The sequence below is a fragment of the Camponotus vicinus genome, unplaced genomic scaffold (assembly GCF_025532165.1).
Source record: "Camponotus vicinus isolate PSW18456_S1 unplaced genomic scaffold, iyCamVici1.0 SCAF_2, whole genome shotgun sequence".
In the NCBI taxonomy this organism is placed as follows: domain Eukaryota; kingdom Metazoa; phylum Arthropoda; class Insecta; order Hymenoptera; family Formicidae; genus Camponotus; species Camponotus vicinus.
The window spans coordinates 21537-443476 of NW_028141956.1; the positions used below are offsets into that span (position 1 = coordinate 21537).

The 421940-nt window shown below is 32.4% G+C and overlaps 44 protein-coding genes and 8 long non-coding RNA genes across 135 annotated transcripts; 28 read left to right on the forward strand and 24 right to left on the reverse strand.

Annotated features, from left to right (window-relative positions):
- Positions 1-23221: 23221 nt before the first annotated feature.
- On the forward strand, positions 23222-26158 carry LOC145966849 (uncharacterized). Of its 5 annotated transcripts, none has more exons than XR_014437193.1 (9): positions 23222-23513; positions 23637-23989; positions 24086-24209; positions 24340-24501; positions 24605-24776; positions 24847-24914; positions 25028-25359; positions 25463-25634; positions 25705-26158. It is a non-coding gene; the product is annotated as an uncharacterized LOC145966849 (long non-coding RNA). The 5 variants fall into 5 exon arrangements; XR_014437191.1 differs by having other exon boundaries at positions 23637-23732; positions 23882-23989; positions 24847-25359; XR_014437190.1 differs by having other exon boundaries at positions 24086-24236; positions 24847-25359.
- A 5740-nt stretch (positions 26159-31898) lies between these two features.
- Positions 31899-32381, forward strand: LOC145966837 (uncharacterized). The gene is made up of 2 exons (XR_014437184.1): positions 31899-31977; positions 32048-32381. It is a non-coding gene; the product is annotated as an uncharacterized LOC145966837 (long non-coding RNA).
- A 13354-nt stretch (positions 32382-45735) lies between these two features.
- Positions 45736-48303, forward strand: LOC145966224 (testis-expressed protein 10 homolog). Its single transcript, XM_083090163.1, has 5 exons — positions 45736-46108; positions 46257-47430; positions 47494-47725; positions 47855-48009; positions 48094-48303. The coding sequence occupies exons 1-5, from the start codon at positions 45905-45907 to the stop codon at positions 48195-48197; spliced, it is 1869 nt and encodes a 622-aa protein (XP_082946289.1). The 5' UTR covers positions 45736-45904; the 3' UTR covers positions 48198-48303.
- LOC145966222 (polyamine-transporting ATPase 13A3) lies at positions 48202-62886 on the reverse strand. Of its 3 annotated transcripts, none has more exons than XM_083090161.1 (18): positions 62773-62886; positions 58902-59021; positions 56572-56639; positions 56313-56480; positions 55904-55974; positions 53364-53624; positions 53023-53227; positions 52704-52908; positions 52507-52618; positions 52236-52425; positions 51889-52089; positions 51498-51683; positions 51042-51416; positions 50779-50920; positions 50531-50682; positions 50192-50420; positions 49997-50078; positions 48202-49922 (listed from the first exon to the last, which is right to left on the reverse strand). In XM_083090161.1, the coding sequence occupies exons 2-18, from the start codon at positions 58915-58917 to the stop codon at positions 48878-48880; spliced, it is 3708 nt and encodes a 1235-aa protein (XP_082946287.1). In that variant the 5' UTR covers positions 58918-59021; positions 62773-62886; the 3' UTR covers positions 48202-48877. The 3 variants fall into 3 exon arrangements, with proteins under 3 accessions (XP_082946287.1, XP_082946286.1, XP_082946288.1); XM_083090160.1 differs by lacking the exon at positions 62773-62886 and adding an exon at positions 62233-62625; XM_083090162.1 differs by lacking the exons at positions 56572-56639; positions 58902-59021; positions 62773-62886 and having other exon boundaries at positions 53364-53674; positions 56313-56371.
- A 3844-nt stretch (positions 62887-66730) lies between these two features.
- LOC145966672 (uncharacterized) lies at positions 66731-69533 on the reverse strand. 8 transcript variants are annotated; one of them, XM_083090951.1, is made up of 4 exons: positions 69238-69521; positions 68338-69006; positions 68211-68267; positions 68088-68117 (listed from the first exon to the last, which is right to left on the reverse strand). In XM_083090951.1, exons 1-3 carry the CDS (start codon positions 69265-69267, stop codon positions 68250-68252), a joined length of 717 nt encoding a protein of 238 aa, XP_082947077.1. In that variant the 5' UTR covers positions 69268-69521; the 3' UTR covers positions 68088-68117; positions 68211-68249. The 8 variants fall into 8 exon arrangements, with proteins under 8 accessions (XP_082947072.1, XP_082947073.1, XP_082947074.1 ...); XM_083090946.1 differs by having other exon boundaries at positions 66731-68784; positions 68869-69006; positions 69238-69533; XM_083090947.1 differs by having other exon boundaries at positions 66731-68117; positions 68211-69006; positions 69238-69530.
- Positions 69534-72770: 3237 nt separating this feature from the next.
- Gdh (glutamate dehydrogenase, mitochondrial) lies at positions 72771-80930 on the forward strand. The gene is given in 10 exon segments (XM_083089688.1): positions 72771-72911; positions 72913-72974; positions 72976-73424; positions 76679-76879; positions 77839-78072; positions 78428-78585; positions 78695-78850; positions 79206-79416; positions 79583-79737; positions 79817-80930. Coding segments are annotated over 10 exon segments (1869 nt in total). The 5' UTR covers positions 72771-72785; the 3' UTR covers positions 79934-80930.
- A 374-nt stretch (positions 80931-81304) lies between these two features.
- LOC145966021 (band 7 protein AGAP004871) lies at positions 81305-94686 on the forward strand. 2 transcript variants are annotated; one of them, XM_083089690.1, is made up of 10 exons: positions 81305-81711; positions 82622-82751; positions 88091-88203; positions 88717-88789; positions 89052-89134; positions 89293-89496; positions 89869-89924; positions 90111-90189; positions 90265-90366; positions 90513-94686. In XM_083089690.1, the coding sequence occupies exons 1-10, from the start codon at positions 81436-81438 to the stop codon at positions 90609-90611; spliced, it is 1215 nt and encodes a 404-aa protein (XP_082945816.1). In that variant the 5' UTR covers positions 81305-81435; the 3' UTR covers positions 90612-94686. The 2 variants fall into 2 exon arrangements, with proteins under 2 accessions (XP_082945816.1, XP_082945817.1); XM_083089691.1 differs by lacking the exons at positions 81305-81711; positions 82622-82751 and adding an exon at positions 85246-85760.
- On the reverse strand, positions 93413-96523 carry LOC145966022 (uncharacterized). The gene is made up of 7 exons (XM_083089692.1): positions 96292-96523; positions 96055-96207; positions 95778-95913; positions 95476-95603; positions 95070-95359; positions 94356-94611; positions 93413-93761 (listed from the first exon to the last, which is right to left on the reverse strand). The coding sequence occupies exons 1-7, from the start codon at positions 96521-96523 to the stop codon at positions 93640-93642; spliced, it is 1317 nt and encodes a 438-aa protein (XP_082945818.1). The 3' UTR covers positions 93413-93639.
- A 2775-nt stretch (positions 96524-99298) lies between these two features.
- Deaf1 (deformed epidermal autoregulatory factor 1) lies at positions 99299-103813 on the forward strand. 2 transcript variants are annotated; one of them, XM_083090538.1, is made up of 4 exons: positions 99299-99779; positions 100386-100877; positions 100985-101449; positions 102243-103813. In XM_083090538.1, the coding sequence occupies exons 1-4, from the start codon at positions 99513-99515 to the stop codon at positions 102441-102443; spliced, it is 1425 nt and encodes a 474-aa protein (XP_082946664.1). In that variant the 5' UTR covers positions 99299-99512; the 3' UTR covers positions 102444-103813. The 2 variants fall into 2 exon arrangements, with proteins under 2 accessions (XP_082946664.1, XP_082946663.1); XM_083090537.1 differs by lacking the exon at positions 99299-99779 and adding an exon at positions 99815-100135.
- A 628-nt stretch (positions 103814-104441) lies between these two features.
- Wcd (U3 small nucleolar RNA-associated protein 18 homolog wicked) lies at positions 104442-107138 on the reverse strand. Its single transcript, XM_083090536.1, has 7 exons — positions 106964-107138; positions 106679-106897; positions 106288-106456; positions 106023-106208; positions 105305-105496; positions 105050-105218; positions 104442-104942 (listed from the first exon to the last, which is right to left on the reverse strand). The coding sequence occupies exons 1-7, from the start codon at positions 107059-107061 to the stop codon at positions 104479-104481; spliced, it is 1497 nt and encodes a 498-aa protein (XP_082946662.1). The 5' UTR covers positions 107062-107138; the 3' UTR covers positions 104442-104478.
- An 824-nt stretch (positions 107139-107962) lies between these two features.
- LOC145966993 (sperm-associated antigen 6) lies at positions 107963-119254 on the reverse strand. 3 transcript variants are annotated; one of them, XM_083091527.1, is made up of 10 exons: positions 119115-119254; positions 118602-118864; positions 118081-118291; positions 117812-117990; positions 117568-117741; positions 117341-117493; positions 117110-117259; positions 116860-117018; positions 109803-109948; positions 107963-108232 (listed from the first exon to the last, which is right to left on the reverse strand). In XM_083091527.1, exons 1-10 carry the CDS (start codon positions 119137-119139, stop codon positions 108088-108090), a joined length of 1605 nt encoding a protein of 534 aa, XP_082947653.1. In that variant the 5' UTR covers positions 119140-119254; the 3' UTR covers positions 107963-108087. The 3 variants fall into 3 exon arrangements, with proteins under 3 accessions (XP_082947653.1, XP_082947655.1, XP_082947654.1); XM_083091529.1 differs by lacking the exon at positions 119115-119254 and having other exon boundaries at positions 107965-108232; positions 118585-118732; XM_083091528.1 differs by lacking the exons at positions 107963-108232; positions 109803-109948 and adding an exon at positions 116569-116791.
- LOC145966996 (uncharacterized) lies at positions 108851-116770 on the forward strand. 4 transcript variants are annotated; one of them, XM_083091536.1, is made up of 4 exons: positions 108851-109235; positions 112980-113463; positions 113816-114089; positions 115090-116770. In XM_083091536.1, the coding sequence occupies exons 3-4, from the start codon at positions 113877-113879 to the stop codon at positions 115168-115170; spliced, it is 294 nt and encodes a 97-aa protein (XP_082947662.1). In that variant the 5' UTR covers positions 108851-109235; positions 112980-113463; positions 113816-113876; the 3' UTR covers positions 115171-116770. The 4 variants fall into 4 exon arrangements, with proteins under 4 accessions (XP_082947662.1, XP_082947660.1, XP_082947663.1 ...); XM_083091534.1 differs by having other exon boundaries at positions 108852-109235; positions 112980-114089; XM_083091537.1 differs by having other exon boundaries at positions 108853-109235; positions 112980-114059.
- On the reverse strand, positions 119174-122252 carry Pldn (biogenesis of lysosomal organelles complex 1 subunit pallidin). Of its 2 annotated transcripts, XM_083091533.1 has the most exons (6): positions 122060-122252; positions 121305-121412; positions 121148-121235; positions 120896-120982; positions 120665-120761; positions 119174-119312 (listed from the first exon to the last, which is right to left on the reverse strand). In XM_083091533.1, exons 1-6 carry the CDS (start codon positions 122119-122121, stop codon positions 119299-119301), a joined length of 456 nt encoding a protein of 151 aa, XP_082947659.1. In that variant the 5' UTR covers positions 122122-122252; the 3' UTR covers positions 119174-119298. The 2 variants fall into 2 exon arrangements, with proteins under 2 accessions (XP_082947659.1, XP_082947658.1); XM_083091532.1 differs by lacking the exon at positions 119174-119312 and having other exon boundaries at positions 120443-120761.
- A 1191-nt stretch (positions 122253-123443) lies between these two features.
- LOC145966992 (insulin-degrading enzyme-like) lies at positions 123444-135886 on the reverse strand. Of its 2 annotated transcripts, XM_083091525.1 has the most exons (14): positions 135663-135886; positions 133781-133999; positions 132079-132591; positions 130865-131085; positions 129871-130119; positions 128773-129189; positions 127877-127986; positions 127638-127782; positions 126995-127105; positions 126799-126916; positions 126267-126455; positions 124971-125275; positions 124174-124387; positions 123444-123896 (listed from the first exon to the last, which is right to left on the reverse strand). In XM_083091525.1, the coding sequence occupies exons 2-14, from the start codon at positions 133959-133961 to the stop codon at positions 123853-123855; spliced, it is 2817 nt and encodes a 938-aa protein (XP_082947651.1). In that variant the 5' UTR covers positions 133962-133999; positions 135663-135886; the 3' UTR covers positions 123444-123852. The 2 variants fall into 2 exon arrangements, with proteins under 2 accessions (XP_082947651.1, XP_082947652.1); XM_083091526.1 differs by lacking the exons at positions 123444-123896; positions 124971-125275 and having other exon boundaries at positions 124242-124387; positions 135663-135878.
- Positions 135887-136753: 867 nt separating this feature from the next.
- On the reverse strand, positions 136754-178276 carry Liprin-alpha (PTPRF interacting protein alpha). 19 transcript variants are annotated; one of them, XM_083091509.1, is made up of 23 exons: positions 177946-178275; positions 175656-176001; positions 159180-159281; positions 158777-158941; positions 157017-157091; positions 156734-156829; positions 155746-155940; positions 153975-154262; positions 153728-153871; positions 152477-152636; positions 151753-152108; positions 151420-151662; positions 150731-150925; positions 150517-150609; positions 150235-150395; positions 149787-149834; positions 147060-147315; positions 146215-146360; positions 145162-145392; positions 144716-144979; positions 144363-144519; positions 144165-144281; positions 136754-144066 (listed from the first exon to the last, which is right to left on the reverse strand). In XM_083091509.1, exons 2-23 carry the CDS (start codon positions 175902-175904, stop codon positions 143977-143979), a joined length of 3831 nt encoding a protein of 1276 aa, XP_082947635.1. In that variant the 5' UTR covers positions 175905-176001; positions 177946-178275; the 3' UTR covers positions 136754-143976. The 19 variants fall into 19 exon arrangements, with proteins under 19 accessions (XP_082947635.1, XP_082947641.1, XP_082947640.1 ...); XM_083091515.1 differs by having other exon boundaries at positions 152477-152633; positions 153746-153871; positions 177937-178275; XM_083091514.1 differs by having other exon boundaries at positions 153746-153871; positions 177937-178275.
- LOC145966997 (uncharacterized) lies at positions 142100-146068 on the forward strand. Its single transcript, XR_014437262.1, has 3 exons — positions 142100-142367; positions 144655-144994; positions 145089-146068. It is a non-coding gene; the product is annotated as an uncharacterized LOC145966997 (long non-coding RNA).
- Positions 178277-178999: 723 nt separating the features above from the next.
- Positions 179000-183876, reverse strand: Arp1 (Actin-related protein 1). Its single transcript, XM_083091530.1, has 8 exons — positions 183735-183876; positions 183392-183625; positions 182956-183020; positions 182200-182526; positions 181645-181954; positions 181374-181547; positions 181182-181244; positions 179000-181073 (listed from the first exon to the last, which is right to left on the reverse strand). Exons 2-8 carry the CDS (start codon positions 183437-183439, stop codon positions 180930-180932), a joined length of 1131 nt encoding a protein of 376 aa, XP_082947656.1. The 5' UTR covers positions 183440-183625; positions 183735-183876; the 3' UTR covers positions 179000-180929.
- A 627-nt stretch (positions 183877-184503) lies between these two features.
- Gcs1 (mannosyl-oligosaccharide glucosidase) lies at positions 184504-189451 on the reverse strand. 2 transcript variants are annotated; one of them, XM_083091060.1, is made up of 5 exons: positions 189191-189451; positions 188783-188877; positions 188198-188405; positions 187355-187545; positions 184504-187280 (listed from the first exon to the last, which is right to left on the reverse strand). In XM_083091060.1, exons 3-5 carry the CDS (start codon positions 188393-188395, stop codon positions 185225-185227), a joined length of 2445 nt encoding a protein of 814 aa, XP_082947186.1. In that variant the 5' UTR covers positions 188396-188405; positions 188783-188877; positions 189191-189451; the 3' UTR covers positions 184504-185224. The 2 variants fall into 2 exon arrangements, with proteins under 2 accessions (XP_082947186.1, XP_082947187.1); XM_083091061.1 differs by having other exon boundaries at positions 189174-189451.
- A 1788-nt stretch (positions 189452-191239) lies between these two features.
- Secs (Sec synthetase) lies at positions 191240-198580 on the reverse strand. Of its 2 annotated transcripts, none has more exons than XM_083089870.1 (6): positions 197728-198580; positions 196222-196520; positions 195853-196126; positions 195293-195668; positions 194559-195055; positions 191240-194252 (listed from the first exon to the last, which is right to left on the reverse strand). In XM_083089870.1, the coding sequence occupies exons 2-6, from the start codon at positions 196333-196335 to the stop codon at positions 193987-193989; spliced, it is 1527 nt and encodes a 508-aa protein (XP_082945996.1). In that variant the 5' UTR covers positions 196336-196520; positions 197728-198580; the 3' UTR covers positions 191240-193986. The 2 variants fall into 2 exon arrangements, with proteins under 2 accessions (XP_082945996.1, XP_082945995.1); XM_083089869.1 differs by having other exon boundaries at positions 196961-198580.
- Positions 197376-215191, forward strand: Nt5b (5' nucleotidase B). 10 transcript variants are annotated; one of them, XM_083089866.1, is made up of 10 exons: positions 197376-197624; positions 200633-200754; positions 211931-212004; positions 212097-212310; positions 212406-212829; positions 213267-213423; positions 213531-213771; positions 213898-214135; positions 214233-214352; positions 214481-215191. In XM_083089866.1, exons 2-10 carry the CDS (start codon positions 200639-200641, stop codon positions 214646-214648), a joined length of 1752 nt encoding a protein of 583 aa, XP_082945992.1. In that variant the 5' UTR covers positions 197376-197624; positions 200633-200638; the 3' UTR covers positions 214649-215191. The 10 variants fall into 10 exon arrangements, with proteins under 10 accessions (XP_082945992.1, XP_082945989.1, XP_082945985.1 ...); XM_083089863.1 differs by lacking the exon at positions 197376-197624 and adding an exon at positions 197692-197838; XM_083089859.1 differs by lacking the exon at positions 197376-197624 and adding an exon at positions 198210-198582 and having other exon boundaries at positions 214484-215191.
- A 1348-nt stretch (positions 215192-216539) lies between these two features.
- Positions 216540-219266, reverse strand: LOC145967499 (protein FRA10AC1 homolog). Its single transcript, XM_083092462.1, has 4 exons — positions 219028-219266; positions 217279-217447; positions 216994-217153; positions 216540-216907 (listed from the first exon to the last, which is right to left on the reverse strand). Exons 1-4 carry the CDS (start codon positions 219126-219128, stop codon positions 216609-216611), a joined length of 729 nt encoding a protein of 242 aa, XP_082948588.1. The 5' UTR covers positions 219129-219266; the 3' UTR covers positions 216540-216608.
- Positions 219101-221539, forward strand: LOC145967498 (bridging integrator 3). The gene is made up of 4 exons (XM_083092461.1): positions 219101-219477; positions 219608-219715; positions 219933-220107; positions 220185-221539. Exons 1-4 carry the CDS (start codon positions 219470-219472, stop codon positions 220692-220694), a joined length of 801 nt encoding a protein of 266 aa, XP_082948587.1. The 5' UTR covers positions 219101-219469; the 3' UTR covers positions 220695-221539.
- LOC145967495 (activating signal cointegrator 1 complex subunit 2) lies at positions 220848-225897 on the reverse strand. Its single transcript, XM_083092456.1, has 14 exons — positions 225577-225897; positions 225256-225333; positions 224931-225091; positions 224438-224822; positions 223939-224156; positions 223543-223728; positions 223206-223361; positions 223030-223123; positions 222789-222962; positions 222512-222634; positions 222315-222436; positions 221793-221991; positions 221534-221702; positions 220848-221125 (listed from the first exon to the last, which is right to left on the reverse strand). The coding sequence occupies exons 1-14, from the start codon at positions 225589-225591 to the stop codon at positions 220986-220988; spliced, it is 2220 nt and encodes a 739-aa protein (XP_082948582.1). The 5' UTR covers positions 225592-225897; the 3' UTR covers positions 220848-220985.
- A 482-nt stretch (positions 225898-226379) lies between these two features.
- Positions 226380-229172, forward strand: O-fut2 (O-fucosyltransferase 2). Of its 2 annotated transcripts, XM_083092459.1 has the most exons (8): positions 226380-226580; positions 226763-226899; positions 226982-227107; positions 227653-227920; positions 228098-228290; positions 228365-228542; positions 228632-228761; positions 228909-229172. In XM_083092459.1, exons 1-8 carry the CDS (start codon positions 226435-226437, stop codon positions 229057-229059), a joined length of 1329 nt encoding a protein of 442 aa, XP_082948585.1. In that variant the 5' UTR covers positions 226380-226434; the 3' UTR covers positions 229060-229172. The 2 variants fall into 2 exon arrangements, with proteins under 2 accessions (XP_082948585.1, XP_082948586.1); XM_083092460.1 differs by lacking the exon at positions 228909-229172 and having other exon boundaries at positions 228622-228758.
- Positions 229173-229546: 374 nt separating this feature from the next.
- On the forward strand, positions 229547-254512 carry LOC145967493 (uncharacterized). 7 transcript variants are annotated; one of them, XM_083092455.1, is made up of 11 exons: positions 229547-230105; positions 230619-232734; positions 234072-234806; positions 247624-247773; positions 247840-249287; positions 249561-250072; positions 252085-252200; positions 252528-252665; positions 253133-253334; positions 253499-253723; positions 253897-254512. In XM_083092455.1, exons 3-11 carry the CDS (start codon positions 234693-234695, stop codon positions 253983-253985), a joined length of 2994 nt encoding a protein of 997 aa, XP_082948581.1. In that variant the 5' UTR covers positions 229547-230105; positions 230619-232734; positions 234072-234692; the 3' UTR covers positions 253986-254512. The 7 variants fall into 7 exon arrangements, with proteins under 7 accessions (XP_082948581.1, XP_082948576.1, XP_082948577.1 ...); XM_083092450.1 differs by having other exon boundaries at positions 229548-230105; positions 230619-230816; positions 232446-232734; positions 247624-249287; XM_083092451.1 differs by having other exon boundaries at positions 229548-230105; positions 230619-230816; positions 232453-232734; positions 247624-249287.
- On the forward strand, positions 238654-240881 carry LOC145966671 (uncharacterized). Its single transcript, XR_014437125.1, has 4 exons — positions 238654-239315; positions 239651-239835; positions 240142-240424; positions 240677-240881. It is a non-coding gene; the product is annotated as an uncharacterized LOC145966671 (long non-coding RNA).
- Positions 244347-246767, forward strand: LOC145967500 (uncharacterized). The gene is made up of 4 exons (XR_014437436.1): positions 244347-244701; positions 245409-245543; positions 245845-245968; positions 246041-246767. It is a non-coding gene; the product is annotated as an uncharacterized LOC145967500 (long non-coding RNA).
- On the reverse strand, positions 254290-257699 carry Vps52 (vacuolar protein sorting 52). The gene is made up of 9 exons (XM_083092457.1): positions 257324-257699; positions 256918-257093; positions 256452-256836; positions 256195-256374; positions 255982-256107; positions 255709-255893; positions 255537-255621; positions 255228-255431; positions 254290-255145 (listed from the first exon to the last, which is right to left on the reverse strand). Exons 1-9 carry the CDS (start codon positions 257543-257545, stop codon positions 254720-254722), a joined length of 1989 nt encoding a protein of 662 aa, XP_082948583.1. The 5' UTR covers positions 257546-257699; the 3' UTR covers positions 254290-254719.
- Positions 257700-258224: 525 nt separating this feature from the next.
- LOC145966220 (DIS3-like exonuclease 2) lies at positions 258225-262575 on the forward strand. The gene is made up of 9 exons (XM_083090157.1): positions 258225-258384; positions 258507-259070; positions 259261-259949; positions 260058-260319; positions 260433-260968; positions 261094-261382; positions 261522-261715; positions 261798-262077; positions 262147-262575. Exons 2-9 carry the CDS (start codon positions 258558-258560, stop codon positions 262237-262239), a joined length of 2856 nt encoding a protein of 951 aa, XP_082946283.1. The 5' UTR covers positions 258225-258384; positions 258507-258557; the 3' UTR covers positions 262240-262575.
- Positions 262576-264005: 1430 nt separating this feature from the next.
- On the reverse strand, positions 264006-268612 carry March6 (membrane-associated ring finger (C3HC4) 6). Of its 2 annotated transcripts, none has more exons than XM_083090158.1 (7): positions 268477-268612; positions 267314-267760; positions 266903-267227; positions 266406-266779; positions 265648-266304; positions 265064-265517; positions 264006-264922 (listed from the first exon to the last, which is right to left on the reverse strand). In XM_083090158.1, exons 2-7 carry the CDS (start codon positions 267698-267700, stop codon positions 264183-264185), a joined length of 2937 nt encoding a protein of 978 aa, XP_082946284.1. In that variant the 5' UTR covers positions 267701-267760; positions 268477-268612; the 3' UTR covers positions 264006-264182. The 2 variants fall into 2 exon arrangements, with proteins under 2 accessions (XP_082946284.1, XP_082946285.1); XM_083090159.1 differs by having other exon boundaries at positions 268380-268582.
- Positions 268613-269038: 426 nt separating this feature from the next.
- Positions 269039-274604, forward strand: Top3alpha (topoisomerase 3-alpha). The gene is made up of 11 exons (XM_083091214.1): positions 269039-269523; positions 269672-270018; positions 270078-270196; positions 270283-270629; positions 270716-271004; positions 271081-271579; positions 271694-272036; positions 272133-272709; positions 272790-273033; positions 273194-273447; positions 273589-274604. The coding sequence occupies exons 1-11, from the start codon at positions 269299-269301 to the stop codon at positions 273621-273623; spliced, it is 3279 nt and encodes a 1092-aa protein (XP_082947340.1). The 5' UTR covers positions 269039-269298; the 3' UTR covers positions 273624-274604.
- Positions 273516-274854, reverse strand: Cby (beta catenin antagonist chibby). Its single transcript, XM_083091215.1, has 3 exons — positions 274392-274854; positions 274161-274276; positions 273516-273999 (listed from the first exon to the last, which is right to left on the reverse strand). The coding sequence occupies exons 1-3, from the start codon at positions 274573-274575 to the stop codon at positions 273907-273909; spliced, it is 393 nt and encodes a 130-aa protein (XP_082947341.1). The 5' UTR covers positions 274576-274854; the 3' UTR covers positions 273516-273906.
- Positions 274855-275820: 966 nt separating this feature from the next.
- Positions 275821-302951, forward strand: T48 (FU domain-containing protein T48). 2 transcript variants are annotated; one of them, XM_083091228.1, is made up of 5 exons: positions 275821-276074; positions 299519-299846; positions 299924-300076; positions 300500-300644; positions 300979-302951. In XM_083091228.1, exons 1-5 carry the CDS (start codon positions 275981-275983, stop codon positions 301609-301611), a joined length of 1353 nt encoding a protein of 450 aa, XP_082947354.1. In that variant the 5' UTR covers positions 275821-275980; the 3' UTR covers positions 301612-302951. The 2 variants fall into 2 exon arrangements, with proteins under 2 accessions (XP_082947354.1, XP_082947353.1); XM_083091227.1 differs by having other exon boundaries at positions 275822-276074; positions 300949-302951.
- On the reverse strand, positions 279572-284945 carry LOC145966326 (uncharacterized). Its single transcript, XR_014437024.1, has 3 exons — positions 284272-284945; positions 282063-282645; positions 279572-281444 (listed from the first exon to the last, which is right to left on the reverse strand). It is a non-coding gene; the product is annotated as an uncharacterized LOC145966326 (long non-coding RNA).
- Positions 302952-304107: 1156 nt separating the features above from the next.
- On the forward strand, positions 304108-305345 carry LOC145966843 (uncharacterized). The gene is made up of 4 exons (XM_083091230.1): positions 304108-304238; positions 304451-304611; positions 304686-304779; positions 304904-305345. Exons 2-4 carry the CDS (start codon positions 304456-304458, stop codon positions 305299-305301), a joined length of 648 nt encoding a protein of 215 aa, XP_082947356.1. The 5' UTR covers positions 304108-304238; positions 304451-304455; the 3' UTR covers positions 305302-305345.
- A 552-nt stretch (positions 305346-305897) lies between these two features.
- LOC145966840 (uncharacterized) lies at positions 305898-322928 on the forward strand. 9 transcript variants are annotated; one of them, XM_083091222.1, is made up of 11 exons: positions 305898-306499; positions 307702-307807; positions 308644-309054; positions 309631-310154; positions 310224-310365; positions 310458-310790; positions 310879-311123; positions 311335-311600; positions 316122-316343; positions 318292-318509; positions 319022-322928. In XM_083091222.1, the coding sequence occupies exons 2-11, from the start codon at positions 307757-307759 to the stop codon at positions 319496-319498; spliced, it is 2889 nt and encodes a 962-aa protein (XP_082947348.1). In that variant the 5' UTR covers positions 305898-306499; positions 307702-307756; the 3' UTR covers positions 319499-322928. The 9 variants fall into 9 exon arrangements, with proteins under 9 accessions (XP_082947348.1, XP_082947347.1, XP_082947343.1 ...); XM_083091221.1 differs by having other exon boundaries at positions 316122-316259; positions 318124-318509; XM_083091217.1 differs by having other exon boundaries at positions 305900-306499; positions 318124-318509.
- On the reverse strand, positions 322240-327482 carry LOC145966842 (gamma-glutamyl hydrolase A-like). The gene is made up of 8 exons (XM_083091229.1): positions 327341-327482; positions 325966-326089; positions 325052-325102; positions 324899-324973; positions 324646-324800; positions 324028-324134; positions 323596-323824; positions 322240-323325 (listed from the first exon to the last, which is right to left on the reverse strand). The coding sequence occupies exons 1-8, from the start codon at positions 327426-327428 to the stop codon at positions 323171-323173; spliced, it is 984 nt and encodes a 327-aa protein (XP_082947355.1). The 5' UTR covers positions 327429-327482; the 3' UTR covers positions 322240-323170.
- Positions 327483-329275: 1793 nt separating this feature from the next.
- LOC145966846 (gamma-glutamyl hydrolase A-like) lies at positions 329276-335385 on the reverse strand. 3 transcript variants are annotated; one of them, XM_083091236.1, is made up of 9 exons: positions 335233-335371; positions 334110-334150; positions 333871-333994; positions 332954-333004; positions 332795-332875; positions 332542-332696; positions 331472-331578; positions 331040-331268; positions 329276-329886 (listed from the first exon to the last, which is right to left on the reverse strand). In XM_083091236.1, exons 2-9 carry the CDS (start codon positions 334141-334143, stop codon positions 329723-329725), a joined length of 945 nt encoding a protein of 314 aa, XP_082947362.1. In that variant the 5' UTR covers positions 334144-334150; positions 335233-335371; the 3' UTR covers positions 329276-329722. The 3 variants fall into 3 exon arrangements, with proteins under 3 accessions (XP_082947362.1, XP_082947363.1, XP_082947360.1); XM_083091237.1 differs by lacking the exon at positions 335233-335371 and adding an exon at positions 334634-335103; XM_083091234.1 differs by lacking the exon at positions 334110-334150 and having other exon boundaries at positions 335233-335385.
- A 1993-nt stretch (positions 335386-337378) lies between these two features.
- LOC145966844 (chitobiosyldiphosphodolichol beta-mannosyltransferase) lies at positions 337379-362272 on the reverse strand. Of its 2 annotated transcripts, none has more exons than XM_083091232.1 (14): positions 361417-362272; positions 360924-361266; positions 360538-360740; positions 360265-360438; positions 359976-360090; positions 359707-359885; positions 348609-348650; positions 347264-347387; positions 346341-346391; positions 346186-346260; positions 345933-346087; positions 345285-345391; positions 344853-345081; positions 337379-337687 (listed from the first exon to the last, which is right to left on the reverse strand). In XM_083091232.1, exons 1-14 carry the CDS (start codon positions 361700-361702, stop codon positions 337524-337526), a joined length of 2247 nt encoding a protein of 748 aa, XP_082947358.1. In that variant the 5' UTR covers positions 361703-362272; the 3' UTR covers positions 337379-337523. The 2 variants fall into 2 exon arrangements, with proteins under 2 accessions (XP_082947358.1, XP_082947357.1); XM_083091231.1 differs by lacking the exon at positions 337379-337687 and adding an exon at positions 344339-344585 and having other exon boundaries at positions 361417-362271.
- Positions 348130-349819, forward strand: LOC145966848 (uncharacterized). 4 transcript variants are annotated; one of them, XR_014437186.1, is made up of 2 exons: positions 348130-348324; positions 348542-349819. It is a non-coding gene; the product is annotated as an uncharacterized LOC145966848 (long non-coding RNA). The 4 variants fall into 4 exon arrangements; XR_014437185.1 differs by lacking the exon at positions 348130-348324 and adding an exon at positions 348326-348348; XR_014437187.1 differs by lacking the exon at positions 348130-348324 and adding an exon at positions 348332-348364.
- Positions 353368-359456, forward strand: LOC145966845 (uncharacterized). Its single transcript, XM_083091233.1, has 5 exons — positions 353368-353556; positions 353868-354440; positions 354850-355018; positions 355150-355255; positions 358892-359456. Exons 1-5 carry the CDS (start codon positions 353508-353510, stop codon positions 359312-359314), a joined length of 1320 nt encoding a protein of 439 aa, XP_082947359.1. The 5' UTR covers positions 353368-353507; the 3' UTR covers positions 359315-359456.
- On the forward strand, positions 357582-358503 carry Hoip (NHP2-like protein 1 hoip). Its single transcript, XM_083091238.1, has 2 exons — positions 357582-357843; positions 357937-358503. Exon 2 carries the CDS (start codon positions 357996-357998, stop codon positions 358374-358376), a length of 381 nt encoding a protein of 126 aa, XP_082947364.1. The 5' UTR covers positions 357582-357843; positions 357937-357995; the 3' UTR covers positions 358377-358503.
- Positions 362273-362814: 542 nt separating the features above from the next.
- Positions 362815-368686, forward strand: Elg1 (enhanced level of genomic instability 1). Its single transcript, XM_083090202.1, has 6 exons — positions 362815-363531; positions 363614-364146; positions 364355-364653; positions 364875-366060; positions 366345-366759; positions 367421-368686. The coding sequence occupies exons 1-6, from the start codon at positions 363220-363222 to the stop codon at positions 368150-368152; spliced, it is 3477 nt and encodes a 1158-aa protein (XP_082946328.1). The 5' UTR covers positions 362815-363219; the 3' UTR covers positions 368153-368686.
- Positions 368687-368756: 70 nt separating this feature from the next.
- Eif3l (eukaryotic translation initiation factor 3 subunit L) lies at positions 368757-371140 on the reverse strand. Its single transcript, XM_083090203.1, has 3 exons — positions 370989-371140; positions 369389-370852; positions 368757-368978 (listed from the first exon to the last, which is right to left on the reverse strand). Exons 1-3 carry the CDS (start codon positions 371007-371009, stop codon positions 368844-368846), a joined length of 1620 nt encoding a protein of 539 aa, XP_082946329.1. The 5' UTR covers positions 371010-371140; the 3' UTR covers positions 368757-368843.
- A 1202-nt stretch (positions 371141-372342) lies between these two features.
- LOC145966760 (developmentally-regulated GTP-binding protein 2) lies at positions 372343-375897 on the forward strand. The gene is made up of 5 exons (XM_083091094.1): positions 372343-372651; positions 372808-373115; positions 373196-373626; positions 373747-373948; positions 374079-375897. Exons 1-5 carry the CDS (start codon positions 372588-372590, stop codon positions 374163-374165), a joined length of 1092 nt encoding a protein of 363 aa, XP_082947220.1. The 5' UTR covers positions 372343-372587; the 3' UTR covers positions 374166-375897.
- A 4710-nt stretch (positions 375898-380607) lies between these two features.
- On the forward strand, positions 380608-395532 carry LOC145966742 (uncharacterized). 3 transcript variants are annotated; one of them, XM_083091064.1, is made up of 7 exons: positions 380608-380759; positions 383872-384188; positions 385800-386303; positions 392307-392587; positions 393014-393247; positions 393427-393717; positions 394444-395532. In XM_083091064.1, exons 2-7 carry the CDS (start codon positions 383876-383878, stop codon positions 394579-394581), a joined length of 1761 nt encoding a protein of 586 aa, XP_082947190.1. In that variant the 5' UTR covers positions 380608-380759; positions 383872-383875; the 3' UTR covers positions 394582-395532. The 3 variants fall into 3 exon arrangements, with proteins under 3 accessions (XP_082947190.1, XP_082947188.1, XP_082947189.1); XM_083091062.1 differs by having other exon boundaries at positions 393424-393717; positions 394444-395530; XM_083091063.1 differs by lacking the exon at positions 380608-380759 and adding an exon at positions 381018-381227 and having other exon boundaries at positions 393424-393717; positions 394444-395530.
- Positions 395533-398202: 2670 nt separating this feature from the next.
- Positions 398203-400654, forward strand: LOC145966163 (methylglutaconyl-CoA hydratase, mitochondrial). Its single transcript, XM_083090037.1, has 3 exons — positions 398203-398591; positions 398821-399603; positions 400120-400654. Exons 2-3 carry the CDS (start codon positions 398855-398857, stop codon positions 400277-400279), a joined length of 909 nt encoding a protein of 302 aa, XP_082946163.1. The 5' UTR covers positions 398203-398591; positions 398821-398854; the 3' UTR covers positions 400280-400654.
- A 436-nt stretch (positions 400655-401090) lies between these two features.
- Pmm2 (phosphomannomutase) lies at positions 401091-407883 on the reverse strand. 7 transcript variants are annotated; one of them, XM_083090040.1, is made up of 8 exons: positions 407741-407883; positions 406959-407117; positions 406035-406153; positions 405819-405950; positions 402380-402469; positions 402026-402220; positions 401660-401927; positions 401091-401432 (listed from the first exon to the last, which is right to left on the reverse strand). In XM_083090040.1, exons 5-8 carry the CDS (start codon positions 402437-402439, stop codon positions 401167-401169), a joined length of 789 nt encoding a protein of 262 aa, XP_082946166.1. In that variant the 5' UTR covers positions 402440-402469; positions 405819-405950; positions 406035-406153; positions 406959-407117; positions 407741-407883; the 3' UTR covers positions 401091-401166. The 7 variants fall into 7 exon arrangements, with proteins under 7 accessions (XP_082946166.1, XP_082946165.1, XP_082946164.1 ...); XM_083090039.1 differs by having other exon boundaries at positions 407722-407839; XM_083090038.1 differs by having other exon boundaries at positions 407439-407834.
- On the forward strand, positions 402933-406751 carry Sgsh (N-sulfoglucosamine sulfohydrolase). 2 transcript variants are annotated; one of them, XM_083090035.1, is made up of 11 exons: positions 402936-403180; positions 403339-403571; positions 404168-404297; positions 404381-404517; positions 404588-404741; positions 404935-405173; positions 405304-405423; positions 405694-405891; positions 405991-406160; positions 406261-406407; positions 406483-406751. In XM_083090035.1, exons 2-11 carry the CDS (start codon positions 403448-403450, stop codon positions 406630-406632), a joined length of 1569 nt encoding a protein of 522 aa, XP_082946161.1. In that variant the 5' UTR covers positions 402936-403180; positions 403339-403447; the 3' UTR covers positions 406633-406751. The 2 variants fall into 2 exon arrangements, with proteins under 2 accessions (XP_082946162.1, XP_082946161.1); XM_083090036.1 differs by lacking the exon at positions 403339-403571 and having other exon boundaries at positions 402933-403180.
- Positions 407884-408467: 584 nt separating the features above from the next.
- On the forward strand, positions 408468-417054 carry Wdr81 (WD repeat domain 81). Its single transcript, XM_083090092.1, has 22 exons — positions 408468-408872; positions 408953-409109; positions 409214-409469; positions 409565-409727; positions 409832-410230; positions 410301-410501; positions 410584-410729; positions 410812-410999; positions 411069-411664; positions 411755-412179; positions 412265-412561; positions 412648-412805; positions 412904-413614; positions 413683-413858; positions 414499-414782; positions 414897-415032; positions 415116-415290; positions 415372-415793; positions 415879-416172; positions 416249-416398; positions 416481-416587; positions 416673-417054. The coding sequence occupies exons 1-22, from the start codon at positions 408657-408659 to the stop codon at positions 416902-416904; spliced, it is 5889 nt and encodes a 1962-aa protein (XP_082946218.1). The 5' UTR covers positions 408468-408656; the 3' UTR covers positions 416905-417054.
- On the reverse strand, positions 410507-414043 carry LOC145966185 (uncharacterized). The gene is made up of 3 exons (XR_014436983.1): positions 412979-414043; positions 412059-412556; positions 410507-411971 (listed from the first exon to the last, which is right to left on the reverse strand). It is a non-coding gene; the product is annotated as an uncharacterized LOC145966185 (long non-coding RNA).
- On the reverse strand, positions 416584-420289 carry Rint1 (RAD50 interactor 1). The gene is made up of 13 exons (XM_083090094.1): positions 420061-420289; positions 419757-419995; positions 419514-419687; positions 419292-419426; positions 418930-419191; positions 418617-418842; positions 418372-418537; positions 418137-418302; positions 417841-418061; positions 417589-417754; positions 417369-417502; positions 417024-417251; positions 416584-416946 (listed from the first exon to the last, which is right to left on the reverse strand). Exons 1-12 carry the CDS (start codon positions 420184-420186, stop codon positions 417071-417073), a joined length of 2196 nt encoding a protein of 731 aa, XP_082946220.1. The 5' UTR covers positions 420187-420289; the 3' UTR covers positions 416584-416946; positions 417024-417070.
- Positions 420290-421940: the final 1651 nt, after the last annotated feature.

Here is a 421940-nt window from a genome sequence, read left to right on the forward strand (position 1 = left end):
GGGGCGGGGGTTTCGGGGGGTTTCGCCCTACGCGGGCCCCCCTTACTCCCCCCACCAGGGACGGCTGAGGTCGCATCCGCACCTCCGGATCGCGCACCCCCCTTGTCCCTCGCCTTCGCATTGGCCGCTTCAGCGGCCAATTTCCGCCGTTGGGCGACTCGCCCGCTGGGAACGCAGGCGGCCGCCCCCAGCGAGTGTCCGGCAGGGATGCCAAAGTCCGCGCAAAGCGGACACTTCGGCATCCCCGCCGAACACTGCTGCGATCGATGGGAGCAGTCGCCGCACCTATGGCAGCGACCGCTCCGATCGGGGCCATTACACCCCGCTCTCCCGTGCCCCACCTCCAGGCACCGGTAGCACCGCATCCGGCGGGCCGGCAGCGGTTTCACCGTCGCCATGGCCCACCCGATGCGGAGCCTACCGCCCTCCAACAACTTGTTGGACACCGCCACGGGGCAACGCAGCCACACGGAGCCCAACCGATATGGGAGAAATCTAATTTCTCCCACGGTCAGGTCCTCCGCGCGGCAGTCCGTCGCCCCCGTGACGGCGCCAACCACCTCTTCGCGGGTGACGGAGTCATCCAGCCCCTGGAGGCGCAACTCTGCGCGCTTCAGGGGCCGGCGGACCCCAACACCCGGCACTTTCGACGCCGCTTCCCGCATTACTGCGGCAAGCTCGTCGGCCAGGCGGTGGCCATCCCCCCCAGGTATCTGGATGAGGGTGCCCCCCGCCTGGGCCCTCTTTATGGAGATCCCGAATCCCCCTTTGGCCACGATGTACTCCATCGCGGCCGGCCTCACCGCCTTCATGGCCCCCGCCATGGTGATCCCCTTAGCCGGGTCGGCGGTCACAAGGACCGCTCCCGACCTCGGCTCGCGGACCACCCCGATGGGGGCCTTGGCCTTCTTCTTCTGGGGGGGAGCCTTATTACTAGGCTCCCCTCCAGCACCCCGCTGTTTGGGGCCCTTCTTCTTCTTCTTTTTCCTCCTCTTCCTGCTCCCAGGTGTGGGAGCAGCAGGAGGAGGAACCTCCTTCTCCGAGGCCTTCGCCTCCTTCTTCTTCCGGGCCCGACGCCCCACCACCTTGCTCCACTTCTCCCCCCCAGACTCGGGGGGGGGTCGTGAAGGGGCGGGGGGCTGGTCCGGAGTCTCCCTTCGGGGACTCAATCTCGCGAGGACCCGACCCACGATCCTCTCGACTAAGTCGAGAGACGGATCGGGTTCCGTCGCGAGACCCCCGACGATGGAGGCAGAGGCCCGCCTCTCCGGAGGGTCAACCCTCACGGGCGAGTCCTCCACCTCCATCGGCACACCCTCGACCTCCGCACCGTAGTACGAGGAGGATCGACGGGGGGGAGGCGAGGCCCTTCCCGCCCCAGAGGCCCGAAGGGTCTCCTTGGCCTTCAGGACCTCCACCTCCCCCTCCAGACGCCGCACCTTCTCCTGCGACTCCTCGAGCAAACTCTTCGCGGCCTGTAGCTCGCGTCGAGCCCGCTCGAGGTCGCAGGCCCCCCCCTCCTCTCTCACGCGAGTGATCGCGCGAGTAAAGAGGAGCTGAGAGGCCGCGACCGCGCGCCGCGAAGCAGCCCGGAGCCTTCCCTTGAAGGTGCCCTTCAAGGACCCCGAGCGCTCCGCGACACGCTCCACGGCCTCCATCTCCTCGAGCACGATGTTGAGGAGGGAGTCGACCGTCTCATCGGCGAGTCCCTCCCTCACATCGCTGGCGGAGGGGATCTTCCCCGCGGTCTGTCCGAAGTCTACCTCGAACCGACCCGCGAGGACATCCCGCTCCGCCAACACCCGCTCGTGCTCCTTCTTGAGGAGCGCGAGCTCTTGGCGCACCGCCTCCACCCCGACCCACTCGCCGGTGGTGGCAGGGCGGCCACGCCCCCTCTTCTTCGCGCCGAGCGCGCGATTCGTATCCGACGACATGTCGGAGAACGCCGTCAAATCGCCGTCGCTCCCCGACACATCGTCGGACGAATCGTCCTCCCCGGTGAGGTCCATGGCCTCCACGGGCCTCACCTTCTTCTTCTTCGAGGACAGCGGACCGGGACGCTTAAAAACAGCATCCCCGGCCGCTGCCCTCGACGTCGATGGACCTGGGGTGGCAGGCGCTGGACGTGCCTGCGCCCCAGAATCCGACTCCGGGCTCTTACGCTCGGAGCCTGACGAATTCCGCTTTTCAGCGGAAAGGGCCCTAGCCAGACCCTTCGCCATCAGGGAGATAGCCGATTCTCCCCCAGGGCTCTCCCGAGACCCTGGGGGTAGCCCGACGCTGGATGACGACGGGGGAGGAGCCGGGACAAGACTCCCCGCACCCGCCGGGCCCTGGGGGTCCGAAACCCCTGGGCCGGTACGTTTCTTCTCTTTACTTGCCATATTCATGAAGATAAAGAGGTGGTTTTCTGTCGGGGTTTTCCTTCCCTTAGGACACGCCGTCCAGAGGCTAACGGGCTGTCCAGACCGGGTTTTTTATCGAGGTTTTCCTTCCTCTAGTCTCGCTCTTAGACCCCTCCCGATTGGGAGGGGAGCTCCCCCACCACGACAAGGTGGCGAGACGACGGGGGAGGAGGGGAACCTAACCTAACCTAACCTAACCTAACCTAACCTAACCTAACCTAACCTAACCTAACCTAACCTAACCTAACCTAACCTAACCTAACCTTTTTTTTTTTTTTTTTTTTTTTTTTTACCATCCGGGGAGGGAGGTGGGAATGCATTTACGCACACCCAGGGGACGGCCCCCCGGGTAGTGCTGGACTCCGGGACAGATGGTCCCGACTACCAGCTAAACCCACCCCCCGTGAGGCCCGATGGTATTGGGCCTCCTTCTTAGCTCTAGGCTCGAGGGAACCGTTTTAACATTACTTCCTCGGGCCTGGCCTAACTTGCGTACCTAACGCTCCTCCTGATTCCGCTTCTCTTCTACCAAATCATTCATACTACCGACTACCGCCGGTCGAGTCCTATTTACGCATCGTGCGCTACTGACTCTACTATACTGTGAATAGTTCCAAACTATTCTCCGTAGCTTGTAATTACTATTGTCATCTCTCATTTCTTCTTCTTTCTCTCTCTTCTTGTCTTTCCTTTTCCCTCTCATTTTCTTCTTTTACTTTCATTACATTTTCAGCGAATTTGCATATAGCCAGCCAATTTTCTTTGCTTTTACAGATTCTATCTATAATCTCTTCCAAGGTGTTAACCTCACCAATCACTCTTTTCATTTCATCCCTTTCTTGTTCCCAGCCGCTGCAATTGAACATAGTATGCTCTGCCGTGTCTATATTTATCGTGTCATCAATACAATGCATACACTGCATTGTATCCGTTTTCCGAATTCTGTACAAAAATTTTCCAAAACAACCATGATTCGTGAGCAGCTGAGTCAGGTGGAATTGAATTCCTCCAAATGATCGATTGATCCATGGACCGAATGCTGCAGCTATTGCTCTTCGTAATTTCTCACCGGGTAACTTCGGTTTTTCTAATGTCTCTTTCCACTTTTGTAACATATTATTTCTCTCTTCATTCTTTATTCTTTTCTCTTGATCTAGAGACCAATCATCATTGTCTTTTAATTCCTTAACTCGGTAATAAATGTTCGTGTACATTTCAGCCATATATAACCATGGTGGTGTTCGTGCCAATATTACCGCAACATCAAAGGATACTGTACGATATCCTGCAATTATTCGTATGGCAATCTTCCGCTGCAGCTGATTTAGCAACCTTTGAGAGACCACGGATTTTCTCAATTTCTTGCTCCATATTGGGGCCCCATACATAGCGATCGACAGCACTATGTTTGCATATAACCTTCGTTTGGCCTCGTGTGGTCCCCGTAAATTCGGAAGTAATTTACTCAATGCTCTTATTACTTTATTTATTTTGACTCCAATATACTGAAAATGATCTTTGAAACTAAGAGAATTATCTAGGATGATACCTAAATACTTAATGTTCGTTTTAATTGGAACACTTATGCCATCGATCACTATTGATGGATTCCTTAGAGACCTCTTATTTCTTCCCAGAAACGCAATTGCTTCTGTTTTCTCCACCGACACCTCTAGATTTAGTTCTTTAATCCTGTACATAACTCTTTCTACTTGTATACCCATTTTAGTTAGTGTATTCTCGTAAGATTCCGCAGATGCAAGAATCAATGTATCATCTGCGTAGCATATGATATCACAGCCAGTCTCCTTTTCAACGCGTAACACAGTATCGTACGCTAAATTCCATAATAATGGTCCAAGGACCGAACCTTGAGGAACACCTGCTGTGACATCACATGCTTTGATTTCTCCTTTTTTATTTATATATTCAATTTTCCTATCTGATAGATAATTATATAATATTCTACGTATATGCCTCGGAAATCTTTTTCGTAGTAACGCTTTCCTAATATGCCTCCACGGGATGCTATTAAAGGCATTTCTTATATCAAGACTAACTGCTATTACGCAGTTCCCGCTGTTGTTTTCTTCTTCTATGAATCGAATGACTTTGAGTACAGCGTCTAATGTCGAGCTGTTTTGCTTGAAGCCGAACTGATTTTTAGAAAGAGTCCAGAACCGTTCTTCTTGTCTTTTCGCCATCCATTCATGCATGCGGTTCGCAATAATACGTTCGAATGACTTCCCTACTTCATCAAGTAGGCAGATTGGCCTAGCTTTTGGCAGTCCGTCTTGAGTTTCTCCTCCTTTAGGAATTAATACTAACTTTGCTGTTTTCCATATTGTCGGATATTTACCTTCCCTAAGGCATAACGTGTACAGATTAGCTAATTCTTTTAACATTTTCTCAGGGACCATCCTCCATATTTTATTCGTGATACCATCCGGCCCTGGTGCAACTGTAGAGATGGGCCTTCTTTTGATTACATGGTACACTTCCGCAATTGACACGTCCCACTCTTCTTGCCAATCGTCGATTCTTATGTCAATTCCGTTTTCTTTCTTTTTATTTTTAGGAAATAATTCAATTATTAACTTATTTAAGTCTGATTCATCTAAGATTTCTGTGATTCCGGGGGCAGATGAGCGTAACTTACCCATAACCATTTTATATGGGGTGCCCCAAGGATCATCGTCTATTTCTTTTATTAGAGTATTCCAAGCGTCTCTTTTAGCTGTATAAATTAATTTAGATAGCTCTTTTTTCTTTAGCTTATACATATTTTGACTTCTTACTATCTCTTCCGCATTCTCTTTTCTTTTCTTTTCTTTCCTTTTAGCTCTAGTCCAGAGTCTTCTACTCCGGATGCATGCTTTTCTCGCTTCACTTATTTCTTTATTCCACCAATAGACCTGCTTCTTTTTGGGAGGATTTCTAATTCTTTTCATTACAGCATCTGACGCTTCTGTCATTGTTTGTCTAATCCATGTCGCTATCTCATTAACCTCACTGTTCTCATCGAATTGTTTAGTATCACAATGCCATTCTATAACTTCTCTCATGATGTCTTCATCTACGTCTGTACATTTCCATCTAGGAAACCTTTGACTGGACCTAGCATTGGAGTTAAAATTACTATCTCCTCCTTGCTGTCCAATATCTGTAGATTTTTTACCTATATAGAACTCAATATAGTAATGATCTGAGAAGGACATCATGTCCTCTCTAACCTTCCAATCGTGTATATAGTGTATATAATTCGTCGAAACCCATGTGATGTCTATATGAGATTCACCTTGTTCTCTCACGCACGTAGGCACATTCCCTACATTTGCTATTGTAAGCTCGTTAGCGAATGCCCAGTCTTCCAGATATGTGCCCCTCAAATCTGTGTAACGAGATCCCCATGTTCTCGCTTTAGAGTTAAAATCTCCGCAGATTAAGAAATTAGCCGGTTTTAATCTTTTAACCTCATAATCTATATTATCTACATACTCCTCAAATTCTTGTATATTCCGATTGGGAGAGATATAACACGAAAATATTATAGTGTCATCAAATTTTAGCGCCACATATCCTTCACCACTCGTGACTATTCTTCCTCTTGTTCTTAATATCTTAGGCTTCCAACAAATCGCAGCCTTTTCATCCGTGCTACAAATCCAATTCTCAGAAATATGTACCGGTTCCGCAATAATTGCAATAGCAACATCCTGCTCCACCATATATTGTTGTAAAAGATGATGAGCATCCCAACAATGATTAATATTGCATTGCAGTATTTTATAATTCCACGGCTTCATCAGTGTCCATGTTTTCAGCCGTAGTCCTCCGATCCGGCACATCTTTTATACCTATCTCTTCCTTTCCTTGTTTTTCTTTCCTTATTCCTATTTCTTCTTTGCGGATTCTAGGTAGTGGTCTACCTCGAGGGGGGTTTCTATCTACACTACAGAGTCTAGATCCAAGTCTATGATCATCTTTGCGTCCATTTTCTGCGCATAGTATACATTTCGGTACTCTTTCTTGACATTGTGAGATCTTGTGCATATCACTCCCACATCGATAACAATGACCAGTCCTGTCAACTTTGGAAGTGCATGAAAATCGCACATGGCCAAAGTTCCAGCACCGATAGCATTGGAGTGGTTTCGGAGCAAGGATTACAGCCTTCGCAACTGTCCATCCAATCTTTAGCTTACCATTTTCTTTTTCTATAATTCGATTGGCAGCGCCCACTGGACATTGTAGCCACACCGTACCAAGCCCATTGGGCATCCATCTGATTTCACTAATCTTTACATCATCTAACATGCAGTCACCTTTTTCTGCCACGATAATTTGCACTTCATCTTTTGTCGTGGAATCATCAAGTCCAGCTATTCTCATGTCTGCTTTCACAGTGGGTCTCGTTACCTTAACTTCGGGCATAATTTCCTTTAATTTATGTGCTAAAGTCTTAGCCTTTTCTACATTTCCTTCGCCGGGAATCTCAATGATCAAGCCACCGTTAACTCCTTTCCGGATTCTCGAGGAACTTATACCTATTTCCGGTAGAGATATTTCCGTCTTTGCTTTACGTAATATATCCGCATAGGATATTCCTTCTCGTACCGTGATTGCAACTGCAGCCGTGCGAGGTGACTTCCTTATACGCTGCGACTGAGTTTGTGCCTTAGCGTTCTCAGCTCTTTCTCGCGATTGAGCATTCTTCCTTCCTTTTTGTCTATTCTCTTTTTTCTTCTTATTTCTATTTACTATTTCCCATTCCTGTTCTTCTCCTTTTGTCTGTCTATATTCTGTCTTTGTATCTTTTAACCGAGCATCCTCCTTGGGTCCAGGATATCCAGGTGGACGTATCTGGATATTACTGATCACACGAGGCTTCCCTCTCTTTTTGTTTGTATCCTCTATCTCAATTTCAATTTCTGTCTCTCCCTCCGTTACTGTTTCTTCTGTCCTCTCTTTTTCCAGCCGATTTCTCCTCAAATTTAGCTTTCTCATTTCTCTGTTAATCTTCTCCAATTCTTCTTCTTTCTTATCTTTTGTCCTTTTTTCCTTGTTTTGACTCTTTCCTGTAATAGGGATTATTTCTCCTGTATCCAAATCTTTGTAGCCTCCTTGTAGTGCTGGTCTCAATGCGGGGTATTCTTTATTATAGACTTCTATGTCCCGCTTCGCATTTGTTGACAGATCTCTACACTCTGATGCTACCTGTGTCGATGTTATTAGATCTTTAGGGATGCCTGCATTTATTGATTTATTCCTATCTAAATTCCATTTTTGCATTTCCAGACATTCATTGCTTGCTTTCACAGCTTGGAGTTCTTCCAAAAGTCTTTTCTTTTCTTCTTTCCATTTTTCTTCTTCCCTCGCATAACACTTGATCCTAGCTAGCAACTTATCATTTTGTGCTTTCTCATATGCCACATCACCTTTAGATTCTGACCTGTCTGCTATACATGTTACAATTTCTCGAACACTGAATACACGATCTTTAATGATGCTACTGATGACTCCATGTAAATTACTACACTTGCTTCTCACGAGTTCAATATGACTAAGCCACTCTAAAGCCATCTTTTTTAGATCTTCTATTGTGTAGCTTTTTAATTCTTCTTCTCCTTTTCCTGTCTCTTTCGGTAATTCATTTATCTTTATCTCTTTTTTAACTTTCCTCTTTGGCTCTTTAAATCCATTTTCTTCTTCCTGTTGTTTCCTTTTCTTTGTTTCCTCTTTCTCTTCTGTATTCTCTATCTTTCTTTTCGATCTCGCTTTCACTTTCGGTCTATTGGAACGTGATAACGTAGAGGACTTATACGACTTCATAGATGAAGCGTTACTAGCCGTATCATCATAACTGATCGTGTCGTCGCCAGATTCATCCGTATATGTCTGTCCTTTCTCTTTATATTGAGTGGAATCATCCATCATCGCAACGTCTTCATAACTGTTGGTACGACTCATGGTTGTTGCACCTATCTCTTCCTTTCCTAGTGATGTAGATGCGGTAGCCACATTCTCCACCAGCCCCGCATTTAAGCCAGTGGTTGGCCCTTCGTCAGATGAGGACCGAAGGGGAGCAGGGTCCACACCCCCCAACTGCCCACCACTGTGGGATCCGATGCCCACTATGGTAGTAAACGTTTCTTCTTTTCTTTCGTCTGCCATGGTGTTTTTAGTTTTGGCTGTTGGACAGAGGGGAGCCACCCCAGAGCTAAAGAGGGGGAATCATGGGACAATGGGACGGGAAGATAGGATGGAGATTAGGATAGGGAGGGAAGCGCAAGGCGCGCCACACACACATTCACACAACATTCATCCATAGCACAGGAGTTAGAAAGGAACAAAGGTAAAGGTTGAAGGGATCAAAAAGAAAAAGAATAGAAAGAGAGGAGAGAAAAGAAATGAGTCGGGGCGTTTTCCCGCCCCTAACGGCACTCGGTGGGCCGGGCATTTGAAGTCAGGGTTTGCCATCCCCTATCCGCATCGGGCCAAGGCGCCCGGAGGGAGCGGAACCCCCCTTCCTCCCCTTTCGAGGAGGGAAGTGCAATGCGAGCTCTTGGTCAGCCGCCACGGGCCCCCGGGCCCCCCCGACACGAAAGTGTCGAAGTGGGGGCCCGAAGGACCCACCGGACTCCCCCCGACACCTAGGTGTCGAAGCGGGGAGCCCGATGGGCCCGGAGACCCGGGGCGGCCTAAGCCTCTCCACCACGTCAAGGTGGCTCGCGTCGGAGAAGAAAAATAGGGTCCCTAAATTCGTCAAGGGACCCGCTAGCCCAACTTAGTCTAGGGCCCTTCCCGTTTTAGCCCTCTCGCCAGGGCTCTCACACCATTGTTGGCACAGAGGACTCTCTCATCACTGGAAGGCCTCCGAAGGGAGTCATGTGCCGCTAGCCTCTCTCCGTTGTGCCTTAAAGAAGGGAGGAGGAGGACTCCCTACTCGACGGACACTCCTGTTGGGGGGGGCCCCCACCCGCCACTGTCCCCTCCCAGCTGTGAATACACCCGCCAGGAGGGACCCTTCCCCGGCGAGAGGGAAGCAGCGCCGCCCGTGAACGGGTACTCCCAGGACACAGGTCGGACGATCAGCAGGGGTGCGTCTATCACCCTTACCCCTTGGAGCACCGCCAAACCTACCCGGACCCCTATCGGAGGGGAGAAGTTGCGCTTGGTGATTTCATGCCAATACACCAAGGGCCCCGAACGCCTCCGCGTTTTTATACGAGGGGGAAGGCGCACCCCTGTTGGTCGGATATCAGAGTCGGGACTAAGTCCGTCGTCCTAATCCGCCCCTACCCGTGTCCCTGCATCCGCCTTTTTATACGAGGAGGAATGCAGACTCCTGTTGCTGGCCATATCAGCCTCTAGGTCGATCAACCCGTCACCTGATATGACCGCGCCACTCGACGGCAACCGTGACTCGAAACAAATGTGCATCCGAATTTCCGGAGGGTGATGCACCACCCCTCGACATCTTGCGCTTTCGCCGCCAAGATGTATCCTACCCGGGACCCCGTGGTCGGGGTATAACGCGGGCCCTCATCGAGAGGGCGATATGCCTAGGTGATTCCATGTGAATCCACCAAAGACACCGGACGCCTCCGCGTTTTTATACGAGGGGGAAGGCGCACCCCTGTTGGTCGGATATCAGAGTCGGGACTAAGTCCGTCGTCCTAATCCGCCCCTACCCGTGTCCCTGCATCCGCCTTTTTATACGAGGAGGAATGCAGACTCCTGTTGCTGGCCATATCAGCCTCTAGGTCTATGGACCCGTCACCTGATATGACCGCGCCACTCGACGGCAACCGTGACTCGAAACAAGTGTGCATCCGAATTTCCGGAGGGTGATGCACCACCCCTCGACATCTTGCGCTTTCGCCGCCAAGATGTATCCTACCCGGGACCCCACGGTCGGGGGATAACGCGGGCCCTCATCGAGAGGGCAATATGCCTAGGTGATTCCATGCGAATCCACCAAAGACACCGGACGCCTCCGCGTTTTTATACGAGGGGGAAGGCGCACCCCTGTTGGTCGGATATCAGAGTCGGGACTAAGTCCGTCGTCCTAATCCGCCCCTACCCGTGTCCCTGCATCCGCCTTTTTATACGAGGAGGAATGCAGACTCCTGTTGCTGGTGATGTCAGCCTCGGGGTCAGTGACCCGTCACTTGACATCACCGCGCCACTCGACGGCAACCGTGACTCGAATTAAGTGTGCATCCGGATTTCCGGAGGGAGATGCACCACCCCTCGTCTCACCTTCCGCTTTCGCCGCAAAGGTGGGTCTCCTACCCGGACCCCTGACGAAGGGGAGATATAAGCTGTGGTGATCTTCATGCAGATACACCATCAGCACCGTACGCTTCCGAATTTTTTAACAAGAGGGGAGGCGCACCCTCTATTGACGCATCCCGGGTTCGGGACTCTACAAGTGGAATAAATCCCACATGTAGAGGTGCAATTCCGTTCCCCTAATGTCGCCACCTACCCGTGTCCCTGCATCCGCCTTTTTATACGAGGAGGAATGCAGACTCCTGTTGCTGGCGATGTCAGCCTCGGGGTCAGTGACCCGTCACTTGACATCACCGCGCCACTCGACGGCAACCGTGACTCGAAACAAGTGTGCATCCGAATTTCCGGAGGGTGATGCACCACCCCTCGACATCTTGCGCTTTCGCCGCCAAGATGTATCCTACCCGGGACCCCACGGTCGGGGGATAACGCGGGCCCTCATCGAGAGGGCATTATGCCTAGGTGATTCCATGCGAATCCACCAAAGACACCGGACGCCTCCGCGTTTTTATACGAGGGGGAAGGCGCACCCCTGTTGGTCGGATATTAGAGTCGGGACTAAGTCCGTCGTCCTAATCCGCCCCTACCCGTGTCCCTGCATCCGCCTTTTTATACGAGGAGGAATGCAGACTCCTGTTGCTGGCGATGTCAGCCTCGGGGTCAATGACCCGTCACTTGACATCACCGCGCCACTCGACGGCAACCGTGACTCGAGATAAGTGTGTCTCCGGTTTTCCGGAGGGTGAGACACTACCCCTCGGTTCACCTCCCGCTTTCGCCGCAAAGGTGAGTTCCCTACCCGGACCCCTAACGAGGGGAGAACAAGCTGTGGTGATCTTCATGTAGATACACCATCAGCACCGTACGCTTCCGAATTTTTTAACAAGAGGGGAGGCGCACCCTCTATTGACGCATCCCGGGTTCGGGACTCTACAAGTGGAATAAATCCCACAGGTAGAGGTGCAATTCCGTTCCCCTAATGTCGCCACCTACCCGTGTCCCTGCATCCGCCTTTTTATACGAGGAGGAATGCAGACTCCTGTTGCTGGCGATGTCAGCCTCGGGGTCAGTGACCCGTCACTTGACATCACCGCGCCACTCGACGGCAACCGTGACTCGAGATAAGTGTGTCTCCGGTTTTCCGGAGGGTGAGACACTACCCCTCGGTTCACCTCCCGCTTTCGCCGCAAAGGTGAGTTCCCTACCCGGACCCCTAACGAGGGGAGAACAAGCTGTGGTGATCTTCATGTAGATACACCATCAGCACCGTACGCTTCCGAATTTTTTAACAAGAGGGGAGGCGCACCCTCTATTGACGCATCCCGGGTTCGGGACTCTACAAGTGGAATAAATCCCACAGGTAGAGGTGCAATTCCGTTCCCCTAATGTCGCCACCTACCCGTGTCCCTGCATCCGCCTTTTTATACGAGGAGGAATGCAGACTCCTGTTGCTGGCGATGTCAGCCTCGGGGTCAGTGACCCGTCACTTGACATCACCGCGCCACTCGACGGCAACCGTGACTCGAAGCAAGTGTGCCTCCGAATTTCCGGAGGGTGAGGCACAACCCTCTTTCCCACCATGACGCATCCACGTCATAATGGTCCTTGACCTACCCGAAGCCCCCATCATAGGGCCACGCTTCGCTTCCACGTGGAAGCGATTTGCGTAAGGCATCTCCATCGTGAGATGCTCTACGCCCGATCTGCCTGCGATTATTTATCCAGGGGTGGGCAGGCCCCCTGTCGCCGACGTGCAACGCCGACTCCTAACCCGTGTCCCCGCCTCCGCTTTTTTTATTAAGCGAGGGGAAGGCGGACCCTTCGCCGTGACGATGTCGACCTCGGGGGGCCAGGTTTCCCTGTACTCCTATCCCCGTCACCCGCATCGCCCCTGCCCGATATGCTGAATGCCTTCGGAATTATAAGGGGAAGGCATCACCCCTTACCAAAACTTTGCCATCTGGCTGAGTAAACTACCTACCCGGATTCCCCGTGGGTGTAAGCCATCCAGGGGGACCCGCCCTCGGATGGGGGAGGGCAGCGAAGCCCCCGGTCCGCGATGATCCAGGGATACGGTTTCCCCGGACCATCACTCCTGACCGCCCGAGATGCTGGATGAGTTCCCCGACATTCGATCGAAGCACCACAGCTTGAGGGCCGTATTCGATAGCCCCCGCCCCAACTCAACGGGCGTTCACCCGCCTTTAAAGACGTGACCATGGTGCCCCGATCGACGCCAGCTCCCTCATCCAGCATCAGCATCTACTGCGCCTCACAGGCGCCTGCCACGTGGCAGTCAATCAACTCCTTCCCGCGCGCATACTCTCACACACACCCACACACACCCGCACAAACACCCACACATCCACACGCACACACACACACACACACACACACACTCACATACCCCATGGGTGTCATTGGTCAAGGTGGTCTCGCCTCTGGCCCGGCTGGGTGACTAAGTCACCCGAACCAGTCCCTCGGGCGAGGTCTCGACCCGCACCCATTCTTCCCCACTGAGGGACGCCTCACAGCGGAGCACCGACTGTTCAGCACCCTCATCCCAGCGGGAGCACCCGCTAAACGCTTAACATTCATCCATAGCTCAGGAGTTAGAAGGGAAGAAGGTAATAAGGTTGAAGGGATCAGCAGAAGACAGAATAGTAAGAGAGTAGAAAGAAATGAGTCAGGGCGTTCTCCCGCCCTTAACGGCACTCGGTGGGCCGGGCATTTGAAGTCAGGGTTTGCCATCCCCTATCCGTGATGGGCCATACGCCCAAGGCCACAGAAAACCTCTTCCCGCTCCCGCCAATAGGCGGGAAGCGAGGAAGTGCAATGGTGTGCTCTTAGACCCATTCTCCGAAGAGAATGGGAGCCCCTCCACCACGACAAGGTGGCACACCGCGGAGAGGTGGCACACCGCGGAGAGGACCTAACCTAACCTAACCTAACCTTTTTTTTTTTTTTTTTTTTTTTTTTTTTTTTTTTTTTGCGGAGGAGGGGAAAATGCATTATGCATACTCAACCACCCGTGTGGCTGAGTTATGCGGGACTCGCACCCGCTAAAAACCCCTCCTCTATCGCGAACACCGCGGACCTAACCCGCCACCCCCTGGGGAACTGCTGGCGCATGACGTCCCAGAGGATGACAATCCTAATTAACATCCTCCGTAATCCCGCTGTAGTTATTATTGCTCTCCCTCGCCCCCCCTGGGGACGGAAATGGAAATAATTAAAAATAATTAAAAGTTAAGCACATATGAATAATAAAAGATATATATGTATACTAGCCTAGTTAGTTAGAGTTATGTAATGATGTAATTACTTATATATATATACCCCCCTTTTATAATAATAATCAATCAATAATCAATCAATCAACCAATTACCCTTCCCCTTTACCCCTTCCCCTTCCCCCTTGCCCCCCTCCCTCCCCTTCCCCCCCCTTCCCCCCTCCCCCTCCCCCTCCCCCCTCCCCCCCCCCCTTTTTTTTTTTTTTTTTTTTTTTTTTTTTTTTTTTTTTTTTTTTTTTTTTTTTTTTTTTTTTTTTCCTCCTGCAGCATGCATTTGCAGAACAAATCCAGCCCAGACGAAACATAAAAAGAAAGAAAAATAGGACAAAATAATTAGAATAATTAATTAATTAATAAGTACTGATAACGGTGGGACAAGCTCCAATGAATCTCGTTACATTTAATAACGCCATGGAGCCCGCTCAACTACCAAAGGGGGGGCGAGAGAGAGCATTTGGTACCGAATCGACCAACGTAATAAAACGCCGCGCGTGTAAGCGGACACATAAATTATAACGAGTTATAATATTTACTAAGTGACCATACAAACACAAGCACAGCACATCCCGGAACGTGAGCCCATGGCAGCAGCCAATTGGACCCTAAACCAAAACACATCGCGGGCAGATCCCCGGCACTCTTTCCCGTACGCATATTAGATTATAGGAATGGGACAAGGATAGCATGATAACAGGATATTAAGGTAATAAAATGTGTGATTTGTTTATGATTAGTGTAATGCATGAAATGAATGAATGAACGAAAAAAGTGCATGCATGAGTGAAGGTGAAAGTAGGTGAAAGTAAGTGAATGAATGAGTGAATAAATGAATGTAAATAAATAATGCGTGAGTGTGTAAATCCAAATAATGAATAGATACATATGTGTCGTACGTGGCACATGTCAGCGTTACAACTCTCTGACACGTCATCCCGGACTGGAGGAAAGAGGGGAAGGGTGAGGAGAATTCCTCACCATTTCTCGACGCCTTTCCTCCTCCTCTTTTTTGCGCATGACATCTTCCGCAAACGCTGAGAAGGCTGTCCACGCTTCTTTCCCGACGATTATAGCGTCGACTATCTCACCAAGACTGAAGTCTGCGTTAAGTCCAAGCTTCTCCCTCAATCGCTCTCTTTGTATGTTCCACATGCTGCAAAACTTGAGTGTGTGCGTTGCATCATCCTCTCCGTCGTCACAAAAATCGCAAGCCGCCGAATCTCTTTTTCCAATACGCCAAAGAAATCTGCTAAAGCATCCATGCCCAGTCATTATCTGGGTTATGTGGAAAGACATACTCCCACTATCGTGCGCTAACCAGGCATCCATCTGAGGTACGATCGCCAGCTTTGTGTACTCCCCAGGCGTGTTTGGCCTTTCCAGCTGGGCACGCCACAGGTCACACAATCTGAAGAATTCCTCTTCTTTGATCATATTTTTAGCTCTGACCGTATATTCTCCTCGATCCTTATATTCCTTACAGCGTTCATATATGCGTTTTCGCGTAGGAGCTAACAAACGCAATGGAGGCATTCTGGCAAGTAATAATGCCGCGTTGCTAGATACGGTCCTATATGCCGATATAACTCGTTGTGCAACAGAACGTTCAAGCCTTCTCAACGCAAACCGTGCACGACTCGTCAGAAGTACATCTCCCCAGAACGGGGCACCGTACAAAATTACCGAGTATACTACGTTCGCGAAAAGTCTCCTACGCCTTTCGTCGGGACCTCTTAAATTAGGCATTAGCCTATTTAGTGCTCTGACAACTCCATCTGCTTTATTCTCAGCGTATCTGAGATGCTCTTTAAAAGCCCAATTCGAGTCTATCATTATGCCTAAGTACTTTATACTCGCTGCAAACTTAATTGAGACATTATTTACCACAATGGAATCGGAAATCATATTTAATTTATTCGCGCGGAAAACAATGGCCTCTGTTTTTTCCATGGCTACAGATAATCCTAACCTATTAATATGGTTAACTACGCGAGTTAAAAATACACTAGCTCTCAACAGTGTTTGCTCTACATCTTTTCCATCGATTATAACAAGAGTATCGTCCGCATAACAAATAATTTCGCAGAACTCCTCGTCATCCGCAATTCTCAACACACTGTCAAACGCGATATTCCAGAGCACAGGGCCCAACACAGAGCCCTGAGGAACACCAGCCTCCATAGGCCTAACATGTTGACGACCATCATTACCGACGTAGCAGATATTTCTATCCGCCAAGTAAGAATCTAGAATCCTCTGCAAATACACGGGATAGCCTCTGTGCCTCAGGGCCCTGCGTATCCTAGACCATGGGATGCTATTGAAGGCATTGCGTATGTCCAGGCTTACAACAATCGCAAGGCCACCCCCACTCATTACTTGTGCGGTAATGTCCTTAAGTGTCTTCAATGCGTCGCACGTGGATCTAAACTTGCGAAATCCAAACTGATTTGGTGCTAAGCTCGACTCCGGATTATTTTCCTGCCACTCGTAGATGCGCTCAGCCAAAATTCGCTCAAAGGCCTTTCCGATTTCATCCAGAAGACAGATCGGCCTAACCTTTGGGACTCTAGGTTCACTGGTACCTGATTTATTGGCTTTAGGGATTAACACAAGTCCGGCCATTTTCCATCTCTTCGGAAACACACCATCTATCAGACACCTATCATAAATGTGTCTCATTCTCTCGAGAATTTCATGTGTGACCAGCTTCCAGGTGACGGCCTTAAATCCATCTGGTCCAGGGGCCTTTGATGACGGTACTGTTCTCTTCTTAACGACCCTTGCAACCTCAGCAGGTGAGACAGACCAATCTTCGCACCACTCAAAATCTCTCCTATCTGCGAGCATTTCCCTTCCGACACACTTAGGGAACAGGGAATCCAGCAGTTCCGAGAGAATTTCAGGCTCCAAAATTTCAGTTAAAGTCGACGTCGCCGACTTCAGTTTCCTAAGGACTAACTTATACGGAAGTCCCCAAGGATCCTCTTCTATAGTATTAATCAGCTCTTGCCATGCTGATGACTTGGCATTATTAATCTCGTTGCGCAATTTCTTCCTCGTGGACTTGTATATCTCTCCCAATTCTTGCACCTGATTCTCCGGGCGCCTTCTTCTCTTTGCTCTCTGCCACGTTCTTCGAGCTCGAATGCAATCATGGCGTAGAGAGGCCGCATTTGCATTCCACCAGTATGCCTGGCGCTTCGGCTTCTTAGGGCCTACTCTCGGGGCAGCAGCATCACAGGCTTCCTCCATAATTTTATCCAGCCATGACATCATTCCTTCTAAATTGAACTGTTGCTCCTCAATGGTATCTCTTTCGTGCCAATAAAGTGTGGCCAAGAAATGATCCGTGCTAAATCTCCTGAGATTCCATCTTCTCGTCTTATTTCTAGAAAGAGGAGGAACCTGTCGAGCTGTTTCCACAGAAAAGGATATATAACAATGATCCGAGAGTGTTTCCGTGTCATCCATCACATGCCACTTTCTTATGAACGGTATTAAGTCCGGAGACGACCAGGTCAAATCAACAATAGAGGATCCCTGAGGCCTAACGCAAGTAGGGATATTGCCTTCATTTACTATTCGGACATCCCTTTCTGCTGCCCAACTGGACAGCAGAAAACCCCTAGCATCGGTCATGCCGGATCCCCAAAGACGAGACTTAGCATTAAAGTCGCCACATAAAATAACTTTATCGAGTCGACTTGCTAACGTAGCAGAGAGCTCATCTAAAAGAGCATTATACTCTCGAAGTCCTACGTTCGGAGAAATATAAAGCGACACCACTAAGTATGGTCCACAGTTAACTGCGACATATTTGTCGCCTTTGTGAGCCAGTGTGCATCTTAACTTAATGAGATTTGAATCTACAAAAACTGCAGCACCACGATCTAAGCTCGAAAACCAATTCGGAGCATCTGGAACATTATTAGGCTCCGAAATTGCAAGCAAACCAACTCTCAGCTCTTTTGCCTGCTGTAGTAATAGATCTAACGCTGGCCTACTTCTATTTATATTGGCTTGTATAACATTAATTTTGATCATTTACTACTTCCATACTTCCGGTCCCCCGATCCGGATCCATCTGCTGGGCAGGAGTCATCTTACGAGGAGTCCTATAAAATATCCTAGTACCATGCTTTGACCTATCGACCGTGCATTGTATCGATCCCAATCGGTGATTTGCATCTTTTCCGTCGTCAGCACAGACCATACACTTAGCAGACAAGCTGCATGTTCCAACCTTATGATCCGATCCACCGCAATTAAAACAGGATCCACTATGGTCGAAGTTAGAAGTACATGAATTTTTTAAATGACCATAACGCCAACACTTAAAACACTGGGTTGGTCTGGATTCTAACAGATTCACTCTGACGAGCGTCCAACCCAGTCTAATTTTCTTATAATTGGCCGTTTTTATGGCCGCATTGAGAGGGCACCGGATCCATACAGTAAACAAACCGTTGTTCATGGGCCTTATAGATCCAACCCGAACTTCCGTTTCAGTGCACTCTCCGTGTTTAACGATAGCACGCAGCACTTCTTCCGCCGTAACCGACTCGTCCAGACCGACGAGTCTGATTTCTCCTTTGGTAACAGGTCTAGTTACTCTCGCTGTATCCTGCAGTACAACTTGAAGCTGTTCCGCTAATGCATTAGCCTTACCTGAACCATCCGGGCCTAAAACCTCAACTATCAAGCCGCCATTAGCCGCCTTCCTAACCCTGCTACTTTCTATTCTTAAATCGTCTAATGAAATTTTAGCTCGAGCCTGCTTCAGCGCGTCGGCGTATGAAAAATCTTTGCTTTTACCAACAATCATAACTGCTGCAGTTCTAGAAGGTTTTCGAGTCGGAGCAGCTCTTTTAATATTCCGCTTTTCAATGGCTGGGTCTTCATTTCCAGGATACACCTCTTTTCGCGGCGTCTGATAGCCACGATATTCTCGCCTCGTCTGTCCAGGTCTTTCATATCCTTTTCTCTTCCTTGTGTCCATCCTTTTCCAGCTCCTGTTATCCTCTGATCCGGTAAATCCTATACTTCCATCTCTGTTCAACTCCTCTGTCATATCCCTATTCAGTTCCCCGAATTTTCTTTCAGGATGAGCTGCAGATCTGGGAGGAGCGAGCTGCACATTGGTCAGGACTCTTGGCTTCGCCCTGGGCGTTCGCTGTGGAAGAGGTTTTTCCTCTCTGGCTTTAGAGTTATTACTATTATCGCTATAATCCTTCTTCCTCTTAATTTCAACTTTCTTCTTAACTAAATCTTTGATCTGTCTTTGTATATCTTTTAATTCTTCACTCCTTCTATCCTGTCCTTTTTCTTTGTCATTTCTGTCTTTTCTCAATGCATCCTCTGACCTAAAGTCAGAGAGCACTTCTGAGTCACCAGCATAAACATCATCCTTATTTATATCCATCTTTATGTCATTTTCATTAGTATTTCTTCCGCCGATATTCTCTTTCCTAGTAAGATCACCTTCTTCTTCTATGTTACCAGGAACACTTTCTTCGAACTCTTTACCTTCAGCCGCAGCGATCGCTCTCCTCATTTTCCATTCTGCGATCCTCTGGCTGTTTCTAGCCTTGTTTCTGTCCACTTCCATCTCATCAAATTTATCTTTGAATTCTTCCAATTCCTTCTTTAGCTCATTCATCATGACTCTCATCTCATCCATCTCCTTTTTTCTGAGAATTTCCTCGAGTTTTAACTTCTCGATCTCGTCCTTGAGTGCTTTATTGTCTATTTTAAGTTTGGCAGGATCTCCTGTTGATGCTACTTTGAAAATCAATGTGTTAATAACATCTGTAGCTTTCTGCAAATTGCTGCGCATTTTGCCGCTGATGCCTCCTTGAATATTTCGGCTTTTAGCACGCATACGGTCTACATCTTTTAAATAGTCGATGCCAAGGGCTCCAACCGATGTAACGTCCATCCTGCGTAACTCATCTGGGGCAAACTCTCCGAGATTATCCTCCTCTTCAGAAGAGACAGTTAAATGCTCTTTCTTACCTTTGGGAGTCCCTCTCTTATCTGCGCTTTTCCTCTTGTCCTTTTCTCTCTTCTCCTTCTTTTCCTTATCTTTAACGCCAACATTCCTGTCTGAATCAGACATCGAGTCAATCGATATTACCTCATCTGTAAGTTCGAGAGATGTGTCTGTTCCTATTCTGGCTTTCTTCTTCCTATCCTTTCTTTTTCTAAGCATAACTTTGTTTGTTTCTTCTTTCGTAACGTCTAACTCCTGTTCACCTTCACTGAATGCAGGGACTCCTGGAGAAAGACGTGCTTTTCTTTTTGCTCTTGGTGTCTGAAGAGTCTCCATTTGAGTCTCCTCTTCCGCTCTCACATTCATCTCAGATGGACATTCTATGAATGTGATTGGTAATGATAGCGGATCCTCACTATCCTTATTCCTATCATACGTCTCGTCGACGGTAACCATATCATCCTCCCCGCCCATCGACAAACGGAGAGTGGGCCCTTTGCAGGATGAAGACGTGCCTGCCCCAGGGACCGTAGGGCTTGCACGCCTGTCGCTGAGGCTCCGTAACCTCTGCGGCACTAACAACGATTCTGTATCTTTGTCCATCATATTTGTATGTATTTGGTTTGTTATTCGGGGTATCCTTCCCCTAGGACGGCTGGCTTCACTACGCCTGTGAGCCCGTCCTGCCCAGTAATCGTTGTCCTGTAGCTCGCCAAGGTCGTCTATTATGTGTCCAGTCTCGTCAGATTTTCTCCTATGTGTTTTATCCAGATCCACCACTGTCGCTGTCCTCATAATGATCTCCTTCATTAAAAATGCTACTGCATCCTCTCTCTGGGAAATCTCCGCGGCTAGGATTTCATCTGTATGAACCTCTTCCATCCGTAAACTAGAGGCTACCGTTGAGATTGAACCTTCCAGGATGGACAGCGCGGAGATCCCTTCGTCACTCTCCGCACGATCACCACGAATCACACTAGGTGAACGAACAATAGAGAAGGAGAGCCTAGATGTTGATGCCTCTCTTTCTAGGAAGTCCAAAGGGTCCTGGGTATTCTTGAAGATTCCCCAGGCATCATCATTCATTCTCAGAACCGGAGACTCACGACCGGATGGAAGGAGAAGTCTAAGGGCTTTGATTTCCGCGTCAAGATCTCGCATGCGACTGCCCTGGCATTCGATGCGGTCCAAAAGGTAATCGCGGGCTAACTCCATCCTAACAGCCATCAAATATAATTCTCTTGTACGCTCTGATATTGTCTCGATCACGTACTGTGTCCTTCTGGATGCCTGCAAGGATAACTCCTCCAACGAAGACAACGCAGTCCTGGCATCCTCAAAAATCCTAGTGGATGATAGATTACACAGGAATAACTTGTTTGCGATCTTATTGTCCAAACTCTTCCTAACAAAACTTATTTTCTTAGGCCCATCGCATGATGACGACGCGGCGGGGTCAGGGACCACAACCCCCCTCGCGCCGAACCCTGGGGTATCCGAGGTCCCCTGCGCTCGTAAGTTCCTTACTTGTATCTTATCCATTCATACTAAATTAAGTTGACCGGGAATATTGGGCTCGGTCTGCCCAATGAAAATGGGCCGCAGTTAATAAGGCCACTAATCTACTTTTGTATTCGCTCTCACTTACTTTATCGCGTAACTTTAATTATTTATTCTAGTCATTTTAAAGAACTTAAAGTACAATGATAGCACTTCTCGCAGCAACTTATATAACATTATCGACGAAATTTATAATTAAGCCGCCTCAACAATCAACTTCATTCTCATTCTCAAACAATTATACTTTCATCTTAAAGAATGAATTTACACCCTCAATATGACTTTATTCATATTAATAATTACCAGTTTCTCCCCGTATGGAAACTACTATAATTTTCGAATGTTCAAAATATCCTGATAATTTCTGGACATACTTTCGTCTTAGGTGTTAAATTCACATTAGCGGCATACAATTATTCATAATAAAGATGCCAGTCTCTTCCAAGACTGAAGTTACTATAATTTCCGAATACTTATGATATCCGGACAACTTCCGAACATATTGTCATTTTAGAACAAAATTCACCTTTCTGTATGCAATTAGTAATATTAAGAAGTACCAATCTCTTCCAGAAAAAGAATTACTATAATTTCCAATTACATAGAATATCCGAGTAATACGCAAGAGTAACGGATCTATTGCGTTGAAATGACAGAGGAGGATCTCTAAATACATCTACATATAATGCGCATTCATTATTGACCTCAATTATTTACTGCGCAACACTAAACAATTTTAACCCTCTGGTAGGGTGGGGGGGATCAACGAGATGTAATCCCACCCAACGCGCATCCCCTACAACGCACGCAAGTCTACTGCGCATCAATTAAAAATTGCACCACTGCTCATCAGATTCAGAATGCGCTCTGGTTGGTGAACACCACCGTGCACTCCTTACCTCGCTAACTGAGTTAATTTACCTTTCAGGATAGAAGTTACTATAAACTACAGATACTCAAGATATCCAGACAATTTCCGAACATACTATCGATTTAGGATCAATTCACATTTCCCATATGCAATTATTCATATTAGGAGATATCGATCTCTTCCAAAAGGAATTACTATACTTTTTCCCCGAATATTCAAAATATCCGGGTAATTTCCGAACATACCTCCATCTTGAAAGCCAAATTCACATTCTCAGTGTATAAATGTTTATTTCAAGAAGTACCAATCTCATTTAGAATAAGAGTTACTAAAATTTTTCAAGTACTTAAAATATCCGGATAATTTCCGAACATACCTTCATCCTGAAAGTCAAATTCACACCCTCAGTGTATGAATGTTCGTTTCAAGAAGTACCAGTCTCATTTAGAACAAAGTTACTATAGTCTTCGGATACTCAGCGTATCCGGATAATTTCCGAACATACTTTCATCTTAAGAGATGATTCACGCTATCAATATGCATTTATTCATATTACGAGATACTAGTCTCTTTCCAGATAGAAATTACTATAATTTTAGCATGCTCAGAATATCTAATGAATTTCCGAACATACTTTCATCTTAAGAGTCGAATACACTCTTTCGGTATATAATTATTCATATTAAGAAGCACAAACCTCTTTCAGGATAGGGATACTTCAATTTCAAAGTTTCCCGTCTATATTACTTACTGCCCATGACTATAGTCGCCAGTGAAAGGGCGCCTTACTGCTGCACCAGTTCATTAAAGTGCAACTCCTTGTCGTTCGCGTTGACAGGAGACAGTTCAGCGCCTGTCAAGCTTATTTATTAATAATTTCACTCGCAGTGACAGCCATAGGCTCAGTAATTAATGAATTTTTGTTATTTCAGATGCCCGTGCTATCTACAAGAGAGAAATATCATGTGCAGAGCCGGGCCTTCCACCTATTGCAGTAATAATTTTGTGTTGTTCAAGGAGTTAAGAACAACAACAACCGTCAATCCATGCTTAGTCAACATAAAAATTATACTCAACACACATAATTATACCAGGTTAGTCCACAAACGTGTTAGCATATATATAAATATACTCAATATATATGATAACCTTACTTCATTTTATTATATTTGTATTAAAGAAAATCAAGTCCGTATTATGTTATATTTTATTTCCAGATATATTTCCAAGGACAAAATAACCTATCTGTCAGATTGTGGTAAATGTCACATAGTATTTATGATATCTATGAGATAAATTATCATATATAGAGGGTAAGTACTACCACTTTCATCCTATTATATTTATAAACTAAACTAAGCCTTTATTCTACTATATCTGTTTCCAAGTAACTTCTGCTGTAACAAACAGCCAATCTGTCTAATTGTGGTGAAAAGTCACCCAACATCTATAATATTTATAGATTAAATAATCGTGTGTGGAAAGCGAGCAACGCTTGTTACAATAGTGTATAATTTAAGCTTATACTCGCTAGATGTATAACTACATCATAAATCACAGGCATATATAGGTATATATTTAAAAATATGTTTAATACCTATAATTACCTTACTTTCATTCTAATATATTTATAGACTAAGTTTATATTATGCCGTTTTATTTTCAGGCAATGTTTCCTGTAACAATAGTCTATCTATCAGATTGTGGTGAAATCACGCATCATCGTATATAAGAGCTATATTAACGCTTGTTTATATAGTATATATCATAAAGTTATGCCAGTTACATGTGTAATTAAATCAAAAAATCATATTCATGTATAAACATATATTTAAAATAAGCTTAATACAAATATTAGCCTTGCTTTCATTCTAATATATTTATAGACTAACTAAGTTTACACTGTTATTCTATTTTCAGGTAACATTTCCTATAACAGGTAGCCCATCTATCCAATTGTAGTGAAAGACAACATCAATAATTTCCGCGAGTTGAACTCCTATAACAAGCGGCACTAACGTTAATTTCTGCAATACATAACAGTTATACTAGCTCAATGTGTAATCAAATCACAAATCACAGGCATGTATAAACATATTTTCAAAATATGCTCAATACATATAGTAATCTTACTTTCATTCTATTATATATATAAACTAAGTTTATATTGTTACTCTGTTTTCAGGTAACATTTCCTACAACAAATAACGTATCTATCCGATTGTGATAAAGAAGTCACACATCATCAATATTTGGAATTAAACTATCCTATGTGAAAAGCGGTGCTAACGCCTGTTTCAACGATACATAACTTAAGGTTATACTAACTGAAAATGTAATTAAATCAAGAATCACAGGCATGTATAAACATATATTTAGGATGTATTTAATACATGTAGACACCTTACTTTCATTCTATTATTTCAGAAGCAAGTTACATCTATCAGTGTGGTGTAAGGTCACACAGCAACTTCATAATCCTGGATTAAACACGCGTAAAAGACAAGATATCACTCTATTTATGAATTTAAACTAAATCCATATTCTATTGCTTTATTCTATTGTATTTATAAATTGAAATAAGTACATTATACTATTCTATTTTCAGGTAATATTTCCAGGAGAGTTAATCCTATTAGAGTTTAGTGTAGAGTTACACGGCAGCTTTATGTTCCCAAATTAAATTTATATCAAGATATTGGCATTAGCCATTGCAAAATTATACACAATAGATGCATAATCACACTAAAGTGTATTATTAATATACGAATATACATATGCAGAAACACATTCAGTATTTATTCTATTATATTTGCTTAGTGAAAGACAACATCAATAATTTCCGCGATTTGAACTCCTATAACAAGCGGTACTAACGTTAATTTCTGCAATACATAATAGTTATACCAGCTAAATGTGTAATCAGATCACAAATCACAGGCATGTATAGACATATATTTAAAATATGCTCAATACATATAGTAATCTTACTTTCATTCTATTATATATATAAACTAAGTTTATATTGTTACTCTGTTTTCAGGTAACATTTCCTACAACAAATAACGTATCTATCCGATTGTGATAAAGAAGTCACACATCATCAATATTTTGAATTATACTATCCTATGTGAAAAGCGGTGCTAACGCTTGTTTCAACGATACATAACTTAAGGTTATACTAACTGAAAATGTAATTAAATCAAGAATCACAGGCATGTATAAACATATATTTAGAATGTATCTAATACATATAGTCACCTTACTTTCATTCTATTATTTCAGAGACAAATTACATCTATCAGTGTGGTGTAGGGTCACACAACAACTTCATAATCCTGGATTAAACACGTGTAAAAGATAAGATATCACTCTATTTATGAATTTAAACTAAATCCATATTCTATTGCTTTATTCTATTATATTTATAAATTGAAATAAGTACATTATACTATTCTATTTTCAGGTAATATTTCCAGGAGAGTTAATCTACCTATTAGAGTTTAATGTAGAGTTACACGACAGCTTATGTTTCCAAATTAAACTATCATGTATAGAAAGCAAACACTATCATTTATTCAACAATGTATTTATATTAAGCCTCTTATTGGCATCAGCCATTGCAAAATTATACACAATAAATGCATAATCACACTAAAGTGTATTATTAATATACGAATATACATGTGCAGAAACACATTCAGTATTTATTATATTCATTCCATTATATTTGCTTAATTAATGATACTCTAAACAGATTTAAATTAAATCTACGCCACATTAACTATCATAGTTATCTTCCTATAAGTTATATTATCAGTTACAATCAATATCACAGTAATAACAGTAATAATTGTTACTTCATTCAAACATTATTATTCATGTTCGCGTACAATTTCCAATATATATACGCAGAACTCCCCCACATATAAAATCATTTACAAGCAATATTAGTCTGAATAATGCATATCATCATCGGGCTTACATAAATGTTATTTCTAGTCCAGCCTTATCGCATGTTTGCCAATGCGTTTAACGCAACCAATCAATTTTTAATAACACGTTCATCAGGTCATGTCAAGTACATCCTATCCAGCACGCAGTTGTATCCTATGATATTACGCGCTATCAAATCTACGGAGTTGCTATTTCTATCTCAATTATCATCATGTACTTATTTGCTAAATGTGTTTCGCCTAATTACGCATAACTCAGCACATTCATCAATCGCATATGTAAGTAAACATTTTACCGTGAATAATCACTCTTCGCACTCACAAATTTGTATTATTGTTGATTCTAAAGCATCATCACATCAATACAGATGCGATCTTATGTTGTCGCGTGTCATACTTCATCCTACCTATTTGTATAGATTACCACAGAATCCTCCAGTAATCTAATACTTCATTTAACATGAAGTAACAGAGGCCATCCTTCCTTTAATTATACTCGCGAGCTTGCAGTATATAATATATATCTCAATTACAGCGTTAATATGCCCTCAATGCATATACTGCATTTTACATACAGTAGATAGAGCTCAGCTCTCAATAGGGCAGTATAGATAGTATATGTTCCTACAATACACAACAATGTCGTTTAGCATGTAAGTAGCACAACCAGATTGAATAATTTAATGCATTTATAATGCAGTAAGATCACTCCATCATTAATTATACATAACAATAATTCAAGCGCCTCAGCACTGTTTAGTCAGTTACTTGTCACAGGTATTATAACAATACAACAATCTTTTGTAACATAAATAATCCTACCTTATGTAGTAGAATCATACTGATTGAATGTTTATACTCCTTACAAGTAAAAATTATCATCCAGGAATTGTTCATAATTATTGAGTGTGCTTGAACTACACTGAAATGTCTAGGTGCAGATGTCCCGCACACGTCACAAATGCAGGTTGTCCACTACAGTCCTGAACGCGCGCGCACCGCGCAGAAGCTCAAATCCAATAATTGCGCAGACACGTGACTACAGGTACAGGCGTGCCACCCTATACTTGAGCACGCGCGCACTGCGCGTCAAGACCAAATACATGCACCGCGCAGATGCCCGGAGAACTGCACTTTACCTGTCACAGAGACCTTATATTGTTAATTATAGACTTAATGTAAGTCTATCCATACCCGAATTGATTATTCATCAAATAATATGATTGATTTACACCATTTAATAGTTAAGGGGGTACTTATAAACACTTCTAAGTACGCCGTGTCACAATAGACATTTCCCTCCTGAGAGAGAGAGAGATAGCATTATAAAATGTTTTACGCAGAATTTAACACAATTCTGAGCACTTAACAACAAAGAATTATTTATCCAATCACTATTTGAATAACAACAATTAGTCATAAGATGATATTAATCACCATATCACCATTATGAGCGTGATTTCACGTTTTCAAGTGCCACGTGGCAGTATCCCTAGGAAAGTGGAGCCGGCCTCACATATTTCGCTTTATTATAAATAATTAAAACTTCCCCGAGGGAAAACCACATAATATGTCGCACAAAAAGATTCACTTTCTTATAAATGGGTCTCAGATGACTCCTCGCGTCTTGACACGCACAGAAAACCAAGTTTCAAAATTTCTCCCACTAAATCGATGTTTAGTGGGAGATAGTCTCCGACCGACTCCAACCTAACCTAACCTAACCTAACCTAACCTAACCTAACCTAACCTAACCTAACCTAACCTAACCTAACCTAACCTAACCTGAGGCCGGGTGCATCCATCCGGACCTGACTACCCGCTAAACCACACCGGTGGCATCCTGACCGCGACTGGGTAGCTCCCCCGGGGAACCGCTCTCGCATTACTTCCGGGAGAGTCACCACACGCGCGTCTGCGCAAAGCGCACATCCTGCTAGCTTCTACTGTAAATACGACCGAGCATGGCAAACTCTGGTCACGAACTAACTACTGAGGGCATTCTGGCGCCACGGTGCAATACCAGAATGCCCTGCCCGCCAGGAGTGACGGAAAGAACGAGTAATCCCGCTCCCTCCCCACCCTAACGGGGTTTCACACTAAGAAAGAAATGGAAGGAGGGGGGGAAGGAAGGAAGATAGGAAAAGGGGGGGGTAGGGGGGGAAGAAAGGGAAGGGAAGGAACAAACAAAGAAGGAACTTAGGATAATACAAAGGAAGTACATGGTAAGGATAAAAAGGAGGGGGGTTAGGGAATTAACTAAGTGACAGGACTACTAACTCCTGTCTCACTAACTACCTCCTGATTCTTCGATTCAGGAGAACTCTTTGAATTCTTTGAATTAGAACCGCTACTTAATTTCTTTAAGGCTCGTGCAGATGAGCTGCTTCCTTCTGTCGTACTTGTTCTGACTACTCCTGAATTATTAATGAAAGACGGTGAAACGCATTCTGGATCACCCAGACGATGATTCGCTAACTCATTCAAATCCGTACACAACGGACAATTAACTTTATTTTGACAATCACGGGATTTATGATTTATACCTCCACATCTAAAGCAGCGTAAGCTGCGATCCGCCTTTTCATGACAAAAAGCACGGGTATGTCCCGTCCACAAGCACCGGAAACATCGAGTCTGTGGGAGAGGATTCCATCTCGCTAAGATCCAGTCCCAACCTACCCGTATACGACCTATTTTACAAATCGCAACACCTACAGTCAGCGGACACGCGATTCGCGCCGACCAGCGACCGTATAACTTACGATTAAAGTTACCTATATGTATATCATCTACTTTACATCCTACATTTTGTGCAATAGCCACGACTATTTCGTCGGCCGACACAAATTCATTCGAGCCACTTATTATAATATTTACACTTTTCCGAGGACGAGTAACGCTCACATTATTCTCGTGCTTAGCCACTAAGTCTGTTATATATTTTGCCAGCAGATCCGCTTTATCATTCGCGTTCTGCCCCGTAACTGCTAAAATAATTCCACCAGTGGCAGATCTTCGCATGTGTATAGATTGTATTCCTATGTCAGTCTCGAGATTAATTTGTCTCTTGAGATCCGAAAGTACCGAACTATAAGTGATCTTCCTTACATCTTTGATACGAAGCAGTATCACTTCTTCTCTGTAGCGTTTAGCATTTAATTTCGCCTTACCGTCGCTGTCACGCGTATATACAGGGAGAGGAGGAGAACGAACATTATCCTCTTTGCGAGGGGTGGATGTATCGGACCCCAACATCATCGCTCTGCCCTTTCCTTTCGATAGAGGAGGGAACGCACGCACATTGTTTATATCTACATTTAAGGATATCGCTGAAGATTTCCGTTTTAACTCTTTTCCGCTACGATTATTAGTAATATTATTACAAGTTACTCTATTTGCATATGAACGTGAATTATTAACATTAACATTCAAATCCGAGTCATTTGAAACATTATCTGTTGCAAAGCCTACATTTGAGGCCTTTGCGCACTTATTACTTTTGTCATTGTGGACAATATGATCTACCGTAGACGGCTCTTTAGAGCATGACCGATCAATGCTAGACACATGAACACACGCACACGCTCGAAGAACCTCGGCTCTAACCAAAGGCTGAACTTTCTCGATGAAAGTCGCTAAATACGTATCCATTTTCTCTACAATATAGTCAATTAAGTTCACGTCTGCTTTAATCTTCTCAGGAGGTGAGGATATTGCAGAATCTTTCGACATTCCACACTCCTCCATAGGAGAAGATTCCAAACACTGTGTAGTCTTCCCAACGGGGTGCAAGCTATCCTCGATCTTCAAATTAACAGACTTCAGCGAAGTTCCAACATCCTCATGTGCCGACATGTTGCTTTTCAGCTTTGCAATGTCATCTTCCACTGATGTCAAACGATTGCATAACTTAGAGTTATCTAATTTTAGATTAGAGATCTGTTTTTCTAATTTATCTACACTAAACACAAGTCGAGATTTCAGAATCCTAATTTTCCGCACAGATTCGTAGATAAATATATCATGTGCCCTACCACTTGGATTCGATTTGTAAAAGTGTTCGTTGGAATAATCCGTAAGAGCATCCAAGATTTCCTGAATACCACTGTTCAGCTCATGCGCTGACCAGTGCTTCGACTCACGCGCCAATTGTTGGCTAGATTCACTACCATTCGAATCCGAGGTAACAGACTCCTGATCTTCTTCTACCTCGACTTCCGGGGACTTCAATTGGATATCCGGAACTAACTCTTTCTCTATGTTCTCGTTACTGGAACACCTACTGTTAACATCTTGCTTATTACCTGCAAAAGTTTCCGCAAGATCCTCTTCTTTACATGTCTCCACTTCTAGCTTATCTACATTCAGCCCTTCGACGGATATCGACGCGGATTGAGCAGGGACTATACCCTCTCCTCGCCGCCCTCTGGGGATCCGACCACCCTGAGGAGGTAAGTTTTCACTTATTATATTCTCCATAATCCATGAAAAGCGGTTTTATATCGGAGTTTCCTTCTCCTATTTCCTAATTATTTAACGTTACCTAATCGGGGGAGGAACAAAACCCCGAATCACGCTACAATTAGTCGCAGAAAGTTGTTACAATAATTATATATTATCTGCGTATAACTACCTGTAGAGCATAGCATTATAACTATAACTAACTAACTATTTTAGAAGACTACCTATGTATAAAGCCGTATTAAAGCCACTAAGCATCCAAATTAAGATCTAACCCTAGTATATCATTAAAGGGGATGTCTCAGTGTTATTGCCATCTACGCGCATCCAAAAATAACTTCCATTTTCTAGTGCGCAGCGCAAACAAAAAAAAAAAAAAAAAAAAAAAAAATTTAATATAATAGGAGGGTAGGGGGTGTCAATTGATCAACAATGCACCCAATGCGCATCCATTTTACAATACGCATCACTACTGCGCAGCCTCAAAACTTTGCACCAATGGTACCTAAAATTCAAGTCGTCTCTCATTGGCGATCACTACACGAGGTTCCTTTTATTCCTACAGGACTCCGTTCTCTCTATATACTAATAAATTTAAACTTACATGTAAACAACAATATATGTACATAACTATCCATATATAGGTCTTATTTGACTACCTCCTATTTATTTACAATAATATTAGCTAACTTCTCTTTCAAGCTACCTACATTATCATTTACTAATATTAGATTATATAACTATTATTAATAATTTTCTATTTTCAATTATTAGTTAACTTATATTAACTTATATTAATCTATTTACTACTACTCAAGTCACTGTAATACATACATAAGTAATTTATTACAGTCGCTCGTCTTTCCAGTTAACATTACGAACACTATTCATGCGCACACGGCCTAAATCTTAGTCAAGAAACTTTCCTCTCTATGCTAAATATAACTCAAGATCATATATGCGCACGTCATAAGGCACTGGATTCTAAATAACAGTTTATGTTGTAGTTATACTCTACTTCAATGAGGAGTCGCCTTTTCGAACAGCTTCCAGTGCATACCGGCCTTTAACGGCGGCCATCTTATGGTCGTATCGATCTGTCACAGTGGACACGCATACACCCATACAGCTGCAATCCGTAAATATTATGCAATTTTACAACAATTTAACATTAGATAACAATGTAAATCGCTATTTACTATTTGCAGCTTCCGCATAAACCATCGACGGGCTCACAATACCGCATCTATAACCGCCTAAGCAGTCAGCAAAATAAATCGATTGTTGACAAGGATGCTATTTTCTGCAACGAGTTACGAGTGATTTACACGATTACAGCCTTTGGACTATACTAGACAACGCATAAATATTCTTCCAGTGTTAAAGACTATATTATTATCAGTGCAAAGTGCGTCCAACCTCAATTCAATGCTAAACAGCTGTCATAATAAGAGTGTGCAAAATAACAGTGCAAATAAACATCGCGTGTAATGTTCTACGCATATATACTACAGTCTTAAATAAAGCTCAATTGATTATTCACCGTTTAAAGTGCGTTCAATAAACATCCTATCAAGTACACTTAGTCCAAGATTAGACTAAAATCAAGAAAGATAAATGACAGAATGCCATTCCATTCAATATTCATAATACTAAATTGTACCGACAATATTTAGATAAATATTCATTAACTCAAACTCAACTATTGTATGTTAACCACGCAACGTTAAGTACACTACAATATTTTGACATAAATAACGCCAATGACAATTAATATCTTTAAATCATTATCATAGCTGGAATTCCAACTCGCAACAATTTACAATAAGTCGATTATCATCTAACCGCTATAATACTTAATTCTACTTATATTCTAATATCCTATTTATATGTCATATGTCATATTTCAATACTTTAACTGTCACAACTGACAGTACGTAATTCACAGTGATTTATGCAACTAAATTACATAATATCTATTGTACGTAATATAATCAGTTCGAAATGTTGTTTGTATCAACAATACCACATTTAGATGACAAAATATCATTTATCACACAACTCAAGCTGCAGTGTGTCGCAACAAACCATTTAGAGCCTAAATAATTATCTTAATTATTTAATTTAACTGTATCGTCTAACAGTTATGATATATAACACTATTAAGATAGTAATATCCTATTTTTATATGTAATATGTCATATTTCAGTACTATAACTGTCACAACTGATATTACATAACTCACAGTGATTTATACGCGACTAAATTATACAATATCCTCTGTGCATAACATAATCAATTCAACATATGTTATTTGTATCAACAAAACCACATTTAGGTAACAGAATCTCTTTATCACACAGCTCAAGTTGCAGTATGTCGCAACAAACCATTTAGAGTCCAAAAAATTTATATTAATTATCTCAATTCAGCTGTATCATCTAACTGTTATGGTATATAACATTATTTATATACTAATATCCTATTTTATATGTAATATGTCATATTTCAGTACTATAGCTGTCACAACTGATATTACATAACTCACAGTGATTTATACGACTAAATCATACAATGTTCTCTGTGTATAACAAAATCAGTTCGACATATGTTATTTGTATCAACAAAAACCACATTTAGATAGCAGAAAAATCTCATTTATCACACAACTCAAGTTACGGCTTGTCGCACCAAGCCAATTAAGTCTAAATAATTATCTTATTTGTATAATTAGCTATACACTATGATTAGCTTAAAGTAAAGACTATGCAATTAACTGCAATAAGCCCAGAAATGCTCATGACCATGTATTACACAGATCATTTATATTCAAGCATTCTTCTCAGTAAGCTAATTTTTACCACACTAATAGATATCAATAAACACACATTATATGATAACTTTGCACATATTAGTCATCAGATTATTATGAACATCCAATTATATTCCTATCATTCTTGCGCTAATAAGCCAGTCAAACATATTCTTCAAATAATAGTAAGTAATATATGAATATGATGACTATATGTAATAGGCTTCACAACACATGAGATTGCACAAACGTGCATATAAATCCATGAACATTATAGCGAAATTAGCCACATACAATATCTATTGATAAATGTCATCACAATGCAATAGACTTTTAAGTATGCATTGTACAGAACTATTCACCTGCTAGTTAATGATATGTCTATTCATAGCGACATGAGATGATATTATAAATCAGTGGTATGGCATATATATAAACTATATGCCATCCACTGGATCTCTCACACGCGACCACTAATGAAATTTTCTTATAAATTAACGTACTACATTAGAAACTAGTCGTTCACGTAGTCTATAAACGGCGCAGGATAGTGACATCACACATGTAACATTTGACAACAAATGCACGGGATATCCATCCTGAATTAAAATTTAATAACTCGCCATAGACTCCTTATAACAAAACGCTCATATTCAACGAGCCTGCATGTATTATGCATTTCAGTCCAATGATACTTGAACTAGTTAAGTCCTTTGCACAGGAAGAACTCAAGATTGTAAAAATCTTCAAAGCTCTCAGATGAATGTCATCCACTAGCCGCACTTCCTGGAAGTCTCCAAACGACGTCGATTATCTGTTCCTTAGAGGCGAGCAGACTCATACGTACTTCCACTATATAAGTATCTATAACTTTATGTGGTTATCAGAATCTGAAATATAACACAGTAAGATTCCATTCTTATAGTTGTTTATAAAGAATTACCACAGTACGCCATACAGTTAAAGCAAAATATATGTATCACTTCCACTTATTTCTTAGAGAGCAATGCTCAAACAATAATTAGTATTACTGAGAGTTTCAATTAATGAAAAGTTACTCAGTATCGACACAATAATTCGAGTAAAGCAATATAATATTGAAAGTATAAATTTCACAATCCTTAATTACTCTAAAGTCTGTAAATAAGTGCAACCGAGTATATCTGAGTGTATGACAAGTGTGCCAACACACTTTTGCACACGCGCGCGTTGCGCACAACTCAGAAAAATCCTATCGCGCAATTACGTCATCAGGGCCACAGTTGTGCCAATCCATAATTGAGCACGCGCGCGTTGCGCATAACAGCAAAATTCGCCAACCGCGCACTCCGTATCAGAACTACACTTTACTGTACTCAATAACTTTAACTCTTATAATTAATAAGTATTAGTTAAGTATTAGTTAAACCACACTGTATAGAGTCCGTATCCGACCAACTAAAGCGTATTACTTGCAAACCACAATGCCAAGACCACATAAATCAGTCTAAAGAAGCCGATTAAGCGACCTGTCACTCCCAGTACAAGAGTGAGAGAGACAGTATTATAAAATATTCACTGTACAATAATTATATGTTTAAAGCAACAATCCACAAAAATATCCGTCAGGCACTGTTTATTAGATCACCGTACACGGATATATAGCACATCTAAAGAATATTTTTCTCTACTGGCGAATATTTTCAACGTCAAAGATTGCCACGTCGATTTCACGTCGATTTCACCAGGGAAGGTGGAGCCGATCGACAGTTAATTGTTAATATTTATTAACAACGACTTCCCCGGGTAATATCCACATAGTATATTGTACACTATTTAACACTTTTTATGAGTGAGTCTCAAACAATTCTCCATGGCGTGAAACGCCTAAAAAACCCGTTTTCAAAAACTCTCCCACTAAATCGAACTTTAGTGGGAGATAGTCTCTGGCCGACTCAACCTAACCTAACCTAACCTAACCTAACCTAACCTAACCTAACCTAACCTAACCTAACCTAACCTAACCTAACCTAACCTGGGGAGTTGGAAATTTTGAGAATATCGCGGTCAGGACTGGTAAACTCGCGGGTACTTGTTGTATTCTACTCGAATCTCCCGGTCAGGACTGGAACTTTATATTTTCATTCATCTACCGAGGTCAGGAGTGGGAAATTTTGAGAATTTCGCGGTCAGGACTGATAAACTAGCGGGTACTTCTTGTATACTAATAGAATCTCCCAGTCAGGACCGGGAGATTCTAATTTTCATTCTTCTACCGCGGTCAGGAGTGGGAAATTTTGTGAATTTCGCGGTCAGGACTGGCAAACTAGCGGATACTTGTTGTAGTCTACTCGATTCTCCCGGTCAGGACTGGAAATTTTTGTTTTCATTCTTCTACCGAGGTCAGGAGTGGGAAATTTTTTGAGAATTTCGCGGTCAGGACTGGTAAACTAGCTGGTACTTGTTGTATTCTACTCGAATATCCCGGTCAAGACTGGAACTTTTTATTTTCATTCTTCTACCGAGGTCAGGAGTGGAAAATTTTGAGAATTTCGCGGTCAGGACTGATAAACTAGCGGGTACTTGTTGTATACTACTAGAATCTCCCGGTCAGGACTGGATATTTTTATTTTCATTCTTCTACCGCGGTCAGGAGTGGGAAATTTGTAAATTTCGCGGTAAGGACTGGTAAACTAGCGGGTACTTGTTGTAGTCTACTCGATTCTCCCGGTCAGGACTGGAAATTTTTTTATTTTCATTCTTCTACCGAGGTCAGGAGTGGGAAAAATTGTGAATTTCGCGGTCAGGACTGGTAAACTAGCGGGTACTTGTTGTATACTACTCGAATCTCCCGGTCAGGACTGGAAATTTTTGTTTTCATTCTTCTACCGAGGTCAGGAGTGGGAAATTTTTTGAGAATTTCGCGGTCAGGACTGGTAAACTAGCTGGTACTTGTTGTATTCTACTCGAATCTCCCGGTCAGGACTGGAACTTTTTATTTTCATTCTTCTACCGAGGTCAGGAGTGGAAAATTTTGAGAATTTCGCGGTCAGGACTGATAAACTAGCGGGTACTTGTTGTATACTACTAGAATCTCCCGGTCAGGACTGGATATTTTTATTTTCATTCTTCTACCGCGGTCAGGAGTGGGAAATTTGTGAATTTCGCGGTAAGGACTGGTAAACTAGCGGGTACTTGTTGTAGTCTACTCGAGTCTCCCGGTCAGGACTGGAAATTTTTATTTTCATTCTTCTACCGAGGTCAGGAGTGGGAAATTTTATGAATTTCGCGGTCAGGACTTTGGCGTCTGCGCAGAAGTTCGCATTGGCACGAAATGACTCCCGCGCGTGCGCAGTAGCTCGCGTATGTTCGAAAAGACTCCCGCGCGTGCGCCGAAGTTCGCGCATGCGCGGCAAGTCTCCCGCGCGTGCGCAGTAGCTCGCGTATGTTCGAAAAGACTCCCGCGCGTGCGCCGAAGGTCGCGCATGTTCGAAAAGACTTTCGCGCGTGCGCAGAAGTCGCGTTGGCACGAAATGACTCCCGCGCGTGCGCAGCAGCTCGCGTATGTTCGAAAAGACTCCCGCGCGTGCGCCGAAGGTCGCGCATGCGCCAAAAGATTCCTGCGCGTGCGTCGAAGGTCGCGCATGCGCGGCAAGTCTCCCGCGAGTGCGCAGTAGCTCGCGCATGTTCGAAAAGACTTTCGCTCGTGCGCAGAAGTCGCGTTGGCACGAAATGAATCGCGCGCTTGCGCAGAAGGTTGCGCATGCGCCAAAAGACTCCTGCGCGTGCGTCGATGGTCGCGCATGCGCGGCAAATCTATCACGCGTGCGCAGTAGCCCGCGCATGTTCGAAAAGACTTTCGCGCGTGCGCAGAAGTTCGCGTTGGCACGAAATGACTCCCGCGCGTGCGCAGTAGCTCGCGTATGTTCGAAAAGACTCCCGCGCGTGCGTCGAAGGTCGCGCATGCGCCAAAAGATTCATGCGCGTGCGTCGAAGGTCGCGCATGCGCGGCAAGTATCCCGCGCGTGCGCAGTAGCTCGCGTATGTTCGAAAAGACTCCCGCGCGAGCGCCGAAGGTCATGCATGCGCCAAAAGGTTCATGCGCGTGCGTCGAAGGTCGCGGATGCGCGGCAAGACTCCTGCGCGTGCATCGATGGTCGCGCATGCGCGGCAAGTCTCCTGCGCGTGCGCAGTAGCTCGCGTATGTTCGAAAAGACTCCCGCGCGTACGCCGAAGTTCGAGCATGCGCGGCAAGTCTCCCGCGCGTGCGCAGTAGATCGCGCATGTTCGAAAAGACTTTCGCGCGTGCGCAGAAGTTCGCGTTGGCGCGTAATGACTCGCGCGCTTCCGCAGAAGGTCGCGCATGCGCCGAAAGACTCCTGCGCATGCGTCGAAGGTCGCGCATGCGCGGCAAGTCTCCCGCGCGTGCGCAGTAGCTCGCGCATAAGCGAAGTCTCCCGCGCGAGCATAGAATTCCGCAGAGGCGCAAAGAGGTTCCCGAGCGTCCGCAGAAGGTCATGCATGCGTGAAAAGACTTTTGCGCGTGCGCAGAAGTTCGCGTTGGCGCGAAATGACTCACGCGCTTGCGCTGAAAGTCGTGCATGCTCGAAAAAACTTTCGCGCGTGCGCAGAAGGTCGCGCATGATCCAAAAGGCTCCCGCGCGTGCGCAGAAGATCGCGTAGGCGCGAGAAGACTCCCGCTGATACGAATAAGTCCGCGCATGCGCGAAAGGTCTCCCGCGCATGCATGAGATCCCCGCGCGCGCACAGATTTTCGCGCATGCGCGAAAGGACTCCCACGCGTGCGCAGAAGGTCGCACATGCGCGAATATACTTCCGTACGTGCGCAGAAGTTCGCGCATGGGCTAAGACTCCCGCACGTTTGTAGAAGTTCGCAGAGACGCGAAAAGACTCCGGATCATGGGCAGAAGTTCGCGGAGACGCGAAGAGACTCCTGCGCGTTCGTAGAAGTTCGCGGAGACGCGAAAAGACTTCCGCGCGTACGCAGAAGCTCGCGCATCCGCAAATCGTCCCGCAGGTGCGCAAAAGTTCTTGCATGCGCGAAAAGACCGACGCGTGCGCAGAAGGTCGCGCATGCGCGAAAGCGCTCCCGCGAGTGCGCAGAAGGTTGCGCATGCGCGAAAATTCTCCCGCGCGTGCGCAGAAGCTCTCATTGTTGCGAAATCTCCCGCGCGTACCACAGATATCTATACTATAACTAGATCGCTAACTCCCATTGATTTTGTACATAAAATGTGTCCCCGAAAACCATGTAATATGGCGGTCGCGCATGCGTAATATTGGTGGAAAACTAATATGGTGGACACTTGTAGCCAGCTAATATTTAAGTTTTCACCTTAAAACTTGTACTTTTTACATTATAAACTTTTAATTTTGTTACAAAATAAATATGAATATATATATAAATGTTATATACATATATTTTTAATCTTTATATATTTTTAAACTTCTATATATATTTTTAATCTTGATTTTAATTATATCATACATCTTTTAAATATATTTTGATATATTTTATCTTTAAAGGCTGTAATAAATTTTAATTAAAAATGAAGAACATTATATATTATTTAAAAATAACATATTCAACTGTAAGTATATACACAAATTACATACTTATGTACATTGTACATAACATCAACCTATCACAAACGTGACTGCTGTCCACCAACGTTACGCATGCGTGAGAATTTAGTACATAAATTTCGTGGACATGTTTTTGACGCAAGTTAGCGGTCTAGTATATAGTATAGATGTCTGTGGCGCGTACGCATCAGTTCACGCATGCGCAGACTCACGTTAATGCGCAGTGACTTACGCGCTTGCGCAGCATTTCGAGCATGCGTAGACGCATCCGCAAATTCACGCGCGTGCGCTTTACGCGTGCGTCTTTTACGCATGCGCGGACTATTTCGCAACTCACGCGCATGCGTACTCACACGCATGCGCGGTTGTTCACGCATGCGTAATCTTGTGCGCAAAACTCAGAGCTACTGCTCACAGTATGTGGCAATCATTTACTTCTATCTTCCTTGCTTTTGTGTTTCTTTCATCATGTTCTTTATTCTGCAGTTGACGATGATGGCAAATAGATTCCAATAAGAAGAACGTCGCCACCATAAGTGATATTTACCAAGATACGTCAAAACATTGAAAAAATTATTGAGTTACATATAATAATAATTTATATATACAGGGTGAGCCATTTTAAGTTACCCACCTCAATAACTTTTATTTTTAAATGTACAACAAAATGTTTCAAATAATAGTTGCTTGACTTCGAGGGGGACAAAAGATAGTGGCAAAAATTTGACCTTGGATAGTCATTTGATGGTCACATAAAGGTCATCTTCAATTTCTTAAATGGAACCCACTATTTTTCATTGCATATTCTTGTAGCTTATCTCGAGAGCTTTCCAAAACACTATAATTAAGTACCTTTTCGTTAAGTACTTCTTGAGTTATGAGACTTGAAATAATTTCTTAATTTTACATAAACCGTAAAATATCTTGTTAAATATTCATTTTTCGATTATCTTACCATAATACTTTTATGTACAAAACAATGAGAGGAATCAATTGGTGTAAAGAAAAAACAGTTATTTTTTTTTAGTATAAGTGTGTGTGTGTCAGCTCCATGCTTGCGTAAGAAATTAACCAATCATATTCGATTACTATTTCACATTCAACTGTGATTGATCAATTCCTTAAGGCTTATTCCTATTGTAGATTCGGCCTTAATGTAAAAGTTTATTTTTCGTTTCTTAAGCAAATAATGAACCAACAAACGTTATAATTAAGCCAACAATCATCTCCAAACGATTCCGCATCGATTGAACCGCTTTTTAAACGAAAATGAGATTTCGCCGGCTAACTTCACGCTGATTTTTGTTTCTTTATTTTACAAAAAAATATAAACCAACAAACGCTGTAATTAGGCCAACAATCACCGACAAACGACCCACAAACGATTAAAAAAAAAATTAAAAAGGTCGAAGTTGCCCGGCTAAGTTCCCGGAGGTATCACATACTGTATTACATTCAACAAAAGTTAAGTTGGCTGCACTGAAATTTAATCTTCCTCACTTCTATTCTACTTTCGATGGAAACAGTATGTTAAATCCGATGCGCATCGAAGCAGAATCGGATTGAAGACTTCGGTGGAAACTAGACCAGTCATTCTTCTGAAGAATATATGGTTACACTCTTCAAAAGAATGACTGTGATTGGTCAATAACATCTTGTAAACTACCTTGGAGCGATTGAACCCGACAATTCGAAAACGCTATAATATTACATTTGTCGTACGACAAATTTTTTAAGCATATTGTTTGGCTGCGGGATAATAATTTTTTGAATCCTTAGAAATTATTTATCCCGCAGCCAATCAATGTGCTAAAAAAAATTTATCCTACGACAAATGTAATATCGGCCTTAGCGATCTAGTTATAGTATAGATACCTTTGAGCAAATTTATCCTACGACAAATGTAATATCGGCCTTAGCGATCTAGTTATAGTATAGATACCTTTGAGCACGGTCTTACATACAGGTCTGGAAACTCAGGCCTTTTTTAGTGGTGGGGGAGGTCTCACTTAGTGTGTCCGTTTTTCGACTAGAAGTCGCAATACGAGCGAGAGAGACAGAGATAGACGGCAGTAGTCGTTCTCTCTCTAACATACGTCTAAATGCGACTTCTAGATCGCAGCGAACCTAGCAGGCAAACTGTGAACTCCCGAAAAACGGACACACTAAGTGAGACCTCCCCCACCACCGGAGTTTCCAGACCTGTATGTAAGACCGTGCCTTTGAGAGAGTACCCGATTGACCACGTCGCCAATTGGCCAATTCAAAATAGGACTCTCTGATTGGTTAATCGTTGCTGGTTACCCTAAGCAAAGGTCGATATAATTGTGTGACGTCCCGCCATCTTAAAATTACTAGATTTAGTTACAATTCGCTTACCCACCTTATTTCTTTGCTATATCCATGGAATAAGAATGAATATTCAATTCTATTATTCGTAATTCAATTTTACTCACTATTATCAATTATATTACTATTAATTTTAATTCTAATATATGCGCATACGAATTCTAACGCTTAAAATATCAATTATAATATTTGCTTACCGTTTTATTCTACACGGTTATTTAGCCCGCTAATTAAATAAGTACTCCCTCAATCAATGTATAAAGGTGCCTTTTCACGAGTCGCTGAAACCGATTGTTTGAGCGACAAAAATGATCACGTGACAACTTTTGTCGCTGAACTATTACAACGGTAATTTTTGTACATGAAAAGGGTAGCAGCGACAAAATTGAAAGTTGAGACAGATTTTGCGTTATTTGTGTAACCAGTTAAGACAGATTTTGCATTTTTTTTATTTTCTTCATGTTCATCTTCCTCGAATAGATTCATCTTTGCATCTTCATGGATTCTTTAAGAATTCTCGGTTCTGTCTGCAAGGTTATGTCACATGTTATGTCTTTCTTGGTACACTAGTACACACAATCACATAGCGCGGCAGTAGTGTTTCACATAGCAATTGAGTGATAACACTTTTTCTCTCTTTGTAGTTGAATCAGTTCAAACTACAAAATTATAGCCGCTGAAATACGTGCGACAAATTTGTCGCTTTAATTGCTTATTTTAGCAGCACGTGAAATTGCACCTTAATGAGGACTTTATATACGCGCTAAAATTCGAATTTAGATTTTAACAAACGCGACCGAAAATATATAATTTAAGCAATAACAAGTAAGGTATTTCAAAGGAACTGTTGAATTGATCTTAAATATGAATAAATACAAATATATTTAAACACTGAAATGCTTTATTTAAAATTCATTATGGAATCATAACCAGTGGAAATAACTTTCTCTATACGCTACAACTTAAAATTAATCTATTCTAACTTGAGCCGTAAATTTCTGAACCTTTTCTAAAATATAAAGGAAGTTATACATATAAAATGATTCCGTAATCCTAACACCGCTAATGATAGATATTAAATATAGAGCGCATAATTTTGACGCGTGAGGTGGTCTAAGAGGAAGTCATAAACATATCGAACATTGATTTCTCGGAGATGTCAACCGACACTTCCGATGAAAGTCGCGTACTACTATTTGATCATCGCCGCGCTTCTATGAAAAGGATATCTATGTCAAAACAATTGATAAGTAATTCAGTAGTGCTTCCGAGAACGACGTAGAGATCACCTTACTCGAGGATTCCTACGGCTAAAAATCATGCAAGGAACAACGAAATCGCCAGTATGTAAACCTCAGATTCTAGGCGCGAGCGATCCATTCTATCATTAATAATTAGCCAGTATAGCAGACTCGCTGTTAGTCGTTATTTTCGTAATCACTTTGCCGTTATTCTTTACTATCCGTTAACTATGCATTATAACTAAAAATTAATACTTGTATCAATTTGCTATATCGTTCAGTAAAATTCAAATAAAGAAGTTATACTTGTGCAAATTCACTGTGTCAATCCTTGGAGACTCCCAGACTTTGCTTAGACCAAGGCGATCGAGACCAACAGAAATCGACATCTGAGTGGTAAGTACCAGATTCTTTTATGTCCCACTTCATTCTTGTACATTCGATACTCGTGTGATAATATTCACCTTCCTTGCATTCACAACATTTCCTGAAACAAGACATCGAGGATTAAATAAACAAGCATACTGTCAAGCACTAGCACGTCGCTGGCAGTATTCCTTCCTCCTACTCCAGCACAAATTGTTTTAGCTTGTTATTCTATTCTGATAAAAGTCAAAGCAAAAATTAATTAGAACTCCAAGAATCGCCCTCATCAATTGAGCGTCGCAGCTTCCCTTCTCCGAAGATTCCTTCATCTCCAGACATCCTCTGCTATGCCGGAGAACTCCTCACTCTCCAATTTTTATTCTTAAAAATTCATTACCACATTTTAACCCAAACCCAGATTTCCATCGTCTCCGGGCATCCACTGTCATGCCGGAGGCATCCTAAACCAATTCGCTTAATCGACGCTTCATTGAATATACCAACGATATTTGGATTTGCATAAATTTCTAACGTTGATATTAGGATAAAACGTCTTTCCACACACAGGTATAGCATCTTCGCGGTGCTGTACACAGATTTTATTATTCATTCACCCATTCTTCCGTCGCTGCCGGACATCCACTGTCATGCCGGAAGCATCCACATATCCTTATGAATTATTCCTTCATCGACGTTTTAGCTAAACAAAATTACAAGAATAAATGTACTACGAGCTAATGTGCATTGACGCTGATTCAGTCAATAACAATAATAAGAATAAATAAAACACCAATTTCCTTAACCAATATTACATTCTACCTGTTAAAAAATATATAATATTACCTCTTTAAATGGTAAACCCGCCGTCAGAATTTAAAAGAAAAAGGCATAGGGCAGGAAAAATAACCCGTGAATATCGTGACGCTTCTCGATTCCGTCGGATCAAGAGATTAGAATTAAACTCAAAGCATATCCTTGTCAAATCAGGAAAAAGGGTCTTCCTTCCAGAAAGTTTTATCTCCGCTTTAAAGGCTAAGGCTAAATTCCTCTTTTACTTACCGGAAAATTTTACTTCACAGAAATTTCTTCGAATAGTTACCTCAAACGTAGAATTTGACTCTTTCTATAATTACTATTTGGAAATTATAAAAAATAAAGATACGATTGAAAACCCTTCATTAAATTCGATAGATCTGATAACTCAATTAAAATCCCAACTTCCGGAGAATCAGTGTGAAATAGAGAGTTACTTACAGACTCTCCAATGAGGCCTTCTTGCAACGATAAAGATTTTTTCGCCTTAACAGATGAGGAGCAAACTCGAATTCTCGATATACTCTTGGAATTTATAGATCAATATATCGCAGGTGATATCGATATCGACCAGCTAATGGATTTGATAGAAAATATCCCATTTTAATAGATACCATTTGCATATACAAATATATATATATTTCAATTGTCACTACTCATTTAACATTATCCAATTATAGAATTTCGCGGCTTCCTTATATTTTTCCGTAATCGATAAGTCAGATCCTCGCTCTCGGCATCCCCAAGGTATAGCCGGTGTAAGCAGGTTGCCTTGAAAACAAAGAGAGCGCACTTTTCTCTGGAACTGAGGCATCTAGGGGAAAAGTTGGTTACTGAGACGTGACAATTGACTGTGGTCAATCGCAACGTGGTCAAACGTGATAGGGCTACTGCCCACAGGACGCGGCAACGCGTTCCGCGCGGCGGAAGCTGACACGATTGCCAATACAAAAGTTAGATTGAGGGCTCCTGCACACAGGACGCGGCAACATTTGCCGCGCGGCGGAAGCCGACGCGATAGCCAATACAAAAGTTGGATTGAGTTCAACTTTGACGCGCGGTGGATGTTATGTATCTGCTGATTGGCTATCGTGTCGACTTTCGCCGCGCGGCAAGCGTTGCCGCGTCCTGTGTGCAGGAGCCCTGAGTTCAACTTTGACGCGCGGTGGATGTTATGTATCTGCTGATTACCTATCGCGTCAGCTTCCGCCGCGCGGAACGCGTTGCCGCGTCCTGTGTGCAGTAGCCCATGGTGTAAGTAGATAGGTGAACCATTCCGATAGATGCGCAGTAGATTAAAATAAGTGGGGGACAGTCAGCCAATTACGCTTTGAGCTTTTATGCGAAATTCAATATGGCTGCTTATATACTTTCACTGTCACATTGAATGAGTTGAACATGAGTTGAACTGATCGTTATTAATTATCGGTTGAATGTTGTTCTCATCGTGATTAAAATGTGCTGAAAATGCCAGTGTGCTGCGTTAAAAATTGCAAAATACAAAACTGTACTAAAAAAGAAAAAAAAAACTCAAACATATGTGCAATAAACAATCTGTATAGTCATACTTCGCATCTGTAATATTTATATTAAATACAACATATTTTTATCCAAATTGCGTTAGATACAATCTCATTTCATTTTTGAAACTTTCAAACAGCGCGCTGCCTAAAAGCTCAAGTTCTGATTGGTTAAGATCTCAGACCTCCGCCATTATGCGCAATGGTTCACCTTTCTACTTACACCATGCAGTAGCCCATGCTCCCATACCTGTGGCAAAGGGCTTGAGGTACCTATAGATTTTATAACCTCAAACGTGTGATTAAATTTTGTATTTTATATACATATATATTGTGATTAATATAATATAAAGTACAAATATCTGTCACGTATTTAATATGACTAAAAATCATAAGCATTCGAAACGTTTAAAATCAGAAAAGGCAAAAATAAAATTAAAGAGTAAAAAATCCATCAATCAACTACCAAAGGGCTTAAACATTACTGATGCATCATTTAAAATAAAGAAAATTTTAATACGTGAACAATTACAACATCGAGATGAAACAGAAATTCTCAGCACTCACAAACTCAATATTAAAGTATGTAATGAAATGTCTATAACTACTATGTGTTAGATATTATTATTTAATCTATTTAACGCGCCAAAAATATACAATTCCAACACTTGTATATTTTTGGATCAATAAAAACTGTATTATTTAATTTATATTTGATTTATATTTTCAGGATCTCTTGACGCGACTTCGGCATCACAATTCGACAATAAGAGAAGAAACTTTAAGACAACTAAAAGACATCTTGTTACGATATCCTCCGAAAATTCTGCACTCACAATTGAATTCTTTATTACGCGGAGTGGCAGCTTTATCTCTTGATAGAGAGAAAGATGTACGAAGAGATTCGTTACATGCATTGAATTTAATTCTTGGCCCTATCTCAAAGGAGCAAATAACACCCTATTGTAATATTTTAATTTCTTATTTAAGCTGTGCCATGACACATATTGATTCGCGTATAAAAGAGGATTCTTTACTTTTCTTGGATGTACTCATGGAAAATTGTGGTAGTGTATTAGCAAAGGACAGTCATAAAATTTTACCTAATTTTTTGGGCATGATATGTAGATTACATAGTGAAATTAAACCTGGCAGACAATTAACAACGACTTTAAATTCTAAAAGTACAAATATTAAATGGACAATTAAGGTCATGAAACGTATGGCAAATGTATTTACCTCTATAGTAAACTATGAAAAGCATTGTACAAATGTACACTTGAATGCTCCTTTAACAATGCTTATAGAGTCAAAGAGATATACTAAATATGTTCCGATTTATAACAGTAGTCCAGCTCAAATTTGCAAAATTGATCTTGACAAAGATCTAAGCTCAGAAAAGAATTATGCAGAAGAAACTTTCTCTATAGAAGAATTCATAAAATATGTAGATTTATTGATGCCATTAATATTTGACATTTGGTTCGAAGTACATCCAAATGAAAGAATTGAAAATTACACAGAATCCATAATTTCCAGTGAAGCAGCTGCGTTATTGAAAAGTATCATTGAAATTCTAGACTCTATTATCGAGTACATAGATATATTGGCTCGCGATGATTATGGCGCTGAGCATATAAAATATTGGTTCAAAGATACATTTCATGATGGATATATGAAGAATTTTTTATCGAGATTCCCATACAGTGAAATGAAACCGCTCATTAATGAATCCAGAAAACGTCAAGAAGATTTTTCTCAAACAGCATTTACCAAAGGATGTTTAGAACAAAACTTGGCGCTTTCTCGGATTCATGTATGGTTTACATCTCTGAATAATTACAATAAACAGCTTCCTAAGTCTATTAAAGACTATTGTATTTCTATTATGAAATATTTAAATGGTAAATTAATTTTTTATATGACTCATCTTTCCTGCACAAAATTTTAATATTTCTCTTTTACAGATACAATTGAAAATTGGTGCGATTCATCCGCATTATTACAATTAACTAAACTTCTAAAAACTTTATATTTGAAAGCAAGTTCTGTTTGGTATGCAAACTGTATTGATTTAAGTCATACATTGCAATTGATTATAGAAGCATCTTCTCGGTCATCTAATAGGGAACTACAATCACAATTATCTCTGATTATTGGTGATGTTATGTTAGAATGTAATTTAAATGAGCTACATAGGTAATTATTTTAAGTAGAAAATATAGTAAGAATTTAGTCTATCATGTTTCTGCAAAAATCTCTTATGTTTAATGTGGCATTCTGATGTATAATTAACAAGTTCTACATTATTTTTTTCTTGTTTGGTAGAGAAGAAATATTCAAAAATTTTGTTACAACTTTACCGAGCTTACTTCTAAGACCAAGCATAGATGATGTCACAATTCGAATGATTAGTCAGATAACTTTACGTTTTAAGGAATGGATCCAGAAAGAATTAATAACAAAACACAAGGCTATTATTGGTGAGTAGTTACATGAAAATGATTAAGAATAAATTACATATATTGTCACATTATAATTAACATATTCATAATTTATTTTTTCAGAAAATGCAAAAAAAATTGATATTATAGGTTCACACAATGATAAAGAATCTAGACTTATAATCTATAATTTATATTACTTTATGGATTCACAAGTTTACTATTAAATAGTACTATTAAACCAACTCGATTAATTTATTCAAATACAAGATGAAATATGTATTTTTTAAATAAATCTTAATAAATCTAATGACATATTATATGAGAATAATATATCATGTTCATATATTTTCTATCTCCCATATCCTACTTTGTACTTTGCATAAGATAATCATATATATAATGTAACTTACAAACATATTAAATATATTGTAGTGTTAAAATGAAACAAATATAAGTAAAAAGGAGAAAAATTTTTTTTCAATAGTAGTTTAAATGTGATCGCGTCTATGAACGTCTTTTTTAAAACAAGAGTACTTATAATACCATGTCAATACACACACATACATGTGTGTGTGTGTATCGCACCATATGATATTCGAAGAAGATATCTAGAGTTTTTGGAAAAAAACTTCATATGTATCTTTGTTTTAAAAAACATTCATAGACGCGATAACATCTAAACTACCGTTGAAGAAATTTTTCTCCTATTTTTTATTTATATTTGTTTCATTTTAACAAATATATATATATATATATAAAATATATATTCCGCAATGCGTTCATTTATGCGAATATATAATGCTCCAATATCATATATCTGCATGTATATGTACATTATTATATTACGTTAATACTGTGAGTTTGATGGTAGATTAAAAAGTACCTATACTCGAAAATAAACGTCTTATATATATGATACTTGATCATGTTCAAAACCAAGATTTTCAACACCGTTTTTCTCGCTGATCTCCTTACGTGGTAACTGGATCGAGTTGCTAAATTCATTCGCCATTCGATTATTCGTAATATTAATTGGACAATGATTGTTGCGTGTAATATTCGTGATATTTTGTTCATTTTCCTTTCGTAAAATAGATGATATTGGAAGCTGTTCTCCGAATTTAGGCCAATTTTCACAATTCTTCAATTCATATTCTATTTTTAAATATCGTTTTTTCGACTTGTTCGGCTTGTGCATTCTTCTCTTTAAAGTATTCTCGATTATGCGCTCTATTATAATGCTTTCGACGAAGAAACAAATGAGAAAATTGGCTACAGCGAGCGCTAAGATGATGAATCTCCAGTCGTAAACGGGTGGTAAAATTAATTGTAATGCATCCACTATCCATTGTGCCGGATACACCGTAATATACACGCATATGAGCGTTAATAAACATATAGAAAATATAAATGCACTGTTCGTGTAGATCGGGCGTCTGTATGGTTTTCCGCGTGAAAATATAATTGCTATCATGATGTATTGAAACATAGAAACGCAGTAGACTGAATAGTTTTCGTAACACGTGTATGCAGTAGTATTGCCATTGGGTACAAACGGTGTAAACCACGGAAACTGTCGAACAGCATAATATGCTATCACTTGAAAAACCATAATGATGGATATGTGTAGCGTTAGAGATAAAAGGGGTGTAAAGCCTATCAGGCTCGTCATCGGCGTTATTTTGGATAACTTCTTTTTATATGCATGAGTTCTGCCGAAAAAGAAGGCAAAATTAACGATTAAACAAATATCAATAAATAGAAATTGGAAATCTGTCAAATTTGAGTCTATGGAGTATAGTATTATAACGGATAGAAATTCGGTAAGGGAATATGCTATCATAAATTTAAAAATTCCAAACGACGTGACCAAGGCGGCGCGCCCTTCTCGTATGACTTTTGGGACACAGCTTATATCGGATACTTTTGAAGTGAAAGGACTAGCCACGCTGCAAATGAATAACAAAAGTGAAAGAAGATAATTAATAGAAAATATCATAGCGAGCACGCATATATTTCTCACCTGGATTCTGCTTCGGAGAGCGATATACCAACATGCGCGGTCCTTAATGCTCCACAATCATTAGCACCATCTCCGCACATGACTATAAAAGCATTGCGTGCAATAGTACAATTTAATAGTACAATAATACAATTACGAATATCATTTTTACATTTCTTTTCCACCTATATTCTTTTTCTAATTTGATTTACGTACCTACGTAATAACCGAGTCGCATAAGCTCCATAATCAATTGCTGCTTCTGATCGCTACTCATTCTAGCAAATATTGTACCGCGCACGCAAATACGATCTATAAGATCGGGATAATGTTTTCGCAGCGCTTGCCATGTTTGGCCCGTTAAGGCAAATCTATAATTACAATTAACCGTACCGTGTTCTACATCTTGGATCGTTGGCGTTGCGAACACTTGATCTCGCGAGTTCTGTGAAAAAGAATTGAAATATCATTAATCGTCGAAAAAGAATGGAAATATCACTAATCTTCGCATTTCGTATCAAGACCGCTGTCTAATTCAAGATTCAATAACTTTACCAATCTTGAAGATTGAGAATGAAGATTGAGATTGAAGAATATCTTTGGGCGATCCTTCTCTCCTCCCATCGAAGTTACATCGACAACCACTTCCTCCATCGAAAGTATTCCACACTCTTTCGCGACACTTATTGCAGTTTGGATATTATCTCCTATCAAAATATCAAAAATAAAACCTATTAAATTTGATTGTGAATATATAATATCGCGTGAAGAAGAAAAATTTGTAAAATATTATTTTATCAAACCCGTAATCATCACTACGCGTATGTTGGCTTTTCTTAATTCCGTAATCACTGATGCTGTCGGTTGCTTTAATCGGTTTTCTAGAACAACTAGTCCCAAAAACTCCAACTCTCGCTCGACCGCTTCTCGAGATAATTTCGATAACTGAAACATACATACATATATATGTGTGTATATATATATATATATATATATATATTACTCGAGAGATATCCCATCTTTGAGAATTATGCACATTTATGTGTGTTGATACATGAGACATTACCTCTGCGCCATTTTCAGAGATCGTTCGACAACCCACAGCTATTACACGGTATCCCTGTCTTGTGTATCGCTCCAAAACAAGAGAAATATCGTTGGGTACGGTTTCCGTTTTGCTTAAATTGATTATCATTTCGGGAGAGCCTTTCGTGTAAGCTTTAAAATCATCCGATCCCAATACACGTACAATCACGGACATTCGTTGTAAAGAACTCAAGAATTGATATTGTTGTATTATACCAATTTCCGAGATCTCTTCATTTATATTTTCTGTAAAATTACTCTCCGGCAACTTTACAATCACCGGTGCTATAGCGTTGTATTTATTTACGTCTATGCAATCCGATTCTTTTAATATCCATTTAGTGCTTTCGAACATCTACGAAACGTAATAATATCATTACATTGAGATATTGAGTGGTAGTCATAGAACAACAAATAGAAATAGAACGAATTTTACCTTTACATCCAAAGGATCTCCGCAAAGTTCTTCATTGATAAGTGTTAAGCTATGACAAACTAGCATCCCTTTGAAAAGAGGATGATCTTTAAGCTTGGATATATTCGTTTCGGCCTCACCGAGGACACCGTTTGTACATGGTACAACGCCCCACATATCCAATCCATCCTCGGTTAATGTTCCCGTCTATGGGATCAAAGTGAAAAAAATGAGAGAACTTGTGCTATTGTTAACATTGTATGCAATATCTATCGATTGCATATCGATCTGCCTTGCACGACCATGACAATTACGACATAATCCACTTCTCTTTTTCCCATCTCCCCCGCCCCCTCTCACTATCGCCATCTCTCTGTCTATCTATACATTTATCTACATATCTTTTTCTCACCTTATCAAAACATGCGCAATTTACACTGCCAGAAACATTTATGACTTTATTATTAATGCAATAGATTCGCGCATGTTTCAATCTAGCTTGAGCATACAGCTTTCCTACAGTCATCGCGGCTGGTAATGCCGGTGGTACGACTATCGTGATAATATCTAGCGCTTTTATCGTTACATCGCTAGCTATAATTCCTCTCGAAACCTATATAAATTATTATATTTATCATTATATTAATAATTATTGATACCTTTTAATTTTAAGCAAATTAAATAGATAAATATATGCATACATGTAAAAGGATACAAAATATTTATACACATTCATTCATTTCAAAATAAAAGAATTACCTTGGTTATTACGGTGTATATAACAGCCAATATTGCAATGAATGCCAAAATGCCAATAAATTTATACGAATCTTTATCAAATTTGAAATCTGCCGGAGGTGGATATAATATAGCGGCGATTAAACCACCTCTGTTAGTTAGAAAACCAGTTCTGATCACTCTTGCCAGAGCTGGTCGATCTCCGTGATATCTACGTGTAAATCATTTATTAGTTATCGTATATTCAATGTATTATAGTCGTTTTATTGAGAATAAAAAAGAAATAGTATACTTAGTTTGTATTATAGTGGTACCACTGTATAATGTATGATGCGTAAACTCTTTAGCATCGTATAATACGTGACGAGATGGTAATGATGTTTTTCTTACTGGTACAGACTCGCCTAAAGTTGTTAAAATGATAAATTTCTATTTGTATATAAAAGAAAAGGAGAACTTAGGAGAGGAAGATGTATTTGTTAATTTTACCTGTTAGCATAGATTCGTTTAGTATGCATTGTCCCGTTAATAAGACCGCGTCGCATACAAGAGTCGCTTGATGCTTTGGTAATTCTATGACATCACCGGGCACTAATTCCTTGCTAGAAATATTCTCAAAAATGCCAGTATTTCGAAGTACGCGTACATGCACATTCTCTGAAGATGCAATAGTACCCCGTAAATTCAATTGATTCTAAAAGTCAACGATAATTGTATAATTTTGTTATACGAGATGTAATGTTATATATAATTTTTTCCGTTCTTATACGTTACACACACAAACATATATATATATATATATACATACCTTTCGCGTTTGAATTATAGTGCTTGTTATGCCAAATAGTGACATTAATATTATCGCAATAGTGTAATATAGATAACCTTCTGCAAGCCATAGAGCCACGGTAAATACTTGAAAAATATAAAATGGATTTAAAACTTCCAACAACAATAATACACCGATACTCTGAAGTTCTACAACGATGTCATTATTTCCGTATACAATGCGCCTGTAATTAAAATGGAACATTCTTGAAAATAGCTCCATTTTCAATTATCAAATGAACGTACATTAACAAATATTAAATAAGTGTAAATTAAACTAATTAATTAAGTTAAGCATTTAACGTTATCTAAAAAAATCACCTAAGCAATTGCTCTTCCTTGGACAGACCATTACTGCATGAGAGATGAAAATCGGAACACAATGTACCATTATCAAGTCCTACGAGTCTCGAAAATGCATGTTTTGTAGCGTCCCAGATATAACATTTCTTTTTGCACCAGAAAGCTTTATATTCATAAATTTCACAACATGTGCCGTTTTCCAAATTGATTTTCAATTTCTTGTCCTTGATTTTCTCTACAAGATCTTGATCAATAATAGTGGCCGCAAAACTTTGCGCACTAAAAGTGCATAGCAATAGAATTAACAAGTCTTTAATTGGCATTTCATTCTATATTAAGAAAGAGAAATAGATAACTTAAAAGGAAAAAAATATTTGATCAACGAGGGCACAAAAATGCATTTTGCATGAAATTGAATTTCTATTACGCACGCACACCTCTATATATAAAGAAATTTGTCAAATTTTAATCAATTGTATTCTCTCTCTAGATAATATATTATATGTATATTATAACATATATATGTATATAATATCATCGCATTAATATTTTAATGATCATACACACAAAATGATTCATAAATGCACAGAGGGTGAATAAGACACACTAAAATAATTACAAAATATTATTTGAACGTTGATTGCATGTACATACTATAGTTTTTGAATTACAGAAGATTAAAGAAATGATCAAGTATTTGACTTTTATTTCAATACACGCAGGGTTGGGAAGTAACGCGTTACTTGTAACGCCGTTACCGTTATAGTTACTTTTTTTTGGTAACGGACTGGTAACGGCGTTACTTTTTTTTTCTGTAACTGTAAAGATAACGTAGTTACATTTTTTTAGTAACGATAACGAATTTAACAGTTACTTTTACCGTTACTTTTCATATTTTGAAAATACTTATGACATCGTATTTCTGTCATATTCAATTTTTAGTCATCGACCGACATTCATATAAAATTCGATAATATTTCGGATGAAATTTATTGCTCTGAGATGTGTCTGTGAAGCTGATACGACAATCTACGAATTTCAAAAAAATACTAAGAGTTCTGATAGCACTTTTCATAGTTCTACAGTTCCTGATAAAAATTAAAGAGTTCCGCATTCCTTATATTGAAAAGTCGAAATCGAAAAAATGTCGTGCTAACTTTGCGAATCTAGCACGACACTCTTCCCTCTAAAGAACCAAAACGCGTTGAATATTATTATTTTTAGCAAGAGTTCCCAATCATTCTGCTATAGTTCAGCCTATATATGCAATTTCAGACCGATATTTCAATAATTAATAATTTTTTATGAATTTTTAATGTCCTTTACTTAGTAACACCTTACACTTAGTAAAAATGTGTCGTGCTGATTTTCCGTAGTTTTAACGGCAGTTCTGGACAGTTCTATAAAAGTTCTATTCTTTAGAAACATTTTTCAAGCAGAGATTTTTTAAATAATTATAAAATAGTAAACGGTCGGAATGGTTTAAATGTCATGCTGATCTAAATGTCATACTGGTCAAGAACATTAAAATTCGTATATTGTCGTGCCAGCTTCACAGCCACCTCTGGAGCGATTAATGACATCATTGGTCAATCACAGTTATTTCAGTCGTCTGAGGAATGGATGTGATTGACCAGCTTTTAAGTTTGACGTAATATCGGACGAGAGCACAAAAAGAATGCAAATTTAGCTGTATTTATAAATTTAATGAAAATTAAAATTTTTTTATTTGCATGTGAAGTTACATGTTAAGTGCTTTAAAATCTATATCTCTTTAAATTTTTTACGGTTTTGTAAATTTAAAATAAAGAATTTTGCTTTTATATTAATATTTTAATAAAAAATATTACCAAAGTAAATTTTTTATTTAATTCTATCTTGTTTTAACATTAAAAGTAACGGAAAAAGTAACGAATCGTTATTTTTGAAGTAACGGTAACGCTAACTAGTTACTTTTAAAAATAAGTAACTAATAACGGTAACGAGTTACTTTTTTTACTTGGTAACGAGTAACGGTAACGAGTTACTTTTAAAAAGTAACTTTCCCATCCCTGAATATACGCTATAGTACTCCTTAATAATGAATTCTTTACTCTGTCGAAAATACCAGGTGTTATTCGAATAGTATCGAATCCATTTCGTATCTCTTTTTTGCAGATCGTTATTAATTTGTGTAATACGACGAAATTTTAAATAACCTTAAAAATCCCTTCTGATTAGTAGATTTAAATAAAAAAATCGCGGTGGCCATGCTATGAGTACACTTACATTAGCTTACATGCTATCCATCATCTAAGGAAAAATTGTTTAAAATGTTTGAATTGCAAAGATCGATCATTAAGTCAACTATTTTATTTATTCTTTTATGAAACTCAAAAACTGTAATATATAAGATTTATATTCAAATAATATTTTTACTTATTTTACATATACATACATGCATTCATTTTTTAAGTTTACCGTACATATATTTATGAATCACTTATACTACATTATATTATTCTTTTAATCACGTATACTACATTATATTATACTTTTTAATATCATATTGATCTTACCTTAGATCTTTAGTAGAAATTTTTTTAACATCTCGTACAAAGTATGATTTGTATTCTCCTTGATAGTCATCCTATATTTATTTGTTATTATCATTATTATTATTAACATTATCATTATTATCATTATTATTCTCTCTCTCTCTCTCCCCCCTCCCTCCCTCCTCCCCTACCCTCCTCTCTCTCATTCCCTCCCCTCCCCCTCATCTCTCTCACTCTCTCTCTCTCTCTCTCTCTCTCTTTCTCTCCCTCTTCCTTCTCATCCTCCTATTACTATTATTGTTATTATTATTTCTACTGTTACATTATTTATAAAAATTTTATTATAAAAATTCGCTTGATAATAGTGATAATGACAATGATCATTTATAGTTACTAATATATTATAATAATAATAAATGAGAAAACTTACTATTACAAGTATTTTTGTTGCACGATTTAAAGTACATTTTCGATGAGTTGCATACAAATGCAGGCGAGGGTACCAATGAAATAATAATCTGATCCATCCAATAGATAATATGTACAATACGTATGTAATAATGGTTTTCAATAAACTCTTCTCAAACCCATAAATATACTAAAATATCGTATTGCATATGTAATAAAAACAATTCAATAATTAACACAACAACAAATTTAATGCTTATAAAGGAGATAGCAGTGTATACCAGATATTCATTTTGATCAGCGTGAATTTTCTGCCATAAAACATCCGACTTTGCGTTGTTCTTCACTTCTAGAAATGAAATAAACTAATAATATTATACTTGAAATATATTTCGACGTTTTGAAATAAAAAATCTATATCCCACAATGATATGCGAGATATTTTGCTTTATCTACTTTGATAGAATAATAAATAAATTTAAATATTACATCAGCGATCCACTACAAAATATATGAAATATGTACCACAATGTAGAGATGTTATATAACAATAATAAGACAGAATAAAGTAATCAAAAAGATGAAAACAATTATAGAATTAAACTATTATAGAATACAATAAAATAAAATATATAAATTAAAAGAATAAAATCTAAGAATAAAGAATGTACTCTCTTCATTAAAAATTTCGCCGATAAAAATGTTTTCCAGAAATACATGTCATAAATAAAGATACAGGTGTAACTGTCATACATAAGCGATAATATGTAAAAATTATTTGTCTGTCAATTTGTTTGTTATTAATATTTATTATTCATAAATTACGAATATTTATTTTGTTATTTTATTTATGAATATTTGTTTTATATATATATATATATATATATATATATATATATATATATAATGGGACACCGTGTGTGTGTATATATATATATATATATATACACACGGTGTCCCATTTTAATCGATCATCCCGAATAACTTTTTTAATTTTGTGATTGTAGAAAAAAACGTTTTAGACAAAAGTTATATGGTTTCAAGGGGGACATAAGATGGTGACAATTATTTGACCTTGGATGGTCTTTTGAAGGTCACGCGAAAGTTACCTTTAATTTCTCAAACGGAACCCCTTATTTTTCATTACACATTCTTGTAGCTTATCTCGAGAGCTTTCCAAAACACTCTAACAAAATATTTTTCCCTCAAGTACTTTTTAAGTTATAAGGCTTGAAATCATTTCTTAATTTTACATAAACCGCAAAATATCTTGTAAAATATTCATTTTTCGATTATCTTACCTTAATACTTTTATGTACAAAATAATGAGAGTAATCAATTGGTGTAAAGAAAACATACAGTTGTTTGTAAGAAAAAATATGGAATTGTTAATTGCAAATTACATATTTTTTCTTAAACAACTATGTTTTTTCTTTACACCAATTGATTCCTCTCATTATTTTGTACACAAAAGTATTGAGGTAAGATAATCGAAAAATGAATATTTTACAAGATATTTTACGGTTTATGTAAAATTAAGAAATGATTTCAAGCCTTATAACTCAAAAAGTACTTGAGGGAAAAATATTTTGTTAGAGTGTTTTGGAAAACTCTCGAGATAAGCTACAAGAATGTGTAATGAAAAATAAGGGGTTCCGTTTGAGAAATTAAAGGTAACTTTCGCGTGACCTTCAAAAGACCATCCAAGGTCAAATAATTGTCACCATCTTATGTCCCCCTTGAAACCATATAACTTTTGTCTAAAACGTTTTTTTCTACAATCACAAAATTAAAAAAGTTATTCGGGGTGATCGATTAAAATGGGACACCGTGTATATATATATATATATATATATATATATATATATATATATATATATATATATATATATATATACAGGGTGTCCCTGAATGGTCTGTACAAACTTTGTGAATAAGTTCCAGGGACCTAAACAAGCAGAAAATGTCCCATAAACATGGGGTCGGAAACGCTTGCTTCTGGAGTTACGACGGTTCGAAGTTTTCCTGCAATAGCTGGAGAAATTATCACGTCAAATCGCATAGGTGTTACAAAACTGTGTTTATTTATTTCCTTGGTTTTGCCACGGACATAACAGGACAGTACCCTTGCTATAGCAAATGCTCGAAATGGCCTCCGTTAGATTCCAAGGAAGCCTGCGCACGTCGCCGCATTGTCTGGCGAACCGTCCATTTCCACCGGCACGGCCATACATCAGATGGATATCCGCCAGTTCATCAAATGAATAATTTGATTCATTCATGTTTTTAAACACAGTTTTGTAATACCTATGCGATTTGACGTGATAATTTCTTCAGCTATTGCAGGAAAACTTCGAACCGTCGTAACTCCAGAAGCAAGCGTTTCCGACCCCATGTTTATGGGACATTTTCTGCTTGTTTAGGTCCCTGGAATTTATTCACAAAGTTTGTACAGACCATTCAGGGACACCCTGTATATATATGTTTCAATATGTCCTAAAGATTTATTATAAAAATGTACCGTGTAATACAAAATATAAAATGATCCAGTGCGAAATTACTTACGCAATAATTTATTGATTACCATTTCGCATTCTATTTTTATGCTTACCATTAGCATCGATCATAACTTCAATTTTGTTTGATTGTAAAATTGTGCTGTAGTTTTGACAGTTCCTTTTCTTGCGATCCACTGATTTATCACTCAGATTTTTGTAGCGAACAAACGTACCTGAAATATCGCTTATTATATTATTTTAGCATTTACCAGTTTTCATATGTAAAATTTTGCACAAGTTTTTCATTAAATATGTTACATAACAAATTCCGTGATTATATATATACATATACATATATATTCAAATATGTCTTATATTAAGGCCGCTATCGTCAATTTATAGATGAAAATTATTTTTATAAATATTATTATTATTTAAAAATGCTATATAAATTATAAATATATGTATACATGTGTTTGTATATGAGCACTTTATACACAAACGCTGATTTTGCAATAATTTACTAATTTATCATTTCTAATCTATCCTTTCGTAAAGTCAATCACGCGTTTACTTATAATAATTTTCGCAACAACTCGTACCAGCTATGCATAGCACAGTTATATTACAGACTAGTATTACTGGTATTTTGCGTCTAGTAAAAAAAATTGATACATGTATAATTCATACAAAATATCACGGCCTTTCCTTTCACTCATGGATTTTTTAAAATAAATTTATCCTTATCTAAAGTGAAGAAATCTACAATGCAATTCTCGATTTGTAATCGATAATTTTATCGAATTTTGTAATAATAGAAAGTTAAAAGCTATAATAGGAAGTTAGAAGATTAAAAAGAATTTAAAAGTAAATTTTAAAATCATTTAAGGAAACGCAGTTTATCGAAACGATATGTTAGATTAATGTTTATGTTTATTTAATCACTGTATTTTACTAAAGAGGGACCGAATTGGACCGAAACATCTAATTTTTATTTGGATTTTTAATGGATTTTTAATGGATTTTTAATGGATATAAAGGTTTTTTAAAAAAATTGCGCTTTAATTAACTGCGTTTCTTTAAAGATTCTGAATAGCCATTCTCTAACTTTTTGATACATGTATAATTATACATATATTTGGTATATTTTGTAATTTATTTTATGGACCTAACTATGGTTTGAATATATAATATATTATAATTTTTTGATTTGTATAATCACTTAAAATTATACATCTTATTAAAGATCTAAGTTTATTATTTTAAGTAATTATGTGCGGAATATTTTATTCTTTTCACATAATTATTGATTATTTCAAAAATGTTTCATATTTTACTGTTGTAAAAAATCAACACAATTTTGTGGTCAGCATAATTTTGTTTTAAATGGCAACATTTTTATGATTTTAAATTCTTTTTGCCTTTTTATAAATTAGAATATATATTACTTTCTTATATAAATTGATTTTTTCATCAATAATTTGCAAAATATTTCATAAAATATTTTAACATGTAACATAAGAAATATAATATCTTATAAAATATATAACTTACTTTACTTTTATACAAAAAAGAAAATTGATCAATTAATATAAATAAATAAATAATTGCATTTAAAAAAAGATCTGCAATTGCATCTTATAAGTACAATGCACTTGTATAAAACTCTCAATCTTATTCCTATTTATTACTCTGTAAATATTTAGTAGTAATATTTAATAATATCACAACATGTTAAAATATATAAATTATGAAATATCTCCATATTATTAATTTTATATTCACTACTTTTATATGTAGAATGATAAGAATAAAAATTTTAACTTTCAAAATATTTTAATTTTAATGTAAAGACGAATACATAATCCTATTTTTTAAGAAATAGAAATCATATTGACACTCTCGAAATTGTCTCCATATCTGAAACAAATTCGCACTAAGTACAAGATGTCTTTCTCGCGAAATAGGACAAATTTCATTTCAAATATTGTTTTTAATAAATAGTTTCTCAGATAATCGTGTGCAAACACTAAAATGAAACAATCAATGTATGTGTGTTATATATAATGTGTGTTTATCATGTATAATTAATATATCTATAATATGTGTACATATGTGTATATATGTGTATATTCTGAATCCTCTTTTATCGATAAAAAGACTTTAAAAGTGATTTAGAAGCATTCCAATTGGCCACGAGCCACTTTTAGAGACACATTTATCGATAATAGAGGATTCAGAACATGGGCCATAAAATATATATATATGATTGTATCTGTATGTACGTTAATAGACAATATTAATTGTGTTAATATTATATATGTACATACTATTAAAATATCGCAATATTAAAATATAAATATCGCGAAAGAAATTACTGCTAAATATATTACAACCGGTTTTTGTGATATGCATTGTATAATAAACATTAAGAAATATATCAAATGCAGATAATAAATATATTTTTATAAATAATAATGTATACAGTCAAGAGAATATCTGAAGAACAAGAAAAATATAGCAAATGTTAACAATTTATTTAAACAAAATTATTATATTCGTATGCGTCGATGTTTGTATTTTAATAGCCGATTATATATGTACAAATACATAGTCAAATAGAGATTTTATCGATTTATCCGTCATGAAGAAAAATGTTCAGAACTAAAGTGGAATGCCAGTTGTATAATTAGCTTGCTTGAAAAAAATGCACAGCTGTTACAACAACGGTACGGTTATTGGCAATAATATCGAGTCGTAGTCGTATTATAGTCGTAATATTAGTCATAGCACAGAGTCTCGTTAAATGTTTCCTTGAATATATAAATGTGTGTTGCCGATAAAGTATGACATGAGTAAACAGGTAAAGATATAATTAATATTTAATAAATGTATTAATAATAATATTGATGACGCACAAATTTAACTTTTTTGTTCACCATCTGTTTCGAATACCAAGATGCAAAAGCGACATTCGGAATTTGCATAATGCCTTTCGTAATACGAAATAATTTTTTATTTGTCCTTTCATCTAGTTATTTCACACACAACCGTATGAATAATGTTTAATAATTATACTAATAATATTGACGCATAAATCTCATTTTTTGTTTATTATCTATCTGCATTTGTTTCGAATATCAAGATGCAAAAATGACACGCTCGGAATTTGCATAACGCCTTTCGTGAAATAATTTTTTGTTTGTTCTTTCATCTAACTGCTTCACATATAATGATGATATGAATAATAATAATAATTATTATTATTATTGTTATTATTTTATTATAATTATATGTATATTATATGTATATTATCGAAGCAAATACAATAATAATAATAATAATAATAATAATAGTAATAATAATAACAACAATAATAATAATAATATTGATAATGATAATACTAATAATAATAATAATAATAACAATATTGGAAATACGTACAAATGCGATGCTTTTCGAGTATTTTTGAATCTCTTTGACGCTTTTTCCTTTCCTTGGTAGCAGCAAGAACAGGTGATTTCGCGCACAGACAAATGTCGCCAATTTCGGGAAATGTGCACGCGCACTTTCATTTGCAAAATGCGTTGGTCGATTCAAACCAGTTCGCCAAATTTTCACGGTTCAAAATTTATAAAATTCCGTGTGACATCCGTTCACGCGTCGTTGAAAAGTTGAAAACACAGGTAAACCGTGCATAAGTATTCGCGCGTACTTTGCGTCAAATGCGGGCGAGGCCAACTCGGCACAGATTTACAGAATGATTTGTCTGTCGTTGAAATTGCTTGAAATTTGAGCAATCAACGATGGAATTGCAAGGCGGAAGCAACGAGAGTGCTTCGTTATCGTTTGCGGCACAAGGTCAACGAGTGAACTTTGGATGCGCCCGTTTGGCCGGCGTTTATAAAGTTTACAGCGAGATGTATCGATGTATTACAAGTAAGTAACTTACTTAATTGGTCCGTTAATAATTTTTTAACATACTCTTTTTCTTCGTTGATCCGCCGCTTGTCCTGTGTATGAAGCGCACCAAACTGCACTGCAACTGCAACGTCACATTTTACGTCGACCGACGAAGTGGAGCTGTGCGCGCGACACATGTTTCGTTGACGTTGTTAACTCGAATCTCCCCCGCTCTATACCACATGGATGAAGTACAGCCACTCACCCCTTCTTTCTTCGTCTTTCAACTTTTGTCAAACTTTCGCAACAAATATTTAATAACAGAATACTCACAATTCCGATAATGGAATTATAATATTAAAATCGAAACCCAATGAAAGAAACGGAAATATCAAATAAGCCACTAAACGCGATAGCTAGTCTAACGAGAAATCCTGATTAATTTTAAACCTTTTTAAGTGAAAAAAAATATCGAGAGATATAATAAGTGATATCAATATTATCGGATTAATCCGAGATAATTTTAAAAGTTATTTAATATAGTTGAATGAGAATGAAATATTTTCCGCGTTATTGATATTTCGATAGACGATCGTTATTGATATTTCTTGGAATCAATGGCTTTAAAATAAACAACAAAATATAACGATAGAAATAATTCGAAAATTATGTAACACATATATACTACAAAAGTTTCTAATGTGTCAACCAAACTTTTATGTAATTGCAGTTGATCAACAATTGAGTCATATTAACAATAAAATATAAAACAGATAGCCATATTAATATATATATAATAAAATATATACATTTATTATACATTCATATTTTTTGCATTACATGATAAAACTAATACATTTATATAATCGAGTACTAAAATCAACATTTACGCTCAATGTTACACAATAATTGTAAAATAAATTAAGATGGGATCTCGCACTAAGTTATGTGCGATAACAGAGACAAATCGTACATATTTATACTATAATTTTTTTATAAAAGTATTATATATATTTTTATATAAGTATAACATATCAGAATCTATACGCATATACACACACACACACACACACACACACACACACACAACACGCATATATACTATTATAAGATATATCATAGACTAATATATTAACAAATTGCGTCAAAATAAAAATAAAATTATACAAAAATCTATATAGAATTTAATTTTCATTATATATATATATATATATATATATATATATATATATACATATATATATATATATATATATATATATACTATAGTTAAAATTGTTTTATTTTAATAAAGTACATGTGATATGATTGCATATTTTGCTTAAGTATATTTATATGTATATGTATATTTTAATGTAATTATAGAAGCCACAACACAGATACAAACATATATTGATATATTCTCTAATAAAGAATTTCTCAAAGTATAACCATTGTATAATAAAAGAACCAAATTTTCTATAATATAAATAATTTTATTTTTAAATGGCACAATTTTCGGATATCATTATTTTTATATGAAGAAAAATTAAGTTTGATCGATAAAATACACATTAAAAAAAAAGTATACGTTATAAAAACGTACATATTTTAAATTAATATTTTTTTTGTGTAAAACTATTTTTTAGATGGATGTGTGGATTTGGTATCTTCTTTGAAAGGAAAATTACGAGTTACGTCGTTAATGCTTTACGTAAACTAAGCGAATAAGCGCTTAAATTGGAAGCGTATACCGAAAAGAAACTAAGCGTTAAGTAACTTTATTTTCAAATGAAAAATTGACATCGCTCTCACAAGGACGTAACACGATTAAATGTACGTGATAATATGCAGAGAGATACCGTTGATACTTAGAATCGCTAAAAAAGATACTGTTTGCATATTATTTCTTTCTCATTAAAGTTATCACATACGTGTGTGCGCGCGCGCGCGGATGCGTACGTGTATGTATGCGTCTGCATGTCATACGCGCGTGAATAATAATGTAAGAAATACTTTTTTTTATCTGAGCAATTTGACATACACACGCAAATAACATACACAAGATATATTTAAAAGTCTTAAAAGTCAAAATGTTAAAATTGAATGTCTTGCACTATATATGCTAAAAAAGCATCTTCGATACTCGATGAACGATGATCTCTACGCCATTCATTGAATATCCAAAAATGATAATCTATAAAACTTTAACGTATTAATGTATATACATGTTGCGGAAAGAAAATGGAAATAAATAATATACGAGATCACAGAGGATAATCCCCTTCCAATGCGCGCGAGCGAAAGCAAGTTATTGTGCTTCTGGTCTTAATTTCGTAAAGTGATCTCTTATCCTACATTTTACCATTGGCAGTCTTAATCCATATGTATTGGTACACATTTTCTCAGTACAATAAAAACTCGTATCTCTCACATTTAATATCTCTATCTTTCTATTGAAATAAATGCCGTTTATTTAATGGCACGGCATGCAGTGTCATTGTCACTGAAAACGCAGTAACGATAACGGGACAATCCTCATTGATTTGCGCGTTTTATTTTTCTTTTTTAATAAGAATTTATCGAGATTAAAAACTTATCTTTTTCCGTGTCACGAAAGTCACTTCTTATGCACATCTAATAATTTTCTTATGTCTTCTTAGTATTATATAAAAAGAAAAATAATAGCGCTGCGCAAAGATGAGATCGATAGTTAGCATGTGCATCAATGTGTATCCATTGGATCGACCTTGTGACGTGCCGTCGGAAAAAAAGCTGTAAGAACGTTACTAATGTGTCCGAGTTATAAAACAATAATGGAAGTTGAAACAAATCGAGACAACGCGCGGCAAGTCGATTAGTTTTCCAAGTGAAAAGGAGCTATAAATTTCGTCTCATCTTTTATTCCTCGCGCTTTGCTTAATCACAGACAAAGTAATTTATCGATTACGACCCACCGTTAGTATTCAATGGGCGCAACAGCATATATGCATATTACACATCCTCTCTTTTGACGTATTCACCCATTACGCGATTACGCAACTGTGCGCGCTTTATACTTTTAGTAAAAACTTATACATTACTTACTATAAGGTAAATATACACATAATACATAGATAACTGCGTGTACTTAATTTAAAGTTATCGCAAATAAAGTTCATTGCATGAAAGATAAGATCATAAAATCATATTTTTATACGCGATCTTATCTTTTATATGTCGGTTCATAAAATATTATTCCATTAATCGTGTCACAAATCCAGCGATAACGCTCCACAATTTAATTGATATCAACACGTGATAAAAGAATGAATATGAGAATCGTGTACATAATATAATTTTACAACAATTGCGTGACAATACATTACAAGACATATGTATACACTGGGCATATCATGCATGTAAATATGCATACACATCTCCTGTACCTACTTTGATATGTATTTAAATTCACACATATACGCATGTTAATTTATATATTATTACCCCATTTGTGCATAATAAATATACATATACACACACACACATATACACATATATATATATTTTTTCTCTCTTTCTTACTATGTACATTTTATCAATCGAATCGACTTTTATAGCAAACGCGGTTATCACCAATTTTTGCCACACAATTAATAAAGTAGTATTTCATAAATTCAGTGATAAATCAAGTGAGAGATAAGATGATAAGTATGTACGACTTTACAAATAACTTTACCTGCAATAATACTAACATTTAGGTACAAAAAGGTACAAAAATGTCTATCATATATATTTATATTATAATATGTATCATGTATTTCTTCTACATATAATATATGTTGTAAAATTATATTATTACGCATAATTAACATTCTCTTTCATTTATATTCAATTAATCAAATCATCAATGTATTTCGTCGTCGCTAATTTTGTGATACCCAATTAATATAATACTTTATGACAATCATAAGATCCTGTAAATATGATTATGGAAATATTCGTTTTATCTTATATAATAACTTCAATACTTAAAAAAAAAAAATATATATATATATATATATTTTTTTTTTTCATATGTATGTATATGTATGTATAAACGTTTATCGTATATACTTCTATTACAGTGTTATATACAATGTGTCTCTTGTACGCATACAACGTAAAATTATATTATCATGGTATTGACGTCCTTTCACTATCGTGTGCAATCGATTAAATCGTACAGAGAGTATTCTTCATTATCGTTAATTTTATTTTTATTATACAACACGATAAATGAAATAATATTTTATTAAGCGAGAGATAAGATTATATATACGATTTTATAAAACAACAGCTTGACCTACAATAACTCTATAATTTAAGGATAGAAAAATATCTACCATATATTCACATTATAATACATATTCGACAATAAAGTCGAATTATTTTACGACTTCATGTAACAAACATAACATATAACAGTAACGCATCGCATAAATTTATTTTTTTATACAACAGTTACATTAATGTTACATTCATCTAAATCTAATCGCAACTATCTATATTTATCTCGATTAATCGTAATTGTAATATTGCTGTAACATACAATGTAATATCAATGAATTTACATAGAAACACGCTTTAGCATTTTTTTTTAGAATCACTAAAGACATTATCTACGTCCAACTGTGACAAGATCTCGTCGTCTGAATCGTACTCGTTAGCATCAGTAAAGTAGTTTACCAAAGTTTTCGAATTATCCGAGTTATGCTTTATTTCCGGCAATGTAGAATTTATATTCAAATTCGAATTTTTATGTACTTCATGCGCTATACCATCGTAAGATGAAAGACAACTTTCACGCGAATAATGTGAATTAAAAATTTCTATGTCCTCGACGCATTTCTGTAAACTTTGCGATAAGTGATTCTCTCTTATCTGATTTTGAGAATTTATTACCGATTCTTTTCTCGTATTTTCTAAGTAGTTCGTATTTCGCGCTTGTAATTCGCATTGAATTTTGTTATTAAACAAAATATTTTCAAAATTAAGACAATTCTGCTCTTCCAAAGTTGTAAATTCGCAGTCATTAGTCAAAAAAATATTATTTGTATCTAAATTATTCGAAGTATTTATCGAATAGTTAGGGTTTTCAAATATTTCATCTTTACGATTTTCAATGTCCTGTTTAAGAGTTTGTTTGCAATTTTTGTATTTTCTGCTTGACTGATGTGATATCGGATCGTTTATCAATGCAGATTTGCAATCTTCCTTGATTGATTTAATATTAACAGAAAAATTATCTTGCGACGGTATGTTATCACAATTTTCGTACATCCCTTGCAATCCAGAAACATACCGTTTTGAAACTGACATAGAACAATCTGTATTTAATTCAAAATTTGATAAAATATTTTCCATATGAGACGTACTTGCAATACGACCTTTATCGGAATATATAGCTAGTAAATTTACTTGAGATACTAAAATATGATATTTATTTGTTATTACACATGTTGTAGTTTTTAACAATCCTACGTCATGTAAAAGAATGACCACATTTGGTTCTAATATACCTGGATATTTTAATACAATATCACGATGAATGGTGCCCTCTATATTATCTGTCGAGTCTTTTAATACAATAAATGGATCATCATGACTATGGTCGATATAATCTAATACACCTGCTAAAAATTTTACCTTTGTATTATCGCATTGATTAGCGTTTGCCTTTTTCTTGATAACAGAAATTCTACACTCCTCTAAAAACTTGTCCGATACATCATCGAGTAAAAACTTCCAAGCTTTTTCTCCAAACAAGTTTTTCTCATCCTGTGACTTAATCTCGATATGTTTAACAGCTATTTTATCTTCCAATTCCTTTACTCTGTTTAGATACGATACAATAGGAATATTGTCAGTTTTAACATCTGGTACTAAGCCAGCTGGCCCAGGGAATATTCTAACCAACTTTACTTCTTTACCAAGTTTAACTTTATTTACAGATTTAATGCGATTCTTTTCTTTAGATTTCTCGTACGAAATATTTGTTTTACATAATGGAAAACATTGTATCTCTTCTTGTACATCATTTAATGGATCACTTATTTCTTTTGCAAGATTGAATATTTCTTGAGAAGTGTTTTCCTGGAAAATTCCTACTAACAGGTCTCGTGATATATTGCTTTTATTGTTATGAGACGAATTGTTTACTTTTGTTGCAACATTTACATTTGAATCAAGAGTATTATCCGATGAAAAAAAAACCTTGCAGTTGTCCAGTTTACGCCGTTTCACAGATGACGCATCTTCTTCGTTTTGACATTGAGAATGAGACTGTATTGTTTTCTCGTCAATGTCAAACGCATCCTAGAATTGTATACCAAATGTGTATATGTATGTGTATATATATATATATATATATATATATATATATATATATATATATATATATTTATATATTATACAAATAACGAGTATTCTATCGAATATGTATTCCACATGTTGATAAAATTATAATATACATAAGTTGAAAAATTTAATTGAATAAATTAATAATCGAATAATTTGAATATGTAATCATGTAAATAAAAAACTCACTTCAAAAGTCCAATCATCGCTTTCAAACATAATTCAAAAACAGAAATTCCGCTAGTTCGCATTTAGCACAATAAATATTCTGCATATGAAATAAAAATAAACAGTTGCTATCAGCGACATAAAACCATAGACGTATAATATATAGACTAGGGATAAGCGATGTTTGCCGATTAATCGAAATGATCAAGTTTTTTTGTCTTTTTTAAAAATAATCGATTTATCGATACTTTTTGTAAATAATCGATAAATCAACATTGATGTATTCAAACATCGATTAATTTAGCATTGATTTTTTTTCCATACATCGCCCATCCCTAATGTAAGCCTGGTTTACACCGTACGTCTTTTGATACGCGAATCAAAAGTAATGCGCACCAAACGTTTAATTCGACTGCGTTTACATCAAATGTATAAATACATGCGCGCGCTTTAAGGAATCCAGCTAAAGTACGCAATAAAGTACGAAGAGTCGACAAGTAATACACAGTAGTGTTATATAAACGAAAAATGGCCAACCAGTCAGAAATAATCCTTCGTTCTTTGATGCACAAGTGTTTACAGTGCCACACATATGCTTGATACGCGTATTATTTTGATACGATACGTACTTCTCGATGCGTATCGTACCAACTCAAACGGCATTGTTTACACCATACATTTAAATCCATATTCTGAATCCTTTTTTATTGATAAAAGTGCCTTTAAAAATGGCTTATTAAGCCTTCTGATTGGCTGTAAGCCACTTTTAGAAGCACTTTTATCGATAAAAGAGGATTCAGAATATGGACCTTAGTACGAACATAACATTTGATACGCGTATCAAACGGTCGGTGTAAACCAGGCCATAGACCGCGCGTTCCCACTCTCGCCTTTAGCCGTGTTGTTCCGAATTTACTGCCAGTACTGAAAATTTTTTACGTCACGTATACTATAGATTTTCAGTACTGGCAGTAAATTCGAAACACAGCCTTTGTTTCGGCAACACCAAATTTTAGAAAGAGAGTTTATTTTCATGGGGAGTATCCCGTTTAACCACGTTGCGATTGACCACAGCCAATTATATTGACCTGTGCCTAGGGTAACCAGCAACGATTAACCAATCAGAGAGTCCGATTTTGAATTGGCCAATTGGCGACGTGGTCAATCGGGTACCCTCCATTTTCATGGTAGTTTCTTCTTTATCTAATGACGCGTGGTGGGGGAAAATGGAGGATTCACACTGCGTCCGATGTACGATGTACGATATTCAATAATAGAGCTTGTTTTCTAGGAATCCTAGCTAGAGATATATTATCATAGCTCTGTTATTGGATATCGGACATCGTACACTGCGCGTCAATGATCCTGTCCTACGCGAGGCAAGGGGAGCGTAGAATTGGCCAATCAGCCGCTGCTATGCTGCCAGTTGATTGGCCAGTTCTACGCTCCCCTTGTCCCGCGTAGGACAGGATCATTGTCGCGCAGTGTACATCGTAACATTCGACGCAGTGTGAATCTCCCAAAAGAAATCGATCAAGACATATGTCAAATGCATAAAGCCCCTTGCACAATGCTAGGCAACAGGCAATAGAAATAAGGAATAGAAACTATTCACCAATAAATACGCGGAACAGAAAATATTCGCCAATAGGAACAGAGAATAGATACTATTTATGTTCTTATTGCCTGTTGCCTAGCATTGTGCAAAGGGCTTAAGACCCTTGCACAAGAATAGGGAATAGAAACTATTTACCAATAAATACGCGGAATAGAAAATATTCGCCAATAGGAGCAGAGAATAGATACTATTTCGGTTCTTATTGCCTGTTGCCTAGCATTGTGCAAGGGCCTTTAGCCATATTAAATTTTTGCCCCACTCTTGTTATTAATAGACAGAGAAACTAACACCACGAAAGCAAAACGGGATGTTATCTCCTTCTAAAATGATGGCTGCATTCAGCGGATTCAACAGTTGGGCGACATTACTAGGTTTTTTGCATGTAATTCCACGCTGATTGGAAATCGGATCTGAAAGTAGAAACTATGAAGACTAGAACCAGAAGACCAAACTATGCCTGATTAGAGCCACCAAACTGTGCCGAAAAAGGCTGCGTTCGGAAACATCACCCGGGTACACTCGGGTGATGTTTCCGAACGCAGCCAAAGTTACACGTTATCATTTCCAAATTTGCCCACTTGTAGCGCTGGCTACTTTAAGGTACCGGAAACAATACGTGAGTCTTGAAGTAGTTGGTTTATAATAACTTCAAAATATGACTTCAAAGAAGACTAAAATGTGCTTTGTAAGTAGCAGCATTTTAGAAAAATAATAGTTATCTCATTATAACTGAGGTAATACGTACAATGTCCTTACACGTCTAAAAGATGTTGTATAGACATGCGAGTCTTGGACCTTGGTTTACGACTGCATCAAGAGTTAGATTATATTTCCGGTACTTAATTGTCGCCAGCGCCGCGTTTGGTACTAATAGATGTACGGATTTCGGCTTCACTCTATCAAGCCCAGTTCGGTCTCCTGGTTTCTAGTCTTCATAATAGAAACCAATCATGTTCGATTGCTACTTAACGGTGGAGTCCGCTGAATGCGGTCAATGAGTCGCAAGTCGTAAACAAATTGAACAACCACAGTTGATTATTCTGATAAATAATAGACTGTGATTGGTCAATTTGCTTACGACATTGTAGACGAGGGCTGCGGTCAAAGAGACGCTGAGTATGCTTTGAAGCGTTTGATTGACCAATCAGGTTAAAGAAATCTTTACTCCTTTTACCCTGATTGGTCAATCGAACACTTCAAAGTATCTTCAGCGTCCTCTTGACCGCAGCCGAGGTCAATGAAATCGAAGAGTAAAGATTGAAATTTGAACAAAGTAGATTTATATATAGGTCCATATTCTGAATCCTCTTTTATTGATAAAAGTGCCTTTAAAAGTGGCTTATAAGCCTTCTGATTGGCTGTAAGCCACTTTTAGAGGCACTTTTATCGATAAAAGAGGATTCAGAATATGGACCATAAAATATGTGTAAACCTTTTCTGAAATGACAGGAGAATTTGTTGTAAAAGGAAGTAAATCAATTAAATCATACTCTAAATCAATCTCAGTATGCATGAGGTAATCTCGCTCATGACACGTAAATAGTAGTAAATAATGTGTGCGTGTGCGTGTGTGTGTGTGCGTGCGTGCGTGTGTGCGTGTGTGTGTGCGTGTGTGTGTGTGTGTGTGTGTGTACACACACACACCACACTCTTTACTATATTTTATGATAAATATAGACAAACTGTAGCATCAAAGGAATGCTCTATCGTAAATATAGTCGGGTCAGCCATATATATATATATGGCTGAACTGATATATTTGCGATTGAGCATTCCTTTGATGCTACAATTTTTTATATTTATGATAAAATATCTTTTAAATGCCTCTGTTTTCGATACCACGAAAATTTCGTTTAATTGACCAATCAGGATGAAAGTTTCTTTGCTCTGATTGATGAATCAAGTGCTTTCGTAACATTAAAACATAGAGCACACCCAACACCCAATATCTATGGTTAAAACGGTTGGAAAGAGTCACGCGCAGTCGGTCGACGCAGGTCGACGGGTCGTGATCGGTGAGAAGAGGAGGATCGCAATCGCATCGGGTTTCGCATCGTGTCGCATCACGTCACGTCGGGTCAGATCAGATCAGATCAGTTAGAATCGCTGTCGTTGTCATTGCCGTCATCGTGATAAGTAATCGCAGAGATGTTTCACGTACGGAGTCTTACGCGATCATCAATCGCCCTGAAGCAAGCACCGGGCAATGACGTCGTGCACAGCATGCTGGCGCGCGCCGCGCTGGCTGCCGTTCAAACGGCGACTCGTCGGGGATTTGCCGATCACCAAATTCCAGACCGTCTCAAGGATGTGCCTGAAGCATCAAATCCCAGATTCTTCGATATGGTGGAATATTTTTTTCATCGCGCCTGCCAAATCATCGAAGACAAGCTGGTCGAGGACATCAACAAACGATCACGCGTACCCATCGAGGAGCGTAAAAAGAAGGTCAAGGGTATCTTGATGCTCATGGAACCCTGTGACCATATCCTGGAAACTACGTTTCCGCTCAGACGCGATTCCGGTGACTATGAGATGATCACCGGCTATCGTGCCCAACATTCGACCCATCGAATACCGTGCAAAGGAGGTATGGGTGATATGCGAGTCTCTTATCAATTTTCGAATATCGAATATATATATATATATATATATATATATATATATATATATATATATATATATATCACGGCTCTCTCTCTCTCTTTCTTCTCTCTCTTTCATTCGCTTTCTTTCTCTCTCCCTCTCTCGCTCTTTTTGCTTTGTGTTCAGTAAAATAGTGAAACTTTAAAATAGAATATATACAAAAACTTCTTTATTATATATATAATTATAAAAAGAAATTTTGTCTATATACATACACATAACGCATGGAAGAGAAAAAACAGATCGATTATCAATTCACGTGAGTGCGATATTTTCTATCATTTTCAATATTTAAAACTTTAAAATATATATATATATATATATTTTTTTTTAGTATTATTCACATTTTTTTTACATTTCTGTTTGTTTTCTCTTTTAATTATGATTTATTCTTGCGAAATATGATTAATTTGTAATAGGATGCATTTTTTCACTTTTTCAAGATATATACTTAAATAATATAGTGAAATAATGATCATAGATTGAAAACGATAAAAAATATCGCACTCACGTGAACTAATAATCGATCTGTTTTTTCTCTTGCATGTGTTTCGTATTATCTTAAGCCGAATCTCAGAATAAGTGAATAAATGATCATAAACCAAATATTAAATGTCAATAAAATAATAATAGTAAATGTCAATAAAAAAGCTTTATTTAAATAATAATTTTATAAAAAATTATATATTACATTGAAAATGTTATAAAAAAAAATATTAGGAAAAAAATTAATGTTTATTTAATATTCACACTCGCGTTTGTTAATATTCATTTGTGATAGTTCTTGCTCATTTTTTTGCTAGTCTGAACTTATAGCTTCACATAAATTACGAAATGCCTTCAGCTGATATGTGATAAGTTTGCATTTTTTCTACACGAGACGATACATATTTCGTGAAATATGTTTAATATTTATGCAATTCATCAAAAAGCTGTCACACAAGTACAAAGTATCTAATAGATTCAAGAGAAAGATTTGGAAATATTTATTCATAAAAAGCGAAATTTATTCTTTAAGCTAGAATGAAAAAAGAGAATTAAAATATTCAGAATAATATGTAAATTTAAGCACATATTGGTGCAATATATATCGCCGATATAACATATGTGTAAGTCGATTGTATAAAAACTTTACATGAGAAAACAATCGCAAATATTTTTAGATTTTTATGTAAATCACTTACTTCGATCAATTTTTTTCTCGTGTTGTTTACTTTTATTACTTATTTCAATGTTTTTCGAATAACAATATGAAAATAATCATTGACATTTATATACGTGTAGTTATTGTTTGAAGTGATTTATTTATTGGTGCTGATATATATGTATGTACACGATAACGCTTACGACAATTTTATGGCTTCGCTGCACTAATTACTTCAGCCTTGAGATTCAATAAAGCTCAAATGTGATATATATGATAAAAATTTTTGCAAATTTACGTGCATCAGTTTACAAAACAACTTTATTTAAGTTATTATGAACGAAGCTCGTTTCTACGACTATATGTATAAAAATGATCTCCGTTCGTAATAACTTAAATAAAGTGTGTGTATATATATATTGCCGATATAACACATATACACACAGAGAAAAATATTCTACTGCCAAGAAAAGCAATTACTCAGTTTATTTTTCTTTTTTTAAGTAATAGATTTCTTCAACAAAGAATATATTCTTGATAATAGTCTTAAAATATACTCATCACAAGTGTTGGAAAATCTCATTATCATTTACTCAAAAGAAGAATTTATTGTATTAAAGAAAAATCAAATTTACTTTACGCCAACTCTATGCAGTAAGCAAACCAAATTTTTGTTTTAATTTAATATTCTTGATTAAAATACTGCACTTACTAAAATTCAGAATATATTCAATTAAATTTAATGCTTGTGATGAACTTATGATATATCTGCGGATATATTATACAAACTTATGATATACTTAACATAAATAATATTTACTTGAATACAATACATTTTTCTTTGTGCATGGTTCAATTGTACAAAAATTTAAGGAGAAAATAATCGCGCAAATATTTTTACCTTTTCATTTTATTTCTGACAAGTCGCGAGCGATTATCCTAAGATAAATTTGTAATTTGTTACAGATAGGTTTAATGAAAATTATATGAAATTTTGAATTAATAATTCTATAAGACTAATATATGTATATATTTTTTGCTGATCTGCCGATGATCTTTTAAAAATATGCCAAATTATAAACGATTTAACTTTAAGACATACATATTAATGTAATAGTATATAATTTATTTTATTTGCTATTAATTAAATAAAATAGAAAAAATTATGAACACATTATTTTCAAATATAATTGCTCATATAATTGTGTTGTATTATAATACTTTTACTTGAGAGAGAATTGGGATATTTTAAGGTTAAATTATTATAATAGTACACGCACACAACAATATAAGGCCTATCGAGTGTCTTATTTATATTTCACTTAAGAAAATTCATTAGCAAGAATATATTAATATCATGTATTTCGTGGGATTTTGAAAGTGAGTATTAATTGTATTACAAATTACTTAAATTAATTAAAGAAAAATAAACAGTCAAATATACAGTCGTTTATGCGTTGTAAGTTTTTACGCAAGGTATCGATGATATCATTTTTATTTTTTTCTTACAACTTTTCGATTATATAAACATATATATACGCACACAGACATAGAAAATACTCGGTCGTGTTAATGGATGAAGAAGTATGCGCGTACGTTCTCTTATACATTCTTACATGTATTCTTCTAGGTTTGCAGCCCAAGGCTGTCTAGTATCGACAGCCCACTACCGACTGAATAAGTTTATAAATATGGAAATATATTTTTATGATATGTAGAGATGCAATTATATGCAAAAAAAAGCGAAAACGATTGTCGAGTACAATAAAAAATAAAATTCTATAGTGACATTGAATTAAAAAAAAAGATTGTTTTCTGATGACGTATGTTTCATAAACGTTATAAATGTATGCGATTTCTAATTGATTCCACACACACACACACATTACGAATAATAAACTTTGTACATATATATTCAGCAACATTTTGCAAAGTTTCAAATATTGATAATTAATTTCTCCCTTTACATTTTACTATATTTATACATATATATATTTTTATTTGTTTCTAATATCCATTTTTGAGGGATTAATAATTAAAATGCATTTATATAGGTATCCGTTTCTCGATGGATGTTTCAAGGGATGAAGTTAAGGCCTTGTCGGCTCTAATGACATTCAAATGTGCGTGTGTCGACGTACCTTTTGGCGGCGCTAAAGCAGGCATTAAGATAAATCCTAAAAACTATTCGGAACATGAATTGGAGAAAATTACCAGGAGATTTACTTTGGAATTAGCAAAAAAGGGATTTATCGGTAAGCTCGCATCATAAAGAAAACAATTAGAGAGAGCTCTTTTTTCAGTGTAGCCGACAAAGGCGAATCTGCGACGTTACATCATCGTAAACGTGTGACGATGAAGCGATGTGAGCGGAGGCGTGACGCTTATGCGATAATTTTAGATTTCGTCGTGAATAGATGTAGAAAACCTATTAGGATTTATTATTACCATGTCTCTCGTAATGTTTATTGCCGCATAAAATTCACTGCTGTTACGTCATAACTTAAACACATTGCAAAAATAGATCTACCGTGCAATTGACGCGCGTTTTACTTACAGTTTTTACTTGGACAAAATAAATATAGGAATATCTATAAAATAAAAATATCTTGTGTGTGGGATAAAATATCTAAATTGATAAAATATAGATGATAAAAAGTACGTACACAAATAAATAATTATAAGCGATAAGAAATGCTAAAAATGTGAAACATAAACAGGCTAGCTTCGCGTGTCATACAAGATTGCCAGAAAAAAGTGTGATTAATATTATATAAATTTTTGCCTTACACGCTTTAAAATGAAAGAAACTCACATGTTTGTTATGTTTGCTGTTTTATATGGCGATATATTGAAGTACATTTCTACATTTATTAATGAAACATGTAAGACTTTTTAATCGTTGACATAAATTAACAATGATGAAATTAACGCTAAATTAATATAACACATTACAATGTTAGACATAAAAGAAAAACTAATTATTTTTAAAAATCATATTTTTCTATTATTATTATTATTATTATTATTAAAGAAATAAAACTTATTTCTTCATGATATTTCACTCAAGTTAATTTTTACTATTTGAAGATATTTCAACATTAAATTTCAATATTAAAAACAAAATAGCAATGTACATATATTAAAGCGATATATTATATAATTTTATCGATAGGTATTTTTACTTTTGTCAAACATTATTATCTCCTTTAAGGACCTGGTGCTGACGTACCTGCCCCTGACATGGGAACCGGCGAGCGAGAAATGTCCTGGATAGCCGATACTTATGCAAAAACCATCGGCCATCTCGATATCAATGCTCACGCTTGCGTTACTGGCAAACCCATTAACCAGGGTGGTATTCATGGCCGCATTTCTGCGACAGGCCGTGGAGTGTTTCATGGATTAGAAAATTTTATCAACGAAGCTAATTACATGAGCATGATTGGTACGTTCGCACGCAAATTGCTCATTAATTATTTTTAATCTACAACATATCATCACACATGCAATACGATATTATTGCTCGGATACGATTTTTATCAATTGAGACGATTAATAGGTATAGCGATAAATAGATTGATAGAAATTACATGAATTATATAATATTGTTAGATATTGTTAGATTGTATATATTTTAAGAAAAAGTAATAATTTCTCATGTCGAAAACTTGTAAATCTAGTACAATAAGAAATTATCTCTTTGCTGCAATTTATGGAATATCATCTTATGGCATTTGTGATTATTCGATAGCTTCATTAAACAATGCTGCAATATATAAATGAAATATAATAATCCATAGGTACTACACCTGGTTGGGGAGGCAAAGCATTTATTCTCCAAGGTTTTGGTAATGTAGGTTTGCATTCGATGCGTTATTTGCATCGTGCAGGTGCGGCTTGTATAGGCGTGATTGAACACGATGGATCCATTTATAATCCAGAAGGTATCGATCCAAAAGTAAGTGGCAAGGACTTATCTGATTACCGTGAATCTTTATCACAAAATAAAAGACGGAACCAAGCTGAATATTTTTTCGTTGATGGTTATGCTTGTTCACGCGTTTCAGGAATTAGAAGAGTATCGTATAGAGAACGGTACCATCGTTGGCTTTCCTGGAGCCAAACCATACGAAGGCGAAAATCTCATGTATGAACCGTGCGACATATTTATACCCGCTGCCATAGAGAAAGTAATTACCAAAGAAAACGCCGGACGTATCCAGGTAACAATTTAACGTTGCACAAAATATGTTTCGATATCAATTCGAGATGAATTAAACTATTGATTATGCCATTGATATTCAAAAGAAATTTATATTGAATATATATATATATATATAACGATACATTAAAATTAACTGACCTGTTTTATTGTTTAAATTATTTTCTTTAGAATATATCTCTTTTACAATATGTATGTCTTTTTTCCGTAAACTTTTATAAACTTGCTAGTGAGTAACAGTTGTGTGCGTACGTGTATCATACTTTCTATTAGATCTAATGAATTAAGACAAAAGTATATAAAACGGCAAAGTTTGAACATCTGAGGCAATATTAATCTAACTCATACATTTGTAGGCGAAGATAATTGCGGAAGCTGCCAATGGACCGACCACTCCTGCCGCAGATAAGATTCTAATCGATAGGAATATTCTTGTAATCCCGGACCTGTATATTAATGCCGGTGGTGTCACAGTCTCATTCTTTGAATGGTTAAAAAACTTGAACCATGTATCGTATGGCCGTTTGACTTTCAAATATGAAAGAGAATCCAATTATCATCTCTTGGGTACAATTAAATAATTAATATTATTAAATAACATTATACTATTTATAATAATAATAATATAATTAATAATACTATTAAAATGTTTGACAAAGATGCGAATGAAAAATATTCAAAATATAATTAGTATGTTTGAAAGTGTAATTTACAGATTTATTTTTGTCTGTAGAATCGGTACAAGAGTCTCTAGAACGTAGGTTTGGTCGTGTCGGCGGCCGTATTCCTGTCACACCATCCGAAGCTTTCCAAAAGCGTATATCTGGTGCTTCCGAAAAAGACATTGTGCACTCTGGTCTGGATTATACAATGGAAAGATCGGCTAGGGTAATTAATTAGATATAAATTACGCATGTTTCGTATAAAGAGCAAATGTCACCGATATAAACGTTCTTTTTTTGTATAGGCCATTATGAAGACTGCCATGAGATTCAATCTTGGGCTTGACTTGAGGACAGCTGCATATGCCAATTCTATTGAAAAGATATTTACTACTTACTCAGAGGCCGGTCTCGCTTTTTAAATATTTTAGTCGAAAAATTGCGTAAAGCGAATATTACAATACGATAAGAGTAAAGTCAGTTTTTACCAATTGGTCGCAACAAATATCTCGATTTATCGTTCAATAAATACTCGTAGATAACGGTTGACGGTCAAGTTGCGACTAACAAGATATCAAAACTCTAGCAATGAAAGCGTATCTCGTATAGCATTATTATTTATCACATTTTGCACTGTAATAATTTGCATCTATTATACATACATATATGCATATATATATGTATATGCATATATGCGCTCTCTCTCTCTCTCTCTCTATATATATATATATATATATATATATTTATATATATACACTATATATATATATATATATATATATATATATATATATACACATAGAGAGAGAGAGAAATACGTAAACCGAATATATTAACTGAAAAAGAATCGTTAAATAGCACTACAAAGTAGTATCAAAGACAAAATCGATACTGATTATTCTTTCTGCAAGACAGATCGCAAATAGGCAAAACCAGTGCATTTTTATATTTCCCTTTTTACGCATATAACTTAAAATATGAGAAAGTATCATGTGTTCAAATTATCAGATAAATATCTATAATTCGCTGTTTTTCTCGAATATGCGAATACTTCAACGATATTACTGTATCAGCGATTTCCCAAGACTTGAGACGAGAAAGAAATATATTTATTGATTTTATCATTTACGACAATGGATTGACTTTCATAAGCTTTGAAGCTTGAAAAGCGATATGAGATATATGTATATCTAATCAGATATAATATGCGATAGAATTATTATACGTGCAAGATTTTGCTAATAAAAACATTCAATTTTAAAATTTCGAAACTTTGATGCAGATACGGTAAAATGCAGTTGTGATGTTATCTGATATATCGAGTGCATTTTAATAAGTGCCATTGCAACAATACGCAACAATTGTCGAGCGATAATACTGAAAAAAAATTGCAAAAATAAATTTATAGATTACAATTAATACAGTCTTATTGATTTAAATTCCATTGGTTATTGACCTTTTTTGCATGTATCCTTGACTCGCGTTTAATACTTGGATATGGAAGAAAGGCGAGCTTTCCTGCACCGCCACCTTCACTCCCCCCCCCCCTCTTTGCACGTGTTTCTCTTCTCACGTATATTATTCACGATAATGAACGATGAATCGCGTACGAAATATGAACGTATTTTATCTTTTAGTACAATTTATTTTTCAACATTAAATATTGTAATGTATATAAAATAAATTTCAATTTCGAAAAATTGAAATCTTTCCTGTTAACATATATGTATAGATGTATAGATGGAGAGAACGAAACGAAGCGCTTATGTCTTAGGTTTGAAAAATTTGTATTTTCAAACAATGCAAAGATTGAGTAATTCTAAAAAGCGAAAAGGCGGATTACGCGCAATCGGACTAATAATCTTTGTTCGAATCTATGTTGGGAAAATTTCGCATCGATATGCGAAAGGGGTAGAGGGGCGGAATGCTCGGAAGGAGGAACGCGGCTGTAAATAACTCGCGAGCGGCGGACGCGCGCGCCGTACGCGCCGTACCAACAATAGTCGCGCGGGGCGGCGGGGTGGTCCAAGCCTCCGAGCCCAAGCGCCCAAGTCGCGTACATACATACACACTACCACTCGCCAGGGCGGCGCCCGGTCCGTTCTCTATAAAGCGTCGCGACGCCGTCACCGCAATTTCATTCCCGTCCTGTCTACTCTGCTCCTGTCAGCACGTTGCGCGTCGTCGCCAGCGAAGCAAGGTGACGAAAATAAAACCCGCACCCTATTTCACTCTAAAATCAATCGCCCATCTACGCGAATCGAATTCTTTGTCAACTTGTTGCTCGATCGTCACGATTTTAAAATCTAATTGTTTTGGCTGCCAGTGCAAAGTTGTTCAAATTTCGGAATTATTCGATGGATTCTGTTTTGCAAATTTGCATTTGTGCGATGTCGGCAAGTCGGAGCGACTCAAAATGAAAGAGCATCAAGTCCGATGTTCATGAATGTGATTGATTCGAGAAGCGTGATGAAATCGTGTACTACGTTTGCGGTGCAAATGAGTGCAACCGCGTGCAATCATTAATGTGCCTTCGCTCTGTTCAAATGTTGTTTTGTTTGTGCAGCGGTGCGCGCATCGAGCGTATCGCAATCGAACGGTTGACATAAACAAAAGTGAAAGTTTCATAGCCCATATAGGACAGAACCTTTCAACTCTTGATATCACAAATCTTACAATGTTGCAGATATTAATATATTATAAATATTAAATTTCAATGGCAATATATTATGATAACGTTCTTCGTCTACGATAAAGTTTTATAAAAATATTAAAATGCAATAATTATGAAATTTCAACATAAAACAATATAGAAAGCTCGCAGAGATATCTCATTACAAAATTTCTGTGCTGTATGGGAGTAAAGGTGTGAAAAAAGAAGAGAGAGAGAGAGAGAGAAAAAATTTCTTTAAAATTTCTCAAAATACATTATACATATATGTATGCGACAAGTTTTAATTGTTGTGTATTAGATATACCATATAATGTGTCAAAAAGAAAGGATAAAGAAAGATGTAGGAAACAAAAATGTCCAAATTCTTGACTCGGCGCACGTTTCACGCCTGTGCAAATATATTGTCTTTTACAACAAGTTTCGACTGTTTATTTAGGTGGCGAGATTCGAATCGCGCGTTACTCCCACCGATATGTCCATACCTATGGCGACCATGAGCAACGGCAATGGATCAACGATGCAGATTAACACTCGACCTGATGACATTCGAAAGCGAATCATTGGATGTGAGTTCTTCATGATGACGATTAAGCAAAATGTAACAAGGGAACTTGTTGGTAGAAATTTTTCTCATGTTTTTATTTTCGATTAAATTTTCCATTTTCAATTTTCATTCCATATTCCAATTATCGACTAAAAAAAACGAACAAAATAAATGATGCGCGTTTAATTTTGTTTTCGTTTCGTCTTATTTTTATTTTATTTACGACAGCACAAATCACGCAATTTATCTTATTGCCATCTCTTTTGTATTATTTTCCTTATTTCTTATTTTATTTCATCATCTTGATATCTTACTTTGTGAAACACGAACGATTAATAAACGTCCTCGTAATCGTCGCCCTTTCCTTACAAATACAAGTGTTAATGATAACGATTATTCCGAATATATACATATATATATATATATATATATATACATGTGTGACGAAAGTCACAAATGAAGCTCTATACGTATATCGTTATTCTCAACCTTAAGTTGGAGAAATAAATTATTTCACAAGTGTAAAGAAGGTCAAATGCTTGATACGTATACGTATACATAGCCGAACTTCAACATTATGAATTGTGAAATAAAATTTATCAGTAATTGTGTATCGTTTGGCTTATTATAAAGATACTTGTGTGAAAAGACTCGAAGTTAATTATCTTAAATTACCTTAAAAGTGTAGATTATTTATATCATGTAGATCTCTCTCTTCGGTTTTTTAAAATATTACCAACTTTGACAAAATACCGATATTTGACGGATTAAACCTTTTTTTTGCTACTGCATTGATGCTTAACAAATGCATTAAACGGGCCTAATCTACCAACAAAAAATAGTAATTACATATTTTCGCGCGAAATTTGTACTATCAAAAATACATTGTTGATGTATCGTTTTATAAAATAAGAGGCATACTAATTTATTTATCGTTTATGTTTTCCTGTTTTTTTCACGTTTCAGTATGAGAATTTTTACATTATAATTTCTCACACATCAATCTAATTTATAATAAGTCTCAGATAAGATGTTTTATATCTTATTGTATCTTATCGTATCATAAGATAAAATATTATCTCGTATCGTTTCATATCTTATCTCATCTTATCGTATCGTAATTATCAATAGTAAAACTTATATGCAGCTTTGGTCAAACATAATGAATGAAACAATCAGGTATGTGGGTGACTTCAAGCAGAAAGGATCGTGCATAGACAGTCGATTTTGACAGGTGGCTTGGTCGTTCTTTGCGATCCGATCGTTATCCAGCTATATGCATATACATATATTTAATATGTGCAGGGTGTTGAAAAACTCCTGTTTTAATATATTTTTCGCTAGAAATATTTTCTTAATTTTATTTTAAAATCTCTCTTTTCTATAAAAATGCCGAAAATATTTACAATTTGCAGTCAATTATCAGATTACTAATGAATCAAATCGTTTCGCAATTGATCGGACAATGAGAAGTACCGCGAAAGCGACGTAAATATCTATTCTGACAACAAAGTAGCGCGCATGGTATAGTTTTATATCGTAACATGTAGAAAAATTATATGAAAAAATTATTGCATTTGCTACAGATTATGAATTTTCAAGAGATTTAAAAAGATTGAAGATTGTAAAATAATAATATTATATTTCTCAATCAAGATTAAACTTTATTTGAATATGTATTTATGTACGATTTAAAAATTATAGAGATTGATTTGATATACATATATGTAAATCGGTGAAAATTTGCACATTTGTGATGAGTTTTTCCAATGTCTTCGCTTAGGAGAGATAAAACTCAAATGAAGTAAAGAAAATGATTCGCCAAGTCTGGGACATCCTGTACACGTATAGATACACGTGAACTTGGAACGCATTAGCATTCACCTTGGACGCTTTCTATAGACATAAACGCTATAAACGCATATCGTCGAATGAAATATCCAACAGAGATAAAAATTGTCTAGAGACTAGTTCGATTGGTCTCAATTCTAACAATAACGAACAACGTCGCACATTTACCTCGTTTTTTTTTCTGAAATAATGTACAGCGCCACCACTGTCGAATAGTACTTGATGGCTGTCTGATAATGCCTTGTTTCTACTTTCGCAATTGAGCGGACAGTGATAAGCATCGCGAAAGCGACGTAAATATCCATTCTGACAACAAAGTAGCACGCATGATATCACGCAGTTTTATATCGTAATATATAAAAAAAATACATGGAAATTATTGCATTTGTACAGATTATAAATTTTCAAGAAATTTAAAAGTATTAAAAATTGTGTAGCGTTAAATTAAAAGTGTAACGTTAAATTTGTTACTCGAACTATTATTTTAAGGTAAAATGCTATTTTTAATAGAATAGGAAGAATGCTACATTTTGCAAAAATTTTGTATATATAAAAAAAATAATTGAATTTATTCTCTTGTTACGATGGAAGAAACACGAATTGAATTTACTATCGGAGCGATGCTCAAATATATCGTTTTATCATTGCGAATAAACAAGATGAGCGGGGGATAAATACAAAATTATAGGAATAGGAAAAGATGATTAATCAACGAAGAAAGGTTTACATGTAATTAAGAAGATGGTGAAAGAACGATGAAAAGAATGGTAAAAGAAGGGCGAGAAGCCAAGAGGAAGATGGCGCAAACGCGCATCTCGCGCATGCTGCTTCGATGAGAACAAAACAGGGATGAACGAAAGGGTGGTTTCTGGGCTGAGAGGGAGAGGGAGAGAGAGAAAGAGAGAGAGAGAGAGAGAGAGAGAGAGAGAGAGACAACTCGAGCAACATCTAGTCGCAATGAATCGTGTGAAAGGCGAATAACGTGCTTCGAACCGAGTCCATTCACACATTTTACCCTATTTATTTATATTTACCTTTTTAATACTTGAACACAAAATAGCTATCATCTTCGTGACAAAGAGAAAGAAAGAAAGAGAGAGCCACCTCGGTGGTCCCGCCCAATAAAGTGATAGAACGAGAATCAGGATTAAAATCTGGGATTATTTCGAGATGACAGACGGTAAGCGATGACATTGAGAGCGAGGACCGATAGGATGAAAATAGCTGTCGATTTAACGGAGACGCTTATACGGAAGTTCTTATTTTATTTTGTATCTACCGATTATACGTAAACTTCTTCTCTGATTTACGTACTTTCAGGGTGAGAATGATTCTTAACTTTTTATAATTTTTATTAGAAACACATACAACTTCAGAAATATGGACTTATCGAGTGTTATTTTTTGGCTCATTTATTTTATCATAATTCTACTCATCTATCTGTAATAGTGTTTGTATACATTATTTTTCTTTTCATAAAACAAAATCGTTATTCTAAATTGTATTACATGTATAATTTCTTTAAAGAATTTGACTTTGCATTAAACGTACATTTTATTTTGATGTGTCTACGATATCGAAATGCAAACTCATGGTTATCGATTTTATCTTTCGATATAAGTATTTCTTATTTAGGTTGGAAACTAAAGATTAATGTGATCGAATTTCTTTACAAATTTCGTTAGGTATTTATCTAAGGCATAATATTTTGTGATTAGATCACAGTCGAAAACTTTGACTAAAGCTTCGTCTCTGCAGAATTATCATTTTTCCGAATGTAGGTTGTATGCATGTATGACGTACGTATATTGATCGGCGCGTAAAGCAGTCGAAGGCATTGGTGAAATCAATGGCGATTATAAACGCGCTTACCACACACGCATGCATATACGCACAAATATATTTAATTTAAAATATAACAATTATCTACAATATCTTATTAATATTAAAAATCTCTATGCGTGTCTCTAAACTTTTACAGACACTTACAAATAGCTTGCATTGTGTGATCCCAAAAAATCAATCTCTATTTTTTACGTGCAACATGTATAATGTACAAACGCGTTCTATACAATTTGATAATTAAACACATATATACTAGATTTATTTGTAGCAAGGAGAAAAAATTAGTTAAGTAAAAGAAAAAGTGCTTTTTACCAACGTATATCTCGATCCTTTTAATACGTGCTACAATAAGGAAATGCATGCATGCATATTTTGTATGCGCTTTTATAAATTTATATATTTCAATACATAATGCATTCAAATTTCTGTCCAAAAATTAATGATAAGCGGTATATTGCCGTTTATACTTATTCCATGATAATATCGTATATGATTTTATTATATATTCCATCATTATTAATAGCAAATAAATGCTGTGGGCGCGCGCGCGGGTGCGTACATATATGTATATACATATACTAAGGCTAATCTATCGAATAGCTAAATAAATATGAATATTATATGATGTACTTCTTTTGTCCCTATAGCGACAGAAACAATGACAATAGCATTATACATACTTATATTCATTTGCACAAAGTAATTTCACATTCTGCATAATGATAGATGATGATTAATATTATCCAAGAGTTTTATGTGAAAATTAATCATAATTTTTTTTCTTGACTGTAATTTTTCTCGAGAATTGCATTATTCACATTTCTAAGAACATATTACAAAATATTACATTGTTGATAAATATTATAAATCTTTTTTATCGCTTTTACTTTTTTTCTCGGAATGAAATTGTGAAATTGTGCGTATTTAAAAGCTTTAAATAAATAAATATTTTATATAATTAAAAATTTGAAAATTTTTTTTACAATTTCCAAAAATGTCTGATTATAAAATTTAATTACTTTAAATATAAATTAAATTATTTTGATTGCTTCTCATTTTGCAATAATATCATTCTCTATTATATTCTTATTAGATTAGATCTTTAACCGTAAAGAGCGCGAAATAATAGAATATCAAAGTATCAAGCAACAAGCACTCAAATTAGAAAGGTATCAATTGTGTTATAGTCACAGAAATGTATTGACTGTAAAACTATCATATATAGTTACACATATACTTCAAAAACTAGATATTAGTGCCATCGGTCACATGAACAATTATGATAGTCAATAGCAACGTACATAATTGTGTCGACGTTGCTACCTGATGACAACTTTTTGGAACATACAATATATCGTTTGATATTGGATTTGTCGTTCGATACTATTACTTCAACTCTAGTTATCGATAAACTGCTATAATTGAAAACTAGGACATTAATGTCATTGCTCTTAATACGAAATTTTAACTTGCCAAATCTTTTTCCTCCCTAAATCTCTACACACATCTTTATAATTTTCTCTTTTATTATAAATGCTTTTAAAAATATTGATTTAACGGATGATCTGTAAAAAAATAAGCTTAAATCTTCGAATCATTCATTTTATTCGCGTATTTATTGTCCTCTTTAACATTAACGAGTCACGTTATGATTATATGTTGCAGCGGATGATAGTAATACACAGTCAGACGCAACAACATGCGGGAATATTCTCGTTATATTATCATGGATTGTCGTAATTTTGACGATGCCGTTTTCTCTCTTTGTTTGTTTTAAGGTAAGATTTTTTATATATACACAATATACACACATAATGATCCTCGTTGCGATCTTATTATTAGATCGTAAACCGAATGATGTGTATCAGGGTGCAGTTATCGCATGTATACTTTTATTAACAGAGAGAATTATACTAATGATCAATCTTATATCTATGAGCTTTACTACTAATTTTGCAGTCAAAATTAATCATTAATTTACATCGTAGCGTCCGAATCGAATTTTTTGTCTTGCTTTCAATGTCAACTTTCAATTCAACAACTACTCTGATATTTAAGCGGTATCATGTTTTACTCTTTTTTAGAAACTGTCTAATCTATTTCATAACCAAAAGCTCTTCTTTTAAACCACTAATTGTAAGCGGAAAATTATTCGTCTATTTAAAATACAAAATAAGTTTAATTTCTACATAAATGAAACCTATCGAAATCTTCTAAAATCCATAAACGAAGAGAACAAAAGGTTGAATGTAGGAGCAAAGCTTCTATTCGGATGACTATTTTTTTTGCAGGTCGTGCAAGAATACGAGAGAGCTGTTATATTTCGATTGGGGCGTCTTTTATCAGGTGGTGCCAAAGGCCCCGGTAAGATAAAATCATCATGTTAATCCATTTACAAAACGGATATGATTTATTTAATTAATTGATATATAATACTTGTGATTGCACAATTATGTATATATAAGGAACTTATAATTGTATAATTTTTTATCATGATTCCTGATTATAAAATTCATATAAGGTTGAACGGTTTAGTTAGCAATACAGTGCAATCTTTTTTTTTTGTTACATTGTGCAACATTTGAAACCTGTCCATTGTTAATAGAAGGTCTAATTACGCTTTTAGGAATCTTCTTTATTCTGCCATGTGTGGACAATTACGCGCGCGTTGATCTACGAACACGAACGTATGATGTACCTCCGCAAGAGGTAAAAAAAATTCTAATTCTAATTCATAAACATATATATATATATATATATATATATATATATATATATATATATAATCAAAATCAATTGATTATTAACTCTGTATCTCTATAAAAAGTTTATCTTTCTATATTCACATCTATCTATCTATCTATTAGGTCTTGACAAAAGACAGCGTTACGGTATCTGTTGACGCGGTAGTTTACTATCGCGTTAGTAACGCGACCATTTCAATTGCGAACGTGGAGAACGCGCATCACAGCACAAGACTATTGGCCCAAACGACTCTAAGGAATACTATGGGAACGCGACCGCTTCATGAAATATTGAGCGAACGTGAAACAATCTCCGGAAATATGCAGGTATGTGAGAAAAAACTTGATCATTTCATTCAAGCCATCCATTTTTTAGACTATTCGTGCACAGTCATGTTAGCGATATAATGTTAGAGAATAATGTCAAAGGCTTGATAATGTGACACAATTTTGGATACTCGAAGTTCTGCTACGAAATTATATTAATTTGATACCTCATACACTCATAACGCCACTCTTAGTCAGAGTTATCCAGTTCTATAAAATAAAATAAAAAATCTATGTACGCGCGTGATTGGCTTGAAACTCATATTAAAAAGAGTCAAGTTTCTTATACCGACAGAGTTCATCAAATACTTGAAGAAAGAAATGAATTAATATATACATATATTAATGACATATTTTAACGAAATGTATTAGGTTTCCCTAGACGAAGCTACCGATACATGGGGAATAAAAGTAGAACGAGTCGAAATGTAAGTAGTGTAGCACAAGTTACTCTTGCTGTACAATGACAATAATGATTAATTGCCGTAAATTTTATTTAATAATTATCATAAATTTTATAAAAAATTCTGCATAATAATAACAACACAAAAATGTTTGTGTGTGTGTGTGTGTGTGTGTGGGTGTATAAATTGAAATTTTTGCACTGTTTACAGCAAAGACGTTCGTCTACCTGTTCAATTACAGCGAGCCATGGCAGCGGAAGCCGAAGCTGCACGTGAAGCACGCGCTAAAGTAAGCCATGCCAACAAAAATTTGTATTATTTTGTTTGTAATGTTGAATTCATAACCCTGCGAGAATTTCTTTAGGTGATTGCTGCGGAGGGTGAACAAAAGGCCAGCAGAGCTTTGAGAGAGGCATCAGAAGTCATCGGCGATTCTCCGGCCGCCTTGCAGCTCCGTTATTTGCAAGTAAGATAAATATTATTAACATTAATTTGATATCTATGATTAATTTATTATATTGATTAGACGTTTATTGTGAATAATCTATTATTGCCGTCAGTATCCTCGTATGTACCCTTTTCAAGTTGTTTGCATTTTTCTTTTATTTTTAGACACTGAACACGATATCGGCGGAGAAGAATTCTACCATTGTGTTCCCGCTACCAATTGATATGCTGACTTATTTTATGAAAGCTTCACCGAAAGGATAATCGTGCAAAAAAATGTCGCGTTTGCGAGATATAATAATAGAAAAAGAAGAATGATATTTTTCTTCTCAAACTCTTTGGGAAGTAAGGAGTTTCATTTGACAATGTATATGTATTTGACAAGCTTGCGTATTATATCTCAATGATGGAGAGTTGCCAATATTTGACCAATTTGACAATTTCAAATTAAACAGGCTAAAATCGAGAAGAGTTACATGGAGAATTAACTTGTATAGTATATGTATAATTTCGTCGCGCAGGATTGATTCGAAGAATCGAATGCAGTACAGACTGAAAAACATATTTTTGGAAAATCTTACATAGTTACTTTACACATTTACGTGTTGTTAAAGGTATATAAATGTTTGTTTAGAGCACGGATATAGAACGTAATCGTATAACATCGATATTTGCTTATTTTCCAGTTTTGCGTTGTATATATCTCAATTTTTTGACACGACGACAATTCCACTTGCGTCAAATATATATTTATAATTAACACTTAAACGATGGAGAGATACAATGATTAAACACAGATTGACAATCCGTTCACAGATCTCGCACTGCCACTAACATCAAATTATACTTGTACAAACTGCAATTAATTTTTTAACGACATAACTAACTGATCGGTCGATTAGTGTAAATTTACTTCACAGAATAATTAGTCGATAAATAAGAAGCGATTATTTCTATCTTGGTAATTTTATAAAAGATAGATATGCATATAATAACATTGAACGATATTAAGATTAATTAATAATTCTTTAAATTTTGCCTATTTATCGCGTTTACGGCACTAAACTACATTTTGTCAAGTAACAAATTCAATTCAACATATTGTATCCCACGATAAATTTAAGGATAATAAATTTCACTAATAGGAATACGTGTACTTTAGAGATCTGTGTGATAATTATTTGGTCCAATATCGGCAACTCTTGTTTGCGATATTTATACATACATTGTTTACTCGATTATACATATTCACTTATACATATTTGTCCTTTGATATACGACCTGTCTCATGAAAAAAGACCAAAGAATCGGATCGATTATAAATGATCGGATTATATGATCTCGGAGAAAACTACTACTATACAATACTGATTGAGAGGAATAAAATATTTGAAAATGAACAAACGACATTATATTTGTTAAAAGCACGCATAATAATATCGCATCATAGAATCAAGGATATGTGTGCATCTATGTAACATCTAACATTTTTATATATTTGGCCGACTATATTTGTTTTATAAAATTGAAAATATCTTATTATTTATTCTATATTGTAAATATTTCCTATACTTGTAGTCGATGTAAGAGAATTCAAGTTTTCACATTTTAGAATAGTGGATTGTTTAAAGAAGAATATATTGAATTATATTGAATGAAAAAAAAATGATCGTGATGTGTTTCAAAAGACTTATAACGAATATTCATTGTAACTGTGATGGTTAAACTGTGTATAATAAGGTCAATTTACAATTATCTTGAATGACATTTTTAAATAAAGTGAATTGGAGGTCGCGCATTTCACTTCCGCATTTCAATTTAAATGCGGGATACCACATCTATCTGTTTAGAGTAGACCAGAACATTTCGACCAATATAATATATAAAATAATGGGTGAATATAAAATAGTGAATAACGCTTGAATAATGAATATCAATTCACAGTTGAACGATACATAATCTACGAATTTAATATTGTTTTTGCGAACTTACAAATATATACATAGTAATTCACGAAATTGAGAGCACAAATATTTTAAAATTTTTGAAAAATTATTCAAAGGATAAATTGGGAAAAAACCTATATCTTTAGAATGTATAATATTTATATCTTTTTCCTTACACACACACACACACACGACAATATACAAGTTATGGGAACTTATTTTACATACCATGCTCTCTCTAATCTTTCTCTCTCCCTCTCTCTCTCTCTCTCTCTCTCTTATTTTTTTATCAAAAATAATTCTATGAAATTTTAAGATACTTGATTATATTTTCGCAAATAAATGTGTGTGTGAGTACATATATACACAATGAAATCATCCAATGCATTTGCTGCATACTTATGTACAACTATCTTATTAATCCTTCTTTTATACATATCCCGCTTCCAACACACACGCGCGCGCATATACATATACACTAGTCATGTATAATTACGCGCACTCGCGCGATTACATACGTGTGTATTTTCATTTCGTAATCATTTTTAAGTATTATTAGATTTTTATATTTTGTAAAGAAAAAAAGATAGACAAAGCTACCTCTGCTTTTGTTAAGTGCGTAAATGCTTGTATACATCTATAACTTGTTGTTGGTAGACTCATTAAAGAAATTTATGTAAGCATTGGCTTAGATAAATTTCTTTAATGAGTCTACCAACTTGCATCCGTTAATGATTCAAAGTTTGTGAATATTACAAATGTTGTAATTATAATATTTTATCATTATTATTCTGTATTAGAAATCGATGTGAGTTACATGATAACGGAACATTAACATAATAATTTTTAGGACGGTAATCATTATCGTATCATTTTTATTCTTCTTAATGAATCATTGTATACTTCTTTATAAATCATTGTATACTTTATTGTATGAATTCTGTATAAGAACATAATATTTGTTTAAAATTTAAAGTTTTTCTCCTATGAGATTATTGTTTAATCTACGAGTATATGTGCGATATAATAAATTTTGCATAATATTTGCGCGTTGGAAAAGATATGTACGTGTGAAAAAATACACATATAAAATACATATATATATATATATATATATATATATATATATATATATGTGTGTGTATGTATATATATGTATATGTATGTATGTATGTATATTTTTGTTGATTTATAACAAGAGCACTCCTTTACATAAAGCTAAGCTATCAAATACTTTTTTTCCAAGCGTAGTTACAAAAAATAAAATGTGTGTTAAAAATATTAATATATAAATTGATAATTCCGCAAATTTATGTTTTTTAATCCTTTAATGTACTTAGTGGTCTTTATTTTAACTTTGTTGTGCATGGTTGTTGCACATAATTAAGACAAAAACCTTTATTTCCGACATCGCTGGGTGCTTCGGTACTGTCTGTGTGAAATATTAATCGGAACGGCTTCACGGTACCTAAAAAGGTAATCGAAGAAGCTATATAAAAACTGATGAAGAGATAAAGATTTCGAGATGTATATGAATGGCTCAGATGCTAAATGATACAAATCCATCCAAACTCGATTTCGAATTATTAATAGATTTGATGTGACAATACGATATTATCAACCAATATAATTACACTGAAATTATCTGTCTTCAAAACTAATCAAATCTGCATAGTTAGGTCATTCGTATGTGCACATACCTATGATAAAAGCAAATATCTTTATTTCTCAAACTTTTATTTTTTGAACTTGTACCGCTCGACATCTGAGCTATTCATATTGTGTACATATATATATAATGTTCTAAAAGTTTTAAAAACCTTTCATCAAAAATAAATTTATATTGATTTAAGTATTATATTTAATTGATAATATTAAAAGCAAAATATTAAAAGGATGATAAATAAATCTTATTTTCAGTCTGCTTGAGAATACATGTAGTATACTATACGAAACACGAGAGCCACACGATATATGTTTTAAGTTTTAAGAAATATGTATAATATTCCATACGTACACACATACTAGAACAATAACACAAAAAATTTGCTCCGAAACTTACTGATAACAGATGATGCGTTCAAATTCTGAGTTTCCGCATTAAAGGTACCGCCACATAATCGATCAACGCATATTAGCTGCATCGAGGGCATTCGGCCTAAATTGATGGCGCATGGTATCGATAACCAATCGGTCGAACAAGAGGGTCCTGTCATTGACACTATTTGCGTGTTCTGCGTATTTCCTGTCAGCGTAAATGCATTGTTACGCATTATTTGTCCCGCGGCTCCTGCCGTGGTAGGCATCATTCCTTGAGTTGTAAATAAATCACACGATAGATATTATCAATGTTGAAGAAATATAAATTAAATAAAATAATTAAAAATTTTAAATTTTAGTTTAAATTAATATTATATATTAGATAGAGTCTCTCTCTCTCTCTCTCTCTCTCTCTCTCTCTCTCTCTCTCTCTCTCTCTCTCTCTCTCTCTCTCTCTCCTCCCCCTCTCTCTTTCCGTTTCTCTCTTTTTCTATTTCTCTTTACTCCTTTGTCGCGAGACCTACACTACATCTTCATTATTTATAATTACAGAAGAAAATATACCTGAAGAAAAAATTGTCCGTTTCAAAGTTTCGCATATTGTGTTAACTCGAGAAAAAAATTTGTAGTCACAGTTTTTGAGATGGTTTTTAATATACGCACACACGTACGTATTTATATACGTTCATATTTTATTATTATATACGTGTATTATTAGATACAAATATTACTGACCATCATCGGTACACGCTATATATTGAATTCCGCAAAAGTTTCTCTCCATTCTGATGCATATACTGTAATCTTGATTGGACAATTGTAATCCGGTCGTCGGATCGTAATTAAAAGACTTTACTTGGCCGGAAACCCCAGTGAAATACTGAAGACAGCCCTCTTCGGCTCGGTATATCGTACTGCATTGTATCTGCGAAATGCGAACCTTCCACGATCGTGGAAATGAGCCGCCACTCGTGACAAAAGTCAAAATTACCGGATTAGTTTGTCCGACGCCTGTATCTACGTACACTATAAAGAGTATTTAGCTCGTATCGAAAATTAACTCGATAATTATATTGACGAAAAGCAATATTAATGAAAAAAAAAGGATAGAGTGAACGATATACTATCTTTTCGATACTTACTGTGATTTCCGTTATTGTTACCACATATCGTCGGTACCGGATTGCCACCAGAAACGATAAACTGATCGTACGTACAGACATTATTCGTTGTTTCCGGGCCCCTAATATTAAATTGTTCAAAATCTAATCTACAATGAAAAATGAGATGAAATAAGAAGCCAAAATCTCCTTATAAGACTTTTACACCGAATCCGTGTGTCTTTTTGTATTTCTTTTTTCTTACATTTTAAGTAATTAATAAATTTGGATAATTATCATGCTATAGCACTATATACATATACGTATATTCTTAAAGATCATACCGATACTGGCATACATCTGGATGCGACTTTACTAGTGTCAGTTGGCAAGATTCCATACCGTCGAAACTGGACGGATAATTCGGATTGACAAAGTATGTATTATTGTCGGCAGTCAAACCGCCGCAAGATATCGTGACTGCCAAAGGTAACGAATAAAAATATAAGTCGAAGCGTTTCTTTTTACGCTAAAATAAAAATGCGTATCTCCAAGCGTTCTCGATGCCAAAACTGACCAACGTAAGGGAGAAAAGCCGGATTTATTTATTTATAGATTTACCTATGCAACACACCCCGTAGCCATTTGCGCAGACACCGCTGGATATACCACCGCGTTGCACGCATTCCGCCGCCGCGACGCACGTGCCGTTCTCCCCATTTAATCCACCGCAGATGCTATTGTCGAACTTGACCAATGTGAACAGCGAGAAGACTACGCGTGAGCAATAATCGCATGATACATTTTTCCTTTACGCATATATTGCCGAGTATCTACCCTCTACGGTATGTCACTTACGTCTTTTCTCCCTGGCGATATGAGTCCGATTATTGTTCTCGAGTTTCGGCGATCCCCATTTACTTTTCGCCGTTTCTTGATTCGAAATGGCAGCATTATTATTCTTATTGTTCTGCGACAACCATCTTCTATTCGCAACCCTATGTCTGCCATGATTATTCCAAGCGTTGACGCAAGTATTAAACATAATGCAGCATATCAAAAGCGCAATCAACGACCGATTTCTCATCATTTTAGTAGCGTGTTTCATATGTTGAGAGAAAGGCGATGTTGAAGAATTTTAATACAACACTATATATCGTTCTACAGATATATCTCTTTATCACTTTTTTATTAAATCTTTATTATATATATAGACTTTTTTTGCAAATCAAAATATTACAACAATTTTCAAAGGCAAACTGTTTAGTTTCTTGGTCGGAACGTGTCAACTATCTCCTGTAGATCCAAGGTGTCGAGTCTAATATACCCAAAAACACTGTTTACACGGTCTGCATACCATGCAGCAAATTGTAGCGACTAACAATGAGTTAAGCTTAGATGTCTACGTACGTATAAGAATTTCAAAGGGAAAGTCGAGAAATTTAATTGATGCTGCGAATAATGAGCATTATATTTGTCTTCTGAATCGAGATAAGTGCTATACTTTCTCGTCACCTCGCGCGATTACAATTAAGATACCACTGAATGAGAGACACGTTAAAGTACGAACTTTATGAGAAAGTTCGCACATTATTTCGTTACCGTATACATATAATGTAATTAATTATGAGATAAGATAGTTGTTTATATAAAATATATTTTTATATAAATTTTTCCTAGCAATAATTCAAATTTAATAACTTTTTTCATTGACAATTACATTTGCTTATCTTTTCAATTTTATCTGTTTTTTAATTATTATGGAATAAAAACAGGAAGGAGAGAGAGAGAGAGAGAGAGAGAGAGAGAGAAGAAATAGAAGAATAAAAAAGACAGAGAGGGAGAGAAAGAGAATTTTTAAATAGTCTAACTGTGTGTGTGTAATGATAAATTTAATAGAAATATATTAAATTTTATTAAATTTTTTCATTCAACATTTATACACACAAAAATTTCCAACATTTTTTCATATTATATAAATTTTGTAAAATTTTTTTTCAACCAGTTCTTATATTCAAATTTTTGTAATCTCTATTTGGAACCTATTATATATATATAAATTTATCATGTTAAATCTAATTGAAGCGTAAATTAATCGCTAGTTATAAATACATTTTTTTTAGAGAAAATTTTATGAAAAATAAGGTATCAAATATACGAGTATATTCTCTCTCTCTCTTTCTTTTATTATATATATATATATATATATATATATATGTATTTATTAATAAGAAAAAGAGTACACACACACACATACATACACATACTACAGTGTATGCGGTGTGGGCGCGCAGGCATCTTACATAATTTTTTAATTTCTTACTAATTATTTCTGAGTGACAATACAATTACACGTACGCATGTGTAATTAGTTTCAGAGAACCGTTTAATTGACGCGTAAATTAGTCATGAAATAAACTTTAGAAGAAAATTTGATGAAACATTTAATTAAATTTTAAATAAATATCATTTTGCAAGAAATTTTTTAAAACTAAATGTTAAAATAAATTTTGAGATTGCTTTTACGAGACCAAAAAATAAATAACACCATCAAGGATTTTTCAAGATTAATTTCTCGAGTTTAGATCATTCACGATTTACACTATTTACAGGGAAGGTAAATCTATACGATATTGAATGGACAAATGTTGAAATTGTTGTAATTTTAAATAAAAATTGTTTCGATGATTGATATTATTGATAAACAATTTAAATCGAGAAATAATTTCTTGACAATATTTTATAAACCAAAAAGGATATATATCATTGTTTGCGCATGTGCGCGCATGTAAACAAAACAAATACAAAAATACAAAATATAAGATATTATGCTCTGACATTCTATTATTTAGACTATTATTTGCGAAATATTTATTATATTTTTAACAATAATTTTGCTAAACTGCACAACTATAATCGAGATTTTCACTTTGAAAATTATTCATACTTGGAAAAAAGATTGCGTATGTATAAAAGAACAAACGATGAATATTTATCTTATGTTACCTTAAAATGTATATAATACATTTTAAGGTAACAAAAAAATCGGACGCACATGCGCGCGCGTCCGATTTTTCGTTCCGATTATTCCAAATGCACTATATATATAAGACATATATAATATAAAATTATACGTGATTTATTGTAATTAAATTACTGTGTGCTCTGTGCGCGCAATATAAAATTGGTACAATTTTTACAAAAGGATGAAATATATATATATAGATATATGTATATCCTGCATGTGATACGTAAATTTATTATTAATAATATATAATATATAATATATAATATATAATATAAAATTATACGTGATTTATTGTAATTAAATTACTGTGTGCTCTGTGCGCGCAATATAAAATTGGTACAATTTTTACAAAAGGATGAAATATATATATATAGATATATGTATATCCTGCATGTGATACGTAAATTTATTATTAATGGTAGTTAATATATACGTTAATTAATTATGTTAATTGTGATAGTTAATTTTTAATTAATATTAATTTTATAAATTTTTATTTTTCTATTCTCTAATTTTTCACCCTTAAATATATTTTACCACCTATTACACATTTCGCTTTCTTATTACATAATGCGTGTATACATACAATTTAAAGTACACGATAGAAATATAATGGAAATTACGAAGCGATGCAGCTTACAGATTACATACAATATGCGTGCTTCGAAGTAATAGGGAAAATTCGCTAATAATAGATTACGCGCTAGCTGAAAAGCCTTCTCGTCGTCCCTTTTCGTCTAGATTGAATAACTTGAATTAGACACCGTGGGGCGTGGGGCGCTGTGCGACGAGCGTGCGCCGACGCTATCGCGCCAACGATTGCGAGCGGCGGACAAATATCGTCCGCGGTGAATCAACTGGCACTGGCAGCTGGCGGCGACGCTACCTAACGCTACCTAACGCTACCTACCTACCCGCTACGGTGGGCTTCGGCTTCGGCGCTTCGCTTCGGTTTCAGTAGCCTCCGTCGGAACGACCATAGAGAACGACGGTGGCGAGGAGGCGAGGAGACGAAGGCGCGGTGAGGCGAGGCAAGGCGAGAACAGCCGAAATGGAGGAGAGCCAAACATCGGAAAGTGTCGCCGTGCTACCGGACATGTCCGAACCGTTGACGAGCGAGACCGAGGAGGCGACCGCATTGACGAGCGAGCACGAGACGCATCCCGTCGCGGTCACGGCGAGCGTTACTTCGGTGCCGGGCGTACCGGGCGTTCCCGGAGTCGGTGTGCCGGTTTCTCTACCCGTGGGCTCCATCATCGGCGTGTCCAACTCGACCCATGGCACGACCTTCAACGTCATCACCTCGGATCAGCTACAGGTACGCCCGTAACGTCCGGATAAACGCGCCGCGGGCGATGGACGCACGGTGGGCGATTTCACGAATATGCGTACATATATGTGTACATGAACGGAACGCACAAATGTGCGATCAATGACACGTTGTATGTTTTTCCCATGTGTTACTTTACCCACGATGACGGTGATATTACGGAGTGGAGGGTTACGGAGTATACACGTTGGAATACGTCTGTCCAGTGCGACGATAATCCACGCTATTTCGTCAGTCGACGACGGCTTTTATTCGATTTACCGCGAAACTTATCCTGTTTTTTGTGTTTTTTTTTTTCCATTAAAGGTTGGCTAAAACGGGACCCGATAGATTGGAGATATTATGTAATTCCCAATCCATGTAACCATATGAAACGCGAGTAACAGTGTTCAAATGCGAACAATATCTAGTTCCTTATATATATTTATAAATGCAATGTGCTTCCAGTACGGTATACGCATACATTTACTAATTTTACTCTATTATAAACATCAATCGAGTTGTTCCAAAAAGTAAAAGAGAATAAATATACATGTGATTTGTATTTATTAATATAATTTATTTATAGGTATAAATTATATTTATTATTTGCAGCTGCCAGGTTCGGGACAATTCAAACAAATGCTATGCGTCGATAATGGATTCATCTGTGACTCGCGTCACGATAAAGATTCGGATCCTCTTCGTTGGAATGGTGAGCTGAAGGCAACCCATATAGTTATTCAAAATAGCGCGGATGAAACGGAATCGGAACAAATACATGTTTCTACTCCCAATTCTCAGCCAATATATAGTTGGTCTGAAGCCGCGAATTTAGCGGTTTTACCTGTCAGATGTAAGAACACGAATGCAGAATTGCACAAGAGTAGATTCGGATCTGGTGGTAGGGGTCGTTGTATCAAGGTTGGCTCGGAGTGGTACTCGCCTAGCGAATTCGAGGCTTTCTGCGGAAGGGCGTCTAGCAAAGACTGGAAACGAAGTATTCGATTTGGCGGGAGAAGTTTGCAGACTCTCATCGACGAGCAGATCTTAAAACCGCACGCCACTTCCTGTACTTGCGCAGCGTGTTGCGACGACGACAGTGCGGTAAATAAATGAAGTATTTGTATTCTAAAATAGTATTTGTATTCTAAATATTTCTTAGTTTGAAACAACATCAAGCTTCGATTACACGCCATTGTCAATTTGTTCAGACAGGACCGGTGCGACTATTTACTCCGTACAAGCGCCGAAGGAGAACCAGGGATGCATCCGACGGAGACACTCCCTCGCGTAAACATAAAATTGACAATTCGCGAGATGGTAGCAATAATGACGAGAGCGGCGACGAGGTCGTCGTGCCTGACAAAGAAGTTTGGCCACAGTTTGTCTCCACGGATGGGGGATTGGTCGTACAACAATCTCAGGAACAGGACTCTGTTGTCCAAAATACACATCAAACGGAGAACGGTCAAGGCGACGACATTTTTAAGAAATTGGATGAAATGTCAAACAAAATGACGAAATTAGCTTATGAATTTAGACGTACCTTGGAAGAAGTGAAGGAACTAAACAGACAGCAGAGAAGAGAACAGGCGCTGGTAGCGCAACTTGGAGGACGGACGGACGTTATCGAAACAGTTGGACTGCAACCAGCTTCCGATGCGCATAATAAAAAGGTAAAAGGAATACCAATGGAGGAAAAAATATTTTATTCTCTACTTTCATGAGGGAAAGAAAGAAATTTAACTATAAATACCTCTCTCTTTCTGTGCAACCAACTATCAAAAAACTTTTCAACTCTCGACTTTTGAGTATAATATTTGCAAATCTCTCTTTCATATTCTCAAAACTGAAATCTTATTTAATAAAATATATTATCTCTTTTATTATATGCTATTTAAAATCTTTATATAATGGATTATATATATTTGCTGAATTATCTCTATACTTTGTACCATTTTTATAATTGATATCATTGAAATGTTGTTTAAATAAACAGAAAAAATTAACAATTTATATGTATATTTATGTATAATTATTGTTTTAGAGATGTTACTAATGATGCACCTAACTTAAAGAAGAATACACATACTACTTGTCTCTCATTAATATTACAATTTTAAAGAAATTTATTTAGCTGTTTTTAAATAATACTATATGTTTCAAACAAATTATAAGAACATCATTATTGTCACTAAAGGTCTTTTTAGACTATCTAATTCGTCACATGTTTTATATATATATATATGCTATATATTTTGATTTGTAAGTATTTCATGTGTTTAAATATTTTCTGTATTATATTATGCATAGAATTTGTAAGTAAAATTCTACCTTGAATTTTGTCGCGAATTACAAATTGTCTAAAAGGTCTTTAGAAAGAGAAATTATTTGACAGTATGATAAAGAAATATATATCAGTACATCAATAATAATAATAATAATAATAATATTAATAATGAATTGTAGTGTGCCAACTGCAATCGAGAAGCATTCGCAGAATGTTCCCTATGCAGACGCACGCCATACTGTTCTACATTTTGTCAACGTAAGGATTGGGCAAGTCATCAGATGGAATGTGTGAGAGGTGCAGCCGAAACAGTGATGCTCATAGTGGAAAGTAGCAGCGGGGATACGAGCGCTCTTCCAACGGCCACTACGGATCAATAGCTAGTGTTTCTTACACCGATTCATCAAAAAAATATAGAAAACGAAGAATCCGATGTGGAAACGTTCCAGCTTAAGGAAGAGAAAACTTGAAGCATGCAAGTTATAAAAACAAAAAATGTATATATAAATGTATATATGATAGGAAATATTGTATGTGTACACGCGTGTATGTGTGTGTGTGTGTTTTATATATATGTAAAATGTATAAATATAAAAAGATATAAGATGTCCAATCATTATCATTTTAATGCTTAATAACATAATCTTCAGTTGAAATTGATTTCTCATCGATAAGAATAAAAACAGTCATTATTCTTGCAATTTGTATATCTTTAATCTTATTTTCAATATTATATATACTTATAACCAAAGCTTAAATTCAGTCTCTGTAAAAATAAACTGAAAATTAATTAAAGATTGATTTTCTTATTTAATTATCTGAAATCTTATTCTTACATAAAGAATTCTTTATTTTCAATAATTGATTACTTGAAAATTATTGGAATGCATTAACATTTTTATATAAAAAATTTTTTATTTGAAATTGGTCAAAGAATGTGCTATTAAATGCTGACAGTAGTGAAAAAAATATATGCGTGTAAATTATTTTTAGATTACTGAGTAAGATCGCGACAATTCAATGTTTTAAAAAAGCTTTATAGAAACAAGATGTAATGTAGTGTAGTGTAGTGTAATAATTAAATAGCATCGTAGCGATGCTGAATCACATAACGATATAAAAATACATCATGTATATATGTTACTTTATATAAATAATATTCGCTTTTAGAGATTAATTATCTTTGTGAAATGTAATACAGTCTTGGTGAAAACTTGTACAAAGGCGTATATAGGCGATAAACGACCAAAGGCAACAACCTCTATAAAGAAAATATACATATAACATAGAAATTACATTTCAAATATGTCATTGCATATTATATACATTATAACACTTACTTTTTTAAATATATATATGTGTGTGTGTGTGTGTGTGTGTATGTGTGTAACGTTATATGAAAATTACTGTATTTGTATTTATATATATTTGAACCTATTTTATTTATATATTTCTACATACACACACACATATATGTATATCACAGAAATTTGTGGTGTACATTAAATATTAATGTAATATTATACATATGTGTGTGTGTATATATATGTAATATTTATGTATACACAATTACACACGCACCATATATATATATATGTATATATATTTAGATATACGGCATATTATAATTTATACATACGATATATCATGTACAAGCAACGATTCATTATTCATTCTTTGTTTGATTGCACACATGCCCATACAAACACATTGTATGAGACTTATTTTTATTAAATGAAAAAAAATTTCATTTGTTGTTTTTACTATATCTTATATGTATGAAGAAAATTTTAAAATATTATTTACATGTTTCTTGAATAATTCTTTTAAAGACAAATAATATTTAAGAATTGTAAAATCTTATTTTTTTAATGTAATTGTAATTTATTTTTATGGGATAGGTTACATAATTTCTAAAATTGAAAATTTTATATAACGAAGGAAATATGTAATCACATTTTACTTTTAATGAATATAAAGTGAAAACATTTCAAGATTAATGTGATAACTGTATGTAAGATACAAACACGAATAATTTTTTTTTTACATGTAGAAATTTTATAATTTTATGTGAATATGATCACATATAATGTATATAATGCACATATAATGTAATATTCTCCTAATATTATATTATCTATCTTTATCTCTCCCTCACTTCTTCCCCTCCGTTTTCTCTCTCTCTCTCCCTATATATATATATAATATATATAATACATATAATGTAATAATAAAGAAATCAATGAAAGTAAGTCAAGCAATTAAAATATACTTTTGGAAAATAATTATTCTTATATTAAATATTAAAATACGCTATATATATATAAATTTGCAAAACGTTAGAAAAATCTTATCATATAAAGGTAATAATATCATACTTATTATATGTATATAAATATTTTATTATAGATATAGTTAATAATTTCCATAATGTCTTAATCTATATAACAAAGCAGAACCTGTTCTATTGGCAATACTGAGGTAACCACTGCCAGGAGAAAAATTAATCGTTTGCGGTAGACCTATCTTAGTTTGAAATGTTGGAAAGTTCGAAAATACAGTGAACGAAGGTATGTGCAACATTTTAAATGCATTATGCTTATCAACTGATGCCGCACTCAATATCTCGGATGTCGGATTAAACTTTAAGCTTGTTACACTAGTTACAAGATTCATCACTATTTTTAAAGGTGTCGGACTTTGGTTCTCTAAAACAGCTTTTGTGTCATAAAGATTAACCACTCCTTGAGCGCTACCTGTAGCTATAAACTGGCCACTTGGAGATACGGCGAGTGACGCGCAAGATATGCATCCATCGTCTATGGCACGATTAATACATGTTCGAGTATTGAGATCCCACACATACATTTCACTGCCATCTGTATTAAAATAGATTAAGTTAACGAAAACACAATTTAATGCAGAAATTTCTAGGAATTCTGTTAAAAGATAAAAATTAAAATAAAAATTGTAAAATCCTACTCACTACCATGCGTGATAAGTGTCCTATTATCTGGACTAAATATTAATGTCCTACATTTCGAGTTCATCTTAAGCGTACTGATAAGTTCTTTAGTAGAATTATGTAATAAATATATTTCACCCAATCTTCCACACAATGCTATTAAATTGCCATCAGAAGACACTTCGTAATGCTGGAAATATCAAGGTATGTTATAATCTCATTCAAGTGTTACAGAAACTTATTTCTAATATGTATAAAAATATTAATTCAACAAACTTTCATATTTGTAATTCCATGTGGTAAAGGTAATTTATAACTTTTGCCACTCATTAAATCATAAGTATGACAATATGGATAATATTGAGAACCAAGCAAGATTTGTGTTCCATTTTTCATAAATGTTGCTTTGCTAATAGGATATTTTTTAAATTGCATACTATGCAATTTACTATTTGTATGACCATCTACCTGTAGAACAAATAATACTTGTGCATTAGTAAAACTCAATAACGATAAAAATGTTATAATAATCTGATTTAATTAAATAAAATAATTTATATTTATTTAATTGTTCGACGAAAAGTTCTAAAGAAAACTTCTAACGAAAACTTTCTAAAGAAAAGTTTTAATTCAAAATGATTTTATTATATTAAAAATTTGTTTTTATACGATAAACTTCAAAACAATCAATAACACAGAGTCTGATGTTACATTTTTTGCATTACAGAAAAAGTAAAATTAGGAGACATTTTTGTATCACACTCTTTTCAACAATGAAGTAAATTAATTATTTATTTTTTCTACACTTTTCACTACACTTTTATTTTATTCTCAATAAAACTTTTATTTTTTCTCCACAATGACAATGAACAAAAGAAACATTTTCAAATTTTATTACATAACTATAAAATAAACTATAAATATCAATCGATTCTCGAAGTATTCGAGTTATTAAATATAGCATGCCCATCTTGAATTGGTTAAATACACATACCTGAAATAATGACAAGATGCCTGATGTACCAGCAACCAGAGCTACAGTGGATGATGGGTGAAAATCTACACTCGTGATAATAGGACCTTCCGTATGAGTGCTCTTATTCAAAGCTTTGAGTGCTTTGATGTCAATAATATTTTTTGGCAGATTCTTCACACTTGGTGTCTCTAGATGGCAACTATGCTAAGAACAAAAAGAATAAAATAAAATTCAATCCATTAAATTAAAAAAAAAGAAGGAAAATTCTAAAATGCTAAGATACCTTCAAGATATCATTATCAAAGTCATTGGCTTCATCCTTTTTCTCAAATTCAGCCCATTTTGGAGTACCCACAAACAATTTGTATCTATTCTCTAAGTATGTTGTATATAATTTTTCTGTTCTTTTGAATGGTAATTTGCATTTCTGTTCTCTTTGAGCTATATCCATGCTATTATATAACATATATATAATATATAAAATAACAATATATATAATTTATATTTAGTATATATAGTATGCTTGTGTATAATTTTTATATATATATATATATATATATATATATATATATATATATATATATATAGCAAAAAAATGTTTTTAAATATGTCTTACATTTATCTTTGTATCCTTATATTTTCATTAAATAAAAATATATCTTTTTTATACATACGTATAATTGTAATCGTCATCGTCTATCCATACTGCTTTCTTTTCCTCCAGCTTGGCATCTTCTTCATTATTTAAAACTAAAGGTTCTTGATCTTCATCACTTTCTCTTTCTTTTTCATTTTTAATATCAATGGGTTCGTTTATTACTTTTGTCATAGATTGATCATCCAGTAAATTATTTATGACATCACTTGGATCACCAAAAACGATTTTTTCCAATCTGCAAATTAAATATTCGTGTAATATTTTAAAGATAAAATGATTAGCTACTTTATATTCGTTATACCTAGCTTCTTCATCCGCATCGTATTCATTTTTCCGTTTTTTCCTCAAAGGAACCGAAAATCTTTTATTATACACAGAATGAAACCCGAGAGCGGCCATCCTGCCTCAGCGCACGTACGTCCTGATTATGTGCTCCCTGAGAAAGTGGACATAAACTACATCGTTACGCTCGGTAAAGGCCTTTGCACGTACATGCATACAAAAAATTTAGGAGTGCCTCGTTTGACCACGTTGCAATTGACTACAGCCAATTATATCGATCTGTGCCTAGGGTAACCAGCAACGATTGACCAATCAGGGAGTCCTATTTTGAATTGGCCACGTGGCGACGTGGTCAATCGGGTGTCACCATAGACTTCTATATAATACAACTAGACTGCGAACTCCTGTCTGTAAGATGTATTCAATTTTTATGTACAAAATTAGCGCATGCGCCAAATAAGCTGACATAAAATGTGGCTTTCTGCTAGCATAACAACGGTTGAAATTGACCAATCAGAACAAAGCAATTTGTCGGCCGACTACTCTAATTGGCCAATTCCAACCGCAACCAAGCCCGCAAACCGGAATGTGATTACGGCTTAAGATCATAAGAAAACTGACCAATCACAGTTGATTATTCTTTTATCTCAGGGAGAATATTCGACTATGATTTGTCACAGTTTTCTTACAATCTTAAGCGACATCTACAATGAGATTTTAAGGCGTAAGACTTAAGAAATTGACCAATCACAGTCGAGTATTATCTTCATACTTGACTGTGATTGGTCAATTTCTTAGGCCTCCGCTACAATGAGTCGCAAGTCGTAAGTCGTGAACGAATTGACCGAATTGATGAATTGTTTTGAATATTTTAACGTCCGATCAATTTCATCTGTTTTGAATGTCTTGAGAAAAAAGGAGATATTTTTATCTTCCTCGATCAAAGTATATATTTTTAATACGAGCAAAATGCATTTTTAATATTTACAGACTTCTTAATATATAACAAAATGAATATTGCGTATTCAAAACTTTTATTACAATTATATATGAGAAAAGTGACAAATTTTAGTTTTGGTGCATATTAACAAATACATTTCGTTATGCAAACGGAATATTGATAGAGGCACCGATAATTTAGAATCATCCCTCATCGTTATAAAATGACGCAGGCAGACTAGAATCCGTATGCTCGGACGATGATTTATGATCAAATACAAAAAGACATTTCGGCCGGTACTGCTCTACAGCTTCCAAAAGGCTATCTGGATAACCGGGCGAATAGTATCTGAAACAATTTTCCATGAATTTAATAATTAAATGACAGTAATTAAAGGATAAAAGAAATATGTACTATTTAAGTTGCTATTCAATTTACAACTTAAAATTTAAATTTGAAAATTTTGCTATTTTTCTGTTACTTTTATAATTTAAAAAATACAGGATACAAAATAAACATACATTGTTTTGATAAAAACTCATGAGTTAATAAATGTAGATTATGTTTTTCTATCTTATCAATCACAAAACACACACACACACACACACACATACACACACATACTTAAGAGTGGCCAACAGTTTTTTTAAAATAATTAACTCTCGAAAAATTATATTTACACATTTAAGATTATATCATAAATAATTATTATCATGTCTTTAAAACACTTCAATTCTCGTAGAAATTATATAAATTTAATTGTCACGAATCGCAGTATAATTTGCTAATCTTATTTTTTTTATTTTTTTAATCGCCTTTAGAAATAAACACTTGTCGTTTGAAATTATATATATATTTTTTTTTTTCAAATGACAAGTGTTTAATTGTAAAGGATCTAGAGAAAATTATCCAGCGTTTTTCAACTTCAATTACCAATTTCATATATCCGCGCGCGCAATGTGTGTGCGTGTGTGTTATTATGTGTATGTGAGTGTGTTTGTAAGCGCGCGCGCGCACGATAAATATCCGCGCGTAAAAAAACTATTAATTAACTACATCACTTTATAAAAATAATACATCTCAACAATACAAACTCAACAATATCGATCCACTGAAGCGTTTCGCATTTACGTATTGTTATGTTTCGAATACAATCAGCTGTGTGACAACATGGCGGGCATGCCGTCTATCGTTCGGGCGATTTAAAAATTAAATATAAGATCTAGAAACGGAGCCACGCAGTTATATGTATTCACTGGCAGCGTAAACAAGGTTATGGCGTCAATCGGCTGAATTTGTGATAATAGAAATGTGATAGAGAATCTGTCCTCAACCATACATTTCTTCACGTGTAAGTACTTTACCTTATTTTCGTGAAAGGGTTAGACGAACGAGCAACTAGTGTTTTGAGGAATTAATCTGTCTCCTAACACTCATTTACACAATTTAATTTATATATCTCTCTTTTCAAAGAAATTGTTTTTCAATGATCAGTACCGAACACAAAAATAACTTTACAGTAGACTTCTGCAAATTATTGTATATTGTATAATAAAAAAAGGTTATTATAGATTGACAATTTGGCTATAGAAGCCAAGGAAAAAGAAAAAATATTGCAATTATTAAATGGCAATTATTGTGGAAAAAGTATATGTTATGATATATATATATATATATATATATATATATATATATATATATATATATATATATATATATATATATATATACATACATACATATATATTTTAATATATTTGATATATAGATAGTGATATATAGATTTAATGAATAAGAATCAATGATAGTTGTAATATTGAAATGATTTTGATATATTATAGAATATTATAGATAGAGAAATATGTTCCATAGATTTGTTCAACACACACACATAACATCTAAATAAATAATAAGTAACCTGACAATTTCTTCTGGAAAACAGTAATTGATAATTGTTATATATTCTGAAAGTGTCGTGCCAGGTTCAGCTTGAATCTCTTGTACTTTTTTCAAACCACCAGATGTTACAAATAATCTTCTTGCTTTCGCATCGTGTGGCAAAATCTGCATATATAGAAAAATAACACATTATAAACAGGCACCAATACATTTACAAGTGTGAATTATTTAGTTGAAATATAAAAGTATCAGTTAATTTGTACAATAAGAAATTGATTTTAATGATTCAATCAGTTAATATTTTCGAAAATGTGTAAAATAACTCTGAAGAATACAAAGGAATATGCTGGAAATGTCCAAAATATTATTAACAATCACATTGTATCGTATATTGCATGTAGGCTAAGATATTCTGAACCAGATTAGACTTGCATAACTGTCTGTGAGTACACGTATTAATACTCATAAAACTTATTTTCTCATGTCATCGCAATCTATGATACCGATTTTTCAAATAAATTAATGAAAGTAGAGAAATATAACATATAAAGAATGATATGTAAATAAATTTATACAGTTAATATATAGTTAATGTATACATTTGGAAAACTTACACTTACTTCTTATATTTTTATTTAACAATTTTAATTTGCTTAGTTAATTTTTTATTCCATTGTTTATTTTTCATACGCAACTACATATATTCTATTTTTTATTTATCATGTGCAATTATATATATTCATTCTTGCAACTTTTTGCACAGATATATATTAATTTGTATGTGCATACGTGCTTGTGATGTTAATATTTTGACTTCAATTGAGGATATTAATTAAGGAAATGCTTGTTTTTATTACTTTGCATTACTTTATACACAATTTTAAATATTTGCATATTAGATTTGTTGTCTTTGATGCCATTAATAATCAAAATAATAATAATGCAAAAAGAAAAATAATAAACTTTCACTCCTTTCACACACACACACACACACACAGCGATATTATAAAACTTGCCATAAAACGATCCATTAAAAAGATAAAACTCAATAATACAGATTGTAACAAAATTTATGTTCAGTTTTTTTTAGAGTTTTGAATCAAAATTTTGAAATCACGAAACTGCTTATTGAGAGATATAATTATTTTAAATTAAATTAATTGAATTATGTATAAAAATAGAAATTTGTTCCGTTTATTAATTTAAAGTAAGTTCAGTAAAGATTAAAAAGTATAGTGAATAAAATATTAATGAACGAGGAGAAAATTAATAACATTTTTTTCGTGGAGAGAAAGTAAAACTTTGATATGTATGTAAATATGCATTTCTATCATTGATTATAATCCCTTCAAATTCTTCACATGCATATTGTGTGTGTGTGACTATATAAATATAAAATTCACATGCATATCACTATGATGTACCATATTTCGTACATTATATACCATATTTCGCGTCATTCTGCATTTGAACTTTTATTTTATTTGAAATGCTGGAAACCTATATGTAGACAATATAAAGTATGTTAAATTTGCTTGTTATTGCTCTAAACTTTAGAATTATGCTCTATAACACAATATATACATATAATATATAATTCACAAAATCATATTGTAAAACACGTAAATAATTAAACTAAAAATACTCTACACTATTGATTGTAAATTAATATTATAAAATGAAAAATAGATAAATCTTTTCTTGTTACAGCATTGATATAGTATCGTTTAAAATCTGGCTCACATGTATACTTCAATTATGTGAAAATTTTAACCATACAAAGTATCAAAAATATATTAGATTTATTTATGTAAAAAATTGTGTAAAAGCACTAATTAATATGTCGAATCTTGAGTTTTTATCGAGTGTTACTGTGTTTTTAAATGTGTAATCTTCCCTTCCATATTTATAAAATCTGACGAGTCTAATTTGCATTTTTGAGAAATAAAAGGAAAAGAGAAGATAAGATGCGATAAAAATGTAAAAAATAAAGAATAAAAAAAAGGACAATAGTTTTGACATTAGACAAGAGAGCTTCTTTAATTTTGAATTGCTATATACAACTTTATTAACTAGTTCTCCATCGCTGGCATGGAATATCATAAACAAAAAAAAATATATATATACAGAGTGTATCAAAATTCACGGATGAGGAATGCACAGCGTGATTGTTCGTGCCAAAGGAAACAACTTTTCTTTTGGCAAAATTGCGTCTGAACATTACTTTTTTAATAAGAACAATTTTAAGCTAATGAATAAGCGCTTTTGAGATTACGCATGAATCAGGAGCGGCGCGCGCACGACGTGCATGACGTTTAAACGTATTACGCTATTTTGCTAAAGGTTTCATCAGAACTATGCATGATAACTAAATATTTATTAAATATCTATTAAATAGCTATTTTTAAAACAATTTACTTGACTAATGAAAACACATTTTTCATTTGATATCACCCAAGCAACTGACTGAAAGTAAAATAACGAGATTAGATAACATGCGATAATTTTGACATATTAGATTTAGAAGAACAGTTCCATTGTGCAATAGCAATCGTCACATCAGGAATGGTCCAATTAGGCAAGAAAATCCTATCCGTAGAGCGAACATGTGTACATACAAATAGAAAGTCTGCATTTCGAACATATGCTTTAAAACATTTATCGATCCATTTTAGAGCCAAAAAAATTCTTAGAACATTGAAACAATAATTTTGGATCAAAATTATTCACATGTTATCTAATCTACTAATTTTATTTTCAATCATTGCTTCCGCGATGTCAAATAGAAAATGTTCTTTCATTAAGTAAATTGTTTTGAAAATAGCTATTTAATAGCTATTTAATAGATGTTTAAATATTTAGTTTTCGTGCATAGTTCTGGTAAAATATAATAAAATAGCGTATATGCGCGCCGCCTCTGATTCGTGCGTAATCTAAAGCGCTTCGTCGTTAGCTTAAAACTGCCCTCATTAAAAAAATAATGTTTAGACGCAAAAAGGAAAAAGTTGTTTCTTTTGGCACAAACTATCACGCTATGCATTCCGCGTCCGCGAATTCTGATACACCCTGTATATATAGTGTTTCGATATTTTAAAGCTGAGAGACCCTATAATATAAGTTCACGTAATTTGCGTAAATTAATTTAAATTTACATTATCGTTCTTATTTTAATTTTCTCATTTTCATCTGTTTGCAGCGCTTATTGCGGTTTTACATTGTGAATCATCGGTAAAACTACATCCATTGATATATAGCGGGAGATACTGCAACGCGTGTTTTCAACTACCATTGCATCATTCGATGACGAAAGTATCAAAATCATTTACAATCAATTTTATTCTCATCAACTGCAACTTAAGGATGACCAACTCTGAAGTTCTGTGAAAAAAGCTAACGAGCAATCAATTTGTGCTTTATTACGTATGCCACGTATTGAACGAAAATGCATTTGGACTGAAGCATAAAAACGTTTCGAGCGGATATGCGTTTTAAAAATTATGTTTTTGCGTTGTGAATGTAAGAACATCGTGAAACCGACTACGGAAAATTAATACGACTTAAATTTAATCGGCAATGATTCAACGGCTGAAGAATAAAGAAAAGTTTATGCTTTTCGGAAAGGATACAATGTGCTAATTTATCATAATAACCAACATATACCGTATAGTCGCGAGCGCTCGGTATGTAGTCTAGATAACGAGACAAGATAACTGTCTTAAATTTTCGAGATATCGTGACAGCTTGAATGGCAAAACAAGAACATTTTATTATTATTCCTTTACAAGTTGTATATCGCGCATATATATGTATATTCGTGCACACACATTGGCATATCTATAAAATCTCTTCTGTGAAATCTCCTAGTCAGTTTTTTCGAGATCACGCGACAAAAACTGGCTGCTTTAAAGATGAGTTTATTAAAATCTGCACGATTATATAAGAGAATCTTTGAATAAATATCTGAAAAATTTAATTTACGTTTCAAACAAATTGTAAGGTTTGTTAATTGTATATTTGTGTGAATATTCAAAGCGGCAACAAGCGGAACAAGTGTGGATAGTAAAAGAGAAAAAATAGGCATAGCCACATCAAAATGATAAATAATCAGCATTGTGTGATTCTCAATACTGGTGAGACCAATAATTATCATCAACCGGTCTCGGCTAAACCCTCTGTTGTTTCTGTATCAAGTATCGATTCTGATGTCAGCGACAGAAGGGATGTACGTGAAGAATTATATGCCGGAATTTTTAGGAGGCACAGAAAAACTATACTGGTATTAGGCAGTTTTCTCAAGATGTTAAGAGTAAATAGAAACATGAACAATTATGCTAGTATTAAACCCAATGATGAAACAGATGAGTAAGCTAATGCATTAAGTAACGGAAAATTTGTTTTATGAATTTAAGTATAAGAGCATTAATTTAATTATTAAAGGATAATTTATTTCGAAACATTTCTCTTTTAGTTAGATATTTGTTTTACACTAATAGAAAACTCCCGCAACACAACAAAATTTTTGTAATTTTAATAGATTCTTTCAGGCAAATTTCTTAAAATAAATCTAAACGATATCAAGATGCGGTTTTTTAAATTGTTAAAAATACAAATTTTATATACATACACACATATAATTGGTGCAGATATTTATTATATCATTCTCAGTTATTTTATAAATGACTATGTAATAAATAGAACAAAATAAAATTTAATTTCTATATTTTTTTTTAGTACTTACATTTTTCTATCAAACAATTTACTTTACTATTTTTTTTAAATTCACGATATTCAATTCCGATATGTTTTATTTTTGAATTTGTTATATATACGTACATATATACAGTTTATTATATGTAAATTTTTCTTACGAATTTTTAAGTTAAAAAAAATTTTCTTCTCTCTCGATATAACTGATTACAAATAATAAAAGAAATAAATTATAATTAACAAGATCAATTGAAGAAAACTGCCAGTGAAAAGATTTATATATAAATAGAGGAGAAATTCTTTTATATATTTATGAACATTCTGACTGCATTTTACAAAAATACAGAAGAAACTAAGAAAAGATATTTATACTCTGCAGACAAATTTGCCCATCGAAAAATTACTATCATCAACATATATTTGTCAAGTTATCATCATTGGTTTTAATAATGATTCTACATAACAACTTTTAGTAATAATTCGACATAACAACAATATACGTAATTTTTCTCTATAAATAGTCAGCAGTTTATGTCAACTGCATGTAGCATTCATCAATATGTTGAGACAATGTTAAACAATTTTTTTTTGTTTTGCAGAAATATTTGGACAGATTGCACGCTTTGAGCCGAGTATACGCCTTAATTGCTTTAAGATTTGAAATGCAAAAATATTGGTAAAATCAATATTTTTTTCTATATTTTACCATATATATTATGTATTTGTATTTCGAAATTTGTTTCATTATATATCGCCTCATGTCTCATGTTAAAATGCGAGGTTTAAAAAACTGCTAAATTTTTCACGCTTTCACAATATCAAATCTTTTTATACAATTATAAAAAAATTTTTATCAAGAATGATGTATCATATTTTAATGTTGCTGATATAACCCATATAGTTAGCTCGTGAAATCGGTCAATACCTTAATGTATATTACAATTATTATCTATATTATTACGACGAGCTTATAATATTTATGAGATACGCGTGCGTACATACGGACACAGACACATACACACGCACGCACACGCACATGTACACACACACACTCTCTCTCTCTCTCTCTGAGGGCATATATAACAATATAAGATTTGTATAATAATTATAGATTAATGCGAATATCAAATCAATGCCTTCGTGCTTTATATTTTGACATCTTTTCTAGTTTTATCATTTATAATCGAATACTTATTAAAATTTATTACCAATTCAATCGCTCTTTGTCGTGAATACTTTTTTGTATAATCTGCATCTTTATACTATAGTGTCATACATACAAATACTGCCATTAGAAAATAAAACAACAATATAGTATACGCGAATTAGTGAGCAACTCGAAAAACAATCATGAGTTTAACAATTTCCTAAAGCATATTTAACGATAAGTTTTAAACAAATATCTATTAAATGAGATAAATATGTGTCTCTATACTTAGCCGAATCACTCGTTGTCGTAAGACTGAAAAATGTGCTCTTTTGGAACATTAAATGTGCCATGTGCTATTTTAGAAGAAGAGAAAGAGGGAAAGAAAGACGAAAAAAAGAGAGAGGGAAAAAAACAAATTTTTTTTGCATTTGTCAATTTCTGAATTGCAGTTATAACATTGAACGTATGCAATGATACAAAGCATATTTTTTAACAGTAATAATTACAATTATAGTTTACATCTAGACAACGTATGACCGATCGAAAAGATTTATCTTTAAAATAATCGGATGAGCGATATAAAGTAGTCATGATTGATTTACAGATCAGGCAAAGGATCTATGGAACGTACAGTTATTTGCGTGATATTGCTATTAAATATTATATGTATTATTACGTATGTATTGCGATAAAGTTTAGAGATTTATTTAAAACTTTAGATATATAATTTGGAAACTGTATTTTATGCTAATAGTTTTTATAAACTTAAAAAAGAAACATACATATTGGCGCGCCTTTTAAGCAATAGTAGGGCGAAAATTTATATACTAACAGCTTTATCAGATTGCTTGCGTATACATTTAAACATCGCGTAAACATAGACATATGTAATATAATTACGAAAAAGGATTTTTATCGAAAAATGATGTAGAAGAAGAAGCAACAGACATTTTGTTTATTCGATTGTCAAGATTCTACATGATTTTTTAAACAAATAATTATGTTTCAAATGCATTTAAATGTATCGGGTGAGAAAAATTTGTATTATCACTTTGTATAATTAAAACGTGTCACACGAGAAATCACGTGTATGTGAAACACAATAAAGTATTTATATTATGTTTAATAAATCCTTGTTTTTGCCATCGTTCCTTTAATCATCGTATTATTAACATTATCAAATATTCACGATTAGCTTTCAATTAAATTATAGTCTTACCTTGCTGAATTGTCCCAGCACATATTTCAAGATATTAAGAGGTACGTCATGTAATAAAGGTTCAAGAGCTTCGATGTACATGCATTTTTGCAGCACTTGCTTTAATGTTGTGTTACATTTTGCTCTAAGATCTTCGGAACTTTTCGTATCGCTATACAGCTATTCGGATTTGATTAAAAGAGATTTAATAAATTAGCCTATTTTAACAGAGTTAATTCTGGTAAGGAATAACTTAACATTTTTAAATTACCTTCAATAACTTGGGCAGTATGTTCGCAGCTGCAATTGCTTTTGCATGTTCGGGTGTATGCTTGCCGATTTGTCCGATCGCCCATACAGTTACCGCAAGAATATGATCTTCTGTTTCTTCTTGTAAGACAATCGTCAATTGTACAATACCCTACGATACAAAGTAATTAATTATTTTACAATGTTACATCAGATGGAAAGGAAACCAATGTTATTTTTCATCGATCGATACTTTGGATCCTATTACAGCTACAGCCAACTGATCAGAATGACCAGCGATGTAACCAAGTGCCATGATCGCTGGTAATCTAGTTGCCGATTTGGATACGTTGATTAATTCGATAAGTGCAGCAATACCTCCAATGTTTGTTGCAAGTTGCGCCAACTGATAGAAAATGCACATTAAGAGTAAAATGAAAAATAAATTTTTATTGAAAAGCTACTTGTCCGTTTGCTTACTTCCAACGTGTGTTTGCAAATTTCTCTGGTTAAAATTGCAGCAACTCTACCGACATTCTCATCCGGATGTGCCATGTGCACTAAAACATCAGGAAAGATTTCTGCCTCGATCACAGCCTCCGCTAATTCCGCAGAATGTTTAGCTATACTGCTCAATGCCAACAATGCTTGACGCTGCAGAGATTAAAAATATTCAAATGCAACAATGAAATGTTTTCAGAGATTGTTTAATGTGTCAAATTACCTTTGCTTTGGCATCGGGATTAGCTAAGGTTTTCGCGAGGAAGGCGATTGCACCTGTGTCCACTACCGCTTGTGCAAGTTCGATACTGTGTTTACTTATGTCGCTAATGGCCGAAGCGCCGATTTGTTTAATATACAATTCGGGTTCTTGTAAACACAGTACAAGAAGTGACACCGCGCCTTGACAGGAAGTATAATATAGTAGAATAAAATATTAAAGATTAAACAATTTTCTTTATATTTATAGAAAACAAACCAAAATAATTTTACCAGCATCTACTGCTGTTTGAGCCAAACTCTTGTTGTGTCTTGCGATATATCCAAGTGCCCAAGCAGCTGCTTCTTTCACTTCTGGATCGAAATCTTCCAAACACTCAATTATAGTCTCCAAACCGTCATGGTCTACTACTATTAATGCCAACTCTGGTGAATGTTTTGCTATCGCTCGCAACACAAAGAGTGCCGCTTTCTTGTAAAATTTCTGTATGACATACAATATATACTTTCCTTAATTTTATGTTTGTTATATTTTCGTAATATATACATAAAAAATTTTTAAATCTCTAAAAGCTGTAAATATATATATATATATATATATATATATATAAAATTTTTTAGAATAAAATATATAAAATTCGAAAGTTTATGTCTTAAAGATTTTAAATTTTCTATTTGCGCCACACTACTGCGCTCGGCTCATATTTGTCCTTTTTAATTTAATATCGTGTTTTAAAAGTTTATTTTCATATGCTCTATCACAATTAAAATGCTTACATTTAAGAAGTTCATACATTTTGTTTGTCTATGTTCTTCAACAAATGTGACAATATATCTCTTCTAACAATAGCGTGTGCTAGTCTGGAATTATGATTCGCTAACTTGCCGAAAGCGAATGCCGCCATATGTTGAATAGATGGTACAGTATCCATTAGTAAAGGCCGTAATAGATCTATTACACCCGCCGCTTCTAAGCAATCGATATTATTAGGTTTTGACGATAAATCCGCTATAGATTGCACAAAGAGCAATCGCGCCTTTTGATATTGATCAAAAACTAGAAAGAATAAGAAATTGTACATATTTTGTTCACAATATATCTAAATAATTATATATATATATCATATGTATTTATAGCATTATACGCAAATACACATACAAATATTATGTATGTAACATACATCAATGAACATTTCTTATATTTTTGTTATAGAAGAAACACCTTTTCTTTCTGAATGATGTATTTGTGCTTGAATATAATTCATTATAATAATGATATATAATAATAAAGATGAAAATGTGCTTACCTTGTAAAATCGAGCGTGCTGTCATATTAATTATCAGAAAATATCAGACATTGTATTTAACATTATCGCTAGTTAATCTATGACACTCTGTGTCTCGCGATATAGGAGCAATTTTTGACAGCTCTTAATGAAGTCGTCGTCTGTTTGAAAATGAAAATCTGACGCTCTTGAAGCTCATATCATACTATGCATTAGAGACTGAAATTAAAGATAAAAGATTAAATTTTGACTAATTAGAGAGAAAGAAAGAGAGATGGGGAGGAAGGAGAGAGAGGGAGAGAATAAAGAAATCTATGCTCCTTTTGTCCTGATTGGTCAAGTTTTAATCTTTAATTTCAATCTTTATTACATAATCTAATACTAATTTTAGAGCTGTATCAAAAAATAGACACAACTTCTATACTGCGATGAGAGGAAGATTTGCAATAAAAGAAAAGTCAAGAACTTTGGTGTTAATTCAATCATTTTCGTTGCATTTACCTTGAATTATACCTTTAATTGGGTTTAATCTGCAGTTGTATTTCTTTTAAAGAATGAAATGATTGACTATGATGAATAACTGTGGTCAGCTTAACAACTGTGATTAAGAATAACATGCAGAGATTGATATAGAGCTTATAATAGTGGAAGAGCCTTGCCTATGCGTCGACAAAGGAGAGATTGTTTAAAGAAAATCAACATAGAAAGATGGATATATTCTATCTCAATTATAATCTCCATACCATATGTTATTTTAAAAACAACAGATCTGTTCTACACATATGTTTATCACATATGTTCTACAATTTAATAATGTATTAATTATTTCTGATTTTCCATTTCTATATGTTTCATTCTTCATTTCTTACAAAGAAATAAAACAATATCAGATCGCAAATTTATGGATCTATTATCACAATTCAAACAGAAATATTATCTTTCTTAATCGATCTTTCCTCAATGCAACAGAGCCATTCTGTTAATACAAGCTCCATCAAACATTATTGATTATATCTATAGAATGATCAACATGAAAATTTCCAACAATGTAATTTCTGCATACAATAAAAATTTTATTATTGATTATTATTGATATTCTGCATGTTAATTAATGAATAAGTTATAGAGTTATAAAATATTAACTTTATTATAATCATACAACATATATGTAAAGAATAATAAATATTGATTAAAATATATGAGAAAATGTAACATATACAAGTTTTTTAACAATTATACGAATAAATTTAAGGAGAATAAACTTCAAAGAGAGAGAGAGACGAAAAATATAATTTTTTTCCAAAACAGATTGCAGAGACAAGTAATTGGCTAAGTAATGGATCCAGAAGTCAAGCATCATTTATATATTTGTAAGCAAAGACTCTAACAGTTTTTACATATGTTTTATTACAAACAATAGTTGTCTGCTTATCGATTACGAGTATATAGCATTTTTATCTTCCGCTGTATATCTCTTATACATACGATTTTTATCTAAGCTATTTATTATCTTTTAATATATACACCGTTAATTATTTGATTAATTTGTTAATTATTTGAATTAGATTTACCAATCAATTCCTGTTCTCTGCGCAATTCTTGCTCGCGTTGTTGTTCCTTATTTAATGCTTCCTTTTGCTTTATCTGTTGTAAACGTAATGCACGTTTCTATAATGAAATTTTTTTTAGTAAGCATTATAAATGTATTTACGTACACACGTGCATACACGTACACAGATATACGCGTTCTCACATGCACGCAGATATTTGATATGTATTCTTACAAAAGAGCTTTAATTCACCTTTAATTTGTAAGTTCTTTCATGAATATTAATCATTTCCTTTCTTATCAATGTTAATTTTCCTTGGTAAACTTTAATAGCTGCAAACTGTAACATATGTGTATGGTGCATATGTGTGTGTATATATATATATATATATATATATATATATATATATATATATATATATATATATATATGTATATATAGTTTACTTTTCTATTGTAAAATGAAAATATTAATATTTCAAATACATATTACTATAAATCATACCATATCATTTAAATCTATATCTTCAAATGTTTCATGTATCTTTTTGTTTTCAAGTTGCATTTGAGCGAGCAAAGCTTCTTGTTTACTTCTACAAAAAAGACATAATCAAGGTAAAATATCTTACTATTTGTTTCTTATTAATGATTTACATGCTTACGTGAGTTCAAAAAGTTCATTTTTAACTTGTTCCAAGGGAGGCTGACAAATACTCAAAAGACCTTCAGCCAACTTTTCTACTGCTTTTGAGAAATATAATGTATCTTCGCTATATATCAAAGAATGAATAATACTATTAAATCATAATATAATTAAATTATCATTAAACTTATTCCTATAATATTGTATTGTATTTTTTTGTATACATATATTGTACTGTATAATCTATTATACACGTATATAAAATGCACCAATAATAATATTAAGTTTTAAATACTCATAAAATAGAAAATTGCACAAATATTGATGTTATATTTTTCTAATCTATTTATATGTATTTATAGATTAATTTATATATCTTTCTTGTCATAAACTGGAATAAACTTTAAGAAAATCATATTTGCATTGTAAAATATGTAAACTTGTTTTCTGTTTAAAAAACGTTTGTTCATCATGGAATAGTTCTACCAGCGATTCTTTATTACTCCGTTACAAATAAGAATTGTATTTAAGTTGCTCAAATTTTCAACATGAAAATTTGAAAATAAGTTATTTACTAATAAAGAAACATTAGGCGCGCACTATATACTACACACACACACTTCTAACATGTATGTAAACATGTATGTATGTATACGTATATACCGTACCTCACATATAAAGAAATCCCATGTATATATTAAATGATTGACATTTTTAAATAACTCGATGTGTGTGTGTGTGTGTGTGTGTGCAAACAAGTTATAAAAAGGTTACCTGACTTCCTTCTCAGTTTTCAATTGAATATCCATCACTCCAGCTTCTTCTATGTCATTCATATTCTTCGTCGTCGCTTATTTTCACCTCATTCGTAATCATATAGTCGAATAAGTTCTCCTTGCGATAAAAGAATAATTATGAATAGTTGTGACTGAAATCTTTGTACGTGTAAAGAGCTTCGAGTGATCCTCTGAGCCTCGAACGCGAGACGCGAGACGCGAGACGCCCTCTGTGGACATGCTATGTGTACGAAATGTCGGTAACGAGTTTTATATAAAAAAAACGAGTTCTACATATACATATACATATAACGCAAAAAGACTCTTATGTATTAAATAAATTTCTAACATAAAGATGTTTTATGATGTTATTGTTTATATAACGCAAAATTGACCTATATATTAAATAAATTTCTAATATACATATAACGACATTATATGATTTACTTTAAAACTGAAATCACGAATAAAATTTATTTTAACAACTTGTAAATTAAAAATTATTGCTGATAATTTTGCTGAAACGAATCGATTTTATTACTCTCTCACTCTCTCTTTCACACACAACAAATACACACGTACGCACATGCACACACGATATCATAAAGATTGTATCAACGCTTCATCCGCTCACAAATGTTGGTATGTACAATTTTTGCGTGTACATATGCGTGTGTGTGTGTGTGTATGTGTGTGTACATGATTGTGATTAAAATAAAAAATAATAAATCACAAAGTAAATATAGCGTGCTAACGAGAGAAATACACACACACACATAAATATATAAAAAGGAAAATAAAAGAAGAAATGTCACTGCGCATACATATATATATATATATTTTTTTTTTTGTTACATTTGGATAATATTATAATTTGCAAAATATAAATAATTTTTAAAATGATGCATCAAATATATGCATATATATTTAATTTTTATTCAGGTTGTAAGTTATCTGTATTTCATAAATTCACGTGCGATTAATCACTTTTAATGATAGATTAAAAAGATAATAGACTTTATATCTATTAAAAAATATTAAATTTTATAAACTTGCATTAACGCGAACACTGCAAAGGTTGTACTATTGCATTTTATTATTATTATAATAGCGAGAATCTTCATAAAATGTAAGTCATTTTCAAGTCCTTTAAAAAACTATTAAAACATTAAATTTTTTCATTTTTGCATTATAATATTGTAATCATGCAAAATAAACACAAAATCATGCGTTATAAAAAACAGAACATAATTTATCTTTAAAACATATATTTTATTTTAAATTTTATTTTAAAGATGTACGATTGTTTTGATTAACGTCTCAAAACATTTCACACTTATATAGAATCTGATAGGAAATAAGAAAGAGAAGAAACGCTCATATTAATAAAGTGCTAATTTAATTTGCTAAATTTCAAACTCATAATATACATATAATTTAAATCAAAATCGCATAATTTTCTTTACCATTAATTTATATATTCAATATGCTGTTTGAAATAAATAAAAATTAAGAAACGTATTGATTATAGTAAAACGAATTAAATGCTGAAAAATTAAAGTAAAAAAAACGAAATATTAATATATTTTAGTTATTCTTTCTTTTTTAAATAATTAAAATTAATAATTGTGACATGAAGCCTTGTAGAGCACCTTTTCGTTAATAGTTTTGGTATATAATTGTTTCATTGAAACGACGTGATATCATTGATTTTATCAACGGAATTTTTTCATATAAATTCTCTTGCCTTTAAGTTAATTCATATATATATATATTGATGTAGAATTTCTATTATTTATGATTTTCTAAAATATTTAGACTCTGATTATGAAACACTGTAAATATAACATTTTGTAATGAAACAATAATCAAAAGTTATTAACACAGTAAATGTTCCAGTATTTAAGATAAAAATTTTATTATGTTAAAAATTTGTTAGAAAAGAATAATTTTCGCGCATGACTAAATATGCAATATGTGAATTTAATTTTTTTGTATCTATTTTCTAGACATTAAAGTTCTTAATAATTGATCACATACTTTTTAAAAATTATACCAATAGGTAAAAAGAAATATTATTTATGTAAAGAAAAGTTATAAAATATTAGTTACCTTGACAAAAATTAGATAAATTTTCCATCGTAATTTTATTTACGTAATCTATATTGAGATTAGTTCGATCGAAGTTATATTGTTGATTAAAAATCTCAGCCCATAAAACACTAGATAGATTACTCAATGTTTTCGGTTTTTTATTATGATATGATCTAATTAATAAAGCTTTTTCCTCTTGCAAACTCTCTTCAGACATATTAACTATGTAATCCTGAAATACAATTTTATAATGATTTGTAAATGATACTTTCATAAAAACATATAATTTATTTATTATTCTTATTAATATTCTACATACACTATTGTAATATAACATTAACTTTGTGTATTTTCTCAATTTAAATAATTTTGAATAATACTACTGTGCCATATATTTGATAAATATGTGATTCAATTAATTTCTAATCGAATATCTAATCGAAACAAATTTAATATTTATTGAAATATAAACATTTTTCTTGAGGAAAACAATGATTATTTTACAAATAGTTTTATTCAATAATTTCTATTATATTACATGTATATATATATTCGGTAGTTTATGTTGTAACGTTAAATATTGTTCAAACTTAAAAATAATATAAAATGGTATGAATTTCGAAATATTCATGTCAAAATTTTATCAAGAACAATCTTTTTCATGTAAAAAAAATCCAATGATACACATTTTCAACTTAATTTCTCAGAATTGCCATTTTGTATCTTTGTATAATATCAGATCATCACATATAATGTTAATGTTAAATAATTAATATTAATGTTAATGTTAAATTAATATTAATGTTAATATTTACCATCACAGAATGCATGAATAGATTAATTTGGCATTTAATATCTTCAACTGTTTGCGATTTTAGACCTTGAGCCAGGATTCTCAATCTTTGTATTTTATTTGTTCTGCATATATCAGTATATGCTGATAAACAGCCCAACTGTTTCTTACTTTTTAAAATATCCAAACGTTTACGAGTTATTTGTTGCACAAGATCTAACAACACATCCAACTCTATGGATCGGTAATTAACTGAATAAAATAAAAAACCGACGATACACGAGTCCTTTTCGTACAACAAACGAAACTGATTTTCGAAATTGTAATCTAAAATGAATATCATGACACATAAATTAGACTGCACCAAATAGATAATATTGATTCATTAGTATTCCACATTTCTGTGAGTAAAATCTTATTATATACAAATAAAATTTTAATAACATGTGTATGAAGAGAAAAGGAAAGGAAAGAAGAGAGTGAGAAAATAATATTTAAATATAAAAATAGTAAAATAAACATTAAGATATGTTTTAAAGTAGAAAGTTGTGGAAAGTTCAGAGAGACAAATTATACTAAATATAAAATTTTATGTGTGCACTGTAATATAGAGTTTACCAACATTTTATTTATATATTATAATCATTAATTCTCGAATTGTCATTAAAATTTGAAACATTTTCGACTTATCTATTCTATTTAATTTTTCTTCGTTTAATTATCATAGTTGTAAAAATTCTATGAAATTACAATACTTCCCGGCAAAAAAGTCCATGCGTAATCCACATACATATAAATATAAAAATATATATAATTATACACACACACACACACACACACACACACACACACACACACACACACACACACACACACACACACACACATATATGTATGTATGTATATATAATTATATATAAATATATATAAATTATATATAAGATATATAATTATAGAGATTGATATATATAAATTTATATATATATAATTATATATTTTTTCTAAAAAAAAAATACGATGCAAAAATTATTCTCCTCATTATTTTATCAATTATTCGTCTTATAGTTTTTCCTGTATATATGGACACAGATTATACAAATATATGTGTAGACAAATTTTATATATAATTATATGTATATTTTTATATTTTTAATTATATATGAATTTTATTTTTCCGGATTTCTTTAATGTTTACAACATTAATGAAATACTGATAATGAAATAGAAAAAAATTAAAAATTTACGTTAATTGACGATACGAAAATTGACGTTAATTCAATTACAGTTATAAGTTAAGTGTATATTTACTATTACTTACCATCGTCGATATCATGATACAATTCTAGGCTTATTGGCATCAATGGAATGATATTTGACAATTTGTTCCCAATTAGAAAGGCTATATTATAGGCATCTGATGCAGTCATATTACCATGTATTAAGAATTCTACATATATCGAATTGAAAAAGCTTGATATGAACTGTAGGACTTTTCCAAAAGTAATATCTGTATAACATTATCGTAAGATCTTTAGTCGTGTATGTATACTTGTGTGTGTATGTATGTATGTATATGTGTGTGGGGGGGGGAGGGTGTAAAATATAATATATGTGCATTTTAAACTTTCAAAGGTATTTAATTATTTTTCAATAGTTTTTCATTCAAATTTAATATTCTATAAATATGTAATTATTTATATATAAACGAAATAATCATTACATGTGTAAAAAGAAATTTGTTAAAAGAAAAGATTTTTTTACTCGCACTCGCGAAAGAGAGACACATTTTTCATGAATAATTATTATAAGTAATATTATTAACATGTATATATCATCTATTGTATACTTACATGAATTTGCTTCTAATATTTCATTTATTGGCAACAAATAATTGTTTAGCTGGATTGAATGATTGATTAGCTGATCTTTTCCCAACTGTTCAAGTTGCATTTTACAAAGTTGTTCGTGCTGCAAATCATTTTAAATAAACAACATTGCAATTCAATTTAATTCAACAAATTTTTGCATCTCATTGTATCTACGTACATTTTGCTTCTCAATTTCGAAATTTTTTGGATTTAATTTAAAGTTCATCATTCGATCGATGATTTTGTTTAACAATACATGTAGCTTGTCATCAAACCCATTTATTTTAAGCTAAGAAAACAATTAATTTGTTACACATCTCTTAAACATATACATACACAATTAATCCTAAGCAATATTAATTTTAAGTAAATATTTCTCAATTTATATAATAATGTTGAACAAATTATATTATATATATTATATTTCAGGTAAATATTATCTAAAGACAGAATTGATCAAACTTAAAAATAACATATGTGAACAAACATGGAAATGTTTTATTCAGAAATATAAATAAACTTTTTTTATTGGTATATAAAAAATTCAATATATCAGTTAGATATAAATTGCATTAAAATAACAAAGATTTCGAAAGTGAATGGAGGAAATGTGTGTATAAGTGTGTGTATGTGTGTTTGTGTGTGTGTGTACACATACGTGTGTGTGTTCAACTGCTTTACGTATACACATGCGCGCGTTTGAATATGTATATTATCAATAATCAATTGTATCTAAAAATTTGTTTGATCAATCTTGTTCGATATATTTTAAAATACTATTGTATATTGTTATTATTGTTGTCTATTATTATTTTACTCACTAGTATTCCATAGCTAGTAGCGGAAAGCTGCCAGTGCAAATCAGCTAAAGTAGCAGGATATAAGTGCTCTCTGAGAGAATTGTTAACAAGTCGCACAAAGAAAAGAGTGAGATTGGCATTGACAGAGTCCCCATGGACAAGTGGACTAAAAATGTAATTTTAATGATTTAATGAAACATTTACCATTATTACAAGAATAGAATCTATTCAAATTTGTATTGTGTTTGTTGTCTACATACCAGATGAAATGGAAGATCATGGTAGTTTTCGGTTCCTTAAATACGTCATCTTTCTTGTACCAAATCCTTAGTAATTGTGTGTCCCATAAAACCGTAGGATATTTTTCTGACTGTAAAAATGTCATGCGCAAATTAGATAAGTGAGGTATGACCAAAGTCGTGATACTGTCATAAACAAAATAGTTAATTCTGTGCAAAAATAAGTTGAATAGAATAAATAAATCTCCTTTGTATGTGATTAGTTTTATTTCTAAAAAATAGATTTTAGAAAATTGATAATATAGATAGTGTTTACCTCACAAACTTTTATTGATGAAAATTATATGTGACATATTATAATACAATTTAAATAATGGCTATAAAAAAGTAAAATTAAAAGATATATGATATATTCTTTCGATAGAAATTAAAAGTAATCTAAGTTATTAAAAAATATACACACATTCATTCAGCAAATTTTTAAATTTAATCTTACTTAGAAGTAATAAACAGAAGAGCAAATAAATATTACTTTTCGAGTTTATTATTTTTCCAATTCTCCAAATAATTTTTTCTCGAAAACATATATGAAAAGCAAATTTTATATTTTATATTTTATTTTTGCGCAAAGAATTACTTTTTCGAAATTTCTTTTAAATTCCATGCAATATCCTGTATAAATTAATTCGTAAGCACTGGTGCAAGCTATATTATATCCAATTACTATTGATTATTAAAAATAATGTATGCAGAAACATATGTACTTTAATTTATTTAATATTTTTTAATACTTTGTACATATTTCGATACACTCGAAACAATATTGCGATAATCAGATATTTTGTATAAATTTTATGAAAATTACATCTTATACCAGTGCTTAATAATTATTAAGAAAATTTGACATCTCTAATTACATTCTTTATGCCTGACTTCACGGAAATAATTGCCGGTAAAAATTCGTTGCAAACAGGTAAATTCAATTCCGCAAATCCCCAATTCGCAGACGCATTGTTAACCCATTTGGCATATATTTTCACCGGTACCTTCTCTTTTCGGTATCTAAAGGTTCCGATATTTTCAATCTCGTCTGTAAAATTTTTGAACTTTTCCGCGATTATACAAATTCTCATATGTTGTAGCGATAAAAAATCGCTCAATATTTGTTCAATCAAAAATCGCTCGTACGTTATAGGAGTGTGACCTAGACGCAGAATATAAGTCATATTCTCATATCCAGTATGTAGCAATGATCGGGAAATGATTGTCACGTATTCAAGAGGAGATTCCTTCTTTTTAAAACGAAATTTTAATTCTGTGATTTCTTTATATTCCTGTAAATGAAATATTCTACATGTGTGCTTATATACATGATACATGCATTATATAAAATAAAATAAAAATCGTTCGGATTAGTACAAGCAACAATGTAATTTTAAAAATATAGAGTGAATAAAAAATAGATCAGTTACTAATAGTCTTTCGGTAAAATAATTTCAAATTATTCGCATCTGTTTAATTGCATATTAATATTTGTTTGCATTTATTGATACATACTACTTTTAAATACTCATCAATAATTTTAAAATTTCTTTACATGATCTATGTTGTGACATACCACTTTTTTAATGCACAACGCAGGATATAAAACGAGTACTGTGCTTGTAATAATGTTTATCACATTAGAAATTGCTTAAATTGCGATTGATTATTATAAAGAATCGTATATCCTGATCATATTCTTATATTCGTATAGCTTAAGCGTGAAACGAATACACACACTTATATACTTTAATTTTTTAAAATACTATATATATATATATATATATATATATATATATTATATATCAACTTTTTTCATACACAAAAATATGCAAACAATCAAGAAATGTGCATCTACATATTCTATATTTTATACTTACTCGTTTATTCATAAAAAATCATCCCACTGACTATGTTAGTACATCATCATTTTATAATAAATTTTCAATATAAAATTACATTTCATTACTTACATTATATATTCTCCTGTATTCAGTACCGTTGCTTTCCTTCAACAGTTTGACATATTGAAAAAACAATGTCATGATATCATCGATATGCTCAAGACCTTCATCAGTTAAATAGATGGCAACGTTAAAAAAAGTGAACTCTTTGGCAGCGCAGAGGTTTCCAGCCTCGATGGAATTACCCCAACCCTTAGCCCTTAAAACTGATATTAATGATCCTTTGCCGCCATATTCGAACAAATAGGTGAGAAAGGGCTACATTAGGAGAAGTCAGTAATAAGATAAAATGTATAAATCTCGAATTATCGTTGTATGAAATTAGATGTGACATTAGCATTAATTAAATTAAGTATTATATGTAATTACTACGTATTGTGTACAATTACACAGGTTGAGTAAAAAGTGTTTTAAAAATTTATAATCGTGTTCCTAGACAAAAAAAAAAGAATAAATATGAACATATGATCGCAAATAATTCGAAATAATGGACATAATTCAGTAGTATTAAATAATGACTTATTTGAACTTTAGTTTTGTTGTTGTTCTTTACAAGAGATGCTCTACGTGTTCCCTATCATTTTCAATACATGCTTGAGCACGACGTCTACATGATTGGCGCATTCGTTAAAAAACCTGAGGTCGTTTTCCACGGACTATCTCGCAAACATTCTGGATACGTGTTCATAGGTCCTCTTCATCGTTAAGTGTGTTTAGACGACGTTTTCCAAATAACCCCATAGATAAAAATCTCTTGCAAAGAACATCAATAAAATTAAAGTTCAAATAAATCATTATTTAATCCTGCTGATTAATGTCCATTATTTCGATAACGAAGCATTTGCGATTATACGTATTCACATAAACATTTGTTCCTCTTTTTTATCCAGAAACACGCTCACAAATTTTTAAAACATACTTTTGACATTGTATATGTGTGTGTGTGTGTGTGTGTGTGTATGTAATGTTTGCATAAAAAGTGTCAAAGCTAAATTTCTATTACCACATATTGTTTATGAATCAAATATTCTGAAGGAAGTATAATATATAATTTCTTATAGTCTGTGTGAGAACATGTCTGAATCCCATATATTTTATAGACAGATTGACATTTAGGAAAATATCGGAACAAAGGCATTCCCATTCTCATTTTTGCAAATATTTTGTTCAATTTTACTTGAGAAAAAAGACTTGCTACCCATACTTGAAGTTGCTCCAAGCTTTCTAAAAAATTTATTCGTTAATATTAACAAAATAAACATATTGAACACAACATTATACAGAATACACTCAATACATACAAAAAACGTACATAAAAGAGGTATTATTTAAAATAAATAAAAAATACTATTTTTTTGTTCGAAGAAATTCTACCATTCTTATGCTTCTAATTTATTATTAAGCGATTAAAGGCAAAAGACTGACAGAAACTGAGTTGTAAAATGATGTAAATAAATAAAAACAATAACGTATCTAATGTACAATATTTTAACAAATTTATAACTTGAGCATTATTTAGAAAGCTATTTGTTTAAAGAAATTGGAAATTTGTAACAAATAGTAATTTTCGATATTTATGCTAACAAAATTTACTGAAGTGCTCTTATATTTGTGTATATGTAATAAACAAATAATCTCATATATTTCAATTCTTTTATGTACATTTATAGAAAGTATCTGTATTATTAAATTATATATATATTATCATTGTATAATTTTCTAACAATTATTATCATTATTAATAATGATATTATTATTATGATCGAAAGTGATTGATTTTGTCGAAATTAGTAAAGAGAAAGATTAATAATAGATACGAAGAATAACTAACAATATTCACATGTAGCAATAATAAACAATATTCATATGTAACAACTTTTAAACATAAATTGAAAGAAAATAAAGCAAAAAAGTGTCTGTACAAGTAATTTGAAATTTCTTTCAATGAATTATTATTAAATGACATTCTCTTCCGGAAACAAACAATATATGATAAAATGATATGCAGTTGTAATAAAATCCCATTACTAAATACGATTAATAACAAAATAAATATTATTGCAAATAGTTTTGAAACACTTCCGAAAATAACTCCATTCAAAATGTTTTACAATTGATTTAAAAATCCATAGATAAAAAATTACATAATACACGTAAAAATTGACATGCAATCTATATTATTTATTAATTATAATTAAATTTATTAATATTACATACCATTACTAAGGATGCATAATGACATCATATGAGAGGAATAATAATTATCATAAAATTTCTGCATATATTTTACGATATTATCCGATATTGGTTCGGGTATATTTGGTATACTCGACACTTTTACAAAACTAGTGCCCTTTTCATTAAAAATCTGATAATTGCAGTCTATAGTCGATTTAAACAATTGAAACACTTCCCATTTATCTTTTCCCGTATTCGCACAATTACAAACATTTATATCCTGTAATTCTGATTTTATCATGTCTTGAGTGAAGACGACCGAATTTATGAACAATTGAGCAAAGGATGTTAAAGCATTTTTGAACTTGGTTACGGCTATATCAAAACGATAGCTGCTGTTATCTTCTGTCGTTTCAATGGTGACCACGCCGTTATTTTGCGATACAAACTCTTTAAACTTCTGTTGCGGACTATTTTCCGTCTTCAACAAATACAATACATGTTGCAACAAGTGTGTCAATCCTGGTGAATTCTTCGGCTCGGTTAAGGAGCCTGCAGTAACATATATTATTATTATTATTTAAACAATTATACGATTAATAATTTAATAAATATTGATTATGAAACAACGTATTAATCCAGTATGACATTAACAATATGTGTGTGTATGCGCATCTTACATTTTCGGGATAGATATTTTATTAAAAATAAAATAAGACGATGTGCATGTGGTGACAATAACAATCATTTCTAATACTTAAAAAATAAAACACTCTTTTTGGATATGAGATTGTTAAATATTGCTATCGTTAAGAATTATTTTTTTCGCTATTGTTGCTTATAATAAATTAAAAAATATATATTTATCAAAACCTTGTTGTTTCTATTGACGTTATCTTACTTTTATAGGCAAAATATGTAGGATAAGCAAAATTGACTTATATAAGAAACATTATTCATATGTATATAATCTCATTTTCTTAAAATAAGTGCGATTGTACTTGTATGTGTATTGGCAAATATATATAACAGGCATAAATACATTAATGCATTTGCAAAAAATATCGAATCAGAGAGAAATAAATCGAAACGGATATAATATTCTTGTAGTACATTTTCTAATTTTGATTTTAAAGTTCCTTAAAAAGTCAGTTTCTCACTATAATAATATTGAATTGCACAGAATTATATGTATAGTCAAAAAGCAACAAAGCATGCGAGTTCTTTTCTTGTTTCTGCGCGCGTGTGTATTTGTGTGTGTGTGTGTGTGTGTGTGTGTAAGAGATAGAGAGAAATACATCAAAATAAATTAATTTTTTTTATATATTATTCAATCGTGTTCAATTATAGATTCAAGTATAGATTAATAAAATTTAATGAAGTCTCTTTGTTTCGATTTGTAAATTAAAACATAACTTACAATTGGCTATCAATTATCAACAAAATTTATTGTTCCTAGAAATGTTAAGTGTGCGTGTAAATTGGATTATATATGTATTTATTAATATAGGTAAACAAAAAAAAATTTTCAATATATTTTCAATCCATATTATCGAATATGATGTATCATATGAAATAATGACTAATTCCTTTTTTTAAAAATTTATGATTTCTCGCTCTCTCTTAATTTCATGATTCAATATGGCTGCAATAAGGAAACACTAAAGAGAGTTACTATCTTATAGCCAAGTTTTCAAAATTGCTCTGTACGCACAATGCAGAAGAATATAATACAAATTACCGATATTAACATCCAACGCAGCGGCAGCTTTGTCAGTCGTTGGATCGCTTATTAAAAGCACCTTCATATGATTATTCAGTATTAATACCTTGTATGATCTATCGTTATCATTTTCCGATTTCATTATATAAGAGAATTCTTTTTGCACCAAATGATTAACGGTCGGATTATCGGTCTCCATGGTCGTTATACTTATGTTACTCAAATTTGGAGATTTTACTAAGAAAGTTGTAAATAGAACACAAAGCTTTAAAATCAAGGTCTCATCAACCTATCATATTTATTTACAAATTTATATACGATTGTGAGTGATAAACGTGGTCGTTATAGACACCAAATAACTACCTCGCAAGTTTAAAGCTTATTCTAATCCGATTATTTATTTCTAAAATTGTTTTGTAGATACGTATATGGACGAAAAGAATGTAATACAATTAAAATTTTACTATATTATAAATTAAATTGTATATATACATATATACATATAATTTAATTTATAACACAGTAAAAAAATAAATATAAAAGAATAATTGTTAAAAGTTGCTTTTTTTATGTGCATTTAACACATACATATTTTATATATACAAGATTTAACAATTATTCTTTTACATTTATTTTTTACCATTGCATGATACAATTAATAATTTAACAAATAAAAAATAATAAAGAAAAAGCTGTGAGATATTATATGTACACATAGAGATTGGAACTTTATAATGTTTTAAAAATTTACTTATTTATCGCTGTTGTATTTATTATATATATATAATTTTAATAATATATATAAATATCTAATTATATTTTTATTAAAAATATTGATTTCTTTTTCGTGAATCGTTTTCTGCTCGCTATTAAATTTTGAAAAACAGATTGATTATTCTCTCGTTTTATTCTCTTCACAAAGATAGTTTCACAAAATCGCGAAATATATAACCGAGACTCCGTACTATACTTCGTATAATCCATGTTTTAGCCTTAACTTCCCCTCTTATTCCATCCCTCGTTGTTCTCCTATTCGCATTTGCCACGCGTGACCGCTTATACGTGACATAAAAATGTCGTTGTAATGATTATTTTAAATATACGATGATGATACGTGTATACAAAAAAATTATCTCCATTCTAGGCGTGATTACGTGACAAATTAGTCTGTGGAAATGAATGGAAAAGCAAAGTGAAAAGCAGCGAGAAGCTAAAGAAAAAGCGATTAGCAGCGAGGGCAGAATAGCGGATAATATGGAGAGATTCTACATTTGGCCATTCCATATTTGTGCGTTAAAATTGAAAATGTCCACTGTTATATTTGATAGTTCGCAGTGTTGCTTATTACAGATACATTAAATATAAAAATATCGCTATATAATATTACGCTGTAATTTTTCTAAGAAAGAAAAACCGATATTTCAATGTGTTACAATTCTATAACAATACTATAATAAATATGAAAATCTTGCAGTGAAATATATTTCTGCATTGTCCTTCTACTTTAGTACTTTAGTACATTTAGGAAGACATCTAAGATTCGCGTTCTGCTGCTACATCTTAAGATATCCGATAATAATAAATCGATTAAATACTTCGATAACGTATAATCTCTCTGTGTACGTTTCTCTCGCAACTGTTCGTTCGTTTCGTGAAGAAGTGTATGCGAGATATTTATTCAAATAAAAACAATAGTGTACACGAATGTATAACAGGCAATATTGTTTTCAATATATCCCCTTCTCGTTAAACGTATTAATAATTTAAAGAAGATTTCGTATATTTGTATAAATAATAAAAATTATTCGCCCCCTTTAACAGATTTGTATATCTCATCTCTTTGAAAATGTGCAAATATATATATATGTATATAAAGTAAAAATTCAATCATAATACTTACCTATTATACTAACGTATATTGAAAAACGCTTTTATTAAAACAAAACGGTTGCCAGCAAATTGTATTTTTTAACGGAAAGTAGATTTCTCCACAAAATAACATAAAATAACTGACTCACTTTGACCCACTTTGACCTTAAGAAACGAACGAGAACAATGAGAAGACTTGCATGTGCTTGCTCCATAAATACAGAGATATATAGGCTGCGTTCCGAAATTCACTATCGATATATACGTAACGTATATTATAGATTTTCGGTACTGACAGTGAATTTTGGAACACAGTCAATATTTTGCTATAGTATATGTTTGGATTAGGCATCGCGTTAAGAGGGAGAGAGAAAGGCGGCATTTCGGGTGCTTTTTTTCCTCTATCCACTTCCTCCTTTATATGACAATACTTATAATCTTATACTATTAAGAAAAATAAATGATTCGATATTCTCTCTCTTTGGGATGTTTGGGACAAGGATATAATTGATATGTCGAGCTATTTTATGTACATATAATTTGCTCCTATTTACTGAGAATTATGTCTAGTTTATTTTTATGCTATCAAGGTAACGAATATATGTAGCCTCGACCGAAATTTTCCACTCTTTCCACATATTTTTCTCCCTAGGCGGGGATTTTTTTAATCATTGTCCAATATCGATGCTCAAAAACAACGTTTTTATCCATTCGTCTAAAATATAAGCTACAACGATAATAACGGAACATGTGTTAAAAAATGCGAAAATATTAAGATATAAATAAATTGAAAGATGTAGATAAAAAAAAATAAAAATGAAAGAGATTGTGGAAACACACATGATTGGTTCGTACTTTTAGGATAAAATACTTTTCGCTATATGAAAAATCTATATATAACATTGATTTGTGCGGTACAATGTTGACGAAATATATTTATAGATCGCTGTGTTACGGCGATAAATAAATAAATAAATAAATAAATAAATAAGTAAATAAATAAATAAATATACATACATAATTAATGACAATTTGTATTATATGTAAATCAATTCATATATCTCACTCGTTTAAAACGTTTGATGGATAAATTATCATTCACTGAATCAATCAAAATAATAATTATCATCATAATTGTCATTATTATTATATTATTATTATTATTATATTATTAATATTATTATTAATCCTCTTATACAATATTTATAATTCATAGCTCAATTAACATAATTTTTGCTCTTCCCCTTTGAAGGAGCGTTATATTACACTTTCTCTGTAGCTCTCTCTCTCTCTTTCTCTCACTCTCTCATCATTTTCTCCGTTACTCTATTAAAGTATACACTTGGCATATAAAAATTACAAGGACAATTTATAGTGATAATGGTAGTAGAGTTTCTTGTGTAATAATAAGATAACAGTAGTTTTTTTCTAATGATAGTAGTTTCATAGTAATAATCGTAAAAGTTAGTAGTAGCAACTATAATGGTAGTGATAATAATGTTACCGATACTCATTAATCAGATAACTAGGAATTGTTTCGTTAACTACCATTCCACACGTATACTTGCATAAAGCCAGGTGTCAAATTCTCCTTCGTTCCTTCTTCCTTTTTCTCCCTTTCCTCCGCTTCCCTCCTCCCATCTTCTCTCAATCTCTCTACAATCGCGCAATTTGTTTTTTTATGTAGTTTTTTTATGCGTATATTATTATTTTTGTCTTTTTTTTATGAATATATTTAATATGTGCCACTTTTTCTCGTAGTGATGACATTAACCGCTAATAGAATCCTCAATCGTTGTCGCGCATATAAGTGCGCATTTAGTAATACTGCTTTATTCTCGTAATAAATATGACAATAAATCTGACTGACTTCTCCATTTTCGCTCATCTGGCGCGCGCACACAAATTCTCTATTATTAACATCACAACTAGGAAGTGCCCCGTTTCCCATACATTACGTTATCTTACATTTATCATAGGAAACATGAAGTAGTATATGAAATTATTTTCGACTAAAATGATAAAATTGAAAATCATTCATACAATGTTGCACAGTGCACTCTTGTACATTCTTTTTAGAAATATTCTATTACAAGTCTTTCATTTGTACATATACACATATATACATATACATACATACACATACATATATATATATATATATATATATATATATATATATGTATGTATATATAAAATCTTTATGTATTAAACAGCTATACATTTAGGATCATTAACACATATAATGTTTTACATTATTTATTATTAATTTTAATTATTCATTAAAATAAATTTCATCTAGTTTATGTAAATTATTTTTTTTTTAAATAAATCAGTAGTAAATTATAAAAAAACGAGATACTAAATTATTGTTATAAAATTTAGAATAGCTGCATATCTCTCATAGTATTAAATATCTTTCATATCTATTTGTAAAATTTGTATAAAATCCTTATTGTTGATCAAGTAACCCTCAACCTATAGTATTGTATAACCTCTGGTTATCGATACACTTATCGATACACTTAGAGGGAGATATAACAAATCTATTAAAAACTATGCACAATGCGTTACTCTGTTCATTTAATACTTGATAAGATGTAGTGCACCTTTTTCTTCCCCTTGTATCATATATATATATATAATACAACTAATTATATACTACTTCATATTTAAGAGATGTTACTTTTTGCGTTTCCAGCGTCTAATTGTTTTTTTTTAAATTTCGTCTGCTGGCACTATTACCTGTGAGATGCGCACAAGTAACATTATATATATAACATAACAAACGAATACCATTTATTACTGACGGTTTAGGCATTTATATCGAGGGACATTGAATATGAAATGTAAACTTGTACATCCAACACATTCGTATCGCTGTTTCCTATTCTGGATAATAAAAAAATGTATTAAAAGTATAATGGAGAAAAAAGTAGAATTATCTATTGTATCTTTTCACAATCAATGTTCCTCATATTTAAATTTTCCTCATTCTATTTGCATTAAAATGAGCTCTATCTATACAATTTTTATTTCTTAATTAGAATTTCAATTATAAATCCACTTGAGACTAACAAATTCTTTCTTTCATACCTTCTTTCATACCTTCTTTAGTTGATTTGGGGCAAAACGCTTGTGTCGAAATTAGTACGATCGCTGTGCGACTTGTATTTAATGCCCGATGATTCAATGAAAAATTATATTACACATTTCATTTACACATTAGAAGAGTGTCAATCGCACTGTATAGATTGTGCAAAAAAGTCGATAAATCTATTCAATGTGTATATATATATATACATATACATACACGCACACACACATACATATATGAATTTTACACACGCCACACACACATGTATGTATGTGTATATGCATGCATGTATGTATGTACCTATATCATATCCATATACATATATGCACGTGCGTAGACGCGCGCATACTTATATACAATTATTAATAGCATGTAGCAGCAACGTTCATATATATATGTATATCATACAAAAAACACCGAAATAATGTTGGAATCCTTTTTTCAGCTCGATTTTTCTATCAAATAATCGATATCACGATTGATTAATGTTATTTATATGTTTTGCATTATTGTAAATGTTCTTCCACCGAATATATGCATGCGTGTGTGTGTGTGTGTGTGCGCGCGTGTATGTGTAAAATCATAATTAGGATTTTTTTACAATATTATGTTTTTAAAAGAGGGCAAAGATGAATCGATTACAGTTCGATGTCGAGTTCGAACTTAATCGTGAACACATCTATTATTGCTGAAGACAATATATGAATCGATATAAAATTGCAACGAAGAAAACCGACACGTATAAATGAATAATTGAACGTAGTACAAAATGGAATCACACAAATCAAATTGAAACAGTTCGACGTGGTATAAAAATTTATGTACATGACAAAACATACATGACAATGTCACTGTCCGCATTCCTACTGCTTCCTATGTATACGATTAATATTAACCGACAATCACCGTCATCGGCCGTTATCGGAATTCAATCTAATTTTGAATGAAAAATTTGTCAACGTTAAATAAAAGCGTTATGTTAAAAGCGAAATAAAACTGAAGTAAATTGGCAAAACTGCAGCGATTTTGAACAAGAACAGAAGAAACGAGAAAGATTGCTGGAAATGTCATAAAGATAATAAATACCGCAAGATTTCAAAGACTCTCGTTATGCATTTAAACACGGTGACACGAATTATATACTAGTAATTAAACAATATAAGCGATTAAATTATTCGTTATAAATTATGCCAAAGAAATTGGGCTTTATCGATGGCGGTGATGGGTGGCGCGAGACGGTCCATTTCGATGTGTATCATTTCATTTAAGTCCATGTAAAAATATTTGATGTCGATCGTAACGTTACATACGTATAATGTACATCGACTTTTGATGAGAACAAGACGCAAAATTAAATCGACATTTTCAGGAAAAATATACACCCACAAGCGGAATCGTCTACAAATATTCCTGTTGTCTGCGCTTATTCCATTTTTCTATCCGATACCGATCAATTGTAAAAGCCAAACTTTGCGGTACTTTTTATATCATTATGTATACATTTATATTTATATCTAGATACATAGAAGGCGTCGCGCGAAGCTAATACATACTAATCCATGACGTGCATATATGCGATTATTTTTTTTTTCTTTTGGAAGGTCCTTCTGGAATGTCTATAGACACTATTAACTATCACACATTAAAAGTAATGTTCAGTCACTTTACACTTATGCTGCAGACTCTTCCGAAGGGGAGAGACGGCCATGTTCCGTAAAACGCATTTAACATTTTCATACACATCCATATTTATGCGTAGAAAATAATATATACGCACAACAATTTTCCTATTAATTTCTATCGTTAAGAAAGTAGTAAAGAAAAATATAGAAATTGGAACGAAAGCTACAAACATACAAGTTCCGCGACAATTCGTACGATATTATCGACACTTTGCGAAAAATGAAGATTTATTGCGTGCAAAAGTAACGTCACTCGCGCACACACACATACATACGCGCACGCACACGCACATGCACACATTCCCATTGCGTTGAAAATAATTATACTAATGCATATACGTACTATACAGTAAAGTAAACGAATAAATATGTGCATGTGCTTTTTATTCTTATTTTATCAAATTCCTGTTATACTCGTGCGTGAATTATCGAGTCAGTCGCACAATGTATATGTACATAAATTGCAATTTGAAAAGTACGGGACATGCGAAACGATAAATCGACGCTTTATGCGTCTGCGAAAGCAAATATCGCCATACTTCGGTATTGAGGTAGCATAAGTTACTTTGGATCAATGCAACGGTATGTCCGATTATTTATTTTAAAATGTACCTCGATCGATCGATCGAGCGATGGTGTATGATGATGAATATACGGGTATGAGAAGAGAAAAACCACATATATCGATAGAACGCAATATCTCAACATATTACTCTCCGATCAGAAGCGCCGATAAATCGCGTATAATCGACAACAAATCAATGTATATTTACTTTTGTAAAGTCTTTGGTAGAAATTATTTGGTACGTTTACGCCCGTTCGGAAGATCGTGCAGAGCCATGGAGCCTACGATGAATAGAACAGCTTGCGAGAAGAGTATATATGTTCATGGAAAACAAACAATCAACAACAATGATTGCTCAAGTATCAACAACATTAACAACATCAGCATTTATAACTTATCGTCCTTATTGTGATCGTCTTTCTTTCTTTCTTTCTTTTTCCTCCATCTTTCCCGATCAGTTCATTTTTACAATAACCATCAATGTCTCAGTCTTTCGCCGCATCTTCAGCTTTATATGATATTTGTATAATTGGCAATAATAATGATTACCATCACGCGTGATCATTGTCTTCAGCAACATCTCATTTCTACATAGTATACTTAATTGTCGCTATGGTCAATTCCCCCCCTCCATGCGATCGTACAGTTTTCTTGCTGCACAATTATATAATACATTTTGCATTATTCTGCTACCGACCGTGTCTTTATTAACAATGAGCTATATACTTATATGTATCTAAAGGAGATAATATATAAAAGTACCTGCGCGCGCGCTCGCGTAAGTGAAGCGATTTTTCTTCCGCAATGTTACATTACGCAAAATGTAATGTAATGCGGTAGTAATAATATCCATGATAATGGACACCGCTCGCTGAAAATATTATATAATATCCGATTATTGTAATCATTATGCATAAAATTGGTCGGTAGCCCCCCATTTACGAAATGTAATTGAGTCGTCTAATCTTATATAACACATTTACTAACACACATTGTACAGCCATTTCCAAATATCTTATAGTATAAAATGTCCATTCTCATAATTCTTTTGGTAAATAGCACATCAATCGCACCTCTCTCTTCATTCGTATATAATTTCATAATATATATATATATATATATATATATATATATATATATATGTATATGTATGCGCTAACATACATTGCCTGGAGGTATTTCAAATTCATCGAAATAATGGAGAAAAATGAATATTCTGGAGCTCTGATTACGTAAAAAGTAATAATTTGTAAATTCTATGCATACAGAGTTCATGCTTACAGAGCTCAATCTTATAGATACAGAAACATAGAACGCAGTCTCCTTGATATATGGTATTTACAAGATGTCCCATAGTTAATACAAGCGGGAAGGAAATGATTCAACGAAAAAGTAAGCAACAAATTTTCTTATCTTAATATCATTGTAATTTTAAGTAATCCTTTATATATTTTTTTTATTACACAATATAATAGGCAGACTTAATTGGCAATTTTATTTTCGCACAAATGCAATATGTAATTGTATTTTTGAAAAATTCATTTATGTATTTTCTTCGCATTAATCGATTAATCGTTAATTATTCTGAGAAAGTATTAAAGTTATTGGAAAAAAATGGTTTTTCTATATGATATCTCATATGTATATATATGTGTCAGGATATACTGAAATATAAAAAATATAATGTATCCTGTAAACTATTTGTTTACCAATATGTAATCTTACATCTTAATATTTTTATGTGATCTTACACCTCCCCCCCCTCCTTAATATTTTTATATGCAAGTTGACTAGGAGAATCGATTTACATAAAATAAATCAAGAATGTGTAAAAAATATCTCTTGTTTTCAACGATATATATATATATATATATATATATGAAAAATTTGTAATGTTAAAAAAATTTTTTCAACTATCAAATGGATGTTTTTGAAACAGATATCCTTTTCTTCAAATTATTTTTCTACGATTAAAAAAAGTATTTAAACATTTTATTGTTGTCAAACAATAAATAAATAATAAGGACACATTCTTGCTTAATTTAAACTAATTTAAGTTACTGAAAGAATCAAGTTTTAATGAAAAAGAATTATATTAAAACATATTAAGCTTGACTTTATTTTGTTATAAATAAAATCTTATATTTATTGCTTTTATTCAGATGTCTAGCTCTAATCTTAGCAAAATTCATTCATTTAATCTAAATTCGATAAAGAAAAAATAAAACAAAATAAAATTATGTATAAAAAGATTTACTCCAGTTCTTTTTTATGTAATTCACTTTCCTGATTGTATTACACGATATCTTGCAACTTTACATTTCTTCAAAAGCAACGATATATCCTAAAGACTCTCTATATCTTTGTACGCGATATAAAGTTAATTTACGCTGCTTCAAGTATTTATTGAGTGTTATAAGTACACATTGTCATACGAACGCGGTGTAATATTCGCGACATAACGAATGTATTCTATTACGCGACGTTAATACTGAAAGACTACGGATTATCAATTTTACAAAAAAACCAAGCCAACTCAAGGAGAATTATTGTCATAATTATTTGCAACTGATATTTCGAGTTTTCGAAAGGAGTACTATTATAAAATATCTTTTTAATAATATATAATAACAATTCAACGACTGCCTGCTACATTTCGATATCTATATGAAAAATTGTCCGGAATAACTATCTCTTCCTCTTTTCGTCAAGAGGTATGCGACATATATAAATTGATGCACGTGCGACATAAAATGCATTCCTAGTATCGAATGTATTGTGTAAGCTTATCTCTTAACAGTTTTATGTTAAAACACACCTCGGTGTTACCAAAAAAATGTCACATTTGTCACATTTGTCGTATGTGAAGATTATTCCTAATATGATATTTAAAGCTCTTACAACTTTTACAACACATTTGCGCATAGATAGTAGCGATAGCTGGGGTTTTGGACTAGACGTGATGTGGTTGAATATGAGACAGTCGACTTGACGAACTGGATCAGGATTTCAGGCTACTATTCTCATCCAGTCGTCTCTCTGTCGCTACCGTTAATAGATTTGAAAATTCCATTTCTAGTAATTGTCTTGCCTATAAGGACAGAATGGCGCATTTGTTTGAGTTTGTACAAAGTAAATGCAATAGTATAGTGTAAGATAAAACTCTGTAAATACATGTCGCATATTTACCTGCGTATTTTGTGTGGGAATTTGTAAAGTTAACGCAAAACTATTTGCATCGAAACTTTCATCTAGAGCTATAAGTGCACCATGCACACCCGATTCCAAGAGATTATTTCCATATTCCTAAGAAAAAATTGATATAAATTTTCCTTCGCAAGTATGTATGATCAATTGCAACAAAATATCGGAGAATATTCAACCAACCTTCAAACCAATCGACTGTACCCATCTTATAACGCGATCGTTACTCCATACGAGTACATCTATATTGGCACTTTCTGCCATTCGTCTTCTTTCTTCTAATTGTTGTCTATCATAATTTAGTCGTTTTAAACAGGAAATACCATACTGCAAACTTGTTCTGTAATGTATTAATAATAATTGTAATTGACAATAATAATAATTATAAAAGTAATAAGAAATAGTAATGTAGAAATAATAAACAACGATAATAGTTAATATTAATATATTAATCGTGTAAACTTGTTTCTCTTAGATGATTTGCCTCTTAAATCTATAAGATTGCCTCATTCAACATTAATCTTTCTGCACTTTACCTGTGGAAGCTGTCAACCATTCTCAGTTGACCACGAAGATCTTTCTTTGTAAGATGATCGAGCATTCTAGCATCAACAAGGCACTCCATGAAAGTGGATCGGTATTGAGGCAATCCGAGACTCGGTAACCAAACATTACCTATCCACTCGTGATTCATATCACCAAATGCTAATGTTGTGCGAGAGGTTTTTGGCGCTGACGGACTCGTAAGCGACACCATCTCTTGAATGGCTAATCTCAGCTTTAATCGATGCAAGGGATTGCTGTTGTGTGAAAAAGTACAGATGTGTAAAGAATAATTATAATATTATACAACTTTTATATAATGTTTACCATAAGAATTAAGTTTTATCGTAAGAATTCAAATTTCAGCATAAGAATTCAAAGTAATCTCGAGTTATTGGACGATGCGATCGTTTTTATGCGAACGTGAATTTCTTTGTACCTTATGCCAATCTCTCGTTGAATTTCGGTATCGCTAAGAGCACTCATGATAGCACCGCTTTTGACGTTTGCTCGGCAAGCAGCGACATACCACGTTGGCATGCCCACCCACAGCTCCAACCATGCGACTACCGTTGGTCCATTCCATAGGGCAAAAGGTGTTCCTGCTTTCATTGCTTCTGCTAAGAGCTCATGCCGCGAAGAGTCCAACATACTACCAAACATACTCGGACTAAAATAAATATGCCAAGGATTGTAATAATTATAATTATTATATGGATTATCATCGTAAGTCCAATATTATTATACACATATAGTGTAATAAGATAAGATTTTAAAAATTTTTACGCATAATATACTGCGGTATGTGGATGATAACTGCCGTCTATATAATGCAAATCTAAGAAAAAGCATTTTAACAAAAAAAAAGTTTAATTTATAATACAATACATATGTAACTCTTTGGAGAAAATATTAATTTCTCCTTTATATTTGCAATAATTTGAAACTCAGTGACAATTTAGGCAACCGAGGGCAGACACGAAAATATTAATACGTTTAACAAGTACTAATTGTTGCTGTAGTTAAAGGTAAAACAAAAGATATATATACACGTGGAACCTCGCAAGAATAGAAATCGGGATTCTAACTGAAACTATCCTCACTTTCGTTACGTTCAAGACCGTAGAAAATATCGTTTCACACGATGGTTATTCACGAGATTCGCGTGTTTTTTCTGTGCCGCCAGAAGAGAGTTTGCGTCCGCGGCTTGCTGTGCGATTGAATCGTTATCTCTTCTCATATTACTCAGGAATGACTTATCGTTTGGCTTAACGCATCGAAGGGATACAATATATTCTTTCATGGTTTACTCTTGAGATTTCCGTGTATAAAAAAAAATTATTAATTAAATTATAAATTACATTATCATTTTTTTCTAAATTTCTAATTTTCTAATTTAACAAATTGAAATGATCATTTTCTAATTTAACAAATTATACTTGTTTAAAAAATTAAAATATATAGCAGATTTTTATAAATTTTATGTAAATACCTCTTCTTTTTCCTACGATCAAAATCACTTTTGCTTCCAAGTGTACCAGCCACAGATACGCTGTCCCCATAATCAGGATCAGCTGGCGTACTTGCACCTCCCATACCTGGTACATCTCCAGGCATTGGTGTGTCTTTCCCTTTAATCTAATAATAAAAGATATGACAATTATCTCGTAGATAATATTTTATAATCATGTTGGAGAGTAATCAAACTATTTCATTCTTTTTTTCTGTATATCATACACAATCGATGTATTGAAGTTTATAAAATTTCACAATGAATCTTCCCATCAAGATACCTGAGATGCATTAACCATTTGTAAAAAAATTTTTTTATTATTTTATATTTATTTTATTCACATTTATACTACGCTCACATACATTTCATGTGACACGTGTGTTTCTACACTCTGTGTCTCTCTTTCTCTCTCTCTCTCTCCTTCTATCTCTTTCTCTTTTTTTTTCTCAACATATTTATACTTACTTAAAATTTTATACGATGATTGAAAAATTTAGTTATATTAAAATTAACTATAAATGTAAAATTAGCTATATAATACTAATGTATTTATGATTATTCGAAAATTAAATATGTAATTCTCTTATACATATAAAATCACAGTCTCTTAAAAGATTAATAATAAAATAGAAAGTGATGAAAATAATCGTAATAAAATATGTTCTTATCTATCTGTAAAAACATTTTCAAAAAGCGTCTCAGAAATCTTCATAAAGAAACTTCATTTTTTTGTAAATTTTTATATCCTATGTGTGTATATGTATATGTAGGTCATAGAATATAGTTTGCATATTACTAGGAATTTAAATAGGAAAATTTCTCACCTTTTCCTTCTTACTGAAAAATCTACCAAGACTGCTCTTAATGCCTTTCTTTTTTTGAGCAGCTGCGACCGCAGCTGCCGTAGCGGGACTCATGGTCGATTGCATGTGCAAATGTGACGTCGACAATTGTCCAATAGGCAGTCCGACGCTGGAGAAGTTGTTCTTGTGCAAACTGTCCTGGCTGCTGTGGCGTGAGGACAATGGGGAAGGGGGAGTTCCAGAATTCAGTGCGCCGTTGTTATGCTGCCCATGCCTGCTGCATGGAGCGCTAATCTAATTTCTATTTCTACTCTAATCGCTGCTACTACATTCGCGCGAAAATATTCCTTTTTCTACTCTTTTTTTACTTTCTTCTCTTCTTTTTCTACTCTTTTTTTTACCTCAATATATTTATTGCTATGAATTATTATTTTAACATTATGCCTTACGCATAACATATTACTTAGCTCGGTAAAAAGTCATCTTTATCAAATTTATTCTTTACTGCTTTTGCATTATAATAAATGAGAAAATGAAAAGAAGACTGTGTTGTATCGCTTCTTTTTTAGTTTTATACTATACTTTCTGCACTGCTCAAAGACAGAAACTTACAGATTCGAGTGAATTGTGATGCAATCATATGCAATAGCCATAACGTTATATATACAATATATATATATATATATATATATATATATATATATGCATATGTATATGTATATATGTGAACATACACATACACACACACACACACACACATATGAGCATATACAATATATTAAAAATAAAAAAAGTATATCAGTGCATCATCAAATTAATACAATCAATATAAGCATATCTAATAAATCATTATATATATATATATATATATATATATATATATATATATATATATATACAGGGTGACCCATTTTAACTTAGGCAGCCAAATAACTCGAAAAATAAGCAAGATAGAGAAAAATGTTTTAGACAAAAGTTGTATGGTTTCGAGGGGGCCATAAGATGGTATCATTGGTTTGACCTTGAAGAGTCATTTGAAGGTCACGTGAAGGTCACTTCAATTTTTTTAAATGGAATACCCTATATATTTTTGTACATTCTTGTAGCTTATTTCGAGAGCTTTCCAAAACACTATAATTAAGTACCTTTCCGTTAAGTACTTTTTGAGTTATGATGCTTGAAATAATTTCTTAATTTTACATAAACCGTAAAATATCTTGTAAAATATTCATTTTTCGATTATCTTACCTTAATACTTTTATGTACAAAATAATGAGAGGAATCAATTGGTGTAAAGAAAACACATAGTTGTTTTTAAGAAAAAATATGGAATTGTTAATTGCAAATTACATATTTTTTCTTCGAAACAACTATGTGTTTTCTTTACACCAATTGATTCCTCTCATTATTTTGTACATAAAACTATTAAGGTAAGGTAATCGAAAAATGAATATTTTACAAGATATTTTACGGTTTATGTAAAATTAAGAAATTATTTCAAGCCTCATAACTCAAAAAGTACTTAACGAAAATGTACTTAATTATAGTGTTTTGGAAAGCTCTCGAGATGAGCTACAAGAATGTACAAAAATATATAGGATGTTCCATTTAAAAAAATTGAAGTGACCTTCACGTGACCTTCAAATGACTCTTCAAGGTCAAACCAATGATACCATCTTATGGCCCCCTCGAAACCATACAACTTTTGTCTAAAACATTTTTCTCTATCTTGCTTATTTTTCGAGTTATTTGGCTGCCTAAGTTAAAATGGGTCACCCTGTATATATATATATATATATATATATATATATATATATATATATATATATATATACACATACATATAAACAGAAAGAAGAGAAAGAGAAAATATTCTCTACCTATACTTCTCTCTAATGATATCTTACTTTTACATAATATTCAATAATACTTGTGTACTCGTATATCTACAGTAGTAAGAACAAATATAGTACCTACTCAGTATTACATATTAGACATACAAATCTGGAAATATTGCCGATTAGCTACTATAATAACATGAAATTATCATGTAAATCGGTAAAGACAAGTGATTACAAAGATATAATTGTTGCATATTAGAATTTAAAAATTTTGTACTTTAGACAAGAAGAACGACAATTTCAATATTAATTAAATTATATTACATTTTGCATCGTCACATATTTTATCCAATATTTAATACATTATACCTTCGTAATCTTTGTTTTTGCTTTTATACACGGAATAATCTTATGCATGAAACGGACCGACACATTGCATGCATCAAATCCAATTCTCTCGATTCCGCAAGTAACTTAGTCTGTCGAAGATCGCGATGTTTATCACGATCATGAATTGGGCAGGCTTGAATGTACGATGAACGGGAAAAGGAGCTATCGATCCCTTCCGGGATTTCATATTTATCAGATCTATCGGGCGCTTTATTCGTGCCACTGTGCTCGTGAATCGTTACTGTAGGCATGTAAACGATACATACTATATATATACATATATATATATATATATATATATATATATATATAGATATATATATATCTGCATAAATTCTATGATTTCAAGTGAGTAATGTAGCGATTCTAAAAATGATGAACAAATATGTTACCATCAATGTGACTTGGTTTGATTTCAAAGTCGTTCATCTCATGCCCGCAAGAGCTATTCAAATGTGTCGTGCACAGCGGCATATAATAATGCCATTTACATGCAATATTAATATCTTTAATTAACCTGTGCGTGGGGAAACCACTGCTTGGAAATCCACTCTGTCCGGTACGTCTGATAGCATAAACAATGAAAAGTACGAATAATTTAAGAGATGATGTTATAGAGATAAATTCTGGCTAGGCCCATCTTTCCGTAGAAACAATATAATTAAGATAACAGATTAACAATTAAGATTAATAATTAGGGTTTCCCCACATTAGATCAAGATCATGACGCAATATTTTCTGTACAGTATTGTTATGTACAATATTTTCGCCCATCTCTATAATTGTAAAAATAAAATTAAATGCTGTGACTTTTAAAGATGTGATTGCCAAAAGGAAAAGAGTGCCAGAAATTATATAATTTACATTATAAATATATATGAAAGCATTATGTGAAAGCATATACGATCAACGTAGCGTCAAATTGATTAGAGACTCGAAAATTTTGCAAAATCACAAATATATACCTTCTAAGTTCTTCTTGACTGTGAGCCAACGCTTGAACCACTCGTTCCAATCTCAGTGACCTAGCTGTTAGAGGAGAAGCTGCATCGCTACCACCACTTCCCGCACCGCCGCTGCCATCTCTTTCGCTAACCGAGTGTAATTCTTCCCCTGACAATTGTAACTGTCACAGAAAATAGATATTATTCTGTAGATATTAAATAAATAATAAACATGATATAAGCAATGATGAATCGTTTACTCTTCTCTAGATTAATAATAATAAAACTGAATTGTTGACAAACCTGGCTAGCAGGAAGAGATTCTGACAATTGGCCCGGACTAGCTAAAGAAGCGGCATATTGATGTAAATGCGCTGGAGACATTGACGCGGGTGCCTACATAAAGGAGAAAGTACATATAGCGACATATTATGAACAATGTAATCAGAATTTGCTTAAATTATAATTAAATTATATAATTATTGTGTAATAAGTATTGTAAAATTAGCAATATTACGTGATTACTAACGGTGTGGTACTTGTGCAAATAATCTCTATTAGGACTATGATGCGATTTTGGAGTGGATCGACCACTCAATGGCGGTGATGCTCGTTCGAGACTCCGTCCTCTCGCTAATAAATTCATATGCTCAAGGCTGCCGACGCGAGATTCCAGTTCTTCTGCACGCGCTTCCGTACTCTGCTTTTCTTCCTATAAAATTAAACTAATTTCGAAATGCGTACAAAATCATCGGATAAATAAAAAATATAGAACGAAATAAATAAAGTAGATAATTTATGATTTCATGATATGTTACAATTTCTTGGCTCGAGTAAGAGAATTTTTTCCTAATAAAAATAAACGCAATTATTTTTTGTAAAATTACATCTATTCATAAAGTATAATTAATTTTTAAATTATTGAATTGTTAACATTAAAGTTTTTGCTTAAAATTAAGTGTAAAAAAGTATATAAAAATTTAGTAATCAAAAAGTCCTCCAATTTTTAATTGCTTAGAAAAACTTGAAAACTACATTATAGTCTGTTGATTTTTTGTTCAGTACTGCACATGCGGAGATAAAAAAGATTGTACAAACAAAAAGTAATTTGTCAAATATGTGATATATTCTATTTTAATCGTTTTATATTAACGTTCAGAATTTAGTTTGCGCAAAATATATTCGTATACCGAAATATTTATTCACCTGAATTAATCTAATTTCCTTATTAATAGCATCCAATTGTTCTTGCAGCATCAATGCCAATGTTTGAGCATCTGTATGTCCAGTAGGGCTAATTACATCCGCTGCACAACTGAAAATACTTTCGTTATCTCCGTCACCCTCTGCGTCGCTCGAAACATCAAACGCTTGTTGAACGTTGGCAAGTACATGTGCTTGTTGCAGTTTTTCCCATTCCTGCTCCGCCAAAGTCCGTGCAACATAATTCTAAAGAGCATCAAAATTCATGTTATAATTTCAAATATGTGCAATTGATAAATAATTTTTATATTTTGATATATAAAAGATGTGCAGTACCTTTGATGAATCTTCTTCCATAGATCGTTTACCTCTTCTAGGCAATGAGTGCGTATCAAAACTGCTATGACTTGCACTCCTTGAAAAGGAACCTGGATCTACAGCATTCGGAGATAAACTTCTCGTCAACGCGTCCGTTTGTTGAATATTAAATGCAATCTCCTGCTGGAGCATTTGTCTTTTAACATTGTCGATTTCTAAGCGCGCTTTTCCTAATTCCTTAACAATGTCAGTCTTTTCATTTTGCAGATCTTCCGCTATCTTTCTCGTCTTCTCGAGTTCCTGAGTAAGAGCATTCTTCTCTTCCAATGCGTGCATCCTTTCTTTCAAATGCACTTGTAATCTTTCATTAGATTCTAAACAAAAATTTAAACTCTTAAAACACTTTATGTGTAAAATTCTTCATACGTGATATAACACACACACACACACACACACACACACACACACACATATTTTTTTTTTTTAAAGCATGTTAAATAACTATTGTATGTATAAAAGTAAATAGGATGAGCCATGTTTAAATATCTGTCCTACTTATCAAACATTTATAAAGGAGTGTTACATATCCACAAAAAGTTGTATAATTCAAAGAGATAACTATAGTAAGTAATAGAGAAAAAGATTCGAAAGAGCTAAAAATGCTTATATAAGTATATACATAAGTATAAATAATTGTAGGAAAGTATAATGTAAAGAAAACATTGTCAGAAAAAAAAATTACCAGATAAAAGTTTATCAACGGTTGTGCTAAGACGCGTATTATGCTCCTCATTCATCTTAAGCCGTTGATTAACGCGCATTACTTCCGCATTTTTTTCTTCCAATTGTGCCTCCAGTCTTTGGATTCTATCCTCTGCGCTACCATGCCTCTCCTGAGCCTGCTTAAATTTTTACATAATTAAAATTATCTGTTATAAATCAATGGTGATTTATAACATTATGTCGACTTTCTTTCTTTTATAATGACATATATTTTATAAAGCTTTTTATAAAACTGTGATATTTACAAAATGATTTCTTTAAAATCTCTTTAATAAACTTTGACATATTATATCAATATTTCTCATAATTATAATTAGAATATGCATTACATCGAAATGTAATTCAAGGCAATTAATAAACACATATAATGTATTAATTTATAATTTACTCTATATAATTATCCTAATAATTCTTTCTATATGATCTAAATGAGATTGACATTCTAGAATGGAAACACAGCAAGAGAATAAGAGCGCGTTATATTCAGATGAGCAAGAAGAAAAAAGAGAGAATGAACGCACAAAAATAAATGTATACACGTACGCACACGCACACGCACACGCGCACGCGCACGCGCACGCGCACACACACACACACATGTACGCACACACGCATACACGCATACATACATATGATATTAATAAACATTCAAGAATGAGACACACTATTCATAAACTATGAATGATGGTATTTGAAACATATTCATCACTTGCAGAAGTAGTAGATTTTGTAGACCAAGTTGATTTCCACTATTCACACATGCTGCATTGTATCAATTTGCAAATCATATAAAATAGAATGTGTAATTAATTTTCAAAAATAAAGAAATTATATAACTAAATTTTCTCTCTTAATGCAAATAAATTGAATCTGTAAATTTAGCTTTAGTATCAGACAATTTGTTGCAAAAACACACTGCAATACATAAAAATAATCAATCTGCATTATATATATACATGAATCGAATGCTATTATCATGTATCATGTATGTATACATAAAGTATAGTGATATAAGACACATGGAGCAGCAAATTATTTTTTTCCGTTTATCTGAAATCAACTCAAACATAATCAGAACATTTTGCAATAACGATGCATATCAAGAAAGCTCTCTAGACGCAAACTGTATCTCAGAAACGTTAAAGTGCAGAGGAATAAAAAAAAGAGGGAAAGTTAACGAGATGTGACGTGACATGATTCCCCTGCGTACCTGGTTGGGCCTCCTCACCTGCGTCAGAGCCTCCATCCTCTGTTTTAATTGCTCTTCCATTTCTGGTAATTTAGCATATTGAGCTAATTTCTGTTCCGCGAGTTCTAATTTCTCCTGTATAGCAGCGATTTTCTCCTCTTGGAGCTTGAATAACATTATATATTCAATTAATCATAATATCATTGTGTATATTATATATACACAATTATAATAAAGATATATAACAAATAAAGATTAATCAAACTACCTTCAATTGAGCTTTTTTATGCTGCAATTCCTGCTCCAATTTTTCATTAAGGTCATGAAGACTAGTGGACTCCCGTTGAGCACTGAGATATCGTTTTTCTAGAGTTATTATTCGCTCCTCTTGATCCTCTTTTTGCGCTGCATTCTCCCGCAAATCTCTTTGCAGTTTGAGGCCTGCTTCCTGTGCCTTTAAGAGATCCTTTTGTGTTTTTGACAGTGTTTCCTCTAATTCGGCAACACGTCCGCTTAGTTCCGCTACTCGTCGTTGCCACGTACTTAATTCCGAACTCTATAATGATATTTGCAATATTTTATATCGATTGTACCAATTATTAAACAAAAAACTGTTCAAGCAGATCGTGTAGAGATCGAGAGGTATATGTAATTCAAGTATGCAAAACCCTTCGTTAAATCTTACGACAATTATCCTATATGACGCTAAAAGACTAATTTAGAAAAGGTCTCATATGCGTATATTCATACGTGTATATTCATACATGTATCAATCGTTTCTAATATTTGTTCTGCATTTCTTACATTAAGAAAACGGCAAAGCTTTTTAAACAAGAAATATTGACCAAAGTAAAATCTTAATTACTAGTCATGCAATATATAACTACTCAATTACAAAACAATATTTAACATGAATATTTATTGTTCATTCCACATGCCATTAAAAATATTATATTAATAATAGATATCATCGAGAAAGATATTTTTTTACGTGTTATAATATTAACGATTATATAGGTATTTGATGTTAAATTAAATTACATGTTAAATGAGGTTCAATGTAAGATATCTGAAAAAAGTTGCTAGACATCTGTTTAACTAATTTGAAATCAATTTTTGTATCAACAAAAATGTTGAGCAAGACTGTTATTTATGGTGATTTTTATAAATCTTTGCAACTCTAACGAGAATAAATTTAAAATTATAATTTTATATTAAAAGAAATTTTTTACTCTCTAATAATAAGTAACAATAAGTGTATAATTTTGTTATTCGTTTTAAAAAATCCTTCTTTCTCAATCGTTTATAACTTGAAAATGTATCGATGCTTTGACATTTTCATTAAAAAGAAAAAGACCGACTTGAAAAAATCTGTCGTCTAAAGTATATTCACACAATCTTTTTAAGACATTCTATAAGTAGGTACGAATGCGTATATACACAATCGTGTGTTTAATTAATAAATTAATAAAAAATAATTCTATGAGCTACTAAATAACTTCATTTCTTACAAATCGAAAGATTTAAAATCTATAGCATGTTATTTACTAAGAAATTTTCTCATGCACTCTATAACAAAGTAAACATGTAATGAGATGTGTACATTAGTGCTTTTATAAATTATTTTTGACATAAACTTTCTTAGGGAATTGTAATAATCCAAGCTAATAGAATATCTATACGATATAAAAATATACTTATCATAATTATATCGAGATAGCTCGCAATATTATCTAATACTTTCTTTGTTTGAATCACACGTTTATGCTTAACATTGTGCGTAAAGTGAATAATTCATGCAAAATCGAAAATAATCGAAATAATATTCACTTCATCAATTTGCGCGTGCGCGCATGTGCGATTAAAAGAAAATTAAAAGTGTGTGTGTTGCGATGATAAGATTATGTATAAAAATTTATGATAGTTTTTTACATATATTTGCATACAGAGATGAAAGACTACCTGACGTTTTGTGACAGTTGAATTTTTCTATATATAGCCACTTTCCACTTCCACAATATACTAATACTAATTCGTACCTGCTTGTCGAGAGTGGCTTGCAAGTCTATTACTCGTACTGCTGAATCCTGCTCGGCGAGATCGAGACTTCCATTGCTCAGTCTACTGCCGACTTCAGTGGACTTCTCTGTACCTGGTTTTTGTACCGGTTGTTGTTGTTGTTGCTGCGATTGGTGTTGCTGATGCTGCTGGCTCGTTGTCTGCTGAGTCTCATTCTGCCCGATCACAACACTACATTCAGAATGCCTCGCTCGCATTGCCTGTCCTGCATCGCCGCACACTTTCCAAAAAACTACGTATAGACAACTACGCGATTGTACGACTATCATGCACGACACTACGGTAGATACATTCGTATGAATGCAGCGAGTCGATGAGTTAAAAACAGAAAAAAATGACTCACTATCATTTATCATCAGATAAAAGTGCACTTTTAATTATTTTGAGGAACAGATACATAAACATAGTAGTGACGATATGATAATATGCTGACATGATCATGACATCATCTTATGTGCCATTTTATGCAATCTTTAATATTTTTCTATGATGTGAAATATGAAAAATGTTTCGATGAAATGATAACACGAGAGACGTGAGACATAATTCTAAAATTACGGCGAAAAATTCATCGATACGAAATATTATAAAAGAAGGTAAATATATATTACCGGAAAAAAAACCTTTGTTTTCGACTCACATCTATTACTCACACTAGAAGCTTTCGATACAGACTTTGACGATAAATAAAAAAATAAAAAAATAAAATTCTAAACGTTAACAAATAGGTAGGAGAATAAGAGCGGGAGGTATATGCTAAACGTGAGAAACATGCAAAGTGAGAAAAAGTTCCACAAAGTGCATTTCTCAAACAAATTTTAAACATTTCCATTTATCCATGATAGGTACGAGATATGAAAGCGACGTGTTTATATATGAATATCTGTGAATGTTGTGAGTGCACACATATTTTGATTAAAATCAAAATTGACAATTTGTTTTTGATACCTTATTCTGTTGCTGACCTTCGTCCGCCTGTCCGTTCTCTTTTGGTCTATCTTCTATAGCTTTTGGTGGATGCCCGCTTACTTTATACTGCTGGAGCTGCAACCACACGGGGTTCGCATCAGGTAGCGATAATAATCGATGTCGTTATACATTTTACTTCTTCTCTCATTCTCTCGAGAGAAAGAAACTTTGATATACATCCATGTGATTTTTAAGTCTCAATTAAATTTTTACTGAGAAAGTGTGTCTTGAATCTTTTAACTTAATAAAACGCAAAACTTACTTCCTCTTTGGTATGGGCTAGCTCTTCCTCGAGACTCGTATTTCTTTCAAGGGCCACGCGTAAACGTTCACGTACCTAAAAGTTCAGCAACATTAACTCTTTATCAATTCGTACATGTCGTCGATGCACGCGCATATATTTTCGCTAACACGAGGAAAATTTTAAATAAATAATGATGAAGCATTCTCACTGTTGATTTAAAACTGTTGTTTTGTTTTATACTGAAAAGGACTCGATGCATAACAAGCCGCAAATGTTTGACATATATTTAAACAGTACAATGATATGATGCAGCGTCATTGCATGTATGTGCATTGCTTCATTATCATCTCGTGATACTGCTTAAACGTATAGCAAATTGATACGAGCGTACACGCAAGTTTTTTGCCGCATATGTATGATTTTATATGTACGATTTTATTTATAAATTTTTCTTTTTATTAAGTATGAGAGAAACTAAATATTTTGAAAAGATAATTAAATGATTTTTTTAATGATTGATTTTTTGATACACATGTATCGATCGCGAGATGAAAATCATAAATCGAGTAATACTCGCGTCATAATTATGATATATTTCTATTTTGTTTGCCCGTAATTTCATCAAACTTTTTGATGCATAATCAAGAGATTAATCGTTAGAAAAAAAACACAGGCCCACAAAAAAAAAGTACCCTGTGCTGGCGATCTGACTAGGCTAGTCTTATGTATTTTGGCCCGCTGAATTCGAATCTGACGTCAGAATTGCTCCATCACGTCACAGTTTTTTTTAAATCTCAAAAGAGAAAGACGAAAATTTCGTAAAAATCGACATTCTGGGTAGTAAGACTGCGCTTCTTGAGGGAAAAGTTACCGAAATCATATTTCCATGTATTTTCTGGCATTATAAATCCAAATCCGATTTGTCACACCAATCATACCATCGATTCCATTAACATTTGTCATGAAAAAGTAGCAATCTTCCGTATTCCATATTTGATTTTAGTTCATTCATAAATATTATATTGGAAAGAATTAATCTTATATTCTCCAAGTCCAAATTTTGAGAAAAATTTTTTCGAAACTTACAGCTTCTAGCTGTTGAGTTCGTATAAGATGCAGAAATTTCTTTATATAGGTCACAAACCTCTTTTCATGTCTTTAAAGCGCTAGAGGTACATGAAAAAAAAGATTGTGCTATCTGGAGGTAAAAACCTATCTTAATATCTTCGCATCTTGATAAATAGAATCTGTTTGCAGTAAATTTTAGGTGTTACAATCTGAAAAAATAAAAAAAATAAAAAATGAGCACAAAAAAAATTGAGCACAACGTTTATATTCTAGGTCGGATTTGGATTTATAATGTCTGAAAATACATTAAAATATGATTTTGGTAATTTTTTCTTTAAGAAGCGCAGTCTTATTATCCTAGAATGCCGATTTTTACGAAATTTTCGTCTATTTTTGAGATTTAAAAAAAACTGTGACGTGATGGAGCAATTTTGACGTCAGATTCGAATTCAGCGGGCCAAAATACATAAGACTAGCCTAGTCAGATCGCCAGCACAAGGTACTTTTTTTTTTGTGGGCCTGTAAAATCAATCATTAAAAAAGTCATTCAATTATCTTTTCAAAATATTCATTTTCTCTCATACTTTTTAAAAAAAGAAACATTTATAAATCAATTATCCTTGATCCGTGATAAACTGCAATATCAGAATATAACATAAATAACAGATGAAAGACAAATAGCAATACCAGGTAGAACATGACACGCATACCTTTTCATCCAAAGCCTTGTGATGCTCGAAAAGACTTTTCAAAGCTTTGAGTACCTCTACCTCTGACGACACGCCGGATTGTGCGGCGGCTTGACGTTTTACAACTGTCATCCTGAGCGATCGTTCGTGTCGTGATACTAAACACTCCAGATGTTCGAGCAAGAGCTGCAAGAAACGATAAATTACGCTACACTAATCGAGTCACGTCAATTAATTATGATTTCAATTTTTCTTTACAATTTCAATTTCTATTTTTATCGTTATATTTGCTCATTATATTTATTGTGTATTTTAAAGATTTGAATATTTATTTATTAGGAAAAAATAAAGAAATTAAAGAATCTAGAAAAGGGCCTCATAAGGTTATAAGAATTTAAAAAGTGAGAAAACTTTGGTTACGCACGCGTGTGTTGTTTCGTTCTGCCTTTAATTCGGAAATTTCCTCTTCCCTTTCCAAGATACTCTCTCGTGCCGCTGCCAATTCTTTTGTCAGTTGCGAGAATTCCTATACAGAAAACATCATATTATGTTAATATTATATAAACATTATATTAATATTATATAAATGATAATAAAACTATTATCGGATATTTTAATTGCGCGAAAATATTTACTTGTATCATTTTATTTGTAAATACAAATAAAATGATTTCTTATTTTTTATCTTTGCAAAAAGATGACAAAGCATTAGTTTTCATGTTATAAATGATTATATCTTTTTAAAAATTAAATGCTTTAATTTTTTTGTTTTTTTAATTTAGACTGTAAATGTGAAGAAATAGATAATAGATATAATGTAAATGTAAAGAAATAGATAATAGATATATGTATAATAAATTAATATAAATATTTTAATAAATTTAATGTGGATTTTAGTTTAACGTACAACTCTAATAATTGGAAAGAATTAGCAAAATATGTACAATATATGTAACATTGAAAGAATTGAAGAGTCGCTAAAAGAGAAACGCTAAACAATAATTTCCTTTAATTTTCGTTAAGAAAAAAATTGACTTAAAATTAATCAAAAATAACTACAGTTTAAAGAAAAAAGGTTTACGACATTCTGTGCGAAAAGAAAAACAATGTTTTGAAAAATCACTTGCATTTTTTTCAGATTGTTGAACGATACGGACTAAACGGAATTAAATAAAGCTTACTCCACAAAATATATCAGTATCACGAAAGAATCCTGAGCAATAGTCTTGAGCAATGATAATAGAACAAATATTTATGTAAATTAAAATACTTTTCCATATACTTAGCTTTCATCTGAAATTAGGATTCGAAACGGAAATTAGGAAACGATTTATATTAACCGATTAACCAATTGCAACTCAAATACTTGGTACTTTGATCCGACTTGTCTGAAATGTTAATTTGATTCTCAAATCAAATGTAATTTTTAAATACCTTAATTTCTTGGTATTATTTAAATAGGCAATTTGTATTTTATAAACTAAGAAACTATATACTGAAATTATATATTGATTTTATATTTTGATTTCCGATTTAAATGATATCACGCGTTTGTTGCGATTTTTTATTTCTGATTCGCGAATGATGATTTCTGATTTTTGGTTTTGATGTAATTCTTGATATTGATATTGATGCCCCTCTCGATTTTTGATTTTGATTTTGATTTTGAGTTTTGAGGTTGATTTTGTCTTTATTTTTGTTTTTGTTTTGATTTTGAGAATCTTGGTATTAGATATGTTAGATACAGGAACATCAGGAATATTAGAGTATTAGAATACTAGAATGTTTAGAGAAATGAGGGAGAAAAGATAGCACTAGACCTTGATTTAGATAGAGGAGAGAGAAACTGGAAAGGAAGAGAGAAAAAAGTAAGCAAGATAGAGAAAACAAGGACAGCTCAGGGGACACGATGAAGGAATAAAAACTGTAATTGAAATAAGAAGAAAGAAGAAGAGGAAAAGAACCAGAAACAAAGAAAGTTAGAAGGAGAAAGAAATTGAAGTCGGAGTAAAATACAGGCAGAGAAGAGAATTATACAAAACATAGTGGAGACATAAAAAAGAAGAAGAGAGAGTAAAGAGAACAGGAAAAATCGAAAAGAGCTAGTGATGGAGAACAAGTCAGGAGGAGTTAAAAAGAAATAGAAAAGAAGAAAAAAGATAAAACATAAAGGGGACATAAATAAATAGGATAAAATATTGGTAGAGAACAGCAAAAGAAGAGGAAGGCAAATTGGAAGATAAATTAAAAAGTGGAGATTTAGAGAAAGCTGGAATACGGGAAAAGGGAAGAAAACGACCAAGAAAAGAAGAACCGCATAAGGGAAGCGAAGAGAAGAGTAAGAAACACAAACGGAATAACGAAGTCAATAGAATAGGAAGAAAGAAAGAAGAAGAAATTAAAACAAAAGACGATGAAGAATAAATTAACAGGAGCTAAGAGAAAAAAAGAGGAAAAAGAAGAACAAGTACACAGGAAATAAGGTAAAAGAGAGAATAACAAATAAGAGAAAGTTAAATGGAATAGAGGGAAAAATGATCAAGAAACAAAAAAATGGAATGGTGAAAAAAAGAAAAGGGAAACGTCATAAAGGAAGCAAAGAGAAGAGAAAGAAACATGAATAGAACGACAAGACCAATAGAATAAGAAGGAAGGAAAAAAGAAAAAGAAATCAAGGCAAACGCCGATGGAAAGTAAACTAAAAGGAGCTAAAGAAAAAAGAAAAGAGAAAAAGAAGAACAAATATACAGGATGAAGGGGAGAACCACAGAAAGAAAAGAAAAGAAAAGAATAAGGAGAAAAGAAGGAGAAATAAAAAGAAGCGAAGAAGAAAATCTGGAAAAGAAAACATGGAGATATAGAATAAGAACCGGAGGATGTAAAGCATGAATGGAGAAATAGAGGGAGAAGAAGAAAGTGAAGAGAAAATTAGAATTAAAACAAAGCGGAAAGATAACAAAGATAACAAATGAAATACAGAGGAAGGGGAGAAAATGATCGGGAAATAAATGGACCAGTGAGAAGAGAAAAAGGAGGCTCGCATGAAGGGACTAAAGAAGAAAAAGAAGAGAAATGAGGAATTTGTAAACAAGAAAAGAAGACAGGATAATTAAGCTAGATATTACTAACAATAAGTTGAAAGCGATTAGGGGGATTAAAGGGGTAGAGAGATAGGGTTAGGAAGAGGGTGGATTATGAATGAATGAGAATAAGAAATGTATTGTAAACCAAGTCCCATCCAAAGCCGAAAAGTATGGATTAAAATAAATAATAAACAATAAAATATCTTAATTTCCTGCTTTTCATGTAAATGTTTTTTTTTGCATGATCACCGATTTTACTATCTAATAATATTGCAATATTCACAAATATATTGCGCGTTTACAATCGTGTTCTTAATCTTTTTAAACATTCTTATCTGTCATCAGTTAAAAAATGTTAACGTTACGTGCACATATATATAGATATGTGTGTGTGTGTCTTGATATGCGATAAAGTTACGCAAATAGTGATAGAGGGAAAGCGGCATTTTACTTGAATGTGGTCTACTTTGTTCTTAATTCGACGATAAAGATCAAATTCTCAATTTCTGTCATGCACACATAATACATATAATTTCATCATATCGATATGCAAAGAGTTGCACGTTCTCATGTTTCTTGCAAAACACTACATTTGCACACTACTGGATTTATGCATAGTCTATTACACTGTTATAAACTATGTGAGAATTTAAATATCGCACATAAATCTTTTTTATAATCTGTAGATCAGAATTCACTTGCAAACAAATTTTCTTATCAAATAAATAAATACGCGAAATAAATTCACTTTAATTATAGGAAACTAGCAATAAAAAGATATATTTTCGAGAATCAAACGGTCATAAATTTTATTGGAACCGCATGATAAATAAATATATACAAACAGATTGTATACTGATTGTATAAAGTAAACAATCCATGAACAGTAACATCTTTCACAAATTGTCTTTAGATAGTTACAAGTATATATTAAATGTTTATTTTTATTCGCACTAAATATCTACACATGGAAATAAAGTTTTGTTATTTTGCGTAAAATATTGGAAATTGACAAAACCTTTGAAAATTAAAAAAAAATATTTGCGAGAATTCAATATATATCTATGCGTATGATTAATCGTTTAACACAGCGGTTCGTAATCTGGGGTCCGCGAAAAAAAAAAGATTTTAAAAAATGGCGAAGAAAACACAAAGTTTACGAACTTGTGTATAATCATCATATGGGCAGTAATGCGAAAACAATAACATGGAGTACGGGGACTGTTTACGTCACGCGTTTGTGTGCGTTTGGTCGAGCGGCACTTGGCTGCGCGCACTCAAACGCATGCCATAAGATAAGCAGTCCTTGATTGTAGTCCGTTAGTCGCGTGTCACTTTTTTCTTGCATTACTGCGTATGAGTAGATTATAAAAGTGAAAGAAATACATGTAATAAAAATATTATAAAAATGTATGCATTTACTAATTTATTTTCAAGAAACCTAATTTTAATTTTACATTACTAAATACTTGGGGGGCCGCACGAAAATAATGTAATGAGGAGGGGTCCGCATCGTGAAGAAGATTAAGAATCGCTGGTTTAACACATCTCAATAGCGTCTATCAAAATGAAAGAGGAGTGAATATCGTATGACACTAACAAATAATTAAAGTTGCGAAAGAAAAAATTAAAAAAGTTTTATCAAATATCAACGTATTATAATAACAAATATAATTAATTTTTCAAACTTGTCTTTTTCAAAAACAAAATTTTCGTACTTTGAAAAGAGCTTATTATAAATATTTTCCACTTATTGTTGCGTGTAAAATTTTCTTTTTTATAATCCAGGAAAATAAGTTTGTGCAAACTTTTCTTAAAATTTTCCTTAAACGCAACATATGTGCTAGTAGGAAAAGAAAGAAACATCAATTATAGAGATAATTACAAGTTTTGATTATAACAAAATTAGACCATGTATATGCCAAAGATTCTAAATAGAATGCAGGGAATCACGTCGCATGACGATAAACCGATAGTAGGTGTTCTATTTCGGTGTTAATCATGTCCAAACACATGCTTGCCATAATTGGCAAACCTAACCACATAGGAATTATAGTTGGACACTGAACGTGTGTTTCCCATACAACCGCACGCGTGTACTGCGGATTAGAAACTATGCAGCGGTCGTTACGCATATTCCGCATCTCTATTATTCGAACATACAAAAATATCCATTTTGTTTTATTTACTACAAAATGCAATGCAAAATGTGATGCGACATTATGACGTAATATATTGATATAAAAAAATAATGATATTAAAAAGTTGAAAGATATACATAAGGCCAGATGAGTCCACGTGTCGGAATCAATATATATCAATGTTGGCACGTATTAGTCAAATGTTATGTATAAATTTCACATGATCAATTTACGATAATACATCGCCAATGTTGGCATTGAACAACATTTATTACGAACAACATTTGTGAGTTTTTGGAAAAATATCAGAAAAGATGGCCAAGGTTGACCTACTGCTAGTTTATTTTGCCATATTTTATCTAAATACTATCTAAACAACTGGGCGTATATAGCGTTATAATGTATCATTCGTCATTTCACTAGGAATTTTCCTGCACACGTCTATGAATATTTATTTATTTATTTATTTATTTATTTATATAAAGAATTTAAAAAAATTGCAAATCAAGTTTTATTTAAAAAATTTGGTAAAGAAACATGCGTTTTAAATTAAAGCAATAAATTAATCTTTTTAGTCAATTTTTAATCTGTGCTTCTCTTTAAAAATACCATCTAATATTTCCTTTTTAATCGTTGTTTTTTCTGTTTATTATTTAGTAGATACTGATACAAGATACTGCGATACAAAAAGTAATTACAACAGTATCTGCGATTATTATCTTATTCTCGCTGTCTATTTTAATCAATATTGGAATGTATTTGCTAAAGTTTATTTTACTATTAGTCGATATTCATATCACTAATATTGAACATATGTGAATATCATTCATATCAATATGCTAATGCATTTGGCACGATGCATTGATGTTGTATAGAATCAGTTTAAGCATATTCGTAAGAAAAAAAATACACGATATTATCGTATTAAAAAATTATTATAAAATTTAGAAACCTATCTTTTTCTAAATTGATCGAAGAAATCAAAGATACAAAAGTACGTGTGTTCACAATACTACAATAAAGTCGGATCTAGATCGAGCAAACGAGCACACATAAATTTCAGTGAATGAGTTTGAAAAAGAGAAATCATTATATAATCTTTAGAATAATTATTATATAATCTATTTTATATATATATTTAGAATAGTTTAAAAATTTTTAAATAATTTAAATTTTTTATATAAAATTTTGTGTCAGACAATTTTTCATAAAATTTTCTCCATTGATATTTATTCGCAATCATTTATATTTGTTCATTTGATTTGAAGAGAACCCAATTTGAGACAATAATATCAGAATGAATTATATAGATCGCAGAAATTAATCTAATTAATGAATTATTGGCAATAACGTAACGTACGTGAAGGCAGATAAGACAAAGTAATTAAAGAATGATGTAAAGAATCATAGTGGAGAAAAGGAAAAGAATAACAATGTAATAACTAAAATGTACATTTCGTATCTCATGTCGATTGAATCACTATTTTATGCCAGCTTTGTTCACATGCGTGGATTCAAATTAACTGCACATTGAAACAATGCAAAATCAAAGTTAAATGATATAATAATTTCTATCAGTAGAATAAAAAGAAATATAAAAAAATTCAGATACTTGGCACATTTCATATTTGAATTTACTTCAGAGAAGAATTTTTTCAATTCCTTATGAGATGCTGAGTGTGATGTGAAGAGTTAAATAAAGAATTAAAAGAATTAAATGTGGTCAAAATTTGCTTTCAAAAAAAAAATAAAATAAAATGAATAAATTGTACAGGATAAAATTGTTTACGATGCTATACGATCGAAACGATGCTATATAAACTGTCAAGAGAAATGTTCTAAAATGTCAAAATTATTCAACTTTCATGTATAAAAATAAAAAATAAATATAAAATAAATTTTAAAACATAGTATAATAAAATTGAAAAAGTAAAAGGATAATTATTGCATTTTATACGACATACATAATCGTATATTCGCCATAGATGGTGCCCCGAATTAAAATGGTGGGAAAGATATTCGCGTAATCCAATTCCTCGATACGCTCAAGACGCAGGTGTATTAAGTTTAACGATCTCGGATAAAACTGGTACGCACGTGCGATGTTCTGGATATCTCTTTCGTTTCCTTCCTCACCTCTACACCAGAGGTATATAAATATAAAAATATACAGGGTGTATCTGAAATAATGCGTCTTATTTTGACCTCTAGAATACGTTCCTAAACTTTAGGAACGTATTCTAGAGGTCAAAATAAGACTTTTTTTGTCCTATGAACATGGCTCCGCAAATGAATCCCCCTCCAAGCTAGAGACCCCTAAAGTTTGGGGAAAATATTAAAAATTGGCTGTATTTCAGAAAAAGAAAAAAAAAAGGTTTTGACGTTACCTATCACCCTCTCTTGAGAGATAAATAAATTTACGCTGCGAGTGTTTGGTCAATTTCACATATTTTCGAATTTTAGCTCGGAGGGAGGTTCATTTGCGGACCCATGTTCATAAGAAAAAAAAAGTCTTATTTTGACTTCTAGAATACGTTCCTAAAGTTTAGTGTATCATTTCAGATACACCCTGTATATATATATCTGATTACTTATATTAGTTGGGTAGATGCGCGAGATGCAGCAGCGACGAAAGAGGTAGAGGATGCATAGGTATGCATACCTGTTACGTATTGCCGTATTGCTTTCGACGACATCATTATAGTTGATTGCCACTGCATCGACACTACGGTTCTTTAATCAAATGGCATTCAGTTAAGAGAAAGTGTCTACCCACACATTGCTTCGATGACCATTACGATGACAGATTACACATTTCGTGTCGCGCTTAATCGCGCGCTGTGCGATTAAAAAAAGCATATCTCATATTTTGCAGTTCGTCAAATAATAACGAGATATGTTTGATACATTTTATATTAATTTTTTTCGATATATATTTTTATATGTTTCTGCAAAATGTATATTTAATTACTTTTTTATAATTTTATGCTATTGCAATCGCCTATGTTTAACGTTTGGTACATGTACATTAAAGTGACAAACGTAAATAACGTCTATAAATTAAACTTTCATGACTGACAAAGAGTGTACAAAGAGTTCGCGTAATAATTTTTCACAAATTAATTCTATTGTACGTGTATATATCCGATATGTATGTAACATATAGATACATCATAATAATGGAATTCTTTATGAAAAGAGATTCCTTCTGCGAGTAGTTTCATCATAAGACTTGGCGCGAATGATCGCTGCAGCCGGAGCGAGGCGTTATTGACTCACATCAACTTGTGAGATGCAAAGCCGTTTCTGGAAGTCGTAATATACACCAGATGGAAAGCCAACAGGGCTTGGCATTGTGGCTACGTGTAAACACACTCGACGATATTTCCCTTTCGTCAACGACGATTCCATGCAAATTTAAACCTAGTCGTATAAATGTATATTTATACAGATACGTTCTTTCGAATGATATTCAATTCCACTCATTCTTGTCATAGTTGATTAAACAATCATTGTCTATCGTTATTGACCAATCGTTGTGGCCAATTTTACATTCAATATTTAATGAATCTTAAACATTTTATGAATATCAATCTCACGTACAACGTCCGCGTTCGCTGTCTGCAAACTGTTTACAGTGTGCACAATATTTTTTTCGTTTACATTTCATGCATCTTCAATAAATCTCGATATTGTTTGATTCGAGAAAATACATGTCTTTATCGCTGACCTTTTACTATTAAAATAACTCGTCATTTGATAAATGAAAAAATAATTTTATGTGAAAAAACTTACTTTTGCGAATATACCTTATAATATCATCAATTAGTATGCTAAGATAGTCAACTAATTAAAACGGTTCATCATCGCGTAAAGTCAGTCCATCGATGTTACCTTACAAAATGTGTACGGGGGTAAGTAAAAAATTACGTACCATGTACTATTTCCAACATCCCAAACGCGAGTAGTGTGTAAAAGGCGAAGTTCATTCATGCGCTGGTGAACGGATGGTGGGGTGGGTATTGATCGACTGTAAGCGCGTACACCCGGTACATTGCACTCGCTCGATCGTGTGCTCGTTGTTTCACAAATTTGTGTCCTTTTATCAATGTAAATTTTTCATTTCATCCGTCTCTCTCTTTCTTTCTCTCTCTCTCTCTCTCCCTCCCCCTTTCATTATTCGATACGTTTTACTTATAATGTGACGTATGTGCGTATAATGTGACAATATTATGTGATCTTGTTATCAATTATTAATAATTAAAGCATACGCTTTAATAATATTTTGTACATGTAAATTCTTCAAAAATTTTTCAAATTTTTCTCATACATACAATTCTCTTTGAAGAAGCCTAAAATGATATCATCTTCCTATCTTATTTGAAACAAAACTCGATAAAAATAAAAACTTTTACTGTTTAACCAAATATGATAAAGAATAAAACTTGAACATTTATCAATTTTCACGCTTGATATTTCTGTGCATATGTGTGACATGATGTTAAAAATTTTACATTTTCTTTTCATAAAAAATATCGTTCAAAAGTATGATAATAATCATCTAAATCAGACATAAAGCACAGAAGCATGCATTTCTCAAAATTATAAAATCTAACATTATAAATGTATCAATTTTCTCAAAATTAGATTTATTCGAAACATTTCAACCAACAAATTTGTTTCCTCGCGAAAGCAAAAATATTCTAAATAAGAAGAAAATACAAGTTAGTGTAATCTTGGAAAAAATTTGGCGTTTACTTGCAATTCAAACAAAATATACTCGTCTTTCATCGCCTTACAGTAATTTTAGTAATTTATTTTGTGTTTTAAAATCCAAGTTTTCATCTTGTCCAGAATGATATTGAATATCGCAACTTCCAAATTGCATTAATTTTAATATTTTTGCGCTAATATTGTTGAGCGTGGAAAGCCAAAAAGTTGGCGATACCGATCATTCCTCACTACACGTGCAAACAAGTTCTATGTTTTTTAGAGAAATGTCGCGTAAAATATGTAAACAACTTTAATTGTAAGACGTTTAAGAAAATAACTTTCTTTCAAACAAATGAAAAATGTTACTTTACGCTTATTTGAAACTAATAGAATCGGAGAAGTTCAAAATCAATGTCATATGTATACATGCAAATGGGCGTATATACTTTAATGTATGTCTAAAAATGGTTAATTTTTTAGGAATGCAACTATGGAGACATTTTTCGCGACTTTTAGCGATAGCAAGAAAGAATATCCAGGGATTGCACGTGATTATTGATCGTGTCCGAGAATGCTGCTCGCGTGCGAAAACTTCCGTTCTTTCGTCGCCAAAAGTATAAAAAGATAAAAATTATGTTGTGGACATACACGGAAAGAGAGCATAAAACATGTTGGAAATTATGTGGCAATCTCCATGCATTATATAATATTGTATTCAATAAAATACAATATATGAATGCGTATTTTATTCTTGAATAGATTATATCTTTTTCTTCTTCTTCTATATATTAATGAGATTTCCAATAAAATTTTAATTTAAGAATATATTAATATATTAATAAGAATTTTTTAATATTTTAATAACTGTGAATGTGTAAAAACTTAAAAAAATGCACATTATCAAATAAAGATTGTTAAAAGCATTATATGTATATATTGTTGCGTCCACGCATATTATTTGAGTTATTGTCAGAGGGAAGATTGAGGATTTTCAAATTAAATAATGAATTAGCTCTAATCTATAGCGAAATTTTGAAATTAATCACAGATATTTACGATGATAGTTTCTTTTTCTGTGTAATTTTTCACGATTAAAACAATAATACATGAATAATTCAAATTATATTTAGCCTAAACAAATCTTTAGAATTGTAGATTCTATTAAACGAAGATATCGCTATTCGTTAAGTGAAAAAAATCAAAGAAAAAGCTCTTACATAACTATCATACAGGATACATGAAACGTTCCGCTCTCGATTCGACATTGAAACATATCGGCTAACATTTTCATGCTTTACGAATGTATGTTAGTACAAGCGCAAACTTTACACATATAATATGTATAAATAATAATTCGGCACGTAATGTCGAGTGGAAAATACTTTTCGCTTTTCCAGAAGAAATCCAGTATTCAATATTTTCCAATAAAATATTCAAATTCATTGAGATTCAACAGGTATGTATATTTTTCAGGTATGTATATGTCTGCTAATAAAAATAAAAATAATTAAATATCAAATTATGTCGTCTCAGAAAAATATAAACACAAATTTTACTTATTCCTTTACGATGAAAGTCTATATAATTTAACAAAATTATTTTAAAAAATATTTTAAATCATCTAAAATAATTTTTTTTCAAATCAAAGATTTTTGATCAATTTGGAAATTTTTCTTTAGTGAAATAATGAAGGAAAATCATTAATATTTTTGATTTTATAAATGATGTATAATAAGCTTTAAATTAAAATTTTATTAAAACAATGTCGATTTATATAAAATTGAATTCAAGAATATAATTTCATTATCGAGTTTCTTCTTTAAAGTTTGCTAAAAACTTTTTATTTTTAAGCATTAATTGCCTGAAAACTATATAGACATCTCAAGGAATTTTGTCGAAAAAAATCAATTTTACAAAAAAACTGTAACGAAAAAAAATTTCATTAAAAGTCTTGAATTCTTCTGTAATGAATATATCGGAGACAGTTTATTGTGTTTATATTATGTATGCTATCTAATACTTGTAACATATTAATACAATAGATGAGAACAATAAGAGATTCATAAAAAATTCTTCTTTCAGTCTCATCCTTTTTTCAGTTTGTTTAGCTTCCCTTATTCTTTACTTAATTATCAGGTTCTAAACTCTTCAGTTCGAATGTTAACGATAAGTAGAGACATGCTAATTGTTCAAATCCTTTAAACTCGTTGCTGTTTGAACGGCGGAGAACATGCAACAGGTCTACGAAAGGATCAATACGATTTCTATTATGTATATTGTATGTATGTTGTGTAGCATATTTTGTTATTCTTGTATATATCTCGTATTATTTATGACATTCATAAAAAAATCACGTAATCGACGTTAATTATTTTTGTTCAAGTATGATGCAAGTATATATACATATTTATTGATATCAATTGATATAATATATTGATATATTATTCATATAAATATGTGTATGTGTATGTAGAAAATTAAAAAAAGAGAGAATTAACTTCTTTTCTCTTAAACAAACTTATTAGACATTTTCGCTACCTTTAAATAATTTTAAAAAAATTTAATTTTATTAAATTAAAATTTCATTAAAGTCTGTTTAAAAAATAACGGAGGAATATAATTTTATTAGTTGTAACAAAATTTAATTCAGTAACTTTTCTCTTAAATAGCTTATAATTCAAAAACTATATTAATGCTTAGGAATTTTTGTCAAGTAAAATGATTCAAAGAATATATTAAATTAAAATCATAATAGTATGTGTTATGATTTTGTATACGCTTAAAGATATGATATATTCATTAATCAGGCTTAAATTATTTGTATTCGTCTCACATTTGACACTTTAATGTAATTTAACAAGAATTATTCTTCTCCCTTTATGAATGTTATATACTTTTAACAAGTATCTATACATAAAAGTGCTTATAAGGGTTAAATATAAATACGAATATAAATAAATGTATGTTTATACACATACAAATACATAAATGTATGTATGCTTGTAAAATTTATATAGATAAAGCAAGATATATATAATCGATTAATTGAACAATCTATAAACGCGTATCCTAATTATGATGAAAGTTCGAGATATTTCAATAATTAAGCACATGATCAACATTCTTGACATTGTATTGGAATATTCCTCCTATATATATATATATATATAGATATATTAATCGAACAAAATTTTATTAGTTAATAATTAATAAAGATTTATTAATTAATAAAAATTGATCAGTTCATTAATTATTAAAATTATAATTATTTAATTGTTAAAATTATAATAATTATTAAAATTATTAATATTATTAAAAATTGATGTGTACAATCGTTTATGCAATATTTTATAAATTAATAAAAGAAATTATCCCGAAAATAAAAAAAATATAGTTATTAATAATTTCCTCTTTTGTTCTTTCTTTCGCTTATTAATTTAATTAATGAAGCAATCAGTTTTCCGTGAAGAAAATTCTTTTCACACATTACAAGACAAATTATATTTCAACACAAGTTACAAAATTATTTAGAAATATTTAATGACATAAGAAATTTGTCAAATTTATATGAGAGACGTAAAAAATTTTAAAATAATTAAATTCTTTCTGGCTTAAGAGAGAGACCTGCGAAAAATAAAAAAATTTACCGAAAAACAAACAGTTATTATTTTAAAAGCTCAACATTAAATTCTGTAACAAAAGTTATCTTATTTGCAGAAAAACGGGAAAAGATTAGCTTAACTAATCACACACATCCTCGTATAATCGAAAAGCTCATTTTTCCAAACTGTTTTAAATCTATATTTAGAAAACATTCTGTACGAAATATATATACAGAAACTACATACATACACAACTGTATACATACACAATATACGTACATATTCTCTCTCTCTCTCTCTCACATTTCTTAAATATTTTAAACATACAATTTTTTTCCTTTTAAGATATAAATGTAAATGTGATTAAGTGATTAAAAATAAAATTTTCAATTTAAAACAGTTTTATAAGGTTTATTTTAGCAATCTCTCTCTCTCTCTATCTTTCTCTTGTGCGCGCACATTTCACATTGTGAGAGCAATTCACTTTTCATGATATAATTAATATTTATTACAAGTATAATTACATAAAATGCGTGTCATTTAACAAAATAAAAAATGCATGTTTTGTGTTAAGAAACTAAAACACATAAAAAATAATTAGCAAAATATTGCGCTAACGATCAAGTCTAATTATTGTCCTACAATCTCAAGTATCTTTGAAAAAAATATTACATTACGTATATATAATACTAATGGAGGAAAGAGTTTAAAAAAATTTAATTTTTAATTTAATAGAATATAATTTAAATTAAAAACTAAAAATGAAATTTTTTTTCAACAAAATTTTGAATTATTTGAATTTAATAGAAAGATAACAGAGAGAACTTTTGTATACAATTCCATCGTGAATTATAGCCCAAGGCTAATTTTTTAATGTCACCACGCTAAGAAATTTATTATCTCCAAAAACATGCATTCTCCCTCGAATATATATGTATAATGTTAAATTGAAAGAGGCTGCGACAAAATCGTGCTATCTTCATCTATTCAATCATTTTCACATTTACACGAATAACATGTATATACATATAAAAAATAAAATTCCGTGAAAATGGGAGAATTTTTATTTTATTATATCCTCAAAAGTAGCCGTTTCGAAGTAACGCTACGATGCGTCTATAAGATTTTGCAACCGTCGTTTCCTCCAGGCTACGAGGCATGTAAAAAAGCATACCGTCATATCGTATCGTGTCATCGAGCAACTTCCTAGATGACAAGAGACTTGAATTGCAAATGAAACAAGGCGCGACAAATATATACACATTGTACACGTCTGCGTTTTCTTTGCAAGAAACATGTCGCAATTTATTCTTAAAAAATATATCTCGATTTTTCATCAATTATAAATATTTATATATAGTATACTTTCCGCTATACTATAGTTATACACTGGTATATTTAAAAGAATCTTTCAACTCGAAGAATTATCAGATTAAAGCTAATATATTAAGCCTAATTGTAAGAAGTAGAATTGTAAGATATAGAATGCTTGGAAAAAATAATTCAATAAAAAGTCTAGAGGGAAAAGTTTTTGCGGGTAATTAAACGCAAAGAGTGATCGGCATAAAATTACGTCCATATATTCGAAATTGCAGTTCATTTCTCTTTTGACGCTAATTTTGTTAGCGCACCGCATGCATTATCTATTACTATCAATGTCCATTATGATGATACGTATCTATATCCAATGTGCGCGCGTCAAAGATGATCGATCCTTTTCATTTGCGAGCAACTGAAGCAACTGAATCATGCAACGCAAACAAAAAGGTATATTTCTCAAGTATTACAGAAAAAAGAATATTAATATTATTGAATACACCGACATTGTATCAGATATTGTTAAAGGACACATTTTAAAATATATATACAGGTATGTGTACGCGTATGTGTGTTTTGTTAAACTAAGGAAATTAATTTTTAAAAAAACGTTAAGGATGCTTTGTATGTACAATCCCAGCAAAAAGTAGCTGAAAATCAATATTGACAAATATATCCACTTTTGGTGTATTTTGAGTATGAGAAATTGCGTGGAATATTACAATTTGATCTTAGCTACAGTGCAGAGATGTATTTTTTAATATTTATATTGCGTTTTTACTGAAATATTCCGAATTTTGTTAATCGAAATGATTAACTTTTAGCAGAGAATTTCGCCTTGTGTCAGATATATGGCTAATTTCATTGAATTATATTTAATATTTTTTTAACCAGTTAGTACTTGTATAATATTATTTGACCAAATATTTCCTCTGTATCTAAACTACACTTTTGCAAATTTTAAACAAATTCTGAATATTATTTCCATGTGTTTTTGTCATTTGAATCGACGTGGTTATACGTTTCCCATAAGAACACATGTTAATTCGGTGCAAATTAAAATCCTTATAACTTGTGAACGCTTTAGTGAATCGATTTAAAAATTGTACTGAAGATTCTAAACATATGTAAGGACATTCTGTACAATTTTCATTAAATTCTCAATATTTTGAAAATAGGTACAAAACATCCTTAAATTAACGAAGAATAAAGGGAGCTTTGTCAGACATTTATTTGGATAGCTGAAACTTTATTGGGGAGAAAATTGATAAATTTTCAATCGTCGATCAGTCAAAAGGAGCGATATTTTATATCGCGATATTAGGCCTATCGGCGAAAAGATTCGATACATCTCGGATGTTTCTTTAACGCGCGAGAGAGAATAAAATTTCTTGTCTCGAAAAAAAATTAATTGAAATGAGAAATATGTATGCTTGTTTTATGACGAGAGACAGGAGCACGAATGAGCGTTTAAATGGTAAAATAAAACGCATTAAACAAGAAGTTAATTACGGTGTTAGGAACGTGCATATCTCACGAAAAGTGGGACAAATACAAAGGCGATACGCGCGCGCGTGAGTAGAGTTTGCGTTAAATCACTTTTACAACGTTACAACGTTACGTAAGCGTTTACGAAGCGTTCGCCAGTCGACGATGGCTCGCGTACGCAATTAAAAGCAGTCTTTGGGAGACTCTCGCAAATTGCGAGAGAGAACATTGCATCGTTATAGTGTCCGACCCGTCTAAAGTTTCATTTGCGATTCATCGAATTCGATCGTTCAACGAACAATTCCACATCGTTTGAAAATTGTTGACGCTTATTTAACATTTTATAAAATTCCGCGACCGATAATTAGCATCAAGCATGCTCGAATAACACGTTATATTAATATATTAATTTCTAGTTGGCCCTTTCACAGTTTGCAGGCTCTATTCCACGATTTTAAAAGAATCGTTTCTCTTGTTTACGTTAGATGTTTATAATTGTTTATACGAATGTTTGACTCGATGGAGGTAAAAAAAAAAAAAGAGAGGATTAACTTACCTGAGGAATATTCGCGTTAAGCTGTCGATTGAGAGCGTCTCGTTCCTTCTCGACCTCCGCCAGCCGCGTCTCCGTGTCTTGCAGTCGTTCCTGATGCTCGCGCATCGTCTCCATCATCTTATCACGCTCGTCCAGCATTTGCACCATCAACTGCTCGAAGTTTCCCTCTTCGTTGGAGAATTGCGAGCTCCGCTGGCTCATGCTGTCCTCCGCGATCGTCGGCATCACGTCGCACATCATATTCCACATTTTGCGAGTTGTACGTCGTCACAGCGTGCTCGTTATTCTCGTCAAGATTATTCTATTTTTTTTTTTCTCTCTCGTTATTCCCGCACCCGCATCGGATCTACGAAATCATCATCGGTGACGCACACATCGCGCGCACACGCACACGCACGCACACACACATACAGCGCGCGCACGTGCTGTACAACGCTACGCGAGATGCCGCGTGACATGTACGCGAAAGAATGACACGCCGCACACGCGCGCAAATCAAACGCACGCACACACATACACACACACCCACACACAGATAGACAAGGTGAGGAAGCGGAAATCGGTAGGAATTCCTCTCGTGCGCGCGCTCCTCTGGACCCGAACCGATATCTCGTTATTCCCGATCGCGCTTATCTCGTTCTCTCGCGCTTTCCCCTCCTCTTTCTCTCGCCCTCGTGTTTGCCTCTCGTTGCATTCTAGCTCTCCGCCCGATCAATTACTCGATCGCTCTACTCGCTTTCTCTCCTCGCGTGCGTTTATTCCTTACGACTCCAATGACATCCGCGCGATCGCGGTGCATTTGCTTCACCGATGACGGAGGCTCGCGCACCTTCTCTTCTTTGACCGCGTGTGTATCTCGACTCGATTACACATGTTACATTAAATCTTGCGACTCTCAGTCACGCAGGAAAAAAAAGAGAGAGGGACAAGCGCGCGCAATCAGTCAAATTCAAAGATTGTCGTTTATCTTATCGGTCCCTTTCTTTTTTCCTTCCTTTCTTTCTTAGTGGATATCCAGCTATTTGAAGAAATGTACAAGTTTCGCTCTTTGGATATATTCTTCTCTTTCGTTTCTCTCTGATTTTAGAGATACAGTGACACTCTATTTTTTCAGATTGTGACACACAATGACACCTTGCGATGTGCAAATTTGTATCACGTGTCTATGTCAAATTTAGCAAAATCGATACATCTCTTTATTTGAATTTGCGAGTTCTCGATTCGCATTTAGCGGCACGATAAATAGGTCAAAGTCTTCGCTCATCTTTCAAAAAGGAATCAATCGTCTGGACCGTCAAACAATTTTCTTAATGTCTGCATTATTGCTCTTATTCTTGTAAATAATCTCGAGGCGCAAATTTACTCTCGCGATCGAGAGTATGTGTGTGAATCTCACAATCGGTTTAATCTTGTTTTCGCAAATTTCTAAGAGCATTCTTCAGCTTCCTTCTTCTCTGCCTTTGGTCCTTTTCCTTTAAAATTGTTCTTCCTGTGACACGATACCTCTGTCACTCTCCCTTTTCCGCTCGATTCGTATTTCGATGCTCCGAAATGCCATTTTGCCAAATCAATCCGTTCTTTATTACGTGAGGATAATAATCACCAATAATAGTAGTAGGTTGGTCGTGATACGATGATGATTTAATAGCAGCGGTAGCACAATACAGTGGACTGGAAAGAGCAATATTGAAAGTAATATCGAGGTGTATGTCCCGGGCAATTCCACGAAACACGACGAGAGAGAGAGAAAGAGAGAAGGGTAAAGAAAGGGAGACGTCTTCTCTGTCTCGATGTAACTCGCTCGCAAGTAATATCGCAATTTTCGATCGGGCTCTCGAGTAGTTTGGCAGCCGGGGCCGGGACTCGTGGAGCTCGGGACTCGGGACGGAGCGTGATTATCGCTCGCGAGAAAGCCGGCGCCACCTCGTTCTCGCTCTCTCAGATCTCTCTTGGCAAACGTCAATCTGTGCTCCGATTTTCACTCTCGGCTCTCGTTTCCATTTTTCATCGCCCGACTTTGCGAGAGAACCGTCCTTCTCCCGAAAAAAATACACGGTGAAGGAGATTCGCGGAAGAGAGTCGAGAGTCTCTTGGCTGTACAAAGAGGAAAAATCTTGCGTGACACGTTTGATTACCTATATTCCCAGTAGCGGCGAGAGAGAGAGAGAGAGAGAGAGAGAGCAGAGACAGAGAGAGAGAACGAAAGAGAGAGAATAAAAAAGAAGGAATGTGAAAGAGAGAGGGAGACGGGAGGCGAAACGCGGCACCTATTCGCACGTACGATTCGTACGAGGAGCACTGCACCGACGAGCTGGCGAGCTAGCTCGCTGGCGAACCGACGAACCGACGAACGGGCGAGCGGGCGAGCGGGCGAGCGAGCGAACGGGCGAGCGGCGCCGAAACTCCGAACTCAGCCCGCGGCGGCGGCGACGACGACGACGACGACAACGACGCGGCTGGGCATCATCCCGACGGCGTGTTATCTAGCACGCGACGCCGAAACACCGACACACCTATTCCCCGGGAATTCGTTTCTACCGCCCAGCCTCGTCTACGCTACACCATTCCCGATACCGGCGGCCATCTTGCGCCATGACGTCAGTCGCCGTCACCGAAGGCGCGCCCGACTCCGCCCGAAAGGTCGCGTTCTCGCCACCGATAGGGGGCGCGTCGCGAAATCGAGCTGTCAAAAGTAATCGCGCGTTGTAAACCAACCGTCATAAAAAAAAAAAAAGGAAATAAATATTCATTCATACGTAGAAGCCGAGTTTTCCCATGCTTACAATATTATATACAAAAGAAAACTATTGTGATTTTTGTGAGAAAGAGAAAGACGAATGTATTACCATTGACTTTTCTTTCCTTTTACATGTTCTTCTCAGGCTAATACAAGTTTATTCTCTTTATACTTTTTTTTTCCTTTTTTCTTTCCGATTTTTAAATATAGGTCTCTATTTATATATAAACATGCACATGAAAATGTATACATTAAAACAGTCTTAAATGTATGAACCGACTATGAAAACCGGTCATAATGTATAGATAACTAGACACAACTGGAACGTTTATTATCTTTTGTAACGAAATTTTTCACTTTTCATATTTTCTATAAAGAAATAAAAAATAATGAAATGATCACTGTACAATTCTCGAGCTTCACGCTTATCTATTTCCGACTGATGACGCATTTGTATAATTTCGATATTTCGCGCGCACATACTCATTGGCTATCGGATAGAGAATTTCTAGAGTTACAAAAATGTTTTGACCAATCGATACATCGATCAATACACCCTACAATTTGAACGAAATTTTGAAATTTTAATGCATATTCCAGAATCCAGTTATTTTAAACGCATTTCATATTGCATTCCAACATCATTGCTTTAATAATATATTGTGTAATTGGTAAAATACATTAAATATTTTTAAATATTTTCGTAGTCTTAAAACTACAAAGAAATTATAAAATCAAGATTATATTGTGATTACACGAGATTTAGTGACGTATTTTACGTATATTTTCTAAACCGTACACAATTGCTTATTTAAATAAAAATACATTTGTTAAATAATTAAAAATGGTACAAACACTCTTGTTACATTAGTTTTAATATAGATATCCTTGCGAATTGTTCTTTAAATAAAATATTGAAACACATTTTCTAAACATTGCATTTCTGCATTGCAGCATTTCATATTTTATTTTTCGTTATATACGATATATTAAAATATATAATAATTGCCAACAAGCAAATATCCTTGCTCGCGAGATTCCTTTTCACAGACTAGTGCGGACAATATACATTACATATAATAAATAAATACAACAAATAATTATATAATTGAATCTGATCTATAATTGTATTACTATGTATCAATTTTCAATATAATCTTGTTTCCTTGTGCAATGATGAAAAAATTAATAAATTTTCTAATCAACGTTTATAAATTACTCTTTCCTTTATCGCAATTGAATTATTTAAATAATAAATAAACTAATATTTTGTGTTCTTTCAGCATTTAATACATTTCAAAAATTAATGATGTACGTGATACAAAATGTGTTGGAAACAATTACTTAATACAAAGCTACAAATCTCGATGTTACAATACAATTGTAAAAATCTATATTTTAATCACATGCATTTATAAAGACTATGTAGATTTATTTTAGGAAAAGCGTACATATTTACAAATGCTTTGCATAAATGTTGCTGCACATGGAAATTACAGAATATTTTCTTTCATTACATTAAATCGACGAAACATAGCACTTTTTTTAATAAAAATTGTACTCTGCTGTAGTATATATGACAGTATTGTGTGTGAGTATGTATGTGTATGTGAGCACAATCAAATATATAAATAAATTTTAAAATTAAAAATTTAAGATTTTACAGATTTGACCTCTTAATTCATTTGATTCCAAAAGATATTATTTACATTTCTATAAAGGACATTAATGCTTGTTTTTATTTCTTTTTGTATTGCATCTTGCAGCAGTTTGCAAATATCCAATGTACATATAATTATATATTGAAACCATATATAGGTCTAAATAAAGTGATATTGACATTACAAACTGCTTTTATATATGTAACTGACCTTTAGGGATCTTATTTTCCTCGCTGCAATCATATTAAATTATGATGCCAAAAACGATACATTTTACAAATTTCTATACTTGCAAAAAGTGTAAATTTTTTTCTCTTCTTTATAGCATTATTTGCATTAGTAATATGAATTGCTATAAAATATATTAAACTTATTTGCAAGTGTGTTATATCACCAAAAAAAATATACCTTATAGCAATTAATCAAATTTTACAGCTATTTATTAATGTACAAAAAAAGAATATATTTTACTAATCTATATTATCAAATGTAAATAGTGATTGTACAAAAAAACAAATTGTTAAAAAAATTTTTATATATATTTCTATAAATTTTGCAAGAGGAAAATTCATATAGTTTCATAATTCTGCCACAATAATTTAATATGATATGAATTCATATAACATAACACAACATTTTTTAACAACAATAAAGATTCAATTAGAGGTCTCAAAAATATGATTAGAAATATAAAAATAATCCCTTGAAATATAATATAGAAATTATACAGACGCGCGCGCGTGCGATTATATAAATAAATAATTAAGAATATATTTGCCGCAATATATTTTGTTATTGTGCCGAGTGTGCCATTATTTCATATTGATATAATAAAATTATTCGCGATATATAACATTCTCGAAAGGTTCTCTAAATTCAAAATGTCTTACGATGAATAGCCCGTATACCATCTTCATCGAATTCTCTTTTACTCACCCACATCTTTTTAAAAGTGTCTAAAGAAGCCAAAATAGAACCACCAATCCAAGTACTATACAATCGTTCTTGGGGTGCAGATATCTGTTGTAACAGAAATATACATAATCTATACAACACTATAAATGCACTGAATTGTTCACTTTTTTATATTTATTTGAAATTTCTTTTTTTTTTTTCTTATTTTCTTACCCTTATTTTAATGTCTTTTGGCGACATCCTGCGAATTTCTGATAATAATCTATCACCAAAACCCTAAAATGTTAGAAAATTTTATTATATTATTACAAGAATATCTTTTTAAATATATATATATATATATATATATATATATATATATATATATATATATATATAATAAAGATATAAAATTTTTCTGCTTACGCGAAATAATGTTGATCCTCCCGAGAGTACAATATTTTGGAATAAAACTTTCCTCAAGTCCAAATCGGACTTCTGAATGGAGTATGTTAATACTTCATGAAGGCCTTCACATTCCTCACCTATCAAGTCTGGTCTAAATAACACTTCAGGAGCTCTAAATCGTGCCGGACCAATCTACATTAAAGATGATTTACAGGTGAGAATTAGTCACATTTAAAATAATATATTTCATTTTGTATAATTAAATATCTTTTTTGATTGACATTATTACCTCCAAATGACTACCATCAGGTAATACATATTGAAATTTCTCTGTTTCTATCGTTTCTTCCTTTTGTGGATTGCTAGCAAGATAGCACGCTCGTTCTTTAATTATTCTGACAATTTCAAATTCCGCCGTAGTCTTGAAATTAATACCTTCCTTGCGTAAAAGTAATCTAAGATGCCTTGTAACATCACGTCCTGCTATATCAACTCGCATTATACTGTGAGGCATAGCAAAACCTTCATAAATAGGTACAGCATGTGTAACACCATCGCCAGCATCTAAAACCACTCCTGTGGTTCTACCTGTTGCATATCTGTATTAATTAATAATAAAAAATATAACATAAATTCCCTCTTGTTATATTTATTAAAAATTTTTAAATTAACACAAAAAATATCAATACTACTAGATAACAAAAACCATAATTATTGTTAATAGTAAAAAAAAACTTTTGATTGTCAGAAACCTACTGTACATAATTACAAGATTACATAAAGTTCTATAATAAAAAAATTACTTGTAAATTATTTTTCCTGCTTATTATAAAAGATTACTTACAAACTAAGTACAGCCTGCATAGAAACAAATAAAGCTGGAACATTAAACGTTTCAAAAAATATTTCAGCTGCCTTTTCACGATTCTTTCTCGGATTTAAAGGTGCTTCTGTAAGTAAGACAGGATGCTCCTCACTAAATGTCGCCAACTGATCTTTACTATAGACATAAGACCAAATGCGTTCCATATCATTCCAATCTGTGACTATGCCGTGTTCCATTGGATATCGAAGGGATAAAAGGCCACGATGTTCCTCCGCTATTGGACCCACAAATAGATCTCCCTCTAAAGCACCAGCCATAACACGTACATGTTTTGGCCTTCCAATACTATACAAAAAAATTATGCATTAAATTTTAAATTTTAATTCTAACTGATATCATATTAATGTATAATAAAAAAAATAAAAATAAAAAAAAAAGTACAAATTAATTACAGATTATTTCTTATTTATAAAAAATTCCTTTACAGATAGCAAGTTATTTTAATAATGTTGAATGTATTTCTACTGAATTTAATTATTATTCTATAAAGCATATAATTCTCTACACAAATTGGAAATGTATTACTGTTGTAGCTTTTACTTGTAATCAATTAAAATACTCAAGTATATCGTTTTCTGCTATAAAAACATTTTGTTCTTACGATAAAACCATATATTTTATGTTATTACAACAACTTACTATCTGTCAATCAATCGAAAAGGAACACTATCATAAATATTAATTAATGTTCTCATGTTTGCCTTTGATACTTACTAATTTGGAAATCTACATTTTGGTATCTGGTCGCCCGCAAACCCCGCCTTAATCACACCAGATCCCTGAACGGAACAAAAACAGGAGCGTATATGACACTCTGGATTCTAAACTGGAGAAAGAGAGAGAATTTACGTGTATCCCGTTAATATCATCATCGATTGAACCGCTGATGATATCGATGATAATTCTCAATAGCATTTGCAACCAGAATTTAATATAATTTATATAAATACAAACAGAATTTATATAAATACAAACAATAACATAAGTAGAGGAAAATTGTATTTTCTTTTGAGCGAAAATACTTATATATTCTTATCGATGTTGGCGAGCGACATTGCTCAATGAAGTTTGACACATCGTTTCTCTTTCTCTCTCTCTCTCTCTCTCTCGATAGCATGGATGCAAGAGAAATTGAACGGCAGGCACTTACGTTATCGATAACCACCGGCTGATTGACGATTACGTCGTACGGCTCCATAATACAAAACAGAAACGTCCACGCGATTTTATTTCACTCGAAAAGTCACAATCGTAATTTTACGAGCATATACTTGTCCACTGAATGAGGTAAGGGCAAGGCGTCTGCAGACGTCTGAAGAGAGTCATCAGTGGTCCCGCGAAGTGAGAATCGTTTCGAGGAGAGCGTCGCGAGCAGGAGTACCAACTACAAAATAAAATTTAATTAGATTACATATTTAGGTTAGGTTACAGTTAATTTTTATTCGATATTAGGTTAGATATTGTTAAATTCGCCAAATTTGTATGTGTCGTACATATACAATGAGTTGTATGCGTGAAATATTTGCTTGCTGCTAAAAATTGTTTGCATTTGAAACGAGACGATTTTGTGTAAATGCTTTGAACGTTGGAAGAAAAAAGCGTAGAAAGTGCAAGCAAAATGAGCCAAAGAGCAAAGATTTACTTGAAAATTGGATCGAGTTTTAGGGCGTTTTCGAATAATTAATCAGAATTGGAGTTGACTAATCAGAATAGCCGGCCGGCAACTTGCTTTGCTCTGATTGGTCAACCGCAACCTATAGCGTAATACGAACTTGAGATAGATTACTAAACGTCACTGACCAATCACAGCTATTCTTTTGAAAAATGTGACATTACATTCTTTTCATGTGTATATCATCTCTATCAATTTCGGTATTTCGATTAATTCCGTCGGCGCGAAAATATTCGAAACATACATTTTTATTTCAAAAGCAGATTTAAGAAATGGAGGAATTAACGAAAGAATTATGAAAATAACGTGCGCAATCATGAAAATAAATATTTATTGTTTAATTATATGTACTTATTAATTCAAAAGATGCATATATTACAACGATATAAAATATAAAATGTTTTATCAGAGATAAATTAAAATAATTTAAATAGTCTAGATTTTTTAAATATTCCTTTCTCTTCACAATTAGCATTAGACAATATTATCTCTTAATTGATGTTACATCTACATAATATGATTTTTTTATATTTTACAAAGTTTTCATATAGTATTATTGAGACAGAAACTAAATTTATTCAACACAGATATCAAAATAAAAAGATTTTATCAAAAATTTATTTTTTCATGTGACATACAGAATATTCTACTTAGCTACAATGTACCATCGAAAAAATTTATATCAATTATTATATTTAAATACTATCTTATTCCTATGTACAGAGAAATATTCGCATTTTGAATATTTACATAAAAATATTTCCTCTGACTTTTTTGAGTAGTATCAAAAAAAGGAGAGAAGGAGAAAGTGAGTAGAAAGAGGAAGGGAGAGGGAAAAGGAGAGAATAATACATTAGATATACATTATTGTACATTACCTTTACAAATTATGTAATATAAATGCTCTATGCGTATCTCTGTAATTTTTTTTTTTTTTTTCAAATAAAATAGTAATATTCTCAAAATAACACAATATAAAAGATAATATACATAACAATAAAATATACATATATATTAATTATATATACTTAATTATATATAATTAAAAATAGAGAGATTTAATTATATATAATTAAAAATAGAGAGAGTGTATATATTATATATAATTGTGTATGTGTGTGCGTGCGTGCACGTACACGCGTATGTACATGCGTGTATGTGTGTTACATCAATAAATTCTATTTAATAATTTTAAGCAAACATTTCACAGCATCTTTTAAAATTCTACTTTTTGTAAAAAAGTTTCTAATAATAAGATTTAAATGAAATATATATGTGTATGTATGTACGTACACTCGCGTTAGAAAACATTTAATATATTTCTGCCATAAGTAATACAACCAAGGAAGTCCAACCAGTAAAGGGATGACTTCCTTTGCCTTTCCCATCGACATCATCATAATGTTCCCACAAATATCCGGTTTTTTTATATTGCTTAATAATATTTTGTATCAAATTCTTTCTCAACTCTTCATATATCTTTCTCGCGTTTTCTTGATATAAACCCTTCACGTTAGAATAATGATACGCGGCCCGTACCGTCAAATAATTGAGATTTATCCAAATAGAACCGCGCCAGTAAGGCGCGTCATGTTCCGTATTGAATTTCATATATAGCGGTGATGTTTTCGCGAGTGAGCGCAATCCATATTTGGTCCACAACAAATCGGGATCCCGTAGATCTTGCAGTACTTTCCCCAACTGTGGTGAGTCAGGGTCAATGATCTGTAGAATGAAAGGGAACAGCGACACATATCCAAAGGTTGTATCGACGTATTTTAAAGACGGATCCTCCAATACGACGCGTAACATTTCCAAAGATTGCGTATGAGATCGCTGTTTGTGAGGTGGTAATGCGGATTTCCGTAAAATTACTTTATCGGTATGTAAACCGTAATCGGAATACATTTGTGTATTCGATGACCAATGAAGTTTGTTCAACAAGTTGTTATCGGATAGATACTGAAAAGTTTCTTCATATTTTTTAGTAGAGTAATTTAGCGTTTCGGCGAGTCTAGCCATAACTCGAGCGGCAAACGCGATCCAGCAACGTAAGTCGACATGACGCTCGATCACATTCGGATGCGAAGCCCTAGGGTAATCATCCAGACCGGATGTAAGCGTTTTGGGATTTAATTCTCTATTAGTCGTCTCATCTCTGCCTCGCCATCTATATGTGCCAGGTAAATCGCCGATCTGCGTGACATTGAACCATGAGAACCACGCCTGCAAGCGTGGATATAATTTGTCGAGCATCTGAAAATTATGTTTCAATAATTCGTGTTCTTTATACTGGAGTATAAAGTCCAGCGTTAGGAAGAACGTGGGCGGATTAGCGTTTGTATTGATCTGAGTAACAAATTCTTCGGGCACTTTAGCCAGAGCCTCTTGGCCCAAAATCATTTCTCTTGGAATCCATCCTTCGATATTCATCAGATCAAACCAATGACTTATAATGTCCAACTCCATCTCCGTGTCCCAGATTGAGATGAGTAAACCGTGAAAACCTTCGTCCCACAGAAAACCACGAGGGAAAAAACTTCTGCTGGGTACAGCGGTATACAAAGGTGCTTTCCAATAAGGCACGGGTTCCTGGGTATACGTACTTTGCACTTGTGAAGTTCCATAGAAATAACCTATTGAACCTACGAGATTTGAGAATGCCATCTTTGCGAATGTTATTTCATCGTCTGTATATCCCTTGGATTTTAATTTGAAAACACTTTCAAATTTTGTCGAAAATAATTGCCTTTGCTTCTCAAGAGCCTCGTCGTAATTTTTTCCCGTTAGTTTGTCTATTCTATTACTGAAGCTGCCAGATTCGTAACTAACTTCAATCTCGAAAGGAGCTCTTCCCGTTACTTGAGTAACTACGAAATTTGGATCCTCTTTCTTGCCGTCGGATAATAAGAGCAACTGTTCACCAGCTAAAACTACGTGTTTCTCCATAGATCCCTTTTCGGTCGCAATGCGAAGATTTTGCAAAACAGTTTCTTTTAATACATTTAGACCAGACGCGACTGTTGCGAGAAAGGAATGTTCTTCTATGGTACCATTTATTAAATTCAGGTTTATAATGAAGGATCCTAATCCTTTCGTGTTTCCCTCTATTCCCGTTAAACGATTATAATCTCCTAGATTAGCCTTTATCCAACCTTTTGTGCTTTCTTCAATAGCGGTATAAAATAACAGCGATACTTCTTCCCCTTTATCGTATTCTTTCTCTGGCAATACTGCAATTCTTGCAGTCCAGTCACCACCATGATATCCGCCAGGTCTCTTGACAAATGTTGTTTTTATAACTACAGAATTATCTACTATTTCTTGAACACCAAACGTTCGTCCGTCATGCTCCAGCCATGCATATCTGCCATTTAAACTTTGATTAGCCATATAGGCAAAATTTTTATCCGACTAAAATTAAAGAGATTCTTACAGTACCTGTTTAATTTATCATCTTGGTCACACCAATGTCTGAATCCGTTTCCGTCGTATCGTAGAGAACGTGGAAAATACCACATTAAACCAGTCACCAAAGAATGCGGATCTCTTGTTTTTAAACCAAAATATACACCAGATCTATAAGTGCCCCAATATCTATCCGGAACGTCCAAGCCAGATACAGTAACTAGCTAATTTTCAAACAATATTCAAGTTGATGATGTAAGTTTACAATTATATTTGACTCTATCTATCCATCTATCCATCTATCCATCTATCTATCTATCTATCTATCTATCTATCTATATATATATATATATATATATATATATATATATATATATATATGTACAAAGAATGTATATTTCAACATGTCATAAACCAATATTTCTAAAACTAGAATAAGAAATAAACATTTGATCATTACATTTTATTTTTGCTACAAAAAACATATTTTTTGTTATTTCTTATATTAAGTAATTTGTTAAACTTTAATTAATACAATTGGCAACTTTTTGCAAATTTTGAAAAATTACTCAAGCCCAAGTTATTCAATTTATATGATATTTTAAATTATATGTGTATTCCATGTGTATTGTACTCATTTTCATTTAAATTTCAAAAAAATTCCACATGCTTTTCCTTGTACTAATTAAGTTTTTGATAAATTTCCATATTTACGAAAAAAATAATTAATAAAGTAAAATAATAATATATCAATAAAAAAATAAAATATAATATAACAATCAAAAGTATCTCTTATATTTTTAGAGATATTAGCCTGTAACATAATCAATTTTACACGTTATATAATCATGATTGTATTTGCAATAATTTACATACCTTTTCTACATTATATGGAGTATTTACTCTTGTTTCAAGATATCCTTTAGCTACAAACCAAACTGCAATGGCAATACATATAACACCAATTGCAGAATTCATTGATGACGGTAAATTTTTAGTTGTCTTAGCAGAACTTGCATTCACAAGTTTAGCTTTTATCTTTGTGTGTTTTTCTTGTGTTTTGCTTCTTGCCATTTTAATTATACTGGAATAAAAAGAATATTGATATATTACACTTTGCATACACATGCATACCTTTATTACAAGTCACATGTAGAGCAATATATGTACAGCAATCTAAAAAAGGATTAAAGAATATTTAGAAGCATATAACTAAAGTAATAAAAGTATAAATTAAAGTGTAATCAATACATATATACTTAAATAAACTGTAGCACAATAAAACGATTCTAAAAGTTGAGAGGAATTTTTCTATTTATTTTTAAGAATCATGTATATATACTTGTTTACAATTCCTTTTCATCTTTCAAATTTAATATCCTTGTTTGATCGACTTGTACAGCTATATTAAAAAATAGTAAAAAGTTATTATGTTAAAAATTATATGTATCTTTTACTTACGTTTTTACATACGCAAAGAATTTTCATTGATTATGTATACAACTTATTAGACACGCTGCAAATCTCTATTAATCTCGTCTCTAATTCACGTTGTCCTAATATAATCACATAATAATATTAATTTTCATATATATACATATTAATGCTTAACGCCACATGATAAGAAAATGTTACTTTATAATAGTAGATAAAAAAATTAAATAAACACACATCCCCAAAATTTACATCAAACCTAACCTAACGCATTAAATCGCAAAGCTATCTAAATAAAAGATGACATAAAAAATTTGTTCATCAAGAGTCGTAAAGAAACTTTATGTAATAAAATGAAAAAGACTAGACATAATTTTCTCTACAATGCTTAAAGTCGTTGAAATCGTACGAATCGTACTTATTTAAATACTGTACTCTTTTTCGAATATGGCACATATGTCAACTTAGGTTATCCCTCGTCGATCGCTTTTCACGTTGCTTTTAAAAATTCTACGATAATTTATAAACGGTAAATATACTTAATACACTTAATGGTATATATCACAGCCGCACAAATGTTACTAAAGTACAGATAAACTGAATATATAGGATTTTTACAATTCTTTCATGTTTCTACGACATCATGCCACCGGTACATGTATACGTATACATTGGCATTTGGTATACCTCGCGTCTCAAATCAACGACATACACTGTGTAAGCATTAATATGCATATACAAGGATATTATAGATAGATAAAAAAAATATATATATATAAGAGATAAGACATATATATATATATATATATATATATATATATATATATATATATATATATATGTGTGTGTGTGTGTGTGTGTGTGTGTGTGTGTGTGTATTTATATATTATTATTTATATATTTTATCTCATCTATCTATATATTGTGTGCGATATCCTTTACCCTTGCATATGCATATAAAAAGATAGAGTTAATAATCTGATAAGAATCAAAGACTCTCAGAATATTAAAGTTTACGCTAATAAATAAAATTTTCAAAGTTTATGCTAATGGTAAGCGGTATAAATAGTACATCTAAACATTACAAGAGCTTTTTAAATCAACAAAATATATTACTTAACAGTTTTTATATTTATTTATCCAATAGAATTGTATATATTATACAAATAAAGCGTTAACTATTACACGGTATATATATATAATCACATTAGGGAAGAGTTCGTACGTTATGCTGTTTACATGTTCATGTTCTTGTTCTATCGTTTGATTAATATTCAGCTCGTACTCTCTCTTATACTTAAATTGTCAAATGAAAAAAAGGCCGGACATAATGTAATGTAATTTCTAAAAGCATAAAAATTCGAGAGGAAAGTTCATTCCTTTCATATTCATTTGGCCAATTTCATTCATTTTGTTCATTTTTTCACAGCTAGTTCTGTACATCTTTTTTTCTTTTTTCGCTTACTTTCTACATAAATATTTGAATGCCAAACATTGTCTTATAAATAATAAATTATCTGTGATCGAAAAGATATTGTTATCGTATATGATAGCATATGCAATATATATAGGCAGATAGGCAATATATATCAATGCCTATATTGTTGTGCTTAGCTTAATTATGTGGCTGTGAAACTTTTACATATCTTAAATGAGTCATGAAAAATTTTGTTGTTAAAACAACCACGTATATACAATGTCAGCAAAAAGTGTACTTTTTAGATATATATTAAAAACCCCCAAATGTGTTTCTTTTTCAAAACACAGTTGTATGTGAATAATTATCTTGTTTGCATGTGTATGTGTGTGTGTATTTATATTTATTTAATAAGCCGTAATTACGTTGCACACACACACACAATATATACCAATGTGCTAAATTAATAATATATATCATAAGAATCGATGTTGGCATATCTCTTTGTATATTATTCCTTACATAAATACATTATTCTTATGAAAACAGGTAGGTGCACTTTGAATCAACACATTCGCTGTCTATCTGTTAGAATATTATTTATCATTACAAAAGACAATAATGATGAAAAATGTTCAAATATCGGACGTGAAAATTAAAAAGGAAAATTAGATGCACATATATATGTCGTTGTTGGGTGAAAAGCTTAACAATGTATATAAAAATAAGCTGTTCATTGTACAAAACCAAACTGGAAATGTGGACAAAAATCAAATGTGATAATTTCTTTATTTACATAGGAATATTACCAGTACGAGTTATAAGATTGTATGTTTGTTCTAAAGAATATCTATTATCATTACATATATGCATATGTATATATACATATATACATGCATATAGGATGATTTGTTTATTGTTCTTCAAGAAGATTTAATATCTGATATATAAAATAATTTAATATGATATATAAATTAAAGAATAAGTGTTTAATATATATATATATATATATATATATATATATATATATATATATATACATATTTATGTATATAATGAGTGTTTTTTTTAATGCGCAATATAAATTCATTAACATAAATTATATAAATTAATTAATCATTTCTGTAATAGAGCATTTGAATACATCAAGATACATATGATGCTTGATATAAAAATTGCTCTATATTCAATTAATATATTAATATATGTATGTATATTATACATATATATATATATATATATATATATATATATATATATATATATATACATATATTAATCTTTATTAAACAACGTCAATGTACATATTTCCTATTGTAGCGTTATATATATGATCATCTTATAACAGTAATCTTGCAATTTCTTTTACTACATCCTAGATTTCTTCTGTATATGTAATATTCGTCCTTGTGAAATAAAAATAAACAATATGTGTGTGAAAAGGAAATTTTTCATACAATTTAAAGCTGGAATATGCAATATATAATGTAACTCTCTTTCTCTCTCTTTGTGTACATTTATATATAAATCCAAACGTAATCCATTGATAAAGGATGGCTAAAGAGAAATATAGAACACTCTCTAAATTGTAATAGATTTTAAAAAAGAAAAGTATACTTGCATACATATACATATATATGTTAAAGAAGTATTTTTGTTATAAAGGATATAGTGAGTATAATTAATTTAGAAATATAATATAAATCTATAATTATTAGTAGGATAATGTATCGAATAATGATAAATATTACTAGGAGCTTCTCACAAAATCTTGATTAACATTTGTCATCCTAATAAGCTATTATAACTAAGCATTTAATTAAATGCTAATCTGTGTATCACTGTTTTTTTCCTTATAATTTTATAATATATTCCGAAAATTTTGACAATTTAGGATCGTGCACTATTATCAATATATCAATGAGATATTAATAATTAATAATTAATTTTATACTCTTATACACATAAAAAAAGTAATTTACAAATATTTTAATCATAAATAAGCAATACAATACATGTCTAATCTAAAAAGAGTGTGTCAGGCACATAAATTATATATGTTTAATAAAATTTTAACAACATTAACACAATATTGATAAGGGAATTGTGTATTTGTAAAATCCCACTATCAATTTCATTTTTCTTCATCTCTTCATTAAATATTCATAAATACATCTTTGATATATAATTTTCTAAATTGCATAAAATTTTAAATAAACTATCCTTCATATATATGCAATAAATTGTGCAAATATGAATTATCTTTTTTGTATGTATAAATATGTGTGTGAATGTGAATTAGTTTGGGTGTAGTGGTAAATCGATGTTATCAATTTGTTTGCAAAATATGCTAAATATTTGAAACAATATTTATATTCACGTAATATACTTCTAGCTCCGATATACTCTATTATAGAATACACAATTTAAAATAACACTATTGGCATTGAAAACAAAACAGTAATACAATATTATATCCCAAATTCTTATCATTTTTACAATAAATCACCATACAATGTCTATATATACGAAGATATTACAGTTTTTTTTTTTTTTGTAAATCCAATGCAACATTTTCGTATATCATGTTGCGTCATTGTGTACTATGCACCCCTAAATTTTGTCATATACTTTCCTATAATAGTGTATAATTCCCACATAAACATTTTACTACAGCTTTCTTTTTTTCACAGATAATATGTTTTTTTTACTAATGTCATAAATACAAATATATTCTGTTTAAGTAAGAATGAAAAAAAAATTGATTTCATGCACAAAGTCTTTGCATTTAAAGATGATAAATTATATATGATACAAAAATTTATAATACTAATTGATTGATAAAAAATCAATTTAATTAAGCATATACCAGTGAAATAATTGCTTTAAAAAAATCAAAGGTCTCAATATAATATCATAACAAATATAAACAATTAGTGAATAATGAATACTGCTACATTGATAAAATTGTAAGTTTTATACTTGCTCCTTAAAAGAGGAAAAAGTTTATAAAGCACGCAAGCATACAAAAAATTTATTTTGATTAATACATGTTTTCTATTTTTCTTTCTGTCTTACATTTTTATATCAAACTATATTAAGAAGCTCAATAAAGTGAAAAGAAATATAAGAATTCAGCATTTCCTATATTCTTATTTATATATGTCTCTTAGTAAATATTAAATATAATATATTCAATAAAATAAATAAATAGCATGTACATTTTAACAAAGAACACATTAACTTTATTAAATCGGCGGCCAGCGCTATCACTTAAATCTCTTGTGAAATAGAGCCATAAGAATTCTAGTATGCTTTGTGTGTTTGTGTCTTTTTTATTTTTCGTTTTTCTCAAATATTTTGATGATCTCTTTAATGTTTGTGAAACATAAGTCATCCTTTTTTGGTATATGGTTTAAATTGACAATATCTCAACGCAAATGGTCAGACAAATCAGCATATTTGTATCTAGCATGTGTCTATGAAAATTGATATAGATCACTGTTTCATTATCATGTTTTAGAGAGGAATTTTTTCATATATTTTTCTTTACATTCCATAGGAAATATTTTACATAATTTGTTGAAGTGCTTTTAAATTCCAAAAAGCTTCAAATTTTTAATGTTGTTTCAGATTTCATATAACTTTTGTCAATATATAAACACGTGGTCGATATACAAATAAATACAATTTTGTGTGTCTGCCAAATTACATTCCCTAGAAACATGCTATAGATACCAATTTGTAAGCGATAAATTACTTACAAATTGATATTAATATGCTGGTTAGACTGGCCAGTTGCGTTGATTACGGTTCATTTTCTCAAACTATCTTTGCTACTTGCACGACTAGTTGAGGCTGTGCTAGATTCTCCTGGTCCACCAGTACCACCTGCATCTCCATTGATGCTAGAACCGGCGAGCGAAGCGGTAGGTGTTACTGGCGCTGAACGCCTCCTTACTTTTGTTAAAGCTTTATCCAATCTTTGTATAAATGCATCCACATCAGATCTCTTCATACCTAATGCTGCTGCAGCAGTTAGATACGGAACTCTGTAGTTGCTGTTGTGTGCGCCCCAGCCTATTTTAGTAAGTGGAACAAAAATATAAAATTACAAAATGGAAATTACCTTTGACAAAGATAATAATGTACGACAAAGTAAATTTAAAATAGCTGCTCAATTATATGATATTTACAAGGAATATTTCTCTATACATATATATATGATATATAAAATATAGTATAATTGTATGTGGACGTCTGTATATGAAAAAAATTATACCATCTATATAATTGAACTATTTAAAAAAAATTACAATATCTTAAAAACTTAATGTGTATATTTTTAGAAAATATTATGTATAAATTATGCTTTAAAGTATGTACCTTCAAATTTATGTGAAACAATGTGCTTAGAATCTGTTGTCGTTATTACTCTAGTACCGCTAACATTACGCAGAAATAGCACTGATCCTAGCATAGTAACTTGCTTGTTGTCATGTTGATGACTTAGACACTGAAGAGTCATAGCCATGGATATCGGATTGCCCTTAGTATCCAAGAGCCTTTCTCCATGTCTCGTTGCTAATTTTCCCAATTCCTCTTTCAGATAAGAATACATTTCCTTACGTTGAGCAATCAATTGTTTGTACCCTGCCATTCCAAGACTCAATAGCGTTATCATTACATCCATAACGGAACTCGCACTCGCACGTCCCGGATACATTTTCGATATGCGATCCAAGAGAGTCTTGTCAAAGGAACCTATGACAGCACCACCCACTGGAACTAGAAAGTTCTTGTCCGTACTTTGAACAAAGGCATCTACACGACCCTTTCTCGATGCTTCTTGTATGAGATGCATGCATCTTGTACTCTGCAAGCTTTTAGGAGTATAGTGCAATATATTTAGTAAAATATAACTTTTAATAGGAGTATTCTGTTTAATATCTCGAAACTAAAATAGCCAATAACATTCTATCGTTTTCGAATAAAAAATATTTAATAAAATTTCGAGTAAAAAACGTTTCAAATTAAAAAAATGGCCCTAGTTGTTTTAGTACCGAGACATCAAACTAGAAGAATAGAGATTGAAAAGAACGATACATCTTTCGACTTACCCATATGCATTGTTTACCAAATGCGGTATATTATATTGACTGCAGAGGGCTGCGATAGCATCTACAGAATCGCACGCTCTGGGTGCGAAGCAACTGGTTGTTGTAAGTACACAAGCGACACTTTCGCCTAAAGCCGCCATTTGAGCTTCGAGTCTTTGCATGTCGGTTTTCAATTCGTCTCCTATTATTTGCATTTCGATAACTATGGGTTCTAAGCCGGCTGTGATTATAGATTTGAAGCTAGATTTTTGATCGATTCTAGGCCATAAAACGTATTTCGCTCGTGGTCTGTCTTGCTTAAGTGTTAGCATACATAAAACTAGGCTCATTCCTGTAGCCATTGGGGATAGAAAGCAACCCGCTATACTCTTCACCCCTGCAATCAAAGGGTACATTTTTGTTACAGATGCGTGTAAAATTTACTATAATTAATATTAATAAGGAAATTTGTCCCTTTTCTTTGTATGCATATAGTTCTCGGTGATGAGACTAATAAAACAGAAAAGAGAGAGACAAAAGTTACGAATAAATAAAGTTTATAATAAATGTATTTCGCGTACCCATATATCGTATAACTTCGAGCACTAAGGAATTTGTTAATTTATACATTAAACTGCTACCAGCAGCTTTGGGTTGTACTTCTTCTAGATCACCGGATCTGCCTATGCCGTGTCCCATGCGAAAGTGTCGCCTCGCGACGATATTTGATACAATTCTCGCTTCGCGTTCGCCAACGCTACAATTTGAGGGGAAATTATTGCTATCCATTTGCGATAGATCCGACAGAAACGCTTCTATCGTTGCATCGTCCCAACCTTCTTCCGGCCATTTCCGCTGTTGGAGGTAAACATTATGCCATGAGAAAAGTATATCAATTTTGTCTTATATATATCTATGTATAATGAGCTTTGTTATTATTTACGACTTACATGTTCGATAAAATGCCGTATGAGATTCTCGCGAGATTTTTTCGCGTTTAAACCTTGTTGCACATAAGTCGAAGGTATGAGCCTCTCCGCCAAACTGAACGCTTGATTATTCATTTTCTCGAAGAATTGTCTCAATTATCTAGTTCTCCGCAAATTCAAGTTTAATCTCTCAGTACACCATCGCTCTTTGATTAGCAGTAGTAACGATGGATAACGATCACAGTAATATTCTCCGATTCGCTCTGGTCTTTACTTTACACTCTATTGTTTACCACTTGTCTCGCGCTGCTTCCGCATTGCTTCACATTCACAAGATTTATAAGCGAGTGAGAAAATTAATAAGAGCGAAAAAGCATATATAAGTATGGCATATAGGCGTAATTACACGATCGCGTAATTTTGTGAAGAAACAAAAGGGGTGAGCGGTGCAAGTGGAAAAGTGGTAAGCGATAGAAACTCGGAGATTGATCGCAGACAAACGTCTTGCGACGAATTATATTATTTTACTCGATTACGCACAAAATGTTTATATAAATAATAATAAAAAAAATGGACTTTATTTACACTAGTCGCTTTGTGTACGCTCAATATGAAGATCCGATTAGAAATGTATATTTCGCGACAATTTTAAAACGAGATTGCAATCGGTTGGTTTGGTGAAAATTATGTATTTATACCTAACGCAACAACAAAGCGGACACAAGTGTGCGATTCCTCTTTAACGCATATAGGTACTTACGAATAATATACAAGACTGTGCGAGATTGATATGAAGGAAAAATGGAAGGTGACACGAGTACGAGAGTGTGTGAGTCGACGAAATAAAAACACAAATTTGTTGCGTGAAGAACAAAATTTATTAATACGTCTCAATCGTAAACTTAAAGGTACAAAACTGATTGTATTCTCGATATAACGTCGCGCGAAAACAAAAGTATACAGAACAGAATCAAACTGAACATTGTCAAATACAATACGACAAACACGTAGTGCATGTATGTATGTATATATGTTGTATGTATGTATGTAAAATACTAGGAGAATAAAGTAGCAACGAATGAATGAAGATTCGCGATAAAATGAAACGCGCGCAAGCAGGTAGCGAATCGAAGCCGTGACAGCCGTGTGTCTTGACGGGCGGTTGCGATTTCTTTCGGTCCGCCGAGAGTAAAAGAGAGCCCGATCGGGCGACGATAAGTATCTCGACGCGATCGCGCGAGAACGACAATCTCTGCCGATTAACGAGGACTCGAGGAGCGCGCGAGAGAAACGAGGAAACGACGATATCACGGTCGTTGCGGTTTAAAGGTTATGTCGACGTGCCAAGTTCATCGGATTGTCGTCGCGCAAAATTCCATACCCGTTCGAGATGCAGCGGACGAGACGAGGCGAGGCGAAGCGAGGTGAGGCGAGGCGGGGCGGGGCGAAGTGAGGCGAGGTGAGGCGGGGCGGGGCGAGGCGCCGCGCGCGCGCGCGCGCGGGGGGGTGCGTCGGTGCGTGCGATACCCGGAACCGTTCACTGTCGACGAATACACTGCTGGAGGAGAGCCCCGAGCATCACCGCGGACACATGTCGGAGACTCGACGGTGACTCGGAGCGACTCGCACGAATCAAAAGTAGGTTGGGCCACGCGACGCGACGGCGACGGGAGCGTTGCCGCGTCGCATTCTTCTCGGCCTCGCGCGCGACACCCGCGATACACCCGCGACGACGCGTATCGCTGCTTCCCTCGTCGAGATACCGCACCAAGGGTAACGAGAGGGATTAGTTTCCCGGAAACTATCTCGCGCGACGCGGCGATGCTCGACTCGAAACGGGCAGAACGGACTCTCGCTCTCGCTCTCGCCCTCTCGAGGTCGTCGGAGTCGGAGCCAGAGGCGGGGGGGAAGGGAAAAGTGGCAAGGGGAGGGGGAAATTCGCGATACTTTACGATTCGTAGGTTATGTCACGTCCGCGAGGTCGCCGACTAAATAGGATTAATTTTACGCAATAGCGATGAGCGAGCGAGACGTAATCGTTGAAATGCGGCGGCGACACGTCCGTCGTGCGCCCCTCGATCGCCACGGCTCAATCGTCGTCGATCGACGAGTACGACGAGGATGAGGAGCGCGTACGCGTGGTGGAGGCTCGCGAGAACCGCGAGGCACGGCTTTTTACCTCCTCCTCCTATTCCGGCTATTCCGTGGATCGCTTCGTCGACGACGTTCGCTCGACGACGGGCCGACGGGTCTACGGCGACCTCGCTACGGACGACCTCGTCCGCTGTCGCAGCCGCTGACGACGCCGACGTCGACGTCGCCGACGTCGCTCTTACAGGTCAGGGTGCTTCGCGTGTTATTCGCGCCTCGACTATCCGACAGGTGCATATTAAATGCATATGTATATATACATGTACATGTATACATACATACATAAAACATACATACATATATATGTATATGTATATATATATATATATATATATACACATATATATTATGTATTACGATCTTATATCAACTTTACATCTTCTCATACCCTATTTATGCCGCACGTTCTTTGCACGCCGCAAGCTTCAAGTAAAAGCGACTTAATGCCCTTCTCTAATTCTTTTCTTTCCTTGAGCTTTCATGTCGCGTAACGCTTTCTAATAATTTTCTAAATTACTTTTAGAAATAATTTTACATGTGCATTTTTAAACTTTAATTTTTTTTTAAAGAATATACACGGGGTAGGAAATAATTTATTTGACTTTTTTAAATATTGTAATTTATCGCGCTATAATTGTCCAAGAATGTAAATACTGTAACAAATTTTTAATTTTCTAGAGTCAATTTTATCTCTGTGCGAATCTCCACCATTTTCCTCCTTTATATTAATTATAACAATGTATATATGTATGTACGCGTGATATGTATCGCGACGATATAAGAAATATATATATATATATCGATTGGCAACACTGATCGATATGCTCAACTCGTGGTGTATTTTATTTGACGCTAAAAATTTCGATTCGTTCGAGTAACCAATCGGGACTAGGGAGATAAGATTTCTTTGCTCCAATCGGTCAATCAAATGCTCCGAAACTTATGTCGGAGTACGCTCTTAGGCCGGATTTACAATAGGTGTAGTAAACTTCAAGTCGTAAGATAATTAACCAATCGCAATTGAATGCAAAAAGAATAATTGAATATAATTGATTAATTTCACAGCTTGAAGTTTACTACATCTATTGTAGATCCGGATTTAGAGGTGCAGGATTTACGAACAGACTGATCGCAAACATATATGCCTCACACAAATTATCAATATTCTGTTTCTGTCATATTATCATAATTAGTATTTTCCAATTGTGCAGATGTCATTTAATTCTTCCTTCCGCCCGAATTGAGCCGCGCGTGTTAGACGCGCTTTAGGGACTTTTCCCTATGTCCGATTGGCATACCTGCGACCGAATTTATCATAGTTCAGTGAATTGACCTCAGTACGCAGTGAATCTGCATCGCGCGAGGCGGTGGTGAGGGTAAGGTTGCGACACTCTGTCAAATATTCGGATGACAGATCGGTGTTAGTGTCGAGAATCATCAGTTTTTATGACGATCATCATAAAAGCATGCGATAAAGATACTTGCCACCAAGGTAGGAGAATGAAAGTTCATTTTTGCTTTGGATCTACATAATATTGACGATTATTCTTACATGAAATGAGCACGAGAACGAGTTGTTTAACTTCCTCTCATACGCTTCTCACATAAAAAAAATACATTGAAGAACGGATTAATCCGTTTTGATAATTGCCATGATAACGCCGCGAAACTGATAACGCCACGAGCGCTGTAATATCTTTATTAATTATGAATCACAAAAAAACGGATGTAATTTTGTATTTTTAATTACATTTTATATTGCTGTAGAAAGAGAGAGAGAGGGAGAAAGAGAGAAAGAGACATGGGAAAATGATCTTTTTATAATATTTATTTATTCGTGACGATCTGGAGAGACATTGACATTGTCGAATCTTTTCCTTTTCTTCATTTTTATGAGTAACACTTGTACAAAAGTATATATTGTTTATATCATCTCGTAAAAATTTAATTTCTACGTATGACGATGCGGTATTCAAAGCAGTCGTGCCAAATTTATCGATAAACAATATATAACTATCATTATGCTGATACCGTGGCTTTTGTCAGATTTTTCAGTAATTTTAATATGTAATTTGCATATAAATCAATGATAATGAACAAATTTTTATATCAGCGTTACTTGGAAAGAATTTTAATTAATATTAAATTAATTAATATTAAATATTTGTGATAAATCTTTTACTAATTTACCATTTTTTCAAAAAGAGCATCAAGTATATTTAGAGAAAAATTTTATTAAACGATTATATACAAGTCGAATGTTGTATAAATTTTTTTACAGCTAATCATGGAGCTCGAAAATTGTAACGCGCATGGAGATCAGGAGAGCTCGGAGCTTACTACATCGCAACAGGAGAATGATCCGAGTGGTAACAAAAAATGGTACCGACAAGCCAGCCAAAGGTTAGTGTGTATCTGTTTTTTCATATCTGTTTACGTATATATGTAACATACATCTTTACCTTTATGTCGAAAAATCGATACTGTTGAGACAAACGTATATTTATTTTAAATATTCATAATCTATGTACACGTATTGAAAATAAATATCTAGATACATATATTATGATTCGCGCAGAACAAAGGTGCCTATCAATTTTTAATAGCGTCGAATGCGTATAAAACATTTTACACAAGATTAAAAAGTAGATAAAACAGTACAACAGTAAACATTAATACCTATAATCGGTAAAGAGAATAGTTTAAAATTTTCTTACGCGCGCAAATATTTAATTTATGATGCTTATTCTAAAAATGATTTTTTTTATATGTAAAAGCCTACATACATATGTGTGTATGTAGGTGTATAAAATATATGTCGAATGTATCTTTCTAATAAACTTTTGATACATTGGACAAAATGTACATGCTCGCAAGTAACGCTTAATGATTATCAATATATTTGAAGTAAGAACTTTGTTTTCGATAATGAAATATTTTTGAAAAATGTCAGAATGTATTTATAGATTACAAATATAATAATTTATGTTTATTCACATAATATATAATCGTAAATGTACGTGGAATTTTTTGTATACATTTATAAATGCTATTGTATATTTTTGAAAAAAAAAACTAATACATATTTCAAATATCGAGATTGCTGATTCAAAAGCTTTATATTTATTCAATCAAAATTTATTATCAACTAACACTTTTTAAGTAATGTCATCAATGAGATTTTAAATTATTTTGAAATTTTGATTAATAGTCGAAAAAATGCCAAAAAGAGCAGGTTATATTACTATGCTTTTAATATTTGCAAATTAATATCGATTCGTTCTAATATTTGCGACAGCATCAAAAATACAAATTCCACGCATTTTCGAAAGTGAATTCATATGTATCTTACGAAAATAACTCGTTTAAATGATACACTTTGCCCTCGATATATTTCGGGATTGTAAAAATATATATTTGGCGCATTTCCTCTTCTTCTTTCGCATCTATGCTAATATCGGCGGAAAATATGGATTTGATACACAAATAATTATAAGAAGCACTTAAAAATGATCGTGCAATGGCATCGACGAGCAACAATTTTCTGAATACGAAAAATTAATTGTTATAAGATGTATAAATGATCAGCAAATATTGTGATATCGCATATGTTTTGCACTTAATTAATCTATATGACAGAGATAGAAATAGAATTTATATCTGAACTATTAATGATAAAAAAGTTTAAAAAATTAAAAAAAAAGTCTCCGTGGCGCCAGTCTATGTTAATCAGATTTGTTATATATTTGTTATAAGAGAGAGAGAGAGAGAGAGAGAGAGAGAGAGAGTTTAACTGCGTAATATACAGAAAAATCGTTTTTCACAAAAATCATTCTAGCTCTATCATTGAAACTCATATTTATCTAATTGATTAATATTTGGCAATGAGACTGAAATTTGTTAGAAAGTCTTAATTTACTAAATAATGAATTCGTTTTTCTTTTATATTATGAACAGTGTTCTAGCAAATACAAACAATAGCGATAAGTTTTTTATTGTGATACCTAGGAATTTATCTATCAGCAAAATATTTTTTTCAGTGAAGGTAAAAATTTCGGCTGAAAATACTACACTTTCGAATAAATATCTATTTGAGTAAGGAGCATAGAGAAAAATACACATTTTTTTAAACAATTAAAAAGCAGATACAATTTTTAAGATGAATATTTATAGAATATTTATAGTCTCCTTTATGTCAAACCTTGACAAAAATTGCTGTACTAAATTCAAATTCTCTGTTTAAAAATAATAATTGCTTGATAAAAAAAAGTTAAAGAAATTTACAAGAAATTAATAATTTCGAAATAACATGTATAATTAAAAATAATGCACAGACGCATGCATTATCTTTTGCTAAGGCCACGGGATTTTACATCTCACATTCTAAAATACACATCTAAACACTTATGTGTATAGCCTTTCTTAATTTTTCAAGGTCAAAGATAGCAAAACGCATCTGTAACGTTTGTTACAGGAAGCCTATTTTTGATTCACTCTCGCTACATCTCCTGATCTGAAAAAATCTATCCCGACTTGACGCTTCTGTATATTAATGTGGAAGTGAATCACGATTCCTTTCTTCTTCATCGTTATCGTCATCGACACGCAAATGACCCTTGCGGTTGATCTGATGCGTCCTTATCATTTTGCTGTGCCAGGAAGAGAGAGAGAGAATAAGAAAAAGAATCGTGTTTGACGACTCGACCAAAAGTCGTTGTTCCATTCCGTCATTACGACATTGTCATTCGCATGGACGCAGAGTTAAGGAAAGTACTATCAGCGATCAGTTTTCACGATACATCTCATTTGTTTGAGCTTTCGGAAATCGGCGATTTGCATCGTCATTAATTCGCTATGAATCGTCAAAACGTCGACGTGGTCATCACGTCAGCGGACGTCACTATAGGTAATTATTTTTTTTTCGAATACTGTTACATATTATATGAAAATTGAATTTTTCTCGTAGTTTAGACATCTTTTAAGTATTAGGTTAAACAATAATTAAAAATGACCAAATTAATAATTTTAAAACCGCTAATTACACTTGCTTAATGTATTTTCATAAATTTTTAATTAATATCAGAAAATGGTGATAAAGTATCATGACAGAAAAAAAAAGTCGTGTAATAAATTTTTACTTTTTTTCTCGTACGATATAAAGAAAATAAAACGGAATAATCAAAAATATTTTTTACTTTTTTTTGGATTTACTAAACAACAATTGTTTGATAATTGGATAAAAAATTCTGTTTGAATAAAATCATATCTAGATGACTACTAATCAAAAAGTATATAAATAAGTTTATATTTTAATAACTAAAGTTGTGTTAATAAAAGCATTTTCTAGTTGGAAAATATCCAGAAACTAATCAGGTCAAATGGATATCAGTAAATGATAACTAGTTTATGCTCAGTCAAACCTCGAAATATTCTGCTTGTTATTTTCTAGCCAATAACTAGTCTCATACATGTTTCGATTATATTCTAACTTAATTATATTTGAAATCTACTTGGTTATTTTTTGATTATTTTTCTCGAGTCGTAACTTTATCTGTATCTATAATATTAATTTAGCATAAAAATTTCACGCAAAAGAAGATTATAATTTAAAGAAATATTATGCAATTACTAAAAAAATTTGCATTGTCAACAATTGTTATTGACATTAATAGAAACTTTCATCTAGAGGCAAAAGTTTGTCAACTTTAAAAGGAGATTCTGTATCTTTAATATCATTAAAATTATTGTATGATAAACCAATCTAGTTATGTAGATAGATATAGATCTAATACACAGGGTGTCCCATTTTAATCGATCACCCCGAATAACTTTTTTAATTTTGATTGTGGAAAAAAACGTTTCAGACAAAAGTTATATGGTTTCAAGGGGGACATAAGATGGTGACAATTATTTGACCTTGGATGGTCTTTTGAAGATCACGCGAAAGTTACCTTTAATTTCTCAAACGGAACCCCTTATTTTTCATTACACATTCTTGTAGCTTATCTCGAGAGCTTTCCAAAACACTATAATAAAATATTTTTCCCTCAAGTACTTTTTGAGTTATAAGGCTTGAAATCATTTCTTAATTTTACATAAACCGTAAAATATCTTGTAAAATATTCATTTTTCGATTATCTTACCTCAATACTTTTATGTACAAAATAATGAGAGGAATTAATTGGTGTAAAGAAAAACATAGTTATTTTTAAGAAAAAATATGTAATTGTTAATTGCAAATTACATATTTTTTCTTCGAAACAATTATGTGTTTTCTTTACACCAATTGATTCCTCTCATTATTTTGTACATAAAAGTATTAAGGTAAGATAATCGAAAAATGAATATTTTACAAGATATTTTACGGTTTATGTAAAATTAAAAAATGATTTCAAGCCTTATAACTCAAAAAGTACTTGAGGGAAAAATATTTTATTATAGTGTTTTGGAAAGCTCTCGGGATAAGCTACAAGAATATGCAATAAAAAATAGAGAGTTCCATTTAAGAAATTGACGGTGACCTTCACGTGACCTTCAAATGACTATCCAAGGTCAAATCATTGCCACCATCTGATGGCCCCCTTCAAGCCATATAACTTTTGTCTGAAACATTTTTTTCTACAATCAAAATTAAAAAAGTTATTCGGGGTGATCGATTAAAATGGGACACTCTGTATAGCTACAGATACAAAGGAAGAATTAATTTAAAATTAATTTAAAATTAAATTAATTTAATGCATATTATCGCGCTAATCTGTCTCTCAATAAGTCGTTGTAATCGGTCTTTGAATTTGCTCTGAAAAACACAGCTACTCTGCGATAGAAGAAACATTTAAAGAGATAAGCCGCACGAGATATCTTGCTAATTAGCGATACGCAAAATTATTATTTTTATTTAAATCGCGTTTTTTCAGAAGCGAATTGAAGAGTTGATTGTAATGGAACAAGTCCAGGATCTGTCAAATTTATTTTAGATCTCAAGTATGAAATACATAATTCATTTCTCTACGCGAATTTTTTGCTATATTTGAATTGTAGAATATAATTCCAAGTAACGTAGATTCGAACTTTTTATCTTACATTCTTCTTTTCATCAAAGACGTAGTATTTTTATCATACGAAATTTTATCATAAGAGGTTGCTAATATGAAGAGATATGCATTTTGTGATTTACTTAATTATTGCGAATCCTTTAATCATAACGAAAAAAAAACGACTCGAATTTCACGGTGTAGGACCGAGAGTGCGATTTCCGGATGATTCGAACGTATTTTCCGAGGAATCGATTCACCGTACGATGCTCGGCCTTAACGTAGGACTGACGAGGAACGATCGTAGCGAACAAGATCTGGATAGCTACAACGAGGGCATTCACGGCGCTCGCCCTGATAAACGCGAGTCGGGCCACAGGTAAATCTAGGATTTTCCATTAAGTGAGATTAAAGCGGACCAATTTCCGTGGTGTTATCAATATGTGACGACACGATCTCGAGGATCGGTATTTGACATATAAGACCGGTGTTTATCTCGCGCAAACCTTTCGCTTTATTCCAATTATAGAATTTGGCCCCGGGTCAGTAATGTAGAGTTTTAAACCTAATTTTAACCCATTTTATTTCTCATTCCGTCCAAGATATCGTTTCTTATTGTTAGAATATTATGTAATATTGCAATGCGATTACCGTTTATGCTATTGAAGTCATTTAGCTTATCCATAACTCACGAACAAACAATGATAAATTTTGTTTGTACATCGAAAAAATAAGGGATTTTACATATTCTGAGAAAATATATCTCTCGATAATACGCGCTTAGTTCAATGAATTCGTATGGAACTATATAACGTGGGTTCAAAAGAGCTCTGAGATGTGCATTTCGAGACATTATTTGCGATCGATTATTGCTTCGAATTCGACATTTAGACTAGTATATAGAGCTTTTTACAGATTTTATTATTATAAAAAATGTTCACCTATAGCAATAAAAAGTTATTACAATACTCAAAAAATAAAGATTTTTTTTCTTTAAATGGATCTAATTAAATCTGATTTTATGTTTTTGTTAAACAAAGTTTGTTGGTTTTTATTCATATATATACATATGTCTTGTTTTCATTGTGTTTTTATACAAGGGACTCTTTATAAAAAAAAAGATCCAAATCTCACACATAAAGATCAATTCCTTGAAAACCAAATAAGTGAAAGATATAAAATAAATCTTTTTAATTGGCTGTAGTAGTGTACTCTCTAAAAGTGAATCAGTGTATTACCACTGTAATCAGTGCTGTACTTATAACTGCTTGTAATCAGTGAGTATTTACTGGTTTTCAGTGATAATACACTGATTCACGCTAGTGAAAGTAGTATCTTTAGTAGTTTTTAGAGAATAGCACAAATGACAGGAAATGAATTAAAATTTAAAGAGAATAGATAGTTTAGAGAGAATAGAGATTAATTGCAATAAATTCGTGCACTCAATAGTATTCATAGTATTATTAGATAATGAAGGGGTTTGTCCTTACACGACAATAATGTGCTTAACAATCTTTCGTAGGACTTTATTATACTACCGGCAGTTATTTCATTGCGTGCAATCATTTTCGACGTTGCTCATAATTCTCATGGATATTCTCATTGTCATTTATTAAATGTTGAAAAAAATATTTTTTATAAACGAGAAAACAAAGTATTGTATAAGTTTTTCTCTCTCTCTCTCTCTTTCTTTCGTTTCTCTGATGAAATACATATTAATATAAAATTAGTATTAAATTAATAAAATCCATTTATTACTTGAAATTAACAAAAGAAATTAATTCACATATATGTATACTAATTTATACATACTTTAAATTAATCAAATTAACACTTTTTATTGAATTTATACATTTAATTAATTTATGATGTAACGAGACAATTATAATTGCGAATTGACTTTTAAAAAAATTATCTATGGCACTTTTCATGTTTTATTGTATGTACATTATAATCCGCCAAAAACTATCAAGATGCATTTGTAAGATAATTGTGATAAAATGACTGAAAACTTCCAGTGTATTGTGCAAACAAATTTCTTTCGGTAAGCAGATAGCGATAACTAACGTTCTAATGTGACCAAACAACATATTGCCTCATATGTGTCGCTATAATAAAGTAGTGTTTCTCTTGTTAGATTTTCCAGAATAATTAATGTGTATAAAACACAACACACACACTCACATATATAAATATATATATCAACAATCTCTGATTGAGAGATTAAGAATACTATGATTGCGCAATTTTAACCAATCTTTTTATCAGATATGATCTAAAAAGAGAAAGAAATAATAGATACGCAGGTTACTTCATCAATTTGACTAGTTTATATTAATTCTCAGTAGATAAATCTTGGGATCTAATAAAATGAAGTTTTATACATACATTTATGAGATGATGTAACTAAAATCATTTTTTTATCAATTTCTACATTTTTTTATTTTATATAACATCTTCCCTCTTTCTCTCTCCAATAAATTCTTTCTCTCTCTCTCTCTCTCTCTCATATATATATTTTTTTTTTTGAAAATTTAGATTATTACTGTTAAAGAGATATTTTTTTTAGGATATTCATGTACATGTGACTATTCCGTCATGACCGTCTTTATCTACCATTGAATTGTGAACTTACCAACGACGAGACTTATGCAATGAACACAACTTGTTTCATGTTAGTGGCCGACATTTGTTGAGCAACATTTCTCATATTGAAATCACGCATTATAAACGCACGCATAATGCATTCACGTCGTGCAACAAATTATTAACGTTACTCTAATAAATGATAAATGCTTTATCACATTTTAACTACTATTGTTCGAATAACGATCGATTTATGTTAAACAGAATTGGTAATTAATAATAAAAGTAAATACAGACACACGTGTACATACACATTTCGGATTTTTTCTATATTTTTTTCATCTATTGACTGTTGAAGCGAAGTCCAAATAACTCAACTTAAATCTCATTTAAAAAAAACTTGATTAAATAATATCCATTGAATATTTCAAGTTAAAAATTATATATTTACGATTAGTGTTAAATAAATTAGCTCGGAAATTATTGTTAAAATATGATTTTATGCAAATGTCACGTAAACACCGCACTATAGATACCGTGAATAAATAATCAGTGAAAGTACGATACGTATACGTGTGACTTTCATTCCAATATGAACGCATCCTCTTGTGCAGAGTCTGACCGATTTAACTAAAAATCTATATTATCGGAACGTGAGATAAAAGAAAATCGTGCCAAGAAGAATTAAATGAGTACTCGAGTAAGATTACGTACGTGAAAAATTGATCAACGGGACCCCCGTCAACATCTCTACATAAATAGATATATAGATAGATGTGATACACAATTAAATTTATCTCGATTTCAGCTGCAATATACAAGAAATTAAAATACAGTTTTGTTAAAAGTTAACTTTAATGACCTTGCAAAAAAATAATTTTGAGAAAAAATTCTTCGTATTCATCCTCGGAAATTCTGTACATGAATTGTATATTTATATATCTTTTTCTACACCTTGAAATCTGACAGGAATATTTATTAAGTTGCACAATGACATACGCTGACATTTTATACTTTTTACATATATTATTTATAATATATTATTATTATATATATTATTTATAATATATACTTATATATATACTTATATTTACTTTTTTTCGTCTCTGATTACGCATGTGATATGTATAATACTAAAGAATGAATAAATTTAGCATTAAACACAATCATTTATTCAAGATTTTCCAAGGCTCGCGCGCGCGCACGCGCCCACACCTACACATCTGATTTTAATAATTACGTTTGACGATAGTTAATAATAGGATAAATAGGCATAAATTTTTTGACGTGATATATATTTAGGTCACGCTGCCATACAAATAGGTACATATAATTTTCGGTCATGTTCGATTGTTAAACGAGTTAAACGTCCGACTTTAAGTTTGTTCGAAAACATATAGATTGCATGTAAAATCGAAATCGACGATTTCGAGCAATCCTAATATTAGACTGGCCTACTCCTCATACATGTACCAAGCACAAGGTGATATGATTCACTTGGATAGATTTGCGTGTTTGCTGTTTTCGCGTGTTATCGCTCCCTGCAAGATTCGCCAAATACCGCCTATTGATAAAAGTACGATCAACTTGTTTTATATCTCTCATTATATACTTGAGTGTATTGGAAGAAAAAAAAAAGGAAACAACACAGAGACGATTAACGCGTCGCTTAATATTGATGCGCACCAAAATAATTATCACTACTGTAGTAGGTAAAGTGCATCCTACATACGTATACGTCAATTGCACGCGCGCGCACACACACACACACACACACACACACACACATATATTTCGTTTTAATCGCTTGGTAAAGCTTGTACACATTCATGCACACGTTGTACAATCGTTGATTTGGGGAGGTTTGTGTCCGGAAGACGATGAATTAGCTCCTATCGTTGCGTATTAATCGACTCCGACGACTCGCCACAGACCAGTTGACGTATGGTCATTGAGCGAGCAACATCATTGTCGTTTTTCCAACAAAGTAACGCCTTTCACACACGCCCGTTGTCATTCCTTCCGATGTGCTACTTTTACTGTATTGTCATTAATATCGCGGTAATACGAATTGAAAGCTTTAATCGACTGAGTGAGTGTGTTATTAGAGAATAATCGGTGGTCATATTCGGATCCAGAGAATGATCTACGTAATACGTTGAGAAAGTTTGTCATGGAAAAAATTCTCTTATGTGCACATATACATGCATCTTTCTTTTCAACATACATTTCTTTTACGTGCACGCGTGTATAACTATAATTTAAATCATTTTATCAGCTGATATCGGCGATATTTTCTTTTTCTTTGGCGATTTCATCTCTTTCCGTATCGTTATATTATGTTATATTGATTGTATATGTTGTTAAAAAATTGAAAATGGAAAATTTCTTCTAGACATGTTTTGTTTCACATTGTACGATTTATTTCTTTAATTGTGATTTTACTGTATAAGCTCTGTATTATGGTTGGATAACAAAACTGCAAATCGATCGTAGGATATCGATGATTAGTTGATATTTCGCGAAAAATGTGGTTGAAGAATACAAACGACGATGCCTCGCCAACTGCGAATTTTGTGAATCCGCGATATTGCGTGCAGAATGAGTAAGTTGTCCGTTTCTTCACTTTAGTTTAGTTTATTTCGTTAATTATTTTTTCTATAAATTCCAGGAAAAATAATTAACGAAAAAAGAAATTCGATTGTAATATCAAGAAAAAAATATTAGCTAATACAAATTGTAACGACGATTTCTCTCTCTTTCTCTTTCTGTTTCAATGTCTCTTTAAATCATATTTTTGTGTTAATAATTATTTTTATTAAGCGTGTCTGACTCGTTAATCTTATAATTTCCTATTAAAAATTTCAAGTTTTTTTTATTTCATTGTAAAGATAAAAGAATTTCAGGGAATTATGATATAGAGAAATGAACTGTTCGTGTTGAACTTTAACCGTCAATTCGTGATCGCAATTAATGTTATACAAAAATGTCGTAAAGTTTATTTTTGGTACTTGAAGAATATTTGAAAGTCGAATTGCATGAGAACATGCATCAATTTTAAAATGCATAATTCCCAAATGCTTCGAACAAAGATAAGCAGCTCATATTTGTCATCTTATACACGTTTCAAGATAAAATTAATTCAACAACATTGCATATTGAAAACAATCATTATAGTTTGCGTGAATTTTCTCAGCAGAATCCTTTGCACAAAATTCCTGATGCTTGACTTTTTCAAGGAATGTTCAATTTAATATATGCTAAATAAAATTTATCTAGATTTAAATTTTTCTCCTAATTAGATAATAAAATATTAAATATAAAATTTTAAGGTCAAAATATTAAATTAAAATTAATAATAAGTTTAAAATAAATCTTTTGCGAGTGTAATTGAAAGACTCATTATTTCATTATTAACTATGAGGAAATTGAATTAAATTGTATCGAGTGCGTGTGTCTGGGTATATGTGTGTGTATGTGTATGGTGTGTGTATGAAAGGAAAGGAAAGAGAGAGAGATTTAATTTTAGAATATATGATCCTTTTTGATAATAATTGATGCAAATTTATTATAAAGATAAAAAAAGAAGAAGAAAATAGCAATTATTTGTTATTCAATGGCCCACACAATATTTCATTAGTATACTTACTTGTTAAATTTAATATAATCTTCCGCTTTAAATGTTAGTAAAAAACGAAAGTAAATGTTTCATACATGCACAGAGAGACAATATAAGACATAGTCACAAAAATTGATTCTGATACTACCAAGGTTATCGTTTTTATATCAGCAGGAAAATTTTGAGAGAATCGTATTTCGCTCTCTCGCAACAAATCGTCACCACAGACACAATAGAACTCGCCAAATTCTTTTCATTACATTAAATTAATCACATATTTTTCAGCGTAAATCAATATAATTAATTTATCATGGTTCTCAATCGACAAATTTTCTTCTTACAGAATCTTCGTCAATCGAAGTCTTCACTTGGAAAATATCAAGTTTTATGGCTTTGACATGGATTACACATTGGCAGGTGATTATTTCGCGATAAATATATCTTTTCTTTTAAAGAAGAAAAAATAAATGAAAAATATTACATATATTACATTGTACTGAACGTTTTAGAGTACAAATCACCGCAGTACGAGCAATTGGGTTTTAATCTGCTCAAGGATCGTCTAGTATCTTTGGGATATCCTCAGGAAATCAAGGCCTTCGAATACGATCCCAGTTTTCCCGTTCGTGGATTATGGTTCGATACCTTGTATGGAAATCTTTTAAAAGTAGATGCTTATGGAAACATCTTAGTTTGTGTCCATGGTTTCGAGTTCTTAAAACAGTAAGAGATAAAAATATTATATTTCACTCTTTTTTTGTACAATTTGTGTAACAATTTCTTATTCCTCACTTTCTGCTTGATTTGTTTTATTTCAGTTCTCAGGTCTATGAACTTTATCCAAACAAATTCCTACAATTAGATGAGTCTAGAGTTTATGTGCTCAATACTTTATTCAATCTACCGGAAACCTATTTGCTAGCCTGTCTGATAGACTTTTTCACAAATTCGCCGCAATTTAGCCGAGAAAAAACTGGAGTGAAAGAAGGTGAGCTCACTATGAGCTTTAAAAGTATATTTCAGGATGTCAGAAATGCGGTAGATTGGATACACCTCCACGGTAATCTAAAGACAAAGACAATCGAGAATTTGGACGAGTACGTAAAGAAGGACGAGCGATTGCCCATGTTTCTTGCGAGAATCCGAGAGAGCGGAGCGAAAGTATTTTTATTAACTAACAGTGATTATGTTTTCACGAATAAAATTATGACTTATTTATTCGATTTTCCACATGGTGCAAGGGTATGTTTTTTCTCTCTTGTTTATATTCTATTACATGTTTTAAAAATTAGTTGTTTCACACGAATTGATGAAGTATGAATAAAGTACATATATATAAGAGGCAGAGGAATTAAAAATAAATAATTTAAAAAATTATATGACAACTCTAAAGCGACGTTAGTTTATTTTGTGAAAATCGCGACAAAGATAGCCAAACCAATCTTTTAAAACTTTTATGAAAATTTATTAAAATTTTTATACAAATGAACTTAATATACCATTTTTTTAAATATGTATATCTTATTATCCCATTAGTAATAATATCATTCTAGGGGGTTAAACATGTAAATTTACAACATAATACTTTGTACACACATTCATGTGAAATCTCTTTTTACAAAACATCCCATGTATTATTTGTAAAATAAAAGTAAAAATGCAATGTTCTTTCATTTTAGCCTGATGAACCGTACAGAGATTGGAAAACATATTTTGATGCAATTGTGGTAGATGCCAGAAAGCCATTGTTCTTTGGAGAAGGGACAATTCTGCGACAAGTGGATACGAGGACAGGTGCTTTAAAACTTGGTACACATAAAGGACCGCTTCACACAGGTGATACATCAAACATATTTGATAAACATAATTTAAGAAATTTTTTTTTTATTTGTAACTATAAGTAAAATTTTATTGTGTAATCAAATTAATTTTATTTAAAACAGGGGAAGTATATTCAGGAGGTTCGTGCGACGTGTTTACAGAATTTATTGGTGCAAAAGGAAAGGATGTGTTATATGTTGGTGATCATATATTTGGTGATATCTTAAAAAGTAAAAAAATAAGAGGTTGGAGGACATTTTTAATAGTCCCTGAATTGGTCCAAGAGTTGCACGTTTGGACCGATAAATGTCAATTGTTCGACGAATTACAAAGTTTAGACGTTATGCTCGGAGAAATGTACAAGTGAGCAACATAATCATACATATACACGATCATACTAATATATTATCATTTGTCAGAATAAGAATGAATCTGAACTGTACTTGTATGTTTTTATTAATGTCGTCGTATCACTTACTCCTTATTCAGAAATTTAGACAGTAGTACAAAGGAAAAACCCGATATCTCTAAGCTACGCGCATCTATAAGAGATGTCACGCACAAAATGGACTTGGCTTATGGCATGATGGGTTCCTTGTTTCGCAGTGGAAGTAGACAAACGTTTTTCAGCAGTCAAGTCGTCAGGTACGCCGATATATATGCGGCGACTTTCTTGAATCTGATTTATTATCCTTTTTCATACATGTTCAGGGCACCTGCTATGCTGGTAAGTTGTAAACTTGGGGATAAACTTGGATGTACAACTTTTATCTCATGTTATATCTTATACATTATAAATTGTATGTATTATATTATATTTTTAGATGCCACATGAAAGTACAGTAGCACACGAACAGAGATTTGTCATGGAAACGCCAATGATAAGCCGTTCGAGAACATTTAAATTGGCAGATGAGGAAGAAGAACATAATCGACCTTTTTCCGTAAGTATTTAAAACAATATTTTATTGTCATATGATAAATAGCTGATATATTAATTGATCAGTGCAGATTAATTGTGCTTTAATAATAAATATTCTCGAAATGTAATCTTTTGTATGTTTTTACTTAGAAGAATTTGTATGTGGATCATTTTAATAGTCAAATTCCACATGCAAGACCAGAAACGCCGCGTAACGTCACGCATACGCACGATGAGGATTGCAGTGATGAAGATAGTGATTCACAGAAACAAGCTAATCAAGGGAAAACGTGTATAAAAAACGCAAATTGTAATTGAAATAATATTTTATTTCAAATACGAGATACTACTTTTATCATCTCATGTAACTGAAATAGATTGAAAATTGAATAAAATATAACATGTAGCTTATTAAATAAGGTATATCTTATGTTTTAAACATGTCGGTTGTAAGTTGAATTGCGAATAAAACATAATATATAGCTTATTAAATAAGATATATCACGTTTCAAAGAATTATATAGTATAATATATGATGACCTTGTGTGCATTAATAACGTTATTTAGTTCCAAAGTATGTATATAGAAAAATTTATATTTTTCAAATATCATGTTAGTGCAAAAATGAGATTTGATTTTCTAGTAGAATTGTGCAAGACAGTCATGTGACAATTAGCGCACAACGCTCACATTATGAAACATTCAGATATTGAATTACACAATATGTATTAGACTTTGTTTTAGCATTGTATATGCTGAGTAACTTTACATTTTATTATTAAGACTTAAGGAGTATTATATTAAAAAAAGTGTTGATATAATAAGAAATATTGACGATATTAAACTTATTCTAAAATTGAATACTAGCCCACTCTTTTTATATGTAATACAAGCTTATACAGGGTGTTCTAGACCACCCGTACACCTCTTTTCTTTCAAAAACTAAGCATTTTAGGGAAAAACGTTTTCGACAAAAATTGTATGGTTTTGAGGGGAACATAAGATGGTGTCATTGGTTTGACCTTAGATGGCATCGTTAAGGTGAGGTCAAGGACACCTTTAATTTTTTAAATGGAACCACCTATTTTTTATTGCATATTCTTATAGCTTATGTCGAGAGCTTTCCAAAACACTATAATAAAGTATTTTTTCATCAAGTACTTTTCGAGTTATAAGGCTTGAAATAATTTCTTAATTTTACATAAAATATCTAGTAAAATATTGATTTTTCGATTATCTGACCTTAATACTTTTATGCACAGAACAATGTGAGGAATCAATTGGTGTAAAGAAAACACATAATTGTTTCGAAAAAAAAAATGTAATTTGTAATTAACAATTACATTTTTTTTTTCGAAACAATTTTGTGTTTTCTTTACACCAATTGATTCCTCTCATTATTTTGTACATAAAAGTATTAAGGTAAGATAATCGAAAAATGAATATTTTACTAGATATTTTATGGTTTATGTAAAATTAAGAAATTATTTCAAGCCTTATAACTCGAAAAGTACTTGATGAAAAAATACTTTATTATAGTGTTTTGGAAAGCTCTCGACATAAGCTATAAGAATATGCAATAAAAAATAGGTGGTTCCATTTAAGAAATTAAAGGTGTCCTTGACCTCACCTTAACGATGACATCCAAGGTCAAACCAATGACACCATCTTATGTTCCCCTCAAAACCATACAATTTTTGTTGAAAACGTTTTTCTCTAAAATGCTTAGTTTTTGAAAGAAAAGGGGTGTACGGGTGGTCTAGGACACCCTGTATATTGAAGCGTGAAAAAGATGAAATAAATACTAGATGTAGCAAACCCCAAATAAATTGTGGTTTAAGTTAGTATGTACAGAACAAAAATATACGATTGTATTCTTTAAATTAATTAATTTTTAAACGATTGATCATATACTTTCCTACTTAACAAGTATTAACTGTAATTAATTCCTCATAACAAATACTAACTAATTATTGAACTTGTATTAGAAAACATATGCCTTATGCTGGAAAAGGCTAAGACAATATTTTACTTCTCTTTGTATATAATGTAACAGAACATATAATAATGAAGAAAATCAAATGTATGTTTGTATGGTGCGTATTCGTATATTCTTCGTATAAAATATTTTAACAATTATAACAATTTTATAATTAATGATAATATGTTTGTGTTATTACAGCTATACATGCAAGAAAGGAGTCGTAAATCTAACAAGATTATTTTATTTGATATTCATTTACAATAAAACGCATAATAATTAAAGTCTCAATTATATTCACATGAGCAAATCTGCCAAATACTCTTCAAATTCTTTTTCTCTCGTTTTTTCCATATCTTGTGCTGGTTTTTCTTTCCAAATATTTGATTCGTCTGTATCAGTGCTTTCCATATTAGTTTGTATCTCAGCTGTGTTAGGGTCTGTCTCTACTTTATCGGATCCTTGATTATCGGATGTAACAGACATATTATTATTACTTTTCGAATTTGTACCCAAACGTTTCAAACATTTTTTCCTTTTCACCTCACGTTTTTGCGATCGATAATTAAGTTTTATCGAACATTCTGGACAAAGCCCTTAACATAAAAACAAGTTATTATTTTAGTCCCTTACAATGTAAAATTATTTTCAAATTAATAATATTTTCAAATTAATAACATACTTAATTTTACTAAAGCATTTTTTTTTTCACCATGTTCTATATAACCAAAATTCAGCTCCCAAGAACGCAAATTTTCCTTTTTATTGCACATTTTACTACCACATTCAAATTGTCCTTTCCCAGCTATTACTTCCTTTTCGGTTCTCCATCTCAGAGCAACCTAAATATTATACAAATTGTACTCTCATATAATAATGAAAATAACTTTGTAATGTAATTAAAATGCAAATTTGTATGCATAAAATAAAGTAAGATATAAAATTGAAATATATCATATATACACACCTTATTATATTTATAATATGTGAGATTGCATATGCAATATTCCTTAAATAATTTGTCATAGTATTTTTTAGCTAATTTTGCACCCCATGTATCTGGAATATCCTTTTCTTGATCCCAGAGAAACTTGTGATTCTCTCTGATGACATCATAGTCAGTTTTGTCCCGGAACCTCAAAACAGGTCGAAACTTCAATATCTGGTTGTTATAAAGTTTATGCAGTTACAACTTTTACTTAATAATAAATTTGCCACAAGGAAATGTAGAATTTATCAAAGTTGTGTTATTAAGAAATAACAAGTTTATTTTCTGTTTAGATGCATTATGCTATATTTTATACATCAAAAAAGTAGAATAATAATATTCTCTTGTAAGGTACAACAGATGATATTTAACAACAATGTGTATTTAATGTATTTACAACAAAAGGCAAGGATACTGCTAGCATGCTAATGTAATGCTCAACTTGAATAGCTAACAAAAATAATTTGTACATATATATATATATATATATATATATATATATATATATATATATATATATATATATATATATATAGGTCAATAAAAAAAGCCCAATTATTTAACTATTATTGATGTCTAATTTAAATAAAATGAGTAGAGAAAGTAAAAACAGAAAGTAAAATTATGAGAAATGTAAAGAATTGCAACAGTTTGAAGTAAAGAAAGATATAAAGAATGATATAAAGATATAGAAAGAGATAAGAAATTGGAATTTTTATAGTAGAAAAAGAATTGTAATGTGTGACGAAATAGAAAGATGACAATGAAATTGAAAACAAGTGGAGGAAACAGAATTAAATTGAAAATCAACAATGACATGAAGCAAATTTCAAAAGAATAATCATTATCAGAATGATCATTGTAAACAATATGAAAGGTAAAATAAAATGACATTAGTGAATTTTAAAAGATTCAACATGATGTAAATAAAGAAGTAGCAATCAAATAGTAATCAAATTTTCTGATTTTAAAGCAAAAAATGAATTTTTTAAGTATATTATATCTTATTAAGTAAATTAAAACAAAGGACAAATAACGTCTATGTCTAATTGAAGGGCAGGATAACAGATCGATTTGGATCCCAATAAGTAGTTTTTAAGAGATGAATAAGATGTGACATTCAGAAAAAAATAAGATATAACATTTCAAAACAAATATAAGCAATTTGAAATTTAACGAATATATGGTTCTGATTCGAACCAGGAAAAATCAATAATTATTTGGATGTATTTAGGTGCAAGCTATTGGAAGTAGATTAAATAAGCATGACAAGGAGTTTTTAGATGTTTAATCAAATTGTATTAGTGTGACCAGTATATTCTATTAATTATACTAACAGAAAGATATGTCATACACAAAGAAAAATAATATTCAATATTTAAAACTTTATCAAGCATATATAACGTAATTATTATCTAATTAATTGCATAATATCTGTGAAATGTAATAGATATTAAATAAACGTATTTGTTTATTTGTCATATTTATGCACACACATATTAATATGATTAGAATAAAATAGCCAAAGATTGGCTAAACATTTTTAGGAATACTTGGCAGGTTCAAGCTCTAAAGGTAAAAAAAAAGCAAAATTGTATAAAGAGCATTTAAAAAATGGAATTAAGCAAAATGAAGATTTAATATATGTATAAGCGGCAAAAAATATATTTTCCTAGTAAAATCAAATTTCCAAATGATAAAATAAAATATTTAAAATATTTAACTTACGTATCCCGCTTCGATACAGATTTTCCATAAAATGTCAAATAATCGTTTATAAGTTTCTTGTGCCTGTCGTAAGCTGACAAATGTGCGTAAGCCGGAAACATCGTTTGCACTTCTTATGCGATCTCGCAAGCTTTCAGTAAATTGTTAGGTCTGATGTGAAATCTGAAATTCCAACTCCAATCATGTCACTGACGCCACTGTGAACTGTGACGACTGTGATCGCCTCTAATCAGCTGATGTTCTGCAAGCGCAAGCGCAGATAGAAGAGGAAAAGACCACAACATATAAATGTATTAAATGTCGTTTACGAATCGCTTATGATAATTAAAATATACAAATGAAAATTAGAAATAACAACAATAGTGTTTTTTTAAGTTTGTTTTGCAATTATTATGTGTGACATGAACAATTATTATAATAACTTTTGTTAATTAGCGTCGAAATGACGTGGTAGGTAAACCAATAAATTTGGTTAATTGATAAAGTAATGTTGAAGCGTTTTATATGTATATGTATATGTATATATATATATATATTTAGATTATAAGTTTATACAAAATATATACTGTATGCAAAACAGGAATCCTTTGAAGAAAAACTATCTAACCCAGAGACCAACTTTTGCGCCACCACTTTTATCCCATGTGGAAGATCAAGAATTAGATCTCGTTGTTCAAAGACTCATCTAGTATGTATATTTAATAGAAATTGTTATAATTGATGTGTATCTAACAATTATATTTTTGCACAGCATAAGCTTCTCTTTCTATAATAATTTATATATATGTACATTTCTACACAATATAATTATATTTTTCTTTTTACAAAGAACTCTATTTATATTTATCATTTTTTCTGAAAATTTTTAAGAGCAATACAATATTATATTTACGCTTTGTTTCAAGTATTGAAAGCACAATAAGAAAATTAACTAAAGAGATGAAGAAATATATAGGAGCTCTAATAAATTTGGATAGAGCGGATCAACGATTAAGCATGAATCTTATCAGTTGTGGATTAGCACAGAATAACGATGATTATAGAAGAATAGTGGAAGAATATTTTTCTGTCGCTGCACAAGTAAGTTGATGCATGTGACATTTTTACATATTCTTGCTCAAGAGAATATAGTTCATATTATATCTTTACATCATCAGGTAGGAAAAACCGTTCAAGAAATAACTAGTCTGTGCCATAAAACCTTTATAGAACCTCTGAAAAAATTTAGAAATGAATTTGCTACTATTGCTGCAGCATTAACAAAGCGCGAAGATTTAGTGACTACATGGAGATATTTGTATAATCGTGTGAAGAAACTACAAGAGAAGAAAGATAGAACTGCAAATCATATCGCGAAATTAGAGCGAGAACGCAGAGCGGAGGAAGCGGCTTCTAAAGAATTGAAGACTGTACACGCTCAGTTACTCGCAGAATTACCGACATTTCTCGAAAAAAGATTAGAATATATTAATCCGAGCATTCACGCTGTGATTATGATACAATTAAATTATTATGGGCATACAACGCAATTGTACACCCAATTGATGCCTATTCGATATTCTTCCGAATTTACATTGAGCTCAACAGTAACCGATGAGGAATATCAGCAAGTTGTAAGCACTGAATTAAATAGGTTGAGGGCGCTAACTATAGTAAAGGATCAATAAGTTTAACATTTTTCCAGGAATATTTCAAAAATCTTATAACTTTAAACATATATATTTAAGACAAGATTATTTTCAAATAAAAATATATATTCCTTTGTTAAAGTTCTTTGTTAAGAATAACAATACCAAATAGATAAATGATGGTGATAAGGATTGTTAAAAGAGTATTTTTTATTTTGTTTTGGAATGATGTTAAATAATTATATAAATATATTCATTGTGCTTCTCTCTCTCTTGGCAGTATGTACATTGCAGATTTCTCACGTTTGCCATTTAAAAATGTGCCGTTATCTAAGATGGAATCATTCCTTGTCTTTTTTTTACTCGAGATCCTATGCGACGATTGTGATTGCCTTGTGTACTTTTGTGCACATTTTTCTTATGTCTATTCATCAGGATATCTTTATCTTGCCCTTGACCTTTAGATTTGCCTTTAACAAAAAATTTAAAATATAAGATAGATGTGCACTTAAAAATGCAAATTTTTATCCAACTTTTGTATCTAACATGTCGTTTGTTTAATTTATAAAGTGACCAACGAATAGATTGAATAAAAAAGAAATACAAGTAAAGTGATTGCTCATGTGTGAGTGCTTAGAATTATTGCTCTGTATTAAATTAATACTGTATTTTTTATTGTGGAATACAATTTCAAAATGCTAAATCTAATATGTACAAAAAGGACAAATTTCTATATTTGAAGCAGCACAATTTTTCTATACTTATGGAATAAGAATAAAATTTTTTTTATTTTATATTTATTATAGTATGTTTTAATAGCTTTATGAGATTATATATAAATGGTTTAAAAAAAATTAATAAATAAATTCATAACATACCAACTACATCACGCGCATTTTTGCCTTCTCTCGATTGTCTCTGTTGTTCGATTTTTGCCCGTAATTCCGCTGGATTTTGTACAAAATGACCATTTTGTACTGGCTTTTCATCTTCAACTTCGCTTTCATCCTCGGAACTAACGTCATTTTTATCGTATGCACGAAGTATCTAAATAAAAAGAAAAACTTGCATAAAAAGCAAAATTTACAGATAGATAAAATTGTAGATTGAAGATAAAAATAAAATATTTAAACTAACCCTTGGAATAGTAAATGATCTGGCATCTATTTCTGTAGAATCATCCAGTACATTACCACCAATGTTATGGCTGTCGTATGTATCGTCATACTCATCATCATAACTATCGACAATGCTATATTTCTCATAAATTTCCCGACATTTCTTAATTTCAGATTTATCATCCAACATTTCATTTGCATTTTTGTACTTATCTTTCCTGGTAAAAAGAGACACAATAAAACTTGTCTATCCTCAAAAACTATCAAGAAAGAGATCGAGTTACTTGTCTATTCTGGAATCTTTTTTCAATATTCATTTTATTCTGTCAATTACCTATTTTATTCTAATGATACATATGTAAAATGAAAACATTTTTGTCTTTTACTTGCTTTGTTTTATTCACTCTCATATTATAATTATTCCAATTTATAGAACAGAATAATTGTTCCAGAATAGAAGATTCTATTGTATTTAATTAGAATTGTATAATAATAAAAGTCTTCGATATTAATTTTTTTAAATAAATATTTAATAGCTTACTTTTTTCCTACATGAATCCTTGATGTGTCTATGACATCTCGTGTCATAACGTCAAATTCGTCATTATCAAAAACATTTAATCTTTGAATGCCAATTGCCGAATCTACAATAGCTGATGCTTCCTAAGGATACACAATGTAAATTAATTTTTGTTACTTTACAACTTGTTACAGCATAAAAATTATTTTATTAGTTACCATTGGATCTAGAAGTAACGGTAATGTCCTATCTAATTCCTTCAAATTACATGGTAAATTATCATTTTCCAGAACTGCATCTACTACAGATGCAACATCATATTTATAATGTTTTAAACATTGCTGTAAGTTTTATAATATCATATAAATTTATACAAATATACATGATATTTTTAGTTAGTTGGTAAGTGTACATATTAGTAGTTGGTTTTTAAAAATTAATTATTTTTATTTATAATTAAATTAATTTAGTATACATTTTATATAAAATTTTTACCTCTATAAAACCTTCACCACAATCACACAAAATTTCTTTCACTTTTGAGATAAGAGACATCAATCTGTCAGGATCTTTTGAAGTAGATTCCATCTCATTGTTTACATAATTCACATTATTGCAATATCCTTCCCATTGATTACTTTGAACACTGCTAGATTCAGCAACAGCCATCTACATACATAATAATGACAAATTTTTTACATGATAAATGTTATCTGTATGGATTTATAAGACTTACATTTGTATTATTGTGGGATGCATTAACTAATGTTTTAGTATCTCCAATCGATGCATATAATGATTGTAAGATATAATCACATTTTATTGCATCACTGTCATGAAAGAATATTATGTGAGATATAAGAATATATAAATATATTATATACATATAAAAATTTCTTAAAAAAAGGATACATTTCAGGACAGAGTGTTGAAACATTTGCAAGATCGACATTAATTGGATAAAACTCATGATAATCGATAATAAATTCCTTTTCGGTCATAGCATTCATCAGTAAATTCAAATATTCATCTATATAATTTCGTACTTCACTTTCCGTTATTGTGTTCCTAAAAAAGATAAAAGTAATATTAGCAACTAAATTACATCTCTTTAATTAGAATATTTACATATTAAGAAAACTACATTTTTTCATGCTTACAGTTTTTCCTGAATATTTAATATAGGTTCATAGACAATAATTCGATAAAGATTTAACATATTAAGAAAACTACATTTTTTCATGCTTACAGTTTTTCCTGAATATTTAATATAGGTTCATAGACAATAATTCGATAAAGATTTAACACTTCCATTCTAGTTACATCAAGACGATGTTTCAATTCGATGTATTTTGGCATATTTTCGTCATTATATGCTAACTTGTCTAATTTTTTATACATCTCAGGTATTGTATTCCCATAAAATACAACCAATCTAGAAAACAAAAATACAATACGATAAATCATTTAAACAAAATGTACATATATGTATAAATATAATAGAGAGCATAAACTTAATAATTTTTAATTATTAAAAAGATTGACTTAATAAAATAAAATAAAGATACAAATGTGTTTCTAAAAAAATTATGAAATCTACTAATTCTATTAATTAAATGTAAGTAATAAAATAAAATTTATTTACTTGTTGATGAATTCATCTTTATGAAATGTAATAATTACTGAAGAATAGCTTTTTAATAATACAGTAAGAGTCGATGATACATCTAGAATGTACAATATCAAGTCCTCTAAATTATACAATGTCATCTCGGTGGAATCATTTTCTCTCTCTGAAAGCACCACTGCTCCACATGCGTGGCCTAGACAATCTTCGAATCTTCGTTCGACATTTTCAAAAGCCTACATAAATAAAAGTATTGATCAAATATTGTAAAAATAAATCTATAATTTTATAGTTGACAAGATTTTATTTAATTTTTTCAAACAATAATTACTGATGTATTTCACAAAAGAATTTTTTCTATAGAATTATATCTACTTATATTTGTGATAATTTTTATATAATTATCACAAATATAAGTAAAAGATAAATATTTTTCATAATTATCATCAATAATCAAAATATAACACAAAAAGTTAATAGATTCTTTTCAATTGTACTACCAAGCACCATACATCACCTTTATGAGACATGTAACAGACTTTTCAAGATCATCATTGTACATTGGTTGCAGAGTAAATACGCTATATATGATTTTCTCTATGACTTTAGCATTTTCTCTACCATACAATTGACATAAATCAAATATAATTGGTATTGTAAATATATAATTGTCATATAACAAATTTCCAAGGAACGGACGGCTCATGAATTCTGTCGAATTTTCTTTGTTTGTAGCAAGACGTGCAAAAACCATAAGTACATTGTAATGAAGCTTTTCTAACGCTTCAAGCATTCCTGGTTTGCTAGGAAAATTTTCTAATGCGTAAAAAGGTGGAGCCTCTTGTAGAAAAGATACTAATGTATCTATAATTGAAATATTGTATACAATATTGGACCAAAATCTAAATAAGAAAAAGATAATTATATAGCAGTTGTGTATATAGTTGTATATAGTGTATATATATATATCATTGACAAAATAAAAATTATACAAGTGATGTATATCGTACCTATAAAATGGAAGATTAAGTAACCAATTTAAATCTTCAATGATATAATTTGTAACTTCTATCCAATGTTCCCTAGCACCCACAATTTCCGATCCATCTTCATTATATATTTCTGGTGCTTTGTAACGCAAAAAATAACGTTTCTCTATCCATTTTATATTCTACAAAATTTAATGTTTAATGATATGTTTAATCATATGTAGGAATATTTAAATATATTAAATATTTGCTGCACATACATATATACAATCACTATAAAACATTTGTATCACCATAAATTTTTAAACAGCTTTCATATTGTCATAGTGTAAAAATTAACACATACCAATGCACTTATTACAATAATCACTCCATCATCTTTAATATTTAATTGCAATTCTTCCAAAGGCACGCCATCGGGATTCTGTTTAATAAGAGGGCATTATATTAATTATATACATGTATACATTATATACACACACACACACACACACACACACACATATATATATATATATATAATGTATATATGTATGTATGTATATATATTTTTGTATGTTTTTATATAGATTACGTATCTATTTCGATATAATTACGTATCTATTTCGATATAATTACATAAATCACTTTGTGGTTGCCAAAACATCAAATTACGAAAATTAATTACCTCGTAGAGCTTCATGATTTTACGTGACGCATTATTTGTTACAAACTTTGCTGGTTGCCGATTGTCAATTCGACAAATTAAATCTGTTTAACAAATGAATCTCTCGACGAATATTTAATAAAATCGGCGTGATAACAACAGATGAGAGATAATGCAAAGTATATTATCTTAGATCATCAATTAACCTGTGTAAAATCAAACTCGCCACGATACAAAAAGCCGGGCAATCCCATCCTATATATATTTTATGAACATGTATGTCAGTACGTATAGCTCCACGCATGTGGACATGTCACAAAGATTAGAAATAAGAATATGAAGAGAGATGGGAATTCACATCACTACATAGCAAAGAGTAGATAAAAAAATCCCTATTAGCTCACTATTTACAAGTGCTAAGATGACATTGGCTGCGTTCAGCAGGAAAAGCTGCTTTGCAACTGTTGTAAAATTCGTGAATCTGATTGGTGTATGCTCTTAGATCCAGTCAAAATTAAGAGCATACACCAATCAGGCTCACGAATTTTACAACAGTTGCAAAGCAGCTTTTTCTGCTGAACGCAGCCATTATGTAGTACATAATTTCCGTTTTCATTCCGTTCCGTAAAATGTTTGCCATGGGGAACCCGGCGATGTAAAGGCGGAACGGAATCATTCTGATTGGTTAGCCATCATATAGTTACTTTTCCGTTACTATTCCGTTCCGCTATTTCTTTCTCCATCGGGACGCACCCTTATGGATTGTGGTACTTTGTAAATCTAGTGACTTTAGTTATTTCCCAACTAAAATTGATAAAAAAATGATTATAAAACTGTAAAAAGAACAAACTTGTATACATATATAAATAATTGAAAAAAATGCTTATATTTAAACTTCTACATATTATTATTTTAATTTTTGCATATATCGTAAATGGCAATGAACTTGAATTTTGCGAAGTATCTGATAAATATGCCGAAAATTCGGAAAAGTGTTCTGTTAGAAACAACTTTGCGCAAAAACGGTTAGAATAAAGATTTTATATGTAATTTATACGTTAGAAAAAATAAGTTAAAAAAAGCTTACAATTTTAGAATTATTTTATTTTCATGCGATTTATTTTAGAAAACATTATCATTTATACATGCTGAATTTTTATTTATATTTTTACGTAAAGATTTATAATATGTTTCTTTTTATGCCCAGTTACATCCTTTACGATATAAATCCTCCAGAAGGTTTCAACCTGAGAAGAGATGTGTATGTTCGTCTTGCTGTTTTCCTCAAAAGATTAATTGAAAGAGACAAGGAATATCAGTGGCAATTGGTTTTACCACCATGGGGTAATTTTTATGAAAATAAAAGATTATATATTTTACAGAATTTTATAATATTCATAATCATATTTCTTCAATTTTGATTTAGGTAATTTATATCATTGGCAACGTCAAAATACAGAATTTCAAAAATATATATTCTGGAGTAATTTTTTTGATATAACAAGTCTGCAACGATATATACCAGTCATTGAAATGTATAAATTTATGGAAGGTATAAATTTTATATTTTTTATTAGAAATGATAGCAAAAATTTCATTGATGACTAATATATTTATGTAATTTAAATATATATAGATTGATTTTCAATTTTATATTTGATATTTCATGAAATAAATATGATATATAGAATATAAAATGGAAAAGAAAATACAGAGAAATATAAATTATTAAGAGGATATCTTTTTCAAAATAAGATAATAAACGATACTTAAATATATGTAAACATTTACAGAGAATATTTTATCATTTATTAAAAGAATTATAGTAAATGTATTGAAAATTTGCTACACACATACACACAATTGTTGCAAAAGAAGCATTTGAATATTTTTTTCAATTAATAGCCTGAAAAATATAATTCCTATTTATGTAATATATTTTCTTTTGCTTTTTAATATGTCTAACATTATTCTATTTAGTATTACATTCAAATTTATAATGCATTTATATTGATATTCTTTCTTTTTAATTTAGTAGTATTACTTGAATTAGACAATTTAGAAATTTAAGAAATTTTTTTAGAAATTTAATTTTAGAGTATTCATCTGGAAACAAAGAAATACAACTCGATTGTGTGTATATTTTGCAAAATGATGAAGAAATGTTCAAAACGGGTAAATTTGAAGATAAGAATGAAATAATGGACTGTTCTCAAGATTCTTTGCAGAACTATAAATCAAAGCAATACATATACACTAGTCCTTTTTGGGGCTATAGTAATATTACAACTCAAAATATAAAATGTCTCAAGTTTCATGGCACAGCATCTTATCTTTATCAAAATCTCAAACCGACCAAATATAGGTAAATATTTTCATCTAGTTATTTTTTTTATAAAAAATAAAGCATCTTTTATCAGTATTGTAATAAATAATTAACTATGAATATAATTCTAAGAATAAGAGCTATTTTCTCATGAGCCATCTTCTATAAACAATTGTAAGATATGCAAATTTCAAACAATTTCTTTTCTGGTTACAGATCTATAATGTTTGATCATATGGAGATTGCCTTGCATGATGAATATGGCTCTAAAGAATACTGGAAGGCCAGACGCAGCATGCGATATAATTCCGAACTATATAATATTGCGAAAAATTATAGAAAATCTTTTTTGAATTCCACAGATGAAAATGATAATACAGGTCGACCTGCAGATTGGACTAAAGAAGAGGTATGTTATATTATAGTAATTATTATTTATTCTCTTGTTAGTGTTGCTAAAGCAAAAGTTTCTTTTAATTTTAGAATCGGCGAAATGCGAAGGGTGGTCCATATTTAGCAGTCCATCTTAGAAGACGTGATTTTATCGTAGGCCACAAAAAGTCAGTACCGACTATAAAGAATGCTGCTTCTCAATTACAAGAAAAAATGGATAAGCTTGGACTAACTGTGTTGTTTGTTGCGACAGATGGAGAACAACATGGTACATAAATTTAGCTGTTCTATTAATTCTCCATAATCGTTAAAAGATTTTTTTTATATTTATACAAATTAAATAATAGGTATTTCCAGAATTTGAAGAACTTAAGTCATATTTGCCTCAATTCAAAGTCTTGAAATTTGTACCATCTGATTATGTGATAAGTAAATTTAAAGATGGTGGAATCGCAATTATTGATCAGATAATTTGTTCATATGCCAGGTAAGAGTATTCATATAAATTGTAATAAATAATTAACTATGAATATAATTCTAAGAATAAGGGCTATTTTCTCATAAGCCAAGTTCTTCTATAAACAATTGTAAGATATGCAAATTTCAAACAACTTTTTTTTTTCTTTTTTATTAGATATTTCATAGGGACACATCAATCAACGTTTACATATAGAATACAAGAAGATAGAGAGATTATTGGTTTTTTACCGGAAACTACATTCAATCGTTTATGTAAGACTAATAAGAAATGCCCAACAACTGACCAATGGCAGATTGTTTGGTGAAATGTTAATATATAATTTAAAGTTTTTTTTGTACATACAATGAAATTCATGACAGTTTTCTATTTTACTATGTATATATAGTCTCGTGTGATCATATAGCATCTTTATTTTTTTTTCTCTCTTTTCTTTCTCCTTTCTTTTTATATAATTTTCTTATATAAAGAATTTGTATTTACATAACTTATTTAGTTATATTTATTTGGTTTATTTGAAACTTATTAATTGCTCGCAAGTTTAGTAATTAATTTTATTCACTACATAATTCTCATTCATGCATTTTTGTTACTTGTTTAATATTTTCCTACGCTTTATTTGTTGCAAACATAACATGCATTTCTATAATGTAAAAGCTAATTTTAATATAAATAAATATCTACATAATTTTTTTAGATAATATAGATAATTGAGATAATGGGAGATTATCATTATTATTCACTTTCTTTTCTTATTATTATCATTTTTTTTATAAAGTAACTATAAATTGTAACATATACATTTTCACATCATAATTTTTTTTATTGTAAGAGAATTTAAAAAATTAGAATATATTAAATAAATTTTACTAGTTTTTAAGAAATATATTGAGAAATCTTACATATTAAAAATAATTATTGCAGTTAATACGTAATCTCATTAGTGTTTACTGAATCACGAATTTTATTTCTCGCAATGCTGAGGATTTTAAAGTAGATTTGTGGAATGTGGATAATTGTGACCATTTGCAATCATCTCATTACCATTCGTCGGTAAATTTCGAATCGTAATTAGTTGTGAAACGTGCCGTGAGAAGTCGCAGAGTCGGTTTCAAGGTTTCAAACAAATCTATTTTTCTCGTTGTATATTGTCTAAAAAATTGAATTTCGTTCACGAAAAATTATCGCGATTTTTTTGCGTAAAATGTTAAGTGTTCGTATGAAACATTACTTATAATCGCTATTATATGCATATAACAATAAGTATTTTGAATGAGTTAAGTGATTTTTGACATCGACAATCTCCGAGGAATTTTGCCGTTTAACAGCCACTTTTTTAGGATGGAGAAACCGGTATGCATAAACTTTGCTTTGAATACATATATAAACATATATATACTAACAATAATGATCAGAAATAATAAAAATAAAATTAATAAAAATTATACAGCATAGAATCTCAATTGTGAACATGTTCAATCTTTTATTTGCAAAATATAACACTAAGTACACGCGCGTTACTTATGTCCGTTTTTATTAATATAATTTAAACTTATTGGTAGTCACTCATCAACTTATAAGAAATGATTAACATCCACGTTTCTAACGATATAATTATATCATATATATAACAGAATATAAAATTTGATATTTTAATATTAGTCGCGTTCTACAAGTTACAATCAATAATTAAGTTTAAACCACGTTGATAGAAAAGGGTATTGATCGCTAAATAAAGATGGAAAAAAATTAAACTTTTTTTTTACAAATAATAAAGAATATTATTAGCTTGCTCTTGCATCTTTTCTTCTCTTCTCAATATTCGTTCTTCTGTGTGTGTGTCACCATATTTGGTGACCTAATTAGATAGTTGGAAAGTATAGTGCACTGCCATATTACAACGCGATATTATTGCGGTGCAATGCGGCCACGATGTCGGCGAACGCGTTGGCGGCAAATTATCCGAGCAATTACCTTGGCTACCAGAAAAATGTCCGCAAAGGTGATAGTCGCAAACTCGAAGAATGAGACGCACAAAAAAAATGTTCGAGGATTTTCTTTACGGTAGAATTATTGTTATTTAATGTATTGCATCACGCAGATTATATCTCATTAACGCTCATTAACGATCACGATAAACTAGCACCTTCTTTCACCTAATTTTATCGGCCAAATGTTTCAGCTATTGTTACATTATTTATATTTATTGGTCGATTGTTATTTATCTGCGATATTTTTTTTTAATTTTTATATACTACTGAAGACTTGAAAAAATCTCTCGATATATAAGGAATCGCATAATTCTCGCCTCATTAAGATCGCTTCCGCTCCCTTTCATTCGAGTGAAACGCTTTTTAACGAGGATTCACACATGTACACGGACAGGAAAGCCTCTTTCCCAAACATGATATAGTCGTATATCCACACAATACTTTTCGTGTAGCGACATGGCAGATGTCTTATTCGCGATAAGTTTACGACAACATTATGCTACCTTACGTAATGCGGCTCTCCTAATGTCTTAATTGGTATTCCTCGATCGAAAAGCGTCATAATATCGTAATATTAAATTAGTTAAATTATGTGTGTGTGTGTGTGTGTGACTGTTTTTTTATATATAATTATTTTATTTACTTATTTTTAAAGATATTTTTGTATGATTTTATTTACTAATTTTAAAAAATATTTTTGTATGGTTTTATTTACTTATTTTTAAAAATATTTTTGTATGATTTTTTTTCTTTGTAGCGAATTTTTCTGTCTCATATATAATAACTAAGAAATTCTAGAGAATTAAGAGACAAGTCAAATAAATACACATCAATATGAATAAGATATTGACAAAATCATTTTGCGTATATGGATGTGCATGTATAAAAATCCAAACATTTTAAAATTATTGAAATATCAAGACCAAGCTATTAATTATATAGTCATAATTTCGAAAAACGGTAAATTTATTCGACGTAATCATAATACAGAAAAAAAATATATCAGATATATAGCGTTATATACACATATATCGACATTTTAATAGCTTCATAAAATAGCGTTAGATTGAGCAATAAACATACACAAGCTTGAGATTATAAATAATTATCCATCATGCGAAAATTCTTGCTCTCGTTTAGTCATTTATGTTTTCCAGATTTCGCAATGTACTTGGAAAACTGCATGCGTCTACTTTGCACATAATATTTAGAATGCAAATGATATTAAATTAGCACGTTAGATATTTTTTTACAATAAATAGTTTTGCAAAACGAATGACTATATATCCTATATATTATATAGGAGTAAGTATATGAGAATATATACGTGCATTTTTCATCTTAAGACTTTATGTTAGTCGCTGTATTATTACTTACTACGATATTATTATCATTATCACTATCAAAAATAAAACTTTGAGACTAAAATCTTTGTTTATCGAATAAAAATTGTTGTTTATGGGTATTCAAATAGTGAAGTTTTTTCTTTGCTGAAATACTAATTCAACTATAATTAAAAAATAAGAGTTTTTTTTATAAGCTATATCAAACTTTCTATAGTGCACGATTATATATCAAAATTTCATCCATCCAAATGTTAATGGATTTTAATTGTTTTCTTTTTTTCAGGAATATAATTACAAGTTGTTTATTTAAATTAATTTTAAAATTGTTAAAAGATATGTGATGGCTTTTATCAAAGTTTTCAGGGAGAAAGTTGATGCGCGCGCATTCACGGAATTTGTCACCAAGATTAGTCAATCAGACGTGTGAAGATACTTTTATTAAACGCAGAGGAGCTTTCCCATGTCATGAATCCTTCTTCGAAGTGGGTAATCGATTCAAAACGAAACTCGCCGTCACATAATCGAGAGTGGAGAAAGGAAGATTTGTTGTAAATGGGCGCGTTTTCGTCGCCCGGAGCGATTCCGAGAGGAATTTAGCTGCTTAATCAGAAAGTTTACGTTTCACGATGGGCGCCGATCAAACGAGTACGTATCGCATGATCTTGATTCCTTAATAATATCGCTGCATTGCGTAAATTATTAATCATCATTTCGTTGCACGAACTGGCTTCTTCCCGTTGCTCTCGAACACGCTTCGGTTGCTTCACACGCTCCGCGCTCTAACTAAAATTCCAAGATCTATTTTTTTAACTTGTAATGATAGGGCTTTCGTAAGGCTCACGTTAACTCTCTATATTCGTGATGATATAAGATCCAATAAGAGACATTTCGGTATTCATTTTATATTATTTTATCACGATGCCATGATATACCGACAAAAGAAAGAAAAGAGTTTAAAAAAATTATTAAGTATACAGATAACGGAGAATATCCATATGGATAAAATCATTAAAGTATTAAACAATTTGTAAGTTAACTGACGTAACAGTTTTATTAAAATTTACATAATGTAAAAGCGAACGTTTAGAGATTAATAAGCGGTACATTTCTGCAAGAGCGTTGCTACGAATAAAATTGCGTTATATTATGCGCAGGAAGCGATGCACGAAAAAAAGTAGCTCTAAAACAGCACGTCGCGCAATTGCTTGCTCTCCGGAACACTATTTTGGATGGAATTGTATAATGGGCCAATGTCCGTTTAAGTTTTCCGCTCGATCTCGATCGATGTTAAATAATATCGTACGGGCCCCTCCTCAAGTAAATGTTTCCTATATAGTGTTTTTCTCTCGATCTTTTACTTAGTAATGAAGAAACGGAATACGAAAGGAATTTCTTTTTACCGCTTCGATCGTCGCCACAGTTAAACAACTGCTTCTTGCAAATATTTTTCCATCTTCCGAAAGTTTATTGCACTTTATTAAACTGAAACGTGTCACTTTCTTAATCTATCCATAATTTTATCCGCGAATTTCTTATGTAATGGCAAGGCATGCGCGTGAAACGCAGCATATTTATTGCAATGAACAATTTCTAATAGTTTAATTAAAATGCAAAAATAGAACAATATTTTTATTGTGCGAACTGGTAAAAAATTATCAAACAGTTATTAAAAAGCTACAAATTATGATACATAATTTGCATATGCGTATGAATATAAAAAAAATTATGATTTTATATATATATATGTATATATATATATATATATATATATATATTTATTTATTTATTATATATATTAGTAATATATATTTATTTTATATATTACAAATGTAATTTTAGTGAACTATAACTTTGGCTTTTTGATAAATTAATTTTATGATCAAACTGACTTTATCATTCAATTTAAAGATTCTTCGATTTATATGTTATTGAACGTGCGAGAAAGATCTCCTTATTTTTATCTTGTTTAATCGATATTATAGAGCATATTTTACCGGAGGAAAATACCGAGAGAAGAAGTGGGTTCCTTATTCGTAACGTTCACCGTTCTACCTGGTGGCTGTCTCCCACCTGACGGACCGCGAGAACTCTTCCCACATCGAAGAAGTAAAACTCTCGGACGTTTTCTGATCTTCAACAGTCCCGAACTCGTTCTCGTCGACGTATAAACTCGTTAAATCCAACTGGCGGCTCAGCCTCTTCCTGATCTCTCGCCTGTTTTCAAACAGGAAGGAAGGAAGAAAGGAAGGAAGACGTGCTGAATTCAATGCTAGTGTCTTGAAAGACGAGCAGAGGCGAGAATTTCTTCCGCGCCATTAGATGAAAACACGATACTGATTAGATCAAAGAAGTTGAAACAAACGTTAAGACAATAAGGGTAACGCGTCTTCTTCACATCGGATCTCAGATAGTTAAAAGAAAGTAATCTCATTTTCATTTACGAGGATTGTAAACAACAGAGACAAGCTACTGAAAGTATCCGTAAATTAATACAGGAAATTCTGATGTACCGAAATTGGTGAAACTCGAAGAAGAATACAACGGGTGCTTCGTCGTGGTGTGAACATCGGGATTGAAAGCCAGAAAGGAAATTATTTTTCGCGATGAAACGAAGATACTTGTGTTTTCTATGGACCACGTTGATACTGCGGGTGGACTTTATAGCGGCTGAAGTCGATCCTGCAATTTTAAATCCCGATTTGTCGCACTTTCAACAAGTGAGTAATACTCTGAAATTTATATCTATTCTGTATATTTTATTATTAAATGGAAATTAAAATTAGGAAAACGCATTTGTAACATTATCTAATGCATCTGATTATATAGAAAGAATTCAATTAAATTTTTGATTATATACATACATTTTACAATATTTCATATATTCACACGTTTTCTAACTTAAATTGGAAAAATTAAAGAAAACTATATTAAATGGAAATTAAAATTAGGAAAACGCATTTGTAACATTATCTAATGCATCTGATTATATAGAAAGAATTCAATTAAATTTTTGATTATAGACATACATTTTACAATATTTCATATATTCGCACGTTTTCTAACTTAAATTGGAAAAATTAAAGAAAACTATCGAGCGATGATGAATGACGATTTTTGAGAGAATTACTTTCATTTTCTTTAATGAACTCTATCACGTAACTTTCCCTTGTATCAAAAAACTTTCTTCAAATAACCGACAAAAAATTTGCATAACGGAAGTAATTGAGTAAAAATGACGGTGATGTTCATTTAATCTTTTGCACACTTAATTGTGATTCGATTTTATACTATAATTTTAGTAAACGGATTAATATTAATATATAATCGCAGATTTTTGCATTGATTTTTATCAAGAAAAAGTGCAGTTTTTTTATATCTAGAAAGAGATATCAAATGTCTATAAATATGAAAATATAATACGATATTCTTCGCACTTGTTTCGATCATGAGGATAACGCTCTCAAGATGGAAGTTATTCGCAGCTTCACAGAACATTAATTCGCGGATTACAACTTCAATTCGTTCGATAATAAAATCGATATTTGTTTCACGATACTTATTTTAAAATTACTATATTATAGTGATTAAATCGTACAAATAAGAACGAAAATTGAAGTACATATGGCGAAAACCTAGCTTTATTAGAAAATTACTTCATTTTTTACATTTTATAGCCGTGAAACTTTTGTGTCCACACATAAAATTTGCATTAAAAATTTGTATCAGAAATCTGTTGTTAATAAAAAAATAACGTTTGAGGATACACGTTATATAATCTCTAAATTATTACGAGCAATATAGTAGATATAAATTAAATGCAGTGTAGATATAAATAAATATATGTATAAAAAGTAAAAGAGAAATAATACAAAAAATTAATTCTTTTTTATAGAAATGGAATTATTTCCACGAGTTATATTAATAGTTATAGGACTTATTACTAATACATATGTCTATTTATGGGATTGGAAGAAAAAAATCAAATAATAACTATATCTTGTTTCGATCAGATCAATTCAGACCTTATATTCGATGACATCAAAGATCCATCAATCATCATTCTCACATGCGTTTCCGCAATGAGTGCCTTTAATGTTTGATTGAATTCGCGTTTCGAAATTTCTCTACAGATTCGCTTTAATATCTATTTTGCCGCGGGCACATAGATTACTAGAATGTATGCAGATTTAATGAAATTGCCTCGCCTGTGACGTAACCAGATCGTTGCCAATGTGCCTGTTGCTTCGCGGTAATTCTCAGACTATCTTTCTCGATAATCTCGATGAAGTTTCACTGCCGAGACAGTAATCATACACAAAAAAAAGAATCCCGCATTGCATTAATTACATTTCTCATTCGTCTTCTGTCAAAAGAACGAATGAGTCGTAATCATATTCACATTTCATACTCTCCTGTTTGTATTCGAATATTGCATTAATTAACATAAAATCTTCCTAACTAAATAAATTTAACGTTGCAATAATATATAATAAGTATTATAGTGACTCTTATATGAAACTTTATTTGTGTGCAAAATTCTCTTGATAGCTAATGATTGAAAAATTATAATCGAATTTCTTATATCATTATATTTAATCGTGTTTTTACGGCAAGCTTAAAAAAAATATATATATATATATATTAATTATTTATACTTATATTTATATTAATTCAGTTATTCCTTTATCTTCTTTTAAATCAAACTGTTTAATGATTACTATAGAAATTCAAATAGCGTGATAGGAAAACAACAAAGATTGCATGCATCGAAAATAGGAACGAACGAGTGCTTACCCACTAACAGAATGACTTTTGACCCTCTATCTGGTTTCTCTCTCATTTCTTCTCTCGTTTCTGTTGCATCTTCTACGTCTCTAGTTTAATGTATTCCATTTTGCATATCTTGTTCTCATTCTGATTATTAAGTTTCTCCCTGAAATCGATTTCCATTCGAATGAATTAGAAAATGTTATACACGAAATTATTTATAGGATTCTGTCTCGATATAAAACTTAAATCCAAACAATTTTTAATGATATACTTTAAGAAAATATTAATCCTTAGATGCGGTAATGATTTATGATAAATTGTCAAATGTCAAATTGTCAAATGATTTATGATAAATATATAAAAAATTATATTGTATACAAAAGAAGAGCGTATCTTAATAAATCCAAAATTTTTAATATAAATAAAAAGTATATATTTTTCTTTCTTTCATCATCTAATTAATAATTTTTATATCGGCAAAAGAGAAAACTAAAAATTATATATAATTTTTAATCTTAATAATTTTTATATCGGCAAAAGAGAAAACAATTTTATATAAATAATTTCTTCTTATTAAATCGATAAAGGGGAGCATTCTCTCTCGAAAGGTAATTGTCGTTAATTGAGAAGGTATATCGGAAGTGGATCCAAACGTGGAACGATCGCAGAACCTTTCACTCAAGCCATTGAGAAAACGTTCAAGTTTCCATGTATGGTGCAAAGAGTATTCCGTGTGCATATAAGAGGAAATATGTACGTATGACGGATATTCAGTTGAAGTAGCTTCCGGTTTGTCTCCTCTTCCGAGACATTCGGGCGATGTACACACACTGTGTATAAACAAGAACTTTCTAATGCGAAAACAACGGGAAAACATTTGCCTTTGTCGAAGAAGAGAAATATCTCTGATACATCTAATTAGATATACAATCGATATTTGCAATGACGCATTTTGCTTGTAATGGCATAATTATTCTCATACAACATGACTCATTTGTGTTAGAATTTGCATATTATATTTTTCTTTCTCTCTTTCTCTCATCTTTATTATTTTTATATAATTAGGAAAGTGTATAAAATACACTTACATGATAAAAATATTTTCATTATTAATTAAAGTGCGTTTTAAAAATATGTCTAAAATAATACATATAATAAAAAGTTTCTTATGTATAATATTACATTTTATGATTAAAAAATGATTAAAGCACATAAATACACATTCTATGCGATTCTGTAATTTACATAAGAAGAATTATGATTTTTTTAATGTAGACTAGTTTAATCTTTCATAGCGATATCGCTGCATACATAGCGCAATTTTAGAATTTTTTTGAAATAAACAACAAAATTATTGATATAAACACATACACGCGTATTATAAGCGCAAATACAAATGTATACATATATACTTATCACCATTTTATAACATTTTTCTAACATGCATAGAGAGACCCTTTTTAATTCATAAATCGAATATTGCTTGGTAGCAGGAATGCAAAAGCAATTTTTCCTCATTGTTCCTTCATTCGTTGAAATGGTGCTCCAATTGCTGCGATACCCTTCTCATTTCATATTTCTTTTTCTTGTTGAGAACATTCAGAGCATATCGAGAATAAATACATGCAAAATTATTCTTCTAAATGTGATTCATACGTATATGTGTATGTGAGAAATGCATTTGTTAAAATTTATCCCAACATCACGTAACAGCAAATAGAATATTTATGTTTAAAAATTATTTCAAAATATACTCATGTATACGATTCAAAAGAATTGTGTGTATCCATTCTTCTTAACTTTTTGAAATTATTTCCGTTCATACATAATATTTCTCAAGTTCCTTTCTCTCTTTCCCTCTCTTTCTCTCTGTCTTTTGAATTTTTAATTAATGCATTAAGAAATCGCAATATCTGTCGGCCCATTGATCTATATGATAAGGAAATATATCAAATCTTCTCGCAATCTTTGCTTATTCGAGGACACAAAGTAAGATCGAGGCAAATATACAGGACAATGGGTGAAGGTGAAGGATGCCACAAGATCTTTCACTTTCTCCAGAAACCTTCCTCTGAGAATAACAGAACGAATATAGCGTGAAGACACGAGCAAAAATTTTCATTATTTCATTATTTTGTGGGAACAGTTGAACAGATGTAATTAATTTCTCGGGCGAGAGGAAATTACGCAATCTATTATTAGCTGGAAATCTTGTGAACGTTCTTCGGAGAGTAGAATAAAGTATAAAACGTGTGTCGGAAAGAAATCCGTATCAGCAGCTATCTTAAGTGAAAATTCATTATTCATTTTAATGAAATTAATTACATACGACGCATTGGTTTATCGTCGATTACATCTATACTATTTGCCTAATTAAACTATTGTCCAGACTGTGCATTTTTAAAATCACGATAACAGAATAATGCGGAAGAAAAAGGCTGACTTTCATCTCGCAAGTATATATATGTTAAGCATTTCGAATATAAACGCTTAACAACTGTTCTGTAAAATACATGTGATAATTATAAACATTTAAAAAAATGTTGTTTCGCCTATTGAAATGATGAGATCTCGATATATCTTTTATAATCATTTTTTAATCGTATCTACAATATATAACATTTCTGTTATTATATTCCAATTTCTCACAATTGTCAGTTAGGTAATATAATCGATAATCAAATCTATAATTATAGACAATTGGCTGTAATCATAGAATCATATGTATTTAATTTACACAGTACTATTCTTTTGTCCAAATCAATTTACTTATTTTTACGTAATATTACAGATTATAATCGTAGAACGAGACAGACAAATTATCAGTTGGCCAATAATCTGCTTCACTTTACGCAAACGCTATTTAACGAAATATCCCATTGCTAGAATAGTCCACTATGATTTCGACACATCACACCGTACGAATCTTTACACGCGAATCGTCTTTGCAATCTTTACGACGCAAATGTTCACGACGTTAGTGTCTTCCACAACTAAATTACAACGCAACAAAACAATCATTTATAGTAATGTGTAAATGATTGAATAATGATGCCTATTTATATATTCTCTCAGAAATACCTATTATATATTTTACAAGAAAATTACTGAGCGTTTTACGTTCTTTTTGTAAAATGAGATCACATTCAGCTATTTCGACATTAAAAATTAATCTCGCATTTTATTACTTTCTCGCAAACTCAAAGTTTACGACAAAAAGGTTTTTCTTTCTTAAAGCAACTTTTCCGAATAATTAATTTCTTGTCATATTATTTCTTTAAGCTTCGTCGAACAATCTTGTTCGTGACTCGTGAATTAAAAGTTGAGGTGGAAACGGGAAATATTCAATGTTACCGCATCGTTTTACTTTCTTCCATGGTCGATCTAACGACGACAACGCTTGATCGCTATAATTGCTATAAGTGCTAATAATCGGCGATCAAATGCTATTTAAGATAGATTACGAGCGATTGAAGAGAACGTTACGAATAACGCGTCACGTAAGGACACGATGCTTATATCGGGAAGAAAGTTACGTTTACTGATCAGTTTTACAAGCTACAATGTTAGTAAAGAAGTTGCGATGTTGCATTGTTTTTCCTTAAAATATTTCTTGCAATATCAATTTCTAGAAATAATGTACATCTTTTACTATATATATATGCTCTTATAATCTTCTACTATTCTGCTTAAGAATTTGAAGAAAATTTTAACAAAAAGAGAGTTACAAAGATTAGATTGGAATTTTTTATGATACATAAAGAAATAATTATTATTATTTCATTAAAAACAACTATTATATTTTATTTACCTCTAGATGAGCTTTTTTAAAGTTCGAATAGAAGGTGAAACTATATAATATTTCAACCTTTCTATAAATCAAGATACGATGTCGCCTTGTGATTATCTAATTAATCAATTTCTCCTCGACTGAAATTAAAGATTTAAAATTTTTTTCCTTTTATTTTTTTTCATTATTCACTTTTACTATTTGATTTGCATATGACGTCGCATAATATATCAAAAATTCCTATTTCGATGATAAATAAATATTTAATGATGCAATGACATCCATTTATTATGAATCGTATTTATTATACTTTTAATCTCGCGTAGATTTTAAATATTACATAATATAATTTTTGTACATCTTTCAAGCATTAACGATACAAGCAGAAGGTTTTTTCAGCCTAATAAGAATAAAATTCTATATTATTTTTATATTACAAGATGCTCTATTTATATAGCAAATGTAATTTATTTAAAAATATAATTTACAGTTAAAAATGTTTACTAAATAAAATAAAATAGAAAATTTATCTAAACTAGAAAAAATTGTTCGATTCAAATATTATTTAAAAAATTAATAAAATCCCATATTTCACGGTATAATCCATACTTTAGCGAATTAATTATGCGAAATTTGTTAATTCGTATAAAGAAATGTATGCAAATATACTTAATGATATTTAATGATTCGGCAAAGATTCGCAAAGCGTAATTTTTTGTAGCGTGCAAAATTTTCCGGATATTTCTGATCGATTGGATAACTTCCGCGCACTATATATTTTTTTCTTCTCATTCGTGCGCGAAACCACCTTGGAAATCGCTTCCGATTCATCCTTTTTCACTTGAAAATACACCAGGTTGAAAATGCACTAGGCGGTTTCGCGAGTAATGGCAGTGAAACGGAAAGTGCGAATTTCGACTGACCCCAGAGGTGAAGTTTCTCTCGTTGATTCTCTTGAGCAGAAAGACATACTAATTATTTCTGAGAGAAATTTTCATCTATTAACATTAATGCCAACAGAATCAAGAAAAAACTAATTTAAAAAATGTCATATACATATTGTCATAATGTGTGTATAATATTACACATATGTTATATTGTATCGTCGAAATATTTAATTGTGCTAAATTTAATGTAGAGACTCTTTTACATAAAAATAAGATTATCATTTTTATTTGTATAATAGAATTTTTAAAAAATTATTGCAAATTTTGGTATAATAATTTGACTTCTTAATTACAAAAAGAACTACTATACAACTACCATATATATAGAAAACAAATTTTGGTTTTATATACATAATTGTAGCTATAAATTATATAATAGCTAAAATTTTGAAAATCTGAAGCGAATGCATAAAAATTAATGCTATAATATTTATTTTTACTTTAGAATACATTCTCTATTGTGCTAAATTTTATTTATTTAATCGCTCCTTCTTCAAATTTTTCTCGATATAATAGAAAGAAAACAGTAAATTTTTAGTTCTAAAAAAAAGATATTTTTTTCTTTAAAATTCAATTTACTTTAACGTAATATTTTAATTATAATGTACATATATAGTAATTATAGCAATAATTACTTTTTGTTAGTTTAATTTATTAATTAAAATGATATAATAAGAACAACGTTTTTAACGTTTTAAATATTAACGTTTTTCTTTTAAACAATTAGATAATGGAAAAATGACATTTATTTATAAAGAAAATTATAACATTTTAGATAATTGATTAAAATAATACGAGATAATCTGATTAAATGTATTGTTTTCGTTGATAGGAGGTATTACGAAATATAGTAAGGAAAATGCTCTTTATGAAGAAACATTCCAAACTTGCCTTTCTTTTGGCCTTTCTTTTTGTAGAAAAGTGAAGGAATACATATATAAGTTGCATAAGCGACTATGCGGTACTTTATGTCAGTTAGTGAATGCACTCGTCTGATCGTGCATGCTAACAAATTATGCAATCATGAGCGTAAAATAAGAGTAGTACAGTGTGATTATCAACATTATTTATCTACAATATTCTGATTTTGAATAAATTTATATATGGGCACGGTTGAATGTAGAAAAATATGATGTAGGAAGTAAAATGCACACAGTACTCGAATACGTTTATTTTATCTTTTCCAGATTAAAAAGAAATAGAAAATATTTTTAAATATTTCTCTTACAAACTTTTAAGCAAAATACTTTACAAATGAATTAATTACAATAGTGATTATATAAAACGAACTTATATGTATCGTTTGCAAAAAATTATAACAACATTGAAGAAGTCAAAAGCATGATATAAAACTAGTTCGTGAAACTCTACATAAAGTATAGATTCACCAATAAATAATATAGCAATAAAAGTTCAACATAAAATTTAAAAAGATTTGAAATTAAAACAATTAAATTTTAAAAATCAAACTAGTTTGGACTTTGAATATATTTTTTAAAAATTTCTATAATTAAAATTTAATCACATCAATTTTTTTTATTTTGACACTAAGGAAAACAGATAAATTTGTCATAATGTCACATAAAAAGAGAGAGATGCAGCAGCTCTTTCTCCAATTATCGACTTGATCAAAACAACAATGGTTTCTCATCGTTTAACAATTACACTACCTATATTTATCAAGGCGATTATCGTGCGATGCATGACTATTGTAAAAGCTAAGTGCAGTCCAGTGGTTGTGAGTTTCCCACAGGTAGAAAAAAAAGGGGAACGTTTATTCCAGTCGCGGTTTTCTAGCTCCTTTTCGCTACGAATATTATAAACTGTTCCTTGATCTTTGAATTGTCTAGAAAACCGATAATCGCTTCAAGCGAGTAAGAGAATGTTGTGACGTTAAATGTTTGGAATGAATTATATATTCCATTTCCTTTGCTATCATTTTTTTGAAAATTGTATACGATATACTTAGAAAAGTAAACGGATTTAATGGATTTACAAAAGCTTACAAATTGTTTTATATTTGATGCACATAATTGTTTTATATTTGATAAAAATTTTTAATTATAAAATGAATTAAGCTTTACGACTGTAAAACAAACATAATAAAATCATTTAAATTTTTCATTAAATTTAAATGACTGTTATTTTAAATTATAATAATTTGCGATTTGGTAAATTTTGTAAAACATTGTGATGTGTGTTTAACGTTGAAAATTAAAAATATTCAAGTTGACAAGTTAAATGCGCAATTATATCGCACATGAAGTGATTTACTGCAACATCTACCGGTAGATAATACGAAAGTGAGAGGATTTCTCGTGTAAATCGCATTGATCGGAGTGCTCTGTTTCTGAACACGGAAATTGTTACAATTGCAATAATATTAAGCGACATGTAATAGTGCACTTATAATGCTACGTACCTATTGAAATTTATTTATACACGATTTGTGGTTTCTAATATAATAATAAATATATATGTTCGTTAAAGTATCTGACCCTCTCTATCCGCTTCATTTTACGTTACATTGTTTTGTTAAATATATGTAAAAGTATAAACTGTCGGTTGCAAAATATTATCACAATTGTATTTGTTCGTTTTTAGCATCTTTGAAATGTGTATAGGAGTCTAGAAAACATCTCCATATACTCAAAGATTTAAAAAAAAATAAAAGAAGAAGTGAAAATATTCTCTTAAAATTATTTTTAGAACAAAAGTATAGAGAAAGAAATAAAAGTATTCTCTTAAAATTATTTTTAAAACAAAAGTAAAATTTATTTTTTTGTGTACTCTTGCGTTTGTTTCCAAAAAATTTTCTTTTTATAAATGTCATTTGAAAAAGGAGGAAATTTTTATTTTTAGCATTTCCGCTCACACATCAAAGCTTTATAATTATTTATCGATTTATCGATGGAATACTCGACACGATTTTGAGTTGAATTTCCGCAAAATCTAAATATGTGTGATAAATCGTCGAATAGGGTGCCTCGTCATTCTTACTACAGTACTTTGAAGTTTCTCTGTGAAGACGTCGTCACTTTCTAGGCCTCAATTATCTTCCGACAGAAGCAAACTATTTCTCGAGGCGATCGCATAAATTGTCAGGTGGCTCATTTGCAACTATGACATAGAGAGAGAAGGAAAAAAAGAGAGAGAGATTCAATTCCAGAAAAGATATTAAAAATTCTTTCCGTAATTCGAAATGCACATGTTTCTTGGCATCATTTAAGTGTTATCCTTTCACAAATTTTAATATTCCGACTGTTTTGCATTATGTGCATGCTCCTATAAAATATATTTTGCTGTACTAGATTTCAATGTTTTTTGTCGCGGAAAATGGCAAATACTAGAAAGCAATAGGAATCTGCGATTTCTTAATGCGCAACTTAATCATGTCGATCGCTTAGGATCAGACGTGTGAACGATTGATCGCGCTCGCAGATTACTTTTTATTGCTTATAGAACTGAAATTTACCGTTTCTAGTTAGTGAGATCAAAGTGCACACACCGAGAAATGCGAAAATGGAAAGTTCAAAATAGATTGTGCATAATCGTCACATCCTTGTAACACTTAACAAGTGTCACAGCGCCAAAATAATACACAATTTTTGTCTTATAATCGATTTCTATCAACACTTTTATGAATCATTAGTTTTCATTATCGTGATCATTGACATGATATAAAAGATTTATATCCATTCATCATATTAATATTAATAAGCTGAAAGAATAAAATTATAGCCAATATGATATAAAAAAATACAATTTGCAAAATGCAATGATGTATGAATAATTTTAAAAATTACTTGCAGTGCCTTCATGTAAAATTATCTTGTCACGGTATTTGAAGTTGAACTAGTATGTTATTGAAACCAGTATCAATAACCTTACACTTGTCAGTTCAAAAAAAATTCATTTGACATATCAGGCAAGATTTATCAAGAAATGTATGTAAATATAATAAAATTATTTCAATGCAAATAACAATAATAATTATATAATAAAAGTTAAGCATAAATTTTTTCTCATTAATATTATTTTCTCCTCAAATTATCGTGAACTTACATTTAATTAAACTTTTGTTTATAAATTTTAAATCAACTTCATTATTTTATTATTGCTTTTGATAATTTAGGAGAAATTCCGTGTGTGAATAACGTAATTTTTAATAGTCTATAACAAACGACGATATGTTATATAAATAATTTAACTGATGTAGAAAATTACATGTAAATATTTGTTGAACAGATTTCTCGAAATGAATGTCAATGAAATGAAATGTATAATTGATTTGGAGCAAAAATGGAATATTGTGCTGACATTTTAAAATGGAATTCCTGAAATTATTGCTTATGTTATTTCACTTTGCATGGTATTTAAACTATTATTTTAATCGTCAACTTATTCCAGATCTTTTCTATAAATAATAATAAAAATTTTTTAGGAATAATGCACTTTGTTTTCGACAATTAAAGCGACAATGTGGTGACTTTATAGTAACGATTATCGTAAAACATAATGAATATAACATTCAGATATTTATATAAATACTTATAAAAAAATTCAACATGACTTTTTTTGAATAAAAAATACTATGAATATTTTATAAACGCGACAACTGCAAATTGCTGAAATCGTTTAATGATGCAAAATGCGGATATCAACCGTGAGAATGTTATATAAAGAACCAGTTTATATACATATATGCCGATATCCATTCAAACATGATATGTAAGTTGTTATGTATGCGAAAGGCGCGAAATGGAAACTGCAGTAGGTCGCACTTTCTCGAGAAGACGCAGAAAAGACTGTCTCACAAGTCCACGACAGCAGAAGGCATCCAAGAGAAAGGAAGATCGAGCAATGCTTCTCTTAATTATGGCCACCTTAATTATTCACATCTTCCTCGCGCTCACAATAAAAGAAACGATAAATTTGAGAGCGCGCTATACATAGTCTTGTATTGCAATAATAGCAGCGATGAAATCAATAAACAGGAATTAGCAAGTTTGACACTTCGGAGAAATGAAATCTTTAATAAATTTCTAAATTTATTACATAGCACGCACACACAAGAGTTATAGCCAACTGTCGATCTAAAGATGTATGATATTTATATAAATGTTTATATAAATATTATATAAATGTTTATATAAATGTTTATATAAATATTGTTTATTGTTAAAATTCAAGAATTAATTTCAATTCATTGAATTGTTAATTTTACAATATAAAAACTTGTTATTTGATCTTCCTAATTAACTTTTTTCCTTTTACTCTGCACCTATGACGAACTATATATTGTGCACATGCGAATGCACACAAGTCATACTTGAGTAATTAGAAAAATTATTTTTGAAGGGCTATTTTTTTATTAAAAATTTTATTTAAAAAAATACGTATCGTGACATAAATGTCAATCTGTTTATTTATTGTGCACTAATTAGGGTACAGAACAAAAGTGAGTATATACGTGTCAACTCTTAAATTATAAAGTAATCTTCTCAATTTTCATTTATTATTAATTTTCAGTGAACTTTAGAATTTAAATGTATAATAATTCAAGCTTATGACATGTATTGAATCGTCGCGAATCGCTAAATAGATCTTAAGTATTTGCTTTCGCTTTTAAAAGATTTTATCTTGTTATACATAGCACGTCTAATAAAATATTTTAGTAAAATGAAAATATGCAAAAAGTAATTAACTGCGGTCATTTACGATAAGAATAAAGAATAAAATTAATTAGACTAATACTATAAGAATTAAATTATTAAGTTTTCAATATTCTCATATTTTTTATATTCTTTGCTACTTTTTCATTACTATTCTTGAACATGTCAGCACGCTTGTAATTTAATTATGAAAATTCTATATTTTATAAGATATTGAAATGAAAAATTACATTTATTATTTGTTTTATTTATTTATTTATGATTTACTTTTTCCTTAAAAATTAATGATATATTTATAATGATTTTTCTTTAAGAAATAATAATATATTTAATAGAAATTTTCTGTTTCTAGGGCCGCATTGTGCATGATCCGCGACCTCGTCTCTCAGTTTCTCAGCAAGCCCAGATATTAAGCGACGTACAGCAACATCAGCAACGATATCGACGTCCTACGCAAGATACCAAAAACTCGCGGGTAACAGCTTTTCCCCCATATGATCAGGTACAATCTAGTACGCCGTATGCTTCCTTGGCTAAATACAAGGTCGATCGAACAAAGCAACAACAGTTGCAGCAATTGCTTCAGCAGCAACAACAGGTGCAACAACTTTTACAACGACAACAACAAAAGATCGCTCAGCAATTTAGTGCTTCAAATTTAGTGAATGGCGGTGGCTCAACTCAGACACCACAATTCCAGCAGCAACAATACAATAATGGCCAGTACAATCAGAATGGCTTCCAAAATCTTCATCAAGATTTATCGCAACCACTGTTTAGCGATCAGCAGACATTGCAGCTGCAAGATTATATCGAAAAACAACGCGAACTGGAACTGTTGCAAAAGCAACGACAACAATTGCTGTATGAGCAGCAAGAATTGCGTAGGCAGCAAGAGCAACTACGACTTGAGCAACTACAAAGACTCACGTCCACTACGGCACCTCTGTCAACCGCAACATCGGCCCCGATTGTTGTCAGCACCACTTCCACGCCATTACTATTATCTTCGCCAAAGGCGCGACGAATCACACCATCGGAAGCAGAGCTTTTTCTTAAGGCAATTGCTAATCATCAGAAAAAATATACAACAACAGCAATATCAACAACAAGCACGACGACCACTACTACCACACCTTCGCCATCTAAACATCTAATAAATTCCAAGACTCGGGAGATATCGGAGAATCTACTCAGTCTTATTCAGGACCAAGAAAATCGATTGGCGCAGCAGGTCAAACCGAAGCCGCAGATCAAAGTGATTTATCAAACCGATAAACCCAGCACTACACAACAAAATTCCGGCGGTAAAAGCAGAAGTTCCCAACAATCCGCGATTTCTGAGAGGGAACTATTGCTAAAACAGCTTAAGCTCGCTTTAGCCCAGTCCGGTGACGATGATGATGTTATCAGAAATGTCACTACCAGAGATCTGATATTGCCGAACGGCAAGAAGATTCAGCTTATTCATGCGCCAAACGGTTTGCCTTCCATTGCACCATCAACCGATAGCTCTACTCTTCAGACATCGAGTCTATTACCTTCGACGACAACCATCAAGCCGCCGAAGACAATCTTTGAGGAGTTAACAAAGGGTGGTGTGCTGCCACCAGGCGCTGATTTCGAAATTATCCGACAAAAGAGCGACGGAAAGCTTGAGGAGATCGGCAAGACGCCCATCATTCAGAATCCGGCAAAGAAGGTCACGTTTGTGGTATTAGAGGAGCAGCCGGATGGCAGTTACAAAGTGCAGGGTATCAAAGGTAATGCCAATGACAAGGAAAGCGGCACCGATGTTGAATCCATCGTTGAGAAGATTAAAAAAGGCGAGCTGAAATTACCACCCAGCTCATTCGTATCGACTACCCAGCCTTCCACGATCGAACATTTTGAATCCAGCTTCGATCCAAATTTAGTGTCCGCTGGTACATCCAGATCGTCTCTTCAATCTGTCAGCACCACAGCGGCGACTTTCAGACCAACCACTCTTAGATCCACCTCAAAATATAGTGAAAGGTATAAGCATATTATTTGTTTATTTACATAAATATATGCTCTTTATTCTTTAGCTTAATTTATTTGAAAATCATCGCGATAGATAGTTGTAACAGTTTCTGTTCTACGTGCTTGATGCTTGAAATATAATACACTTAGCTTTTTTCCGCTATGTATATTTGATTCAATATGACATTTTTGCATTTTATCTATTTTTATTTAGCAAAGTAATAAGCAATGCTTGCGGAATTTTTAAATGAGCGGATTTTTTAAATGAAAAAATTAAATTTTCAGCAAGCCACCAACGACAGATTACTTTCCTTACATTACGGTCTCACCAAACTCAGTGTCCACGACCGACAAGTACGTGACCTCGGCATCCAGTGTCACGGGCCATGTATACAATGCGTTAAGTCCCAGCCCGACCAAGACGAGCTTGTCAGACCACATTCCGCGAGTGACCACCAAGTATTCATCATCCACTAGAAGTCAATTTATTCCGACGATGGCTCCGGTGAACGAAATCGTGACAACGGTGTCGCCGACAACCTCTTACATCCATTTCTCTAGAATTCCATCGACGGAAGTCTCGTCGACGTTGAAAGCATCATCTTATAGCACCTTACAATCTAGTTCGCAGAACAGCAATATCGTTTCGCAGGGAAAAGACTATGAAAGCACCACCGTGTTGCCTTCAACGGAAATTCCGTCGGAAAGTTTAGCCTCGCTATTGAGGAGAGAGGGTCTTTTCGCTATGGCAAAATATCTGAGGCAATCAGGATTGGATAATGTATTAAACGAAACTGGTGAGTCGATTGTCAAATGTGCTTGTGATAATTTGGATAATAAAAACTTATGACTCTTTGTAACATAGGAAACGCACGTGTTAAGAAATATATAGATGGCTATTTAAAGGAAGTTTTATAAATGAAAATAAAGATTTTGGAGACTTTCAAACTTTCGCTTTCATAATTTGCATCGATATTAAGCGAAAGTTGATTTAGACTTGATTTTATGATTCTAAAAAAAGATTTTCAGTCATCTAATGATATAGTCGTTTCAGTATCAATGAATAATTTAGAAAGCAAATTCTTTGTAAACCGTTTATAAACATTAACTGATTTAATGCAAATATATGCATTCCACTTTTGTTTGAGAAATTTGTAGCAAGAATACAGTTTATAAAGCAAATATATAGCAAAATATGATAGTATTATATTTAACAAAAATGTTTAATATATCCTGAAACAAAATTTAATAAATTAACATAAAATAATATATTAGAGAAGTAAAGATTTATATAGAATATTAAATAATTTTGCAAAATACATTTTCTGCGCAATATTACAAGACCGCCGCAGTCTTGTTCAACAATACTGCAAGGCGGAGGCTAACTTACATCTCAAAGTTTCTGTCAGACTCAAACGGTTGTACAAATAATCCCGGTTGGTGGGCCGTGTCTCTCTTTACACAATCTACCGTCATTTGTATCTCGTGTTTCGCTTTAGTCGTGCAACGTTCATTAGAAAAATGTTCTCACGACTCACTTGCCGAGATTTCGACACAGTTGCCTCTCTATCTTACGAGAACACAAAGACAAGGCGTTCCTCGTTACGCGAGATCTCGCAAAGAAAACACACGAGATTTAAATACTCATTATAATTATCGGCGTAATTAACTCTCGCTTAGTTCATTATCTCTCTTAACTTTTTGACCTCTTTTTTTCTAAAAAAAAGAATTATAAAATAAGATTGATTTTGTAAATTAAACTTAACAGTATACGCACATAGAAAATTATGTGCGTTATAATGTGACATGAAAATTATGTAATAGCTATTCCCCCTAATGTAAAATTCATTTCTGATATATTATGAAGAATGCAGTTCACGTAGAATTTTTTTGCAACACATTAACACACATATATGTCGATTATATAATGTATGTCTTTTTATGCCTTCTTTCTATAAAAAATAATAATGTTATCTCAATTAATTTCTGTCGTCATTTATATTTCTATTTATTTCTCTCTCTTTTTTTTCGCGAAATAAATTTCTAATATTTCACAGAAAATATTTTATTCTTCTTTTCACATATTAACGATTTTATTAACCGCATTCGCATGTTAAAAATGCAAGCCATTATGTTTTTTTGCGCGAAAAGCAACATTTTTGCAATAACTTTCTCGCTAGTTAATAGTAATGTACAGGTCTATTTCCATTAATTACGGATCCAAGTGTTAATCAGAAGCTTGTGCAATTTTATTACGTTCTCTAATAACATACTTTTCTTTCGATAATGATTATAGAACGGTAAATTCATACATGCTGCGCTCGAAAAAGAGAATGTCTGGAAAATAAAATATATTTATTGACATGTTAATGTTAAAAGTACTGTGTACGTGTCCATCAACCGAGATACAGAAACGAGATTGCATGTCCCTTCATATTTCATTAACGTTTCCATTAAGATGAGATTATTAAAATATAAAACAACGCACGCGAGATAATATGTATTATATCATAATATATAAAAAAATGAAAAAAAGCAAGACAAAATGTTTTCTTTTAAAAAAACAAGAACATTTTGTTATCTCGTAATTAAATTTTAAGTTAAAATTCTTTTAATATAAAATTTAATTGAATATAGTAATCTCTCTCTCAACTGTCTGTCTTTGTTTATTATTATTAAATTTGTTTATATATTTGTTTATATATGTAATAGTCAATTTTAAATGGATCAAGAAATCTATTTTATTTAACATTTTTGTAACAATGTAATGCGTTTTGTAATTTACGTATCATTGTAATATTATTTACAGGTCCATACACTGTATTCGTCCCTACAGACAAAGCATTTAGGACGTTATTGGTACAGCTCGGAGGACCAGAGAAAGCTGAAGAAAAGTTCCACGATAATCCGAGACTCTTAAGTGGGGTATGTCTCGTTGTATTATATATGTATGTATGTATCACACACACATTAATCATTTATCTTCCTAACGATAGATTTCCCTAACATCAGCTAGCTGCGATTGCATCAATTAAACTTGGATTCATCACATTTTTTTCCTAGAGAACTCTCTACTAAAACAAAAAATCGAAAAAATTGTAAAAAAATTTAATATATTAATTTAATATTACCGAATCTCTCTCTCTCTTTCTCTCCCTCTTTTGATGTCATTAACTAAATAATAATTGTAATAAATATTAGGAATCGCTAACGTTTACATAGAAATTCATATTGGTGAATCTTTTATCACAGCTCCTCCTTCATCACGTTATACCAGGAGCCTTCAAGATCGACACCCTGCAGGACGAAATGACCGGTGTCAGTCTCGCCGGGACGCAATTACGAGTAAATGAGTACGCGATGCAGGATCACGAGTGGAACGATATAAGAGTAATTTGATATTTTAAAATTTTCCAATATTATATAAAAGATTTTGTTTTTTCGAATTTTTTTATTTTTTTTATTTAATTGAATTTTTATTAAATCGTTTTGCATTATTATCATGTCGCGTGCTCTCACATTTTTATTATTTTTTCTTTCTTTAACAAAAGAAAACGTTCTTTTAACTATAAATTACAAATAAGGCATTATTATAAGGAATTATTTTATTAAGCATCTTAGTATATTAGCTTTTATGCATTTGTGCGTGACTCAGTCTATTGACCTTCACGAATATACTAGAAATCGTCTATTTACTCGATGAACGTGCTCGATGTTGCATTATAACGTCAATCCACTTCTCACAAAATGCAGCCATTAACATACAAAAGATAATCAGACTTAATAAAGATAATTACATCGCACGTAATTACGTTCACGTTTCACTTTATTTGTAATTTTGTATTGTTTGCAAATAGGTAACGACAATAAACGGAGCACGCGTCGCGCCCAGCAAACGGGATATCGAGATTCCTCAAGGTATCGCTCACGCTGTCGACAGAGTCATGTTCCCGCTTCCGGTTGGAGATTTAGTGCAGACCCTGCAAGCCGATCGTGAGAGGAGATTCACCATGTTCCTCAGAATGCTTCACGTGTCAGGTTTAGAGGATACGCTCGCGGGTAAGTTAAAAACTCACATTAAAAACGCAACTCTTGATTTTTTAAACTCTTGGTAGATGAGATGCCCTTTTTATATCTTTTATTTGCAAATTTGACAGAGATTGTTTTAAATTCTCTCTCACAACTATTTTTATTGTTTAATATATCTAAACCTTCAATCTTAGGACCAAAGACATTCACCATCTTTGCACCGATCGATTCCGCTTTCACCGATGCGTCTGTGAAGAACGGCGCGCCAGTCTGGACCGAAGAGGATGGTGCGGAAGCGGCAAAGGCTATAATCTCGCGGCACGTGATTCCTACAACTCTTTATACAGCGGGCATGAGATATTATATTCAAAAGGACACCCTTCGTCCGCAGTCGCCAATTCATATTCACAAAAATGGTGGTACGTAATTTACAAATGTTGATTTATTCATTCTTTTATGCAATTGGTATTCTAATAGTATACTTCGCGTGTTAATATTATATCTTCAATTAAATGCAATATTTATAAAGAACAAATTACATTGAATATATGAAATAATTCCTCGTATAACTCGCCGCCTATTTTTATTTCAGGACGAGTACGAATAAACGAGGCACACGTTGTAACTCATAATGTGCCAGCAACGAATGGAGTGTTACATGCTATTGACGGAGTTTTATAAATTTCTGCGGTTTGAAGGATGAGTATAAGTCGACGATATCAAATTGCAGCGTAAGTTGCAATCATACAAGTGATATCACTCGTAATGTAACAATTTATGTACAATTTCTTTCGAAAAATATGTAAGGTGGACATAATTTTTTTTACACAAGTGCGATGGGAACAATGCATATTAACAGCAATTAGATTATACCAATACTTGCATAAATATATGTTCGTCTGGCATCGTAATTGGATTCATTTATCAATAAATTGACGAATTATGCCATAGGTGTCGCGAAATTTGACGAAAAAGTAACGAGACCTCACTTTTAACATTGTGTATGTATACATACTAATTTATATACATATAAGATAAACGTACACACATATTACAGTGATTCGATGTACTCGTGCACAAGAGTACGCAGGATTAATCACTATTGTATAGAATGGTAACGCGATACCGCGTGTGTGCTTAGCATCTTATTTGTAGCTTGTATTATTTTATAAATAAATGTACAGAATTTATTTCTCTGTGAAAGATTATATTTACAAGGATACTCTCCTAATTGTTCTCCAACAAAAAATATTTGGTAATAAAACGAAATTTACATCTTTGTTTAATAAATAATTATCACTTTGAAATAGCTATAATGATTGTTATATACAATATTGAAAAATGATTCTTTTATAACAAGTGCCGAATGTTTTGAATTTCCTTTAAATCTTGAATCAATTTCATTAAGAGATCGCCTAATAATTTGTCTTGTACTTTTTAATTTCCACCATTATATGATGAATGTTTGTAAGTTGCGTGCGCGCATTCGGCGGCAGGATCTTATGAAGGCGATGATAATACTGCACCAACTGCGTCATCGCGCGTTGCACTAGCGCACCACCGAGCACCAAGTTGGGAAACGAGTTTAATACCTCCCGATGTATCTCTTCTAATGCTCGTTTCCAATTGTTTGTGAAAGATTGCACCAAAGCTAATGCTTTCCCTTCCTGCCGTTTCAAATCGTCGGCTTGGCCTTTTTCAATTAGAGCCTCCGATTCCTTCACCAGCTGGATTATACCACCAAAATGCGGGCTCAAGACTTCCTCGACAAATTCGGAGGAACGCGCGTTCAATTGCTCTCGAAAGCTTTCCGCTTCCTTGGAATTGTCTCGTGTTCTTTCCTTTAAGTTAAACATAACACTTCTGTTATCTCTTAATAAAGTACATAGGATCTTTTCCATGTGTAAAGTAGAATATATTTACCATTAACACTCCAAGTACCAGATCGTAATTATTAATAAGAAATATTAATTGCTGCATTCGGTTTTGAAAGATGGCTGCCATTCTAAATAAGAAACATTGTACAGCTTCTCTCAGTTCTGCTAGTAACTGAGTTGCTCCTTCACAAGGGAATCCCTCAACTATACTCACCATTGCTGCGCTAAATTCTGCATATCTTCTGGTGATCTAAAAATTCACAATTGTATAAATTGGACATTATTATTATATATAATTTACGATGCTACATATCATAATAATCATAAAAACTATCTTTTGCATTTAGATATTTACATAATGTGGACCAATTTCTTTGTTCAACTTTAATGGATCACAATCCTTTATACTTTGTATGTTTAACTGAAACACCATTTGAAATCTGAAAAAACAGATGTAATTATGCAAATTGTAATAGCATTTAAAAGAATTATTATTACAATTAATATTTTTAAATATATTTAAATACCTAGGCCAAATTATGGCTGTTAAAGTCTCCCAATATTTATCTAATGCTGGTACAGCTTTTTTGTGACACATTAATTGATAACGCATCACCAAATGCAAGCAAAGAAATAAAGCAATTGTATCATAACAATCATCAACAAATGACTGCAAGTTTTTTGTCATGAGATTTAATGCTTTTCCCATGACCTATCAAAAGAAAAGAAATAGTTTAATACACTAGTACATTTAATATTCATATTAAATAATTATATATGCGTGATTAGTTTAATCTTACTTGATTAAAAATTTCTAATGCTTGTGTATTATGGGCCTTGAAAAACTCAATTAGGAATAGATATTCTCGGCAAGCATTATCTACTACAGCATATTGTTTGGTTCTGAATAGCGCTTCGTAATGATACTGTAAAATTATAATAATGATTTTTATCAGAGTATGTTTCAAAATATCAAAGTATATATAATCACACACTATATCATTGATATTTACTCGTGTCTTAGAAGTGTGTGGTATAATTATAGATGCTTCCAATTGAGAGGATAAAACCTCACCTCTTGTATCTATCGAAAAAACAGTACCTTTGTGCTTTAATACTGTTTTTTGAAATATACCTCTACTTGCTGTATCTTCGACTCCCATTAAATCGTCCTTTGATGCTCTCTCTTCAAACTTGCAAAAATAATTGTATCATAAGCTAATGTTGTATCTCTCTTTCAACTTCTTTTAAATAATATTTTTTGTTTTACCTGTAATTTCATCAGTCTCGATGAATACGACTTGAAATATGAATAATATATCTTGCTCATGGTATCAATGTATTCTGCACAGATTTCCTCCGCCACATTTCTTTCATTCGCCAAAACAAACTCAAAGAAAAATTTATATTTTAGCATATTGTTCTGTGGCACTTGATAATTACTCATCGGCTTTCTAAATTTATAAATTTGCTCTAGTAAATATGTTCTAATCTTTGCCATCGCCTTCATTTTTAGCTTCTCTAGGATATCTGTCACATCTAGACAAGATTTTGCATCTTTAAAACTTTGCTCTTTCACAAAATTAATTTTATGATTTAGAATTTCTAGCTGGTTTAGAAATTCCTTTTCAGTCACAGGACAATCCATAATACCACTGCAAAGCGCATGACGCATATTAATCGAGTTTATCTATAGATATTTTTTCTTATAAATTGCATCGATAAATATTTCTTACGCGATCAAAGCTTCAGACACTGTCATATCCTCAATAAATTGACTGAGCGGGCCACGTATTATTTGCCTATTAGATAGCTGTTGACTCATAGCAACAGATTTACGTTGTAAAGAAAGTATTTCTGAGCTAATACTTCCTAAATCTGACTGGAAATTCATCAACATCGATTCCATTTTCTATAATTAAAAAATAATATATTAATATCTCTACAAAATTTATTCCAGACAAGTTTCTTCTCGTCAACAATATCACTCTGCGCAAAGATAACTATTAAGACAAACTATGTGCAAATATTACATATTTTTTCGCGACTAATAGTCATTGTTGGCTCAAATATTTACACGTCGACGTGTTGACAATATAAAATCCGTGAAATGTTAAGCAAATAGGTCTTAATCAACTTAACCTCCAAAATATTATCGCAAGCAGCAATCTGATTGTGCAGACTAGCTATGTTCTGGCTCTCTTTGATATAATCTTGGATCGACTTGTTCTCAGCTTCCTTGAGTTCCTTTTCGATTTGTTTGGAATACTGGCGTAGATCGGTGCCGGTCTTGAGAACTTCTTGTACGACATCGTCGCCAAGATTCTGAGGCAATTGCTCCTCGTCGTTGTCTATCTCGGCCATTTTCAATTTCTTTCGATATAATTACGCGATAATTAAACAATTACTTCATTTACGAGATGTTTCGATCACTTTCATCACTTCATTAGTTTGCATTACACGATCTATGAACAGATATAACCTCAAATTCAGCTTGTAAATATAGGTCTGTTCTTTATTGCTGAACTGACTGCACTAAGCTGCACCAGTTCAGAGATTATCCGATTGATACGTCACCAATTCGCCAATTCAAAATAGGACTCTCTGATTGGTCAATCGCTAGGTTTGTTCTTTATAGCTGAACTGGCTGCGCTGGACTGCACTAGTTCAGAGGTTATCCGATTGATCACGTCGCTAATTGGCCAATTCAAAATAGGACTCTCCGATTGGTCAATCGTTGCTGGTTACCCTAGGCACAGGTCGATATAATTGGCTGCGTTCAGCAGAAAAAGCTGCTTTACAACTGTTGTAAAATTCGTGAGCCTGATTGGTGTATGCTCTTAATTTTGGCTGAATCTAAGGCCAATCAGAAGGCTTATATGCCACTTTTAGAGGCACTTTTATCGATAAAAGAGGATTCAGAATATGGGCCTAAGAGTATACACCAATCAGATTCACGAATTTTACAACAGTTGCAAAGCAGCTTTTTCTGCTGAACGCAGCCATTGGTTGTGGTCAGTCGCAACGTGAAAAGGGATGCTCTCTTTCGATTCATGAGAATGGTCATGAATCGAACATGAGAATAGCCAAAATGATATTTTATTTCGATCTAATCCAAATTTTCCCGGATTATTCCTTGTGTATATATATGTGAATTTATTTTTTTCTCGACATGATTTAATATAGATAACACGTAGACACAGGTATACGTGCTAGTATTTGCTTTTTAACTGAAAAATATTCCTTTGATTTCATAAATTTTACTTGTGCTAACTTTAATACATGCATCTGTTAATTATAATCTTTTTTAAATTGATTTTCGTAGATGCAGCTGTAATCTTTATATCATTGTTATTGCTGACCGCTCCACATCATCATGCCTAGATATTCGACATTGAAAGCTGACAAAGTAAAAAAAGGACATCTTTCATTTCATTGTAAAAAACATCGCAGTATTGCATTGTGTAAGAATAAGCAAAAATATAGGGTGCAAAAAACTGTGTCAGATTCCTTAACGGATGGAATATTTGTTACTCAAAATGATGAATTAGTGGAACTTACTGCACAATTTGCGGATAAACTCAAAGTCTCTCCCAATATTCGAACGATGACATGGAAACGTACAAAGAACTGTAAGATTTTGGCAAGTGAAAATGAAGTACAAGACGCATTCAATTTCTCACAAGATAATACAAAAGATTTTATACAACATGGAGATGTGTCGCAAATATCTTTGAATCCTAAATTAAAAACTACAAAGACTACAAATCATCTTAATATTGCACAGCGTAAAAACACTAGTATGGAAGACAAAAGAAAAGGCAATAGTACTTTGATAACGTCTACTGACAACGAATTGAAAACCAAGAATCATTTAATTATAAATCAGGTTGGATATATGTATAGAAAATTTGTTTCACTTTTGACAGATATTTTACTATTCTTGCTTATGCAAATATTTTGTATAATACATGTAACAGTTTAGTATTTCTCTTCTCTCTCTTTCTATTTTTGATATATATTCTATAATAGACTTTTGTAAAAAACTTCAGTTATGAAAACAAATACTTTTCTGTTAGGCCAATATGCGTGATAAATTGAAATGTTGGAAGAAAAATAAGATGGAAACATCTATAATGACAGTAATAAATGAATCCAATATGGATAATGTATCAAAAGAATGTTGTCAGGACAAGGAAAGTTGTAAGAGCAAGGAAATAATAAAAAGCAATATGGTAAAAGAAAGGAAGAATGCCCAAAAAATGGTGAAAACAAAGCAAATATTTTCAGATTATATATCTGTGTCAAAAATGAAAAAAATTTTGAAAAAGCAAACTTCTGACAATGTACAATATGTAAAAGGGAACCTTCGTGTGAATCCTACTTCCTATAAATATGCTTACTTACGTATGGAAAATGAAGGAGAGCGTGATTTGTTAATTATTGGTACCTACAACAGAAATCGTGCTTTTGATGGAGATTTAGTTGTGGCACATATAAATCCTGAAAAATATTGGCATAAATTTCCCGATGGACAAATACAAAAAACTGGTAAAGTCATTTGTATATTAGAAAAAGTACATTCGAGAAGAGCAATTGGATATTTGAGGAAAAAAGATTCTTTTGTGCTGTTTTATCCAAAAGATCAAAGAATACCACTAGTAGTTCCTGAATCGATACCAGTCGTATATCATAGCCAACCTGATCTTTATAAGAATGTGATGTTTCTTGTTAGTATTGATTCTTGGGAACAGATATATGCATCAGGGTAGGTTCACATTAAGCAAATTTGAAAAATTTTTATATCTTTGTGTACAAATATTTATATTGACATTTTCTATTATTCTTATAATATAAATTTGTACTATATGTGCAGACGAATTCTTTCGGTGGTCGGTAAAGTTGGCGAAATAGAAGCCGAATTACAGGCAATAATACTTGAACATAATTTAGATGTATTACCATATCGAGAAGAGTTATTAGAAGAACTTCCAGGTAGTGATTATATTTTAACGGATGATGATATGAAGGATAGGGAAGATTGGAGACACGAATGTATTTTCACAATAGATCCTGCAACAGCTATTGATTTGGATGATGCCATTTCTTGTAAAGTCTTAGACAATGGAAATTATGAAGTAATTGTAGCATTTATTAAATTTACACATAACATGTAGAAAATATTAATCGATATTAGATGCATTGCACTTTAGATATTTAGATATTTATGTACATATTTTATTAATTTCAGGTTGGAGTGCATATATCAGATGTTACACACTATTTAAAATTTTCTTCTCCATTAGATGTGGAAGTTTCTAAACGAGCTACTAGCATTTATTTGCCACACACCACTTACCACATGCTACCTGAAAAGCTCTGTCAAATTTGTTCTTTATCAGCTGGTAAAGATAGATTAGCTTTTTCTGTAATTTGGGAAATGACATCAGATGCTGAAATTGTGAAACATCATTTTGCAAAGACTATAATAAGGTCATGTTGTCAACTGTCTTATGACATGGCTCAAGCCATGATTGAAAATCCAGAAAAAACTCAATTCCAAAATTCTCTCAACATAAAAGGAAATTACACAGTGTCATCATTGTCCAATGTAGTGAATAATTTATTTAAATTATCCAATCAATTGCGAAATAAACGATTTGATAATGGTGCACTCAGATTAGACCAACCAAAATTACAGATTTGTATGGATACTATACTTAGTCAAGAACAGGGAATTCCAATACCTGTAAATTATCATTTGGAGGAAAGAAAAGATAGTAACAGGTGCAGTTTCCACATATTTATATTTTCATTAACTTATGAAATTATGTTTATATTACATTATATATGTAGAAAGAAAATGTTTTTAATTATCAGTTTAATTATTTGAATTGTGTATACTGTTTCAGTCTTGTAGAAGAATTTATGCTGCTAGCAAACGTAACAGTCGCTACAAAATTATATACTGCAATTCCGAAAACGGCTTTATTACGTATTCATAAAGATCCATCCAAATATTCTCTTAATACAGTTTGTGATACATTGCGAAAATATGGAATTCATTTGGATGGTGAAACAGCTAAAAGCTTACAAGCCAGTATCCGTCATTACGATCCAGAATATAATGCTATCTCAGTTAATAATTCTATGAAATATATTATGACGGTCATTATAAATCTGTGTTCAAAGACTATGATGGTAAAAATTTTTACATTAATATTTTTCATATTTTATCTATGTATCATAAATATCATATTCTTATATAATTTATTCTATTCTTATATAATTAAAGAAATAAGAAGAATATATAATAATTTTAAAATATTGAAAATTGTAGCGTGCAGAATACATATGTTCATCTACCATTTCTTCATTGCAAGACTTGAGACATTATGCGTTAAATGTGTCTCTTTATACACACTTTACCTCTCCTATTCGTAGATATTCTGATTGTATAGTTCATCGTTTGCTTCATGCAGCAATAGAAAATAAATCTTTATCAGAGAAATGGACAGCTAAGTTGTGTTCAAAGTATGTTTTATAATACAACATGACAATAAAGAAGAATTGCATACAGTTTACTTTAACAAATTTTATCTTCAACTTACAACAGGATTGCAGCCAATTGCAATGCAAAGAAGTATAGTGCAAAACTAGTGCAAGAACAAAGTACAGAATTATTCTTTGCTTATATGGTAGGCCTTGCAGATGGTTTTGATGCTTCAGCTATTGTATTGTATGTGAAGGAAGAGGGAATAGAAGTTATTCTCTGTGATATTGGCATAAAATTAAGAGTAGATCTTAAAGAAATAGAACATACTGTCACAGTGAAGTATTTAATGAAATATGTACCAACTATAATTGTTAGTTGGAAAGAACCTTCTACTGCACAGGTACGACTTTATAATACTTTGTTTAAACTATTAATGCAATCATTAAAATATATCATCTAATATTTTTAGGTAATCAATTTATTTAGTTTGGTACATGTACGAGTAGAGAAAATTAAAGAAGAATTGCGTTTAAAAGCGACTCTTTTACCACCGCTACAGTAATAGACGAAAATTTATACATATTTTTATATAATTTTTTAAAATTGATTTTATATCATTAATTACATGATATTTATATTGTGTGATGAAATTATTATAATATGACGATGAATTTTCTAATAATGTATACATAAAGTGAGGTGTCTAATGTATCGAAGTTATACTAAATTAACGAATTTAGAGGATCACAGATTATATGTATATATAATTATATATTCAAAATATAAAAAGCACAGAAAATATAAGAATTCATGATTGTCACTACATTGAGAATCACAAGATAAATTTTAGATAAACTATTAAAAATAAGTACCTTATTCATCTCTATTAAAGATATTTTTTATTACTATTATTCTAATATGTTATGAAATATTATCACTGAAAAATGATACATTATTTCATTAATAATAATTATTATTATATATATATATGTACATATATGTATATGCATATATATATATATATATATATATATATATAGTCCTTTAATGACAAATATTATTAAATTAATTATACATGTAACGCTAATAATTAATTTTTTAATATTTGATATAAAAAAATTATTATTGAAAAATACTGGATTCAATGTGATAAATACACATTTGTAAAAATAAAAAAATGTGCATAAAACTTATTCTTAACAATCATAAATTTTTAAATAAAATATACTTTCAACTTTTATGATGTGATCCTTCTAATGAGTGATGAGATTAAAATATTTTTTTTACTATTTTACATATATATCTACATATTATAATTAATGAGACATTACAATTAAGTGATTATTAAATGTGATTTAGAATTTCTAGCAAATTATGAATTTTTATAGAATTTCATAGAATATGCAAATATGATTGATAAGGAGCTTATGCATTTTTTTATAAAAATATACTATTTTATTCCATCCTCTTGTAAATTAAGATGTGTGTTTATATCGCACACTGTATATCAGCTTGTCATAAAATATTAGTTTATTGTAAATATGACGTGTATGTACATACCGTATCATAGAATATTCATATGTAACTCGCATATAAATACTTGAATAATTTTCACACATGAACAATGTAAAAAGTATTGTAATATAACTTATATATACAAAACTTCAATTTTCAGGAGTATTTAAGCTTGTAAAAAAAAAAAATATTTTTGATTCTATGAAATGTATACAGATAAATTTTTCTTACATTCTTGGCTAGTTTATATGTATAATGTGTCTACACACAAAACTTATATAAATTTTACCAACATAAGATTGAGATGTTATATCCTATATTACTATAGTACATACATATAACACAATGATTACAATATACTTTCATACATTTCTTTTTTTTAATTCAAGCTCTGAAGCTCTTGAGAGCTTGTTTCATTATATTTTGTACACTCTCTTATGTTTGTAGCGTTGTTTTATACTATATATTTATTCTGTAATTCCCCAACTTTCTAATATCATTATTGTTATATGCTTTATGCGCTTACATATTACACATCTAATAACATGTTAACGATAATGATACTTATTATATTATTGCCGAGTAATTACAGAATGCTACTATATCAGAATTTTGAACTATTAAAGAAAAAAAATGGTATGTTCAATCCCCATTTTTATTTTAAATCTAACCATAAGTTGTTCTTTTTATAAATAATGCGATCAAAACCGCATTTGTTATTTATTGATCAAGATAAAAATTATCATATAAAATAATTGAAATTCGCATAATATTAAAACTGTAAAGTATCAAAATGAGGAGCGATACACTGGATAACAGTCTTTTTGATTTATTCAGTATCGCTTTACATAAATAAATTATAATATTAAAAATAAAATCGTGACTATAATATAAATGATTGATCAGTAAGTAGTTGTTACAGAATGTACACGAAGCTATTCCTAGAATTCATCTTTCACCATAATGTTTTGTATAATATTACTGATGTTGTTAGCTTGACCTCTGAGATTGTTGTTGCGATTTATTACGATGTTCGTAGTTGACGAGCCTTTGTCCTACGAGATACTTGTCGTTCTTAATATGCTCGTACAGCTTTTTGAATTGGCGTATCTGAAAATAGATCACTACACAGACCAGATTCACTAAAAGCAGAAAAGGATATAAACGTCTGGCAATGAGGATCTGAGTTTGCAGATTGGTCACGAAAAGCGGAACTATTCCATAGGCCACGGCGTAAGGAACCGCAAGGGCAAGGCCAAAGCAACATATGACGGGAGCTGCCAATTCCTTGACGACAAATTTTAGATCCATTTCTCTTATGCCATCGTTGTACGCTCGTTCAATAGCGAGACGTATTCGCCAATCGGGCCCCATCATCGTCACAGCAGTAGCAATCTTCGTATACAATACGCCCAGAGCCCAATCTTGCCAGATGAACAGGATGGGATTTTGCTCCAACGGGACACGCAATGGTACTACCACCACTAATTCGAGAAGAAGACCAAATAAAAGCGGTATGACACCGACAAGCAATACGAATGCCACCGAGGCTTTCACGCCCAATATCGCCCAGTGTTTAATTCGATCTATAATGGCTCTGCGGCCACGAGGTAACCAGGAGAAGGCCAGCGCTAAGCCTCGTGCCGCGGCCCAACAGACGTACGTTCCACATGCTACTGTATATACTTCGTGTACTCTTCCGGAAAGGGGGCCTACAGTCTCACCACCATCTAAAAGTAAAATAATAAAAGCAATGTAATGAAAATCACCGAAAATATGTATATTTTCGCAATATCTTCTTTATACATTTGTTATAAAAAATTACTGTATAAGAAGGAATAATATCGGAAACGAATTTGTAAATGACTTACCGGAACCGGTCACTGCAGGTGGTAAAACAGGCGGCGATGGAGCAGGAGCCCCTACCATCCATAGCGCCATTACTCTACGTCCAAGCCATACGGGTAGCGTCATAGCGATTAAACTGGCGATCACGAGAGACACGCAAACGCAAAACAAAAGCCCGACCAATCGTGCGGGAAACCATCGTGGCCTGGTGTAAGGCTGAAATCCTGTAGGTCCCTCCCGCTGCAATAATGCTTGATGCGCAGCACCCAAATCCGGATGTTGTGGTTCTTCGATGACCGCTAATCCCGGATCGTCCGTCTGATCACGTAACAAGTACGACTGCAGATCCAGCATCCATGCTACTACGCGACACCACGCTCTCACTAGAGCCTTCAACCATGTACGTGTATGCGATTGTTCTAATAGTGCGGGAAGGATCACTTGTAGTAGAAGCAGTTCCAATGAAAGTTCACTGACCTATAATTTAAAGAATCATAAATTATGTATGTATATACACAGATTTAATTTATGCATATGCTCTGCATAAAAATAGCTGTTATAAAACAAAGATTAAGATGAAATAATATAATTGCTATGTTTTTATTACCTGAGCTTCGCTTTGTACGGTCACGGTGTAGGGCAAAAATCCTGGCCAAGCCCATCGCAGAATTTTTACAGGCAGCCACAACATGAGTAAAATCGCCGTGCCAAATATGATCGCGGACGCGACTAATCGCCGTACGTGTCGCAGGATGGGAAGATGTATCATCTCTTGTATAGGAGAGAAATCAGGATCGTTCAGATTTCGCAGGAACCAGAGAACTCCGGGTCGCAAAACTTCGCGTAAGAGAAGAATAAACGATGCAAAATAATATATGTAGACCATTCCCACCAGCCAATGAATGAACATAGACGTGCCGGGAGCGAGTCTAAATGAGGACTCTCGATCTCGAAGGGTGGCGTCGAACATCGCCAACGAACAAATATCCAACCACCAACCACAAACTAATGGAAGTACGCCAATCTCCACGACGGAGAGTAAAGAGACTTTGACGATAACATAGCAAAGCCCTAAAATTCGCTGGGAACGCTGAAAACCTAAGAGAGCAGCAAGAGTGTGGAGGACCACTAGACAAACTCCAATAACACAGTAACCGCATAATGTTGTCACCAAGCCTTCAAAGTGTGACGCCGCCGCGTGTTCTTGTAATCCTAAACCCGCTATAGTGAAATGACCGATATGATACGGGCAAAAAGCAAATACCTGCAAAAAAATATACATACATATATACATACATACATACATACATATATAAGTAAAAAAATTAAAAGAGAACACCATCTTTATGAAACAAATAAACTCACCATGATAAATAATGTATTTAGGGATACAACCCAGAAGACATGTTCGAGAAAGACGAGAGACCCGTCTAATCCTAAGAGACGTTCCCATGTTAATTCCTCAGCAGGTCTATCCCACTCCATAGGATTCCAATTGGCTTCCTCAGCTTCACCCTGTGCTTGTTCTCTCGGTGCTTCCCAAAGTACGTGCACACCACCTACAGCATTCATTTGTGCACCATCTGCACCAAGTTCGTCTCTGATTCTCTGGAGGTTGAGCTCTGGAAGAGGTGGTGCAGGAGGAATTGGTGCTTGTACATCTCTCAGATCTTCGGGTTCACCGATTCGTGGATTATTGGCTAAGTTTTCTGCCACTTCTGGATATGCAGGACGCTGATCTAAAACGATCCAATTTAAATAAAAAGAACTAGACAATGTGTTGTAGAAACAAATACAATCACTCTATTATGTTCTTGTCACTTTCAGAAATATGAAATATATTTATTGTGGAATACATATACCTTCGTTATGTAACTCGCCCTCTTGTGGAATAGGTGGATCAACAAAAGGAGGGACATTATTGTTTTCCTGAACTTCTTGCGGCATAGCACGTTGTTCTTGAGGTTGTTGTGGCTGTTGTGCGTTTGCTTGCGGCGGATTATCAACTGGGGGCAACTGTACATTGTCTCTCTCGAGCCAGTCAGGTCCACCCGCGTGTAAAATTTGTTCGCGTAACCATACTAAACCGATAAACGCAAATAAGGTGCAGGTAACTACAAAACAACCGTGAAATACATCTGATGAAATATTTTCAGTGGAGAGCATATCCATCGGTAACGACATTATCTGCAAACATAAAATCATCGAACAGCTTATAAATTTTTTCTTGTATTAGAAATATCAAGATTAATTTAGAGATATTTATTACTTACTCGAACTAAATCAAGCGGACCGCTGAAAAGAGCTCTATATGTGCGGCACGCTGTTAGAGGAACAATTCCTAGCCATGCAATTGCCACTAGTGTGTAATGTAACCAGTACTTGACAGCAGTGACAATACTTGAAAATAAACCACCTACGACATCTCTTAGCGGTAAACGGCGTGGCATGTCTGGACTATATATAGGTGTAAACGAAAAGCGGTAGCCACAAAGTTCGCAGTATTCTTTACGCGAGTAACGCATCCATTGAACCAGACATTCTTGATGTATCCATTTGATACTACCCGTGCAAATGCAAGGATGAAATAAAGGTCTATCTGCAAGGCCTTCGGACCGACAGACCCTGCAAATATCTGCACCCAACATGTCCTCCGTCATGTTTGGTATTAGAAGAAAAACACGTATCACAAAAAGGAAGTCAGAAGTGACCCTTTATCGCTGAAAACAAAATATGTAAGAGATAAATTCATATATTCTTGTGCAGATGATTGTATGTACCATAAGTGTAATATAAAGAGTATACAATTGTAATATTCTATCTTGCGATATTTCAAAAGAGGTTTAAATAAAATGAGGCATGACATTAACTAATTATTTATAAAACAAGCGTATTTTTCCCCATTTTTCAATGGAAATTTAAATTTGAAAAAGGATATTAAAAAACAAATGTATGTGGGGTAGTCATATTTGCACATGGAAAGAAAAATCAATTCAAAAGTCGAATTAGAACTTTGAGAGAAGTAATTTATTACAATGATATAACGTAAAACTTTAAATCATATCTGTATATAAGAATTCAGTAACAGCTATATTGCGTATTTACGATCTGCAATTTTAAGGTGAACAAAAGACAAACACTCTATGACATAACAATTGTTTAATGATGACACATCTAAAATTTTTATGTATATAGGAAACTATGTATAATCGTCAAGCGAATTAACAATTACAAATCATAACGGAATCCTCATTAGCAATTACAAATCATATCCGATATTACGAAGCTATTTTTTGTAAATTGTTGGGTCATGTGTCGTAGAAAAAATGTATGACTTACAAAATAGAGATCGCATTTATCCGACACGCATGTTAATCTTTCGGGCGAAGATTTCTGCTTGTCGTTAATAACGCAATGCGATACTCTCCATACTTACGTGTACTGGAATAAAAACACATCAAGTCGAAAATTATTATGCAAAATATCGAAAAATGTCTACCGCTACTTTCCAGTTCTTTCTATTTTACGTTCGACATGTCTCGAAACCTGCGAAATGCAAAAGTCCCTGAAAAGCAGTGCGGTCTTTTGAATACAGTAAGGTCCGAATTCATAGTCGTTTCTCAAATCTTAAGACTAGAGAATTTCTTAAATCTATCCTAATACGACCATTTCATTGGTTGAGCTATCTCATTCAACCAATGAAATGGTCGCATTAGGATAGATTTAAGAAATTCTCTAGTCTTAAGATTTGAGAAACGACTATGAATTCGGACCTAAATGCGCTAGAAATGTTTCGAAGCATCAAATCAGTTCGATTGACCAATCAGGACAAAGAGAATAAAATTTTCTTTATTCTGATTGGTTAATGCAAAACTTCGATACATTTTTAACGTTTTCCCACTACAGCTACTGATTGGTTTTAATAGAAAAATTTCTAAAATTCCTACTGGGATAACCAATCAGTGCGTTTAACAAATTTGTCGTTTCAACTCGGATATACGCAGTTTTAAGGAGTGGCAGAAGGTTTACCAGATACTACCAGACTGCATAATTCAGAAAAGCCTAATTTTTTGGAGCGAATTTGAGCTGTCATCGGGAAGACGTTTATTTTCTTCACAGATATATTTATACATATTTCAATTAAATAAGAAATTTGATTATTAGCATTGTTGTTACACATATTTTTATATTGAACATTTAAATAATTTCATCTATAAATTTTCAACTGAAAATTACCGGCAATGTCGAAAATTATGTTATGGCTTTTCTCAAATTACCTAATATCGTATTAAATTGTACAATATTTTATAATCTCACACTTAAAAGCACAGCCAGCAAGAGTAATTTGTGGAAACTTACAAATGTCTCTTATTCGATAAACCGATATTGTTCAAAGTGTAACATGAAAGTTCTCAATGTTGCTGAGAAACATGATGCTGCTAAAAGTATCGCTGCTTATTTATCACGCGGTACGAGCAGAAAGGTAAATAATTATCTATTACACAGTATGTCCTTTATAGAATATTTAATTATACTGTTTGTATATAATTTTTTATTTATCATTTAATTATATTTATTCATAAATGTATTAGATGAGAAATGTATCATTCAATGTTTCTGTTTCTTTATAGAGAGAAGGCTTATCTGTATATAACAAAATATTTGAGTTTAATGTACAACTATGGGGCCAAAACTGTCAAATGGTGATGACATCTGTATCTGGCCACTTATTAGGCTACGAATTCACAGGAGCGTATCGTAAATGGCAAGGCTGTCATCCACTGAGTTTATTTGATGCTCCAGTATCCAAACAGTGTTCGGAAGAAAATTACATAAAGATTAAAAAAACTTTGGAGCGAGAAATAAAATCTTGCAATGCATTAATTATTTGGACAGATTGTGATAGAGAAGGAGAAAATATAGGTTTTGAGATTATACAAGTCTGTCAAGCAGTCAAGCCAAATATCCGTGTATACAGGTAATTAGAAACATGTTTTTTCATATATTATTGATAGTTACAAGCTTATTACATTTTAGGGCAAAATTCTCAGAGATTACAAAACAGTCAATTGAAAGAGCTCTGTCAACTTTGGGGGAACCAGATAAGGCGACAAGCGATGCCGTAGACGTAAGAAGCGAATTAGATTTAAGAATTGGTACTGATTCTGTTAATTAAGATTATATTAATTGGATTCATAATGTGATTATAATCTCTACATATGAGTTTTTAACATGTTGATAGGTGCTGCATTCACGAGGTTTCAGACTTTAAGATTGCAGAAAGTGTTTCCCAATACTCTTGGAGATATGCTTATCAGTTATGGAAGCTGTCAATTTCCCACACTTGGATTTGTAGTTGAAAGATTTTTAGCCATTGATCGATTCAAGTCCGAGCCATACTGGAAGATAAAAGTGATAGATGATCACGATGAAATGGCAGTAGAATTCAGATGGGCTAGAGTAAGATTGTTTGAGAAGATGCCTTGTCAAATTTTTTTGGACATGTGTCTGGAGCGGCCGGAAGCTACAGTGGAAAAAGTAATGTGCAAACCAAAAAGTAAATGGAGGCCTCTACCCTTAGATACCATTGTAAGTAATTGTATTATTATATTGGAAGAGAAAAGTTTATCATTTTGTATCAGTGATATATCAGTTAAAAAATCATCACTTTACAGGAATTAGAGAAGCAGGGCTCTCGTAAATTACGCTTAAATGCAAAGGAGACAATGAGAATAGCAGAGAAATTGTATACTCAAGGTTTTATTAGTTACCCGCGCACTGAAACTAATATATTTCCAAAAGAATTAAATCTAATACCATTAGTAGAGCAACAAGTAAACCATGAGGCATGGGGGGACTTTGCACGAGGTTTATTGGAATCTGGGATAACTCCCAGACAAGGAAAGAAATCTGATCAAGCACATCCTCCTATTCATCCCACAAAATACACAGACAGTTTGCAAGGTTTGTCAAGATATTTCTTCTTCTATTCAATATTAAATCGATCGTGTTATTAATTGTATTAATTGTAACTTGACAGGAAACGAAGCAAGAGTCTACGAATTTATAGTTCGACATTTTCTAGCTTGTTTATCAAAAAACGCAGAAGGCCGTGAAACAATAGTAGAGATTGATATAGCGGGAGAAAAATTCACGACTAATGGCCTCGAAATCATAGCAAAAAATTATCTTGATGTGTACATATACGATAAATGGAACAATAAGCAGATTCACTCTTATGAGCAAAGACAAGTTTTCAGACCGACCAGCATAGACATGGTGGAAGAAAAAACTTCAGCGCCGAATTTGCTGACTGAAGCCGAATTGATCGCGCTGATGGACAAACACGGCATTGGCACAGATGCCACTCACGCTGAACACATCGACACTATTAAATCCAGGCAATACGTAGGCTTAACAGATAGTCAGCATTTCATGCCGGGCAAGTTGGGAATTGGTTTGGTCATGGGATATGACAATATGGGATTCCAAATGTCTAAACCGCATTTGCGTGCAAGTCTAGAAAAAGATTTAAAATTGTAAGGCGATTAACAACTCCGTGCATAAATAGACAATTCTTTCTTTTCTTTCTCGTACTTTAAAATGTGATACACAAAAAAATTTACTTTCATGATACACAATTATTATCGTAGGATTTGCGAGCGTCAAAAAGATCCGAATGAAGTGTTACAAAATCAAATCGACACATATCGCGAAGTGTTCAAAGTGGCAATGGAACGCGCTAATCTAATAGATGATGCTTTAGCACAGCATCTTGATGAGAGACCTACTCAAACTGAACAAATACAATTTCCTTCAGTCACAGATGTCGCTATTTTTAAATGTCCAAAATGTGGCTCGAATATGGTTTTGAAAGAAAGAAAGCAAGGCAAAGGAAAATATATTAGTTGTATGGGATATCCAACATGCCTCAATGTGATCTGGTTCCCAGAAGCTGTAAAAGATGTAGAGATTTTAAATGAAACATGTAATCAGGTAAATAAATAATATCTTCAATGGCAATATCTCGCATGAATATGTGTGTATAGTTTAGGAATAAATTAATACTTAATACATGATTCATATTTTCAGTGCACAGGAAATATTCACAAATTGAAATTTACATTAGTCAGAAATGTGCTACCTTTATATGGTACCTCATATACAACATGCATAGGCTGTGATAACGCATTCAATGAAATATTAAACATAAAGCAGGATTGTATCAGGCAAACTGAAAGAGCAAATATTGTTCATAACAATACAAGAAATACATCAAGCTTCACTTCTACATCTTCAAGTACATCTCAATATACGTCTCAACAACAACAGTCGGTTTCTAATAATATCAGATCTGTTCAAAGTAACAATATTGACTCAATCGGCACAAATAGGAGACAGGCACAAAATAGTTTTAATGTTTCTCAACCAAATAGGCCGAATACCATTCGTGAAAGTACGACAATATCAAATAATAGAGAAAATTCTACTTCTTGGATTAATACACATAATTTTAATAGTTTATCGGATCAATCTGCGTCCAGAAATGCTCGCAACATAGATAATAAAACTAGTGTATGGGGTAATATTGATAATAATGCAGAGATTATGTGCAACTGTCACGAGATAGCGATTCAATTAACAGTAAAAAAAGAAGGACCAAATAAAGGTAAGCAATAGCTATTTTGGAAGGCGTATAAATTTTTGTCGCGTAAATCGTTATAAATAATAATATTTTTGTAATTCCAGGACGTTTGTTTTACAAATGCGCTAAACCGCAAGGTAGCGGCTGCGATTTTTTCTTGTGGGCATCTGATAGCACTGAATCTCGAGATGATGTAGCGAGCCAACATTCGAATCGAGTATCTAATCTAGATAGAAACAATGTTAATGCTGGTCATTCTTCTCGCACTCCCGGTATCTCTAACAATGATTGGGGAAATTCATCGACGAACGATACGATTGTATGCCAGTGTAATCAGCCCGCTCGAAAGTAAGTAAATCCCTCCGCCGGAAAAAAATTCTATCGATTGGATTCAATTAATATCGATAATTAATAAAATGAATTTAAATTTGATAAGTTGAAATCTGAATTAATATCAATAAGAAATATTAGTTCTTTACTTTGCTAAAGATATTAATTTAATTATTAGATTAACGGTTCAAAAAGACGGCCCCAATAAGGGACGACAATTTTATGGATGTCCAAAAGGTATGAACTCCACTTGCAACTTTTTCAAGTGGGCAGACGAAAATGATGTCGATAATGGAAATACAGATTGGAATAATTTCACTACAAATAAAGGAAGGAATCAAACCCGTAGCAGAATCCCTCAAAAAGGTAGTGCTCCTAAAAAACCTAGACTCACTGGCGGTAAGAGAAAGTGCGGAAATTGTGGAATTGAAGGTAATGTATAGAGAATTTATCTTTTTATCAAATTTATTAGTTTTTTCGGAATAGTAATATTTTATTATAATCTTTCATTATATCTATTATTATACTTTAATCGTATATTACTTTTTTTACATAATTAATTATTTTTTATAGGACACACAAGAAATAGATGTCCAGAAAATATGTGACGTTAATGAGCGAATTTTTTTCAATATTGTATAAATATATTATAATTGTAAATAATGTACAAATAATAATGAGACTGAAGTTGTTACACGCATAAGAGTATAACAAAGCACTGTCAAACAGAGACATTTCTAAGACTTGATTTTCTTGAATTGATGGCTCTTATAAATATAAAGTTAAAAGATATAATTTGACTCTTTAAGTGAATACTTAAATTAATTGATGTTATTTTGTAGTCATTGTTCCTTGTTTTCTTAAGTGTCAGTAAAGTGCCAGTGCTTGAAACTAAGCGACAACTCTCCTATTATGAGAAAAATTATTTTTTAATCTCTCCAATTCTTCTCTTTGTAAATGAGCCTCGGCGGTTGTTTGCGTTAACTATAAAATGATATTCAGTGTTACATATATCATTTATCGTCGATATAGTCATTAGTATTTTTGCTATAATATTGATAAGGTTATTTTGTACAAAAATGAGTTTTTATTTTAGACATATCAGCTGTCTAACTTTTTAAGAAGCGTAATGTAAAAAAAGTTACCATATCTAATAGTACATCAAATTTTAGTTTTAACAAGTTGTTCTCTTCCTCCAATCGCCTCACTTCTTTTTTTAATTTTTCATTCTCTTTGAAAGTACCTCCCACTCTGCCTGATTCTAAAACAAAGTTTATTAGATTTTAAAACAACATTAATTTTTATACACAAAAAAATCAGCAAAAGATCAAATTTCTATAGAATAAAATTTATATAAATGATAAATTATTATTCACCTGGAATCCAAAGGCCAGCCTCAAAAACAGCTTCCTGGTCTCCAAGACGAAGACGTATAGGACCTACTTCAGGGCCGAGTTCTTTCTCTATTCTTTTAGGACTTAAGTTTTTGTTTGCTAAGAAAACTGATGCCTTTCTAGTCGGTGTTTTTTTGGGAGAAAATTTATTGGAGAATAAGGGCATGATGTATCACAAGTTTGTAAATTAAATAACATGAGTGAAAATTTATAAGACTAGCATTAAGAAGCAGAAAGGTTATATAATTGTTGAAAACAGTGTAGCTTTATAGAAATTTTACTTTGGTGAACACTACTCGCTATATTTCTTATGCATTAGGTATTATTTTACAATATTTTATAAGATGTTGATAAATATATCGATATACACTACATTTTAATCTACATAAATTTTTTTATGGAACATTGAACAAATACACGAAAAGTGTATCATGTTTAGCGTAACGTTGCCTAGACAACGCTTTTAAATTTAAAAGCATAGTATTCGATCGGTTAATCGATATTTATTAAAAGATCGATATATTTCTTTTGATGTTTTCGAATTCGATTAATCCCTATGTCAATATTTTTTTTACCTAATGTCACTATATTTTTATTCACTAGTCTTGTATATTTTATCGATTGGTTACCTTTATTCGTGGAATCTCGCGCTTTTGCCGCACGAGGTCGTCCAAAATCAATTCAAATTGACCCTTTTTTCCCGCCCAACCATCTTCGGTTTAGGAGTTTTCGAGTCGAACGATCGTGGTAATATCTTGAAAATCATTCTGCATTTCTTCTCAATTACTTACTATTTAAAAGCGAATCTTGCGTGCGCGTCGAAATAAAATCGAGAGTATTTTTGATACGAGGAGTGAAAACGTCGAATGTTTGTTGTAGCGTATGTATATTTCAATCATCATAACTTTCACATAAATTTCAACTTATAAACATATTGCAAATATATCGTCGATAGCTTGCGCTTAATGTAAATATAAAAAAATTTTATACATTAATATATAATTTATACTCTCAATTTATATCTTCAATGTAAATGTTTAAAAATTTTTTGTCTCGTGTTGCATTTGTAATTGTAAAAATGTGCGTTGAATGTATGATATACCATCATTTTAGTCTTATAATCGTCATATATTTCGTTTGTCAATTCATCGACAAGTTTCAAGATTAACAATTCAAATGATAATTTACAAATTCTTGTCTTCTTATCTCTCTTTACGTAAGTTTTTTACATTCATATATGTAAATTTATTATTTTATTTTATATTCATTCATATACACACATATATACATACATGCATGTGATGCGTGCACACTAGTATGTATAACACGTCATTACTTCGTTTGCATGTCCACCGCAAGAGGGCGCTGCCAACGCTGATAATCTGCCGGAGTGAAGTGAAGCGAGTAACGCGAGCCGCAGGCCGCAGTCTGCTGTCGACCATCGCGCGGGGTGGATGTGTCGTCGTTCGCTGTTGGGAGAAGTGTAACGGGACCGATTATGAGCTCGCGCGATCTCGCGTCATGATCTTTCTCTTGTCATCATAACGAGGGAATTATGTCGACTCGGAGAAATGGGTAACCTGGCGACGCTACTGATACAGTTTAGTGCCGCGTTCCTCTTCGCATGTCTCGCGGATTACAGCTTGGCTCAGGACGAGATACCAGGTAAGAGAAAAGAGAAAACTCACTTTGGCATTTTGACATTTCGCGTGACAATGCGCGGGCACACGTGGGATCGTCACCATATGTACACATAAACAAAAGTGTCATTTAATTATTAGGTAGAATAGTCGAATAATTGTTGGCGAATCGAGTGAATAAGAGATGATTCTACGCGCGTAAAAAGGAGTAAGTCGAAAATGTCAAGTAAAATTTCTTTCAAAATTTCGATTTTAAGCTTGATTATTAATAATTTTTTTTGTACAACATTTTCATAAATATAACTTTAATTATTACTTTATTTAGTATAATGTATTTTTCGACAACACACAGATATCGAAAATAAATAATGAAATTTCACACATCATTTTAAGAAAATATCGAGATTATCTTCATTTTTTAAAGTTAAATATCGTATTTTTAATCATGTCTTAATAATTGTGTTGATACGATTTCATCAATTTATGATATAATGCTATTTTGAAAATTATACAAACTGAAAGAAAATGACAAGTTTAATATTAATTTTCCAATTTCTAATCCAATTTTCTTGAAAGTTTCGTATATAAGAGAGATAGAGATAGATAAATAGAGAGAGAGTTTGGTTAATTTTTTTATAGAATTATATCTGTGTTCTTAGATTAATAATAATTTTCTACATATTATATTATAAGTGATGTTGGATATGGTTTTTGTTGCGTGTCAGTATTTTATCGCGTCTTCGTTGTAAACGATTACGAGCAATGCGTACATATACATATACGTTGATGCAAAGATTGTATATACACGAACGATATCGAATAACGCGTTACCTTGTAGCAATGCTGTGCTAAACATAAAAAAATTTGCTGATTTTCATTTCGCACGAAAGTTTAGCGCAAGTTACGTTAATTGTATGATTTGGTTTTTCATAAAAAATGAGATTAAAATAGAAAATTAATTATTTTTCTTCAATGTTTATATTCAATAATGAACGATTTTTTAATATATTTAACGATGCTTTTATTATACATGCGCATAATATTTATTTAAATTCGATAAATTTTCTTTAAAGAATCACGCAATATTCGTTATACATTATTGCGCAAGATACACTGGTTTGGAGTAAGGTATCTCGGGTGTCATAGCTAAAGGATTAATTAAAGTTGCATGCATAGAGATTAAATTATTACGTTGCATCAATAATAAACTTTAACGCTATATAATTTGTGGTTTAGGATATACATACAGTTTTTAAAATTATTCCATTTCATTTAAAATAAATCTGTCATATTAAAATTACGTAAAATACATGATATAATATCCTACGCACAGAGTCGAGATAATTTATATGATTTAATTAAAAATTGTACTAAATATAATATTAAATTTAATATTTTTTTAATAAAATGTGCTTTTCATGAAAAAGTTCTATTCCTATTAATATTGCAATTTCGTACAAAATTCTTTATTCAAAAATCAATCGTTTCGTTCGAATCCTAGGTTTTATTACACATTCTCTCGTTATTAATGTAATATATATATTCAAAGCGACAGCTTTATTCTCTCTTAAGCGTTTAAATTGCTACGGCTTAATTACGCATTCCTAAATTAAGAGACTTCGTGTCTGCGACAACTCTCTGTAGAATCTCCTTTAGAGACTGTCGTTGTTTGTACGCTTTGCCGGGTTCGTGTCGCGTAAAATGCACGCGTGATAAGAGGAGTAATCGTCCCCGGATCTGTTAGTTCCTTCCTGAATTTCACATAATTTCTGAAATTATAATTAACTCGCGTTTAGCTTTAATTTTTAACTCTCTCGCGAGTAATATCGCAGTTAAAAATCGCGAAAAATATATAAACGCTAAAAGAATTCAAACAAAAAAAACGAAAAGAGCAGAAAAATATTTCTGGTGCAGCGCACTTGTGAATTCGCGAGAAAGCGAATTGTTGGGGAATTTGTGGACGACTTTCATGGTAGTGACATTCTCGCGTGTTCTCGAGAGGGAAGGTATTTTTGCCGGGACATTTTGAAAAAAGAAACGTGCCTCCGATCTATTTATTTCCCTAGTGTCCTGGCGCGTGACGGATGCCGCCGCATCGTACCTTCCTAAAGGCACGAAGCGCGGTGGTTAACCGGTGGTCGGCACGGCCGCCTCTAATTGTTGCACAATGCCCTCCTGCGAGTTCACAGGTGCATTGCACCAGAAATCCTCTCGCAGCGTTACTCGCTTCTCTTATGCTTGTGCTCGTGTCAATGGCGTAAGGTATCACGCCGCTTCTGTAGAAAGGGAATCGTCGCCTTTTATCGTCTTTTAGATTCTTCTAATTCCGTCCAGTGATATCTTTTCATCTATAGTTGTAATCTGTACTCGTTAAGCACGCGCGAGTTTCCTTCGTTATTTCTTTCGTGATGTCGAGATCTTTTCTAAACTAAGGAAATAACATCTAGTGAGAATAAAAATTGTGTAATTAATTTATTTTTAGTTGAAGTATAATTTTATATGTTTTATTAAAAAGTCGATAAAGAATGTATGTAAAATTATATAGTTATTATAGCTGTAATTAAACATTTTTAAATTTTAAATTTTTTTTCACCTTTTCTTTCAAATTTTTCGTCAAAATTTAAATATCAGCTTTTAAAGAAAAAGTGAAAAAAAAATATGCGTTAATTTTGTCCAGGAGTATACATTCTTCGTAGCATACACGTACACACATATTTAAGAATTCAATCTGTTTTTTTTAAAGACAGATGACAGCTTTTTGATGTAAGATCGTTTCTTGAGTATTGAGATACCAATTCCCGCTAGAATCAGACATGCTGTACAATTTTCAATATTCGAGTCGAATATCAGATCTCGATAATTGCGCGTGATTTACGTAGGTTCAGAGTGGGGGAATGGAGGATTCGCTTAATTTACGCCACTGGCTATTGAAGCGCGATTAGGTCGATGTGTCTGTCTCGTTTGTGGAAGTGAAAGGACGAGAAACGTTTTCGCGTTCGCTAGATGCTCATACTCTTAACTGTGCTGCGAATAGCAGCGAGACTCGGAGAGCCGTGATGACGACCCTGACCGATGTAGACTGACCACCAACGCTGCAGGATCGTATTGAAGGGAAGGACACTAGGGGCGATTTCCACGATCGACCCTTACATCCGAATGCTCGCAATCAGTCTGAATGCTAGCTAAATGGATTTAAGCCTTTCTTGCACTTCGAGGGTCGAAAATAAATCTGTATACGCACTTTGGATGATGTAATTGCAGCTTAAATAGAGTCGCTAAAGATTCCATTTTATCCTAAATTTTTGTTTGTCAATCGTGTATAAATAATAATATAGTGCGTCCAAAATCATCTTCTATAAAATTATTTTAAAGAATATTCCGTATATTTATTTATAAAATATATAGGGCAATATCTAAAGATTTATTTATTTATTAACGAGAAAACAATTTTATATAAAACATAAACATTTGTACGATTCAGAGAAATCAAATGGAATAATATTTTACATATTTTGTGGAATATCGAAAAATCAATTATATTGTTTTCAGTTTATTATTTTTTCATCCTTCTCAATTTTTCATGTTATTTTACTTGTTATTACAATTTTCTAGTAAAAAATTTCATTTACCACAAAATGGCATTTTGTTATTTTTTTTTCGTCGTCGTAACTTGAACATAGATCATATATTATATATTTTATAAATGTGGTCTGCGACGCATCATTAAATATTAGAGAGAAAGAGAAAGAAGGAGAAATCTTGCGAAAAAAGAGGATCTTTTTTTCTCTAATCCTTGTTATGCTCGCTACCCCATGTATGCAAATTTTCTTTGCCGCAAGTTTCACTTTTATTTTTCTTTCCAAGATATTAATGAACGCTTTAATCCGCGTATAGTACAATTTCACTAAAGATTAGATTAAATATTATGGCTAGAACGATAATGATGTAAAAATCAAACCATAACTCTGAGCCATTTTGCACCGAGTAGTGAAAGTTTGATGATTATCATCATCTATTAAAAAGATAAACGTCTCGTCAAAGTTTCAACTAAATTGCCGGAACAATATAAATGGCAAATTGAGAAATTTGTCAAATATCTAACAGCAGATTATATGTCTTCCATAAATAAATTTCGTTCTTTCGCATCTTTTATTTTATATCATCATCAAAAATTATAATAATAAATTTGAAGAATATAAAAAATCAACTATAATCCGCGTTTGTTAATTAAGATAATATACGAATTTTTATCTTTTTTTATTCATCTAAAATATATTAATCAATTAATTTCCCACATTACATCCCTTTCTCAAGAGAATTATATTTACAATTTGACTTATCTTGCTTGAATCAGAATCATTTCGAAAAGAATATCATTTAAAAAAATTTTTCTTTATTTTCCAAGAAACTAAAAAATGCCTAACGAAAAAAGAAAATAAGTAATAAAAAATTATCATGAGCTTTTGTCCTAAAATGAACAATTCAATTATATATTTACATTAAATAAATTTGTAATAAATATGATACACGATATGAGATTTAAAGCAAGAAGTAAATGTGCATAATATAATATAATTATCGAGCTATATATCCTTTAAATTTTATGCATCTTAAAATACACGATGTATTTTGCATTATATTTACATTTGAAGCAATGGAATGTGAAACTCCAGTTTCGGATTAGCCGCGGCGAATAACAAATTATCTCTAAAATAGGCTTTAATCGTGCGACAATTCGCCGCGGAATACGCTCTACAAGCTTCCGGTTCATTATTACGATACCGTTCCGACCGCCACGAACGCAATTTCGCAATCCTCGACCTCTTCCTTCCTCTTGGCGCGTGATTCGCGCGGATGTATGCTTTTCTGCATATTACATTACTCTACACCGAGCATATACTCATTTTCTCCATCGCGAAATTGCTCTCTCTCTCTTTCTCTCTCGAGTGTCGTGTCGACCGGGGCACCATGTCCGGGATCCGCATGCGACACGCGTCACCGATGTGGCCGTCACCGATGTCGTCGTCACGACGATGATGAGCGGCAGCATCCTGTGAGCTCACCCGATGCGAACCGACGACGATGGCCAATGTCGGTTAACCATTATCGCGTAGATGAGAAGATTACCCCGGATTTTTCGTAATTAGCACGAGCGTACGGTCGCTCTCTATCACTTACATTGTTTCGCATACGTGCAAAGCGAATTATTCTCGCAACGTGCTTTTGTAACGCTTTCTATACAGGCGATCAGAGGCAAATATGTGAATTAGGTATTTATTCATCCTTGGAACCCCGCGAATTTCACGCTTACAATGCGATTTTCACCCTATTATCCGCGTCACCCATTGTCCTTGAGAATAATCTCCTTTTCCGATTCGGGAAATTATTTAACTTTCTGGAAAAGGAATACATTGTTATTATATTTGTTGTGAATAATATAATAATTATATAATTATATAATATTATAATTATATAATTATATAATTATTAATATATAATTATATAATGTAATAATTATTATACTAATTATGAAAATGAGATTTTTGCATTTTTTCGAGATAATTACATTTCTCTCTGTACGTTTTTGTATATTAAAAAAAAGTTTATGCAAAATATTTAATATGACCTTGTTGTATAAAATATGTAATATAATTACAAAAGTCACCAAAGGACATTTTCTTCATGCACGATAATTTAAGCGAGAAAATTATTGCTCTCGCACATTGATTAGTAATTACACATTAAACAATATTAAATTATATAATATTAATATCTTAAAAATCATATACATTCCACATGTAATGTTAAACGTATCTGAGATTAATTTTTTACATCGTCATTAAACTCAATCCTCGCAATAATCGTATTCCAAACCTCGGAAAATCTAGGATTAATTAAGATGAAATGTGAATCGACGAAACAGATGATGTAGATAAATCAGTAAATGATAAATTTAAACATTGATATATTCTTGCCTGGGTCTGAAAAATATCTAAAAAAAACATATTCTTGCCTGCAAAAATCAAACTTATAGAGTCACTCTCTTCATCGTGTCGAGCTTAATTTGTTTACGAATCACTAGTGGAAGCGAAAACACTCCGTGTAAGTGTTGGCTGGAAAGGTTAACGGAACGTTCTTGCTTGCGAGATCTTCTTATCTCGAATCTTACACGATCTCCGAGAACCGTAGGTAAGCGGGAATCTAGACTTTTTTGACCGGTATATACCGGTCAGGTGACGGTTCCGTGGATGGAGGTGAAGTATAGTATCTCCCCGTCTCTCTTTCTCTCTCTTTCGGAAGAAGGAGCACCCACTTGATTTTCTAAAGTACCGTTTTCTTCTAAGAATCTAGCGCAATCCATCTGTTTCTCCCTGCAACCGAGTCTACTGCATCGCTGCCGTTTATATTCTCTCCTTTCGCGATAAAAATCAAATCGGCAAAGTCAACATACCGCGCCGAAGCCATTTCTTCTCTAACGGGGATGCCTTTTTTTTATTCTACAACATTGGTTCTAAACAATAGACTCGCGTGTGTAGAGCGAGTACTGAAGGAAGGTTTTCATACTTTCTCGGAGATAAAACGCTAAACAGTCAAACCTAATATAAAGAAAATGAATAGGTATTTTATTACAACTCGCAATAATGTTTAGAATATGCGGAGACAATTCCTTCCAATTATCTTTTTAAATAAAAGACATTTCACGCGCGGATAATCTCGATTATTCTTTCGAGCTTTACGAGGTTGACTGACAATGAGTTGCGGCAACAACCGTAAACCGACGAGGTATTAATCGAAATCATTAGTATCCGTTAAAGAGACCGTTTTGTGCATCTGTATGATCGGATCTCACAGTTGTGCGAAATGTGCAAATAAGACTTACAATTAGCCTAAAACATCTTTTTAAACAGATGTGATGTATTATTGGAATAATAATAATTGGAATAATAATTCTGATACCTAAATATTCCAAATGTTAAAAAGAATAATTTAGTTAATATAATATATAAAAGAATATTAATATATAAAACAATAATATACACGTATAAAAAATATTATATAATATTTCATAACAATTCATAAATTTAATTATATATATGTATAAAATATACATAAATATATTTATATTTTATACATTAAATATATGTATAAAATATAAATATAAAATACACGTATAAAAAATATTATATAATATTTCATAACAATTCATAAATTTAATTATATATATGTATATGTAAAATCTGTATTTTTTTATTTAAATATCAATATTCAAATCAAATTTTAATATTCAATATAATAAATTTTCACCATTTTATTTCAGAAATTAAATAATATTATGTTATTTTACGTAGATATTCTTGGAAGAAAGTTTTCAATTTAACTTTATTTACTTTGTGTAAAATTTATTTTCCATGTAACTTTGTTACTACTTAGCCTTAGTGCTTTATATCTATAATTATAACTTATGCAATATACATAGTTTTCTTTAGAATTTTGGTAGTAAAGAGTTAATAAAATGCGTCCGACCGATTTCGATTGTTCTCCATAAAGACACCTGCTAGCAATTTTCTATCTTTAAATCGATTTTACGATCGCTCAGACTATTCGGACGACTTTTACGACATTTTTATTGCGCTAGCGACGATAAATTTCTCGCACTCAAGCATGGACAATGATCTAAACTTGAGTACATTTTTCCTATGTTTTGAAAATTACAATTTTTTTGCAATGCAAAGATTTCTGTTCTCTGTTCTTCGTGATTTTATTTTAAATATTATACTTTTTGCGTGTATATATTTTAATATTTTACTTAATAATTTAATTGATTCAATCTTGCATAATATGATGAATAAGATAAGCACGAAACTAAATCTTTTCTATTTTATAAACATAAAGCAAGAGAGTTTGGCGACAAAAATTTCAACAATTTTTTTCCGAAACTTCATCTTTATTAAATCAATCGATAATTTCAATTAATCAATACTTTCTTTTAAATTTTTTATTCTTCCTTAATACGATGAATTTTTCAAATTATTTGCACTCCGAATGAGAAGCAGAGAATTTATTTAAGAGAATACGCGATGCATAATTTATATCCTGAACCAAAATATTAAACATAAATGATTTTTTATCACTATGCGAGATGTAGACACGTGTTTTCAATACGTAAACATTGTCGGGAGTGCGTTCTTCCGTTCCCCACGAAGAACAGAGAGAAAACATACCTTTATCGGCTAAACGTGCGTTTTTTACGAGCCAGAAGGTGCGCGCGGGCTCGCTATCGGTATCCGGCCCGTCCACTTCCGCCTCGGCTCTGGGGAGACTCTAACTCATGGTGAGACATCTGCATCCTCCTGTCATCTCTTTACTCGACTCCGTCTTTGTTGATGCTTCTCTCGCTATCGCGCGATTAAAGTTTTTCGCCGTAATCTCTCGTTACAAAGAAACGCTCCAAACAATACGTTCTTTCATTCAGATAGTTCGTCTCGTTTATCCGACGTTGAATAAGCAAAAAGAAATGTGTTATTAATTTGTATCACTACAAAACGTTGATATTGATAATAACATGATATTAACATTACGAGGAAAGAGCTAGAATTGAAAAAAAAATCTTATAATTTCGAACCGAAAGACAAATGGAATGCACGTGCGATGAATAGATATACAGGGTGCGCCAAAAGTACCGGGACCCCAGGATATTTCGAAAAATATACATTTTCGTGAAAAATGTTTCAAACAAAAGTTGTAAGGCTTTAAGTTACGCGTTACATAGTAATATTAGTATGGCCTTGAATAGCACCGTCAAGGTCACATAAAAATCACTTTGAATTTTTTAAGTAGAATCCCCTATTTTTCATTACATATTCTTGTAGCTTATCTCGAGAGCTTTTCAAAACACTATAATAAAGTATTTTTTCATCGAGTACTTTTCGAGTTATGAGGCTTGAAATAATTTCTTAATTTTACAAACCGTAAAATATCTAATAAAATATTCATTTTTCGATTACCTTACCTTAATACTTTTATGTACAAAATAATAAGAGAAATCAATTGATGTAAAGAAAACACATGGTTGTTTTTGAGAAAAAATATGTAATTGTTAATTGTAAATTACATACTTTTTTCTTCGAAATAATTATTCCCTTTCAATTGTATCCTTTTGGCGGACCCTGTATATTATAGAATGAAAGTATACACACATGTATAGTAAATTGGACGTATGCATTGCCCTCGTTTCAGGAGGAAGAAATTCGAAATTGATTCGAGAGGTAAAAGCTGATTTTAAAGCGCACAAATAGTCGCATATACACAGTAAAAACATAAAATGTTAATTTTAACATTTTTCACATGTCCCAGAAAGTCCACTCTATTAAGTTAAAATAACTCATTCGTATAATAACTCTGTATGTTATTTATTGACAAATTAAAAATGTTAAATAATTGACACAATACTTTATATTTATTTTTGCTATCGTGACTTTAAGTGTAATGTAAAAATAACAAACAAATTAATTAAAAATTACATGAAAAAATATTTACAATAACTCCTAAAAATTTTTGTAGAATATCAACATGTAATAGTAATTATTTTAACTTAAATTATTTGCAATAAAAACATTTGATTTTAGTAAATTTGATTATTTTGTATGTCAAAGTTCAAGATTATTTGAAGATTTTTTTGAACTTTTCTCAGAATGTTAAACTGACTTTGAGACATGTTGATTGTTTAAAATGATTATGTTAAAAATACTCAAAATAATATTCAATTTCTAAGAGATATACAAAGTATTAAGTTATAAAGTTGACATAAATGTAACACATGAAAACGTTATAAAAATAATAACATATAAGTTGTATTAATTTTACATTAAAGTACTAATCAAAACGTGGTAACACAAGAAAATTACATATGGACGCACAATTTTTCACCGTGTATAAACACACACATGAGTCGATGTCGTGACAGCGTAGTCACGTCTTTCCTACGACAACCGCATATCGTATCCCTGCTACCGTGTCTCTTGCGGTTCTCGTCATTAGCTGCCGATTATCATCACGACTTCGGAATTGGCGAGGGAGTAAATTTGCACCGCACGCGCTCAGAGTTGTTTTCGCTCTTTCCTTCTCGCGCGAGCTATGCAATCTCTTTCGCGGAACTGAAAATTGAGCTAAAATGACGTATTAAAAAGGAGGAGCGGATTTATTTCGTTCGATTAAAATCGAAACTGGCTAGATTTAAATCGAAACTCTTTGAACGCGGTGCAGGCGCACTCCATATTTTCTACATACATAGCTCGGCATCCGCGTCCTCGAGTCGCCGATCCAACAACAATGGTCACCTGCGTTTCCGCGATACGATCGATAAAGCGCGAGGGGTGCGAGGGTGCGTGGCCGCGCGTTCATCGCGTGAGTCCCTCTCCGAGGACGCGACCAGACGCGACGAGGGTTTCTCCTTTCCACCGATCATTAACCAATCGCCGCGCTGGTCGATACCGTTCCTTCTTTCGCGCGTATTTCGTTCGGCGAGCGGAAATATGAGAAATGTATATATATGAAAAATGATATTTTCATTTTAAAACAAAATCCTCTCGCGCTGTAGAAGGTATCGGGGTTTTATATTGCACATAAAAAGAAATGTCGCTTTTATACACCATTCCCTGGATTCAGTGACAGTTGGGTAACATTATTAAGTTTTCATACATTGTATAAAGATATAACATATATATGAAAATCTAGTAACACACACACACACATTGTTCAATTAGTGTTGAATCTACTAAACGCGATTAATTTATGATTATATTATAATTTCTAAGGAGAAAAAAAATAAAATATATATGCGATTGAAAAACATTTATAATCTTAAAATGAGAGAGAAGTTATTTCTACAATTTTATTTAAGTAGTAGGAAGTATAAAAGAAATTAAAAATGAAAATACTCTCTCCCCTTCAACTTTCTAAATGTCAAACTTTTTGTTGTGCCATTTATTCATTATTCTTATGTTAATATAACTCTTGCTTGATGTAAAATTTATATTATAAATTGTTGATAATTTTATATTATATTATATTAATTATTATATTATATTATATTAATTATTATATTATATTATATTAATTATTATATTATATTAATATTAATATATCCGAAATTTTAAAATTAAAGAGAGAATAATGTTATTCTGAAATTTCTCTCACAAATTGATTACAACGATAAAAAACCGAGAAGACTTCGTAAAGATTAAAATACATATATATTTTTATTAAAGAATCTCATCAATATTAAAAAACGTCATTAATAATAATCCATCATTAGTAGATGTTTACTTCATTAAAACATTTCGCTAAATTGAAATTTTCAAAATATAATATACTTTATACATGCAATATATCGATGCAGATATCCAAAAGTATATAAAATAAATATCCAAGTACTCGAAAATATAATCGAATATTGAGGATTGTACTTGAATACCTGACGATGAGTAACAACTGTATAACGGGCCGCGCGCGTTGGGCCTGTCGCGATAGAGGCATCGACCAAGTTACGTAATCATCGATTCTCCCTCTTTCTCGGCGAATGACGATGTATACGTCGTCATCTCCCTCTCCGTCGTGCATCGTCGAGTCTACGTCTCTCGTTCTTCTGCACGCGGAGGAGTGAATCGCAAAGTACAGTTATATACTCGTTTGTAGGAACGCCGAGAACAGGACAGAACTCGAGCGATAGAAATACGCGTCGGGGGTTAACTCTTTCGATATATCGAGCGATTTATTTGTGGGGAAAGTGGAAATGCGATAAAGTGATTAGTAAATAATCAAGATTTTTCGATTAAGATTATTAGAAAAAATTTTTTTTAATTTTCTACAATATTTTATTTATTACAATTCTACGTTTTTGGAACGTGCAAGATTATATATTTTGATAATGTATTTTTGAATTAGGAAAAAAAGGTACAGTTTGTTAAAATAATTAAAAATGCTTATATTATAAATATTATATTCATGTTAATCTTTTTTTATTTTTTTAAATTTATTCCAACTTTTCAAGTTTATATACATTTAAAATATGTATTGTATTTATAGATATAATATATTTTATATTCTTAGTTATTCTTTGTAATAATTGTGTGGAATATCATACATAAAAAATTTCTCGACATTAAAAGATGTTATAAATCTCAGGCTAAATTCTGGCCAAGAAAAGATCGATATCAGATATCTAATAATCTGGAAGCGAATTTATTATGTCATCCTTTATATAAATCTTGAAGACTACTTGTATTAGATGAAATTAGAGACTATTCCGTGATAGATATATAGCACGAAATAGTCTCTTTGTATTCGGAAATGACGGATCCGTTGCTCTTTGCGGCAATTAGTTTCTCTCATCTATTTCAATTACGTCGACCCACTTCTGACACTTGGCAGAAACTTGCTGGACAATCCATAAGTCGCGCTTCAGGAAACGAATTTGAATAATATGCAAATCGCCCTCCTCCATTTTTCCATTTCCCCTTCTGATAACGATCGCGAATTTAATTCGAAATTATGCATTTCGACATTGTGGCCGCACACTTTCTCGGAGCTTAATTAGTCTCGCGTGCATTAGCGTGCAACAAAACAAATTTCGCGGTTTGTTGCGACAACTTTGCGAAATAAAAAATATAAAAGTGAAAAAGAGCATAAAATGCACACTCGATTTAATATGATGAATTAGGCGTACGATATGCACAATCTGTTGCACTAGTATAAAAACTGAGTAAAACGTTGCTTGTAAAGAAGAACCGTTTAAAAGAGTTCAAGAGTACGGGACAGTGAAATGTAGCACATTGTATTGTCGTTTCAGAGTCATTAAATCGTTCAATGAACTACGTAGATGCACATTTTGAAAAATAATCTCCTTATCTTGAATCGATTACAAAAATCAGCGAATGAATTTTTAATTTAAACATTGCGTGATTTTGAATTTATTAATCATAGTTACCAGAAACTCTAATCAATTTTATAATCAGTTAATGTAGGTAAACCAATATAAATACATATATGAGAAAACTATATATATTTAAACAATTTTATTATATTATATATTTTTGTATATTATTTTTATTGCATTAATTAGTAATTTTCTCATTTCATTAAAATGAATTAATGATATTAGCATTAAAATGCATTAATGATATTTGATATAATAGTATAATTAAATTTATTTTGAGACAAATATCTTTTAAAATGTATATTTATCGATGTGTGCATCTATCTTTTTATTTTCTTACTATTTTTATTTATTTTATTTATAAAATATCTTTAAAAGAAAAAAATGCAATTCTAATACAAATATATTTGTTTTATTAAAACGATGATTAAAAATCTTTGTACATTTTTTTGCGAAAAGATTAAAATTGATAGATGGAAAATATATATCGTGGAATTCTCAACATTATATAATATATATGTACGTGCATTGTGATTTAAACAAGCATTGAGTAACATGCATATTGTGTGTTGTAGGCAATTTTCCATTCATAATTACTTATTACTGGCGAGCTGAAATTTATTTTTCATCAAATATGTTCATTAACTGGTCGGTAGTCCATTGTATCCACTTGTGTTTTTGAGGCAGACTATTCACTGCGTTATAATTATGTATTAACTATTTGAGAAATATTTTTGCATACAGAGATATTTTCATTTCACCTCATCTTATATTTAATGTTACATATTTTTTTTTAAAAACAATAGGTTAAAACAATTTAACTTTGAAAAGGGATATAATTTAATTTTGTATCATGTCTTGACTAAAATATATTTTGTATTTCTGTCTGTGATATATCTCAAGATGTTGAAATATTGTATTTTAATGGCGAGATACAATCTCTTAAATATACAACCGCTCGATCCTCGAAACAGGAATTACATAAATGAGCCATAATAACCAGACGTAACAGGAATAATTAGTGTCTCGTCGGCTGTGAATTTACTCAAAGTGTTTCTTGGGAGATACGAAACCACGAAATTAAGTTTCGCAAATTCGTAGGTCGACTGTACGCGAGGCAAGACATTCACGTGTACTTTCTTATAACAATGTCCCATCTGCAAATTGATAAAATATTAGAATTAGTCGATATAATTCTCATTAAATACCTTCGATAATTAAGTCGATATCGCAATCAAACATTTTTCAACATGTCGAAAATATGTAAATCGAGCGAATTTTTATCGACTGCATATTTAGAACGTAACAAGTCTGAAAATTATCAATTTTAAAGCATTTATAAAAAATTTATTAAAAAGATCGTACAGAAAATTTATAAGCATATTGAAATCTTTGACATGTGTAATATATTATAGACGATTTGAAGAAGCGTATTTCTGCCAAATTCAAAATTATTACTCTTTTAGCAAATGTTGGATTAAATATTTTTTTTTCGAATTATTTTGTAATATTTTATGTTATATATATATACATCAAAATACGACATATATTTACCATCTAGAAAATAATGCTGTTATTGGTAATTAGATGGAGATTATGAAAAATATCGCATTATCTAAAACAATAAAACTTTTAGACTTTTTAAAGAATTTCACATTTTATTCTCTCAACGGGCTGCATGAAATCTCTCGATGTAAATGATTCTGCAGATGAGAGACTATAAAATGCCATCATAGAGGATAGGGATATTTTTAGCTATATGATCTTTTAATCGGTAATATATGTATGAATGATATAGTGATATTGCCATGAGAATGACAATCTCCGACGTCTATTTTTACAACTTAGCAAGAGAGCGATCCCGTGAAGTCACCGCGCGATGGCTATGCGCGATAATCGCATTTGTTCGTGGAAAATTAATTTTGCTACGCTTTCACGCGCATCGCACGTAAGCGTCGTGTGATTCTGCCTTTGTGATCGAAGCGATGAGCGCATAGTCCTTCTCTCAGGTCGTCATAAAGATCTCATATCCGTGATATTCTAATGGGGACTTTAGTTACGATTTCTTCTAAAATTACGTACGTGACATGATCGTGATATAGAATGCAATCGAATTTGACACCCACCTGAATTTCCTTAAATTCGAGGAGGAATTTAGCGCTCTGTTTTTAGGCTTTAAATTACTGTGCACGTTGCGTAGATTTATTACCGCTATTTGTAGACAGAAATCTATTCACACTTAATTTTACAGAATATATAATATCAAATCTCCATCTGTTTTTTTTTCAAATATATATAAGTAATTACTAATAAGATAGTACTTGCAATAATACAAGTAATTAATGAAAAACAGATATGTAATGATGTATATTTTTTTTATTGATTATAAGAAAATTATGTAAAATTGGAAAAATTGCTTTAAAAAAATATTATATATATAATAGAATATATTTATATATTTATATTTAAACAGATTTTAAAGTATACATATTATAATTATCAAATTTTTGCAATTCACGATTCATATAATTAAATGATTATTTTAGAAAGGAGAGAGAGAAATCTATGCGCGACAATTTCGCGCTTAGAACGATCGTGTTACCCAAACATGGAAAAGTAACTGTTTACGTGTTACATTGCACACGTATATGGATGCGCATGCACGTGCGGGAGGTTGGAGCATCTGTTCACCATCCGTTTGGTCTGCCAATTGTGGCTTGTTAATTTCACAGCGAGTCGTTGCCTCACGCTAATTGAACGCCTTAACAAATTTCAACCGGGTACAAGTGCCAAAAGGACACGAGCTTGCGACCCAAGAACCATATTCGTTTAACGTCTATTATGAGAAGGTATGGTCCTTTTATGCGCGATATAATATATACGTCTTATTTGATGTTTCAATTTTAATTTTAAATCAAATTAATTTCATCCTCAATTTTTTTGCTGCCCAATTATGTATTTATTTTTATATAAATATGTTTAAAGAGAGAGAGAAAGAAAAAAAGGAGTTTCAAAGATACATTGAGCTTTTCTTCGTCTCGATGCGCGATGCATCCTTACTCGCTATTACAGTAAACAGAGCGATATCCGCGTTGAACTGGCGTGTTTTACTTTTGCGATAGAGTCGTATCCGTGAATTATCGGCCTTTCGGCGGCCTTGCAACGGTGCTCAACCGCGCACGCTCGAAAGTATGTCGGCTATTCGAGTAATCGAATATCGAGCAGGAGGTGAACGTATCTGAAAACAAGTGGACACGAGCGAAAAATGCATTTGCATTTGCATATTGTTGATATGTTAGACACACGCGCAAAAACTGGTGTGGAATAGTGTTAATATAAATCTAGAGAAAGTTTAAAAATAGGAGACAAGGTTTTCTCTTTTATAATTTCTAACGTTGTCTTTTTTTTATTTTAGAGATATTTATTGCTGCTTGTGCATAAAGAGTTAGCAATATTTTAATTAAATGTTAGGGTGTCTTAAAATTGCAGAAATCTTTGCTCAATTTAGAATTAATTTTTTTTATTGTCGAGGCATTTAAAAGTCTTTGAATAATTGACGAATGAAAGTGAAAGGCATTTCGCAAATTGAAATTTTGTTGAACAAAATAGATGATGAAATCATATTCTTCAATTAATTTAATAAATCTTTATAAGATTTTACTTCCTAATTTATATAATTAGGAAAATATAATATTAAAAGTTGAAATAAATTAAAGTAAACTGATTTTTCGTATATATCTTTGGTAAAGAAAAAGAAATCTACCTCGAAAATCGACATCAAAGAAGCTATGATCATAAGAGATGTTTGGAATTTTCGGTGCATTCTATAAGTAATTTAATTATTATACGATATATACGAGAATCATTAATTGCTTGTAAATTACTACTGTAAAACATTTTATGCCACATGTTGTAATAAAGTTTTGCAATAAAATTACATATAGTATATTATATAATATATTATATAATATGCTTTTATATATAATATACATTATAATTTCAAAAAGCAATGACAATTGACGCTTTGTAGTTGATGCACATTTGATTTTTAAATGACTAATAATTTGATTTATTTTTATTAGCCAAAGTTTTTGATATCACATTTGAAAAGTACTGATTTTTAAATCAGTAGATTAAGAGACTAAATAAAGAATACTTTTATATTGATTATTTGTAAATAGATCCGTGTTGTAAAATACCCGTTTTGCTTAGGCAATGAAAAATGCTAAAAGACTGAAACGCAAGCGTCTGATTACTAGTATTATGGGATTATTAATAGTACAGGTTTGTAGATAAATGGATTTGTCCAGTATCAAGTTTTATATAATGTGCTGTGTGTACTTTCGACGTAAACAAAAAATTAAAATCACGTAAACAGGTTTATTGGCTAACTGTGCCGAGTTATTTACGGCGGTGTCCAGAAAGTAGAAGAATGAGAGAAACAAATACTCTCGTGAAATATAAATGTTGAAATTTAATCGTGATTATATAAACATTTATCTCGGTTATTTATATATGTATAACTTTAGTATATAATTTTTAAAAAGAAAAAAAATATTTTAAGACCTCAATTTTTCCCCCTTTTCACATTATTATTAAAGGTTTCGAGCATAATATTTCTAAATAAAATTTTTTAAAATCTTTTAAAAATCTTTTTTTAGAAAAATAGAGCTAAACAAGAGCTTTCATTTTTCCAGTATTTTTATTTTTGCCCTTATATTATTTTAATTGCGAATTTATCTAGTGTCTTTTATTTACAATCATCATTTCTATCGCAGTACAATTTATACCGTTCTCTTCTCCTTTCTTTCTATCTCATGCTTGAAGAAGTAGTTCAGGAAAATTGCTCGAAAGTCTTAATCAGCGTATGTCGTCGTCATTTATGAGAGAAGCGATAGCGTAGGTTGAGAAACTCTGACGTAAATCACTACTAGCTATTATAAGTGGCTGCACCAATGGCCAGCGATAGCAACAGTGTGCAACCTATGTTGCACGTTGGTCGAGAGAGAAGTTTCACCTGACTAGTAATGGTACTTCCTGATAGTCAAGTAGATGTACCTTTATCCGATACAGGCACGAACCACTGCGATCACTTTGGTCCCGTCCGACCGCTGGAACGTAAATAGTTTCCAACGATCCGCGAAATATATCGTTGGAATTTGTTCAACATTAATATAACGCTCGCTAAAGTCTTTTCCGAGAGCTGTACACGGAAGCCTTCTCGTTTTCCCATATTTATCCCGAGAGAAAACTCTGCAGTTTTCCTCTCCAATTATAAATTTTTTAAATGAAATAAATACTGCATATTTTGAAAATTTTTACATAAATATCCAATTCATTTTTGAAATTTTTCACGCATTAATCTTTACTTAAATTAATCTTTAATTAATTTTTCTGCTTGATTAATTTAATTGGTGATTAATAAAAATCGAAATTTGTATCGTATGGCAATATCTTCTTTAATGTATGTCGTATTCATTTTTTATTTCTCCATAGATGGCGAATCAAATTTTGCATGTCCCTTTACGTGCGCTGCAATATGTGCTCTTTATTGAATGCTTCGAGTGCACTTTGCCTTTAATGAAACTTTTATCAGAGATTATTGCAGGCATAAAATATGCCGATATTTGATGTCTGCTGATACATGCGGTAATAGCTGCAATATAGGCGCCGTTCTCTTCGATCTCACACATGATGGGAAAAAAATGCTTTTCGACGAGTAACGGCAATTTTCAGCAATTTCTCATCAGTATTCAGTAATAATCAGCGATTACGTAATTACAAAATAGATCTTGGTAATATTACTCGAGGCGTACTCTCACAATTACTGAATAATACTGCGCTTTATTATGTAATGAGTTCATGAATAGAAAGTGCAATATGCAGATTGGGTGCTTATCTGATCTGTCTTACTTGCATATGTTAGCTTTTATCTCGTAAAAGTGCAATATCCAGTATAAAACATAATTTTTTTTGTAAATCTTGTAAATTGAAATTAATTTTTTACGAAAAGATATTTTTTATTTTATATATTTTTTGGTCTATTTATTATCATCTACTAATTTTTTTTCGTATTTTTTAACACACATTTTTCGATTTGCGATAATTCTTAGTCGATCATTAGTCGTATCTTTTAATGACAATAATTGATTAATAAAACGCAAGTCTTTTATCTCGCTAAATTATAATCCTAAATAATGAAAAAAACATTTTCTACTATTCTCAACAAGCGTTCAGATAATGAAAAATATTCTAATATTCGAACAATATTATAGAACAAATTTAATATTATTATCTAGCTAATTAATAAGCCTCTATTAGTGATCTCACGAAGAATATCAACGTGGGAAGCAACTTGGTATTGAGGTTTCGAGATTTTGCGGACGTAGGAAGAGGAAGGAGGAAAACAAAAGGAAAGAATAGAAGGGAAAGAGGAAAGAGGAAATACCACTGACAGTGATAATAACGATGCTGTCATCGGGTAGAATTGAACTCAATATGTATTAACGAATTTAAATCAATTTTCGTTCTTTTTTTATGACATACATTTAAAAAACTTGTAAAGTACACAGTGATATTTAATGTCTCAATAAATTCTAATTAAATTGTTCTCGAGTCCTAGCGTGAGTACCAACAATGATTCGACATTGTATATGTTATATTTATAGTGATTTATAATTACTCCAATATTAGGAAGAATCGAATCTCGAAATTCTTAGTAGATTCTTTAGAGGTAGATATAAAAAATTTTGAAACTATTCGGTCAGATTTGCACCTACTTGCAAGATGCTTGATTCCATCTCTCCAATTCTCTCTCTCTATCATGTGAAGTAACTGTACTCTCGATAGGCGTCGTGTATATCGAAGTGCATACGGTCGAGATTGACATACGAACCTAGTGTGCCGAAAAAGATTCACGCTCCATGTTCAGGATTCGTCGATGTACATATCCGCAACTTTATATTTTAGAAAGAATGTTTATAATGGTAAATTCCGTTAAATTCCGCGCGTGTGAATTAATCGTGCACACGAGGATCACGAAAGTTTATCTCTACTGTGACCTGGAAATGTGGGTTAGTATTATAGAAAATATGTGGAAACATCAAATAATTGAAAAAATCAAATGGACGATGCGAAATGGCAGAATTTTATTCAATTAACTTATATAAATATTAATACACACACACATACAAATATGAATGCATAAGAAAGTATATTTTTAATTTTTAAATCTATTATATTAAAGCGCAAAGATTTAAACCTCTATCTAAATTATATAATAAATAATATAGCCTATCAGAAAGGAGAAATATTATTATAATAGAGATACATAATACATTATTGCATTATTATATTTATTTCACTTTTTTATTAATATACAAATGTTATGTTCATTTATATAAAATAAATTGTACGTCTCTTAAAAATAGGAAATGTCTCTCAGCTAGAAAGTAAATTAAATTATACTTAAATTATATATATGGATTAAATTATACGGAAGATAAAGTTGATACATAAATTACATTTCAACGTAATACATAGGATATTAGTTATTCAATAGAAGTGTCGGCAGTAAACGATCTGCTTTAATACATTAATTAATAACAAAAATAAAAGAGAGAGAGAGAGAGAAAGAAAAGAAAGAAAGAGAAAATGTACTCCATTCTACGTCTTTATAAAGACAATGTTTATACATTTGCAAAATTAATAACATCCGGTATCTTAATAGAATTTTCGATATTCTATCGATAAACAAGATTATCTGAAAAGTATCTAAAAATAAACGATGGAAAACGATGCAAAATTAATTAGAAGAATGACGGAAAATTCTACGCGCCAATTCGATCAAATAGGTCGTTCGTAGAAGCAATATGACTTCTCCTCGACCTTTAATTATCTAATTAAAATCCAAGTTGGTGAATCTACCAAGTTACCTGATGCGCAGACGGATATCATAAAAAGTTGTCTATCGATGGAGGTCAACAAAATCACACGAGTATATATAATAAGGGGTCAACAAAATCACACGAGTTTATAATAACAATAGTATTATAAATTTGAAATTACAATAAGAAAGTATTATAATTTACACGATACAATTATATACACGTTATATTCTTATTATTATAACTGTAATTATTGAAACTGTAATTTTATGTTAATCATTAATCTTTCGACGTATTTATTTATTCGTATCTTAAATAAATAATGTGAATACCCTTTACTTTTTTCTTCTGCTTTATAATTTAACATATTTTCAAAATTGCACATTTTAGACACAAATAAAATCTTCATTAATATTCAAATATTAAATATCAGTTATTATCACGAATAATAGTTAGCTCATGTAAAATATAATTTTCGATAATATGCATTCTTAATTGCCCTCTAAATATATTTTTTGAATAAATTTTCCGATAGATCTTCCAAAAGCTAAACTATTACATCTTTTGGATGGAAAAAATCGTAGAAAGTTGAAATCTCGAAAGAGTTGCGTTTCGTTTCTGTTCGCCAAAGTTTCTTCGAATCGATGAGCCGAAAGATGTCGGTGGTAAAATAAATAGGGGACCTCGGGGTTCGTAGAACAACGCTGGAGAAGGGGCTCGACGGACCCGACCTAGTGTTCTCAACCTGGAGAATGTATGTGACGGGCCGTCACTTCAAAGTGCACGGAGCGCGCGCGTTTATAGACCCACATAATCGAGAAACTAGCAACCGCATTCCTCATACACATACTAATGGACCGAAGGCAGTCCCTCGGATTTCCCCCACGAGGTCTTTCAATTTTCTCGCGTGCGTCCGTCTAGCTCTATACCCGTGTCATGTACACGTATATCTGATCGGGAGCGGAAAAAAAAGAGACGTAACCAGGAAGAAGAGAGAAGGAGAGAGAAAAGGGGAAGAAAGATACGTTAGCAGGATGACGGATAATTATCCGACAGATAATTACAATTATAATTGAAAGCTTACGTGTATGAGCATCTCGTAAAATATGAAGATGTTGAAGAATATATGTAATAATATTTAAAAAAAGGATATTTTGTAAATATCTTTCTTCTCACCAAAAAAATAACGTAAATTTAATCTTGTAAAAATACTTGAAGGATAATAATGCCTGTAGCAAGCGCGCAATGTTTGGCAAAAATTTCAGAGTATCAGACAAAAAAATGTAAAATAATGTAATTTCACAAACGAGATACCGCAGGAACGAGATAAATAATGTGTGAATCGAATTCTTGCCGCGGTTAACGATCCGTTGCCCCAAGCAGTGGCCCAAATGCTTGACACACATAACACGTGGATATCAGTATCTAACTGCACTCTCTAGATACAAAGCATCTTACTTTTACAAAAAACTCTGACCTTCACTTGAGATATTTCGATTTTTAGGAATTATTGCGTATTATATATGATTTCCATTTGTTCAAATAATACATATGAAACTCTTGTAAATTTTTAATTTAAAAATTGATCGAGAAACTTGTCAATTTTTAACGCGGAAAATTGAAAATTGATTCCAAACCGATTATCAAAAAATTCATAATTCACTGAAAAGCGACTCGCTGGTCTAGGATCTTATATATTTAATTTGTATTACATTTGCAAGTAACTGCAACGACTACTTGTAGAAACATGACGAGATGTTACAGCATTAGAAATAGCAAGGTCGCATGTAAAAGGGATAGGAAATGGCAGTAAGTAAAGCCCATTTGCCAACAAACGAATATGCCATTTATATTTCATCGTCTCTGTGTGCATCTTACATATCGTGTACATGTTTACCCGCCAACGAGACTGTGACAGACTCACAAATGAGAATGTTAGACTCGACGACGACCGCTACACGACACGAAACTTTTCCGTCCGGCGATGACCTATCGCGAAAGAGAGTTTCAGGTTCATTTAGGTTAAAGTTTCCGAGTGCGATGACCTTTCCTCGGAGGCTGTATACACCTTTGAAAATTTTATTAATAAGAATCGCTCCCGTATAAAAGTTTGCTCGCGAGTAAATCTGCATTAAAAGTCACTGTCAACTATGCTGTGCAAACTTTTGTTGTCGGGAAGAGCTGTTTGGGAATAAAATTCTCAATTTTATACCGTACGTAAAGTTGTAATGCAACTTTTGCAATATTCTTCGTAAAAGAAATTTTTTTATTTTACTAAAATATATTCTGCGATTTCCCTAAATAAATTCTAAAGAAATCTTTTAAAGAAAAATACAGCACAGGATCTCAGTTACGAGTGCAGTATAATAATCTAAGTTGCTCTTAATTCTTATTGTTAGAGTTTCGCACAATCCTGTAGAAAGGATTTTACAATTTATTTTTCTCATAATTACTAAAAAAATATAAAAAATGATATAAATAAAAGTATCTTATTTTCTTATTAAAAAAAATTAAATTATAAAGCAGTGACATCAATATTAGTTTGATACACGCGGGTACCCAAGTATTAAAATGCAGTGTTTGAGAACACATTAACTGTAGGATTGACTCTACCAATGTGAATAATAAATAAATTTTAAACGATTTCAGTCACAGCAAAGTGCGTCGAGTCCGAGACGGGATGCAGGAGATGCAGGGACGGAACGTGCGCCAGATGTGCCATCCTGTTACATCAAGGTACCTGCGTGCATACCTGTCCACCGGGCTTCGTCGCCGACTGGTCCACCCGAGACGAGTACATGGGTCGTATCTGTCGGGAGACTGGCTACATGTTTGGCCTCACCGGTAGCCAGGTTGCGATTTTAGTGGGGGTGGTTTCCGGCGCGACGATATGCACCTTCATCATCATCTGCGGTGCGATAGTCGTTCACCGACGTAAGAAGAAGGCGGCCAAATTGGCGCAAAAGTTCGAGGACAGGTCCATCTTCATTTTACTTCTTTGTCGATGTTGCCCGCGCCGCAGATTCATTAAATGCTTCTATTTGTGCATTTCAGCGCGGAAAGGAGAGAATTTCTCAAACATCTAGCGACACTTCGTGGAGAGGCCCATACCTTCCTCGCGATGCTCAACGACACTAGAAGACAAGTCAGGGAGTTGTACTACTCGGGAAATAACGGAGACGGTGCTGTTGGAATCCAAGCGTACAGGTATAAATACGGGATAGCAACGGGAAATTAGCCCGAATACTTTTCTAACGAGATATTACTCGCGTGATGTGAAAAAAAATTCATTCTGGCAAAAATCAATCCAACATTTTTTTAAGTAAATATTCGAGAGACTAAACATATTTTTCTGTGAAAAGTTGATGCTACTGACTATTTTTCTAATGAAAAAAACATACAAGTGAATACGCATTTTTGGTAAAAAATTATTCCAATATATTATATAAATATATCGATTTCATTTATTGAAATATGAATATTTGTACGGAAAATATATAATATGTATTACGTTTTTATGTTTTTTAATAAAAGATTAACATTGTAATATTTTTTTTAATAAACACTTCAATATTTTTTAAATAAAAAATTTCCTATTAATTCCTATTAATCTTTATATCGATATTACAGACCAGTATTACGTGACCTGGCGAGGATACTGGTCCTCGTGAATAGAAGAGACGACGAGATCCCGCTTCCGCCCGACGATTGGCAACGACTATTCTCGTGGGCAGAACGGCTGTTGAGAAGATACAAAAGGCACAGTTCTCCAGAAGTAAGATTGTTATTTGGGCTAATTTCATTTTTTCATGCATCGAATGAAAATGATAAACGAGCGCTATCGATATTATCTTACACTCTCAATTCTTTTTCACGCCAGTCCCTAAAGCACTTTGGTGAGTCACATACCCAGCTGTACGCAAAAAGCATATGTTAGGCGGTAGTTAGTTGCATAAAGTCTCCTCCCTTTAAACAGCGGTTCCATTGAGCACATTGTTTTCTTTTATGCATTCGTATAAGCAATATCCGCGAATAAATTTCCATTTTATCATTCATTTACCATTTCTGATAAATTTAAGGTGGCTCAGCTCGTGACATTTCTTCAACAGCCGACGAGCAATTCCGTGCAAATGACATCGGCACAACCGGTCACGGCATCGTCGCAACCACCGGCTTGTCAACCCATATATGAACCTAGAAGCACTAATCTCACGACATTCCAAGCAAACGTGCCGCTCGCGACGTTTCAAGCAAGTGACAAGTCGAGCATTAGTCCAGCGAGCTCGAGCCTCGGTTACGTGAAGGACAGCAGTCCACTCGGTTCAAGTCTAGGACAGAATAGCACTTCCGGCGCTTACAACAGTGAGAAGCTCAGTCCAAATGGCTCGACGATCGGCCAGATGACGCCCTTGGTCTACGGGAACAATCAGAAACGCGGAGGACCGAGGATAACGAGTGACTCACACCTTCAAGAACTCCAGACGATTTCTGCGTTCGGTCGTAGCTACAACGGCGACACGTTGCCCTCGGAGGCCAACAATGTCCGCGCGTTGCGCGACGAATGCGAGACGAATGACGGCCTAGACCGCGACTTGAATCCCCAATGGAAGTTTCAGAGCAGTCCCGTGGAAGCGGCCAACTATACCATCCTAACAGACTGGTCGCCCGCTCGCGACTATCTCATCGATGACTTTACGATTCTCGGCTTTCGGCCACAAGACGAGATTACCACAGAATTGTAATATCGACTGATAATAATACATATCCCCAAACATAAGACTTGAAAAAGAGAGATTAGGATTGCTTGCGCATATCGCCAAAGTATCGCCATTTTAGACAGTCTTGTTAGTGTTTTTCGATATTGCCATTTGTCAATGTCTTATTCGTAGCAAAATGATGGGATTATCTTCCGATTATTTGAAGTATATGAAATTGCGTCAATTCATCGCTGCAATTATCGTAAACAAATAACGATTTACTATGTTGATTACGAAAGATCTATTCATTTATGTTATACATATTATATATATAATATAAAGATTATATTATATATATATATATATAACTATACACGAGTAATTATGAATTTTAATACTATATTTATTGAATACTATAATAGTATTTTGACACACAGGGAAATTTAAGTAACGAATTAGTGATCAGTGTGTAGGACATCGATAAACATTGCTACGAATATGGAGTGGGATCACAGAATCAATCAGGGAAAAATTAATCACATAAAAATTAAGTTGAATGTAAATTAAAGTTTTTTAGTAGTCTTTCATAGTCTTTTTTTAGGACGATATAGCGCGAAATATTTAACATCAATAGTACATGTTCATTAAATTTTGTGGAATTTTTATGGAACAATATTTATATCCTAAATATTGTGTTATTTTGTAAACATGTAAACAACGCTTTAAATATCCGAATTTGAACATATCCGAATGTGTGCAATAGAAAAAAAATTACAATGATACCAAATAATTGTGGAAATCTCTTGTATAAATGTATGGATCTTTATTTAACTTCTCTACATTGTACATGTCTAATAATGATCATTGTACGTGTCTAATAATGGTCATTGTATATTATATAGTATACTAGTCAATATTTTCGTTTCTTCACATTGCAAATATCGAAGCGTATTTCTGTAACTTTAATGTTTATTTCTCGCCTGCTTATTTATTTTATTCTAATTTGTTTTCGGGGCGATTTTATAATTATGCAAATATTTGCATATGCAATTATCAAAAGTTTCACAGAATAAAACTGATTACTTGATTCGCGCAATAATGCATGCTATGTAATGCTCATTATATACACTGAATTTCAAGACAATTATATTCTTCTCGCATTACCATGGCAATATAAACTTAATAGCAAAGTGGAGAAAAAAAGTGAATCTAACACAGCCGCAATTTTATTTATATAAACGCGTACACATTTAAGTACACATAGACAGATACATTTAAGTTGGATGTGTCATTACACATATATGGTCAAAATGGCCACTTGTACAAATTGATTGTAAATATTGATTACATTATTTTAGTAATAAAAGTAAGAGGTATCAAATATATTATACATAATATATGTATTTCTGTAAATCAAATTTTTTTTCTCAGTTTTGCTACCTTATATACTTCTTCCTTTTAAGATAGTATTTTTCAAGAATTATTTGTAAATGTCATCGATCGATGATCGATAGGAATCAAAATATAATGCATTACGTTGCATTATATTTAATTATATACCATATTGATATTGATGGAATTTGCAAATAACAATGTAAATATAATGCATTACGTTGCATTATATTTAATGCAAAATATAATGCATTACGTTGCATTATATTTAATTATACACCATATTGATATTGGTGGAATTTGCAAATAACAATGTATCGATTACTTCAGATTAATATGTTTAAACTTTTGTTTATGCCTTTAATGAAAAGTGTTTTTTTTTTCAATTAATTTTTCTAAAACTATTACAAAAATCATATTAAACGCGTGTTATAATAGATATCAAAATTTAAAGAAAATGAGTTTGATACATAAAAAGTATGTAGTATAATGCAAATGTAATGTTATCGATCTACAGAATTATATAGTTTATGACAATCGTTCACAGAATAAGTGTGTCATTATCTTTTTCGTATTTCTAAAACAAATTTGATATAAAATTTACATCTAATAATTAAAATTATGAAATTATTCACTACTAACTTCTGTGAATGTTTGTGCGATAAAAATGACAATTATTCAATTGATGTAAATTCGAGGAAAGTGTATTATACATTTTTTCTCATTCTACAAAAACATATTTTAAATTCGTGAGCGATATTGAATTAATTTTAAAAAATCACTGATATTGTCATTAACTCTCCAAACTGTCAAAATAGCAATTTATCACAATGATAACCGTAGACATGTATATAAATGGAAAAGAAGCAATAAATCGATGTATTCGACTTATATTTTTTTAATTTTAAAGTAAATTCAGTTGGAGGAAAACAATGGATTTATCCTTTATATTTTTTCATGACAATATATAATGTTGATCGTTCAAAATCTCATGGATTGTATTCCAAAATTTACTTTTTAAAATAGAATTGTATTTGAGGACAAAAGAGACAAATTTCTTTGTCCGATGAATCGAACGCAAATTTAGTCCAAAAAATAAATTTTGAAACTATAGAAGCAACAAAGATGTCGCCATGTCGATGTCAAAGATAGAGTTCCTCAAGTAAGAGTTAGGACACCGCGTGATGATTTCTGATTGGTCGCGCCATTTATAGGGAAGCAGTGAGTGAGAAAAGAAGAAGACAAAGCTATTCGAGACATGCACGGTAAATAATGTATAGGTGTGTATTAAAAATAATTCAAATATAACAAAGAATTAATTTTTATATCTATTTCATTTCATATAACGATTATTAAGTGATATTTATTAATAAAACGTATTCTTTTATTGTAAATTTATAAACTTAAAACTGAGATATAACTAACCTTAATGTAAAACTTTAAACTTATATATAAAAATAGTTTGGAAAGATAATTTTAAAAATTGTTACAGATAAAATGCCTAGTTGCGCAGCACAAGGATGCTCAAATTCATGGAAAACAGGTCACAAAATGTGTTATTTTCCAATAAAAGATAAAAAGAGATGTGCAGTATGGGTTCACAATATGAATCATACAAATTGGATTCCATCAAAAAATTCAACATTATGTCAGGTAATATTTTGTATATAATCTTAATCATTATAAATTACTCAATTATATAATTATATAACTTTTATGGTTTATAGATTCATTTTGCTCCTGAAATGTGGGAGAAACGTAGAGCAGATGGCAGTTTGAAATTAAAAATAAATGCTATACCTACTTTATTTGATAAAACAGGTAATTTATTCTTTTATATTGATTTTTATGATATAAGAAAGAAATTAAACAACTAAATAATGTTTTTTCTGCATAGAGATAATTCAATCATATATTCTATCTATGTATTGTTAATATTTTGCAGTTGCGGAAGATCCAATTGCAAGACAAATTGAAAATAAAAAAGACCTAAATTTTGAAATTAATAATGAACCAATGGAATATGAAGATGTATCAATGGATGAGTATGAAGATACAAACGAAATCATAAATATAAATATTGAAAATGAAAAAGATGTAGAAGATGTAGAAGATGGAACATCTGTGCAATCAAATACGGCTTTAAATTCGTGCACTAATTGTTTAGAAAAGGATAAAAAACTAGAAAAAATGCATAAACTTGTAATAAAAGTTGATCGTTTACATAAACATGCGAAACAAAAACTTTTCAAAGCAAAACGCAACATAAAACGTCTACAACGACAAATAAATTCTACGAATACACTTGCATTAAAAGTAAGACAAATTTTTAATGATACGTAACTAAAGCTTTTATCTGGCGAAATATAAATCTCTAATAGAATGTACATGATATAAGTCTTTCAAATTGCGCGCGCTACAGTTCCCTATTAATGGCGGACGTTGTCCTAACTCTTACTTGAGGAACTCTAGTCAAAGAGCGGTATCTTTTGAATTTTGAAATAGATGTAGATGGCGCAATGAATCAACGGTGTCTTCCCAATTTTAAAATAAATGTAGATGGCGCAAATGAACAAACGAGCCAACATATCTGTTTTTATTCTTCTCTCTAATTTAAGAATAATCAAATTATTTCAAAGTAATTGTCATAGAAATTAAAAATGCTAAGGAAAAAAAATATCCACATACATATCATATACGTATCGTAAAACAGGCTATAGATGAATGAAATTTTTTTTGTTCCCGAGTGACGCATTCGTAATTGGGCGGTTTTCCCGCCAGCGGAAGTGGGCGAAACGCGCGCGCGATCGATGGCTGCGCGCGCAGCTCGAACGCGGCGAAAAGGTCTCGTCGATGCGTTTATTCGAACGAATGCGAGCGAGCGGAGCGATATTTCGGCGCGAGACAGGTTTAGTAATTCATTTTTCGATAGTCCCGGGTCGTCCGTGGAAAAAAAATTGGCCTCGCTCGGACCGAGTCGACGATGCCCCCGCGCGCGCGTAAGTTCCTGCGGGGTGGGCGAGGGGCCGCCATGACAGTCGTCGTATTTTCTGTCAACTGCGAGCACGTAGCGGCTTCGGGAGCGACGTTGTCGTGAAAATCTCGCGCGACTCGGCGTCCGTCGCGATCGAAAGCGGCCGTCCCGCATCCCGGGCCTGTCGGGCTGGCCGTTGCGGCTGTCGAGGAGACGGTGAGCGAGCGCGCGTGGCCATTATCGGCGATTTGTTTGTGGGCGTTGATGGCGAGGTGAGACGTCGGGAGGCGGCCTGTGCGGAGCACGGCGCGGCGCGGCGCTGTCGAGAGTACAAGAGAGAGAGAAAGAGAGAGAGAGAGAGAGTGACGAGCTGGTCTGTGCGGAGGTTCCCCCTCCGCCCTTCTCGCGCCTCCGCCCCGCTCCCTCGCTCTCCGTGTGTCGCGACGAGCGCGCGTCTCCCCCGTTCCGTCTGTACATGTGTGCGTGTGGCAAAAGAGGCGAGGAGGAGGCGGCCTCGGAGCCGACGGAGAACGAGATGCGAGAACCGCCGACGGCACCGTGCACCACGTGAGTTTCAATTTCTCTCGTCCTGTACCCCGCTCGAGGCGCGGAAAGTCGGGCGGAGGCGCGTTGCGTCGCGGCGCGGAGCGGCGCGCCGCGCCGCACCGCGCGTCCGTATCCCCCTCGCCCCGAATCCGCACGTCGTAGCGCGTCCATCTTGTCGAGCCCCTTGTCCCCTTGTCGCTCTCCGCGAAGCGGAGCCAAGGAGCGAAGAGCGATCGGCCGACGACGCGCGACGCGCGACGCGCGACGCGCGACGACGACGACGCGGGGACGACGCTCGCCGAGGATACCCGGTGGCCGCCGTCGCCGCCGCCGTCGTCCTCGTCGCTGTTGCTCCTCGTCCGCCCGTTTCTCCGTCGCGGCCCCGCCGCGCCATTGAAAGGCCCCGTTCGTCCATTTCGCGCTTTCTACATTTTTCTCCCTTCTCTTCATTTCTTTCCTTTTCATTCATCTCTCCATCGCTCGCCCTCTCTCGACTGAATTCGAATCGACGGTAATTTTGAACGTCGCATCTCGTACTTTGATCGCGGCCGAAAGGGACGACGGAACTTTGTCGCGTCGCGTCGCGTCCACGTCGAGGATGACTCATCCCTTCCCGCTCGCGGAAAGAGCGCACCGCGAGGTTAAAATGCGATGATCGACGCGGTGCTCCTCTTTCTCGCTCGTCACCGTCGTCGTCATCGTAATCGTCATCGTCATCGTCGCCCGCTTCCTCCCCCCTCTCTCTCTCGCTCTCTCTCTCGCTCTCTCTCGTCCCGAGATTGTTTATGCGTACTCGACTCGGGCACGATTACGCGCACGATTCGCCGATCCCTGTCGCTTTCGTGGCACGGTAGACTTTTCGAGGTTAAGCGGACGATAGCACGTTTCCTCGATCGGCCCTTGACCGCGGATCGCAACGAGACGAGACTCTCGCTCCTTCGGACGTACCCTCGAGCACCGAGAGCGCGAATCGGGCGAGATAATGCAATATGGTGCGCACTTTAATACGTTGCGAATCGATATCGCGCGATAAAAATCGTCAACGAATTCAATATGTTTGCCGTTGCGCGTTACGTTATTTAATTAGCGCTGGTCTGTACGATCGTCCCCCTCCGACCTCGAATATCCTCGCGCGTGCTTTGTACCTTCAACCGACCCGTAGTCCATAAGCACTTTTTAAACGTAATAACGCAAAGATTAATTTTACGTAATGCATTTTGCAGGATGAACAGTCAAGTATGTCAGACACGTTTAATTAATATCCTTCATTGAACGAAGATGAATAGTGAGCAGCATGCATTGCCAGCGACTACGCAGGCACAACAAGAGGTGAGGTACTTTCCGATCGAAACAGGCTATACACCAAACTACAAATGCGCAAATGACAATTACACGGATGCACTATGTTAATGTTAGATACGTTGAGACGTTTGTATAATGAGCCTTGTTCATTCGTCAATTTGTTTCGTTTTCAATCCGCTTTAACAAGTTGTGCCTCGAGTTAGATTTACAATTTGATAAATATATATTTCAATGATTTAAAGCGCTTAGAATATGTATTGTTTGATGATAATTTATGCGGTATGTAATGTTTATATATATATTTTATATATATATATATATATAAAATTTAATTTATATATTTATATTATTCTTATTTTACTCGTATCAAGTTCCATTATCATACATTTTCGCTTTGCACCTTTACCATCGTTTAGAATGTTGCAATTTGTAGTTTTTAGGTTAGGTAGAAATGCTTGTAGCGTATTGTATACGTCATAGGAGATTGCTTATGCTTGGATTTCTCTACTCTTGTAACTCTAACACTTTGCTTATCTTCGCATCATAGTATATAATATCTTTATGTATCCAGTTTTAACAGGTTGCGTATACTTACGTAAGCTTGAGAATAGAGTAGCCGTTTACGATTGGTTTGTATGGCTTGATAGGTGTACGATAGAGCGTTCTCTTCTCAGTGTACACGCAGTGTTTAACACGGAAAACACCGACAATCGCATTCTCTTCGATAACGAATATACCCATAGAATCATTTGTGTTGATGCACATGTATCAAAAGTGGCGCATTTGTCGATTGGTCTTCAGCCTGGTGCATGCCGCTGCATGCCCTATCAATGTTGTACAAATGTCTGAATGTATATCGGTAGGATGTAAATGCGGGTCAAAGTGGTCGCCCATCATACCCAGGTGGTTTGGCTACTGCGACCGCGAGTCTTGGCAATGTAGGGAGTACCCCCCATTCATCCACGGACCTGCGTGTAGGTACTGCCGTAGCGTTAGCCTCCTCGGTAGCTAAGTATTGGGTCCTCAATTTACACGGATTGCTTCCTGGAACGCTACCTCAGGTCTCGGTCTTTCATCCCCACCACAACTCCTCGCATAGGAGTGGTGGCAGTGGGGAGGCATCATCCTCCAAAGAGTCAGCCTCTTCATTGAATCAGGAAATGGCGTTGACTTCCAGCTCGCATCATCAACAACAATCTACAGCCGCGCATCATCATCATCAGCCATCGGTTAACAGCAGCAGCCATCACAGTTCTCTGCAATCGAATCCGCAGGTTTGTTAATGTGTAGTAGCACGTGTTTTGTGTAACGATTTTCAAATTTGGATGCGGCTTACTCTGATCCGAGCAGCAATTAGACTTATGCTTTTGCAGCAGTTACGATAACGCGCGCAATTTTTTACGGAAATGCGTGCGAGTCGGCGCCATGTGTAGACGACAGCCGCTAAAGGCGATGTACACAAAAAAAAAAAAAAGAAATTCGGCAAGTGCTCGACATTGGAATTTATAATATTCATTCAATTTTCAAGTTTTATGTCGCCGCTTTATTTTATCAAGAATTTTATATTTTGTGCTTCGTCGGTCTTTGTACAAAATCTATTCTCTAAATATCAATTATCACCCTATTTGTTACGCTGCACAGTCTTATATACGCACTGATTAGATTTGTTAATTACTCGATACATTTTTATCACTGACGCAGAATGCTCAAATATCGATAAAAGCTTCTACAATTATAATCCTGTACATAAGCTATTCGTTTAAAGTATTTATTTTTTTTTATTATTAATAACAAAAGCACATATCGAATAACAATAATAATACATATCGCGTGTGTATTTTGTTCGCTAGATTCCCGTATCTCTTCCCGGCCTTAATTTAGACGGCGCGCATATACCGGCGAGCGTTAGTCACCTGCAGGTTGCGCATGCACAAATGCAACAACAAATGCAGGCACAAGCACAGCAGCAGCTGCACCAGCAGCAGCAACAACAGCAAGCGCAGCCGTCGCAGCAGCAACAGCAGCAGCAGTCCCATCATCAGATGCCAAATCATCAGAACGCCCAGAACAACGGACCGACGGGACACGGCCAAAACGCACAGCGAGACGACAACAAAGTCAAGGACGAGGGCGGTAGTTGCACCACCGAGCGCTGCAGCGACAATCAGGTTCACTGTCAAGTTCAATGTGATCTGCAATTACAACCTCCGCAAGATCTTCAACAGAGCTTGATGCAACAGCAGCAACAGCAGCAGCAGCAGCAGTCGCAGATCGGGGTCAACATCAGCGGAAATTCCACCACCGAGGGGGGGAGTCAGAATAATTCCGAGAAGCCCGAGAAAGAAAAGGAATTGCGGCAACTGAATATGACTCAGTGCGTATAAAAAGACATTCTCATCTTTAATCGTCAATGTCCAGATGAATAACATGAATGTTGTTGTAGATTCCAAGTCCCTGACTTAAAGCCAGGAGGACACATGATGGATGTGAGAACGGCGGACGGATCGGTTGTGAAAATCAGCGCGGGAAACGAGCAAGATTTGGCGAAAACTCTCGGCGTCGAAATGGTACAAAATATGTACAAGGTGCGAAACATTACGTATAATAGTTTTATCTCATTATTGTATAAAAGTTGCAGCCCATTAAATTCTTTTTCCCTCTTACTCGAACGGGTTAGGTAAACGTTGAAGATATTAATCAACTCTTGGCTTATCACGAAGTCTTTGGAAAGCTACAAAGCGAAATTGCGGCTGGAACAACTCTAGTGGGTAGCACTGTTCCCACGCAGACAGTTACCACGATACAAAACGGTACTCCAATCGTGCAGCAAGTCCCACTGAACAAATTTGATATAAAATCGAGCGACGGCGAGGCAACTCCCGGTCCAAGTGCATCGCCCGTATCAGTTGGCAGTCACGCTTGCGAGATATGCGGAAAGATCTTTCAATTTCGTTATCAGCTTATCGTGCATCGCAGATATCATACCGAGAGGAAGCCGTTTACGTGTCAGGTACGCAAAACGTTGAACTTACGCATGCAGTAGCGATCTATGCAAAATGTGGACATACAGATTGATATTAAATTTGTGACGATTTCAGGTATGCGGTAAAGCGTTCTCGAACGCAAACGATTTGACGCGTCACGGCAAGTGTCACTTGGGTGGATCCATGTTCACTTGCACAGTCTGCTTTCATGTTTTTGCGAACGCACCTTCGCTGGATCGCCATATGAAGAGACACGCCACCGACAAACCGTACAATTGTACAGTCTGTGGTAAGAGCTTTGCGCGCAAAGAGCATTTGGACAACCATACGAGATGTCACACCGGCGAAACACCTTACAGGTAAATTTCGTATAATTTCTCAAAATTCTCAAAATTCTCAAAATACTTAAAAAACTAGTAGATGAATATAAAATGGCAAACATGATGTGTTTAAATAGAAGACATCAGAGATATATTTCCATTAGAAATTGTTGTTTTCCTATTTATTCTTAGGAATCTTAATTATTTCTGAAAATAGCAGAAGAAAAATTTTGACACGATTGTGTTGTAGGTGCCAATACTGTTCGAAGACATTTACCCGAAAAGAACACATGGTAAATCACGTTCGCAAACACACTGGTGAGACTCCACATCGATGTGATATTTGCAAGAAGAGCTTTACTCGCAAAGAACACTTTATGAACCATGTTATGTGGCACACAGGAGAAACCCCTCATCATTGCCAAGCCTGCGGCAAGAAATATACGCGTAAAGAGCATCTCGCTAATCATATGCGCTCGCACACGAATGATACGCCGTTCCGTTGTGAAATATGCGGTAAGTGATGCAATCTTATATTTTATGTCTTTCTGCGTGAAATTTAAAAAAAAACGCAAACAATTTGTTTAGGAAATCATTTTCTCAGGTGAAAAAGAAAAAGACATATATTTTTAATGTGAAATCTACATAACAAAACAAAATGACTACGGTATTTATATAATGGGACGATTCCAGAAACTTTCTAAATTTATACACAATTATCTTTTTATAAATTTTTCTGCGTGTTCAATTTTAACAAATAGAAGAAAAATTGGTTTTATTTAGCAAATCTTTAAAGATAAACAGGTCAATACGAGCTTATAAGGGCAAGATATTTGTACAACGATACTCAAATCTCATTTCACAATAGTATTGAAAATGACAAAATATATAGTCCTTTATTCTTTTAATTTTATGCAATTGAAATACAGATGTCATTTATAATCATCATATTTATATTTCTGAAGAGGATACAAGCAAAAATTCTATTTTTAATACTATTGGAGAGTGTATCATCGCATAAAAATCTGTTATTAGCTCAAATGGACTTGTTTGGTTTTAATTATTTAAGTTTGTCAATATTTTAATTCTCATTTTTCATAGGAAATCAAATCATCTCAATTAAGATGTTTGATATAATATCAGCAATTTATAACATTAATATGATTTAAAAAAATTATTTTATTACAAATCATATAAAGAACAATGTAGCGATAATCGATTATTATTGGATAAAACCATTTAATAAAATATTAAATATTTTATTAAATAATTTTATCACAAGGATGGGGAAAGAAATAAGATTAACAGATTTAGAGAAATTTGAAGCGTTAATAAGGTAAGTAAAATATTATATTTAATTATATACGATTTATTTAATTATACATATCAATTTCAATCATTTTAAATAATTACAAAGTTTCGTATCCCTTTCTTAATGTGAAAAGTATTTATTTATTTTCATTTTAAACACGAGATTTCTAATTTCGTGTCGGGAAATATACATTTAAAATTTAATCAAATATTAATTAATTCAAGAAATTAATACTAAAGTCACAAGAAATCAGTTATTGTTAATTTTATCAAAATTTTTATTAAAACTTATCTATATTTTTTTGCTAATTTTAAGATACTAGTAAAATTTGCAATTATAAATTTCGATTTGTCATAAAATCTGTTATTTTAATATATTGAATATTTTATCAAAATTGAAGTATTATTTACGATTAAATACGACTAAGATGAAAAATAAATCTAATTTATAATCTAACTTTAATATAACAAAAATATACTTAGTTTAGTATAACTATCTTATATAGATATGAAAAAAAGCGCTTTTTAATTTATGTAGATGTAGATTAATATTTTATTTGCATTAATATAAAGAATCAATACAGTGTGTACAATTTTTCAGAGAACGCATTGTAAGCTTCAAATTGTATATAGCTATTTTTATTGCCATATATTTTCACCAATTTACTCTAAACTGAATGTCCAAAACATTTTTTTTAATATATTAAGGGAAAGAGAGTTTCGTTTATAGAGATGTACAATATATCCCATGAGATAAACATATTCATGCAATTTAAAAGAAAGCGAGTAAGTAATTAAATTGTTGTTAACATATCTATTATTTAATATTAGTTTAATCAATTTTATATATTTGCAAAATCAATGCAATTATCGATTCATTTTCATTAAAAAATTCAAAATTTTTTATAATTCTTTATAATTGATGCGAAAATCGTATGAGGGAGAAAAAGCGATCAAAATAATATTTTATATTATGATGAAAAAAAATATGCCTAATATCACTTTATACAGGGTGTCCCATTTTAACTTGGACAGTAAAATATCTCAAAAACTAAGCCCAGCAAACAAAAATGTTTCAGACAAAAGTTGTATGGTTTCGAGGGGGACATAAGATGGTACCATTGGTTTGACCTTGAAGAGTTATTTGAAGGTCACATGAAGGTCACCTTCAATTTCTTAAATGGAACCTACTATTTGTCATTGCATATTCTTGTAGCTTATCTCGAGAGCTTTCCAAAACACTATAATTAAGTACCTTTTCGTTAAGTACTTTTTGAGTTATGAGGCTTGAAATAATTTCTTAATTTTACATAAATCGTAAAATATCTTGTAAAATATTCATTTTTCGATTATCTTACCTTAATACTTTTATGTACAAAATAATGAGAGGAATCAATTGGTGTAAAAAAAACACATAGTTGTTTTTAAGAAAAAATATGGAATTGTTAATTGCAAATTACATATTTTTTCTTCAAAACAACTATGTGTTTTCTCGAGATAAGCTACAAGAATATGCAATGACAAATAGTAGGTTCCATTTAAGAAATTGAAGGTGACCTTCATGTGACCTTCAAATAACTCTTCAAGGTCAAACCAATGGTACCATCTTATGTCCCCCTTGAAACCATACAACTTTTGTTTGAAACATTTTTGTTTGCTGGGCTTAGTTTTTGAGATATTTTACTGTTCAAGTTAAAATGGGACACCCTGTATAGTGTCATAATTTTGAATAGATACTACAAATTTCCCTTATTTATGAAAACGGCACAATTTCAATAGGAATTATATAATTATATAGATGAAGATTGTCGGGAGAATTTTGCATCTCTCCGAAACGAATCTCTCTCAAACCCCGCAATTTCAGAGAGATTATAAAAAAAAACAGGGTATTATTGAAAAAAATAGACGCGGGATCGATGGGATTTGACACACACGGGGGGTCTCTCTCTCCGTCTCGAGTCGTGCGCAAATTGACGCGGAGTTACGTCGAACGCGCTGTACGCAAGTCGCGGCCTCAGAGCCGCGCCGGTTTATATACACGGCGCGGTGAAATAAAATTCGCGAGAATTGATCGCGCATCGCGAGTAGCCGTCCCTCCACCCTCGTTCGCTCTTTCTCGCCCCCTCTCTTCTTCCCTTCTCCCTCGCCCCCTCTCTCACTCTCTCGCCCCTCTCCCCCTCGCCCGGTTGGCTGCTCCGAACTCGCGGGGCGCGGGTCGCGCGCATTCCTTCGCAGAGGCAAAGGGGCGCCCCTTGGAGAATCGTGATCGTGTCGGTGCGCTTGCCCTCGTCCACCCACCCACCCACCCGCCCGCCCGCCGCCCTCCCATCCGACGACGACGACGGGGAACCCCTTTCTTTCTTCTTCAGTCCTCGGAAATCGCGCGAGTCTGCTGCCGCCGGCCGGCTCTCTATAAAGGGCCTTTTATTTCTCAACATTTGGCCGTGAACTGTAATGGCATGACTTGCTATTTCGTAAATTTAAGCGGTTCGTATAACGTTCTTTCGCCTTATCCTTGGCTCGCTCGCTTTGCCTGCTTGCTCGCGTACGTCGCATCTTGCGATGTATTCGCGCTTTGCCATTTTTACGTCGACGATAGTTTAGTTCGAAATTAATTCCGCGACGTAGACTGCTTTCTTCGCGCCTGCTTTCGATCGGTGACCAAGGTGCTGGTCCTTGGTCGCCAAGGGCCTCGACTCTCTGCGAGTCGAGTGGAATGAACTTGACGTTATCGCGTCATTAACAATGCCATTTTGTTATTTTCAATATGATTGTAGTAATGTTGGCGAGGGTTTCGTATCGGTAATTTATAATCATTGCTACTGCGAGTTAAAGTGATTGGCGCTGCAGCAAAATTCATCGATCTTGTTTGCACGCCACCCGAGTATTGTAACGAGTCCGATATTTGGCTACAAAGTGCGCTCTCAAAATTGACTTTGTGTAAATCGTCAATCGCACGTCGAGAGGAAGCAATTGGACGGCTCGATAATTACATTTTCGCCAACTTTGTTACGCGATCGCGAGCGAATGCAAGTGTAAAAGTCGCGTCTGCTACAAAGTGGGAAATTCGAAATTTTGTATTTTTACTCGATAGGGCTGCAAGCATGCGCGTCGATCTTTACATGTCACGTGATAAGTGTATACATACAAGCGCACGTTGACTGCGTCAAATGTCAATTTTTGGAACAAGTGGAAAATGGAAAAAATTTCTACAGATATTGTAGATTTTACTCAATTTCTTTTTTAATATTCTCAAGAAAATTTCTTAAAAAAATTGTATTGATAAGAATATGCAAAATTTGCAAAATTTTTGGCAAATTAATTACTATCGACAAGTTGGAATTTGATTAGATTAGCCGCTTAATAAGCGGTCGACAATCTCTTTTTCGTGCATCATTTCTTGTAGGTTCATATTATGAAATTAATCAACTTGTTAAATTGATTATAATTTAATCAATCAATTTACAAGTTGATAGACGTATGATTTTAGCGCTTATTAGAGCGTAAAAAGAAGGGAGACATCCCACAAAGTTTGTTTTCGCATAAATTGTAACGACCAGTAATGATTGGTAATGGCAGGAACATGATTCGTGTCTAACGATAATACGTGTATTTGGAATCGTCCCATGTTTTATACGCATTTATCTGTCCCGTTTGGCAATTGCAATCTAATGAAACGTGCCTGTTTTTGGGTTTTTTTTTCTGTTTTTTACTGCCGCTATACAGGTAAGTCGTTTACGAGGAAGGAGCACTTCACGAACCACATAATGTGGCACACGGGTGAGACGCCGCACCGCTGCGACTTCTGCTCGAAGACGTTCACGCGAAAGGAGCATCTCCTGAACCACGTTCGCCAGCACACGGGTGAGTCTCCACACCGATGCGGCTTCTGCTCCAAATCGTTCACCAGAAAGGAACACCTTGTTAACCACATTCGCCAACACACAGGTGAGAGCGGTTGGCAGATGTTCACTTCACGGGCAACCGATATAATCGTTATCTCTATTAAGAGTAGTTGTATTATCGTGACCTATTTATGTACATATATTGAAAGAGAAAGAGATCAGTATTTTTTTTCTTTTTTTTCTCTTTTTTTTCTTTCTTTTTTTTTAGAATTAAGAGATTCATTAGGGACTGCGAGAGTCGCCTCGTGCGTGACATCACATTTAGGTGATGCGATCGAACACGAGTCGAGACACTCGTCTCTCCATATGCTTCCGGTTTCACACATCTGGCTTACATACGGGCTATTTCACTTCTACTGGATTCACGGATCTTGAAGACGAAATCGTTGACGACTATGGAATCGATTTTTTCTTAACGAAAATTGAATAATCGCAATACGTTATAAATGAAACATTTTTAAAATGAAACGTTGCGTTGTGAAAAAAAAATTCTTCTAAATTCTTCTTGAAATTAAACAAAAAATAAAATTCTTATTTAGCTTTGTAAGGTTTATATCGCGAAAAACTTATTTATATCATTGATATTTTCAATTGATCATAACTCAAAATATTGTACATTTTAAAAATGTGGTCTGTCTCTATTTAAGGGACTCTAGGATTAATGATTGATCTGCTAGAATTGAAATATCCTGTATATGTGTGTGTGATGCATTTAGCCGAGGATCAGACATTTGCATGAGATTTGATTTAGACGGGGTCGCCATAAAGTTTCACCACAAGTTTACTCTCATTCAGTCGCTCTCATCGTACGTATCTCTTAATGTGTACACCATCGCGCATCTAACTCGATCTGATCATCGCAAAAAAAAAATCTCCCATCATCATTAAATTCCCAAGAACATTTGCTGCTGTTCTGCCTAATACACCGCTCTCATGTCATACCTTTTATTAACAGCGTTCCACACAAAAATTCCTTGCATTTATAAGTGTTCATAGCTCTCGTTTGCATCCTCATTAAAATTGTCAGTCAAATTTTGCATTTCACTTGTCGGAGACTTGTAAATAACGCTATTGTTCCTAAAACTTCATTTTATTGTCGTTGATGGCACAAGTCTCTGAGCTCAGTTTTAATTTCAACGCTGATACAGAGTATTGTGATAGATTAGATACGAGATTCTCGAGAAAGAAATTAATACTTATTTGCTTCATAATCGCGAGATAGAAAGTTTCATGCTTAAAGTAATAGTAGTGTAATAGCATTTTAGTATCTGATATATATATGTATATGTAAAGTTAAAATATATATCGGAATACTATAATCTATTGCTGTACAAGCTGACTTTCCTTTGATGTAACGTACGGATACGGCAATATCGAATATATCTGTAGTACAGCATTTTTTACGCATGCGGATATTTTTTCCGAATGACGCTAAATAATCAATAATAATTCCTTGCAATATTAGGCAAAAGTCTTCAACAATTAAATTAAATCTATCGATACTAGACTATTAAAGACTGACATTGTTATAATATATTAAATCCCATAGAAAAAGATTTTTATTGATTGGTCTTTTATATAAAATTTCCTACATGTTTCAACTTGGTTAGTTTTAATACAAGTACGTATTTTTAATTTTTGGATATCGAAAGAGAGAAAATACATATGTCAGGATTTATTTCATTCGATATTGTGCCTTCTCTATGCGTTGCGTCAGGCAAAACTCGCCTTGTGCAGGACAACTCCACTGAGTTCTGAATGACGAAAAACGTTTCCTTTTTTTTCTCTCAAACGTTGCGAATTCGCTTGTAAAATATGTACAGGGGAGACGCCCTTCCGCTGTTCATACTGTCCGAAAGCATTTACGCGGAAGGATCACCTGGTGAACCACGTCAGGCAGCACACGGGTGAGTCACCGCACAAGTGCCAGTATTGCACCAAATCCTTCACGCGGAAGGAACATTTGACCAATCACGTGCGTCAACATACAGGCGAATCGCCACACCGATGCCACTTCTGCTCCAAATCATTTACTCGTAAGGAGCATTTGACGAATCATGTGCGCATCCACACTGGCGAATCTCCACATAGGTGTGAGTTCTGCCAGAGGACGTTCACTAGGAAAGAACACCTAAATAATCATCTCCGTCAACATACCGGAGATTCCTCACATTGTTGCAACGTGTGCTCCAAACCATTCACAAGAAAGGTACGTCGGCCGCGTAAGCTTTATAACGATACACTTGATGTCGAAATATTTAATATAATATTAATAATTAAAAGATAAATCCAAAGTATTGACAATTTCAATTTCTCAAATCTAATACTATTTTATATTTCTTAAAAATTTGTAAAATATGACTCAAATTCCTCTGTACAACATCAGCAATGTGTATCACATAAAATTTTAAATGATTAGCGAAATTTCATTTAATCCTTTAGCTATGAAATGTGAAAATGTTTTTTACTCTGTTTGCATTCATCATTTCCATTTTATTGATTGAGCCACAAGATGATAATATTATAAATAATATATTGTGCGATAATATATTACGCATCATAAATTAACAAGAACAAATATTTGAATTAAACTTTTGTCTAATTTTACTATTTTTAATTTTAACATATAAACATTGCTTTATAGCTAAAGTTTAGTTGGATCTCTATTTGCGTAAATATAATGATCGATAATTCTTCACACCTTTTAATTTTCCATTGCAGGAGCATCTCGTGAATCATATGCGTTGCCATACCGGTGAACGTCCATTTGTGTGCACGGAATGTGGCAAGAGTTTCCCATTGAAGGGCAATCTTCTCTTCCATATGCGCTCGCACAACAAGGGCAGCAACGCCGAGAGGCCGTTCCGCTGCGATCTGTGTCCCAAAGATTTCATGTGCAAAGGACACTTGGTCTCGCACCGACGCTCGCACTCTGACGAGCGGCCGCACAGTTGCCCGGACTGCGGCAAGACCTTCGTCGAGAAGGGCAATATGCTGCGACACTTGCGCAAGCACGCGGCCGAAGGACCGCCGACACAGGTTAGCACGCCGTCGGCGATACCGCAAACCGGCGTTCTGCCGATTCCAGCGGCAGCGGCGGTCCTGGTGGGACACCCATTAGCGCCACCGGCGCCTCCCGTCGTCCCGCAACACACGGTGGTAGTGCCGACACCGCCCGGCGTATTGGCATCGTACTAGATCGTGATCCAGATAAGGAAGATGGAGATAGAAAATCCTAAAAATGCTATAGAAGCTTGGAAGATTCTTCCGATGATGAAATAAGACAAAGAGAGCAAGAAGAATAGAGAGAAATAGGAAAGAGAAAGGCATCTGAGAGAAGGCGTCTGATATATGCTGTGTGTATACTTAATATATACGATTGTGTCCAAGAAGTGTGAAGATTGTGCGCCGCTATTCGTTGTTTCTTTGAGGAAACTTGAATTGCACAGTGAGGTTATTATTTAATATATGGGATTATTAACATACGCCATATATTTGAATTATCATGTGTTTCGCGTGCTGCGCAATCCATCTGCGATTCTGCAACAGTTTATATATACCATTTTCATTTCCTAAATTTACAGTGAACTTTCTTCGGGACGATATAAAGCGATCGTTCGTGATATGCGCATAAAAGATCATATATTGGAACATTAACGCTCGATTGCTAGACTTGCGACAATGGCGGTGTATTATCCAAAGTTTTTGGTTTTGTTTTCGTTTATATGCTTATATGTACTTGATAAGTATATGTCGTTTGTGGTAACGAATGTGTATTCGTTTCAAATTTGTGCAAAAGGAACATCAGAGTATGTCGGAACTTTGCGACTATGTGATGTAATAATTATAAACATGTAATAGTTATTCTTCGTTAATATTGTACTTTAGTAATCTTCCGTAATGTTAAAGAAAAAAGGCACTAATTATATAATGTCAACGGCGATTGTCTCGGATTATTACGTTCGTATGTTATTTTCATATGAAAGAAGAATGTATCCGTATGAATTCGCCAATTATAGTAAAGTTTTCGGGAATCGTGATGGCACATAAACCATCGCAAAGTACCATCAGGAAAGATACATTCGCGAATAACGAATAACAACTTTGAAAAAATATGTATTGTATATATAAATATATATGTATATAGGCATTAGCATATATAATATATATTATATATGCTAATATATATAATGATATTAGCATATATAATATTTTTCTATATAACAGCATATATAATATATACTAATACTACACACATATACTAATAATATATATTATTAATATTTTTTCTGTGAAAACATATATGTTGTGGTAAATCGTTTTTTATAAATACTTTTTACCCAACACTGGTATACAGGTAATTTTTTAATATCAAGAAAGTGAAATTTAACTTTAAATGATAAAATTGTAATTTTGACTATGATTACTCTTTGCACATTAATTATTAATTTTACATAATTTTCCATATGAAAGTTTATCATTAGGATTACTAGTTTGATGATAATTGCGCGGTTTTATTGGATCCAAAATGGTGTTTCATAATAAATTAAAGTGGGTCCGACATTTGCAAATGCAGAGAGATATCGTACTTTTATATAAAAAAGATCGTTGATAAAAAGAAGCGGATATGGATTGACAAGTAAATTATTTTTATTAATAATCAATCACAAATGTATAGCAATTTTGTTTTCTAATTTTCAAACATTGAAATATTTGTTTTAAATTTTCACGATAAATAATGTGAAATTATTTCTTTCAAATATTTCTATAATTTTCAGCTGATGTTTAATATCTTATTATAGTAGATCTCGCTGTCTAAGTGAAATCGTAATATTTGGAAGTAAAATAGCCAAAGGTCCGAGCTTCGATTAGTAAAATTTTCTTTTATATATCGACGTGAAAGTACGATAAAGAAATATTCGTGCGTTCAATCGTTTGACTTAGGCGTCAGTCGTTATGATTCTTAGTCTTAGTTATTACGATCGAGTGCAATATGATTCAGTCGTACGTTTTGTTTAGGAAAACAAAACGTTCAACAAACGGACACCACTGATATCCGATCTTGAATGCAGAAGGCAAACCGATAAATTGAATTTGCGCTTTATTGAGAACAATTTTTGTTCCCTTTTCTTTTTTTAAGTTTTTGTTACTAAATCTAATTAACAATTAATTATATATTTCCTTTTGTATCATCTATCATGAAAAAGAGAGAGACACTATCACTGTAGCGATCATCCTGTAAGGCCATGTATTTCGTATTACCGTTAAGATTAAGGTAAAAAAGAGATAAATAAGAGCGTGACAGCGTGGCGTATTTGTAATCGCGCACGTATACAATGTCGAGTATCTAAAACTTGAGTTCTACACGAGCGATTTAAGAAAGAAAGAAGATAAAATTATAACCAATCGTCGCGCCGTCGCGTTTGCATTAAATATATAATTATGTATAATATTAGTATAATAAAACTATATCAAATAGGCATTATATATACAAAGGACGACAAATTTATTAATGCGCGTTTGTACGTCACATGCGGTCCGCGCGTGCGACGAAAGTTGTTCGCAACTCGGTAGAAATCTAGATATAAATATATATATATTATATATATATAATAAATATACATATATATATATTAAGTATATTGAAACAGTTAGATATCTCATGTACTATTTAAAATAACGAAACAGTGAAAACTTGAATGTATTGCAGGGTCACCTTATACCGTGAAATATCGTGGGAAATTTACCTACACTATGAGTAGATCTTTGTTATATTCTCGGGAAAAATAAAAAAAAAGAGAGCGAAATAAATTAAGGCGATGAGTATATGCGGGCCATCGTGAACTTACACGGGGACAAATATATATGTATAATATATATATTGCTCATAATGCTTATATACATTATGTATATATACTGTGTAACATATGTAAGTGAAGTAATTGTCGAGAAAAAAAACGACCAGATTCATCCTTTTCCTTGGAGGAAGGGAGAGAGGACATACTTCCGACAAAGAGGCACACACGCGTGTAAAGAGAGAATGAAAAAAAAAAGAAAAAATGCGATTCCTCTGCAAATGACCTTTGCATCTTTGCGCGACACATTGCTAAGAATATGTAACAAGGAATAAATAGAAATAATGTTTATATGAATTATTATGATTATTAATAATGATACTATCATACGTTACGAGGGTAAAAACTAAGAGTTGATTCATGCTTTTAAGAGATTTAGTTTCGTGCTTGTTTAAAAATAAAGATGAAGATAATGGCAAGCAGTCAGATCCGTGCGTTCCGTGCGTTGTGAGTCGAAGCGAATTGTATGCGTCGATGTAAAGACGATGTTTCGGACACCATCATCGTCATTGTTGTTCATCGCTAATGTTACGTTGCATCTAAAATTGCGCAGGGCATCGTGCATCATCCATCTAACATACTAAGCATTTAGGCGGTCTGCGCTTCGACTCAGAGCGAAAAAAAAACGTGGTGAGGGAAAAAAAAAGATTCAAAATATGATTATTTACTTTAGATAGAACGAAAATATGTATAGAATTTTATTATGCACCATTGTAATATTATGTATCCCAGTTGTGACACAATATACACTGGTGTTATGTTAAATGTGGAAATTGCGCGTACCAATCTTCTTTTGTTTGTGTGCTCCCCAGTGCCGTCATATTACTACACACATACACACAAATCATAATCGTATTTGTCAAAATTAACAAATAATCAACAAATCTTTCGATTTTCAATGTAGATGAGAATTTAACAAATGTGATTACAAAATTATATTTGTACATGGAAAAAGAGCGACGATTGTTTTTCTGTCTTCAAAATAAAACTTGTTCCAAGTTTTACATATTGTTGTCTATAATAAGGTCGTATCACGGTCACTTTTCTTAAACATATATAACTGTTGAAAAGATGTAGTATTTAGCAGGGCTGTGTAAGTAACAGGATAGTTATAGATCAGACTTTGCTTCGCTTTTTGTTCCGTCGCAAACTCGTGCAAATTCTTGCGAGCTGTAAAGAAAATCCATTTTATTCCAAACACAAAAATCGGCAAAAACAATCAAATACAATAGTTACTTATGATAGTTATTGAAAATCTACAATTTCACACATAATATTAAGGATAAAAAAAAGTGCACCTGAATATGTGTTGAGATAAAGCTAGCTTAAATATATGTAGTACAACATAATGTGCTCTTGAAAAATGTAAAAAAGCGTTGGAAACTTTTCAATGCAATGCGAAATATTTGAATAGTTTATTTGTTCGATATTGTTATTTACCTTCGTCGACGAAAAAATTGGCGAAATATTGAGCCACTAAAATGGCGTCACGTCTGTGAGGAATCTTTTCTCCAATCACCCATTCATAGAGATTCTTTTCCGGATGAAATTGTAATCCGTAGAATGGATAGCGTTTATGTTCCAATGTTGAGATGAATTCTAAACCATTTTCATCGTGATTCAATGACAACACACGAAACTCGTCGATTAATTGAACGCGGCGTAATTCCTGAAATAGAAAACGGAGTACATGCATAATTTAATATTGTAATATTTCGTACATATCATTCTATATAATTTTATAATTTTGTCTACATAATATCATTCTATATAAATTTTCGTGTGACATTTTCTCTATTTTGACATTTTTGTTATACATTGCAACTATTCTAAATTTGCTTGCTAATAATTTCTTAAAAAAGAGACATTTACCTTCATCGTAACGCAATAATGATGCTGATTAGACGTGACATCTTTTTCAGCTAAAATCTTCAGAATATCTGGTGAGGCCTGCTTAAACAGATTGGCTTCTTTAAAATCTAAAAAAAATTACATTGTTTTCTTGAAAAAACTTCTAATGAAGAAATCAGAGTATAATCTTAAAATTTATACATCATTTAGAAATGTTTAGAATGGTTTTTTTCGGAATATTTATAGAAAAAATGCAAATCCTAAAAAATGATTTTGACAACAATTAATTGTATTTAGTAGAAAAGTATATAATTTGCATTTTCTTATAAATATATTTTGAAAAAATTTATCCAAATTACGTGATAAATTAAGATTATCGGAATGGATCTCGTAGCCATCACGTTAATATTAAAATATGGACTGTTATTAAATGTAATCTAGAAATAATTTAGATGTATTGGATAAAAATGGTTGGAAAGATAAAGTACCCAGTGAGAGAAATACCGATCGAAAATACGTCTTATAGACGTATATACATCTATAAATATACATCTTTTCGTCACCTATCATTTTTCACTGGATAGAAGAATATAAAAAATTTATATTGAATAATAATAAATATTTAAAAAAAATATTTACCATTCGTGAACTCTAGTGGAAGAGGCAGATTTTGACTGGAGCATGCTGTCCTGTGTTCGAGGCCATTCGCTGCGACATATGTTAATAGCTCGAAACCAAGATTGATACCAATGATGGGAAAGTATTCACCTCTGTCATTGATTTTCTTTGCGATCCTATTTAACGAATAGATATAAATATACATATATATATTTTTAATCTTTTGTTTTTAATACATTACACTGACATTGTTATTTATTTTTTATTGTTTAACCTGTAAATCGCGGCACCTGCATCGGCATATCCTTCCTTCTGATAGAGACTTGCTGCACCTCCTGGCCACAAAACTCTAAAAATATCGATTTTATGAGCATTATGAGTGTACCTAGTAAAATGTTTTAAAAATATGTAACTGTTCTTCACATACCCATTGATTTTATTCAAGATATCTTCGTAATACGAATCATTCATGCCAATCCTATACACATGAAATTGTACATAATCCGTGGATTAATAAATCTGAGACATGTATAATATCTATTTACTAACATATAATATTCAAGACACTTAAGTTTTTTCCATTATTTTTATACATGTTTAATTGTTTATAAGTGAACGACTTTAATTATTTTTAAGCAAACACCAAAGAAAACAAAAATAGTATAAAAATGTTAAAAATATATGATCGCCCAAAATAAACTTGGCGAGTCATTATCTAAGCACATTTTCAGCAAAAATATCGAGCAAAATTATTTGTCGCTGATTTTTAACATATAACATTAAATACATTTTTATATCAATTCTCAAATTACACAATCCTATTCGAGTAAAATTTATTTAGAATTAAAAGAATATAATTTTATTATATCTACCTCTAATAACTTTCTATAGCTTAATTTATAAAAAGACACATTTATTTACAATCCTTTGCAATGTGAAAATCATTTCTCCTTTTTTTACCAAGAAAAAAAATTGACTTTAAATTGTGTCACTGTACCTAAAAAATTTGTAATATTTTACAGTTCTATATTTCTTTTACAATATTTCAGAATATAAAATGTTTATTTAACTGTTAATTTATAAAAATAATTAAAAAATAATTGAAAAAGAATATCCTTTTTTCACAAGATATGGTGTCGATAGAAAATTTGTTTCCAATGTAATTTTAATTTGGCAATTAATGATTTTTACATTCTATTCTAATAAGTAGAATTCCATCAAGAATAATTAATTTCAATTCAATTATATGATATGAAGAATAAACAGATAAATTGTAATCTAATCTGAAGCATTTAATAAATAAAGCAAAAAAATGTAATGTAATCTAAAGATAAAAATTACCAAATTGGGACGGGTCGAGCACCGGCACCTTCAACGAATTTTACATACGATGCTGCAATGTAACTGTGATATTGATTCGCATACTCTTTGTTTAAAATATGATCTCTTTCTTGCGTCAGAATACCTTGAAAAGAGCACAGTTATTCACAAATGAAATCTTTAAGATACATAGGCTAATTCAAAAGAATCATCACGATTTGAATTTGAAAAAAGAAAAATAAAAAATCTATTCACATACGCGCACGCATACGTTGTGTTATTATACATGATATCACTGAAAAATTAAAGTTTGTACATAGCATATGTATTACATTGTGTTATTGTACATGATATCACTGAAAAATTAAAGTATGTACATAGCATATGTATTACATATATATATATATATATATATATATATATATATATATATATATATATATATATATATATATACAGGGTGTCCCAGACCACCCGTACACTCCTTTTAAAATGAAATTAAATGGCTTTTGTCAAAAATCGCGAACAATTTTTAAGTAAATCGGGTACGCTCTATCAAGTGGTGATATTTTCAACTTTTGATTCCGACCGGAAATACGCCATCCGGATCGGAAGTTGAATTTTTTTAGGGGAACATGGTACTTTTTATTACAGATTCGAATTGTATGTGAAAAAATAAGAAACTTTTGTATCAAACGTTTTTTCTGAAAGTGCCTCTGTCAATCTTAAAATTGACCTTGAAAGTAACTGTGATGAACTTTCAATAATTAATATTTCTATTATTATTACAAAAATCGTTACATGGAATAGGATTTCTTTATTTAATTTACTGCGCTCTACCTCCTCACAAGTGCGTGAGCTCATGCTCAGGGACACCCTGTATATAAATACATATATAACATATCTCTCTCGCTTAATTGAAGGAGAAAAGGAAAAAGAGATCCGACCGCTATCGCTCTCTCTTTCTAATGTTTAAGACAGTCTTTTGTATAGGAATGCGCAGTCTATTTCTTTAAGTCTATGACTTATATATCCTGTTTGTGTCTTTTCCTCCAACTGTGCCGCTCCCCACTATACCGAACTACTAAAGAGATAGCTCACTCATTCCAGTCCAGTATGTATTAGAATTCAGTAGCATGTATGTATGTATATATGTATGTATACATGTATAGTTATAAAAACTTTCTGTTATTTTTTGTAACATTTTTTCATGTGTTTTTTTCGTTCAAATTCGTTAATTTTGGGAAAAAAGAAATAAAAACTCGCTATATTTCCATCTTTCCACAGAATCTTTCATTCTAACTTTTTCTTCTTGCGTATATTTTATAATGAACACAAGATGCAGCAACCTGTCAATTATACGATGCTTTATCACGATTTCTTCCAAAAAACTTACCAATAATTGGCCGATTATTCAACTCCCCTCCAGTCTTCAAGACTGCAAAGGTAAATGTCGTAAATAAAGTCACCCACAGAATGTCCATTATAAAGAATATTAACAATATTACTGTTAATATAATTCAGAGTAAAGTACGCATGCGGTGTCTTTAGTTAAATAATAAATTCTTATCTCAATTTCATATAATCATTATCGTAATCAAAATTCGTTTTAAAAATTTGGTCACTGCGTGGGGACAAATTATCAAAAATCTATCTGGCAGTTTTGAAAACAAACTACTCCAAAGAGAGTTGAAACGCATCTTGCGAGGAGAATTTATCATTTTGACAAAAAAAGAGATCTCTCTCGCGAATACGTATCTATTGTATACGTTATCTGTTGTAATCCACCGTTTATTATACAATCGTAAAAAAAGGTTACGCGAATACGAATCTGTTATCTATTGTATAATCGATCGTTACTGTACAATCGTAAATTATCGCGCCAAGTTACAATGATATTCTTATCACAACTGCGATAATATATGTATCAATTATTTCCAATTAAATTTATAACGTTTTCGACTGAAGCAAGTTTAATCGAGCAGAGCGCGCAATTAAATCTAATTAATCTAATCTATCACCAACATATCTTTGATCGAAAATGATTTTTGAATCTGATTAATATAAATATAATACATGTTTCAATAATATAAATAATATAAAGTATATATATCTCACTATTATGATTTTAAAGCATATTCTTTGCCTTGATTAATCAATCAAACGCTTATTCAAAATATTTCATTGATTAATCTAATAATCTAAATACTTCTATTAATTCACGTAACGGAGTTTATAATATCATTAATTGCTCTCAGAACAAAACTGTTTCATTCGGAAACACTATTACTATATCGTCACTTTTCAATAATGCCGAATCACGGACATAAAAATTATATTTCTGTAGATAATCTCAATGAATATTCCAGGAAAGAAATAAAATCGCAAAAACAATGCTATCGATATCGAATATTCGGTTCTCTCAGATATTACTCGGATATTTATTCATTTCGATATAATCATAAGGAAGTATTGAAAAACTTTACGCGGAATGTGTATATCTAGTTAATTTAATCGAGATTTTCGCGATTAATTGATTGCTCGTCACATAAATATGCATAAAAATATTGATGAGACATTGATGTCTCGTGAAATGATAATGCTAGATGTCAATGAAATGAGATAATTATAAGATGAGATCCAATAAGATTATTGATAACTATAAATATTTAGATACATATGAAGTACGTACGCATACATTTCATAACGCGTTCGTTATAATTATAAAATATTATGTTTAACAAAACAATATATATCTAGAAAACATTGAGATGTTTCAAAGATATAAGATATTTTCGAGATTTTTTACATACAAGTTTAATATAAATATAGTTACTTACGAGAGACACACTTCAAAAATATCAGAATATTATCCATAATTTTTAATATTCGAAGGATATTTAAGATAACTGAGTATTTAAAAGAAATGTGCGCGAATTTAGCTAACAAATAGGTACTCGAACCCGAATCGGATATAGAGATCATCCAGTCTTAAATAAGGAGAATTTCTACATGATGCGTTCTACTCTCTGATGTGCTATAGCGTATAGTATGTTTTCCCGAGGTTCTCGGATTGTGTAAAAGAACGAAAGTATGTGCTCTGACACACATTAGATGTTGACAAATTCTTGACAATTCCATCCTATATAACATAGATTCTTTAACGAATTTGTACAGGATCAATTTTATATAAAAATTAATATAAAAATGATATTTATGGTATATATAAATGATATACATATATGATATGATATAATATATGAGAGTTTTATGTTCTATTCATGTGTCCGACTGAATGATTAATTTGAGTAAGCAATTGAATAACTGTGAAAAAAATGCACATATCTGTTATATTATTATTATATCTATTACATAAATAACATTTTTAATTGTTGAAAACTTTTTTCAATAATCTAATTGTGAAAAATTATTTTACATACATACACTATATTCTACAATATACATTTTAAATGTTAGATATGTGCTTTTAAGATATTATGATTATATAAAAATAAAAATAAAAATATATTTCTAATATATTTTGTTTCCTTAAGGAAAAATAGTTATAACAATAATATTCTTTTGGATATGCCAAAGTGATCCGTTAAGTCCATAAAATAATTTAAATATATCTTTAGATACAACTAATTTAATCTTGTGCTATTTTTAGATTGTCACGTACTCTTATTGTTAATGTTGAATCCGCAAATCGATATCAATATATTTCAAACATACATGACATGTTTTTTTATCTTAAAAATAAAACTTGTTCCAAGTTTTACACATTGTTGTCTATAATAAGGTCGTCACGATCACTTTTCTTAAACATATAACACTGTTGAAAAGTAGAATTTTGCAGGGCTGTGTAAGTAACAGGATAGTTATAAATCAGACTTTGCTTCGCTTTTTGTTCCGTCGCAAACTCGTGCAAATTCTTGCGAGCTGTAAAGAAAATCCATTTTATTCCAAATACAAAAATCGGCAAAACATTCAAATACAATAGTTCCTTATGATAGTTATTGAAAATCTACAATTTCACACATAATATTAAGGATAAAAAAATGTACACCTGAATATGTGTTGATATAAAGCTAGCTTAAATATACAGGGTGAGCCATTTTAATTAACGCACGCAATTATTTCGGAAACAAAGCATTTTAGAGAAAAATGTTTCAGACAAAAGTTTTATGGTTTCGAGGGGGCCATAAGATGGTATCATTGGTTTGACACTGAAGAGTCATTTGAAGGTCACGTGAAGGTCACTTCACTTTTTTTAAATGAAACACCCTATATATTTTTGCACACTCTTGTAGCTTATCTCGAGAGCTTTCCAAAACACTATAATTAAGTACCTTTTCGTTAAGTACTTTTTGAGTTATGAGGCTTGAAATAATTTCCTAATTTTACATAAACCGTAAAATATCTTGTAAAATATTCATTTTTCGATTATCTTACCTTAATACTTTTACGTACAAAATAATGAGAGGAATCAATTGGTCTAAAGAAAACACATAGTTGTTTTTAAGAAAAAATATGGAATTGTTAATTGCAAATTACATATTTTTTCTTCAAAACAACTATGTGTTTTCTTTAGACCAATTGATTCCTCTCATTATTTTGTACGTAAAAGTATTAAGATAAGATAATCGAAAAATGAATATTTTACAAGATATTTTACGGTTTATGTAAAATTAAGAAATTATTTCAAGCCTCATAACTCAAAAAGTACTGAACGAAAAGGTACTTAATTATAGTGTTTTGGAAAGCTCTCGAGATAAGCTACAAGAGTGTGCAAAAATATATAGGGTGTTCCATTTAAAAAAATTGAAGTGACCTTCACGTGACCTTCAAATGACTCTTCAGTGTCAAACCAATGATACCATCTTATGGCCCCCTCGAAACCATAAAACTTTTGTGTGAAACATTTTTCTCTAAAATGCTTTGTTTCCGAAATAATTGCGTGCGTTAATTAAAATGGCTCACTCTGTATATAGAACCACATTTTGTGCTCTTGAAAAGTGTAAAAAAGCGTTGGAAACTTTTCAATATAATCCGAAATATTTGAATAGTTTATTTGTTTGATATTGTTATTTACCTTCGTTGACGAAAAAATTGGCGAAATATTGAGCCACTAAAATGGCGTTACGTCCGTGAGGAATCTTTTTTCCAATCACCCATTCATAGAGATTCTTTTCCGGATGAAATTGTAATCCGTAGAATGGATAGCGTTTATGTTCCAATGTTGAGATGAATTCTAAACCATTTTCATCGTGATTCAATGACAACACACGAAACTCGTCGATTAATTGAACGCGGCGTAATTCCTGAAATAGAAAACGGAGTACATGCATAATTTAATATTGTAATATTTCGTACATATCATTCTATATAATTTTATAATTTTGTCTACATAATATCATTCTATATAAATTTTCGTGTGACATTTTCTCTATTTTGACATTTTTGTTATACATTGCAACTATTCTAAATTTGCTTGCTAATAATTTCTTAAAAAAGAGACACTTACCTTCATCGTAACGCAATAATGGTGCTGATTAGACGTGACATTTTTTTCAGCTAAAATCTTCAGAATATCTGGTGAGGCCTGCTTAAACAGATTGGCTTCTTTAAAATCTAAAAAAAATCACATTGTTTTCTTGAAAAAACTTCTAATGAAGAAATCAGAGTATAATCTTAAAATTTATACATCATTTAGAAATGTTTAGAATGGTTTTTTTCGGAATATTTATAGCAAAAATGCGAATCCTAAAAAATGATTTTGACAACAATTGATTGTATTTAGTAGAAAAGTATATAATTTGCATTTTCTTATAAATATATTTTGAAAAAATTTATCCAAATTACGTGATAAATTAAGATTATCGGAACGGATCTCGTAGCCATCACGTTAATATTAAAATATGGACTGTTATTAAATGTAATCTAGAAATAATTTAGATGTATTGGATAAAAATGGTTGGAAAGATAAAGTACCCAGTAAAGGCCCATCTACATCTATCGTAACATTTCATCGTAAGCCATCGTAATCGTAAAGAAAAAAGTTGTCGTAAGCATTGTCTGTCTACATGAAATCGTAAGAATGTAACAGATAACCCTTTTATATCATGAATAGGAATAAATTAATTATTTTATGTGCTGCAGTATTAATAATACAATTATGTTTATTAATACAAATTCGACAGAAACGAAAACGAAGATGGTGGATTCGGCCCATTAATCGACCTCGCAATATTCGTGGATTCCATCTAACCTTATGATAGACAAGCGACAAGCGTCGCAATCATCGTCGCAATCATCATCGCAATCGTAAGAGTTCAAGTTGAGTCAACTCTTACGATAAGCTTACGACAACTGTTACGACGAGCGTTACGATCGCCGTAAGAAGCTTACGATAGACGTTACGATAGATGTAGATGGGCCTTAAGAGAAATACCGATCGAAAATACGTCTTATAGACGTATATACATCTATAAATATCTAATATCCATCTTTTCGTCATCTATCATTTTTCACTCGATAGAAGAATATAAAAAATTTATATTGAATAATAATAAATAAGTTTAAAAAAATATTTACCATCCGTGAACTCTAGTGGAAGGGGCTGATTTTCACTAGAACATGCTGTCCTGTGTGGGACGCCATTCGCTGCGACATATGTTAATAGCTCGAAACCAAGACAGATACCAATGATGGGAAAGTATTCACCTCTGTCATTGATTTTCTTTGCGATCCTATTTATCGAATAGATATAAATATACATATATATATTTTTAATCTTTTGTTTTTAATACATTACACTGACATTGTTATTTATTTTTTATTGTTTAACCTGTAAATCGCGGCACCTGCATCGGCATATCCTTCCTTCTTATAGACACGTGCTACCACAATACCTCCTGGCCACAAAACTCTAAAAATATCGATTTTATGAGCATTGTGAGTGTACCTAGTAAAATGTTTTAAAAATATGTAACTGTTCTTCACATACCCATTGATTTTATTCAAGATATCTTCGTAATACGAATCATTCATGCCAATCCTACATGAAATTGTACATAATCCATGGATTAATAAATCTGAGACATGTATAATACCTATTTACTAACATATAATATTCAAGACACTTAAGTTTTTTCCATTATTTTTATACATGTTTAATTGTTTATAAGTGAACGACTTTAATTATTTCTAAGCAAACACCAAAGAAAACAAAAATAGTATAAAAATGTTAAAAATATATGATCGTCCAAAATAAACTTGGCGAGTCATTATCTAAGCACATTTTCGGCAAAAATATCGAGCAAAATTATTTGTCGCAGATTTTTAACATATAACATTAAATACATTTTTATATCAATTCTCAAATTACACAATCCTATTCGAGTAAAATTTATTTAGAATTAAAAGAATATAATTTTATTACATCTACCTCTAATAACTTTCTATAGCTTAATTTATAAAAAGACACATTTATTTACAATTCTTTGCAATGTAAAAATTTTTTCTCCTTTTTTTACCAAGAAAAAAAATTGACTTTAAATTGTGTCACTTCACCTAAAAAATTTGTAATATTTTACAGTTCTCCTATATTTCTTTTACAATATTTCAGAATATAAAATGTTTATTTAACTGTTAATTTATAAAAATAATTAATGAAATAATTGAATAAAAATATCCTTTCACAAGATTTGGTGTCGATAGAAAATTTGTTTCCAATGGTATTTTAATTTGGCAATTAATGATTTTTACATTCTATTCTAATAAGTAAAATTCTATCAAGAACAATGTTTCAATTCAATTATAAGATATGAAGAATAAACAGATAAATGTAACCTGAGTAATCTAACCTGAAGGATTTAATAAATAAAGCAATAAAATGTAATTTAATGTAAAGATAAAAATTACCAAATTGGGACGGGTCGAGCACCGGCACCTTCAACGAATTTTACATACGATGCTGCAATGTAACTGTGATATTGATTCGCATACTCTTTGTTTAAATTATGATCATTTTCCTGCGTCAGAATACCTTGAAAAAAGCACAATTATTCACAAATGAAATCTTTAAGATACATAGGCTAATTAAAAAAAATCATCAATATTTGATTTTGGAACAAAGGAAAATAAAAAATCTATTTACATACGCGCACGCATACGTTGTGTTATTGTATGTACCATGTTATCACTGAAAGATTAAAGTTTTATGTGAAATAATAATTATTTTTAATTATTTAATCAAGATTGTGTACAAATGTACATATCATATGTACATGTATACATATATATCAATACAATATGTATGTGTATATATGTATATATATACATATATATATATATATATATACAGTACCGGCTAAAAGTATATCACCTTTATGTTTTTTGATGACTTAATTCAAAGTATATATATATATATATATATATATATATATATATATATATATGGAAGAAATTGTATATGATATTTATATATAGTATATCCCATACAGCACAGAAAATTGCAGTAATATTGCGGCAATATTGCAATGTTATTGCAATGTTACAACAATATTGATAATATTGCTGCAATATTCTGTGCTGTATGGATATATGGCGTTAACAATATTGAAGTTAATTTATAATAAAGCAAAGTTTTTATTAAATGGCAATACGTATTAAAACGAGTTCATACTTATATATGATAGATTTAAAGCTTAAAGAAATAAACTGCGCATTTTCTCTCCTATCATGACTGTCTTAAACATTACAAAGAGAGAGCGATGGCGGTCGGATCTCTTTCTCTCTTGCTTAATTGAAGGAGAAAAAGAGAAAGACATCCAACCGTTATCGCTCTCTCTTTCTAATGTTTAAGACAGTCTTTTGTATAGGAGTGCGCAGTTTATTTCTTTAAGTCTATGACTTATATATTCTGTTTGTGTCCTTCCTCCAACTGTGCCGCTCCCCACTAAACCCAACTACTAAAGAGATAGCTCACTCATTCCAGTTCAGTATGTGTTAGAATTCAATAGCATGTATGTATGTATGTATGTATGTATACATATATAGTTATAAAAACTTTCTGTTATTTTTTGTAACATTTTTTCACGTATTTTTTTCGTTCAAATTCGTCAATTTTGGGAAAAAAAGAAATAAAAACTTACTATATTTCCATCTTTCGACAGAATCTTTTATTCTAACCTTTTCTTCTTGCGTATATTTTATAATGAGCATAAGATGCAGCAACCTGTCAATTATTCGATGCTTTATCATGATTTTTTCAAAAAAACTTACCAATAATTGGCCGATTATTCAACTCCCCTCCAGTCTTCAAGGCAAAGGTAAATGTCGTAAATAAAATCACCCACAGAATGTCCATTATGAAGAATATTAACAGTATTACTCTTAATATAATTCAGAGGAAAGTACGCACGCGGTGTCTCACTATCTCTAGATAAATAATAAATTCTTATCTCAATTTCATATAATCGTTATCGTAATCAAAACTCGTTTTAAAAATTTGTTCACTGCGTGGGAACAAATTATCAAGAATCTATCTGGTAGTTTTGAAAACAAACTACTCCGAAGAGAGTTGAAACGTATCTTGGGAGGAGAATTTTATTATTTTGACAAAAAAAAGGTCTCTCTCCCGAATACGTATCTATTGTATACGTTATTTGTTGTATAATCGGCCGTTTATTGTACAATCGTAAATTATCGCGTCAAGTTACAATGATATTCTTGTAGCAACTTCAATGATATATGTATCAGTTATTTCCAGTTAAATTTATAACGTTTTCGAGTGAAGCAAGTTTAATCAAGCAGAGCGCGTAATTCAATCTAATTAATCTAATCTATCACCAACATACCTCTGATCGAAAATGATTTTTGAGTCTGATTAATATAAATATAATACATGTTTTAATAATATAAATAATATAAAGTATATGTATATATCTCACTATTTTAATTTTAAAGCATATTCTTTGCCTTGATTAATCAATCAAACGCTTATTAAAAATATTTCATTGATTAATCTAATAATCTAAATACTTCTAGTAATTCACGTAACGGAGTTTATAATATCATTAATTGCTCTCAGAACAAAACTCGTTTCATTCGGAAACACTATATCGTCACTTTTCAATAGTGTCGAATCACGGACATAAAAATTATATTTCTGTAGATAATCTCGATGGATATTCCAGGAAAGAAATAAAATCGCAAAAACAATACTATCGATATCGAATATCCGGTTCTTTCAGATATTACTCGGATATTTATTTATTTCGTTATAATCATAAGCAAGTATTGAAAAACTTTACGCGAAATGTGTATATCTAGTTAAATTAATCCAGATTTTCGCGATTAATTGATTCTGCTCGTCACATAAATATGCATAAAAATATTAAATATGAGACATTGATGTCTCGTGAAATGATAATGCCAGATGTCAATGAAATGAGATAATTATAAGATGAGATCCAATAAGATTATTGATAACTATAAATATTTAGATACATATGAAGTACGTACGCATACATTTCATAACGCGTTCGTTATAATTATAAAATATTATGTTTAACAAAAGAATATATATCTAGAAAACATTAAGATGTTTCAAAGATATAAGATATTTTCGAGATTTTTTACATGCAAGTTTAATATAAATATAGTTACTTACGACACACTTCAAAAATATCAGAATATTATCCATAATTTTTAATATTCGAAGGATATTTAAAATAACCTAGTATTTAAAAGTAACGTGCGCGGATTTAGCTAACAAATAGGTACTCGAACCCGAATCGGATATAGAGATCATCCAGTCTTAAATAAGGAGAATTTCTAGATGATGCGTTCTACTCTCTGATATGCTATAGCGTATAGTATGTTTTCCCGAGGTTCTCGGGTTGTGTAAAAGAACGAAAATATGTGCTTTGACACACATTAGATGTTGACAAATCCTTGACAATTCCATCCTATATAACAGAGATTCTTTAATGAATTTGTACAGGATCAATTTTATATAAAAATTAATATAAAAATTGTATATATGGTATATATGAGAGTTTTATGTTCTATTTATTCATGTGTCCGACTGAATGATTAATTTAAGTAAGCAATTCAGTAACTGTGAAAAAAATGCACATATCTGTTATATTATTATATTATATCTATTTCATAAGTAACATTTTTAATTGTTGAAAACTTTTTTCAATAATCTAATTGTGAAAAATTACATACATACACTATATTCTACAATATACATTTTAAATGTTAGATATGTGCTTTTAAGATATTATGATTATATAAAAATAAAAATAAAAATATATTTCTAATATATTTTGTTTCCTTAAGGAAAAATAGTTATAACAATAATATTCTTTTGGATATGCCAAAGTGATCCGTTAAGTCCATAAAATAATTTAAATATATCTTTAGATACAACTAATTTATTCTTGTGCTATTTTTAGATTGTCACGTACTCTTATTGTTAATGTTGAATCCGCAAATCGATATCAATATATTTCAAACATACATGACATGTTTTTTTATCTTAAAAATAAAACTTGTTCCAAGTTTTACACATTGTTGTCTATAATAAGGTCGTCACGATCACTTTTCTTAAACATATAACACTGTTGAAAAGTAGAATTTTGCAGGGCTGTGTAAGTAACAGGATAGTTATAAATCAGACTTTGCTTCGCTTCTTGTTCCGTCGCAAACTCGTGCAAATTCTTGCGAGCTGTAAAGAAAATCCATTTTGTTCCAAATACAAAAATCGGCAAAACATTCAAATACAATAGTTACTTATGATAGTTATTGAAAATCTACAATTTCACACATAATATTAAGGATAAAAAAAATGTACACCTGAATATGTGTTGATATAAAGCTAGCTTAAATATATATAGTACCACATTTTGTGCTCTTGAAAAGTGTAAAAAAGCGTTGGAAACTTTTCAATATAATCCGAAATATTTGAATAGTTTATTTGTTTGATATTGTTATTTACTTTCGTTGACGAAAAAATTGGCGAAATATTGAGCAACTAAAATGGCGTTACGTCCGTGAGGAATCTTTTTTCCAATGACCCATTCATAGAGATTCTTTTCCGGATGAAATTGTAATCCGTAGAATGGATAGCGTTTATGTTCCAATGTTGAGATGAATTCTAAACCTTTTTTATCGTGATTCAATGACAACACACGAAACTCGTCGATTAATTGAACGCGGCGTAAGGCCTGAAATAGAAAACGGAGTACATGCATAATTTAATATTGTAATGTTTCGTACATATCATTCTATATAATTTTATAATTTTCTCTACATAATATCATTCTATATAAATTTTCGTGTGACATTTTCTCTATTTTGACCCTTTTGTTATACATTGCAACTATTCTAAATTTGCTTGCTAATAATTTCTTAAAAAAGAGACATTTACCTTCATCGTAACGCAATATTGATGATGATTAGACGTGACATTTTTTTCAGCTAAAATCTTCAGAATATCTGGTGAGGCCTGCTTAAACAGATTGGCTTCTCTAAAATCTAAAAAAAATTACATTGTTTTCTTGAAAAAACTTCTAATGAAGAAATCAGAGTATAATCTTAAAATTTATACATCGTTTAGAAATAGAATGTTTTTTTTTCGGAATATTTATAGAAAATATGCGCATCCTAAAAAATGATTTTGACAACAATTGATTGTATTTAGTAGAAAAATATATAAATTGTATTTTTCTATAAATATATTTTGAGAAAATTTATCTAAATTACGTGATAAATTAAGATTATCGAAATCGTTCTCGAAGCCATCACGTTAATATTAAAATATGGACTGTTATTAAATGTAAACTAGAAATAATTTAGATGTATTGGATAAAAATGGTTGGAAAGATAAAGTACCCAGTAAAGACCCATCTACATCTATCGTAACATTTCATCGTAAGCAATCGTAATCGTAAAGAAGAAAGTTGTCGTAAGCATTGTCTGTCTACATAAAATCGTAAGAATGTAACAGATAACCGTTTTATATCATGAATAGGAATAAATTAATTATTTTATGTGCTGCAGTATTAATAATACAATTATGTTTATTAATACAAATTCGACAGAAACGAAAACGAAGATGGTGGATTCGGCCCATTAATCGACCTCGCAATATTCGTGGATTCCATCTAACCTTATGACAGACAAGCGACAAGCGTCGCAATCATCGTCGCAATCATCATCGCAATCGTAAGAGTTCAAGTTGAGTCAACTCTTACGATAAGCTTACGACAACTGTTACGACGAGCGTTACGATCGCCGTAAGAAGCTTACGATAGACGTTACGATAGATGTAGATGGGCCTTAAGAGAAATACCGATCGAAAATACGTCTTATAGACGTATATACATCTATAAATATCTAATATCCATCTTTTCGTCATCTATCATTTTTCACTCGATAGAAGAATATAAAAAATTTATATTGAATAATAATAAATAAGTTTAAAAAAATATTTACCATCCGTGAACTCTAGTGGAAGGGGCTGATTTTCACTAGAACATGCTGTCCTGTGTGGGACGCCATTCGCTGCGACATATGTTAATAGCTCGAAACCAAGACAGATACCAATGATGGGAAAGTATTCACCTCTGTCATTGATTTTCTTTGCGATCCTATTTATCGAATAGATATAAATATACATATATATATTTTTAATCTTTTGTTTTTAATACATTACAGTGACATTGTTATTTATTTTTTATTGTTTAACCTGTAAATCGCGGCACCTGCATCGGCATATCCTTCCTTCTCATAGAAACGTGCTGCACCTCCTGGCCACAAAACTCTAAAAATATCGATTTTATGAGCATTATGAGTGTACCTAGTAAAATGTTTTAAAAATATGTAACTGTTCTTCACATACCCATTGATTTTATTCAAGATATCTTCGTAATACGAATCATTCATGCCAATCCTACATGAAATTGTACATAATCCATGGATTAATAAATCTGAGACATGTATAATATCTATTTACTAACATATAATAGAGAGAGACACTTAAGCTTTATCCATTATTTTTATACATGTTTAATTGTTTATAAGTGAACGACTTTAATTATTTTTAAGCAAACACCAAAGAAAACAAAAATAGTATAAGAATGTTAAAAATATATGATCGTCCAAAATAAACTTGGTGAATCATTATCTAAGCTCATTTTCAGCAAAAATATCGAGCAAAATTATTTGTCGCAGATTTTTAACATATAACATTAAATACATTTTTATATCAATTTTCAAATTACACAATCCTATTCGAGTAAAATTTATTTAGAATTAAAAGAATATAATTTTATTATATCTACCTCTAATAACTTTCTATAGCTTAATTTATAAAAAGACACATTTATTTACAATCCTTTGCAATGTAAAAATTATTTCTCCTTTTTTTACCAAGAAAAAAAATTGACTTTAAATTGGGTCACTGTACCTAAAAAATTTGTAATATTTTACAGTTCTCCTATATTTCTTTTACAATATTTCAGAATATAAAATGTTTATTTAACTGTTAATTTATAAAAATAATTAAAGAAATAATTGAATAAAAATATCCTTTCACAAGATTTGGTGTCGATAGAAAATTTGTTTCCAATGGAATTTTAATTTGGCAATTAATGATTTTTACATTCTATTCTAATAAGTAAAATTCTATCAAGAACAATTAATTTCAATTCAATTATATTATATGAAGAATAAACAGATAAATGTAATCTGAGTAATCTAACCTGAAGGATTTAATAAATAAAGCAAAGAAATGTAATTTAATGTAAAGATAAAAATTACCAAATTGGGACGGGTCGAGCACCGGCACCTTCAACGAATTTTACATACGATGCTGCAATGTAACTGTGATATTGATTCGCATACTCTTTGTTTAAATTATGATCTTTTTCCTGCGTCAGAATACCTTGAAAAAAGCACAATTATTCACAAATGAAATCTTTAAGATACATAGGCTAATTAAAAAAAATCATCAAGATTTGATTTTGGAACAAAGGAAAATAAAAAATCTATTCACATACACGCACGCATACGTTGTGTTATTGTATGTACCATGTTATCACTGAAAGATTAAAGTTTTATGTGAAATAATAATTATTTTTAATTATTTAATCAAGATTGTGTACAAATGTACATATCATATGTACATGTATACATATATATCAATACAATATGTATGTGTATATATGTATATATATACATATATATATATATATACAGTACCGGCTAAAAGTATATCAGCTTTATGTTTTTTGATGACTTAATTCAAAGTATATATATATATATATATATATATATATATATATATATATATGGAAGAAATTGTTTATGATATTTATATATAGTATATCCCATACAGCACAGAAAATTGCAGTAATATTGCGGCAATATTGCAATGTTATTGCAATGTTACAACAATATTGATAATATTGCTGCAATATTCTGTGCTGTATGGGTATATGGCGTTAACAATATTGAAGTTAATTTATAATAAAGCAAAGTTTTTATTAAATGGCAATACGTATTAAAACGAGTTCATACTTATATATGATAGATTTAAAACTTAAAGAAATAAACTGCGCATTTTCTCTCCTATCAAGACTGTCTTAAACATTAGAAAGAGAGAGGGATGGCGGTCGGATCTCTTTCTCTCTTGCTTAATTGAAGGAGAAAAAGAGAAAGACATCCAACCGTTATCGCTCTCTCTTTCTAATGTTTAAGACAGTCTTTTGTATAGGAGTGCGCAGTCTATTTCTTTAAGTCTATGACTTATATATTCTGTTTGTGTCCTTCCTCCAACTGTGCCGCTCCCCACTAAACCCAACTACTAAAGAGATAGCTCACTCATTCCAGTTCAGTATGTGTTAGAATTCAATAGCATGTATGTATGTATGTATGTATGTATACATATATAGTTATAAAAACTTTCTATTATTTTTTGTAACATTTTTTCACGTATTTTTTTCGTTCAAATTCGTCAATTTTGGGAAAAAAAGAAATAAAAACTTACTATATTTCCATCTTTCGACAGAATCTTTCATTCTAACCTTTACTTCTTGCGTATATTTTATAATGAGCATAAGATGCAGCAACCTGTCAATTATTCGATGCTTTATCATGATTTTTTCAAAAAAACTTACCAATAATTGGCCGATTATTCAACTCCCCTCCAGTCTTCAAGGCAAAGGTAAATGTCGTAAATAAAATCACCCACAGAATATCCATTATGAAGAATATTAACAGTATTACTCTTAATATAATTCAGAGGAAAGTACGCACGCGGTGTCTCACTATCTCTAGATAAATAATAAATTCTTATCTCAGTTTCATATAATCGTTATCGTAATCAAAACTCGTTTTAAAAATTTGTTCACTGCGTGGGAACAAATTATCAAGAATCTATCTGGTAGTTTTGAAAACAAACTACTCCGAAGAGAGTTGAAACGTATCTTGGGAGGAGAATTTTATTATTTTGACAAAAAAAAAGGTCTCTCTCCCGAATACGTATCTATTGTATACGTTATTTGTTGTATAATCGGCCGTTTATTGTACAATCGTAAATTATCGCGTCAAGTTAAAATGATATTCTTGTAGCAACTTCAATGATATATGTATCAGTTATTTCCAGTTAAATTTATAACGTTTTCGAGTGAAGCAAGTTTAATCAAGCAGAGCGCGTAATTCAATCTAATTAATCTAATCTATCACCAACATACCTCTGATCGAAAATGATTTTTGAGTCTGATAAATATAAATATAATACATGTTTTAATAATATAAATAATATAAAGTATATGTATATATCTCACTATTTTAATTTTAAAGCATATTCTTTGCCTTGATTAATCAATCAAACGCTTATTAAAAATATTTCATTGATTAATCTAATAATCTAAATACTTCTAGTAATTCACGTAACGGAGTTTATAATATCATTAATTGCTCTCAGAACAAAACTCGTTTCATTCGGAAACACTATATCGTCACTTTTCAATAGTGTCGAATCACAGACATAAAAATTATATTTCTGTAGATAATCTCGATGGATATTCCAGGAAAGAAATAAAATCGCAAAAACAATGCTATCGATATCGAATATCCGGTTCTTTCAAATATTACTTGGATATTTATTTATTTCGATATAATCATAAGCAAGTATTGAAAAACTTTACGCGAAATGTGTATATCTAGTTAAATTAATCCAGATTTTCGCGATTAATTGATTCTGCTCGTCACATAAATATGCATAAAAATATTAAATATGAGACATTGATGTCTCGTGAAATGATAATGCCAGATGTCAATGAAATGAGATAATTATAAGATGAGATCCAATAAGATTATTGATAACTATAAATATTTAGATACATATGAAGTACGTACGCATACATTTCATAACGCGTTCGTTATAATTATAAAATATTATGTTTAACAAAAAAATATATATCTAGAAAACATTAAGATGTTTCAAAGATATGATATTTTCGAGATTTTTTACATACAAGTTTAATATAAATATAGTTACTTACTACACACTTCAAAAATATCAGAATATCCATAATTTTTAATATTCGAAAGATATTTAAGATAACTGAGTATTTAAAAGTAATGTGCGCGAATTTAGCTAACAAATAGGTACTCGAACCCGAATCGGATATAGAGATCATCCAGTCTTAAATAAGGAGAATTTCTAGATGATGCGTTCTACTCTCTGATGTGCTATAGCGTATAGTATGTTTTCCCAAGGTTCTCGGGTTGTGTAAAAGACCGAAAGTATGTGCTCTGACACACATTAGATGTTGACAAATCCTTGACAATTCCATCCTATATAACAGAGATTCTTTAATGAATTTGTACAGGATCAATTTTATATAAAAATTAATATAAAAATTGTATATATGGTATATATGAGAGTTTTATGTTCTATTTATTCATGTGTCCGACTGAATGATTAATTTAAGTAAGCAATTCAATAACTGTGAAAAAAATGCACATATCTGTTATATTATTATATTATATCTATTTCATAAATAACATTTTTAATTGTTGAAAACTTTTTTCAATAATCTAATTGTGAAAAATTACATACATACACTATATTCTACAATATACATTTTAAATGTTAGACATGTGCTTTTAAGATATTATGATTATATAAAAATAAAAATGAAAATATATTTCTAGTATTTTGTTTCTTAAAGGAATAAATAGTTATAACATTAATATTCTTTTGGATATTCAAAAGTGATTCGTTAAGTCCGTAAAATAATTTAAATATATCTTTGGATACACCTAACTTAATCTTGTGCTATTTTTAGATTGTCACGTACTCTTAATGTTGAATCCGCAAATCGATATCAATATATTTCAAACATACATGACATGTTTTTTCTATCTTAAATATAAAACTTGTTCCAAGTTTTACACATTGTTGTCTATAATAAGGTCGTCACGATCACTTTTCTTAAACATATAACACTGTTGAAAAGTAGAATTTTGCAGGGCTGTGTAAGTAACAGGATAGTTATAGATTAGACTTTGCTTCGCTTCTTGTTCCGTCGCAAACTCGTGCAAATTTTTGCGAGCTGTAAAGAAAATCCATTTTATCCAAATACAAAAATCGGCAAAAACATTCAAATACAATAGTTACTTATGATAGTTATTGAAAATCTACTATTTTAGACATATATTAAGGATAAAAAAAGTACATCTGAATATGTGTTGAGATAAAGCTAGGTTAAATATATGTAGTACCACGTTCTGTGCTCTTGAAAAGTGTAAAAAAGCGTTGGAAATTTTTCAATGTAATGCGAAATATTTGAATAGTTTATTTGTTTGATATTGTTATTTACCTTCGTTGACGAAAAAATTGGCGAAATATTGAGCCGCTAAAGTGGCGTTACGTCCATGAGGAATATTTTTTCCAGTCACCCATTCATAGAGATTCTTTTCCGGGTGAAATTGTACTCCGTAGAATGGGTAGCGTTTATGTTCCAATGTTGAGATGAATTCTAAACCTTTTTTATCGTGATTCAATGACAACACACGAAACTCGTCGATTAATTGAACGCGGTGTAAATCCTGAAATAGAAAACGGAGTATATGCATAATTTAATATTGTAATATTTCGTGTATATCATTCTATATAATTTTATAATTTTCTCTACATAATATCATTCTATATAAATTTTCATGTGACATTTTCTCTATTTTGACATTTTTGTTATACATTGCAACTATTCTAAATTTGCTTGCTAATAATTTCTTAAAAAAAAGACACTTGCCTCCTTCGTAACGCAATACTGATGATAATTTGCCGTGACATTTTCTTTATCTAAAATCTTCAAAATATCTGGTGGGGCCTGCTTAAACAAATTGGCTTCTCTAAAGTCTAAAAGAAATTACATTGTTTTTTTTGAAAAAACTTGCAATGAAGAAATCAGAGTATAATCTTAAAATTTATATATCATTTAGAAATAGAATGTTTTTTTTTTCGGAATATTTATAGAAAATATGCGCATCCTAAAAAATGATTTTGACAACAATTGGTTTTATTTAGTAGAAAAATATATAATTTGTATTTTCTTATAAATATATTTTGAAAAAATTTATCCAAATTACGTGATAAATTAAGATTATCGAAATCGATCTCGTAGCCATCACGTTAATATTAAAATATAGACTGTTATTAAATGTAATCTAGAAATAATTTAGATGTATTGGATAAATATGGTTGAAAAGATAAAAAAATGTACTCAGTGAGAGAAATACCGATCGAAAATACATCTTACAATTAGACGTATATACATCTATAAACGTCTAACATATATCTTTTCGTCACCTATCGTTTTTCACCGGAAGAAAATAAAACTAGAAGAATATAAAAAACTTATATTGAATAATAATAAATAAGTTTAAAAAAAAATATTTACCATGCGTGAACTCTAGTGGAAGAGGCTGATTTTGACTGGAACATGCTGTCCTGTGTTCGACGCAATTCGCTGCGACGTATGTTAATAGCTCGAAACCAAGACAAATACCAAGGATGGGGAAGTATTCACCTTTGTCATTGATTTTCTTTGCGATCCTATTTAACGAAAAGATATAAATATACATATATATATTTTTAAGCTTTTGTTTTTAATACATTACATTGACATTGTTATTTATTTTTTATTGTTTAACCTGTAAATCGCGGCACCTGCATCGGCATATCCTTCCTTCTGATAGAAATATGTTGCACCTCCTGGCCACAAAACTCTATAAAAATATCGAATTTATGAGCATTATAAGTGTACCTAGTCAAATGTTTTAAAAATATGTAACTACCCTTCACATACCCGTTGATTTTGTTCAAGATATCTTCGTAATACGAATCATTCCTGCCAATCCTACATGAAATTGTGCATAATCCGTGGATTATTAAATCTGAGACATGTATAATATCTATTTACTAACATATAATATTCAAGACACTTAAGCTTTATCCATTATTTTGATATATGTTTAATTGTTTAAGTGAACGACTTTAATTGTTTCTATGTAAGCAAGCACTAAAGGAAACAAAAATAGTGCTATTATAAGTGTTAAAAATATATGATCGCCCAAAATAAACTTGGCGAATCATTATCTAAGCACATTTTTAGCAGAAATATCGAGGAAAATTATTTGTCGCTGATTTTTAACATATAATATTATATACATTTTTATATCAATTCTCAAATTACATAATCCTCTGTTCGAGTAAAGTTTATTTAAAATTAAAAGAATATAAAAGAATATAATTTTATTATATCTACCTTTAATATCTTTCTACAGCTTAATTTATAAAAAGACACATTTATTTACAATTCTTTGCAATGTAAAAATTGTTTCTTCTATTTTTACCGAGAAAAAAAATTAACTTTATATTGTGTCACTGTACCTAAAAAATTTGTAATATTTTACAGTTCTCCTATATTTCTTTTACAATATTTCAAAATACAAAATGTTTATTTAACTGTTAATTTATAAAAATAATTGAGAAATATATCCTTTCACAAGATTTAGTGTCGATAAAAATTTGTTTCCAATAGAATTTTAATTTGGCAATTAATGATTTTTACATTCTATTCTAATAAGTAAAATTCTATTAAGAACAATTAATTTCAATTTAATTATAAGATATGAAGAATAAACAGATAAATGTAATCTGAGTAATCTAACCTGAAGGATTTAATAAATAAAGCAAAGAAATGTAATTTAATATAAAGATACAAATTACCAAATTGGGACGGGTCGAGCACCGGCACCTTCAACAAATTTTACATACGATGCTGCGATGTAACTGTGATATTGATTTGGATACTCTTTGTTTAAATTATAATCTATTTCCTGCGTCAGAATACCTTGAAAAAAGCACAGTTATTCACAAATGAAATCTTTAAGATACATAGGCTAATTGAAAAGAATCGTCAAGATTTAAAAAAATGGAAAATAAAAAATCTATTCACACGCGCACGCACGTTGTGTTATTGTATGTACCATGTTATCACTAAAAGATTAAAGTTTCATGTATATTAATAATTATTTTTAAATATTTAATCAAGATTGTGTACAAATGGGCATATCATGTGTACATGTATACATATACATATATCAATTTGTGTGTGTGTGTGTGTGTGTGTGTGTATGTATATAAAATAATTATCAATAGTGCTAAAAAATAAGTAATATGTTTAATATCGAGTGTAAAATTATTTTAAATTTAAATGTTCTTTAAAGAAAATTGCATTTTAAATAATTATATATATATATATATAGGAGAAAAAATGTATATGCTATTGTTGCGTCCGCAGCGAGGACTTCGATATATCGAACGCGCGCGCGAAACAACTCTTTCAGGGCCGTAACGACTCGGGCGCGTAACAATATTTGTATACATATAATATGTATGGCGTCAACAATACTAAAGTTAATTAAGCCAAATGTTTTTATTAAATGGTAATACATATTAAAACGAGTTCATATTTGTAGATCATAGACTTAGAACTTAAAGAAATAGACTGCGCATTTTCTTTCCTATACAAGACTGTCTTAACATTAGAAAGAGAGAGCGATGGGGGTCGGATCTCTTTCTCTCTCGCTTAATTGAAGGAGAGAAAGAGAAAGAATTCCGACCGCCATCGCTCTCTCTTTCTAATGTTTAAGACAGTCTTTTGTATAGGAGTGCGCAGTCTATTTCTTTAAGTCTATGACTTATATATCCTGTTTGTCTTTTCCTCCAACTGTGCCGCTCCCCACTATACCGAACTACTAAAGAGATAGCTCACTCATTCCAGTTCAGTATGTATTAGAATTCAGTAGCATGTATGTATGTATATATGTATGTATACATGTATAGTTATAAAAACTTTCTGTTACTTTTTTATAACATTTTTTCACGCATTTTTTCCGTTCAAATTCATTAATTTTGTAAAAAAAGGAAATAAAAACTCGCTATATTACCATCTTTCGATAGAATCTTTCATTCTAACCTTTTCTTCTCGCGTATATTTTGTAGTGAACACAAGATACAGCAACCTGTCAATTATACGATGCTTTATCACGATTTCTTCAAAAAAACTTACCAATAATTGGCCGATCATTCAACTCCCCTCCAGTCTTCAAGACTGCAAAGGTAAATGTAAATAAAGTCACCCACAGAATGTCCATTATGAAGAATATTAACAGTATTACTGTTAATATAATTAAAAGGAAAGTACGCATGCGTTATCTCACTGTCTCTATAGTTAAATAATAAATTCTTATCTCAATTTTATATAATAGTTATCGTAATCAAAACTCGTTTTAAAAATTTCTTCACTGCGTGGGGACAAATTATCACGAATCTATCTGGTAGTTTCGAAACAACTACTCCGAAGAGAGTTGAAACGCATCTTGGGAGGAGAATTTATCTCATTTGGACAACAAAAAAGCTCTCTCGCGAATACACATCTATTGTATACATTATCTGTTGTATAATCGACCGTTTATTGTACGATCGTAAAAAAAGATTGCGCGAATACGTATTTGTTATCTATTGTATAATCGGCCGTTTATTGTACAATCGTAAATTATTGCGTCAAGTTACAATGATATTCTTGTCGCAACTGCAATGATATATGTATCAGTTATTTCCGGTTAAATTTATAACGTTTTCGAGTGAAGCAAGTTTAATCGAGCAGAGCGTGCAATTAAATCTAATTAATCTAATTTATCACTAACATATCTTTGATCGAAAATGGTTTTTGAATCTGATTAATATAAATATAATATATTTTTTAATAATATAAATAATATAAAGTATATATATCTCGTTATTTTGATTTTAAAGCATATTCTTTGCCTTGATTAATCAATCAAACGCTTATTCGAAATATTTCATTGATTAATTTAATAATCTAAATACTTCCAGTAATTCACGTAACGGAGTTTATAATATCATTACTTGCTCTCAGAACGAAACTCGTTTCGGAAACACTTACTATCGTCACTTTTCAATAGTGCCGAATCACGGACATAAAAATTATATTTCTATAAATAATCTCAATGAACATGTAAGGAAGGTAATAAAATCGCAAAAACAATACTATCGATATCGAATATGCGGTTCTTTTAGATATTACTCGGATATTTAATTATTTCGATATAATCATAAGCAAGTATTGAAAAACTTTACGCGGAATGTATATATCTAGTTAAATTAATCGAGATTTTCGCGATTAATTGATTCTGTTCGTCACATAAATATGCATAAAGATATTAAATGATGAGACATTGATGTCTCGTGAAATGATAATGCCAGATGTCAATGAAATGAGATAATTATAAGATGAGATCGAATAAGATTATTGATAACTATAAATATTTAGATACATATGAAATACGTACGCATACATTTCATAACGCGTTCGTTATAATTATAAAATATTATGTTTAACAAAAGAATATATATCTAGAAAACATTAAGATGTTTCAAAGATATAAGATATTTTCGAGATTTTTTACATGCAAGTTTAATATAAATATAGTTACTTACGACACACTTCAAAAATATTAGAATATTATCCATAATTTTTAATATTCGAAGGATATTTAAAATAACCTAATATTTAAAAGTAATGTGCGCGGATTTAGCTAACAAATAGGTACTCGAACTCGAATCGGATATAGAGATCATCCAGTCTTAAATAAGGAGAATTTCTAGATGATGCGTTCTACTCTACAGGTGATGCATTCTACTCTCTGATGTGCTATAGTGTATAGTATGTTTTCCCGACGTTCTCGGGTTGTGTAAAAGAACGAAAGTATGTGCTCTGAGACACACAATACATTTATCATTCTATGTATATTCTTGTAAATTATTTTTAGCTGAGGTAATGCATATAAGACAGATGAAGCGTAAGTTAATTAATTAAGTTAAGAATTATCTCTTTCGGCTTGAAAAAAGTAATGCTAAATATTCTTTTAAACACGATACTTCATACTTCTCATGGTAGTGAAAGTGTTATTAAATACTTATTAAATATGCCTGGGAAAGCGTGAACGTTGAATAATTTGATTGATTAATTCTCAAATCTCTTCAAGCGCTTTCCACTTGAAAATTATTATAGGCTTGATATTTTAATATTAAGGTTTTCACTTTCAAATGATTTTATTAAGAAGAAATCTTTTATTAAGAAGTGGCATGCCAATCGTTAAGAAGTGACATCCTGAATACCTATAGTGATCATTAAGGAGTATGATACGTTGATAAAATTTCTTATGTATAAAAACAATAAACATGAAATTCCCTTCGAAATGCATTTCGATGGAATATTTCAAAACCATTAGATGTCGATAAATTATTGATAATTCCATCCTATGTAACAGAGATTCTTTAGCGAATTTATACAGGATCAATTTTATATAAAAATTAATATAGAAATAGTATATATAGTATATATGAGAGTTTTATGTTCTATTCATCTGTCCAACTGAATGATTAATTTAAGTAAGCAATTGAATAACTGTGAAAAAAATGCACATATCTGCTGTGTTATATTATTATATTATATCAATTACATAAATAACATTTTTAATTGTTGAAAACTTTTTTCAATAATCTAATTGTGAAAAATTACATACATACACTATATTCTACAATATACATTTTAAATGTTAGATATGTGCTTTTAAGATATTATGATTATATAAAAATAAAAATAAAAATATATTTCTAATATATTTTGTTTCCTTAAGGAAAAATAGTTATAACAATAATATTCTTTTGGATATGCAAAAGTGATCCGTTAAGTCCGTAACATAATTTAAATATATCTTTAGATGCACCTAATTTAATCTTGTGCTATTTTTAGATTGTCACGTACTCTTTATGTTGCATCCGCAAATCGATATCAACATATTTCAAACTTACATGACACACCCAATCGGTACATGTTATTTAAAATGCCACACACGAAATTATACACATTTGCGAAATAAGTTATACACTTTTAAAAATATCAAAAGTTTAATAAAATTAAATATATAGAGATGTACATACAACGGAGAGATATACACAAGAATTAAATGTACATACACGAAGAGATATACACAAGATATGTACAAATCAATACATCGATAGAAAAAGCAACAAACCGCAACATGACCGCAAAGGAATCACAGGGACGCAACAATATATAAATACGTTGATTTCTTTTTTTTGTATATAATGGTCGATTTAGGCGAAAATATAATTTATTATCGCAATTGCGTATTACTTGATCAATAATGTTTTTACTTATCATAATTGATAATGGAAAGCGTTTTACAAATGTAAAAGATCAATTATATATATTTTCAATGTTCCCATTTTATCGTACAAGTTTTGCCAAAATATATTTTGATCTATTAAAAAGTGTATCCTACACTGAGAAAAAAATCTTACATTAATTAGAAATCTGGTAGATTCAACCAGCATGTCTGTTGGAAAATGGATGAATCAGAATTCCTTTAGGAATTATCAGATGAGTATGAATGACTTCTTCCTGTTAAATTTATCAAATTTTCTTGATAATAGTACTAAGTTTAAAAGGAAATGGATCATTGTCCATGTTTAGTAAAATATAACAAGAAATTTTATAGATTCAACTAGAAAATACTAATTAAATCCTTATAGTAAAGTCTGTTAAACGTTCTAGTTATAAAAAATGGAGTCTTATCATGATGACTAGAAATTTTGTTTGATTTAATCAAAATGCCTTTAATCATATACGTCTAGTTGGTACAATCAAATGTTTTTTCTCAGTGTAAGGACATTTAAGAACCAAAAAAAAATTTGTTTTTATTATAAGAAAGAAATGCGATCATTGTTTTTCTCACCATGTTCTTCCTGATCTATCATCTCGTATCACGTTATGATATATTTATATTTGAGACGAGCAATTTATTTTGCACTTCTATAATTCACGCAGAGGTTAACAGAAACTTTCTGCAATATTCCTTTTCCTCTAATGCCTAGCAAGTAGAGAATCATCCTTTTAAAGACTTCAACGCATGCGCTTGTAATTATCATTCATGATACAATAACATATTGTACGTGACATCTGATCATTGAATATGAGACCATTGAATTCATTGGAACTTGAAAAATATTTCAGTAATTTAGTTCATCTCCGATACTCTATTGTATGATAACAATTTGCATTAGGTGACAATATTTTACGTGACAATCTAAAAATAGCACAAGGTTAAAATACATCTAAAGATACATCTCTTCAAAGGATATTATTTTATAAAATTATTAAATCACTTTTGCATACCCAAAAGAATATTATTGTTATAATTATTTATTCCTTTAAGAAACAAAATAATAGAAATACACATAAAAAAATTAATATATATATAAATATAATAGATTATAGATATATAAATATATTATAATAGATTATAGGTATATAAATAATATAAATTAATTTCTTTTTATGAGAAATCTATTTAAAAAATTGTTTATATAAATTTATTGGACAAAATTAAGTATGATAAAAAAGTATTTTGACTTTGTCGTAATGTTAATTTCTAATTTAAAAACTATAAATAAAACTATCTTTATATCAACACCAGAAAATATAAATTCTTCTGTTGATTATCTAATATATTTATTTATATTTTATGTAGATTGGAATTGTGCAAACTTTGACTTTAATATATGTATGTATGTGCATACGACTTTATATTTATATCGTTCCGTCGATCCTATGCGGTTACGGAACAAAACAATGATGTGTAATGAAGTTTCATACACAATTATCAATGATCATTTGGACGATCTGTCATTAATATTAATTTTATAACCGATATGTAAGTTTATCATCTATATATATTAAACATATTTTAAGAATTTGAAATTCTATAGCAAAATGAATAAAAAGGTCGGATAAAAATTTGAACATTTGTAAAAAATCAACTGATTGTTGTCAACAGTAATTAATTAACATTAATTACTAATGTGGTCTAATAAACATGATTTAAATTTTTCTGTACCTAATACAATAAGTAATTTTCTAATATATCATCTATATGTATATAATTAATTATAATTTATATAAATTTATGTATAAATAAATATTAGTTAATTATAATATAGACAAATAATAATAAAAATAATATAAATATATATTATTTTTATTATTATTTTGTATATTAATCATACTTACAAATTATTATCGTTTATACTAATAATATAAACGATAATAAATTATAAGCATGATTTTCTCTTAATATTAATTTAATATTAATATTAATTAATTTAATAACATTTAAACAGATCTCATTTTATTTAATTCGTTTTTTATTTATTGTGTTAGTGAGAAATTGCATAAAACGAGCAATATCATATAATCCATCTGTGGCTTGTGAAACCGCAAACAGTAATGTTATTCCCCGCGAAAAAACTATTTCGCACAATAAACATGTGCCTACGAACTTACGTCTTACATCTTGCGACACATCGTCAAAACATTTGACAAAATTACATCCATTTGAAGAGACTGATCAAAAACCTGTAAGCGATTTCAGCACCCTAAAAAATGAAATGAAACCTGACGAGGAAATTCTTTTGCAAGATATTTGTCAGAATAAATGGCCCCTATCAGGATATGATAAAAAAGACTCAGGATTGTCACTGGTGCAATTGACAGAGAAAGAGGACTCGTCTATTGCAACCGGGGAAATTCTTGAAAAATATTTTACAATTTGTGACACGATTCTGTCCGATGACGATCAGCATCTAATCGATCATGAAAGCGACGTTACAATTGAATCATCTAAAGAACAAGATTCCGTAAATAAAACACAACAGAGATCTTCAGTGAACGAAGATTCAGTTCCACTCGGACATAAATTAACATTAATTCTTCCTCGATGTAACTGCACTACAAGTAAACTTTCGCGTCATTTTGCAAATAATGCTAAATGATTCTGGCGTAAATACTAAATGAAGCATGATAATTATATATACATATATATAATATTTTTCAATAATCTCTTTTACGGATCCCCGGTGAGATGATAAGTTTAATAGACGTCTAAAACGTCTAATAAATGTCTAATAAACGTCTATTCAACATCTTGTCTATCTGACTTGTCATTTCTCACTGGGTCATTTATTAAAAGTGTTAAAATTGCTGAGTTATCTATAAATACTCATTGTAAAATCTATAATTATATTCGATTAAAAATAGAGGAAGAAAATATATAGCTATAAAAGCATTCTAAAATGTTTTCTAATTTTGCTTTAATATTAGATTTCGAAATATTTATATTGAAATTTTCTTCTTGAATTCAAAGATAGTAAACGCTCCGGCAAAGTTGCCAAGAATGATCAAACATCTACAGACTCAATGGAGAAATCAGGATACATAATGATTGTAATCAGTGACACAGACATTTGTTGGAATGCTCAATTACATGATACGAATGACAAAACACCGGAGAAACGTACCAGTCATTCCTTAAAGTATGTATCCTTTTCTCTTGTGTCTTGGCAAATTCTCCTAAGATAAATCTAAATAAGGAAAAATATCTTTCTTGTGCGGTTCTCTCTTGTAAAGAGATACTAAATCTTATTTAGATCTATCATTGTAATAGGAAACAAGACGAAGAACGGTCTAGTTTTTTGTATCCTGATGAAAACACGTGTCAACGAACAAGCGCAAATTCCTTTTATCATACAACTGCAAAGGAGCAAGCACAGGTAATTATAACAATATCTATTAAAAATTTTTTCGCAAGTTTAAATCTCAGAATTTCATTTATAATAATCTCACACAATTTTCTGTGTGTGCGTGTGTGTGTGTGTGACTGATTTCATTTAAAATGACCATTTTCATCTCGATTATGACTTTGAATAATGTTATAGAAATTTAATGTGTGTGAAAAAAGTTACAAAAACAATTAAATTAAATTTATTTAATAAGCAAGAGTAATAAAAGAGATATAGCAATATAAAATTTTTTTGATATATTCAAGAGCCATATAAAAAATATATGAGCGACAAAAATTTTATTTATATTAAATGAAAATTTTGATCACTAAATATTTAAAAAGCTGTTTTTCAAAGAGAAGAACCGTTAATTAGACGATTATGCAAAAAATTTTTTACAGTAGGAAATTTACAATTTTTTTTACTCTTATCAAAATATTTAATGCTACATTGTATCATATATGTAATAGATAAATATATTACATATTTATACACTAAATACAGCGTACGAATTCCCGCTGTGTCATAATGCGCATGCGTAAATTTTCTAATTGTAACGGGAAATCTCTGTCTCTTTTTTCTCTCTCTTTCTAGACAACCTTCAGATTTAATTCATTTTAGGATGACCATAAACCTATGAAACTTATAGATAAAGTTTTGTATGAAAATATATGTATGTGTAATAGCTGGCAATAGATGAGGAATTTGTAATATGCAAGGACATATCGATTGGCTGGTCTGCAAGAATCCTAGGAATTCCTTATCCAACAACCAATCGATACGTTCGACAAACTCTCATAGATATATCATTCGAAATAATGATCAATATTTAAGCATTCTATCCATGATATAATTTATATCATGACGCTTCCTATACACAAGCATAAGCATGTGTATGACCGAACGTAAAATTTCTAACCTATTCTTCAACAGTGTAAAGATCCACCTGTTAAGGTGCAATTTCACGTGCTGCTAAAATAAACAATTAAAGCGACAAATTTGTCGCACGTATTCCAGCGGCTATAATTTTGTAGTTTGAACTGATTCAACTACAAAGAGAGAAAAAGTGTTATCGCTCAATTGCTATGTGAAACACTACTGCCGCGCTATGTGATTGTGTGTACTAGTGTACCAAGAAAGACATAACCTGTGACATAACCTTGCAGACAGAACCGAGAATTCTTAGAATCCATGAAGATGCAAAGATGAATCTATTCGAGGAAGATGAATATGAAGAAAATAAAAAAAAATGCAAAATCTGTCTTAACTGATTACACAAATAACGCAAAATCTGTCTCAACTTTCAATTTTGTCGCTGCTACCCTTTTCATGTACAAAAATTACCGCTATAATAGTTCAGCGACAAAAGTTGTCACGTGATCATTTTTGTCGCTCAAACAATCGGTTTCAGCGACTCGTGAAAAGGCACCTTTAGGATCGGTATTCATAGTTCGTTCTTATATTTAAGATCGTCTTAAGTTCATCTTTAGATATTGTATGTATCATTTTATTAGCTATGGATTATCTGAAGATGAACTAAAGACGATCTTAAATATAAGACCGGACTATGAATACCGGCCTAGGTTAGCTTAAACGGGCGCTGTTACGATCACGGTCTTACATACAGGTCTGGAAACTCCGGTGGTGGGGGAGGTCTCACTTAGTGTGTCCGTTTTTCGGGAGTTCATAGTTTGCCTGCTAGGTTCGCTGCGATCTAGAAGTCGCATTTAGACGTATGTTAGAGAGAGAATGACTACTGCCGTCTATCTCTGTCTCTCTCGCTCGTATTGCGACTTCAGCCTACGGCACACGGTACAATTTTTCGTACTGGATTTGATAAGATTTAGTAAAATATTAGAAATGCTGCATTCTGATTGGTGCATTTTTAGTATTTTACTAAATCTTATCAAATCCAGTACGAAAAATTGTACCGTGTGCCGTAGGCTTAAGTGAGACCTCCCCCACCACTAAAAAAGGCCTGAGTTTCCAGACCTGTATGTAAAGCCGACGGCACACGGTACGATTTTTCGTACTGGATTTGATAAGATTTAGTAAAATACTAAAAATGCACCAATCAGAATGCATCATTTCTAATATTTTACTAAATCTTATCAAATCCAGTACGAAAAATTGTACCGTGTGCCGTAGGCTTAAGACCGTGGTTACGATGCATGCGTACACATCCCCGAAGTTGCGCGCGCAGCGGCAACGTCGGGCGTGATTGGTAGCCCAGCGACATCTTGTGCTAGAGCATGCGCAGTAGGAAACGCGCATGCCCCGCGTTGCGGGATTGGTCAGCGTGGGATCACGTGATGTGCGAGAACCCGGCGAGGGCTGATAAAGCGTCGTGCGCCGCGTAGCCATTTCAATAAGAGCTGGGGAAGTGTTGAGAAAAAAAGGCGAGATAAATACATAGCACATTACGAGTATTTTGAATTCGTTTCTGTCCAGTCGCTATCCCTAATCCCTGTCCTCTCGCCGTCTTCCGGATTCACTCGACTCTTACAACAGTGTGAACCTAAAAAGCTCGAGATTGATTTTCTCCACGAGGAGAGGATAAGGAGAAGATAAAGTTTGAGGTTAGTTTTCTCACGTGGAGATATTCCGCAAATACGCAAATTGTTTTAACGCGTTTTAAATGTACAATCACAGATTTTCTTTTTTTTTTTCAGGTTACATTGAGTTAAACCGTCTTTAAACTTGTCGTCACATCACATTCGAATTTTTCGAGATGGATGAAATATCGCCAAGAGCATATCCACTAGCTGGCTCTATCCTGACAACAAGGATATTAAGCTTGATCCAGCAAGCAATGAGCTATGGACAATTGAAGAAAGGGGCAAATGAATCGACCAAATCTTTAAATCGTGGATTATCAGAATTTATAGTGATGGCCGCGGATGCCCAACCATTAGAAATTTTACTACATTTGCCACTACTATGCGAAGATAAAAATGTGCCATATGTATTTGTTAGAAGCAAACAAGCTTTGGGACGCGCTTGTGGAGTTTCCAGACCGGTAGTAGCATGCTCTATAACAATCAATGAAGGCTCGCAATTAAAGTCGCAGATCAAGTCAATACAACAGGAAATAGAGCGACTTTTAGTTTAAATCGGAAATTCATGATCACAATCATATTTTATATTATTTTTATATATTAATAATTTATTTATAGTAAAATATTAATCAAATGTTTGTAATACGTTAATAAAGACATTACTGTCAATAACAATATCAATTTTTAAACACTGTTCTATTTGTATTTTGTATAAGCAAAAAGTAATTTGTTTCTTTTTGAAAAGGCTCAATTATATAATCTCTCGATTATATAATCTCTTTATGAAGATTTTTTGTATGAAACAAACTCGAGACATTAATAAAAGATGTAATACAAAATTTCTATCTTGTGTATAATAATTTGCAGAGATTAAATTAGACAAAAGCTTAAAAAATAATCTAATTTATTTTGAGAAGAATGTGTTTTAAAAATGCATTAATTTATTTTATATATATAAAACTTATTTAGTTTTAGTATTTTAAAAGTTGATGTATCATTTTTAATATATATAATCAGTTATATATTATATATATTTAAATGTTTATATATTTTGTGATTCCCTGCATAGCTTCTGTCTAAGGAATGTAATCGTGTTACTGATCTCACTGCAATGGAGCAATTAGCTAATGAATTATTAGTCCTGATTCGACAAATGTATCATATAGAAAGAAGCATGCTATTTATTGGACTGATCGATGTAATAAGTTCAATGGAACAGAACTTAGCAGAATTTATAATACTCGCCGAAGATGCAACACATTTATTGGCGCCGTTAAATTTTCTCACACGCTTGACAAAGTTAGCAGATGCAAAAAACATTCCACACATCTATGCATGTAAGAAAAAACAACTTGGCCAAGCATGTTATGTATCTACCAATATTATCAGTGCGATTTCAATCAGAATTGGACCTTCCTACTTTTCGGAAGAAATTAAAAAGATCAAATGCACAATAATGAATGCAGCTTCAAAGAAATTAAACAATAATTAATTTTATGATATTTTTGGTTCGTTTCAAAATTAAAATTATTGTATACTAACTTAACTATGTATAATTTTCTATGAGAGATACATATAATATAAAATATATTGAAAAAATATTAAGTACATAAAATAAACATACAATAATGAATATAAATAATTTTAAAACTGAAAGTATATAACTTTGTAATATTAATGATTTTTTTGTTTATGAAAAATCTTATGTTTATATAAAGCATAACATAGCTAATAAAATATTGCTGTGTGGACATACATATACAAAAAATTGCAAGAAAAATTTTATATTACATAAAATAAACATATGTATAACAAATTATATTAGTAAAAAATCAAATTACAATTATTCTTGAAAACAAGGGAGAACATTAAATTTCCAGTTACCGTGCCAATCAGTAGGGTAGAGCTGCGACGTAAACATATTCTTTTGAAACTTTTCACACAACTGTTGTTGCTTCTCATTATTAGGGAAATCTTGAAACCACATTTTCAATTGCTGGGCCAGTTCGTACTCGTTTGCAAATACCAAACTGTTCTCGTTGTGTCTTACCAACTCTGATAAACTAAACAGTAAAATGAATTTTCAGTTAAATTAGATTTTTAGAATCTACTCGATAACAATGTTACATTAAATCATATTAATTCTTAATTACCAATCAAAATTATACGCGCAAACTGGCAAACGGCAACCAAACATATCAACAACTTTCATAGGTAAATCCAGTCCGCTTGATGAAGTATGGAGGCATATTCCCAAGTCTGCACTAGCTGAGGTTTGAAAGATTAATAATTAATTATTAATTATTTAAGTATAGAATTAATAATTATTTAAAATGTATCAAATTATTTCTTATAAAAGAATATATAGTATTTTATAAATGTTATATACAAAAAAGATTTAATTGTTAACAACTAATGATATGCAAATGCATAATACAATACCCAATATCTTTGAATAATCCTCATTTTCAAGCCATAGTGTTTTTATTTTGACATGTTTCCAATTTTTCAAATTAACAATAGCCATATAAAAATCTTTCAATGGTCCTTTTCCAGTTATTATACAGAGTAAATCTGGCAAGTTCAGCTCACCATTTTCACATGTATTTTCATATTCTATAAAAAATAGCACAAATATAATTTTCATCGCCTAGTACTTGTAAAAAAATAATAAAACTAAAATAATCATAAATAAAATGCATATAAGCACATTACCTTGTAATGCATTTATAAGGATTGAGAAATCTTCGTCCTCAGTCCAACTAGTACTAGATATAATAAAGCCAGATCTTTTAGAAATGACTGAATAAGATTCAGATACATTATACTTTTCAGCTAATTTTTGCAGAAATTCATTCTTTTCTGTTAAAGTTATAGGACGGAATTCATCTGCTGGCCTATCATATAGAACTTTAGCCCTATAATTAAAAATATTATTATTATATGTAAACCATTTGATTTTAAAGATATACAGAAATATACATAGTTTTTGGAATATATTTCATGATTCTTGGATTTTAAATATGTGTTATATGAACTATATGTATAAAATCAGTTTTGAGATCATTTTCTATAGAAAAAATTTTACAAATATTACTAACTGGATACCCCAAGTTTTTTCTAAATCTTCCTTCATAGCTTTGGTGACACAAAAATTATTCTTTGCTCTGCGGCCAAATATTTCCTCAATATGTTTTGCCAGAGTAACCAGAATATGATCATTTCCTAGGCTTAATGCCATAAGGGAATGCGCGTAATTATGCCAGTCTATTATAAATCGTGTATTCATTACAACGCAATAAAGCCAACATATTGGTATTGTTGGTATCGCAGGTGGATTCTGTATTATTAAGGAACCCGATATACATTTTCTAACTAATAATTGTGAAATATCGACAGCCTGCCACACCACTTTTATTATATAATACAGAAGACGTGGCAATGCTAGAAGAATAAAAGAATACAATTATTTTTGACGTTATCTTTGTCTTCTCTTTTGAAACAAATTATAAGAAAAATAGAACTGAAATATATTAAAAGGTGAGGAAAAATTAAAACTTTATAAAGAGACATGCTCTCTCTCTAAGAATATACCATTTTGCATTTCAGGGGGTGGTCGCAAATAATGAATCCGTATGCGAGTACTTTCGCTAATTTCCCTCATTGGCGGTGAACCAGGGTAACCTATGACATCCACGGTGAAGCCTTCCTTGGCGAAGGAGATCGCGTGATATTGCATTCGCGGGCTTCTGCCAATGTCACCGAGCACAAGTACGCAAACATTTTTCTCATCGGATTTTAATCTTCTCTGATACAAGTTCCTCAGATAACAAAGGATGGGCAAAGATGCCAAGAATATTAATATGACATATATGAGCATTTTAAGTGAAAAAAAGTTCTTTAATCGTAGTTCTTGTCAAAAATCTAGGTCGCAAGTTTGTTTTCTCTTGTTATTGTCGATTACCCAGATTGTAAAAATATTGTTCTCATTGTGCATGAAATATTCTCTGCTCAATCCATATTTTTGTTCAAAAGATACGCGCGTGGAATGAAAATGTTATCTATTCTTCGCTCGTCTACTAACTTTGATATTTTCTCTCATGTAGTCATGTGGCAAGTAATAGTGGAGAGAAAAATCATCTTGTACAGTTCACAATACGAGAACAATTACAACAATTACTCACAGCCGATTGTGTACTTTCTTTACATACTGTGCATTATAAATGCAGTCCCTTTATTCTAGAACAGCTGTGACATGCATTTAAAAATCCACTCGCCTAAGTAGAAAGCATTTAATTGATCAATGAGGGTAAAGAAACTTTAATTTTTTTGCTCCGATTAATTCAAACGCGGCCATGAAGAACAGACCTATTTAAAAAAAAACCTATACATTGTATATCATGCAATATATATACGTGGAAATCCTGAAAGGTTATGCTGAGGAGATGCAGTACATTCGCCACGTCTGCGCGCGCTCGCCAATGGGTGCATCCAGAAGCACAACTGCTCACTGAGCGGCTAAGTAGCAATCGAATGTGATTGGTGAATTCAAAGATAGAAACCAATCACATTCAATTGCTACTTAGCCGCTCAGTGAGCGGTTGTGCTTCTGGATGCACCCAATCATAGGATAAAACACGCGCATGCGCAATAGTATGAGCGCTACTTTCAATGACGTATATATAAAAGATTAGACCCCTAAACAGCAAAAAAAATAGAAAATGTGAATAATGATAGTAGCAAAGTTTCTATGAAATAAATAATACATGTATTTACTTATTTATATACTTTATATATTACTTATCATACGTAAAAACAAAAACAAATTCTATATAAATATAATTTATATAGAATCTCAACAAACATTTTTTATGTATGTATGTACGAGTCTGCCGAGGCCAGTCACATGTCACATGGTCATGTGTCATTCGCGCATGCGCACGAAAAGCCCATTTCGAAAGTCGTTCTACGATCTAGCAACATTGGGGAGAGCATATTCTATGCTCGATCGAAAAAGCGGGAACCGATGGGCACGTCGCGAACTTGCCTTCATAGCTTCGTGGTGTTGTATTACGTGAGATACGAGTAAAACTGAAATATTTTGTGATAAAAGCATAACTCGTTTTACAGTCAATCTGATCGCACCATTGATAAAGTTTTAATTAACATTGCCACTGTGCAAGTTGATAGTATATATACGATTAACGGTTAATTCATGTGCATGCATGCATACATACGTTAGCATTTATCATTATTTCTATTTTTACTTTTTTTCACTTTCTGTAAAATAACAAAGAAACTCGATTAAAAAATTATGAAACCTTGTCCCTAATTGAACGAGAAAAGAATAACACATATAAGAGAAGAAAACACATTTCCATTATCATATCTCAAAGCATGAAGGATATCAAACAGTACTTTTCCAATGGTACAAGGATCGTCGATGAGAGAGACGCTACAGATCTCGATAACGCCATGGAACAGAAAGAGGAGAAACAATGGGAAACAATCGCAACAGGTAAACGCAAACGTGTAAAGATTCGAATATCGCGTACTTCTTCCAAAGAGAGGATGTGCGACATAGTTGATAACAAAAATGATCTGATTGATAAAACGCCCAGTCCGTTCAACGGCAAGATAAAAAAGAACGGCGAGAAAATTATGCATGATGAGACACCAAAGATCAAATCCAAGCGGAATCTCAAGAAGGTATAATTTAAAATTCAGTAAAAAAGTAGCGATTGATGGTTGATGATTTATCAATATTTAATTGAATTTTTTTATTTTTAAGGATCCTAAGCTTGCCATAGAAATAAATGGAAATCAATCTGAAGATGCAAAGTATGTCATACAAAATAAGAAGGAGCCAAGTGAACAGATTATAGATTTGGAAAACTCTATCAATAACAGTGCAAATGACATTAATGAGATTGAAGATCTAGGGCTCTGTAGTGTAATTGGTTCTCAGCGAGAAGAATCAAATGCATTTCAACTTTTGATGAATCGTGGCAAACCAATACAGTATAAGTTACTGCCACAACAATCTATGGAAGACATCGAGTATAAAGAAAAATTAAATAATATCAAAGATTTGAAAGCTAAACATAAAGAAAAAATGATAGCCTTGGCTGATAAAAAAGGTTATTTGAAAAAAAAGATTGCAGAGATGGAAGAAGGTGAGAGAATAGAAAAAAACATAGAAAATCGTATGAGGTTTTTTAAAAGTAACATCACAGACGACAGCACACCTAAAAGAGATGACAATATTGAATTATCAATTAAAAATAACAAGCAACAATCTGGAAATTTGTTGGATTATTTCAGGTAAATTATAATAATTTTTGTGTACAAAACTAATATAATTCTTTATATTATATCACTTAAATTATTGTATTTACCATGTACAGTAAAATTATTACAAAATATATACAAGTAAATCTAAGATTTTAGAATTATAAAAATCTTAGAATTGCTTAAAATTTTTAGGATGCTGAAATAAAGATCAGAATAAATGTATATTTTTATTGTGTAGCAAATCACCTTTGGAATTGACAAATAAAGATGAGAAATATGCGTCTACTTTTATCGTAAAAGCGGACGTACATCGGAGTGATAATTCCGATATTGAACCTGTAGTTAAATCAACATCGAAGGTATATTCTAACAAAAATTCAAAATCAGAGTTGAATCTTCCTATAGTGGATGATATTCACATCATAGCATCTGAAAATTTACATTTAACGCAAACAGTCAAGCCATATGTGCAAAAACGGGAGAAGCCTCGTTGGTCCTTACGTATAAAACTACATTCTAGTGAAGATTCTTTAAATGGTAATGTAATAAGATTGTATAGCAAAAAATGGAAATTGTAAATATATATAGAATATCATATATGATGTAAAATATAGATAGAGTCTCCCAATGCTTATTGGTTGATGGCAATGATTATTATTTCACACTTTGATCGCTGATTTTGATATTTTTTTAATGAACTTTTAGCAATGACTTTAATAATGATATATAAATTTAATATTCATAATTTTATATTACAGATATGAGTGATGACGAATTATTTTCACCGAGAAGCAAATCAAAATTCAATGCCTCTAGTAAATCTCGAAATTCTGTAAATATGGAAGATAATAAAGTTTGTTCAAAGGATTATAATGGTCATATTAAAACGAAAGTGCGAAACAAGGAGAAGAAAGAATCAATTGATAAGCAAAAAGAGGACAATGTGCAAAATACTGCAAAAAATGCTATTGTTATCAATAACAGCAGAAATGCTGATACACGGACAAAAAAGTCGGATGAAATTGCTAAATCGGAACAAAACGACAAAAATAAAATGATCATAACGATAACTGATGATTCTGAATGTGAAATTATCAATGAAAATGTTTTAAAAAGAAAGTCGAACGAAAAACTAGCGCCATTATTTACTAAACGACGTAAAATAAATCCAATTGTCGCAGCAGCTAGACGTTCATTCTTGCAATCAGACATGATCGATATGGGGAATAAAAAGACAGATTGTAAAGCAAACAACAACAACAGCATTTCTACATTACCGTTTCCCATAATCAGTCACGTGACACAATTGGAAGATACGTCAGATTCGATTATAGCCGAGATCAAGTACAAATTTCCAATGAAAGCCGAGAGAAAGTATTTGCCTTCGATAGACATCAATAATTATAAGTGTATTTGTGATTATAGTAAAACATCGAAAGCGATTGAAGTGAATATTAATGAACCTGTGAAAGGAAACTTTGATCAAGTATTGTCCGAGATCGAGAAACTTTGTCCAGATGCGCGGAAAATGTGGAAAACTATATCAAAAATCAAAAACGATTCGGAAAGGAGATCGCCATCGCGAACGAAAGGTAGAAAGACAAGAACACTTGAGCGGAAAAAAAGAGAAATGTTAACGGAGAGCATTGAAAACGAAGAAAGTCGGTCGCACGATTGTGCATGGACGTGTAAATATAAACCGAAGAGTGCGGAAGAAATAATAGGAAACGAAGAAGCCGCAGGAAAACTAAAAGATTGGCTATGCGGTTGGAGAGCATCCTTAACAAAAGAAGACGATGGTAGTAGCGGCGACGAGTTCTACTCATCAGACTGCAGTACCTCTTGCAATAATCGTGAAAATAATCAAATAGCTGTATTGTTAGGCCCGCACGGCAGCGGGAAGACCGCGAGCGTATATGCGATAGCGGAAGAACTCGGTTACAGGTTGGTAGTCGCAAAAGTCATAAAGCTCGAAAAAATCGTATATTTTAAATAAAGATCCTTTGCCCTCGCGTATTAGAATAATATTGAAAGAAATAAATATTTATACATATTAAATATATAATTAAAAATATATATGTAATAAAACACAATGAAATGTTAAAGCATTCGTTTTGCTTGTGACTATAATATCGTGATAATATATAAAATATTCTTTTTTTAATATAAATTAAATTTTAGCATTACATTATTTAGAGCGAATTAAATAATGTATCCCGTTTTTGCAGTGTACTTGAAGTAAACGCGTCCTCTAGACGAACGGGAAAAAAAATCTTGAAGGAATTGGAGGAAGCCACAAAGTCGCACAGAATAAAAAAGAGCAAGCATAAATCTCCATTTGAACGAGTCGCAAATGAGAACGAGACTCCCAAGATATCGCAAAATTCTTTAATTCTGCTGGAAGACATCGATCTCATTTTTGAAGAGGATGAAGGATTCGTCTCCGCCGCATATCAATTGGCATCAAATACCAAGCGACCGATTGTCATAACGTGTAGAGACATATGTCCTCACTTGAGCAAAATGGCACCACAGCAAAATAGAATTTATTTTCAGAAAGTAGATAATAGCAGAGTATCTGCTTTGCTGGAATTAATTTCGTTGGCGGAGGCAAATCGCAGAGTTCCGTATAATTGTCTAATGGTAAGTAATCCTTCTTTAAATTATGTTATAAGAAATTTTTCGTATTTTTGTCGAATTATATGGTGTCTGAAAAACTTTAATAACTGGTATTTATATGAGAAATTTGAAAATTGAAGGGCTTTACAAAAAAATATCATGTAAATGTCACAAATTAATCGAATTGTTCAAGTATCATTTGATTATATTGTTCGACGCATTAAATTCAAAAAATATACAAGGTGTCTGGAAAATCACCCGCTATTTCGAGAAATGATTCGGGACCCAAAAAGAAGGGAAAAAAGTTATATAAATATAGGTCCGGAAATAAGTCGTTTTTGAGTTATAGCAACCTTTATGTTTAAAAAATCTTCATTTATAGCCCGCTTGACATCCTTTTTAAATTTTTTTTTTAAATTTAAGATTTAAATTTTAAAATTTTAAATTCGAATTTTAAATTTTAAAATTTTAATTTTAATTTTAAAAAAATTTGAAAAGAGGGATGCCAAACGAACTATAAATTACGATTTTTTTAATATAAAAGTGGCTATAACTGGAAACGACTTATCTTCAGACCTATGTTTATATAGCTTTTTTTCTTCTTTTTGGGTCTCGAATCACTTCCCGAAGTACTGCGAGCGATTTTCCGGACACTCTATATACGTGAAATTATTCTGTTATTTAGAAATTACTACAAACGGGCGATCTACGGCAGGCACTGCTTCAGTCACAATATCTGTTTCTATCGGGCCCATCAATATTATCTGAGCAATATACAACTGTTAAGTCATCACTTTGGCAGAGCATGCAATACTATCTGTACAAGCCTGCGATCAGGCTAAATAGGCACAGAAGAAAAAATACAAACACCAAAAGGACCAATGATACCGCATGTATACTGAATAATTTAGCGGAGAATTTAGATAGTTTATCTCTAGTGTCATCTTTAATCGATATCGAAGACCCGATATTAAATATATCGGAGGAAAAGACGCAACCCAATTTATCCTTAGCCGAAAACATATCATTCTATTCCGCTTCGCACGATCTCAAAGCGGATATAGCAACTTTTATTAGCGATCGAATACTCTGCAATGACTCGAATGCAAATGAGCATGTGCAAAATCAAAATAATATCATTCTGAGGAAACGACTGAATCGAGGAGTAGATTTAGCGTTGTCGCACGTCACGTTGGCATGTTTAGATCAACGAATTATGGCGTTAGATTATCTTCCGACTATACGAACGATATGTCGCGCTGAAGAATTTCGTTCCACTATCAATTCTAAGCGAAGCAGTCGTTTTTTCCATTATCTGCACAGTCTAAACGTGCCGACAGCATCGATGAAGCCAAATATCTTGGCCGCTGCGTGTAAAATGTTGCAAGAAAGAGAAAATAAAAATGTATCGACATGAGTAGTTACATTATTAGCAATTAATTCCTAAAAAACGTACATTCTTTTTATCTATGATGGATGTGATGCATATATTTTTACTGAAATTTAAAATATGATAAATAAAAATTTTATAGCATATTATTTATGCCTATAGTTACGATGTAATTTAAATTTTGATGCATATTGTTGTAATATATATATGTAATATTGTAAACATTATTTTAGTGCCTTCTCTCTCTTTTGTAATTAAATTACTATATTCAATGAGGAAAACAAGTATATATTTGTAAAAAATTAGAAAAATTAAAATTATATCTATAATAATTTACATAGAAAATGGAAAGTACTGTATGTTTACAAATTTTTGTATTGTCCTTTATTTTTACCGGATGTTAGCGTTATAAACGCGCCACTGATTTCATTTGCTTAGTATAAAAAATATTTGTATTTTAACTGTATCTAAACGAATCTACAATGGAAATGTGGATTTTTATATGTTACATTACGTTTGTGTGTGTTATTCTTCATATCGCATTACAATATATATTGTTATAGAAGCAAATTATACATATTATAATTGCTGGGAAATCTTCATGATTGATATCTGAATAGAAGAATAAATATTTATTTTTTAAAATCTGTATTTTCTCTTTTTTTACAGCTGTATATTATGAAAATGTTTATAATAATGATTATATAATATTATACAGTTAGATCTTTATATGATGTAGTTTGCGATTTAATTCTTCAAATTTTAGTATTTTGCGGATGAAAAAGTCTCCATAACGATGTGCTACCTTTGTATCAGCAATATGAATCATATCATGATCAATATAGAAATCCAGCTGGAAAAGAAAATTTTTCTAGTATAAAATATAATAACATTTGCAATATCTATTAATTATATATATCCTCCAGAAATTTAAATAGAATAAATATTAACGGAAGCTCTACAATGTCAAAGAAAAAAATTGTAATATTAAATTTATAAAAAATTTTAACTTATTTTTAAAAATTTATATGAATTGGAAAAAAATGATATATCTATTGATATGATCTTTCATATTAAGAGAAATGAATAATAAAATCTGTTGAAGAAAGCATAAAATACATACATATAAGAGAAGATAAGAGAAGAAGAGAAAATAAATTTGCTTCTAATATATACACTACTAACTTAAAATTGCAACACATACTACATACAGTGTTGTAATTTTAATGCAGTATATAGATGGCATGATATAAGAATAATCACCTCAGATCCAGATTGAAATTTTCCGTCTAATCCCGATGTGCCTTTTGTCCAAACAATATTCTTCATTTTGTGCTTAAAGCACAATAAATGAATCGTTAAAGCATTGACTTCCTTGGCCAAATCCCAACCCTCTATATCAGACCTAGTATTGTTGCCCATGAATGTAGCTAATTTACTCAGTGGTAATGTTGTGTAGAGTTTCAAGTACGAACGGATGGTCGGCAACATTTTTTGCTGCACCACTTCGTCCATAAAAACTTGGGTCTGATGCTTGATGGCCTCACGAACGTAATCTTCGTTAGGATTGTCCGGATTCGGCGGTGTTAAAGACAGAAATTTGGGACACGCGAAAACGAAACAATTCTCGAATTCTGTAAGGTCACCGTATTGCATCTTATACATCTTTTCGTGATAATTCTTGTCCCGTAGAGCCTGCTGCAAGCCTTCGTCTATGCATTGTGGATGTAAGACTAAACAGATAGCAAGTAAATGGTACATTTGCTCGGTTTGCTTATTGATTTGATCATTCTGATAGCTCCGCGTGGCAAACAGTTGCTTTGTACGTTGGATGTATAACAGGATACCAGAGAAGGTTCTGATAGCGTCCGCATATCGGCGCATCATCATATACGCGAAACCTACGTAATACGCTGTCGAGATCTGACAGCCGGGTACATGGGAGTATGCGCTCTTCTTGTAGAGCTCCACATTCTCCAGAACTTTGATGGCCTGGTAGTAATCTCCCAACAGAGAATGCAATCTTAGGAGACCAACGAGAGAGAAGTAACCGAGCATCTTGTACAGGGAATGCCTGCCAAAGGCACCGGCTACAGAATCTGGATCACCACCACTCGCGTACACCTCCAGCTGACTCTTGATCTTCGACTTGTCGACCAGATAGTGCAGGACATTTAATACACACAAGACATCCCAGATCTTGTTGTGCGCGTTCAGATTCTCGATCTCGTCTGGCGTCTTATTGGATAGATTGGCGCGATATTGAGCAAATGATTGAAACTGATAGACAAACTCGTCAATTAGCTCCCAAAGCCACTGATCGGGCAGTTCCAGCTGCACCGGAGTCTCTGGATGCAGAATATAGTTGAAAAGATCGCAGTAATTGTAAAAGGAGTTGAGACGCTGCTCCAACGTAGGACCTTGCATGCGCGCGTAAATGTGACGATAATAAAGTTCCTTGTACAAAGTAAGGAAGACTGGGTCATTGTCGACGATATGAGCGATCGTCGATGCTTCCGGCCAGGGAGACTTGTCAAACAGCTGTTCCGAGATCTTGGGGAACGAATTTTCGTATAAATTCTGTATCTCAAAGATCATGCCTTCGTTGATACAGTTGCGCAAGAATACGAGAAAATTGCGCACCACCTCGGGTACCTGCCGATAGCTCGGCCGATCGTACTGATCGTGCACGTCCGTCGGCGCTCCGTAATCATCGTAAGCGTCATACTGCGAAAAAAAGAGGATATATATATTAAAAAACAGTTTTTAAAACAAAAAGATTACGTGAATATATACAGAGTTACGTTAAGGTCACATGAAGCTTTTTATAAAGATTATATTGTGTAATAGTAAATTTCGGCACCTCGTTGTAGTCGTCATACATCTTGTTACGTTAAAACGGTGACTTGAAAAAGACGGGAGGTAACCTCTCTCCTTCCCCGAGAGGTGCGGTACGAACACACGAGTCAGTTTCGCCACGAATCATGAAGAATAAAGACTAGGGCCGGTATTCATAGTCCGGTCTTATATTTAAGATCGTCTTTAGTTCATCTTCAGATAATCCATAGCCAATGAAATGATACATACAATATCTAAAGATGAACTTAAGACGATCTTAAATATAAGAACGGACTATGAATACCGGCCTAGAAATAGGAGCATCAATTCGCGTGGAGGGAGGATCAATTAAGATCACGAAAGTTGAGAGTTGAATTTTAGATTATTTGAGTTGTTCTTACCAGATTCCTTAATGATGAACTTGGCATCTGAAAGAGGGATGTTTTTAAAAGCAGCTAGCTCGCGAATTCGTTTCTGAATGTTAAATTCTGGACAAGATGAATCATTAGATTTATGAGGATCTTTACAGTTAACACAAACAGGAGGAAGATTTTTTTTAGGGCAGGTAACTTGATCGTGGGATCTCTCTCCACAATGAAAACAACGTGAATAACTCTTACATTGGAATTTAGAATGACCGAAACGAAAACAAGAGAAACATTGGGTAGTTTTAGGGATAAAAGGAGAAAGTTCATACCTAACCATGTATAAGTAAATATAGTTGGGGAAGCGCTGACCTTTGAAGGAAATGGACACGGATTTAGAAGGGACAAATGAACTGGAGGAATCCTCAGATAATATTCTCCTGTTGAGACGTCTGACAGACGCTACTTCAAATGGAGAGTCAAGTCCTAATTTGATGTCATCCTCAGAGAGGTCAAGAGGAACGTTACGAATAATACCCTGACGAGAAGTCCTAAATAAAGGAATGAAGGTAATGAGATTTTTAGACTTAAGGATAGGATTATGAATAAGATTATTAGCAGCTTCACGAGAATTAAATTGGACTAAAAGTTTGGAATAATCCACTTTTTTAATTTCGGAAATGTCCTTTTCGACCACGAGATAATGGCCGCTTCAGCGGGCTCAACAATTAGGCAACATTAGATGTTATTCGACGCTGATTGGCCGGATCTGAAGGTACAAACCAATCGCGTTCGAATGCTAGCGGTTGAATCCGCTGAATGCGGCCAATTGTCTATCAGCTCAGTTGAACAAATTCTCTGATAGGTCAATCGTACTAGTTACTCTAGGCAGCGGTCGATATGAGTGGTTAATTCAATCGCATCGTGTTCAATCAAATGAACTCTTCCATACGCGAGTTGATGCTCCCATCTTCCAATCTTCATCCTTCATAGTTTTGGGCTAATGGAGGAAAGGCGCCACGATCGTCGTCGATGATGAAAGTCTCGTGTTTGGTGCTCGGTCGGCATGACCAAGATCGTCTTCATGTCATCTTGATAAAAATTTGTGAATCCTAGTGGTTCCTAGCCAATCCGAGAGAGGTTTTCATCGTTAAAAATCACAAAAAAAGTGACTGGACTGTACACATATATCACGCGCTGGGCAAGATTGTTTGACATTTTGATTCCTTCCTAAATGTAATACATTATCGCGCATCGCGATGGGGATACTGGAAAAAATCTCGGAAATTGAGAAAGAAATTGCTCGAACGCAGAAAAACAAAGGCAAGCATCGCATCGATATTGTGATATATCTTAACCTACGTATATCTATCGTACTTGTATTACTTCCTGATATTGTAGCTCTAATGTGTCACTTAAGAGAAAAAGAAAATAAAAACAGATAAGACGAATACATATATTTGTGAAATTTAATTGCAGCTACCGAGTACCACTTGGGTTTGCTGAAAGCGAAACTTGCCAAGTATAGATCCCAGCTGTTGGAACCGGCGAAAAAATCCGAAAAGGGCGAAGGTTTCGATGTGCTGAAGTCGGGAGATGCCAGAGTCGCGCTAATCGGTTTTCCATCGGTTGGCAAATCCACCCTACTCAGTACGTTAACTGCCACCGAGTCTGAAGCTGCGTCTTATGAATTTACTACCCTGACATGTATCCCTGGTGTTATCGAATACAAAGGTGCCAATATTCAATTACTGGATTTGCCTGGTATAATTGAAGGAGCAGCACAGGTAAACAAATTATATGACTGGATAATGTTCTTTGCGATCATTGCTTTTGCACTGTTGAACGATTCTGTGTATTATCTCAGGGAAAAGGACGAGGTAGACAGGTCATAGCTGTTGCCAGAACAGCTGATTTGGTGCTTATGATGTTGGATGCGACCAAACAGGATGTTCAACGACAACTTTTAGAAAAAGAATTGGAATCGGTCGGGATAAGACTCAATAAGAGGAAGCCGAATATATATTTCAAGGTGAAAAAAGGCGGTGGATTAGCCTTCAATTCAACATGTCCTCTGACGAAAATAGATGAAAAACTAGTCCAAATGATTCTTCATGAGTATAAAATCTTTAATGCTGAGGTGTTGTTTCGTGAGGATTGCAGTGCGGATGAATTGATCGATGTCATCAATGCGAACCGAGTGTACTTGCCCTGCCTTTATGTATATAATAAAATAGATCAAATATCGATAGAGGAAGTTGATCGGATTGCCAGACAACCTAATAGTGTTGTAGTTAGGTAATATGATATATTTTAACATTTTTTATAAATCTATCCTTGAATTCCCAAATACATGGATGTTTATGCTTTTTTCGCAAATTGTTTGTATCTAATTGTATCTAATTTTTTTTTCTATAGTTGTAACATGAAATTGAATCTGGATTTCCTATTGGAAATATTATGGGAGTATCTGTCTTTGATAAGGGTATACACAAAAAAGCCTGGCCAACCACCCGACTTTGATGATGGTCTAATATTGAGGAAAGGCGTAACAGTGGAACACGTGTGTCATGCAATTCATCGCACACTTGCTCAACAATTTAAATATGCTCTTGTGTGGGTAAGTTATTAGATATTCATAATTATACACATATACATTGACATATATTTATTATAACTTGATACATTTAAGAATGTAGGTAATATAATTTTCTTGGACACATACTATATCTGAATTATGTTTTGTTTAGGGTACCAGTACCAAGTACTCACCTCAACGAGTAGGAGCACAGCATGTGATGCATGATGAAGATGTCGTGCAAATAATGAAAAAATAAAGTTTGACAAAACTTGTAAAATCATTGATAAACAAATATCGATGAAGCAATCATACATACATGTAAATATATATGTATATATGTGTATGTATGTATGTAAAAACTATAAGCAAATTACTACATCAAATTGTAAAATTTAATGGTACAATCTTAGGTGAATATGCGTTTATATAGATTACATATTTCAAAAAGCTTATAGTCTTTTCTGCAAATATTGTTTCAATAAATTTTGCAAAAACAAAACCAACTTATACTATTTAATTATAAAGAAGAGGAAAGAAATATAAATTTATTTATTATATATAAAATTATAAAAAAATTACCGACATATTTTGTTGAATAGAAGAAATAAAAAAATTATAAAAAACTAAATTATAGATCCAAATAATGAGACTTGCAGAAGATCCATTTAAAATTAAATATTTGTAATAAAATTATTTAAAATTAAAAATGCAAATCCGTTATTTGTAGTTTATCAAGAAAAAAAGATATATCTAGTTTGAATGGAAGATATAGTTATATCTTCCATTCAAACTATTTATAAACAAAATGATATAACTTTTTTGGGAGAGAGAGAGACAAGCACACTTTTCATTAATTCTGATTTTGTTCTTTGTAATTTGAATAAAGAAAAATGCTTTTTTTGTTTTATTTTGGAAAAAAGAGAAAAATTGTTTCGCGCGGAAAATATCTCGCAAAGATGTACAATTCGTATTTTATAGTTTATAGAAAATTATTTGTACATAATATACTATATTATATCCATTTATGATCGACATTATATGTTACATAACAGTCTAGATCGCGAAAATTGATCGACATACATTCGCCGATTTTCCAATTCGGAGAATTTGAGGACACAGCGGATATTCAAAGATTGTGCGATTCTCCTCATCCTCGGGCGCAGTTCGATGAATAATGAATGAGAATAAGCCGCGAAGAATGTGCGAATCTTGGCGCATTGTGCCTTTAATTTGTCCTTCTTCAATTTTAGAACGTCCTTTTCTCTCTCTCTTTCTCTCTTTTCGTTCTCTTTTACCGCGCGTTTCGCTTCTTCGACCTCTCCTTTTCCTTCTCATGGGCGTGCGTACACGAAAATGCGTTCGTCATACACATATGCACACACTCGCGCGAGACACACACATCCTGATTACTAATTCATGTAGCCGCGGACTACTTCTCCTCGCCTCGTTGTGACACCAAATCCCATATTCCAGTCAGAATGGAGAGTCGGCGAGTTCGAGAGCTCGATGATCCACGAGCGATTAAGCGAGCGAGATTCGCACCGGATCTTGCTTACCGGACTGTCGAGCTCTACTGCTCTCTACATCTGGGAAATATTTCTCAAAAGACAAATTCCTTGATATGAGAGATTACGAATATGCTTTCACCTTGACAAAAAAATTTTTTTAACGAAATATCGTGAGTCTTATTGATTTTTACTTGATGAAAATTTTGAATTGAAATTGAATTAATCTTTTTTTATAGTAATCATTTTTTCAATATTAGAGTTTATAGGTTTTATTTTACCTTTTGCTTTTATGTGCTAAAATTAAGTTTTAAATTAATATTGAAGATTGTAATTTCATAAATTTTTTTTGACTTCCAATGTTACATCGCACCTCATATCTTCCTCAAAGTATTTTAAAGGATGATTTTGGAATCTCAAAAAAAACCCATGTTAATTACATTTAAAAATGTACCATATATTAAAAAGATATAAAAAATTTAATACTTCCGGATGTTTTTTATTAAACACTGAAGCTACTTTCAGATAAATGTTTATAAGGCTATAAATATCGTTTTTATTGTGAATGTTGAATAATATTGAATTTGTGTGATATGTGTAAATTTGATGCAAAAAATGAGAAAGCCGGATCTTTTTCAGCATAATTTTTATCTTCTTTTAAATTTCGAACATCGGGCACCGTTATATTTTTAGGCCTATTATTTAAAGAATTTTTGTTTCCAATATCAATTTTTGACGCTAGTTATGTCTTATATAAATATATTGAATTCGTTCTCAATTAAACGTTTGCTATTAAAAATTTGTCGAAAATATAAATTTTTTTTATGAAAAAACGTTTTCAAATAAATATTAGATTTTTGCTTGATTTTAATTTCCGAGCACGTCAAAATGAGATGTATACACATAATAATATATACATTTATTCATAATTATAATAGAATATTCTCTTATTTCGTGTGTGTATTTTTAGGTAATTATTTTTATGTCATGTACGAAAAATATTACGTAGTGACAGAAAAAATGTACACATTGTCCATTGCTTTTTAGATAGTCTCAATTATCAAGATTAAATGTTATATAAATAGCTAAGAGGGTAATTGTATCTATTGTTGCAATGAAAGAAACGTGATCAATTGACGTAACTAATCAATGTGCGATGCTGTCGCGATTAATCTGAGTTAATCAGACTCCATTGTTATTTGTTCCGTAAATGCATGTCACTAGAGTATAAAAGCACTTTTTATCATCGTCTAATTTATAAATCTGCGTATCATTTATCGTAAGATCAGTAAAATATATTATTTTACATTAATCAAAAGACTCACAAAAGAATAATTTTTCTCGATTATATTAATAAATATTTTCGACAAATAAAAATTAAAAAATATTTGATAAGAATCAAAAATAAAATAAAGAAATAAATGTAATTGTAATTACAGTATATATAACCTTTCTTTCATTTATAATTAATAAAAAATTTTTATGCACGAGCTAATGAAACAAATCTTAGTAATAGAAAAGAATGCAATGCGTCTGCAAAAACACATGTGTAATCGATTCGTAATACAAATTTGTCCCAATCGGTGAAATTTAATCGTCAATGGATGTCTACACCTTCTAGGACACACAGTGCCACTTTTTCTCCCACCTGTCTATCTCTTTCCCCTTAACTTTCTGTCTCACTTTTCGCAGAAACTTTCAAAAATTGCCATAGCTTTTAGTACCATCACGACTCTGTATTATTGAAACTCTCCTAATCGTTAGAATAAATATGTAACGCGATAATATAACATACCATACGTGAGAAAAGTCCGTATATCAAATTTATGAATCTAATTTAAGATCATCAAGAGTAGTTTCGAAGCGTGAAATCGTTCGAGAAAACGGGAATGTATCGTACAAAAATTCAGCATCACCGCTTCGGGCATTAGACAAGACGGATGCTAGCGCGATATACGATCGATCCATCTCGGTAGTTACTACTATTCCATTCACGGGAGAAGGAAGTTGCCCGGTATTTACAGTTAGACGATCGGCTGATGATCGAGCACGTTGCTTTCGCTCCTCGTTCTTTAGAGGCAAATGCTTCATCTCTGTAATTTTCGTTTTAACCCTTAATATTGACAGTACCAAATCTTTATGAAATATGGCTAAAATTGTATTATTATTCTATAATTAACGAGAAACACAGATTTTAATCTAGTATTGTAAGTTGACCATTTCTTTAATAAAAATTTTTTCTCTAAAAAATAAATTAAAAATTTAAAAAGAAATTTATGAAAGAATTTTAAAGAATTGCAGCAAATATTGCAAGAAAATCTGTAGATTGTAATTGGACATTTTATATCAAATTTAATTATGTTAGAATTAAATGCCTAATTTAGAATTCGCATATGCTATCTTTTCGAGATTTAAATTATACATGTATAGTCTCTTGTATTATAGCACAATTTTAATTTGTAATAAATTATAACAATTAAATATCTCTAATTAAGATTTCCGGAACTTAAATACAATTTAAATCTCATTGTCAGATAAAAAAGGATCTTTTTTTCAATACTTTTCTTGTATATTCTATACATGTAAAATTTATACCTTGAAATTAAAATTATTTGAGTTGTATAAACTTGCATAAACTTTTAAAATTTCAGTTGCGAAAGCAAAAAAATGCCAGAACCCTACTCTCGCTCTTTGCTCCATTTGTCGGTCCATACAGAATAAATTCATCAATTACGAAATTACTATCTCGACTACGACTCGAGTACTGCTATCGAGTAGCAGTACTAGTAATAAATAGTAGTAATCGAGGTGAACGATCGTATAATAATTTAATTTCTAGTAATACGACTAGTAATACTAAAGTAAACTATAAATAATACTATACATGATAATTGGTCACAAAAATTAAATAATCGATTAACTAATATCATTGGGGGAAATTTTAGATCTTTTTAATAAAAAAAAAATTTGATTATTTTATTGCATTTTCTTAAAATTTAGAATTTAAAAAATATTCTTAAGATACAAAGTGCTATCTAAAAGTTTAGGAAATTTGTTCATCAAATAAAGAATTATTATCTTGTTGTTACTCCTTTTCATTATTTACATTGCTTCTATTGTTTTCTTTGAAGTAATCTCCTTGGACAGGTATACAGTTCAAGCTATCCCAGTGTTTTTTTTTCACGTAAAAATGTTATTTCCATTCTTTCAACATTTCCGAAATTTTATCTTAAGAAATAAAAATCACTTCCTGGGATGATCTTTTTCTGTTAAGAAGTCATGTTTTGAGTCACAGTTGAAGAGATTCAGGTAGAATCGAAAGATGCTTAAAACACTCATTCCTAAAGATTTCCATGGGATGCATTGCCCATGGAATCGTGAAAAAAAAGGCAGAAATATATCCATGCCCAAAGGGATTACTTCGAAGGAGACAATGAAAATTAGGAGTTAGGTAAATAATTTTTTTTCATAGGCAAATTCTTCAAATTGTGGGTAGCACTTTGCACATTTTAGCTAAATCTGAAAGACTTACAGTTATGCTATTTATAGAAACAAGTAGGCAGAAAATAAGCATGTACCGGTTTCTTGATTTTTTTGGTAGTACATACTTTTTTGGAGTTTATGAAATTAATACCACTATCCTCGTACTTCCGGATTATCGAGAAAATGTAAGGAACTTGTCGCAAGAAAGTATTCGCGCGACATCCAATACAATAGAGTTTAACTACGCGACATAATCATTTTACATCTTTTTTATCATTCGCACCAATCATTCACATGCGAGGTAATCGATGCTAATTAGCCGCCTCGAGATACAAGCCATCCCGGCAGAAGGCCGATCCGGGTAATACATTATTTATCGCGAAAGTAGTACATGAAACGAACAGCGTCATCAAACGAGATATTGAACGTTTCGCCAGAAGGAGCGAGAGTGACAATGATCTCTTCTAATGCGCGTTTGATTAATCTCAGATCTGCTCATAAGCAATGCTCCTTCTCGCAATATACTTTCAAGTAATTATCAGCTATCGTAGAATTTCACTTTGAATAATGTTCAAAGAAACTGTGAATAACTTGAAAAATGAACAGATTTAACACAAGTTTAGAAATTATAAAATTAAAAAAAAAGAATTTTAATTATCACAAAAATTTTGAAATATTAAGATGTTTGTATCTTTTGTTTATCGCAACAAATAATAGTTTACAACTTGATTCAAGACAGTATTAGCAATGTCTAATGTGATATCAATTTTACACGAAAATTCTTTTAAAAAATATACAAATTAATGATTATACAGGGTGGCCCACGTAAAGTGTTACAAATTTATATCTCGGAAACGAAGCAATTTAGAGAAAAATGTTTCAGACAAAAGTTGTATGGTTTCAAGGGGGACATAAGACGGTGCCATTAGTTTGACCTTGAAGAGTCACCTGAAGGTCACGTGAAGGTCACCTCCAACTTTTTAAACGGGACACCCTATATGCTTTTGCATATTCTTGTAGCTCATCTCGAGAGCTTTCCAAAACACTATAATTAAGTTAGTTTTAATTAAGTACTTTCCGAGTTATGAGGCTTGAAATCATTTCTTAATTTTACATAAACCGTAAAATATCTTGTAAAATATTCATTTTTCGATTATCTTACCTTAATACTTTTATGTACAAAATAATGAGAGGAATCAATTGGTGTAAAGAAAACACATAATTGTTTCGAGGGAAAAAATGTAATTGTTAATTGCAAATTACATTTTTTTTTACCAGCTTATGTCCCTCTTGAAACCATACAACTTTTGTCTGAAACATTTTTCTCTAAATTGCTTCGTTTCCGAGATATAAATTTGTAACACTTTACGTGGGCCACCCTGTATATGAAAAAAGGTAAAATCTCATGAAAAAGATGGAATTAATAAAGATGAAATAATCGCGGAAATAATAATCCATATGAGAAATTGTCCGTTAATAGCGTTGGCGGGTGTGTGAAATGTGTACAGTGGACGCACGCATGTCTCCGGAAAGGGAGAAAACGCGCGGTCGAGCCACGTGGAGAATAGAAGGTAGAGTAGGTAGGTAGGTAGGCAGAGTATGGCACGAATGAATGCAGGAAGAACACGACGACGACGAGAAGGAGGACGACGAAGGAGTACGAAAGGAGGTGGAGGTGCGGGTCGGTATAAAAGGGTCGCGTCGAGACCGCCTCGTCTGTTTCAACACTCTCACCGAGCCGCTCGGTGGATCGATCCGGGTGGAGGAAACCGGGACGTTACATATACCGCGTATCATCATTGATCGTCGATCGTCTACTTCGAGAGGACGTAGAAAAGGAGAGTAAAAAGAAGGAGAGAGAGGTGAGTCTCCAAAGGATATCCGGATATGCAACAAAGTGGAGGACAAAGTGCCCATCATCCCCGTCTGGAGTCGTTGTACCGGAAGTCTGTTCCGGTAACCGGACTTACGAACGACCTTGACCAACTCCTCACCGCCTTCCCTCTCCTGCCCCCCCCTCTTTTTCTCCGTTCCCTTCCCACCCGCTTCGCCCGGTTGAATCGAAGGAACGATCTCTTCCCGAGGGTTGAGTGATACTAAGTGCGCGACACTAAGTACAGTGAGGTAGCCTCGTGTGATGTATTCGCGTCGAAAGGACTCGCTGTGTGAGTTTTGTTCCCTGCGTCGTCATTCTTCGAGTCTTCCTTCATTTCGATTCGTCGCAACTCGTTACTTCCGGGTACCGATGCCGTTGCTTCTTGGCTCGCGAGATCGAACGAAGTTAATGTGAAGTCCTAGAAATATAGCTCCAGATTTTTACCTTTTCAAAGGTAACGGAAACATTTATCACAGGAAAGGAAGTTGTTTGTTTACACTTTTCGATAAAAAATAATAAAGAGAAAAGGTGTAATATTATTAATTTATTTTTTTATTTTATTTCTTATCATTGTATCATCAGTCATTGTTTTATTTTTGCTGAAAAGGATAAGCAACTATGTCGCTATTTGATTTATTCTTTCTCTCATGTTTATTTCACGTACAATTTCCAATGTATTAACTTTTCTTAACTCGTTTTTAAAATATAGCTTTAAGTTTCTCAAGATATAAATATATTTATATTTGTAGAATTAAGAAAGACATATATATAAAATTTTATGTGAAACTAAAGAAATTATTTTATAATCAATTTTCCTGTTTAATTTTATTAAAATTTTAAAAGTTTAATAAATTCAAATTGCGCATGAATAAATATAGATTTAAAAATTTTATGGTACGCTATTACTCATTTGTATGACAAGTGTTTTCTAAAATTTCAATTAGAATTCAACTCTTCATTAACATTCATTTACATCCTCGTCAACATCTTTTATAATTTTAATAAAGGAAAATTGGTTATTCTTGATGGATGGAGAAAATTTTTACCAAAAAGTGTGTTACGAATTTTGAATATAAGGTCAATTAGAATTATTTATAATGAAGGATATTACGGATCTTACGGTACAATAACGTTGCCTGAAATCATTTTACGTGAGAAGCATTCGTGAATAATTTGATCGCGATAACGGGAATTCGCAAAATAAATACACGAATATTATTGCACTTAATAAATATATTGATATGAGGTAAAAATAAAATAATCTTTTAAAAATAGAACACGCATCTTTTAATAAATAAGCATCTTTTAATAAATAAATTGCTTGAAAGTACAGTTTATCCACCATAAAAGAATCCGAAGACAAATGAAATGAGCTCACAACTTCTAAATTTTTTTTGTATTTCCATATCAAATGCAAAATTATGTTCAAGCAAATCTCGTAAATTATGTAGCTCTTGTAAATTACAAAGATTTCTATATTTTCTCTGAATATTTTGTATAAAGTATGGTGATGTAATCGCGAATAAATCCCAGTTGTTGGTTGTTATATTAGGAATCTTTATTGATTAATAAGCAAATAATTAAAATGAAAGAATAAACAAAATATATTGCTAGTGCTTAGAAATTTAAATTCGAATAAGAATACTAGCAGAGGGATACAAATTTGAATTATAGCTAAGTACACAGGTATTTGGTGCATTTTTTAAAGTCAATATTGCCAAGAACAAAATCTCGTGTAAAAAAAATATTTAAAAAATTATTTTATAATTAGTTTGTATATAAAAAGTCATTTCACACATACATTCGCGATTGCATTACTGTTACTGTCACGTGTTATGTATATAAAAAAGATGGAAGTTTGAAATCATGAAGAGAACGGTGATAAAATAAATTTTTTATTACTATTTTTCTATAATAAATTTCGATTATATTGTAAAAAGATTTGCATTAATTTTCGTCATTTTTCATTAATATCATATTGATTTCTTATGCAAATCTGATATTGGAGTAAAATATTGACCTTTCAGTTTTTTTTTTAAATTCGATCGATAAACAGTTGGAAAGACGCACGAATATCGTCGGATATCATCAAGTATTCGTCGTATTTGTAATTCGATTCTCCTTGAAATAAAATGCTTAGTTTATTGCTTCACAAACTCGTAAATTTCATTTCGCGATCGTTTTGCTCGCTCGTGCTCCGAAAGCCGAAAGCGTACGCATGGGAATGCGACACTATAAGCAGCTATCTCGTCTAGATCGTCGGTCGATCACCGGTCGGTGGCACAGAATGGAACGAAAAGTGTTTCTCAGAGGAAAAGGCGCAATTCCTTACGGTTAACGTGTAGTTACGGCAACGTCTGTTTACTGTATCGAATACTTATTGTGTCTCGACGCGAATATAGTCCTATCTGTATAAATAAATTATACATACGGATCGTGATTAATGTTCATATTATTGGATTTTACAAAGCGTCCCAAGTCAACCGCGCTTCCCTAGTTTCTCGATCAATGTTATAAATCCAGTTATATTTATTATATCTATTTAATAAATAAAAAATTATTACGAGTAGGATTTATTATAAGCTAAATATCGTTATTTTTTGAAAAAGATTTACTTATACTATTTAATTATTATGTAATAAATGAAAGGAAATTGGATTTGCTAACTAAAATGTTTTAGATTCTATTCCTTATAAGGAATGTTCTATTCCTATTCTATTCCTTTAAAATTAACAATTTAGGACGCGAATTGGATTCTTTAAAGGAGTAAGGAATAGAATAGGAATAAAAGATTCCTTATAAGGAATTATTCTATTGCTGTTCTATTCCTTATTCCTTATAAGGAATCTTTTATTCCTATTTTATTCCTTACTCCTTTAAAGAATCCAATTCGTGTCCTAAATTGTTAATTCTAGAGGTAGAACTTTTTCTTCTAAAGATATATATTTCTATTGTATCTTATACAATCATGCTATATAATTCTCGTTATTTTTAAATTTAAATATATTCTAGGACCGATATGTAACGCATCAAGTTCGTGAGGAAATATACTATAATTGGAAATTAATAATTGTATTTTTTTCCATTTTATTGTACAGAGCCATGAGATTAGCGGCAGTGTTGACGTTGCTGTGCTGTCTGGCGATAGGGTCGCTCGCCTCGCCGGTAGCCAAGATCACTGACAGCAAAGTGTCGACTCAGAACCTCGTTGCAACTGGCAGGCAATCTCCCGCGGCAGCTGCCCCCGCTGCCCCCGCTGCTGACGACGACGACGACGACGATGATGACGACGACGACGTCGATCTAGATATCACCGGAGATGACGATGACGATGACGATGACGATGATGACGATGACGATGACGATGACGACGACGGCGATTACTTGGAGCGTTTCATCGAAGATATACTTGGAGGTGAGAGGAATCTATCGCATCTTTTGATCTTGCCTGATACATTTTTATTAAATCGCTGTTTCAAGGAAAAGTGCATAAATTAGTTCTTTTAATTGTTATATATTTATTAATAGCTCTTAACTCGAGCCTTTTTTATTGAATGAGGAATTATTTGTAAACTGTAACTTGTTCCTGTGAATGATGAGGAATACAATGAATCGATTTCCTCACTGTCTTCGATTTCTATCTCATGTGTTGTATCAATTTTTTTCTTCATTGAATCCAACAATGAAAGAATCTCGCAAACTGACACACACCGTTATGCAAACACGTATGCAAACACTTCATGTTGCCTGAGAATCTCTCTTTCCATTTCTTTCTCTCTCGTTCTCTTCCCCGTCTCTCATATATCCTCTCTCATAACGGTATAGGGTACTTTGACTCGTCCAAATTAACATAAATCGACAGCGATCGTGGTTCGGAAAAAAAGTTTCTACGCGCTACTTCTTCACATTGACCTGAATACCGAAGGATAATCCGAGGCCGTCTCTTACGAGGAAATGCGTGTTAAATTTATAAATCCACGAACTTGTTGAAAGAGGTTGTGTGTGCATATGTTACAACTGGTATACTTTGCAGCGTGTATAAGTTGTTGCGAAAAAAATTTCTTTCTATATTTGCATGCACTTTTGAATAATTCAGAACGATTTTAAAAAGTCGATGCAGTTATGCTTACGATTCAAACCAGTTTTAATAGCTAAACTAATTTAAATAAAGATATGTTTTGAAAGTAGAATTAATTTTGAATCGTTTAGCTGAGTCGAATCGTTTCTCTATGATATCTCCTCTTCTATTCGTGCTTTCTTCATATTAATTTTTTTTCCATGGTTTTTGTTTTTTTCTTTATTATTATATCTTCATTACTCTTAAATTTTCATAGTTTCTATGAAAATTCAGTATGCGCGGTACCAAGCAAGTTTAATCATTTAATTATAATCTTAATTTGTCTGATATAAAGTCATTGCTATATCTATGATATCGTGCCTAATATCGAGACATTTATTAGATATTTAAAAGACAATATTTTTAAATAAAAGGAACAACAAAAATAAACATAATTAATTATATTTGATAAATTTAACCAATGAATTTAAGGCTCATGTCAATTCAACAGGGAAAAAATCTCAATAAAATTGATTTAATCAATTTCACCAAAAAAATGTTCGAGTTAATTTACGGGTTAATTATAGCAAGTTTCAATAATATAATATCTATTATATCATGTTTAATGATATAATAGATATTATAATATTATTAAAGAAACGCAATTATTCACGTGCAACCAATGTTCCAATGAAGAGAGTGAGGAAATCGATTCATTGTATTCCTCATCATTCATAGGAACAAGTTACAGTTTACAAATAATTCCGCATTCAATAAAAAAGGCTCGAATTAAGAGCTATTAATAAATATATAACAATTAAAAGAACTAATTTATGCACTTGCTCTTTTTCTTGTAACAAAATAATATAATATCTATTATATCATGTTTAATAATATAATAGATATTATAATATTATTAAAGAAACGCAATTATTCACGTGCAACCAATGTTCTACCATCAATTTACAGGAGAGGACGACGATGACGATGACGAGGACGAAGCCCCACCGGCTGCAGCCGCCGCACCTGCCGCGGCCGCGGCTTCTCCACCAGTAGCCCCCGTGAATTCACCGCAGGTACCGCTCGCCGTGGCGGCCGATTTGAGCCAAGAGGCCGCCGAGGATGCCGCAGCGGCAGGTGAATCGGCTGGCGACGATTCCGGTAGCTACGAAGACGAGGGCGATGCCGAGGGCCAAGCCGCGTCCAACGTGCACGAGTCGACGCTCGAAGCTGCCGAGTCCATCTCGAATCAGGTTTCGGTAAACGCCATCGGGTCGGCGCCGGTCGCCCCTGCTGCTCCAGCCTCCAGCGAGGACGACGACGACGAGGACGACGACGATGACGATGATGTAGGCCTAGACATTACGGAGGAGGACGACGATGATGACGATAGCGAGGAGGACGACGATGACGACGACGATGAGGATGATGAAGTGGATGAGATCGCCGATATTGCCAGCGCTAGACACGCACGTGAGTTTAAGGGCAAGAAGGCTAAGAAACATAACGTCAAGCACGCCCACAAATCGCGCAAATTGTCCGCGCGATCGTCCCGTTCTTCCTCTTCTTCCTCTTCTTCTTCCTCTTCCGCATCCGCATCCGCGTTTAATCGTGTTTAAATCGAGTGGCAAACTACAGTAACGCGAGTATGACGTGATTTTCCGACCTTGTGCGTTCTCTTCGTTAACGATGATGACGACGACGAAGAGAAACATCGTCGTTTCCATCTCGCATGAAGGTTTTCTTTCCTGAGAAGATCCACACTGATGATTGATTCCGTCTCGATTTTGAAATTTAATTAACCGCATCTACGTCCGATCGTGACGTGATCATTCATGGAGTAAAATTTATTTCATTTTCACATTATTTTGCTCCTTTTATTTTTTTTAAAGTTTAAGTTTAGTTTTTTTAAGTTCTTTAAATATAGCGAGATTTTTCGAAAAAAATTGTAAATAAAATAAAATTCAAACATTCTCATAATTTACGAAAATTCAAAAATGTGCTGTAAAGACTCAAATTAAGCTTGCCATTATCAAATTATTTCTTATGTATATGTGTATATAATTAGACTTGAATATATTTTATTATCTTTTCACACACATATATATCTCGTAATAATATATATAAATAAAATATATTATTATTATTAATATATAAATAATATAATCATTAATATATCAATTTTTAGAGATTATTACAAAGTCTAAATTAGTCTAAATCGAACATTAAGAAAGTTATCATTTATTTATCTAACGTTCATAAAATTGAAGTAATTTTCCATTGAGTTAATTTTATTAATAAATAATACAATAATTTATTTATATAATTTATGCATATTTCTTCGACTTTCGGTTGTACGATTTCACAACTGGAAACAAAATCTCGCTATAAATTTTGTCTATATCGATACGATGGTTTGTCAATCGGATGATCGAATCAGGCCTTCTTTTCGAGAAAGTATTCGATGATGGAAAATCTGCGTTAATAAAGTCCTGCAAGCAGAGAATCCGATTTTCTGCTACTTTAATTCCGCGCGATCAATCATTTTATCTTAAATTGTTTAGTGTTAATTATTTATTGTATTTATTAACGGCAATACCTCTATTTAAAGTCACATTGGATATTGCATCGCATCATAGACTGAGACGTCTGCTCTCTTTTTCTAGGTTTTTGTTTCTTTTTTTCTAGCTTGTCTATCTTACTGAGTTCTCTTGGCGGAGCTTGTGCTATTTCCATGTTACAAAATTCTATAAACGTGCATAAAAGGTGTAGAAGTACCTAAATCTCTCCTAATATATTTTCATATTTTTTGTTAATCCATATCATCGATTGTTCAATTCGAAATAATAGTAGTCGAATTATGAAGCTTCGTAAGAAAGGTAAACACATACCAGGCAACGCAGAAATTCCAGAAATGTAAATTTAATAATGTTTTTTTAAAGATATTAAAATGTTTTAATTTGTTAGATGTCCTTCAGGAATTTTTAGATATCTAAAAAATATATCTCAATTTTTTAAATATCTCAATTATTTTTTACAGACATCTAAAATATATTCCAACTTTTCAAATATTCTTTAAATGATTTTTAAATTTTTCAAATATTAAAAACAATTAATCTTGTGATTAATATGTTTTTAATATGTGATTCAAATGTTTTAGATATCTAAAAAATATATCTCAATTTTTTAAATATCTCAATTATTTTTTACACAGATATCTAAAATATATTCCAACTTTTCAGATATTCTTTAGGTGATTTTTAAATCTTTCATTTAGTTATCCAAATGCTCCAATTCTTTAGACGTCTTGTGTTACTTGGAATAGCATTGAAATGCTTTGGCTTGGTGACCTCACGTCACGTATTTCCTCCTTTTCCAACGTCCGCGATCCGAGTTACGAGTGTTGATCGACTTACGAATGATCATTTAGAAATAAATAAAAAGAAAAGAAAAAAGAGGGTGCGTGTGCATGAGAGAGAAAAAGAAATGGAAATCAGGCGATATTATTTAGTTTCGTTTATAGGATCAAGCGACATCGAAATCGTCTACGTCGGAAAACAGAATAAGAAACTGATTTGTTTCTAAACTAGAACGCTTCATTTGGCAATGATGACATCTATTTTTCATCTATAATTTATAGTTCCTTTTCTGATAAATATACAGTTACTAAATATATGATAAAAATATATTTATATATGTGACAAATATATAAAAAATTAATTTATTAAATTCTTCATACACATAAATTTTTCTCTATTTCATAAATTTATGTTAAAAAGTTGTCTATCACTTGCCAAATTAAACGTGTCGATGATGGTGTCGATTGTCCTGCGCGTGCGCGGCCAAATTAATAAAGGTTCTTACGACGTTTTTGAGATTTGTACAGAGACATTGTCCGTTCTGGATTGTGCAAAATATAAATAATTTATTATTTTTACAAAATATTCTGTGTACCGTCTATTTATTTCATTCACCATTGCCCAGTTGCATCGAATCAGTGTCAGCGTGTTTGTGTCCAGATACACTCATAATACGCGTAATCCAGGAGGATAAGTTCTCTCTGTTTTCTTTCCTTTAATATATTTTGAAGCGAAATCGCGCGAAATTTCATTCAAAGCTGGAGATAATTTCAAATTGATTTTTGATGCCGTAGATGTGGAAACGTTTAAACGATCGAGTAAACGAATAAAATGAGATTATTTTCGCGTGTACACGACATTGAAATTTCTTCTTCGTGACGTGACGTGCAGTAACCCGCCTGGCTATTTGAATGCATTCGATAGAGAAATATAACAAAACACTTCTTTTTTCCTAATTTCAACCCTGCTTTTTTTCGCTTCAGCTGTATTGCCTATCTATTAGTAAATGATTGCGTGTTTGGTGGATGGTTTAAGACGATCGGCAATGTGTACCTGGACAGTAGCACGATTACCCTTCCATTTTTCCTTCATGTTCCTTATCATTCCTAAATCCTAAAACAGACATGCAATTTGTAGTATTGTACTAACTAATAGTGTGTTGATAATAGAGTTATAGAGTAGTTGATAATAGAATTATAAAGTAGTTGATAGATAACTAAATGAAAAAGAAAAAGTTGGTGATTCGTTTTACTAATAATTTGAGGGCAATATTTCTCATTGATTTCTTGTTTTCTTTGACAGACTTTGCAAGTATGTCTTTTTTAAATTAAAAAAATGCTATTCTTTTTACATATTTTTTGTTATTCGTAATTTGATTTGTCTGCGGATTCAATTTTAAATAGCTTGCTTTATATTGATCTTATTATTTTAACTGGAATAAGATTACTAAAGATATGAATCTATAGTAGTTATATTTTCATTTATTTATATTTTTTGATTCTTCTTACTGTTGCACGCGTATATTGGTAAGAAAAAAAAGTCATTAGGCAGATTCAATTTTCAATATAATAACTACGAAAAAATAAATCTTGCTCTCATTGTTATATTTCACTGTGGAAATTAAGTTTTAAATGTTCAAAGAAAAGAATAAATATATTTTATACACAATTTTATAAAAATACCTAAGGAATTAGATATCTTTCTCTCAAATATCTCAAAATTCGATGAAAATAAATATTGAAAAAAATCTAGATATATTATCATTTAGATATCATTTAGAGATTTCTTAAATTTACGATAATATCGATTTCAATCATTGATTCATGAATACAACTTGAGATGAGTGGCAAGATCAAGTGGCCTTTCAAGAGCATTATTAAGAACTTCGATAACCGATCAAACGAGTCGCCGCTATCAGCATCCAATTAACTTTCTACATGAGAGTGCCGGGCTAAGTCCAACAAAGGTGCGACCGCGTTGAATTTTTTCCCGGCTTTCACCGGGAGTAGCCGATCGAAAAAGAAACGAGGTCACTGACCCAGAGAGCGCGTTAAACGATATGCTGTAGAGCCTTCTCCTCGACCCTGACCCAGCTCGTAAGTTATGAAGTCGCTCCCTTCCGTCATGTCTAAACCGTGATGTGTATATCATCGCTGTTAACATTTTATCACGCATATATTTATATCTTCGACTGACCCACTTCACCTCAAAAGTGAGATATCTATCGAGGACAAAAATCTATTATCTCAAGTAAAAGTAAACATGCTGAGTAATTTATTCTTGAAATATTTTGTCACATTATGATGAAATATACATCTTATTAGATATTTGAATTACTATAAATACTTAGAGCAAAATTTCAATTAATAATTTCTATCAATAAAGACTATTTAATGAGATGCAAGAAACATTATGTATTTCTATTTGACAGATGTACAACAAATAATGAATATAATTGTATTTTTTTGCTCATTCTATTAGATTCATATCCACATAATTCACTTCTAATGAATATATATATTCTTTTAAAAAATTTTATCAAGTTTTTTTAGTTTAGATATTTAATTAAAGTCTTAATAATTATATTTAATCTAATAAAAAAAAAAATAAAATCTCGATTAGATGTGCATATGCGGGATATTTTATTAAATGTTACATCATTTTCCTTGAAAAAGAAATGATTTTTTGAGGCTTAATCAATCGTGTTGCACAAACGTTTCTTTGTAAAAAGCACAGGAAAATCTCTGAAGAATATGAATAGTAGACTGGTATCGTGCCCGCGATACTATCGAGGGACTGATCGAGTCTTGAGTATTCAACATCTCCATGTCGTGCCAGAAGTAGACGGCCTTGTCCGTGGCATGAAATTTTCATCGCTCTCTGCGTGGCACGGCGTCATAACGTTCGAAAGAAAGTATGCTTACGTACTGCAGGTGCAACGACCGGCAGGGGGAGAGTTTTTAGGTGAACATCTCGGCATAAGAGATTGTGAATCCGCGCATGTGGCTAGATGGGTCTGTAGGTAGGTGAGTAGCGAGGAAGGAGGTCGTGGCCCAGATTGGGGACCAGTTGGCCGTCGACCGAAGGATTCCGATATACCGTTATCATTGTCGTCGCTTTAAGTAGGCTCCTCCTCGATCAGCAACCGTCAACTTCCTTCCACGGTAGCCGATAGGAGGATGAGGGAGAGGAATGCGTTTCCCTTCATTAAAGCCTAGAGAGAAGGAGAGAGAGACGAGTCTTGGAAGGTAACACGTTCCACCCTGGTCGATGACCCGGACGAAACGAAATAACTTCACGAAAAGTGGTTTCAAGGTCGTATTCCTAAAGAGCTTCTCTCTCCCTCTTTCCCTCTTTATCTTAGTATTGAGTCTCGAATTAAGACAAATTTCGGTAGAGATTTAACCGAACGATTTTATAACTTTGAAGATTCTTCTTCTTGTAAGCTGATGACTTTCAGGGAAGAATAAAAATTTCAAGCGAAAATATAAGCTGATGGCGAGAGCACAATTATAGAATTCATAATTTTATATAATATAATTTTAATATTTATAAAATAATTAATATAATTAAAATAATTAATAATTATATAATTATATAATAATTATATATTTATATATTAATAGTTATATAATATATAATATAATTATATATAATATATTATATATAATACATTATATAATTATATATATTAATAATTATATAATTATATATATTAATAATTATATAATATATAAAATTTATACCTGAGATTGATCATTTGATTACCACTGAAAGAAGCCAGTCTGCAAATACATTTACGGAATCTGAAATACTTACATTAATCATTTTACATAAATTATTTTAAATTGCCATAATATTATATCAGTGATAATTGATATAGTGTAAACTTTTAACGATTCAACTTTAGCATCGACAGATGATTTTCTTTGTCTCAAGATAAAATTATTCGATCAAATCATAATGCATTTTGCTAAAAGAGACTCCCTCTCTGAGAAATATATTTTTTATGGAAAGGTTAATATTTGTTTTAATATGCACGATAAGGTGCGTATTGAAAAATATTCAGAAAAATAGAAACTACAAGATATTGATGCCATTCTTTTTATTGATTTAGGTGGTGCGGAATCCGAACCGAGTGGCCTCATGCCGGCGATTTACGTAGCAAAATACAATCGTTTCGTCGACCAAATTCTTGGCAAGATCAACAATATTCTCCGCGCCAATTACGAACCGGTAACTGTAAAATTAACGAACTCGAATTCGAGCAAGTCGAACAAGAACAAAAACAAGAGTAAGAAGAAGGGTAACAAGAAGAACGGCACCAAGAAGAGCGCCTCAAGGCCAATCGACACGTCCGTCGTCACTGAGAAAGGCGTCAACGAAAACGACGTCGAGGTATCATCCACAATCACTCTCTTTCCAACTTAAATAATTTATAATAAAATAGGAAACTCATCTTAATATTAAGTAAATATGGTTTTAAACAAAAATTTCAAATCGTTCTTTTCCTCACCAACAATTAAAATGAGAGACAATAATTTTTTTTTTAATAAAAAAGTTTTTACAAATTAAATAATAAGGTTTTGTCGTTCGAAATCAAAATTAAAAATCTCAATTGTCAAAAGAAATATTTAGTATTGAATATTAAAAAACTAGAACAAAATACCGTTTTTAGAGAATATTTTGAAAAGAAATATTAATTTTAAATTCAAGAAGGAACATTTTTGCCAATAAATTCGATATAAAAGTTAAACGAAAATTCGGAAATATTTTATACGTAATTTAAAAACATATCTTTAGTAAATATACATATGTTTGCAGAAAGTAACGCAAGCTACTGAGCTCGCCATAACGGAAACGCCAGCAGTAACGGAAAAGGAAATGATCTCATCGCTCGCGCTGGAATCTTCTACCGAAGCCAATATGAGATCCAGACGTACATCCAACAGCAATAATACCAGCAGAGTCATAAACGAACGAAACAAGAATCGTAAACGAACGAAAAACAAGACGAAGACTAAAAAAGGAAGTACAGGAAGCAACAACAAGAACAAAGTAATTGAAAAATCTATAGATACTCGCGGACATCGGATAAGATTTTCATTTATTTATTAGAGAAAATCTAGATCTAAATTCAAATCTAAGTCTGCTTGAAACATATCTATTTAGAAACTTGGGGGAAAACGAAACAATTTCGGAATAATTTTCGTTATTATTAATGTGATTTTCAGAAGAAGTCTACCAAGAGCAGACCGAAAGCGAGAGCCACTCTATACGGATTGGCGTCCCTGCAGAGAACGGGCGACGTATCGGTGAACATGATGAGCGATCACACGACCATCAAGACCAAGTTCAGCCTGGGGCCGCTCGTATTGAAAGTCGAGAAGGAATTCGGCCGAGCCGCGAAGAAGGAACTGAGGAGCGCGACTGCCACCACGGCCGAGATGTCCGGCAAGTTGAGTCTACGCGTGTTGCACGGAGGCGCGGCGACGCTGCATTCTATTCGGGTTTTGCAACCTAAACAGGTACATACAGCGAGGTAGCGGGGAAAGAGAAGAAAAACGCAAGGAACAGTTATAGCAACGCGTGAATCTTGCAAAACCGGAATGACGGTGGATAAATAAATAGAATTTCAGAATTTCTCTCTATGATTATTAATTTTACCGATGTCGCTATTTTAATGACATTATTTTTATGCAAAATTGTTGTCCTGTAGATTACGGTAGATTAAACCCTGATGAACTCTATATATATAGTATCGTTCAAATTCAAATATTGATTGTCACAGCATCTTGATAAAAAATCATCCTAATAAAAATAATTATTATTTTTCTTAATATTTTTGTCATTATGAAAAAAGATTTGTTCGAATATTTTATGCACACATATACTATCAAAAAAGAGAACTTTTATTTTTAGAAATTCTGTTTTAAAAGGATAGTCACTATATAAATATTTTCAATTTAATTTATATAATACATCGATTGTGTGTGATATGTACAATATTGATATGCATTGAATTAATATCAAGCCATGATTAATATTAATTTAATATTAATTTTAAATATTAATATTAATTTAATGCATATCAATATTATGCACATATTACAATATATTATAAATTAAATTGAAAATATTTAAATATTGCAAGCATCGAAAAGTAATAGCAGTTAAATAGCGACTATCTTTTCCATTTATTTAACAAAAACACTGCGTTTATATTCGCTGTATTAAATAAAATTTTTCTTCAGGTTCGGGTGGAAAGCCAGGATGATCACGATAGAACGCGGGAATTTGTATGGAAGAGATCGTCGCATATCGCACATTTGGTGTCGCAGAAACTTTCTTCGGCCACCAGGTCGATGCTTCGACCATCGCCTGCCGCTTAAGCTACATCTATTCCTTGGTCCAACTGAAATCGCCAATATTCAACATCGAAGTATCAATGAATGAATGATCGAACGCAACACGTGATTCGTACGATCATTTTAATGGTACACCATTGATTATCGGATGGTCATCGAAATTGCGTTGTTTGACTTTGACGGATGTACAATTAAATTCGGATTAAACAATGCGCATTGATCGTCTCTTTCCTCACTCGCGAAACAAGAAGCAATTTATAGAGAAATATGTAAAAAAATGTCCCACTTCCACACTGTTATTTTCAAATAATCGATTTATTTGGCCAATCCAAGAGTCGATTTTCTCGACAAAAAAGCACTTGCGATTCTCGAGCGATTAAAATAAAATTTCTGTTGCTTTAAGTGAAAATTCTGATAACAGAAAGATAACTGACAAATTTATATTTTCCAATCAATTTCAAATAGGCTTATCTCAACGGAAATCTTACGGGAATCTTAATTTGAGATTAAAAGATTTATTAAATATGTAAAATTACGATCATTGATTGAGTTTTAATATTTAAAAAGAAATGACTCCACAAATTGTTCGAAGGATTCAAAAATAATATAGCGGAAGAAGGATATCCCCTATATATTATAAATTTCATGTTGGACCAATTTCAGGCGATTATACTTTACTTATTATTTATTTATTTATTTGTCACATAGTTTGTAATTTGCCTTCAGAAAGTCTGATATATGTACTCTAGGAATGTGGTTAAATATTAAAATATGTAGGTGCGCGCAAGCCATTATATGAGTTAAGTTCCGTTTGGACAAGTGTAAACAGAAACCTCTGTCGCCAGAAAATCTTAGAATACAGAATATATATTATAATTACGAATAATATATTATACATTTATTCCAATACCCACATTCTCTATTTCATAAACAAAAAAGTCTCATAAGACAATATAGATATGTAAATATATAATTCGATCGTACGAATTTAAATTTATGCAATTTTAAAAAATTGTGCGATATAACAAATATTAATAATAATCTATTTTTTATGAATACACAAATTTTTAAGTTTAATGCATATTTAAAAAATAACTTCAATTTAAAAAATTAATAAAAATCATTATTCTAAAGATTACATCTTCTAAGCAATTATTCTCTTTCCTTGTCTTTTTTTGTAATTTATATTTATATTTTTTTCTTACATAGTATTTAATTTTTTAAATCGTTTATAGATTTTTTTATTTGCAGAAATGCATCTCACGTAAATTTGAGCATGTTATAATTTATTTACATATATATATGATCTCAAATGTATCTAATTGTTTAAGGGTCGATCAAACAATTTATATAAACTTAAAATGAACTGAATTGTTCGAAACATTTAATAGCACATAATTGATTAACAAATCGTACTTTATAGCAAAATTTATGTAATCCAAAGTGCATACATTTCTTGTATTTCCATTATTGCGCTTCTTCAATTCGCTAGACACATTAACAAATAACTCAAAATGTGAAACAAGATATATTCAAAGCTAAACATGAAAAAAATAATTTTACCAACTTAAATATTGAAAAATATGACAATCATTTATGTTATAATTGCTACCGCATCATTACTTTGTTTTTTATTCGAAATAAATATCTTTACAAAAACTGATATTTTTACACTTGACTTACGTTTATTGTTAGTGCGGAAGTTGGATAATGTTTAATTGTAGAAAAATGATCGCGTTCAATATTTTTTAATACTTGTCACGGTCGTGTTTATGGAGATAATAAAGTCAAAGTCTATTGTCCGCTCGAGTCTCATTGCGCGAATAATAACAAGGTCATTACTAAGTTGTACAAGCAACAGTGCAAAATTTCCGACGTTTGCTTTTTATATACAGCTATTGTTTACAATAATTATACATTATGCTTCGAGAAACGGTGCAACTTGTAGGATCTGTCGCGTTTTAATTAGCCATCAATTTGGCTCGCTTAGAAATGTCGCGGAATATCAACGCAAAATTATATTGAAATGTATTTTAAAATTTTTTAATTATTGGCAGAACGCGTTATCTATATAAAATATACTTTGAATCGAAAGTTCATATATCCAAAGTGCATCCGTACATTTCCGATTAATGCATTTTATACGAGAAAGAATTTTTGAAGATCTTACACAATTGAAAAAATCCACAAAATTAAAAAAGATATTTTGAAATATAAATACAAAATGAGAGAGGGAGAGAGAGAGAGAGAAGAAAAGAGAAGAAAAATGATTTCTTGGGAATTTTTTTATGATTCTCTAAAATTGATTTTATCGATTAAAGTTATTTTTTTCTTTCAAATGCAAGTTACTTCAAATTTATATCTATATATAAATTATAATTAATATTTATTATACATCACGTATATAAACTTGCATTTTAAACATACATAATTTATATTGTCAGAAACACGTATATATGTGTGTATACATGTACACATACATATATATAAATTTTGTACGTATATATGTATTTGCTTTGAATATGAATGCGTTATATATGTGTGTGTACGCTTTAGATAAGATATGCCCTTAATTAAGCAGAAAAATTAGATAATCTCTACATAAACATGTTTATCGAAATATTGCGTTTATCGTGTTTTCTAGTAATTAGTAATATATAATACTAATGGAAGATTTTTAATTTTAATTACAAAAAGGATTGTACTTCGTCAATCCTCATTATATAATAAAATTGTACTGTAATTAAGAATGTTATGTTATAACATAATACATTTTATTGATATACGATATTCCTTGTGAAAATTGTATTTGTTACTTATGTTTAAAATAAACACATTTTTCCGTTAATTAAATACGCAATTTAGATATAATTTTTATAAATTATATATATGAGAAAGAATTTTTAAAGTTTACTTTATTTAATTATTTTTTTATATATTATATTGTATCATGTTTATTAGCCAGTAATAGAAGAGATTTACTTTTATTGCTTTTGACTATAATTTTACCCGAATTGCGTACTTTAAATAACGGAAAAAATCTTTTTGTTTTGTCAAAAGCAAAAAGATCACAAGCATCTTATTGTTGGTAAAGTACCTAAAGAACGATAAAATATTTTTAAACAGGTTTTTTTAAACATTTTTAAGGTATTGTCTAGAAAGACTGCTTATGAAACACGATAAGATTCTCTTCTTTTTTTTAAAACAGCTTTGCTACCAAAAATAAACACAGATTTACATACAAACGTTTTAGGAATACATTACAGAGCTATATACTTGGACTTTATTTGTCTAACTTCTATTATATGCGCGACTAACTTGCAATTTTATCTGTAGTTTAATGCGACTCTTCCGCTCGGTCATTATTACGTAATTATCTTATCACTAAGAATATTTCTGTCGGTTTTTTAATCTTTCCTTGTTTATTATGATATATCTCCGAAAATTTTTTACTCAATTTAAGAGAGAAAGCCGCGTACATCGCACTTGTAGTCACAAATCATACACGATTAGAGAAGGAAAAGGCCATGTGGTACCCTCTTTTATTCGAAATAGACACTAATATGCGTTCAACGCGCATACGCAGGCTGCGCGCGCATTCCAGCGACACTGACACGTGCACACTGCACACATTGTTTGCTTTCGAAGAACGAGCAAACAGTCGTCGCCGCGACGTCGACGCGACAGTATTTAGTGTGGGAGGGGATTCGCGCTCTTCTCGTCGAGTCTCGCGAACTTTCTTCGGTCATCCCTACCATCGCCTTCACTGTCACATCGCGTCGATGTTGTAACAGTGCGTTGTGACAAAGTGCGTAAAGTCCGAGAAATTGCAACGCGACAACACATTCTTGCGATTCGCGAAAATTAAAAAAAAAATACGATAAAAAAATTCGCGCATTGCACGCGCATGATTTATCCGCTGGATGCTCCTGTTGCATCGTAATCCCGAAATAAGATCAAGGATAACAACGTTGTAATTTTTCTCGCGACTACGCGGTGCGGCGAAAGTCAAGAAACCGGTCTGTTGTGTTTAAGTAAGTCTCTTGGAATTTTTCATTTGACCCTTTTCATCCTTTTTTCTCTCAAATGATATAATTAATAAAAAATTGAATATATATGTATGCATAATTCAATACTTTGTATGCGTGGATAGAGATAGAAATATTAAAATTGAATTCAAATATCAAATATTAAAATTCATATCAAATGTTAAAATGAATTCAAAATCAAATATCTTAACAAGTGTAAAAAAATTTTTTCCAGTTTCCATTTTAAGGAGAAACACATTTCCTGCACAATGGTTTCGTTAGTAGCGAACGTCAGAGTCAGCAGCACTCTTCATCACCTTTGCGCTTGTGCTGCAAGGACATTGACTACGAAAGCGATGCCAAGTCCCAAGGACGAGGCGAGAGAAGTGATTGTTAATTATTTGGACGGGAAGGATAATGGCATCGCTGTGTTAGGGTTGAACAGACCGGCCGCTCGCAATTCCCTCGGGAAGATCTTGGTCTCTCAATTGAACGAGGTGCTGGCTTCCATCAAGCAGAACAAGAAACTGAGAGTGCTCATCATACGCAGCTTGGTCCCGAAAGTATTCTGCGCCGGAGCTGATCTGGGGGAGAGATTGAAGATGGACACGACCGAGGCCCCGCAATTCGTATCCTCCCTGAGAGATCTCATCACCGACGTGGAGAACCTGCCGACTCCGGTGATATCGGCCATCGATGGTGCCGCGTTGGGCGGAGGACTGGAACTCGCATTGGCAACCGACATCAGAGTCGCCTCTTCGGAGGCCACGATGGGTCTCGTAGAGACAAAATTGGCCATAATGCCCGGCGCCGGTGGAACGCAGAGACTTCCGAGGATAATCGGAACAGCCAAGGCTAAGGAATTGATTTATACAGCACGGATTCTGGACGGCGAGCAGGCATGCACGATTGGTCTCGTAAACGAGGCGGTTCCGCAAAATAAGACTGGTGATGCCGCTTATCAAACGGCACTTTCTATCGCGAGAGAGATTTTGCCCAACGGTCCTATTGGCGTTAGGTGAGTTGTCAATAATTGTCCAAATGATACAAAATTTAATTTTGCTCAAAATTAAGTGAAAATGTCTAATATAATAAAAATTAGATAAAAATAGAAAAGCACATAAAAAATAAAAAAGATACGAGAATGAATAAAAAAAAGAACTAAAGATAAAAAAGAAACAAAAATATTACTAAAAAAAATAACGAAAATAGTAATAAAATAAATCAATAGTATAAAAAGTGAAGAATATAAATAACAGAAAAATATAAAGCATGAAATTTCTTGTAATAATAATACGTTGTTCATAAGAAATAAGCATTTAAATGCGGCGATGACTACTCAAAATCGCTGATGCGATCGCTCATGTATTATATAATGCACATCATACGACTGTTTATCTTCTGAATGCGAGTAACACGTTTTTTTTTTTTATTCAATACTTGAGTTCTATACTTAAAACATTTATAATTATCTCCGATAAATAACAACATTTATATATAGAAACGATTTAATCATCATGCCATTATTGCTTAGATTGGCAAAAGTGGCTATATCCAAAGGCACGGAAGTGTCTCTGGAAGACGGTCTGGAGATCGAGAAGCAATGCTACAGCAAGATCATGGACACAAAAGACAGACTCGAAGGACTTGCCGCTTTCGCAGCAAAACGTGCACCTGTTTATCAAGGAGTATAAAAACTCACGCCGTTATCAAAAACTTAATTTACATATCATGAACAAAATGCATTTTATGCGAGCTTTTTTCACAATATATATACATATTTTGCTGAAAATTACTGTATATATCAATTATGAGATACTTAATGTATTTTTATCCGAATTGCATTATCGTTAAAAATTGCGATTAAAACTTACGTAATGAAATCTATCTAAAGATGAAAAGATAACATCAAAAGTTTTTTATGCAGCACAACAATATTACGGATGCAGCATTGACCTTACATTATGCCTTGTGCATTTACATATGCTAATAATAAAGGTGCCTTTCATACGTCGGTAGCGGAATAGTTCTACGTCTTATGTCTTCCAATAAATGTTTTTTTATGTTGACATTGTTATTGTTTAATATAGTTTTAATATATATATATATTTGTGTATCGTGTAAATGCATTAGGATATGTGTGATGGTATGTGTGAGACTTGTGCGCGTAAAATCTGTCTCTCGGAAATATATAAAAAAAAGATTATTGTTTAAATTCCGATAATCTTTTTTATTTAATTATTTTATAACTTTTTTATATCGAACAATAATAAGAAAATAATTTTCTAAGAATAAATAGTATATATACAAATATATTTCTAAAAGTTGGTAGAAACATAGAATTTTAAAATACTGAAACTTGAAACTGTGTAACAATATTAAGTATAATATATATTAAGTATTATATATATATATATATATATATATATATATATATTAAGTACTCTTACACTTGTATTATCAGGAATGTTACATGAGCGGCAAAAAGATTAAAACAGAGGAAAAACTAGTTTACTAATATATTATGTATTGAAAATATAAATTTATTTTGACCTAGAAAACTATATTATTCTTCGATTTATTAGACACATTGCAATGGAACACTAAATTGCTCCTTTTCCTTATTATCTTTTACGAGTGCCATAAGGACGTTTAATTGATTTACCGTGTCTTTAGGACAAGTGACGCGATGTCCTATCGTCAAATCACTCTCGTAAATCTCGTGATCGTTACCACCCTCTGCCGTTTTGTCACCGAAGAAATGTATTTCGTCATATCCTTGGATATGACGCAAGCAATATGTTTTATCCCAACCAAAAGGAAAAACATCAAAAGAGATCTGTCCTCCTTAGAAAAAGTAATAAATATTTGTTTGCTTTTCTATAAATAATGCATTAATTTCAGCCATTATTGTATGATATTTCAAAAGTTTGTAGTTAGTAATGAATTTATATTAATGAGAATAATCAACTTAATTGAAATAATTTAATGAGTATTGTTAATTTATTAATTTAACTGCTATTAATTACTAATTAAATTAAATATATATCAATAATTTCATATAAATCACTTACCAATACTATAAGTCAAAGCCAAATCAGGAAACTTCTTTTTAAGGACTTGTATAAATTTTTCACGGATATGATGTTCACCGTCATATTCAAAAAACTGTTCGCGTTCTTTCTTGCTGCAATTTCGTCCTACTGGCGAAATGTTTATTATACCTGTGCGAAATTCCACAAATGTTCCACGTTTAAATGGCAACTTCAACTCAGATATGTACCGCAAGGCAAAATTTATAAAATCCTGCAGAACATCCTCTCCCAGCACATTCTGAATCGACTAAAATTTAATATATACATATATGTGAGAATAGAATAAACATAATTTATTATTATTCTTAAATACAATAATTGTAAATAATCACTTTGATTACTTACTTGTGATGGCAGAGCTTTGCCATCCTTGAATGCGATAAGCCCATTTTCCGCAAAGATATACTTGTACCTTTCAAACAGATTTTCATTACCTAATTGTTTTTTAATCTTAGTCAAATCAGATCCTCCAACTACTGCAATGTCAAATTCTTTTTTCACAGTCTCCAGAAGAAACTTCTCAGTGCTCGAACTGATTGGCTATGGAAAACAAACATAAATTTTATCAAACATAAGGTAAGACGCAAAATAATATGTTAATTATAATAATCTAAAAAAAGACATTATTTATGTTAAACAAAAGATGTGAATATATTTTTTAATAATAATTAAATATATACACAATTATTCAAAATATACCTGTTGTGGTTCAGTGAGTGTGCCATCAACATCAAATAGGCAAATAATTTTTTTGGACATGATGCAATATCTTGTTTAAATATTCAGACTCTAAAACACATATTGTTACTTTATACACAGAGAAACATTTATTTCCACATGGTCATATTACATAGATTACATACAGAATAAAAAAAGAAACAAGAGTTTTTATATAAAATTATATATATTAGCTAATTTTATAAACTTATTTTTTATAAACGTATTAGAAATGATGTGTCAACTTTGAAATGAAGGAAAAGATTATCGGAAAGCAGACTTCGGAAATCACGTGTCAAGCTTGATTAGTGTAAGAGATCAACAATTCTTCCCCTCTAACCCCCTAACCTTCCCCCCTTCCCCCACTAGCTTTTTAAGAAAAGGCTCCATAGTGATAAATTTCATTCGATATTTGTCACTCCCAATCCTAAATCTCAATGTTTACTTTGAACCGTGATAAGATTACATTTCTATTGGGCGTATACGTATTTGCAATTACTTAAATTTAAAAACATGCGAGAGCATATATCATATCTCCAAAACAAATAATGACTGTCTAACCTATTTTACAGGAATACAATGACATTTTGTTCACGAAAAGGGAATCATTTCGGAGCAGCTTGGTCTCGCAAGCGATAATGTTGAAAATTTTAAATATACCTAGTTTATAATTAACAATGTTTAACTACGATTTTACGAAAATAAAATAAAAGAAAGAACGATAAAAAAAACGTATAAAACGTGCATACATCAAGCATATACGTGACTGTATGACACATGCAAGTACGTTATGTATTTACCAATCGAATAACAAAAAAAATGTCAACTTTAATTCCAAACATATCGAACTTTCGGATATTTATGTTATATCTTCGCTTTTAATTGTGAATAATGAGCAATAAGATTAGAACGAATAGACAATCAATCTTATTTTATCTCAGAAAAGCAGACAAATTTTGATCCGTGATATTGGCAACAGTTACATGCGTCATTCATATATAAGCGTAAGCCATTCACCAACACCGTACACATGTCAACAAGCATTACGAAATGTCGTGGAACAACCGTTCAAAGTTTAATAAATCATTATGTACTTTGTGCATTATCTCATTGACATTATGCATCACGCATGGAGATGCTGATACAGCTCCAAAAAATGTGCTTTTGTTGCTGGGTAATTTATTGATTTTTATTTATGGGTTTTTTAAAGGCTTATTTTATTAAAAAATATAATTTCTCGAATATTTTATTGAATAAACTGAATTAAATCACAATTGTATAATTTTATGTAAAAAAATTAAAATATTACATATGAAATATGATAATATAATATGATAAATATGATAATATTAAATATGAAAAATTATATATCTAAAAATATTGTCAACAATTAGAAATTATAAATCTTTTTAATTTCTCCTAAATATGAGAAATTATACGATTAATTTTGAAATTGGATCAATTGTAGATAATTCATAATTTGCATCAAAATTCAAAATGAGAATCTAGTTATATAGAAAACATTATTGAAAAATTAAGATACATATGAAGAAGATATATATTGGGATACATAATAAACACATAATAAACACATACAAAATTAACATATATTTATAAAAATATATAGTATTGTACTGTATATATTTATAAAAATATGTAAACATGTAGTAATAGAAAATTATCTCAAAAAAGTTTTGTTATCATAAATTATCTAAATATAGATCTAGGATTTCTCTTATTGTTTGAAATAATTTATTTTTCAATTCACAGCTGATGATGCAGGATTTGAAATGCGATCCTACTTGAATAAAATCTGTCAGACTCCAAATTTAGATAAATTAGCAAAAGAAAGTCTATTGTTCAATAATGCATATACATCAGTCAGTAGCTGTTCACCAAGGTATTTTTGTTACAAATTGAATCTAATTATTATGAGAGAGTATATAAATAGCAATATAAATTTCTTGAATTTTCATTTTATAGTCGCTCTGCAATATTAACTGGATTGCCAAGCCATCAAAATGGAATGTACGGTCTTCATCATGGAATTCATCACTTTAATTCTTTTGATGATGTTCAAAGTTTGCCAAGAATATTGAAAAAAAATAATATACGAACGGGTAAAATAATGATTAATAAATATGCACATTATACATTATTGGGGCATATTGCATTTTTTTCTTTTTGTAGGAATTATTGGCAAAAAGCATGTTGGACCGAATAATGTTTATCCCTTTGATTTTGCACATACAGAAGAAAATAATTCTATTCTTCAAGTAGGTCGTAATATTACTTATATAAAACTGTTAGTTCGTGAATTTCTTTCAGTTCAGAATAAAACACAGTAAGTGATATTTCCACATACAGTTCATAATTTTACTTTTATAAATATTATATAATGGATGTATTTTTTTATATATGTGCATGTCATTACGTATAAAATATATAATAACAATATATTTTTTGTGCTACATTGCATACACTAAAAAATTCGTATATGTATGTGTGTTTTGCAAAATATTATTCTAACTTTGCAGTCCCTTCTTTTTATATATTGCCTTCCACGATCCACATCGTTGTGGCCATACTAACCCAGAGTATGGCAATTTTTGTGAGAAATTTGGTAACGGTGATGTTGGAATGGGTACAATTCCCGATTGGAATCCAATATATTATCAATGGGAACAAGTTAAGGTACCTTATTATGTTCAAAATACTGAAGCTGCTAGAAGAGATATTGCTGCACAATATACAACGATATCTCGTTTGGACAAAGGTATTTCTAATATCTTTCTAAATAAATTGAATTTACAAATGCTCAAATATATACATTTCCAGTATATATTATGAGCAAGTACATTTTAATGTATAAAGTAAAGATAGTTAAAGGAATATAACTTTTCTAGGTGTCGGTCTCGTTCTTGAAGAATTAAAAAATGCAGGATTCAAGGATAATACATTGGTAATTTACACGTCCGATAATGGCATACCTTTCCCAAATGGTCGCACGAATTTATATGATCCAGGTTTGTAAATTTATTTAATTATATTGCAAAAGTATAAAGAGAATGAAAAGCAAGTGACATTTGAAATAATTTTTATTAAATATTATAATAAATATTTCAATGAAAAATATTTTCATCAAGTGTGATTTTTGTTATGCTTTTGGTCTGAACATCTTATTTTGACAAAATCGATAAATATGACTGGTGAAGTGAGAAAAAATAAAAATAATGTTAAAGATTCAGACGAATTAACTAAAATATATAATACATGCAAGAAAAAAAATTTTGAAGGTATGGCTGAACCCATGATGATTTCATCACCGATTCACGGCCATCGGAAAAACAGCGTGACAAATAGCATGACTTCTTTGTTGGATATAGCACCAACAATATTAGATTGGTTCAATATAACTTACATAGATTATCCAAACTTCAATAAAGTGTCTTCTCCACTTACTGGCAAGTCACTTCTGCCATTACTTCTTAAAGGTATGGATATATGCGTATATTGAATGCAATAAACATATGCATAAAACATATAGTGTCTTCTGTTAAAAAATTGTAAAATAATGAATATTTCTTTTATAGAACCTGTAGAAAATAATACAGCAATCTTTGCTAGCCAAACGCACCATGAAGTTACCATGTACTATCCCATGCGTACAATTAGAACCAAACGCCATAAACTTATACATAACATTAATTATAGAATGCCATTTCCCATTGATCAGGATTTTTATATATCTCCAACCTTCCAGGTAATTTGAAAAAGAAGAAGTGCCATTATTTTTTAACTGGAGCATACAAGTTAAATATCAATAATATTCCTAAATCTTTCATATTTTTGTGTATATACAGGATATTCTAAATAGAACACAGACTCATCAGCCTCTACCATGGTATAAAACGTTAAAAAAATACTATCAGAGACCAGAATGGGAATTGTACGATTTAAAATATGATCCAGAGGAATTAAATAATATAGCTTCAAAGTCATCCGCAAAGGTAGTGTAATATTGTAATCAAATTAATCACAAAATTTTTACTAATAGATATGATTCATATATGTTTCATTTTTAGAGCATATTCATTGAACTTAAAGAACGGTTGTATAATTGGTTGAAAATAACAAAAGATCCATGGATTTGCGCACCAGATGGTGTTTTGGAAAATGCTGGACATAATAAACATGATGCTCAATGTATGCCATTGAATAATTTCGACGATTGAAATTTGTTCTTAATATTTATCAATAACTATTATATAAGCATATATTTCTTTTCTTTTTTTACAATTTGATAATGTACATTTTATGAATAATAATAAATAAGTCAATTACAATGAAAAAACAATAATATTCTGTATAGTCCTATAATTTTTAATATTATTTAAATAATAAATCTTATTTAAATAATAAATGTTATAATTTAATACATAAGTTTTACAATAATCATTTAATTTTTGCATAACAAAATAAATTTATTTTGGAATTTAAATGATATTTATAAAATGTAAATATAATATTTAATATATTCAATATAAATCTTTTTACTTACTCAAAATATTTACGATGATATGCTAACTCTTGACATTGAAGTATTCTTTGACTCTCTATCTCGATACTTGGAAATCATTTCATTTAATTGACGAACATAAGTTGATGATTTATTTATAGACTTTACCACTACTTTCAATTCTGTTGCTATTTCATTCATCTAAAAACATACGATCAATCATGTCCCTCATTTTTAAAATTACATTATCAAGTAAAGAATCTATAATTTATGATAAAGTTCGAAATAGAATCTTATTATATATAATTATATGTATCATGTGTGTAATACAAAAAATATTTGAAAAAAGCATATATGTAAAACATATATGTATATATATTATCTAAAGATATTAGATATGAAGTACATAAAATTATAAATAAATTTCTGTCCAAAGTACAAATTATAGATTATCTGAAACAATTTTAAGACAATTTTAATTACACGATTGTTAATAATTATATAAATACATAGAAAACTTACATATTGTTTATAATTCAGGTATCTGTTATATTTTTGATTGTTAGTATAGATTTGTTTTAATTGAATCATAAATAAAAGACACAAAGCGAGGCCGCCTAAGATGACGAGAGAATTCGAGTTTTGGAGTCCGCGTAAAACAAGCATCACACTTTTTGAAGAGTTGAAACAAATTTGAACAATTGATCGATGAAATATTCGTTATATAACATTAAGCTAAGGATAATCATTCCAACAAAGTATTCTATTGTGAAATGGCAACATAATAACCAATTACTCTAATTACTTGCAAGTAATTCACTCACTACACAGATTTGTAAACAGTGGTTCACATTTTTACAATATCCAAAAATTGTCGAAAAGAACAGTATCGCCATCTTTTTAATATCCAGTATCATGGCATCTTCGAATGGTCAGGGTGCCTATTACGGTTCTTGAAGCGAGGTGAAAATTACAAAAGTGAACAGATTTACTAGATTTCGACAAATGAAATTGTAGATACTCTAGTAAATTTCCTCACTTTTGTTATTTTCACTTCGTTTCAAAAACCGTAATAGGCCCCCAGGTTTGATCGACCCGGGGTAGTTTACTAGACATTATTGACCAATCACAGCCATTCTTCTGGAAAATGTATGGTTACATTTTTCAGAAGAATGGCTGTGATTGGTCTAGTAAACTGCCCCAGATCAATGGTCGCATTCAGTGGACTCAACCGCTAAGTAGCAATAACGTGATTGATTCCTACTTTCAGATCCGACTAATCAGCGTCAAATTACATCGGAAAATCTAGTAATGTTGTCCAACTATTGAGTCCGCTGAATGCGGCCAATCAAACTGATCATTCGAAAACGCCATCTAGAATATTCTAGGGATATTATTCCTACAATTATCTCTTCTTCAAAGTTGCCATCCCTTTTATGGATTCAATGGGTCTGTTCTTTTTAGCTGCACTACTGCACTAGTGCAATAAGTTGGAAAGAGACAAACATACTTTTTTTCACTCTAACTAATTGCATTAGTGCAGCAGTGCAGCTAAAAAGAACAGGCTCAATAGCTTCGTCTAAAAATCAGCTGGTTTTGACATTTATGACAGACGAGAAAGAATATATACATGAAAGTATATATTATCTCTTGTTGTTTTACAACGAAATGAAAATGAGAGAAAAGATTGAGAGTATTTGTTTACATAATAATAAAATATTTGAATAAATATAAAGCAAAATGGATATAATAAAGGAATATCTATTGGTACCAGCAAAGTATATGATATTGACAGATGGAAGAATTTGTCTGACAGTTCACAGAAATTGGCTTTCCCGGTTTCTAACAGTTGGTCCATTTACGTTTATCAATCATGATCGATTGTCCAGCGATGAGATAGCCGCGCAACCCTCTCTCGATGAATTAGGTTGCGATTGGCTGAGAATATATGCAAAAGTATCTTTACAATCTTTTGGATATTTTATACAAAATATATATGCTGTATGAGATGCGATATAAAGTTATTATTCTTGTAGGTATATGTAAAACAGTACAAGAATGCGATTCCTTTGCCAAGAGGAAGACCTACCAGCACAAAGAATCAAGCGGAATTAATGTTTTCACAATTGTTGCATTATGTAGCTGAAACTAATTACAGAAACCTATGGAAAGAAACTTACAAGAAATATTATAGTACGTGTTTTAATAGACAATATTTTCTATCTAGTTTTTCAATTTTCAATTTTTTGAGTTAGATATTGATTTTTTTTTTACTTACAATCTTGTGTAATATATAGATCCTTGGAATTTTGTTGAACAAAAGGAGCAATCTAATATCACAGCTAATGCAAATGACGTTGCTATTATGCATGAAGTACTAAACAGGATGTATGGTTGTACTTTGGTTCAAGTGCAACATGGTGTGGTTTTATCAGTATCGAATGGCACATCATCCGAAGCACATTGTAATCTCGTACCGATCCATTTTGTCATAGAAACACCATCCGCTTTTATAATTTTTTATGAGCAGATTGCGAATTTCTCCCTTCGCGAGTGAGTAATAATGTTTTGTATTTATTTATTTTAATGTGTTAAAACTTTTCCAAAGTATTCTTGCATTTTATCATATTTATAAATATCAATTTCAGATGCGTAATGTATAGTCCTGCTGCTCTTAATATGAGTCATGGAAAATCATTGTTTGTAGTTTATCAATTATTAAGATTATCCAGAGACTTGCACGATCGTGGTCTTGCATTGGGAGAAATTACACTTAGTGATATATTGGTCACAGATAATTTTACTATTAAGGTATATTTTGTGTCTTCTATTTATATATGATCTTAATAATTTAAATGTGAAATAAGATCAGAAAAAAATATTCCAATATTGTAAGTTGATTTTATTTTTTCTAGGTACTACCAAAATTAAGCGATAATATTTATTTAAAACCTGAAAATGAGTGTCCTATTACTTCTCAAGACATTAAAGAGAAAAATTCCAATAATAATGCTTACAATAAAAAGGATAACATATCTCATTCAAATAACAGCGACTTTGGTTTAAATGAAAGCATCGAGAAATTGTGTGAGATGTGGGTGTATAATTGTATCAGCAATTTTGATTACTTGACCGCACTCAATAATTTAGCTGGTAGAAGGTACGGCGATCCTAGCTGTCATCATGTTATGCCTTGGGTGACGGATTTTACATCGAGGAACGGTGGCAATTGGAGAGATCTAACAAAGTCAAAATTTCGACTAAATAAGGGAGACAGACAATTAGATCTCACATTTGACTCACAATCAACTGAGGTATATAAAGTAACGTGGGAATTTTGTTTCATATATTCACATATTTTGAATAATTAATTCATATATACAGGTTGGACATCATGTTTCGGATGTTTTATCAGAAATCACATATTATGTATATCTTTCACGTCGATATAATAAGTCTGTGCTTTGTAAACATGTACGAACTTTATGGGTACCTGGAGAATATCCAGCTTCAATTCAGAGGTTACATGATTGGAGTCCTGATGAATGTATTCCACAGTTCTTTACTGATCCTAATGTTTTTAAGGTAAAATATTATATTATTAATTAATGATAAAATATCTCTTTAAGGTTCAATAAATCTTTTAAAATGTATGTTTTATTTACAGTCTATTCACGAAGATTTGCCAGATTTGGAAATTCCAGCATGGGGAACTTCTCCAGAAGATTTTATCGAAAAGCATAGAGAAGCATTAGAAAGTTTTTATGTTTCGGAAAGATTGCACCATTGGATAGATTTGACTTTTGGTTACAAGTACAAAAACTTAATCTTGTTTAATAATAAAAATTATTGTATTTATAGAAATTTTTAATTTTTGTGCCTTTTTATGCGATAGATTGTCTGGTTTTGCTGCCGTAAAATCGAAAAATGTTTGTCTACAGTTAGTTGATAATCATACTGATTTAACTAATTCTGGAGTTGTACAACTTTTCACGCAACCACACCCACAAAAAATTATCCCATCTCCTTATTGGGGTAAAGTACCACCTCGTCTTAGATGCGCGACAACTTCAACTAAAATCAGTAAGTTTTTTACAAAAATTTCAAGAATAAATGTTCTTAAAATTTTCTCAAATTATTGTACAATTACAGAAAGTGATCAATCAACAAATAGAATCAGTGATGATGAAGGTCACAGTTCTGGTATCGAGGAAGAAGAATCACTCGCTACGGCAACAAACGCAGCGAGATCGTCGCCTCTCGTATTGAGTCGCTTGTTGAGTCGTTCTAGAGGTTCTTTGCTTTCAGAGGATAACATTAAATCGGATAAATCCGTTAATCAACCTATTATTCTGCCAAAGGATTTTAATCCTGTCGTGGCGATCGTGCAAGTAGAAACTATGTACGCTTTCATGAATAAGATCAACCATCGAATTTATAAACCTACAGTGGGATCGCACGATCTTTCTACAAATTACAAACAGATTGTGGCCAGTGGTCGTATCAAGGAACAACAGATACTCGGTTGCCTAATGGTAGAGATATTTCTAGCCGGCAAGTTTCGCGCGACTTGGAACATTGAAAAAACATCATTCGCGCACAGATTCGCGACGTGTCTAAACATTTTGAAGACATCGGCTGATAATTTACCGAGATGTATAAAAAATATCGTATCTCTGTTGCTTCAGATTGACATTATGCCAAAGAGTTATAATATAGATAACGTAGAGCCGAATGACATTTCAATGGTAATTTTAAAATTTCGCACTATATATATTTTATTAAGACAATCAAAATCGATATTTTATAATATATGAGGCTTTTTGTTTTATACTTAGGTAAACGATGAGATTCCTTTTCGTTATCCAACAATAACATATATGGGTCTTCCGCCACCATCTGCGCATCAGTTTCTTCAACCAATTTTATCCGGCAGTCTGTTCCCATTCTCCAAATATTGTCAATATTTATATAATATTGTGGAAATGTTGCAAGAATATAATGATTTGATACGAGAATTAAATTCTATTGTGAGGACCGAAGATGATATCGAATCTGCGATTAAAACAAAGACAAAATATCTGTGTAAAATTAGCGAGTGTAAGGTAAAAGCAATTGCAAGAGAACTCGAACGATTGTTACCTTACGCCGGTAGCGCGAGAGAAGCCACATTACAATTGATAGTTCCTCACATAGTACAAATTATGGAAGATCCTTATAGCGCGGTTTTATCAGTGTGGTATCTTTTTGATCCTATCGCAAAGTAAGTGTGCATTATAGAGAAATATCTTTCTAACAGAATTATTCTTTTATAATTTCTTTTCATTTTTCTAATCCTTCTGCCATAGAACATTGGGGCCGAAGGATACGGCAGATACGTTTCTCTCGCCCATCACAAAATTATATGAGAATGGTTCCATCATGGACATTGCATTATATGCCGATATACTACCCGCGGGAACACTCGCAAAGTTTCGAACCACTCGACTATATCACAGAATGTTTTTGCTCAAGCTGATAGTTAGATTAGGATTACGTAGATTTCTAGATAATTTTATAAATCCTTTGGTGGAAGCAGTAGGAGGATATAAAGATTATATACAAGGATCCCTTGGTACATGCACACATAGAACTGGAAATCTAAAGTAAGAAAAAAGAAATTATTATATAATTAATTTTATTTGATACACATCTTATATATAATTTCTATTATTTGCAAATTTTTATAAAGGAGCTGTGACTTGAGTGGACCCTGCAGTGACGGGGAAGGCGTTTTATCTCCATTAGATGAAGATTCATTCGCGGATACTGAACATAATGTTGCTTCATCTTTTGAACCAACGAGCAATAATCATGTATCTAATGTAACACTAGATAATGAAGTTGAAGGTGATTTCGAATGAATTGCTAATGATTCGATTAGTATATTTGAAAAAAATAGTCTATTAAAAAGGAAATTTAATTAACTAATTTAATTATTGTTACAGAAGTATTTACTATGGAACCAGAGGATAACACATGGATTTCTTTAAATAATACTATGCCATATGATATCGACTTACATATAGATCTCAATTTGAATGCGAATGACGATTTGAACGACGATGGGAGCAAAAATTCACCGAGCGGCTCTGTGAAATCGCCAACGATTCCGATACCAAAACAATCAAATATCGGTGGGCCTAAATCAGTAATCGAATTTAATAGTATTGGCTGCAATGTCGGTAGTAAAACCTCCAGCGAAGATTTCACTTACGTTAGTACATATGGCACAAATATCCATTCCGGCAGTAATCTCTCCGAGAATGTATGCAGCTTGGTAGAAGCCAAGGAAGACATGTGTGCTACTCTTGCCATCGATCTTGACAACAAACGCAACGTAACCGAATCGGAGGAAGATTCACTACATCATCAATTGGATATTTATCGAAAATCCACTCCCAGCGAATGTACAATTTCCGAAATGAGTGCGGAATCCGTTATTTGGCTGTCTCACAGACTCGGCCCGGTACTTACAGCGCGGCATTTGTCACGAAACCTTTTGCGAATGCTGACGTTATGTTATGCCGGGAAAGAAAATCTAACGTCGGTCGATGACAATAATTTTGTATGTTTGGAAGGTGTTACATGGAAAAAATCGTTATTGGCTGGTGATCGAAATGCCGTTAAAGTTCTAGAATGTCTCACAGCTATCGCAGGTACGTATAAAAATTTCTAAGATATTTCAATCCTGCGAGCAATAACAATTTACCAATCATTTTGCCAGGATTATACGGAGAACAAATTATATTGTTACAATATTTCGCACATATGGTTGAATTGTTGGCGCTATGCAAGAGAAAGTTAACACTAAATTTGGAAGGTGGCTTAATTTCTTGCCTGGCTCTATTAAATCATATTACGGCATATCTCAGTGACTCTACTGTGATGGACGTGCTTCATGTAATATCTATCATACAATTAATATATGTGTATCATCTAGTATACCTATGTATTAACTATACAGGAAAATCGCCCACAGTACTTCAAAGTTCGGAAGAAAAGAAGGAAAAAAAGCTATATAAACATAGATCCGGAAATAAGTCGTTTCCAAGTTATAATCACTTTTATGTTAAAAAAATCGTAACTTATACCCTCATGGCACCCATTTTTAAATTTTTTTAAAATTTAAAATTTAAAATTTTTAAATTTGTTTTTAAATTTAAATTTAAATTTTTAAATTTTAATTTTAAATTTTAAAATTTAAATTTTAAAATTTAAATTTTAAATTTTAAATTCAAATTTTTAAATTTTAAATTTTAAAATTTAAATTTAAATTAAAAAATTTAAAATTTAAAAAAATTTTTAAAGGATACTAAGCGGATTATAAATTACGATTTTTTTTTAACATAAAAGTGGCTATAATTCGAAAACGACTTATTTCCGGACCTATGTTTATATAGCTTTTTTTCCTTCTTTTTGGGTCCCAAATCACTTACTATGGGCCATTTTCCGGACAGCCTGTATATTATATCCATCAATTAACAATATATAATATAAAAATAAGTATAATAGCTCTCATTTATCTATATTTGGGAATTAGGAACCGATTGTTAAATCCATCCTACATCCCACAGTACGTATACTGTCGACCGCGAGATTTACATTTCCAAATGGAACGCTTGCGCGTCTCGCTCTGGCTGAAAAATGCTTGGAAGCAATGCTCATTCTTAGCTTACGTCTCGGCAGCGTAATTACGAAGAATCACTTAGCAGTGCCGATTCAACGTTTCTTTCTGGCTTTCGACAAAGCCTTCAGTGAGAATTCGAACACTGAGGGTTTGTCGCATAATCTTGGAAGAAACGCAACTTGTGAACACTCTATACGGTACATACTTTAGAACATAATATAGATATGTAAAAGCATCGTGATTTAATTGTACTGTATTTGTATATATAACAATATACACAAATATTCATTATATTATTTTTAATATTTTAGAATAAAGACTACAAATGAAAGTACATCGGATAACAATGGAACCAGTGCATGGAATAAACTCGATACAGATATTATGGATTCGTATTCTCCTCCGATATTGGAAAATAGCGACGTGCCAGATTTACAAAGAAATAAAGTAAGATTGAATATATTACGATTTTTAATTTCTTTTTTTTGATGTAAATGTAAATATATATTAAATTTTATATTTTCATACAGGCATTTGAAGAATTACGAGCCGTGTTTACTGCTGAGTTTGCTCATAAAGCGTATATGCTCTTTTATAGATGCGTCGATAGCGAGATGATGGAACAAATACTTAAAAATCACGATCGTATAAAAGAACTTTGTCACGATTATGAGCAGGGAATAAAAGCGGCCTTCTTGAATACTGGTTGGTATATATTCCTGTATAAAACTGTTGTTTCTTGATTATTATGCGATATGTTAATCTCTCTTAATGTTATTGTTAAAGATAACGCAGACAGATATAATGTATCTGTGACTTCCGTGGATGTGACAGAAAATGCGGAATTAATCGATAAAGACGTTTGCAGTTTCGGAAATATATCTGTGATAGGAAATAGATTCGAGATACAAAACGACGACGTTAGGTCTCAATCGATGGCGACGGAACCGAGTGTCGCTGCCGGCTGTCGCGAGTCAACCTGTCCGTCATCCGCTGGCAGACAATTACGTGGTAATTGGCTAGCTTATTGGGAACATGAGATAGGAAGACCGGAGAAGGATGCGTTATTTAATATAAAGCAGATAAAGCTTCAGACTTTCAGCGGGCATACAAATAGCGTAAGATGTATGTATGTATTGGACAATGAAAATAGTTTTATGAGTGGTGGCAGAGACAAGACTGTAAAATTGTGGAGCTTACGGAGCCAGGTAAGTTACATCTGTTTAGTTTTAACAAAATGTTGCATTACCAGAATATTTAGAGAATGAGTTATAAAAGTTTTTATGTAATTAGGGTGACGGAAGTACAGTCTCGTCGTGTCAATATACATATACCGGACATAAAAAATCTATTCTTTCACTTACATTCCTGGAATCCTTGAGATACGCAGTGACGTGCGACGGTATGATTCATTGTTGGGATCCTTTTATGGGTTCCCTTTTAGGCTGTCCAGAAAGCAGTCGTCCCGTCCCCGTGAACACTTTAGCCTCAAGTCCTTCTCCATCAACTACTCTTCTTGTGGGAACAACAGATATTACCCTTAGAGTTATCGATTGTAGGACATTCCAGTACGTTAATGAAATGAAAGTAAGTAATAAAAAATGTACATATAACGATAATCTAAGATATTAAAAAAAATTTATATACAAATAAAAAAATATAGGTTTCCATGAATCCAACTGGTTTAATAAGATGTATCGCAGTCGCACCTAGCGGTAATTGGGTTGCTCTGGGTCAAGCATCGGGCTTCTTGACGATACTCGATACTCGCACTGGTTTGATTATCGCGTCTTGGAAAGGACACGAATGCGAGGTACAGATTTAACCTAAGTTGCCAAGAATATCAAACTTGATAAAATAATTCGTTGTATGATTATCAAGTTTTGATGTTGTAGATATTGCAGTTGGAAGCGATAAACGAAACCACCATAGTTAGTTCTTCATTGGATCAAACTATCGCTGTGTGGAGTGCAATAGATGGAAAACTTAAATTTCACATGAAGTATAAGAAAATTTATATCATTATCTAAAAACATATTGGACACATACAAAATATATTTACATAAATTACTCTATCATTTTTTCAGAGGTGCCACAGAACCTGTGCATTGCATGGCGATGCATGAACAGGAATTAGTAATAGGAACGACAGCGAATCGAATCGGCGTCTATACCGCTGTAGAAATGACTGCTTCATTTTCTTCATCCAAATTGAGATCCGACGCTTTTAAAGGTGTTCTTACTGCCATGGCTGTCCTTCCTCTTAATCGACTGTTATTATTAGGCGCCGACAATGGTGGGATAACATTATTGTGTTGAGAATTCATCAAATATATACAAAATGGGCAAATACCGGACATACTGAAACAGTATTAAGCACAATATGAAAAAATATTGTAATTATGCACACAATTTAACAGAATGTATCATAAACTTACTGCTATACGATAAATTCCATTTTTACAAATATGTTGAAGAGTTCTTTTTATACACAAATAATATCTGTTCTCGTCGCTATCACTTTAAGAGCAAGTTCAGGAGACATTTTATGCACGCCAATATCTGCTAAAACTTCCAATGCATTTTTATCATTATTATTTAATGTTTCTTGTAGTAGTATTGCTGAGCCAATTAAAATATTTAAAAGTATACATGCTTCCTTTATCCTGGAATATTAAAATTATTGAATTATTACATGAACATCTGTATATTTCAGAAGCAAATAATTTTAATTATATAAACTACAAAGGCTTGCAAAATTTTATATAAACTACAAGACTTACAAAGGAAAATATGATTCTGGCTTGTTGATATATAAACCAAATAATGGGAATAAGTTTCTTAAAACGTCATATTGTAATTGTTCAGCACCACCATTATTGAAACGATTGACCAATACTACTTCCTCGAAAAGAAACTGTAAGAGAAAAAATATTTGAAAAGTGCTTAGAAATTATTATAAAGAGAAATATGTAAAGATAATTCATTTTTCATTGCATTTACTTGATCAAACTGAGCAGCTAAACTTTTCCAAGCTTGATTAAACAATGGCAAGGCCAGAGCATTGTGCAATACATGAAGACGCGTTGCTAATTCCTGGAACATGGGACAACCACTCGGTGTTACCGATAATGAAGCGACTTCTTTCGAAGATTGCATTGCAAACCATCTTAAAATAATAAAGATTGCTCTATTAGTATGATAATAAATTCAGAATAAGTTTTTTTGGTAATGATTTGGCGATAGTTTTCGTACTTGTCAGTTCTGTAAGCTCTACTTTTTGCCTTTACATCTAAAGCTACCGAGTCACTGATTTCGTTTATTAATTCTCTTTCTAATCGTTGTAAGAGGGCTACAGCCTCATCAAACACAGTGCCCTCTATTTCTCCAATGCTCTCACTAACATCACTGCCTCTGTCAGTGGCATTTTCCACCGCTTCAAATTGCTTCTTGAAAAACTGCAGTTGTAAAAAATGCTACACAAATAAAATTTTGTAATGAGTAATTATCTCTTATCTATTTCACGTAATTATAAATAAAACTATACATACAGCAGTTACACCCCATTCTTCCAAAACGGTTACAACATAATGTAACGTGTTGAGAATATGCGGCATAAGCGATGTTAATGGATCTTCATAATTTTCGTGTAACAGTTGCAACAATCGCACTCTCCAGTCATCGATTAATTCTAATTGCAACTCGAGAAACTGCAATCTTTATAAGACAATAACAAGATTAGTCACCAAGTTAATCTCTTGGTATGACTTGGAATGAATGATTTACCTATGTCCAGGCTGAGGTAAATGTTTATATCTATCAGAGATCGTGATGAGAAGTGTAAGAAAAGCGTCCGCACATTCAGTGACCTTCATGTCATCGATGTCGGGACCCGCCAGTTTTTCCCACGCTGTACTTGAACTTAATATTGCATCCATTTTTTCGGTTGCATCTAAATAAATAGATAAATATACATGTATTTATATTTGAATACATATAATGCATATGTAAAAACATTTTTTTACACTCACACTTTTTCTCCATGTTAATCCATTTTATGAAAATATGGGCTTGTGTAAGAACGAAAACAGTGGCTGGCTGAGCTTGAGGATATAACAGAGTCTCTCGTAATTCTCTTTCAAATCCTAAAGCTTCATCCACCAAATGTGCAAATAAAGTATCATCGTACTGTGTTGTGGGTAATTCGGAATGAAGTTTCTCAACAGCTAATTGTACTAGAGCACGCATAAATTCGGCCTATCAATATGTAATATAATTAGTAACCAGAAATGTAAAACCAACAGCTAATATACAAGGATTGGCCAATTTATAAATTATATCAACCTTTATGTCCAAGTGTCTAAAACCTATGGAATCTGCTATAGGTTGAATATATTTTTGCACCCATTGAACATGATCTTTGATCCAAGTTAATATCTGCGTAAAGAACCATTCTGGTTTATCTTGACGATTTGTCAATTTAGCTCCCGTGAAGTGATAAATAAACCTTAGTCGAAGAGGACGTACTAAGAGAGCAATCGGCAAACTAACTGGCGCAAAGTCTGTTAATAGCGCAGATGTTACTACAGGTTTTGTCATTTCTTCTCTATATACATTAAGAACAATACAAGAATAGATTTTGTCTCTCAATCTATATATCTTTTTAATAAATTAAAATATAATTAAATTGTATACTGTAAGGATACGGTAGTTGCAGGTGAAAAAGGTACTTGGTGAGTATTTTGAATCTTGTCATTACATCTGGTAATGGTGTGTTTAGCGAAGTGCTATTGGTTCCAGAAAAGGGCCATTTTAATGTTTTCAATAAATCATTGTATTCCCTATAAAATATTATTGAGTTATATAAGAATAAGATATACATTTTATGGGATGAATTGTGTTTTAAATATATAAGAAAGAAAACTTACTTTGATAATTTCTCCTTGATTAAATTATGCCAAAAGTGTAAAGTTTCATGAACATAATTAACTAAGTGACGACACACAGATGTTTGTAACTGGCAACTGATTTTTGTCAAATTGGTGTATAAAGTTATAGTGGATTCATCGTCACCAGATGATAACGATGCCTCTAGTTCATCACTAAACACAAACAATACAATCAGTAGTAAAATAGTAAAATATATTACGCATCTCTTAATAATTTATTACCTGACATTTTCTATATACTTTATAAAGTATAAATAGGATAATGATTTGTCCAGCTGACCTATTTTATCAATAGTTTCTTGCAACTTTAAATTTTTATCGTTCTCGCTAAATGTCTCTTCAATCTTCTTGCTCAGATCAGCACAGTTTTCTTGCAACTGTTCAACTTGGCAATTAATAAGTTCTACATTTTCAATCACCGCTTTTACTTTGGACGGAGTAGTGGTTGAGGCCATTGATAACTATAAAAGACAAGTATATAACATTTTTCATATTACATATTCTGTAAGAATGAATACTGACTTACTGATTTTTCAATCTCATCCTTTTCCGCTTTGAGATATTCATGAAAATCATAGATTTCTTCAAGATTTTTTAAATTCGATCCCAGTTGCGCGTTGAATTTTTGTATAATTTTTTGTTTTATATCCATTATAAGACAGAAATTCAAACTATCTTTAACCTATAAATACAGCTGTTTTAATTCCACTGAACTATATACCATTGGCTGCGTTCAGCAGGAAAAGCTGCTTTGCAACTGTTGTAAAATTCGTGAATCTGATTGGTGTATGCTCTTAGAATCAGTCAAAATTAAGAGCATACACCAATCAGGCTCACGAATTTTACACAGTTGCAAAGCAGCTTTTCCTGCTGAACGCAGCCAATTGGGTGCATCCAGAAGCACAACCGCTCACTGAGCGGCTAAGTAGCAATTGGGTGCATCCAGAAGCACAACCGCTCACTGAGCGGCTACGTAGCACTCGAATGTGATTGGTGAATTCAAAGATAGAAACCAATCACATTCAATTGCTACTTAGCCGCTCAGTGAGCGGTTGTGCTTCTGGATGCACCCTATGGCCGGTATTCATAGTCCGATCTTATATTTAAGACTGTCTTATGCGTCGTCTACAATGGTCCATATTCTGAATCCTCTTTTATCGATAAAAGTGCTTCTAAAAGTGGCTTATAGCCAATCAAAAGGCTTATAAGCCACTTTTAGAGGCACTTTTATCGTTAAAAGAGGATTCAGAATATGGACCAATGAGATTTTAAGGAGACTTAAGGCGTAAGATTTAAGAAATTGACCAATCACAGTCGAGTATTCTCTTAATACTTGACTGTGATTGGTCAATTTCTTAAGTCTTACGCCTTAAGTCTCCTTAAAATCTCATTGTAGACGACGCTTTAAGTCTGGTCCGAGGTTGACTTAAGACCTCATTCAACCAATCAAATGGCTGCGTAGCATTTCTAGCTCGAACTTAAGACGATCTCAAATATAAGATCGGACTATGGTCCATATTCTGAATCCTCTTTTATCGATAAAAGTGCTTCTAAAAGTGGCCTATAGTCAATCAGAAAGCTTATATGACACAGACTTCTATATAATGGCTGTGTTCCAAAATTTACTGCCAGCGCTACTGCATTCCAAAAGCGGCGTCTACAATGAGATTTTAAGGAGACTTAAGGCGTAAGACTTAAGGAATTGACGAATCACAGTCGAATATTCTCTTAATACTTGACTTTGATTGGTCAATTTCTTAAGTCTTACGCCTTAAAGGCTGGTTTATAGAGGCCGTAACTGTTAACTTATGCCGGAACCGGTAAAGTTCAATATTGGAATTTCAATGCTTTTGTTCATGAGTTCAGCATGAACAAAAGCATTGAAATTCCATTATTGAACTTTACCGGTTCCGGCATAAGTTCACAGTTACGGCCTCTATAAACCAGCCTTAAGTCTCCTTAAAATCTCATTGTAGAAGACGCAGAAAGCAGATACAAGAAGTCGCGTATTGGATATTAAGTGTGTTCGAAAATCTACTCATTTGTAGAGTAACTTTCGATTGACCAATCAGGAGGTCGATTGTCGATGATGTACATAAACATGGTGAAAATTACAAATGAATCCGACAATGGCCTGGTTTACACCGTACGTCTTTTGATACGCGAATCAAAAGTAATGCGCACCAAACGTTTAATTCGACTGCGTTTACATCAAATGTATAAATACATGCGCGCGCTTTAAGGAATCCAGCTAAAGTATGCAATAAAGTACGAAGAATCGACAAGTGATACACAGTAGTGTTATATTATCCTTCTTTATATTATCCTTGTTATATTAATCCTTCGTTCTTTAATGCACAAGTGTTTATAGCGCCACACATATGCTTGATACGCGTATTATTTTGA

Coding starts and splice junctions, on each gene's coding strand:
- Gcs1 (XM_083091060.1), bottom strand. CDS start 188,395: ATGGCAAGAAGCAAAACACAAGAAAAACACACAAAGATAAAAGCTAAA. Junction 187,546..188,197: donor CTCCATATAATGTAGAAAAG/GTATGTAAATTA, acceptor TTTGAAAATTAG/CTAGTTACTGTATCTGGCTT. Junction 187,281..187,354: donor CAAGATGATAAATTAAACAG/GTACTGTAAGAA, acceptor TTTAAATGGCAG/ATATGCATGGCTGGAGCATG.
- March6 (XM_083090158.1), bottom strand. CDS start 267,700: ATGACGGAGGACATGTTGGGTGCAGATATTTGCAGGGTCTGTCGGTCC. Junction 265,518..265,647: donor CCGTACAAAGCGAAGCTCAG/GTAATAAAAACA, acceptor TTTAAATTATAG/GTCAGTGAACTTTCATTGGA. Junction 264,923..265,063: donor ACCTGCAGTGACCGGTTCCG/GTAAGTCATTTA, acceptor TTTTACTTTTAG/ATGGTGGTGAGACTGTAGGC.
- LOC145967499 (XM_083092462.1), bottom strand. CDS start 219,128: ATGTTTCCGGCTTACGCACATTTGTCAGCTTACGACAGGCACAAGAAA. Junction 217,154..217,278: donor CATATTATAAATATAATAAG/GTGTGTATATAT, acceptor TATAATATTTAG/GTTGCTCTGAGATGGAGAAC. Junction 216,908..216,993: donor AAATGCTTTAGTAAAATTAA/GTATGTTATTAA, acceptor TTTTATGTTAAG/GGCTTTGTCCAGAATGTTCG.
- Cby (XM_083091215.1), bottom strand. CDS start 274,575: ATGCCCTTATTCTCCAATAAATTTTCTCCCAAAAAAACACCGACTAGA. Junction 274,277..274,391: donor GGCTGGCCTTTGGATTCCAG/GTGAATAATAAT, acceptor ACTTTGTTTTAG/AATCAGGCAGAGTGGGAGGT. Junction 274,000..274,160: donor TTGATGTACTATTAGATATG/GTAACTTTTTTT, acceptor ATCATTTTATAG/TTAACGCAAACAACCGCCGA.
- LOC145966022 (XM_083089692.1), bottom strand. CDS start 96,523: ATGATGAGAAATCGGTCGTTGATTGCGCTTTTGATATGCTGCATTATG. Junction 95,360..95,475: donor TAACAATAACGGAAATCACA/GTAAGTATCGAA, acceptor TACTCTTTATAG/TGTACGTAGATACAGGCGTC. Junction 94,612..95,069: donor ATATAGCGTGTACCGATGAT/GGTCAGTAATAT, acceptor GATTTATTTACA/ACTCAAGGAATGATGCCTAC.
- LOC145966760 (XM_083091094.1), top strand. CDS start 372,588: ATGGGGATACTGGAAAAAATCTCGGAAATTGAGAAAGAAATTGCTCGA. Junction 372,652..372,807: donor TCGAACGCAGAAAAACAAAG/GCAAGCATCGCA, acceptor ATTTAATTGCAG/CTACCGAGTACCACTTGGGT. Junction 373,116..373,195: donor TAATTGAAGGAGCAGCACAG/GTAAACAAATTA, acceptor GTATTATCTCAG/GGAAAAGGACGAGGTAGACA.
- Pmm2 (XM_083090040.1), bottom strand. CDS start 402,439: ATGTCCAAAAAAATTATTTGCCTATTTGATGTTGATGGCACACTCACT. Junction 401,928..402,025: donor GCAAAGCTCTGCCATCACAA/GTAAGTAATCAA, acceptor ATTAAATTTTAG/TCGATTCAGAATGTGCTGGG. Junction 401,433..401,659: donor GGCTTTGACTTATAGTATTG/GTAAGTGATTTA, acceptor ACTTTTTCTAAG/GAGGACAGATCTCTTTTGAT.
- Nt5b (XM_083089858.1), top strand. CDS start 198,322: ATGAGGAGCGCGTACGCGTGGTGGAGGCTCGCGAGAACCGCGAGGCAC. Junction 212,311..212,405: donor GGTTTCGAGTTCTTAAAACA/GTAAGAGATAAA, acceptor GTTTTATTTCAG/TTCTCAGGTCTATGAACTTT. Junction 214,353..214,480: donor AACATAATCGACCTTTTTCC/GTAAGTATTTAA, acceptor GTTTTTACTTAG/AAGAATTTGTATGTGGATCA.
- LOC145966992 (XM_083091525.1), bottom strand. CDS start 133,961: ATGGAGACCGATAATCCGACCGTTAATCATTTGGTGCAAAAAGAATTC. Junction 131,086..132,078: donor ATTATGCATCCTTAGTAATG/GTATGTAATATT, acceptor TAAATTTTTTAG/AAAGCTTGGAGCAACTTCAA. Junction 129,190..129,870: donor AATACAGGAGAATATATAAT/GTAAGTAATGAA, acceptor TTTCATTTACAG/GAATATAAAGAAATCACAGA.
- Hoip (XM_083091238.1), top strand. CDS start 357,996: ATGGATGAAATATCGCCAAGAGCATATCCACTAGCTGGCTCTATCCTG.
- LOC145966742 (XM_083091062.1), top strand. CDS start 383,876: ATGAGATTAGCGGCAGTGTTGACGTTGCTGTGCTGTCTGGCGATAGGG. Junction 384,189..385,799: donor CATCGAAGATATACTTGGAG/GTGAGAGGAATC, acceptor ATCAATTTACAG/GAGAGGACGACGATGACGAT. Junction 386,304..392,306: donor TGCCAGCGCTAGACACGCAC/GTGAGTTTAAGG, acceptor TTATTGATTTAG/GTGGTGCGGAATCCGAACCG.
- Elg1 (XM_083090202.1), top strand. CDS start 363,220: ATGAAGGATATCAAACAGTACTTTTCCAATGGTACAAGGATCGTCGAT. Junction 364,147..364,354: donor AATTTGTTGGATTATTTCAG/GTAAATTATAAT, acceptor TTTATTGTGTAG/CAAATCACCTTTGGAATTGA. Junction 366,061..366,344: donor GCGGAAGAACTCGGTTACAG/GTTGGTAGTCGC, acceptor CCGTTTTTGCAG/TGTACTTGAAGTAAACGCGT.
- LOC145966840 (XM_083091217.1), top strand. CDS start 307,757: ATGAATAGTGAGCAGCATGCATTGCCAGCGACTACGCAGGCACAACAA. Junction 311,601..316,121: donor GTTCCGTTGTGAAATATGCG/GTAAGTGATGCA, acceptor GCCGCTATACAG/GTAAGTCGTTTACGAGGAAG. Junction 316,344..318,123: donor CCACATTCGCCAACACACAG/GTGAGAGCGGTT, acceptor AAATATGTACAG/GGGAGACGCCCTTCCGCTGT.
- Top3alpha (XM_083091214.1), top strand. CDS start 269,299: ATGGCTTTTCTCAAATTACCTAATATCGTATTAAATTGTACAATATTT. Junction 271,005..271,080: donor ATACACAGACAGTTTGCAAG/GTTTGTCAAGAT, acceptor GTAACTTGACAG/GAAACGAAGCAAGAGTCTAC. Junction 272,710..272,789: donor AAAAGAAGGACCAAATAAAG/GTAAGCAATAGC, acceptor TTGTAATTCCAG/GACGTTTGTTTTACAAATGC.
- LOC145966222 (XM_083090161.1), bottom strand. Junction 56,481..56,571: donor CTGATCAAAATGAATATCTG/GTATACACTGCT, acceptor ACGATATTTTAG/TATATTTATGGGTTTGAGAA. Junction 52,909..53,022: donor CTATAATTCAAACGCGAAAG/GTATGTATATAT, acceptor GTTGACTTTTAG/AATCAATTGAATTTACGGGG.
- LOC145966993 (XM_083091527.1), bottom strand. CDS start 119,139: ATGACAGCACGCTCGATTTTACAAG. Junction 117,494..117,567: donor TTTGCAAACACACGTTGGAA/GTAAGCAAACGG, acceptor ATTTTCTATCAG/TTGGCGCAACTTGCAACAAA. Junction 108,233..109,802: donor TTTCCAGAAGAAATTGTCAG/GTTACTTATTAT, acceptor AAATTGTTTCAG/ATACTATTCGCCCGGTTATC.
- LOC145966846 (XM_083091234.1), bottom strand. CDS start 335,317: ATGGACATTCTGTGGGTGATTTTATTTACGACATTTACCTTTGCCTTG. Junction 333,995..335,232: donor GAATAATCGGCCAATTATTG/GTAAGTTTTTTT, acceptor GCTTTTTTCAAG/GTATTCTGACGCAGGAAAAT. Junction 329,887..331,039: donor CAATTTTTTCGTCAACGAAG/GTAAATAACAAT, acceptor TTTTCTTTACAG/CTCGCAAGAATTTGCACGAG.
- Secs (XM_083089870.1), bottom strand. CDS start 196,335: ATGAATAATCAAGCGTTCAGTTTGGCGGAGAGGCTCATACCTTCGACT. Junction 196,127..196,221: donor TACGGCATTTTATCGAACAT/GTAAGTCGTAAA, acceptor TACCTCCAACAG/CGGAAATGGCCGGAAGAAGG. Junction 194,253..194,558: donor TGTTTCACATAAATTTGAAG/GTACATACTTTA, acceptor TTACTAAAATAG/GCTGGGGCGCACACAACAGC.
- Arp1 (XM_083091530.1), bottom strand. CDS start 183,439: ATGGAGCCGTACGACGTAATCGTCAATCAGCCGGTGGTTATCGATAAC. Junction 181,955..182,199: donor ATGCAGGCTGTACTTAGTTT/GTAAGTAATCTT, acceptor TAATTAATACAG/ATATGCAACAGGTAGAACCA. Junction 181,245..181,373: donor GAGGATCAACATTATTTCGC/GTAAGCAGAAAA, acceptor CTAACATTTTAG/GGTTTTGGTGATAGATTATT.
- LOC145966021 (XM_083089690.1), top strand. CDS start 81,436: ATGCTCGGAAGGAGGAACGCGGCTGTAAATAACTCGCGAGCGGCGGAC. Junction 88,204..88,716: donor CTCTCTTTGTTTGTTTTAAG/GTAAGATTTTTT, acceptor TTTTTTTTGCAG/GTCGTGCAAGAATACGAGAG. Junction 88,790..89,051: donor AGGTGGTGCCAAAGGCCCCG/GTAAGATAAAAT, acceptor TTACGCTTTTAG/GAATCTTCTTTATTCTGCCA.
- LOC145966843 (XM_083091230.1), top strand. CDS start 304,456: ATGCCTAGTTGCGCAGCACAAGGATGCTCAAATTCATGGAAAACAGGT. Junction 304,612..304,685: donor AAAATTCAACATTATGTCAG/GTAATATTTTGT, acceptor TATGGTTTATAG/ATTCATTTTGCTCCTGAAAT. Junction 304,780..304,903: donor TACTTTATTTGATAAAACAG/GTAATTTATTCT, acceptor AATATTTTGCAG/TTGCGGAAGATCCAATTGCA.
- LOC145967498 (XM_083092461.1), top strand. Junction 219,716..219,932: donor GTTGTTCAAAGACTCATCTA/GTATGTATATTT, acceptor CTTTGTTTCAAG/TATTGAAAGCACAATAAGAA. Junction 220,108..220,184: donor ATTTTTCTGTCGCTGCACAA/GTAAGTTGATGC, acceptor TTACATCATCAG/GTAGGAAAAACCGTTCAAGA.
- LOC145966845 (XM_083091233.1), top strand. CDS start 353,508: ATGTGGTCTAATAAACATGATTTAAATTTTTCTGTACCTAATACAATA. Junction 354,441..354,849: donor TCGATGTAACTGCACTACAA/GTAAACTTTCGC, acceptor TTGAATTCAAAG/ATAGTAAACGCTCCGGCAAA. Junction 355,256..358,891: donor CTGCAAAGGAGCAAGCACAG/GTAATTATAACA, acceptor TTCCCTGCATAG/CTTCTGTCTAAGGAATGTAA.
- O-fut2 (XM_083092459.1), top strand. CDS start 226,435: ATGCTTATATTTAAACTTCTACATATTATTATTTTAATTTTTGCATAT. Junction 227,108..227,652: donor AATGTATAAATTTATGGAAG/GTATAAATTTTA, acceptor ATTTAATTTTAG/AGTATTCATCTGGAAACAAA. Junction 227,921..228,097: donor CTCAAACCGACCAAATATAG/GTAAATATTTTC, acceptor TTCTGGTTACAG/ATCTATAATGTTTGATCATA.
- LOC145967493 (XM_083092449.1), top strand. CDS start 234,693: ATGAAACGAAGATACTTGTGTTTTCTATGGACCACGTTGATACTGCGG. Junction 234,807..247,623: donor ATTTGTCGCACTTTCAACAA/GTGAGTAATACT, acceptor TTCTGTTTCTAG/GGCCGCATTGTGCATGATCC. Junction 253,724..253,896: donor TCATATTCACAAAAATGGTG/GTACGTAATTTA, acceptor TTTTTATTTCAG/GACGAGTACGAATAAACGAG.
- Sgsh (XM_083090035.1), top strand. CDS start 403,448: ATGTCGTGGAACAACCGTTCAAAGTTTAATAAATCATTATGTACTTTG. Junction 404,298..404,380: donor GTCAGTAGCTGTTCACCAAG/GTATTTTTGTTA, acceptor TTCATTTTATAG/TCGCTCTGCAATATTAACTG. Junction 404,742..404,934: donor TCAGTTCAGAATAAAACACA/GTAAGTGATATT, acceptor CTAACTTTGCAG/TCCCTTCTTTTTATATATTG.
- Deaf1 (XM_083090537.1), top strand. CDS start 99,866: ATGAACGGAACGCACAAATGTGCGATCAATGACACGTTGTATGTTTTT. Junction 100,136..100,385: donor CGATAGATTGGAGATATTAT/GTAATTCCCAAT, acceptor TATTATTTGCAG/CTGCCAGGTTCGGGACAATT. Junction 101,450..102,242: donor CCGATGCGCATAATAAAAAG/GTAAAAGGAATA, acceptor AATGAATTGTAG/TGTGCCAACTGCAATCGAGA.
- LOC145966844 (XM_083091232.1), bottom strand. CDS start 361,702: ATGCTCATATATGTCATATTAATATTCTTGGCATCTTTGCCCATCCTT. Junction 346,261..346,340: donor ATCTTGAACAAAATCAACGG/GTATGTGAAGGG, acceptor ATATTTTTATAG/AGTTTTGTGGCCAGGAGGTG. Junction 346,088..346,185: donor GCAGGTGCCGCGATTTACAG/GTTAAACAATAA, acceptor TTCGTTAAATAG/GATCGCAAAGAAAATCAATG.
- LOC145966163 (XM_083090037.1), top strand. CDS start 398,855: ATGGTTTCGTTAGTAGCGAACGTCAGAGTCAGCAGCACTCTTCATCAC. Junction 399,604..400,119: donor AACGGTCCTATTGGCGTTAG/GTGAGTTGTCAA, acceptor ATTATTGCTTAG/ATTGGCAAAAGTGGCTATAT.
- Vps52 (XM_083092457.1), bottom strand. CDS start 257,545: ATGGCCGAGATAGACAACGACGAGGAGCAATTGCCTCAGAATCTTGGC. Junction 257,094..257,323: donor CTTGCGATAATATTTTGGAG/GTTAAGTTGATT, acceptor TTTTAATTATAG/AAAATGGAATCGATGTTGAT. Junction 255,622..255,708: donor ACAGCCATAATTTGGCCTAG/GTATTTAAATAT, acceptor CTGTTTTTTCAG/ATTTCAAATGGTGTTTCAGT.
- Liprin-alpha (XM_083091509.1), bottom strand. CDS start 175,904: ATGTGGAATATGATGTGCGACGTGATGCCGACGATCGCGGAGGACAGC. Junction 156,830..157,016: donor TAGCCCATACCAAAGAGGAA/GTAAGTTTTGCG, acceptor GTGTGGTTGCAG/CTCCAGCAGTATAAAGTAAG. Junction 150,610..150,730: donor ACCACACCGTTAGTAATCAC/GTAATATTGCTA, acceptor TCCTTTATGTAG/GCACCCGCGTCAATGTCTCC.
- Pldn (XM_083091532.1), bottom strand. CDS start 122,121: ATGAATGACATAGAAGAAGCTGGAGTGATGGATATTCAATTGAAAACT. Junction 121,236..121,304: donor AATGAACTTTTTGAACTCAC/GTAAGCATGTAA, acceptor TCTTTTTTGTAG/AAGTAAACAAGAAGCTTTGC. Junction 120,983..121,147: donor ATATAGATTTAAATGATATG/GTATGATTTATA, acceptor CATATGTTACAG/TTTGCAGCTATTAAAGTTTA.
- LOC145966672 (XM_083090945.1), bottom strand. CDS start 69,267: ATGTTTGAAAGCGATGATTGGACTTTTGAA. Junction 69,007..69,237: donor GCGATGATTGGACTTTTGAA/GTGAGTTTTTTA, acceptor ATACAATTCTAG/GATGCGTTTGACATTGACGA.
- LOC145966220 (XM_083090157.1), top strand. CDS start 258,558: ATGCCTAGATATTCGACATTGAAAGCTGACAAAGTAAAAAAAGGACAT. Junction 261,383..261,521: donor TGTGTTCAAAGACTATGATG/GTAAAAATTTTT, acceptor TGAAAATTGTAG/CGTGCAGAATACATATGTTC. Junction 261,716..261,797: donor ACAGCTAAGTTGTGTTCAAA/GTATGTTTTATA, acceptor AACTTACAACAG/GATTGCAGCCAATTGCAATG.
- LOC145966224 (XM_083090163.1), top strand. CDS start 45,905: ATGACTAAAAATCATAAGCATTCGAAACGTTTAAAATCAGAAAAGGCA. Junction 47,726..47,854: donor AATTTAAATGAGCTACATAG/GTAATTATTTTA, acceptor CTTGTTTGGTAG/AGAAGAAATATTCAAAAATT. Junction 48,010..48,093: donor AAAACACAAGGCTATTATTG/GTGAGTAGTTAC, acceptor TTATTTTTTCAG/AAAATGCAAAAAAAATTGAT.
- T48 (XM_083091227.1), top strand. CDS start 275,981: ATGGGTAACCTGGCGACGCTACTGATACAGTTTAGTGCCGCGTTCCTC. Junction 299,847..299,923: donor GCGCAAAAGTTCGAGGACAG/GTCCATCTTCAT, acceptor TGTGCATTTCAG/CGCGGAAAGGAGAGAATTTC. Junction 300,077..300,499: donor GTTGGAATCCAAGCGTACAG/GTATAAATACGG, acceptor TCGATATTACAG/ACCAGTATTACGTGACCTGG.
- Wdr81 (XM_083090092.1), top strand. CDS start 408,657: ATGGATATAATAAAGGAATATCTATTGGTACCAGCAAAGTATATGATA. Junction 409,110..409,213: donor AACTTACAAGAAATATTATA/GTACGTGTTTTA, acceptor TGTAATATATAG/ATCCTTGGAATTTTGTTGAA. Junction 409,470..409,564: donor GCGAATTTCTCCCTTCGCGA/GTGAGTAATAAT, acceptor TATCAATTTCAG/ATGCGTAATGTATAGTCCTG.
- LOC145967495 (XM_083092456.1), bottom strand. Junction 223,362..223,542: donor TTAAATATTCAGGAAAAACT/GTAAGCATGAAA, acceptor TATCTTTTTTAG/GAACACAATAACGGAAAGTG. Junction 222,437..222,511: donor CGTTACTTCTAGATCCAATG/GTAACTAATAAA, acceptor GTGTATCCTTAG/GAAGCATCAGCTATTGTAGA.
- LOC145966842 (XM_083091229.1), bottom strand. CDS start 327,428: ATGGACATTCTGTGGGTGACTTTATTTACGACATTTACCTTTGCAGTC. Junction 324,974..325,051: donor ATCTTGAATAAAATCAATGG/GTATGTGAAGAA, acceptor CGATATTTTTAG/AGTTTTGTGGCCAGGAGGTG. Junction 324,801..324,898: donor GCAGGTGCCGCGATTTACAG/GTTAAACAATAA, acceptor TTCGTTAAATAG/GATCGCAAAGAAAATCAATG.
- Wcd (XM_083090536.1), bottom strand. CDS start 107,061: ATGGCCGCTCTCGGGTTTCATTCTGTGTATAATAAAAGATTTTCGGTT. Junction 106,209..106,287: donor TTGATAATGATATCTTGAAG/GTATCTTAGCAT, acceptor TTTTGTTCTTAG/CATAGTTGCCATCTAGAGAC. Junction 104,943..105,049: donor GACACTTATCACGCATGGTA/GTGAGTAGGATT, acceptor ATTTTAATACAG/ATGGCAGTGAAATGTATGTG.
- Rint1 (XM_083090094.1), bottom strand. CDS start 420,186: ATGGATATAAAACAAAAAATTATACAAAAATTCAACGCGCAACTGGGA. Junction 418,843..418,929: donor TTAGACACTTGGACATAAAG/GTTGATATAATT, acceptor ACATATTGATAG/GCCGAATTTATGCGTGCTCT. Junction 417,252..417,368: donor CCAGAATCATATTTTCCTTT/GTAAGTCTTGTA, acceptor TTAATATTCCAG/GATAAAGGAAGCATGTATAC.
- Eif3l (XM_083090203.1), bottom strand. CDS start 371,009: ATGTATGACGACTACAACGAG. Junction 370,853..370,988: donor TGTATGACGACTACAACGAG/GTGCCGAAATTT, acceptor TTTTTTTCGCAG/TATGACGCTTACGATGATTA. Junction 368,979..369,388: donor AATTTCAATCTGGATCTGAG/GTGATTATTCTT, acceptor TTTCTTTTCCAG/CTGGATTTCTATATTGATCA.
- LOC145966996 (XM_083091536.1), top strand. CDS start 113,877: ATGATAAATAATCAGCATTGTGTGATTCTCAATACTGGTGAGACCAAT. Junction 114,090..115,089: donor GTTTTCTCAAGATGTTAAGA/GTAAATAGAAAC, acceptor TTTGTTTTGCAG/AAATATTTGGACAGATTGCA.